Source organism: Danio aesculapii, chromosome 5 (genome assembly GCF_903798145.1).
Source record: "Danio aesculapii chromosome 5, fDanAes4.1, whole genome shotgun sequence".
Lineage (NCBI taxonomy): Eukaryota > Metazoa > Chordata > Actinopteri > Cypriniformes > Danionidae > Danio > Danio aesculapii.
Genome location: NC_079439.1, coordinates 40826233 through 41370921, shown reverse-complemented (window position 1 = coordinate 41370921; position 544689 = coordinate 40826233). Strand labels below are relative to the sequence as shown.

At 36.2% G+C, this 544689-nt stretch overlaps 11 protein-coding genes across 20 annotated transcripts; 6 read left to right on the top strand and 5 right to left on the bottom strand.

Annotated features, from left to right (window-relative positions):
- Positions 1–2334: 2334 nt before the first annotated feature.
- Positions 2335–3158, bottom strand: cxcl11.1 (chemokine (C-X-C motif) ligand 11, duplicate 1). The gene is made up of 4 exons (XM_056456980.1): positions 3064–3158; positions 2815–2938; positions 2636–2728; positions 2335–2529 (listed from the first exon to the last, which is right to left on the bottom strand). Exons 1-4 carry the CDS (start codon positions 3119–3121, stop codon positions 2517–2519), a joined length of 288 nt encoding a protein of 95 aa, XP_056312955.1. The 5' UTR covers positions 3122–3158; the 3' UTR covers positions 2335–2516.
- Positions 3159–8772: 5614 nt separating this feature from the next.
- On the bottom strand, positions 8773–11209 carry cxcl20 (chemokine (C-X-C motif) ligand 20). Its single transcript, XM_056456979.1, has 4 exons — positions 11062–11209; positions 9522–9648; positions 9278–9391; positions 8773–9170 (listed from the first exon to the last, which is right to left on the bottom strand). The coding sequence occupies exons 1-4, from the start codon at positions 11207–11209 to the stop codon at positions 9098–9100; spliced, it is 462 nt and encodes a 153-aa protein (XP_056312954.1). The 3' UTR covers positions 8773–9097.
- A 3762-nt stretch (positions 11210–14971) lies between these two features.
- On the top strand, positions 14972–47855 carry rufy3 (RUN and FYVE domain containing 3). Of its 4 annotated transcripts, none has more exons than XM_056458203.1 (18): positions 14974–15431; positions 27296–27469; positions 29338–29455; positions 29544–29645; positions 31112–31235; positions 31391–31455; positions 31557–31622; positions 31708–31777; positions 34545–34637; positions 34785–34868; positions 34973–35140; positions 36402–36499; positions 38772–38891; positions 42372–42498; positions 42585–42661; positions 42752–42776; positions 42869–42946; positions 47184–47855. In XM_056458203.1, exons 1-18 carry the CDS (start codon positions 15158–15160, stop codon positions 47325–47327), a joined length of 2007 nt encoding a protein of 668 aa, XP_056314178.1. In that variant the 5' UTR covers positions 14974–15157; the 3' UTR covers positions 47328–47855. The 4 variants fall into 4 exon arrangements, with proteins under 4 accessions (XP_056314180.1, XP_056314178.1, XP_056314181.1 ...); XM_056458204.1 differs by lacking the exon at positions 14974–15431 and adding an exon at positions 20162–20743; XM_056458205.1 differs by lacking the exons at positions 38772–38891; positions 42372–42498; positions 42585–42661; ... (1 more) ...; positions 42869–42946; positions 47184–47855 and adding an exon at positions 37622–38593 and having other exon boundaries at positions 14972–15431.
- A 2244-nt stretch (positions 47856–50099) lies between these two features.
- grsf1 (G-rich RNA sequence binding factor 1) lies at positions 50100–57793 on the bottom strand. The gene is made up of 9 exons (XM_056458202.1): positions 57453–57793; positions 57179–57323; positions 54209–54364; positions 53529–53663; positions 53300–53438; positions 51588–51703; positions 51440–51504; positions 50362–50497; positions 50100–50259 (listed from the first exon to the last, which is right to left on the bottom strand). The coding sequence occupies exons 1-9, from the start codon at positions 57666–57668 to the stop codon at positions 50204–50206; spliced, it is 1164 nt and encodes a 387-aa protein (XP_056314177.1). The 5' UTR covers positions 57669–57793; the 3' UTR covers positions 50100–50203.
- An 871-nt stretch (positions 57794–58664) lies between these two features.
- Positions 58665–69910, top strand: mob1ba (MOB kinase activator 1Ba). The gene is made up of 6 exons (XM_056458201.1): positions 58665–58856; positions 62929–63095; positions 64191–64284; positions 64523–64656; positions 65298–65461; positions 68448–69910. Exons 1-6 carry the CDS (start codon positions 58843–58845, stop codon positions 68523–68525), a joined length of 651 nt encoding a protein of 216 aa, XP_056314176.1. The 5' UTR covers positions 58665–58842; the 3' UTR covers positions 68526–69910.
- Positions 69911–112405: 42495 nt separating this feature from the next.
- On the top strand, positions 112406–117584 carry aqp3a (aquaporin 3a). The gene is made up of 6 exons (XM_056458199.1): positions 112406–112594; positions 114938–115064; positions 115196–115333; positions 115458–115582; positions 116052–116269; positions 116365–117584. The coding sequence occupies exons 1-6, from the start codon at positions 112487–112489 to the stop codon at positions 116537–116539; spliced, it is 891 nt and encodes a 296-aa protein (XP_056314174.1). The 5' UTR covers positions 112406–112486; the 3' UTR covers positions 116540–117584.
- A 24814-nt stretch (positions 117585–142398) lies between these two features.
- Positions 142399–148986, bottom strand: si:dkey-245n4.2 (uncharacterized). Its single transcript, XM_056456978.1, has 5 exons — positions 148728–148986; positions 146567–147070; positions 144537–144665; positions 143890–143980; positions 142399–143699 (listed from the first exon to the last, which is right to left on the bottom strand). Exons 1-5 carry the CDS (start codon positions 148783–148785, stop codon positions 143492–143494), a joined length of 990 nt encoding a protein of 329 aa, XP_056312953.1. The 5' UTR covers positions 148786–148986; the 3' UTR covers positions 142399–143491.
- A 2445-nt stretch (positions 148987–151431) lies between these two features.
- Positions 151432–159487, top strand: wdr54 (WD repeat domain 54). Of its 2 annotated transcripts, none has more exons than XM_056456976.1 (10): positions 151432–151689; positions 152131–152401; positions 152512–152574; positions 154673–154739; positions 154861–154917; positions 155029–155156; positions 155244–155365; positions 157314–157476; positions 158791–158865; positions 159259–159487. In XM_056456976.1, the coding sequence occupies exons 2-10, from the start codon at positions 152168–152170 to the stop codon at positions 159388–159390; spliced, it is 1041 nt and encodes a 346-aa protein (XP_056312951.1). In that variant the 5' UTR covers positions 151432–151689; positions 152131–152167; the 3' UTR covers positions 159391–159487. The 2 variants fall into 2 exon arrangements, with proteins under 2 accessions (XP_056312951.1, XP_056312952.1); XM_056456977.1 differs by having other exon boundaries at positions 151435–151689; positions 155265–155365.
- A 33601-nt stretch (positions 159488–193088) lies between these two features.
- Positions 193089–270272, top strand: rhobtb4 (Rho related BTB domain containing 4). 2 transcript variants are annotated; one of them, XM_056458198.1, is made up of 11 exons: positions 193089–193845; positions 233667–233868; positions 236161–236264; positions 243259–243444; positions 244390–245191; positions 245281–245500; positions 247906–248024; positions 257828–257978; positions 260039–260127; positions 260351–260456; positions 263568–270272. In XM_056458198.1, exons 2-11 carry the CDS (start codon positions 233677–233679, stop codon positions 263747–263749), a joined length of 2151 nt encoding a protein of 716 aa, XP_056314173.1. In that variant the 5' UTR covers positions 193089–193845; positions 233667–233676; the 3' UTR covers positions 263750–270272. The 2 variants fall into 2 exon arrangements, with proteins under 2 accessions (XP_056314173.1, XP_056314172.1); XM_056458197.1 differs by lacking the exon at positions 193089–193845 and adding an exon at positions 219551–220058.
- A 19465-nt stretch (positions 270273–289737) lies between these two features.
- si:dkey-40c11.2 (drebrin-like protein A) lies at positions 289738–374724 on the top strand. 2 transcript variants are annotated; one of them, XM_056458196.1, is made up of 16 exons: positions 289738–290030; positions 328288–328343; positions 331729–331841; positions 336786–336860; positions 349244–349381; positions 349554–349631; positions 353122–353273; positions 353364–353418; positions 353504–353578; positions 356589–356694; positions 357362–357856; positions 359814–360236; positions 360315–360395; positions 362502–362608; positions 362701–362752; positions 366328–374724. In XM_056458196.1, the coding sequence occupies exons 1-16, from the start codon at positions 289945–289947 to the stop codon at positions 366462–366464; spliced, it is 2229 nt and encodes a 742-aa protein (XP_056314171.1). In that variant the 5' UTR covers positions 289738–289944; the 3' UTR covers positions 366465–374724. The 2 variants fall into 2 exon arrangements, with proteins under 2 accessions (XP_056314171.1, XP_056314170.1); XM_056458195.1 differs by having other exon boundaries at positions 362499–362608.
- A 408-nt stretch (positions 374725–375132) lies between these two features.
- rtkna (rhotekin a) lies at positions 375133–540081 on the bottom strand. 4 transcript variants are annotated; one of them, XM_056458194.1, is made up of 13 exons: positions 539735–540081; positions 399190–399389; positions 397306–397367; positions 393874–393927; positions 393098–393215; positions 390846–391070; positions 389708–389802; positions 386939–387045; positions 386731–386859; positions 383347–383512; positions 382796–382900; positions 380248–380338; positions 377114–377207 (listed from the first exon to the last, which is right to left on the bottom strand). In XM_056458194.1, exons 1-13 carry the CDS (start codon positions 539843–539845, stop codon positions 377201–377203), a joined length of 1470 nt encoding a protein of 489 aa, XP_056314169.1. In that variant the 5' UTR covers positions 539846–540081; the 3' UTR covers positions 377114–377200. The 4 variants fall into 4 exon arrangements, with proteins under 4 accessions (XP_056314166.1, XP_056314167.1, XP_056314168.1 ...); XM_056458191.1 differs by lacking the exon at positions 380248–380338 and having other exon boundaries at positions 375133–377207; positions 539735–540080; XM_056458192.1 differs by lacking the exons at positions 380248–380338; positions 539735–540081 and adding an exon at positions 505232–505910 and having other exon boundaries at positions 375133–377207.
- Between the last annotated feature and the right edge of the window lie 4608 nt (positions 540082–544689).

The following is a 544689-nucleotide window of genomic DNA, read 5'->3' as shown; positions in this document are numbered from 1 at the left end:
GACACACAAGCACCTGTTAATCTTTTTTTGCCCTGGAAGAAAGATAAAGAATAATAATCTGCAGAACAGCATCATAAAAACTAATATTTATCAGAGATACAGGTGTTAAATAAATTGCTATTAAATTGTATTAAAGGTCCTAATAGGCAACACTCACCATATACTTGTGTAGCAAGCAGACAGACCAGAAACACTAAAAGTGCAGCAGTCTTCATTGTGTTGAAGGTTTTGATGACCGTTTGAAGCTGTAAACACTGAAGATGTTTCGCTCCCAGTTACACTTTCACAGCAGTTTCAATTTCCCATTTCTTTGAAATGCTTTCACTCAAAGTTTTGGATGTTTGTCAGTCTTGTGTCATTTATTTCATGACTGTTTTGGCTGATGAGAAACAATTATCATTTATTGTACTGTACTTAATATTTTTTTAGGATACAAATTGCATGTCACTCTTGACTGCTGTATAGGAAAAGCAAATGATGTGGAAGTCAATGGTTACAGATTTCCAACTTTCTTCAAAATATACTCTTTTGTGTTCAACAGAAAAAAACAAACAAATAAAAAACTAGTTTGGAACAATTAAAGGGGACAGAATGATAACAGAATGTTCGTTTTTAGGTGAACTATTCTTTTAAATGTTTAAACAAAATGCAACAAGCATTCAACACTCACAGGTGCATTAAAATCCATGTGTATCAATGATCAAAATATTTAAACGGCTATAGTAAAAGCAAATCTTTTGTATCACAAAATGTACAATACTCTGATGATGAAAATCAGTGACATCACATCAAAACAGAAGCAGTTTTCACTTCCCTGATTAGATTTGTCTTAAGAAGGTTACGCTTATGTGGGGAAAAAACATTTTGCAAACTCATGCTGAATCTTAACACAAATGCTCACCATCAAATGTGTTTCCCAATGGTTTTGCCCATATATGTTTATGTAGCAAAAACTCTAAAATATTGTGGGCTATTTCAACCAAGATTTGGGTAAAATATGGACATTTTTTAATTTTTAACCCTAATTTAACCCAACAGTTTGCCCATATTTTACAAAACCTATTATATTATAACCTTCTGTTATCTGCAGTGAATTTGCTCTTCAGTCAAGCAAGATTCAGCATGACTTTTTATATTCACATTTATCATTTTACTTAATTATACATTTTTATATTGCTAAATTGTGTTCATTTATAGTCTTCAAAAACATCGGACTAACTTTAACTAATTCAAGCATCTTTTGCAAATGGCCAGAATTTTTAAAAATTCATTTCGTTTGTATTTTCAGCACAATAACATGTCCTGTGTAAAAGGTCTTTTTTGCTGGCAGATCAGTTTTCTCATGAATGTTGAAAGGACTCTCATAGTCTCAAATGAAACTCATTTACAGTGCTGTCACTGTCCCTTTCTCAATATGCCATTTGTTTACTATTCCTTACATAATTTAGTATTTCTGTGCTTTATTTTCTCTTATATAACAAGCCTTTTCAGTTGAATTAGTTTTTTTTAATCTTTTTTATTTGTTGTGTTTTGTTGGGTATACTTTAAAAAAATGCTAGTATATTGTAATCCAATGTTGGTTTATTATCATTCATTCTTTTTCTTTTCGGCTTAGTCCCTTTATTAATCCGGGGTCACCACAGAGGAATGAACCGCCAACTTATCCAGCACATGTTTTACGCAGCGGATGCCCCTCCACCTGCAATCTATCCCTGGGAAACACCCACACACTCCTGCATTCACACACATACACTACGGACAATTTAGTCTACCCAGTTTACCTGTACCGCATGTCTTTGGACTGTTTTCTAATTAATTTTAAATTACTTTTTTTGACACAAAGGTTTGGTTTGTCCGGATTTACCCCAACATTGGTTTACAACAAGTCTGTATTGTTTTGAGTGCAATTTTGGATCATTTTATGAATCAAATTAATCGTGTTTATTGTGCTTTTATTCTGTCAACAACTTTAAAAAAAAAACACATTTTAAACTAAAGTCTATACTCTAAAAAATCCTAGGTTGTTGTAAACCAATATTGAATCAAATGTGGACAAACCCAACCTTTGGGTATTTTTTTTTCAACTAAATAAAAATTTTTAATTTCAACCCAACTGTTAGGTTTTTCTATATTTTACCCAACATAATACAAACTTTACTACCACCCAGTATTTTTAGAGTGTATCTCAACCATAGAGTAAGTAATTTCTAAACATATAAATAGTAATGACTAATAATTCATATTTAAAAACAGTACTAAATATAAAACTAATATCTGACCAGGAACCAATAATAATAAAAATAATTCACTCAGGCAGAAATTGTGAAAGCTCCACAAGTTTTATTTGAAGTTTTTGATCAGACAATAAATAAACAGAGACAATCCGAATAAATAAATGAAGCTAACGGGAAAACACATTTAATAAATTATATTGTAACACATTAAAAAATCTCATATTTTAATAAACTCCAGACTGGCCACAATCTTGACACTTCAGCTGAACCACTTCATCCATTTTACCGAGCGTTCCTACAAAGACAACATAAACATTATTCCAATATTCTGTTTTAATATGTAAAAGATACATTCAGGTCAGGTCTTCAGTAACAAATATAATGGCACTGGTAAGACTCACCGGTTATTTTTTGCAATCTTCTCAATGATCTTTTTAGTAAACTTGGACTCTGGATTTAAGCATCGTTTTCCAGCTCCATTCTTCAGCGTGGCACTGTTCATATACACAATTGAGTTATTAAAAGAGAATACAGATGGATAGATTTCTTCATTCTAAGTATGAATTATCATTGTTCTTACATGACTTCCATACGTCCACAGGATGGACTTGAAGGAAGAATTTCAATCTTCTCAATCCGCGCTGGCTTCACCATGTTGAGTCCAGCACCAAGACACACACATCTCTGGCTTTTTATATGCTGCCCTGGAGGACGGTAGAAATAATAATAAAAAATGATTAATTTTAAACAACAAAGCAAAAAAAGCGTTGTTAAAGCATAAACAAATTAAATAAAATAACAAATATTAAAGCAAGCAAAATGATCCTACCTTCAATAGCAACAACAGCCAAACTGACAAGAAGAAGCAGAGCAGTAACAGTCTTCATTGTTCGGTTTCCTGATGGTCTTCTTTCACGTTCCACCCTAAACTGCTCTCGAATGATCAAATGTGACAACAAGAGCTCATTTTTATATGCTGTAAAGGGATTTTCCTATATGATGCTTTAGTCCAGGGCAGAGTTTGGTCTGGTTCCATGTATGCTTCCTTTTTATATACCGTTTCTGGGAAATGAAGAGTAAGAGCAGTCCAGATTAAATCTGAATGCTTTTGTTATTTTGTTTGGGTTATAAGTGTTATAGGGTTTAAACAAACAGTGCTGGCCAAAAGCAATGCAGATGTGACCTTGTTATTTGCTTTTTAAATACAGTACTCAACAAGTTAAATTAAGTAACTGAATATGCAACCCTACACTGTAAAAAATAAATCCGTAAAATTTACGGTAAAAAACGACAGCTGTGGTTGCCAGTACCTTACCGTTTAAAATACGGTAGAAACCCATTTTTACGGTAAACTACCGTATTTCATTAATTTATAGAGGTAATATTTCTGTATTATGAATTACCAATATCTACACATCTTTTGTTACACAGTTAGACACTTTAGCACAGCCATACTGTAGGTGGTGATGAGTAAGTTACATAATGAACTAATGCTCATCACAAACAACTTTTCCCACAAGCAGAAAAGTGTATCAAGGTATAAAAGGTGCTCAGTGTCATTCACACAGCTACTAAACACCAGTATGGTAACACGCATAAAATTAAAGTCATGAAATAAACATTGTTTATCAACATTAGATGTCAAATAAATCTCTAATGTACATAACTGATGGGGAAACAATTAAAAAGATCATAGTAATGTTAACAAAGAGCGTAAAAAGTTATGTGCCATGCAGGAAATTCGAGGAAAGTCAATTTACAGTGTGGAATTATGTAACACTGGTATATTTGTGGAAATAAACAAAAATAAATTGTATGGGTCAAAGTTGGAATTTTATTTTATGCCAGAAATCCTTAAAATATATAGTAAACATCATGTTATATGAATATATTTGGTCAATTTCTTTTGGTAAATAACAAAGCTTTTGATTTTTGTTTATTTTTTAATTAGTTACATGGATTGCACTTTATTTAGACAACTTTAAAGGCCATTTTCTTAGTATTTACATTTCTTTGCTCTAGATGGAAAGAATTGACATTTATGAATAGTGTTGTAGTCCACGGTCACATATTTTCTAAGCTACATGTTACATATGAAAGATGAAATCACAATTTTTTTTAAAGGTGCAATTCACCAATAAAATAAATATATTTTTAAAACTGTTTGTGTTTCTTAGTCCAAAAAAAAAGTTATTTTGAAGAATGTTGCAAACTGGTAGCCATTGATTTCCAAAGTATTTCCCCCCTTCTATGTAAGGGGTGACCAGTTTCCAGTTCAACATTTTTCAAAATAACTTCTTTTGGCTTCAACAGAAAATAGAAACTCTGTGGAACTTGAGAATGAGTAAATGATGACTTTCATCTTTGGTTGAACTATTTCTCTAATTTAATTCACTGGCTTATTTCTTTTTTACATTGTTTTAGGCAAAAAAAAACCCTATATATTTTATTAAAAGAAGGAAAATGAGCTTAGATTTTAATATATCAAAATAAATACTGTCAATAAATGGAGTATGTACTGTCGTTGCAAATAGTATTTCATTGTTTCTCTTTAGTGTTTGATTAGCAGTCATTCTCAACAGTGTTGACTTATTAAAGTTAAAGAATGTCATTTAAAACAGTAACTCTTATATACAATTCTAATACATTACACACATATTTTAATAGTATTTGAACTAATATTAACTAGCAATAAACATTAATCTTTATATTACAGTATATTACAGTACAGTAAGTTTGTCCCTTTCCACCAGTATAAAATTGCACACTCAGTAACATGACTGTGGTGGCCTTCTGCGCATTCACTTCCTTGAAACAAGGGTCTTTTCTCATGAACTGCAAACACTGTGTTGTGTGTGTATGATAAGATTGTTAGGTCTTCTCTTTTTTTTGTGGAGGCAGATTTTCTGTACAGTTGATTGTACTATTCAGCAAAGGGTTCAGGGCACGTTTTATATTCTCATTTTTCATATTGAAAGTGATATTGTTTTATAGAATGTGACCATGATAAGATCTGTATTGCAGGCTGTTCATTCATTCATTTTATTTTCGGCTTAATCCCTTTATTAATCAGGGGTCACCACTGCGCAATGAGCTGCCAACTTTTCCAGCATATGGTTTAAGCAGCAGATGTCCTTTCAGCCTCAATCCAACACAGGGAAACGCCCATACACTCTTGCTTCACACACATACACTACGGACAATTTAGTTTATTCAGTTCACCTATAGCGCATGTCTTTGGACTTAGGGGGAAACCATATCACCTGGAGTAAACCCACACCAACATGGGGAGAACATGCAAACTTCACACAGAAATACCAACTGACCAAACTGGGGCTTGAACCAGCAACCTTCTTGCTGTAAGGCGATCGTGCTACCCACTGTGCCATGGTGATGCCCTTGTAGACTGTTGTTGTAGCAAATTAGACTAAAATGACAACTTAAATGGAACTTTTTATCTCACCATTCACTCACCTTCGAATTGTTCCAAAGTTTAAAAAGTTTCTTTCTTTCTTTCTGATGACATGGCTGTGACTGGACTCATGGTCAAAGGAAAGGAGGAGCTAAAGAGGGTCTACTTTGAGCACATAGAACATCTGGTGACAAGATGCGAGGATCACTAAATGCTTTGAAAACTAAGGAACTAATTATCAGGGGCGGATTTTGTGATTTTGGGGCCCTAAGCAATTCCAGCCAAAGGGCCCAAGTCCTGAAATGCACCCTTTCTACTTTTATTTAATATTTATTTATATTGGTGTTTTTTTCTTTATTACTTTTATTTTCGACTGTTTAAATTAATGCAATCTCTACATTTTAAATTATTAGTTTTCTTAAAATGAATTTACAAAAAAATACAAATATCGTTTAATAAATTTGAATGCTGGACTGCTCCATGATGGATATTTTATTTTATAATATTATTATTAGTTAACATTACATTATTATAATAATATTATATTTTAATGTAAATTAAATAATATTTAATTACGTTAAAATTGTATTTGTTTAACTCTCACCACACAAAAAATGGTAGAAAACGATGTCTTATATATAGTTTATAGGTATCATTTATACCTCTAGATATTTATTGGGGCCACTAGATATCCTGGGGCCCTAAGCGGCCTCTTACCCTGCTTATCGGTTAAATCCACCCCTGCTAATTATTAGTTGGGAAGGGCAGCCTATATGTCATCCAGTTACTATTGAGGGTCAACATGTTGGGATTTTAAACAGTTTTAGGTACTTATAGGGATTATTTTAGATAGTAGTTTAAATTTTGGTGAACACGCAGACTATATCTTTAAAAAGGCAACACAGAGACTCTTTTTTAAGGAAATTAAATAATTTTAATGTTAGTAAGGGTATTCTTTTTTTTAAAAGAGGTTTTCACCTTTAATTGATAGGACAGTAGAGAGTATTGACAGGAAAGTGTGAGGCACAGAGAGAGGGGACGGATCGGCGTAGGACCACGAGACAGGAATCGAACTCGGGTCGTCGTGAACACCTGAGTGCATGTGTCGACGCACTAACTTTCAATTCAATTCACCTTTATTTGTATAGCGCTTATACAATGTAGATTGTGTCAAAGCAGCTTCACATAAAAGGTCACAGTAAATTGGAACAGTGTAGTTCAGTTTGTAGTGTTTCAGTTCAGTTCAGTTGAGCTCAGTTCAGTGTGGTTTAATAATCATTACTGAGAGTCCAAATATTGAAGGGCAAATCCAACGATGCGCAGCTCTACAGATCCCGAACCATGCAAGCCAGTGGCGACAGCGGAGAGGGAAAAAAAACTTCACTAATGGCGGAAGTGAAGAAAAAAAACCTTGAGAGAAACCAGGCTCAGTTGGGCACGACCATTTTAATTTCTCCGCTGGCCAAACGTCTTGTGCAGAGCTGCAGTCTCAGTGGCGAAGGCTGGAAGCTGGCCTCAGCGAAGACTCGGCTGTCTCTGGAGCGTCACAGGAATCAGTCTTATGTTCTCCACTCCTCCATGACCATCAAGTAGCTGCTCAGGATTCGGCCTGGTCCAGGATATGGAAACCTTGGGATCATCTCTTCGTTGGTCTTGGATCGAATCAGTGACTCTGCATAGTCTGAGGGCCTCGGGAAGAGTATACCCAGGTGGAAATGGAGAATAAAGAAAATAATTAGCATAGCTGCTGTTCATAGTGTATATAAACAAGATGCATAACCTGTGTGGTAGCCCCCTAAGTGGTGCACTAAGTGTATGCCACTACACTACTGGCACCAACTTAGTAAGGGTTATTGAGGAAGGTTTATACCAGTCTGGTTGAAAGTATTATCTCCTATAATATTTCTTGCTGGTACGGAAATCTTGGAGCTACAAGCAAGTATAAACTTGCAAAGATAGTTAACACGGCTAGTAAGATCACCATGGACCCCCTGTAGCAGCTTGTGGAACTGTGCATAAACCAGACCAGATGGAAAGCCTCACAGATAGTTCAGGACTCCACCCATCCTCTTTGTTATGAATTTAAAAAGCTTCCTTCTTGTAGACGATACAGAGTACCCACAGCAAAAACAAATATTTTTAAGAAATCTTTCATACCGTCTGCTATTACTTCACAATAAAGATTTCTAATTCTAATTCTTTCTTCAATAAAAAAGCTTTTCAGCTTAATCCATTAATTAATGTTATTTTCAAGTCATACTTGCATGCTAATTCCGATCGAATATTCAAAGTAACATGGTAAACAATATAGAGACTTCTAAATGAACCAATGTGCGAATATAAAACCAACTTTACCTCTATGGAACAGTGTATTAGCGAGCACCAACATGTTCTGGTAAGTGAAAGAAGAAAAGGACAGAACTGGCTCTTCCTGCAGATAAAAGTGAGGATGAGATGGATTTTAGTGACCATGAGAATGATGCAGACTGGACATTTGATAGAGAAAGTTCAGGTAAGTCAGCTAAGAGGCAGATATGACAGGTGTATAGTATATAGTGTAATATATAAATATTGTTAGCTAGTAGCTACAGTATTCTGATGCATCTCGATATACTAGACTTGTTATTTATTTGTTATAATATTTACTGGAGAAAATTATTTATATTTACTGTATGTTGTATACATGATAATACAATATTAGGTTTGTTTTTAATAATATTCAGCAAAAAAGAATGGAATAAATGAAAGCTGTTGTAATATTAGTTGTTGGAAAGCATGTATAAGATGTCATTTATAAGTTCTGTGTTAAAGCTTATAATAAAGCTTATATTCTGTGTTAAAGCAACTCCAATTAAATCATTTCAAACAACAAAATTATTAATTATAAAGAAAGTTTTAAATATGAATTTTCTAAGTTGGATCCACTGTTGGACGTTGTTGTCATACGGCAACATATCATAAACTACCTTTAAAAAAAGAAATTTTTCCATTTTTTACAGCACTTTAAGTTAAGTCATTTTAAGAAAAGAAAAACAGATTAATATTTTTTTTATAGATTTATCATAATGCGTGTGGTAAACGATTAATACTAAAACTCAGAAGTAAACAAAACACTAAATCAGCAGAATTTTTAAAAACATATTTATTGTTTTAATGGGCACAGCATACACACATTTCAAGCATTAGAATAATAGTTTCTATAAAAACTAACTGATGAAAAACGGTAAAAAAATTTATAATTGTGGACACTGCTTTAGTTCTTAATTAAGATTACTGACATAAAACATTCGTTGGTAATAGGTCAGACAAATTATATATACATAAACCATATCACAACAGTTGAATCAGACAAATGTTTAAAGATCACAAAACACAAAAAGAAAGGGAAACACATCTAGGTGTTAATGTCTTTGAGATCATATGTTGTGACATCACATGGAGGAGAGAAAAATCACATGACATCTCTTTTATCAAACTTATTCTTCTCCTTTTTTCCTCTGTTTCTTTGGTTTTGGTTTTTGCTCCTATGGATGAAAGCACAATGACAAAACATTAGTCATATTGTAAAACGCAATACATAGACAGGTTATATTTATACAGGCAGAAAATTCAGCAATAAGGCATATCTCACCATCTGCCCTTCAGTAGCCTCTGTCCTTGTTTCCCATTAGGATCCAAGCACACCTTTGACCTCTTTCCGTTTCCCTTTCCTCTTCCTTTTCCTCTTCCTTTGACGACCATCAATCTATAAGTTCAGCAAGGGGGAAAAGGCAGAAGCAAACTCATTTGGATGTGCAATCGTTCACTAAATTACAAAATCAATCTCTAGACAGAATAATGATTCAATATTAGCATGTAACAGAAAGCAGGCTTACATAATCTCTGTGTTTGAGCAGGATGGACTTGGTGGGAACAGATCAACTGCCTGAATGGATCTAGAGTTGACTGATTCATAAGGTTTTCCTATGCACAGACAGCGCTGAGAAACCCCCCCTCCATGCCCTGTTTCACAAGAGGTAATTGCAGCAATTAGTGGAAAACAAGAAAAACTACACTGTAAAACCCAAAAAGTTAAGGTAACTCAAACCGTTTGAGGAAACAGATTTCAACAAATTATTTAAGTTCAAAAACTAATCCTAATGAGTACCGTAAACTTAATCTATTTGAGTAAAAGAAGCAATTTGAGCACGGTAAATCCCAATAAATGAAGAGAACTCAAACCAACTGAGTACTGTAAAACTTAATAAGTTAAGGCAACTCACTGTTTGAGGAAACTGATTGCTACAAACCTTTTGAGTTAAAAAAACAAATCTTTATGAGTACTGTGAACTTACTCCATTTAAGTTGAAGTAATGAGGTATTTAATTAACTCATTAGCTTCAACACTGAGTTCAAAACTCTTTTCAAATGAGTAGAATTAACTTTCAGTCAGTTTTGAGTTAACTACACTCATTTCATTTGAAAAAGATGACTGTTGGTTTTTACAGTGTATACTTCTAAGCTGTCGACTGGACTGACAGACAACAGGCCTCGTGCCAAAACACGTTTTTAAAAAGAGTTCAACAATTTATAGAAAGGGATTGTTAGTGTTTAAAGAATAATTTAAATAAATGTTTTAGAGTAAAGATTATATAAAACAAAGTTAGTATTTGAAATATAATTTTTTTAAGGTTAAATAGAGAATACAATGTAAAGTGATAATAGATGACCACAGTATTATTTAAATAAAAAATAGAATTGAAAGTGTTAGTATTAGAGAGCATTTTGTTAAAATAGAACATAAATAGACATGAATGTGTTCGTTTTAGAGGACCAGACCATTTTAATAGAGTGTGAGCAATACAAAAAACAATAGTAAACATGTAAAAGTGTACTTAAAAGCAAAGGTACAACAAAAGTGATAACTTTTGTAATGTTTTTATTTTTAGAATAATTAGCTTTTATCACAAACATTGGCATAGTGCAAACATGATTATGATTCATTCCATGACTCTGGAAAAGTCTACTCAGAGAGAACAATTACTGCATGCTGTGGACAATTACACACACACAAAAATTTGTGTTCAACACAAATTATAGGTGAAAATGGACAAAACATACTATTGGGTTAATTTTTTTCTAAATAATTCACAGCACAAATTTAACCCAATTTTATTTGGGGCGGGGGTGGGGATTGGTTGTTGAAATAACTCTGCATTCTTGTTTTGTTTAAAAAATACATGCATTGTTAAACTTTAAAATATGTATATTTTACATTAACTGTTAAAGTTTTGACCAGACACATTCGAGGACAAAGTTTTAAAATCTTAAAGAATTACTATCACACATATAAAAATTTTGTGTTAAAGAGATAACTAAAAAGGATTTACTTTGCTAACGTGTGTGTTATGTGTGATAAAACTATAATCAGCTTACCAACTGACTGTGCAAGGCTCATTCCAAACAGCAGCACACAAAGCAGTATGAGAACAACCTGATTCATGATTCCACTCACAGGCAGCTCCGGAGAAATGTTTCCCTTTTTTAACAGCCTTTGGTTTATAAGGCACAGACTTACTTTCATTTTCCAGTCTTCCAATGAAATCTCTCAAAGGAAGACACTATCTAACCAGAGTTTTTTCACTTTCCATATACACTAAAAAAACTGAAACTTTTTTAATAATGAAAATATACTGGATAATAAAGGAATTCATTAAATGAAGAGGATGTAGGATAACAGGATTTTATTTATAATATTATACATCTTTTTTTGTCAAATGATATATGGTGTTTTTTCTAATCATTATGAAAAGCTGATACCTTTCTAACTGAAAGGAGATGATGAAATAGACAAGAAATTTTTAAATGTACCAACTAAATTTCCTAAAAAAGCAACAACAAAAACAAAAAAGCCTTTCTTTTTATCTGATTATTGAAAGGATTTCACTTATATGTATTTTGATAATTCAGTTCTATTTTAAAACCAACTTACAGTAACTCAGAAGATTTCTAAATACCAGAGGGAAATAAGTTCAGGTCAAGGATAAGTGGGAGTTGAACTGAAATGGCACTGGTGATTAAATGAGCGGAATTGTTCTCATATTTCAATAAATAGGAAGTACACACACACACACACACACACACACACACACACACACACACACACACACACACACACACTTTTATTTTGCGCAATAACATGTAATGTGCATGGGGCAAATGAATGAGTGAAATTAATGAAAGTAATGTTAAGATTCAGGCACAAAATGCTGTTTAACAAAAACAAACAGGTTAATCTGATAGGTGTGTGTTACCCAACACAGACAGACAGTGTTATGGAGTAACTAGGCAAACATGCCAAAAAATGTAACCCAAGAATCAAAGTCAGAGCAATAAATATAATACACGGACACAGAAAGAAAAAGTACAAAATGAAATTTAGCACAAGATGATGAATATAAGACTGCAGTGCATATTACTGTGTTAAATGACATCACTTATGTACACTGAAAAAGTGAAAAAGAAAAAAAAAAAACATCTGGCAACCAGAAAATCTGAGAATGTATATTTTCTACTCTTTTTTTTCCCAGCAGTGCACCTTTGACAACATAATTTCATTGCATAATTTAATTTAAAACAAAGCAATATTTTACTGGTGCAAGAGTTTCATTCCTGTTATAGAGATACTAACATTTTAAATTTACTAATGTTCTGATATATTTAATTATATTACTGACAAATAGAGGAACGCACACCTGACATGTCAAGGTCAAAACATTTCTCCTGGCGCCCTCTAGTGGTCTTATTTATACATTTCTATGTATGTATTATTTAAAACGATGTCTTAATTTCATTCATTCATTCATTCTCCTTTGGCTTTGTTCCTTTATTCATGGGGTATGCCCTTCCAGCTGCAACCCAGTACTGGGAAACATCCATACACGTCTAAATTTGTAGATTATGACTTTGTACAAACTATAATTATGATGTTCCACGAATCACGATGTACATACACACAATATCACAGTATTGATCAACCATGTTTGTTATCAGATTTTGGCTTAAGGTATATTCATTTTGGAAAAAAAATCTTTTAAATGTCGCATCACATAATCTAAGATGCAGCGTAAATAACACTGTATCTAGAGATATTAAATGTTTTTAATGAATGAAAAAATAACAATGACTGAATTCTTTTGATGTGGATCATTTCTAGACACAGAGACTGTGATTTTGGATAACTATTTGCCCTAAGAATATATAGTATATATTCTATTCTATATATTCAATATATCTATAAAGCTGATATGATCAATAAATCACTGGTAATATATGTTTTTTTATGTTGGGATTGTGGGTAAGATTTTAACAAGCAGTAGCTGACACGACTTATTTCTCCATAGGAATGTTCAAGCTACAGCAATCATATTCATGCTGCATGTGCTTAAGCCCACTTTTTCCAACACTTCCAGGTACACTTCTATAAAATACTGTTTATAAAAGAGCTTTCTGTCACAATGTTTGTGTAAACTTTGTAAAGTCGTGTATTTTCAATCAATATGCATTAAAGCTATAGCAAGTGTTATCATCTCATTGTAGAGTTATCCATAACATAATAAAACATCATTGTAACCTAATCTTGTTAGCTAATAAAGGACCCCTATTAAGTGAAATATGTTCGTTTTTTTGTCTTCTAAAATCCGACTAGGCTACAATGCACTGTAGCAAGCACTTGATCTGTTCTGTTTTCATATGCAATAGAAACCTCCAGCATCTGCATATATTCTGACATTAGTTGAAAACATTCAGTTCAGTAAACTTTCATCTGATTTGGATTTCACCTCCCAACACACACATGCACACATATACCTAACCTGACAATCCAGATGTATACTTAAAAATATTCATCATTCATTCATTTTCTTTTCGGCTTAGTCCCTTTATTAATCAGGGGTCACCAAAGCGGAGTGAACTACCAACTCTTCCAGCACATGTTTTACGCAGCGGAACCCATCACTGGGGGACAACCATACACTCATTCACAACGAACAATTTTGGTTTACCCAATTCACCTATAGCTCATGGACTGTGGGGGAAACCGAAGCACCTGAAGGAAACCCACGCGAACATAGGGAGAACATGCAAACTCTACACAGAAATGCCAACTGACGCAGCTGGGGCTTGAACCAGCGACCTTCTTGCTGTGAGGCGACAGTGCTACCCACTGCGCCACCTTGACACCATTTAAAAATATGTATGAATTAAATAATGTATTTCAATTGTACAGTAGTATTTCAATTTATGTATTTTAAATGCATTGTTGTAGTGATCCAACTCAGGAATGTCATTTGATTTGTAAAAATCTATTTTTCCCTCTTACCAGTGTTTGTCTTTTCAAGCACAAAGTCAGTTTCAACATTTGACTAGGTGTATTAAGGAGTATTGCTGCACAGTTTATTATCAGGTGTTCTGCACATACAGTCTATTATCACATTTCCTTTAGTTTTTTAGTTTTCTTGGGGGAAAAGCCCCCAAATCTAATGCCCACCACGTACATGTTAGCAGTTAGGGCAGAAAATTTAGGCCATTCCCCAAAGAAAACTGAAAAACCAAAGGAAATGTGCAGAGTCCATTCTGTCCTACTTTAAAGATCCACTTGATTCATTTTCTTTTCGGCTTAGTCCTTTTATTAATCTGGGGTCACCACAGCAGAATGAACCGCCAACTTATCCAGCACATGTTTTACCCAGCAGATGCCCTTCCAGCTGCAACCCAACACTAGGAAACATCCATACACACTTATACATTCCAGACAATTTAGCTTACCCAATTCACCTATAGCGCATGTCTTTGGACTGTGAAACCGGAGCACCCGGAAGAAACCCACACGATCACAGAGAGTACATGCAAACTCCACAGAGAATGTTAACTCACCCAGCCGAGGCTCGAACCAGCAACCTTCTTGCTGTGAGGTGATCGTGCTACCCACTGCGCCACCATGACATCCTAAAGATCAAATTACGTCAACATATTTTTATTTAGGTTTATGAGTCATAAAAGATTCAGCTTGATTTGTAGGTGTCAGTTGTTTACTATAATGTAAGCTGAAATGGCTAGCAGCAGGATACAGTTATTTCGTCTCAAAGTTTTTCTTAATTTTTTTTGCTATACTTTAAAATAAAATAAACTGTTTTATTTTATGCGGAAATATTATATATCAACAATATATAAATCAAGTAACCTGTCATGTGATTTAAAATCTTGTATTGAGGTCATACAGTGGAATGTTGCCGCTGTTTCTTTAAATGCTCTCACCCAGCTGATCAGCTACGTCACACCACATGACCCATATTACAATCACATTTTACCCTTTTATTATTTTGACCATTGATTTATGAACAGCACATGATGTGTCAAGTCGTACTGTCCGAAAAGCGTCTCGAAAAGGACTGTATAACGATTTTGTGAGCGGAGTAAAGCGCGAGCGGACGGCGGTGTTGACGCAGAGCGGTCACATGAATTTGAACTGAAGATGGCGGACCAGAGCTCAGGAGCATCGGGACAGCACAGCACTGAAGTTTCTGAAACTTTAGTGTCATCTAACGAATTCCTCAAACCCCACATGAAGGACAGCGACGGACATAAAGTCAACAGTCCCGAGGAGTCGCTTTCTCCGGCCTCGGTGATTTACTTTAAAGAGGCGCTAACTTATAACTCTAGTATACAGTTTACCAAGACGAGCTCCTCTCTTCCTGCACCAGTGCGCTATGAATTCCAGATTGAGAAGATTAACAAGAAAACAAGAAGTGAGTATATGCTATGATCATCTGTTTATGGGTTCATTTGACAGGATTGTGGTGGTTTCTGTTTCACTTGAACGCGCAGTAATGTTTGACATGGGCACTGTGGTTCAATGTCAACAACATTGCACAATGACAGCCACTGCGGCGTTTTAGCGTGTTTACATTTTGCTGTTCAGTCTTTTAAAGAGTCCTCGGTCTCTTCTTTGATAAATCACTTCTAATTAAGTTAATGAGCAAATAGATGACCCACCACTGGCACAAACTGTCATTAGCTTGCAGCGCTCATGTCCATTCGTTGGGTAGTTGAAATTTTTATGATGCCCAGATTTGCAGTCTTTTTTAGGTTGTCACTTGATTTACTGTGTGTTTGTGTTTTAACATTCATGTGTTTCATTTTTAGCTTGCTTTATTAAGAATTTCTATCTTTTGTCTTGTTATAACATTACTTCGATATGTAAAAATACAAATAGTCTACATTATGCAGTGTTTATGAAGTCAGTATTATTGAATGACTTATTGGAGTGGGTGAGATTCTGTGTAGTTTGCATTTCCATAAATCCACATAAGCTGGGGTGTTTTTAATGGTTAAATAGATATGGAAGCAGAATTTGGTATCATTTTTGGTTAGAAAATGTTCTGTTTTTAAAACTCAGAAAATATGTTTTTGTTGTTGTTGTCACTTTCATGGCTTACTGTGAAATACTAGCTACCCCTGGAAAAACTACTGTTTTTATTCCGTTACAAAGTGCTTTTGTGGAGCGTGCTTTTAAATGAAAACATTTGAAGAAAAAACATATTTGGGTGATCTCACAAAAACTGTTTTTTAAAATTTTAAAACAGAAAAAATTAATTTAATTAAAAAAAAGTTCCAGATATTAAAAACAAAGTCTGGAGCATTTGTCAACATGAATGACATTTTTTTTTGTTGAACATTTAGCACAATTTTGAACATCAAATTAAGTCGAAAAAATCTTCTTACTACAACAGTCTGCTTTTTAAAGAAAAGCTAAGAACAAAATAAACATTTAAAGAGACCTTATGCCACCCTAGGTTCACGCTGAATAATTTTAGGATCTGTATGTCCCGTATTTTGAGTTCGGACATGCTGTGAAGAAACGACTGGCAAAGAAGAACTGCCATTTATTAAGGCCCATCACCAGGGCCAGACAGAATCTGTGGGCATTTTTTTGCTATTTTTGCGCAGAATTTTGTAAAGAATTTTTGGATTTGTGCAGAATGATTTAAGGAGTATCATAACTTAAAACTTAATTTATGAATTTAAAAAATAATACATTTGTAACTTTTATTTAATGTTTATAATGCAAATCTAATTAGATCCACTTATTTGGTATGCAAAGCACGTCTCTCATATAATATATCTAAAAGACAGAAAATATTACTTTACAAACTGCATTGTAAATAAATCATATGAACATTTTTATATTAGTCAATAATATTACTGAAATTAATTTAAAAACTGAATAAATATAAATTTATACACATTTAAACAAGTAAATAAACAGACTCAATAATGGGCTAAAAATCTGAGAAAATCTGCGTATTTCAGTGCGCACAGATTCTGTGCGGGCCTACCATCTGGATGCAAAGCATGTCTTTTAAACTTGAACATTATTTTCTGTGAGTGTTTAAAACGCCATCATTCGACATTCTTCTGTGTCAATTAGCAAAGTAAAGAAACAATGTAAAGACATGGCACAAAGCGGTGGGCTTTAGCAAAGTCTTTATTCTGTAGTCTTTGGCTTGGAAAAATACTGGAAAAATGTTAAGAAATGTTATTGTTTATTGTGGGGAATGAGAACATTGCTCATGGACTCATAGTTTTCCTGCTTTTGTTCATTATTTATAGTCATGAGTATTCAGGAAATTATTTGTCCTTTCATGTAAAAAAAATCTATTAAACAATTTATTTGTTTTTATTCAAATTTTTTTTTGTTAATTTGTGTAAATATGTTACAACAAAACACTTATTCAGACATAGACATTGCAGTAATAAGAATTTCAGGAGAAATATCAGCACTATTTTATTATGATTTTCGCAGTGCAGTTTTATTACTGTGCCATCTTTTCAGTGATGCATCTGTAATTATAGAGATCACGTTAATCTGGTATTTTAGAAATACACTACCTTGCAAAAATTTGGGGTCTCAGCTCATTTTAATATGCTGATTTGCTGCCCAAGAAACATTTTTATTGCTTTGTGTAAATGGGTCTGGTGAGCTTTGTTTTGTGATGTGCTTTTTTTTAATAGTAGTCTTTGGACTTTTAATTAAGATTTTTAAATTTAAAAATCCAAACTTTTGAACAGTAGTTAGTTAATGAATTGAATATTGTAATATTCACAATACGCATGGCAGGATCTGCAATGTTGAGTTGAGCCATTGTAATTAACCATGAACCACAGTTCAGAACTCTTTTGTGATTTGTCATTGCAAATTTTAACCAGTGAAAGAGTTTCATTTGGATGTGTTTTTAAGGCCTGTGACCGTAAACATCAAGCTAATTTAAACCATTTGGACACAATAAATTATCAAATTTGCAGCTTTGACAAGGATTATTTAATTCGTTTTTTCACATTTTGATTACTGAATTGCTGTACCATATTACTGTTCGAATCCACAAAGCACTGCCTATTTCATTTATATCTTTGTTGTATTGTATTCATTAATGCTTGTATTTCATTTATTACGTTTTATGCAGGCTACAAAATCATCCCATTCAATGTAAAATTCTTTCCAAATAATTATTTAAATCAACTTTGAAACTAGATTCATATTGCAATGTATGTAGACAAAATATATCGCAATATCATTGTTTTCCAATATTGTGCAATCCTAGTACATACGCAATTTAGGTTCATAAATGGGCTGTTACTTGATTGTTTTCAGTGCTTTTCTTCTGTAAATAATTAATGAGGTTTGCATTATAGATTACTTCTAATATGATATAACCCCATTTGACATCAATGTTTGCATGTGGGGTTCTTTTTTTCAGCGGCTTGAAAAAAAGTCTTTGTGTAAGATAAACGATAGGGAGTTGAAGATTTTAATGAAGAAGTTTATTCAGCTTAGCAGTCTCAAAGTGTACTGCGGTAGCTTGGGTTCAGGGGAGTTGGAAGGAATTCGGAGAATCCTCAGTTTAAACATTTTAAATAGTTTTGGTTTAATCCCCCAAAGTCTCCAAGAAATTAAAACTAACCATAAAATTTTGTTAGTTCACGTTGCTAGTTTTGTGGTGACTAATTAATCTGTGTAAGTCATTAAGGAAAAAAAATAGTTTGCCCTTTTAATCTTCAATTGAAATCTGAAAATGCACTTCCTGTTAGTTTCAGCTAATTTATCAGATGATGTGATTTTGAGATAATGGGCGTGGCTAATGTAATCCCGCCGGTCCTACGCCACCCAACCCTCTCCGAGTTGGTATCGAACTGGCGACCTTCCGCATGGGAGTTGCTTGCTCTACCAAGGAGGATAAAGACCATGGCCTCTAGCATCTGTCACTAGAGCACCTTTAGAGGTCAGAGGAGTGAGGTTTACCTGCACAACACTTACTAGCTGGCCTCCGTTACACTAACGCTGCTGCAACTGTCAGTTTTGACAACTGTCAAGGATGAGTTTTGACAACTGAGGAGGATGAGTTTGTTAGGTTGTAATAACTCTTCTAAAACCCATTTCCTGATCTTTCTGGGTGCACTGCCTAATGTCAATTCAGCCCACAGTAAAAAAATAAGCCACGCCCACTGTTTGCTCATTTAAAACTCTGTTTCTCTAGGGACTTACAAAAAGAATAACAATCGCAGCTTGCGGTTCACAGGAACTTTAATGTAAATTAAGTTCTTCCTTTTATCACAATTGTATCTCAGCTCTGCATGCAAAAAAATAGTTTTGCTGCTTGTTAAAACTACCTGAAACTAATGAGCAGAATCAACACAATTCTTGATTTTTGTTTTTTAAGGGGACAACTTCTTAAATTTGTAAAAACAATTAAGTGAACTGATTGATTTGTGTTGAGACAACATGAGACAGTTGTGTGGAACCCAACATTTTTTACAGTGTGTGTATGTTAATGAAGTTTCAGCACTCCATTGTCTGAGATGCTTCTTTGTGTCCGACATCCATCTCTATTTTAAAGTAGCTCACCATTTCAAGATGTGATCCTCTCAAACAGTGCAGAAACACCAAAACTGTTGGTTCCAATCTTCTCTATAATAATTTTAGCGCATTTGGAAAATGAGCACACACATTCAGCGTGGAGTAGAATCTGGGTCGGGGCAGATTACAGTTTCTTACACTTCTCATTGCTCGACAACACCACCCAAAATTGAGAATGGTTCATATTTGTGACATTAAGTTTTTTTTTTTTTTTTAAACCAACCAGCACAAACTTTCATGTCTATTTCATCCACATTTAAGCACTCATTTAAACATGTTCTCCAGTAAAACCAGCTTCATCAGCACAGCTCAGATTTCTCAATCAATATTTCCTCCATCCTTCACTTTTGCGGCTTGTGGATCGTTGATAACAGCCCCCATCCACCGCCAACATCCCTCGGGCCTCTCGGGACCCGTGTGTGTCCCCCTCCACCATCTGCTCACGTGATTCCCACAATCCTCCTCAGCATCACGGCAGCCATCTTGGTCAACACCCTCCCATCTGCAGCGCTCTCAGCCAATCATGGAAAGCAAGCGGCTGCACTGTGAGGGAGGGAGGGACTGAGAGAAAGAGAGAGAGAGAGACGTCTATGATTGTAGCTCCGCTGAGGCTCACACAGCATCTCAATCCCCTGGCTGTGCTGAGCCAGAAAACACTCAAAGCCATTATTCACAGGCGAGGATTGTAGCTGTCGTTGCTCATTTACAAGACGAGGCTGGTGTTGAGCCCTGGAAGAATAACACCCATTTTTGGCAAGCTTGTCGTGAACTGCTGTTGGATTTTTTTTTTCTCTCCTTCCTTTCGTTTCTCTTGTCTCTCCTTTTTCATTCTTCCTTTGTTTTGGAGTAGACTCTTGCTGTGGATCGGAGAAGACAAAAAAAAAAATCACTCCTCTTCCTTGCACCTGACTCTTCCGGCCATCGTGAGTGTTGTTTTCGTCGCAGCTCCAGCTATCAGCTGAGTCACCATGTCTGATCTGACGCCCCAGAGCGAAGCCCCCACCCCCACCACTGACAAGATCACACAGGCTGCCAGGGAGACCATCTACCTATGCAACTTCCGCGTGTCGGTGGATGGCGAGTGGCTGTGCCTGCGAGAGCTCAACGACATCTCGCTCACGCCAGATCCAGAGCCGGCTCATGAAGGTAGGAGCTCACAGCATCACTAGGCCTCCATGGCTGTTTTGGTGCTGGGCGGTGCTGGCCCAGCCTTCCACCATCACGCTCTCAGCTGTCCCTTCAGGCCTGCCTGGAAATGTAGTTTTTATTGCTCAACTGTTTGTACGTGTGAAGGTTTTTTACCATGCACTGAAGGATATGAGAGAAGCGTTTCAAATGAGGTCTTGCAGCTTTATTTAAATTTCATCACTGTCACATGGAATAAATTAAGCAGATGCTTCAGAATGAAAGTCATCCCTGTGTGAAAGTAAAAACAAAAATGGCAAACTGTAACTCTTGACTGTGACTTTTAGTTTCATTGGTTGTAATGCACTTAGTTTCGTAAAGGTGAATTTAAAATCAATAAATGTAGATGTTAGTTTTAAGGATATTTATAAGTTAAATTTATAAGAGTGCTCCAAAACAGTGACAAATTAGCATTTAGAAAAATATAAAAGTGATAGAAACATCCAAAGCTTGCCGTTTGGCGCTTTTGCCTATATTCTTATCAAATCCTGACGAATGAAATGCTCTCTAGTATCTGACATACCCTGACACATGTGAAATATGCAAATAAATGCACATTTTAAAACACTTCACTGGACCTTTAAGTAAAAAAGGCCTGTCCTCACCAAAAAGCTGTATCTGTAGATATGTCAAACATATTTTGTTCCTATATTAAGTACAGTTTGCACATAATAATTAATAATTAATAAATAATTTATAATTCTCATTTGTTTTGTTCTTATTGTCTGTCAGTGTTTTGGGGTTTCTTTAGATGGAACAATTTTCTGAAAGGGATTCCCATGATTTCATTCCTCTGTTTTTGAGGCGTTCGATGAGCATGATTCATAGAATTATAATGGTCATTAAAACTTTATAGGATTTTGTAGTGAATAGTTTTGTTTGAATAGTAAAACGCTGCAAGAAAGGTGTGGGCATCCTAAAGAAACTCAAATGAGTCGAGGGGAAGGTAAAATTATGTAACAAATAAGAAAAAACATTGTCTGCACATTGAGAATTATTTATGTTTTGTTTTTAAAGTACACTAGTGCAACGTTTCACCTTGAAATAATGCGAGTTTCTTTTGGATATGCATCTTTTTGCTGTTTGCACTAAGGACAATAATAGTAACAATAACTAAATATACAATTTTATTAGTCATTCTGATCCACATTACACCTACAATAATTTGTGTGAATTGTCCTTGACATAATTAAAATGTTTGCTGTTTTTAATAAAAAGAAAATATATTTAGGAGGTTTTATTATATTTTCTATATCCATCTATCCATCCATCCATCCATCCATCAGGCATGGGACGATAACCCTTTTCAAGGTATACTGTGGTTTGGAAAAGTCAAGGTTTTAAAACAGACAAAATTTTCTGCTTTACTGTTCCTGCGGTATATGTAAGATATTTAAGTTTTGTCTTAAGTTTTTTAGGACAACAGTATCTCCAGCAGAAAAAATATCCAAAAATACCATTTATATTGTAAAGAACACTGTAACCAATGAAGACAGCAGAAGTCAATGATTTATTTGAATTATTTAGCCTGACATATTTACTGCTCCAATATATTTTAATATATTGTGTTAAAAGGAATTTATTATTATAATTTTTTTTACCCAGACATTTAAAAAGAATATCTTTTAAAGCAGTATTCACAATACTGTAAAACTGAAACCGTGATATTTTTATCCAAGGTTATCAAACAGTCACAATCTTATACCCATCCATCCATCCATCCATCCATCCATCCATCCATCCATCCATCCATCCATCCATCCATCCATCCATCCATCCATCCATCCATCCATCCATCCATCCATCCATCCATCCATCCATCCATCCATCCATCCATCCATCCATCCATCCATCCATCCATCCATCCATCCATCCATCCATCCATCCATCCATCCATCCATCCATCCATCCATCCATCCATCCATCCATCCATCCATCCATCCATCCATCCATCCATCCATCCATCCATCCATCCATCCATCCCTTTTTAATAATCCACAGATTTGTTTTTTCAAGCATAGAGTTAAGCCTAGTGCTCATGTTTTTGTGCAAACCATGTTCAATACAGAAGAATCACAGATTTTTGTGTAAAACTTTCAAAGAGGATGTCAGAGGATGTCAGAAAATGCAGTCATGCGAATGCAATGCGATTGCAAGGGAGATAGGCCTGAGATTCCTTATCAATCAAATGTCTTGAGGGGGTGCGATCGATAAGTAAAGAAAGAAAGCGATAGATGTAGCCAGAATCCACATGTTAAGACTAAGAACAACAGTTATTTAAGTCTAATGTATTTTCTCTTCTTCAGTCAAACAGGAAACAGGCTTGTAGCAAGACCAGGAATAGAAGATGTTATCTGATATAGTCTGTTTGCAGAGTTCTCCTTTAAGATAATTATAAACTTCAGAAGTAGTAGTTTGTTAGTCATAGACATTTATTTACATGGATTGCATCACATTTGAACTGTTTGACCTATTTGTCTTTTCACATTCACATTGCAGTAAAAATCTACTTTTAAAGAGTAACTTTGTCCACCAGGTTTCATAGAAGTTATGCCCGTCTCTTTTCTTAGCGATCTCTCCGGTATTTCCTTTAGAGGTGGTTTACATAAATAGGATATATCTGTTAATATTGGTTAGTTGCCATTTTACCTTGTTCTGTTTCACTGCATGCAGACGTTCTATCTTTGTAATGTGTTTGTTGTTTTCTGCCTCATTAAGTATCATGTTTTATTTGATTTCCTCCTTTCCCCCAACAGCCAAGCAATTTAGAAAATCTCAGTGAAACGGTTCACCCAAAACAGAAAATTGTCACTATTTAGTCTCCTTGTGTGTTGTTCCAGACCTCTATGACTTTCTTTGGGATAACACAAACAAATGTTGACTTGACTTCTACGGGGAGAAAAACTGAGAAATTCCTCAGTCAATTTTGTTTTTCAGAAGAAAATAAAAGTCACACAGGTTTGGAACAACTCCTGTATTTCTTTCCTTCTCTATATCTGTGTTTTCTTTCTTTCTCTATTTCTTTCTACATTTCCTCCTGTATGTGTCTGTTTGTCTGCCTTTTGTCTTTCTTCTGTTTCTCTTTCTTTCTGTATTTTTTTACTCCACTATTATTTCTCATTCTTTAGGTAAAGAAGAAAAACTGTATTCTTTCGTTAGGCCTTGTGTCTAATAAATTGGTGTAAAAATATTGGGAGTAGTCAGCATTTTCCGAGGTCCTTCATCTACTTTAAGCCCTGGTCAGATCACACGATTTTGTCACAATTTCCTTGACATAGGGTGTTGTGGGGAGTCGTAAACGACAAATGGGCGTTGTGACACTAGATTCAATCGTGTAATGTTGCTTTGTTCATGACAACCAATACCATGTCTGCATCGCCTCACGACACTATCGCAGAAAGTTTAGCATGTTTAATTTTTTCCCCGATCTTCACAACGAGTTCCGTCACGTGGGTGACACTGGACAATAGGAGCACAGAATTTCTCAGTTATATCTGCGGGTACTGCCGTTAATCCGTGGGTCAGGTAATCAAAAAATTGGCTGCATATTTACTTATGGGTGAGTCTCGGGTGGATAAGATCAATCATTGGTTATGCAAACTACTTTCTCTAAAATATTAAAGTATTTTAAGCTATTTTGTTTGACAGACTGGCTCAAATATGCAGACATCTCTGTTCTCACAATGAGTTTGAGTTCTCTCAACCTTCCAACCAAGTTCGTTTTTCCGAGGTAATCTGGAAACACGTTCAGTGCTACTAATACATTGTAAAAGCATTACCTGCTTATTCAAATTACATGATTAAACTAATTAAATTGAAACTCACCGGCAATTGATGATTTTGTCATTAACAGTGAAAACAGTTTAATATAAGTTTCTCTGAAACTGAATATTTCACTTTAATTTTATTTAGGCTAGATTTAATTTTATTTAACAAACCAGTTTGTGTTTTGGCACTGAAGCTTATATCTTGTTTTGAAGCACTTCACCTCAGATGTTATTCTTGTTTATTTAGTAGATAACGTTACCAATACCAAACTAAATTCGTTTCAAAAAAGAAAAATTTTCCAAGAAAAATATGCAAATAATTTTTTTGTTTGTGCCCGTCCACTACTCAACTGTGTGGGTGGATGATTTGGTTTGTTTACTGGAAAATAAGGATTGAATTAATGTTTCACTGTAATTGTTGTATTACAAACTTCTGTCATATATTTGAAACATTTTTTATATGTCATTATTTTGTCTTGAGCATCTGATTTTTCCTTGGTGCTGATGTGCTTTCATTTTCTCCGTCTCACTCGAGGCAAGTTCAGGCAAGGGTGTTTAATAACCAACCCATGGCTGGATAATGTACCTTTTAGATTTAAAAGAAAATATCTTAATATTAAAAGAAATATACTTATGCTCCTATTAATGTCATAACGAAAGCCCTTAAATAATGTTGCCTAGTTGTCAGCAAGCATCAGTGTTTATTGAGATTGACATATTTTAAAAAACATTGAAATTAATAAGATAAGAAATATTGTTATAGCAACATATGTGACTGCTTTGGGAAATAAAGCTCATTGTAGACGTCACGGGATGATTGATGGTGAAGGAACATATAGCCTGGCACGTTTTTTACCCTCGAAAAGTCAAGATTTTATCAAGACAAAATCGCTAAATCTGACATAGTGACTTTCGTAACCGACAATAAAAACCATGTGATCTGACCGGGGCTAAAGTCAAAAAACGTCATAGTAGCTGTCTTCCAACACATAATTATAATTAGCTTTTAAGGACTATTGACACTCAGGCTGCTATTTTTAGATTCTCTTCTAGTGCTTCTGAAGACGTTCACTAGGAGAAATATATGTGCTAATATTAAACCGTGTGCGAGAACGAGCTTGGCTTTGTAGAATCACGTTCCTACAACATAATGCGTGTTCCCTCTTGTTGTTGCTTTGGTTTACTCCCATGATGTGCATGACCCAATCCTTTTCTGCTTTTTTTTTCTGTTTTTCATTGCCTTTTGCAAAGACTCATGGGAGGATTTCACAGATTTGGTGGAGCAAATGCAAATGCTTGATGAGTTTAAAGGTGCGTATGGTGGCATCATTCACCCCAGTCCACCTCATCCCTTCCTCGGGCACCATCCTAAAACCACAGCAGGTGTAGCTGCTTGGCCTTGTCTTTACCGAATCAGCCTCCCTGAATGGCACGTTCACAGCACAGCTTCCAGAGCTTTTCCTCCTGTTTTCATGTTGATTTCTTTATGCTGTCTTTGTCCATCATTATAATGACCCTACCTTTTTTTTTTAATTTTTCTTTTTGCTAGCTCTCTTTATTGCTAGCAAAATATCTGGCGACTCATTTGGGTGCATTGTTCTTGTCTGGCTTGTTTTTTTTGGCTGTCTCACTGCCCCACCTCATTCTCTGGCTTGTTTATTGCATGATTTTACCAGTGTTTCATGCCCATGGTTAAAATTATTTGGATTTAGGCCTGTCATTTAGAGAATTTTCTATAATACAGAGAAAACATCTGTGTCCTTATAGAGTCTGACTTTGTTTTGTGTAGTTTGATTATCCTTTGCATAGGCTTGACTCAGTCTTTGCCATGTAAAGCTTCACCTTTAGGTTTTTAATAGCTGGTGAAACCTACAGCGTCTGTTGGACTTCCTGTACTTTTGAAAGTCTTGGAACATCATAGTTTTTGTTGTTGCAGTGATTTAAGATGATTGTATGAGGAATAGTTATTTAAAATAAGAGCTAAAATAACAATACTTAATCTGACATCTTTTATAAAAAAAAATGAAGTCAATATGCTGTGAAAAATGACCCTCCTGGAAAATTTGTCAAAAAATTGTTTTATACATTTATAATTTTTTATTTTCCAGAATTTATATAAACCATTTGTACAAAGTCAGATGAAGGGATTTTAAAGTAAAAAGGTTTATAGCCTTTTCCTTTAGTGTTCTCCTTTATATTCTCTTTTAAATTATTTTCCCTCAGTGCTCTCCTAAAAAGCGTCATCGCTATTGGCTAACAGACATGGATTGAAAGACTTGATAAAATGATTAGATTACTGTGGGAGTGTTTTGAATCAGGGTGAGGCCTGAGAACTACAGCTTAAAATTCAATTCAGTAAAAATTTATTTACTGTACTTCATGCAATTTGTCTTGCATTCATTGTTAGGTTGCATTGTATTTTCCTTAAAACAATCATCTCTTTTGTCACTTTTATCCGAAACATGGTTTAGATGTTGGGAAGAAATCTGTTCACATCTTCTGTTTGATCAATTCAAAACTGAATTTCTTGAGTATTTATTTGGTGGAGTATTTGGCAATGTAGCCAGGGTCAGTGGGATTGCTCCTTAAGTCTTTTTTCTTTTCTTTTTTAAAAAGAACTTCAGTCAAACCCCTCATATTCTGCTTACATTGTTATCATTTATGTTCAGGACATGTAACATTGAGAGAATTTTATCATGTATAACATGATGTTTTACTTCATGTTTGAATTTCTGCTTCACTCTAGATCCCAAGGACCCCATTGCCATTGAGAGGCTTAACCTGATGAACATGGCTAAACTTAGCATCAAAGGCTTGATCGAGTCTGCACTGAACCTGGGCCGCACACTGGACTCAGACTATGCCCCGTTGCAGCAGTTTTTTGTTGTCATGGAGCACTGCCTGAAACACGGACTAAAAAGTAAGCATAGCGAATCATGTTTTAAACTCCAGCATGTTCATTACATAAAAATAGTGTGTTCATTTGGTCATTAATTTTGATTATTACAGATTACACAGTACTTTGGTATGTTGCATGTACCATTTGTAATCATGTATGTATAGTGTGCCAGAGTTTTTATTTATTTTTTGCATTGCATTGGAAAATTAATTTACAGTGCTACCACTATTTAAAGGAACACTCCACTTTTTTTTTGTTTTGAAAATGTGCTAATTCTACAACCATGTGTCAAGTTAAAGAACGAACCGAAATAACATAATTTCTTACAAAATCCTTTTGCGTTTATTTTGGCAGTTTAAAACATCTCACAAAAGTAAACTTGTGGTGAAGTTCATTTTGACTCCTAAAAACATTTGAGCTACCATTGCTCTGTGACTATTTCCCAATCGGTGGTTGTGTTCTGGAACTCCACCTTTGACCTGAACATTTTTTTGATTCCATGAGGATCAGATTGGAGAACAGCATCCAAAGAAACAACACCACCAATAAACTGGAGGGTTGAGATGCAGAGCTGGTACGGATGTATCCGCACCTGTATGATTGCAAGGCTCTTGATGGATCTCACAGACGTGGAAGAGAAGCTAACCTTATCACACTACATCTTTTACTATTTTTTTGTCTGTCCTCAGCAAATAGAGAATGATCTGATGCTGTTGGTAGAGAAGGCTGTTTGCCAAATATTTTTAAAACTGTTCTTCTGTCACAGTCCACATTGACCTTCTTGACATGTTTACAACCCTGCCTACTGCAGCACAAGGCTGTCGGAAGGTTTGAAAACACTGTCTAAAAACCATCACTCTGCATTTTCATACTCCTCTTTGCCCTCAAACGAAGAACAAAAAAGAACTTTGTTTGAAGTATACTGGGGCCTTTAAACATCCATTCAGATAAAGGAAGCCAAAAAACATCTATCCAGATGAGATCTGGGTCTGTTGGGAGCACTTTTTACATTAGCATAGATCATTGGATTGGGTTAGACCATTAGCATCTTGCTCAAAAATGACCAAAGAGTTTCAACAGTTTTAATGCTTTTTATAATCTATTTGATGCTTCTGTAGTTACATCATGCTCTAAGACTAACAGTAAATGAACAGTTGGGGTTTTCTAACCTAATATATCTAGGACAATACTCTAATTCAACAGTCAAGTAATAATCAAGCAAATTTATTGCAGTACCATGGCTGCAGCAGGTGCAGTGATTTTACGCAAGCAGGTGGTCACATTGGAAGTTACCTAGTTGGTGACTGTTTTCAGGCTCTACGTAACAAATTCATTGCACCTACTGCAGCTATGGTAAGGCAGAAATATTCCTTGATTATGAGAGCATAATTCCTAGAATGAGAGTGTAGTTCCTAGTCATGTTGTCCTACAAAATAGCAACCTTTTATTTTCCATCAGTGCAATTAGAGAATAGGCAAGTTTTAAATAGGAACATTATTGAAACCATTTGGTGATTATTGAGCGACATGCCAATGGTCTAATCTGATTCAGTGATTTATGCTGAAAGTGCTCATGCTAGACCTGGAAATTGGCAGAATGGATTCAAAAATGGTTAAACTGGGAAACACTCATACACTCTCATTCACACATACACTACGGCCAATTTAGCTTATTAAATTCACATATATCGCATGTCTTTGGACTGTGGGTGAAACCGGAGCACCCGGGGGAAACCCATGCAAATACAGGGAGAACATGCAGACTCCACACAGAAATGCCAACTGACCCAGCTGGAGCTCGAACCAGTGACCTTCTCGCCTCGATTGTGCTACCCACTGTGCCACCATGACGCCCTCTACAATTTTAATTTTTCAATTTTTACATTTTAGGTAAGAAAACGTTCCTTGGCCAAAATAAGTCATTTTGGGGTCCTTTGGAGCTTGTAGAAAAGTTGACTCCAGAAGCTGGTGAGATCACAGCCAGTGTCAAAGACCTTCCTGGGCTTAAGTAAGAAAATGTTTTTAATCTGAACGTAGCAATTATTTCATGCTTGCTGTTTATCAGACTAAAAACTGGTGGTTATTTTCTTTCTCAGAACCCCATTAGGAAGAGGCAGAGCATGGCTTCGTCTGGCTTTGATGCAGAAGAAGCTCTCGGATTACATGAAGACCATCATTAACCGAAAAGATCTGCTCAGGTACAGTTCCTGATTTTTAATGATATTTTATCATGTTTTTTAAACATTATTTTACCTCTCGCATATTGTGTAATATCCAGAAAATGCTAGCACAACATCCCTGTCCTCAGGTCTTTACACTGGCTCCCAGTTACTTTCAGAATAGATTTTAAAGTATTATTACTTGTCTTTAAATCAATAATAAACCTCAATACATTACAGATATGCTCACTGAATACAAACCTAATAGATCACTCAGATCATTAGGATCAAGTTAATGAGAAGTTCCAAGGGTTCAGTCAAAGCAGGGTGAATCAGCCTTCGACTATTACACCCCCTGCTGCTGGAATCAGCTTCCAGAAATGATCAGATATGCTCCAACAATAGGCACATTCAAATCAGGACTGAAAACACATCTGTTTAGCTGTGCCTTTCCTGAATGATCATTGTGTTATGTACGACAGATCACACTATATTATGTCTTTGTTTTCTTTTTCATTAATTTAAAACCTGTTTTAATACATTTGAATCTGTTTTTAATGTTACGACCCTGTCTTCCTATTTCTTAGCTTTTGGTGACCTTGCAGTGTGACATCACAGTTAATTAATTTATGGGTGGAGGATGTACAGTTGAAGTCAGAATTATTAGCCCCCCTTTAAATTTCTTTTTCTTTTTTTTTTTAAGTATCTCCCAAATAATGTTTAACAGAGCAAGGAAATTTTCACAGTATGTCTGATAATATTTTTTCTTGTGGAGAAAGTCTTATTTGTTTTATTTTGGCTAGAATAAAAGCTTTTTAAAAGTAAAAGTAAAGTTTTTTTATGAAAAGTTTTAAGGTCAAAATTATTAGCCCCTTCAAGCTATTTTTTTTCCCACTGTCTACAGAACAAACCATCATTATTCAATAACTTAAAAGAGTTCAGTTATAAGTTACTATTATGTTTAGAAATGTGTTGAAAAAATCTTGTTTTGTTTGTTTTGTTTTGCCGTCTTATGTTTGTGTGTTATAGAGCGTTGTATATTGTTAAGAGAATTTCAGTTGATTTCTTATTTATTTTAAATCCTAGACAGTTTGTTATATTTGTTATTCCCTTCAATAAATGTTTATTTCATTATGTGCCTTTTTATGAATCTGATCTTTTTTTATGGTACGGTCGGTAGCGAGCTGGCCGTATCATAAATTGGGTGGCTCATTTTAAACTCTTCTAATTGTTTTTATTTTCTTGTTTCGTTTATTCTTGTTTATGCAAAGCACTTTGGCTTATCATTGTGTATGAAATGTGCTATATAAATAAACTTGCCTTGCATTATCTTGCCTAATATAGCTGTTTGTATATGTAAAATGTCCCTGGTGTTCATGCAAACCAGTTATGAACATTGCTTAGAACATTTTGTAATGGCACTTTAATATAAACTCTGTAATTATGGTTGTGTGTACCAGATTTGCCAACGTTTTATGTTTACTATTGTTGTTGTTTTTCCTCAGTGAATTCTACGAGCCCAATGCCCTCATGATGGAGGAGGAAGGAGCTGTGATTGCTGGGCTGTTGGTGGGCCTGAATGTCATTGATGCTAACTTGTGTATGAAGGGAGAAGATTTAGACTCGCAGGTATTTGATACTTTCTTTTTACTCTACTGGAGCAATGGAGGACAACAGATGATTGTGTAGAGCATTATCTTTATTGCATTGTCCTTCTCCCAAAATGCCAAAAAGTAATTTTATTAGTTTTTTACAGTGTACTAAGATCTCCTCTCACTTATTAGGTTGGGGTCATCGATTTTTCTATGTACCTGAAAGACGGCGCACACAGCAGCAAAAGCACAGAGGGGTGAGTTCATTTTTTCACTTCCTCAATTATACTAGTTGTTTTAATCTGACAGGTTTCGTGAAAATCTCAATACTTCCTCTAAAGTAAGTCTTTGCTTGCAGGGATGGACAGATCACAGCTATTCTTGACCAGAAGAATTATGTGGAGGAACTGAACAGACATTTAAGGTGCGGTGGGTTTACCCTTGTGGGTGTATTCACTGCTCATTTGGAAAGCATTGTCACATTGTCTTTCTAAATTCCTCTTTCACAGTGCATCAGTGAATAATCTTCAAGCCAAAGTGGATGCGCTGGAAAAGTCTAACACAAAACTCACAGAGGAGGTGGGTAAGAATAGTTGGTTGATGGACTGATTAAGTTGTGGGAAATAAGTGTGTGGGAAACGATATGTTTTAATAAATGATCTCCAAAGTTGCAGAATTCACATCACATATTCAAGAACAGAAGTTTGCTCTTGATTACTCTTTGGTGTTTGTAAGAATTTCGAATCAAAGGGACAGTCTCACTCACTATTTACTCACCCTTGTGTGCTTTCAAACCTTTATGAGTTTCTTTCCTACATTGTACACATAATAATGCATTTTAGGAAAGCTGAAGACCAGTAAAAATTGACGTCCATAGTAGGAAAACCAAATACTACAGTATGAAAATCAATGGTTACAGGTTTACAGCTTTCTTCAAAATAAAGTCATACAAGAAAGAAAGTCAAACAGGTTTGGAATAAGTGAAGGGTGAGTAAATGATGACAGAATATTGAGTTTTGGGTGAACTACTCCTTTAAGAGTTCTCATACCCAAGAGGTCTCAAGAAGCCTATTCTACTATCTATTCCAGCGTTTCCCAACCATGTTACTGAAGGATCACCAACACTGCATGTTTTGGATGTCTCCTTTGTCTGTCACGGCCATTACAGGTCTTTTAGTCTCTGCTGATGATCTGAATCAGGTGTGTTTAGGAGGGTTAAGGAGACATGGAAAATGTGCAGAGCTGGTGGTCCTCCTGGAACGTGGTTAAGAAACATTGATCTATTAAATGTTGTCTATTAAATGTAGTTAAAAAAACCCAGTTGACTATGGTTTAGTGATGCAATTCTAAACCGCAATGTCTAATGTAGCTAGTGTAAAAGGTCTGCAAAGTTGGTCACACTTTATTTGATGGTTCGTTTGTTGAATTAAGTTACATTGCATCTAGATGCCAACTAATTCTCATTAGATTATAAGTAGACTGTTAGGTTAGGGTTAGTGTAAGTTGACATGTACTCGCAACGGTTCATATAGTCAGTTAAATGTCTGTTGAAGGAGCAGTATCAGCAGACATTAAGCAGACAGTCTACTAATACTCGATTGATCCATCAAAATAAAGTGGTACCTCAAAGTTTTATCCAAAACAAGTAGATAGCAGTTCCAATTGAACCAGAAATTCACATTTGCATATGCCACTGTCTTTGAACTTGTCTTATACATTTTAGTTGGTGTTTTCATGTGGAGGAGAAGTATTCAAGCATTTAAGCACTCAGGCTATGACATGAATATAGATATCTCTGCCTCACATTTCATGTGTACGCATGATTGTGTTTATAAATGAGAGAAATTCAGTCATTTAAGAGATAGTTAAAAAATACAAAATTCTGCTATGATTTTCGCAACCTTTACAGGTTTCAAACCTTTGAGTTTCATTCTTCTGTTAAACACAGAATAAGATGTTAACCTATAACCAAAGACTCCAGTAGTATTTGTTTTCAAAAGATACAGGTTTTCAGCTGTCTTCAAATATCTTGTAACAGAAGAAAGAAACAAGTGGTTTGGAACCACTTGAGAATGAGTAAACTCAAAGTCAGCTTTATTGTCAATTCAACACAGGACATATAGAGAATTGAAATTACGTTACTCTCAGACCCTAGGTGCCTAACATATAATATTAATACAAAAAGTTTAGTTTTAAGAAAGAATTTACAATAAACACAATTCTACATAAAATGTCATCTAAAAAATATACATAAAATGTAGTCTGAAGAATAAAAAATAAGAATAAAAATTTGTAAACAATACAATACACTGACGTTAACTGTTAGTGAATTAAGTGTTACTTAAGTGTAGACACTCAAACTCAAATTTTCACGAATCCTCAAGTGAGTCATTTGAAAAACTTGGTGGTATGAAGTGTGTTGTGTTAGGAGCATGACCACACAGGACACGGTTTGTGTCACTAGTTAAAATTGCTCATTTCTCAGTATTTGAACATTATTTGAGACATTTGGGATAATGTAAGCACATACTTCAGCAAAATATATAACATTGTTCTAGAGGTTGTTAGATATTTTTATGAAAACAATCATACATATTATACAATTTTATACACATATTATATTATACAATTATTATTCTAAATAATCTTAAATGTAACTGGAAAACAATGTTAATACACAACTGGAGTGATATGATATGATCATTTAGAAAATCTTTTGCATGAATATTAATTTCATTTAAATTAAATTCTATAAACAATTCAATAGAATACAAAAAAGATGTTTTATATAATTATTTGTTGTCTTAGACTTGACACAGGGCAGAGACTTTATAAAGTTTATTAAGTCTCATCACCCTGACTCGTCATCCCTCAGTTATTGTTTAAACTTTAGTTTTGTCGACTTGCAAAACAAAAAAAAGGCTGTTACGCTGGTTTTACAACGCATTACAATGCAGTTTTTTTGGCGTGCATGTTAACTACCGGGACTTGCACCGGGAGAAGAGCAGCGTGTGCGAGAGGCGCACGGGTTCTCTGTGCGTCAGTTTGCTCTTTGATTAAACTACATTGCTTTCACCAGCGTTGGTTCGGTTGCACATCGAGAATAACGTCTTTATTCCATAATTACCTTTCTTAATAAATACACTTGCATATGAAGTAAATCATATCTCAATGCATTTACTGGAGCACTGGCAATTATTATTATTTTTTTTATTATTTTTTTTCATGGGTCACGTGCCCCAGTAAATTGGGTCTAGCAACACCTCTGTAGGTAGGTAATAGCTGTCAGTAGGTAATAGTTCATTTCTCATCTCAACTACATGTGCACATTCTGTTTGTTCTACAGCTTGCTGTTGCAAACAACAGGATCATCACTCTGCAAGAGGAACTGGAAAGAGTAAAGGAGGAGGGCTCTTACTTTGTGGAGTCCAGTCGCAAGGTGAGCAAACACAGTGTTTAACTCCGTTATATAATTAATATCACAGAAGACTAACAATCAGTCAAACAACATGACTTGAGTCAAGCTACTCATAAGTGCAGTCATAACTCTCTGTGGCCTGATTTATGATCCGTGTTTCTCCTGAAGGCATCAAGAGCAGATGGGACTGCAAATGGCCAAGTGCTTGGAGAAACTCGCAAACAGCTCAAAGAGGAAACTCAGCTCAGACTTGTGAGTAAAACATTAATGTAAAGCAAAATAGAGGAAGACTCTGATGCAAAGTTCTCAAAGGATTTACTCTGTGTTAGAAGTGTCAGTGACCTGTGTGTGTGCAGGATGTGGAGAAGGAGCTGGAGCTGCAGATCGGGATGAAGCAGGAGATGGAGTTGTCCATGAAGATGCTAGAGAAGGACATCTGCGAGAAACACGATGCTTTGGTGGAGCTCAGACAGCAGTTAGATGACGTGCGCACACTCAACCATGAGCTCTCCGTTAAGTCACAGGTACAGTAGGAGAAATACAGCTTTGGGTAGAAATACAGGTTTCCCACATGCACGTAAGAACACAGGAGCTGCTTTTCAAGCTTCAATGCTTTTTTTATACATGCAATATAATACAGTTGAGCAGGAGCCACAGTTGAAAACACATAATTTATGGAGTCTTGACCATACATTTACTAAAAAGTTGATCATTTGCATATTTTTGTGTGTGCATTTCAGGTCAGTTTAAAGCATTCAGACACAAGAAAAATAAAATATTGCCATGCCAGTTATTTTTTTATTTATCGGCTTATACAAAACTATTATGTTTACAACACAGATTTATTTTTTGTAATTACTGATTTAGTTTGACACTGGCAGTGTAGTGTAGACTTGTGGTATGGTACAAATAGTTCATTTAACTTTGCAGAAAGTGTAATGCACTGTAAACCTAGAAATTCTTTTGCGATATAGACTTAAAGAAGCCTAAAAACGGGGTAGGGTTGCACCACCTGACCATATGTTGCTAAATATGGAGTGTAAAGTCCACAGTAGAGGCTTAGTAACTACTACTACTAGCTTGTAACTAAATGTGTTACTTTTGTTGCACCACATGTTCTTAACACAGTTAGTAAGTCGTAAGCTGTCCATAAGGTAATGAATGATGTTATACCCAATCAGAAGCCATCATGTTTTCCTTGGGAAATAGGAAAATAGCCTGAAATGTGCGTGAACTGAACACGAAGAAGTTATTAATATCAAAACCTTAAATTTGAAGTTCATTTAATAGCCTGCATATGGAAACAAAAATGAACAGGAAGAAAATTAAAATAGTTTCTCAGTAATTGGAAAGAATGTAAGATTTGGCAGGATATTAAACACAGAAAAAAGCTAAAGTATGTAAGCAGAGTGAGATGAAGGATGAGAACTTGTGGTTCTTCATTATCAATCACGAGCTCATTAGTGTAATCTAATCTCACTGTCCTTTTTTTTTCTACCGTTATTCATGAGTAGAATGAATGTAGAGTTATATTTAAACTAAGCTCAGTGGTGCAGCAAAACTATTTAGTAGTGTGTAAACTGTAACTTGGTATCGCTTTACATCGCAACTAAGTTACATTTTAACTTGCACACTGTTGGTGCAACTGGCCTGTGTTGTTTAAAGTTTAGGACTTTTTGTTCATACATCTGAATCCTGGATTTAAAAACCATTTTAGTGCCACTTTTGTTTGAAGTCGCAAAACTTTAATGTTCAGCCTGATATTGGTGTGTGTTTGGCTTGTAGAGCTCAGACAGCAGCGCAAAACAGAAGAGTGACATCATCGGCCGCTTGGAGGAGAAAACAAACCAGATGGGGAGCATCATCAAACAGCTGGAGAGCAGGTGAGAGACTCTGACTACATCAGCACAGCGTTTACACATGACACTATACTATAATGAAGTATTTGGGATATTAGTTTCTTTATCATTTTAAAACAAAATTTAAACTATATATATAATATTTAAGCTATATATATTATTATTGTTAAACATTTTTAAAATGTATATTTAACATCAATTTGGACTTTATGTTTTGCACTGTATAAAAATATTTCAATGGAATGTCGGGAAGTTTACCTCTGCTCTGTATGATCATAATACATATATAAATTGTTGTTATGGTCTTGTAAAGCAGAGGAAATTCCTCCCTCAATATTAAACCTTTTAATTAGTGTTACGTATTCACTTCTTTTTAATAATTGGCTAGAATAGTAGAATACATAGACAAATAATAATTTGTATGAAATTCCTTCTGATATTTCATCTATTTTTAATATATAATAAAAGATTTGGTCAAGTGATCTTTATCAGATGTCTAATTGGTCATACAAGACTAGCACATGCATTTCTACAAAAAGATGAAGGTACTCTGTGCATGTTTTGTAAAATAACTTATCTCTCTGGTAAACATTATGTTGGACTGTTCTTGTTTGTAGAATGTTTTTCTATGAAATAAACAAATTTAAATAGTCGTTAATTAAAATGTTTTAGATTTTTTTTTTTTTTGCTATATTAATGTAAAAAAAGTCCAATGTATACAGCTTGTGTTTGTTTTGATTGATTTTATTTGTATTATTTTATATAGTTTTTGCCAATGAAGCTGCCATGGTATTAATTAAAAGATAAGATATGATACAATACACTGCAGACATAATCTGACAACTTTACTTGAAAAAAATGTTTATGCAGTGTGATACAAAAGTTTGATGTGGTAGTATATATAAAATAATCTATGACATATACAATCACACATGTAGAGCACAAATCAGAACACTGATAAGTCAAGTCTACTTATTTCCTGTTTTTCCAACAAACAGTGCTGCCTCCCAACTGTCTGTTCCTTCAATAACTTCTCTCCATCTCTGTGGTCTTCTTCTCTGTCAATCTCTTCTTTTACCTTTACCTGTTTGTTTGGTATTCTCCCATTCTCATTCTCTTGTGTTTCTCCTAATTTTTCCTGAGCAGTGAGAAAGACATGGCTAAACAGGCGCGAAGCTTGAACACAGCTGCTGGAAAACTCCTTCAGAGGCAGCAATAAAAACATCGTTACATAATTTCCAAAAAAAGCCTACATTAAAAACAAACAAACAAACAAAAAAAAACAGATCTTCAGTTTGACTCTGCATAACATAGACGACTAGGTATTTATTTTATTACTGGGTTTCAGATCCATTTATTGCAGTTGTTTTGTCTCGAAATCGGACTGAAAACTACAGCTCTTGCTTCTGTCACCCCTCAGTTTTCAACATTGTACACCCAAACCAGTGGTTCCGTCTTTAGTCTCCCTCTGTATGTTTTAGCCGAAATAAAATGCAGCTCTTTTGGTAAATCTTTGAATAAAGATGGCCGACATGTACATTTTAAGTAATGGAAATGCATCTCTCTTACTTCTCAATACTGAAAAATAAGGCTAACAGGAAACCTTTTTTTTTTATCTTGCTACAATAAGAAAACCATAAACCAGTTCAGCACGGCGAAAGTTTCCTAACAAAAAAACGTACAATCTATTTATACTCTGTGTAAAATATACAACTCCATAAAACATATCATTGGATTATTTTGGTTGATCTCTTCAAATTATTGGAGCTGAATATTTGACTTGCGTTTCATGATGTTGAATCTTTGATGGAAAACCCAAGCTAAGCAAAACAACCGAGTTTCCTTCTTTCTGGCATATTCAGGAGTTTATTTGTTGATGTTGAGTGCAGAGTTGCGTGCTTGGATTATTTTACAGCTGGCAAATGTCATTGAAATCTGAATTTGATGCCGTGGTAGATGATGCCAAAACTCAAAAGCTTTGGAAAGATGTTTGTGTCCCCGAGCTTCTGCGGAAAGGATGCTAAAATCCTGTAAATTGTGAACGGACTGACATTGTATGTAGACCATAATATAGATGTGAACTGTAGCAAAACATAGCTTAATAAAAAAACAATCAGACACTTGTCAGACTGCTTTGCCTTCTTGAGCACCTCCAGTTTCCTCCTGTCTTCTCCAGCTTGTCTTTTAAGTTCATCCTTCATGTCTTCTTGGTGCTTTTTCTCGTTTAATTCATTTCATTTTTCCATGGCTTTTAGTTTTCATTTCACCTCATTAAGTTAATGTGGCCCAAATTCAGATGTAAGAAGGCGGAGCGAGAGCGGGATCTGGCGGACGAGGCCAATCGACTCTTCAAGCAGGAGTTTGGGGACAAGATTGAGAGTCTGCAGACGGAGGTGGAGCAGCTGCGGAGACAGAGGTGCTGAGATTTACTCACTGACTTTTTTGTTACGACTACTGGTCAGTGGACATGTCGCTCATTTAGTTCAAAGTATCTAGAAAGCAAATGTTAGGAAGTTATTTCAGTGTAAAGGCTAAGTTTTACAAAACAAACAAGTATAGAAGCATCAGAAAATTAATTACGCATCTAATTAACATGACATGTAGAAAAATTATAATGTTTTAAAGCACTTGTTAATCCAGGATAATTTCTTGTAGACGGACTATACAAGACTTAAATAGGATGTTTTAAAGAGCTCCTGTTATGCACATTAAGGTCACATTTTGGTTTTGGGGGTCTCATATTTTTGGTTTTGGGGACACTTTCATTGTCTTATAATATGCATTTTAGGGTTGGGTTGATAGACAATGCCCATTGCCGATGGCTGATAGACATCACAATGCCGGCTTAGCCCCGCCCCCATCACAGCAGCAACCCGCTTGCGAAAAATACACACGATCCCATTAACACTAATATGTCTTAGTTTTAAAATGGCATTTTAGAACGAAAACGATTCACGTCCACACTGGCGTTTCACCTAGCATTTATGAAAAGCCCTCCTTCCACACTACACCGCTGAAAACGCATATCATGTGACTAGACACACACACTCTGGCATGTACTGCAGCATATGTGCACGTCTGAGCTCCAGGCAGTCAGTGGGTGCTTTGAGCACAAAACCCCAGTGAGCAGTTGACATCGGACAGTTTATCAAGGATGTACTGCTGGGTCGCATCTCACTATAGTTGTTAAACGTGATATTTAATTAATCTTGTCTCTATCTAATGACTGGTCATTTGAATCTATCAGGTAACGTGTCACAGCATCAGTACACTTCTTCAATCTTCTGCTTTCACACTTGTACTTAGTAATTTTAACGAAAAACTCAGATATTGTTGGTTGGTTCCTGTTGGTTGTGCACCTTTTTTACCAACCAAGTTTGTCGACGCCATTATAACGACACCAATCACTCTGCCTATTCATGCCAGAAAAGTGATTGACAGGTGGTAATTTGTGTGTAATTTATCCTTATTTATTTATGATTTGTTTATGGGTAAAACAAAGACCATGCGGGTCAGGTAGTTGAAACGGTAGGCTACAAATGATTAATTCGTTATTAATTAATTAATTATTCATACATAATTAATTCACCACCGCCTACGACGACTATGCCATCGTTCATTGTGATGTTTCACATTAGACATCAAGGCCAAATTGGCCAACATCGCCAAACCTAAGGCATTTATTTTTACCTAATTATCCCAACGACTTCCTCAGGCTAATCTGCGGTTATAGGTCCGATGACCCAGTCTGTTGTGATTAGTTGACTGCGTTCAGCACGAGACTGAGAGAAACGCCTACCACCTTCAAGAAGTAGTCAGAGTGTTTGTGAGAGCCTAATGCAGAAATGCATTAAAGCAATGCTGTTAAACACCAGCATATTACTCTGCTCTTAACCCTAACCCCAAGTAATAAATACAACACACATTCAGTATTAATCCACACAGTGGCAAAAGTTGATTTAATTTGAAAATTGACCTCCTCACACGTGTGAGGAACAGCTGATGGTGGCCATAGCAACAAACAGCAGGAGATCGCGAGCACAGAACGCATTTAAATCAGTAAAGGGAGAAGCACGTGTTACATTTTCAACATGGTGTTGGATGCAATATGTGAATAGCCCATACAGATTTAACCTGAGAGAGACATTACAAGCACTGATCTATAATAGATATGGATTACAAGCGGCGCTGAATGATTACGAGTTACAACACACAATTAAATACGTATTTTGCAGGCTTTAGAAAACAAGGCAACCATTTTAATCACACTTCACAATGTTTAGAAAGGAGAAACACCTACAGGATCTGGAGGAAGAAGAAAACCGGTCCATATAAACTGTGTAAAAGTTACTGACAAAGTTCCATACATTAGTAGTCTTTACTGATCCTTCCTTTTATAACAAAAGTCCAGCGAATCCAGAGCTGCAGGGTGGGTTATTGTATCACTCATCAGAAAAATGACAGGAACAAACACAGCACTAGTTTGGCTATACTGTGGTGTTGTGAAAACAAATTTTGACCCTTTATTCCCCACAGCCGCATGTCTGGCCGTCCCTCAATGATTTTAATCTTCGCTTCATGATCAATCCCATGATCCTTCACACTCCGCTAGTGTCTGAATAGAAAGGCGCGTATACGTTTTACTGGATCCGGCACTTAATATTTGGCGTTGTCCCACATCAACGTCCATGCATTCAGGCAAAAGATTTGAACAAAGGAGGAATCATTCATTTGGCTCTGAATTGACTCAACAGAATCAATATTTTTAAACAGTGCACTTTCAGATTCAAACCTCAGCTAGATGTTTCCATTCACTTAGAGCTGTTATACATCGCATGGGTGGTAATTTTCAAAAGCCCATAATAGTTGCTCTTTTAAAAATACTTGAAGTGCTATACAGGTATTCATTTAATTAGTAGAAAGGGAACATTTATAAATTAATAATTAATTAAATTAATACATTTGAAATTGAAAAAAGTAAAAACTGAAGTAAATAAATAAAACTGAAGAAATATTGAAATTTTATCATTATGTATTCATCATTTATAAAAGCATGTAGAATAATAATAAATTATTCTTAAACACCAAGTCAGCATTAATAGCACTAATTGTATGTATTTTGTAATTAATTATATAAATGTTTTACAGTATTTGTTACTGCACTTCTGATAAAATAAATGAAAAATGTGATTGCTAAATAAAGAAAATCAAATGTACCTTTTATTATTTACCATATTATTATTATTATTATTATTATTATTATTATTAGTCTTAAAGGGATATTCACCACAAAATGAAAGTTCTTGTATCATTTACCCTTCATTTGTTTAAAACTTATGTGATTTTTCAGCTGTTGAATACAGAAGAAGATAATTTAAAGAAATCTCTAAACCTGTAACTATTGATATCCATAGAATTTGTTTTCTACTATGGAAATCAGCTTTCTTCAAAATATCTTTCTTTGTGTTCAACAGAATAAAGAAAGTCATAAAGGTTCAAATAGAGTGAAAAGCGAGTAATTTTTCACTTTTTTTGTTGTTCATGATATATTTATGTTAGGATCCGTTCACACTTGGTGCTGCTCTACACATATACATTCCAATAAGAGTGAACCAAATCAGATAAATTGTGACTATGTGAACCAATTATGAACTGAACATATTATATTTTTTTAGTTGTATTATTGCAAATGGCATGAACGTAAATTGAAACACAAACAAACAAACAAGCAAAGCAAAAAGCAATGTAAAATGTGTAGCTGGTTTTGATGCAAATTTCCTGAACCCTATACTTAATGCACACAAGTGCTCATTATCGGGTATTTCTCGGACATTGCTAATGTGTAAAATGCAGACACGTGCTTGTGAAAGTGAAAGAGTCTTTCTCTGTGTGTTAGGTGGATTTTGGAACAAGAGCTGAAGAAAGGCAGAGATCATCCTGGAGTCCAAACACCTGAAACTCTGCTGGGAAAAACACCTCCACAGCAGAGAGACGGCAAACAACACATCGAGGACATCAGAAAGGTGAAGCTCTTTTCCACTTCACTGCCATTCAGATGCTTTCTCTGCGTAAGTGATGTTTCCTGAAATGTAGATCTTTTTTTATTTAGGAGTTAGAATCTGTCAGAAAGGAAAACGATACACTGCGCACTGCACTGGAGGAAAAGACGAGTCTGAGTTCCAGTTTGTAAGTTTATCTTAAACACTGAAACTTCTGCATAAAACTGTATTAACGTACTGCAGCGTTATTGAAATGATCTTAAAACTTTTTCTTTAGGACACTGTCACATGAAGATGAACAGGTACTCTACATTTTTATTAATCTGTGAGGTTCACTGCGGTATTCTTTTATTTTTCTGTTCATGAATTCATGAAGTTTCCTTTTGTTTGTTAGAACCAGTCTCTTTATAAAGAGGTTGACCCATCAATCTGCCCAATGTGTGAAAACCAAGACTCTCTGACTTCACCCAAGGTACCAAAGCATTCCAACACTTTAACTTTTTGTTTTAGAGAGAGAAAAATATGAAATTCAAATTCACTTAAGGGGCACCTATTTTACTCCTTTTCCAAGATTTAAGTCTTTTTTGTATCTCCAGAATGTGTCTGTAAAATGTCAGCTCAAAATTCCCATCAGATTATTTATTATACTTTTCTAAATCTGGGAAATTTGAGCTGTTAAGACATTGCAGGTGTTTTTGTTGCCTGTGCCTTTAATGCAAATGAGCGGGTTCTCCCCACCCACCGTTCCAACGTGTGTGTCAGAGTCAGAGATCGCTCTGATGCATGTAGCCTTCACCTGCTGCATCTCGCGTAGGCAAACAGTAGTGACAGACAAGAATGAAGCAGATCTCCTTTACTACAGTAAGAATTTTCCCAATGGTTATTTAATGTATTTGTTGTGGAGTTAATTCAAGCTTTTCTGCGATGATGAGCCACACACAATGTTGTTTAGCATGAATGCACGCAGGCATGCACACACACACACGTTTAGCTTTACACTGATTTGCAGAGCAAATGTGACCGTATACACATTAATATCCATTGCTGTATGGATATCCGTTATGTTAATATATAAAATAAACCTGATTTAACGTCCACAAACCGGGATTGAAGCGTCTTCTTTTATAATTGTACTGACATGCAGCGGTAAAGTAAAGACAGTAAAATCGCTGTAATTCATTACAATCATGCACTGTTTTAAAACCGTTTTAAACTTGTAAAACTCATTCTTGATCACATTTAATGATGATTGATGATCACAGAGAGCTCAACAGATCTTTTAACCCCAGTTGCTCTGCACACATCCTGTCTTGTTGATATGATTATATGCGTTACTACGGAGACATGTTAATACAATCTCAATCAATTCGCTGGGAGAGGAAACCACACTCCCACGTCACGTTGTGGTGGGCCTCAAAATGGGAGGGATTTGGATCCTATTTTAATGTCAGGAAATTTAAACAAAGAGTCTTAATGTCTTTATATCACCCCAATATGAATGTGGACACAATATACCTACACACAGTTCTGTCCAAACAGCTTACAAAAGATGATTTTCATCATAGGTGCCCTTTAATAGAAATCAAGTCCAAATACTCTCACTATTTTCTTTCATACAAATTTGTAAACATTCAGTTGTAATCTGTAGATAATAAGAACATAAATATATAGAGATGCTTACCTAAACGGATCTCTAATATACCTGGACATGTACATGCCTACGTACATAAAAATACACCTAGTAACAATCATATGTATATGTTTCAACAAACAATCCAACACTTAAACAGAAGTTTGTATTAAATGCATTAGCTGAAGATTAAACGTTATTATTTACCCATTTAATCCAACCAGTCACAATTAAGGCCATGTCTCGCTCCTTTTTTTTTTTTTTTTTTTAGAAGCTCTAAAAGTTAGTAATTGGCCAAGAACTGTAATTTTTAAATGACAAAAAAAAACATTGTTTGTGTTATAATGTATCAGTGTCACAGATCAGTTTAAATACTCCCTGCTTACACATCTAGAAGATGTAAGAGGTGGTGGAAATGTGTCACAATTGCAATTCAAAACAAGGTCATTATTGTAAACTAGGAATGTCCAGATCAGGTTTTTTTTTTTTTGCCCTCGAGTCCGAGTCCGAATTCATTTGATTTTGAGTATCTACCGATACCGAAACCCGATCTGATACTTCTATAATACATAAAGGCATAGTAGAGACGTGGGAGCTATGGATGAACTCCATATGTCTGTGGTGAATAAGACATGTGGTAGATCTTATAACAGGACAAGTAGTTTTTCAGAAATCTTCTTAGAATGGGCTGGCAGAGCTTTCCCTGTGAAATAGTGGCGAGACGGCATTTCAAATAGAGCTACTACGTTGATTTTTGATGTGTCATATCAGGTTTGTTGTGATAAATGTAGCCTTTCCACCTCTCGCAATGCCAAGTTTACATATCTCAGAATGTTGGCAATGGCAACGTTGTCGTCATCAACTTTATAATACCTGCAGACCGCAGGCATACTCGGACACCTATATATTCGAATAATGATCTGTAGGTAACGCCCGATTCCTATCGAGTCTGAAACCGCATGATCAAGCCTGATTTCCGATCATATGATTGGATCTGAACATCTCTGTTGTAAACCTAATTGAACAAAAAAAAAAATAGGTGAAGTGAAGTTTGTGTGCTGGGGAGGTCTAAGGAGTAAATGTTTTGAGAAACGAATATGTATTAAATGAGTTACTCCACAATTACTGTGCAAAGGTTTTGTGTGTTTGAAATATTTTCAAATAAATGCTACTCATGATTTTGAATCACATATTTTTCTAATGTTTCTTAAGCATCAAGTGACTGAAAACTGTAATGGTGTAATATTGTTAGAATTCACTTTTATATTACAGGAATCATTTTCCTGTATAATCAAAATAATCTATAACCAGAATATGGCCAAATATAAAACACATTTCACAATATATTTCATGTCAAGAAATCTTCATAAAAATATTTACAGTGCTCAGCAAATATAAGTACACCCCACACAAATCTGTCATTTAAATTCATATTTTCAATAGAAAGGTATACAATATTATATTTGTGCATATACATTAGATTAGTCAGTACTGAAGCCAAATCTGCATCAAATGTACCAAAACAACTTGCAATAACAGTCCAAAACCTAGTACACCCACATTTAGATGTTATAAAAAAATATTAAATACACATTTTAAAAATAGGAAGCAAAAACATTTAGTTGAAATTTTGTAAGTTGTAATTTATTTTGCGATATTTATCTTGAATTTAATTGTATTATCTTTCAGTTTCTAAACATGTTTGGTGACTAAATTATTATTTTAATAAATTTTTACAATGGCTATGACAGTTTTTTCAATACATTTAACAAGTTTCCTAAACTCTTAACACGGTTAACAGCTCCGTGTTACACAGCTGACTCCCAGCTAGAAAACACCTCATGTTGAGGTTTTTCCAATCACATGATCATACTGTATGTTCTAAAAGAAGACTTGTGAGGTTTTTGAAAGGAACAGTGAGTGCATCAAAGAACTCCGTCAACAATACGTCCAGGTAAGGTAATGCAATACAGTCATTACTGTACTATACACAGTGTGTATTGCAGTAAACTACTCTATAAACCTGGAGTTCATTAGTACATACAGTAGATATACAGTACAGTACAGCATTTACAAACACTGTGTCTAATTACTCTCAGAGAGTCATGGAGTTGGAGTTCAATCAAGTCCCACTATGATCTATGTTAAAGAGGCTGGCTTCAACTTGGCAAAAAGGCTTCACCATGGGTGAAACATAATAGGCCAAAGGGCCACAGTTACCATGCCGGGCCAGAGAAGAAGCCGGGAAAATGCAGAAGATCGGGCAGAAAAGAAGATTACTTTTTTTTTTTTTTTTTAATATAATTGCGGTGCTTTTTCTGTTTGTATATTGTGCAGTGATGTCCTTTTGCAAATAAAGTCTGTACTGCAGCAATTCTGTGTCTGTATTTTTTTTACATAAACTGTATCTTACAAAGCAATTTTTTTTCCTTAATTTTTTGTATTGAATTTCTGCATCATCTGTAGAGAGGCTTTAAATATAAGGGCAGACCTAAAATAATGCAGTTTCTGTCATTGTAGCTAATGAGAGTGTTTTGTCAATGTGTTATGATTGACTAAACAGTCCTGTTGGAAGAAAACAGTGTTTTGAATAATTCTTTGATTTTGAATCATGTTTGCAGTGTTTTGTTAGACATGGTGTGTTGTGCGTGTTTATTACTCTATTTTGAAAATTAGTTTAAAGGTTTAGTTTACAATGTGTGATTTTGAGCATGAAATTAACCGTTTTGCCAATTGTGTGTTTTAGGTGTGTTAAGAGTTTAGGAAACGTGTTAAATGTTTTGAAAAAACTGCCATAGCCATTGTAAAAAAGCTAACAAATCTGTTTTGTTTAAATGCACCTATATTCACTGAGAAATGGATGAAAAATATTCATTTTCAAAATGAGGTGTACTAAATTATTCAGAGCTCTGTATAGAAAATTTTCCTTCATTGTACTGTATACAGCTCAACATAATAAATAAATATATAAACACTGTTGCTATTGCATTTACAGCTGTGAGTAGAACAGTTGACAGCATGAAAACTGTGGAGAAGAATAGTTTTAGTGTGTTACAGCTTGTCTTGTTCACCCTTTCAGAGTCAGTGCAAGAACTGCAGCGGTGTGTTCTGCGAGAACTGCATGGCGAATGAACTGCCTCTGCCCTCCTCCATCAACCCCGAGCACGTGTGCGACGTCTGCTACTCTCAGCTCCTGGAGCAGTACTCGTCCTCCCCATCCTGAGACGCACAGCGCATGTAAATAGTGCAATACAAAAAACTACACCTCACACTCTGGATCATCTCAGCTGTAAAGCATATCATAAAAGATTTGCCAAAAGGGATTTTTTATTACAAGCTCCTTGTTGGAAATGCTTTAGAGATTATTTTATTATGACTTATTATTCTTGAGGATTAGTGAAACTGTCCACCGAGTGGATTTATTTGGCTTTTTTGTACTTGAATCGCCTCCGTATCATACAGTAATGCAAGTAGGATGATTTTATTGGCATCTTAATCATTATTATGAGATGACTGATTGTAGACAGTTCCATGTTTTCAGCTTTTTGGAAAAGATGGCACTGAACAAATCACACATACAGTAACACTTTGTTAAATCCAACATTCGTTTACAAAAAAATAATAAAACAAAGCAAAAACTGCACATTTTGAAACTTGTCACAGGGCAGAGTAAATGATCCTGTATTATAATGTTGAAATAAATGTATAAAGAAATAAAGACGTGAAAGGTGGTTGAAAGCCTTTATTTTAACTGCTCATTCCAAGCCAATTTTATTCACGCAAACTGTAAATGCATGAACATAAAGAGCAGCAATGTTGGATCCTGCAGATGTTCACATCGGGAACCATCTGAACCCAATCTCCTTACCTGATTATATGGTATTTCAAACTGGCAGTGGAGTCTTCTACTATACTAAACCAGCCACAATTATTAAATAACTGTCTAATAGTGGTTATAGTATTACCATGGTTGTTTCAGGTTACAGTGATCACTGCAATTCATTTAACAGCTGTAAGGGTAGACTTAAAGCAGAAAACAGAGGCACCATTACAAACACGTGTATTTCACTTTCAAAATTCTCAATAACGAGAGACTGTTCAGATTGCATTTGTGGAGCGACTTCCTACAAACAACTAGTTTAAAACTTCAAACACCAGCTTGGTTTTGAGAAAGTAGCAACGAATAGCTAACGTCAGCTGCAAATCTTTCTAAAATGCCTTTTCTGTGTGTGTTACTTATAAGTCATTTTGGGTGTTTGGGCCAATACAGTAAATTACTTGAATATTTCAAGGTGCAAACATATGGAGGATCAGGAGTGCCTTTTGGAAATAAAACAAATCAAATTATCAGTTTAAATGTCTATTTGTTTGTCCATTTAAATTGTGATATATATTTAGATTGTTATATATATATATATATATATATATATATATATATATATATATATATATATATATTATACAGTATATAACATGATCATATATATTTATGATCATTTGATTCTTCATTTTATTTTTAAACCTCCATAAAGAAATCTAATATGTAAATTTATGCAAATCATGTATTCATATTTGGATTTTAGAGATCTCAAACTTATTTCAAAATATAGCAAAAAATGGAAGTTTACGTATTCATTTCCAATCATTAGATTTATTGTTTCCCACATTTTTGTTTGTGTAAGTTATTAACTATCCTTTTATGTGCAGTATATGATCATATTTGGCCATATATTAGATTTCTGGTTGTTCCCTAAAACAGAAAATAAATTGCATAATCGCAGTTATTTCTTAGATAATTAATCATCAGCCATATTTCATAGTCGTGACAGCCCTATCTGACGCTCAGATTTGCTTTACACATCTGTATTGATAATTTTCTGTAAGGTTGGCAGATGAAGCCATGGAGGCGCAGCAAACAGAAGTGATACAGAAATGGTCAGGTTTTATTGACTCATTTCTGAACTTTCCCTATTTTATCTCAGGGTTTCTGCAGGTTTTTAAGACTTTAAGACATTTAAGCCATTATGAGTGAAATTTTAGACCCATAAAGGGTTAAGGCTAAGGGATTTTTCAAATGGCTCAGATGGAAAGATTTTTTTTTTGCCCAATCAAAAAATTTTTTATCATAATTTAATACATTTAATAATACATTAATAATAAAAAATACAAATATTTTAGATTTATATCTTAGCTAAATATTTTGTAAGAATAAGAAAGCTCTACTTGTATCCATACAATCCATATATAATTTCCCAATGTAAACTTTATTTTAAATAAAAAAAAAAAATGAACACGTTTTAAAAACTATAATAAACTAAATCTATGCAATCTGTCCAGCTCGGTGTCATCAGCAGTAAATACACGGAGAACGTTTAAACAAATGTTAATGTAAGGAAAATAATTAAACCACTATGATAAAGAGAGTTAAAAATGACCTTTTTAAATAAAAAGTTAAAAGTTTTGAGATGATTGTTAGTGATTGTATGGGTTTTGGCCAGATTTGTTAGCAATACATGAACAAAGGACAATTAAGACCTGTTTAAAAAAAGATTTAAGACCTACAACACAATATTTCAGTAAATTTAAGACTTTTTAAGGCCTAAAATTTGGATTTTGAGATTTAAGACATTTTAAGACCCCACAGAAACCCTGTATCTGGACTTTGGACCTAATGGACAATGTCTGAGCTGCACAAATCTAACAAGTGCTATTATATTAAGGAGACATTTTTTTAATGAAAAAAAGTTACTGCTTTACATACTCTTGGCACATTAAAAACGGGTTTTAACTAAGAAACTGTCAAGACCCTTCATTGGTTTGACATGCCTCTGCAACAGAGACAAAAATATTATGGAAATCTGAATAGCATGAAGGCTTCCACAAACAAGTTACAATGGAAAAGTTACTTTGAAAAAAACCCCCACCTCTACTCCCCCCTACTTTTTTTAACAGTGCTGGACAGACAGAATGTAAAATAAAAAAAAATCAGGCAACATTTGTAGAGTTCTCTTTTAATGTTGGTTCTTGTAATGTACATGATACACTGGATTCATTTCTAGCAGATTGGATGCAATGCATTAAATATGGTGTCCCTTCATCCTATCGTTCTTCGCTGGATGGGCATGAATTAAGATACAACTCAATATATCGCTCCACTGGACAGAAACAAAAACAAAGAAACAAAACACATCAAGTTAATCATCACTTCATGTTTGATGCGTAAAAACATTTGGGTCATTGGAGGAGTCGTTGCTTACTTATGAACTCTCTGTCTTTGGACATGGCTAAAACAGCGTCTTCATGTGTTTTGAAATAAGCTTCTGCTTCACCGGTGGGTTTTCCTTCAGGACCAAACTCTACAACGATCTTCAAAAGTCGGACAGGAGCGAAAAACTGCAACAGAAATGACACCCCCAGTCATTCAGGGTAGTTTATATAATGGATAAGATCAGTTGAGGTGTCAGGCTGTAGTATACAGGGTTTATGCACATTTTTACTTCTAAAATTCTATGACTTTTCAAAGACTTTCAAGTAAATTTTCATGACCTAATGTTTCGTGCAATGTCTACATGCGTGATAAAAGAAAAACAATGCATGTTCAAATTTATTTCAGCATATCTATGTCAAATTTATTTAGATAATGCTTACACTGCACTAATAATGTGAGTATGTGATTGGCCATGGACAGAAAAGAAGTCAAGACAACTAACCTATATTCAAGTAAACAGATATCCATTTTCCATGACTTTTCCAAAACTTTGTGGGTTTTTCTATTTTTCCAAAACTTTTCCAGGCCTGGAAAATGCCATGTCAAAATTCCATGACTTTTCCAGGTTTTCCATGGCCATATGAACCCTGAGTATACTGGTTTGATGTCACTTCAAATATAATTATGACAAAATTCAGTTTGTAAAGCTCTAGTGTTAGTACTATGCTTTGGTTAACACAGAATTTCCATATTAAGTAGGTGTGCTCAGCGTTTTCTTTTCATCATTGAAATCTTCTACTCCTTGGCAGGTAAAAGCATGAACATGCTGGAGAGCTGCTTTAAAGCAATGAAGTTTCAATTCTAATTAAAAATCAGATACTGGGACTGTCTTCTCATGCATAATGCTGTTTGTTTTAAAACAATCTACTATATTAACTTCTACATATATGAATGTAACTCGACTGGTATGCTAAATTACAGAGCCACGTCAAACACTATGATAAGATGTTTTCTTTACCATTTCCTCATTAGATAACTTTACAACAGGCTCTTAGCATGATTAAATGCATCTCGACCAAATGCAAATAAAGAGCAAACAAACAAAAGTACCTTCAAAAATTAATTACCTTTACAATGTCCTCTGCTTTCGCATCAAACGGTAGACCTCTCATGTGAATGAAGTTCTTTGTAACTGCACAGAAAAAGATACTCAGATTTGCAAACACTACACACCATGTGTATTGAATGTTTGCAAATGGACACTGTAATAAACACCTGCTGTACTTCTGAGTTGAACGTCCTCAGCTCTTGGTGTGAAAACTCTGTCATTTTGCCATCTTCCATTTTGGGGTGGAACGGCACTTTTCATGGCTGGGAATATCTCAATATACCTACATATGAGGGGAGGAAGAATATTTTTAACACGGATCCAACATGTTTAAATACATATCAAATCTTTAATATTTTAGTTGTGAATGGTATTTAATAACAAATCTTTGATTTAAAACCAAATGTTCCCTCTGAGGATAACACAGCACAAATAACACAGGGGTTTTTAACCAAACATTAGAATGAAAAACAATTGTTACACAGAAAATAAAATAAATGTTTACTGAAATAAAATAAAATGATTATATGAAGAAGCCCCTTTTATTTTAGGTTATTATCGGGGAAATATCTCTCATTTTCATTTATTTTTATGTAATGCACTAAAATAACTATTAAGAAAACTATTTAGATTTATATAAAAAACAACAAAAAACCTACTAAAATCTAAACTGAAAACACATACCATTAATAAAAACACAATAGTGTCTCAATGATAGGGGTGTAGCGGATCACGCTTGATCTGTGATTCGTATGGATCATAACCCACGGTTACGAACGCACGTGAACGGTGGATGAATACGTTTTATTTTTTATTTGTAGATTAATCCTAAATTTGTTAGGATCGCAGAGAGATCACTTCTCGCATCATTCAAATCACATGTATGAAAGCATTTAGGCTTTCCTGTAATATATAATGATGACGGAAGAAGTTATGGTGGGTTATAATGCATGTGGTGGGTTTCTTAGGTGTTTCTTGTCACTACTGTTTAGCCTCTATCAATGCATTCAATGCAAGCTTTCGATTAATCATTGAAAGATCGGGCTCTCAACACCCACGCAACATCAATTATAAATGATAGTGATTAGCAAATGTTTATTAATCCTTCCAATCACTGCATTCAAATCTGAAAACGCAAAAATAAGACTTTTGAGTTTGTTATGAAGTTACAAAAAGTCAAACAACACAGCAGTACTGGGAGAACAGTTTATAGTTAAGATAAAACCACTGATGTTTATGGTAAAGATTAAAATCACCGTCATATGCATTTAACGACACTCAAAAATCAAATTTGTAGGCGGCAATTACATTATTTAACCAATAGGTGGCGACAACCAGTCATCAAAAATACGCCACTGAATCATTTTTCAAAAATGATCCATCTAGCAATGAAACGTGAAGTTTTATGAGTGAATCACTGAATTATTCATTGAAAATGAGACTAAATATAAATATGGGTTGTACAAATTATAATGATAGATGTATAGATTCAGCGTTATCAGCAACTGTAGTAGTAACAGTGAATTTTTCACAGTGCTGAATATTTCTTCATTGTATTTTTTTGTAAAATTACAGCTTCTAGTTCTGTTTGTTAAAACCAAGTGTCCTGCAGTACTGTTTTTGTAATGAATTGTATACAAATGACATTTGTCTCCTCCCTTTTTTAACTGATCTGAAAAATAGTCCGATCCGTGACTAAAAAACCATTATGTGATCCGAACAGTGAGATTTGTGATGCGTTACACCACTAATCAATGATATTAAAAAACACTGTGAAGTAATACAAATATCCTTGAGTAGATCGTAAAGGACTCAAACACAACTGCACATATTTATAAGGTCCTTATACATTTCTAGTATTACAAGATGATACACCAACCTATTTCCCAAGACTTCTCTGTCTTTCTTCAGGGCCTTTTCAGCCATTGTCTTTGTAGCGAACTCCACGAACGCTTCACCTGAGCTTCTCCCTCTGCGGGTGAGGATTATAGTAACACCGTCCTCCACAACATCCAACCCTATTTTGACAATATCAGAACACACACATGAAGTATGAGTATTTTTTTCAGCATAAAGATGATCAAATGTCACGTTTTACAAGAACTCGCCTGAGAAAAATCTAATGATGTCTCCCTCCGTGCAGCTGTAGGGAAGCCCTCGTAGTCGCACCACTGCATCCGTCTCTACACGCTCCTTTGAAGCTTTTAATATGGCTTCAGCGTCTTTGTTTGTTACTTCACGGACTGAAACAAGACACAGTTGTTGATGAGATCTATTAGATTTGGCATGCTACAAATGTAAAAATGCCTTCTTGTACAGCGTAGGGTATTCTTTTAAAGGTCCTGTGAAGTGCTTTTAAATCTGAAATTTTTTATTCGATGTTTGACGTAATTTCAACCGAAACAAGGAGAGGCTGGGACATAGGGTACTGTAGCAATATCATTTGGCTTTCATCACTGCTCTGCCAGTGAGAGTGGTTGAGTTCAAGCGCTTCCAATGAAAAGCAAATGACAAGCATCTTGAAGGGGGCAGACACGTTAGATACTAGACACTAGCATTTGATTGGTCAAGACTTTATAAGAAACTGAAGTATGAGGTGATGTGAACAAAAAAAACCTTGATCGATTTGGGAAACTTTAGATGTTTATACCAATTTAATATTTTCTAAACACAAATTTTGTCAGTGTTTTGGAGCACACTAGCTAATATATATCCTTAAAACTAACAGACTGAAATTAACATATGAAATGTTAATTTTGATTACATGGGACCTTTAGTGTCTGCTGACCTTCAATAAAGCGATCTCTCAGGTAATGGCGGTGTTGATCCAGTGCTTTGCCAACATCCTCCTCGTGCTCCAGCTCGATAAACGCCTGTCCTGATGGCTTGCCATACTTGTTGTAAAGAATATGGACTCCGTTAACTCCTCCTCGGATCCTACATTCTGCAGAGAGGAAATAAAGAGCATATCCGTACTAGAACTCAGTATGAGTATTCAAATCCCCCTCCCCTCAAGACAAACAATCTTTCTTTGGATTTAAGGAAAAACTAATAAAGACTATGATTGAATCTGCATATGTTTGGCAACAATTGTTTGAACCCTGTCTGATGCAGGGTGAAGCTTTTTATTTCTTAACCATATAATAAGGTCCATAGTAGGGCTGGGCAATATGTAATGTAATGTGTGTATTTATACAGCGCATTAACGTGTATGGCCATACCATACTCTCCACACCACCACCAGTGTGCAGCATCCACTTGGATGATATGACAGCAGCCACAGCGCTCACCACACACCAGCTATTAGTGGAGGGGAGAGACAGTGATAGAGCCAATTCAGTGGATTGGAAAGATTGAGAGGCCATTATCGTAAGGGCGATGGAGGGAATTTGGCCAGGACACCAAGGTGACAACATGACAATATGTATCTTACATACAAAATAAAAAGTCTATATTTTCATATCGTGCTCTATTGTTTATTTTGTGGTGTGATGAAATATTTCCAATAGTATTTTTTAAATAATTTATAAGCACATACTGTGCAATAATAAAGGGATGCATTCAGAAACATCAAAAAAAGCATTTTAAGAAAGTTGCAATATGACAGTACATTTTGTGTTTGTTTACATTTTAATTAGCGCAATTTTTAAAAATCACAAAATTTTGTTTGAGATTTTATTAATATTTATTGCATATTTCTACACATTTAATAAGGTATTTGCCTTGAAGTTCTAAATAAAGAAATATGATCACATATAAACAAGTAAATTTCAAAGTATATTCTTTAAAATAGAAAAAATAAATAGTCCTTTACGTGTGGTCCAAACTTATATAAACTATTAATTGACCAAATTCAAAGAAATGGTACTATACTGTGATGTATATTGTTATTAGGATGAGATATTTTTGTCATATTGCCCAGTCCTAGTATATACCATGGTCATATTTAATAGTTCTAACAATTAAAAAAATTATAATAAAAAATAAATGAAAAAAAGATTCATCAGGCTCAAATAAAATAAAGAAAACCATCATCACACTTGACATGACCAGCAGTCAACTGAATTAGACTAATTTGTCCATCTTTAGCTTTGACCATAGTATGTGCTCGTCAAGACTTTGACAAACTTTGTGCTTATAAAACGTTGCATTCATTGTTGATCTTGTATTGCTAACAGGGGCAGAATAGTATCCGTCTGTCCACTACAGCTGGGTTGAGGTCAGCTGATGGTCAAATAACGTGTGAAATGACAACTTCTATCACAGTTTGATTCTGATGGATCTCGGCAGTGTCTTCCTGCCATTTGACCATGAGAGACAGTACATCTTCCAACATTGTTGTTTATGAAGAAAAAAGCTACACGCTGCATCTGTAGGGGCTAAAAGAACTGTTGACAAACATGTATAAATCACTAAAAAGTACCTGCATCTTGAATGACCTCAGGGTGAGTAAATTAACAATTTTTCAATGAGCTGTTCCTTTAAAACTACTACATTTTGATAGCCCGACTGAAAAAACAATAGCCCAGGGACTTCGGGCTACCAGATTTTGCGAGCCTTGAAACTACAAGGCTTTTATCATTTAAAGCATTTAAACAAATCATTTTACTTTATTTTTGAGAGAGTAACAACTTATACTAATAAAGATGTTATAAATATGTTATATAAATACGTAATCTATCAGAAATCCATCTTACTTTACAACTATTTTAATATCTCCTAAACCCACTTTGCTTTTCTTTGCTCACTTTGGGCCCCTAAGTAAAAAAAAACAAGCTCTGTATTTATGTATGTTATATATTTATATTATTCTGTATTTATTTTATTCTGGAGAAAGTCCTATTTGTTTTATTTTGGCAAAAATAAAAGCAGTTTTTAATTTTTTAAATACTATTTTAAGGTCAATATTATTAGCTATTTTTTAAGCTATATTTTTTTGATAGTTTACAGAACAAACCATCGTTATACAGTAACTTGCCTAATTACCCTAACCTGCCCAGTTAACCTAATTAACCTAGTTAAGCCTTTAAATGTCACTTTAAGCTGTATAGAAGTGTCTTGAAAATATCTAGTAAATTATTATGTGCTGTCATTATGGCAAAGATAAATCAGTTATTAGAGATGAGTTATTAAAACTATTATGTTTAGAAATGTGTTGAAGAAGTCTTCTCTCCGTTAAACAGAAATTAGGGAAAAAATAAACAGGGGGCTAATAATTCTGACTTCAACTGTATGTATGTATATATGTGTGTGTGTTTTCAAATTCTCACTAAACAATCATTAATTTATTAAGCAATTGTACAAGCTTAAATACATATGTATAACTTTATAATTATAAGTTTATAGTTCTATAGTAGACTACATTTCATTTCAAGTGTCAGCATTTACATGACCCGGTTAAAGCGACAGTTCTGTCATCATCTACTCACCTTTTACTTGTTCTAAATCGTTATTTTCTTTCCTCTGTTAAACAAACAAAATGATATTTTAAAACCTGTAACCATTGACTTACATTGTATTAGTTTTTCCTGCAATGGAAGTCAATGGTTACAGGTTTTCAGCTCTTTTCAAAATATCTTCTTTTGTGTCCAACAGAAGACGAAAACTTATAAAGGTTTAGAACCACTGGAGGGTGAGTAAATAGTGTGTAAACGTTCATTTTTTTGCGTGAACTATACCTTTAATATGACTAGAGCAAACGTGGGAACAACAGCATGTCTTCAAAACGACTTCTGAACTCAAATAACAAAACAAGTACCAGAAAAGAAGCTCATTATGTCTTCAGCTGTACATGACCAGGGCAGACCCTTGGCCTGGACGATGTACGACTCCTTTGCTTGGTTCTCTTTAGAAACAGGGGTGTATTCTGGTAGAGGTGGGTACTCATCATCTTTAGATGGTGCCTAAAACAGTAGAAGAGCAGTGTCAGGAGACGCGAGACTGTATAACAGTTATTACATTTACATCTGCTCGCATTTATACAAAGCGACTTACAAGTGAGGGTGTAATATGAACGGGTCAGGTAACGTTACCTCAGAGCACAGACTTCGTTGAAGTAACATCCATTGATGCTTGGCTTCACAGTCTGCTAAATACCTTGTTGTCAATGAATGAACACTCAGACCTCGTGCTGAAGTAAACTGCGCAGTTTTACTATGATTCAGAGTCTCTAGGCATGAAACCCGCGGCGGTCTCCTTACACGGCGAACAAGAGAGAACAAGAGCGCGCTCCGAGTCACTCCAGACATCTTAAATTGTGCAAAAAATTACTTAAAACCTACGTGGAACCCTAAACGTACACACGGCATAAACACGGCATGGTTCGGCTTATTTGGAGCGCAAATCCCGTTGACCTACGGCATCAGAGGACAACATGACGTCAACAAAAGGCGCCTCGGAGTTTGACAGTTCTTGCAAAATAGTAGTTCAGCAAATTGTTCTGTCATTATTATCAGTACGTTTTTGTTTTAGTGACTTTGTTAAGGAATGAATAAGATTAAATGTTCTAGAATATGGACACATGCTGCAATTTAAGACAGTAATGCGCTCAATATGTGAACATTAATCTAGTTTTCTTTATATTGTTTCTGAAAGCAAACAAACTACCAAGATACAAATCTTAATAGTAATAAAATGTATAGATAGCAGCAAAACAAAAATATACACACAATTTGAAAACACAAACACATAACGTGTTATTCAAAGGGCTAATAATCAGGATTTGTTTTTACATTTGTTGTTACAAAAATTGTTTTTATTAAGCAGAATTTTGAAAGATTTGAAGGAAAAGTCTGTAAAACTAGCAATGGAAAATATGTTTTTGTATGGTAATTGTTGTGTTATCATCGGCCTGTTATTAAACTGTTAGATGTGATTCAGAAGAGAAGCATTCTAATTTAATATTGAAAAAATATATATCTTTTTCTCAACAAACAAACCATTTATATTAAACTATTTTTATTAGGATTTCAGTATTGAATTAAAATATTGAATAAAACAATGCAATGGAAATATCAATACCTATAAACAGTGATGTAAACGACATAGTTTCCTTTAAATGTTTCCAGTTATGCAGTGGTATTTGGGATTATGTTTACAGTAACATATATAGAGACTGTCTGGAAAATAATACATAATTTATATATGTGTCTGTCTGTATTTGTACTGTGGTGTAATTGTTATGCTATCGAGACTCTTATTATAGAAGAAAGGAGGTGCAGCGGGTCTGCAGATTTGACCTCGCGAGGTTTGAGGCTTTGGCTGGAGAGACTTTGGATGGGAAGAAGTTTTCCACGGGCAGGATCTGTGTTGATGGAGTGTTAAGGACGTTAAAGCTCAAATACCTTGTGTTCCCACGTTTCGCAGCCAGGATAAGGCATTTGTGTCGATTTCTCATCTACAGCACGTTTTCCTCCGGGAGAGATGAGCTTTTTGTTGTAAGTATGGGTTTCTATAAAAAGGAACACTGATGGCTAGTTAGCAAGCGCAGAAATACTGCTTTTGTCCCGAAGCCTCCTGTACACCATCAGTCCTGTCTCACAGCCGTTATTTATTAGTCAACAGTAATGCTACTCAAATAAAAGCTAACAGGAGAGCCTATCGCAGCAGGGTAGTACTAACGATAGCAGTCATAACAAAACAGTAATCTGGCTAATGAAGACTAGTTAGCTAGAATATGATGGCAGCAGCTGCACGAAATTACATTTGGTTACTCACTCTTTATTCCTATATTTAGATTTACACAACAGTTACGGGCTGTAAATTGAGCCGTATTTATCACCATCATGTCATTTAAGTAAAGACGATATAGCCGTGTTTTGTGGATGGATACCTGTAACTAGCTTTAGCCGTCCTAACCCAAGTTATCTCATAATTTATTCTTTATTATGACAGAATCATATTATCATTAATAATTGTTACCTAAAAAGCGTATTGTCGCTTTCATGCACCGCCGTGACATCAGTGTAAACAGAAAACAAGACATGTTGTAGATAATCCCACTGTAATCCCAGTACACTGTACTTACCCCAGAGTAGTAAGTCCCAATACAGCACGTTTTACTGTAGATTTTATTGTGTTGTGACTGCTAAATTGTATAAACAATTGTATTTTTCTAACTCTAAAAGGAAAAAATGCAATGTCAACGATATTAACTGTTGTGCATTTCTCTCTTCTTCTGCTTTCCATTGAAAATGGGATCTATGTAATTTCCCTCAAGCATACACTGGCACAAGTGGTTTCGTAATACTGGTTGATTTGATGGCTTTTTCCCCAGTCTACTGTGAAAACTAAACAAAAATACAAAACAAATGAGCTTAATACAAACCAAAACATGCGTAAACAAACAAACGAGCCTTAGAAACTTCAAACACAAAATACAAATATAAAGCTAAATACCTCTTTGGCTGCTTGTTGAAGCTGTTGAGCTGTTCATTGAGCATTCAAACTCAAGTAATTTATGGCTGTGTAGGCAAATAAGTGGAAAAAAGAAGGCAGATAAGAAATACGTGAAGCTTCTTAAAGGTTTAATTCACCCAAAATGACAAATTTGTCCAAATTTACTCTCCTTTTACTGGTTTCACACTTTTATGTTTGAAAAACAGCATCATTATACCTTCAACCAGTTTGTACTGCACGTTGTACGGCATCACCTTTGCACAGATGCACACCCTTTGAAAATAATGCAACTACATGTCACCACGATGTGAACCACAAGATGTGTGTTTGGTCTGCTTTGTAGCGATGACCAGTGCATGTGGGGCTGAGGGTTGTGGGAGCAAAGTGATATCAGTGTTAAACAAGCGTAGAGTCCTGCAGAAGAACTTTACATTGATACTTTTGTTTTGTGTTAACTTCATTATTAAAGTTGTTCAATTGAACTGGTTGATCACTCAACTAGAACTGTAAATCAGGCTGTTCATCCACTACATCGACCTTAGTCAAGGAAATGTCATTAGGGGTAAAAGATAAAGTCATTTTGGGATCGGCACATATCTGTTCTTGTCTTCTTAATTGTTGCTGAGCCCTTTAGTTCACCTGTTTTTACTGGTCACTTCCAGTTAGTATCTTTTACTGTTTGCTGTGCAAACTCTGTCCGATTTGTGTCTAAACAAGTGGATGTAGTGAATAAAGCAGTTGTTGACCTGAAGACAGGTTCACTTTGATATATTGAGAGAGCAGGGAAACTGCATGCAACTGAGAGAATGCACTTAGGAAAAATAGTTTTAAAACGTTACCATATATGGTTTATTCTGCTTATAAAAATAATAAGAATATTTATTTGGTTAAAAATGCTATTTTGAACATTATTTCTATATTTATTAATATATTTAAAAAGTTTTTTTTTGTCTGGTCTAACACCTTTTAGGCTCTGATAAAGGATTAGTTGAAAAAAAAGAAAATTCTATCATCGTTTACTCCCCCTTGACTTGTTTAGAATTAAAAATGCATTTTGATAGTAGGAAAAAACAAATACTGGAAGTCTGTGGCTTCAGGTTACCAGCTTTCTCGAAAATATCTTCTCTTGTATTCAACAGAAAAAAAAAGTAACAAAAAACTCAAACTGTTTCAAAACATGTCAAGGGTCACAAAATCATGACAGAGTTTTTATTATTGGGTGAATTATCTCTTAATGAAAACAAATGCAGTAGAAATTACAGTGCTTGTGCAGTTATGAAAAATTGACTCTAAAAGCAGACAGAAAATGAATTCAATGAATAAATAGTGTCAGTAAAATGTTTTCACAAATTACATTTGAAAGTTAAATATATATATGCAGTTTAAGAAAGAATTCATTTACCTGTTGAGAGAGTGTTGACCGTCTGTGTGTAGTTGATGTCTGAGCTCTGGGAAACCAGCGATGAGCTGCTTTTTGTTGTCGGTTACAAAATTTGAAAAACATAAAGGTCGAAAATAAAGAATCATAAACTCACAAAAAGAACCATTTTAGCATAAACTCTTTAGGATGATATGAAACTGTTACTGTGTGCAATAAACCATCTTCATGATTGACCTTCATGATGGAGCTGCTTGGGGAGAGTTTTAACTGTATATATGTACATGAAGTTTTCCAGAGGAGTTGAATATCTCTGTGTAGTTTTTTGAAATGCAAAGGCTCCTCTTTGTAGTGTTGTTATTGCTTTTAATGTGATGTATTCTAGCAAGAAAAAAATACTATATTGAAAGAATTTTAATGTTTCAATCCAATATGTACTGTTTTTGGAAGATTTTTTCTTAGTCAAATGCAAAACCCGTTCATGACGTTGGCTTTAAAACGTAATCATTAAATTATTTTAATTACAAATATTTTTATAAAATCAGTCCAGAGAAGACAAAACTGTATATGTGCTTCTGTAAACAATCTGCAAAGAGGTCACATGTATTTTAAGTTTAAACAATATATTTTTATTATATTAAGTAAATTACTTTTTCTTAGCAGTTTCAAGTAGTTTTCTTGGCAGTATGTAAGCATTACTTTGCCCAGGATAAAAAGGTGGGAAAAAATCCTCTCATCCTCACTCAGTTTACTGAGAACTATTCCTTGACCACATTTTTAGACAGTCTAACCTACAGAATCCCACCTCCAAATAACCCCCCTGATGTTCGATAAAATGAGTTTGACTGTCTGTGCTGTTTCGATTACTTGAAAACTGAAAAAGTGGTTAGTTATAATAAAGAACCACAGTGGGGATTGGAAGCTGGTGAATAAGAATTAAAAAAGCAACATAAAAACATTCCACTGACATCAGAGAACATGCAAATGTGTTGCAATGCAGACACCAGGTATCCAGGCAGGCTTAAGAATTCATGTTTTCTCTTGTCATAAAAATCCTTTTAAGAAAGATGTTTAGTCAGAGACCAAGATGACACATAGTGCATTATGTTTGTTTAAATTATTTCAAAGTATATCCTAATAAAATAAATGCAGATCATCGACTACAGTTTTGAATAATGTTTTACTATTATTTGTAAGGTGAAAGAGAGTATTATATGTTCTTTTACATGCAGACTGCAGACCTTTTTGCCTGCTTTTATCTGAAATCAACTTAATTTTTTTCAGAAATGATGAATTATTTTATATGGTACTGTAGTACACAAATTTAAGCACCAAGCTGATAGTAAAAATATATTGGACAAACTAGGTAGGAGTGTGTCTTTTTGATGGGTTAATTATCAATCTTTAACGTGTTTGTTGAATCAGCACTGACATGATTACACAGCCATTATGTTCTAGGTTTGAAAAAAATTAGGGTGAATAATTAATTTAATCATGTAATCATACAATTCATAAAATCTGTAATAACCTTAAAAACTGTCGAACGATTTTAAAATGTCATATTATCCAATTAGTTTTTCCCCATTTAAAGTCTGATTACTTAATTAAGATTACATGTAATCAGGTACCCAGCATCGTTGCGCAGAGAAGTAATTTTGTTTCAGTGTTTGTTAATAGCATTCATCGAAGCCTGAACGCCCTGCACTCTTACAGTACTCTCCTGTCTTTCACAGTGGAAGCCGCTCGTCAAAGACGTTCAAGCCGAAGAAGAACATTCCAGAGGGCTCACACCAGTACGAGCTGCTGAAGCATGCAGAGGCCACGCTGGGCAGCGGAAACCTGCGCATGGCTGTTATGCTGCCTGATGGAGAGGACCTCAATGAATGGGTGGCAGTCAATAGTAAGCATGTGTCCTTAATCTGAGGAAAATAAACCTGTCTTCATCCTCGCTGTGTGTATATTGTCATATACAGTTGAAGTCAGAATTATTAGCCCCCCTTTGATTTTTTTTTTCTTTTTTAAGTATCTCCCAAATTATGTTTAACAAAGCAAGGACATTTTTACAGTATGTCTGATAATATTTTTTTCTCTGGAGAAAGTCTTGTTTGTTTTATTTTGGCTAGAATAAAAGCAGTTTTTAACTTTTTTTTAAAAACATTTTAAGGTCAAAATGATTTCCCTAACCTGCCTAGTTAACCTCATTAACCTAGTTAAGCCTTTAAATGTCACTTTAAGCTGTATAGAAGTGTCTTGAAAAATATCTAGTCAAATATTATTTACTGTCATCATGACAAAGATGAAATAAATCAGTTATTAGAAATGAGTTATTAAAACTATTATGTTTAAAAATGTGTTGAAAAAAAATCTTCTCTCTGTTAAACAGAAATTGGGGGAAAAATAAACAGGGGGGCTAATAATTCAGGGGGGCTAATAATTCTGACTTCAACTGTAACTGAAAAATTCCAGTGATTATATTGTTTTTTTTTATATTTGTCCTCTGTAGCTAATTGTCAGTATGTCTACAGTATTAAAATTTTAAATTTATCAACGGGAAACAGAAATCATTATATAATGCAGTGTAATTACTAAGCTTAAAAAATGTGATGTATGAATATATGCATTTCAACATTTCCAAGGCATTTGCTTAGATTGATTATTGTCCTCTGGCATTCCTCTATATTTATCAGTAGAGACAGTGGGTCTTTCTTATATAATTGGCCTCAGGGACAGAGGGCTGAAAACACTCTGGCAGCTCTGATGTTGCTATGGTTTAGGGTTTCATCTAATTGCTGCAGCTCATGAAATATTGGGTGTACCCAACTTCTGCTATATAATTACAACACAGTTTTCCAAATCCCTTGAGGTTTTGATGGAACTGCATGGGGCAGATATTTTTCTTATTGTTTGCGAGCAGTAAAATTTATTTCACTTAGTCTTTAAATGATTGAAGATGTTTGGATCGGGTTGTGTCATAATAATGTTTCATTGCTTGTAGCTGTGGACTTCTTTAACCAGATCAACATGCTGTATGGGACCATCACAGATTTCTGCACTGAGGAAAGCTGCCCACTAATGTCTGCTGGACCTAAGTGAGTATTAGCGAGGATCATTTTAAGCAGAACACCACTTTTCAAAGTTTAAAGGTAGGTAAGAACATTTTTGAGGTAATTTGTTTTGGGGCAAGTTGTTTTTGAGTATAGTCTCAAGTTTTGTTCAGTCGCAATAGCTCAAAAACACTCAAAAAACAGACCAACTGAATGCATTCTTACTGATAAAATATAAAACATCCATCTGCTATTCTCACTTGTTTCTCATTTTTTTATGCAGATATGAATATCACTGGGCTGATGGAACCAACATAAAAAAGCCAATAAAATGTTCAGCTCCAAAGTACATTGATTACCTGATGACTTGGGTCCAGGATCAACTTGATGACGAGACACTTTTCCCATCAAAAATAGGTGTGCTGCTCCTTAAATTTGTTGTTCAACATTGAGATATTTGCTATTCATTTTCTTCAAACAGCTCATCTTGATAAGGGAGGGAATTGTCCACATGGTGGCGCCGTTAAAGCATCAACAAAGCAAATTCAGTCTTAAGGAGAAAAAAAATAGCTGCCACATCTACAGTATCAGTTCTCTTGTGGTCACTGTTTACACAATTTTCTTCTGCTTGGATTCTAAAACAGATTTTACTGTTGTATTTTTGGCGACGCAGTGGCGCAGTAGGTAGTGCTGTCGCCTCACAGCAAGAAGGTCGCTGGTTCGAGCCTCGGCTGGGTCAGTTGGCGTTTCTGTGTGGAGTTTGCATGTTCTCCCTGCGTTCATGTGGGTTTCCTCCGGGTGCTCCGATTTCCCCCACAGTCCAAAGACATGCGGTACAGTGAATTGGTTAGGCTAAATTGTCCATAGTGTATGAGTGTGAATGAGTGTGTATGGATGTTTCCCAGAAATGGGTTGCAGCTGGAAGGGCATCCGCTGTGTAAAACATGTGCTGGATAAGTTGGCGGTTCATTCTGCTGTGGCAACCCCGGATTAATAAAGGGACTAAGCTGACAAGAAAATGAATGAATAAATGTTGTATTTTGTGTGTTTATTTATAGGTGTCCCTTTCCCAAAGAACTTCATGTCGGTGGCCAAGACCATTTTGAAGAGACTGTTCCGCGTTTATGCTCACATCTACCACCAGCACTTTGAATCGGTTATCCAGCTGCAGGAAGAGGCGCACCTCAACACCTCATTCAAGCACTTTATCTTCTTCGTTCAGGTGTGTGTGCTTTGTCACTGAAACGTGAGTCTGTGTTTGGCTGGGCGGTTTAGCTTATTACAAGATGAATGTGCTTCTTTAACGACTGTGACACACCACACGGACAGTTTTGTTTAGTCTAACAATAGGTGTGCTTACCTTGAACCCATCACATTGCCACAACACAGCTGACTGCAAACTAGCCTGTGCACACTATATTTGTCAATCGAAAAGAGAAACCAAAACTTTGACTTTAAATGTACAAAACGTAAACAAACCAGCACTTGCTTTTTGAATTTGAATTATTTATCACTTTCTTTATTTTATATGCCTTAGGGCTGCATGATGTTGGAGAAATCTGACATTGCAGTGCTTCCCACAGGTTTGAAATATACTTGAGGTGGTAGCCGAATAAATGGTCAACAACACGCAACAAACAAAACAACTATATTTTTAGTATATGACACTTTTATACACCTTTTCATTTCAATGGGTTAAAGTTATTAAAAGGCTGTTGAAATAAAAGAAATCCACAATTTCTCTTACTTTTATGCTATTTAGGAGCCATGTGCACCCACTGACAGGTAAAGTGTCTCTCTCTCTCTCTCTCTCTCTCTCTCTCTCTCTCTCTCTCTCTCTCTCTCTCTCTCTCTCTCATTCATATATATATATATAGAAAGTTGCTTTATCGGCATGACAGTACAGTACTGCCAAAGCATTTTAGATATGTATAAAGTATGCAATATATTAACATCATTAAATTAATAAAATATACAGCAAATGAGAAATAAATAACAGAAGAAATAGACATTATTGCTAAATATAATCATAATTACTAGAATAAAAAGTGTAGATTATTTAAACAAGGCTAATTAGTTGATTTAGCCATTTCTAATGGTGTACAGATATTTTGCAGCAACTATATTTAGTTCTTTCTGAGTATGTAGTAAAGTTCATCTGAGTCATTTATTAAATGTCTAATCATTTAATGCTTCTCCCGCGGCTGTGCGCACACTATCAGTTGTGACAAGGTTATGTAAAAATGCATACAAATAACGGCAACTTTAGAAAGCGAAAGTAAAACAAGAATCCCAGAAATTTTACGAGACAGAAACTATGGTCAGATGCATTTTGGCGTGAATGGTGGGTCCCTGGGTTTGCAGAGCACTGTGTGAGTGTTGGCGGTTTTCACACACACAGATTTTCCACTGGTTAAACGATTGCGAATGCTTTGCTTTTTTGGGCGGATACAAACAAGTGTAAAAGGATGATAATCATAGTATTATTTACACGTCGCTACCAAATATACTTGGGCTGTTAATATACCTGGACGGCCCGCCCAAGTAAAGTCTATGTGTGGGAAGCACTGCATATATATATACAGTATACACATTTTCTGCGATTTGTATTGCGATTGGAATATAATTTTACCAGATGAATTGAATAGCTCAATTTTAAAGATTTTATTCATTTTGATAAATTGGAACGATCAAGTATTTTTTTATACAGTGAGTTTGTATAAATTATAATAAATTACAAGCATATGTAAATAAAACTTCCAATAGTATTCAGGTACAGAAATTAAAGAAAACAACATTATATAACAAGGTTGTCATTGTGTAAATTATTTAAAAATAATAATGTCTTTATCTTTAAATATTAAATAAATAATCTAATCCTGCAATGTGACTCTTGCGGATACACACATTGCGATATGGATGTTCAAACGATATATTGTGCAGCTCTAATATGGCTCATGTGATGAATGTGTAATTGCACATTCTGATTGGCGCATTCAGATTTACCTTTTTATATATATTTTTTATGAAACCAAGAAAAAAATATACAGTTAGTAAATGATAAGGTGCTTCTTTGCTTTATCACAAGCTGTGATTTTTAAAATGTGAAGTTAAAACATAATGATACAACTACAACAGGTTAGGAATGAAATGATTCTACTTGTACAAAACCAAAACAGTAGACAAATGCAGATTCACTCTTTTCCAGCAGGTGGCGCTTGGTTATTGCTGTAAGTAAAGCAGCTTTGTTGATGTTTTAAATGTATTATACAGAGATCTTTTGAAAAGAAAATACTATTTAAACTTTTCTAAAGACAGTTGGTTCCCCTTATAGAATCTTTCTGTGTAAAGCAATATTAAAACTTGTGATTTTGTCACATAACAGAAAAGGTTTTGACCACCCAGACGAATTTGATTGCTTAAAAAGGTGAAGTAGTGTCTAAAATAAGTTGTCAAAGTCTTTGAAAAATGAACAGGACTCTCCAGTTTCAAACACTGCGGGCATGTCTGCTGGCAGCACTGAAACCACGCTTACTTCTGGGAAATCAGCCATCACTCAATTGTCAGATAGCTAGAAAAATGTAAACTGAAATAATGAATGTTTACTGTAACTTTAGATTTTCACTGATGAAATGAACATCCTGTTATTTTTTCAGACTTTTAGAAGTTATTAAACTCCAAATGATTGCTTAAACAAGGTATAATGGAAACTGCCCCAAAACAAAAGTTTTATCCACACAGTAGTTTCATGTAATGTTAAAAAAAGCATCACAGAATTCCAGTAGTTGTTTAGTTTGTTGCAGAGCTGGTTCACCATGAAACTTTACTCACTATTTACTCAACCTCAAGTGGTTACAAAACTGTTTGACTTTCTTTTTTTTAAAACACAAAAGAGAATATTTTAAAGAAAGCCGAATACCTTTAACCATTCACTTCCATAATAAGAAGAAATAGAAAAACAAATGACCTGTAAGCCAATGGTTACAGGTTTCCAGCATTCTTCAAAATATCTTTCAAAATAAAAGAAACTCAACAGGTTCGGAACAAGTGAAGGGTCAGTAAATGATGACAGAATTGTTGGCTGAACTATCCTTTTCATGCACTATATCTCATATTTCCACCTAATTACAAAAACAAAACAAATCAATTTCTGCTTGGTCGATCGGTGCATGTCTTTAAGCCTGTCTCTTTTTCTGTGTTTTTCCCAGGAGTTTAATTTGATTGATCGGAAAGAGCTTGCACCCCTTCAGGAGCTGATTGAGAAGCTCACGTCCAAGGACAGATAAACTGCTCCTCCAGTCAGCATCTTCTCTCAATTCTCTGTACAGGCAGCCTGGCTTTGTTCTCTCTGTGTTTGACAGGTGTGTGGGAATTTTTTCCTTCAAGAGTTAGAAAAGGCTGACTCCAAAAACAACCCTTGATAAGCCACAGCTCCACTGTAGGTCAAGGTCATAGTGGAATTAAACTGCAGTCCTTCTGACGTCTTCTCAAACACGATCTAAGTGCCTGATATGTCCACTTTCCAAATTGCTATCCTTTTTATATAAAGCACTACCACTGCTTTAGAAACTTCTTTATGATTATGCTATTGACTTTTTTTCTAGGGGTATGTTGATAATTAGTGGTATGTTAGCTATTTTTCCTCTTAATGGATTTATTTAGACGGTCATAGATTTAAAAATACTGAATGGAGCAACCACTGATTTTTCACAGAGACGAAGATAAAGAAAGTCTTGGCTTCTTCTAAGCACTCGTTTTAGCTGCTCCCAGTGTCTTATGACATGTTAGGATTTCCGTTATCCTTTTCTGTAGTTGAAATGCTTTATTTACTTCAGATTATATTCAACCTCTCACTCATTACTGAAGAACATTATGTTCACAAGAATGCCTTGCCAAGGCTTTACACTACAGTACATTTACTTTTGAAGGAGTGCTTTTGTTGGTGAGCCAGTTTTCACAGATTCATTCCCAGAGTTGAAGGATTTGTCTGTTGGAAGCTGGGATGAAATAAGCTGACTATGCAAGATCTGTATGTCCTATTTGATCATCCTTTCATACACTATAAAATACAACAAGCTTTTACATTTTGCCGATTCTGTTCACGGATGTGTAATTCATCCACTTTTAATCGCATAAACAACATTCAACGCAATAAGAATTATATATTTTTTCCCTTTAGATCTTAACTTAGCCCCTCCAAAACTGTATTGGTGTTTCAAAGATCCAGGAAAAAGGTAAAGATAGATTGAATGCATGTTGAGTAACATCTGTGATAGATTTAATAATAGCTTCCCCATATTCAACACACAGCAGTTCTATTGCAGACAAAATAGTTGTTCATTTTCACTATATATGCATACATTTGGTCTTTATGAAGTTTCATCACATGAATGTTGTTGTTGTTATTATTATTGTTACTATTATTATTATTTGGAATGTTACAGAAATTGTGTTCTGAATTACACACAATTAAAACGTTTCTCAGAGATTTCTACATCTTTTCACATTCGAGATCGATTATGGACGGATGTAATAAACATTTTTGATGGCAAGTTGTAAATACTGTAAACAAAAAAGGTATGCAATTGGATAATGAGATGTGTAACTTGCTGAACGTTTGTGGTACAATGCTGAATACTGTTTATAGTATAATAAAGCAGTTTGAACAAAACCTGGTTTTGTGTATTGTACAAAGCAGCAGTTATTGTAGTTTCTAAAATTGTAAATCGAAAAAAGGGAAATTGTAAAGCATTATATAAAAAAAGCATTATATGCATTTCTCCAATCTTGAATGCAACATTTTAACAGAAAGATAAAAGGATGTTAGGTCCAGCTATTATATCATTACCTAATGAATTGCATTATAAAATAAATGTACAACTTGAAGTGAGGTTTTAAATCAAGGATTAATTTGCCTTCAAAATGTAAAAATTTTGTTTTTTCTTTATTTTCTTTTATTAATTTTTTTAGAAAATACACTTTACATGGACATACAGTGTTGTTTTAATAAAAATAGATATTCTGAAACATTAAAAGCATAAATTCTAATTGAAAGCGGACGTTTATAAACATGTTTATAAAAGACTTTGAAATTTTGGTAAGAAAACTGAAAAAAAAAAAACTTCCACTTAAAAGCTGTATAAAAAATGTATAAAATTAACTATAATACATTTTCTCTAAAGTTTTGAAATATTAAAATTTTTTTATTGGGAAGTGTACCAAAAGCAAATGCCATCCATTCGGTGCAATGGCCCTTTATTTATTTATTACTACATATGCATGTAATCGCACACACTGCACTTTTCATCCAGGGAGAGATACAGTTAATGGTGCACTAGGTGATCTGCCAGAATGCTAACATTAGCAAAATAGCTTACATCTCTACCCTGCTGTCCAAAGCCACGCCTCCATATATCATGAACGCACACTGAATAGATAACGATCTGATGACGATAGACAACCTTATATAACACTAGATCATGTCATTCACCAGTTAGAAAACTCTATGGAGACACACACTTTGTCCAGTATATTTGTTGACAGGTCAGCGGGTGCAGGAATTTCATTTCCCCAAAACTGGCATTGGGGTAAAGTTGCTTTTATTTTCGCAAATTCTGACTTTATCCTCAATAAGACAACGAGTGACTTTTAATTTTCATCTGTGCTTGCTGATCCATTGCTTGTTTTCATCTCCGTTTACACTTAAACAACTAAATGAATGCTTAGGTCTATTTAACCGACTATATTATCGATGCTGTAAAAGATAACCGATGAACTTGAAAGTAGTCGGACAATATCCTTTTGCCGGACAATATCCTTAGTGCATATAAACCCATTCATAAACAAGAACACAATCTACATAAGCTTTATGTGACTAAAATAATTTTAAAACATTCCTGTCTAAATGTAATACTTCAGCCATGGTGTCATCCTTCAGATCGGGGTTTTGAACTGCATCACGTCATTTCCCTCCACAGCATTTTTGGCTGAAGCCCTTTCAAAAGCCATCTTTCTTTTCATGGATACAAGGCCATGTTGGGCTTTCAGAAAGAAGTCTTTCAGGTTGGTGCTGAGTTTACCTGATGTCACTCTTTGTCAACTGTAGATTCAGTTCAATTCACCTTTATTTGTATAGCGCTTTTACAATGTAGATTGTGTCAAAGCAGCTTCACATAGAAGATCATAGTAAATTGAGTCTGTGTCAGTTCAGGTTTTAGAGTTTAAGTTCAGTTCAGTTTAGCTCAGTTAAGTGTGGTTTAATAATCACCACTGAGAGTCCAAACACTGAAGAGCAAATCCATCGATGCGTAGCTCTACTGATCCCGAACCATGCAAGCCAGTGGCAACAGCGGCGAGGAAAAAACTTCACCAATTGGCTAAAGTGGAGATTTAAAAAACCTCGAGAGAAACCAGGCTCAGTTGGGCACGACCATTTCTCCTATGGCCAAACGTCTTGTGTAGACGCTGGAGATGCTGGACGTCAGCGAGACTCGTCTGTCCTCGGAGCGTCACAGGAATCGGTCTCATGCTCTCCACTCTTCCATGACCACCACAGCAGCTGCTCATATGGCCTGTCCTGGGTTATGGAAACCCTGGGATCATCTCGACGCTGGTCTTGGATCGAATAAGTGGTGCTGTATAGTCTGAGGGCCTCGGGATGAGTATCCCCAGGTGGAAATAGAGAATAAAGAGAATAATTAGCGTTGCTGCTGTTCATAATATGTATAAGCGAGATGAAATAACCTGTGTGGAGGACATTCATGTATCATACCGCTTAGTGATGCACTGAGTGTATGCTTTACTAAAAAGATCTTTTTAATCTTTTTTAATCTAGTTTTGAACTGCGAAAGTGTGTCTGAACCTCGGACATTACCAGGAAGGCTATTCTAGAGTTTAGAAGCCATAAATGAGAAGGCTTGACCCCCTTTACTTGACTTTGTTCTAGGTACTACCAGAAGCCCTGAGTTTTGAGATCTTAAAGATTGTAGTGTGTTGTGGTTGGATTGTAGCGAGACAGAAGGTTTGTTAGATGAACAGGAGCTAGATTATTTAAAGCGTTATAGGTAAACAGCAATATTTTAAAATCAATACGAAACTTAGCAGGCAGCCAGTGTAAGGAGGATAAAATTGGGGTCATATGATCATATTTTCTAGACCTGGTAAGAACTCTGGCAGCTGCATTTTGTACTAGCTGAAGTTTGTTAATAGAGGATGCTGGGCAGCCAGCAAACAGAGCATTACAGTAATCCAGCCTAGAAGTCATAAAAGCATGGACTAGCTTTTCTGCATCTGAGATGGATAGCATACTCCGTAACTTAGCGATATTTCTCAGATGAAACAAGGCAGTTTTTGTGACATGGGATATATGATTTTTAAAAGTTAAATTGCTGTCTAATATGACACCCAGATCTTTTATAGTAGAGCTAACGCTAACTTTGTATCCCTCTAATTGCAGGTTGAGTTGTGAGACAGGATTTAAGTCCAATAAGTAATTCTTTTTTATCTGACTTTGAGAGAAGAAAATTGTTGGTCATCCAGTCTTTAACATCTTTAATACACTCAGTTAGCTTAGACAGTTTAGACATCTCGTCAGGTTTAGTTGAAATATATTATTGAGTATCATCTGCATAGCAATGAAAAGCTGATCCCATGTCTTATAATAATGTCTCCCAGAAGTGGCATGTATATTGTAAACAGCAAAGGGTCTAAAATGGTAATGGTCGGCTAAGTATGACTTAAACCATTGTAGAGCCTCTCCCTGGACACCTGTAGAATTTAATTTAATTTATGAGGATACCGTGGTCAATGTTGTCAAATGCAGCTAAGATCAAGTAAAAATAATAGCGAGATGCACCCTTGTTCAGCAGCTAAGAGTAAATTGTTGGTTATTTTCATTAGTGCAGTTTCTGTACTGTGATGAGCTCTGAAACCTGACTGAAACACTTCAAAAACATTGTTTGTCTGCAGAAAGGAGCATAATTGGGCAAAAACTACTTTTTTTAGCATTTTATGTAGAAATGAAAGATTTGAAGTAGGCCTATAATTAGCCAAGTTGCTGGGGTCCAGTTGTGGTTTCTTAATAATAGGTTTAATAACAGCTAACTTGTAAGGATTTGGAACATGGCCTAAAGATAAAGAAGAGTTGATAACGTTAAGAAGAGGTTCTCCTTTAACAGGTAGCAATTCTTTCAGTAACTTTGTTGGAATTGGGTCCAACATACACGTAGCTGGTTTAGAACTATTTATAATTGTATCTAGCTCTTCCTGTTCTATGATTTTAAAGCACTGTAGGTTATTTTGATTCAGTAAAATGTTTACTGGATCTGAAGTATAAGGCGGTGCAGAAAGTTTATTATCTCCTATTTTCTGTCTAAAGCCTTCTGTTTTATCACTGAAAAAAATCATGAAGTCATCACTACTAATTTGCGGTGGGACATTTTGTTCCAGAGATGACCGATTATTTGTTAATTTAGCGATGGTGCTAAATAAGAATCTAGGATTGTTATGATTATTTTCTATCGGATTGTGGAGGTGCTCAGCCCTGGCAGATTTTAGAGCTCTCCTATATCTGGACATACTGTCTTTGTACGCTATTCTAAAAACTTCTAAATTAGTTTTTTCCATTTACGTTCCAGGGCACGGGTTGCTGTTTTGAGAGCGTGGGTATGACTATTATACCATGGTGTAGTTTTATTCTCTCTAGCCTTTTTTAGTTTGATGGGTGCCACAGCATTTAGAGTGCTAGTAAAGATGGCATCCATACTGCTGGTTACTACATCAAGGTCATTTGCGTTTGCGGGTGCATTTAGAAATAAAGAAAGATCAGGCAAGTTATTTATAAATTCATCTTTGGTGGATGGAACAAAAGTTCTACTAGAGCGATATATTGGTGGGAACTTGCTCATTTCAGGTAAACGCAGCTTGTATAGTAAGAGGTAGTGGTCTGTAATATCATCACTTTGTGGTATAATGTCTACATCAATGACCTCAATTTCTATAAGACAGAATTAGATCTAGTGTATGCTTTAAGTGATGGGATGGACCAACAACATTTTGCTTTATCCCTAGTGAATGTAGTAAGTCCATAAACGCGAGCCCTAATGTGTCGTTAGCGTCATCTATGTGGATGTTAAAGTCTCCTACAATTAGATTTCGTCAGTTTTGACTAGTAAGTCAGAGGTAAAATCAGAAAACTCTTTTAGAAAATTGACATAGGGTCCTGGTGGTCTATATATGGTGATTAGAGCGAGAGATAACATGAGTTTTTGCATAAAATCTGGAAGGATAACATTAAGTGCTAATCTTTCAAAGGAGCTAAACATAAGTCCGTTTCTCTGATTAACATTAGGAATATCACTAAAGATTGATGCAACTGCACCACCACGACCAGTTTGACGAGCCTCATGTTTATATAGGAATCCTGAAGAAGTTGCTTCATTTAAACTAATATAGTCAATTTGTTTCAGCCAGGTTTCAGTGAGACAGAGTGCATTAAGATTGTTATCTGTTATTATTTCATTTATGATAAGTGCTTTAGGTGCTAGTGACCTGATGTTTAGGAGACCAAGCTTTACGAAATTTGTATCTTCACTTTTTAGCGTTTTTTTTTTTCTGGTTTGATTCTTAATAGATTTTTTCTAGATCAATGCTTCACGTGTACATGCAAATATTGGATCTGTCTGTGTGGACAGGCTGTACAGATGTACAAGTTTAAATTTGTTGACAGACAGTTTGAGTTACCTGTCATAATTGAGGTATTTGTCGTCCTGACGGTTTTTCATTGGATGAACATTTTTTAGTTTTATGCCTTACCCAGAATATAAAAATACATATAAATACATTGAGATCATTTACTCAAATCAGTAATATCAGAATGTGAAGACACTTTAAACCAGCACAACAAAAAGTGCTTCTGAAGACAATTACCTACTGCACCTTTAAGTAGGCCTTCTTTAAATAAAACATCCTTTTATTTTAATCGTCATCTGGCCTTTCCCTCCTTTAATCAAAGATTTGTTTTACAAACTAAGGAATACAAAGTCATGGTAGTCACGTTTGGGTGTGACATAATGTGCCATGTGGAGACAACAAATTAAACTTGTCGGTCAACTTCAGTCATGTGTGGTCAAAATTTGGTTTGTCTCTCAGTTCTGCTGTGTTACTCATTTTCTTGTCCTGGCTCATGTCCTGGGAGGTGAGACATTATAAACACCACAGTGTGTGTCATCATCACAAATCATTCAGCAAGTCACACAAAATCATCCAAAAAATCATATAGAGCCCCGCTTTTCCATATTACTTACAATCTCCATAACCACAGCAACGCTAGCCGAGCTTCCTGAAGTGCTTCTATATGCAGATATAAAAGCTCACAGAAGAGGGAGACAAAACATCTGTTAATAAAAACAGCACGAGTCCTCACTGCTGGCCTTTTACTCTGGCGCCAAATTCACACAACAAGGTCTATAAAAGGACACAAATAGCGGCGACTACAAAATGACCATGTAAAATCTTTCCCTGATTTCATGTTTTTTTATTTTTATAAAGGGCATAGATTTCAATAGGGCTTATTGTTGAAGGCCAGAGAATAGGTATGAAAAATCTCTTTCTGAAAGATTTGCTTGGAAAGGGCTAGTCTCTGTACTCAGCTAATATGGCCTCTTGTCATGGATTAATGGGATCATGCGTTTTCTTGACATGTGAGTTTTGTTAGGTGGAACCATCAATAACCCAGAGCTTGTCTTGCCCATCTGAATATCAAAGAGACTAAAGACAGTTGTGTGTTTTAATCTTTCTGTCTGTTCCCAGGTAATATCTACCTACAAAGCAAACTTTTTCTGCCTTGACCGGTTGTGTAAGCTTGTGAATTCTGTAGTATTACTGGAAATGTAAGTGTTTTTAGACATGTCGCATGCTGTTTGTTGATGGATTTGACTACTTAACTTAATCTTGGCAGCGTTTTTATATTCAGTCTTTTCCTTTTTTTATGTTTTTATTTTGTTTATTCCTCGAAGGTCTGGTTTCATGCCAGCTCACTGTCTGCAAAGAGCGTCTCACCTTTTTCTTGCATTTGGTTTTGATCTTTATAATTTTTAAAAAGGATTTTGAGGGGAATTATGAAATTGTAAACTGTAAAATTGTTTGTAATCCATCTGATGTGTAGTCTCGGCATTATGTATTCTGCAGGAGTCAGAAGATTAAAAGTGTTCAGTTTATTAACAAAGTATATGCTCAGCATAATTGAACACACCCCATTTTGAAAATGAATATTTTTATCCATTTCTCAGTGAATGTAGTCATGTATGTTGGTGCATTTAAAGAAAACAGATTTATTAAACAGATATATTTATTAAAATTGTATTTTAGTCACTAAACATATTTAGAAATGGAAAGAGAATACAATTAAATTCAAGCAAAACATTGCAAAAAAATATTACAACCTACAAAATTAGTATTTTCCTCTTTTTTTAATGTTTGATTTTAATATTTTTCTATAGCAAATAAATTTGGGTGTACAATTTTTTGGCCAGTTATCGTATGTTATTTTGGTACATAAGCTCCAGATTTGGCTTTAGTAATGACTTATCTAATGTATATGCACAAATATAATATTGTGTTGACCTTATTCTTCAATGCGGAAGTGCGCGCGTTTTTGCGATTGTTTTAGAACTTCCGATTCAGTTGCCTATGGGAAAATGACTAGGAATAATAAACGGCAAAAAACGGTAAAACTACTTACTCTACAAACAAGTGTTTGCTTTAGAATACAGACAAAATAGAATAATATAATAAGAAAACATCAGTTTGCAACACCAAGCAGCAAAACGAGCTGTTTTTAACGTTTAAAAATGAATGAAAGTGAATGAGACCGGAAGTTTCGAGCCAAAATGATTCAAATGGCCGCGCCCACTCGTATGCGGAGAATAAGGTGAATAGCTTCCTATTAAAAATATGAATTTAAAAGATAGATTTGTGAGGGGTGTCTTTATATATGCTGAGCATTGTATAATTGCTTCTTTATTCAACATCATAATTCCTCCAACAACACATTATCAAGAACAATTAATAAAACCACAGATGTTCATGTAAGGAAATTTGGGATTGAAGAAAAAAACGATACACATTGCTCCAAAACTGCACTTGTAACAAGCATGTGTCACTTAAGTAGATATAAACTGTAATAATATTTCACAATTTACCGTTTACTTAAGTGTCACACAATTCTTCAGAAGTAATTAAAAATGCTGATTTGGTACTTAAAAAGCATTTTGTAATGATTAAACAATTATTTTGCTTAACGTGTCTGGAAACCATGATTCATTGTTTTCTGGATTATTTGATGAAAAGAAAGTTAGGAAATAACGGCATTAATTTGAAACAGAAATATCTGGTAATATAAGTGTCATTTTTTTTTTTTACTCAAATCTGAATTTTGTTCCAAGTTTCAGAATAATATAGTACTGTATATAGATAAATATAGAAAAATAAAGATACATGTAGATACTTTTGCCCTGCTTTTGTGGCTTCCGTAAATGAGACCAAATATAACTAAATACAAATGTCAGAAATTCTTTTATGGATTTTTTCACAATTTCAACAGATTTACTGCAAAAACTACATACCAGTGGTCTCAAACTCAGTTCCTGGAGGGCCACAGCTCTGCATAGTTTATATAGATAGATAGATAGATAGATAGATAGATAGATAGATAGATAGATAGATAGATAGATAGATAGATAGATAGATAGATGTGTGTTTGTCTATAATAAATAATCTCTAGTAGTCTTGAACACCTTGATTTGTTGGATCAGCTGTGTTTGATTAGAGTTGGAGCAAAACTTAGCAGAGCTGCGGCCCTCCATTAATCCAGTTTGAGATCTATGCTATATATCAGGGATGCCCAAACTCAGTCCTGGAGGGCCGGTGTCCTGCAAAGTTTAATTTTAACCCCAATCAGACTCACCAGGGCTAGCTAATCAAGCTATTACTAGGCTTTCTAGAAACATCCATGCAGGTGTGTTGAGGCAAGTTGGAGCTGAAATCTGCAGGACACTGGCCCTCCAGGACTGAGTTTGGGCACCCCTGCTGTATACCAACTAAATGAAATAATATATAATACAAATGGTTGATATTTACTTGAAGATTCTTCTGAAGATTGCAAACTTGGAGAAATAACATTTTAACTTTAATTTTACTGTTTAAATAGACTAACATTATTAGAACCCACTGTCCATTATGAAAGAGTTCACTTCATCGTAGGCTCTGGCATGAGTCAACGTTAAATGCCATCTCTCTCTATATCTTGCACAATTCTTATTACGACTTGTGGTCTGACATCATATCTCACTAGCACTGATGACATCCACAATGTTCTTGGACATCCTCTTTTTGTGGTACCCTTCCATGGAATGCGATTTGATCAGTTCTGCTTTTAATCACACAAACTAGATGACCACTTTGTAAGCCACTGGTGCTGTCTTGTCATTTTTGCATGATCGTTACTGTCTGTTTAAGAACCTTTCTCATATTCTCATTTATGCCGGCAGCTAGCTCTCTGCAACTCTCACATGGTCACCCTCTGAAGCTAAGCAGGGCTGCGCCTGGTCAGTACCTGAATGGGAGACCACATGGGAAAGCTAGGTTGCTGCCGGAAGTGGTGTAAGTGAGACCACCAGGTGGCGCTCATCCTGTGGTCTGTGTGATTCCTAATGTCCTAGTATAGTGACGGGGACTCTATACTGCTCAGTGAGCGCCGTCTTTCGGATGAAATGTTAAACCGAGGTACCGACTTTCTGTGGTCGTTAAAAATCCCAGGATGTCCTTTGAAAAAGAGCCGGGGTTCAACCCTGGCATCCTTGCCAAAGCTGCCCACTGGCCTCTGTCTATCATGGCCTCTTAACCATCCCCATATCATTATTGGCTGCATCACTCTGTCTCCTCTCCACCTATCAGCTGTGTGCAGTCTGGCGCAATATGGCTGCCGTCGCGTCATCCAGGTGGATGCTGCACACTGGTGGATGAGGAGATTCCACCCAAAAATGTGTAAAGCGCTTTGAGTGTCTGGAAAAGCGCTATATAAATGTAAGGAATTATTATTATTATTATTATTTCCAACACAATCTCACAGCAATTCGTAACACTTTGATTTAGTTGCTAATTTGTATGAATTCGTACAATCTAATTCGTACAATTTAGTACGATTTGCTCATCTCACATTGACGGTTGGGTTTAGGGGTGGGGTTGGGTGCCACGCCTCCTTTTTAAAATCGTACAATTTTGTATGACTGAACTCGTACGAATTTGTACGAATTAGCCACTAAACTGACAAAACGTAAAATACTTTAGTTTTCTCATGAGATCAGGCTGTCATTTCGCATCGTATCCATGCTACCAATTCAAATACAAGAAGTTCCTAAATGTCAGGCAAAAACTGGGCATAAGAGGGAACTAGACAGTCTCATTTTTGATGTTTTTGCGGATGTTGTTATAATGTGAACTACAGCTTACCGCCTCTTTTAATTAGCTTGGATCAGTTTAGTCATATTATATGGGAATATAGATGCAGGATCCTTCTTTTTTTCCATCCTTCCGCCATCATACAAACAGTCAGTTGTAGTTTATTAGTTACTTTAAAGGCTATATAATGTTTGTTGGCATCTTCTTGTCAATGAGTAATGATGCAACTCTTGACACATGTTTGATTTTGACATTAAATCTTCCACCCACTGTAAGCACATGAGCCACGTTAGCAGACTTTCACACAGACGCACTGGAGTTTTCTGCTGTTTTCTCAGTTAAGCTTCACTGAAATGGGCACCACTTCAGGTGCAAATCATGAGGCTCATAAGCAAAGACAAACAAACATGCCCTTCTTATCAGCATATCTCTGCTGTGCCCATTTGGTTTATCTCTGTGAGAATGAAAGAATGGCAGTGTTTATTGTAGGATGGAAGCATGCTGATCAACTATGCAATCTGAGATATTTCTGTACACATGTATGCACATTGTACAGTATTGAGCCCTGCTTTCCTAAATGTTTTAATCCATATTTTAAGACCTTTCATCACAGAAAGAATACTACAACACTGTATATGAGGATTAGGGGACATCCAAAACACAATATACACTGGTGTGACAACAGATCAACTATGGATTTGAATGACTAGACAGATTTAAATGACTAGACGATGAGACCCATGTCACATTAAGCTTCTGTAAACTGTTAAAGTGGACACATACATCAGTTTAACAATAGATAGGGGAGCTGATTATTGTTCATGTGTGTGGCAATGTTTCTGAATGTATGCAGTCATTGAGTTGGGATGTCTGCTCTAGTGGGTGTAGACGTTGTGAATAAACAGGCCAACATACATTTCATTTTTAAGAATTAACCAGGAGGATCAGATCTGCTGTTGCAACAGGCATAAAAAATGTCTATGTGTGCATTGTGTCAGTGAGTGACATTAAACATGTAAATCCACCTCCAGTTCTCTGGAAAAATGATCACACACTGGTTCATGTTTGATTTCCTTTCGTTCAACACGTCATAGCACTGGTCATCCTGGTTAATGATAAGCTGTCAGGAAATCACAACAATTGTAATCACCTCTTCAAATACTGATGTCATAAGGCTGCTCTTTTCTCTTTTTATCTTCTGGATATTTTTTGAGTTGAAAGGACAGGGACTATTAAAGCTAGTTTGTGTGTGTTTTTCTGTAATTGTTTATTTTAAGCCCTGCTCACGGTGTGGGATTTCAGCCACTATTTGGTCATCTGAGACAAATTTGGGAAATCCTAAAAGATTCCTGTAATCCTAGGCTAAAATCTGTGATCTTTTTTCATTGGTTTGACGTTCATAGACAGATGCTTTATGGCCATTGCGATCAGATTATCCCTCAGTTGAAATTCTGGCAGTGAAGATGGCTGATTTTTACAGAAATCAGACTTTAAACGTGACAATTTTGTAAAGGAAAGACAGTTCACCGGAAGACCTTGGGCTGCCTGGCTGAAAATTAAAAGTCCATGTGCATGTAGCCCATGGACAGCACAAATATCTTGATACCTCAGGCTGTGGATGTTCCCATCCACTCTGCAGACTCTCACACTCCCATATACTTAATTTAACTCCAAAACAAGATTTTTCTTTCACCAAACTTGACTCATTTCCAGTGCATAATTTGTAAATAAATAATTTCCGGAACAAAACCGGGAGATAAAAGTTACCGTGACTGACATCCACCAGACGATTTCAGTTTTCCTAGAACATGACATCAATAAATGGTGATAGCGAAAAAACCCCAGGAAATTCCGGAACGGCCTTTTATTATTTTGTGCCTAATAATGTTATGGGTCAATCATTGCTAAAAACAAGCATATAGTCACAAACAAATCTTATGAAACATGACTATTCAGTTTACTAACACCACTGACATTCAGTTTACTTTCAAGTCAAACAAAGATAATGTAATGACTCTCTCTGTCTAATCTTCAAGAAGAGCCCACTTGATGAGTTATGTTTTCTGTCTGACTTAAGATCACTTTGCTTCTGTCTCCTGCAACCCTGATCCAGGGAGGCAGTTTCATCCTTCGAGATCTCTTTTGGTCAGGCTTATTATCAGATTTACTCATGGTTTAAAAAAATGAGAACATGCTCAACTGTCTCTTTGCCATTTTGAAAATACAAATATTATTTAGGTAGGACACTATGCTATCATTTATTTTCACTGCTCACTGCATGCGAAACAATCACCAAGAGTGATTGTAAATGTAAGAAAGATGATTGGTGGAAAATATTGTTGAGGGACAATAGTTATGCGTGCCTTCTGCTTTAACTTGAACATGGTGATACCGTTGTGTGCATGCACACACAATCTACACACACAGCCTTCGCTTACGCTCATTCACATTCTCTCTAAGATACACACACACACACACACACATGCAGGTATTCACCATGCACAAGTTAATGACAGATCACTTAAAATAAATACAGGAATGCAATTTGAATATCTGACATTTCCCAGAACAGGATGCGGCAAGATCCAGCTCAAATCAAGCACTGCTGATTTCTTTGAGAGTTTTCGGTCCATGCGGGTTCCAACAGGCCTTTTGCAGTATTTGTGATGCAGTTCAACAGATGATTCATTGGAAAAATGCCACTTTTCCAAATGATCAACTAGAAGTCATTATTATTTTTTGTTCTTACAACTTGGGTCAATGTCAAGACTTTTGTCAGGTAGTGTACACAGGCACTTTGTTTATCTTCAGAATACAAATGAGCATATTTTAGGTAAAATCTGAGAGCTTTCTCATCTGCCACATACAGCAATAGTCCAGACTCGTTCAAAGTCCAGAATGGTACCAAAAAACATTATTCAGTGGTTCAATTTGAATATTACGAAGCTATGAGAATACTCTGTGTGTGCATTAAACAAAAACAATGACTTTATTCAGTATGTCCTTCTCCTCGGTGTCAGTTTAGGGCAAGCATTTACAAGCTTTATACACTGATGTGAAATGTACATGCATGCAAACGAGAGCGAGAGACTAAGAGTGTGACCTTAATTTCTGTATTGGTTTATTGTGTTTTTGTACATTTGTAAGTAAATGCATATACATTTGCATATACTCAGAATTCTCTGTTCAAATTGTGTGAGCTCAAAGAAAGTGGAAAAAGTGTTGACTCATCATCACATGAGGTTGTAAAAAACCATCAATGCAACTACACTGAGGTTACACACATCGCCTAACAGTTAGACCCACAAACAACTTCACTTTAAAAAGGAAACAGATAGAGCGGATGGGCTAATTACTTGTTGGTTTTTTACTCTCTTATGCTTTTTACGTTACATTTTTAGATCATGTTGTACTGGTTATGCCTAAGGAATGCCATAAACACATACAGATGTTCTGCAAAGAATATGCCTTTATTCTCCTCCTGTGGAAGGTGGACTCATAGCAACCATCCCTGCACAGTAGAAAAGCAGATGGGCAACATGCTCTAACTTTTTTTTTGACAAAAAGCCCTAATCAAACATAACATGGTCACAGACAAATGAAAGCTCAGCCCTCCCCTCGAACCCTCCCAGACACATCCACAAGGAGCCAGATAGCCAGGAGAGCAGCAAATGTCATTAAAATGGCAACCAGAGTACAACACAAGCTGCAAACATTGCTCATATTTAACTATAAATTCATCTCTGACCTAAAATCTGAACGACATCCATTCAACTGTCAATCTGGGGACAAACGATTATAAATCTGACAGTAAAGCAGTCAGTGAAAACCATAGTAAAATGTCCATCACTGGTCTCATAAATTTCATCATAAAATGTAATCAACAAACTGTCAATCACAGGGTAACACCAAGTGCTCTTAAATTATAGACATAAATAAACCAATAAAACATAATTATGAGACACCACATAGGATAACATCGCTCCCTAGGATGACCACATTTGAAATCGAGTATAGTGAGATTGCAGACAGACATTTCTTCTTATAATTACAGATTGTAATAAGCAGGGTTAATCTGCCTATCCATTTGAATTTAGTGTTAATAACTAGCAAGCTTGACTCAAAGTCACTTAGTCCATAGATATATACATATCCCATACAAGCCCTGAGCATACGTCAATACCGCCACCATATTTGTACAGTGCTCCCAGGACAAAAGTCATTTAACCGCAGAAGTCAAGACTAAAGCCAATGTGAAGATGCTGGAATTTAGCACTGTGTAGTAACAAGCGAACAAACAAAACAAAGCATAAAGGCAGAACATTTCATAAAGTAAGATTTTGTTTTTACGGTTTTGTTCGTTACGAACTGTTATTGAGGATAATACAGTGACTTACTGCACCAACTTGCACTAAATTCTAGGCTTATGGTAGTTTGGTTGAATAAAATCAGCAAAAATGTAAATATAAATGGAAATATGACACTGCAGTGCCAGACACTTGTATTATTGTCAGCTAAGTGAACATTAGTTTTAACTTACTAGTAGGGCCAGATGGACATTTTTTGCTATTTCTGCGCAGAATTTTGGTAAAAATCTGCGCATTTATGCGGAATTATTTTGGGAGTATTCTAACTAAAACCTTAATATAGGAAATAAAAATAATACCTTTTTAACTTGTATTTAATGTTTACAATGCAAATCCAATTAGATCCACTTTATTTGGTAAACAAAGCAAGACTCTCATCAAATATATCTACTAAAAGACAGAAAATATTACTTTACAAACTGTATTGTGAATGAATCATATAAATATTTTAAAATTAGTCAATAATATTACTGAAATTAATTAAAAAACGGAATAAATATGAATTTACCCACATTTACACAATTAAATAAACAGAATCAATGATGGGCTAAAAATCTGCAGAATTCTGCTCGCACATATTCCGCGTGGGTCTACTTGTTAGTAACTTATAAGGGTGTCCGATAACATAACAGTGCCTGCGTCTCAATGCTTACTTTCCACCCCAAATTATTGAATATTACAAATGTTAAAGACCATTTAGATTTGAAAGGGTTGAGATGCAGGGATATCGATAGGGATAGTTGACACAAATCATTCATAACAGATGTTCATTCTCAAATAAATCACTCGCTCCATTAGAATTAGAAATAAAAGGGGTGTGTGTTTCTGGACATGGATTAGATCAAATTTTTAACAGGGAGGGAGGATAGTTCATTTCCACACACACAAACATATGCTCTTTGTCAGCAATCATCGATGTCGAAAAGGGATGGAGATGTAAAATTTGACCACCAAAATTCTGACCACCATGAAAACTCCTGATCAAACTGTATATGGCCTTCAGACCTGCATTTTGACCTGACCCAATCACAATTCTTTATATATGCACATATTATATATGTTATCTTTGTATATATTCTTTGTTAACACTTTATTCTGATGGTTCATTTGAGTATTAGTAGACTGTCTGCTTAATATCTGTTGATACTGCTCCTTCAACCGACATTTAACTGATTATAAGAAACTTTGCAAGTACATGTCAACTTACACTAACCCTAACCTCAACCTAACAGTCTACTTATAATCTAATGAGAATTAGTTGGCATGTAGATGCAATGTAACTCATTTTCAAATAGACCATCAAAATAAAGTGTGACCTATTCTTTTATATGTATTATATAATATGTCACATATCATATTCCTCTTATTCGCCAGTATATGGATAGAGTTAGGATTAGGATTTATGGTAGGATTACGAATTAAGGGAGGGTGTGCATTCTTTGGCAGGGGTGCATCTTTTGGCACAATGCTGGCCCCGGTTTGTTATATCTTCAATCTATATTGTTATATCGTCAATCACAACTGTCAATTATAATGACACACACCTTTCTTTATGACATCAAATTACTAGTTAAAACGGCATCACAAAAATGAAAATGTATCATATATTAATGTGAATCTGATTTAAAAGTCCATAATTTAGAGAAACTACTTGCATTTCTTCATTTTTTGTCACTTTGTAATGTGATGTTTTCACAATCCATATATTTTAAATATCACTCTTACTTTCGTTTAGGCTATATTAATGTGATTTCAGGTACTGGGTGGTTTATACTCTAGAAACAAAGGTAAATCTATACTTTTTAAAACTTTTCTGTCAAAAAAGTTGCACCAGGCAAAGAGCTCATATCATTCCTTCTCTGTTATTGTTTGACTTCTGAATCTCCATGGAAATTCAACCAAGATGTTTTTGACCCCCCCCCCGCCCCTCAATAGGAAAGCCAATAGGTGAAGACTTTTATGTCTCCTTTGTGTTTGAAATCCCCCACAAATCATTCCAGTACCACAAAACAGCAATGAACAGATTTCTCTGAGCCTGCCAGAGGATAAAAGTATAAGCGAGATCAAAGAATTTATAGCAAGGATTGATCTTCGTGTGTATACTGCATGGAGATTTACTTTTTGTTATTGACTTTTTATTTGTTTTATTCATCCCGGTAGCACAATTTAAACTCTTTTGAAAGAACCTGCACTTTTAACGTATTTAACAATTTAGTTCAAAGCTTCAATCAGTCCTAAATGTGGCAACATTACCGTGATGTCAGTTACCAGTTAGTGACATGCTGTACATGTTCTTCACTGCAGTAATGAGCAGGAAAAGCCATGGGCGGATGTGAGGTTCAGTGATAATGACCTCAGGCGATTTGCAGCACCCAGCGTGAGCTAAACTGCTGTTTTTTAAAGAGGGTCAGAGACTCCTAAATAACCTTAGTTCTGCCTTTTTTCCTATATATTTAAAAAAAAAAAGAGCCATGTAAAATGCTTTCATAATAATGCCAGCTTTCTACACCTGACAAGATAATTATGTAGGGCAAGATATGAATGTATCAAATGTACAGTTTTTTTCAAGTACAGGCTTATAGGTGCCTCTGAGCCTGCTATACTGTGGATGAACCTGAGATACCTATTTCTTAAAAAAAAAATAACTACATGGAAATGAACAAGAGCTCACAAGAAAACATTCCTTGCTTTATCTAAGAATGTTTTATAAACATACTGTCTGACAGTTTATCCTAATAACGGACACCTGATGGTCTGTGTTCTTTAGCAAATCAAGGATGTAAAATCATTTCTCAAGAATACGAGAGAGGCGCTAAGCTGAAGAAATACTCCTGAACCCCAAGAGCAACAGTCTTTGTGATGACAGGAACTCAAAATGAGAAGCACGCTCTCTGAATAACATCTGCACATCATTATTATAATCTGCTAGTGAAAGCTTGCCCACCTGTGAGTGCAGTTCTGTGCTCCTTTATCAAAATTAACCATGTTTTGTTTTTCCTCAGTTTTGGCATTCACTTATTCATTTTCCTTCAGCTTAGTCCCTTTATTAATTAGAGGCCACCACAGTGGAATGAACCGCCAACTTATCCAGCATATGTTTTACACAGGGGATGCCCTTCCAGCTGTAACTCAGTACTGGGAAACACTCGTACACACACACACACACACACACACACACTACGGCCAATTTCATTTATTTAATTCACCTATAGCGCATGTCTTTGGACTGGGGGGGAAACCGGCGCACCCGCGAACATGGGGAGAACATGCAAACTCCACACAGAAATGCCAACTGACCCAGCCTGTACTCAAACCAGTGACCTTCTTGCTGTGAGGTGACAGTGCTAACCATTGAGTCGTTGTGTCACCCTCATTTATGGCGTTTTTGCTAATTTGTGGTCACCCTGTTTTTATTTTTGTTGTTGTTGTTGTTGTTGTTGTTGTTGTTGTTGTTGTAAAAATTCCATTTTCAAAAGGGCTCTGATATTATTACTCTGATAAAATAAACATGGCATCTTAACTTAAGGAAGAAACAATGAACAATGATTTCTGAAAGGGACACTATAGCTATGTATCTACCTCATGTTTATCAGATCATTTATTTTAGTTAGCTTCTAAATTCAGACCAGAATAGCCAGCATGTCAGAATGGCAAATCATTCCATATTTCTGTCTGAGATATCTCTGTAATTTGTTGTATAATATGATGTAATGAGAGATGTATTGATGAATTTTATTTTTAAGTAAAATTTGTGCCAGCTCATCCCCCTGTGGTGACCACTGATAGAGCAGGGAATACTGAAGTGACTGAGAGTGTAAAATTTGTGGTAAAAATGTCAGCTGTGGTTGACAGAACTTTACTGTGAAATACAGTAACAACATTTTAGGCTTTATGAATTGAACTCATATTTACAATAAAAAATACAGAATGTCAAGTACTGCCAATTTGTAAGAATCCAATCCTATCTTGTTTATTGAATGTCTTGAAGTTCAGTGGTCTTGATTCAACTAAAAAAAGAGACAGCAACCAATTTTTTTTCATTTTAATTAAAATTTTTAACTTTGTTTATAAGTGATAGAAAGTTATGTTTTATATAGCATGGATATGAGTATAATTGGAATTTCAACATACAGTACCACACCCATCATTCTTTTCAGCTTAGTCCCTTTATTAATCAGGGGGTTGCCACAGCAGAATGAACCGCCAACTTATCCAGCATATGTTTTCGCAGCAAATGCCCTTCCAGCTGCAGTCCAACAATGGGAAACGTCCATACATTCTTGCATTCACACTCGTACACTACGGACAATTTAGCTTATTCACTTCACCTGTACCACATGTCTTTGGACTATAGGGGAAACCGGAGCACCCGGAGGAAACCTACGCAAACACGGGGAGAACATGCAAACTCCACACAAAAATGCCAACTGACCAAGCGGAGGCTCGAACCAGTGACATTCTTGCTGTGAGGCAATCGTGCTACCCACTGCTCCACCATGACACCACACCTGTCATTATTTCTATTATTTTTTGAACACTTCGTATTTGGATGTAGGCCTATTACTTGTTTCACTTAATGCTTTTCACACACAATATAGTAGTAACATATGTGATTTTGAATGCAGAATATTAAAAATCTGATTGAGAAATATCCCCCCCCAAAAAATGTGATAAAAACCATCTCCATGGTTTGAAACGATTTGAAAAATTCTGATATTTTCTTGCAGTTCAGCTTTTCAAAGCCCCATCTGGATAAAATCTGGATGTGATTGTCTTAAATTCCTGGCAGTCTAAAAATAATAGTGGTTGCAACGTAGTATACATAGCCCTGTGCTTTGTTGTTACATGTCTGTGTTGTGTCTGTGCCTGACTTGTGCTCAGCATAGCCAGAAAATACATAGTCTATAAATCAAACACAAACCCTCACCATGGCAACACACAACAAACAATAATAAAATAAACATTAAAAATAATAATGAAGGGCGGCGCAGTGAGTAGCGCTGTCGCCTCACAGCAAAAAGGTTGCTGGTTTGAGCCCCGGCTGGGCCAGTTGGCATTTCTGTGTGGAGTTTGCATGTTCTCTCAGTGTTGGCGTAGGTTTCCTTCAGGTGCTCCAGTTTGCCCCACAGTCCAAGGACATGCGCTATAGGTGAATTGGGTAAGCTAAATTGGCCATAGTGTATGTGTGCGAATGAGTGTGAATAAGTGTGTGTGGGTGTTTCCCAGTGCTGGGTTGTGACTGGAAGGGCATCCACTGCATGAAACACATGCTGAATAAGTTGGCGATTCATTCCGCTGTGGCGACCCCTGATAAATAAAGGGATTAAACCTAAAAGAAAATGAATTAATGAATAATAATGTAAAATGAGCCACTCTCTCTAAAAAGAAGACAATCATACTTTTACAAATATTCATAAAAACAAATAAATGATTAATTGCCTTTTGTTTAATTTGATTATGTGAAGTGCAACAGTGAATATCATAATTTATGTGCTGAACATTTGAATCTCTGCTGGATTGGTAATTTCCCATCACAGGAAAAACAGCCCTATTACACTGTGCAAGTTGATATGAACAAATACTGTTTTTCATGACTAAACATTCCCGAACAGAAGAGGTTACAGCAAAAGAAGTGTTACTGTAAGTACTAGGCTACAGGTGAAGATTCACTTCTTCAACTTCCTTTTTTCCAAGCAACTTTCAGTGAAGACTGAATATATGGTTTTGTTTTTCTTTGAGTGCAAGAGTTTCTGTTCATACCAGTCTGTGTTCAGACATGCTTGAGTAGAGCATAAGTCAGCACACCTGCAGTTTTGGTCTTCATATCTAATCAGTTGATATTGCCCCAGGTGTAAATTTTCCTGAAGAGGGAGAGGGCAGTTTCTAGGAAATATGAACATCCTTTCGGTTTCACTTCAAAACATACTTTTGTGGACAGAAAATATATTCACAAACATTTGTATATACAGTGCATCCGGAAAGCATTCATAGCGCTTCTTTTTTTCCACATTTTTTGTTACAGCCTTATTCCAAAATGGATTAAATTAATTTAATTCCTTAAAATTCTACACACAAAACCCTATAATGACAGTGTGAAAATTTATTTAAAATAAAAACCCAGAAAAATCACATGTACATAAGTATTCACAGCCTTTGCCGTGAAGCTCCAAATTGAGCTCAGGTACATTCTGTTTCCACTGATCATTCTTGAGATGTTTCAGCAGCTTAATTGGAGTTCACCTGTGGTAAATTCAGTTGATTGGACATTATTTGAAAAGGCATACACCTGTCTATATAGGTTCCCAGGGTTGACAGTGCATGTTAAAGCACAAACAAAGCATGAAGACAAAGGAATTGTCTGTAGACCTCCAAGATAGGATTGTCATTGTTTGCTATCTAAGCTAAATGATCGGGGGAGAAGGGCCTTAGTCAAGGAGGTGATCAATAACCAGATGGTCACTCTGTCTGAGCTCCAGCATTCTTCTGTGGAGAGATGAGAACCTTACAGAAGGACAACCATCTGGTGCAGCAATCCACCAATCAGGCCTGAATGGTAGAGTGGCCAGACGGAAGCCACTCCCCTCCTGGAACTCTCAGACCATAAGAAACAAAATTCTCTGATCTGATGAGACTAAAATTGAACTCTTTGGAGTGAAAGCCGGGCGTTACAGACTAGGAACTGGAAGACTAGTCAGGATAGAGGGAAAGATGAATGCACAATGTACAGAGGCAACCTGCTTCAGAGTGCTCTTGACCTCAGTCTGGGGCAACGGTTCATCTTCCAGCAGGACAATGACCCAAAGCACACCGTCAAAATATCAATGAAGTGACTTCACAACAACTCTGTGAATGTCCTAGCCAGAGCCCAGACCTAAATCCTATTGAACATCTCTGGAGTGATCTGAAAATGGCTGTAGACCGTCACTTCCCATCCAACCTGATAGAGCTTGAGAGGTACTGCAAAGAGGAATAGGCAAAAATTCCCAAAGACAGGTGTGCCGAGCTTGTGGCATCATATTCAAAAAGACTTGAGGCTGAAATTGCTGCCAAAGGTGCATCAACAAAGTATTGAGCAAAAGCTATGTATACTTATGTACATGCTTTTTCGTTTTTTTTATTTTTAATAAATTTGCAACAATTTCAAAAAATCGTTTTTCACATTGTCATTATGTGGTTTTGTGTGTAGAAGTTTGAGGAAATAAATGAATCTAATTCATTTTGGAACAGGCTGTAACATAAAAACATGTGGAAAAAGTGAAGCGCTATGAGTGTTCACTGGTTTGCATTGCTTCTTTCTTTCTTTCTTTCTTTCTTTCTTCTTTCTTTCTTTCTTTCTTTCTTTCTTTCTTTCTTTCTTTCTTTCTTTTTTTCTTTCTTTCTTTCTTTTTGAGCCATGTCACTGACAAACAGTACTGAAAGCATTTATTCTTTTGTTCTCTTTTTACACATTGATTTAATTTTGAGTTTTTCCTTCAGGATTTTTGATGCTTTCCAGTGATGTGTTTTTTGCTTTGAGTTGGAAAGAGCAGTAATGCTGGCTTTTAGTTTCAGGTATGGTATCTTTGAATCACAAGTTTTCCAGGAACGCTTCATTCCATTGCATGTCTGTCGGGACAGATGTTTGGAAGACTCTTTAGAACTTGCATGAGGTTTAGGTGATAACATAGTTTTTAAAATCCTAATTCTACAGAAAGGTAATCCTAACTGTTCTTTTCATATTAAAATCTCTCTAAACTCAAAAATACTTTACTTCATATTGTTGGATTCAGATTAAAAAGGAGGAAGGATGAATCCGCTAATGCTGCAGATCCATGGAGAGTTAGTTCGCACTTCCCCATCACTTCATGGCTTGTCCATTGCTTCTTTTGGAGAAGAAGCGTGGGAACACACTGGTATTGGGCAAACATTTTCCATTTTCTAAATGGAAAGGAATTGTAAGCGTTCAGCCAATCACATTTGAGGATCAAAACTGAATGTGTTAAATCATTTTGTACAGTGAAAACCTTTCCAGAGACTGGCTCTATAACAAACAATCGCCATAGAAAATAATAAGCACTAAAGTAACTCTTACATATTGAAGGACAAGCCATGAAAACTGGAGGTTGGGAGTAGTATTTACTGCACGAAATGCGAAAACAGTGAGAATTCTCTGACACAGGGATGATGTGTGCTGACACAAAATAACCTTGTTAATTTTAAATATACAGCAATCTTCATTGTTTATTTTGGATAGTCCAATACAGTGTCTTTGTGGTGAACATAGTGGGAGAAAATGAGAGCAGCGGTGATTGGGAAGCTACTTTAAAACTATAGTCTGGCCTGCCAAGATTGCAGGCTACAAGTTATTGTCTGTTTGTGCTTCATCTGCAAGTGATGTCACTTGCAATCACCACCTGAATTCTCCACTGCAGGACGTCATTGTAAACAACATGCAGTATATAGCTAAATAAAATGTAACAAATTTTGGTGCTTTTTACATGACAATATTTTTAGCCAAAAATGGAAAACTTTTTATGCGTTTGCCTTCTCATTTTTGTTACTGAAAATGCATGAATTGAAAATGTGTTACAGAGTGTACGTTTTTGAAACCAATGCCATTGTCATGTTCATGTAAACACCCAAAAACCAAATTCTTTAAAAACTATGATGTCATGCATGTGTGTAAATAGAGAATAAAATTTCAGCTTTCAAAACTGATTTCGGAAAGACAAATAAAGCAGCATAATAGTTTAATGATGCAACAAAACAAAAATTGTGATTAGTTTTCTTTTTTTTGGTCTATTTATTTAATTCTTAATTGCAATATGCGAAAAACACTTTAATGCTTTAGTTTAAGTTTAATTTTAAACTAATTTCGAGAGGAGCATGTGCTCATGATTGACCCATGCAGCTGGCCCACATTAGCTAATCATGATCCTCCAATCAAAGGATCCAAAGTCACTATATATCCTCATTTCCTTTCTACAACTAACTTCATCTGGAAGAAACCTCCTCCCTCCCTTTCTTCCATCCTCATTCAGAATGGGCGGCACGGTGTCCCAGTGACTCGGACTGTTGCCTTGCAGCAAGAATAGCAATGGCGTTGGGTCCTCGCTGGGCCATCTGGTATTTCTGTGCAGAATTATTTCTGTTGCAAACAATTTTTATGTATTAAATTTCCTTCATTTATTCATTTTCTTTTCGGCTTAGTCCCTTTATTAATCTGGGGTCGCCACAGCGGAATGAACCGCCAACTTATCCAGCATATGTTTTGTATGCAGCGGATGCCCTTCCAGCCACAACCCATCACTGGGAAACCCATACACACTCATTCACACACATACTGTACATACACTATGGACAATTTAGCCTACCCAATTCACCTGTACCACATGTCTTTGGACTGCGGGAGGGAAACTGGAGCATCCGGAGAAAACCCACGCAAAAGCATGGAGAACATGCAAACTCCACACAGAAACATCAACTGACCCAGCCGAGGCTCGAACCAGTGACCTTTTTGCTGTGAGGTGACAGCACTACCTACTGCGCCACTGTTTAAATTTGTTTGTTTAAATTCAGCCCAATTAAATCGTTTACAACCACTTAACTTAAAAATTAGTAAATCCAAGGAATCATCTTTGAATAATTTTTTTTTCAATAATTTTGAATAATTTTAATAATTTTTGTGAACTCTTGAAAAAACTGTTAAACCGACTTTGTTTGCCTAGTTCTTCCTCACGGTAAGAGAGTTTACAACAGACAATTTGATGCTTGTGTGTCATACAGCTCACTCTAATGACAATACATCGTTCTACCCAGTGTGCAAGCAGTTAAACTATGTGCCATTTGTTTTTAAGCATTTATTACATTCTAAAAACGGATGGATTCAACCCAAATTTGGGTCAAATATGAACAAACCCAACTGTTGGTTTAAAAAAAAAAAGTATTAATTATAAGTTCGAACTAACACGGGGTGGTCAATCAGCTATTTTTGAGCCTTGATTGTTTTTACGGTGCACTTCAACATGTTCTTTCTTCAGTAAAAGAAAACTTTTTTTTCGTGTACTTAATTTAATTTACATATATTACTATTATTTTATTTACAATCTACACTGCTGTTTTTGTTCACATACAAATTATCACGTCTTGGTTCTATGAAGTCTAAAGCTGCGGTCACACTGGGCTTTGTGTCTGCGAAAAAAAAAGCCAGCGATTGTTCCATGTTTTAAATTTCTGTCCAGAGAGGTCCTGTTTTGATCCTCGATTGGTCTCACACTGTCAAGTGATGCGATTTCGCAGGTCAGAGTTCACCAAGCTTGAACTTTGCACTGCAGCAACATGCGAAACTTGACGCATGACTTTGCGTTTCCGGTCTGACGCATTCGTGTGCGTATGAATGGAAGTCTATGGGAGGAAAAGTCCAGTGTGACCGCAGCTTTACCCAGAAATTCACAATAGCTCTGATTGGTCACCTTGTCCAGTGCTTTCTGTTTTGCTGATCTAGTGAACATGAAAGAAAGTCAGTCCCTGATGTGATGTGGGGTTTATGTTAATTTTAGCATTAGTAATGCCAGAAATCCACAAGGAAGCTCAAGTCCCTATTGGCTGTTTGTTGTAGGCCTTAAAAAGTATTTTTTTGTGAATGAAGCCGCCCCCTAACAACATACACACTAGTCAAATCAAAACCTCTTCAAATAAAATGTCAAAATCTTTTTATTGCTTTTCAGTGGTATGTTAGGATTAACTAATGTTAAATATAATATAATCTTTAATAAATAATAAATATAATCTTTAAATATTGTGAAGTCTTACCAGTTATCCTGTTAAATCATTCTAATCTCACTCCCGCCTGTAAACCTAACTCTATTAATCTATTTTTTTTTTTTTTATCAAAATGCATAAAGTTTAAAGAAAGCAGACAGTACACTCACGGATTAGGTGCAAAAGCTGTCACTTTTTGTTGTATCTTTTCAAAAGCTACATTTTATTATGTATTAATATGTACTAATATTTACCATTTAGGTACAAACGTATACCATTTAAAAAGATATTTTCCCAATGACAATATTGTTACCCTTATTAGCAACAAAATATAACAGGAAAAAGATACAAAATAAGATAAACGAATGAATAAATAAATAATTTCACTGCAGTAAAAAAAGATTAAACAAATAAAATGATTAATAAAAGAAATGATCTTAGTGCAGTATCAAACAGAAAATTCAGTTCCTAGTGATCAGTTCATAGCAACAGTGGACCAGTGAGAAAACACAGACTGACAAGACGTCATGTGAATAATGGCATGAACAGGATCTAACTGACAAAATGATTTAGATTTCGTAATTAATGCCTTCACAAAGATGAGCTCAGGTGGGAGTACACCGGCTTTTCACAGAAGACAAAAGCTTGAACTTCAGGTTTTGCTGTTTGTTTCTCAAGATGTAGTTTTAGTGAGTAAACATAACCGTAAATGATTTGTTATGCCTCTTTGTAGTGTGTAGTGTTCACTGACATTTTGTCTAGTCATTTTTTAAACAATTGGTTACACACCTTAAGTTGAGAATACCTGTTTTCAACAGAAACACCTCTTAGCTCAGTATTAACTAACAATTAGGCCAATCATTAAACTATAAGTTCTGTTTTAGAGAGAACATTTAAAAAATGAAGGGGGAAATTAGAAAGAAACAAATTGTGTAAAGAACGGAAAATGTGTTTTTTGGGGGGATCTGGATTCAGGCATGTGTTTTGGTCAGTGTGAAGCACAGCATGTGCCCTAAAAGAAATCTATTGTTGTTCGCTGAGTTGTCAGGGACAACTGCACTTCTGGACAACAGCCTGGGCTGGCAGCAGAGCGAAACCTGCATGAAGTGATTCTAGAAAAACCTAGGACACTTGAAGCTCACAACTTCAGTTTTACACAAAGCACTTTGCTCACATCAGACAGCTGTTGCAACAACTGGTTTGCAAACTAAAGACTTTCTGCACAAACTGTCAGAAACTGTTTTAGGGAAGCTCATTTGCATGTTGTTATCCACATGGGGGTCTCGACCTGACTGCCGTTTGACATTGTAACCATCTTGAGTAAGCAATGCTCACATTCAATGGTGTCCTGCACTTTGGTGAAATGTTCTCTGCACAGATGATTCCTGGTTTTCACTGTACAGGGCAGATGGCAGACAGTGTGTATGGTATCGTATGGGTAAGCATTTTATCAATGTCAACATTGTAATTGGAGTGACCCATGGTGGTGGTGGGGTTAGGTATGGGCAGGTGTATGTCATGGATGAGGAACATAACTGCATGTTATTGATGGCATTTTGAATTCACAGAGATACAGCAACATGATCTCGATGACCATTGTTGTGTTATTTATCAACAAACATAACCTCATATTTCTGCATGACATTGCACAGCTCTGTATGGGCGTAGATAACACTGTGTTCCAGTTCCTGCCAATATCCAGCAACTGGGCACAGCCATTGAAGAGGAGTGGACCAACATTCCACAGGGCACAATAAACAAATGGTGACCAATGATCCCCTCAGAAACCCTCAGACCTTAATGTATCATCAGTAGCCACAGGGATTGATTTGGTCTTGATTGATTGATTTGGTTAATTTCTAATCTCAAAACCAGTGACCATTGACTTGCATCAAGGACTATGGATTCAGAGCAAAATATTCTTTAATGTTCAGCTTATTATAAAAAGTGACCTACATTTTCAGTGGCTTGAAGATTAGTAAATTAACTGTAGGTTTTCATTTATTGCTGATTTATCTCTTTATTTTATGTAATATACATTTATTCCTGAATATTAATTTAGTTTAATATTAATCCATACGGATGATATGTGCTGTATATTCCACAAACAGTTCATTTAGATTTGTATGCGAGTTAAAGTTTTCCAGTTAATCAATAATCTCGTTTTCTCATTCTTGTTTAAATTGTGAATGAGGATGTGCTCATTGCTTACTTCATAAAATGAGTCATTGATGAAAGCCTATTTTTGGAACAAAGCAATGTTTGGACAGCAGTTGAATTGCACAAGATTTCACATCATGATTGAAACACAATAAGATATGATCTGAGAGTCAGAGAAACTGTTTTGCTAACTAGTAAACATTAATCGGTTTCAGCATTGCATTGCGTTTCAACATAGATATGCACCTCAGTAAGGTTTTGGATGATGTTTACTCAACTACAGGAAACATGTTTCTTTAGATGGATGGAAACATAAAAAAAATGTTCTTTGGTAAACAGATAAGTGTACCGTACTCACCTGATTAACAAGTTTCTTATCTTGCATAAAGCTAGTAGGTGCAAATAAATTTTCACACACAGACACATTTTTTATTCTTAACAAGTGGTCTCATTTTCATTTTACAAATATACTTTATTGTGGGATTTATATGCTGTTTTATTTATGATAACCAACAAAGTAAAAAATAAAATAAAAATAAAAATTCACACAAGATCAGAAACATCTGGTATTACTATATTACAATAACCCTCATAGAAAACATCCGGCAATTTTTTAATTTCAAAAATCTCTCGAGTTACATATGTAACCATAGTCTCCCAATAGAAAATGAGACACTTTGTCCAGACAAAACATGAGGGAACACATTTTTTTTTTTTATACATGTCTTGTCTTGAAGCACATGTGAAACCAATCCAATGGAATTTTCAGTTGGATCCTTGGTTCCGTCTGCTTTAAGTATAAACCATGAATCCCCAACATCTTTCATTATTTTCTCTGCTATGATTGTACTCATCAGCTAAATAAAATCATTTTGAACATCATGCGATGTGTATGTCACATTTTTTGGAATTGAACTGAACGCCTGGGCTAGCTCTTCGGTTGTTTTCAGTGTGTAAAAAGTGTGTTCAGTGCGTTTTTAAATAAAGGCAGGAGGAGACCACTGTACGCTTGGTCTCTGTTATCAACTGCACCCCTTCAGTGGCAGTTTATTTGAGACCAGGAATTCAATAATATCTATGATTTCCGACATATAAAGGTGATTTTTAAAGAGCTGATCTGAATTAACTAGGGTTGCAAATCTCTTGTCCTGAAGACCATCATAATTGCTGCTCTTTTCAAATAGACATGCCTGCCACATTCTCTTTATTGTTAACATGTCTGTAAAATCCTTTCAATTTATTTATCTCATGTTTCCAGTTGCTAAAACCAGTACCAGAAACATCAAATTTCCAACATGGGAAATAAAATGCAGCATCTGCTTACTCTTACTCTAATGTTCTAGCCATTCCCTCTCATTGTGCCAATTAAGAGACAATGACCACTGATAATCATTGTGATGTTTTTTGCTGTTTCAATCCTGAAATCTTTACCAATGTCTTCTGGTACACTTGACAGTGATGGTGGGTCCTTGCTTCTGGAGGGTCTTAGTGTTTCTCAGTGGTGTAAATTGACCTATGCTGGTTTGAAGCTCGGAGCCTGAGGTAATAGTAGCTGCTGCAGGTTCTTTCTTTTTAATCAATTTTCTGAAGTCCATGGTGAACTTAGTTAAGGTAATAATAATAATATGCAGCCTTGAAATTATGGAAAGTTCTCAGCAATAGCATTCGTGATTGCTTTCGCTATTGCTAGAAAGGTTGGGGTGGGATGCTTAACCAAACAACCAATCAAATTTTGACAGTGTCATTAACCAGCATATTATTATTTTATCTTATTATTCACTCTAGGAAGATTATACACTTGGCAAATCTAATTTATAAATAGCACATTTCATCCCAAAAATACCTTTCACTTTGATGGCGATCTGAGGAGGTTGGATTGTGCCCTCACATCCCCCTGCAGCACCAGCCCTGCCTACAGCTTATCCAGCAGTAAGTCATAGTTCACAGAGTCAAAAGCTTTTGCCACACCAATGAATGCAGTTACACTGTAGTTCTTATGATCAATGGCACATACACTGTAATGTCTTTAAGTGTTACTGTAATACAACTATGGCCAAATCTAAAAGCAGACTGAACTTGATTAGGAACATTGTAAGTTTCCAAATAGATAAACCATGTTTACATTCTTATATCCATTTCTTTGTACACATTTGTGTCTTCATAAACTATCTAGGTTACGTATGTACCCTTGATACATTGTACACACAACCCCAGAACCAGTTACCAGTTTGGAGCTATGTATAGCCAAAAATAGACCCCAGAGCTGTGGGTGAGGAAGCAGCATGTCACTCATCGTTTGACATTCAGAGGCTCAGGAAACGGCTCTTTTATTGGAATATGTAATTATAGCCCCACCCCTCCACAATGGAAAAGGCAGTCTCCCTAGACTCTGGATGACCATACTCAAAAGGCCAGCTGAAGGGCCAGTAATAGGACATCCTCTGAGCAGTCTTCCTAGACTGATGGTGGATTAACATAGTCTCCCACTGCTTTTAAACGGTCAAGAACTGGGAAATGTCACTAGATGGAAGATATATAATAAAAAGTAACTAGTAACTATTTACTTGAGTAATTTTTTCATCAGATACTTTTTTACTTTTACTCGAGTAACTTTTAAGATTGTTACTTTTACTTTTACCTGAGTAAAAATTCCCGCAAGTACTTGTACTTTTACTTGAGTATAGATTTTGGATACTCTACCCACCTCTGTTGAACACCATCTATGACAGAACAAGATAACTTTGTATATACAGAACATAAAATGCAAGACATGGAGGGTAATATTGATCCAGAAAAGAATCTTCTTATTAATAATAAAAATAACTGTAAATATTATACAGATCAACATTTTTAACACAACTTTCCAATCAAAGAATAATATTTTAATTATCCACTTTAATAGCAGAAGCTTATATGCCAACTTCTATAGTATAAAAGAATATGTAAAACAATTCAAGAATTATTTTATTACTATAGCGATGTCGGAAACATGGATTCATGGTAAAAAAGGTATGGAGTTTGAGATAGAAGGGTGTGAACTAAATTGTAAAAATAGGGAGAACAGAAGTGGAGGAGGTGTGATATATGTGGATAAGAGTCTGAATTATAAGATGTTGGAGAGTATGACTGTTGCTATTGATGATCTATTGGAATGCATTACTGTGGAAATATGTATGGAAAGGACAAAGAATATTGTAATGAGTTGTGTTTACAGAACTCCTGGATCAGATGTTGGAATGTTTAGTGAATAGATGGAAAAATTGTTTGCAAAATCCTCACAAAATACATGTTTATATGTGGAGATTACAATATTGATTTGCTTAATCCAAAAAGGCACAAAAAACAGAAGACTTTGTTAATACAATGTATAGTATGGTAATATATCCTACTATTTCGAGACCTAGTAGAATCACATCTCACAGTGCAACAGTGATAGATAATATTTTTACAAACATCATGGAGTGTGGTTTAGAGAGTGGATTACTTTATAATGATATAACTGATCATTTACCAGTTTTTATTGTTTATCAATGTCAGTATAGTATAGTGTAGGAGGATACTTGTTATTCCACATACAAAATGTTACGGACAACTACTAATATAAATGCATTCAAAAGTGAATTATTGAAACAAAATTGGAGAACAGTATATGAAGAGTTTGATAGCGATAAAGCATATACATTTTTAAATATTTTTGTTTCATTATACGATAAACATTGCTCAATAGTACATTTTAATTATAAACAAAAGCAAATAATAAATCCATGGATTACAAAAAGTATAGTAAATGCATGCATGCAAAAAAAAAAAAACCTTTACAGACAATTTATTTAGTATCGTACCCCAGAGGCTGAAAATAGATAGAAAAAGTATAAGAATAAATGAGTTACTATTATTAGAAAAAAGTAAAAAGGAATACTGCAATAAAATATTACATAATAATAGAAACAATTTGAAAGCTTATGGAATATATTAAATACAACTATAAGAAATGGAACTGATAGAAAAAATATCAATTATCCTCAATATTTTATTGAAAGTGACCATAAAATAAATAATAAAGAAGAAATAGTAAATTGTTTCAATACATTTTTTTATAAACGTGGGACCAGAATTGGTTAAAAATATCAATGATTTAGTAAAAACAGAAGGGGTGGATATTGATTTGATTGAGAGAAATCCCAATTCTGTTTATGTTAAAGTATTAGATAAAAAGGAAATAATAAGTATTGTAAAGAAATATAAAAATAAATTGTCCATGGATTGGAATAATATTGATATGAATATAATTAAGAAAGTGATTGAAGATATTATAGAACCATTAACCTATATTTGTAATAGATTTTTCCAATCTGGTAAATTTCCAAATAAAATGAAAATTGCAAAGATAATTCCACTTTATTAATCTTGAGATAAACAATACTTCACAAATTATAGGCCAGTTTCTATACTATCTCAGTTTTCAAAACATTTTGAAAAACTCTTTGTTGAAAGGCGTAATAATTTCATAGAAACACATAACCTTTTAGCTGATGAACAATATGGTTTCAGGAAAAATAGATCAACATCTCTGGCATAAACAGAAATTATTGAGGAAATTACTAATAAGATATATAAAAAGGAGAAGGTAGTTGGATTTTTTATAGACTTAAAGAAGGCATTTGATACAATAAATCATAATATATTGGTAAATAAATTAGAAAGGTATGGTATTAGAGGAGTAGCTTTGGACTGAATAAGCAGTTATTTAATTATTTAATAATTTATTTAATTTTATTATTCGTGGAAATTAGCAATCATAAATCTTCATACCAAAATGTAAATTGTGGCATAACACAAGGATCAGTTTTAGGTCCAATACTGTTTATAATTTACATTAATAATATGTGTAAGATATCAGAGTTGTTTAAGTTTATTTTATTTGCAAATGATACAAGTATTTTTTGTTCTGGGGATAATTTACCAAACCTCATGGAGTTGATTAAAACAGAAATTAATAAATTAAAATTGTGGTTTGACGTGAACAAATTGTCATTAAATATAAGTAAAACAAAAGTTATGTTATTTGGGAAATTAAAAAGCAATTATAATATAGATTTACAAATTGATAATGAAGTTATAGAAAGAGTATATGCAATTAAGTTTCTTGGAGTTGTATTGGATCATAAAATTAGTTGGAAACCGCAAATAAATAATGTGATATCAAAATTAGTCAAAACTAGCAATGGTGTATAAAGCAAGATTTATCCTAGACAATAAATCAAAGTTTATATTATATAACACACTTATGTTGCCATACATGAGTTATTGTGTTGAAATTTGGGGGAATACATATAAATCTAATTTACGATCCGTATGTACAACTCAGGAAAAGTAATTAGACTGGTATTTGGAGCATACAAACCCTTTATTTTTTAAATTAAAGATACTTAAGTTCAATGAATTGGTTAAATTTAAAACAGCACAATGTATGTTTAAAGCTAGGAATAAACTACTTCCGAAATGCATACAAAAGTTTTTTGAAGAAAGACAAGGGGGATATAATCTGAAAGAAGTAAATTTTAGGAGGTTGAAAACAAGAACAACTTTAAAAAGTTTGTGTATGTCTGTATGTGGTGTGAAATTTTGGAACAGTCTAGAACAGATTCTCAAACAATGTCAGGATATTAATCAGTTTAAAAAGTTGCACAAATATATATTATTAAAGAAATATAATGATGAAGGTGATTGAAAAAGGATGAAATGAGAAAGGTATGATGAAATTTCAATTAATGGCTATTTGCAGTACTATGTTTTTTTTTTTTTTTTGGGGGGGGGGGGGGCGTCTATGTTATAAAATGTAAATGTACATACGGAATCAAACATATAATATGTCAAAGATGCCAAAATAGATAGAATATGTATGTCATGTAAAAAGAAGAGATAAGTAAAAGAAGAAATAAGTTTAAGTAATAGACGAAGGATGTTTGTGGTAATGGGGTGGGAAAATAATAAGCTTGTGCTTCATCCCGCTCCATTTTCGACCATGTTGATTTTTTGTTAAAGATATTTTATGTTTGATATTTCTGTTCGAAAATTAATAAATCAAATCAAAAGAAATAAATCATCTCAGAATTATCACTTTACCCCTTGAACTAGAAAAAGAAACCGCATGCATAAGAACAAAAAAATAAGAAGGAAAAGATCCGAATTTTATGCCTTAAAATCAATGTATACATCAAGAAACTGTAAAGATAAGTGTCCTTAAACTATATCTATAAATCGCAATGTCTCAACCAGACTGACTTGTCCAGGCCTGGCTTTTTCATACAGGAGCAGGAGTCTCTTTGATCTTAGGAAAGATGGTTTATCTTGTAAAAGCACAGTTATGAAAATGAACAACACTGAGCTCTGGCACACTGACAACGGCGATGAGGATTTCCTTTTGTCACCAAAACATGGTGAACGTACATTAGACCTACATTACAAACACTAATGAATACATGCTGGGATATTTTGATTCAACTGAGTTAAATATTTAAATATGTAGGGGTGGCGTAGCGCTGTCGCCTCACAGCAAGAAGGTCGCTGGTTTGTGCTCCGGCTGAGTCAGTTGGCATTTCTGTGTGGAATTTGCATGTTCTCCCCGTGTTCACATGGGTTTCCTCCGGGTGCTTCGGTTTCCCCCACAAGTCCAAAGACATGTGGTGCAGGTGAATTGGGTTAGCTAAATTGTCCGTAGTGCATGTGTGTATTTCTCAGTGATGGGTTGCAGCTGGAAGGGCATCTGCTGCGAAAAACATATGCAGGATAAGTTGGCGGTTCATTCCGCTGTGGCGACCCCCTGATTAATAAAGGGACTAAGCCAAAAAAAATTAATGAATGACTGAGTTTAAATCTGTTATATTACATAGTCATAAACATAGAATTTACTTCCTTGCATTCAAGTTATATTGGATTAATATGACTTGATATTTGAATGCACATGAACATCACCCAAGTAGGAAACTCAAATTTTTCTAAAAAGTTAGGTATAAAGCCATCTCATGCTGACGAACATGATATGAAAACATCTGACATCCCAGGAGGACTTGAATAGGCATAAAACAAGGCACACTGTGGTTAAGTGAGAGGTCCATGGGGATTCAACATATGATCAAAATTCATCTTTCAATCCTTCTCATATCTGGCACCTAAACTCTGGAACAGCCAGTACAGTTCAGGAGGCAGACACGCTGTCCATTTAAAACTAGCCTAAAGACCAAGCTCCCCCTCGGGAAGCCAATACGAATGTAATTAAAACTGCAACTCATCGACTCGCCTTTGGGGTAAATTGGCCAATTTACAGCTGATAAAAACATGTTTATAGCCTGGTACAAAAGATGGTTTTGATGTATATAGCTAATATTACCCTTCATGACAACTGTGAGGGGTGAATTTTTTTATAACTCATCCGTTTCATTTTTATAAAGTTTTATTAAGTCTGCATAGTTAAGGGCGTGGCCACTTAACAGTGAAGTCTCGCTGCAGGCTGACTCATCACCTCAGCAGATTCCAGCTGATTAGCCGCTGAACTCGGCATATACATCGTATATTTGTTTTGTTTTATATGGCTTTGCACAGTCAATTGCCTTTTGGAATTATTTCCTACAATTATCAAATGATATGGCATGCTGTGTGCACCATTGAAGTGTTTTCCATTTCCCACTTGAGTGAAATTCTTATACTTATATCCCATATCTATAAATGTTTTTATATATGTGTTTTACTTAAGATAATTTATCATATATCATTTTCTTTAGACCTGTAATGCTTTCCAGAATCTGACAGATTGATTAGCTGTAGGCTATAGAACAGTCATCTAAAACGTTTCATACAGTGTTATGCCTGGATTTCATCAACAGCCTTGTATTTACTAACACACACTATATCTGAAGTGTTTGGAAGTAATTTGCATTTTCCTCCTGTAGAAAAAAACATGAGAACAATGTTTAGTGGCTCACTGTATTACAGCAGTGTTTTTAAAACTCTAAACACTTTATTGAAATATTATGCAGCCAAGCACAAGTGGTCAGAACACAAATGAGTCGCAGGTAATGAAGTATTAATCGTTTCTTCCAAAGAAAAACCTGTCTAAGCAAAATGCTAGCAGGCGTCTTTAGCTCCGCTCACACTCCGCCTCTTTGCCCTTATTTGGTCACCCCCCAATGGGTGCAATGACGCGCGAACAAAATGGTGGCAGTTGGCCTCACCTTCTTAATTTGCACTCTTCAGAAACCTATGGGTGACGTCACAGATACTATGTCCATATCTTTTTACAGTCTATGCATTAGCATCACATTTCTTTGCATTAGCATACAAAAAAACACAAACGCACAACTTTTGAAATCCAAATCCTCTTTAAGGTCCAAAGGATTATTTGGCTGCATTATTTAGGGTAATTGGAGCAGGGAACACCTCCCAAAAAGAAAGTGAAAACTTATGTTAGTCTGCATCTATAACTATTACATCTCTATGTTAGTCTGTTTCTCCTTATCCTGATGTCTCCATAAAGAGTTGTGTATAGGGTTGGCAGTATATAAACTTTGTTAACATGTACTTCTACAGTATGTAGTGTCCTTCCAAAAGAAATAATAATTACATGTAACAATAATACATGTTCAATAAAGTGTATTTGTGTATTAAGTGTTTGTTGTCGTTCCTAGTTGGGTTGTGGCCGGAAAGGCATCCGCTGCGTAAAACATATGCTGGATTAGTTGGTGGTTCATTCTGATGTGGTGACCCCTGATTAATAAAGAGACTAAGCCGAAAAGAAAATTAATGAATGAGTGTTTGTTGTCCTCAAAGTTCTCAGATGGTTGGCATCATCTCTTCAAGTCCTCGTGGGGTTGGCATCATCTTTTCAAGTCCTCGTGGGGTTGGCATCATCTCTTCTTCATCTCTTCTTTTTATCTGATCAAGTGGCGTTGTATGATCTAGAGGCCTCTGTAACAACTCTTACTGTTATCACCAGACCACAGGACTCTCACTTAGAGAGTATGCAGGTAGTAACAGAAGGGGCTCATCTCTGACAGTATTAGCCATGATCTAAGCAGCACTGCCATAGACTTGTTCTCATTTATCTCAAAGAGTCATTGATGAAAGCCTATTTTTGATACATAGTTTTTGTACAGAAGTGGCATTTGCACAAGATTTCACATCATGACTGAAACCCACAGAGATATGATCTGTGAGTCAGTGAACATTTCGTCACCTTAGAATTATAAGGTTCTATCTGACATTTTTGTCAAAATTGAGTTATTCACATATTCTTATTAAATGACATCTTATTTACATTATGTGATGTTTTTTTATAAGTTGTTTACATTTTAAGACTTTTTATTTAAAAAACAAAAATGGTTTATCTACAAAATCGAACTCTAGCTTGGCTCTATAAGGTTCTTTCTGTGAGCCAATCAGTATTTTTAATGCATGCACGAGGACCAATCAGGATCATCTTTCTTTGTCATTTCGCTGGACTGCTCCATTGACAGCGGGAAACACCAGAAAGACAAAATCACACAAAATCAGAATCGGCTAAATAATGCCGCACCACACAAAATTGAGAAGTGTGCAAATGTGATGATTTAGAAGGATTTCTTTTACATTGAGATTCATTCATTCATTCATTTTCTTTTCAACTTACTCCCTTTATTAATCTGGGGTCACCACAGCAAAATGAACCACCAACTTATCCAGCATATGTTTTACGCAGCCCTTCCAGCCGCAACCCATCACTGGAAAACACCCATACACACTCAATCACACACATTCACTATGCCCATTTCACCTGTACCGCACCTGTACGTCTTTGGACTTGTGGGGGAAACCGGAGCACCCGGAGGAAACCTACACCAACACGGAGAGAACATACAAAAACTCCACACAGAAATGCCAACTGACCCAGCTGAGGCTCGACCCAGTGACCTTCTTGCTGTGAGGCGATTGTGCTACCTACACCGCATCACCAACATTGACATGAAATGTTAAATTTTACATTGTTGAAAAAGAGATGAATATAAAAAAATGTATATATTAAATGTGAAAAATATTTATTTGTTTACATATATTGAGTGAAACACTTTTCAGTGTTTATTAAACTCATTTGGTCATCGTCTGTTTCTTTTAAAGTCTTTAAATTTAATATTAAGCCTTGAAGGGCAAATAATTTAATTCATGTGGCATATAATTCAATAAATATAATTCAATAATTTTAACATTAATATATTATTAACATATTAATTAGATAAAATTGACATCTGCACTGGAAAAAAAATATTTAGCACAGCCTTGTAGGCTTAATTTAAACAAGAAAATATATTCATCCTAAAACATTAAATAAATGTTATAGAAAGCAAAAATTCAACTTTCTCAAGCATCAACATATTGTTACACCAACTTATATATATATTTTTAATTGTATTTCTTGAAAAGTAATGCATCAGTGAATGATCTGCCAGATAGAACCTTATAATTCCAAGTGGAAAATGACTTTTCAGAATGAGAAGGTTCTATCTGCATTCACCATGTTTATAACTCCAAATATATAAAAAACTTTTTACTTGCAAATATAAGAGAACTTTGATAATTTACATTTAGAGAACCCTTAGGGTCTCTGTCATGCTAATGTATGAAAGAGAACAGTTACACACATGTTGTTTGCTATATGAAATGCAAAAACTTTGAAGCTTTGAAGCGCAAAATCATTCAGAACGCAGATACAACCTCATAATTCTAAGGTGACGATTTGTCAGTTTCAGTATTGCAATTGCATTTCAGCTGATACACATACTCAGTAAAAGCTCTATCATGGTTAGCTGGTTTTGGTTAATATTTACTGAACCAAAACATTTTTATCCTTAGATGGACGAAAACCTGATCTAAAAAAAGTTTGTTGGTAAACCTTTGCTCAGATTAACATACTGTATTTACCCGATTAGCAACTTTCTTATCTTGCACAAAGCTACTGAAAAGTGCAAATATATGTAGCCTCACATAGACAAGGCAATTTTTCTACTTACAAAAAGTATACTATATTCCATTTCCCCAAAATACTTTATTTTGTGATTTATTCATAAGCTGTTTTTCTGAAGCCCAGGACACACCAAACCAACATTGAAGAACTAGTGCTGATGAAAACTGATCTTGGGTAAGTTGTAACTGGTTCCATCTGGACAAAAAGCTGCGTGTGAACATACTAAACACATGACAGCCAACTGAAATCAGAATGTATGTTCTGCGCCTGTGTAAGAGGATGAATCATTCCACATCCGCAGGTGACAGTAGTCTGTATTGTCATTCCACAAAGGGAAACCAGCGTTTCTGAACAACTCTCAGTCTACATTTGACCGCTGAAAACGCACATCATGTGTGGATGGATGCGGATCGTTTTCATTCTAAAACGCCATTTTAAAACGAAAACGCAATGGTGTAAACGAGGCCTAACTTGGGTTGGATAAACAGAGGACAAAAATATTGGCTACCGTACTTCACTGTCACTTCACTTCATATAACACAGACCTGTCAAGATTTGAAGAGGTGTTAAATAAGCCCTTCTTTCTGAGGTGTTAATAGTTGCAACAATTATACTGTAACCTTTTAGCTTTGATCCTGTTTTCAGTGGTTTCCTTCCCCTCTGCTGAGCAGAAAAATCTTTCCTATGAAAACAGCACAAACAGCCACACCTGCCGTGTCTGAATATGTGATGGTTTGAAAATGCGAGAGCTTGTTGCTGCCTGTCCCTGTCACAACCCTTACTTTAGACAGACATCAAACTGTATTCGCTCAACAATGCAGACATTGCACCCAGTGCTCTTCAATGCATAATGTCTAAGAAGCACTTTGCCAATGGGCAAGAAAGAAATCTGGCTGACTTTTCCACCACAGCTTCACTATGAGCTCTTGTGCTGAAATATATTATTGTGCTGTTCTCTTATCTTGATCACATGCAAACGATATGAAGACCGAAACATCAGCATGATTTATGACATTACTCTATTAAGCAGCTCTACATGTTCCACTATTGTTTCTCACACTCAAAGGCTGTACTAATAGTGGCAGGTTATGCAATGGCTTTGACATAGGATTTACCAACTTCCCTGGTGGAGTCATTGTGTCAGGGGAAAACTTTAGTCATAGTGTTTTCAAGCAGTCTTAGTTTTACAGTTATTATTTGGAAGTTTCTCCGGTTAGACAGGATTCTGCGTAGCTGTGCTTGCATGGACTTGCAATATGTACCTGTATAAGGGTGCAGATCTGTTATCAGTTTCTGCACATATATTCTGTCATTCACTGATCATTATTCACAAATTTTACACTCAAAGTTAACTTAAAAGTACAAATTTCTTGAATCGAATATGCAAGCTCATATATATATATATATATATATATATATATATATATGTATATATATGTATAAAAGAGTAGTTTCTGTATTAAGTAAAAAATAAATAAAAATTATATGTATATCTCTCTCTCTCTCTCTCTCTCTCTCTCTCTCTCTCTCTCTCTCTCTCTCTCTCTCTCTCTCTCTCTATATATATATATATATATATATATATATATATATATATATATATATATATTTATTTATTTATTTTAAACTTAATACAGAAAGTACTCTTTATTTATTTGAAGTTAGGGTGGTGTTCTGTCGATTTGTCCTGCCATGTCAGATTGCCCTACTGTAGGACAAAATAATATCTATCGACCCGCAGGGACGGGAGGCCTTTCTGTTCGGGATTTGAATGTTCTCCCTAATTCAGCGAGGGTTTACTCAGTGTGCTCTGGTGTCCTCCCATAGCCCAAAGACATGTAAGGTGAATTGAATATTCTAAACAGTACCTCCCCCAACCTGTAAGAATGACTTTTACATGGATTAACTGGTTCTCACCATGAGTATAGCCACAGATGCTGGAATGGTGTTAAGAAGAATGTAAATAAATAAATAAATAAGTACAAGAAGTTATCTCAGACTTATCGCTATATTCTACTTAAACTGGAAAACAGGCGATGAAATATGAAGGAAAAGATCAGAATACTGTGCTTCCTGGACAGTGCATACATCCTGAAGCTGTAAAGATAATTTCTTTAATCCATATCTATAATCTCAATGCCTTAATCAGACTGACTTGTTTAGGCCTGGCTTTTTCATTTAGGAGCAGGAATTTCGTTGATTTATCTTTGCTGTCCATCTTGTAAAAGATTATGGGAATTGAACCACACTGAGCACACTGACATCATCAGCTATGATGGTTTCCTCAGTCACCAAAACTTGGTCCACACAGCAACTTTAGACATCTAAATTACAATCAATAAATAATGTATATATGCTGGGTTATTTTGATTTATCTGACTGAGTTATATATTTAAATGTTATCGCATGTCCAGTCAAAAACATAGAAATTACTGTATAACATGCAATGTCATTGAATCTGGCAATGTCGGCTGAAAAAAGAATTAGCACTGTACATCTAATCAATGATGTGTATAGTGAATATATAAACCACAATAAAAGAGTTCTGTTTTTCAGTTATTTTCTGTGTCAGTGTGAATGAATGCAGTGGTTTCATTTACTACACACACATTCACACATGGTAATCAGTGTTTTCAGCATCTGTCATCTCACAACATGTCAACCTGTCAAAATAACAAGTTATGTTGACAACACAACAGAAAAACAAAAGTTTACATTTTTAAAAAATATACAGTTTAACTTGAAGCATTTTGCCAAAGAAACACAGACCTATTACTACTGGTTATTATATCTTATAACTTTTTAAATAAAAAGTCTTAAAATGTGAACAACTTATAAAAAAACATCCCATAATGTAAATAAGTTGTCATTTACTCAATTTTGACAGATAAATGTCAGATAGTCCAGAATGTCAGTTAGTTGATCAGACAAACAAGCAAATAAAATTCTGAGGCGAAAAAATGATCGGGCCTTGTATTTGGGAAGACAAATGCCACACATGTGAAAATGTGCTAACTGACAGAACCAAAACAGACAGATACACATACAGATAAAGTTAGTCAAGGCAAAGCAAGTTTATTTATATAGCACATTTCATACACAGTGGCAATTCAAAGTGCTTTACATAAACAAGAATAAAAGAGACAAGTACATATAAAAAATAAAAACAAATAATATTAAAGCAGATTAAATGTGTTAAAACTGGTAATAAATGTGTTAAAACAGATGATTATATGTAAGAGTGCACAGATAAGAGTTTTTTATATGTGAATTTATGTGTGTTTTTATTTATTTATTTGTTTATTTATTTATTGCTTGCTTGCTTGTCAAAACCTTTATTGAATTGCAAAATTATTCATTTATCCATTAATTTTCCTTTAGCTTAGTCCCTTTATTCATCAGGGGTCAGCACAGTGGAATGACCGCCAACTTATCCAGCATATATTTTACTCAGCAGATGCCCTTCCAGCTGCAACCCAGAACTGGGAAACACCCATACATGCTCATTCACACACTTACACTACGGCCAATTTAATATATTTAATTCACCTATAGCGCATGTCTTTGGACAGTGGGGAAAACCGGAGCACCCAGAAGAAACCCACGCCAACACGGGGAGAACAAACACTCCACACAGAAATGCCAACTGACCAGGACTCGAACCAGTGGCATTCTTGCTGTGAGGTGACTGCTAACCACAGTGTCGTTCAAATTAAAATAGTTCTTAGCAGAAAACATCATGAATTTGTTTTTAGATAAACTACATTTTGTTCATTTATTTCATTTTATTTTTTGTTTTAAAAAGAAAATCCAGTTCCTTGAGAACGAATCTTCTGTACACATAAACATTTCCCCTCCCATTTGCTTCTTCTAATTAGATGGTAATTCTATTAATTAAGGATATTTATGGCTTTTAACTAAAATTAAATGAAAAAATGTTTCACAATAATGATATATTCACATTCTACTGCCTAATCAGCATCATTATTAAAAAGATAATTTATGAATCACACACAACTAAGCGAGCGGCCCTGCCCATTTCTGCAGGCAGAGCCTTAGTCATGCTTCATGTCAACTCGAAGTGAAACTCCTCTACCACCACTGGTCTCTCGAGATTAGCCAATATTACACTTCTAAAATTTCGCACACTTTTACACTACAAGGCTTAATAATGGGTGATGAGGTTTCAAAATACAAAGATGTGAGAGAAAAGGAAGAACCTGTTAACTGAGAGGAAAAGCAGATGAATGCACTGTAAAGGGGTGTGAATGCTAATGTGAATAATATAGGGAGGGATCGAGGGAGTTGATGTGGTGTATAGGTGAATGTGTGAGTGTTTGTGTGTTTCTCTCTCTCTCTCTGTGTGTGTGTGTGTCAGAAATGTAGTGTAAAGGGGCAGGCTGGAAGTTGAAGGGTTGGTCCTGGTTCATCATGTATAAGAGCAGAGCACTGGACTTGTGAGCACACGTCTCTGAGGAACATACAGCTTGTTTCATCCAGACAGAGGAAAACATCTGGACAAGGCTGAAAGATGGGTTGGCAGAAGAGCGTTCTGGATAAGCTTGCGCAGACTTTCCAGATCCGCAACAAGTTACTGCGCCAGGGATTGGCTGAGTGCTTAGGAACTCTCATCCTGGTGGTGGGTATTTCTCCTTAATGGTGAATTACTGACAGTCAAAGCTGAGCTCAGAAGAATTTGTGTGTTTTTGTCATTCGGTCTAAACCTCTATGTTCTTTTGACTCAAATAATCTTTAAAAAAAAACACTAGAAGTAAGTTTCACTGTATCTTGTTGTATGAGTGCATGAGTGTTACAGTATAGTATTAGTTGTGGAGTAGTTGCTTATCTTCTGAATGTCTGAAAGTTGGGCTGAAATGTTTACTTTGATATGGGCGATTTGTCATGACTGAATAATACAAACTGTAATTTAAATTTGTACTACTGTGTAAACACTAGAGTAACAACATAGATCTAAAATTAGTGTAAGCTTTAATTTACTGCAAAATAATAATAATAATACAAATTTTGATTTGAATTTTATTATAGAAAAACTGTAAAATTCCAAACATGTATGATTTTCTTTTGGAAAGACAGATCTTTATTAATATATCAGTCTTATTGTTCCATGCTATGAAAGTGCATGGGGTTGCATGGACAAAGACATTTAAAAACAATTCAAATTAAATGAACAACTGAAAGGGTACTGAAGTCAAATATGAATGTAAAATATGGACTGAGGAACTATGCGTTAAGGAAGTATTTTGCAAATAAAGAAGGGTAGTGCTGTTTGTGAGAGGGAGAGAGAAAAAGCATGACAAACATAAAATCTACATGAACATCCTCTTTAGCTTGGTGGCAGTTTTTTTTGTTGCAAAGATGATTGCAGATAAGCATGTCATTATGCAGCAGAAAAGAAGCACATGTCAAAGCTTTTGCTGAGTAGCACTTGATTCATCATAACTATTATAATGTAGCAATTAAAACGTGAGCATTAAGCCAGTAATGAGCGTTATTGAATCATCAAGTCATCAAGCCACACCACAGTGAACTTTAGCTTTTTAGATCTGCCAACTAGGCACGTTTTACTAGCATATGCTACCCAGCTGGTACTTTGATGTCATAAATGCAAATCGATTTAATGTCAAAATCTTGACGTCCATTTGACATCCAGTTAAGAACATAGGAAAAAAAACTGTAATGAGAAAAGTTTTATTAAAGGACAAAAGACAAATTTAGACTGGAATTTGTATCACTACAATGCATGTAAACGATCTTGATGTCAAAACAACATCAAATTGACATCTATCAATCTATCTATCAATGTTTTTGACGCCAATATTAGATGTCAGTTTAATGTCATTTTAACATGCATTGTAGGAATACAATATCCAGTGCATTCCAGCAGACCCATACCTCACCGTCAGTTTTAACCATTGTGATATCACAATATGAAAATGTTTTCAATAATGTCTAATAAGCGCATATCTAATAGGTCAGGGTGTGTGCATGACAGCCACAGGCGGGCTGTGAAATATGACTCTCATAAAATACTTATTGACATCAACCTGTGGTAACAAAAAGCTCACAGGGTTATTATGCCATTTTACAAGCACTTTAGAAAAAACAACTCATTTTTATGATACACACTCATTGTTTGCTTTTGAGGTGTGTGGTCGGGGTCAAATAAAAGATAATACTTGAATGAGAGGTCATACGATTCTGCATCGCTCAACACATGTGATGTTTGCTGAGTGGCAAAAGGTATTCGATATACAAGTTAGTCTGAACGCAGTCTTTGTCTGTGAAGGTCAGAGTCTTGATATTATTAGCGGACATTCTTCCCAGAGCAGAAACAGGAACAATCGCTCTCAATGGTGTTGAAAAAAGCAAACAGGGACATGGAAATGTATTAGCATTCAGATGTCCTTACTGAACACGAAAGGAAATACTTTTGATGCCATGCTAAAGTGATAAATTGGTTCGGTGAGATGCTGTTTTTAGGCTTGTGTTGACATTGTTGCTGAGATTTATTAATTTGACAGCTCTGACAATTATATTACTTTGGTAAAGCTGTATCGCAAGCCTTGTAATTTGCCAAAATGCCGCAGGTATTTCAGTTCACACTGACGTGATCTCCAAAATAGAAACTTCAGCCACAAGTCTGAACAGTGACTTGTAATTGCTCTTTGTTAGAAGAGACTTGTAATGACCTGTCTGAGATGTTCAATGCGGAAAGCATGCAGGCCAAATTCGCTGCAGATTTGTAGCATTTGGAAAAAAAGAGGGAAATTTTGTTTATTTTTAGAGTTTGAATCTGCAACCTGCTATTTTCATCACCAGCTTAAAGTATACGTTGCGGCTCGCAGCTGAATTGCTGCGAAAGTTCTGCTCTTAGTCTGTAAAATGACCATTCATAGTTGTGAATTTCTGTATCAATGTGTGCATTCTCATACAGCGATTAATGCTTGTTCTTATTTTGCAGATGTTTGGCTGTGGTGCATTGGCCCAAGTGGTACTAAGCGGAGGATCTCATGGTCTCTTTCTCACTGTAAACCTTGCTTTTGGGTTTGCTGCTACCCTTGGAATCTTGGTTTGCGGCCAGGTGTCAGGTAGGCAAACTCCTCTAAAATTGCATCTTAAGCTGTTGTTGTGCATGGCCATAAAAACAGGGCTGAGTTTTATAAAAGATTCTTTGTGGATGAACCCATGGGATGAAGGAACTTGTTTTTCTCATCTTTAGGCGGACATTTAAATCCTGCTGTTACATTTGCTCTTTGCCTCTTGGGAAGAGAAAAATGGAGAAAGTTTCCTGTGTACTTTCTGTTCCAAATACTCGGATCCTTCTTGGGTGCCGCTATTATCTTTGCCGAATATCATGGTAAATGTTATGTGGTCTCTTATTGCTCCTACTTGTCATTGTCAGTAGATTTATTGTAGTAATTACAGTTATTGCAGTTTATTATAAAGCTTCTACTTTATGATTTATTTCTTTTGTATTTTAGATGCAATTTATGATTTTGCTGGAGAAACAAATGAGTTGGTTGTAATTGGTGAAAAAGCCACTGCTGGGATTTTTGCTACATACCCAAACTCACATCTCACCACCCTAAATGGGTTTTTTGACCAGGTCAGTAAATCCAAGCACAGTTAATGAATGTATCTGGTTAAAAGCAAACACATTCTGTACAAATGAGAACTGACATATGATGGTCTGATTTTTTGGGGAATTTGCAAAGCCATAAATAACATTATTTTCACTGGTAAACATATAATGTAAACAGTTTTTATTTATTTATTATGCAAAACTAGAACATAATTTTTTTTGGATCTGAGGGGACATGGGGATGGTATTTAAATCAAAATGAAATTGGGGAACAGTTATACCTCATTCACTCAAAACCTATGCTTTCAACACACAAACTTTCTTCATGGACTTCATAGACTGGAATTATCACTCAGGTGCATAAAATTGCTTTGAGTTTTTCATTGTATCATATAATATCATTTTCAAGAGGGCTCCATATTTTAAAATATATGTGTTTTTCATTTAATATCATGTTTATGCTAATACAATAAGCATAAAACCATCTTGACAGGTGATAGGCACAGCGGCCCTGATTGTGTGCATTCTGGCCATTGTGGACCCCTACAACAACCCGATCCCTCAAGGTCTTGAGGCCTTCACAGTGGGATTCAGCGTCCTTATCATTGGCCTCTCCATGGGCTTCAATTCTGGCTATGCAGTAAACCCAGCTCGAGATTTTGGACCTCGTCTCTTCACTGCCATGGCTGGTTGGGGTGGAGAAGTCTTCTCGTAAGTGGATACCTTTAATCAACCGACTAGCAGCCTAATTAAACAGATTTCTAGAAAAAACAACTAATAAATGCTTTTCTTCTGGTTTCCAACAGAGCCATGAATTATTGGTTTTTGGTGCCCATCTTCGCCCCGTTTATTGGATCCATTATTGGTGTGATTGTGTACCAGCTGATGGTGGGATGGCATGTGGAAGGAGAGGTACGAGATAAGAAAGTTAAAGCTAGAGAGGAGGCAATGAAACTCAATGACGTCTCCAGCAAGGAATGATCTGCATGATCTCCATCAGCCCTCAACACCACAAATCCACTTAAGCTTCAGCTTATGGATCTCTAGGTTCAATTAAAACCACTCGCACCACACAAGACTCCCTCATCTGTTTCAGAGGTGATTCTCACAGTCTTGTGGATCATCCTATGGACTCTTAATAAAAAAACGTTATTCATTTCTATACTCTAAACATGCTGGGTTGTTTTAACCAAATTTGAGTACAATTTTGACTAACCCAGTGGTTGGCTTAAAAATTTTATTTAAAATTAAACCAACTGCTGGGTTAATGTTAGCCAACCCAACATTTTTTAGATTTCCAACTTTTCGTCAGACATTTGATTGTTTTTCAAGCATGACTCTTATTTCTTTCTTCGCACAGACTACATTCTTCCATTAAGGGAACAAGGTGTTACTTCAACAGGACGAATTATATTAATTCACTCTTTTGAAAAGTTAGTAAAAGTTTAGACCTTTGAAATGAAACTGTTGTTGTTACACCTATCAACATTTACAGTATTTCCAGCCTGGTCTCACGAGAAATCATAAGTATTTTACATTTTGTCAGTTTAGTGGCTAATTCAGAGTTCAGTCGTACGAAATTGTATGATTTTAAAAAGGAGGCGTGGCACCTAACCTAACCTAACTCGTACGAAATTGTACGAATTAGATCATACGAATTCATACGAATTAGCCACTAAATCAAAAAGTTACGAATTGCCGTGAGATTGTGTTGGTATTTCATGCTTTTGTGCTACTATTATCTAAATATGTTGCCATTCACGCTGAGAAAGTTGAGTAGTTACCCAAAAAAGCTACAGTACTTTTTTTTTTAATTGTAAATATTTTGTATTGTCATTTTCATTTAAAGCTGATTTTTGTCTATTACGTGTAGGGATTATGATTTAACTTGTACACATATGGAGTGATCCTGACATTTGTTTGACATTACAGTTTTTAGACTGTTCATTTCATAACCATGTTAATTTTGAAAGTGAATGTTTCAAATCAACTGATTGTTATCCTAATAAATTTTTTTTTTAAAGAAGTCTCACATGTCATGCCTTGTAATTTTCTGTCGAAATCACACTTTGCTGCATCTTTATCTTCATTAAGGACATCGTGTACTTCTCTGGGTGGCTGGTGTTAATCCATTTGTAGTGGTTTTGTAATTCGGCATATGCCAGAGCTACTCCTTACCAACAACAGCACAAGATGTATGAAACAAGTCTAATTAGAGGCTTATGAAACAAAAAGGTGTGGACTACTGGAGGCTTAAATAAAAGTATGAGAGAGTGAGAAATTTTATAGGCTCTCTCAGCTTCACGATTAATCATTTAAAAGCTTTTGGGAAAACATCTGGGTGTGTGCATGTTAAAATATAATGCATTCCATCTTCAAGAAAAGGGATTAATATAATTACTTCACCCAAGCTGCATCATGTTAGCTTGTTCTCAGAACCCAATTATTATATTATCCCAGATTTATTGCCTGGAATCCCACAAAAACAAATTGTTGCTAACAACAAAGAGTTTCTGACAAAGCAGTAACTCATTTTTGTTACATTTCTAAAGCCGATTACAAAAACAAAGGAAGACCAGCCTCCTTTCAACATAAATCAGTGCATTTAATTCTATCTATCTATCTATCTATCTATCTATCTATCTATCTATCTATCTATCTATCTATCTATCTATCTATCTATCTATCTATCTATCTATCTATCTATCTATCTATCTATCTATCTATCTATCTATCTATCTATCTATCTATCTAAATTAGCCTTACAATTTAAAACATTTTTATTTTTCATTTTCAGCATCATTACTTCCAAGATCAGTAAAATCATTCTCCAACATGTTGATTTGATGGCATTAAACATTTCTTATTATCAGTGAGGAAACTGTTGTGAATATTCTCAGGTAGCTTATATTACCTTTAGCCTTCTCTAGTGGGAAAACATGATTCCCTTGGCCACTGCATCCTGTTTCTCCTTGCGGTACATTAGCAGAAGCCTCTTCCCTTTGCCCGACGCACTTTCACTACCCTAGTTTTTTAGCAAAAACGACCACTTTCACATGAAAGCGTGTCCTGATTTCCAGTCGTTGTGGGAAACAAGTTGAACAGGTACTATGAATAAACCTGTTTAGGCTCCACGCTGCTTACCTTAGTGAAATGATATCCAGCTCTGGCTTAGGGTCTACACAGCTGCATGGAGGTCTCCCACCACGTGTTTCATTTTAGCTCTGGCGCCGTCAGATGTACGTTTAGGTAATGCATGCCAACTTAAATGAGGTGTGAAATCTGTAGTTATTTAAGAGATCTTGCACTGTTTGGATAGTTTTCTGGACATTTTGATGATAACACATGGTATTGTCATTGGGTGTGGAGTTCTTACGTAAACAGGAATCTATCTGAGTAATTATATGTCCTCGTGCATGTTTCCTGTGTGCAATTAGAGCAACATGCATTTCCAAAAAATGCAATAAAAATGCAAATAGATGCAACATGTTATTTAAAATCATTTGCGCTCAAGAAAGGTTTTTGGATGTTCCATACAGTTTTGTGGAAGCCTTGTTACGATCTTCTTTGGGGTTCTGTTTTGCAACAAAAGTGACTTACTAAAAAGAAGTGTGTAATCAGTGTTTTGAATTACTTCTCTGAAATGTACTTTAGGTGCTTCTCAGAAATATATTTAAAACTGCACTTAAGTATTCTTGACTGTACAGAAAAAGACAGAAATGCTAAACTTGTTGATTGACGTGTACTTAAAAGTATAATTATGTACTATAAACATGGCTGTAGCAGTTTTTATTCTTGTTTGAGTGGCCTAATAATTTTTAGGGTCAAACTTTATTTTAAGGCACAATTATTAGCATTAATAAACTATTAACTAAGATTTTTGCCTCAATAAACTACTAGTTTGGTGCTTATTTATTAAGGTAATAGTTGGGTTAGATAAGAGTGGGTATATGGCCAGGGCTGGATTAAGAACACATTGGGCCCTGGGGCGGTAGCAAATCCAAGAGCCACTTTTTTTTGCCTCACAAAAGTATATTTATATATTGTAGTTGTTATTATGATTACTATTATTATTATTATTATTATTATTATTATTATTATTATTATTATTAGTATTATTATTATTATTATTATTATTATTATTATTATTATTATCATTAATAATAATTTACTAATTAATATTATTATCCAATTTTCCACCATTTGATTTATATTTGATTATTATATTTTTTTCTATTTTATTAAAATAGGCCTGCAAGTTATACAAAATTAAGTAATGACATAATATTAACTTTAAAGTTCAAACACGCTGCAAAAATCAGCAAAACAAACAAACAAACATTTGCAATACTTACTAAATTAGTGCTTTATAATAAATGATTTACAGTAAGTAGGATTTTATCTTTAAAAAGTTTCTTTCGAACTTTAGCTGACCATGAATCCCTAATGATAGGATATCTTTAAAATCCATGCTTCTAATATCCAAAATATTGTGGTCTTCTGAATTACAGATGGCTAGCAGGTCACACTTTATTTTGATGGTCCAGTTGTTGAACTTAAGTTACGTTGCATCAACATGCTAACTAATTCTCGTTAGACTGTTAGGTTGGGGTTAGGGTTAGTGTAAGTTGACATGTATTTGCAAAGTTTCTTATAGTCAGTTAAATTTCTGTTGAAGAAGCAGTATCAACATATATTAAGCAGACAGTCTACTAATACTCAAATGGACCATCAAAATAATGTTACCTGCGAGCATCCTTATTTTGTATTTAATTTATTTGTATCAGATATATTGTCTGATGAAAGCCAGCATCAATATTTCATTGCTCCATATTATTTTGGTCATTTTCATAAAAGTTTTCCGGGAACCGGGCCAATACGGGAGATGGGTCTGAAATACGGGAGACTCCCGGGAAAAACGGGAGTGTTGGCAGGTATGCCCCTCACTGACTCAAGGTCCAGAATTTGTCTCATTCATTTCTCCTATTTCTCCTGTCTCACTCATTTGTCCTATTTTGACTGCTATGCTATAATAAATTGTGAAAATAATCCATTGAAGAAGGCTTTAACACCAAGCAGAATCCTCTCTCGGCTGTTGCGTCAGCGTAACTGAGGAAAGTTGAATGTGTGGGCCAGTTTGCTATTTAAATGAATGATATTTAAATGACAATAGGCTACAGTTTTTAATTTAAAACTTTAACAAATTCCTATTTTTTCAAATAATATATGATGTAATTGATGTATATATGATGTATATGATGTAAATGATAATTGATGTTAATCTTTAGGAAATGTTTATGGTGCATCACAAAATGTGGTTATGATGACCACATTAAGCTGATCCAGCAAAAAATAGTGCTTAAAATCTCACTATAATGCAACCTTTCTAAACCTCATAATTAAATAAAAAATGAGGCAAATAAGTACAAAATGGTCCAGTTTTTAAGAAAAAGGAACCACCTCTTTCACCAGGCTGGCTACTGGCCTGCATATACTTAGTATTCCTGCAACCAGACAAATTGTCAGTATAAGCCTACTTTAAATGTATCAAATGTGATAAACATTTCAGGCATTATTTTGTGTTAACAACTGTCTGAATGTACTTTACCTCTTACATAAGTTATAGTAACTCATAACTTTCAGTGTATTTGGAGCAGTGGTTTTCAATCCTGGTCCTTGCAGCCTCTGCACTATTTATTTTGCATGTCTCTTTTGTTTATTCATTTATCATTCATCCATTTTCATCTGCTTTTCTGGGGGCCGGATCGCGGGGGCAGCAGTCTCATGAGAGATCCCCAGACTTTCCTCTCCCCTGACACTTCCTCCAGCTCCTCTGGGGGGATCCCGAGGTGTTCACAGGCCACCCGAGAGACATAGTCCCTCCAGCGTGTCCTGGGTCTTCCCCGAGGCCTCCTCTCTTTGGCACATGCCTGGAACATCTCCCAAGGTAGCCCATGAGGCATCTGAAACAGACGCCCGAGCCACCTCAGCTGACTTCTCTCGATGTGGAGGAGCAGCGGCTCGGAGTTCCTCCCGGGTGTCAGAGCTCCTCTCCCTATCTATAAAGGTACGCCCTGCCACCCTGTGAAGGAAACTAATTTCGGCTGCTTGTATCTGAGATCTTGTCTTTTCGGTCATGACCCAAAGCTCATGACCATAGGTGAGAGTGGGAACAAAAATTGATTGGTAAATCGAGAGCTTTGCCTTTCGGCTCAGCTCCTTCTTTACCACAACGAACCAGTACATTGACCACAATTCTGCTGTCACTGCACCAATCCACTTGTCAATCTCACGTACCATCCTTCCCTCTCTCGTGAACAAAACCCCAAGATACTTAAACTCCTCCACCTGGGATAAGGACTTTCCTCCAACCTTGAGATGGCAAGCCTCCTTTTTTCCAGTGGAGCACCATGACCTCGGACTTGGAGGTGCTGATTCCCATCCCAGCCGTGTCACGCAGGACTTTGGTTTAACACATCTGATTTAGAGCTCATTAGAAGAGAGCTAAAAGAAGGAACTGTGTTGACATATTCCCTACATAGTTGAAGTCACGTCTTGAGCACATTACCCTTTGAAATGAACTTGCTTTTACACTAGAATTATGACAGAATATTCTTTGATGTCCACTCTGCATGCAGGGCACTTAAAGTCAAATTAAACAAACCTCTTAAGCAGTAAGAAAAAACATACGAAATAAGTACAAGACCACGAGGGCAAGGACTGAGAATTGCTACTGTTATTTAGTGCACTTTTATGTGCTAAATTGGAACAAATGAATGTACAGTATAATTAGTATGCTTTAAGTACACTGTAAAAAATATATGATCATTAAGTGATGACAATATATGTTTTTAGTTAATTTTAAGCTAATCATGTTCCAACTTAATTATATGAGATATGCGGTCAGTTTAATATAAGTTCAAATGACTCATAAGGTTAATTTGATTCACCTTAAACATTTTAGGCAACAATTTTTTTTTAATGTAGCCATATACCTGTGAAAAATCATGACATGCTTGATTAGGGATATCAAAGTGTGTTTGTGTTACAAAGACATTAGGCTACAAGTAAATTATTAAGTGTATATATCATAAATAGAGTTTATATGCATAAAATAATTTATAGTAATAACTTATTATTCCAAATATTCCAATATACTGATTATTCCAAATTGCCTAGTGCAATTTGTACACTTTGTCTTCAATAACAATCAATGGTGAAAATAATTTTGCTAAGTACATTTGAAGTATAACACTTGGATTGGATAAATACAGAGGCCAAAATCTGAGTATGGGACACATATCATATTTCTGCCTTCCTAAATATTTACTACAAGTAATTCAAAAGTACTCCAAATTCAAAAAGTAAAACTACTACTAGTATATTCATAAGTTCATATGCTTAATCATGGACTACTTGTTTACAACTCTTATAGTACATTTAAAAGTATCATTTTATATTCTAAAAAGTGGACAAATTTAGGTCATATTTAGGCCTCAATATTGAAGCAGTACAGTAAAAAGCTATAATACTAAGAATTTACTACATAAGGTATACTTCAATATTAACGTAAAGAGATGAAAATGTAAATGTAAAAATGAAAACGACACAGAAAACGATATTTTGAAGAAAGGTGAAAACATGTAACAATTGACTTTGATAGTGGGAAAAACAAATACCATTTCCAGTTTTCTTCAAAATATCGCCTTTTGTGTTTAACAGAAGAAAGAAACTCATAAAGGTTTAAAACAAGTAAAGAGAGAGTAAATGATGACAGAATTTTCATTTTTGGGTGAACTATAGCTTTATATGAACTACTTGTATACCTCTTACTCGTAAGGGTTGGTTTATTTGTTTTCTTTGTTCCTGTTTGACTTAGTTCCCTAGTTAGTCTCCTTGGTCATTTGCTGATTTTCCACCATTGTTTCTGTTCTCCTCATTATCATCTGGTTATTAAAGCCTTTAGTTCTCCTTAGCTGCTTATCTGGTCTTGTTTGTGCTTTTGTGTAGTTTCTGTTTTGCTACTCTGGTGTACTCTCAGAGTTTATCAACAGGCTTTTGGGTGGTAAATTGTGAATTCATGCACCGTTTAATTTCTTATCTAATGAATTTTGTGCTGAACAAATGTGTAAAGAATGTGAAGTCATGAGTTGGATACTGACAACAGCCATCACTTCCACTGATACAAAAACGATACTGATGCCGACTTGTGATTTGAAATGAAACATTCACTTTCTCCATAGTATTGATTGCAATAAAGAAATATTGTTTAGTATGTTCATTTGAGAGCGGCACGGTGGCAGAGTGGGTAGCACAATCACCTCACACCAAGAAGGTCGCTGGTACGAGCCTTGAGTTGGCGTTTCTGTGTGGAGTTTGCATGTTCTCCTTGTGTTGGCGTGGGTTTCCTCCACATGCTCCGGTTTTCCACACAGTCCAAAGACATGTGGTATAGGTGAATTGGGTAAGCTAAATTGTCCGTAGTGTATGAGTGTGAATGAGTGCGTATGAATGTTTCCAGTGCTGGGTCCAAACATATGCTGGATAAGTTGGTGGTGCATTCCGCTGTGGTGACCCCAGATTAATAAGTCGAAAAGAAAATGAATGAATGAACAAATTCTGTTCGCTTTGAATCTGGATAGCTTAAAATCACTGTCAGGCTTTAGATGTTGACAGCTGTTTATTTATGATTGGAATAGTGGAAACATAATTATTTTAATTGACCAACTCGCAACACCTGCTGTTAGAAAAAATACATTTATTTTTTATTACTTTTGGCTCTCTTTTTTCTTTCTATTAAATAAATGTATTTGTGTCATATATCCACCAAACGTCTTTTCTTGTGTGATAAGCTTTACCAGAAAACTAGTGCTTTGCAGAAGTGGGTGCGTGTGTGCAGAGACCTAGGTGTCTGAAATTAACTTTATTTAACTTCTTGAGTAAGTCTTCCTGTGAAACAGAGAAACAACTATATACTGAATGTTCACAAAGCATACCATATATTAAGTTTTTCATGAGTTAGTCAGCCTCAAGGCAGTTCACTCCATATATGAATATATTAATATTTATTAAAGTTAATGTATGTTTACAGGTCAAGAGGGCCAAAGTATAGGGTGCAAAGGCCAGATAATACAGAACATTTGATAAGTGATGGACCACACCTGGCCGATTCCTTGTGTGTATGAAAGTAGGTCTGTATTTCGAATTATTCAATTGTATTCACCAAATTACTAATACTTTTGCATTAAAGAAAAACCTCTCCTTACTCTCATTGTACACACCAGGAATCATCTGAAAGGACAGTATTCCCACACTGCAAAGTAATATTAAAGTGTTCACAAATATATATATATATATATATATTTTTTTTTTATTAAATACTACTTATTAATATTAATTACTTATTAATTACTCATCCGCAATGTAAGAAGACATTGGTGAAAAGTTTGTTTGTTTTTTCTTTACAGTTTTACAAAGAGCTTCTTTGAGCTTTGTATGATTATAGTTGCACCATGTGAGTAGACTGGGATAAATATCTCTTGGGGCATGTTTATCAATATGACATACTTATTTGGTGGAATTTTCTGCATTTGTGATGCATTTTTTCTCCAAATTCCACAATTAAACATGGTTAAAAAATAAGTTGAATTAATGAAAACATATACTATGTTCAGTGTTTTTGGCTTTCTGTTTTGGTAAGCTCTTTTAAAGACAAAATTACTTTCTTTGTGTAGCACTTAAGCTCTTTATAGTAACCTGAGAAGACAGACCGCATAGAATTCAGCTAGGAATGCGAGTGGTTTCAATAAAATGCCCTATGGGCTGACGCCTCTTGTTTTTTTGTTGCTTTTTTATGCAGAGAAACATGTCTAATGTGCCTTAAAATGCTCTTGAAAGGGTTCACAGGCATAGCTCTAAACTTTGGCATGCAATGTTCAAAAGAACACAATGTCTTTCCTTCTTTGCGCTAACCAGTATGTGCGTAGTTTATAGATTTATGTGTGAATTTTTTTCCCACATTAGCTGTGTTTTTAGAGCATATGTCTACAGTATTCTTAAACCAAGAACATGATCTGTTTTTGCAAAATGTGCAAGTCATGATTTGGTCACTCTTTTTCCGGTCAGGCACTTGTAAAGCACATTCCCTACTTTACTACAGTATGTTGTTTCCTGTTTTGATGCACCAAAACTGCCTGAATTCAGTCTTTTTAAAAGGGTCATTTTTTTGCTGGGAGCTAAAAGATCACAGCCCACAGACGCCTTTAAGATACTGCCAACCCATATGCTGTCCACATGTGGACAAACAAGCTAGAGGAATCCATACTGATGACACCTGAGATGTTTTCCAGATCCTAAAATATGTACTTGATTTTAAACGTCTGGTGGTTTTTTTTTTTAGCAGGACTGCTCTGGAATTTTTCCATGGCTGATTAAACATAAATACCTGAAAAGATTAATAAACAATAGTGTAGCAAATCATGATGGTATGATATATACATCAAATCACATTCCATATAAAGTGAATTGAAAACAAGACTATATGTCTGGGAACATGTCTGTTGCACAGCTGAGATCGTGGCTAGTCCTTGCAAAAGGGCGAACCACAGCTGTTTCCCCCTACAAGTCGGTTGGCACATCTGAAGGTTACAGTGGGGGCTCATCTGCCGCGGATCCCCGCTTCTCATCAGCATGCTCCATCCAAGCTTCGAGCGAGAGAGGCGGTTCATCCTCCCGGCTCAATGACACCGAAGACCAGTACATTGTGTTCATTGCGGCATTGGAGGGTGGGCTGTCACTCCTCTGGGGTGGTGAGTGAGGTCCCGGACTTGGAATATAACAAGGTGGCCATGCTGGTGGTCCAGAAATGCCACCTCTGGATAAATCTGGCACATATGTGTGACGTTGACAAACTTTGCTTTCTTAGCTCACTCATATCACAGCCTGGCTTGTTTGGTGACACTGTCTGGGAGTTTACACAGGTGTTCTCAGTGGTGAAGGTTGAGGACAGAAAAGGAACACTCGCCCTTGTGCAGAGAATCTCTCAATTTGATTGCTATGACAGCGCACCTCACCAGAGAGTGCGGCAGGCTGGTGCTGACCTGTCTGAAGGAGTTTGACATGAAAACTGTGGTCCCACTAAATTTTTTTAGAGGCTCCTTGGGGCATATGACATCTGCTGTCAGTTTCTGCTTCCAGTTTCCTTTATTTTTGTAATTCAAAACATCACAGTAAATTGTAATGCAGAATGAAATTATGTTGCATCAGATCCAACAAGAACATAAAAACATCAAACACAATAAAAACCTAACATAATTAATAAGCTTTTATAATTTCATAAATATATAAAAAATATAGTTATATAACATAACCCAATTTTTAAAAATCAGAGAAGGCAATAAATGAATACTTAAACAACTATTGCAGAGTTAGCTATAATAGTTATAATATTAACATTTTGTGCTAATTTAAACTATTTATTGATTGATTATTACATACTAGCTGTTTAATAGTATTTAAGATACAGCATTATTTATTGATAGTCACACTGCTCGGATTGTTTCATATAAGACCACTTCAGCACTGGCTTCACGATTGGGTCACCAAATGGGCATGGCACGCATAGGGTGACTATCACTCCGCTGTGCTGCCACACTCTCAGTCCTTGGACGGAGTTTGCTTTTCTGTGTACCGGACCCCGGCTGCATTGGCATATTAATTGCATGGAACTGTTGGCATTGTTTCTCGCTCTTCAGTATCGACTGGTGTTAAAGCGGCCACACATGCTGTTCAGGACAGCATGGCTGCGGTGGCATACATCAACCATGGGTGGTATGCACTCTCACAGCATGTCCCAGCTTGCTTGCCACCTACTTCTCTGGAGTCATGGAGTCATTGCGTTTGAAATCACTGCATGCCATTCATATCCACAGCAAGCCAACCGTGCGGCCTATGCACTCTGACGAAGCTAATATGCCTGTGAGAATGGAGGCTCCAACCTGATATGGTCCAGCTGATGTAGGCTCACTTCTAAGAAGCTCAGATTGACCTGTTTTCCACAAAACCACCCATTGCCAACTATTTTATTTCCTGACCGAGGCCCCCCTCAACATGGATGCGCTGGCTCACGCATTATGCCCAGTGAACCTACTTGCACAGACCCTGTGCAGGTCAGGGAGAATGAGGAGCAGGTATTATTAGTTGCACCTCTGTGGCCCAACCGAATCTAAATTTCAGAACTCTCTCCCCTCACAACGGTCCCTCACTGGTGGATCCCATTGGGGAAGGACCAGCAAATCATGACTGAAATTTGGGCCAGCCTACTCTGACGTTATGCTGAGGCCTGCCTATGTGCCCAAGGTTCCTACCACACATTTAGAGACCAGGTACTGAACCTAAAAGCACTGAAAACCTTCTCAATGCTGTGCCCCATCCTCACTCAGAGTTTAAGATCTTCTGAGCAGCCCTTTGTCTGTTATGGTGGTCAGCAGAAGGGAAGTGCTGTATCTGAACAGAGTTTAGCCCATTGTATAGTAGATCCTATTGCCCTTGCTTATCAGTGCCAGGGCGAGCTGTGTCCCCCGGGAGCGAGAGCACACTCAACAAGGAGTGTCCTCTTGGGCGTTATCACACAACACCTCTCTAGCAGGCATCTGTGGAGATACAGGCTGGGCAACACCTAAAACATTCAGCTGATTTTATAATCTTAGAGTGAAGGTTTCCTTGTGTGTGCTGGATAATCCCAGTCTATATTGAGGAAACTCAGCTCCGTGCTGAAATGTGCTTACTGCACCTTTCTCTCTAACATGGAGATGTGTGCACTCTTTCCACTCTGCTTAGTGAGTTCCCCATCTGATGAAACCTACAGAGTTCCTCTGAGGCCCTCAGCACCCACCTCAGTGGAGGAGCCGGGTGCCTGCCCCATTACATTGTTGTTTTGCCTGTTCAATCAGCCTGTGTTAATGATTATGTTGAAGCCTTTATTTGTCAAATACACTTTTACATGTAGCAAATTTGAACCCCCCAGCCCGACCATACACAAACATTACACATTTCAGGGGAAGACAGGTCAGATGAGAGGTAGCTTTTAGAACGAGGAAAAATGATACATTTGGGAAAAGGGAGGCGAAAAAAATCTCCTCTGTCCTTGACAGTCCTTGAATTAGGGCAGTGTGAAATAAGGGGGAAAAAAGCCCCTGCAACCAGTACATAAACACATAGACATATACATAACATCACAACAGAGGATGTGAACAGGAGATGTGGATATAGTCCGATGAAGGCACCAGCCATCTGGTCCTGCAGCCAGGGTGCGATGGCCGGGCACTGTCCCACCTACCCACACCAGTGGGTGAAAGCACATGAAGACGTGGGAAGCAGGGGTAGGTAGTGATTGTGATCTGTAGCTGTGTATGTGTGTGTGTAAGCCTGTAGAGTCTCAACCGGTGTCCTGGGAACACAGAGCAGGAATTCAGAACATCTCGTTATCTTGTTCTCCAAGGGAAGTTGCTTGTCTTCAGCCAAGGCCAAATAGCAGGAGAGTCACAGGGAAGCCAAAAGAGATGAAAATGTTTTCAAATTTGGTTCAATATCTGCCAATATTGCAGATATCTAATGTCTGTGACTGGTCTCCAGGTTTGTCCAAATCTTGTTGCAAAGCCATTCATTTCACCATGATGTTTTCCAATTTGCGGTCTATAACCACAGTCTGATTTATAAAGCATGACATGAACTACTGGTCCAGGAGGTTTCTCTTAATGGTGCAGTGGAAAGTGGGTGGTGGGAGTCTATGGTGATGGTGGAGTAGGGATTGAGAATGTTGAATTACTGAGATGGTGTGAAGCGTTGATGTCGGTGTTGGTAAGTTTTTGACAGAGTTCCGAAACTGTGGTTTTAATGAAGGAGCAGAGGAAATGGTGAAATCGTAGGAAATTCTATGGGCCATGAGTTTTATAGTTATACTAAACAGAACTGAAAGTGATGCAGAGAGAACCTATGAAGTAGCCGAGGTCTTGAGGGGAATTTATTATTTATAACAAGCGGAAAAAATCAGGCAAAAACTAATCGTTGTGATAATGGCTATATGATCAGTCATTGATTTTCGGCCAATGGAAAATTTCAGTGTAGGTTAATGTGACTATTATCAATTTCATATACATATATGCCCGGTCTGATATATATATATATATATATATATATATATATATATATATATATATATATATATATATATATATATATATATATATATATATATATATATATATTGTATACTTATAATGTATAAAGCAGGCAGTGAAGATTACTGATTTTATAAAGAATTCAGATCTAAACGTAGTGATTTGTAATGGAAAATAGTTCACCAGAAGCGAATTTTGAAAAATTGGTGTGTATGTACCTCATTGGACAAGGTATTCATTTGAGGTTCTGAGTGATTGCTGAACTGGTGGACTTCTGCTGATCTTCTTTCTTTCTTTCTTTCTTTCTTTCTTTCTTTCTTTCTTTCTTTCATTCCAGAAAGTTTATTAAACGTTTTTCCTTGAGAAACCATGTTTATGTCTGTGTAATTGTAAATTATGGCTTTAATTTGTCAGTATATACCCGCTTTGACACTATTGTAAAGGTCTGGCTGCTATGGGAATAAACTATATGCATCATAGTGATCGGCATTCAATTGTTTTTGTCTGCTTTGTAACACTATGGAAGAGAATGACTAAAGCGAGAATGGTGCGTGTGTGATTAATATGTAAATACAGGGCCTGTACCTGTAATAGTGGCAGTGTGAGAGAATAACAGGCTGGTTAGGCACATACTGAGCTTGGGTTAGTGCTGTATTGAAAGCACCATGGAAACGCTCGTGTGGAACAGCGCATTCGATTGCTCCGGGCCAGCGACTGCTGAATCCAGGTGCTGCATGAAGGGTTTGCCAGGGTCCCGATGGAGACTTGTTCTCTGCGTTTTGGGGGAGCGGTGGTGTTTAGGAAAGGCCGGTAGCCTTGCGTTAGGGCCGCAGTTTCTATTGATGTTCTCTGCCAAGTTTTGGTGCGCTGGATGTCGGCTTGGATATGCAAGAGGAGCTGTGTGGTTAAAGTTGCTATTCTCTGGGATTTGTGCTTGGACATAGTTACAGCGATTTAGATATGCTGGTTTTTTTATAGTGAGTTAGGAATCATCTGATTGGTGGATCATCAGATCGTTAGCTAATGAGGGACCAGCCATGGTCAATCATAAGCACGTGATCCTCTCAAAATTAGATTTTTAATAGAACTTGACTTATTGCCGTCTTCCATAGACATCAGCATGCATTTTACAGAGGATTTAATGTTTTACTATTAATTTTATGTATTAAAACGTCTGCAACCTAAGTAAACATTTAATCATTGAAAGCACAGACTTTTTGCTGCTTTACAAGTGATTATCAAAAGTGGTCATCTTTCTTAAACTTCCCACCTCCAGATGTTTGATTCTTCCAAATAGGAAAGCTTGTAATTCGACTTACATATATTAAAAAACTAAAGACTTTTCAGAGGAAAGATGAATGCAGTACTACTCTATAAGCCTTTAAGATTATAATGAGATTAGGCAAAGTGAGCATGTTACATGTTCTTTAATATGACAGTAATAATGGTTGCTAAGAGTCATGTATGATAGCTATAGACAAATTTACATATATATATATATATATATATATATATATATATATATATATATATATATATATATATATATATATATATATATATACCTTTTGTCTTTTGGATAATTTGTTGTAACTTCGAGGCACAGGCAGCTTAGTCTTTTTTTTTGTTGATGAATTTATCAAAACTCACCTCCATAATACCTCCAAAAAAGTCATGTAAATGCTCGAATGACAGCAAAAATTTAACCTTCTACACCCACCTTAGGCCAAACACAATTGAAAAGGGAAGGAGAGCTTCTCTACTGCAGCTCTTCCTCTCTGTGAAGCGCCGATTACTGTGCATCGGACTCTAGTGATAAAGGCAACATGCTGCGGTCTTTAACCTCCTTGTTAGAGCACCCACTTCCCATACCAGAATCTCTGAGTCGAGCCCTGCTCAGAGCGGGTATGACTGTGTTGATTGCCTTCAGGGAGTAACGCATCAGAACTTGACAAAGTCACTCTCAACATTTCCTGACTTGATGTGGTTTTGATTGTTTGACTAGGAAAGCTGTAGAAATGTACAAACATGCACACTTAAAGAAAAAAAAAAAACAGAATACAAGTGCCGAAGACAAGCCCTCTTTGTTGTCTATGTCTGCACGAGCCTGCACAAGATCACAATTGTACAAAAGGTGTGCCATCTACAACTGGGCTATTGTAAAGTAAAAAAAGCAGTTTAGCAGTAGTTTTATAAAGATCTCCATTGACAGGGTTTATTTGTGCATTATCACTTGGCGCCACATTTGAACACATTTTTGCAGATTACTTTACATGTCATTGTTCTGTTTCTGAGCGCGGAAACAGAGCAGCACACGTTCTATTTTGCACTATTAAAAACATTAATAAATAAATTAAATACAATCATTAAATACAAATACAGTCTACCCCTTTTTAAGATTTAATATTAATGTTATGGTTCTTCTGAGTGTGCCAGTTTAGGTTCAGTTCAAAACACAAGATTTTTTTATTATAATGTGTTAAAAAGTGTCATTTTGGGGGCGTGTACACAGGTCACTGTTTTAGGGTTGTGTTGCTTCACATGAAAATTAGTTTCGACTTCCTGCCCAACTTAACAAGGGGGAGAAGCCAGGAGCTCCTCTGCTTTGTGTATGGCAACAGACAGGCAGACAGAGACAAGCAACATGAGTGAGAGGACAAGCATTCAGCCGACTCAGAGACTACAAAATCATTTGTGTCTTTGTATAGTTTTACAGGCAACTGTGTGCTAGTTTAAAGTTCCGAGCTTGTACACCAAGACTAATAACTACGCACACTGAATTAACTTTGACTGAGGCTATAACTAAAGGACGTCACACACCGGATGCGCCGCTCAGAGCTGCGACACGGCATACCAGACGCGCACATTCGCATGTTATTTAAAATAAAACTAATCAGATGGCGCTCTGTGGTGTGGCAGAAATATGAGCAGTGTTCTGAGTCGTGGCTGGGCGCCGCGGACAGCCGCCGACTTGCGGCACCGGTGTGTGTACCCTGATAGAAACCAATGTTTAGAATTCTAAAATGCATGGTGCTGCATGGTGCAACGCTTCTGGTGTGCGACCTGCTTAAGGCAAGTTCATTATTTCCAGTGGAGGGACGGGCACGTGAGGCAACGCGCTCGCACTTTTCAGCTGCACCTAGTTAAGATGACAGGGAGCTTCTGTGAATGAGGGAAATGCAAACGGCTGAAGTTTAAGGAAGACGCAATGAAAAGTACACTTGTTTGCAAACCCACCCAAAGTTACAAACAATGGCGCCGATGAGAAAGATCAATTGGTGAATGTTGATCTGGTGTTCAGCCCAGTGAGCCTTACATATAAAAAGTGAGCAAGGGTGTTTATTTGGTGACATCGCTTTGACGTGAAACAACAAACTGAGGATATGGCAATGCGCGCCTCTCAATCAATGTTGGTGGGCGGGGGGACCGCACTCCTACGTCAAGTTGCAGTCGATCTCAAAACCGATTCAATTGGTCCATGTTATGTTATTAAATTGGGAAAAAAATGACTGGTTGTGTTTATATCACCTCAATATGACGATCTACACACTATATCCACACATATGTCTGTCCAAACAGCTTGAAAAGTAGATTTTACTCCATAGGTGCCCTTTAAATCATGAAGTAATTGTGTGGAACTCAGCATTTTTACATGATTTCAGTTTGATTTCTGGAAAGGGGGATGCACATAACGCAATAACCATTTTATCTTGTTTGTTTTTTTATAATTATTGTGGAGGCCATAATCAAAACTAAATTCTGAATAATTGCACAGCCATGGAAACTATTATGGTGGACTCGTTGCTAAGTTGACTTCAAGTGACTTGCACTTTTAAAAAGTAGCTCCTTATGTCCACATCTCACCTCTTGCTCTTGTCAATGAGTCTTGCTTAGTAAGCTTGATTGCAAAGTTTCCTTGCAAATTTGGTACTGTGAACATCCAGTTGCATTATAGCAACATCGTAGCATTCTTTTATTTTGGAGGTGATTCACTTGTTGGTGGGGACAAATGTAATCAGTGGATATTGGTGGGGACACATCCCTTCTGTCCATGCTAATTCTATGCTCTTGATATGGTCTGTTTTAATAGCCAGGTAGGTTTTAGGGTTTAATCTGTGGTCCTAAGGAGTTCAAAGATTTCCAAGACAACAGTGATGGATTCATGTACTTATGCTGTTAACATCGAATTTTGACCCTGACATAAATGTTGCAACATATTTTTTGTTGTACGCACAGACATCCATTGTAGCCTACATAATTAATTTTGATTAATTAATTTTTTAGATTCTGACCCTATTTCTTAATTCAGTTCTAATTTCCAGAAAACGAATAAAGGACAATGATAATCAAACAACTAAGTTATATCCAAATACACATGCTGGGCCCCATATTGACAAATCTAAGCTTGTTTTTAATAAAAACTAATATAAATATGCATATAATAAATAATACTGCTACAAATAATAATAACATTATACCAAAGCAAATTGTCATGAATAAACTAAAAAAAGGTTTTTATATTTATGTAGAAAGTAATATTTAAAAAAGTATTTTAACCCTTTAATTTTTCATTTGTAAAGATATTTGCGTATTGCAATGTGTAAGCGAGGCGCACAACTAATATGATCTTTGCTGGACTTTAGACCTGCTCTCAGCTGGTTTATTGCACAGTCTATTTTAGTTCTTCAAAATAGCAACACACCAACAATGCGCCTTCACACACCTCTTTTCTAGACTGAAACACCCATGAGGCCACAAAGCGGCGCAAATGGATTTGCTATTTAAACAATGTGGCGGAGAAAAATTGTGTTGCGTTGGTCTGAAAATAGCAACACATCGCGGGATCACATCTTGTGCCTTATTGCGCCGGGTATATGATAGGGCCCTAAGTAACTGAATGTGAAACGGTCGGTGCCATGCAGGATGGTCTAAGTATTTTAAAAAGTCACTGATCTACAGGAAAAGTTAACAACTCTGAAATGAGGAAGCTTGGATCTATTCAATGTTTGGATCTGTTTTCATCTAAAAGTTTATTAGTAACATACAAACATGTTTTAATAATGTCAATGATCTGCAAGACATCTGTTGCCTGCAGTGCTGAACTGTTGATCTTGACACTGGCTTTTCAGATTTTGTGGTTTCATTGCTGTGCGTCTGTTGTTTCTGACTGTGAACTGCACAATGTCCCTTTTTCATCTATGACTTTTTGCATTCATCTTTAAATATTCATCTACTGTTATGTTTGAGAGAGAGAGAGAGAGAGAGAGAGAGAGAGAGAGAGAGAGAGAGAGACAGAGAGAGAGAGAGAGAGAGAGAGAGAGAGAGAGAGAGAGAGAGAGAGAGAGAGATCATCTTAAATCAGGAAACCTTTAAACAAAACCTTCCTTTAGGGACAACACAGACTTGCATTCCTTACAAAACTAACAGAGCATCATTTAGATTTTTAGACCATTTGAGTTTCGTTCTGGGACTTTAGCCTCATTTAGCATCTCATTTATCTGATCATCCCTCATTTTTTTCAGCTTCCTGATGCAGTTTTATAAAGCAAGATTTGCTGCGCATTACAATTATGGCTAATTTCCATAACTGCGTGCCTGCAGGAGAACAATGCAAGATACAAATACAGAGCCAATGGAAAGAAGACGACAGGAACGGATAAGAACCCAATCATGATCTTTTGGGTGGGGACATCCTCTGTAATTCTGATAGATATCCTATGGGAGAGCCTTTTCTTGTATACAAAGATACAATTACAAGCATTTTATATGGTTCTGTCTCCTATGTGTAATGTAAATGTTAACTATGCATGTGCAAGAGCAGAGAGAGATTTTTGATTGCACAGTCTCCAGTTTCTGAGAAATATTTTCCGATATATATTGTTACAGTTCAATCAAAAATTGAAAGAATATAGAGATTATTCTGCACACTTTCAAAAACAATGATTGTAATATATCTTACATCAATAGTCTTAACTTAAAAAAAAGAGTAATTCACACCAAAAGACAGAAATCTGATTTACCCAGCATGCTTTGATGTGTATTGAATTGTATACACTCTTTAAAAAAATAACAATGGTTATTTTAATTAAACCACCACAAGTCTACTATAGTTTTGCTACACTAGTTTAATCAAGGTATCAAATGGTAACCAATCTGTCATAAAAAAACTACACTTTGACAAAACTAAATTGTAGCACTTTACAATAATAGTACAGTACATGAATAATATGTAAACTAAGCATTACTTTATTATGAACTAATGATGAGTTAATGCATAATCAGGAACTAACTTTAACTACAACATGAGTCACTTGAGTTTATGTGTGAATACTGGCTACCTTACATGTTAGTACATGATTGTTTGTTAGTGAATGTATTAATTACTCCATTAGTTTATGCTTAATTTAACCATCATGAACTCATGATATGTTAATGTATAGTCATGACTTTACTTGGAGAGGCACATCATCATTAACTCATTCACTCATGAACTTCTTATGCACGTCAAACTAGTGCATTTACACTGAATAACAATAGAAAAGTGTTCTGTCAACATCAACATGAACAGTTTAAACACAGGAGTTCACGAGTAGCTAAGGATGAATTAATGATGACGTGCCCCTCCAAGTAGTCACGACATAATTATACATTAACAGCTCATGAGTTCATGTTAGTTACATTTAGCTTAAACTTAAATGTTAATTAATACATTAAAAACAACATGTATGTACTAACAAGTAATTAAGGTAGTCATTATTCACACATGAACTTTTGTAAATCATGTTGTAGTTAAAGTTAGTTCATGATACTGTAAGTGCATGCCACATCATTATTTCAAAATAAAGTAATGTTTAGTTTACATATTAATACATCATTATTCATGTACTGTTATGGTAAAGTGTTACCAAAAAATAAATAAAAAAGGTTACATTTCAAAAGGATTAAGAGTAAGAGTTTTGCACAAAAAAATAAGTTTCGAATATACCTGATAGTGTTTAATGTTCTAGTATGCTGGAAATGATAATGTTTCTGTTACGCTTGTGTGGTGTGGTTGAGTCGAGGACGGGCTACAGGGACATTAAGATTGTCTGCATGCTGCATTATATTACAAACATTACATGTGTGCATGCCATTGCAGGTCTTTTAATAAATAGTTTTTCTTTAATTACACATGCAGTTAGTTTATATGTACTTTTGATTGTAAGCCTCTATATGTTAGTTAATGTTATCCACGAATATAGTTTTTTATAGTTACTGTAACTTACCCAATTATTTGAGGAACTATAGTGGTTCTACTCAGTTTCATTTGACATTGTAATGTAGTAGATTTAGATTAACTATATGTTTATAGTTTTGTGTTAAAATATTTCACCAAGTTTGAATACAGTTTAACTACATTTTTATAAGGCTTGTGACAGATTGTAGCTGTTTCCTACTGGCTAATTTCCATAGCACACTAAATATATAACAAGAATAACAAAAAGTAGTGATAACAGAACAATGCAAATGAAGAAAACATATGATGGGATAAATTCTGATATTTTAAAGGGCACCTATGATGAAAATCATCTTTTGTAAGCTGTTTGGACAGACCTGTGTGTAGGTATAGTGTGTCCACAGTCATATTGGGCTGATAGAAAGACAATAAGCCTCTTTTTTAATTTCCTGATGTTAAAATAGTATCCAAATCCCTCCCCTCTTGAGGCCCACATGACGTAGAAGTGCCGTTTCCCCACCCACCGAATTGATTGACAGCCAAGTATTAAAATGTTTCCGTAGTAACGCATATAATCGCATCAACAAGGGAGGACGTGTGCAAAGCAACTGGGGTTAAAAGATCTGTTGAGCTCTCTGTGAGCATCAATCATCATCAAATGTGATCAAGAATGAGTTTTACAAGTTTAAAATGGTTTTTAAAACAGCGATTACAGCGATTTTACCATCTTTACTGTATCACCACAGCTGCATGTCAGGACAGTTATAAAAGAAGACGCTTTAATCCTGGACATTAAATCAGGTTTATTTACTTACATTAACTTAACAGATATCCATACAGCAGTGGATATTAACGTGTAACCTGATACATTAAAGTTAAACGCGGTCACTGTGTGTGTGTCCACTGTGTGTGTGCGTGAACTTTGTAATGACATCGTCTGTGACTCATTGTTGCAGAAAGACTTGAATTAACTCCACAACAAATACATCAAATAATCATTGGGAAAGTTCTTACTGTAGTATTTTTCACAACCGTTACATAAGATCTGCTTCCTTCATGTCTGTCACTGTGCTTTTTATCTGACACAGCCGAGGTGGAGATTGAGGCTGACAGACTCTGACAGACAGGCATATGGGAACGGTGGGCGGGGAGAACTAGCATTAAACACAGAGGTAACAAAAACAGCTACATTGTGTTCAGAGCAGAAAATTTCAATAGTCTAAATGGTGTAATGAATAATCTGATGTGTGTTTTGAGCTGAAACTTTACAGGCACATTCTGGAGACATAGAAGACTTATCTTAAATCTTGAAAAAAGGGCAAAATAGGTGCCCTATTTTAAGTCTTAAAACTGCATCTCTCAGTATGCTACAGTAACTTCAAAGGCATCTAAAGATATCCATTCAGTATTTGTTGCAACATATAATGCTAATGATATTTAACAAACCAAACACAGCTAAACTAATTGATGCAGCATGTTTGTCTGCTCAATACACACCTTAAATCCACATCGGCTTTCAAAAAGCTGTGAAACACATGATCACATGTGGAGACATGTCTTGGATATCTTGTGGTTGTATCTTGTAGAGTTATGACTAATAAATAAATACAACATAACAAAAATTTGTTCTCTGACTGCAAATGTTGCCAAGTTGCTTATCTGCAAACGAAACACACAGGATGAGCATTACGGTAAAAGCTGATTTTAAAACTGATCTGAATTAGCCTTGATAAAGGGTTCCCACCCAAAGCCAAATTCTCAGACATTCATGAACTAAATAGCTGCATTAACATGACCTATGATGAACAGAAAAACAGGCAGCTGGTGTGTTTAGCACTGAGCTGACAAAACCACTGACAGCGTTTTAAATCCATCCATTTGCAAGGTTTGCTTGTTCACAAATGTTCTTAGTACACATTTTGACAAAACTGGCACATCTTTTTAGGACACATGCTAAAGCCCCAAACAAGGCTGGATTGGAAGTTAGATTGAATTTGATTTCAAGGGCCTTGTCAATCTTTTCAATTAGCCAATAAAATTAATACAGCATTGATTAAAGTATTACAATTAATCAGCAGAAACAAATACTTTTCAGTAATTGGCTAATTTGTAATTCTGTTGGCGACCAGTAATACCTAACACATAATTATAACCACTGAGCCAACATTATACTACATAATCTTCGACCAGTATGACCAGTGGGACCCAGCTTCTGCCTCCACAAGATTTTAGCTTTTCTGTCATCTACTTGTGACACACAGTGTTTGAAGTGGTTATGTTGCAGGCCAATCTCTTACATTTGACATTTTCCTGGCACACTTGTCTTAGTAACAAGTATAGACTGATAACTGCAATTGATTTAAATGATTGCTGCTTGACGTTGAAGCATGAAAGGAAATAAAATGGCACTGAAAAAAATAATAAAACCTGGAATAGAAAAGATTCAGTATAGAAAAATTACATTAGGAAAGTAAAATTTTAAATGACATCTTGGACAAATCTGGAATAGACCTTTTTATACATATAATACACAAAACTCCATGACATTTCAGAATTAGTCAGTGGGGACCCTTTTTAATATCAGCTGTCAATGACGTCATGTCATTTAAATGCAATCATTAGCAAAAACATGATAATAATTAGGGCGTCACAGTGGCACAGTGGGTAGTGCTGTCACCTCACAGAAAGAAGATCACTGGGTTTGAGCCCCAGCTGGGTCAGCTGCCATTTCTGTGTGGAGTTTGCATGTTCTCCCCGTGTTGGCGTGTTTCCTCCAGGTGCTCTGGTTCCTCCATAGTCCAAAGACATGTGGTATAGGTGTACTGAATAAACTAAATTGGCTGTAGTGAATGTATGGGTTTTTCCCTCAGGGCATCTGCTGAGTAAAACACATGCTGGACAAGTTGGAGGTTTATTACCTTTATGAAAGGAATTAAGCCGAAGGAAAATTAGTAAATGATAATAATTTAAAAAATAAGTGGTAATATGAGATATATTTTGAACAACTGACAGCCTGGAAAATATTGATTTATTTCATGTTCATAAACATGCAGATGGTTGCTTTGAGGACAACAAACAACAGATAAACTGTATCATACTGTTTTTAATAAACTTTCATATTTGGTATGTCCACCTTGTAGCAATTATCACATTTCTCTGGCATAGCATCAGTATTTTTACAAAGAACTTTAAGAACACTAATTTTATTCCATGTTCTGGAGTTCTGTGAAGGACTGAATGATTGGGTTTGACAGTGAAATAGGCCAACCTTGTTTTTTGTAAGGAAAACGACCTGCAGAAAATCTCCTTCTGATGGCTCTGATCTATTGTTTCTAGAGCATAATGGCCACCCCTGTGGATATATACTGTATATACTTATTTCTGTTTCTAATCTAGTAGACTAAGAACCTTAACATGTTACTCTTATTTAGTCTAAATATGTAATAAAAAAATTATATAAAGAAAATTATTCAAATGCCAGAATACAATATGATATGATTGTGTATCTGGCTTTGCATGTCAACCTTCCATTTCTCTCTCTCATTTCTAACATATATCTGCTTTACACCCTAACAACTCACCTGCACAGACATGTTTTTCATTTCTCGGCTGTTGTCATCAGCTGAAGAGCTTTACAAAGCAGTGTGTCAAAAAAACAGGCCAAGCTTTCTTGACGAAAAAAAAAATCTGGCAAAAGGGTTTAGGTGGTGCCCCTCCACTCCTTCAATGCAGGTTACAACAAAGTGTTTATGTTAGTAGCGCTTTATTGAACATTTAAAAAATACAAGTGATATTTAATATACATATGTTTCATACAAAGTTTTTTTCAAGTTTTCCAATAATTCACAATGTCACTAATAATGTCTTGGTTATGCAAGTTAGACTTATGCAGTTCTATAATAACATACATTAAACACAACACTTGTTATAAAGATCTTTAGTACAAAAAAGTGTTTTAGAGGCATGTTTTGAATGTATATCTGTTTTTTGAGAAAAAAAATACATATATTTTTCGTTTTGCTATTACATTAAAATCATTCATTGTTAAGTATACAGTAGTTTCTGTTAGGTTTCATATGTTTTTAACCTGAAGTTACCTTAAATCTTTTTTTGGCAAGGTACAGAATATTGTCTTTGATCAGAACCCAACTTCACTTTTCCAAAACTCAGGCGAAGGATGGCATTCTGTTTGCAAGAGCACAGTAAGCCCAACAGATGTCTGTGATTTTTTAAAGATGTTGGATATAAAAGGGATAAAATACAGTCAGACAGACATAATAGCAAAATAAGTCGAAAATATGCAATATTGATTTGATGTGAAATTATTTTAAAAGAAAAGACAAAGTCTGTACAGCATTCAGGAGGTATTTGAAATGAAACTCTAGTCAGTGTGTTGTTATTAGAAGGGTTAGTTCACCCCAAAATCAGAATTGTGGTGTTCAATACTCACCCTCATGTCATTTCCCTGAGACCTTAATACTCTGTACACAAATTAAAATATTTTAGATAAAATTCAAGAGGAACTAAAAACATTGTCAAAATCTGACTTCAGTGGTTCAACTGTAATGATAAAAAGCTCCAAGAACACTTTGTTCCTCAACATTTTCTTTTCTTCGCCAGGTCAGCGTACACATTTACTATGGCCAATATGACGTATTGTCATTTGAGTCAGCAGTGCAATTCACAAGCATCATATTGCCTGTAGTAAAGCACACCCTGGCCTGATGCAGAAGACATTGGCAAACAAATCTGATTTGACAGTTTTATTTGTGCACAGAAATGTACTTGGAGCTTCATATGATTTTATTTAAATTACTGAAATCACATTAAACATTTTGACAATGCTTTTGGTCCCTTTTCTGAAATTTTCATGACCGTTGCTGTATATAGAGGACAAGAGAGCTCTCAGATTTCATTTAAAATATCTAAATTTGTGTCCAGAAGAATTGGAACGACATGAGGGTGAGTCATTAATTACAAAAATTAAATTTAGGGGTGAACCAACCCTTTTGGTAGTTATGGTACGGTAGTTGCGGTTGCGGTAATGACTGACTTTAATTTCATTTCATTTTTCATTTTCAGGGCAGGACATATAGTAGCCCCTCCTCATTAAAAAAACAGCCAATAGCAACTCAGGCTCATTACGAATATATACCCAGGTTTACATTACTGGGGACAGCAAAATACGTAACTGGAGGTACATCTGCTCACAGTTTTTGATTTTTCAAATCCACCAGAGGCCACTGTGAATGCTTTTTGATGATCTCAAATTTCTCTCGCGCATCCTCTTCTCACATAAATCCACCAGAGGGCGCAATATACACTTTAGCCAACCAGGTCAGCTTTCTATCGACTGACTGACCGACTGACCCACCCACCCCTGTCCCTAAATCCAACCGATAGTGTTTTCAAAAGCAATATAGAAAAAAAAAATCTGTTGCAGACATGTGATTTTACCACGTTTTCAGCCTGTTGTTTATTTATTTATTTTTTCCTTAGTTTTACCTGGTTTCTGGAACTGTTCTTCACCAGATTTGAACTTTGTCATCACAGTCAACTCAGCTCCACGTCCAAACTGGTTACACAGAAACAGCCGTCCATACAGAGGTAAGTGATCAGCTGGTATCACTACAGGAACAAAAGCTGCAGGCGGCGTCATACTGCCCCGTAGCATTCACTTTAAAGATGAAATGCAGCCATACGTACCTCTGGCTACATAATTCGCACTCTCCAGAAAAGTAGACAGGGTACGTATACAAAATGAGCATGTGTTGGCCAATAGCATTGAGATCAAGTGCATCAAGTCCATCTTGAAAGGGGCAGAACATGTCAGATACTAAAGAGCATTTGATTGGTCAGAAGATTTAAAGCAAACTTGAAGTATGAGGTAATGTCAACATCTTGATCCATTTAGGCGGAAGTGACAAACCATAAGCTTTGAATGTTTATATCTTTTAAATGGAAATTTTGTTTTGGAGCACATTGGCATATCCTTATAGGACTAACATGGTGATTTTAATTATACAGGACTTTTAAGGCTCGTTCACACCAAGGCTGAAAAGTGAAAACTATACCAACAATAATATAAAAACAGTTCCATATTTAAAATAATAGCAACCAAAACAATAACAACACAAAGCAGTAATATGCTTTCAAAAATAAAGGAACAAAAGCTATCACTGGAATGGTACATTTCAAATGCCTCATTTTTGTACCTGTAGGGTCCATATTGGTACCATAAATGTGCATATTAAAAGTACAGTGTACCATGTTAAATTTTTAGATATGAATATTTGCTTTTATGGTACCAATATGGACCCTTTATGTAATTAAATGTACCTTAAAAAAAAAAGATACCAGTTTTTGTTCCTTTCTTTCTAAAAGTGTTTATTGTTGAAATCTATTTTAAAAAGTTTTTCATTGAAGGCCTATCAGAATCTACGATTCGCTAAAGAGTTGAGCAGCAAATCATGAAGATGCCAGAACAGTTATTGGTAAACGTATAACTTGGTATGAACAGGCCTTTAGTCTCGACCACAGTTTAATCGGTTAAATATGTTTCAAACAGAGGGGTGACCGTTCCATCTTTCCACTCTACAAGGATCTCACCCCGCTGAATGGAGGGGGACTGAGCGGGTTTCATAGGGTGTCTGGTTAGAGGGGCTCTCTCACTGGGCACTGGAGACCCTGGCAGACTGGCATCTCCTGTCGGTGTGTAGGATTTCAACACCACCACTGTCTTCTTCCTCCTGAGCATGAAAAAGAAAACCACTTATGAAGGGAAAATCTGAGGATTCACTTGTTATGAAACAGATCACAATGGGCATGTTCAGATAGATCAGTTACATCACCAAGAAAAACAAACAGACTTTTACTTGAAATTAAATGCTGCCATTGGGAGTTTGAGACTTATTTACTAAAACATGAGAAGAATGTTACCTGTTCTGGTAGATGTTAAGGGTGAGGATCACAAGTCCGAGTAACAGGGCCAAGATGCTAAGAAGCAACATTGTCATTTTCCAGCCCGTACCTGTTTTTAAACATGTTTTATTTTTAATATCACAAATTATTATGATAATTTTACTCATTTTCTGCACCTCTCTTTAAAATTATGTCTTTCTTTGGCTCATCATTAAAGCCATTTTAATATTTAATCTATAAACTTTACTTGTATCTGTTTTTTTTTTAATATATACTCCATTAAGATCCAGTACTTATTGATTAGCTACTAGGCTAGCGACTCATTCTTTTGAGCAATTTTTTAAGTGTTTATTGTTTCAAGAAAATATATTAACTCTTATTTATAATATGCTAGTCTAGTAATAGACAAGTCATAATATATTAAATACTAATATGAAATAAGTACTAATACCTAGTAAATAGGTACTTGTATCTAAGTAATCTAACAATACATAACGATTATTAAAAAGTACTTCCATGAAAATAGATTTAGGCTACGTGTTAAATGACACCTAACAGCAACATCTATTTCCTCTCCGCTGTCGCCCCCATGTGGACATAGTGGAAATTAACGTTTGCAGGGTGAGAACAATATTTCATTGTTTATTCCCTACTTCCACACTCACCATAGTCTGTTGTAAAGACATTAACAGAAGGATCTCTTGGCTCTGCGCTGCTTTGAGTTCCAGCCGTTGAATCTGAAGTCTGTGTCGCTTCAGTGGACTTTATTTTGGAGGTCTGGACATTACTCCCAGCTAAATACAAAATGAAAAATTACAATTATCCAATATAGCACGATAGCTATTAGATAGCATGAGAGCATGAATAGTTATTAGAAGCAAAACAGCCACTCTGCACAAGGTTTCCACTGTTTTAGACAAGTCATTTATGATTTCAGATTTTTACATTATTTTACAGAGATTTCTGGAAATTGTTTTCACTTTTTGAAAGCTAGATACAAATCATTGAAATTAAAATACAGAAATAACTTTTTATCTTATATGTATCAGACTAAGATCTGAATGCAGTTCAAATACAAATTAATTTAGATTTAAAATTAATTAAAATTAACTAAACAAGCAATTGACTTAATATTTTTGTGTTTTCCATTCAGTTTTTTTTTCTTGGTTATCCCAAGAATTCACTCTTAACCCTTTGACTGCCCCTCAACTAAACGATTGACCATGTTTTTACTGTTTTAAATAATGACTGTTAAAGTAATTTAAAGAATGAAAAAAAAAAAAAACAAGAAAGCATGTCAAATGAAAATCTGAAATATTTTATGGCATTCTTAAAAAAAGATGATTTAGTATTCAAAAATGTTTTAATTTTGAATATTTTTTAAATAAATTGATCTTACACTTACACAGATTTTTCATAGTATATGTATTAACTTTTACCATAAACCGACATAACAACCATTTATTAGAGGCTGATATTTTAGAAATTATGTGTGTGTTAACTAATGACATTAGAAGTTAAGAATTGCAATCCAAACATTTTTTTCTTGGTGGGGTAAAGGGTTAAAAACCACAGCCATATCTCCCTGCAGCCCAGGACTGGTTACTCACGGAAGCTAAGCAGGGCTGAGCCTGGTCAGTACCTGGATGGGAGACCACATGGCAAAACTAGGTTGCTGTTGGAAGGGGTGCTAGTAAGGCCAGCAAGGGGGCACTCAACCTGTGGTCTGTATGAGCCCAAGTAAAGTGAAGGGGATACTACAATGTCAGAGGGCTCCGTCTTTCAGATGAGACATTAAACCGAGGTCCTGACTCTCTGTGGTCATTACATTTACATTTAGTCATTTAGCAGATGCTTTTATCCAAAGCGACTTACAAATGAGGACAAGGAAGCAATTTACACAACTATAAGAGCAGCAGTGAACAAGTGCTATAGACAAGTTTCAGGTGTTTTAAGTTTAATTAAAAATCCCATGGCACTTCTCGTAAAGAGTAGGGGTGTAACCCCGGTGTCCTGACCAAATTTCCTTCATCAGCCCTTCCCGGCCTCCCAATTATCACCATCCACTGAATTGGCTCTATCACTGTCTCTCCACCCCCTCTGTAGCTGGTGTGTGGTGAGCGCACTGGTGCCGTTGTCCTGTGGCTGCCTTTGCATCCAAGTGGATGCTGCACACTGGTGGTGGTGTGGAGAGATCCCCTCTCATGATCGTGAAGCGCTTTGGGTGTATGGCCAAACACAATAAATGCGCCATATAAATACACATTACTTACTTAGCTACTTAAAAATACAAATTCTAAAACGGTTCCCTATAACAAACTTTTTAGAAAACAACTCCTAGACACGCTCTTTTCTCTTAGTATTAAAAAGGATTAAATAATCTAGATACTATTTTCTTAGTATTAAATCTATAGATTTTTTCCAATGTAAAGAACCTTTTGTCAAATGAAAAAAATCTATGCATGTTAAATATTCTTCATGGAACTATTAATACCAATGATATAATGTAGTTAGTAGGATGACCAAATGCCAAATAGTTAAAGAAAGATACATTGCAGAACATCTAAAATGAGTTATGTAAATAGGAACACTCGACTGAAGAAGTGGATGGGATGTCACTATTCAGAATGATGGGATGACTGAATGCACCATGGAAGGCCATTATTGCGTAAGAACTCTAATCTAACTCTCTTACAATGCCAATAGCGAATTTGAGTGAGGATTCGGGGTCCAGTCGAAAGGGTCTGTTGAGACTCTTGCAACACATTCTGGTTTTGATGTGTGCTCTCTGTCTCCTCGCATACCGTAAGATTAGCCAGCGTCCTCCACTTGCTGCCTTTCCCACGATCTTTGGAAAGGAAGACTTTGGTGGAATCATGACGCGCGCTCAGGTGCAGACCCTTGCCATGTAATGTGAGGAGACCCTTTTTAGAGCAGCCCCAGGACTGGCCCTCACGATCCTCCTCTTCAGATCTGCACTCCTGCAACCACAGGCTCTCATGCTCTTGGATCTGGGTTGCAGTTAAACACCCTCCTGTTTTTGGGTTGCTCAGGGAGCGAGTCTCTGGGTTCCAGAGCCACTCTTGCAGAGCTGAATCTGCTCTGCACTCCTGTAGAGTTAGCCTGCTGCTGACCTGATCTTCATTTACCCTTACACACTTTTTCAGCTCTTCGTTCCTTATCATGAGTCCTGTCACTTCTGCAAGGAAAGCAGAAGATTATTGATAGCTATATGTTTGCATAGGTATATACACTTACCGGTCACTTTATTAGGTACACCTGTCCAACTGCTCATTAATGCAAATTTCTAATCAGCACATGGCAGCAACTCAATGCCTTTAGACACGTAGACATGGTCAAGACAGTCTGCTGCAGTTCAAACCAAGCATCAGAATGAGGAAGAAAGGTAATTTGCGTGATTTTGAATGTGGCATGGTTCTTGGTGCCAGACGGGCTGGTCTGAGTATTTCAGAAACTGCGGATATACTGGGACTTTCACGCACAAATATCCAATTTCTGGTCTGATGAGTTTCGATTTCTGCTGCAACATTCAGATGCTAGGGTCAGAATTTGGCGTCAGCAATCTGAAAGCATGGATCCATTCTGCCCTGTATTAACAGTTCAGGCTGGTGGTCGTGGTGTAATGGTGTAAGAGATATTTTCTTGGCACACTTTGGGCCCATTAGTACCAATTGAGCATCGTGTCAATGCCACAGCCTACCCGAGTATTATTGCTGACCATGTCTATCCCTTTATGACCAGTGTACCCATCCTCTACTTCCAGCAGGGTAATGCACCATGTCATAAAGATGTCAATCTCAGACTGATTTCTTGAACATGACAATGAGTTCACTGTACTCAAATGGCCTCCACAGACATCCCTTTGGGATGTGGGGAGATTGCATGATGCTATCATGTCAATATGGACCAAAATCTCTGAGGATTATTTCCAGTACCTTGTTGAATCTATGCCACGAAGGATCAAGGTAGTTCTGAAGGCAAAAGGGGGTCCAACCTGATACTAGTAAGGTGTACCTAATAAAGTGTCTGGTGAGTGTAAATTATAGGTAGATTTTTTACATAGCAAATTCTAACAGTGTGTGTACTGCTTACACAACATCTTTAATCATGCATCAATAACCATACATCATGCATCAATATAACACTATAAAACAGTTGCATCGAGATGTGTAAAACTTGTTTGATATCAATCTTCACCAAGTTTAAAGACTCTTCCCTTTAAACACTGTAAACATTATATGACAAAATATCACAACAGATGGTTTTTTTGTTACTTTAACTAATAAGTTTATCAGATTTCACAATTTTTTTTAAGTTACACAAAGTTTAACTTACTATTTTTACTCAGTTTGACTTACAGTATAAGTTGAGTTGAAAAGTTCATCTGATTCAAAATATTTAAGGCAGCAGTAATACTTTTTAATGCACAGCGCCCATAGAACATCATCATATTCCCTGCAAATCTATAACTTTCCTCACATAACACAAAGCTGTAGCAAGGCACAGGTTAGAAGGCAATAAAACATCTCTGAAAATGTTTTTTGGAATGTGATTTGATTTCATGTATGACGAATTAAGTAATCATTTCAAAGGGGTGTGTGTGATGATTTTCTAGGAACTAGACACAATATTATGAATTCATATGAACAGTTTTTTCATATCTGCTTTGTAAACATTTGCAAATTCACTTGGGAATCGATTTAAATTGCTGTAGCCTACTGTAGCCTAAATGTTTTGATAAAAACATTGCTTATCAACAAGTCCACAATTCATTCTAAGTTTTTAAACAATTCCTAAACATTCCTTTTGTTATATAGATTAGCGACTAAAATTACCTTCAAAAACAAGTGTTGTGAAAAGAAAAGTGCAGAATCCTCTCCAAAAGATATCCATCACTGCGGGTTTGTGTCACAATAACAACATCAAATAAAAAGAAACCATTAAACGTTCAGTAGCCTATAGTAATCAGCCTTTCTGATGATTGCGAATAACTCCTGCTACCCTGATATCCAGCGACGCCAAAGCAGAAGTGAAGAGCGCCGGAGTGGATCCACCCGACAGCGGACACTGTGCTGAACAACAAACTTTCACTTGAGAGAAGACTGGAAATTTATGGCGCATGAGGCGCAAAAGTGTTGAAAGAGTGAGTGCAGAATACTAATTAACAAGAGAGGGTAAAAGGCAGTTAAAGACAATAAATCCGAAGAACGCACGACAATCATTTTGCTCACATAGGCTATAGGCTACATTAGTTTGTATGTTAATGTAAAAGGGGTGTATTTAACATCACCAAACAATAATGCGAGATCTTAACCCTAATCTTCAAAAGATGTGCCATGATCATTGAAATGATCATGATCATTTTATGCGGCTGAACAGTTTGAATGGCATTCCATTTAGGCTGAGATGACAGAGCTTCTGTTCCCGTTGCTGTGTTGTTGTTAAGTTGCTGTCGACAAGAGTCAGGCCGTATTTAAAGAGAATTGGAACCCCGTGCGAAAACATGCTGTCGCCTATTTGTGCTTCTGTGGGAATTAAAGTGTAAAAAATACTATAAAGCGTCAATGTTTTGTTTTAATCTAACAACGTTAAACATCTGCTATAAGCCTACCACAATTGGTATACAGTCTAAAAGCGTGTAGCCTATTGAAACATTAAAACAAGTTTTTGTTTCGTCTCATCCATTAGGTGTTCTGTTTTTATCTTCTTCTAAGGATTCAATTGGTGGCCTACATCCACTACAGCCACAATTACAGAAGACATCCACTGGAAATGTCATTCAGTGTAACAACATGTTCTGTAGCCTATAATATAATAATAAAATAAAAGAATCTGACCAGGTCTTTCAGAGGAACTGTGTACCTCCCACAGAGTGCGAACAATAAGTTCTTTCACAAAAATTCCAAACGACGTTGATATCTGATGTACAGTAGGAGGGTTTCAGGCAGCTTCTTGTATGTCAATGGGCTTACAGACCTATAAAATTTTATGATTTTGGAATCTTTCATAATGTTTTTGATTCACTTGCAAAAAAGTATGAATAATAATAATAATAGTTTGTTTATTTGATTCGCACCTGATTGCACTTGATTTCAGCTTTCTTGTCATCAGGAGTTTGATGGTATTATAGGTTTAATATTCCAATTCCCAAGCTTGAAATTGAAGAGTAAGTTTATTGAACTAAATGAGAGGCAAAAGTGGCAAAAGTTTGCAAAAATGTTTTTTTTTTTTTTTTTTTTTTTGCAAAAGTGTATTTTTTTTTTTTTTTTTTTTTTTGCTTTATAGGATTAAGAACATAATAATTTTAAGTAATTTGAAACAAACACCGGTGACCACCACGTGTGTATGTGATGTTACCAGAAAAGACAGTAGGCTAACAACAAATTAGCCTAAATCCAGACTTTTGTTAAAAGGAGACTGACTGCAATATTGAAGATTTCAAGAACAGAGACATTTTGGAAATATTGACAAGGTATCTAAGTGATAAGTCACTTTTCACATGTACCAGGTTCACCTGACAAAAAAAAAAAAAAAAGTTCAGTTTGAGGAGTTTCTGTTCAGAGCATGTAAAGGTTTACTATGTGTGCTGCTGTAGAGAGGTGCGTGTGTGAGTGTGAGTATGTGTGTGTGTGTGAGAGAGAGAGAGAGAGAGAGAGAGAGAGAGAGAGAGAGAGAGAGAGAGAGAGAGAGAGAGAGAGAGGAGAGAGAGAGAGAGAGAGAGAGAGAGAGAGAGAGAGAGAGAGAGAGAGAGAGAGAGAGAAAGGTACACCAATCTATACCAAACAACTAATGTAGAGCTGAATTAGGCCAATATCATTTACTGATCAGCATCCAAACTCTCCCTGTAAAGTTTTATAAGCATGCAGTGATGCAAGCTCAGACAACAGATGCAGGAGCGCACTGTCACAACTGCTGAAACCCAACCAGTACAACACAATCAGGCCCAAATATACGTCATACAGGCTAAAAAACACAACTACTTCACATATCGGAAACATATACAATTTCTGTAAACTCAGTCAATTAATATAGTACATATTTTGCTGTAGCAAAATATGTATTAGCCTGTTATAAACACTAGTCAGAATCATTATTATCTTTATTGTATCATATCACATTATTATTATTATTATTATTATTAAGATAATATTACTCCATCTAGGCCTATATTATATATCAAATTTGTAACTGTGTTTCTGTGTGCCTACGTATCTGTAAATGTATTATATAACCCCTTTTATTGTTTATCTAATGTGAAGTGCTATGACAATACTGGACAAGTCATGTCAATAAACAAAAATTTAATTGAAATGAATTGAAAGCTATGGCTTCTCGATCGCCCTCTGGTGGAGATAGAAATAATTATGGGGCTGAGTTTATTCTTTGTAAAACACAACAAGTCCACAACAAAGAAACGATTTAAATGCAGCAAAGAACTAGAACAAAATTTTGATGCATGGGCAAATGCATTAGCTAAGTACTAAGTGAAAAGCAAAAGCTTAATACAGCACCTTGCTGTGAGCTGTGCGTCACTCCGTTCACCACAGAAAGCTGTGACGTCCTACACACGTATGTTCCGTCACTATGGCTGCAAGAGACGCGACATGGTGAAAGCTGCTTGAACACAGTTATTAGGGAAGAATCTTATCCGTTTCACGTTTTATCTGATATTCATTGTTTAGTCTAATAGCAGAGAACGAGTCTGTTATTTCCGTATTCGGGGCCGTTTAACGCTAGTTCACTATTTGCTCAGCGAAGAGGATTAGCAGGAGTACACAACAGCTGCCTTCATTCAGGGTTTGTAAGCTGTTGCTTAGAGTTCTGCATGTATCCTAACAATGATGAGTATCATCTGTCGTTAGCTTCATGCCAGTGATGTTGTTATTAGAAAAATATATGTAATATGCTATGCTTTGCATTCCTTAGCTAAAACCTGACTTAAATGGTAGTTCACCAACCAATAAACATTCTGTCTTTATTCACTCATCCCATACATGTTTCAAACATGTTTGTCTTCTGTTAAACTCACAAAAAAGATATTTTGAGGAATATGGAAAACCTGCAGCCATTGACCTCTGTTCAATAGAATAAAGTAACTCCTAAATGTTTGGAAACATATGAGGGAGAGTGAATAATAAGTACATTTAATGCAATACAACTGTTAGTTTGAACATCACCACCTGTAATTCTGTATATCAGGATACACTGAACTGAACTGATTTACATGACCTGCCTCAGTTTTCAGAAACAACATCTCTAGCTGTTTTCTACCAAAATGTCAAAAATGTACCACAAAGAGAAAAGCATTCAGATAAAGAGCAGTGCATCCGCACTGTACAACAACCTGAGCGTCCTGCGCATCGCGCCACGCTGCCTCACCTACTTCACAGTGGTTCACGCCAATGTGGTGAACATGGTCAGTGCCTCCTGGGATGGCCTGAACTATTCTCACAGACAACTGCAGTCTAAAGAGGGCAACGTGGCCACGAGCTCCTCACTTATTATGCAGGTAAAAGTCAATTATTATCTCATTGTTTTACAAGTCTGACAGTCTTTAGATTTTTTTGGTTTTAACATTTTAATGTAAGATCATATTTAACCCTGGTTTCTGTGTGACAGGCAGCCTGGTGTGTCCTGCCTTCAAGGGATCTTCTTGTTCTCACTTCTCAGAAAGGAATTCAGGTGAGTTGAGTGTTATTGCCATCCACTTAAAACACTCTTTGCTGGAAAATTTGTTACGGAAACAACTGATTTGTTGCTGTGTATTCATAAAATTATACTCAGCAGCTACTGACACAGAGAGTCAAAAATATAGGTAAAAACAAAAGTGGAACCTGTTGTTAAAGTATTGTGATACTGTAATTCATAACCCAAATCTATGAAATAAAGAACATTTTCAGAAATACTATATTTTATATGTTATAATAGGTCTACTTGAATTCATAATTCCCTAATTATTGAAAAAAGTATTTGCACATCATTTCACCTAAAATGCATTAGTTCTTTTTGTTTATTTTGTAGATAACTGACCAATAAAAATACATTAAATTATACCAAATGAAAGTTGTTAAAAAATCAAAAAGAGCATTATTCCAACAAAATTTGGATATGAATAAAGTGGTCAAAAATTGTTTCAATATTTCCTCTTTTGGGCTTTTCATCTATTGTTTTTTTTTGTCTTATAAGGTAACAATCCAAAATATTTCAAAATTTCACTTCATGAAATTTTGTAAAGTCATTCTTTTATGGAGATTGTTGCAGTTGTTTTAGCTACTAAAGCATACTGACAGGAACGTAAATGAACTGATTTGCATTCAGATATGCATCCGAACTGAAGTATCAGAAAATGTGCAATAAGCTACCATAAAAGGGATGAATTCTACACAACTTTTTGCAACCTTAAAGGGGTTCACAGACTATTCAAATAAAATGCTCTGTTGTTTCACAAACATGTGAACATTTTAGTGACTTTTTCACATGCAACATTTTCTATTGTAGATAGACGGTTAATGACGATACTACCGTTTACAAACTACAGTGGCACCACCAGTATTTTGGAGCCATAGTATCGTGATACTACCTTAGTACCGGTAAACCGTGCAACCCTACCACCAACTATTCCAGCATATGTTTTATACAGCAGATGCTCTTCCCGGCAGCACAGGGGCTCAGTGGTTAGCTCTGTCACCTTACAGCAAGAAGATTGCTGGTTCACGTGGGTTTCCTCCGGGTGCTCCTGTTTCCCCCACAGTCCAAAGACACGTGCTATAGGTGAATTGGATGAACTAAATTGGTTGTAGATTATGAGTGTGTCTGTGTGAATGAGTGTGTATGGGTGTTTCCCAGCACTGGGTTGCAGCTGGAATGGCATCTGCTGCGTAAAACATATGCTGGATAAGTTGGTGGTTGGTTCCTTTAAAATAGAGACTAAGCCGAATGAAAATGAATGATGCCCTTTCAGCTGAAACCCAGTACTGGGAAACACACATACACACTCATTCACACACACTCATACACTATGGCCAATTTAGTTCATCCAATTCACCTATAGCGCATGTCTTTAGACTGTGGGGAAAACCAGAGCACCCAGAGGAAATCCATACAAACACAGGGAGATCATGCAAACTCCACACAGAAATGACATCTGTTACAGATGGGAAGCCAACAACTTTCTTGCTGGGAGGCAACAGTGCTAACCACTGAGCAACCGTGCTGCCCCCAGAAACTGAACTTTATTATCTTTAATCCACAGATTTGGAAAAGTATGCTTCCTGCTTGTGATGTATGCACAAACAAAATCTCACAAATAAGCTGATGTTTTTAGTTTACAGTGGAAAAGCAGGATATGTTTGTTTTAATGTTCATCAGAACAGTTCTTGTGCTTATCCTGAATGCAGCAACCCATAACAAAATAGATTAAAAAAAAACAACCAGTGTGATCTCATGTTTGAGGTTTGCACTTATGAACACGCTTTGGACTACTAGCCAAGGCTTTTGATTAAAGGTATTCATGTTCAGTTTCTTGCTTAGACATTTCACTTCATAACAACTCAGTGAGACACTGTTTTTAATTAGCTTTGCCTGTATCTGTTTTCTTTGACTCGGAAAAGTGCTGGTAGCCATTGACTTCACCAAAGTCTAATTTTAAAAAACTTTCTGTAATATTCTACTGAAAGAAGTTACCTACAGCATGAGGCATGAGATTTCATGAGGGTAGATAAAAAGCAAATTTGACATTTTTGGGGGTGAACTAATCCTTTAACTTGTTTTCATTCACCAGATGTATGAATCGGATGGATCTATTATGGTCTATTGGCATGCACTGGAAACACCAGAGACACCTACTGGTCAGTGCACATCACTGCATCTCTTTAAATCATAAACCTGTTCGTTCCTTCAATCTTTAGTTGAAATTTGGTTATTACTACTGTACACCTGCTTAAACCGACGTTATCTGTAATTTCCCAGCTAAAGCAGTGTTTGCACGAGGGATTGCAGCAGTGCGGGAAAAATTCATTTGTGTAGGTAAGCGTCTTTATTGATCAGCAGTGGCCAAACAGTAAATATTGTTCTATTATGAAGAACATATTTGATCAGTAATTGTGTCCCTTAAAATTGCTTTTTGGCTTATTTTAGGAGTCTCGTCTGGCTCAGTGCTGGTGTTTGACATTCCCAGTAAAGGCAGTAACATCACCCTGTCTGAGGTTTTGGAGGAACACAAAGAGGCCATCACAGACATGGCCTCTGAGTGCTCAGGCAACATGGTATAACCTTACAGCGTTCATATCAGTGTGGTTTGCAAAAATACACGATATTTATAGTTTTTTGTTGTTGTTGTCTTGTTTGTTTAGTGTTTTGATGTTGTTTTTCAGGAGTGCATTGGTGATTTAGTTAGTGCTGATGACTCTGGACTCCTTTGTGTGTGGAAATCAGGAGAAGATTTTCAACTGCTCAACAAGATCCCTGGTTTTGAGTAAGTTTCGTTCATGAAAATATGATCATATATGATGTTTCATTAATAATTTGGGAGGATCACATTCACATAATTCATCCAAACATAAGGGAGATTGCATTTAACAATAACCTAATTCAGAGGTTGTCAAGTTTGGTCCTGGAAAGTCACAGTGCTGTAAGTTTTTGATCCATCCTTAAGAAAAGAAAAACTCAACCTGTCTGTAGCTTTCCTGGGTGCTTCTCAATATCATTTCTCATTTCCTCGCTACTCCCGTCATATGACCTAGGAAACTGATCAAGCTCAGTCACCTTGTAAGACATCTCAATTCTATAATTGCACTGTGAGGAGGCGAGGAGAGAGGAGGCTTCCTGAGGAGTCATGAGCGAAGAAATGCTGGTGTGTTATTGACAAAACGTGATCCACACTGTAAATTCTCCTCCCCTTTATTGGCACTTATGCACCAATAATTGTTATCTAAAGCAGAAAATTCAAACATGCATTAATGTAAACATTAAGAATAAATTTATTGTAAATGTGAGTTTTCATAGTTCCTTCAATTTTGATGCTATGTACTTTTCAGCACAAATAAAAAGCTGTTTAGGAATTACGAGGAGTAATTCATTGTTAATAATAACATGTAAAATAAATAAAAAATATAGACGAATGTGACGTTTTGTGGAGGTTGAAACTATTACAATATAAATAATTGTTTCTAACATTGAACGATCTTTCTGTGTAAGCATAATTAGTGGTGCTTTGAAGTGATGCTAAAGAAAACGGGAATACTGTATATCATTTCACTTGATTTCATTTCTGTCTTTACATTTCTTTGCATCCTGAAGCTAAGACGTGAGGAAAGGAAGCGAGGACAAGAAACAAGGATGCCCAAATAAGCATCCTTGTAAACAGTACATACTGTATGTACACAACTGACTTAAGGCTCATTCATACAGAATGCATTTTTGCATTCCATTGCACTACTTTTACATTGTTGTCAATGTAAATAGTCATTTGACAGTGTGCATGACTGTTACGCTTGCGTCTCGCTTCTTTTAAAGTTTTTTAGACACCGTGCCAAGTTAAAGGAACTTTTACATTCAGACAAATTTCTGTTTATTTCTGTTGTTCAGCACATTTTTAAACATAATAGTTTTAATAGCTCATTCCTAATAACTGATTTATTTTATCTTTGCCATGATGACAGTAAATAATATTTGACTAGATATTTTTCAAGACACTTCTATACAGCTTTAAGTGACATTTAAAGGCTTAACTAGGTTAAGTAGGTTAACTAGGCAGGTTAGGGTAATTAGGCAAGTTATTGTATAACGATGGTTTGTTCTGTAGACTAGCGAGAAAAAAATTTGCCTAAAGGGGATGATAATTTTGACTTTAAAATGGATTTTGAAAAATTAAAAACGTCTTTTATTCTAGCCGAAATAAAACAAATAAGACTTTCTCCAGAAGAAAAAATATTATCAGACATACTGTGAAAATTTCCTTGCTCTGTTAAAAATCATTTGGGAAATATTTAAAAAAGAAAAAAAAAAAATCAAAGGGGGGCTAATAATTCTTTAAAAAAACATTGTAAGGACAAAATTATTAGCCCCTTTAAGCGAATTTTTTAAAAGTCTACCTGCCTAGTTAACCTAATTAACCAAGTTAAGCCTTTAAATGTCACTTAAAGCTGTATACAAGTGTCTTGAAAAATATCTAGTCAAATATTATTTACTGTCATCATAGGAAAGATAAAATAAATTATTATTAGTTATTAGTAAATCATTATTTACTAATAACTAATAAATATTAATAAATCATTAGTTATTAGAAATGAGTTATTAAAACTATTATGTTTAGAAATGTGTTGAAAAAAATCTGCTCTCCGTTAAACAGAAATTGGGGGAAAAAATTAACAAGGGGGCTAATAATTTGATAGATAATTTAATTGTGCCTCTTGTTTTCTCAGCACTAGCTGTTCTTCAGTTAAACTGTGGAAGGGCACAGTCATTGCAGGCTATGGGACAGGACAGATTCGTCTGTACGAGGCAGTCACAGGTATACTGCATGCAGAGGTTAATGCCCATGCACGCTGGATCTACTCACTGGACATTGCCCCGTTCACTGGGCTGGTAAGAACTGAACCATGTAAACAGTCTGTAGGTCAAACAATTCATGAAACTCCCTGTTTCAGCAGTGCTTAGTTTTCATCTAAGTAAAAACTTTCCACAAATGTTTTCAACAATTCAACATTATAAACAACAAAAGTACATACGTTCTGCGTTGTTTTGTAAGCTTACTTTACATTACTCAAACACATACAGTATAACCAGTGACTATTTGTATTTTTCATTGAAAATAGATATGTGTGTGTGCTTTTGCCAACCCCATATAGGAATTTGATGCATAGAAATATATGCAAATGACATACAATTTCTTATTTGGATTTCAGATACATAAAAATGTCATAAGCGGCTTATAGAAAATGACATACAGTTGAAGTCAGAATTATTCGCCCCCTTTAAATGTATTTTTCTTTGTTAAATATTTCCCAAATGATGTTTAACAGAGAAAGGAAATTTTCACAGTATGTCTGATAATATTTTTTCTTCTGGAGAAAGTCTTATTTATTTCGTTTCGTTTTTATAAAAAAAAAAAAACATTTTAAGGTCAAAATTATTAGCCCCTTTAAGCAATATATATTTTTATTCGATAGTCTACAGAACAAACCATCGTTATACAATAACTTGCCTAATTACCCTCACCTGCCTAGTTAACCTAATTAACCTAGTTAAGCCTTTAAATGTCACATTAAGCTGTATAGAAGTGTCTTGAAAATATCTAGTCAAATATTATTTACTGTCATCACGGCAAAGATAAAAAAAATCAGTTATTAAAGATGAGTTATTAAAACTATTATGTTTAGAAATGTGTTGAAAAAAATCTTTACTCCGTTAAACAGAAATTGGGGAAAAAACAGGGGGCTATTAATTCAGGGGGCTAATAATTCTGACTTCTACAGTATATATTTCAACCATTGAAATTGTAGTTGAATCTCATAGAATATATAAATGCAGCCTCATGAATAATTGTGACGCAAATCTTAACGCAGATGTTAGATTTTCATTTGACACATCAAAACGTATGACTTTGAAATGATGTAGATTTTAGACCTGGAAGACAAAAATAGCACATGCAAAATGTTTATTTTCTTACACGTAAAAAGAATGCTTACATTGTCTTTATTACGTGCAATGCTTCTGTAAAAATTCAAGAAAAAGGTGATTTAGTGTTTCATGACCCTTTAATGAATCAATCTATAGTTATGATCACCTTTAGTCTAGCAATTATATGTTTTGAACACTTGTTTTGCAATCTGAAGAATTCTCATATAACATAAATACTCATATAACAACATTTCTTTTTTCTTTTGTTGAATGAAAAAGCTCCTTTCTGCCGCAGAAGACTCTTGGGTTCGAGTGTGGCATCTCAGCTTGACCCCTGAGAATAACAGTGTAGAGGTAAACTTCAAACACACATACAAAAGATCGGGCTCAGTAGGATTAAAAAAAAAAGACATCAGAAGTGCATTTGTGTAAATACATGTTCATTTTGTTGTTATTTCTACCTTCAATAAATGCTTTCTTTTGAAATGTCATGCTTGCTGCTAAAATATTAAGCAGCACAACGATTTTTATCATTGATAATAATAGGAAATGTTTGTTGAGCACCAAATCATGATATCATATAATCAGTTCCTATTATTAATGATTCTGAAGGATCTTGTTAGAATTAATATTGGAATAATAATGCTTACATTTCAAATTTGCACATGCTGTTGCTGTTTTTACAGTATATTTGATCAAATAAGAGCAATTTTGCTAAGCATAAGTCAATTTCTCTGCCCTTTCCAGATGGAGCACATGTATAACGAGTGTGTGACTGATATGCAAATTTGCGGAGCCAAGTTCTGTGATGGTGACGGCTATGCTTTTGCAGTGACCGGCTATGACTTGAGTGAGATTATCCGTTACACACAAGCCTAATCAGGAATACAGCATGTACTTCTAAGACATTCCCAAGGGTTATTTGAGGATCACTTCTAAGATGTCATGTCTTGACAACAGGTTGGTGAGCTGTCTTGATAGGCAGGCCGAAATGAATGTTATCATAACTAAAGTCACTGCGTAAACTGGATAAAAAGCCTCGCTTGAACACCAGCACACTGTGTTTACTATGTGTACATGACTGGCAGCAGTACTAAGCAAACTTGTTTTCTGATAATGAGGTGAAATGTGTTACATTGGTATCAAAAGAGCATAAAGATCACCTCCTGATCTGGAAGCATCACCATGAATAATGTAAAAAGGGTTTGTGTGTGATTGCTTTGTTTGTGCTATTTTAATAAATGTATTTATTAAAGTGTTACTGAACAATTACATTAGTTCAGTGAAATAATATGTGATTCAGAAAGCTTAAAGTATTTATTTATTATAATTATAATGAATGTTAGGTCATGCAGAAGCTATTTTTCCAAAGGGAACTAGAATGTTATTTATAATTGTCTCATAGCCTTAAATATAAAACAGATTGTAATTAGATGTTTGTTTCAGGTAAAGTAGATGGTAATGTTGATATTTTATAAATGGTGTCATGTTTTAGTTTTTATTATTTTGTGTTTCTTTGTCATCAGTTTGTCTGTGACATTCAGCAAACTATTAAAAAATGCAAAAATAGGCATTGATTGTTTACTGTGGCTTTTATTGCAATTAGAAACGAGTACCAGTAGATGGCGATACATCTTATCTATCCAGCTCTTATCTGGGCCAGTTCATTAAAAGCATCCCAAATGATGGGCCAGAGAGATATGACTTGCAATATGAGCGATGATACAACAGCATATGAGTTGTATTTTTGCTCCTTAAGACACTCACGTTGTATTTTTCTGCGTTAAAATGTTAATATATTGTATTTTCAAACTACATAATATCAGTGCATTGTACTATATGGCTTTTTTTATTTTTACAAACATTCAAATGTTGTATTTCAAAGCACAACAAAAGCAGTGCATTGCTTAAATAGGCTTCTTCTACGTTCAGACACATTCATATGTTATGTTTTAAACTGCATAACAATTAGGGATGCAAAGATATATTTTGGTTATGATTATATTGTCTGAAGAATAATCATGGTTTTACGGTTATCACGTCTAATGTAAATTTAAGCTTTATATTAGGTAAGTATTTAGATGAACTGTTGTTATCATCTGCGTTCATACATACATAATCATTTTAATATTTTGTAATAATTCGTCTAACATATCTTTTGTTTACATTGCACTGAAAGCCACGCACAACTCTCAGCACTACGGCGTGAGACGTTTTCTACTCGGTGTGTCTGGAAGGTACGAGTGCATTGCTATTGCATATTGGCATATATTCTTACATTGGAAATAACAAACTTGAGTGCAGAAAAGACGCGATATGTGAATGGCCCACTGCTATAGTTAATCCAGTGTACCTTAATATTAGCCTTGGTGTATAAGCTCGGAACTTTAAACTAGCGCACAGGTGGCGTAACTTTGTTTAGTTGCAGCAGTTTCGTTCCATGCAACAGAAACATGCTGTTGAGACGCCTTTACGATTAAGTATCCAAATGTTTTCGGCTGCTCGCGCCACTAACTTAATGTCACTTTACTCACTCTCTGCGCAGCCGTCAATTGCAGCTTGTGCTGTTTGATGAACAGACGCACATCACTTCATAACTATAGAGGCCGGTTTTCAGCTAAACTAAATTTATTTTTGATGGTCACACTATTTGGAGGGCCGGAACAAATTACCTCGCGGGACAAGTTTGGCCTGCGGGCCGCCAATTGAATAGCCGTCTTAGATATCAAATGTAAAAAAACAACATGTTTTTCTAAATATTTTGGGACATTTGAGTTTAGAATTAAAACATTTAATTCCAGCCAGGGGCGTAGCGGACATTTTAAAAGTGGGGGGACGGCTGTATGAGATCATACGTTCATATAATTATTAATCACCTGTTTCTAAATGGTCTGTCTCTAAATGTGAGGGGGACGTATCCCCTCGTCCTCCCCGCTTGCTTCCCCCCTGATTCCAGCTGACTTATTCATATCAACAAATCAATGGTAAACACCCACAATATTTATTATCATTCCAATTCAATATGAAAATTAGTGTAAATGTTTTGAATGTTCCTCTCTGTCATCTGTGTAAAAATATTTTGTTCTGTTTTTATTTTTTGTTCTTATACTGTTTATTCTTATTTTTTAAATCAAAAGATTGTAATTAACCAGATCTTTATCCATGATAATGTTAAAGGGAATAGTTCACCAGTAAATGAAGACTTTTCCCTACTTACTCACAAAACATATTGAAGTCAATGGTTACAGGTTTCCAACATTGAATTAAATATTCTTATGTGTTGAGGTTTGAAGCAAGTAAAGGGTGACTAAATGATGACATGTGAACAATCCTTTATTACGTTCATCAGTACTAACTTCAATCTCTTTGTGCCTCTTGGTTTGACTTTAAAACAAGAAAGAGGAAGGCTGTGATCATCAGATGTGTCCTTCAGACTCCTGAAATAAGGCCCGGTTGAGTCCTCGTCCTTGTTTCACACCCTGTTATCACACTGTAATGTTTTGTTATCATTACGTCATTCATCTGTGCAGGTTCCTTATTTTAGGTCACAGCAGAACACCGGCGGGATGAACATTATCGCGTCAAGCTGTTGAAATATCTGTGATGCTCATTTGACTGTATTTCCCCCATAATATTTATGCGCATAAATCTGTTGTTCCCTCATGGCATTATCCACACATGACCTCCCTTGCCAGCTTGATGTTGATAAAACAACATTCTTTCTTATATAAGGCTTTTAGTTATGGGTGACACAACGCGTGCCCTGTATCTGTTATGAAGGGAGAGTGAATATCAATGACAGATCTAATGGGCAGAGAATAGACCACTGACCATCAGATTTGATATTGGTCTGAAAGGAAGGGAGTCCAGAGAGCGTCAATGAGAGCTCCATTGGCTGTGGTTTAATGGAATTATGTAACCCTGCTGTGCAGCGGTGGGCCACAGCGAGATGTGTGTAAGGTCATTGTGTTTAGTGGGATCTGTGGTAATAAACACTATGGCTGGTTTACAGGCTGCGTAAAATTCAATAGTGCTCTCCAGACACATTAGATGTGTGGCCCCTAAGGGGTAGCAGAGTTTCCGGATGGGCACTGTCAGTCAGTGTGGTACAATGCATTTCTAGTGGACACATCTTGCTCATTAATTAGTCTTAAGACGACATGGATAAACTATTATGCTCAGTTTTTTAGACATGTGTAAGGTGCTAGTCAATGGTGCAAAGACAGGATCCAACAGTGTAGGTGAAGGTTAAATGAAAGCCTTTGGACAGTGTGGAAAATGCAAATAAAAAAAGAATGTAGAGATTTCCGAATGTACTTTGACTTGTATTTAACTGCCGACAATAATATAGCTTATATTTCCAGTTTGCATCATTCTGACTCCTGGTCATCAACATGTGCGACTGACTGTGCTTGTGTACTCTGCCTCTAATTGGCAAACGATGGAAATGTACTATATCTAAGCCAATCATCACGTTCTTAGTTACACCATGTTCACAAACAACCCATCATCATCGCTAGTTGGTTATGTGTCCTGCCCCAGCCCCGAACCCCCCCCCCCCCCCCCCCCCCCCCCCCCACCCACCCCCCCCCCCAATTGCTAAGTCGAGAGATGCTGCTTACATCTAAAACCACTTCAGTGTCCTCAATTATAGTAACGTGCATTTTATTTTCAGTAAGGCAATAGTGTTGTAATGGGGAAAACAGTGGATTTCATTGATTTCTCGTTACTGAATAAAGTATCGTCTTTAGTAACACCGTTTATTTATGGCGCAGTTATTCCCATCACTGTTGAGGTCCAGCATAATGTTCCCCACTAGCAAAAGTTTGTCCGATTTTTAAACTCTTTCTGCTGATGAGGTGTGTTCACTGCAGAGTGTCTAGAATCCACTCATTAACCGTCATATTCACAGAATCTAAGATCTCCTACACCATCTGATAAAGCTATAAAGCAGTAAACAATGATTTTTGCTCTGCTTATCATTTACATTTTGAGGATAGTTATAGATCTACAGTGACCGAGTTTAGGATTCCCTAACAATGTTTCTCCATCTCATCAACCTCAGATGGATAGACCACATGTCTGGATCTCACCCCACATAATTTCTTTCTGTTCTAGACCCTTTTCACATTTCCTGTTTTTTTTTTCAGCAGATGATGTCATCATAGTTGGTAAACCTAGAGCACAGGAAACCAGAGAGTACCACAAATATACTTTTGTATTCTAATTTGCTTAAATAACAAAATAAATACTTCACAATACTGTTATCAAGACTTTCAGAAAATGAAAAAAAATTGAGTGAGTGATAACGGCAGCCAGAAGAGAGAACAATGTCAAATTTGCTGTCCTGCTCATAGAGAAATATAAGCATTAATTTATTTTGAATATTTTGATGCAAAGATGATACAAATATACAAGTACAGTGGTCCCTCAATAATCACGGGAGTTACTTTTTTTTTTTTTAGAGGTTTTCACCTTTTAATGACAGGACAGTGGAGATTTACAGACAGGAGAGTATGGGGAGCAGATAGAGGGGAAGGATTGGCAAAGGACCTCGAGTCGGGTATCGAACTCGGGTCACCACGAGCACCTGGGTGCTATACGTCGACGCACTAACCACTAAGCTATTGGCACCGACGTGAGTTAAGTTTTTTAAAAATAGCCCACAATAGGTGAAATCAGTGAAGTGGTCTGCTTTATTTTTTACAACTATTATAGATGTTTTAAGGCTGTAAAACCCCTCACTACACTATTTTCTCAAATAGACATTAATATTTTAACACATTTCTCTTAAACATTCACGTAACTTCTACCATCCAGAAGTTGATGGTTAGCATCTTCCTCTGGCTTTTGGGTGTTACCATCGGTGCCTTTGACGGTGCAGAACGTTTTGTCTGCATTATTGGGTTTGTTGGGGTAGAAAACTTACATACAACCAAAAATACAGTGCAGCACTTCAGAGTCACACTGCTAGCCATCAAAGATTTTATCAATTTGGCAAGCTGGACGCATTCTGTAGTGTACAGGAGGAGATTGATTGCATGGAGGAGATTGATTGACAGCCAATCAGAACACAGAACACAATGTAAAAAAGCATGTAAAATTGCATTAAAAATTTCGTGAAACTGTGAGACGATGAAAGATGAACCATGTTATGGCGAGGGATCATTGTATCACTATATAAATGTACATAATTGTTTGGTTTTTTTATTATTAAATAATAAAAACCTTTGAGGATTTAAGATGCTGATGACCATTAAACATGTCTTCAGTCTTGTGAAACGACTCCACTGTTTTCATACACTGTTTTGATATAGACTTTAAATGATTTATATTTACTAAACATCCACAAGGTCAGAAGTGGCCATTTGTCATTAGGAAACATTCATAAATGAGGGACCATCATGCTCTTTTTGACTTGACGGCTTCATGCAGGCACATAAATGAATCTTTAATTAGCCCTTGGTATTTAAATAAGCATGCATTAGTGGTTTGCTTTGTTCTGACATCCATGTTTGGTATTATAAAAGCCAACAGAAACCATAACAGGCTCATTAGTCTGAATAGAATATATTTTGATGCAAGACGTTACATGTTTATTCATGTAAATGAAATGGAGAGAGGCTTTTGAGGACCGTACAGACGCAAGTGACCACCATCACGATATTCTGCATTTGCACAGGCCTTTTTATTCATAAAGACTGAACTGGCTTTGTGTTTTGCGGAATAATCTGTCCACATAAAACATCACAGTTTATTCACTTTCACTCCTGTCTGTTTGACAGCGTATTTTTAGCAATAGCCTACCCAAACGCAGCGACCCAGCTTTGATGTTCAGCAAACAAAAGCTGCTGGACGCATCCCATTAATGTGAATGATTAATTTGGAGATGTCTGGATGGAACATGCAGCGCTCGCTCTCACTTCCAAGACTTTCCAACATCTTTCGGCCTCAGCACTGAGCCTGCTGGGAAAACTTCGCCACACAGGGATTGACAAAGTAATTCCTCGCCAGTCTGGAGCAGGGGAGAAAAACAGACGCAAGGAGAAAGTAAGGAAAAAAAAAAGTGTCCTCAGAAAATAGTTCATGTAAATAGGCTCCAATCAGCAGGAGGAGGAAGCGAGATCAGACAAACAGACAGACAGTGGATAAGAGAGATTGGTTGGGGACAGAGAGAAAGTGAGGAAGAGCAGGACATCATGCTGATCATTCATCTGGTCATCGAGAGTGAGACGTGCAAACTCCACCCGCTCTAACAGCTGCTTCTCCCAAATACAGAGAATGAGCTATTTTGAAGAGATACCCATGGGGCACCTCAACAAAACAAAAACCATCAGAGATCCAAAAATTCAGAATCAGAATCAGTTTTATTGCCAAGTGTGCTTCACACACACAAGGAATTTGTTTTGGCTACAGAAGCTTCCAGTGTACATAAAGTGACAAGTGACAACACAAAATAAATCTGAAAAAATAAAATAATAATAATAAAAAATGATGAACATAAAACAGATGCGGTTAGTGAAGAAACCTGGATGTTGAGTTGTATGTACAGATTGTTATAAATATACAGGTTATAAGGTGCTGTGTACAAGTGCGAATGTAGAAAGTATTGCATTGTATATTGATATAAGGTGCTGTGTACAAGTGCGTATGAGAAAGTATTGCACATATTCATTGCACAGTAGGGGAATATTTAACTGTTCATAAGGTAGACAGCCTGAGGAAAGAAACTTTTCCTGTGTCTGGCTTTTTTTGTGCTTGGTGCTCTGAAGCGCCGACCAGACGGTAACAGTTCTAACAGGTAGTGTGCTGGGTGTGAGGCGTCCAGAGTGATTTTGCGAGCCCTTTTACTCACTCTGGAAGCTGGGAAAACTTCGCATGTAAACCTTACCTTTACATGAACTATTTTCTGAGGACACTTTTTTCCCTTACTTCCTCCTTGCGTCTGTTTTTCTCCCCTGCTCCAGACTGGCGAGGAATTACTTTGTCAATCCCTGTGTGGCGAAGTTTTCCCAATCATGCTTGAAATAAAATATATATTATTAAATCAGGCGCTCAAAAGACCTATTAGGTTTTAGAGTACTTAAATAAGTCTTACATTTAAAAGTGCAGTAGGTGATTGTCTTCAGAAACATTTTTAGTTGTGCTGATTGAAAGTCTCTTCACATTTCAATAGTACTGATTAAAGTAAATGATCTAAATGTATTTATTTGTATTTTTTTTATTCTGAGTAAGGCAACAGACTAAAAAATGTTCGCCCAATTAAAAATTGTCAGGCCGACAATTCCCATAATTCTGATAAGTAACCCAAACTGTCAGCAAATGTAGACCTGTACAACTGCGCATCTCTGTTCATGCAGATCTGCGAGTTCGTGTCATACGAAATTGTACAATTTTAAAAAGGTGGCAAAACACCTAACCCCATCCCTAAACCCAACCGTCGTACGAGCAAATCGTACTAAATTGTACGAATTAGAATGTACGACTTCATACGAATTAGCCACTAAATCAAAAAGTTACGAATTGCCCAGAGATTGTGTTGGCACTGCGCATTCATGTGCACACAAGACAATCACAGTGGTAAAATCAAATGCTGAATCAAATTTTTTGAAAATTGTAAATCAATATTGGACTTACTTTTGCACCCTGGAGAAAAGATGACACCATGGCTGAAGTATTTCTTTTAGACAGGTATTGTTATGTTTTAAAAGTATTTTAGCCACGCAGGGCTTATGTAGATTGGGTTGTCTTACGAATTGGTTATGCACAGAAGGGTTGTTCAGCCACTGAAATATTCTGCCGAACGATAATGTGACTATTTTCAGTTTCATAAGGGACCTTTTACAGCATCGATAATGTAGATTTTATTTAGTTTAACAACAAAACATAAGTAAATATATAATAATATAGCGCTATTCCGCCTAGCCTGCTTTAGTGAGGTAAAGCTGGTTTTATATTTACATCACATTGGTTCATTTTTTAACATTGACAACCTGTGACGCACTTCCTATATTGTTTACAATGCTACATTGAATATTCAGTCTGAAATAGTATGCAAGTATTGTTTAGTAATAAGTGTAATTCCTGCACGCCAGCGGCTAACCACTAAGCATACAGTAGTCACTTTAGGACAAAGAGAGTGAGAGCAGAGATCCTTGCATGCATAAAAATATTGCACATTATGACAAGTTTTACTTGCTAACCACACAACTGAAAACATGCTATATATAATACAGTTTTTCGTTGGGAATTGTAGTATTATAAAGTGCTATAAAGTTTTCGAACTAGAGAATGACATGAACTAGTGGGATGTCTGCTGCCATCTGTAAGGTGCATGGCTTTGGACGACAGAGGAGGAACTATGTTTCTAAGAAATTATGCTAACCGGTTAGCATTTTGGCAGATCACCTACTGCACCGTTAATTATACAAACAAAATAACTTATCTAAAGATCTAGAAACAATATAATGTATACATCAATGTATACACAATTATTAACAACAACCAGCAAGTTGGTTTGGTGTGTTCCACACGTCGCCTCTCATTGGGTTAACGTCAGAGCTTGTTGGTCACAGCATATGATGAAGCAAGTACACAATCCAAGTCAAGATAGAATACAAAGTCTGGCAGTAATTTTGCATCAGAAGATACTGCCCTCTGCAGCTCCTGGAAGACACATCCTCTCATGCAGCACACGAACGTGGAACATGTACTCAGTGGGCTTTCTTTCGATTGGTGTGTTCATGGGTAGCTTTTGGTCTAGAAGGAATCAGACACGAGCTGACATGAGGTGACAACACAGTTGAGCTTCATCTGCACTAGTTGTTTGGCATTACGTTGGTGTGTACTTGTCCTTATATCAATCAATCAATCAAATCAACCAACCAACTTGAAAAAGTCATGTTGGATAATAGAGGGCCTATGAATCAATATGTCTGAGGTCATCTGACTAAAAGGTTTCATAAAATCAGTGGACATTCCTAGAACAAAAACATATAATGAAACTGGCTGTAGAACAACATATGAACTCAAACTCGATTCCTGGAGGGCCACAGCTCTGCACAGTTTAGCTCAAACTACCTCCAACTCACACCTGCTTAATAGTCTCTAGTAGTCTTGATTAGTTGGATCAGCTGTGCTTGATTAGGGTTGGAGCTAAACTGTGCAGAGCTGCGGCCCTCCAGGAATCGAGACCTATGCAGTAGAATAATGCTTTAATGCTGCTTTTTTATTGTATTTGAATTAAATACAGACACATAGTAATATTTCACCTGTAAAATCAGGGCAGATAATAAACATTTACACACCTCACTAGTCTACCTTTTCTCCTGTTGCAAAAAAATGAATTGTTGTCTGACTCAAGAAGCATCCAGGATTAAGTGTCTTGTTGTCTACTGCATGTTGTTTAAATATTAACTATTCAGATGAAATACTGAGTTATTCCTTCCATGATAAATAATCTCCGCTTTTTAGACATACTGTATACTATATATTTATATTTTAACTGAGATGTCGCACAAATAAACCTGCCACTATGCATAGCCACTCATGCACATGCTGCTTGAGTGTCCTGTCTCCGTTTTTTTCTTTTAGACACCCTGAAATACGGCAAGATGGGCATGGAGTAATTCCTGCTGGTTTATCTTAAAGCTTCATTAAAGAGGTAATTGTGTATAAGGATCAAGAGCGTTTATTGTCATCAGGCTGCATTTGCACCTCAATTATCAGAAACGGTCGTCCTGAGCCAGGTGTAATCAAATAGCACAGCAGGATAGGGCACAAGGGCGTGAGTTTGGCACAGAGAAGTGAAGCGACAGCCCAAAGGCTTGGCAGTAGCAGACTGGCATCAGAGATCAACACGTTAGCAGAGCGGAGCACTTGTGACACTGCATTGCTGTGTGTTGAAGTGCTGGGGGTGTGTAGAGGGAAGAGGAGCAGAGTCTTTAGCATGACCTCACACACTGGCCCCGGAAACTGAGATAGGGCAGCACGTGTAAGAGTGGCTATGCATAGTGGCAGGTTTATGTGTGTGACATATCAGTTAAAATGAGACAAAAACAACAACAAAAAAACAGTGTGTGGGAAGAATAAAAAAAAAAACACCCCACAGTCATTGGCAATACGTGCTGCAGGCTACGTTTTTGCCAAATGAAAATGCATTGCTTAAGGTATGTTTCATTGCACATTTCAGATGACAAATTCACTAGAAGATGCTGTCTACATATTTTGCGAATCTGAAATTTGTTATAGGGTATGTTTTTGTCAAATATTTAAGAGAATGTTGATCTTGTTGAACAGATCAGCTCAACTAATAGTGTTTTTAAAAGCAAACAAATGAAAATTGCATGCCGGCCATGCAGTTTTATCAGCAAAATGCTACCGATGTAATTTTCCATGAATCTGATATTTTACCTAATTAAAATATTACTTACCTAATTAACGTTAGCTTGTTTACAATAGCTTGTTGCATAGTGCACTGTAACTAACATGCCAAATCCTTTTTCCATGCATTGTTTTATTTGTGACGATTGGCATTATGTTAACTTATCATTAATTAGCATATTGTTTAGCTGTTTTATCATACCACCACCATATTTTTTGTGCAATAAATTTCTATTCTGTTTTTAAGTGTCGTAATTATTTTGGAATAAAATGTTAAACCTTTTTTAAATTTCTTGTTTTTATTGCTGTGATTATTTTTATGATAGTTTTACTTTCTTTATGTAAAGCATTTGAATTAGCATTGTGTATGAAACGTGCTACAGTATCAATAAACTTGCCGTGCAGTGTCATAGACTAGATAAATTGACAGAGAAAAGGAAAATTGATAAGTTAATTTTCAGTGCAGTTAAAGCCAAGTAAGTACAAAAAGTTCATATATTAAGGCAATTTGGCTTTAAGAATGGGTGCTCATGAAAATACTAATATCACAATATCAGTCAAAGGAGAGAGAAATTATTCAAGGGACAGGTAGCACTGCAACACAATCTCAGGCAATTCATATCTTTTTGATTTGGTGGCTAATATGAATGAATTTGTACAATCTCATTCATACAATATAGTACGATTTGCTCATCCCCCAATGATGGTTGGGTTTAGGGGTGGGGTTGGTGCCACACCTTCTTTTAAAATCATCAATTTTTGTACGACTGAACTCGTATGAATTCGTATGGATTAGCCACTTAACTGACAAAAGGTAAAATACTTACATTTCTTTGTGAGATCAGGCTGGTCAATCAGATGTACAGTGTCAGGTAAGTGTGTTGTGCTTTTATTGAAGGGATTTTTTTTTTAGTTGAACAATTTGTTTAGTGTTTTCGGAGTTGTGGCTGTTGAGCAGATGAACATCACAGGCTAACCAATTTACAATATGATCTGGCGATTTAACAAGTGTAATGTTAACAAGTTAGCTATTATGAGTATGGAAAACCTCTTTTTCTGCATATAGGAACCTGAGTCATTGAACCTGAGAAAAACTTTGAAAATAACCATAATGATGCCATGCTACAATAATAATGAAAGAAGCAAAGTTTTCCGCTGTGGGGACATATCTTTGCAAGTACAAATTTACTGTATTATTTGTGTCCCCTTCAAAAAATTTCTCTTGAGAAATGTTGCATTCATTGTCTTCTCACTGTTAAATAAAAATTTACGCCATACAAATTCAGTTACCAAGCAAATTGACCACACCAGAAAAGTTATATATATAATAAGGTATTTTTATATATATATATATATATATATATATATATATATATATATATATATATATATATATATATATATATATATATATGATTTGTATTTGATTACAAATCATAGACAGTGTTCATGTTTTTTTTGTGTGTTTGGTATTATTTGGTGTTGTGCAAAGAACTGCATGAAATAGTAATGTATTCATGTATATTTGTCCCCTGTAAATATCATTAGTGAAACAAAATTTGTTGGCGTCATACGGCTCTGTAGCATTACTTATTGTAGAAACTGCAGTCAAACATATATTTTTTACAAGTACTTTTTTTGCGGTTCCACAAAAATCTAAGATCAAGCATGTATTTCTATAAAGCCCCTAAAGGGACGTGCAAAAAATATATAATATTAATATATATTATAATATAATATTTTTTAAAAAAATTATTGAAATTATTACTAATTTTATTTATTTTTTTTGCATGCCTCTTTATGGGCTCCGTATATTTCCACTGAGCCTGTTGGAAAAAAAAAACTACACAATAATTGTGATGAATAAGAAGTAATATATAATAAATAATCAAAAATATAGAAAAAAAGATAAATAAAAAAATAAAAAAAATATATATATACTAATTCATGAATCGTAAATGTAATTGCAGTGCAATTGATTGATCACATCATTCAGTCTACCTGAGATCTAGTTTCTAGAAAGCAGCAGGTTATGCCACTCTGTGAGGATTATCTCATGATCATGTTATGTGCTGGTTGACCTCATTTGAATGAAGACTACCTGCATCTAGTAAATATGTATGATCTGCTATGGTTTAATACAAAACAAAATTAAGTCCAAAAACTGCATGTCTACACTGCTTAAAGGGCTTAGTTTGTTCTCCGCGTGCAACAATGATTCTTGTGTTGTGCTTCTTGAGACATTTTCTGATTTTTATTTATTCATAGAGTGTGCTACTGCATATTTTCAAACCACCATTTGGTCGGAATAAACATTCAATCAAATTCACATGGAATTGTGATGATTTTGGAGGAAACTGTGAAAACTGCAGCAGCAGCAGCATAGCAGGTCTATGGCTCCAAGACCAAACACATTAATATTGCCATGTTCATTACCATACCAAATCTCTCCAAGAGTTTAAATGAAAATGACTCTGTAAACCATCTTTGGGAAGAATCATATTTATTCTTAATTTAAATCCTCATTATGTGGCAATGTAAATGCATTTTACTCCCAAATAGTCTTGAAACTATTCTCTCTCTCTCTCTCTCTCTCTCTCTCTCTCTCTCTCTCTCTCTCTCTCTCTCTCTCTCTCTCTCTCTCTCTCTCTCTCTCTCTCTTCATGCCATTGTTAAGGAAATGTAATCATTGAGGAACTGGAAGAATAATAATATCTTTTTGATTCTCTAACCTATTCACAATTTCAGTTTAAACAACAAATACAAAGTACGTTCTTAAGCTTGAATGATTCAGCACTCCACCCTTTGAACTTAATGTTTTAGTTAGATATTATTTAGATAGCCGCTTCATGATTATGTCAACAAATAGTGTTTGCAGAGCAGCAAGGTCTTACCAGGGAGTTCTGGGTAAGTTTTTCACAGTGTTCAGACCTGGTTTCATATGTCAAGTCAATATCTGTATCACATGGGAAAGCGGTGACTTCATTGCCTACTAAAGATTTAGATCTAGAGCAGTTACATGTATTCATCCATAACAGACTTCAATGGCATTCGAAATTAGTCTATTTTGACATTTCAGAACTTAAACAAAAAACAGCTCTCTTATTTGTTGAATCAGGAACAGGACTTTGACATGATGGCGTAAGCAATATTTTCCTGTCTCGATAGTCTGTGCAAAGATATTTGTTATTTTTTCTTATCACTGTGCTTGTGCAAACATTCACTCGCTGGCTAAAAATAACAGAACGTTGTGCTGAGTTTGCTGCAAAGGATGTAGAATTGTTTTAACATATTAATAATAATAAAAAAACAATGTTAGCCACACTGAACTGGCTGCAGGCCACAATACAGATGTATCAACTGTATAATATATTATCATGTGCAAATATATTACAGCTGTGGGTTATTTTCTTATGTGAGAGTTTCTTATTTCTCTCTCTCTCTCACACTCCCTCCCTGTGTGTGTTTGTGTGTGGTCCTGGCATTAATCATGTCATGACGATCAGTAGCAATACCAGTAAATTTTGAACTTTGTGGGGAAATTAGTTTAGTCTCCCTGAGAGAAAAAAGTAATATATTACAAATAATTAAGTAATTAAAAATGTAACTCTACATATTTTCTGTGAGGGTTAGGTATAGGGGTAGGGTCCAGATAAGAGGACGGGATAGGCTTTCTATACAGTATACAAACCTATGGGAAGTCCCCATAAAGATAGCTTCATGTGTGTGTGTGCCAGCTGTGCTGTCACTCAGGGAAACTCATCACATTCGTAACACACACTGGCCTTTGCCCTCTGACAGGATCTAAATTTGCTGTGCTGAGGAGAAATGTAACCTAATTACAAGCTCACTAAAACACAAACTTGAGCACAGTCCTCTCACCACCCATAACCCCCCAAGACTCAGATCTACTGTCTGTCCTTCTAGTTTGCAACACAAAACACAAGCAAACACTATCCTTGGTAAATATAAACTAAACTGTAAATAAAGTCTTTATTGTTTAAAACTGTTGATCTTTTGCTTAGTTTATTAAAGGGATAGTTCAATCGCTTTCCTTCAGCTAAGTCCCTGACAATCAGGGGGAATAAGCTAGCAAATTACTCTGGCATATGTATTTTTATTTTCTGTGTATTTTCTATTTGATTCAAGTCAGATGATTGGCTGGGCCAATCTACAGCTTGATTTTCTTTCTCTGAACCAGTTGAAAGTTTCCTTGGCTGTGTTTCGGATCATTGTATTGCTGAAATGTCCACCCTTTTTCATCTTCATCATCCTGCTAATGTAGATTTTGGACTGAAGCAGCTAATATTAATTTACAATGACAGTGCAGAGTGCAGAGTGTTGCTGAAAAACTAAGAGATTTCAGTTGCTGTTTGGGCTTTCACTGCCTTTCTACACTTCCCTTTCTTCATGTGTTCAATACTTTTTTCCCTGTGTCATTTTATTTTATTACAGTCAATTATAAACTTATTAGTTTTGTTTTCTTTGCATATATGAATTTATTTGGTTGTTACCAGCTTCCAGTGAAAATTTCAAGTCAAGTCAAAAGCACCTTTAGAAATATGTTTTCTGAAAAAATGGTGACCTGTTCAATACTTATTTCCCCCATTTTATATTTATAGTTGAAGTCAGAATTATTAGCCCCCCTTTGATTTTTTTTTTTTTCAAAAGTGAATTGTGCCTCTTTTTACAAGATGTAAAATAAGTCTATAATGTGTCAAGATTGTGTATTTGAATACCTCACAAATAATGTTTTATAACTCTTTGAAACTGCCCCATTTTAGGCTTTGATACTAATTCTGCCACTTTGGTGACTGTTGCTTTAAATTCAAATGAGATTGTGCTCCCATCTAAAAGAGTGCGGAGCTACAAATGCCCATGTGTGAGCATAGTGGCAGATTCAAAAACGAGACTAACCTCTTATGCTAATGAGGTAGAGATCGTCACTAATGGGCGGGGCTTTCCCCCTCTGATAACATGTACAAATGGGGAATGTCAATCAAAGTGTTTCTGCAGACCTTCACACTTCTTCACACTTTGTATAAAGTGTGATTTTAAAAAATGTATACATTTTTACCATTAGATGCTGGTTATATTCACACACTGTTGCCATACAACTGTGTATTGTACATTGTAAATAAATACATTTTACATTAAAGCCTCCATTGTAATTGAATAATGTCAGTACTGATACACCGTCAGTTTTTAACTTGGGTGCAGTGTTTTCTATTCCAGACACCACAGTCACAAGATCCTGAGGCCGTGACATCGGCATGCCCTGCAAATAGAGCACCTACACAGGGAATTCTCCTCCTGACCGGGTTTATATAGGAGACTGGCTTGATGGACTGTGTGGCCTCCAGATGGGCACTCAGGCCTGGACATCATGAACAAAGACAGAGGCGGACAAATGCGGAAATCTAAATGGAGCAGAAAGACAAATATGGCAGTCTGTTCTCCCGGATAGCTTATGAAGATGAACATTTAATGAAACTGGTCAAATGAAGTGCAACGACCACAATTTAGACTGTGACAATAAGAAGTGTAGGAGGTGGGTATTAATGGTAGACTAATCTTGTCATGTATATCAAATATTCTCAGGGGGTGTTGTTGGCAATACTAGCATAGATTCTATCAGTAGATATATATATATATATATACATCAGAAAGATTTTCATATTTTAAAACACAATGGTTCTTTGTGCTATTTATGTTTGTACTGTCTATATATACATACAGTACATAACAACTTTATTTAAGCACTCTTGTATAAAGACCTAGTTAGCTCAAATTAACATTGCATTGAGGCTGAAATATTTGTTTGAAAATAGTTAGTCTCTGTCTACTTGCATAACCAGAATATAATAGTAAATATTAGGGCTGTCACTAATGAGACTTGTTTTGATCAATTAATTCATGGATTATTTCACTAATCTAAATGATTGATGTTATACTAAAAATCAATAATTTTACTTAATATCATTTTATTTAACTTGCAACTTTGACATTCATTAGTGTATATTGAAAAGTACAAATGTAAACGAGCGCTTAATAAAACGTAAAACTAAAACAGCAGAAATGTAAACAAACTTTAAAAAAAAAAAGACTAAGAATATCTTAAAATGAATGGCAAAACTGTATATCTACACTCATATGGGAATGTCCCAGGTCAAACAGGACATCTGTTACCTACAGGAAATTTGCTAATGATTTTCTTCATTGTACAACTTTTATTATTTTTTTACAGTGATTATAATTACTAAATTATTTATTTGTTTGTTCCTTTTATACTAATAGTTCTAATAACTACTTAATTTTTGTTTTAAAATAAATGTCTATTAATGTTTTTTTAAGTTTTAATTATAAGTAATATATATTTAATTTCTTAGATAGTTTATTAATTACTTTTATTTTTAGATTTTTGTACTTTTTCTCCAAACATTTGTGTGTTCTCCAGTGCAAAATGTTGTCTTAAAGAGCCCCTGTAGTGGATTTTTGAAAATGACATTTTCCATGTAGTGTGTAGCACAGCTCTAAGTGAAGTGAAATATCCAGTTAAGGCTTAAATCTGAAAGTGAACAGTTTTTAAAACTATTGATTCATCTAAAAAAGAGTCGACTCATAGTGGTTAGAATGAATCGTCTTCAAAACGAGTCTTTAGCCGCTTCGGCCTGATGTGGCTATGAAACATAAGCCCCGCCCAATTGTTGCGCACGCAAACCCCAGAAAATTTAAACCTGTGACCACGCCCACTAACAGCAGCAAAGAAAAACAAATCCTGAAGTCATCATGAGTCATGAAGACACTGTGCTTACCTGGATATTATTGGAAGTGTGAGGGAAAAAAGCAATTCATTCATTTGTTAAAGGAAGGATCAGAAAAGACTACTGAAGTATGAGACTTGTGAGACCAATGGACTGAAAATCGCGTGCAAAATACGGCCAGTTTATTAGGCACAAAGGCAGCCAGCTGCAGCTGAGGAGGAGCTCTGGTGAGCGCTACAACCCCCTGGCTGGGGATATGATTGTTGGGCAAAGCAGAGTACAGGTAAGCCCTGAGAACATAGAACAATTCATGCAAGAGGTGCCACAGCAATGATTGCAAATAGAAATGATCTAAGTTACAGCTGAGAAGGCAGAAACGCTCCAAAATAAAAGAAAATAAATGAAATCAGACCTGGCCCACGACACATTTCATAAGTGTAAGTAAATGGCTCCCTCCTTGTATTCTCTAGCTTGCAAATGATGTATTTGATTGTGTTTTGTTTCTTGTAACCGCTTGTACTGTATCTGGTTAACTCTTTATATTCTCATATCCCGTCTAATGCCACGTTGAAAACGCGACGCCTGCTGCTTTGTTTACGGATTTAAATGCGTTTGTGAGTTCGTGTTCCACTGCTGTTTGTACACACTTGCAGTGGTCAAGGTTCAGAATAGTTCAGCTTTTGCTGCTGTCTGGATTAATACTGAATGTGTGTCATGGTTAAAAATAGAGCAATATGCTGGTGTTTACCTACACTGCTTTTGGGGGTAAGGTGTCTGAATAACACTGTTGAGTAAGTTTTACTATGAAGCGTGTTTTGGGCGTCCGCTGCGATCGGATCCTATACTAATGTTGGCGAACCGGAGACTTGACAAACAGTGCTTTGGGCATTTTATTGGGTCGCGCTGAACCCTGTCGAAAAATCACAACAGGCCGTCATCGGTCCAATCAGCGCAGATTAGTTTTGCGCTAAGAAGGGGTTTGGGAACAAATGAATTGCTGAATGATTCATTTGGGAGTTGCTGGGATAATTAGGTAAATATAAATTCATATTATTAGACCATGAAAGTGTTTTTTGACCTTGCATGCATGTCAGTATGTTGTTGGAGACCCATAAAACTGAAATATGACCCTTTTTAATGTATAATATGGGCTCTTTAAGACTAGCTGATCACTGTGCCGTTCACACTACGCATTACTACACAAATCATCCAAGAAGGGAGTCACACAATACATGATCTGACAACTCTTCCACCCAAAGGCTCTGTCAAGCCCTGAAACTCCAGACAATAAAATGTTGAGGACCACTATCAGAAAGAGGTTTCAGAAAGAGTGCAACACTATTAGCTGCTTGTGTAATGATGACATCACTGACACACAAGCATTCAAGAGAGAGTTTGAAAGAAATCAATCAGCTGATGTGTCAGCACATCGACCGCTCATATATCTGCAAGTTTCAGCTGATAGATGTGGCTTTAACATGCTCTTGTGTTCGTGTAAACACAGGATGATGACCATTCTGGCCAATCACAGACATTTCTGTTGAGTTCCTGAACACAACATTCAGCCCATGACTTGCTCTCTCTTTTGCTGCAGCTCGTCACTATATCTGACATGGGGTTGAGTCGACAGATTGGTCTGCAATATTTAGCATGCTAGATATTGGATTTTTGTCTGCGAGGTGTCTGCGAGGTGTCGGCGATGAGTCAGCGCGCCTCTTTGATGCGTTGTTCGATAGTTCACACATAAAGACTGCTGTGCACCGAGCACCCTCAGATTTTCCCCTGCTCTGTGGGTCATGTCATTTATTTGCTAAAATAAAATCCTGTAATGTGAACAAGGCATTACAGTTTTTATATTTAAAGGATGTAAGATTGACACCCAGTGGTTGAACGAGGTATTGCCGTTTCAAATTCAAAACACTTTTTCACCAAGCCCCACCTCTGATGACTCGAAATGCAGGTTGTCAGGTTGAGGACACCAACGGGAGCAAGCGTGTCTCTCTATTGAGCCTACACGTTCTTAACTACACCTAATAAAGCATAGGTCTCAAACTCATTTCCTGGAGGGCCGCAGCTCTGCAGTTTTACTCCAATCTTACTCAAACACAGCCTGAGACCTATTGAGACCTATGCGATAAAGGATTATTTTCTATATTAAAATGAGTTTTTATCCGAGGCATTACCTGAAATGTCTACTTTTGAAACGTTTTTTTATTTCTTGTGGCTGAACAACAGAATAAACTTCTACGACAGCGATGATCTCAGGTATGAATTTTGTGCTTTATTCAATGTTAAATGCTACTGTTGAGAGTTGAAATACTGTTTTACTTGACATTTATGAAATAAAATGTGCTGAAATGAAATATGCTGTTTTCTACCAAGGTGACCCAGGGTGCTGAAATATAATTGCATAAACTGGCAGTGGGCAGATTATAGAGACCAAAACAAAAACAGACATTCCGACATGGAGTGCACATTTTCAAAAGAACTTCTGCTTACTTCTTAAATATCTGCGAACATATTATAGTATTTTGGGCTGATACGGTGGCTCAGTGGTTAGCACTGTCACCTCACAGCAAAAAGGTCGCTGGTTCGAGTCCCTGCTGGGTCAGTTGAAACAACATTTCTGTGTGTTTGCATGTTCTCCCTGTGTTTGCATGGGTTATTCTATGTGCTCTGGTTCCCACCTTGGTTGCCCACAGACCCACCCCCACTGACAAAGTTTAGAATTTGACCACTATATGAGCTCATTTATCCCACTTTTGACTGCTGTGCCATAAATTGTGAAAATCATAGATAGAAGGCTTTAGGACAAAGTTAATTTTTAATTATTCAAGTGGCCAAATTGTCACTGAGGAAAGTTGAATGAGCAGTTTTTATTTTAAAACAGCTTTTACCAGATTCCTATTTGTTTTTTAAATGATGGATGATAGTAAATTTGTATTATTTTCATATTTCTTTATCCATTTGTTTTAAATTCAAATCTCACAAGAGTACTTATAAAACTGGATGAACTTTCAGTTAAATCCAAATTTGTAAATAAATACTTTGTAGTAAAATAATATGGTGACCACTTTGACCAAATTGTAGGAAATATTTTTGGTGCATCAAAAAAGTGTGGTTATGATCACCATCCGACCAGCTGATCCAGCAAAGATTAGTTTTTTAAATGTCACTAAAATGCACAATTGAATAGAAAATAAGGTGAATAACTGCAAAAAAGATCCACTTTTTTTTTTTTTTTAGAAAAAAGAACTACCTGTTTCAATAGGCTGGCCATGGCCTGGGTTGCAGCTGGAAGGGCGTCTGCTGTTGGCGGTTCATTCCGCTGTGCATGGCGACCCCTGCGGAATAAAGAGACTAAGCTGAAAGAAAATAAATGAATAAATTAACATTATGGTATTTTTATGTTTTAGAAGAGTCAAAAATTACACACAGGACCTTTAACAGTCTCATATCAAGGAAGATAAAGTATGAAAGTGCAATAAAGGACAGTATGTATTCGTAAATTGTGCAAATTTGAGAAAACTTTCACAGAGGACAGAACTTTTTGAGCCAATGAGCTGGCACAAACTCTGACCCTCACACTGAAAAGGAAGCCTCTCGTTAATCACAGAGGTCAGGAAATACACATGCAGTGTTGATAATCTTGAGTGGGCATGATATGAAGATGTACCCGTCCCTGTTTCCATGGCGACCCCAAAGTGGCGCTCGGAGGTGTGACGTTGCCAGCAGTGTGACATGTGCCAAAGTCGACTGCTTATCTGTCGTTCGCTAAGTTTCTATTCATAGCTCTCGACGGTGAGCCACGCTGAGGATGGGCATGTGGCGGGTACAGTTGGGCAACATGGCCCAGCCCAGATCGAGCGTCTCATGCTGGGTTTAGAGAGGCTGGCAGAGCGCAGGTGTGTTGATGATCTGCCTGTAAAACCTCAATCCTCAGTTCAGCTCAGACTGAGTAACACCTGATATCCAACACCTGAGATGTACGATGGGCTTTAGTGACACAGTTTTCTCCAGATAACAACAGTTAGCTTCAGGAATAGAATATGCTTTTTACCTATTTAGTTTTTCAATTTTGGCTGTAATTTTTAATAAATAGTAATTATTAATTTAGAAATTAAAAATATGAAAAAATGTTGTTTACGTGTTGTTGACATCTTAAATGCATTCATTTAAATTATTTGTTTATATGCTCTAATGAAATAAACTAACTCACATAAATACTTGTGTAATTATAGCTTGCAGATTCTTAGCTTTAGGTCATTCATCCATTTTCTTTTCGGCTTAGTCCTTTTATTAATCTGGGGTCGCCACAGTGGAGTGAACCGCCAACTTATCCAACATATGTTTTACGCAGCGGATGCCCTTCCAGCTGCAACCCAGCACTGCAAAACACCTATACACATTCTTTCACACACACACTATGGCCAATTTAGCCTATTCAATTCACCTATAAGGGAATTGCCAACCAACGTCAAAAAAGACCGGTTGCAATAGCAAACATGTCTTGTTGTGCAGATGCCAAAATAGAAAATCCAAAAATACAAAACTTAACTTTTACCATACACCACACTGCTTTTAAAGCCAACCGCAGACGTCATTGGGTAACAGGGAGCTGAATGGAGTGTGGACCTAATTAAAAATGCTCGACCCTGCAGTACTCATTTCATATCAGTTCACGCTATGCTGAATCATACACATCACTCGTTTTTTTTTACAGCAATGATTTTAGCAAAAACGGTTAAATATGGTCAATTAAATGCAGACACTGAATTCTAAGAATGAAATGTAAAAGTGTAGGTTCGCATACCCTGCCATACAGGTGCAGTTCACTGTCAGAATGCAGTATTTTTGCTTGTTGATTATTACTCATGCCTTGTATAATTCCGTCTTCTTTCCTTGTCTTTGGCTAGGCAGAACCTCGGTTTTTAGCACTACAAAGTTTTGAATCTGGTAATCATGGAACATTATTTCTTGCACGTGACCACACAGAACAACATTGTTGGCATCCAAAGAGTTGTAGGCCTTTAACTTTCAATGAGATAGTTATATATTTTGGGCTGGATGCTTGGCCATTTCGTCTTATCCATTAGGAGGGTGCTATCGCAAATGAACCTGTCAGACGAACGCCGCTCACTTTAACGTTAATTTTGTAGAATCACTGTGCTTATCACTGGGTGACAAGCTGTTATAATACGCTGAAAGCATTATGTAAATAATATATATAGTATGTAATCAATATAACTTATCTCTAATACAACAACAAATTCTGTACTGCATTGGATGCCCTTCCCTTGCTGTAAACGCTAGCGATCCAGTTTTTTCTGCAATCACGCTGCTCTCGCATCCTGAATGTTTACAAACCGGTAATTCACCTAGAGCGCATGTCTTTGGACTGTGGGGGAAACCGGAGCGCCCGGAGGAAACCCACACCAACACGGGAAGAACATGCAAACTCCACACAGAAATGCCAACTGGCCCAGCCAGGGCTTGAAACAGTGACATTCTTGCTTTGAGGGGATTGTGCTACCCACTGCGCCACCGTGATGCCCTTAGCTTTCATGTAATAGCTTATTTTATTTTTGTAGTATTTTTATTTATAATAAAGTATGTAATTTATTTTATGAATTATATTTGTAATAAAATAACTCTCATATAAAACGCTTCTTATTTATTGCATTGTGTTTTTTTTCAATGATTATTTTGAATATTTCTTTAACATGCTAATTATTTATTAGCTCACATATTCATTCCTGCAAAAACATCCATGCATTTGTAGCTCAATGTTGTGGACTGTGGGTCTGTGACTGGACCCAGAAGTGATGCCCCGCAGCGAGGAGAGCTGAATAACCCACAACTGGACAGTTTTTTTTTTTTCAGCGGAGGGGTTGGGCCTGGGGACAGAATCTGTGTAAATAACAGCTTTTGTGGGTGATTGTTCGTACTCAATTGGCACCTCTGTAATGGGCTTTTGTAAAGTGGATCAGTCAGGAGAATGGCACGGCTCTATGCCACAGAAAACAAGCCATTGTGGGCTCTGTCTGTTCAGTGCCAGGGACACAGAGAGTTGCTGAGAGAAATTGATCTGGCCGGGCTTAACCCCTAGTCTTTCATGTGTCTGTGGCATTGGCCAGGATTGGCTTTGTTAGAATCAGCCTACGCAAGGTCTTTCCGACCCAATGATCAGCACTTTCCCCCCCGGGAGATGGGAGAAAGGCAGTGGACTGCACTGGAGCCACCTTTATTCTCCATTGTGCCCATGGGTACATCAATAGTGTCGGGTAGAAGAAAAAAAAACTGCTGGGAAAGACACTTTGGAATAAAAACCCAGGGGAATCAGCAACCGCTTGTTGTTGTTGTTGTTGTGTTGTAGGCTGCCCCAAAAAAGTTCAAATCGTGCTTGTGTTTGGATTAATTGTTTAGTTTCATCATTGCTATCACTTACAAAAAACAACTGCATCCCCTTTATTAATGAATTAGTATAGGCCAAAATGACAATTAGCTGGTTCCCACGTTATATTAAGTGGCCTTAATTAGCATATAAATTAATAATTTGCTACAATGCACTTATTATGACATTGTACTTTAATTATTTTGTAACTATATTTATTATTACACTATTGACCATCTCTTACACCCTTACGTACTCTCATTCAAAAAAAAAAAAACATTTTGAACCAACTTTTAAAAAATTTGTTTCAGCTATTTTTTTCTCAAAGTAAAATTTAATCTTTCGTCAAACGATAAAACAAAATAACAAAACTGTTTAATCTAGAGACACTAAATAAAAATTTTACTTCAGCACAAAGCAGAAAACTCTCTGTTTTAACCTGAGATCAAAGTATAATCTTGCTTTGGACCAACCTGAAATTTGTTACAGCTAAATATATAAAGTACCCTCAAGTGATAGTTTTGACTTGGTTGAAAATTAATGCATTTTAATCTTGAACAAAATATTTTTTCTGCCCTAGGAAAAAAACAAAACCAAAGGTAAACTATTGTTTTTATAGACCATAGATGAATTCATTTACTAACATTGGTTCGACTTAAAACTAAAATCCAATTGTACTTTGGACTAAACTAAAATAAATGAATATATTGTTAGTCTTGCTAGTTGTTTTATTTTCATAAATGAGGTAAATTATCTGCTGATGCTTTCAGTATGGCTATAATACTGACATTAGAAATACATAAAAACTAAAAGTACACAAACAGTACCTATTTTCATGTGGTCACATGACATGAAAGCTGCTAGTTTAAAGTAAAAATATTACTTAAGTTAACCTAGGATTTAAAAAAAAAGTTTAATAAAACAAAAACCAATAGTTGCCAGCATGTTGAGAACCAATAATAATAATGATAATAATAATAATAATAATAATAATAATAATAATAATAATAATAATAATAATAATAATACCTACAGTATGCGCCAAGATGAAATGTGGAGGATACAAGTATTTCTGTAAATTGATTTAAGTGAACTTAAAGAGATAGCTCCCCAAATTTTTTATTCTGTCATCATTTACTCAATAGTTTTAAACCTTTATAAGTTTATTTTGTTGTTATTATTATTCTTATTAACACAAAAAAGAAAGCTGAAAACCACAAACGTCCATAGTATTTGTTTTTCCTGCTAGAATTGAATAGCTACAGGTTTTCGGCTTTCTTTAATATATCTCCTTTTGTGTTTAACAGAAGAAAGAAATTGATCAATGTAACAGGCTATAAGTCCCGCCTTGTAGGGGAGAATTGTTGCATGTGTCCTGGAAGATCTAGAGGTGAAAGGATCTCAGTCCTCACCCCCAGCGCTAGTCTCAATGTGCACTATATTTGTGTATTTATTTGACCCACACGTGGTTGTGTTGAAAACTACAGGAATTAGAAAAGTGGGCTTCAGGTGAGTAAGTGTCAGTATGGTGGCTAACCCGAAGTATGTTAAGCGAGGTAATTTGCACTCTCCTAAACCTAACAGCGTAGGTGAGACGCCCTTATTCTAAGGTAAGTTGAACAAATGAATGATGACCATAAAATCTATTAACTATTAATTTATTCTTTTTCTTTTTAGGACCTTTCTAAATGGATAATCTACTTAATTAAAGAATACAATACATACAAAAAAAAAAAAAGAAAGATGTACACAGATGAACAAGAAAACAGGGTGCTCATATAAAAAAATACCCCGTCACATAAAGGTAGTGAGTAAATTTTCACTTTTGGGTGAGCTATCCCTTTAACATAACCTATATATTTTACTATATATGCTACTTTTGTCTTTAATCAAATCTATTCCGCCCCAATGCCAACTTGCTAGTTTTGTAATCTAGTACCTTTACATGGTGGTATGTAAAACTTGGAAACTGGATAAAAAGTAAAAACAGGCAGAATAGTAATGTAGTAAGAATACTTCTTTATATTCTTCAGTACAGTACATCTCGCTCAAAAGTTCAAGTACATGTATAGGGCAAGTAAAAACGTTTCTCTCAATATAAAAGTAAAGTATATACATTCATTATATTTCTGCGAAGAACATATGAATTAGATTGAAAGAACATTGTCTTATTTTCAGTTTGAAAGAAGTATATGAACTAAACACTTGAATAAACTTCTTTAGGGTATGACATGTAGATTTATGAAACACTGAAAGCATCATCTGACTGTGAAGAACCCATGAGTTGGAGAAAAAACGTAATTATTTCTAGATAATATGATTTTTCAAGTGCTCCAGGGACTCTTCATGAGAGGGACGAGTCTGGACACATCCTACTGGCCTACTTCAGATAGCACTTTGTGGAACAGAGTGGCAAGCATGAGGGAGCTTTTTTCTTGGAACAGATCCCAGGATGTCTGAAAACCCTGGTGAAATCGCCAATTGCCACAAGGTTAAATAAACTGGGTCACTGAGTTTGGACAGCGACTGGTATTTTAAATAGCCCCACCCGAAAATACTTCCTGGTCTATATACAGTAGGTTTGTCCTAACTCCAATCACACCAAGCTCACACCAGTGGGTGAAAATAACATCAACTTTTTGAACAGTTCAGATGCAAAATCTCTGGAATTTTGCTCTTAAATTAGCGCTTACGCCTCACAGCAAGAAGGTCACTGGTTCAAGTCTCGACTGCGCAAATTATCATTTCTGTGTGGACTTTGCATATTCTTCCTGTGTTGGTGTGGGTTTTCTCCAGGTGCTCCCGTTTCCCCCACAGTCCAAAGACATGCGGTATACAGATGAATTGGGTCAACAAAATTGGCCGTAATATATGAGTGTGTGTGTGTGTGTGTGTGTGTGTGTGTGTGTGTGTGTGTGTGAATGGGTGTTTCCCAGTACTAGGTTGTTGCTGGAAGGGCATCCGCTGCATAAAAACATATGCTGGAACAGTTGGCTGTTTCTTTTTGTGGTGGTGACCCCTGAAATAGAGACTAAGCAAAAGGAAAATGAATGAATTAACGGATTAGCATTTATTTGTTCTGTGTGTAGGTCCCGTAATTTCAGCTTTATGGCCTTTAAAGAGAAATGACTGAACAGAAATATAGGATGCTCACTTTAGAGCAAAATTCAGATGTCACTTCAGATGGTTTTTGCATCTGAACTCTTAGTTTTTGTTTTTCCAGATAAAACTGAAGTAAAGTCGATTAAAATCTAAGCGAATACAATTACAGCCACTATATAAAGTCTTGTATGATATTAATTTAAAAAATGCAGGGTGTTCAGAACTAAATTGGTAGATTACAGAGATTGTTGGCCAAAACTATTAACATTCTGTCGTTTCTGTCATTCACCCATCTTTTAATTGTTTCAAACCTGTATATTGAATATGAATATACTGAATATTTCAAAGAATGATTGACATGGGTGTCATTTCCCAAGCGTTTTCTTTCTACAGTGGATGGTTGCTGGTCTCCAGCATTCTTCAAAATATCTTATTTTGTGTTCAATTTAAGCAAAAAGAAACCACTTTGATGTGAATTTGCATTTTTGTGAGGCGTTCTCTATAAGAAAGGTTCAAGACAAAACTTTCCTAAAAACGAACTTGTTAAAAAGGCAGAATTAGCATAGATCTGTATGGTTTTATTTGTCCTGTGGATCATAAAAGAAAAAATACTGACAAAAAGCAAACAAATAGAAGTCAATAATAATAATTTTTTTAGTATTTACCTATTAAATATATTAGTTTTTTGTTATTTTTTAGAAAATTGTGTGGAATAATATAAAGAATTGACATTTTTGGCTGAACTGTCTCTTTAAGAAAAGTTTAGCTATCCACTGCTACATCTGTGAGTTGCAAATAACTGCCCTAACTAATAATACATGGTCCTTAGACTGGAATAGCCTGATATGTTCCTGCCACACTGGTAACCCGTCATTCCAGCTCAGCAAAGCCTGTGTGCAAAATAATTATAAAAAAAAAACTCAAAAAATTCTTAAAGGTTACTTAAGAAGAAGAGGGGATATCGGGTGACTTCTTAGAAAGGTCTAAGATCACTGAACAGTAAACAGCATCCATCACCTAATGAAACTCATTCATTATGGAACAGTCTAGTGTTTTGTAAACAGAAGGGAAAATCCTGCTTTGTCAGTGACTTGACATAGAATCTGTTAATGATTTTTATTATAATTTTTTTTTTAAGTTTTGAAACATCCTGTAACTTTCTGAGGTGCTTTTTTTAGCATAATTGTTTATTCTTAAGGGGGTCATTCGTCCAAAGAATGATCATTTCTCATTTTATCATTTACTAACTCTCAGGCCATCCTAAGATGTGCAGTGTTTTTTTAGTACAGCATCAAGGATGATTTGAGCAGAAACTGTGGCTCTTGTTTATTTATAAAAGTCAACAGCACTTTGAGAGTCAACATATGCAGTCAGTTTCTTGATCAGACTGGTTGTTTCACTTCATCAAGAGCCACAGGCATTACATTTGTTTTGCTTGTATGTGTGTTTTTTATTCTCAAGTGGTAGTGGTTGACTTGCATTTTATGCACGAAGAACTACAGTTTCAGCTACAAATATTGCATGAACTGAGGGTATTTTTACACCAGATTTTCCTTTTTGGGTACATTATCCCTTAAAACTTAATAAAGTATCTTTTTGTCAGTATCAAATCCAAATGTAAAGAAAGAGATTCCCTAATTTTAATTTTAGTTTCACATTTATTCATACATACACCAAAGCTAACATTTTAATATCAATTTCCCTAAGAGTGTTTATTTAAGTTTCAGTTTTGCTTCAGAATGGATCGGTCCCAGTCTCATGCGGGAGCCTCTTCTCTGAAATTTGCAGAATGTTCTAGAATAACAAACCCTGCTGAATGTGCCCCAGGTGTGTTTGAAATGAGATGGAGCTGCGTGCGTATCTCTGATGTAGGCCATATGTGAAACACTCTGACAGGTCCAGCAGAGCTGTCCACACAGAAGTGAACCAACAGTACAAATGAACACGCTTAAAAAAAATTGAATAAATGTTGCCTATAAGTGATTACAAGCTTCTGTTCCCTCTTTACTAGACTCTTGGCTCTTTTTTTCATATGAAAAAGTTTGCACATTGCCATTTCTTCCAGTCCCAATAAATATTTTTTTTTAAATGAGATTTAAACCTGGAGACTGAACGGGCCACTCATAAACATTCCAGAATGATCCCTGAACCGACCAGTAAGCATCACAGTGTTCACCATTATGGCCTGATACTTTAAAGAATCCATGATGTCCTGCATTTAGTTAAAAGGGATAGTTCGAGATCAGATAGTTCACCCATTTATCCGATATTTACTCCCAAACCCACATTAGTCACAAAAGAAGATATTTTGAAAAAAGATAAAAACCTGTAGTTGTTGACATTCATAGTAGGAAAAACAAAAACTATGGAAGTCAATTGTCCAAAATTCTTCTTTATATTTTCTTTTGTGGTCAACAGAAGAAACAAATGGTGAGTAAATGATGACAGAATTGTCAGTTTTGGTTGAAATATACATTTTATTTTCACTCCCTGCAGCAGCAAAGCATACCTACAGTTGAAGTCAGAATTATTAGCTCCCCTGTTTATTATTTCCCCCAATTTCTGTATAAAGGAGAGAAGATTTTTTTCAACACATTTCTAAACATAATAGTTTTAATAATTCATTTCTAATAACTGATTTATTTTATCTTGGCCATCATGACAGTAAATAATAATTGACAAGATATTTTTCAAGACACTTCTATACCGCTTAAAGTGACATTTAAAGGTTTAACTAGGTTAATTAGGTTAACTAGGCAGGTTAGGGTAATTAGACAAGTTATTGTATAATGATGGTTTGTTCTGTAGACTATCGAAAAAAAATATAGCTTAAAGGGGCTAATAATATTGACCTTAAAATGATTTATTTAAATATTGAAAACTACTTTTATTCTAGCCAAAATAAAACAAATAAAACTTTCTCCAGAAGAAAAAATATTATCAGACATACTGTGAAAATATCCTTGCTCTGTTTACCATAATTTGGGAAATATTTAACAAAGAAAAAGTATTCAAAGGAGGTTTAATAATTCTGATTTCAACTGTAGAACAGGTTTTGGAGATGTTTTCTGTTCTGTTCCTTTCCTTTTTATGTATTTATTTTGTTACACCTAAAGGCACACCGCTCATCTACAGATCCAAATAGCTCCAGTCTGGTCTCATACAGTAAATCCATAAATTATTCTTCCAGAACATGAAAGGTATCTCCAAAAAAATGTCTCTTTGTGGTCCAGAGTGCTGTAGGTCTCCCAGCATCAAGGCCTTGCTGGTCTGGTGTTGTTCTGCACCTTTTCTCCTTTCATCAAATCATCTTGTCATCAAGTCTTCATTCAGTCATTCATTTTCTTTTCGTCTTAGTCCCTTTATTAATCAGGGGTCACCACAGTGCAATGAACCACTTATCCAGCATGTGTTTTACGCAGCTGATGCCCTTCCAGCTGCATCCAATTACTGGAAAACACCAATACACTCTTGCATTCACATACATACACTACGGCCAATTTAGCTTATTCAATTAACCTATAGCGCATGTCTTTGGACTTGTGGGGGAAACCAGAGCACCCGGAAAAAACCCATGCGAACATGGGGAGAACATGCAAACTCCACACAGAAATGCCAACTGACCCAGCCGAGGCTCAAACCAGCAACCTTCTTACTATGAGGCGACAGTGCTACCTTGAAGGCAAACATGTGTCAATCATTTTATTCTCCCTAATGATATATTTTTCTGATAAGACACATACAGCCATCAGCCGTGTCTGTAGAAATTGTTATTGTCCTCTTAAGGCTTCTAAAAGTCTACCATAACTGTGTTTTAACAAAAGTTTGTCTAATTTGAATTAGAATTTTGAACAATTGACTTCTATATTATGGAAAACAAACAAATACTTTAAAAACAAACACTATGAAAGTCAATATTTATAGTGCAGGATTTCAGATTTCTATAGAATTTCTTGTCTTTAACATAAAAGAAGAAATTCTAAAGAAATATGGAAACCTGTAGCTGTAACTATTGACTAATTGAAAGTCAAAGTTAAATAAATGATGACAGAATTTTCAGTTTTGGAAAAGCTAAATCTTTCAGCAAAAAGAGCAGTGCTGGGTAGGGTTTGACTAATGAACTTTATAGATTTACTATATAGCTTTATTTTTTATATATAAAGATAAAAATATTATCCGACATACTGTGAAAATTTCCTTGCTCTGTAAAAAAATTCAAAGGGGGCTAATAATTCTGACTTCAACTGTATTTCATTTCCTATTTATTAATGTTTCAGATGCAAATAAAATCCCTGGATCTTTAGAAAAGGTATTTGTAAATAATTTTACTCTCAGTAGTAGTCAAACCAATAAATTGTTCATATTTGCAAAGTTTTGTTCAGCCTAATTTTTATTTAGCAAATAACAATTATATTTCTAATTTCAATATTTACATTCCCTCTGTTTATTTTGCTTTTGCACTCTTTCTATTTATATTCAGGCATTATTTTACAGGCAGTGATTATATAGAAATAAACTCAGTAATATTTACATGTATTATTAACAGTGTTGGGAGCAGGCTAACTTGTTCGATAAATAATGCATTACAGTAAATAGTTACTTTTCCCCCCTGCCACTAGTGATAACAAACAATGGCGATGTTTAATGACACCGTGACTAAGTACGGAGTCATAAGAGTTGTATTCCTCACATCCGACAGGACTTGTCATGTTCAGGAAAGAAATCATATCCATCTTGTATGAGCTAATGCTTCTCAACTGGTAGGTCACTCAAATGTTTTAAGGGGGTCATGGAATGCTCTTGTGATGCATGACTGTTTTTCAGACGTCGCTTTTCAGCATGGCTGTTGTCACTTCAGATGGAAATCATGTGCATGAGAAAAACGTTCTCCTAACGCCCTGTTTAGGATGCGGCAGTTGTATCCATGTCTATAGTCAGAGCTAGTTCATTTTCAATGGGAAAAATGTGGAAAGCAGAAAAATGTGAGAGCGGTTGCCTCACAGCTAAAAACTTGTAGTTTCAAGTCCAGGAGGCCTTCCTGTGTAGAGTTTGCATGTTTTCCCCATATGCTCCAAAACATGATGACTTGATGTAGGTGAATTTAATAAATATTGGCTGCAGTGTGTGAATGGGAGAGTGTCTGGGTGTTTTCCAGCACTGGGGTTGCATTCTAAGTGTTGGGTTGTGGCAGGAAGGGTATTTGCTTGTAATAATTGGTGGTTCATTCTGCTGTGGTGACCTCTTACAGAAGCAGGGAATAAGCCGAAGTGAGAGAAATACACAAGTTTCAGTGGTGGGTGGAGGCGGCGACGGCGTCAGTGTGAAACTTCTGCTCGTGCACAAGCACCTGCTTTCACAAGCAAGCGTGGGTAAGAAAATAAAGATAAAAATACAAATACATATTGTGTGTGTGTGAAGTCAATGGTATCTGGATGCAGCCTTCATGATGCAAGCTGAGATTGCATATCTCAGAGATGCAATGTCAGACACAATGCATTCAATGGTGCTAGTGACGTCACTGTGAGGGGTAGGGTTATGGGTGGGGTTAGCTGATCCCATTAAAAAGCATTGCATCTGCACCAAGTCTGAATCCAGACCCCTCTCTGTAAAATACTGTATCTGACATGAGTATTGTTCTATATGAAATAGTAAATATAAGTACAACATTTTGTTATGGTTACGAAATCTCTAACGAAAGGAAAATGAATGTTCCAGAGCAGTCAGCAGCTGTGCTCACCACAACAGCATGGGCAAATGTGCATGGCGGCAAACACTGTACATGACCCTGCCTTCAAAAGTCTTATGTTGCATGTTTACAAAAATATAGTAAAATCCAGTGTATTAGGTCATAATTATGGATTACTATTTTATGCCAAAAATCATTAGAATGTTAATATCTTGTATGAAGACACTGGGAAAATGTACTTCCATAAATATATAAAAACTGATTTTTTAGTAATATATGTACATGCACATGATTTTCTCAGTTTTTAGATTTTTAAATAATTTTTAAATGATTTCAATAATTTTATCCATTTCTCAGTGAATATAGGAATATGGTGCATTTAAACAAAACAGATTTATTAAACAGATATCTTTATTAAAATAACATTTTAGTCACCAAACATATTTAAAAGTTATAAAATAATACAATTAAATTCAAGCAAAATATAAAAATTTAATTACAACCTACAAAATGTCAACTAATGGTTTTTCTGTTTGTTTTTGTTTTTTCCTCTGTTTTAAATTTGTATTTAATATTTTTCTCTAACACTATAAATTTGGGTGTATTAGTTTTTGGACTGTTATCGTAAGTTATTTTGTTAGATAAGCTTCAGATTTGGCTTCAGTACTGTCTAATCTAATGCATATGCACAAATATAATATTGTATAGCTTCCTATTAAAAATATGAATTTAAAAGAGAGATTTGGGAGGGGTGTACTTATATATGCTCAGCACTGTAATATAAAATATATAATCCTATTCTTGCGTTTTTTTTTTCTTTGTAAATATTTATTTTAAAATCTAATATTATATTAAGTTCTGCTTCTGTAGTTATTTTTTGTCAAAGTAACTCAAAACAGAGCATCATATACCGTATTGCAATATCAGGTAAGAGATTAGCTACTTTTAAATAACTGTAGCCTGCCAAGTAATCTATAATGTATTCAAGTTATGTAACTTGCACAACACTAACATAATTTCAGTCTTGTGAACTAACTATATCTATCTATGTTTAGAACACACTAATGGCAGTGTTAGCAAACATAACCGTCTGCCCACACCACGTCCCATTTCTTGCACAAATTCAGCCTTCGAGCGGTGAGCAAACACGCGCGCCGTGGACTGTAGGCAGAATCTGCCGCGCGCGCGCTCCACTTTATGAATGGATGGGAGTGGCGCCGTAGTGTCAGTGTCGTCACGCTGGTAATAGGCGCTGGCGTTCGGCAGTGGACTTGACAGGACAGCAAGTGGACAGCATATGACAGCAGACAGAGAGGGACACAGTCGGGCTTCAGCTGCAGAGGGAGGCAACACGGTGAGCACGCAAACGTGACAGACGGGGCCAGTTTACATGTTACAAGATGGGAGGATGGGATTTTGGGAAGACAAAGGAATCGCAGGCATGTAGTTTTTTTCACCGCCCGTAGACAACTTTGACACGTTTTAGGGACTGAATAATAATAAAAAGTTGCATTCCTCGATGTCCTCACGTTGACTTTTTGATTCACGCGATTTATTTCACCCCAAAACAGAGCAGCTGGTCATATTTTTTTGTGTTTGTGCTAAACGTTGCTCTGTTTGGACACCCCGAAGTGCATTCCTACAGAGTTGCGGCAAAGTAGAGAGATAATTGTGCCAATCTGATTTCATAGGCGTGACAGAATCAAAAGGGCGAGACAGAAACTCGCATCAGCACCACGCGAGCTCACACTTCGTCTGGTCAGTTTAGGAAGAGACTCACACACACGAAGCCCGTCCTTGCAAGATCCCAGAACTGACGGTCTGCAACTGCTGTCCATCCCAAGAGTTTTGGCCAGTCCCAGCTCGATGACTAACTCATTTTTCTTTCATCTATATGGAAGAAGGACTCAAAACGGTGTTGTTTTTGTAAGTAGAAGACAGCGAGCACTTTGTTGAAGCGCGCGCGGCGGAACCCGAAAGATTCACGAGGCGAAATCACACTAAAGGTAAGAAGGACTTTTATTGACAGTCAAAACTTTGTTTGAAGTTTGAAGTATGATTAAGTATTTTGGTCGCGTTCATTTTTCTTTTTATTTGTATTCTGTGTGTGGTTTTGTGTTTTTAAACGTGCATTGAAGAGCAGAGATTTGCGTTAATACAGTGCAGCCTTCTTAAGTGTTTTACTAAAGTTTAAGATTAATTGATTTCAATGAAATCAAAGTGTTTCAAAGTGAAAATAACAACAACAACAACAAAAAAGAAATTAAGATAAATTATTATTAAAGTTAATGACATGCAAGCAAACATTACAATAACATTGTCTTTTTACAGTAACTTCTTGTCAAAAATATTGCTGGCATGCATGAAATCACCGAATGCTCTCTATATATGAGCAGCTCAGCAAGTTTTGAGATACAGCCATTGTTTGTTTTGTCAACCAGCACACAAGTCTGTGTGTCACTTGTGTAATCTATATGGGCTGAGGATTACACTACACCAACTAGGGGTGTCTTAAGGTACTTAATGGGGTCAGTGGGTCATGAGTTAATATTTTTTAATTTTAAGATATTAAAAAAGTAAAACATTTTACTTTATTAGTACTTTATTTCCAGGGGTACTTTAAGAGTCTAGCTTTAAGTGCCTGTAAATGTAAAAGTCCTGCACTACAAGAACACATTTACAGTTAGTAAAGAAATCTCAGTCCTTCCTATCCAGATTGATGTGCGGGGCACTTTGTAATGAATTAATACTGCTTCCACATTTCTTCACATAAATTTTGAGGCATTCAACCAGCTGAGTAAACACTGACTGTCCGGTTACAATCCACACCGCACCCTATAGGCTGTTTTAATAATGAATCAGAGTATTCAAAGAAAAGGACAGACACATGAAAAATTAGTAATAACAATAGCTATTGTGGGGAAACACCCATTAACTGTGTACATTCCACAAGGAATAAGACTAGTAATAGATTTGTCATTTCACTTTGATTTGCAGATTAATCAACAACTTATGCTGTGATGGCTGTCTGTGATTGAGTTAATAACAAACTCTGATTAATATCTTTTGAGGCTGTAACCTTATCGTTTGGAAAATACAATCCTGACAAACAATGGGAGCAGTAAATGCATGATTGCCGGCAGTTAAAGACAGTTAAGAAACACAATTGTATGTTTTTCCAGCCATTTGTTATCTATCATGGAACTTAAACCACTGTTTTTTTGGGTGAGGCAGGCTGTGGAACGTTACCGCCCTGTCTTTCTTTCTCTCTCTCTCTCCCTCTCTCATTCTTTCTCTCTCTGGACTCCATCTCTAAGAGATTGTTGTTGGTGACTTGAGCTTTCCAGACTGCTTGCACTCCAAACATTCCAGGCCTCTTGAGCACCAAGGAGAAGGCCAGCTCCACGCAGCTGGGAGCTATATAAGACCCACGTGTTGAGCAACATCTTTAACTTGGTCTTGCACTCTCTATGGCCTGATACAAGCAGAGGGAGGGGGGGGGGGGGGGGGGGGGGGGCGTTCCGCATTCCACTTTCTCTACCGGGGCAAAGCGCCATCCAGATCCCAGCAGGAATACAGAGAGAGGTAGAAATTCCAGCGTGTGGACAGAGGAACGCCACAGGTCATGACAGGATGAGGGAAGCATTCATACGGCACACATGAGGTGTATTCTCTGAATGCACACGTGACGTTGGACACAAACAAGTGCTGTTCATTCTTGGCGACTGTCAGCATCTGACCTCTGCACACACATATACAAACATGGAGGAAAAACAAACACGCATCTTCCTCCCAAAGCACATGATGTGTGTCTGTGCTGGAGCAATGCAGTTTGGAGAGACGGTCATTGTACAGTGCTCGGTCTCCCTCTGTGTTTTTGGCTGCTTTCGCAGTTGTTTTTGAAAGGGGAGAGTTCGTGTGCAAAGAAAGTTAAGGCCAGGACAGCAGGCCGATATAGTGAGAGAAAAGAGTGGGAGAGAGGGAACGGGAGGAGAAAGTGGAGAGTAGTTCCTCTGGAAGACGTGCAAAGGGCTGTGGGAGAAGGATCTTGGATGAATAAGACGCAGCTGCATGCAAAAAGATAAAAAGAGGGTTTGAAATGACAGACAGCTACATTAAAACACCACTTTCTTTGTCTGAAAATCAGGAATCACAAGACACTTTTGTAGATAGGAGAGGAGGAGTATTAGAAAAGCAATGTGTAATGCAGTGCAGCGTAAGCATAGAAAAACTTCTGACTTGTAGGTAAAAGTCTGGTCATTATTGCAGTTTATTCTGACCAACAAGTTCCCACTTGGACCAGAAGAGACCATCTGACCGATACGTACAGTGACTAGTAACAGGTTATTTTGCTTTAAGTTATTTATGCATTCGACAGTCACTTTTATCCAAAGCAAATTACAACTTAAACACCACATTAGTCCATTCATTCCATGGGAACTTTCACAAGTTGTACTGTAAAAATAGCAAAAGATATGTGAAAACTTAGTGATCAAAGTCCATTCATTTATTCATTTTCTTTTTGGTTTAGTCCCTTTATTAACCAGGGGTTGCCACAGCAGAATCAACTGCCAACTTATCCAGCACATGTTTTATGCAGCGGATGCCCTTCCATCAGCAACCCAACACCGGGAAACACCCATACACTCATTACACACATACACTATGGCCAATTTAGCTTATTCAATTCACCTATACCACATGTCTTTGGACTGTGGGGGAAACCGGAGCACCCAGAGGAAACCCACGCGAACACAGGGAGAACATGCAAACTCCTCAAAGAAACACCAACTGGCCCAGCTAGGGCTGGAACCAGCAACCTTCTTACTGCGAGGCGATCTTGCTACCCACTGCGCTACCGTGACGCCAACGTGATCAAAGTTGTTCAGTTATTTCCACATGCAAAATGTTAATGTGATTATTTTATAAACAAATGTAACATCTCGTTTTGCTTGTGTAAAGAGCTAAAACCCTTAGGATGGACAACAAAAATATCAAAAGATTTAAATGCAGTTTAGTGTCAGAAAGTTTTATAAAAACGTCACAGAACAGTTGCTGTCATGTGCGAAGGGACTGGTATATTCTTTATATCTATATTAAATATGGTTTTGGTGATATCTTGATCCAGGTCAGGACTGTTTGATCGTAACACTATGAGACATTTGAAGATTTTACAGCTTGTGAGCAAAACAATTTATAGTTTATCCAAAAATATCACTTACTTTGATTCCATATCCATATGACTCACAAAAGGAGATGTTAGGAAGAATGATAAATCAATTAATAAGTTAATTTTATTTATGGTAAAGTTATTTTAAAGTTATTTAAATGGTAAATTACAAAATCTCTCTGCCTCGGTCCACTTTTGTGTGTGCAATTGTAATTTGTGCAACAGCAAATTTATAAAAAGTTGATTTGTTTAACAAATTAAAACAAGTGATACCTTTTATTTGTTTGTTTTTTTACTTTCTTTATTGTCCACAAGTGGAAATTTATCTTCGGCTTCACCACAGAATCACATCAGCTTTCACATTACACACATCAAAGAAAAAACAGGCAACACAAATACATTCAATGTCATCACATTTATCACATTAAAGACTCTATTTAAAACCCTATACATACTTAGAAATTCTAATGGCAGTCCGCACACAGGACATTTGATACACATTTTTCTTTACTTGAGGTTGCCTAAAATGTCTTTTTGATGGCAGGAGCTTTTTATATTTAAGCGATGGGAACAATCTTCAATAATGACGTGTGCTTTCTGTTTAATTCTCATTGAATAAATTTCATTTGGTTGTCTTTGTGCTTTACCTACAATTGCACTGGCAATTTTACTACTCGACACAGTTTTTGATTTTCCTTAGTTGGCAACAGTCCATGCAAATATGTTAAAACTCACCACACTTTCAATAAAGTTCTTGTATATCATCTCCAGAACATCTGGACTCACACTAAATTGTTGTAACCTCCTAATGAGATATAATCTCTGCATTGCTTTTTAAAAGATGCACTCTGCATTTGCAGAAAAGGTCAATCCACTATCAACAAATGTTCCTGATTTTCATGTCCCTTAAGGACCAAAGGTTTCAACCCTTGACTAAGAACTAGTTTATTTCTGCTAATTATCATCTCCTTGGTTTTATTAAAATTGATCTCCAGTGAACTCCTTTTACACCAGTTTTGAAGCTATTTGATATAACTATGGTACAAGGTATCTCCATCTGATCCTGTTTAAGTAAACTGGCCAACAAGTGCCATATCATCTGCATACTTAACTTAAAACCTTAATCCTGGATCTTAAGTGTTCATTTGTGTAAAGAGAAAAAGGTAAGAGTGATAAAATGCTTCCTTGTGGAACTCCTGTATTTATAATCATTGTTTTAGACACCATATCGTTGACAACTACTCTTTGAGGACGATTTAAAAGGAAATCATTAATCCACCAAATAAGATCACCATTCACTCCTGGTTAGCTAGAATCTGTATAACGCAATGTTTTAACTTACTGCACAACCAGAGAAATAGATCAAAGCCTACTAATATACCAGTTTAATCATCAAAATAATGATTTTAATTATTATTATTATAAACAATTTCATTATAATCATTCGCTGTAGCCCAGCTCATTAACTTATTACTAAGTGTCACAGGTAAAGCATGAATGAAAAAATATCACACCCTCCCACTTGATGATAGAGCCAACTAGGGTTACAGGTTATGTTAGGCAAAGCATGACATTTTTGAGGACATACATGAGAACACAACACCCATTTCGGTCACACTTTATTTTGATGGTCCATTTGTTGAATTTAAGTTACATTGCATCTTCATGCCAACTAATTCTTATTAGATTAAGTAGACTGTTAGATTGGGGTTAGGGTTAGTGTAAGTTGACATGTACTTGCAAAGTATCTCATAGTCAGTAAATGTCTGATAAAGGAGCAGTACCAACAGATATTAAGCATGCAGTCTACCAATACGCAAATGGACCATCAAAATAAAGTGTTACTCTTATTTCTTTTTGTTTCACTCTTCATCACTATTGTCATCTTCTCACTGTATGATGAAATGGATTGAAACAGAAGCCTTTTAGCACTAAGCAGTTAATTATTTCATTATTATCTAAAAAAAGAACTTATGAACTAAATGAGTGCAAATATAAATAGTTATATGTTTATTTACTTCTAGTTTGGGACCATTTAAAAGATGTTTGGTTGAAAAAACCTCAGAGGTATTCGCTTGCTTTATGCTCACAGACACATGCGGTTGATGAGTGGCAGTGTTGGGAGACGTGACGACAGGCAGGTGTTATGCTGGAATTGTTCAGTGATAAGGTCCACTGCCCTTCAACCCTCATCTCCTCCCCGTCCCAGTGCAGATTCCCTCTCTCTCCTGCTGTATGTCAGTTTGTTCATGTGTGTATCCTCTCTCATCAATGGAGACTGCAGATACTATTACACATTGAACAACTTTTGACACACTTTTGGGGGAGCATGAACTCAGTCAACCAAGACTTCTAGTCGCTACAGGAGTCATTGCCTATTGAAGTTAGATTCATATGACACTGCTGTTTGACATACTACAGAGTTTGTATTTTTCTGTCACAGGTATTGTAAGCTGTTGAATGAAGTTCTTCCAGAATTAGGTTATTCTGTCATATCCTTTCTGTTTTTTTTAATACTGGATTCCAATGTCTATTGTTTGTGAGGTATGCATTTTGTGTGTGTGTGTGTGTGTGTGTGTGTGTGTGTTTGTTTTCAAAAGTCAAGAGGTACATTTAAATCTTAAATATTTTCTCACATGCTGCAGTTACTTCAGGTTTTGCTGCTTTTGACAGCTGTTGATTAAATATGTCAGGTTTTGGTTTTATTTTTTCTCTAAAGCCCCAGGCATTACTGATAAATGGGTCAGGTTTTGGTTTAATTCTTCTTTAATTAAAGCTTCAGATGTCACTATAAATATCTAAAGCAATGCTAGTTTTATGATTCAAAAATCTAATATCTTATACATAAGCAACAACATACTTAGTATCCATGAAATTATATTGTGTTTAATATTTATTGCCTTGGAGAAACACATAAAGCATTGTTTTGTTCCTGAATCAATCAGTGTTTTAGAAAAATACATTGAGTGAGACATGAATGACTCAAACACAATATATATATATATATATATATATATATATATATATATATATATATATATATATATATATATATATATATATATATATATATATATATATATGTATATGTATGTTTAGCTCATAATACTTTTAAATGAAGGCACAACTCAGCCATGAAGTTGTAGGCCACATAACGTCTCAAAGCGAGTTCAACACATGCTGAGGCACACTGCGTAGAAGTCACAAACTTTCTGCAGAGTCTAGTGCTACAGACCTCCAAGCTTCATTTGACCTTCAGATCAGATCAAGCTTCATGGAATGAGAGTTTTGATGTGCAAGCAGCTGCTCTCAGCCTTACATCACCAATTGCAGTGAATTGCATGTAGTTTTGTAAAGTAGACCTCCAGTGAACTGTAGTATAGTGGAGACATGTTCTCTGTAGTGATGAATCACATTTGTTAACAATTTGGGTATGGCCCCTTCCTGTTCCAACAGCAGGTCAGTGCACTAAACAATATCTGTAAAGACATAAACATGTGAGTTTAGTGTGGAGGAACTGGACTGGCCTGCACAGAGTCCTGACCTCAACCAAGTGTCTCAGCTGAACACCTTTGGGATAAATTAGAGTGGAGACTACATGCCAGACCTTGTCATGAAACATCATTGCCTGAACTAACAAATGCATTTCAAGGAGAACGGTCAGAAATTCTCATAAACACCCCTAAACCTTGTGAAAAATCTTCCCAGAAGATTTGAAGCGGTTATAGCTGCAAAGGGGGGACCAACTCCATACAGATTAAGATCGGATGTCACAAAGTTCATATGGATAGATGTCCCAAAAAATGTAGTAATGTAGTGCATTTTCCTATTTAAGAAATAAGAACTAGAGCCAAAGTCAACACTAGAGTGACCCAGTCAGTGCAGCATATTTATCAAGTCATATAGCAGTTGCTTTTGGATCGAGACACTGTGGCTTCAATAAATGTCCTTGTTTCCTTGACTGTTTGAGTTTACATAACTCACATAACTTCCCAAGCCCAAAAGTTCAGCAAGCAAAATGTTCTGACTCACTTAAAATAACTTTTCATAAAGCTCTTTTGGGTGGGTGTGGGATTCATTAAATGAGAATTTAGCATGCCTATGCTCTGTGTGTATACGTTATGTACTGTATCGGTGTGTGAGAGTTCATTTAAAAACTGAAAACCAAGTTTTCAAAACAGCTCCATCTTGTTTGAAAGTGGAATAACCTCGTTTGTGACGAGGTCACTTTATAGTTTCAGATTTACAGAAGAAAAGAATGCACAGACAGTTACAGGAAAACTTCAAACTTCGTTTTTTTTTTTTTTTCTCTGTGCTGTAGATACAAAAAAGCAACCCGACACGTTGACCCGGCAGTGCCTGAAAACCACTTTCAAAAATAGCTCGCCCAACATGATCTGTGATCCCATAAAAAAGCATACAGTAGTAGTCAGCCAACACACAAAGTGAGTCATGAGGAAAACCCTGTATGGCAGGGAGTGGTTGGTGTGGCATTTTGTATTGAACACCCACAACTCAAAACGCACTGGCTGCAGCTGTAATTCCTCCCAGAAACACAAAGACAAGAAGACTCTATTGTATTATGGCACACAATGCAGCTCTCTGTATATGACTGTCATCCAATACAAAAGATAAAAGATTGCTTTATTTATTTCACGTTAAGAATAAATTTTTTTTGCCATTGGGTCATATAATCAAACTTACTGTGATATACTGCAATGCATTTATCAGGGTGGACAGTATTTTGATTGATTGCACTATACTGCAATTGTAATTAGGGAGTGTTTAGAAAATCAGTTTACAGTCAAACAATCATTATTTTTGCAATATACTAAACCCCATTTTAAGGTTACAAACTTCTATAAGGATTTACTAAATATACCCTGCGAAACATTAGATGTGAACATAGCATTTTTTGTGGATGACCTCATTGCATATGCATTGAAAGGTGTTTGCCTTTTAGAGACAATATTTATGTGTGAGGAGTATCTTAATCATGCAACATGATTGACAAATATTTGTGGTAGTCATCTTGGTAAATATTTAACACCCCAAAAACAAGTCATTATTTGCCTGGATACTTAGTAGATTATATGCAACTTATAATCATCGGCTCTACTTGTTTGCAACATCATTTGAGATGGTTAGTGTGGTGCATTACTCATGTTCTTGAGCATGTTCTTGTTCTTTAATTTGCACATTGTCAGTAAATCACAAAACTTCATTCACTCTTGCATGTTTAATAAATCTGGCCCTTGTTGGGATGATTTTGTAAGGGAGTGCATAAAATATATAATAAACAAATTACAAGCAGAGATAAATAGAGTAAAGAAAACATACACTACCTGACAAAAGTCTTGTTGTCGATCCCGGTTGTAAGAGAAACAAATAATAACTTGACTTCTAGTTGATCATTTGGAAAAGTGGCAGAAGGTGGACTTTTCAGATGAATCATCTGTTGAACTGCATCCCAATCATCACAAATACGGCAGAAGACCTATTGGAACCTGCATGGATCCAAGATTCTCATAGAAATCAGTCAGGTTTGGTAATGGAAAAATCATGATCAGGATCAGGGCTGCGAGATATCTGCAGAGTGGATAGCAATTGAGGTATCAAGACATTTGTGCTGCCCATTACATTACAAACCACAGGGATGGGAAAATTCTTCAGCAGGATAGCGCACCTTCTCATACTTCAGCCTTCACATCAAAGTTCCTGAAAGCAAAGAAGGTCAAGCTGCTCCAGGATTGGCCAACCCAGTCACCAGACATTATGAACATTATTAAGCATGTCTGGGGTAAGATGAAGGAGGAGGCATTGAAGATGAATCTTTAATGATCTTGATGAACTCTGGGAGTCCTGCAAGAACGCTTTCTTTGTCATTCCATATGACTTTATTAATAGGTTATTTAAGTCATTAAAGAGATGTATGGATGCCGTCGTCCAAGTTCATTTCTTTTCACTAAGCAAAGTCAATCCTTACTGTTCTTATTAAATAATTACAAATCAAGGCATGATATTTTATTTTGGTAAAATAAGCATAATCTAGAGGCCTTTGTCTTTCATATAAGGCACTTCTGACACCAAATGACCAATTAAAAGTCAAGTTATTATTTGTTGTTACTAAAACTCGAAGAGACGACAAGACTTTTGTCCACTAGTGTAGAGATGAAGGAGTCTAACAGTATACAGTTACAGAAATAAAATAATCAAATGTACAATAAAGCTGTATATTCTTTATTGCGCAAATAATTAAATACCATTAATCTTTGTTAAAGCTACCAACGTAATAATTTTTATGCCCAAACGCTTTAAACTCTCTTAAAATGTTTACACAGGCCTTAAAAACACTGATTAGCAATTGATAAACTTTCACTTTATTATGGTTAAACTGAAATGACTCCATTTATGTGTTCTGAAATGGTGCACCTGGTCAACTATAATCTTGAATCCACATTGCACGTCTTGCGATGTGACTATTAACACATTTCTATATCAATGCTAAAACGATATATTGTTCAGCCCTAATTTTTGTAGGATATTTAGAAATGTAGGTGTTTTGCAGGATTTAATTTTATATATAAATATATATATACATTTTAAAATCCACATCATTTAAGCTAGAGCTGCTTGAAACTTACTGCAAGACTTCTTTATTCTTTGATTCCATATTTAAATTTCTAAAACCAGACCACTATATTTGTTTTTATATACAGTTAATATACAGCGTATATATATATATATATATATATATATATATATATATATATATATATATATATATATATATATATATATATATATATATATATGTATGCATGTATGTATGTTTGTATGTAAATATACTGCATATGATGATGCAATCAAATGTAGATGCCTTTTAGGTTATGTTTAACAGAATTTATTAAGTTAAAAATGATCATTTGATATGATTACTGCATTACTCTGATTTATTTGAATAGGTGTAAATTCAGAAATTTGGTGCACCCCGAACAAGTGGACTAAAAATCATTTTCAAATGATGTTTTATTCAGTCTGACTGAAAAATGAATGCAAGATAGACCAGAGATGTTTAAATGAAACAAAACAGTGCAGTACAGTACAGTACAGGATGTCAATATATGTAACCAAAGGACAGAATGCTAAGATACCCATCAAAGTCATGATGTTGTCTATTACAATTCAATACATTACAACTATACATATATTTAATTCAATACAATATTTACATAATGTTCAGCCTTAAAAATGTCAACTTAAATACCAAGCAAACAAACAAACACTAATATACCAACATCAAAGCTATTTCTCTCAAAGCTTTGGCATGCACACTTTTGTTATCCCAATTATTCTTGACAAAAGCTCAGGTTTTATTGTTGAGTCAGCTACAGTTCACATTACAGGGTGTGTGCTGGTATCTTGCAGTACTACTGTACCACAGTCCCTCCCAATCATTATCTGATCAGTACATTTGCACATGTCAATGACAGGTTTATTGCTTGTTCAAGAACAAACAACTGTTGTTTTATTTTCACACTAATACATCTTGCTATAAATAACAAAAAATGTTTGGCATGAAAACAGAATGTGCTTTTGCTTAGCTGTGATGGTAATGATGTAATTGGTAACTGTTAGCCAATAAGAGCCTAAAGTGATAGGCACAGACATAACAACAATATAGATTTTTCCACTGGTTTTTGGAGATGCTGTTTTAAGTGTTCAGCAGGGCGCCAGGCAGTAAATTTGCTGTGTGTGCTTGTGTTTCTGTTCATAATACAGTATACGAGCCTATGTTTTGATTGTGTTCTGTGTACATACTGTAGCAGTTCCTCTTTTTGCTAGCAATGTTTCTATTTCTGGACCTAATTTTATTTATTTACTCTTCTTATCCAAGTTTTTAAACAGTCTATGCGAATGCATTCCTGGGCGGTTAAATTTGCCAGTTATCTCAACAAAAATTCTTCCTGTCTCTGAAAATTCTTTGCCCAAAACAGACAGAGAAACAGTCAGCAGCAGAATTGGCCTTCAAGACACAGTGGTTTGAGTTCATTATGTTCAGCTTTGGGCAGAATAACAGTGTAGTTCCTCATTTCTCTGCCGGTAGACAGCTGGGTTCTAGTTTGACCTGCAGTCCTTTAGAGATGTATGTTCTTGGCATGTTAACATATTTAATTAGCCTGTTGATCAAATCTGCATGCACTTTTGCACCCTGAAACATATTTCATGCCCTGTTGTACTGGTTCTTTATTTGTTTGGAAAACAATTATGATGCTTTCCACTAGGTGTGCCCTACAATTAATTTTGTACATTATTCAAATTTGATTTACTTTGACAGGCATATGTAAATGCCTAAGGCTGTTTTCATTTCTTAACTGCACCCCACTGACAAAAAGTGCACCAATCTATAAACTGGTTATTCGTTTGGTTAACACTTTTTGATGTTCCCCTTTAGACATTTAATTGACTACAAGGGCTCTATTGTAACAATCTAGGCACAAAGTCTAAAGCACATGGCGCAAAAAACATTAAGGGCGGGTTTGAATCCACTTTTAGGGACAGAAAAATAAGCTCTGCATCACGGCGCATAGTCTAACAGAGTTGTGCTTATCCTCTTAATGAGTTATGGGTGTGTTTTGAGCATAACCTGCATTAAACCAATCAGAGTCTTATGTTCCATTCGCTTTAAGAGTCAGTTGCGTCATGTCATGGCACATTTGCTATTTACATGGTGGACTTTGTAAGTGGAAAAACTGAACGCTTCACTAGCGAGAAAAAAGACCATCTGCAGCGAGGATAAAGAATGAGCCTCCTCCATTTGGCCTCTTTACTTTCTCTGTACTTTACTTTACTCCTTTACTTTTGTGGATAAAGAAACGGTGTTGTACGCACTCCAATGAAGACATCCATTAGCCTACATATTTAATTTAGTTAAAAAAAGTGCAAAGATTTGTTTCAAAACTATTTCTAAATTCAGTTCTACTTTCCAGCGAACAAATAAATGAACAATAATAATTAAGTGTGGTCAAAAAACTGAGTTATATCCAAACACACGTTCTATTTTTATGCCCCATATAGTGACGAATACGTCTCCAAAACCAGACAGGTGGACAAATCTAAACATGTTTTCATTAAAACAAATATAAATATGCATATAATAAATAATCAGCTTCTAATAATAATAACATTATACAAATGCAAATTGTCATGAATAAATTGAAATGTATGATAGGGTGTATGATAGGACCCCAAGTGCCTTTTCAGCTTCTTGCAGTCAAAACATTATTTGTAGACATGCTGCTTAATATCTGTTAGCACTTATTTTTGATGCTCCAACAACACACATTCTAATAACTGTAAGTAACCTTGCTAGTACATGTCAATTGATTTTACTAAGTCTAAGCTAACTACTTTGCAAAGGGCCACACACTACAATTCACATTATAAGACTTTATTTAGGATAAATTTAGCCATTTTAATGCTAAATCTGGCTTCTACTTGTTCTATTTAAAAATTAAAACTAAAAATGAAAGTGATAATAAAAAAGTGTAGAGGAAAGGATCTGCCAGCTTTCATAATTAATATGGGATGTTTTTGCAAGATTGCAAACTGAGATCGTTGACATGACAGCTCTATTCATTGTTATGGAAACGCTTTTTGCTTTACAATTTGAATCATGCTGCTATAGAGGACCATCTGCCATTTACACAATGCAAAGTGTTAGGAGAATCAACTGCATGAAATCATATCTGGACTACTTTTGGGCATAAATTGTGATAAAAAATAACATTAACCTTTGTGGGCCACAAAATTGATCCAAATAGTAGATAGTAGATGTGTAATTGCAGTGTTATTTATAGTGAACAGAATGTCTTAATGGAACCGTCAAGGTAGAATATTACCACAGTCTTAACTATCCTGATGATGGTTAATCTGGTTGCCCGAGATAGGCTTGCTAATTTAGCTAGTAAATCTAGATTGTACATGCTACATTTTGTACTAATTGGTAAGTTGTGGTTGGTCTGCTGCTTACAAATTGTACCAAATCTATTAACATATCTAAAATTCAGTTCCGGAGGTTTTCTTAATCCTATGTGATTGTAAATACTTAATGACGGTAACCATGGAAATGATTTTTACAATACCAATTTGAGCCTAAATTCAATGATAAAACATTACAACATAGGCTCATTCTGGAAAACGTAGCCCTATATGCATTTCTGGAGATTGCAAATTATGTAGCCAGAGCTACGTATGGCTGCATTTCATCTTTAAAAAGAATGCTATGAGGCGGTATGACGCCGTTCCTTTTCTCGCTTACCAGCTGACCGCTTACCTCCGTATGAATGGCTTTTCCACTGTTACCAATTGTCCAGTAGCTTGTAACACGTACGTTTGCAGATTTGAGAAGTAGGGCGGCGTTGACCGCGCCAACAGGGTTTGAGTCCGGTGAAGAATGGTTCCAGAAAGCAGGTAAGACATAAACTAAAGCTTAAAAGTAAATTAAACAAGTAAATGACAGGGTGAGAATGTGGTAAAATCTGAAAGCATGGTAAAAATCAAAGGCTTTTCTTTTTCTGGAAATCTTTTTAAAACACTCGGTTGGGTTTAGGGAAGGGGGTGGGTGGGTCAAGTGGTGCTTTTTAAAACACTATCAGTTGGGTTTATGCAAGGGGAGGGTGAGGGATAGGTCGGTTGGTCAGTCAGTCAGTCGACAGCGGCCTCTGGTGGATATACGCAAGAACTGCAAGAAAGCAGAGCTCAGGGGACGTATTTTGCTCTCTCCAGAAATGTATATAGGGGTACGTAATCAGAATAAGCCTGGGTTTAAACATCAGAAGAACTAGTTGATCCACCCTAACCACCATAACTTTCAACTTGTTTTAGGAATAATAACCAATCACACATGTTTCTGTTGAGCTAATAAACACAACAGTCAGGGCAGGTCAAAGCAGACATTGTTCATGGGAAGCCAGTGCAGATAGTCTGGCATTATGTAAAAAGGTTTTTGATAGGCGTAGATCAGATATGAAAGTAAAGTTACCTATGGAGTAAACAACTAATTAATTAGCTTTACAAAGCTCTTTATGACTGCACATTTTAGAAAGCAAAAGTACTTTAACTTTGTCTTCAAAAGAATGTCATTTTAGATAAGCTGTAATTTGACTATGGGATAATCACATAGTTCTTTGAGTTGAGTACTTGTGTGTATAATCAACTGCTAATGATGTCATTGACATGTTATGGTGCTTTAGAAAAAACTAAGGATCTACGTCTCCTGAAAACTGGACTTCATGTGTCCTACATTATCTTTTGTACAAAAGAGCGAGTGACGTTTTTCAAAAGCATCCCTTCTGAATCATACTGTAATGGCCATTATAGTGCCAAATTTCAAGTTATATGTGCACAATTAAATTACGCATTTAATTTGAGCTGCCGTTAGGTTATCCTGAAAGAGTCTGTGGTGTTCTGCACTCAGCACTGATGTAGCCTTGTGATTAAACAGCTGAGTAAAGGCTTAATGAGATTAGCCTCTTCATTTGTGCAGGTTCTGCTTGAAGATGTTCACATTTAGCATGTGTCACTTTCTGCTAAGAGGGGCAGCAGCTCTGTCTCTTATTCTATTGTAAGATTAGACAGCTAATAGTAAAAATGTTAGTCATGTGATATATGTAATTTGTTGTGGAAAAGGCAGATAAGGCATATAGTTGATCAGAGCTCAATGGTGCATTTTCTGGAGTGTTTGGATCCATCAAATGAGTGCTGGCCTCCACTTGAGCCTCTGGGATTTTATTTGTCGTAAGTCTGGATATTGATACAGATTTCTCAGTTTGATTTGATGTGCAAACTGTTGTGCATTTGGTCTGTTGGTGCATTTCATTTCAGAAGGTGGGTTGTGGTCTGCTTTCAAAAGTCTGCTCCAGGTTTATGGAAACATGACTGTTACATGCATTTTTATACAAAGCAAAAACAAAGCATCAAAGGTTGCAACAGCGGAATGAACTACCAATTACTCTGGCTTATGTTTTACCAGAGTACAACCCCCAGTGTTGCAAAACACCCACACACTCTCCCATTTACACACTATGGTCAATTTAGTACATCTAAATAAACTATATCATATGTCCTGGGATTGGGGACACTGAAGCACCCGGAGGAAACCCATTTGAACACAGGGAGAACATGCAAACTCAAGTAAAAGTACCATTACTTGCTCAAAAATGTAGTGCAAGTAGAGTAAAAGTACCTGTTGTAAATATTACTCAAAGTAGGAGTAAAAAGTAGCCCTTTTAAAAGTACTCAAGAGTAGTGAGTATAGTGAGGCCTACACTGGGAAAGGTTAATGCGTTTACATGTAATTTGTAAGTGTGTGTGTGTGTGTAAACGTAACAATCTGTAGTGCATTTAGTTATTGTTTAAGGCCATTTCAGTCATCATACAGTCGACATCTGCCATCTTCTCATCAGTGACATGCAAACAGTCTCTGGGTCATTGCGTGTAAATGCTTTTAATGCTTCCACACAGCTTGCAGCATGTCTGTAGGTAGTTCAGTACGATTAAATTTACTTTCTATGTGCAATTTGATTGGACTCGCAGGACTGATTTTTCTAATCCCATAGACAGGAAATAATTATGTAGTGACTGCAGGTTGAAGGAAAGTAGTGGAGTAAAAGAAACTAAAAATGTACTCAAGTAAAAAGTAAAAGCACACATTTTTAAAACTACTTCAATTACAGTCATTTGAGAATTTGTAATTTGTTACTTTACACCACTGGTCGTAACATACAACAGAAAAGCTTTTGACATATTTCCCACAAACATTCCCACACACAACTCTGGAAAATCTTAGAATCTCATGTAAATGCTGTTTTCTGGGTATAGCCGGTTTACTGATTAGCATGTAAACACATAAAACCTGATTCAGAAGTAATCTGACTTTTAATAGTTCTCTGAAGGGCTGCACAATTTATCATTTCAGCATCGATATCGCAATGTGATCATTCACAATAGTTACATCACAGGATATGCAATGTGTAATGTGCATTATAGTTTATCATTTGAATGTGATTTTGAGACCTGTGACCGTATTATGATTTTAAAAGCATTTAGTCTTAAGAAATTGAACCATATGTAACTATAACGATTCATATTTTATTGATTTACTTTTATGTTTAATATTCAGTTACTGTACCTGAATACAGTTAGACTCAGAAAAAAGATAAAACACTCACTTTATTTCAGTTGTATTTATATATTTTTATTGTGTTTATATATGCTTGTAGATTGTTTATTTGATTATATGCAGATGTACTCCTCTACAAAATCGTCATAATCAATCTAAAATGATTAATTCTTTCCAAGTAGAGATCTGTAAGGTAAAATTGTATTTATATTGCAATTATATGGCAGAATAACAAAATATCGCAATTTTCTAATTTTCCAATATCGTGCAGCTCTAGTTCTCTGCTTATTTTGAATGTTAACTCATTGTCTTGCCTTGTCCTTGTCTTCCCTGTGTATTCTGCCCTCATTCCCACATCACCTAGACCTGTGCAAGTGTGAACTTCATATATCACTCCCTACCTGCTATCTTTGCCTATCTGCCCGTCTGTCCCTCTCAAGCCTGTCAGTCCCTGTTAACCTGGAAAAGAGAATGGAGATTTCATTTCTTTAATTATTTAGTATTTTTTTATTACAAAGATAAGTGAATCCATCTACTCACCTAAGCTGTCAACTTTACTTAACTTTATCTGCCGCTGGCCTGTTTTATGCTTCATTCCTACAAAGTATACAGAATCCTCTCAGCTAAGTTATGATGAAGCCTGATTTTGTTTAACCTCCTTTGTTGAATAAATTGACATTTTTTTACCTGTTGTTTCTGACAACTGTGTGTAATGAAAATATTCTCAGTGGGAAGACTGTATATGATGGCAATGTCAATGTATTTGAGAAGATTGTATGTATATTAGACGATAGATGTAACTGAGTCACTCAAATATTGGTATAAGAGCACACAAAAGCCTTCTAATAAAGCCTTTGTATGTTCACGTCATGTTCATAATTTAAATAGCAAATATTTCATCACCCATTGTTCATGTGAATGAAATGTTTACCACAGTAACAGAATGCACTTTTTACATGCTTTGGATGGAAGCTGACACCTAGTATGCTGTACATCCGAACAGTAAGTAGGTCACACTTTGCACATTGACAGCTGGCCTGAACTCACTGCGTCAAAATACTTGGAGAGTTTGAAATTGTGTGTTGATAAGGCAGTGTGGCCTGTCCCAGTGTTGTAGAGATAAAATCTGTCGCCCCTCTTTGCCCCCCTACATCAACTCCCATGCACTGCTTGTCTTTTGTCTAGGCTGCTTTAAAAGTTGCAGGATTTCAAGACTCTCCTTTGACATGAAAACCAAGAGTGGACACTGCCAACGAATTAATAAACTGTCCAACTATGTGTAGACTGATAAAACGATGTTAAATAACAACATAAAACCCAAAAATATTTTGAAGAATGTTGTTAACAAAAACTGTTTTAGAGCCACAATGAATAGCCTGTAAATATATCTAAAAAACAATTAGGTGCAATTTCTGAAAAAGGAAAAAAAACGTAACACATATATGGCTCTATTTTAACAATCTAGGAGCAAAGTCTAAAGCGTACAGTACAAAAGCATTAAGGGCATGTCCGAATCCACTTTTGCTACTTTAAGGATGGAAATATTCAGTTTGCGCCGCGGCGCACGGTCTAACAGGGTTGTGCTTATTCTTATAATGAGTTATGGGTGTGTTTTGAACACATCGTGCATTGAACCAATCAGAGTCTCATCTCCATTCCCTTTAAGAGTCAGTTGCATTGAGCAATGGTGCATTTGCCATTTACATGGCGGACTTTGTAAGTGGAAAAACTGAACGCTTCATTAGTGAGAAAATAGTTAAACAGACCATCTGCAGCGAGGATAAAGAACGAGACTCCTACATTCGCCCTCTTTACTTTCTCTTTACTTTACTTTTATTCTTTACTCCTTTACTTTCGTAGAAGAAGGCGCACTCCACTGAAGACATCCATTAGCCTACAGATTATATTTTATTTGTTAAGCACAAAGATTTGTTTCAAAACTATTTCTAAATTTAGTTCTGATTTCTAGCAAACAAATAAATGAACAATAATAATGAAGTGTGGTCAGAAAACTGAGTTATATCCTTATACACGTCCTATTCTTATGCCCTATATGGTGATGCATACTGTACGCCTCCAAAACCCGACAGGTGGACAAATCTAAACTTGTTTTTATTAAACAAATATAAATATGCGTATAACAAATAAGACTGCTAATAATAATAACATTATACAAATGCAAATTGTCATGAATAAACCAAAAAAAGCTTCCCGACATGAAGAGGGCATGGAGGCAGTGGTTTTTTTTTATATCTACTGTATGTAGTAAATAATAATTTCTGTAACATTTGAAGCAATAATTTTTTTTCATATGTAAAGATATTTGTGTGTTGCTGTACATCATGTGTGTATTAAGCAATGTGTAAGTGTTTGGACCCACATGGGTGCAAAAGTAACGTGCTCTGTGCTGTACTTTAGACCAACTTTTAGTTGGTCAATGACGCAGTCTATTTCAGATTCTCAAATTAACAACAATCCTTTTTAGACCAGCACACCCATGAGTCCGCAAATAGCAAATGGGTTTGCTATTTAAACAACATGGCACAAATCGTGAAAATAAGAGTTGCGCTGGTCTAAAAATAGCAACAAATCAAGCCATGCACATCTTGCGCCTTATTGCACCGGGTGTATGATATGGCCCTTACACTTCATGAATCAGCAATGAAAGTTTTAATTAATGAAATTTGACTGGAACTATGTCTGATTGAATGACGTAAATCATATGTGTAGCTAATAACAATATAACTGTAAGATAATATAATATAATTTTGATATAAATACGATATCCTCCTTATGTGATTTCAATAAAGGTTACCATGTTTGTAATATATTTTAGCTCTCAGCATTTTATGATTAATGGTCATTAAGATCAATAAAGTAGTTCTTTTTTCATTTCATCACATGCTGCTTGTCCCTTTCTCTCCTTTTATCTGCGTTGTTTCTCCAAACCTTATCTTTGTTTGGATGTTCTGCAAACGAACTCACAAGCCTCTCACATGGGCAGCACCATGCCACTGTTTGTGGACTGATACCAGGAAACCTCCCCTCTGTTCTCAGAATGTCAATCTCATCTTTTTCTCCATTATTCACTTAAGGACTTGTTTGGAGACTTTGTGTCCATGGTGCAAAATCGTATCCCTTCTTTAGCACAAGCTATTAGTACCCATGACAGGAGCATGCAGCACAAAGTTCTCTGTTCCCACTCATGATGACAGTTTGTCCACTGGCATCGCTGCTGTGATTTAGTGCCGTCCTATGACTTCCTGTTTATGCAATTTTTTGCAGATCAACTTCATTACATTCATGCTTCTTAAAAAAATGTCCTCATTGTATAATTGGTCTGACCTACTTTGCCTACTCTGAATATGTTTGCAGTAGAAAGAGTTATGCATCCTGTTATGATAGATAGTTGATCAGGGAGCAGGAGCAGTAAAACATAGTTTATAATGTTTTTTTTTCTGACCACCATTGACCATTCTGATTTTCCTTCTGTTTTGGGATGAAGCAAGCACACCTCAAAAAAGAGTCCTCATAACTTTTTTTGTATCCTGTTATGTATATCTAAAACAAATTGTCATACTTCCAGCACAGAGTTCATAATCTTCATGTACTATTTGATTCCTAAAATGAAGTTTAAGTGAATATCCACCCATCAAGTGAGCTTTTTCATTTTTGCCATATTGCCCAGCCCTAGTTCAGTGAATGAGACATCTGAATTAATCAAATGTAATCACAAACGTTTTGGCTAACATGAATGTACTTTGTCCAAATTTAATTCATATTACGCACATTCACATGGTCATAGATATAGACAAATTATTAACCTTCTTATGAAATTGTAATTCTTTTTCATATTTTGTTTTTCAAAAGTGACATGGCACGGTGGCTCAGTGGTTAGCACTGTCACCTCACAACAAGAAGATCACTGATTCGAGTCCCGGCTGGGTCAGTTGGCATTTCTGTGTGGAGTTTGCATGTTCTCCCTGTGTTCACGTGGGTTTCCTCCGGGGGTGCACCGGTTCCCACAGTCATTAGGACATGCCCTATAGATTAACTGAACAAACTAAATTGGCCATAGTGTACTGTATGAGTGTGAATGTGAGAGTGTATGGGTGTTTCCCAATACTGGGTTGCAGCTTGAAGGGCATCCACTGTGTAAATATATGCTGGACAAGTTGGTGGTTCATTCCGCTGTGGTGACCCCTTATGATTAAGGTGACTAAGCTGAAAAAAGAAAATGAATGAATGAATATTTGTCAAGTGATGTTTAACAGAGCAAAGCAATTTTTACAGTATTTCCTATTATATTTTTCTTCTGGAGAAAGTCTTTTAGTTTGCCTGGAATGGTCTTTTTTATTTTAATTTTAAAAACTACTAATATTATGAAATATTGTGAAATATAACTGTCATATAATTTATTTCAACTGGCTACAGAGCAAACCACTGTTGTCCAATGACTTGTCTAATTAAACTAATTTGCCAGTTGACCTAATTAGCCTAGTTAAGCCATAAAAATAGCATTTTAAGCTGATTACCAAAATCTTGCAAAATAACTAGTAAAATATTATGTTCTGTCATCATGTCAAAGACAATATAACTTAAAAAAAATAATTCATTAATAATAAAATAAAATCTTTTACAATGTGTTGAGATAAATATGTCATTAAACATCACTTCAAAATCATCAATGAAATAAGCTGTCACAAGAGGGCTAATAATGTTTATCTTCAACTGTACATATATAAACTTTTCAACTTGACAGTAGGCACAGGCCGGTATAAGATTTTGATGGTATGATAACCTTATAGTATGGTATCAACCTGATGGTATGATAACCTGATAAAAATATCACGATATCACGGTATTGTGATTACTGCTCTAAAATAAGTTCTTTTTCAAAGTCTTAGTAAAAACAAAAACTTTTTTCCCCTTTGAACACAATATATTTTAATTATCAACCATTTATAATATTTTGGAACAGTAAACTAGTCAGGCTAAATAATTTGAATCAAACATTGACTTATGTTGTCTTCATTAGTTTCAAAAACACTGATTTCTTTACAACACATAAAAAACACTTTAAAAAACTTTACATAGAGTATACCTTAGGAACGACAAAGAATATTTTTGCGGTTTTAATACCTTAAGTTTTTCTAAACCGCTGTAAACCTTGAAACTGGTTATCATCCTATGGGTAAAAGTAAAAAAAAAAAAGTAGAAATTCAGCAAAAAGATATTTTAATGTGTTTGAATACTGTAAACATTTGTAGCTTTTAATTTTATTAGATTAAATATTGCTTTTAAGACTTGTGAAAGATTATTAAACATTTTCACCACCACTTTTTTTCCAGTCTATGTCTAAATATGTGTGTGTTCATGACCTGTGGCTTACAATCATAAGTCACGATAACAAACATAGCTCACCTCTCCAGGAGATGCTTCACAGTGTTTCCCAGGCTCACCCTTCATCCACCCAGTCTAATTTATGTTTCTCCGTTCGCTTTGCTGTGCGCTGTCATAATGTCAGTATGAGAAGCCTGACTGTAAATTACAGGCTTGGACACTTTCACTAACCTCACCTCATAATACATCATTCCACTTAAACCCTTTCATAGACAAATCCCACAATGGCCACATGTTCATAGCTTTGATTTGCACGTGTCTCTCAGACTTCTCTGGTCTGCTTTCGGGTGCTCCAGAGGGGCCACAGGGGCATCACTTTCTCAGGGCCTGCTGGTGCACTGGCACTGGCAGAGCTGCTAGAGTCCAGCTGGGTCTGAGATGGATGGCAGAAAGGGCTGCATTGACTGAAGTGTGGGAACAGGGGCTGTATGTGCTTCTCTAAAATCTGTGACTGACATCACAGCCCGGCTTTGTGTGATGACATCATTCGCAGTCTGGACATATGAGAAAAGAGAGCTTTATTTTTTTGAAGTGCTCATTGTTTTGTTGAATGTAGTCCCCATTCTGAATGCTATCAAAAAGGGGAACACCATGGCGTTGTTGAGTGATCTTTTCTGTCGCTCTCTACACTTTCTAAAGCTCCGGATTGTGATTTAAACCAGCAGACACCACTAGAGGTCAGTATTCAATACTTGCTGTGTCTGTTGTAACAGTTCAGTGGAATAAATATATCAATGAATTCCCAAGACCAGACACCATAAAAAATGTTGTATATCTTCATACTTTACAAAATGACATACATAATCTGAAGAATAATCAATCTAAAATATGTGCTAATACATTTTTTAAAACCTTTAGGCCATTTATTGAAGGTGTCACAGAAATGCTTTGCTGAATGCACTCATTAGACATTTTAAAGCATTTTGATCCTTTTATTCCTTTTTATTTCATCAAAGAAGAGCTAGAAATTCACATAGTGAAGTTGAAACTGTTCCAGAGGACATGTTTCTTATGCCTTCTGAACATTCATTCATTCATTTTCTTTTCGGCTTAGTCCCTTTATTGATCTAGGATCGCCACAGCGGAATGAACCGCCAACTTATCCAGAATATGTTTTACACAGCTGATGCCCATCCAGCTGCAACCCATTACTGGAAAACATCTGTACACACTCACCTATACCACACGTCTTTGAACTTGTGGGGGAAACCGGAGCACCCAGAGGAAACCCACGTGAACACAGGGAGAACATGCAAACTCCACACAGAAATGCCAACTGACCCAGCCGGGGTCAAACCAGCGACCGTCCTGCTGTGAGGCAATTGTGCTACCCACTGCGCCACCATGCTGCCCTGCCTTCTGAACAGAAATGGGCACAAAAAACAACAGATTTTTTAATTTTTTGATAAGTCACAATATAATGTTCTTTTACTTTGCTTATTAAAATAAATTAAACATATTTTTAAATTATAAAAACTTCAACTTAAAGATTTAGTTCTCCCAAAACTGAAAATTACCTCATCATTCACTCCATCATGTGGTTTTAATTAGTTGCTTGTGCCTTTAAATTTCTTTCTTCTATTTAACACAAAAGAAGATATTTTGAAGAGTGCTGCTTGCTGTAACCCATTAACTTCCATAGTAGGAACAAAATACAATGGAAGTGAATGGTTCCCACTCTGTAAAACCCAAAAAGTTAAGGAAACTCAAACCATTTGAGGAAACCGATTGCAACAAACTATTTAAGTTTAAAAACTAATCCTAATGAGTACTGTGAACTTAATCCATTTGAGTAAAAGAAGCAATTTGAGCACGGTAAATCCCAATAAATGAAGAGAACTCAAACCAACTGAGTGCTGTAAAACTTAATAAGTAAAGGCAACTCAAACTGTTTGAGGAAACCGATTGCAACAAACCATTTGAGTTAAAAAAACTAATCTATATGAGTACTGTGAACTTACTCCATTTAAGTTGAATTAATTAAGTATTTAATTAACTCATTACCTTTAACACTGAGTTCAAATTAGTAGAATTAACTTTCAGTCAATTTTGAGTTAACTACACTCATTTCATTTGATGAAGTTGACTGTTGGGTTTTACAGTGCAGAAACCAGCATTTTCAAAACATCAAAAAAAAAAAAAAATTCTAAATCTTCTTTCATGTTCAACAGAAGAAACTCAAATAGGTTTTTGACCTAGAGAAGGGTGAGTCCATGATTGATGGTAACGCTAATGTTTTAAGTCAGTTTAGGCTAATGCTAATGTTTTAAGTCAGCTTAATCTAATATAATTTAAATTTGATCTTAACTTGCTTTTGCCATTCTTGTTTCTTATGTCCTCATCTTGTGTTTTTGTGATATCATGTCTTGTTTTTTATTTGTTTATGTCTTTGGTCCATATTGCGTACAGTCAAACCACATCAGCGATAGCTTGTAAGCAGAATGAATTCCACCATTTCAGAGGTCTTGGACATATGGTTCAGATGATAGTATGAACTAAATGTTAAAGTTTAAGATTTTCCTTAAAGGCTTTATGTTGCACTTATATAGTCTAGCTTTTCAATTATATATTAGGCTAGAATGTTTATATTTTATATTAAAATATTTTATTGTGGGCAGCACAGTGGCGCGGTGGGTACCACAATCGCCTCACAGCAGAAATAGCATTTCTGTGTGGAGTTTGCATGTTCTCCCCATGTTTGCGTGGTTTCCCCCGGGTGCTCTGGTTTCCCCCACAGTCCAATGCGCTTTAGGTGAATCCGCTTGTTAAGTCGTGACGTATCAGTGACATATGGAATACTGTTTCCGGGTCCAAGCTGCTTCTCATTTGAATTGAGAAAATATTCGTTTATGGCCATTAAAGTGAATTTTATATAAAATCATGGTGTACACATCAGTATCTGGACTTGCTGCATCACAAATACCAAAATTGTAACAATTTATAAAAAAGTTATCACTCTCTGGCCATCAGATATTAGACATGGATATATATATTGCGATATTGATTTTAGAAAGTAGTACATCGTTTTGTAAACGTTTATTATTACCATTTGAAGAGTCTCCCCATACAGTTTGATAGAGCGCTTGGACCCGGAAGCCCCTTCGCGACACGTTACACTTAACAAGCGGCTTGAATACTGTAAGTGAATGACTGTGTATGGATGTTTCCGGGTATTTGGTTGCAGCCGGAAGGGGATCCGCTGTTTAAAACATATGCTGGATAAGTTGGCGGTTCATTCCACTGTGGCAACTCCTGATGAATAAGGAAAATGAATGAATGAATGAATGGCCGTAGTGTATGTGTGGGTGTGAATGCAAAAGTGTATGGGTGTTTCCCAGTACTGGGCTGTGGCTGTGTAAAACATATGCTGGATAAGTTGGCGGTTTCATTCTGCTGTGGTGACCCCTAATAAATAAAGGGACGAAGGAAAATGAATGAATGAATGAATGAATGAATTAGTTCCTGAATGGCCAGGTTAGCTCAGTGTCCATTCTTGATCACTGTTGAAGGCCTGTTTGATGACAGCAATTCCTGCACATTATTTTTCAATGAGCTGCATTTTATTGAGCAGTTCTTGGCCTTGTACATCTGAATAGACACTAGGCTACGGCTTGGTTTTATCACGCAAACATTCAATCAGTCATTCAAGAAAAGGGAACATGTATAATGAAATGATGCCTGAAATGTTTACCTGTCAATGGATAATAGTGACGCCCGAATGAAGGCTACAGTAGCCTCTGTGTATAAAGCCTAAACTTACGCTTGTTATCGCAGTAAAATAACGTCAGTATCTATTGAATATGTGCTTCCTTTATAGTCTGAGTCAATGTGTGTGTCACTAGTCTTTCAGTCACAACTACAGTGTGTTCTGCCGTAGAAAACGTTTTGTAACCGCTCCGCCTGTCAGCGCGCATTGGCTCAGGCTGACTGGTAGATTGTGGGTTAACGGGCCGAGTGCTCCAGACGGGGCGTGGCCTTCGGCTGCGAGAGATTTGATTGGCTGCCAGTCACAGTTACATGTACTCGGGGTTAGTTCAGTTTACGTGACGCACTAGTAGAGGCGTGTCATTGGCGAAATCAGCTGTAGAAACAAAAACACACCAACGAACGCCCCAAAATGAGAGCTTACCTATAAATGTCAGTAATTTCAGGAGAAAGAGGCACCGTTGAGAGAGTGAGGGACAGATGTAGCACACTTCACGGCTGAGCTTCTTTCACTGCATCCTGCAAACTTGTTTCAGGGGATTTCTTTCAGCTCAGCAGAGAAAGCGAGTGTGAAGATGCTGCCTTTGTGTCCGCCGTGAGTGACACGCCAGCGAGTTGAACACAATAGAGTCGAGAGTTTTATAGAGACGTCTCAGTCATTTAAAGGTTTAATCTGATCTCCTGCACCCGGTTTAACGGGAGCCGGGAGGGAACCACGCGCAGACTGGCATGTGGGTCAATTCTGGAAGCGTCGGAAGGTAAGGCGGAGAAATTTCAGTTTGTTTTTACCTCTCGACAACAATGCAGCATTAACATGCAGACTCTCGTTCACTGTGGCATTCTTACGCTGAGCACATCAAAACTGACTACTAAAAACACAGACAGCAACCACCGCCCATCCTCAACGCTTGATGTTGGAATCGTATGGCAAGCCGTTTTGTCACGTGTGCATTCATTAATTCATTCAAGCAATTCATGCTAGTTCCCATTCATTGATACTCTGATAGACCTTGATAGACTATGCATGTTAGTACCGTCTATGCATTCACGCAGTACAGAGTACTCACAGATCACAACTTGCACCATTTCTTCAAGTTTCTTAGCTAATAGTAACAAATTCCAGAGTCATAAGTAAGAGTACATACTCTGTGGCTCACAAGTCAGCTATATTGAGGTAAAACTGATTTTGTATTTGCACATTCGTTCATTTTAATGGTCCCCATATTGTTTACCTTGCTATATTAAATATTCGCTCTGAAATCGCATTTATGTATGACTTCAAAACAACATTAGCTCTGTTTAATTGACTGTGAACAATGTTGTACTTTGATAGTCATTGGTTATTAATATGATTTCCCTATTTAGAATTCACACTGAATACTTCTCTGATATTATAGGATTAAGAAGAATGTCTGAATGTGCAAATATAAAACCAACTTTACCTCAATGTCAGCTGTTCGCTGTTACTGTTTAGTAGTATTCAACCTGTTTGTATTTTAGCAGTTGGTCTTAATTTATAGTAACAAAACTGCTACTTTATACCCACATAGCAAAATATCTCTGGCCCAGCTCTGGCCCACTTAGTCAGCTTTTGCTTGGCCCACATGCCTCAGTGAATTATGGTACATGACTGGACCAAGTCTGGCTTCCAGACAAGGGCCAAACATGGACCATATCTGGGCCAAGTCTCAGCCAAGTTAATAACCACAACCCATAACTGAGCCTGAACTGGGCCAGATATGTTGGTGTCACGACTGCAGCGAAAATGATAAACCCATGAATCATTGCGATTTAGGTGTGCTATGGGCGTGCTTTTTCTCGAAGCGACCTGATTAGTAGAATTTTTTTTTCTTTATTTGAAAATAATTAAATTAAATTTTAAATGTGGGTCAAGACAGGCCAAACTTACATGGCCCACATATCAGTTAACATCTGGACCAAATACTACATTTGATATCTGGTCCAAGTTTTGTGTGCCACCTTAAAGACAGTGCCACCTCTGCCAAACCTGGGTAGTTATATTAAAACTTAGCACTAATGTTTAAAATGTTACTAGCAATTAATAATTATTCCATAGACCTACTCAGATATTTATTTATCATGATGCAGCGGAAGCTGTCAACACTGGATGTGACAAACCAAACAACTTTCCACCACTTCTATAATTTGTTTCAGAATTCATGCCTCAATAGTATTTGGGACTCTAGTGTTAATTTGCCAGTCTTAATAATGCAGCCCCCTAAATTAGATCATGTGATCAAACGACTACTCAACATGAGTGTTTGTCTGCAATGTTTTAATGTCGACTAATCATTTCAGCCCTACAATGTATATTGTCTGGATAATATATATTTTATAAGTAGTAATATATTTGAAAAAGAGTGGCATAGTGGGTAGCGTCACGGTGGCGCAGTGGGTAGCACGATCGCTGGTTCGAGCCTCAACTGGGTCAGTTTGAATTTCTGTGTGCAGTTTGCATGTTATCCCCGTGTTTGTGTGGGTTTGCTCTAGGTGCTCCGGTTTCCCCCACAAGTCCAGAGACATGTGGTATAGGTGAATTGGGTAAGCTAAATTGTTCCTAGTGTATGTGTGTGAATGAGTGTGTATGGATGTTTCCCATTGTTGGGCTGCAGCTGGAAGGGCATCCGCTGTGTAAAACAAATGCTGGAAGTTGACAGTTCATTCCACTGTGGTGACCCCTGATTAATAAAGGGACTAAGCTGAAAAGGAAATGAATGAATGAATAATTGAAAAAGACTGCCACTAATCACCAGGAAATTAAATTAAATGAATCAACGGTCTGTTTTAACATATGAGCTGGTCTTGAGGAATAAATGATAAATGGGCTTGCCATAGGAAGCGTGTGTGTTTGTATCATGTCTCCGCTGCTGAAACTCACAGCCTCTTTGATGTTTGTCAGTTCATTGCTATGCATGCTCTCCGTCTTAACAGTACTGCATTTTATTTGTGCATCTATACATTTGCCTCTGCACACTCTGATTTGCTGGCGATCACAGACTCGGCTCTTGTTTTCCTGGATCTTGCTTTGTTTCTTTGTGTACAAACTCAAATTTCATTCACTGGCAGTCCGTTTCATCCTAAGGCGAGAAATCCTATTACTGCAAGAATTCACTACTGGTTTATGTTTCTCAATGAAGCACATTCTCAATGGGTGCTGAAATAAGAGTACTTAAAAGTATGAATGGGGGGTTTGTCAGTGGCCGCCCCTACACGTTTTACACAATTCCGTTACACCTGACTAGCCACAGAAAATATCTTGAGCATTCCAATACTCTGAGATTCCACCAAGATGCACTTTTTTAGCTTGTTTGTCACATTGTAGGCCAAAGCCAAGTTCTCCCACTAATGCTATTGTGCGATCTCACTGACTCAATGTCCATTATAATCTAGATGCAAAGTAAAGTGTTTCACTCTCCTGCTGATTCAGCATGCATTGTTTTATGATGTGACTGATAGATCACTTGTCGGCAATCAGCTGCTGCTACACCCTCTTTTACAAACTATAGTGAACATCCTGCTTTATCATGCCGTTTAGAACTTAATAACAACAATTGTGGTGTGCTTTTCTCAGTTGCAGTGACTCCGAGTTTACATTACTACTTCTAACCTAACTACCTAACTACCTCACATGTTATCTGAAAATATTTGACCACAGTGAGATGGTGATAATTATAAAACAAATACACTAAAGCAAACACTGCACGATCGTTCACACTAAAAGCACACTCAGATAAGCCGCAAAAATAAAAACGCACTAATTTTTGCGTTTGTCCATTGAGAGCTGAAGTCTGGGGATTCTGCCTTTCCTTTTTTTTTTTTTCTCGGCTGGCTTTAATGAGTATCTCATTGCTGAGTTGGTTCTCAAGGGTAAAGGTGTGGTTGTATTTATAGTGCACATGACAGCAGACTCATGACGCTGCTCTAGTCCATCTAGGTCACTGTGCTAAATAGTTAAAGTCTTGCTGAACACTTAATTTAGTGGTCGCTCTTTTATGAATAAGCTTGTCTTGTGCACGTCTCGCTGTGCAATTACTTTAAATTGTTGTTCGTTCTTGCTGACATGAACTTGTTTATTGCCTGCTTGGAAAAATTGATGTGTTGATGCGTTATGGATGTGACTGAAAAAATTTAGCGAGTTTACAGTACACAACATACTTTGTAGAAAATGTGTGAATTAAACTGCACGACCCAAAAGAATCAGAATCAGAAAGAGCTTTATTGCCAGATATGTTCGCACATACGAGGAATTTATTTTCGTGACAGAGCTTCTACAGTGCAACAGAATTACAGAGACAGGACAAAAAACAGATAATAAATAAATAAATAAATAAATAAATAAATATATATATATATATATATATATATATATATATATATATAAATAAATAAATAGAATTAGTGAATGCAAATATACAAATTGACAAGTGTATGTAGAGCTATGTTACTATATTATAACAAAGCTAATCAAAATGATAAGAGTTGGCAGTCTATAGAACAAAAATCATTGATTTTATTTTAAGATTTTGCATTCATGTGGAAACTTTTGTTATGGATGTGACGTCTCTCCGTTATGGATGTGACGGATGTGAAATTGCCACTTGTGTGACTTTGGTAAATTATATATAATAGTTTAAAAATACTGACGGAGACATTTGTGAGTATTTTAAAGTGCTGTAAAATAGAAACCAACACACCAAAAATGTAGAAACGGTTTCTCTATTTTGGTGAAAACAACTTGATTTTTTTTCATGGGAAGGTTGACATTTGCATGGAATTGCTCATGTAATGCCCACAGATATTTGGAGATCAAAATCACACTTGTATTACATGACAAATATATATTTTAGTTACTTTTATTCTTTTATAGCTGTTCATTAGCAGAGACCCAGCAGAAAAAACCACAGGTGTAGTTCATCACATGAACATGCTGAACCTTACAAATGGAGTAGAAATATTGTGATTACGACTTCACGGCACAAAAATGACTGAGATAATCTGAAAGGGGTGAATCAATTTGACATTTTGTGGAAAGACCTATCTGTAGTATATTGTTATATAATATACAGTGCTGGGCATGATTGAGTACACCTCATTTTGAAGATTTTTGCCTCCATTTCCATGTGAATATAAGGCAATGTATTTTGGTGCATTTCAACAAAACAGATTTATTAAACAGATGTATTTATTAAAGTAATATTTTAGTCACCAAACATATTTAGAAATTGAAAGATAATACAATTAAATTAAAAAAACATTTTTGAAAAAAAAAAATTCCAACCTACAAAGTTTCAACTAAATTTTCCTCTTTTTTTAAAAAATTTGTATTTAATATTTTTCTATAACATATAAATTTGGGTGTATAAGTTTTTGGACCGTTATCAGAAGTTATTTTGTTAGAGCTCCAGATTTGGCTTCAATACTTTCTAATCTAATGTATATGCACAAGTATAATATTGTATAGCTTCCTATTTAAAATATGAATTTCAAAGATAGGTTTGTGAGCGGTGTACTTGTATATGCTGAGCACTGTAACTTTAACTATGATCAATATATAGAGGTCAGTGAATAAAACCAGTCTCAAAGTGATTATGCAAGTTCTTTTCATTTTGCATGCTATATTTCAGTCAGTTTAAGTGTTTGGTCATGGTCAGAACAGGCAATCATTCAGTGTTATCATTATGCATGATGTTGCATTTTTGATCAAATGTATAAATAAGTGAAAGAAACAGATCATTTTTTTTATTTTGAGTTCAAATGTAGACAGATCATTTTACTGTGGTGACCTCTGGTAAAAAAGCAGAGACTAATCTGAAGGAAAGTGAGTGAATTCAAATGTTGTTATTTGGATTATTTTGTTCATATTAGAAATATTTTTTTCCTACTTATTATAATTCTGTCTTGATCTATTAACACTTGACAGAAAGAGTTTAAAAATATTTTATCCTAATTTACATTACTAACTTCTTGCTTTACATTTGATCATCACTTGGTTGGATATATTGTTACATGCAAAAACATTAATGTATTAAATGTTACTTAAGCAGGCACTTTCTGTAGCCAGCCACAGCCAATGGCCATATTATCTCATTGAAACAGCTAGTACACACTGACACAGTCAATCTCCACCTGTTTAAGTGGTTAATTCCATCACTTTTGCCCACTGACCGATGGCATAAAAGCAAAAGATGTTGCTCAATCTGGAGGACTCAGCACTCTGAACGACTTTGCGGCTCGGCTATAAAATGTCATCGATCCACTAAGAAACATTGACTCCTTGCAGTTCAAATGCATGTGGTGTAAAACACTCAGAGGTGCTGTGCTGCGGTAGTGCATTAGTTACCTCTGTATTTACTAGACGACTACCTGACATGTTTTTCCGGAGAGTCTGGATATTTGGAAACTCGGTCAAATTTGGTGTGCTGCAAAACGATGCTCCACTTTAACCTGTTTACTAGCAGGCGGGAGACCACCATGTTACATAAGTTGTCTGGGCTCATAGCACAGCCTGTCTTTACACATCCTCTACATAATCGCTTAAAAATATGCTGTTTTAAACACCCATCCAAACGCTTTCAAGGTGAAACACTTGCCATGATGATGCATTGATGGATGCTAAAGAAATTAGGTAACTCTGACAGGCTGGGGTTAACATCCAGCATGTTCATTTAGTTGATTAAGTTTGTACCGGCATTTTTTTAAAGGGAAGATCAGTTTTTTTTAAGGAGTTTTAGGAGGGAGGTTTGCAGGTTCTGTCTAAGAGCGCAGGTTAGTTGTGGATTCTGGTTATGTGACGGCAGAGAGAGCAGCCTTTGCCACTGGAGCTGTTACGTAACACTCAGACACACTCACACACACAGTGCAGGAGGGGTGAGCTAGTTCCCGACTATCTTTAAAGACAGATGCACAGCAAAGGAAAACATGGTCAACTGACTGAAGAATAATCTTGATTGAGATTTATCTCATGAGGAAATCATAAATAAAATCAGTGTAATTCAGTTTTGCCACTTTTAACTAGCTTGAGAGAGCAATACCGAGATATTACAGCCTATCAAAACAGTTTATTGTTCATTAACTGGCATATTTGCTTGTGGGTTGTAGTTGGTCCACATGCTGTGATATTCTTCTCTCTACCTACCTACATATTCACACACACATATATACACACTGGTTGGCAGAACGGGATGCAAGTAGACGAAGTGTTGTGTGGGCTGAACTGTGTTTGTGAATGGAGTGGGCGTCTGCCACGCGTCTCATCTCTCTTTCTTTCCCTCTCTCTCTCTCTCTCTCTCGCTCATTCTCAGACCTCCCACTGTTTCTATCACTGCCTGTCACTAAAACAAGCGCTAGTGTGGCACACTGCTCGTCTCATTCGCCATGACAAAACACTGACTCACTCAACTGACTCCGCTAAAAGCTTCATGAGACATCCATGTCTCTGGTATCGTTGCTGTTATTCTACACATTTGTTTGTTGTGTTTGTGTGTGTCACAAAAGAAAACAGTAGACATCTCGACCAAGTGTTGTTAAAAGGACTGATCTAAAACTTTCAAGTGTTGAATCAAGTTTCTTTCTTTGGTGCATCACAAAAGGACATTTATTTTTGTATGATCTGTGCAACCCATCTATATAATGGGAATGAATTAAGTGATCAAGCTCTAAAAGGACAAGAAAGTACAATAAAAGTATAATTAGTCAGTTTAGGATGTGCAAAATATTCCAGATATTTCAAAAATGCCATAATGCATTGATACAATGGTAAATTGTTCTCTAATATCTAAATAGAATTTGGAGACCTTAGCTAAGTGCAGAAGCAGTTCTATTCTCCAGAAGCAGTTTTACATGTCATTTTTCAGCTAGACATGCACCATATATCGGTAGCTATATCAATATCGGCCGATAAATGCTATTTTTAATGTTATTGTTATCAGTGCTGATATCTTTAAGCGATAGATTATTTTCCTGTTTACACCAAGTTTTGCTATGGTTACACCTTCCGTCCACACTACCCCAAAGTTTTCAAGCCCTGAAAACGTTGAAGAGGCCGTTTTGGTTTTAAAACGCTGCTGCTCGGTGTCAATGTGGAAAAACGGAGACGTCTGAAAACAGAGTGGTGGACATTCGCTACCTGATTGGGGCTTTTTCTCAATATTAAGTGCACAAAGTTCAGTCTTGCATCCTTTCCTTGTAAGTTCAGACTTCGCAAGTTTGGTATGGAAAACAAACTCCCGAGGACACGTTGGGTAAAAACGGTGTACTTTATAACATTCGCATCACACTGGCTACGCTGTTTCACTATCTAAACAATAAAATGAAAACATGATATAAGGATCTGCCTATTTTCATTTTGATATTAACTTAACAGACACCAAAAATGTTGAGGCATCGTGTAGCTACATATTTATTTGACCGTCATATTCGCTGTATGTATATTTATAAAAAACGGAGCCTATAACATTACTGCCTCTTTTCATTTTCTTTACGAAATATGAAACGCACCCGCTTTTTTGCTGAATATCAGTTTTTATAATCAGTGATGGCCATTTAAAAGTATAACATACAATAAGTTTATACAATATATAAGACAAGCAATCAGTCAAATGTGCAGAATTAGTGTACGTGATTACATAAATTAACCAACACAATCTCACAGCAATTCGTAACTTTTTGATTTAGTGGCTAATTTGTACGAATTCATACGATCTAATTCGTACAATTTAGTACGATTTGCTCATCCGCCAATGACGGTTGGGTTTAGGGGTGGGGTTAGGTGCCACGCCTCCTTTTTAAAATCGTACAATTTCGTACGACTGAACTCGTACGAATTCGTACGAATTAGCCACTAAACTGTCAAAACGTAAAATACTTACGTTTTCTCGTGAGATCAGGCCGAAATTAACATATTAACTTATCTTTGCGCTCAGCCAAAACGCGTTAGCTGAGAACAAGAAATAGATTCAAAAGACCATTAGATAGAGACAAGATTAATTAAATATTATCTTTAACAACTATAGTGAGATGCAATCCAGCAGATCGTTTTCATTCTGAAACTCCGTTTTAAACCTAAAACATATTAGTGTAAACGGGGCCTACATAATTGTACAGAACTGCCTGCCTTGTGCATGCGTGAGTCGAACTTGTTCGGATTTTCCAGTGCACTATAACAAAGCTTTCCTCACATTGTTTATTCTTTTAAAGTCCGTGTGTTCTTTGTGTGGTATTGCTGTGCGTTAATAACTCAGTAAGTCAACTGGGTTGAGCTGGTTTCAGTTCTTAGTACTTTCATTTTCATTTTGTTTTAAATAAGTTTATTTAACTTGTTTGATAATTAAATCCCATTTTGTTATTTAACCTCTTATTTCTATGCAACAATCAATTTGCATGTTAATTTGCTATGCGCAGAAAAAGAAATAATTTATTTTGGGCATGCTGATTTATGTGAAATCGTGACTCTAGGTCTATATGATCACCTAGCAATTTTGAAATTATTGCTTTTTTGCTTTGAGTTAGATATTCAGTTTATATAATCACTTTAAATGATGTTTTAAAAATAAAAAATATAAAAATATAACATTTTGAATTATTTATATTTATTGGCCTATATATGATTATCTGCCTCCATATCTTAAGAGTTATCGGTTATCGCTATCAGCCAAAAATCCATATTGGTGCTTCCCAGTTTTCAACCCTAGGAATTGGCCCTAATTTTAATTGGTTACTTATGACCATATTTGAAAAGGTCATGAATAATAATGAGCTCTGCTGTGATGCTCCAACAGCTCATGTCAATGCTTGATGCTCACACACACACACACACACACACACACACACACACACACACACACACACACACACACACACACACACACACACACACACACACAGCATGTTGTAGTCTGAAATTCTAAGTAGTCATACTTTAGTTGTCAAAATATTGAAACAATTTGAGTTGATTCCTTGTTAAATGACAATTTGACAAAATAACAAAACTGAGGTGGTGTATAGGTTTATTTTTGCCAGAAGGTGCGAGTGAGATATTTTTGTGCCACAAGAGTAACCTAGTTTGCTCCTGGGTTGTGATATGGATGAAATACACAATAAATTAGAATTATCCTCCACAAAAGTGGCCAAGAGAGATCTATTTAGAGTTGGATTTGATGATTTTAAGGTATAGGAAAACACAGAAATTAATATCAACCTCTGCATAAACAGAGATTTTGAAGTTTGCCAGCATTTCACTTTATAAAAATCAAAGTAAGAGCTGGGTGATGTGAAATGATTCATAAACATGCATTAAAAACTTGTATTGCGATGTGACAGAACTACTTACTCTTCCTTAAAGCCTATCCTATTTTCAAAATAAGTGTCCCACATACATACACTGAAATAAATAATTTCTACAAAATCGTTGCAAACAATTTGTATGGGTTAAATTTAAGCTAATTAAATTTAGTAATGTTCAACTTAATTTGTTTGCTTAAATTCAGCCCAAATAAACCGTTTACAACCACCTAACTTACATTTTTTTTTTGTAAGTCCAAGGAATCTTCTTTGAATTATTTTTTCAGTGTAGTAAGTATTATCCAAGCGTAGATAAACTTAAAAATAAGAATAAAATTATCATTGTTGTGGCCAATAAAACACTGCCTGGGACATGGATATTAATAATCCCATGTGGATAATTACACTTATGGGATTTACATGAGAGCAAGGAAATAAAAAAAGTAAAGTCATTACTATGTACTAAAATTCTATCATTCAGCTATGCCCAGGTATATCCATTTTCATTCTGTGGCACCTTTAAAGCTGTTCAAGTGCACTAGAAACCATAGAAAGTTAAGGTATTATTAACTTAATAATGTTCTTCTGGAGCGTTTATTTGAGAAAGAGATAATTTCCATTGAACAATGACCTTAATGAAGTAAATCATGATGGAGTTATTACTGTTATTAATAATTGATCAGTTTATAATTGTTACTGCTTTTAAAGTAAGGGGAACAAAACATTGTGGTTGCTTTTTCAAAGTGTACTCATAACCTCAATACCCACTTACCTCTTTTGTCTCACAAATAATAATTATTTTTTGACTAAGCAATCATAGTAATCTTCATCTTTATAGCATTCTCTATAAATGTTGGTGACTCCCATAAAGACTGCAGTTAGATAACACAAATATGTAGCAACATTTCCAGCTCAGCTTCATCAGCCCGTTGTGCCACCGTTGTTATGTAACCTGTTAAAGAAGCTTCCTCCAGAGCAGCGATCCAACATTTCACACACTCTCTGAACGCTTTTTCTCTGATCCAAAATCTCAAAGCCTGCTGTAACGTTCCTCTGAAAATGAATTAGCGCTGCACTTCTGCTCTAGATAAATGGCTCTTGACCTATTAATGAGCAATTTGGACACATTACTAATCTCGGTCAGAACTGCCACCTCACAATGAGTTGAACGAACAAGAATCCCTTTTAGACCCCAGTATGTCATTCGAGGCCCGAACTGTGACGTCTTTGTCAGTGGAACAATAAACAGTGGCCGTATTAATCTTTCATGAGCTCTTTTTATGGAACGTTTGTAATGTAGATGGCTGGATCACTTTAGCTGGATCAAAAGAATGCGCTGCACCTAGAGTGTTGCCTGTTTGTTTTTTTCAATGAAATTTAATTTATAAAAAAGCTAATTGATTTGTGCTGCTCAGGACTCTTCCAAGTGGGTGCACATTTCCCCAAATCATGTGTAATTGCGTTATTCGGCTCCTTTTATTATAGTGGTGTATTAATATTTAACGAGCTAAGTGTGCATGCTCAAATTTGTGCTACTTGCTGAAGCAAAGTAGTTCTGCCTATTGAACAAATGTCTGCAAAATAAAAATAGTTTAAAGAGAGAATGAAGCAATTAGTGTGAGTCTAAAAGAGAACTTGCCAGTTGTCATGGATATTAAATCACCGTCATATGTGTTGGCATGGAGGTCTCCTAATGGTTTATTTCAGCTGCATCCCTCAGAAGAATAGTTGTTTTCTCTTTCTTCTCTGCGTAGAGCTGTAGATAAGTCAATGTTTATGTGAATGTTTGTGTCAACGCTGTTTGTTTTTGTATCCTGGGCAAAGTGCGGCATTAATGCTGATTGGTGTTGCTGTTCTCTTATACAAATCAACATATCGTCACCTTCAAATTATAAGGTTCTGACATTCATTCATTCATTATCTTTTCGGCTTAGTCCCTTTATTAATCAGGAGTCGCCACAGTGGAGTGAACCGCCAACTTATCCAGCATATGTTTTACTCGGCGGATGCAACCAACACTGGGAAACACCCATACACTCTTGCATTTACACACATACACTATGCCCAATTATTCAATTCACCTATACCACATGTCTCTGGACTGTGGGGGTAACCGGAGCACCTGGAGGAAACCCACGTGATCACTGGGAGAAAATGCAAACTCCACGCAACCTTCTTGCTGTGAGGTGAACGTGCTACCCACTGCACCCACGTGATGCCCTTCCATCTGGCATTTTTGTCAAAATTGAGTTATTGACATATTCTTATTAGATGACAACTTATTTACATTATGTGATGTTTTTTTTTTTAAGTTGTTTTAATTTTAAGACTTTTTATTTAAAAAGCAAAAAAGGTTTTGTCTACAAGTTGATTTCTAGCTTGGTTCTATGGGGTTCTTTTTGTGAGCCAGACAGCATTTCAAATGCACACACGAGGACTAATCAGGATCAGATTTCTTTGTCATTTCGATTAAATAATGCCAAACCACAAAAATTTGAGCAGAAAACCTGAAACTGGAAAGATGTGTAATTTGTGATGATTTAGAAGCTTCTTTTTTTTTTAAATAAATTTTTTTTTAGGGATTTTCACTTTTATTGACAGGACAGTTGAGATTTACAGACAGGAAAGTATGGGGAGCAGAGATAGGGGAGGGATCGGCAAAGGACCTCGAACCGGGAATCGAACTCTGGTCGCCGCGAGCACCTGGGTGCTATGTGTTGACGCACTAACCACTAGGCTATTGGCGTTGACTTTAGAAATAATATATAATAATATATATAATATAATAATGATATAATATAATAAAAATAATATATTAAATGTAAAAAATATTTGTGTATATATATAGTCAGTGAAACATTTTTCACTGTTTATTAAACTTTGTTAAACAACTGATTTGCTCGTTGTCTGTTTTCAAAGTCTTTAAATTTTGATATTAAGCCTTGAAGGGCAAATACCTAATTTAATTCAGGAGGCATATATTTCAATAAAAATAATTAATTTATATAAAGTATATAATTCAATAAATATGACCATATTAATTACATAAAATTAACATCTGCACTGGACAAAATATTCAGCACAGCCTTGTATTCTTAATTTAAACAAGAAATAATATTCATCCCAAACCTTTATTCATTCATTCATTCGTTCATTTTCTTTTCAGCTTAGTCCATTTATTAATCAGGGGTCGCCACAGCAAAATGACTTGCCAGCTTATCCAGCACATGTTTTACGCAGCAAATGCCCTTCCAGCTGCAACTCATCACTGGGAAACATCCATACACACTCACTCACACACATACACTATAGCCAATTTAGCTTACCCAATCAACATATTGTTATAACACCGTTTTTTTTTATTTTTAAATTAAATTAATAAGCAGACTTATTGTCTTTCTTTAAGTAATGATTCAATTACTGATCTGCTTGATTGATCCTTATAATTCCAAGCATGACTTTTTTAGATTTAGAAGGTTCTGTCTGGATTTGCCCTGTTTTTTTTTTTTTTTTTTTACCCCAATTTACAAATGTAAGAGAATTTTGATAATTTACATTTAGAGAACATGTAGGGTCTCTGTCATGTTAATGTATGAAAGAGAACTGTTACACACATACTGTTTGGAATGCAAAAACTTTGAAGCTCAATATCTCAAAATCATTTAGAACCCAGATAGAACCTCATAATTCCAAGACGACGATTTGCCCGTAGCTTTGACCTCGGATCATTTAATGTTTATTCACCAAAATAGAAAAAGAGTTTAAAATGCACTTGTTCGCATAGACTTTGAAATGCTCTACAGCCAAGTGCAGAATTGTGTTGACTATCTTTGTAGTTCCTTCCTCAGACAGGAATAGCTCCTGACCTAGATTTTTGTTTAAACTTTGAACATTTGGCGAATGACTAGTCGGTATTGATGACACCATTCACTAATGTGGATGTTGTTTTGAGTCACCGATGTGAATGGATCAAATTATTATCTTTTTCCGACTGTTTATACGTGTTTTTTTTTCTTTTCTTTTTTTTTTAGAAAAGTATGTTAATTTTCTTCTTCCATCTCTTTTAGGGCCCTCTCCATGGATATAGACACAGATTATGAGCGACCTAATGTGGAGACCATAAAGTGTGTGGTGGTGGGTGATAACGCGGTGGGCAAGACCCGACTGATTTGTGCCCGTGCCTGCAATGCCACCCTTACTCAGTACCAGCTGCTTGCCACCCACGTGCCAACTGTCTGGGCCATCGACCAATACCGCGTGTGCCAGGAGGTGGGCAGACCTTTGGCATATTGTGTACATGTTGAAGAGCATTAAGTGTTGATGTAAATTCTGTCAGTTGTCAGAAGGCAAATCAGTAGAGTGAGAAAGATAAAGTACATATAAACACAGCAATGGATTACAGCCTGTTTTACCAGTGTATTTATAAACTTGAGTAAAAATGGAACAGTTGTAAATAGGACTCAATGATTCATTTGAAATTAAGTTGCAAATGTGATTAAGCAAAGCTCCTATTGTTATACACATCTAATCAGAGAAGCACGGCTCTATGATCAGTAGTAAATATCCCTTGAAATCCAGTGGGCGCTCTCATGTGGTAACCATACCTGCCAACACTCCTGTTTTTTTCCCAGGAATCTCCCGTATTTCAGACCCATCTCCCACCACCGTCCCGTTTTGTTATTTTTTGGGGAAAACCCCCGGGTTGCCAACTTGGTATAATATCCGATCGCAGTGGCCACCTGAAAGCCGGTGCATGGTACAACTACTTACCCGGTTCTCAGCTGTGTTATTCAGACACCAAGTAACCACCACTCCCCTCCATAGCACTACAGATTAAACAGAGGATTTAACTACGTTTATTGATTCAATCAGACTAATAATCGCAAAAAGTGGAGTCATTTCACTGAAGAATTTCACTAAAGATACACTTGACTGAAGTTATGAAGTGAGTTTGCTTTGAAAAATGTCATTAAGTGTTTTTTTTTTCACGCGCTTTCAGATGTAGCAGCAACACAGAGCTTTAGTTCACTGTTAATTGACGCAATCAGCTGTCGTTTTCACAAATTTATTTTCTCGATTTCACTATGGTCTGATTAAAACATTTTGGATGCAAACTTGTTAATATCAGTGAACTACAACTCTGTAGTAAATGCAAATACAAGAGCAAATGCTAGAGATTTACTACAACTGGTTTTATTGATAGAATACAAATGAATTATGAAAAAGAAAATGTGTATATGAGCAATTCCAGCGTTATGGATGTGACATTTGCAGTAAAAACTCAAATAAGAAATTCACAGAGAAAGTATATGTTAACATTTTATTAAAACATCTGTATATTTTCCAAAACAACTAACCACAGAGTTATGGGAACAGAAAAATATCAATCTGTAAACATTTTTTATTCTTTAAATTAAGAAAATAAACGTGCGTTATTGATGTGACTAAAAAAGTTAGCGTGTTTACAGTATACAAAATACTTTGTAGAAATTCTGTGAATTAAACTGCACAACCCAAAAGAAACAATGCTAATCAAAAGGATAAGAGTTGGCTCACTATAGAACAAAAATCATTGATTTTTTTTTTATTTTTTATTTCATTTTTGCATTTATGAGGAAAAAAGCATCATTATGGATGTGACAACTCTCCGTTATGGATGTGAAATTGCCACTTGTGTGACTTTGGTAAATCAAATATAATTGTTTAAATTATTAACAGAGATATCTTGAGTATTTTACAGTCCTTTAAAATACAAGCCTACACAAAAAAACTTAGAAAGGGTTTCTATATTTTGGTAAAAACTTAATTTTTTTTCATGGCAAGCTTGACATTTGCACAGAATTGCTCAAATACAACATACAATACAATTCTAACGTTTTTTGATTCAGAAAAGTACTCCGATGTTCATTTACAACAAGTAAAAACAATTACTGGGAGAGACAAAAAGAGATAAAATTACAATATTTTTATCTGACATTTTAAAGTACAATTATAAGCCCTTTAAAACAAATCAACTTTTTGCTCGGACTAATATTTATTGTTACTATGCATGTATTGGTATGTATGTATGCATGTACTTATAATGTTGTAATGCAACTAATATGTCTACTAGCTAAAATTATATTTATGTTAATGAAGCTAGCATTATTCTTTTTCAATGAATGCTTATTTGTTTATGGTTAACACTGATTTTACAGTTTTACTTTTAATTAACTATAATAACCCTAGGCTGTCTTTGCAGAAATGTGTGTAACTCTTTATTTTGGTAGTACCTTCACCACTGATCTATTATTGATCATTGACCCCAACACACATTCTACTGACTTGTAAATGCACAACATGCAGACTTCTTCTTCTAGCACTAATCTAAAAGTCCTCTAATAGTCTAATGAGACCTAACCTGCCATATAGTTGCAAAACTACAGTCAATAACTAAACTAAATGTCCAATGAGAAATTAAAACAACTGACTTTTCAGGTTAATAAAATCTGATTATAATGTTTTTGCATTGGTGTACTGGTACAATGAAACCTCACTAAGTGGTTTAAGTGTTTTGTCTAGGTGCTGGAGAGGTCACGAGATGTGGTGGACGAGGTCAGTGTCTCCCTCAGGCTGTGGGACACATTTGGAGATCATCACAAAGACAGGCGCTTTGCATATGGCAGGTCAGTCACACCATATGAAGCTCGACTTGATCTTACAATGCGATGGGATGTGCGTTTACCACTCGGGTACAGGACTGAACCCTTGATACACACATGGCCTCAATTTAAGTCCCAATAGTGACAAATGTCCTCATGAGCCTGTGTGTGTTCAATTTAAACTCCCCACTGAGATATAAAAACCCGTATATATACACACGCACACACACACACACACGCACACATATACACACACACTACTTGTTCCGCAATATCAATCTTCCATTTTTTTTGCTCTGATATCTCTCCACTCTTGGCTGTGGCATGTGTTGCCCTGCCAAGCATTGGTTATTGCCCTAATCCTCCCAGCTGGGAAGGTAATATGCTCTAAGCCTAGCCAAAGAGCGCTGCATGGAGGCTCTTATTCCGAGAGCAGCGCAGGGCAGCGGAGGATCAGTGGATCAGCAGTGGTGCTTTGGCTCAGGGCAGTGCAATGCAGCAGATCACAGAAGCCACTGAGCCAAGCAGAGAACCAGGGAGATTGACACTGTTCCTAAATGCTTACAGGGCTTCCAAGAAGTGTTTGGACATCTAAGACTCACTTAGAAATATAGGAATTTTGTTATGTTAAATAGAACATTGCCCCAAAATAGGCCATCTGTGCTAGGTCTTGGCTAATTATCAAAATTGAATTTTAATTGGCCAAATATGTGGAAGGTTTTTATGAACTTGCACAATAATATAAGCTTTTAACTAGAAAACTTTTGGTGTAATGCCACTTAGTGTTAGACCATATTTTCAATTCACTTTAGCAGCATCAATAGTGCAGTACTTAGTTTTCAGTGTAATCAGTAATCAATTAATGTGAGACACTCCAGGTCAATAGAGTGAAACAAATAGCTAATAGTTATCAGTGTACTTCCCCAGCTTGTACATGTCATTAAGGATTGCAAAATTTTTTATTTTATTTTTTTTTTATTACACTTTTTATTGAGTTTATAGTTTCATTAAATATGTATTCATTGAATTTGCATATTTGCTATTTATATATTTCCATTTTTAGACGAAAAATCTGAACATCAGTTAAATTTTTTGTTGCCATGTTAGAGCAATATAATGAGCCTGAAATAGAATTCTGTGAATGGCTAAAAAACAAACAATCAAAAAGCAAATCACAATTTTACAGTTTTTGGCTGAATAAAATGTTGTATAAAGTCAGTTAAATTATGTGTAATTGTAAGTTCTGTTGAAGTGGAGATGTAGTGTTGAAGTGGAGGTCTGTTGAAGTGCAGTATGCTCATGGATAAGGGCAGGAGAAAAAATCATTTTCAGAATCATTTTCAGAATCTGTCTTTAAAACTATGTAATGAAATTTACAGACACAAATTGAAGTGTGATAAAAGAAACAAAAGTGTATTGTCAATGTTTCCTTTGCATTTGACTGCAATTTTTATTTTATTTTATGAAAAACCAAAAGTCGCAAATCATAAATTTGACTGATGCATGAAAAAATTGTCCTCAGTTCCCATCCTAATCCTTTATTGGGCATTTGAAATACTCAATGGAAAAAATGGAGTGGTAAATGCCAATGAAGTGACCATGCATGGTTCTTCATCTGTTAAAGGTAGAGCTGATACTATAATCGATCTAATTTTTCCAGGTTAATTTTTTCAATTACTTTTCTTACCGCGTATGGAGTTGCGTGACCTCGCTCTGTTTAGGCTGATCTATACTTTTGTGTAGAATGCACGAGTGTGGTCCCACGCAACCTTTGCGCAGTCGCATACCCGCACACCTCTCAAAAAATGTAACTAACTACACGTCGCACGTTTGGATTACATTGAAGATGATTGGAAGCTGCACCAGGCAATGGCATATTTTCCATTACAATGAAATTATTATTTACATAAAAATATTTGTTTACAGAAGATGCAAGAAATGCACCGTTAAAATATTTACTTGAAATAGAAGAGTTAATTTATTCAGAAGAGATACTGCTTATTTTCTACTTTTAAGATGAAAAACATTGAAAATAATTAGTTTTGTTTCCAAAATGTTTAAAAGTTTTAAAATTCTATTTTAGTTTTACTTTTTTTTATAAGAAAAAAGTGACTGTTGGTTTTAGGCAATGTGTGTTTTCATTTCAGTTGTTTAGCGTTGATGTTCAATAAATAATCATAGATAGTAGATAGTGAGTGTTTCCTTCAATTATTTTAAAATCAATAATGCATCCTTCATTCAAAAATCTCTGACTTGTAATATATGAACATAATTACTGTACAAAACTTGTCAGTGAACTATGAGGGCAAAAAATAAAATAAATAAATAAATAAAATAATCGTTCATTAATCGTAATCGAGTTAAAATGTTCAGTTAATCGAGATTTTATACCAAATCACCCAGCCCTAGTTCAATATATAGCCAAATAGCAAATTACATAGAAAATGTTTACATCTTAGGATTTATGAGGAAAATACAGTCAATGTTTGCTTTGTTTATGAAGTGAAACTGAAACTCAGAAACTGAGAAACAAAAGCAACAAATTGCGACTACGAAACAGGATGTAGTTTAATGTTTGTGGTTAGACTGCTGTAGATGTAATGGACATCAACAGGATGTTAGTGTATCAAGTCATGTCAGGTGTGTGTGATTTAGAGTTTGAATAGAACAAGTAGTATATATTCTTAATATAAATCTTGACAGTTCACCAGAAACGCCAGAGCTGGCTTATCAAATATCAGGAAATAACAGTGCATGTATTAAATACTTTTTAATGAATCAGCTTCTGCCGTATGCATTTTTCAGGCATTTGTTTTTCATTACTTGACAAACTGCGTCTGATCCTGAAACTTTTCAGCAGGCATTCGGCAGTATTCAATGTCACTCTCAGTCATTCTAATTGGGTGCTCAAGAAACTCTTCTTATTATCAATATTTTGTGAAATGTTAAGGCATTTTGTACCTTTATTAATGTCTTGCTGGGACATTTGATTAGTGTACTACATTTTTCATTCCTTTAGTTCTGACCTCAAACATCAGTGTATACAGTATACTAAGAGAGCATGATAAGTGAGTTTTAAGTGTAAATCAACTAGCAATTTAATAATGCAATAGTGTTGTGAAGGTGGCTCGATTTTAGGAGAGAGAGCACAAAACAAGAAATATGTGTGAATGACGTGTGTGTGTGTGTGTGTGTGGTACTAGGGCAGATGTAGTCAGCTGATAAAGCACTATTAATGGTGGCGCCCTGTTATGGAAACACAGAATCTTTTGACCTTCACCCCCAGTGTCTTTTACTTAAGCTAAATACACACCCACACAGACACATTGAACGTTTGTTGAAAATGATTATCAAAGCCTCACTCACTGAATTAATTATTTGTGGACAGAAATCGGCAAAACACATTGTGAAAGAACTGCGAGGCACATTGTGAAAGAATATAACTTATTTAGATGTTTGAAGGAAAACCTCGGGAAGAACCATGACTCAGCAGGGAAACCCTTGCTGAGTCATGTTTATACATAAATATATAGATCACATTCATTAATATATGAACTAAAATATAGTATATATACTTTATCAGATTTGTACATTAGTGCACGGAACTGTATGGTAACAAATCATAGTATTGACGGTTGAGACCAGGTTTTTTTTTTTACTATGGTACTACCACATTATTGTACTTTTACAAATAATATAGTTCACATTATCACTGTTCTCACAATGTTAGATGTGTGTGTCTGTGTGTTTACGGTGTAGTCAAGCAGACATGCAGTCAGGAGTTTGAACTTAGACATGCTCCACATAGCTTTACTGAACACCACACACACTGATTACATAACACAGTCCTTTATGACCCACAACACTATGCGCTCAGAGATGGTGAATGATTGTGGATGCGTGTTGCTCTGTTCGTTGTTTTTTATTTGGCTTATCTTTGGCAAATTTCCACACTTGCAAGCATTCTCAGGAGATTCAGGATGTTGACTTTGACCTTGAGGTTGTAAAATTCTTTGCACCTTTGTTCAGTGTTTCTCAATCAAAGTTCTGGAGCCCGCTAGGGGAAAATGTCTAAGGTAGCATCATTTTATTTATATATATATATATCATATATATATATATATATATATATATATATATATATATATATATATATATATATATATATATATCATATATATCATATATATATATATATATATATATATAACTCATTTTACTTTTTAGTCACTCTGATATATTTTAATAAACAGTTGAATTAGGGCAGAATTATTAGCCCTCCTGTTTATTTTTTTCCCCATTGTCTGTTTAACGGAGAGAAGATTTTTTTCAACACATTTCTAAACATAATAGTTTTAATAACTCATTTCTAATAACTGATTTATTTTATCTTTGCCATGATGACAGTAAATAATATTTGACTAGATTTTTTCAAGACACTTCTATACAGCGTGAAATGACAGTTAAAGGCTTAACTAGGTTAATTGGGTTAACTACGCAAGGTAGAGTAATTAGACAAGTTACTGTATAACGATGGTTTGTTCTGTAGACTATCGAAACAAAAAAAAAGCTTAAAGGGGCTAATAATTTTGACCCTTAAAATGGTTTTTAAAAAAAATTAAAACTACTTTTATTCTAGCCGAAATAAAACAATAAGACTTTCCCCAGAAGAAAAAATATTTTCAGACATACTGTGAAAATGTCCTTTCTCTGTTCTTGCTCCTAAACATCATTTTAAGAAGTATTTGAAAAAGAAAAAAAATTAAATAAGGGCTAATAATTCTGACTTCAACTGTATTTTTAAATCTAATGTAAATTACAATGTAAATGCACTCTAAAAATCAAGATACTCTGAAATCTATAATTTATAGAACATAATGGTACCAGCGGTTTTGGTAGAAATGTTTTATGCCTCCATGGAGAAACTTTCCATTCCATAAAATGACTTTTATATATAAAAAAAGGATCTTTAGATTATTAAACTGATCTATGCACTAACAAAAAGTGGTTGTTTTAAAAACTGTTCACTGACAGGCTCTTTGGTGAGCCCAGAATGGTTCTTCTAATCTTTGGCATCAGTGCATAAACCCAATTTTTGGAACTTTTATTTTAAAGGGTATAATGTGGATATGAAGGGCAAGCTTTAAATATTAAGTTATATAGTGGTATAGTGGTCCTTTCAAAGTTTAAAAGGTTGAGAACCACTGGGTTTGTGTGGCTTAAAATGCTGTTTGAGCTTAGCCAATCTAGCTTATGCTGTGCATGGGCTCCCAGTATAAAATCACCATTCCCAGCAAACAATTTTGTGTTTAATAGACGTCTAATAGACATCTAAATATAGACAGCTTGGCTAAAACAAGGCTAAACTTGGGCTGTGAGTAAAATCTAATAGACTAAGAATAGCCCAAAACTAGACTACTCGCTAATAGACAGATTAGACAGACTGTGTAGACATTAATTTCTGTTTATTTGTTGACTAGTTTTGGCTCATTCTTAGATATCTATTAGATTTTCATTGACAGCCCAAATGTAGCCTTGTTTTAGCCAAGACAACCATGTTTAGACGTCTATTAGACATCTATTAGACATCTTTTAAAAATATAAAATGCTTGCTGGGTTAACATTTGTGGAACAAAATCAAGGAAGTAAACCTACCTCTTGTCACTTCAGTAATTTTTATGTTTTTAGGGAATTTTATAACTCATGACTAGGGCCAGACAGAATCTGCGGACATTTTTTGCTGTTTCTGCTGGGAATTTTGTAAAAAATCTGCAGATTTATGTGGAATTATCATAACTAAAAACTTAATATATGAAATAAAAATAATACAATTTGAACTTTTATTTAATGTTTACAATGTGAATCCAATTAAATGCACTTATTTGGTAAACAAAGCGAGTCTCTCATATAATATATCTACTAAAAGACAGAAAATATTACTTTACAAACTGTATTGTAAATAAATGAAATGAACACTTTCATATTAGTCAATATTATTACTGAAATAATTTAAAAACTGAATAAATATGTGTACACACATTTACACAAGTAAAAAAATAGACTCAATGATGGACTAAAAATCTGTGGAAATCTGCACATTTCAGCGTGCGCAGATTCCGTGTGGGCCTACGAGATGTTTCCCAGTAATAAAAACAAAGTCGTTTTTTGAGGAAGCCATATTGTTTCAAAGCAGTAATCATGTTGTATTTTCCAAAAGATTATATCAAAGAAAAATAAAATACCTCAGAAATGTCATGTAAGAAACACGGACTGTCATATCTATAAACACGCGCACGATCACTTTCCAGTACAAATGCGTACTTGTGATGAAATCCACTAGATTAAGGCTGTTTACATTACAACAGCAATGTGGTGCTCCATTAGTCAGTCTTGTGTATGCTGGTCTCACATGATGAGCTTGTTGTGAGCGCAGCTGTGAAATATGACATGGTCAGACCATCCGCTATTATTAGACCAGAGCTGGTTATTGAGTCAGACGAGATACTTAATGACTTGCACAACATCTTTCATGCTCACACATTTACTGGAGAAGCAGACATGCATTAATACACACAATCATTACTTTATTCGGCTGCTACCTCACTTGCAGTTTATTTATAAAGGTCGTTTGGGCCTAGAGGAAAATGCTTGTACTGTTTGTCATTTCGCAAAACATTCTGATTGCACCTTTGCTAAATATTAAAGGCACAGTTAAAATAACTAAAATGCTAATGGTAAATCTTTGATCAATAAATATTATAGTAAATAAATATTAAATCATTTTCATTAATAATACAATTTTAAAAGCAACGGAAAGTCTTTGTATCTCGCTCACAGTATGGTGTTGTTTGGTGCATTTCACAGTTTTTGTTCCAAAACTGTGATTCACAGTCCATTTTAAAGACTCTGTGTAGGACGGTTAGTTTCCAGGGTTTGCCAGTTTTTCTGCCTATTACATGCTTTCTTCGGATGTGTCCTCTTAAAATAGACTGAATTCTATCTCTCTGTATGTCTTTAGATCTGATGTGGTAGTCCTGTGCTTCTCTTTGGCCAATCCAAACTCCCTGCGCCATGTCCGCACCATGTGGTTCCCTGAGATTAAGCACTTCTGCCCCCGCACCCCAATCATCCTGGTGGGCTGCCAGCTGGACCTGCGCTACGCTGATCTGGATGCTGTTAACCGGGCACGGCGGCCTCTGGCTAAGTACGGACGACATCCCACACCTACTCAGAGCATATTCTGTCCTTTTTAACTTGCATCTTGAAAAGTTTTAAAGAGCTTTTGTTTTGACAGGGGACAGGTGCACATTTTGGGGGGTTTTATGCTCCGTTGGCATTTGATAGCTTGTCCCAGTTTTAAACAGAATTAATTAAATAAAACTCTTAACTGATCTGACATATTTATAAATGAGGGATTTGTTGGAAAATCCATAGTTTATTAATATTTTTGTGTTATAAGCAATTTTTATTTTAAAAGCTAAACTTAGGCCCCGATATTCATATTCATAAAGGCATTATTTATTACTTTCTGTATTATTTATTTAAGTTTTAAACCTCAATTATTTGTTCTTAAAATGAGAGTATAGGGTTGTCTGAAATTAAGGCTATTTGTTATAATGATATATATGTTCCTTGCATGTTGTTTAAGTAAATATAGAGGTCCATGTTGTTGTCTCTCATCATAGGCATACATAAGCATTGTATTATAATTTGTTCATAATATTAAACTGTCAGAATGCTTACATTTACATGGAAATATAAATACCTATTTTGTGTATTACACAAAAAATCAACAACTGTTTTTATTTTGATATGGCCAAAATTGACAATAAATATTTTTATAATGTTATAAATTATCTATCTAAAATAAATGAATTTTCTGTATATCGAAAAATCTCTGAAAAATATTTGTTTTCAACCATTAAATTAAGAAGAAATGTTTCTTGAACAGCGGGATAGGATATAAGAATGATTCCTAAAGGCTAGAAGAGATTGAAGATTGTAATGACTGTTGAAAATTAATCTTTACCCTCATAGAAATAAAATACATTCTAAAACATATTAAAATATAAAAAGTATTTTTAATGCAGCCTTGCTGAATGCTCAATTTCTTTTCTAATTATTATTTTTTTTTAATCTGCCCTCAAAGACCCATCAAACCTACAGACATCTTGCCCCCAGAGCGAGGCCACGAGGTCGCTAAAGAACTTGGCATTCCATACTATGAAACAAGCATTGTTGCTCAGTTCGGTGTGAAGGATGTGTTTGACAATGCTATCCGTGCTGCACTCATCTCTCGGCGCCACCTTCAATTCTGGAAGTCCCATTTAAAGAAAGTGCAGCGCCCCCTCCTCCAGGCCCCCTTCCTTCCCCCAAGACCGCCACGGCCTGTGGTGGGCATCCCTGATCCACCTCCTGCAGATGGAGAAGCTCCTGATTCTCTTTTCTGCCAGCCGCTGTGTGCAGATGTCCTGTTTCTCCTCCAGGCCGGAGCCACTCGCGTCTTTGCCCACAAGGTGTACCTGGCCACTTCCTGCTCAAAGTTCTACGACCTGTTCACTATGGACCTTGTGGCAGCGGGGATGGAGAATGAGCATGAGGAGAGCTCTGAGGGGAGCGAGGAAGAGGAGCAGAGCCGAAGAGGAGCCAAAGAACAGGCTGGGCGAACCAAGAGTCTAGACATTGATAAGGAGGGGGAAGGGGGTACCAGGGGTGCGAATAGGTTGCTTATGTTACAGCAGGGCTCACTGAGGACTTCACAGAGTGATAATGCTCTGCCTGCCAGGGGCCAGCACTCTGCGGGAACCCTGGGAGCAGGCCGCGCCCTTTTAGGATGGGGCCGTGGTTTCTTGGGGGTGTACCTAGAGATGGTGGACGACCCTGTGACAGGTCGGCCGAGACTCATGACAGTAGTGTCTATGGATGATCTCATTCAGAAAGGGCCTTTTCAGGTAAGAACAAACTTGTTTTGACCTGTGATGTTATTGCATGTTTTTTAAGAATCTCCTTAAATCGATTGTCCCCTCTTTCGGCTCTTAAGGCAGTGCTGCAGTACCTTTACACTGGTCATCTGGATGAGAGACGTGGGGACCTGATGCAGGTGGCCACTATTGCTGAGCTTCTGGAGGTCTTCGACCTGCGTATGATGGTGGCTAATGTGCTGAACCGCGAGAGCTTCATGAACCAGGAGATCACCAAAGCCTTCCATGTGCGTCGTGCCAACCGCATCAAAGAGTGCCTGAGCAAGGGCACATTTGCTGGTAGGCAATCCAATATCAGTGACAAAGTTGTATTAGATATCTATCTTATTGCCAACAGAGTCAGACAAAGTATACTTAACTGAAAATTAATAAACATCCAGGACAAAGTAGCCTCAGTGTTCTGACAAACTGTAACAAATCCTGACAAATGATTCGTCTGTTGCAGTCTCCGTCCCTTTTACACTGAGAAACTGAATCAAGTCTTTTCTCCAGCTGTCAACTTCTAACTCTAGTAACTGCTGGTGCTAATGGAATTAATAAACCATTCACATTGATTTTTTTTTACTAATTAAAGGAACACTCTTTTGGAACACTTCTTTGAAAATGGAACTATACTCTTATTCCAACATAGTAAGGACCTCTGCTGGTGTACCTTAGTTGCAGCAGGCACAATGATATTAAGCAGGCAATTGGCTAACCTCTAGTAAGTAATGTGTATTTATATAGTGCATGTATCATGTATGACGCCAAAGCGCTTCACAATCATAAGGGGGGTCTCACCACACCACCACCAGTGTGTAGCATCCACTTGGATGATGTGACGACAGCCACAGGACAACTGCGCCAGTGTGCTCACCACACACCAGTTATAGGTGGAGTGGAGAGACCATAATGGAGCCATTTCGGTGGATGGGGATGATTGGGAGGCCATCATGGGTAAAGGCAGATTGAGAGAATTTGGCCAGGATACCGGGGTTACACCCCTATTCTTTACGAGAAGTGCCATGGGATTTTTAAGGACCACAGAGAGTCAGGACCTCGGTCTCACCTGAAAGACGGTGCCCACTGACAGTATAATGCCCCCTTCACTTTACTGGGGTATTAGGACTCACACAGACCACAGGTTGAGCAGCCCATGCTGGCCTCACAAATACCAATTCTAACAGTTCCTATGTGGTCTCCCATCCAGGACTGACCAGGCTCAGCCCTGCTTAGCTTCATTGAGTAACTGGTCTTGGCCTGCAGGGTGAAGTGGCTGTGGCCTCTGTCAGCATAACAAACGTAACCATCTGCTTGCACAGGGAGCATGTTTTGCAACTATGGAGACATCTGTGAGAAACCATTCAGAACATATTACTGCATATCCTGGTGTATTTCCTAAACAGTATCTATTTGAACTGAAATGCACAGAAGTTAGCCCATTTTTATTTGATTCGTAATATGATTGTGTCTGCTGCAGCCATGGTACAGCAGCAAAGTTCATTGATTAATTTGCCGGAATGAGAGTATAGTTCTTAGGCAAATAGGCTTAGAAATTAGCAACTTTTTCGTTTTTATCGGTCTTAGTAAACAATGCAATTAGGTGTCAATCTTTACATAGAAATATTATCGAAAATAGTTGGTCATTTTTGAGCGAGATGCTAATGGTCTAGTCCAATTAATTGACTCCTGCTAGACACAAAGATCGGTTGAATAGATTAAAAAATGGTACAACTCAACTACGGGAGTTTTAAAATAAGCCTATTTTCAAAAAAGTGGAGTGTTCCTTTAACTGTTTTAATATGAATAGTGCTAATTTTGTATAAGGTTCTGGTGTTATTTTCTAGTTAGTAAGTTCCATTACTTGTCAGCATATACCATTCCAAAGGTAGTGAGTTTCATAAGTTCTATTTTTCAATTCCTGAATCCAGCGGAATTGGAATAGAACAGTTCATGTCCTGAACAGTCAAAACAAAGTGCTTTGAAATATCCCTTCATTGCTTTCAGTGAATATTTGCATATTGTGAATGTGTTTGCACTTTCTGCGTGGTGGTGTTCTCTCTCGGTTGGTTTCATGTCTTGTGTGTTGTGTGCATGCATGTCATAATTAACCTTTTCCAACACTCCTGTACTGTCAACTTACACCTGTTTGTTTTACTGCATTTGTCGTCATCTCATTACCCAACCATGAAGACGCTTCTCATGTTTTGAAAACCAGAACGATTTTCATCTCCATTGTGGCCTGAGAATTTCTTGCACATTCCCTTTGGGTATGTGGAAGTTTATAAACTGAATCATTTGCTTCCCCTGTCAGACTACAAATCTGCATTGATAGTAATTAGGTGCATTTTCCCATCATTCCCTACTGATTACTCTCAGCATACTCCTGAACAACCTGTCCCACATCATCTGCTGTTTATTGTTACTGGTGAGCCACAGTGAGCACATTGAGTCATCCGTCTCAGTCTCAAAAGACTTCGCTTCTAAAATAATTCGGCACCCTATATGGTCCCAGTCTGGCCCTCCCTTCACATTTTCTGTCTTCTTATCCTTACCCTTGTCAATCTGTCTATTTATTATTGGTCTGTGTGTCTATCTGTCTCTCCGTCTGTCTCTTTGTGTTTGTCCGTCCACCTGTCTCCCCCTCTGTAGCCTCGACTCTGTGACACACGCCGAGATGTCTGCTCTTTTCCCCCCGGTTTTAGATGTGGTGTTTCAATTGGACGACGGATATCTGCCAGCCCACAAGCCTCTGCTCATCTCAAGTTGTGACTGGATGGCAGCCATGTTTCGCGGATCCTTCATGGAGAGCTACATTGAGGAGGTGAGCTTGCATTGATTCATATTTTATGGTGCTATCTTTGCCAAGGTCATAAACTTCGTCAGCTGTCCCTAATTCAGCACGATAAGATGGATTTGATTTAATCACAACAGAAACTGGGGACAACAAGTTTTGCCTAAAATTATTTATGGGTTCTACAACGTAATGATCATACCCAGTCACCTTGATCCTTCCTACCCTGGAGCTCTGACAGATCCCAGTAAAAAAAGTGGCACAGGTAGTTAAAACTAGGCCACCTCTATGACAGCCTGACCCACATTTTTGCAGCTGCGACAAGAGACCATCTCATCCATATGGATGAATTATCAGCCCCGCAGGTCTAAACGAGCCTCTGAGGGGAGCGCTCCAGGCAGGCTGATGCTGAAATGGCAGAGGAGGTCCTGTGCCAGCGGGAACACACGCTGAGATATATCTGCTTTGTGTCTGTGCTCCAGTATCCCAGAGAGTCAAGCTACTAGGGGTCTTGACAGATTTATTTGCAGTGAATAAGGTTGTAGACTAACTGAAGGAGTTGAGTTGGTCTACTTTCGATGTTTTATTTGAGCCAGACAGAAATATGGCACAGAATCACTTTTCAGACCACACACTACACTGTTTTTTTTTTTTTCATTATGCGAGTAATTTAAGCTTTTATGACAATATATAGAGTATATCAAGATATTGACCCAAGCTGCAACAAAGGTTACTTTAACAGGTACTGTAACAAAAAATACTTTGTTTATTGCTTAATTGTATATACAGTTGAAGTCAGAATTATTAGCCCCCTTTTTTCAAATATTTCCATATTTTTTCTTCTGAAGAAAGTCTTATTAGTTTTATTTCAGCTAGAATAAAAGAAGTTTAAAATCTTTAAAGCATATTTTAAGGTCAAAATTATTAGCCCCTTTAAGCTATATATTTTTTCCGATAGTCTATAGAACAAACCATCACCTAGTTAACTTAATTATCCTAGTTAAGCGTTTAAATGTCACATTAAGCTGTATAGAAGTGTCTTGAAAAATATCTAGTCAAATATTATTTACTGTCATCATGGCAAAGATAAAATAAATCAGTTATTAGAAATGAGTTATTAAAACTATTATGTTTAGAAATGTATTGAAAAAAATCTTCTCTCCGTTAAACAGAAATTGGGAAAAAAATAAACAGGGGGGGCTAATAATTTAGGGGGGCTAATAATTCTGACTTCAACTGTACAAGTTGAGAGGAAAGAAATATTTAAACCAAATTAAATGTCAAAGGGATTATAAAATACAATAAGTAACACTTTATAATAAACTCTCATTAGTAAACATTAGATAATGGATTAAAATCAAAGCCAGACTTATGACAAATAGTAACTTATAATTTTTTTGTTATAGTTATTTACAATAAAACAACTACGATTACCTAAGATTAATCAATACTTTTGTAGTTTTCATTGTGAACCATTGAGCTAGCAATTAAGTTTTCAAGCATGTGCCACTGTTATGAACATCATTGAAAAATACAATATTAATATTCTTAAAAATATTATTCTACATCATTCTACATTATTAAAAATAATATTCTACAAATTTGATAATAAGTAGGGTGGTACGGTGGTGCAGTAGGTAATGCTGTCGCCTCACGGCAAGGTCGCTGATTCGAGCCTCGGCTGGGTCAGTTGACATTTCTGTGTGGAGTTTGCATGTTCGCCCTGTGTTCCTGTGGGTTTCCCCCACAGTCCAAAGACATGCGGTATAGGTGAATTGGGTAAGCTAAGTTGTTCATAGTGCATGTGTGTGAATGATAGTGTATGGGTGTTTCCCAGTGATGAGTTGCAGCTGGAAGGGCATCCGCTGCGTAAAACATATGCTGCATAAGTTGGCGGTTCATTCCACTGTGAGGACCCCTGATGAATAAAGAGCCTAAGCAGAAAAGGAAATGAACGAATGAAGTATTCACTTTATTTTGAAGTGCCCACTATATTAATATTGTGCATGTTCATTATAATGATTTATTGAAATCGGCATATGCATACTGACAACAGTAAGTAAAACCAGTTTTATTTAAAAAAATAAACAAAATATAAATGAATAAATAAGTTAAAATAAAGTAGTGGTACAAAACATGGTTTTGTGTACAAGGTAGAATGTATTGTTTCTTGCTTTTTTTATTGCCATGTGATATGAGGTGCACCAGCCGATATATGAGCCATCAGCTACTGTGTCTTTACATTATGCACACACTGTGTGTGAGTTTCAGGGCACTGGTTAGTTTGCAATGACAGGAAATAATAAATAAAAACTTTATACTTCCTGGAATACAGACTGAGTCACTTCCTCAGAAACACCAAGCTAATGTGTAAAGGGAGTTTTAGTCAGTGTTTTGACATTCCAGAGATAATTATATTCTTAGGGGTATTTTCCAACAATATTTAAAGACATTTTATATTAAATTAGCAGTTTTTGACTATGTCACACTTGTTTTCTGTGGCACTTCATTTCTAACATCACAGTTTCTGCTTGGCATACATTGACTGTTGCTCATACATTTTTCATCCAAAACTATTAAGTCAGGTGTCAAAGATAAGGTTTCGCTGTATTCCTTACTGAGGCCGATCTCACCTGAACATAACTCTATCCAGGTCTATCCCGTGCACGCTCTCTGATTTCTGTGGGCTACCTGCTGACAGCTCAAGTTCTAGAAAGACAAGCTCCCTGAGGGCAGGAACTCGGGACCAATCTGAGCAACAGCAGAGGTAGAGAGACAACTGGCTGGGTTATAGGTGTACAGGCCTGCCGGTGAACAGGATCGCCCTGTATAACATTGCATGCATTACGGGGAGCTAAGCTTACAGCACAAGTACAAACTGATGCTGGAAATAGGATGCTGGCTGCTTTTCTATTCTGACAGCATTGGTGGAGAGTATGTCAAATAGAGAGCAAAACAAGGTGGCCAGAGACAAGTAAACTTGGTGCTGCTTTGACAAGCTTGACATGCTCTGTGGTCAGGAATTGAATTTTAAGGAGTCTGATTTATTTAGTAGATACTCCACCCCAAAATAGAAATTATTTGTACTCGAGTATGTCATCCCAGATTTAAGTGACTTTCTGTCTTGCAATAAACAGATTTTTAGAAAAAAAAAAATCTATCTCTGTCTAGACAATGCAAATAGACTGCTGTCTTAAAGATGACACCTCAAAAACAATGCCAAACAAACATGACCGTAATCCATAAAGCCCCATTAAATCAATGGCATTAGAAATGAATGTTGTGAAAACAGGACTCCCAAAGTGCCAGAGTTTACTTGAAATGAATGCACTTATGACAGTAAGCAGTGATTCATTGTTTAAATAGATTTAATAAGCATTAACAGTATTTTCACACAAATATGGATCATTTCGCTCAGGGGCGTCGGCCACGCCTGTGTAAACTCTGACCACCCTAATAGGATTTTGCTGTTGATATTATTAATTTAAATGTACTTGTGTAAATTCACAATATTTCAATAAATAAATAAAATGCAGCCACTAAATTACTGTGGATTGATTGTTGCCACCGAAGTAGCTAATTCACTGCCCCTCCCCCTTCCAGATAGTTGTTGACAGCACGCACACTCCTTCAACTGACAGCAACGGGTATATATCTCATACTTTCTATGTTCTCTGGTAATCTTTCTAGTTAAATACTAAATGTCTTAATGTACTTGACAGGGCTCGGAATTAGGTCATTTTGGGTTGCATTGTTTAATGTTTTCGCTTTTCTACAGAACATTCGCTTTTGATTACTACATATTTACAAAAAAAATTAAAGGTGAAGTTCTTATAACATAAGTTGTTTAGTATTATTCGACAACGAGAGACAAACACGCAACTTTGGGTTCACAAGATTGTACCCTTTCTATTAAGAAATTATTCTTTTTGAAATTAAAAATTGTGTTTTATAAGATCCAAATAAATAAATCAATGCATTTTAAAATCAGCTTTTCAGAATTTAACTTATTCAGCACTCCTTTTTTTGCTTGTTGACTTACAATGCCCAGAAATTTTGTACAGAAAGGTACATCAATCATCAATAGAAAAAAGCTGTATTAATAATATTAAAAGGGAATATGGATAAATGATATTATTAGAGTCGGTATAGTGAGTGTGTTTGTATGTAGTAATGCCTCTTGTTCAGTTTGTTGATTCATCTGTTTTATTAATTAATTCATTAATTTAGACATGGCATATATATATATATATATATATATATATATATATATATATATATATATATATATATATATATATATATATATATATATATATATATATATATATATATATATATATATATATATACACACACTGTATGCTCTACAATAAAAGTATGTGAAAAATAACTGAATTATTTCAAAGAATAAATTGCAATATTTTAAGAGTAATTAAATTAATTAAAACCACATTATTTCATTTACCAGTAACAAAAATATAACATTAAACTGAATTTATTATTTTTTTGTGTGCCACCCCAAGATTTGGTGTGGCCTCATTTGGCCACCCCTAAGAAAACTTTCTGGCGGCGCCACTGGTATCGCTTCAGAAGAGTTTAGGGCTTTATAGCTGGGGACATGTGTTTTTCCATTTCGCATGGCTTTCGAAGTGTCAACTTTCAGAGATCTGTCCACTTGCATTATATGAATTATTTTTCTATAAATATCTGCTTAAATGATATACAAATCATGAGGGTGGGCAAATAATAAGGGAATTTTCACTTCTCGGATGGCATCTCTTTGATGTCTGTTTTGGTTGCCAGTGAAAAAACATCTATATGTGCATTAGTTTGTACAGTGACTAACATTGAGGCTCTAATTTAGTCTCTTATTTGTGTTTTGGTGTGTTTTCGTTAGAAGGCTCATTAGTAAGAGATTTACACAAGGAATGAGAGATGGGTTGTTTGGTCATCAATTCATAGCAACCAAGCACGAAAAAAAAAACTCTTTTCTGTGATGCCATGCCACTTGAAAGTGTTTCTGTGTTGTGTTTTCTTGGCTCTGAGCAGGAGTTGCTTCATAGGGCTTTGTAAATGCTCAATGTTGTTAAAAAGGAAGACTGTACCATACATTGAAAGAATGACCAAGTGATGTGGCCCTTGTCTTGCTGGCACACTATGCAGTCTAGTGACTAACTGTAGTGAACACAGCGCTATTTTTAGAATGAAGTTTTGTATAGCATGAGCCCTTGTTGTTGTCTGTACAGCAATCGGTACATAAGGTGTTGTATAACCAGATAAAAAGCCCTTGCAAGACCTCAGGGTGGCAAATATTTAGAAAGTGTCATTCATCTGAATAAAGCGGATCGCCCATAAGTGGATTTTTTTCTAGGCTGTGCTCAAATGTTTCTTGTGTATAGCAGTGCATTATTGTTTCACCTCAGTTCGTGACGCACAGAGTCAAGAGTTGTCCTTGATTGATCTGCCACATGTAAGCTTTTACTATTCTAGTAATGTGCGGAAATATCTCTCAAGGCTTTTGAGGTTAGACTTATTACTGAAGGTAGCTTTAGAAATCCAAACGACGTCTACACTTCATCTGCACCAGAATTTTATATTTATAGATCTTTTTATATCGTATGTTTACATCACATTGAGCTGTTCAGAAAGTCCCGCTGGTCATTCTGTGTTGTTTTGAACATTTAAACAGGAAGTCTGTGAACATACGGGGAGAAGCCCGGGTGTCAATGTGTTTTCAGCAGCATCGTACTTCATCGTACTTCCGTGTGATTATCGAAAGACCAAACGGAAGCTTAAATGTGTCTGCTGTCACTTTTCCCCTGTGAGACAAAAATGAAGTGAAAATGTAGACTGACAAAGCAGAGACTGTGGTTTCAGTGTGCAGAGCTGTTGTTAGATGATAGTGTCTGGGTGCTTTGACCGCTTCCTCTGTAACACACATTGCCCTGGGTCTTGACCTCTTTTTCTTCTCAAGGTGTTTTCATTGTTTTCTTCCTCTACCATGGAATGAGTGGTGAAATATATATCTAAACGTGTCCCTGGACCACAAAACAATGTCATAAGTAAGCCCACATGGAATCTGTAGATTTCCGCAGATTTTTTTGTCCATCATTGGGTCTGTTTATTTACTTGTGTAAATTTATATTTATTCAGTTTTTAATTTAATTTCAGTAATAATATTTACTAATATTCATTTAATTTATTTACAATACAGTTTGTAAAGTAATAGTTTCTGTCTTTTAGTAGACATTAGACATTTAGTAGACTTGCTTTGTTTACCAAATAAGTGGATCTAGATGGATTTGTGTTATAAACCTTTCATGAAATTTAAAAAGCCTTCTTTTTTTTCATATATTAAGTTTTTAGTTATGATACTCCCAAAATAATTTTGCATAAATGCACTGATATTTTACAAAATTCTCCACAGAAATGGCAAAAAATGTCCACATATTCTGTCTGGCCCTTGTCATAAGTTTCTAACTTCTGAAATTGAGATTGATGCATAATGATGGCGGCGCGCATTGACGCAACGGCTCAGAGCTCTCCTTCTCAGTGCTTTGTTTGTTTGTTTTTATATGTCTGTTTTAATTTTTTTTAACCACAGTCGGTCAGGATTGTTGTTTTAGACAAAAAGGGCTGCATTGAAGGGAAGGGCAAAGGTAAATTCCGTTGTATTTTGTACAATGACAATAAAGATTCTGATTCTGAAAGGTTTCCATTGGTATATGTTTTGTTAAGACAGGACAATATTAGACATCAACAGTGAAAAAAGGTAAATTGCCATTTAAAGTTGTGAAAATGAAGTTCATAGTATTAAATTAATAATCCAAATATTACTTCAAATTCATTCATTCATTAATACATTCTCCTTCGGCTTAGTCCCTTATTTATCAGGGGTCGCCACAGTGGAATGAACCACCAACTATTCCAGCATATGTTTTATGCAGTGGATGCTCTACCAAGCGCAACCCAGTACTGGGAAAGATCCATACACTCTTGCATTCACACAGACACTATTACACTCCGACAAATTTAGTTTATTCAATTTACCTATAGCACCTGTCTTTGGACTGTGGGGAACACCGGAGCACCCGGAGGAAACCTCACGAACATGGGGAGAGCATACAAACTCCACACAAAAGTGCCAACTGGCCCGGCTGGGGGCTCGAACCAGTGACCTTCTTGCTGTGAGGCGACAGTGCTAACTACTAAGCCATCTTGCCGCCCCATTACTTAATATCCTAATGATTTTTGGCATAAAAGATAAATCAAAATTTTTGACAGATCATATGGTCTTTTGGTTGTTGCAATAAATATACCGGTGCAACATGAGACTGTTGTATTTGTTGTCTTGGGTTACACATATAATATAATATAATATAATATAATATAATATAATATAATATAATATAATACAATACAATACAATACAATACAATACAATACAATACAATACAATACAATACAATACAATACAATACAATACAATACAATACAATACAATACAATACAATACAATATGAAAGGAAAAAGGAAAGGAAAGTGACTCTTCACAGAAATTCAGTTTAGCCTATTTCAAGCTCATCAAGACCTAATGCAGCTTATTCAATTATACTTTTTATTTTTCAGTTTAGATCATAAGAACAGCATCTAATAATCCTTTTTAAGTTATTGATATAGTGTACCCCACATTTGTCTTTTAGACATTCCCATTCACTCTCAGCACCATTGCAGTCCTTGGGTTTGTTTTACAGGAAGTTGCGTAACGTGTGCCCTCTGTGTCTTTAATGTCTGCCCTTTCGCCATAATGAGCGGTCATATTCACACTGACATTCTGTTAATTGGCTTTGAGACAGACAGGTGAAAGGCACCCCATAGTCTTCAGAAGTACCGCTGAGTGTCATCTTGCCACCCCTCCAGTGCACCTTCTCTGACCTATAGAATCTATGTCAGCTTGTGGCTGCCATTCCCACAAACTCCTACTCGCATGGCAGCAGCAGTACACACGTTGTTGTGACATTTGGTAGTTGTTGTTAAAGTTTTTTTTTCCTACTCTGCACTTGTTTAATTCTCAGCTCAATTGGTAAGGCATATCTAGTCATTCCTGTGCTGGATGTGCATGATCAGTGTTATTTGAAGCATTATAAAGAAGAAGTTACTCCTGTTGAGCACTGTTTTTATTGCAGATGATTGTCAGTGTAAAAAACAAACCTCTTCACAATATAAAGATACTAGTGCTAGTGGTTTCCAGGTTGCTACAAGCATCTGTGACCTAGAAGTGTTCACTCCTCAAACAAGGTAATGCCAGCGGCAATTAAATCCACTGCGTCCTGTCCTGATTCACAGAGGAACGACTGTTCAGTCTGCGCATTGTGGCTGTTGAAGGAGAAGGTTGCCATGGATTGATTTTCAGGCCCGGCTCTTTCCTCTTTGTGTCCTTGCTGAAAGCCTAATTCCTTGGCCGTTCCTTGGAGCTAGAAGAATAAGAATGTCTTTGTTTGCACTTTATCCACCTTCAGCCAAAGCAGAGTCAAAACAAAGCTCTCCTACCTTTTAGCGTTGGATTAAGAGATTTAGGTTAGGAATGGTGTTGAACGTGGGCACATTATGTCATGTGGCCTTCAAGGATTTCAGCGGTGTCATGAATGCTCCTAAACGGATAAGATAAGTGGTCCCACAATTGACATTTTATTAGGGGTATTAAAGGAAGCCTCTTAAATGCTCACTAAGTTTACATTTGTTTGATTTAAAAATATAGTAAAACATCAATATTGTAAAATATTATTGTTAAGATTTTTTTTTTTACATTTTAATATATTTAAATAATAGTTTTAGTTAGTTTATTGGTTATTTTAAAAGTTATTAGTTTAATATAATTTATTAGTTTAGTAGTCTTTCAGAAATCATTGTAATGTACTGATTTCTATCTCAAGAAACACTTATTTAACATTCTAAATTTATTGAATCATTGGATATTATTATTAAATAAAATAGTTTTCCATCATTATAAACATCTTTTAATGTTATGTTTGATAAATTAATGATTCATGACTGAGCAATTACTTTTTTTAAAAACTTTTGTGTATGCTGTGTAACATGACATTTACAATTAATGAAAAGCAGGAGAATACCGTATTTATGATAGAAACTGTTGCACCATATGGTTGATTCGAACTATTAAAGTTGTCATATTGTTATATGGAAACTGAGACTAAGAATGTTGTGTATTTATTTTGTAAAGCATATTCTGTGTTCACAGTTATATGATGACAGTCTCTCCTGTAGGCTGGTTTGTTGGCTCTTGTTTATGCAGAGGCCAGGTTTCCCGTAGCGACAAGCCCACAGTTATTTTTCCACAGCTTTAAGCTGAGACTGTCAACGGTTTCACACAGTGCTTTAATCTCCTAAAGGATGAAAGACCCCTTGCGGAGGCCACTGCCCTCTCCCTTCTATCGCTCGCCCAGACCCAGTACTCCACAAGCCTTCCTGGACACATACGCCCCTTTCTAACTGCGTCTTTGGCCATGCCGGGTCTTGCCATGTCCACGCGTACTGTAGGCCTCCTCTAATGGTCAGCGGCCAGGACCATGCAGATCTCAATGGGGTAGAGGTGCTGAGCAGATTGTTTCATCCCTGGATCAATCTGCTTCTCGAGTTTCCATGTCCTGGAGATGAGCTATGAATAAACATTCCTCAGCATGGGTTATGAAATCTCTTCGCACAAACTTCTCTCAACGTGGGCTTTTGTTAATAACTGTGAGTGTGAAATATTTAATAGTCTGCCATTCACTGACCACAATGTCTTTTTCTCTTTCTGTTTGTCTTTTCAGGTGTCTATCCCCAACACCAGTTGTGCCTGCATGAGAGCCGTTCTGGAGTTTCTCTACTGTGGTGTATTGACGCCATCTCCTGAGCTGGAGCCAATGGACCTTATAATTCTAGCCAACCGCCTCTGTCTTCCCCGCTTAGTAGCTCTAACAGGTAGGTCTGGTAATGGCTGTAGTTTTACCCTAAGGCACACCGTGCACATATGAAATAACACCGTTTGGTTAATTCTTGGGTTAATGGGCCTGCTGAGGAAATCATTTTAAAAAAATGCAGAAAACCAACAGAAAAATGCTGGTTAATATTTGATGTGATACCATTTCAGATTTTTAAGGGCTACGAGTAATTGACACATCTAAGCAACAATTGGAAAGAAAGTAATAGAAGGAAAGAAAGAGAGAGAAAGAAAGAAAGAAAGAAAGAAAGAAAGAAAGAAAGAAAGAAAGAAAGAAAGAAAGAAAGAAAGAAAGAAAGAAAGAAAGAAAGATTAACATTATTGCAACTAGACAACTGTGTGCTGTAGATGATAAAGTTAGAGTTGGTTACTGATATGTACTGATGATAAAGTTACAGTATGTACTGTACTTGGACCGAAGCAGAAGATTTCGGCAGATTTTGAGCTGTCTATTGAGGTATTCTGTATTTAGCAAAGAATTTACAAAGCTATGTTTTAAATTAGTAACCAGTAACACCATGTCCAAACAATATGAGACACAATAAGGTTCCAGCAACAAGCAATTTGTCTGTCCACACCAGACATGACAGAAACATTTAAATAGCAAAGCCAATCAGAATCACAAAATAGTGCACTGCACTCCCAACCAAATGGTAAAGTTTATAATCTAATTAATACATGTCAAACCCCTTTATGTTATTGAAAGTAATTGATAATTGCTAATTTGCTATTTGTTGGTTCGTAAGTGACAGGGACAATGTTCATTTTCAAACTACATGTTTGCTATTTTTTTCTTTGTTTTTTTCGTCAAGATTTTAGGTGAACAATCTCCTGCTGTTTTCAGTATGGAAATAAATAAAATGATCATTTAAAATGGTATTCAAATTCACAGTGGTAACATTAAACACTGAATAAAGTGCCTGCGATGATCTGTGGTTCAGTTGTGACGTCGCAGAAACAGAAACTGTTTCTACAATATCAGTTCAGGCGTGATTTACCTGTTCTGTTTTAAAAGTATTCTGTTGGCAACAGTCATCCACACACAATGCTCAACTCAAGCTTAGTTTACCCCGGAAATAAAAGTCTTTGTTTAATCACCACAATCAATTTTATTTAATCTTTTTTTCAACCCTCTATTAAAAATCCTGAAACTTAAAACTTAAAAAGTGGCATTATCCATATGATTTAAAATGATTTAGCTTGGAACCTGTTTAATCCAAGGCTTCTGAAGAGATGTGATCGCTTTAGTTGCTAAACAAATTTCATTTTGGCTTTTACTTGCATTACTACAAACTTGTGGGGGATTTATTATATAGATTTGAAGTCAGAATTATTAGCCCCCCTGTTTATTCTTTCCCCCATTTTCTGTTTAACTGAGAGAAGATTTTTTTCAACACATTTTCAAACATAATAGTTTTAATATCTCATTTATAATAACTGATTTATTTTATCTTTGCCACGATGACAACAAATAATATTTGACTAGATATTTTTCAAGACACTTCTATACAGCGTAAAGTGACATTAAAGGCTTAACTAGGTTAATTAGGTTAGCGAAAAAATAGACTGTCGTAGACTATCGAGAAAAATATTGCTTAAAGAGGCTAATAATTTTGACCTTAAAATCTTTTATTAAAAAATTAACAATGCTTTTATTCCAGCTGAAATAAAACAAATAAAACTTTCTCCAGAAGAAAAAAATATTATGAGACACACTGTGAAAATTTCCTTGCTCTGTTAAACATCATTTGGGAAATATTTAAAAAAGAAAAATAAATTCAAACGAGGGCGAATAATTCTGACTTCAACTGTATCTTAATTCATGTTGATAAACAAATGTTTTACTGCTTTATAACAAATTAAAGGTAAGAAAAATGTGGGAAAATAAATGTTGCAGTTAACGAAGCATTGAAAAATACAGTTGTGAAGGTGAGACATTTTTCAATGTTGACTGTTTTGGAGTTGTTTGCACATTGTTAACCATTAAGCCTATGGCTGATATATTAACACTTGTTGTGTGGCGTTTTGTCATGGTCTACAGAGCAACACGCCGTTGAGGATCTGTTGCAGTTGTCCGTTAAAGGGTTGGACATTGATGGACATGTGCTGGCCTATCTGGAGATGGCTCAGGTAACATTTATAAAGATGAAGCAAACAAAGAACACTAATAGAATGCAAAGCACACTAGCAACGAGTAATCAAGTGGCAATAGAAGCAGTGGAGCACATTAGAGAATTACCATTCATTTGTAGCCTACTTTATTCTAGTTCAAAGGATGAACACACTTTGCTTTTCAAATGAGCCTCATTGAGAGAAATCATGCTGTGCTGACTCCGCTTTCTGTCTGCTGTAGTTCCACAATGCCAAACAGCTCTCTGCCTGGTGCCTGCATCACATCTGCACCAACTACAACAGTGTCTGTCGCAAATTCCCTAAAGATATGAAGACTATGTCTCCTGGTAAGGGACAATAAATGTTTTTTTGATTGATTGTTTGATTGATTGATTTGATTTGGTTTGTGTCATGTCTAATATAGAGTTCAGCAAGATAATATTGAATTAATCAGAAATGATAGTAAAATAATTTCAAATAGATTCTGTTCTTTTGAAGTATCATGGAAAAATGCACAATGGTTACCACAAAGGCCCCGTTTAAACTGTCAGCGCTTGATGCCCAATTCCAATTTGTTTCCTATATCTGATTTTTTTGCCTGTCCGTTTACACGTTCTTTTAATTGTGACCCATATCCGATTCATGAGTTTACATCTGTCAAACATTTTACAACGTCGCGCATGCGTAAAGGCTGATTTTAGCATCTGCACCACACTAGCCACGATGGAAGAAATTGTCTTGCCTTTAGCTCTGCGAAATATGCGAAGTTCGCCCAACGTTGAAATGACTTTGAGTCGGAGAAGGAGGGAAAGGGCCGTCATTGCAGCTTGCGCCTATAGTTTATATATGGTGTCCTCCACCATTCAGAGGAATTTGTGGGTACGAGAGAGATCTCAGGTCTGGTGGGAGCAAATTGTGGTGACTGACCACTTTCCTCCTCCAGGTTTCCTCTGTTGTTGTTGTTTACCACACACGCTTTTCCTTCCATGTCATTAAACCGCAGAGAAGTTCCACAATGTCGCAAGTTTAATGACGTACAAAATGAAATGCCTCAATAAATGCGATCTGCCTGTTTACATGATAGTCGCATTGTCACATATCCAGTTTATAATTGATTTATTACTACATGTATGAAGGAGGCCTGAAATCGATCTCTGAATATGTGAATGCATGCGTTTTTTTTGTTTACGCGGTCATAGAACAGATATGATCTCTGTCACATATGAGCATTTGGAATTGGGTCACTTTTAATTGCAGTGTAAACTGGGCCAATGTTAACAATAAGAAATGTTTCCTAAGCATTAAATGGGCATATTAAAATGATTTCTGAAAGATGACGTAATAAAGTAATGATGCTGAAATTGAATTTTTATTCATCATATAACTAAATGACATCTTAGTATATATTAGAATAAACTGTTAGTTTGAACTGTAATAAAATTTAACAAAATTAATGTTTTACTGTATTTGATCAAATGCATGTAGCCATGCTGAGCATAAAATCCAAATTAATAAACAGCAATTTGCTAGTGGGATGAGAAAAGTAAACACAATTCTAGTAATTTAATCCATTTCTGTAACCATAAACCTCTCTAAATTGTATATTAATAAATGCAATACATAATCTAGCATAATATCTTCTCAAGTAAGCACATATTAAGAATGATTAAAATTACACTAGAATTATTGAAAATACTTTAGAATTATTAGATATTTCTCAATTCATATTTCAAATTTGTAAAATCTTATGAAATCAAGACAATTTTAATAAGAGTTGTTCAATCCCTTTCAATTACAATGTTTACTTGTTTGGAAATTTGCCATACTAATTGTTAATGATTTACAAGCAAACATTTGCCCTATCTGACATAATGCCAGACTTCAGATCAGTGACAACATATCCTGCTTCTTTTCATCTCTCAATAAGAGACAGATCTGGACTGCAGGAAGTCCACTGAAGCGCATTCACTCTGTGTCTACCAAACCATACTGTTCTAGCACATTCAGATTGATACTTGATATCATAAACTTACCATGAAAGACGTCATCTTGATGGCAGTGTCAGTCTCTGTGCTATTCTGATATTTGCCTCAATGTCAATGGTACTGGTGCACTTACTGTATGCCAGTCGCTGTGCCAATTGCTCTGCTGCTCTTCATACCTTGACCGACATTTGGTTTGCTGTCTGAATTGTCCCTTTGGACATCGAGTTCTCAATCTGAACTCATCTGATCCCAGAACAACATTTGCACAGGGTGTCTGCTGTGTGTTAAAAAGTATTAAAAGATAATAAATCAATAATGAGAAAATTAAGGCCCTTAAAAGTTATTAAAAAGTCTTTATTGCGTTTTTACGAGGTCTTAAATTTTGTGAAAGCATTGTCCAAAGTGTCTGACTCCAAAAAAGCATAAATACATTTACTTTCCTCTAATATTAACGACGGCATACTTTATCCACACGTTTGGTTCGGGCCGGGGCACATCTGGCCAAGCACCTCCATCCGGGTGATGTCACATATTTTGAGACAAACGTGGGAAGGTGATGTGACGCTCTTCACATGTAGTGAAACCATAGAGCGAAACAGATGGCAAATGGGAAAATGTAAGTTTCCTGGTTGGAGAAAGACGAGTTTAAACAGTGGCTGAAGCCTGTTGCTAGAAACAACCGCGTAATTTATTCTTTCAAGCTTTGTTTCTTTCGAGCTTATCTGAGTTCTGTTGCATAGTTGTGCTCCATTCATTTATTTAACTACAACTGTTTATTAACAACTGTTTATCAAGTTAAAGGTTTGATACTGATTAGAACTTGAAGTGGCGATGAGGTCTTAAAATATTGGTATTGAAAATACCTTTAGGATTCCTGCATATACCCTGTTGCATTGACTTGGTTATATGAGATGAGCTCTGGCCCAGAGAACCAGCAGCATCCGATTGAACCAGATATAAAACTGATGTGTAGATTTCTCATTGCGTAACAAAGATTCTCCATGCATTTCTTGATGCAGCAGCAGACTGTGTTTAGTGGCAGTGGTTTTCTGAATTGATGCTAAGCAGACTTTATTTAAGGCATGATTCGGCTTTACTTACAAAGACTGTGATGCTCATTTTATACCCACACATGAAGCACTCCTGTATTACCAGCTCACCTGCTTACTGTGGACTGTTTCAAAAGTGTTTAATATGGATTTTCTATAACCTTTTCCTTTTATTTTGCATCTGCCCCAAGTTTCTTTGTATTGTGTTACAGGCATTACAATAAAATTGGGTTTATATTTGCAAAACGCATTTTCAGTATGTCACTGAAGTCACTGGAAACATATATATATATTTTTTTTTTGTCAACTAAGTAAAGGTTAAAAGAGTTATATCGTATATCCTTAATGTTTAGCATACTTTTTAAAATAAATACCAAGCTGGAAAAAATTATTTACCCTTCACTTCTGTTATTTGATATTTCAGAAAACCAGAAACACTTTGAGAAGTATCGCTGGCCTCCTGTGTGGTTCCTGAAGGAGGAAGACCGCTACCTCCGTTCCCAAAAAGAGCGAGAACGTGAGGAAGAGATCTTGCGCAAGCAGCACACCAAACGAGGCTGGTGCTTCTGGAGACACCCATCCTCCTCAGCACCCCACATCTCCTGAAGGCCTGCTTCCATCCATCCGTACAAACCCCTCAAACTCCTAACACTTATCTCAGTCCAGAGGCATGTAGCCAAGCCTGGGGAGCCCTGTTTCCGTTTCAGTGCATTCGTCCCAAATGCTGGGGCATCTTTACCTGTGTCAATTCACGAGAGAATGCTCTGAGAAAGTCTTGAATCTTTCTCACTTTTAATGGTTGGTGTTCTGCTGCGCGAATGCAACAGGTCTCGCCGCAACACCACACAGGGAATGCCAGCATTGCAGTGACCTGCTTTCGCCTCTTAAGACTGTTATTATTATACAAGACCACACACTCACACCAGCACCATGTCTGAGCGCTGGCGCACAGGCACACATTGCTGCACGGTGCTGCTGTGTTGAGCTTTTTTGTCTCTCTGAGACCTCCTAATTCTGGGAAAACCGTCATGTTCATTGTCTATAAGCTGAAACATAGATTAGCTTTGAATACAGCTAGCAACTAAAATGGCGGCAGGGATATATAACTTTTTTTTTGTCAAAATCAAGGGATGGTAATTTCCCCTGCCTACATTCTCACTAATATAAATCTCCATTTTGGATCTTCCATTGCCCCACATTGGCTCTGAAAACCAATAGTTTTGCCTACTGAAGAACTTTTTTACTTCATTTGTCCTGTTACTAACTTTTCTTCTTGTGGTAGAACAGAAAGAGCATGTAGTCAGGTCTGTCACTCACTAAAAACTCTAGGACAGAACCAAAGACAGACAACTCATTCAAACACAAACGCCTTACCAAAATCTGTTGAAACAAAAACTTGACAGCAAGTAAACAATGAAATTAGGGCTATTTGTACCACTGCCAGGACAGTATTAACAGTCACAACTGTTAAATGACGTTCTGTTCGATTGAGTTTTTTGATTTGACCACTAAAGCAAGCTCCTCGACTTGCTTGCCTTTCACCTCCACCACTGGGGGGCGCCCATGCCTTCTGAGTATATCCTGCTTTAGAAATGATTAGCTTCCTATTTGTTTGTCAATCCCGATTCAGATCTTCGCATCCATGTGAAATGCACTTGTTTTTGTAGCACTATTGCAATCTTGGCTATCAGTGAACCAAAAAGTAGGTTGTGATGTTCCTTATTCCTTTGCCCCACTCCCCTCTGTTATTCCTGCTCCTCTACCTCTGCAGTTAGCCAAACTGAGGGAGAAGCTAGCGATTCACTTTCTGTAGTGTTTGATAAGACTCACTTTACACTTCACACATGCGGATAAAATCGGTGCTCAGGATCCTTAATCTCATTGCGTCCAGCCACTCACGCATTATCTCCTTAAGGGGCGGCCACACTAAACTTTGAGCATGCAATATTTCTTTGGATGCTGCACTATCCATGATATGTCCGTCTTCCGTCCGTCTTCTTTTTTAAATGGAGACTTCCAATATTTAAAGTCTACTTGAAATCAAAATTTACAATGTTTATTTTGCTAGCACACTTTGCTATTCTGTAGGTGAACAATTAATCTATGCGAGTTAATCCACTGATTTAAAAAAATAGTTTTGGTAATCTTCAGGTTACTGTCCGTTTGCTTCTGCATTTGGAGTGGCGTTCTCTGTGCAAGCCTGTAGCCAGGGGGTGGGGGTGGGGGGGGTTCAGGTGGTTTAGAAGATCCACCCCTTACTAGTTATGTTTCCATCCGAAAAAATGATTTAACTTTATGCGCAAAACTGGATTATCGCATAAAAGATGTCTGAATAAAGCAGCGTTTCCATCCAAAAAGTCAAAGTGGCCAAAATCGTCACTTCCTGATTAACTGGCGACAAATATCAACAGTAAAAACTGAATTTTCTGCAGTAGGAGAAGCTGCGTGAATCTTTTCTTCATTTAATAAATGGCTTGTGCCTCAGAGTGGTGTGGTGGCGTTTGAAGTCGGAGCACAGACGCTCTTGATTCTAGAGGTCATTAATAATATAATAACACTAATACTGAAATGGTTACGGCATTTTAGAATGACCAAATCAACATTTCAGATGCTTTACAGTGTGCTCAGCCTGCTGGTTTATCTATTCGCACATATTTTTATCACCACAAGATATAACAAAATCACATGACCTTTTGATGCACGTACTGGAATTTGTTCAGTAAAATTGTTTCCATCGCAGTTTTTGCACATCTTTTCTTGTTTGATAAAATGTTTATCCTACTCAGTTATGCGCATATGTTTTTTAATGCGGATTTTCAAAATTTATGTGAATTTTGGCATTTCCAGCAACTCTATCCAAAATGCGCATAAAAATAGGTGGATTGAAACGTAGCCACTGACAAAGGTCCAGAATTTGTCCCATACATAGCTCATTTGTCCTATTTTGACTGCTATGGCTTTAAGACAAAGCAGAATCCTCTGTCGGCTGTCGCTTCAGTGTAACTTCTGCGAATTAGTTTTGGCCAATGCAAACTATTATTTTTCATAAGTCCAACATCCAGCTGTGCAAGAAAATATACAATCTGACATAAGAGAAGTCTTATTTCACTAATGTATTGTTTTTAAATAGAGAAAGCATTTAACCAGAAACTTTTATTCTTAATCTTGGACCTTTTTTTTTTTAAACAAAAATGACCTATAAAAAAGAAGTGAAGCATCAAAAGAGGTCCATCTTAAATTAATTGGAATACTATTTTGGCTAAAATAGTCAAAAAGTGTAGTTATGATGACCATCCAACAAGAAAAATTAGAATAGTACTTGAAATGTCACTAAAATGCAGCATTTAAATTTCATAATTCCATTGAAAAAGAGGCGTAAAATCGCAAAAAGGTCCACTTTTTGAGAAAAAAGTACCCTTTCATCAGGTTGGCTGCAGGTCTGCTGTGGATGTTAGTTTGACACTTTACCGGCATTATTTATAACCACACTCCTCTTACCGTTATTTTGCTACAAGCGAATGATGCACAAAAAGAAAGTCCCGCTCCCTACTCAATATTCAGTTTCAATTGAAAATAGATCAACATACTGAAATAAAAGTCTCAGCAACTGACGGTTCAAGCAAACTTTAAGAAATAATAATAATCCAATATAGGAAATATCAGATGTACTTCACTTTTCTACAACGCTGCAGGTGTTCTTACAATATTGTATAAAAACCTAAACGCATGAGCTTATGCCTCTCCAGCATTTCCATGCATATGAATGGAAGTAAATGGACAGAAAAGTGCAGTGTGGTCGCCCCTTTACACAGGTTTACCTGTTTTGACAATCCAACAAAATATCCTGAAATAAGCTGTAAATTATCTTACTTTTGTGATCGACAGGCTTTCAGTTTCAAGTTTTAAACTTTGTAGAAACAGGTTTTGCGGTTAAACTGACAGTGATGTTCCTCTAGATTTGTTTCTTTTTTTCAGAAGTGCATGTGCTGTGAAGCGTCGATAGCATCCGTTTGCTAAAGTCAGTCTCGACTGCCTTCCATCTAAAAAAAACAAACATAAAAAACATGAGTGCCTATGACCATGTTACACTTTCCCTTCAACATTCAAGTATTTCTCGGTGAAGCATGTTTGTTTTGCCTGTTTCGTGCCTTTTAACAAAAGTGTTATTAATAGCTGTTTTGGAGGTGAATGAGAAATCAGAGGCATGTTAAGTTTTCCTTGTCACCCTGTTTCTATTTCGAGCTTTCTGGTTTTGCTTCCTCAAGGCTGCACCCTGCTTTTCACACCAGACGAGCAGAAATCATCAACAGCTACAAAAATAGACATGCAGAGCCCATGTGTTGAGACAGGCCGATCTGCGCACACACACACACACACACACACACGTTAAAATAAAGAAAATGGCAAGGAAGAGGGTAAACAGTGTAGGCTTTTATAGGTTCATCTCATTAGAGTGCTTTAGTAACATCACTTGTGCAGTATTTTTAGGGGCGGACAATTACAGTAAATGAATGTTTATAGATGCCACACTATGCCTAAAGGCTCAATAATTAGTAAAATAATGAATGTATGACCTTACTGTGCATACGCAGACTGGCTCTGTGACAAATTATGTACTTAATACCAGCTCTCCTGTCTGCCGCGTAAGGTAAAGATCACACTATATGAACGATTCGAGACACTACAAACACCAGCAAGCTTGCTGAGATGGAAAACATTGTTGCCGTTGTGATTTTTGGGCTTGTTCGCACTTTCCGTTCTATGACTTTTTGCTTTTGCACTTTTGTTTTTAAAATTTTTCTGCCTTTTGATGTGCATGGCATTGACTGTTTTTAAATGATGGCTTTTTGAGACATTTTGTAGCATGGAATGGTTTCTTCCATTAATCTGGTGCTTCTCATGGCCCCTCATGTTTTCTGCATAAAATGTGTATACTTACGTACTTACTATTAGATTTTTTTCATTTGCTCAAGTTCTTTAAACCTTGTGCTTTAATCAAGATGCCTTCAACTTTGACTTTAATGGTTTTTCTGTCGCAGAAATGAGGCGGTTTTGTTGATCTTATATAAACAGTATTAGAAAGATCCATTTGGTCTAAAAGTAATTGAGCACCCCTAATTTAGATACTGACATTTAATAAATAATGGCAGAAGAATAAAGTTTGGGTGAACGGTCTCTTTAAAGTGAGAGACTGTCTTAGGCAATCTGAGGTGGCTAATCACACAAAAGATCCCTGCTAACAGTAAAAACCATAGATGTATATGCATAGATGCCTCATAAGCAGTTGTCTATATTGTTGTGAACACTCAGAAGCAAGAGAATATTTACGTCTGCAACATATTTCAGCAGATGATTTTGCTAAACTAATATAATACAAGCCAAACGTGTTATCTAACAGAGCATTAGTTTGAATGCTTGTACTGTTGGCATAATAACTTGTGGCATCTATGTATATACAGCTATGATGTAACTGCTTTCTAAATATGCACTTTAGCTTAAAATTTGCTAAACAATGTAAAAATTTTCTTTCAATTGAACAATACAGTCTTGAGCAACAGAAGTATTTATCGGTGCACGTTTACAGGTAAGATGGGTGCATGGGAATGGTCTAAGCATTAACTTCTTTGTATTTATTAAAAAGACAGTAGCTTTCATTACTTAAGAATTATCATGCACTTTTGTCTTGTAAGTGAAAAAAACAATCCAAGCCCTCATTACAAAATCAACCGTCATGTAGTTTAGACTAAATGTTTATCATGTTCATTATTGTTAATGACAGTCTATTTAATAAGCATAGAAACCACTCATATGTACTAGAAACGTGAGAGCACTTGATAATTGTGGTTTAGTTTGTGTTACCGTGCCTTTTAAAAAAAGAGTCATCTTTCATCAGAGAGGTCACTGCCTTTAGTTTTTAGTTGAGGTAATTGTAGTACTCTTTCTCTCTCACATACATTAGCTGACATCCAGCAGACCACTGTATTGCTCCTTCTGCATGTCTGTGGCCAGCATGTAGCAATAGCATCTGTACTTTGTGTTGTGTGTTTTCATCCCTCTCTGATTGTGAGCCGTGCTTGTACTGGTTTGAATGAGAGTGAATGTAAACACGAGCAGATTAACTGAGTCTCTTGCGCCCTCTAGAGTCAGCTGAACTTCACGGTTTAATTTATTTAGCATTATTATTATTATTATTATTATTACTACTACTACTTCTATTATTGTTATTATTATTTGAAAGGATACGAGTTGGTGTTGGGTGGGAAGGATTATGTTACACAACGTGCATTTTGAAAATTTGACTTTGGTGTATTTTTGTAAAATACTAATACAGAGAGCAGTTATTGTGGTGATTTGCCTTTTTTTTTTCTCAACTAAATACTCTCTCAACGTTTGTATTAAACTGGAAAGGTTAACCACCTCTTACTGCTTTTTAAACTGTACAATCTGACCTCAGGTCATAGGCAGAGACCACTTCAAGACCTTGTTAGTTTCTGTTTCTAACAGAGACTCTCCAACCAGCTTCCTTTCTGTGCTTTGAAGTCCACCTTCATCTCCATGAAAGATAAGCGCCGTGTTACTGCATCCGGCAGTAGTGGAGCACTTGTGTTTCCCTCTGTCCACTCGTGGTGAGGTGAACTGTCCAAGTGGTCCTTGTCACGGTTTTGTCTTCTTGAGGTAAGGAAAGCGTCTCTGACTCTTTCCTTCACCTCTCTTCCTTTTTCAAATCTGTGACTATTTAAAGCTGATTTGCACTTTGTGGTTTTCTTTTTAACTTGGTTTGATTAATTTTTATTCTCGTCTTTAACCGAAATGTTTCTGATTCTTGTTCTGTAATTCTTGTTTTTGTTCTAAACCATAAAAAAGCACACACAGAGACACACACACACACCACTATTAAGGGCTTTAAAAATACAAAATCAGAATGTTTTTGCTGCTGTTGCAAAAAAAAAAAAAATACTAAAGTTAAACCGGAAAAAAAAAAAAAAAAACATTTTATTGAATCGTTTGTAATATTTTTGAACAACTGTGATTTGTACAAAATGGAGCAAAAAAGGGTTGAAAAAAGTTATCTGTTTCAGTATTTTAATGTTTGCTTGGCTTTTAATAAAACTAAACCGAACTCTTTGAATGTTGTGTCTCTGATCGATTTCATTTAAATGAACCATTGACTTAACTACTCTAACTAAACTAAAACCTCAATCAAAACAAAATGTTTCAATGACCACACGTATCACATATTTTCAGTAATTTTCATTTTATTTTCTTAAGCATGTGGAATTGTTAGACAAATCCAACTTTCTTTAGTTGAAAAAATATTTATTCTACACAACATGTTTGCATGACAAAAGATTAAGCAATTTTTCTGTTTCTCTTAATTGATTTAACTGTTGAATATAGAATGTTGAGCTACATTATTTAATGCAAGTATAAGTAACTAATTAAATTATTTAAAAATAAAAAGTAATCATTTACGTTACTTTTTCCTATTAATTAATTAGGCCTACTCAACAAAGAAAAAAGCGTATTGAAACTTTGGAAAGTCGCTGCTGAAAATTGTCCTGCAGAGGGCGGCATACACAGTTTTATACATCTGTTTTGAATTCCCCCTCGTTTTAAATCAAATATATTTTGGCTTAATGCATTTTAGAATAAAAACAATTTATTGTAAAAAGTACACAATCGAAATCGTGTAAGTAATTATTTAGGTATACGGTTATAAATAACTTTAAAAGGGGCATATAGAAATACATATTTAAACAATCTGAAGAGATTTCTCATACTGGATCACGGGACGATCCATCGGGAACGATGAACAGCTATTGAAATAAATGAAGAAAGCACTTGAAACGTTGAAGTATCACTGGATGTACTGGAGTACTGGGTATGTTATTGAGTAAAAAAAAAAATTATTTGCTTTATTATAAAGGTCTGATAACATTTCTTCCAAATGTCAAATAAACACATTGTCGTTTAATGTCAATGACCATGACAATACAAAAAGATAAATGTTTTTATTTGTCGTTATTAAAAATGATGGTTATTCTATGAAATACTGCTTTCTCACGTTTTTAAGGTATAAATGTCATTCAAAATGAATAGGCTAGGGCCTATAAACGTGGAAACAAGTTGTTATTTTAACCAATTCTCATTTTTTTACTTAAAATTTGATTTGATTTTCAGTTGGGAAGAAATGTCATCAGTATTTGACACAAGTAGCATGTGTTTTAAAAGTATGCTTTGCTCAAACACATGACGATACATTTTACTCAAGACTATTCCTAGTCATCACAAAAATACTGTTTTCCTTCCCCAACTTGTCCCTCAAACGCCATGAAAGAACTGGATCAAAATGTCGGCCGCCAAAAGTGATTTATAAGGTTTCTGGTTGTCAAGCAAACCCAGACTCGTTAATGATTTCCATGGGACACTGGCATTGTTTTGTGCAAAACAGAAAACACATCACAGGAAATAAGTCATCTCCATACACACGTGCAACATTTCCAGTAACACTTTGAAGGGGCAAAGCCAAAACACATGCTGTAATTGATGCTGCAGACCAGAAAGTCTCCTCGGTGTGTGATTTTCAGAGAGTGATTACAGTTCCAGTGCTCATGCCATCAGATCTGTGACTGATGTGTTGTTCAGTGGTTTGATCCACGGAGGCCAGAAACACCAAATGAGAGAGCTATGTGGTAACATTCTTATGGCTGAAATTGTGCAACTCCAAAAAATGCTCAATGACATTTTGGACATCTTGAAAAGCTTGTATTATATAACAGAATGTGCAATATTGAACTATGAAAGAAAGAAAGAAAGAAAGAAAGAAAGAAAGAAAGAAAGAAAGAAAGAAAGAAAGAAAGAAACATTTACTCACCTTCCAACTTAATCCAAGTTTCTTTCTTGTGTTGAATACAAAAGATAATTTGAAGAATGTATTTTATAATAATAATAGATTTTCCTAAACTGGGAGCTAATGGCTGCAGTTTCCAGCATTCTTGAATAGAAGAACAAATCAAGTAGTACAAACATAATTCAAAGCTCATGTGTGAGTTTAAAAAAAAATCAGGTTATGTATGTAAAATATGCACAAAATTGACATCATGTGCACTACACATGCAAAAACTATAGAGCGTGGGAGTGTGCCTACTTTTTTATTTGATTTTTTTTGTCCACATGCCATCAAAAAATACACAATAACTCATTGAATGAACTCAAATTAATCGAGGGCAGGATTTTCATCCAATAAATCTGCTTAGCACCAACTAAAAAAAATTGGGTAACACTTTACAATGAAAGAACATGAATAATGATGTACTAATATGTAAATTAAACGTTACTTTATTATGAATTAACGATGAGTTAAGGCATGCGCTAATCATGAACTAGCTTTAACTACAACATGAGTCACATGAGTTCATGTGTGAATAATGGATACCTTAATTACTTGTTACTAGAACATGTTGTTAATTAGTGTATTAATTAACATTTAAGTTGAAGCTAAATCTAACTAGCATGAATTCATGAGCTGTTAATGTATAGTTATGTCATGACTTTACTTGGAGGGGCACATCACCATGAACTCATCCTTAAATTTTCCTGAACTCGTGTTTAAACTGTTCATGCTGATGTTGACACTTTTCTATTGCTTTCAGTATAAACGCACTAGATGGATCTGCATATGGAGTTCATGAGTAGTTAAGAATGGGTTAATAATGATGTGCCCCTTCAAGTAAAGTCATGATATAATTATACATTAAAATATAATGAGTTCATGATGGTTGAATGAAGCATAAACTAATGTGGTTATTAATACATTAATTACCCAAACAATCATGTACTAACAAGTAATTAAGTTATTCACACATGAAGTCATGTGACTCATGTTGTAGTTAAAGTAAGTTTATGATTAGCGCATGCCTTAATTAATCATTAATTCATAATAAAGTAATGCATATTAAAACATCGTTATTCATGTTGTTATTGTAAAGTGTTACCAAAAAATGTTTACACAATTAAATGCAATTGAGTTGGTCCAACATGATTTGATCTACTTAAAGTTTAAATACATTTGTATTTTTATTTAACTTAAACTCAAAGGTCTGATGATATCATGTATGTCTCTTATTTTCCTATTAAACTAAGTAATCCTAAATGAACTAAAAGAGCCATTTTAAGCATATTCATGCGTTACATGTACAGCTGATTGAGACTGATCTCAGAACTCATTTTAGGAGAGTTATTGCTCTCTGAACAAATCAACAAACTGCAATTTTGCAAATTAAGTTGCCAACACCATTTCCCAATTTTGGGTTGCAGCTGGAAGGGTCTCTGCTGCGTAAAACATATGCTGGATAAGTTGGTGGTTCATTCCACTGTGGCCATCCCTAATTAATAAAGGGACTAAGAAAATGAATGAATGAATGAATGAATGAATGAAGCTGCCAACACCCAAAGCATGGGGGCTTCTGCAAGGTGGTAATCTCAAACTCAACGTATTACGTGAAAATCTTCTAAATCTTCAAACTGAATTGAAGATTAAACTCTAACAAGTCTTACTATTAACTTTTAACACCTAAGATTACTTTTATTGTCAACATCTCTCTCTCTCTTAATTCAATCCCACGCTAAGCATGCTGGGAACTCAAAACCCCTCTAACCAGATAGTTGGACCAACACAATTTCTTCTTGCTGCTCCACCACAAAACGCTTACTTATGGGTTTATAAATTTAAGTGGACTGTATGTAAAACAAATAAATTGGCTAAAGAAATTACAAGAATTGTGTTGGTTCAGCTCATTTTAAACAGGTATTTTAAACAAGCAGCAGTAATACTTTTTTTGAGTGTACAATTTCCCACAAAATATGCCTATGAAATGCTTGTGTTGGACTGTCTTGAGTTCAATTGTAGTTGAATGTCTACTTCAAACCTCATTCTAGTCAATCACGCTACAACAAAATGTTACAATTCAACATTTTGAAATCTGCCAAATATGGCAAAATTATCTATGAAAGAAACATACATGAGGTCAACAAACCAGTCGGCATTGTAAGCAAAAAAAGGTAAAAGTTACACATAACCCATATGTACAGTGGACGAGAGAGCTTAACGCGCTGCAATTTAGGAAGGAAAAGCCATTACAAAAAACACCAGCAGTTTCAGAAACGATCTTCATCAATTTGACAGCACACGTGTTGCAAATTGATCACAGCACAAACAACTGAAGAAACGCGCAGCAAATTGGTCACAACACTTGCAAATATCTACGTAACACAACGAAAATGTTTCAAGGGGACCCAAAAACATGGATGTGTTATTATGCCGTGACTGTTGCTCAGTGAAGTGATTGGTCTTTGAAAGGTGAGTTGTTTTTCATTTATTTTAATATGCTGATCACATGACATAATAACACATTCATATCTCAGCAGGGTCCGTCATGTTTTGGGTCCCCTTGAAACATTTCCGTTGTTTTACGTGGATATTTGCAAGTGTTGTGACCAATTTGCAGCGTGTTTCTTCAGTTGTTTGTGTTGTGAGAATTCGCAACATGTGTGCTGTCCAATTGATGAAGATCGTTTCTTTATTTGCTGGTGTTTTTTGTAATTGCATGTGCTGTCTTAAACTGCACCACGTTAATCTCTCTCGCCCACCGTATATAAACTCTCATTTATGAAATGACAGTAAATGATGAAAAAAAGGATGATAAAAGTAGGATGTCGTACCACGACTCAGGACTTCTATTCGACGATGAATGCAGCATTAAAACATGTCAATCATTTGCAGCTGCTGCAAACTCACAGAGTGATGACTGCTACTACAACTCAGTCAGTTTTCTACTTTTATTTCTTCAAAATCTAAATCTGTGTAATGTGACATCTCTGAGCTAATGAGACCCGATTGAAAGGGTTAACTGAGAAGAACAACTCACAGTTATTAGGATTTTATTGTCCAGAAAGGAATTCCTCAAATTATTCTTCAATAAATGTGTTGCCCCAAGTCCAAAACCATTGCTGAAATCAGCAAAGCAAAGTCACAGACATTCCCGACGGGAAACACATGCCTAGACTCACTCACCCCCTCGTCTTATAACAAATTCCTTTGCATTAGTGATGACCTTATGTCTAAATACAGGCTGAGGGGCAATTGTTCTGAAAGCAAAAGACTCAAATTGCTTATATAATAGTTGGGTATGTTTAGTTTTTATTATTTAGCTCTTCGACTCTGTTACTGATAAACGAGCTGTCACTGGACTACACGGCATAAATCAAACCAGTGAGGCTGTCAGAAGCAATAAAGTTCAAGCACAGAGCAAATACATGCACTCGAATCTGTGGATTTGCTGTTAAACCTGACTTATATAAAGCTACTTACAGTATATTGAGCCCTCGGACAGTAATATTATCAAAATATGAACTAAACCGAGAGCTTCTGTAATGTGAGGGACCGTGCAAATCTATTTATGAGTTTGCCTTCTTCTGTGTTGTTAATGTCTTATGTAATCTGGCTTATGTTGGACCGTAGTTATTATTAGGTAATGTTACAAGAGATCATCTTGGCTTTGTGGAGGCACCAGCCACTGATGAAAAACATCTTTTCTCTGCCGTGCGTATCTTTGCACACTGACTGGCTGAGCCTTATGCTCTCCCTTCAGGTATTTTAGTTTTTTCCTATTTTACTTGTGTTAGTTAAATATGATCACAACCCTTTTTTCTATTTTCCCCATTCCATCTCTTAAAGTCTGCGAAAACAGGAAGATGTTGCAGACTTTTATTTCAGTATGATGAAGTATTTCCTGCTAAAACAGAATATTGAGTAGGGAGTGGGGGTTTATTTTTGTGCTCCTTTCATCATTCACTTGCAGCTAACCAAACTGATGGAGCAGTGTGGCTATGTGTATTTTGCTGACAAACTGATGTTATCAGAGAAAGATCACCATTCCAGAGCGGAAATAAATAGTTTTTAGATTAATAAGATTATCTAAACAAACTGTTTTGTTGTTGTTGTTGTTTTGTTATTGTGCTGCAGTGGATTAACTTGTGTTGGCTAAAGTTTCCTTTAAAAGTAATATATTACAATCTTAAAAAAGAAATTTTTTGAGAAAAGTAATGTTAAAATACAGTATATGTTGTTTTTTCTTTTTTAAGATTAAGGAAGCATTAAGATCGTTCATTCATTCATTTTCTTTTTAGTCTCTTTATTAATCTGGTGTCACCACAGCGGAATGAACCAGCAACTCATTCAGTGCATGTTTTACGCAGCGGATGCCCTTCCAGCTGCAACCCATCGCTGGGAAACATCCACACACAACGGACAATTAAGCCTACCCAATTCACCTATACCACATGTCTTTGGACTTGTGGGGGAAACCGGAGCATGCGGAGAAAACCCACACGAACACGGGGAGAACATGTAAGCTCTACACAGAAACGGCAACTGACCCAGCCGAGGTTCAAACCAGCAACCTTCTTGCTGTGAGGTGAACATGCTACCCACTGTGCCACCGCGTTGCTGGATTAAGATCATAATATATTTATTTTAAAAGTAACTTTACCCAACACTAATCAATTTGACTAATTGTTCACCTTAACCCTCCTGTTGTGTTCCCTCCCGCCTCTTACTTTAGTGTTCCTGCTCTTAAATTAGAACAAATACAGTTTTCAAAACTTTTATTCAACATTCTTTAGGTGTGAACAATGTCTCAAAGAAGTGTTTAACATGAATAGAATAAATATACTTAGACATAAAATAACTTAAGTGAAAATACAAATAGTGAGTGACTGAGTTGGTGCGGTATACAGTGCATCCGGAAAGTATTCATAGCGCTTCACTTTTTCCACATGTTTTTATGTTAAAGTCTTATTACGAAATGGATTAAATTCATTTATTTCCTCAAAATTCCACACACAATACCCCATAATGACAATGTGAAAAAATTTTTTTTTATAAAAAACCTGAAAAAGCACATGTACATAAGTATTCACAGCCTTTGATCAATACTTTGTTGATGCACCTTTGGCAGCAATTACAGCCTCAAGTCTTTTTGAATATGATGCCACAAGCTTGGCACACCTGTCTTTGAAATTTTTTGTCCATTCCTATTTGCAGTACCTCTCAAGCTCTATCAGGTTGGATGGGAAGCGACGGTGTATAGCCATTTTCAGATCTCTCCAGAGATGTTCAATAGGATTTAGGTTTGGGCTCTGCCTGGGCCACTCAAGGACATTCACTGAGTTGTTGTAAAGCCACTCGATTGATATTTTGGCGGTGTGCTTTGGGTCATTGTCCTGCTGGAAGATGAACCGTTGGCCTAGTGTGAGGTCAAGAGCACCCAGAAGCAGGTTTTCATTTAGGATGTCTCTCTACATTGCTGCATTCATCTTTCCCTCTATCCCGACTAATCTTCCAGATCCTGCTGCTGAAAAACATTCCCACAGCATGGTGGTGGCAGCATCATGCTGTGGAGATGATTTTTAGCAGCAGGTTGGTATTAGCCTGGTGACGAGCAGTGCCTGGTTTTCTCTAGAAGTAATGCTTGACATTCATAAAGAGTTTTGTTTCTTATGATCTGAGAGTCCTTCAGATGACTTTTGCCAAATTCCAGGCGGGCAGTGGCTTTCGTCTGCCCTCTCTACCGTACAAGCCTGATTGGTGGATTGCTCCTTCTGTAAGGTTCTCCTCTCTCCACAGAAGAATTCAATTGCTGGAGCTCTGGCCCTTCTCCCCCAATAACTCATCTTAGATGGTCGGCCAACTCTAGGAAAAGTCCCGGAGGTTCCAAACATCTTCCACTTATGGATGATGGAGGCCACTGTGCTCATTGGAACTTTCAGAGCAGCCAAAATTATTCTGTAACCTTTCTCAGCCTTATATAGACAGGTGTATGCCTTTTCAAATCATGTCCAATCAACTGAATTTACCACAAGTGAACTCCAATTAAGCTTCTGAAACATCTCAAGAATGATCAGTGGAAACAGAATGTACCTGAGCTCAATTTATATATTCTAGCTTAACCAGCAAAGGCTGTGACAGCTTATGTTCATTTGATTTTTCAGTTTTTTTTTTTAATTTTCCTAATAAATTTGTAACAAATTCAAAAAATCTTTTTTCACATTGTCATTATGGGGTATTGTGTGTAGAATTTTGAGGAAATACATGAATTTAATCCATTTAGGAATAAGGCTGTAAAAAAAAATTTGTGGAAAAAAGTGAAGCGCTTTGAATACTTGCCGGATGCACTGTACATACTGTACACCACCCCAACTCACTCACTCACTATTTGTATTTTCACTGTAGTTATTTTGGTAATGTTTTCTATGGAGATGTTTTCTGTCTGATGGATGAATACAGATGTAAAACACAATATTTAAGAGGGTTTTAAATTGTAAATTGGTCAGATTTGACCCGAACACCACAGGTAGATTAAGGCTAACAATGTGAAAATTATGATTTGATGTGGACTTTAAATCACTTCAGCCTGACTCAGAAACTGTGGCCAAAGCTAGCTACATAGTTTTGCATCACTTTAAAGCAAATGAATGGAATGTAGCATTGCGGTTACTTAATCATTAGAAGCCAAAATCAGTCATGAAAGTAAACGTCTATCGATTGCACCGCCCTAGCAATTAAATCATCCAACATAGGCTCATTTTGAAAACATAGCCCTATATACATTTCTGGAGATCACAAATTATGTAGCCAGAAGTACGTATGGCTGCATTTTATCTTTAAACGAATGCTACAGGGCATTATGACGCCATTTCTTTTCACGCTTACCAGCTGACCACTTACCTCTGCTAATAGTTTGTCCAGTAGCTTGCCATGTGTGTCGGCAGACTTGAGATGCAGACAGGAGTTGACCACGATGACAGGCTTCGACGAAGAGTGGTTACAGAAAGCAGGTAAGATGAAAACAAAAGCCAAAATATAAAATAAACAAGTAAATAACGGGGTGAGAATGTGTTGAAATCTGAAAACATGGTAAAAAAATAGACGAGGGCTTTTCTTTTTCTGGATTGCTTTATAAAACTGTCGGTCAAGTTTAGGGAAGCGGGTGGGCGGGTCAATCTGTGCTTTTGAAAACACTATTGGTTGGGTTTAGGCAAGGAGGAGGGTGGGTAAGTCAATCCTTCAGTCATTCAGTGAGTCGACAGCGGCTTGGTGGATTTATGAGAGAGTGTGAATGGCACTCGTGAGAGAAATTTGAGATCTCAAAAGGCATATACAGCGGCCTCTGGTGTATTCGTAAAAACTGCAAAAAAAAAAAAAAACGTAGCTACTGGGATGTATTTGGGGCTCTCCATGAATGTATGTAACGATATGTTTTCAGAATGATTCTGGGATGAAATCATCTTTAAGAGCAAGGAGCCATGTTGTCATAATCGTGTGACCTGCAAGCACTAGTCATTTACAGCTTCTCTCCAGCATCCAGTGGATCTGGCATTGTTGACTTAATTTGTTTAATCTACTTTATGATAGGGAAGTTTACATAGATCCAGCCATTATCTTCTTTTTACTGCCAGATTTGTCTTTCAGGGCAACTGCATGGCAGAGCAATTAATTTACTAAGCAGGTTCTTTATTGTTTGGAGCACTAAATTTGAACATGTTTGTTCTTATTTGTAAAGTTACAGTCAAAGTTATAATGATGCCTATTAGAAACAGAGGTGGAAAGTAAGGAATTACATTTACTCACGTTACTGTACTTAAGTAGTTTTTTGAGAATTTGTATTTTTAGAGTAGTATTTAAAATCTGTACTTTTACTTTTACTTAAGTATGATTTGCCTAAAATACTGTACTTCGCTACTTTTTAAATCATATCCATTTCTGAGTAAAAAAATAAATATATAATATATATTTCTGGTTAATGATGTCAGAATTTATCAAATTTTGGAATGGATGTGTGAATGATCTTTTCCAGATAAATTCCGGAACGTTCTTGCCTGTGTGAAAAGCAATTTTTTTTAATTTACCGGTAGTCGTTCCGGTAATTTTTCATATATTTACCGGTATCACAGTGTGAAAGGGGCTATTAACTTGAAACAAAATTGTCTATGCACAATTTAGCTAACATAGCAGATGTTGCATTAAAATTTGTGAATTTGTTTACATTATTACAATTTTTAAAGTTGTTTATTTAAATACAAACAACTAATTGGAGTTTTATATCCCCTTGTCCCTTTTGAGAAATAGTTACTCTTTACTTTTTACTCATGAGTACATTTTTAATGACTTAAATTTTACTTTTATTTGAGTAGATTTATAGACATGTAACTTTAATTTTAATTAAGTCAATTTTTTTGGAAGTAACAGTACTTTTACTTAGGTAGAAGATTTAATTACTCTTTCCACCTCTGATTAGAAATTTAACTACACTGTCCTTTAAGAGTACAGCAATGCATGACACTTTTGTTTTTTGTACTCAATGTATTGAATTGGAATGCTTTGCAGGTGCATGTGTGCTGTCAAACAGATGAAGATCTTTTCTCAATTCACCTGTGTTTTTTGTAATTGCATGCGTTTTCTTATATAGCAGCACGCTAAGCTCTCTCAGCCTAGGTATCCACTTAAATTTGTAAAAATATTAAAAGTTAGCTTAACATGGGACAACATGAAAGGATTGTATGGAACCCGGTATTTTTTACAGTTTATAGTCAAACACAGATCAGACAGACTTCGCATGTGCAGTCATTGATGTATATTTGATGAAATAGGCGATTTTTTCGCTATTGTTAGACATCTATTAAATTTAGCCTAAGACGTCTATGTCTGGATGTCTATTAGACAGTCTAATTGGTGTGATGTACATTAATGGAAAATGTAATTACCTCACATAAGCAAGCAAGCAGCATGTGGGAGTTCAGACTGTGACAAGTAAAGCATGAGATCTTCATTCTCTGCTGTAATGAGCGCAGCACTAAATAATGGCTGTGTAAACAGACTGGATCCCAGTGGAGGAGGTTTCCTGAAGCCTCCTCTCAAGAATGTGATAATATTGTAAAAAGTAGCAAGCATTGTTTGACCTCTTAACATCCTTATGTCACGAGAAAGCAAACACTTATTGCTTATATCACTGAAATCCAAACCTTTCCATGTTTTCCTCCCCAATTACTAGTCTGTCACCATACATTACTTTAAAGTGACTTAAGTCAAAGAATGTTATTTTTATTTTGTTGAAATCTCACAATGCATGACAGGGGAAATTTGGAATTTTTTTCCTAAAGGTATTTCAAAATGGTAAGAAATTCCCATAATGTCTAATCTGATAATACTTGCATTTATTTTAAGATAAAGCAGTCACAAACAACAACAAAACAGTTTCAAAAGTCCAAGAAAAGCTGACGAAATGCTGGATTCTTGAAAGAAACTGAGAGAAGCACGGCTAACAGAAAACATATGATGAAAAAGAGTAATGTCTATGAGAGGTCAGAGGTCATGCTATAATCCTGGACTCAAGGCATATATCTTTGGTGTGTTGATCTTTGAACTTTTTCAGGTCTAAACACATTGAAGCATGACTGTGTGCATGTGTTCACCATGCAAAGGTGGAGAAATATGGCAGTTTTACAGCAGTTTTTTTGATGTCAACTATTTTACTCTATATAACCAATTACGTGCCAGATAATAAGACAATATTTTATACAAATTAAAAAAGTGCAATATTTTTTTTTAAATATGTGAAGCCCCTGAACTCTATAGCTGGTTTTCCCCATTCTGTCCCTCAAGGCACTTCAGCATTTGAAGAATTGCCTCAAGGGGTGCTATAGCAAGACATGAAAACTGGACTCTCTGAATACTTCTTTTTCAAAAGTACTTTGTTCCAGGCTATTGAATAGAATGTTCTCTTTTTTTATCAATATGGGTAGTGTCAATGTAATCATGAAGTAATCTGTTATGTTGTCATTACAATGTCACCAGCATCAGCTGCATTAATTCTCGGGTTCAATCTAGTGGTGGTCAGTAATTAAATATTTTTAAGTCATTACTGTACTTAAGTACATATTTTACATATCTGTACTGTACTTTAGGTTTCTTTTTTTACTTTTACTTTTTTACTTCTATTGCTCTACATTTCAAACAAAAATTGTTTACGTGTTATTCCACTTGAACAGAATAACACGTAAAAACTTTCACCTGCTTAGAGAAAGGATATAGGCTATATGCACACTGACTTTTAATTTTCTGCCTATCAGCCCAAGGGTTTTTCCATCACAAAATTGTCACGTTTAAGATCTGATATCTTTAAAAGTCCACGATCTTCACTGCCTGTTAGATATGCGATATGAAGTCTCAGATCAGACAAGAAGCACTGCATTAAATTTCATTTCCGCCCACCATGTCTTTTAAATATGACAGTTTATTTTACCCCAGTATTTTCAATAGAATTTCTGCGCTAGCCTGATGCGACTGACGACGCTAGTGGTTACAACAGTCTTTCATCTCGTTTTACGCTTTATTACCTAAATGAATGCTTAAGTCTATTTATCTGAATGTATTGTAATTACATTACAACACCGATGCTGTAAAATCAACCTTGTGAAATTGAAAATAGTCACATTAAGCTTTCACCGGAAGTTTATCATTGGTTTTAAAAATCTAACTGTGCATAGAGCCCATTGGTGTTTAATTCATGAACAAGCTAAATTTTGTTAAAGTCTACAATTCACTGTTTCAAGTCATCTGTTCATAGTGAAGATGTTGTAAATGATTTACTGATTTTAATTGACAGATCTAAATGGGGTTCAGTGTATGAATAGGATTTAACATGTTTTCATCTGAATTATCATGAGTTATCAGTGTGGTTATTAGCGCATGACAACTTTTGGTAATGTAGCTTTCTTCCAAAATAAACACTTATCAGTAAGAACTTTTACTTTCATTGCTTAAGTGGTTCTAAAATGAATTTCATTATTTTGTTGAACACAAAAGTTGCAACAAGATATTCTGGATGTTGAAAAAATGAAAAATACTAAGAAAATTAAGGATTTTCCCCAGCATTCTTCAGTATGTTTTCCTTTGTGATCAACAGAAGTAACTCAAACAAATTTAGTAAAAGTGGAGGAAGAATAAAATGATGGCATAGTTTCATTTTTTGATCAACTATCCCTTTAACTGCAAGTTAACTGATTGTGAATTGTGATTAGATGGTTTATTTTTTTGCTTCAGAATAAAGCTAGTATCACATTATTGTCTATAACACTACATTTTTTGATAATATTCTATATTATCTAGATTTACAGCTTACTTTACACCTTTTAATGTGGGTGTTTCTATGTGAAGTTTGCATGTTCTCCCCGGGTTTCCATTTCCCCCAGATGCTCTGGTTTTCAACGCAGTCCAAAAACATGCACTGTAGGTGAATTGGATCAACTAAATTGGCCGTAGTGTGTGAGTGTGTGTGAATGCGAGAGTGTATGCGTGTTTCCCAGCACTGGGTTGTGGCTGGAAGGGCCTCAGCTGCGTAAAACATATGCCAGAATAGTTGGCAGTTCAATCTGCTGAGGCGACCCCATAAGGGACTAAACCAAAGGAAAATGAATGTATGAATGACCTTTAAATGTTGAAATGTTAACTCCCAAAAATACTTTTGACATTTTTAGTAGTTAAAAAAATTATGTTGTATAATATATGCAGTCAAGACCGAAATTATTCAAACCCCTGACAAATTCTGACTTAAGTTTATTTAGCCTCTACATTGTTTAATTGTCTTTTGGGAGAAGCCTGTCATTTCCGGTCAAAAAATCTTGAATAAAAGTTTGAATAAAAGCAACTTTAAGTCAGATCATATATATATTTAACATAAAAGTATTGACAGAAATGCATTTTACTCAGAGTTACAGTAATTTACAGTATTGTTACATGACCAATTCACAATATATCATCAAACTACTGTACTAAAACCACTCTGTTAAACTTTCCAACATCAAAAGTTGTTAAAGATCAAGGTCCCATAATGCAATTTGGAAACTAATTAAATTTTGCAGTGCATTTGAAGGTGACTGAAAGAACAGTGCTAGGATATATTCCTCTCAAACAAACAACCAGCACGTCATTATCTTGAACCATCTCTCATGTGCCTCAAAGGAAATACCAAACCCGCTGTCACTTTAGACACAACAGCATAACAGTTCAAAGCTGTCAACAAGGAAGGCAACATGAGGCAGGAAGCTGCTGAGCTCACGAAGGAATTCGGACATTTTGGCAATCGTTCCGTTAAGACCATGTGCTGTAAACCCTCACACAGGCTTCCAAAGAGGATGTTTTAGGAGGCTCCAGTGGTTTAAGCTGATCTGCGCTCTAGTCTAGAGCAAACCCCCCATAAAAAACAGAGAACTAGACAGCCCATTTGGGCCCTTGGCTAGCAGAGTTCTACAACATGAACTAATTAAAGCATAAAGATAGATGACGTAATGTTTAAAGAGTCAGACAGAGGAAGACGTGAGTTCAGATTATGTTCACGGCTCTCCCTCTCTTTCTTTCTCTGTGTGTAATCCTGATTCCTAAGACTAATGTTGAAATGATGTCAGTGAGGAGGAACTCGGTGTGAAGTCTAAACTGCTTGTCATGTGGTCAGTGATGCTGTTTTAATCTATACTTTTAAGCCTCTCTTATCATTTTGTGAAATCTTCTGATTCTGTGTAGTCTTAAAGTGGTTACCAAGAAAGAGATATGAAACACTAACTACAGAATAGGCCTGTATACTGTCAGATAACATAAATAGCATAAAACATCCCTTTTGTCTGTGTTTTAAAAGTGTGTGTGTGTGTGTGTGTGTGTGCGGCAGAGTTATTATACACTCTTAAAATTTAAAGAGTGTTTTTTTTTGTAGTGATGCCATAGAAGAACGATTTTGCGTTCCAATATGTTTTTTAAAATTGGTTTGGTTAGCTCTTATCGCACCACAGATCATCAAAAGTGCACTTTTTTTCCCAAACATTTCAGCATATTTTTAGTTGTGTTAGTACAATACACATAAACACAAAAATATCTATTTCACTACACAAAATAAGTTTAATTTAAATAAATGTTTCATTCACAGTAAAACCTTTCATAAAACTAGCACTATGAAACTTGTGATTTGCATCTCTTGTCATTCACTTTAATACATGTGTCTGTCATTTAATTCAACTGATTATAATTTTTAATCAATTAATCATTTATTATATCCATAGATGTATATGATGTTACAAGTGTGATCAGTTAAAAATTTTGTACTAAGAAATTTGAAATTGTACACTTATGAAAATAGTCCCAAACTGTAAAAGCCTTTCAGTGAAATGTTCTTGAAAAACCTTGATGTGAAGAAGATGTTAATAATTCCATGAAGTTTCAAGGTTTTTCATGGAACCAACTGTGCCAATACAGACACTTTATTTTTAAGATTTTTGGTAATTAAAATTGAAAACTATTAAAAATAAAATAAATGTGTTTACCAAAAAAGCTTATTTTATTTCAGCTAGTTGCCAGTACAGCTTTTCTTGTTAATATTTAGTGTATTTTGACTGATAAAAACATTCATTCATATTCTTTTCAGCTTAGTTCCTTGATTAATCTGGAATCGCCACAGCGGAATGAACTGCAAACTTATCCAGCATATGTTTTATGCAGCGGATGCCCTTTAAGCTTCAACCCATCTCTGGGAAACATCCATACACACTCATACACTACAGACAATTTAGCCTACCCAATTTCTCTATACCACATGTCTTTGGACTTGTGGGGGAAACCAGAGCACCCAGAGGAAACCCACGCCAACATGGGAAGAACATGCAAACTCTACACAGAAACACCAACTGACCCAGCTGAGACTCAAACCAGTGACCTTCTTGCTGCTAGGTGAATGTGCTACCCACTGCGCCACTGTGCAGCTTTGATAAAACAACCAAAATTAAACTAATAAACACAAAAAAAAACTATAATAGTAAGCCAGTGACACTAAAACAACAATGTAGTACAACTAGATACAGAGTGTTGTATAGCATTAAACTGAGCAATGCATTTTCAGCAACAGCAAAGCAAGATTAAATGGAGACTACACCAAGTTCAGTTCCCATGAAATCAGCCCTGCTGGGCTAAGAGTCCCTCCAGAGATCAATGCACTGTAAACGGCTTCTCAGCTGGCTGCCAAACACTCCAAAGACTGCTCACAGGAAGCCTGCACAATGAAAGACTGGCAGCTCAAAAGAGTCTCAATGCAGGACCTGCGGACTTCAAACCAAATTCACAGTCATTCATGGCTATGTGTATACATTATTCACAAACTAGTTGGAAATATCTACAAATTCTGAATTACTTTGTTCGTGCAGATGAGGAGAAAAATGAGAACTGAAGCATTTGATAACAGGGGGATTCAAGAATACTTATCCCAACACTTGCATAGGGGCGCTCCTGGAAAAAACAAACAAACAACCAAAAGAAATGCCTATATATATATATATATATATATATATATATATATATATATATATATATATATATATATATATATATATATATATATATATATATATATATATATATACAACATTTCTGTCTGGTTCTCGAATCTGATTGGCTGACAGCTGTGGATATTCTGCAATATCAGGACTCGTACAGGCTTTTCACCCTTGTGTATTACTCTAGCCACACAGTGACAGCAGATCAATAAACTCACTACAGTTTGACAAATATTGCAGCTGTTGGACAACATAAAATACTTTTGAGACTTTTTAGGTGAGAATGTAGTTGTTTAGATTGCAACTATGCAGTTTATTCATAAGGATAGCGCCTATTTTAAATATTTATAATTCTGAGATGTAAGTGTGTCTGCATCCATCAGCCTGTCATTTAGCAGAGCAAAGGCGGTTGACGTTTCACCAAAAGATGACGACAGAGACCGCATAATAAGCCCTTAGAGGAGAAAAACTCAGCGTAATTTTAAACCACAGCTGATCAAATCATTATAAAACAGGTAAGTAGCATTCTAAGTCGATCTCTCTCTCTTGTATGTTGTAGTGCTGTATTTATAACATAGTCTGGTAGTGTTTGCATTGCTTAGGCTTTTCAGGGTTAATTATTGTGACAAAGGCTGGGAAATCTCTCTAGACTGGTGGCATTTCATGCTGTTAAGCCTTATAATCTTAAAATGTGAGCAAAATCACCTGTTTTGTCATCACTTTAGACATTATGCAAGAGAATCATTCAAATACTAGTTCTAAAGTGACGTGTGTGAAGTAGCAATGGTTTCTGCTTTTCTGACATCAGCTGCAGATGTGAATGAATGGCAGAAGAAAGTAGTTCCTCTTACAAAAGGGTTTTGAGACTCTCAGTGTTTGATTTTAATTTTTATATACACGATTATGTCGTCGAACTGTTGTATAAACGCAATATCACACTCAGCAGTGTGATGTGGCTATATATCATCACTGGTGGGATACTAAGGCAAGTACTGTTGCATTCTGCCTTTTAAAAATCTATTGTCATTTAGTTATATTTGTTGACATCGACAGTAAGAAACTAAAACAAATCTGTGTATAAGGATGTATTCAGCTTGCCTTCTTGATTTAGATAAAATGACTTCTAGCACAATTACTTTGTAAATTATTTGAATAAGAGTGAACACTATACCATTCAACTATTGATGTCACCAAACAGACTCTGTTGTGGGTTGAATAAAATAGACTCACAAGCCAGACTAAAGACTACTAAACACAATAAAGCAGGACATGATTTCCTGCATAAATCTGCATGAAACCTGCATAAAAATGAGTCGCTGAGCTGCTATAAGTAGGCCACTTTATATATTTTAGGGTGGAAACAAATTGCAACTGTTAAGACCAATTCATACATTTAGTTGTACTTAATTAGTTGTATGCATGTATTTACATGTATGTCATTTTATAGCCCTACCTTTTGCCCAAAAAGGATGAAACATATTTCTATAAATAATTTTCTCAGTATATATATATATATATATATATATATATATATATATATATATATATATATATATATATATATATATATATATATATATATATATATATATATATATATATTATTTTTTTTTTTTCATGACAAAATAATAAAAACATATATTATAAAAAGAACCTGATGAGTAATTTTGAATTGTGTTAAAAGACATCTTTACATAAGAGCAAAAATCTTCCCATAGTGGGATACATACAGGGACCCCTGCTTTGTCCTTATTATGTAATTTGTTCATATGAAGCTGTTTTAGTCATTATATTGACCCATTCTTCCATCTCTGGAATTTTGGGAATTTTCCAGTGTTTTAAGATGATATATTTATAATGCTTATGGAGATTTAAATATGTAATTCTTATAGATCTTATGAGTTCTTCTTCAGTTTCATTAGAATGCTGAAACACAATCACTTTTTCCTCATCAGTTGTGATATTCTTGCCCATTACAGTGAAGACATTGAAAACACATGTTCTTTAAGATTTGTCGATAGCGTGGTGTAATGGAGGAATTACTACTGGGTGATTCCATATCTGGTGATACATTTTGAATTGAAAAAAAAAAAGTAGTAGTTGGCGGTGCATTCCGCTGTGACGACCTCTGTTAAATAAGGGACTACACTGAAGGATAGTGAGTGAGTGAGTATATCAGTGATTCGCAAGAAGTCTCTTCCATATTTTTGCTTTTAATGAATTTTTTAACAGTATTATTTGTCAATTATGTTGTGTTACTAATGCAAGAGTTTAACAGTAACAGAAGTGTTTATCCAAACATCCCACTTCCTAGCATAAATGTGAAAATCAAGCAATCTGTCATGAACTTTTTTCTTTTCCTTTTTCTCATTGTTTTTTACTTTCTTATATTATTAACATCTTGTGATCCATGGTGTATGACTGTCAAATATTAAAATAATTACAAGTATAATCATAAGAAAAAGACTGAAAGAAATAATGACTTTGGACACCAAATACCAGCAATTATAGAATCACTCTTAGATTAGGTAACACATTTTAAGCTCTTCATGAGTTATTAACTAATAATAGATGTGCACACATTTATTGTTTTGGAACTTTTTAAACTTTTCTTTCTTTCTTTCTTTTTTGGTCCAGACTAAAATAACCAAGAGAACTCAACAAGTGTGAACACGCCAAGATTTACACCAAGTCACTGCCAAATAAAAATTAAGTCAATCATTTTCAGATTGAAAGTCATTATTTTGGTTCAGTGTTGGATTTAAATGCCAATTATTTCATTGTGCAAACTATGTTATTAACATCATTAACACTAGTTAGCAGTATAAATGAATCCCTACACTTATAAGGGTGAGAAAAACGAAGGATCTGCATCAAAATCCCCAAGCAAGTATAAAACTTGCAAAGTCATCTGGCTATCTAATGACCTAACCTTACAAGAATGCCCATAAACCCATTTCAAATGCGTCCTTGTATTTACACAGTCTAGAATATAAAACTGGATTAAACTGTTATTTCAGAATTGCTATAATATAAACGTACATGCCACGCTATAATTCCCGTTAGCAACAACCAAGATAAAGTGAAATTGTGCAACAGCTCGGTGTTTTTCGCCATGAGAGCAGCGGGAGGAGGAGCTCTTGGAGGTTCCTCTTCATGAAGTTTTTCCAGCAGCAGCAAGACTGACTGATGCACATCGGCGGTGTTCTCCTCCACCTACAACAGCTCTGCACATACACCAGCTCCCCATCGCCTGATAAACTCACCCTGAATGCAACTTTGGAAAAGGGACCTGCTTATTTAATAGGGCCACAGAGCGTGTTTTGAAGTGCACTGGTCTTGTGGAGTACAAGAAACACTCCAGCATCAGGATGAGAGCGATTAACTTGGACACGTACAGCCTGTCTCTGCTGACCGCTAAAGAAGACATCCTCAACCCGCGAGCATCCACCAACTGGTACAGTAAACATCACCTATTTTTTAGTTCGCTCGCAAATCTTATCGGGCTGCAGCACTGCTTTTTCAGCGTTAAAGGTGCATGCAGCATTTTTAGTGTCCACTTAGTGTACTAATCTGATCTGTCTAGGTAGGCGTTTATGTAGGCTACTTTTGAGACACAACCAAAAGTCAAGACATGTTCTGTGATGCTTTGAACTGATATTGCGCAGTTGTTTTTAAAGGTTGTCAGAATTCGTTATGTTTACGCTTTGAATGATGTGCGTTTTTCACTTTGTAAAGAAAGTTGAAACGTCTTCAGAACTGGAAAAATAGGTCAGTACTCTAGAAGCACAATAAAGTACCTTTTTTGAAAAACACAATACACAAATAACCCGAAAATAACCCGAATCACGGTATGAGTTTTTATTATTATTATTATTATTATTATTATTATTATTATTATTACTTTACACAAATCTAAACGGTAGGTTAGAGACATGGACACTGATTTTGTTTCTCTGGAAGTGCTTGATTTGATATTTCTCATAGCAATTTCTGGTGTTTACCTGCATGAAAATGAGTCGCTTAGCTGCAATAAATAGGCTACTGTATATTTTTAGGGTGGAAACACAATAAATCGCAACTGTTAAGACCAATTCATGCACAATAACTTAATTAGTTGTATGCATGTATTTACATGTTTGTCATTTTATAGCGCCACCTTTTGCCCAAAAAGGATGAAACATCTAAAGCCCCTTGAATTACTTAAAGGGAAAGTTCTCTCAGAGATTATTTTTTTTTTTAATTGTTTTCTTCTGGTTTATGACAAAATAATACAAACATATATTATAAATGATCACTGATAGGCCGACTAAATTTAAAGCCAGGATGTATACAGTGATTACTATGGACAAAAGTACAATATTATAAAAAGAACCTGGTGAGTAATTAAAATTGTGTTACAAGACATCTTCACATGAGACCAAAAGTCTTCCCACACTGGGATACATACAGGCACCCCTGCTTTGTCCTTATTATGTAATTTGTTCATACGAAGCTGTTTTAGTCATTATATTGACCCATTCTTCTAACTCTGGAATTTTGGGAGTTTTCCAGTGCTTTAAAATGAAATGTACATAATTCTTATGAAGATTTAAATATATAATTCTTACCGATCTTAAAAATTCTTCTTCAGTCATTTCAGTTTATCATTTTATAGTGTGAATAAACTAAATATGGTGAACATTAGCTTGCCAGATATTCATTAGAATATAGAGATTTTTTGGTAGTACTTCACAATAGGCGGCACATATCGTTAATATTAGTTCATTTATTTACTAACATGAACAAACAATGAAAAATGAGCAAACCACATTTATTTATTGTAATTCAACATTTACTAATGCATTACTTAATACAAAGTTAACATCAGCTAATAATGAACAATTGTGTTTTCATTAACTAATGTTAACAGAGATAAATAAATAATGCAATAAATGTGCGGGCAGCTCAGTGGTTAACACTGTCACCTCACAGCAAGAAGGCCACTGGTTCGAGTCCCGACTTGGCCATTTGGCATTTCTGTGTGGAGTTTGCATGTTCTCCCTGTGTTGGTTGGGGTTTCCTCCGGGTGCTCCGGTATCCCCCACAAGTCCAAAGACATGTGGTATAGGTGAATTAAATAAACGAAATTGGTCGTAGTGTAAGTGTGTGAATGAGTGTGTATGGGTGTTTCCCAGTACTTGTTTGCAGCTGGAAGGGCATCCGCTGCTTAAAACATATGCTGAATAAGTTGGTGGTTCATTCTGCTGTGGCGACCCCTGATGAACAAAGGGACTAAGCCGAAGGCAAATGAAATTAAATAAATGTATTGTTCATTGTTTGTTCGCATTGACTGTTATTAACTACATGTTCTTAATTGTAAAGTGTTACAAATTCCTTTCTTTTTGCTGTATGGCTCCACCAATAGTGCTCTAAATTGCAGTCTTCTTAAAATTATTGGGTTATTCTTTATATTCAGTTTTATAAGGGTTTCCAGCAGTTCATTTTTAGAGCCCTAATAAAAATATCCGCTGGATTAGTGTTCTAGAAAATAGAACCATTTATTGGCCTATAAAACGATTCAAAGCTTTTTCTTGGTTCCTCATTCGATGTGCATGCATGTTCATGTGCTCATTTAGAATTGAATGATGTAAGAAGACCAACCAGCGCCTTTCATTTGTAACTTTCTACCATGACGTCATGACGTTTAATTCTGCCTCAGCTTCAGGCCTCAGCGGAGGGTAGTAGTTAGCAGGGTGGTTTGCACTTAAGTGGACACCCACATGATTAGAGACACCTTTTTCTGAAACTGAATACATCTGCACTCATTCATTTTGAGAAGTAGTTAATAGCCTGTTCCCACTTGCCACTCACACGACTGCATGATGTCATCTTAGTTGGCTACTAATGTACTGAGAACATTGCAGAGATGACAGTCAATTGTTTTGTTATAATCTGCATGTGTCGGCTTGGATATACATCTGTATTACGCCCGATCTGACAGTCCAAAAGTGACGCAGTGTCTTTCCTCTGTGATCCAGATCCAGTGTCAGGTCTTGGCAGCTCACGTTTGTTATATCAGCAGCGTCATTGTCTCTTGTATTTCAGCAGGCTCAGGCTAATTCCAGCAAACGCCCTGTCAGAGTCTGTCTGACTGATCCAGGCAGCACCCATTCTGTTTTTCCACATGCTTAATCACTGTGGAAACGTGCTCAGAAACAGTCACTGACGCTTCAGGCTTTACAAGCAAATCAGGCCCATTCATGCAGTGCCTGCTGCTGACAGCTTGAACAGCGATGGTGACACTTTGGCAACTTTGTATTTTACGTGTCTTTTACACTGTCATTTCAGCTTTACATGTCAAGTCACTTGCTGCAAGTAAAATGGCTCATAAGCTGAAACAAGACCTGTGAATTTTTATCAAAAGGGGAAACCCACACTTCTCCATGACAGCTATCTCTTATCTTTGAGCATTTGTGGTCTTAGCAGTTGATGTCATTGATTAGTTGAACTGATCAGATGCACTTTATACACCCAAGAATTAGAAAAAAACATCCGCAATCAAGAGTTTCTACAGTTCATTATTCATAAAATGTGCATTATTTAAATAAAAACAAATACTAAATAATTTCTATGTGAGTTTTTGATCAGCCAGAGTTTTTTTTTTGATCAGCCATCAACAGATGTTCAACATCAACAGTACTGCTTAAGAAATAATTGATGGAAATGCTAATTAAAAAAAAATCTTAATTTACAAAAAGTTTTATGCTTACTTCAAAAAAAGGGTTCATGTGAATAATGTGAGATAGAAACAGATTTGCTGAATGAACTATATTGATTTCATTACACTTGCCTTGTTTACTGTTGGTTACTAGGTTACCAATACTACAGTCAGCCACTCTAACAGATTGATGATAAATAGTTCATTTAACACTTTGACGTGCACTATCTCACTGTTGTGATTAGAAAGCTCAGTGCATCACGCGATCAGCTGCTTAATTCAAATCTGCTTTCCCACAATTGCAGCTCTTGTCATAGATCACTGTTTATCAGTGTATCAGTCACATAACATTATTTTAGCTTTCAAACAAATACTACCAGAACAAAACATTTATGGTTTGTAAAATACACGTTGATTTCTATGTTATCTTACACATAATGTGAAAATTTGCCAGATCTTCACACAGATACTCACTGTTTAGGTTACTTGAACATTTTCTCTGTTCTGTCTCCCAGTTAAACAGACACTTCCCATCATGTAATTCGAGAGAAACTGATCAATTTATATGTTGTAAATCCAGAAGCTCTAAACCCTCCATTGCAGTTCAAACATACATGGCGTCAACCATCAAATCACAGCAACACAATATATGCTCTTCAGTGCTTTCCACAGGTTTGAAATATACTTGCGGTGGTAGCTGGATTGAAGCACACCATTTACACACTTCACATAAATAGTTAACTATATGCGACAATCAAAACATAATTTAATCTTTAACACCAACTTTATTTATTATGACACTGTTATACAATGTTTCTTTTTAATGGGTTAAAGTAAAAAAAAAGATTGTCCACTATTTCTCTTACTTTTATGCTATTTAGGAGCCGTGTGCACCCACTGACAGGTAAAGCCTGCTTCTCACTCTCTTTCAAGTTCAAAGCAAACTTTAAAGCATTTTAGATATAGCCTATGTAATATATTAACATCATCAAATCAATAAGATAATCAGCAAATGAAAAATAAATGGGAGAAAAGAAGTAAAAATAGACAATATCTCTAAAAATGAACATTATTACAAGAATAAAACCTGTAGATTATTTAAATAAGGCAAATATGTTGATTAACCATTACTAATGGTGTACTTATATTTTGCAGCCAGTTTAGACCCGTCATTTCGTCCTCTTTGAGTATATAGTAATATATTTTTCCTGAGTTGTTTAGATAAAAAAAAAATATTGTGTGGAGTCAGCCGTGAGGCAAGTGAAAGTAGGCTTAAGTAAAAAGGTAATCCAAAAATGCATACGAGATTTAGAAAGCGAAAGCAAAAGCCAAATCCTGGACATTTTAGGAGATTTGGGCAAAAGCCACGTTTCTGTGGGTCTGCAGAGCACGTGGAACTGTCTGTGTGAGTGTTGACAGTTCATGCACACACACAATGAAACGGGTAAACGAGAGAAGATTTTCCACTACCTAATCGATCACGGATGTTTGATTACATTTGATGGACAAAAAACTGTAAAACGATGTTAATAATAGTAAAAATAAAGTGTCACCAAATATACTTGGGTGACTGTTAATATGGGCAGCCCACCCAAGTAAAGTCTATGTGTGGGAAGCACTGTTATTACACATAAACACATATAAAAGTTTTTCCAATTTTGATGTAAACAATTTTGCATTGATGCATAAAACATAATAATTTAAAATAAAATTAAAGAAGCTTATTTGATTTATGATAGGGTTGTTCAATTACATTAAAAAAAAAACATGCTTTCTTTCTGAATGAGATATGGTAAAATATTTAATACTGTATTATGCAGAGAATTTATTGGTTTATTTGAAAAGAACATGAGGAAATCAAGTACTTAATGTTTAAAATATTTTTCAAGAACAACAAACCACTGAAAAGATGTGTAGCCTGATGCATGGACACTTAAATATCTCTCTCTCACAGACAACAAGCATTCCTGAATTCAGTTCATAAAAAACCAGAGTACATCCTGATTTATGATTGTAATTTGAAATAGTTTTTTTCACAATAGAGAAAATGAGATTTGTTATTTTATTAACCACTGATTTTCATTGTATCGTAACAACATTATCATTTTTCACAATACAGATTTTTTTCTGGGATTAACAATAGAAAAACATACAGGTTTAGAACAATGGGATGATTAAAAAAAATATATATATAAATAAATAAATTATATATATATATATATATATATATATATATATATATATATATATATATATATATATATATATATATATATATATATATATATATATATATATATATATATATAAAACAGCACTCTGCATAAAGCAGCTTTGGTGAAACAGTTCTACCGACTGACACTTTTCCATTCATAAATACATCCATTTGACTTGAAAGATTCAAAGAAGAATCATCTCTTAGCATTCAGGACCAACACAATCTCACGGCAATTCGTAACTTTTTTTTGTGGCTAATTCGTACGAATTCGTACAATCTACTTCGTACAATTTAGTATGATTTGCTCATCCTCCAATGACGGTTGGGTTTAGGGGCGGGGTTAGGTGCCATGCCTCCTTTTTAAAATCGGACCATTTCGTACGACTGAACTCGTACGAATTCGTACGAATTAGCCACTAAACTGTCAAAACGTAAAATACTTACGTTTTCTCGTGAGATCAGGCTGTCAGGACAGGTATTACTTCTTTATCAAACCATGACTGATTCTTCATGCTTGATGCAACTGTCAGTCATTCACATGTTCTTCAGAAGTTAATGTTGGTCAACGGTCCTTTATTTCCTCATAGCATTGAGCAGCTGCAGTGTTTGCTGTTCATGGGTGTGTAAAGATCCCAAGATCACACACATGAGTCAAGTTCAGCCAGTGTAGTCAAAACTAACACAGTATCAATTGCTGCTTGATTTTGCGAAACATCCTTATCGTTATTGTCATAATTTATTTAGTGCTTGTATAGTGAGATAAAAAAATGTGATTATCTGGCTTTGTACAAACTAAGTATACATTTCAGAATGTATTGTTTTGGTTGTAGGCCATAACATATTGTTCTTTCATCGGCAGGGATTTATTGCATTGTGTTTGAATTTGTCATGCTAAGTCTTAGGCAGGCAAGGACAACTCCTGAGGGATGTGACTGGACTGGATATGATAGGAAACTGTGAAGGCGTGGCAGAATTCTTTCCAATGAACTTTGTAGGAGGCTCGGATGAAAAGCCACATTTGTGACATTTGAAGATCGAAGGTGGCTTCACCCCCTTTTAGACAAAGAGGGATTCAGAGGCTGCCCTTTACCATTTTCTCAGAGTAATGATGGTTTACAGCCACTCACGCACACACACACATACACACACACACACACACACGCACGCACACTAATCTTTCCACGGTGATAGTTAAACCATACACTCATCTGCATGTAATGAAGGAACAGAGCTCAGGTTCAGTGTATCTCAGGTGTTTACATCTCCATGCTGTTGGATCACAGGTTTATGCATAATTTAAGGGCCTCAAGGTGCAATGTTCTCAAGTTACCACTAATAAAACATCTGCTAAGCCTGAGTTATCACCACAGGAGCACTGTTCATCGTTAATGCATAATTGTGTCCTTAAATGACCTCTGGTGCAAGTTCAAAACAGATAAAACAGACAAAATAGTTGAAAAGGCATCTGTAACAGCCTCTATTAAAGCTTTGACAAATATGATCACAGCAAACATTGACTCAGTCTGTGTTTGTAGCCAGAGATCGCCATTGTCATATATGTTTGTATGCATATACACTGTAAATCCCAACAGTCATCTTTATCAAATGAAATGAGTGTCGTTAACTCAAAATTGACTAAATGTTAATTCTACTCATTTGAAAAGAGTTTTGAACTCAGTGTTGAAGGTAATGAGGTAATTAAATACCTCATTACTTCAACTTAAATAGAGTAAGTTCACAGTACTCATATAGATTCGTTTTTTTATTCAATTGGTTTGATGCAATCGGTTAGCTCAAATGGTTTGAGTTGCCTTAACTTATTGGGTGTTACAGTTCTCAGTTGTTTTGAGTTCTCTTCATTTATTAGGTTTTACTGAGCTCAAATTGCTTTGTTAACTCGAATGGATTAAGTTCACAGTACTCAATAGGATTAGTTTTTGAACCTAATTGGTTTGTTGCAATCAGTTTGCTCAAATGGTTTGAGTTACCTTAACTTTTTGGGTTTTACAGTGTCAGAACAAATAGTCTATTTTCTTCTTTGTTACAAGTACTGCAATAAAGCATTGCAGTATGAATTGAAATATTTATGTTTATAGTTAAAGAAAGACTGCCAGTAGGTGGCGTCGAGTGATTGAAATGTATTTGTCACTTAACTATTTGTTCAAATGATTTGTTCAAGAAAACTGATTCATCCAGTAATGAAGCAAGTGAAGTTTCTAAGTGAGTCATGGAGTCATTTATTGGTTAGAATGTCTGTAAAATGTGGTAAATGAAACAAGTAAACTTTTTTGAGGAGGTATTGAATCGTTCATTCAAAAGTTAGCAATTTTTTGTCATAAACTCACTTAAATGACATTATTGTAACATTTTATTGTCTGTTCAAAATTTGGGGAGAATTGTGATCTCTATGTAAACAAGAACATGATTTTGATCCTTTTCTGTGGTCAATTAAACATTTTTGAATGTCACATCAAATGAATACACTACCGGTCAAATTTTTAACATTTTTAAAATAATTTTTAAAATGTTTTAAAATAAGCTTTCCCTGCTTATTTCTTAGGCTGCATTTATTCCTTCAACAATACAGTAGAAATTGTAAAATTGTGAAATGTTACTGCACTATAAAATAACTGTTCAAAAGTAGTTTATAATTTAATTTAATCATTTATTCCAGTGATTTTAATGATGAATTCTTTATTATTTCAGTCTTCAGAGTCACATGATTCTTCAGAAACTACTCTAATATTTATTATTATTATTATTATTATTATTATTATTATTAATGGTAATCATAATAAATTCAATGACTGGAGTAATAATTTAATTTAAAACTACATACAATAAGTAATAAATAAATATTCAATAAATAAATGTTTAACAATTTAACTTTTTTTACATTTAATAAATGCCGCCTTGATGAACAGAATCATTTTCTTTAAAAAAAATCATAAAAAAAAAGAAACTGACCCCAAACATTTGACAGGTATTGTATTTTGCACTATAGTTCTTATTTAAAATCGGTTTTACAACTATGTTTACATTTTTTCCTTTTTTTTCTGGTGAACATCTTATAGAATAGTTCACCTCAAAAACGATATTTTCTCGCCACATTTACTCTCCCTTAAGTGGTTATAAAATGTCATGAGTCTCTTTTCTGTTGAATACAAAATAAGATATTTTAAAGTAAGCTGGAAATCGGTAGCCATTATCTATAGCTGTAAAATAAAAGTACCGGTTTCCAACATTCTTCAAACTATCTTATTCTGTGTTCATCAGAAAATAGACTCAAAAAGGTTTGTAACAAGCATAGGGTGATTATATGATGACAGAGTTTAAAATTTTTTGGTCAACTGTCCCTTTAATGACCAGTGCATGACCAGTGTTATTACTTTCCTTGTACTTTCCGGTTCTCTGAGCACTCAAAATGTTTATAGTACGGTGAAAGAAAGAGATTAAGCATTGATGCTGAAGTGGTTGGGAGAGTGTGCCAAAGTTGTTCAGCAGAAATGCATTACAAGTATGAAATAAATTGAGGAATTGTTTGACAGTTACAAAGAAATAAAAGTACAAAACAGGTGTCTCTAGACCATTACCCTTTCAAAAGGTACTATTTAGATGTTAATTTGTACCTTCAGGGGTAATTTGCACTAATATGCACCCTTAAAGCATAAATAAGGTCCAAACATGTACTTTTGAAGAGTACCTCCCTTGTCACAGCTTTGTACCTGTTTAAGAAAGCAGAAAATATTTCTTCAAATTAAAATGAATTTACAGACCGATAATTTTTTTCAGTCAGGTGATAAAGCATGTGATCTTAACCATCATCGAATACAAAATGAAGATCAATGTGGCTTGTTTGTCTAAGTACTTTTATAGCATCACTTTAGTGGGGTTATTTAGTTTTATGGTGGTTGTGTGTACCACAGGAATGTTTTATAGTCGCAGATTAGTAATTAAACCATTGAACGGTAAATGAAGAGACATTTTAGTGTTGACTTAAAAAGTAAGAGCTTCATTGATTTGCTTCAAAATACCCATGGGGTTTTCCCAAGAATGTTGATAATACAGAAAAGTAAGCTGATCTTGAAAGCCCCAGGTTGTTAGATGTGTTAATGTTCTTCATGTCAATTATCAGTATTTATCCAGTGGTGCTGATATGTTTTGTAAATGTTCCCTAATCCTTAAACTATCACCTTAAACGTACCAATTATTGTTTTCGCCACACTCCTGTAATGCAAAGATGCTGAATGAGCTTTTTTGGAATGGTCTGATTGAACATTTGCACACAAACATGTCTGAAACCTGTACATGTCCTATTATTTTTGCTTTCCTCACACTCCATATGTGTCTTGTTAATGCCTAAATACCTGCTATTCACCACCTTCAACTGTAACTCTTGATTTTTCATATATAGTCAGTGTCCTAAAACATTTTAAACCCTCACCTTGTACTTTTACATCTAATTTTATGTATCTGCATTTCACATTTAGAAATTTTCACACTGATCATGTAGAGCTGGGTGATATGACAAAGTATATCCTGATGATATATAACAGTTCAAAAGCTACATTTGCTGTTATTTAAATTAAGCTGAAACATCAAAATTCTTGTGCGTGAGGTTTTTGGGACAACTTAATTGTTTTATGTTCAGTTCATTAATAATTAATAAATAACTAATAAAAACTAATTAATAACTTAATTCCTTCTTGTTGTGCCAACACAAATAGATTGTGTGGGACCCAGCATTTTGTACAGTCAATGATACAGTACGATTTCTGTAAATTCAATTAATTAATATTCATTAACCATATGGTCAATATTTATATATTTTTAATTTAATTTTACATTTTAAAGTATATACTAGAAAATACTCATTCATATTAGGCATGCGATAACCATTTTCAAGGTATACCGTTGTTTGGAAAAGTCAAGGTTTTTAAACCGCCACAATTTCCTGTAATACCGTTTCTAAGGTATGCGTAAGATTGTTTCTTTAATTACATTTAAGTATTTTTAGGACAACAGTATCTCCCAATAGTATCTGGATGCAGCCTTTATAATGCAAGCTGCGATTGCATCACTCAGAGATGCAATGTCAGACACAACGCACTCAATGGAGTGAGTGACGTCACTGTGAGGGGTAGGGTTAGGGGTGGGGTAAGGTGAGCCATTAAAAAGCATTGGATGCAGCACAGATTGCACTGCACCAGGTCTGCATCCAGACCCCTCTCGTATCTCCAGCAGAAAAGATATCCAAAGATGCCATTTAAATGGTAAAGAAAGTTCTGTGTTTTTGAAACAAATGAAGACAGCAGAAGTCAGTGATTTATTTGAATTATTTAGCCTGACATGTTTACTGCTCCAAAATATTATAAATGTTTCTCAATATAAAATATATTGTGTTCAATGAGGGAAAAAGTTGTCATTTTTTACCCAGACATTTAAAAAGAATATAATTTAGAGCAGTAATCACAATACCGTGGTGAAACTGTGATATTTTTATACAAGGTTATACCGTCAGAATCTTATGCCGGCCCATGCCTAATTCATATGCGATCATATTTCGTACTTTATTTAAATCTTCAGGACAAATGTTTGATTAAAAGTATAGAAATTTAAATTGCATATTAATAAAATAAAAAACACTTTCAAAATCTAAAGATTATAGGCCAAATGTAAAATATTGCTAAATAAAATCCAAAATGTAAATATTCTTACAAGATTGAAACTCTCACAATATCGTTTTTCATGTTTCTGTCTGCATCTGTGTAATGATATTTGCAACAAAGGCTCGTTATGAAAACGTAGCGCTATATACATTTCTAAAAGTTGCAAATTATGTAGCCAAAAGTACGTATGGCTGCCTTTCATTTTTAAAACAAACGCTACAGGGCGGTATGAAGGCATTCTATTCGCGCTTACCACCTGACTGCTTGCCTCCGTATTGACGCCTTTCCCGCTGTTACCAGTTTGTCCAGTTAGCTCGCCATGTACATTGGCGGACTTGAGATGCAGAGAGGAGTTGGCCACGACAACAGGGTTCGAGTTATGAAGAACGGTTCCAGAAAGCAGGTAGGACAAAAACAGAAGCCGAAAAATAAAATAAACAATTAAATAACAGGGTGAGAATGTGGTAAAATCTGAAAACGTGGTAAAAATCAGACGAGGGCTTTTTTTTCTAAATTGCTTTTTAACACTGTCAGTTGGGTTTAGGGAAGTGGTGTGGGCGGCTCAATCAGTGCTTTTGAAAACACTATTGGTTGGGTTTAGGGAAGGAAGAGGGTTGGTCAGTCGATCGGTTAGTGAGTCAGTCAATCGACAGCAACCTCTGGTGGATTGAAATTTGAGATCTGAAAAAGCATACACAGCGACCTCTGATGGATTCGTGAAAACAAAATCTGCAAAAAAGCGTAGCTCCTGGGACGTATTTGGCACTCACCATAGAGGGACATTTTCAGAATGAGCCTGGGTTGGACGTGTAATATTGCGTTTAAATAAATAATGAAAAGTATTACTGTAAACAATGTGTTTTGTGACACTACAAAATAGACGACAGAGGAAACTACACTTTTACAATGTTCATAATATACATACCATCATATGTCACAGACTTAATACCATGGATCATTAACATGTGGTTTCCAGTGAAATGGCTTGTTCTCCTCCGGCTCCTCCACTGTTGAACTCTTTGGGGAAATGTTAATGGAGCTTCTCTAAGCTGAAGGCCGGGTCAAAAGCCTCAAACAATGCTGTTTGTTGTGTATTGGGTTGTAGTCCCACACAGATGGCCTGTGGTCGTTGGCGGAGCTGTGAGGCATTAACGTGTCCAGTAAAATTAACATTTGTTGCAGTTGGATATCTGGATACTCTTAGAAGTCTCCAGATATCTGCTACTCTTCCAATATGTTGAAATGGCTTCCAGTTGAGATTTTTTTGGTACTTTCCTAAATCTTTAAGATCAATAATAGATTCTTGTGTAAGCCTTTCCGTGCTCAGCTTTCAGGTTGCGTGCTTGCCAAAAGTTCTGGCAAATGAACAGGGCACATATGCCTCTTTTCATTTTGCTTTCATGTAGTTCTGGCTAATCTTGTCTAGTTGAAAGATTTTTCCATTTCATTTGCTGCATCATGTTAAATGCATTTTCTTTGAGTATAGAGACGACCCACTGAGTTTTTCTGAGGGCACTACATCATTTTAAACATTTATGATGCTCTCAGATTTCATCTCAGTCTCACCAGGAAGTTTTTTTGATAAACAGCAAACTTCAGTTTAAATTCAGGAAGAGCTCCAGAAGTCTGAAATATGACAAAAACAACAATACTAATTATCAGCATTATCTGAACAATATATCATTTCACCATCGATATCACAATGTGTGCATTCACAATAGTTACATCACAAGATATGCAATGTTGAGTTTGAGTTTCACTCTATTTAACCATAATCGAGTGGAAATGAATTATCTGCATGTGTTTTAAGGCCTGTGACTATGTGAGCATTTTAAGAGAGTTTAATTCATTTTAATAATGCATAAAGAAGTTTAATAAAGATCAATATTATTGAATTATTTATATGATGAAGACTTTGCTGTGTTGTTTTACATTTGATTATTCAATTTCTGAATCTGAAGACTGTTAGGACTTTCCCCAGAGTTTATTTCACTTTAATATTTGCTCCATTTTGTTCATAGATATAAACACTAGATATCGCATACGGACCCTGAGCATATCCATATTTGTACAGTGCTCCCAGGACAAATGTCATACAAAGAAAACGAAGCATGAAGGCAGAACATTTCATAGGTAAAATTAATTGTTTTACGTTTTTGTATGTTACGAACTTCTGTGCTAAACAAGTAACGTTATTAATGATAATACAGTCACTTATACTGCGCTGACCATGAGGCAAAGTAGCACCAACTTGCTCTAAATTCTAGGCTTATGCCAGTTTTGTTGAATGAAATCAGCGAACAATGTAAATGAAATATGACAACAGGACGTAGCAGTGCCAGAAACTTGTATTATTGTCGGCTAAGTGAACGAGTCGACCATAAAGCGAAAGCTGGAGAGGGGGTTTGTTTCAGGACACAGATTAGATCAAATTTAACACGGAGGATGGATAATACATTTCCATGCACACAAGCACATGCTCTTTGTCGGCAATGCCTGTGCAGTCACTGATCCATCGATGTTGGAAAGTGATTTAAAATGATAATTTTCGTAATTAAAAAAAATATTTGCACACTGACCACCGGGAAAACTCCCGATCATAGATATATGTAGATATGTGTGTATATATCTATGGCTCCAGATGGCCAGCCTGCCACTGCACCTTGGTCCCACATTCATTTAAAAGGAGTGCTACCCTGCACTAAATTGGCGGCTCTATTGACGCAATTCTTCCAATAGACTACAATAGTCGTAGTCGACATCTAATGTAAATATCTATGCGTTGTGTTTATGACTGCAGTTTGTTTATTATATGTATATAATAAAGTACACAAAGCAATATTTATGTTTCACTCCGGTTTCCTCCACAAGTCCAAAGACATGCGGTACAAGTGAATTGGGTAGGCTAAATTGTTCGTAGTGTATGTGTGTGAGTGAGTGTGTATGGGTGTTTCCCAGTGATGGGTTGCAGCTGGAAGGGCATCCGCTGTGTAAAACATATGCTGGATAAGTTGGCAGTTCACTCCACTGTGGCAACCCCAGATTAATAAATGGAGTAAGCCAAAAAGAAAATGAATGAATGAATAGACGTCTAAAAGATGTCTATTGTAAATGTAGACAGCTAGACTAAAACAAGGCTAAACTTGGGCTGTCAGTGAAAATCTAATGGACATCTAAGAATAGCCCAAAACTAGACTAGTCGTCAAATAGACAGATTAGACAGACTTTATATGTGTAGTCATTAATTTCTGTTTATTTGATGACTAGTCTAGTTTTGGTCTATTCTTAGATGTCCATTAGATTTTCTCTGACAGCCCAAATTTAGCCTTGTTTTAGCCAAGATGACTATGTTTAAAAACAAAAAATGCTTGCTGAGATGTGTTTAAAGTATAGTATTTTTTAATGGCAAAGATTAAAAAAATTAGTTTTCATTACAAATGCATTTCACCTTCTTTAATAATGCCGCTTTCAGTTTGGGTCCCAAACTAAGCACATATTTCTACAAGGCGAGGTGTAACAGGGTGCAGATTGAGGTGCGTTTACAAGAAGGTCTTTATCACACCCCTAATAACTCACAGTAGTCTTGCACCTATAAAGAGGTCTTGTTGTTTACAGCTCAAACTAGCATGTGTGCTTTTGCTCCATACTCAACCTATTGTAATTGGACCTCATGCGGCTCACAGGTTTTCTCTCCACCACTCTGAAGCTCTGACTTTGACTATTAGCACTACCCAAATGTAGAGCCTTGAGAGAGTTTGCAACAAAGAATTTCCCAATACAAGTTTTTACACATTTGAACCTTTTTATTTGACTTAAGTGTATCAAATTATAATGATTCATCTCATTTTAAATGTTATTTGCATTGGGTGTTGATAGTTCTTCATGTGCTGGTGGCGTAATATGAAGTGAAAATAGGAAAATAGGTTTGTGGTGATTTGGGTTTACAGTAAACACAACACAAGATTGGCTCTGCCTGAGGCCTTTAATCACCTCAGATTGGAAACTTGCACAGGGCAGAATAAATCAACAAACAGCCTGCATACCTAAAGACTCCCACAGAGTAATGAGAACGACTCTAACACAGTCATAGATCCAGAGCAAACTGATGTTATCTCATCCGTCACCTCACATAACCTGAAAAAGCAAGAGGTTTTGCCTGTCTAAATCTATTATCTGAGATTATACTAAGACAAAATACAATAGACAGGACTTAATCTGTTAGCAGTACGAGATTGTGAGTGGTAGTTTTGGAGCTCGGTCACAGGTGACTGGGTATTCTAGAACTGGCATCTCTCCATTGCAGGGATTAGACTGTGTGGTACAGTAGATGCAGTTCCAATAAAACTGGTGTTTTGATTCAGGCATTTGTTTTTGGCATGTGTCTAATAGCTCAAATCATGGGAAATTTTATTAAATGCTAATCTTAAACATTAGTAAAAAAAAACAATTCTGCTTACCCCGAGCATCTCGCTGACCTGTCTTCTCCCTCCCAAGTTTCGCCACTAGTGTGATACGGTTTGTTCATTTATGTGAGGAGGAGGACAAGTCGGTGAGATACTCAGGATACGCAGATTTTATTTTCAATTTAGGTACCATTTTTTTTCTTGTGAGTTCTCGCTCTCTCTGTGATGTTTCCCAGCAAGTTTTTTTATGGCGTCTCTCCTGCACAATCACTGCAAAGACTATAGACCGTTTTTGAGGGAAGTAAACAAAAACAATTAGTAATGGGCTGGTATAAGATTCTGACAACCTTGGATAAAAATATCACAGTTTCACGGTATTGATATCACTGCTCTAAAACAAATTCTTATTAAATGTCTGGGTAAAAAACAACAACTTTTTCCCCCCTTGAAAACATTATATTTTATTTTTTGAAAGATTTATAATATTTTGGAGCTGTAAACATGTCAGGCTTAATTATTCAAATGAATCATAGACTTCTGCTGTCTTCATTTGTTTCAAAAACACAGAAATCTTTACAATTTAAAACGGCATCTTTGAATATTTTTTCTGCTTAAAAACATATTGGGTAAAAATAATTTTGGGAAAAAAACTATTGTCTAAAAAAAGTCAATGAAAAAAATCTTACACATTCCTTAGGAACGGTATTACAGAAAATTTTGGCGGTTTTAAAACCTTGACTTTTCCAAGCCGTGGTATACCTTGAAAACGATTATCGTCCCATGCCAAGTCCCAATGTATTTCCTGTTTTTTTAATTTTTATAGCTTCAGAGAATCCCAAAAGAGTCATATATTGGTAAATAATGTTATGATAGCTGTTTTAACATTGAGTTATTATTGAATCGCTTCTTGTTACAGTTATGAAATAGTTTGATAACAAGCAGGAAATGTTCAAGGGCCAAAAACATGACCACATTGAAATGGTGCATAGGCTGCATTTACACTGCAGATGTTGATGGTCAATTCCGATTTTTTGACTGCATCCGATGTGTTTGATTACCCGCTTACATCATCTTTTAGAAGTGACTCATATCCAATTGTCTGCATTTACACCACACACAATGACAAGACGCAATGACCAGGAAAAAAAGAGTGGGCGCTGACTGACAGCTGATAATAAAAGAGCGCCCTTTTCTCCATTCCTGTATTTAATCTGTTCGCAGGGTTTAATTTTTTTTTTCAAGTATTTTACAATCATTTATGACAGAAAAGTTCTCATTTGGCCATTTTCTTTTAATCTAGGCTTTTTTTAAACAATTAAGCATCTTAATGTAATGTCCATGTCGTGATTTATATATGTAATGTATACAAAATTTTTATCTATTGTTTACGTACGAATGTTGCAATCTCTCTCTCGTTCTCTCTCTCGCTCACTAACATGCTTGAATACTTGTGCTAGATGACAATATAAATGCTTTTTTTTGTTTTAGTATATGAGATGTAAGGTTTGGAATTAAAAATGAAATGAAAGCGTCAGAGTTGACGTCATTCACTACAGTTTTTAATGACATGCAACTCACATTGGCAGGTGAAAATCCGATCTACCTGCTTACACTGCAGACATAAGGGGCCTATCGGATCAATATCGGATAAAATTTCAACATATGAACAAGGCCTGAATCTGATTTGAGTAAATCGGAATCCATGTGATTTTTTCCTGCTTACATGTACATAGGCCGAATCTGATCTGTGCCAAATCGGAATTGGGTCAATTACACCATGCAGTGTAAATGCAGCCAAAGATGTTAGTCATTTGCCAATTGACCTACATACTGGCCACCGTTCTCCCGATTCATTCTTTCTGCCTGGCAGGTGTTCAACCACACCTCCTTTATAAAAGTCTGAATTAAAACTTTTCCCATATCTGTTTGGGAAGAAGTGCATTGTGATGTGAAAGCTGTCATGATAGTCTCTTGCAGTTGTTTATTTCGAGATATGATTCAGCATTTGCAGCCTTTCTTTCATTAATTTTTATTGGGGTGTAGTTCTTTGTGATGTGAGTAAATAATGAATCATAAAAAAATTGGAAAAGTAATGGTGGGAAAGGTGTGAGACAACTTAGAGAAGTGAAAAAAAGATTAGCATGAATAATTACACAGATACTTCATCCCAAAGTGAACATTTAATCACGTTTACTAACCGTCAGGTGGTTCCAAGCTTTTGTGAGGGTTTTTTGTTTTTTTATTAAGCACAAAAGAAGCTATTTTGAAGAATGTTGGAAACTGGTAGCCATTGACATCTGCAGTAAGAAAAATTATGGTAACACTTTATTTTGATGGTCCATTTTAATATTAGTAAACTGTCTGCTTAATAGCTGTTGATACTGCTCCATCAACAGACATTTAACTGACTATAAGAAACTTTGCAAATACATGTCAATTTACACTAACCCTAACCCCAACCCCAATAAGTTGCCATGAAACTTAAATTCAGCAAACGGTCCATCAAAATAAAGTGTGACCAAAATTATATTCTGTAAAAAAATCGAAACAACTATGCTGTATTTTTGATGAAATAACTGCATTATTGACATCTAAAGGTACACTCTCAGAAATAAAGGTACAGGAGCTGTCATTGGGGTGGGACCTTTTCTAAAGATACATACATACCCAAAGGGATGCATACCCAAAGAATCCACAGTGGTACCTCAAAATTGCATATTAGTGCGCAAATCTACCTAAAAGGTACCTTGGATGTGCCATTATGGACCCTTCAGGTACAATGTGTACCTTTTGCTTCTGTACCTTTAATTCTGAGAGTGTAAGGTGCGCATTATTGGAATGTTAGTTATCAGATGTTCTGCATTAAATTAGCATTTTATCTCCAGGGTATTGCCTATTTGCTAATGATTACTTACCTCTTCATGCGTCAATAGGCTAAAGTAGGTCACCAAGCTAAAGGGTCACCAGATGAGAATCACAGTGCCACATCTTTAAATTTTTAAATCCTACAGCTCTCCAGGATGTTCAAAATCCTGACACTGACATCAGTCTTCCAATAAATACATTACACTTGACCCAAATAGTTGTTAATTTGCACATACATTTCCATTATGTGGTTCACATTCTGGAGTCTGATTCTGTTCTGTTTTGATTCTTGGCCGGGCAAACTGAAACTGTTGCTTTTGCATGTTTCCACAGACCTGGGAACTGCACAGTGATGTAATGCTGCTATGTGTTTATCCCACTGTAACCAGTCCAAAATCAATGTCCTGATGTTTCTGAGGGCAGTTCTGTCCTTCTTTTTTTGCTGTTCACAGTACCAAGATTGATCCTGAGTGAAGTACAAAGTGAACTGCTAGTGCGCTAAATTTTTGCTGATTTTGACACCTTGATCGCAAAATGGTCCAAGAACGAAAGAAAAAAACCTAGACGAAAATTTGGTTTTGTTCAATTTTTTAGCAGAATGGTTTAATAAAGTCTGTCAAAACTCATTCATACCACCATTTTTGAAGTGTTTCCTTAGATTTCACTGTTTGTCTGCATATCTGGCGTGTGATACCTTCAAATTGTCCTAGTCATCATGATGCAATCAGGGGGGGATAGCAGACAGTGTGTACATGAGCGAGGGTCTGTGTTCCAGTAGCTGTGTGGGACAGACGCCACAGGAAATGCCAGAGTTTCCCAGAGGGTTGTTTTGTTGTAGAAGCCAGTAGCTAAACTCACCCTGTCCGGTTAGTGACTTATCAGGAAAGTGTTGAAGAAAGCTACACAGTGTTGATAAATTCTGAGTTTACTTTGGCTTTACATTTTCATAACACTGAAAACTCCATCTTGCTGAACATGTTCACAAGTTTTCTCTCTTTAAATACTGGAGGAGGATCTGGATTACCATTCAAATACCCTTTAAATAAAGACTCTTATTCAGAGTCTCTTAACAGAGTAACAATGCCTAATAGAAGTAAAAAAATGACACGAATTACATTCGCTAAATGAGAATCGATTCTGATAAAAGTAATACTGATTTCCTCATTTAAGCAGCATAGAGAATGGAACTTACAGCACCATAGCAGGGCTCCAGTCTACAATGAAATGAACACATTTCGCAACCTTTTTTCCTGTCAGCATGATACGTTTTTTTTAGAATGTTTCTCTCGTGTCACACATTTTGCTGAACTGATAGACATTGTTGATTTGGAGGAATTCACCAGTTTAGATAGTTCTTCCTTTCCTGCTTCTGAGAAAGTCTAAATTTATCCATTAACGATTTACAGTCTAATTGGAACAACGCTGTAAGAGACAGATCGAAGGTGTATATTGACATCATCCATCTTGCATTTAAAGAAGTTAGTAAAGTCATTTCTTGTTGAGAAAAGCTTGCTGATGCTTTATTTAGATTGGCCACAGATTAGTTTAAAAGACAGCGGTTTCATAAGTCATAGTTATGCATTTGTATGTGTACTAATTGTGTGTTTTTTTCCATAAATGTCACAAACCACAATATAAGCTACTTTTCACTATGATAGTGAGGTTCTACAGATCTATATGGCAAATGCATAACATGAGGATATTTTTATAGATGGTTCTCTTTTTCTTAACTCACTTTCCTGCTATTCTGAACTCAAGCTACTGTCAAATATGCATTTCTAAGAGACAAAAATACATAGTATTATTCATTTTACATGTACAGCACTACCAAATCTAGTGTTGTTGCTACCAACAGTAGAGTTAAGGCTCTTATTAACTGCATAGTATGGGTATGTCTCACTTTTGTGTACTTTTACATTGCATTCTGTACCTACTCAGCACACACACAACATTAGAGACGTGAAAATTTGGTTAGATTTACCCTAACAAGGGCAATGTACATCCAAGTATAATGTTATTTTGACGTACAATAACAACGCTAATATTTGGTTGATTTTATGCTGTGTCAGAAAGTGACCAACATCTTAAACTAACATCATATTGATGTCAGATACTGACATTTATTCGTCAGGTATGGCAACCAAAATCCAAAGTCTGATAGACGTCGTAGTTGTAACGTCCACACAACGTCAAGTTGAAACATCATTAGACAGTGATGTTTTGTTGTTTTTAGGTTGTGTTGACAAGTAACCAAAATGCAACGTCTGTCCGACAATGGACATTGACGTCGGCCTGACGTTGGCTTCTGATGTTAACCTGATTTCAATTTCCAATCAAAATGCAACGTCCCACAACATTGGGGTGCAACGCCAATTTGACATCATCATGATGAAGTCCTGTGCCTGCTGGGTAGTATCTGGTACTTCTTTTAGAACTACCTTTTTTTCAACCCAGGCTCATTATAAAAACGTACCTCTACAGACGTTACTGGAGACCACGAAATACGTCCTGGCGGCACGTTTTTCTGCAGTTTTTGTTTTCGCGAATCCACGAGAGGCCGCTGTGTACGCATTTTGAGATCTCAAATTTCCCTCGCGAGTGCCATTTGCCCTGCTGTTCTCTCGTAAACCCACTAGAGGCCGCTGTTGACTTTTTGACAGACTTTTTGACTGACTGAGCGAACGATCGACTGACCCCAACTCCCCCTTCCCTATACCCAACCAATTTTATCGATTGACTCACTCACCCACTTCCCTAAACCCAACAAAAATGTTTCAAAAGCAATCTAAAAAAAGAAATGAGATTTTTTTAACCACGTTTTCAGATTTTACCACATTATCACCCTGCTATTTACTTGTTTATTTAGTTTTTAGATTTTGTTTGTATCTTACCTGCTTTCTGAAACCGTTCTTCACCAGACTTAAACCCCGTCATCACGGTCAACTTCTTTCTGCATCTCAAGTTCACCGATGTACATGGCGCGCTAACGGGACAAACTGGTTGCAGCCGGAATGCCGTCCATAAGCAGGTAAGCGGTCAGCTGGTAACCGTGAAAAAAACGGCGTCACACCGCCCTGTAGCGTTCGTTTAAAAAAAGAAAATGCAGCCATACGTACCTCTGGCTACGTAATTCGCGATATCCAGAAACGTCTATAGGGCTACGTTTTCAGAATGAGCCTGTGTTGTCTTTATTACTTTCAAGTGAGCCGTACCATTACCAATCACTGCTGAGCCATAATTGCTCTGAGAGAATCACCACTACCAGCGTCATTGGATGGTATGACCTGGAATGAAACCAATAATGTCATAGCAGTAAAAACAGCACAACTATGTGATAATCCTACCCACTTTAAGCAGTACTACATTGCAGTGAAAATGCCAACTGAACTGAGCAAAAATGAAATGAAGTGAGCCGAGCTGTGCAAAACTACCAATCCACACAGGTGAAAAATGGCTTTAATACGACCAGAGCCAGTGCTCTCAAATGTTATTCGGTAGTCCAGCATGGCCAAGTTTGAATCTCATGACCTTTTAAACTCTTTGTACTTTCAATACAATGTGTTTATTCATATTAAAGTGTCTGCAAAAATGTGAATGTGAATGTAGTAATGTCCATGATGTTTCGGAAAAGCTGGTGGCCCAAAGCCCAAAGTCAGAGGGTTCAGAATGGGAGGACATAAATCGTTCTGGTGTAATTTAAATAATGAAACATTTTATGTAATTATATAATTATAGTAGGCTCCCCAAGCTCAGATTCAGCAGTCATTACAAAAAATAATTACAGCCATCAAATTATGAAAATTGGTTTGTGCTCACAGCTGTTCTACAGTAAATAACAACTGCTTGTAAAGTTGTAGAGTTTGGAGGTCAGCAGTAAATGTCCTTAAAGGGTAATAGCAGCATTGTTGATGGAGAATGGGGAGTCAGTTCCTGTGATTCTGATAAGAGCCGTAGTAACCTTTTTGGCCGTGATGCCTTGCTGAAAAGATCTGTCATCTCAAATGGACTTCCTTCACTGATGAAGGTTGTGTTTGTAAAGAAATAATAGAAGCTTTTTAAGAGAAGAATAGCAGGCAATTGATGCTTTCTGTCTTAAACAACCTGGCTTTTTTCAGCGGATAGCTGTTTATATAGCAAAAAAAACCTATGAGGTTACTAATGAAAGACTACAGTTCCCATTTGTAGAGTGGGGTTACATAGGTGGGCTCATGTTACACAGTAGTTACTTTAGTAAATGAAGCTTTAATCAGTGCTGAAACACTAGACATATTGTTCCTGTTTTTTGCCCTGTTTTGTTTGTAAGTCACAATTTTGTTATTATGCTTAATTGCAAAATTATTACATTTTCCTTGGTTAAAAGCTTGACCGCAGCAACACTATTAGATTGTTGCACTTCATAGGTTCTTGAATTACTTGCTATGTAAAGCCCAACAGCAAGCATATTTACATCGACAGTTAAATTAAATTACTTGTGTCTCCTAATTTGTATGTAAATTCTGTTTAAGCATTTTTCTTTTACCAATAGAACAAGTTTGTATGCTAGTTTGGATGTCTTGAATGTTTATTCATTTAGGTTGAATTTTAGACAATAAAACAAGTGTTGAGCATATCATGCATTTTATATTTAGATTAATATTTGTTTTGTACTTTTGGGGCCTGTCATACACCCGGCGCAATAATGTGCAAGAAGTGTTTAGTGAGATTTGTTGCTATTTTCAGACCAACGCAACCCAACGCAAAATAGGAGGTGTGTTAAGGTGCATTGCTGGCACGTTGCTATTTTGAGGAACTGAAATAGACTTGAACTGACCAACTAAAAGGTGGTCTAAACTCCAGCGCAGAGTGTGTTACTTATGTGCTTATGCAGGTCCAAACGCTTACACATTGCTTAATACACACAGGATGTACAGCAATGCACAAATATCTTTACATTTAAAAAAAAATAAAGGATTAAAATGTTATAAAATTATTATTTTCTACATAAAAATAAAAACTGGGTTCATGCCCAGATTAATGAAGGGACTAAGCCAAAAAGAAAATGAATGAATGAATATATGAATGAATGAATGAATGAATGAATGAATGAATGAATGAATGAATGAATGAATGAATGAATATAAAAACCATTACCTCCACGCCTTCTTCACCACGGGGGCCTTTTTTCAGTTTATTCGTGACAATTTGCATTTGTATAATGTTATTATTATTAGCAGTATTTTTTATTATACGCATATTTATATTTATTTTAATAAAAACAAGCTTAGATTTGTCCACTTGTCGGGTTTTGGAGACGCATCACCATATAGGGCATAAGAATAGGATGTGTGTGGATATAACTATTATTGTTTATTTATTAGTTTGCTGGAAATTAGAACTGAATTTAGAAATAGTTTTGAAACAAATCTTTGCGCTTAATGAACGAAATTAAATATGTAGGTTAATGGATGTCTTCAGTGGATTGAGTTTCCACCGTTTCTTTAACCACGAAAGTAAAGGAGTAAAGAGGAAAAGTAAAGAGAACGTAAAGAGGCCGAATGGAGGAGGCTCGTTCTTTTGCCTCGCGCTGCAGATGGTTTGTTGAACTGTTTGCTTGCTAGCGTTCAGTTTTTCCACTCACAAAGCCCGCCATGTAAAATAGCAAATGCACCATGGCGTGACGCAACTGACCCTTTCAGCTAAAAAAACACACCCATAACTCATTAAAAGAATAGGCACAACCCTGTTAGACCATGCGCCAGGCTCAGAGCATATTTTTCCATCCTTAAAATAGCAAAAGTGGATTCGGACACGCCCTTAATGCTTTTGCGCCATGCTCTTTAGACTTTGTGCCTAGATCATTAAAAAAGAGCCATTAGTGTTTTCTCATGTCTAAATGTCGTCCCCCAAATTGATTTATTTTTGGATTCCATTTTTTTAAATGGTTAAATTACATTTTATCATAAAAAACTGCAATTACATTTATATTAAAGTATGTTTATGATATAAACTTAATATTATACATAGTATTTACGAAATACATTTCCTTTACGGTTTCTTCAAGTTAACCCAAACTTTTATTTTGATGTGTCATTGACGACATTCGCCCATTCACCTTCCATTATAACATCAAACTGATGTCTCTTTCTACACTATAACTTCCCATTCCACATCCATTCAAGATTCTCTATCGTTCACAGACTACTTCCACACCATTTCATTGTGTGCCCATATATCACATTTGCATGCCAACCTCTTCAGTCTGTTTTCTTTTCCCATCCCCCAATCCTCCTAAATTCAGTCCCCCATACTCCTTTTCATTTTCAGTCTCCCTCCTTCACTGTTTAGTCAACTCTTCCACTCTATCCGCTCCCTCTCTCTCTGTCTCTCAGGAAATCCTGGTGCGCTCATTTCTCTTCTACTCTTCAAATAGCTGCCATTAGCACAAAATTGGCACTCAAGGGACTGATCCTCCTCACAAGGCGAGCCAACATTATTTACACTCTCATTGTAGATGTCTTACGATGCCGAGACTTATTCATATAAACAGTAAAGTTAATTTAGTAGCCTCTATTATTATTATACATCTCTGTTACAGTCATGTCTAGAGTTGAAATCTGCATTTCTTTTACAGTAGCTGTTGAACTCATTGAGCTGTTTGCCTGTGTGTGTTCAGGCCAGCATACACCCAAATGAATAGCACTTGGCACACTGACTGTATTCAGTACGACAAAGTTACTGTGCCAGATGGCAATGTGCTTAACTTGTTTAGTACTTTCTGCAAAGGTTGTTAGAGAGCCCACCGTCCAGACTGGTATAGGTCTGCCAGGCCTCTGTCTGATTCTTCAATAACCATAATTGATCTTGAGCCATTTTCTTAGAAGTAGGGCTTTTCTTTTGCAGGTTTGTTCCTTTTTGGTATTGACTTTTCAAGACATATACGGTACAAAATATCCATTTTCATGAATTTTGGATATATTACACTGTAATCTGAGGTTCAGCTCACAAGCGAATGCACATATTGTTGTTTCACACTGAATGCCTCGGGCCAGCAGACTGCAAGCTTGGGCAAACACTTTTACTCTATATTGCTGTTATGAACGAGGCCGTTTTTGTCTTATTAGGCAAGAACTGAGTAAGGGCTTGGACTTTTCAGCTCATAATATACAGAAACGTACAATTTTAAATAACTGTTTTCTTATTGAATATAGATTTAAATTAAATTATGGTAACACTTTATTTTGATGGTCCATTTAAGTATTAGTTGACTGTCTGCTTAATATCTGCTGATACTGCTCCTTCAACAGACATTTAACTGACTATAAGAAACTTTGCAAGTACATGTCAACTTACACTAACCCTAACCCCAACCTAACAGTCTACTTATAATCTAATGAGAATTAGTTGGCATGTAGATGCAATGTAACTTAAATTAAAAAAACGTACCATCAAAATAAAGTGTGACTAATTTATTTTTGTGATTCAAAATTGAAATTTCTTCATAATTACTCCAGTTTTCTGTGATTCTTTACAACTTAGAAATTATAATATGATGATTTGCTGTTTTATTATGATCAGTTATTGCTGGAACAAGTTTTTACTGTCCTTTTTCATGATTCTTACAAATCTATCTATCTATCCATCTATCCATCCATCCATCCATCCATCCATCCATCCATCCATCTATCTAACTATCCATCCATCCATCCATCTACACAGATATATATGTGTATATATCTGCTATATCTAGATATAGCAGATATATCTACTACATATATATGTGTGTGTGTAAATAACACCAGCTGCCAGTGATTTCAGTGCAGTGACGTTTAGACCTGGTTTTATGTGTCTGCTTTGAATTTATGACCGTTTTATAACAGACCCAAGAATAATAGTGAGCCAAACAGTGCAGCCAAAAAGGCAAATTTGTAGACAGTAAAGCTGAACTGGCAAAGAACTATTAGTCATTTAGTACGTTCAGACTAAGGGGTCTAAGGGCTTTTCTGGAACAGTAAAATATGCCACAGACGACACTTGACACTTTTCATACCACTTTTAAGAGAAAACTGTTTCCTCCGTGCCAGTTTGGTTTCACAACCAGGTAGGTAAACTCCCGCGGCCCCTCTTCTCTCTTGAGCCACTGGTTTTGCTGAGCGCTTCTCTGCACAGCTGTTTTCCAACTTTACGCACTACAGATGGAATGTGGCCATCTTAGGCAAGGTGGACATCCAAGTCGATTTGGCCTGAGAGTTTGTTGTAAATTTCAGTTTCAGAGAACAGATGTAGTTAGGATGTTAGAGACAAAATTTTGCTTAGCATGGTAAGCTGCTGTATATGAGAAAGGTGCCATATTAGCCCAATTTGAAGTGAAATTAGGTTTTTGTCTTCTGTGAAAGTCTTGAATGATTTATTTTAATGTGGTTGTTCATGTTGAAGAGAACGTGTCACAGATCACTCACATAAATCATTCCTGCCTTCACAGGTACTTTATGAATACCAGTGTTCATGTCTGCGCACGCAGTCATTAGAATGAGTGATCAATAAAAAGTAATATTATCTTTAACTGCCATCAAGCTTTATGTGGGTCAGAAGTTCACAACATGAAAACGTTGAATTCTTGAAAACTAGCATGGAAATCTGAAGATCTTGAGAACATGAGATCAAAACATTTTGGGCCAAACAAATAGTTTAGTTTACTGTGTTTATTTGATCAAACATACATTAATACTTTACATCACTACATTGTTGTGATGTATTGCGTTAAAATATATGAAGCTGAACATTATAATATATTTTCTTTATAATGTATCTTAAAATTGCTTTTTTTCAATTTAGTTCTGTTATGGCCCGTTTACACTGAGTGGTACAGGTTGGTACGGTACAGGTTGGTATGGGTCACCTTTATCAGGCTTGCGTTTCCACTGCCAAAAGGGTAGCAATGGGCATGGTGTATGACAAAAAGTTTCAGTCGACATCATTCTCGCTCGAGGAAATGTCAAAGTAAAGCTGTAAGGGTCGTTCACATATCATATGAGAAGCACTTCTCACAAAACAGATACTTTATGCACATAAATACTTGCGTATAAATGTTTATTACTAACTTTTCTATCAACAGGATTTGATTATAACTGCAGATCAATGACAGTGCAAAATAGCCTACTGCAACGTCTGCAATTATATAAATAAATAAATGCAACATATATGAACACATACAACCCCTTACAGTCTCCGATATATTACCAATTACAGATAAACTACACACAGCAGACATTTAGTCTTCATTTAGGTCCAAAAACAACATGAAATATATCCCACAGTCAGTGCAAACCTCTCACCTGTATCTTTAATCTTCACCAGCACATGTAACCTCTTGTTAGAAAATATTTCCATCATTCCGAGTTTATAATAGTCCAAAAGGTGATGATAATAGTTAAACATGGCAGTTTGTTCATGTTTTAGGTTGCTGAAAGAACCATTAGCTCCTTTGTTTTTTTCCTGCGTCACTCTCGCATTTGTCCGTTTCTGAAAGCATCAGCTGTCAGAAGCACTTCAATAATCACTCACACATTATTATCAACCGCTCATGCTTTAGAAGGCTTTGTAAACAACTACAGGCACAGGGTAGATTCTGCTCTTCTTCTTGGCTTTGTGGCTGTTCATCAAGACAACGACAAGGTTTGTTTAAGCTCGGGTCGACTATGGCTCATTATTATATGTACTGTATATTATTATTACGGTGTAATGTCTCGCCTGTGTATTTAAAAATGGTGCTTCCTTTGTTTTCATTCTGCTAGCTTGTGCATGAGCGAGTAATGAATCTTAAACCAATAGCGTTTAGCTGTGCGTCTAGCTCCGCCTTTTGGTACCCTTTTGTAGTGCTAGGTACCCTTTCGAAAGGTTACCCAAAAAGTGGTACGTTCGTACCAAATTGTACTGTACTACTCAGTGGAAACAAGCCTTTAGGGTACGCTGATTTACTCCAAAATTCATTGGCACATGATTTGGAAAAAAGAACGAAGGAAACAACATATGTAAAGTTTTTTAGAAATGTTAAAAAAATCTATACTGCTACTTTTGATTCATTTAAGAAAACCTGAAAAATATGACCTAAACATTTTGTGATACAGTTATACAATCAATAATTGTTATAATTGCCTTAATAGATGTGTGATTGTGATGTACATTTTTCTTCATTTTGACACAAACACCCTCATGAATCACTCTGTCTTAAAATTTCCTTCCCATGTTTCCTCTTTCAGTCTTTCTCCTTTGTGCTGCCTGTCCAAAACTCGTCCACCCTCATTTGTTTATGGCCTGCATTTCTCTCTTTCTCCTCCATTCCTCATTCTCTGTTCTTGAGCTCATTGCTGGCTGTGCTGCAGAACAGGCTGCTTGTGTTTTTCTCATCAGGAAGTGTGTAAGTGTGAGGTGAAGACGGTCCAGACGACTTCCAGACAACACCTCTCTCCATTAACTACACACAGGAAATGTCTGTTGAAGCGTTAGATTTGATTTTAAGAAATGCATTAAGGGACAAGGAGAACTGTTTTTTGAACATGGTTTGAGTGGGTAATATACGGTCACATCACACACTATTTTTTACACATTACCCTTGCAGTAGATTCTTGCGTGTTATTCTCCCTGGACATCTCTGCTTTGTTTTTGAAGTTTTACTGACAAGCTCTTTTAAATAAAGTCTAGACCAACTCAATCTTGTCCTGCAGGTTATTTGGGCATGTGCAATTGTGACAGGAGAATATGTATGATATAAAACCACACTGTGTTGTGTAACATTCACATTTGACAAAATTGCATCAGTTACCAGGTGTGAGATGAATCAAGAAAAGGCATGCTTTTACAACCACATTTGGAAATATTGGAATACACTTTAAGCAAAGTGTCTTGCAATAAATTAAGATTTTATCAATTTGTGCATTTAATTAAAATTAAAATCATGACCTGCTATTAGTTGCCATAAAAACTCTCATGAGATCACAGCCTATATAGAAATCTAGTGATCTATGCAAATTACATATGTACAGTTAGGTCCATAAATATTGTGACATCAATTGAGACAAACTGCTAATTGTAATTGGGATAATAAAGGAATAACAAACACCTGGCCATGGAACAGCTGAGAAACCAACTGTCCCATCACTTTTGGTCCCTTAACAAGTGGGAGGCACATATGCAAACTTGTGATCGTTCACTTGATGTTTTGTATGTAAATACCTTTAAATTAATGCTGCAGTCACACTAGAGTTTGAGCACGCAAAATTCTGTTGTACGGCGCTGTGAAAAGGGGCGGGATTAAACAAGATGATTAGACATTTAAAAAAGTGAATGATTGGTCCATATTTTAAATTTATGTACATAGAGGTCATGTTTTGATCTCCGATTGGTCTTACGCAGCCAGGTGATGAGATTTCGCAGGTCAGAGTTCACCAAGCTTGAACTGCAAACTTGTCGCACGAGTTTGTGTTTCCGGTCTGACACATTCACGTGTGTATGAATGGAAGTCAATGGGAAGAAAAGTGCAGTGTGACTGTAGCTTAAAGCTGACAGTCTGCAGTTAAAGCACCTCTTGTTCGTTCATTTCAAATCCATTGTGTTGGTGTATAGAGCCAAAAATGTTAGAATTGTGTCAATGTCCCAATATTTATGGACTTCATATTAAGTTCATTCATTTTCTTGTCGGCTTAGTCCCTTTATTAATCCGGGGTTGCCACAGCGGAATAAACTGCCAATTTATCCAGCAAATGTTTTACGCAGCGGATGCCCTTCCAGCCACAACCCATCTCTGGGAAACATCTATACACGCTCATACACTACGGACAATTTAGCCTACCCAATTCACCTGTACCACATGTCTTTGAACTGTGGGGGAAACCGGAGCACCTGGAGGAAACCCATGCAAATGCAGGGAGAACATGCAAACTCTACACAGAAACGCCAACTGAGCCGAGGCTTGAACCAGTGACCTGCTTGCTGTGAGGCGACAGCACTACCTACTGCGTCACCCCCATTTGAAGTTCATATTTGTAATAAATTATCTTATATATGTCCAATTTAGGCTGAGTTTACATGTGCTCCCTGTGTTTGCGTGGGTTTTCTCCGGGTGCTCAGGTTTCCCTCACAGTCCAAAGACATGCGCTATAGGTGAATTGAATAAAACTGAGTTGGCCATAGTGTATGAGTTTATGTGACAGTGTATGGGTGTTTTCCAGTACTGGGTTGCAGCTGGAAGGGCATATGCTGTGTAAAACATATGCTGGATAAGTTGGCGGTTGATTCCGCTGTGGCGACTCCTGACGAATAAAGGGACTAAGCTGATGGAAAATGAAATGAAAATGAAATTTAATATGTACTAATACATATATTTCATAATATTATACATATATTTAAAACATATTTTTGCATGCAAACATTTCCATATATCAGATTTCTATGTAAGATCAATGGAAAATATCCAAATAATTTCCTATGGTCAAAATCAATTCCCGCCCTACACATATTCTTATTTTAAAAGCCAATTCACTTGTATACACGAGAAAATAAGAAAAGACGATCACAATCTCCATTTACAATATCCATTTCATGACAGCTTTTATAAGTGTGGATGGTAGGTGGGCTTTGCACTGAAAAACTGTGTACAAAAGTAACTGATTAGTCAATTCTCGCCATTGTCAAAAATGATTGCTGTTTCATGCAAGTATGTAGGATTTTTGAGACCAATTCATGTGGAAAGCGAAAGACTGAGAATAAATGCAGAAAATAAAAGGCATCCTTTCACTTCATGCAAAACAACTGTAGCTTCATGTGTACTTTAGCTCACTGGGGTGCGTCATAGACGCCATGGAGATGCAATTCATGCCTGAAAGACAATGAGTGAAGTGCTGGCTGTTTGTTCTCCTTTACTATATCAATAGGAATGTGTGTGGTCCTGACTGCATAGATAAATACAGTTTCATTGGAGCTGCATGGTTACAACATGCAGCATGATGTGGTTTGACCCTTTAGCCCCATTTACATCTGGTATTAAGGTGCATTTTGTTCAAACTGATCACAGGTGTACAATCCTAAACAGTGTAAATGGAGTCTAAAGTGTTTTGAGTTTGTCCACTCTTGACAAAATGTTTATCAATCATTAAAATGCATTTCTGACTACTTTTTTTGAGACTATGTTTAGTCTCAAAAAAAGTAGTCAGAAATGCATTTTAATAATGGTTAAATGCCTTCAAACAGCCACACAAATCACTTGATTATGACCTAAGTCTTAAACGTTATGGGCTCTATTTTAATGATCTAGGGACAAAGTCTAAAGCGCATGGTGCAAAAGCATCAAGGGTGTGTCTAAATCCACTTTTGCTATTTTAAGGACGAAAAAATACACTTTGCGCCCTGGCGCATGGTCTAACAGGGTTGTGTTTATTTTCTTTATGAGTTATGGTTGTGTCTTGAGAGAGTCTCATCTCCCATTCCCTTTAAAAGTTAGTTGCGTCATGCCGTGGCACTTCACTAGCGAGAAAACAGTTAAACAGAGCATCTGCAGCACAAGGATCCAGAATGAGCCTCCTTCATTCGGCCTCTTTACTCACTCTTTACTTTACTTTTACTCTTTTCTTTACTCCTTTCATGGATAAGGAAATGGTGTTGTAAGCACTCCACTGAAGACATCCATTAGCCTATTTAATTTCATTTGTTAAGCACAAAGATTTGTTTCAAAACTATTTCTACATTCAGTTCTAATTTCCAGCAAACTTATAAATGAACAATAATAAAGTTATTAAGTGAGTTATATCCAAACTCATGTATTATTCTTATGCCCTATGTGGTGATACATACATCTCCAAAACCCGACAGTTGAACAAATCTAAACTAACATTATACAAATGCAAATGGTCATGAATAAACTGAAAAATAAAACCCGACATGAAGAAGGCTTGGAGTCAGTGGTTTTTATATTCATGTAGAAAATAATAATTTTGTAACATTTGAATCCTTTTATTTTTTTTCATATGTAAAGATATTTGTGTGTGCTGTACATCCTGTGTGTATTAAGCAATGTGTAAGTGTTTGAACCCACATAGGCGCATAACTAAGGTGCTCTGCGCTAAACTGCAGCCCAGCTTTTAGTTGGTCAATGGTGCAGTCTTTTTCAGTTCTTCAAAATAGAAACATGCCAACAATCCGCCTTTACACACCTCTATGTTAGACCAGCACGTCCATAAGTCCACAAAGTGGCTCAAATGGATTTGCCATTTAATCAACGTGGTGCAAAACGTGAAAAGTAGGGTTGCGCTGGTCTGAAAATAGTAACAAATCGCATCAAACATGTCTTGCGCTTTATTGTGCCGGGTGTATTATAGGGCCCTATGTCACATGTTAATGAGGTGTTCTGGCCAGATGGGATTTAAACCAAAGACTATAGAATACAGCCTAAAATGGACTTTGTTTTAACTGCCATCTGAAGCCTTAAGTTTGGTTTAATGAAGAAAAAGTGCAAAAAGCATGATGTTCTTAGCAGTCTATTGTATAACAAACCTACAATGAGATCTGCTTTTCTGTGTTGTTCCATGGTGTCTCGTTTTGGGAGAAACAGTTATTTTACAATATTATTTTGCAATAAACACTTATTTTGCAATATTAGATCGGAAGATCAAAACAATACACGTGCCAATATACCCTATTTTGAAGAAATTTGCAAAAGTTCAAATCTTTGTGTAATGAAAATGAAAATTCTGCTATCAATTAATCTGCCTTTTTTTTTTTTTATTCTTTTAAACACGAAGAAGATATTTTGACAAATGCTGGATCCTGGCTCTCATGAACTTTCCTAGTAATTTTTTTTTATCTACTATAGAAGTCGATGGGTGCCAGCAACCAGCATTTTTCAAAATATCTTCTTTAGTAATCTCATAAAAGATTTAAATCAAAGTTGGGAACATTAAAGTCATTTTGATTTTTGGATGAACTATCCCTTTAAAACCACTTGTAAACATGGTCTTATTGTACTTGAACCAACTGACTGTGCTGTCTAATTAGCCACAGACTATTTACACGCTTTAAAAATGAGCAAATACACAATGTGATCCTAAATGAAATGCAGATTAGTTTATCATAATGTACTCAAGCATTATTTTCATAGTGTTTGACCCAAGTATCAGCTGTCGACACGACTTTAAAATTTTCTTACTTAACTAGAAGTGGTTCTAGTCATTTCAAAATGGGATTTATCAGCCTAAAAACCTTCTCTATTGCAAAACTCCTGATTTTTCTTAACTCTTTGGTGTCACAACACCTACAATGAATGAGCATGTCTTTCAACTCCAGGACATGATTGATGATTTAGAGGAAAAACTCTTTATAGATGTGTGTCGTGTTACCCTCACAGACGAATACGACAAGCACATCTCTGATCCCCCATTACTCGCACTCTCTTGGCCTTTTATTCTGTTGCTGGCGGAAAGAACCAGAACAATGGTGTCACAACATGCTAATTGCAGACTGATTGGTAGGTTGCTCTGGTTGAACACAGACTCTGATGGGGGGGAACAGGCTGTTATTGTTGCTCGTGTCTGAGCCCAAAGCCCAGAGGTCACAATCTGGGAGGATGCCAGAGATCAGAGGCTTTGAAGACAATGGGCACATGATGACACATTGCTGTAGATTATCCTCATTCGGTGTAGACTCCAGGGCTCACAGTGAGGGAGTTCACTGTAATAGCCCGATCAAATTCATTTAACCTGAAGTTCAGCACAGAATTTTTGTTATTAAGAACAATTGTGGTGGTTCCTGCAGCTCACTGAATACCTGATGAGATTAGCGTCAAACTTCTCTTGATATTCACTTGTTCCCCAGTAGTAATAAAATGCATTTAATACAAGCTTTTTGACACACAAACATTAATATTGTAGTGTTTTTTAATCTCTCTAATTTAGTGTTAATTATTTATTTAATAATCATGCAGTAAAGGCTACATCAACAATAGTTAGATGACAGAAATGTCTATTTTATTTTATTTTATTAGCAATATATATATACAGATATTTTATGTATTATTCATAATTATTAATACTTCATTATTATCATTAATTAAGATTTTATTCATTCATTCATTCATTCATTCATTTTCCTTCGGCATAGTCCCTTTATTCATCAGGGGTCACCACAGCGGAATCAACTGCCAACTTATCCAGCATATGTTTTACAAAGTGGATGCCCTTCCAGTTGCAACCCAGGATGGGGAATCACCCATACACTGGTGAAACACCAATACACTCTCATATGCACACACTCATACACTACAGGCAATTTTGTTTACCCAATTCATCTATAGCTAGACATGGGACGATAACCGTTTTCAAGGTATACAGCAGTTTGGAAAAGTCCAGGTTTTTAAACCGCCAAATTTATCTGCTATTCCATTCCTAAGGTATGTGTCAAATTTTTATTTATTGTTTTTTTTTTTTTGTTTGTTTTTTAGGACAACAGTATCTCCAGCAGAATAGATATCCAAAGATGCCGTTTTAAGTTGTAAAGAAATCTGTGTTTTTAAAACAAGGGCAGAAGTCAATGATTTATTTGAATTATTTAGCCTGACATGTTTATTGCTCCAAAATACTTTAAATGTTTTTCAAAATAAAATATATTGTGTTCAATGGGGGAAAAAAGCTTTTGTTTTTTACCTAGACATTTAAAAAGAACTTATTTTAGAGCAGTGATCCCAATACCGTCATACCGTGAAACCGTGATATTTTTATCCAAGGTTATCATACCGTCAGAGTCTTATACCGGCCCATGCGTACCTATAGAGCATGTCTTTGGACTGTGGAGGGATAACTATTGTGGTAACAGTGACGGTGAACTGATAAACTTCAGAAGCATTGTTACTTTCAAAAGGTGATTTACTCCATTTCGATTACCAAATTCTAGGCTGTTATGCTGGTATGTCTGTTCACAGAATGTCAACCAATATATTCATTCATTCATTGTCTTTTCGGCTTAGTCCCTTGATTAATATTTATTAATCCACAGCGGAATGAACCACCAACTTATCTAGCATATGTTTTATGCAACATATGTTTTCCCATCACCGGGAAACATCCATGTGCACTCATTCACACACATACACTACGGCCAATTTAGCTTACCCAATTCACCTATACCACATGTTTTGGGACTTGTCGGGGAAACTGGAGCACCTGGGGAGAACATGCAAACACAGGGAGAGAGAGAGAACACGGGGAGAACATGCAAACTCCACATAGAAATGCTAACTGACCCAGCCGGGCTCGAACCAGCTACCTTCTTGCTGTGAGGTGATTGTGCTACCCACCACGCCATCGTGCTGCCCACAACCAATATACATTATTATTATTTATATCCTCCACAAATGAGGCAAGGGAGCATATTTCAGAAATTAACTTCAGACACAAGATGTAGATGCATGAAAAATGTGAGGGAAATGTGTCCAGCTTTCTGGACAAGTTTGCTCCATTAGCCAGGATGCTATTATTATTATTATTATTATTATTATTATTATTATTATTATTATTATTATTATTATTATAGGATTAATTATAGGATTATAGAAATTATAGGATTTTCATTTAAGTAATTCTTAAAAAAGGCTCAACATTTTTTTAACCAGAAATGAATCTGTTAATGATGGCACTCATCTGTGCTGTACAGCTGCTGCCATAGCAGGTTTGACAGAAAATCTTCAAATACACACTACAAAACAAACACAGCCTTTAAACTGCCCTTACTGTGCAATACTAGTATCTTACTAAATAAGTAATAAAATATTATGTACTGTCATCAACAAACTGTACAGTACTGGACTGTACTGGCAAAGCAAAAGAAATTAGTTATTAGAAATTAGTTATTAAGACTGAAAATAAAAGCTCTCCATTGAAGAGCACTTGGGAAATCTTTGAAAGAAATATTTCACAAAATAAATATTTACAGGAGGACTAAGCATTTTATCCTCAACTGTATAGCATTTAATTGGATACCAATTTGCGAGTTACTTAATATTAAAAGGCACCTATTTTACCCCGTTTACAAGATGTAAGATAAGCCTTTGGTGTCTCCAGAATGTGTCTGTAAAGTTTCAGCTCAAAACACCCATCAGATTATTTATTATATAATGTAGGATCTGCCCATTTTGGTGTCTGAGTTCAGTGTAGCTTTTTTGTAGCCTGTGGCTTTAAATGCAAATGAGCTGCTTCTCCCTGCCCACCGTTCCTACGTGTGTGTCTGCTTCTCATGCATTGTCAGATAAACAGCAGTCAGTGATAGAGACAGACAAGGATGAAGCTGAAATAAGTCCAAGTAAGTTTATTTGATGTATTTGTGGTGGAGTCTATTCAAGCCTTTCTGAAATGATGAGTCTCACACAAATGCCCTTTGCAGTACACACACACATACGTATGTGCACGTTTACTGACATCATTTGGCCGTGGTGATTATAGTGGATAAGAATTAGATATCGATTTTACTCTCTTTATTACAAACATGCTCTGTTTTAAAAACTTTTAAACTTTTACAATTAATTATTGAGGTGCAGCTGATCACAGAGGGTTGTGCAAAAAATGTTCTGTGGACATGTGTATGGTATGGAGACATGGCACCTGTCAATCAATTTGGTTGACGGGTAAAACTGCACTCCAACGTCAGGTTGCGGTGGGCCTCAAAATCACTTGGATTTGGATCCTATTTTAACGTCAGGAAACTTTAAAAAAGAGACTTGTTGTGTTTCTATCACCCCAATATGACTGTGGACACACAGTTCTGTCCAAATAGCTTACAAAGGTTGATTTTCATCACAGGTGCCCTTTAAATCACAGCACAGATTTCAGAAAAAATTTAATTTCCATGTTCCTGTAAATAAATAGATGTGCATGCGGAAATATTTACTTCCACAACAATGGTCAGTGAATATTGTGATAAACGCTAATATTATTTAATGTGGAAACCAAAATATATGCAAAGAAAGAGATTCTGACTTCCCCAGAAGTTTTACTAACAGTAAGCCCTGAGCAGAGAAAGCATCCCAACAAAATGTAGTGTCACATGCGCTTCATTTGATGTGTCTTAATCTCTCAAACCAACTGCTCCACCTGCATTTCACTGTTTGCTTTGGTGTGGTCCTTATACAAAATCCATTATTTTCTCTCAGCCTCAGTTCCAAGTAATAGTCCCAAAGCAGCCAATGAATGATACATAACCACAGACAGCTGTGACCCGGGTTCAAATGCTGTTTTGCGATTTCATTCACTGCAATTATTAGAGCTAGTAGCCCTAAAGAACTTTGGGTTACAAGTCCTGACCTGCACTTGTCAGAATTAAAGCTTCACTGTAGGAGTGTGAAAAGCCAAATAGCAACATCAGTGGACATTAACTCTAAGGGATGTTTGCTCAAAAATCAATCAACTAAACAGAACATTTGGTATGTGCATTACTCCACAGGGCTTATTAGGTTTACTGGGGTCAATGCTTGGTGTGCACAATACATATTCAATACCGAAGCATTCTGGGATAACATATGGTACTCACGCCCAGGCCCATTTGCTGAATTTTTGGATGACGTAAGTGCGGATGGGATGTTGATTATGTTTGGTTGTGGAATGCGAGAAGGGCCCATGATTTGTTTCAGACTGTGAGAGGTCGGGGTTTCTATAGATATATTGACTTTTCACTTGCCTCATGTTGAATTGCTATCAGCATGACCTCTATATGGTCTGTTTCAGGGCCTCATGTTACAATCTGGTTTCAGCAAATCTTGTAACTTGACTCTATCAGCAGGTTTTTGAAACATGCATGTTCTTCCAGAGTAATGTGCTGATGTGTGTCTCTCTCTCTGTCTGTTTTTTCAGGGCCTTATTTACATATGAGGGAGTGAGCAACAATCTCAAACTCACAGATTCAGGAGGTAAGACTCTGCTTTACAATTTGTTTACTTAGCATTTAAGTTTTGAAAAGATTAAATTGCAAAAATTCCCATTAAAAGCACAGTATCTAAGATTTAAAAAAAAAAAATAAATAAATAAATAAATTTGCCAAAACCACTAGAACAGAGTTATACACTCACCGGCCACTTTATTAGGAGCACTTTACTAGTACCTGGTTGGACCCCCTTTTGCCTTTAGAACCGCCTTAATCCTTTGTGGCATAGATTCAACAAGGTACTGGAAATATTCCTCAGAGATTTTGGTCCATATTGACACGATAGCATCACACGGTTGCTGCAGATTTGTCAGCTGCACATCCATGATGCAAATCTTCCGTTCCACCACATCCCAAAGGTTCTCTATTAAGATCTGGTGACTGTGGAGGCCATTTGAGTACAGTGAACTCATTGTCATGTTCAAGAAACCAGTCTGAGATGATTCTGTGCGTTTCTGACATGGTGCGTTATCCTGCTGGAAGTAGCCATCAGAAGATGGGTACACTGTGGTCATAAAGGGATGGACATGGTCAGCAACAGGCTGTGGCGTTGACACAATGCACAAGTGATACTGATGGGCCCAAAGTGTGCCAAGAAAATATCCCTCACACCATTACACCACCAACACAAGCCTGAACTTTTGATACAAGGCAGGATGGATCCATGCTTTTATGTTGTTGATGCCAAATACTGACCGTACCATCTGAATGTCGCAGCAGAAATCAAGACTCATCAGACCAGGCAACATTTTAGTGAGCCTGTGTGAATTGTAGCCTCAGTTTCCTGTTCTTAGCTGACAGAAGTGGCACCCGGTGTGGTCTTCTGGTGCTGTAGCCTATCCGCCTCAAGGTTCGACGTGTTGTGTGTTCAGATGTGCTCTTCTTCATACCTCGGTTGTAACAAGTGGTTTTTTGAGTTACAGTTCCCTTTCCATCAGCTGGAACCAGTCTGGCCATTCTCCTCTGACCTCTGGCATCAACAAGGCGTTTGCACTTACAGAACTGCCGCTCACTGGATATTTTCTCTTTTTCGGACCATTCTCTGTAAACCCTAGAGATGGTTGTGTGTGAAAATACCAGTAGATCAGCAGTTTCTGAAATACTCAGACCAGCCCATCTGGCACCAACAACCATGCCACAATCAAAGTCACTTAAATCACCTTTCTTCCCCATCCTGATACTCGGTTTGAAATGCAGCAGATCGTCTTGACCATGTCTACATGTCTAAATGCATTGAGTTGCTTCCATGTGATTAGAAATTAGCATTAATGGGCATTTGGACAGGTGTACCTAATAAAGTGGCTAGTGAGTGTATATTTAGCTGACAAGCATACAGTATTCCAAATTTTTAAAGAATGTTACATTCCAGGGAAATAAGCTATTTTACCTAGTGACATGGACTGTGCCATTGTGTCACCATGCTAATAACATCATACACCCTTGATTTTCTAGTTTAGTTTTATAGAAAAGGAAAACAGCAATGATGCTTCAGTATGTTGTGTTTTATTAAGCAGGTCACACACCGGATGCGCCACTCTGCACCACGCCACGGCACGCACATGGCAGTTGAATATATTGCACAGCAGACGCGCACATTCGCATGCTATTTAAAATGAAAATATTCAGAAACTGTTCACTTGCGGCGCCGGTGTGTGTACCTTGATAGAAACCTATGTTTAGAATTCTGAAATGCATGTTGCAGAGCGGCGCTTCTGGTGTGTGACCCCCTGCACAGATCAGCATTATAACAAAACCCTAAATGTTATCGATTTGATAAAACTGCTTCTTCTCCACGTGATCACAACTGGAAGAATCAGAAGCAGTTGACTTTGGCATAATAAAAGCTTCCCTGCTTTGAACCATTCCACTCTCTCATTTCTCATCAATAAGTTTTATTGACAGCTCCAATGATTCCACACTCAGTCACGGTATTGTCAAAATACGCTTTTGTTTTCATTGTTTGTTTGATGAAAAAAATTACATAAGGTGCATCCCGAATCGCATACTTATGTACTATCCTACGACATTTTGTAGTATACATAGAGTAAGTAGTGCAATCACACTAATTTTTAAAAGAATAAGTGCACTTTAAGTACCCGGATGCTGCCCTTATTCAACCATTAAAATAAAGCGTGGACTGTTGAACACTTCAAGCACTCAACCGCTGCTGCTTTGCATAGCGGAAAGGGCGGAGCTTTCAGGCACTGACAAGAGTGATTATGCCGCCTCCTGATGGTGAATGCGATTATACTCCTGGCAGGTATTATTTAGTAGTTTGACCATTTATTTAGCTAATTTGTCAATCGTCAAACCGTCATCTGGAAAAGGTCATTTTCATTAGTAAAAAAAACGGTATCACTTTATTTTGATGGTCCCTTTTAATGCATTGTGTTGAATTTAAGTTACATTGCATCTACATGCCAACTCATTCTCATTAGATTATAAGTAGACTGTTAGGTTGGGGTTAGGGTTTGGGGTTAGTGTAAGTTAACATGTACTTGCAAGTTAATACTTATCAGTTAAATGTCTGGTAAAGTAGTGGCATCAGCAGATTTTAAGCAAACAGTCTACTAATACTCCAATGAGAAGTAATTCACGCAACTTTTAGTCAACAAAATGTGCAATAGGGACCATCAAAATTAAGTCTTACCACAAAAATGTTAGTGTTCTTTTTGGGATGACACTACATTCATGTACTATACTGTTGAGTGTGTAAGTGCATAAGTACATACTGTAGTGCATAAGTGCATAGTGTATAGTGTGCCATTTGGGACAGCTATACTGTGGCTTTAAGAAGTATACTATTCATACTCCTACACAGAATTTCTTGAATTTGAAAAAGATACTGCTTTCCTGGAAACTCAAAACAATGATCGTCTACTGACACCATCAGCTCCTACATAATGTACTGAGCGTGAGCAGGGCTCATGGCACCAGCACTGCATTTTTGAAAAGCTTAGTAAGACAATAAATGAAAATACTTCCAGAAGCAAGGTCACTGCAAACCTAGGCAGTAACTGTCGTGCTCTGTTTGAGCTGCTTTTAAAGCTCAGTCTGAGGGCAATCATGCAGCATTCGCATGTGAAACGCTCCTAAACCAGAGAGGATTACCAATTAAACCAGAAACTGCCAACACCGTTCCTCGTAATGTCAGATGAAGCAGAAAATTCTCACATGAGAGGAGAATAAAGCAGCACCGCTTATTACATCAGAACTGTCCGGTTCTCTGCAGATTATCATGATAATCTGGTGAAAGAATGCAAGCGTTTAGTGGCGTTTACTTTCATTTAGTCAATAATTCATAAGGACACTTTAATTTTTCTCTTTAATTTTTCCCTTCCCCCTCTGTTTGTCTCTTTCTCATCTGCCAGCTGGAGGTTTGACAGAATTGGTTGGGAAATTTCACAACAGCAGGCCCGTGTATGGCCTATGCAGGGTGGGACTGACAGAAACAGGACAACCGCAGATCGTCATGGTCTGCTGGGTAAGTTCACATGAACAATCTGTACATTTATATTCACTGAAATCTCTACCATTTAATTTTTCCATTCTTTTGGGGTGTTTCAAACATGTGTAGCTCTTATAACAAATACTTCTGGATGAGGTCATTTTGCCTGGCTTTGACTGGATGTTTGAACATCACACATAGCTCCTATTGGATGTTGCCATGGGGTGTGAGCCTGAAGTGGTTGCTGATTGGCTGGAGCTGCCACATCATTAAAGAGCCTGTGTTTAAGCACTGGATGTGAGGCTCCTGTTGATGAGACGTGTCAATGGCTTCACTTCACAAAAGAGCTTTGACCTTCAGACTTGTAACTGAAGGAGCTCAAATACAGATGGAGAGAAGCGTTCTGGGAACCTTTCTAATATCCATCTTGGAGCTGGTTGCTGAGGCGATAAGTGGGAATGTTGTGTTTGGGGTCAGAGGTGCCATCTGTAGCCAGTCAGGCATTGTAAAGAGGAGGGGGAGAGTGGACATTCTTGTGAAGCAGACTGGTACTGAGACACATGCATACAGTGCACACCTCTGGCCCCCCGAAAGAGAAGTTGGTAACAAGTTTAAATAGTTTCTATCCTTCTGTATTTCATTCATTCATTTTCTTTTTTGGCTTAGTCCCTTTATTAATCTGGGGTTGCCACAGCCGAATAAACCGCCAACTTATCTAACATATGTTTTACGCAGCGGATGCCCTTCCAGCTGCAACCCATCACTGGGAAACATCTATACACACTCAGTCACACACATACACTACGGACAATTTAGCATACACAATTCACCTATGGCGCATGTATTTAGACTTGTGGGGGAAACCAGAGCACCTAAAGGAAACCCACGTGAACACGGGGAAAACATGCAAACTCCACACAGAATTGCCAACTGACCCAGATGTCAGCTCCGTAGTCAAGAGTGAAGTAAATATATTTATAACATTATAAAGATTTGTTTTGATTTCAAGTATATGTGACCCTGTACCACAAGACCAGTCATTAGTGTCAAGTTTTGAAAATTGAGATTTGTATGTCACAATAAATCTGTAATAAACGAGTTCCCGTTGATGTATGGTTTGTTAGTATAGGACAATTTTTTGGCCAAGAAACAACAATTTGAACATCTAAATCCGAGAGTTCAAAAAATCTAAATATTGGGAAAAAAAAGTCTTTGAAGTTGTACAAATGAAATGTTTAGCAATGCACATTACTAATATTTTTTTAGTTTGATGCATTTATTATAGGACATTTACAAAACATTTTCATGGAACATGATCATCATCAATGATTTTTGGAATGAAATTAAAATAAATTTGACCCATAATAGACTACAATCCCAGTTGTAAGAGCAACAAATAACTTGACTTCTAGTTGATCATTTGGAAAAGTGACAGAAGGTAGATTTTTCTGTTGAATCATCTGTTGAACTGCATCCCAATCAGCACAAATACTACAGAAGACCTATCGGAACCTGCATGGACCCAAGATTCTCATAGAAATCAGTCAAGTTTGGTGAAGGAAAAATCATGGTTTGGAGTTACACACTGTATGGGGCATGCAAGGGATCTGCAGAGTGGATGGCAGTGTTCTCATACTTCTCCTTCTTATACTTCAACCTCCACATCATAGTTCCTGAAAGCAAAAAAGGTCAAGGTCCTCCAGGATTTGCCTGCCCAGTAACCAGATATGAACATTATTGAGCATGTCTGGGGTAAGATGAAGGAGGAGGTATTGAAGATGAAACCAAAGAATCTTGATGAACTCTGGAAGTCCTGCAAGAACACTTTCTTTGCCATTCCAGATGACTTTTTTTAATAAGTTATTTGAGTCATTGCAGAGATGTATGGATGCAGTCCTCCAAGCTCATGGGAGTCATACACAATATTCATTCCTTTTCCACTGCACCATGACTTTAAATTCTATACTGTAGGTTATTTCTGTTAAGTAATGAGACTTTGTCACCTTGGAATTATAAGGTTCTGTCTGCATTCTGAATGATTTTGAGATTTTAAGCCCCAAAGTTTTTGGATTCCATATAGCAAACAGTATGTGTGTAACATTTGTTTTTTTAAATAAAAAGTCTTAAACAAATTTAAAAACATCCAATAATGTAAATAAGTTGTAATTTAACAAGAATATGTCAATAACTCAATTTTGACAAAAATGTCAGATAGAACCTTATAATTCTAAGGTGACGACTTGTATCTAAGCAAAGTCAGACCTTACTGTCCTAAGTAAATATTAAAAAGCCATGATCATGTTTTATTTAGGTACCTGACAAAAGTCTTGTCGCCTATCCAAGTTTCAGGAACAACAAATAATAACTTGACTTCTAGTTGATCATTTGGTCTCAGAAGTGGCTTATATGAAAGGCGAAGGCCTCTAGAGCAGAGTTTCCCAACCCTGTTCCTGAAGGCACGCCAACAGTACACATTTTCATTCTCTCTCTAATCAAACACACCTGAAACAACTCATAAGAACATTAGAAGAGACTCCAAAATCTGAAGTTAATGGTCAGATGAGGGAGACATCCAAAGCATGAACTGTTGGTGTGCCTCCAGGAACAGGGTTGGGAAACACTGATCTAGAGGCCTTCACCTTTCATATAAGCCACTTCTGAGACCAAATGATCAACTAGAAGTCAAGTTATTATTTGTTGTTCCTGAAACTTGGATAGGCGACAAGACTTTTGTCAGGTAGTGTATGTATTTTTGACTATTGCTAAAAACATGCTTGTGCAACATAAGATTGGTTTTGTGGTCCAGGGTCACATATGTTGCTATTTTGACCTTGCAAATGATCAAGCAAATAAATATGTTAAGCAGCAAAACTTCAGTTTGCAGTTTTGATAGTAATAAGAAGTGATTGCACGGTGGATTATGTAACACTGAATAAAAAAGTGTAATGTCATGTACCACATAGTCAAGAACGACAACGCCAAGGATCAAACTTTGAAAGAAGGCTTAATTTTTTCGCACATGATCTGACCACCAGTTGACCTCAACCCTGCTGGAAGTCTTGAGATGTGCTGGAGTGAACAGACAGATAGTCCTGTGCTCCCATATCAATACAAGATAAAAAGATTGATACAACTCTTGATGGAAGTAGACTTTGTGACATTGCAAATTGTTGAATGTGCGCCATAATCAATGCCACCGATGATCCTAAAAATGGTTATTATCTGACCACGAGGAGAACCATGTGGATTGAAATGCTTTGAGATGTGCATTTTTGTTCAATGTGGAGTGTAATTTAAATGGAAACACTCAGGACAGAACAAAAATGAGCTCCTACACCTTTTAAAAATACAGCTAATAGTGTTTTGTTTTTATCACAGCTCTTCCAGTAAGAGTGCTTGACCTCAAGCGCATGTATAGCGATAGTGTCATATATAGCAAAACTCTCACATGGAAGCTAAGCAGGGCTGTGCCTGGTCAGTACCTGGATGGGAGACCACATGGGAAAGCTACGTTGCTAGCTGGAAGCGGTGTTAGTGAGAAAACACGCAGAGGGTGCTCGAGCTTTGGTCTGTGTGGGTCCTAATGCCCCAGTATATTGATGGGGACTCTATACTGCTCAGTGAGTGCTGTCTTTTGGATGAGATGTTAAACCGAGGCCCTGATTCTCTGTGGTCATTAAAAATCCCAGGATGTCCTTCAAAAAAGAGTAGGGGTTTAACCTTGGCATCCTGGCCAGCCCAATGGCCTCTGTCCATCATGGCCTCCTAAACATCCCCATATCATAATTGGCTGCATCAATCTGTCTCGTCTCCACCAATGAGTCGGTGTGTGGTGTGCAGTCTGGCACAATATGGCTGCCGTTGTATCATCCAGGTGGATGCTGCACACTTGTGGTGGATGAGGAGATTCCCCCAAAAATGTTTAAAACGATTTGAGTGTCCAGAAAAGTGCTATATAAATATAAGGAATTATTATTATTATTATTATTATTATTATTATTATTATTATTATTATTATTATTATTATTATTATTATTATTATTATTATTATTATTATTAAAATTGGGGAAGGGACATATCAGATACTAGAGAGCATTTGATTGGTCTGAAGATTTGATGAGAAATTATGAGGTAACTTCAAAAAATGATTCAGAAGTGACAAACTGAAAGCTTTGGATGTTTATGTCTTAAATGTGAATTTTGTCACTGTTTTGGAACATGCTAGCCTATAGATGTCCTTAAGACTAACATATTGTTACTAACATCTAACTTTTTTTTATTCCAACCATTACTTTTTGGTCAACTATAAAACATCTAATGCAAATCAGTGTTTACTTCTAGTCTTCTAGTCTTATCTCTCTCCCACGTGTCCCGCAAAATCACATTTGCTGTCTCTAACAGAAGGGTAACCAGATGGTCACCCTATCACAATATGTGGAGGTTTGATTCCATGTTTATTCAAATAAATTCAGCTTTGGTGAATGTAAAAGATTAGTTTTAAAAAACAATCTTACTAACCCTTTTATTATTGCTGGTGTCCACTGAGTTTCACATCTTGCATGTTTATATTTTGGTTATTTGAACTCTTAAAGGGATAGTTCACTCAAAAATGAAAATTTACTCACTGTTTATTCAGCATAAAGCAGTTTCAACCCTTTATGATTTTCTTTAATTCTGTTAAGCACTAAAGAAGATATTTTGAAGAAATCCGAAAACCTGTAACTATTGAATTCCATTGTATAAAAAACAAATACTATAGAAGTCAATAGTTACAGGTTTCCAGCTTTCTTCGTAAATATCTTCTTTTGTGTTCAACAGAAGAAAGAAACTCAAACAGATTTGGAACAAGTGAAGGGAGATTAAATGACAGAATTTTCATTTTTTGTGTGAACTATCCCTTTACATCTCTTAATTTTCCTCACGGGACTGTAGGTTGTAAGATTTTTGGTAAATTTCGGTCTCTTTGTCTTCATTGCGCAGGTTGGTGATGGTGTGGATGAGAATCGCAGAACTGAATGTGCCAGTCATGTGCCTGCCATCAAGAACTTCTTCAAGGTAAATCAAAAAACAGTCGCCCACGACTAGATGCTTTTGTTTTGTCTGCATTCACATAATCGAGGTCATATAATCACAACACTATAAATGAGCTTGAGGTTCAAGCTTAAATTGCGTTTCAGAAAAGAAGGTATTTTAATAGTGTGCCACCAGTAATCAGGTATTATATACAGTGGGAAGAATTCGGTTATGGAGTGAGAAAATGAATGTTTCTCATCCTCATGTGCACATATATTTGTCTCCTCTTCATGTACAGTACAGCACATCCTGTGTTTGTATGGTCTTGACTATTCTGGTTAGTTTCTATAAGAAAGTTTCTTAGCAGTAGTTTTGGAAATAAATGTGCACTACACACACTGTACACAGAAGACATAGTTTCTCATAATTTAGGTGCTTACAATTGATTTGAGAAATAAAAGCTGTATGCATGACAGTTTAGGAATCTTATAGAAAGCCATCGTGAGCAAACAGATTTTACAGCAGTTGAATATTTCTTATCTTGTAGCTGTTTGCATGTTGCGAAATAAATGACAGATTAAGATTGTTAGACATGTCTTGTCAGAGAATCCAATTCCTCGCAATTCTTCTGTTTCTGCTTCATATGGTTTATGTGATGTTATCTTCCTTTCCCTACACTGTGTTTTTTGTTTATTTACAATTGTGAATTGCATTATGGGATGTAAATCTTTACTCTGTCTACTTTTGATGTTGAAAATTGAACTCTACACTTTAACAAAGTGACTTTTTTATAGTATTTTTTTATTATTTTGACCTTAAAGCAACACAGAGCAAAAATAAAAGCAACAACAACTATAAAGACAGAAAGGAAATGGCAAACAAAACAAAAAAAAGATTTTAAAACCATTGCTACATCAGTTCCTCCAGTATTATACATGGGTTAGCAATGTTACACATACAGTTGAAGTCAGAATTATTCGCCCCCCTTTGACTTTTTTTTTCTTTTTTTAATATTCCCCAAATGATGTTTAACAGAGCAAGGAAATTTTCACAGTATGTCTGATAATATTTTTTCTTCTGGAGAAAGTATTATTTGTTTTATTTTGGCTAGAATAAAAGAAGTTTTTAATTTTTAAACACCATGTTAAGGTCAAAGTTATTAGCCCCTTTAAGCTATATTTTTCTGTAGTCTACAGAACAAACCATCTTTATACAATAACTTGCCTAATTACCCTAACCTGCCTAAGTAACTTGATTAGGTTGGTTAAGCCTTTAAATGTCACTTTAAGCTGTATAGAAGTGTCTTGAAAAATATCTAGTCAAATATTATTTACTGTCATCATGGCAAAGATAAAATAAATCAGTTATTAGAGATGAGTTATTAAAACTATTATGTTTAGAAATGTGTTGAAAAAAATCTTCTCTATGTTAAACAGAAAATGGGGAAAAAAATAAACAGAGGGGCTAATAATTCAGGGGGGCTAATAATTCTTGCCTTAACTGTATGTCTAGGCCCGTGGGCACAGGCAATATGGTGATCTTGCAAAAAATGACAGGGTCATACCTTTAAACTGTTATCCTTCACATTTGACAGATAATTAAAAAAGGGTTCCCAGGTGGCTTCGAAGCCAGCAGTGCTATCAGAAAGAGTGTGTCTAAGTCTCTCTAAATGTAAAGTGTTAGAGAATTCTGAAAACAGAATTTAAAATGTGGTTTTGATGCCTTTTTCCATAGACCCAAAATAATTTTATAACTATCACCATTCCATATTGGACAGCTTTATTAATTTGATGACTGAACCCACGAAGTGAGTCAGACCATCCAAAAATCAGCGATTGCTGGATCAGGGGCAAGGTCACAAGAATAAGCCTTAGAGTAGAATATGAAAATTTCACTCATTTCATTCATTTTCTTTTCCGTTTAGTCCCTTTATTATTCAGGGGTCGCCACAGTGAAATGAACCGCCAACTTATCCAGCATATGTTTCAGCAGCGGATGCCCTTCCAGCCACAACCCAACACTGGGAATCACTTATACACTCTTGCATTCACACACACATACACTACAGACAATTCAACTTATTCAATTCACCTATAGCGCATATCTTTGGACTTGTGGGGGAAACCGGAGCACCCGGAGGAAACCCACGTGAACACAGGGAGAACATGCAAACTCCACACAGAAATGCCAACTGACCCAGCCAGGACTCGAACGAGCAACCTTCTTGCTGTGAGGCGATTGTGCTACCCACTGCGCCAATGTGACACCCAAAATTCACTCCAAAACCCAAAATGTTTTGGACATGACCAAAAGAGATGTCCTAAGGAGCCCTCTACAGATTCACATTGTTACATTTAGAGGAGATGGAGGGCTAGAATTTGTTAAGCTTAACCCTAGAATAATGAAGCTGATGTACTACTTCATATTAACAAAGTGACTTTTATTGACATTTTACTAGTTTTAAGTAACATAAGAAAAAAATACAGAGAAATTAGTCTGTTAAATAACAGAAAATGTACTGGCAATTCATTGCAAGGTTTTTGTAGCGTAATATACACCAAGCCAGACAATAACATCACTTTAAACTATTAAAAATGATAAGGTTAAAAGTTGTTGAAAGACAGATCAAGGTCACATAATGCAATTCAGAAGCATAAATATTCAGAAAAAAAATAAAACACAGTTCACAAAATACAGAAAACTGCTAATTTACAGATATTTTTACATTGTACATTGCTGCTTTATTGAAAAATCTGATTTCTCATAACCTCTTTGCACACTCAAAAAAGGGAAATGATTTGCCTATTTCATATATACTGCATATTTCATATATACTGCATACACATATAAAACCTGCGATGTGAAGCAGCTAATCGGTGTGCTTTTATAATACAGTGTAAAACGGATACAAAACTGACAAGTAAATGTAAGCTTGTATTTACAAGTAAAGGGTTAAAATAAACGTGTGTTTTGTGTCTTGTTTTCTACCCATTCATTTGAATGAATAGGCAGGATATGTAAAACAGCCTCTGACACAGCCTCAAACTGAAAGCACAAACCCTCCTAACATGTGTACAGATGCACTCCTGTGTTTTATTCTGAGATTTCCCTCTTGTAAATGGTTTCCTTCCTTCTCTCGTATCTGTGAAGTTATGGCAAGCAGCATGGTGCCAGCTCTTATTGTATTAAACTCTTCCTCCGGTGTCATGCCCTATTGTTCTCCTGAAGAACGAGTCGTGCCGCTGACAGGCATCACGCAGCCTTACTGATAAGAGCAGAAATTAAGAATATCAAGGGAAAGGTTAAAAGTGTTTGTTTTATTTTTTTATTATTCTTTTAGCATTATGGCGTCACAGTAGCATTGTGGGTAGCACGATCGCCTCACAGCAAGAAAGTTGCTGGTTCGAGCCCCGGCTGGGTCAGTTTTCATTTATGTGTGGAGTTCACATGTTCTCCCTGTGTTCGCGTGGGTTTCCGCCGGGTGCTTCGGTTTCCCCCACAGTCGAAATACATGCGGTATAGTTGAATTGAACAAGCTAAATTGGCCATAGTGTATGTGTGTAACTGCAAGAGTGTATGGGTGTTTCTCAGTGTTGGGTTGCAGGTGGAAGGGCATCCGCTGCGTAAGACATATGCTAGATAAGTTGGCAGTTCATTCTGCTGTGGCGACCCCTGATTAAAAAAGGGACTAAACCAAAAAAAAAAGAATGATGTTTTAGCATTAGTAGCTTTTATCAAGTTGTATGTATCTTATCATATAAGGACGTGTATGTGGGTTTATTTACTTCACCACCCAGATGATGGTGCTTTAACATTCCCATATTTTATTCATTATTATTTTTTCCTTTTTTTGCTTGCATGAGATCGTCAAACATACTTTATATCTGGGATGGTTTTTAATGCCTTATAAAGACATTACCCGGTCAGCTCCCCAGGCATGCCAAGAATGCTGTTTATTCAATTCTCTGTGTTTCTCTCTCTCTCTTTTGAGATCGACAACCTTTATGACCTTGTATTGTGTCGTTCATCCGCAGTATGTGTGTGTGCATCTGAAAAATGTCAGAATGAATGGATTACAAGTGTCTTTTTTGATATTCCCATTTGGATTGAGATCTTGTTGGGTTATTTCTGTGTTGATTGATGGTTGTTGAAGTAGATGAACTTTCATAAGGTCAGGAATGAAGTTTTATAGCGTGGGAGAGGCTGAGCCCCCCCAAACCAACTAGAGCACATACTGTATGGGACTGGACCCCGTTTAGCCATAAAATCAGACGGCCGGAGACAAGCTGTCACAGGCATTTACAGTGTTCTGTCTCAACGGTCCTGCAGTAAATTAATGATAACACTTTCTAAATTGGGATTGAGGGATCTGCGAAATCTCCAGTGTGTGACAAATCCACAAGTCACAGATGAAAACCTTTCTGATTCACAGACAGTCCACAGATGCCTTTGCTTATGTTAAAATAGTTAAGAGTTCTGTCACTGTTTGCTCAGTTATTTTGTTTAAAAAAACATTATCTTCTTTGTGATCCATGGAAAAAGTAATAATTAACTTTAGGTTGAGTAAATGCTGACGTAATTCACATTTTTGGGCACACTATCACTGTTTTCAGCTTGTATTAAATGTGCAGTATGTAAGTTTAACGCCTAATGGTTGAACTAGGTATTGCGCTCCTGGTTAAAAACACATGCAAGAGCAGGTTGCCAGATTGACGACAGCAACTGGAGTGTGCCTGGCTATCGATCCTAAAGGCTGTTTTAAGTCATGTTCTAAATAAAAGCAACAGCACTTGATAGAAGGAATATTTTCATATTAAAAGGTTTGTCCCAACCAACACCTCGAATTGAAATATTAAAAACGGCTTTTATTTCTTGCAGCTGAACAACAGAAAACTGACAATGATCACCTCATGTGCTTTATTTAGTGTTCAATGCTAATAATGTGGGTCTGAATGTCATTTCACATGAATACTGAAAGCAGCAGCAGACAGTTCACCTGAGGTAAAATAAACTGTTTGAAATTGAACTTCAGAACTGTGCAAGCCAACACATATGAGTGAGTTAGCATGTACATTTACCAATGTTAAAGAGGTTTAATATGTACCAATTAGATTATAAACCTTCCCTTTTTGTAAGGTGAGTGCAATTTCTGAGCTTCTGAATGACTGTATTTAAATTTTTGTCATGCTGCGTCTGGTGCAAACAGCCAAATCACTCCATATCTCTTCACGTAGCGTGTTGATAGGGCACAGGTTTACAGTGAGTACGTTTACGTGGGCACCAATAATTTTAATGTGATTAAGACAATACTCTGATTAAGAGTTAACCATGTAAACAGCGATTTTTGATCAATTTAATCTGATTAAGGTCATAATCGAACTAAAGAGAAATTGAATTAAGACATGTGGAGTATGCCGATTTTAGTCGCATTATTAAAGTGCAGTGCAGACATGTAAACAACTTAGACGAACTATTACCGTCATTATAGGACTTTTCGTCGCGTTTTGCGTCAGGATAGTCCACACACACACGGCTGTTTGACACTCTCTGCACCAACCGAGTCAGTGCAGACCACAGACACCTGCATCGTGAAATGCGGAGGTTTTTTTTTCTTCCATTCAGCATGCGGTATGAACTTCCATTAAGACAACACTCTTCCAGCAGTTCATAGTTGCATCCAATATCTCGTTTGTCACGGGGGCATGCATGAAATGATCCTGAATGAAAGTGAAAGTGCCAAACTGCAGTTAAAGTTGACAAATTATAAATGAAACACCTGAAATTACATGAAACTCCAGAGGAAATGATAATAGCGTGATGACGTGATGATATTAATCGAATTATGTGCTATAACATGTAAAACGGGATCATGAAAGGAACATTCAAAAAGCAACTCATGCAAACGTCTTAATCTTATTATTGTCTTAATTAGATTAAGGCAAATCATTCGATTACTGATGTCCATGTAAACGTAGTCAGTGTAACCTGCTCACCTAATGTCTATGCTCGTAATATTATTTGCTAATAAATAACCTCATGTGGAACTGTGAATCTGAATCTCATTTTGGAAGCTGTTACTGTGATACAACTACTTTGAAAATCGTGCAATCTCAACTCTGCATTAAAGGGACCAAAACAAAGACAGACGTTCCAGCATGTAACAGGCATTTTCAAAGCAGAATATCTGACTTTAGCATTGTTTTTTGGATAAACAAGAATGTTCACTTGGCATGTTTCTTAAATATCTGCAAACATATTATGGTATTTTTATGCTTTAGAAGAGTTAAAAACATACATACAGCACCTTTAAGGTATAATTGTGCAATGGAAAAAAGGTAAATGATTCTAAATTCAGATGTATATGGGAACTGAAACATATTAAGCTTGTCCAATTTGACTACTTCAGATAGGGGATGGTATGGCAAAGGTCCAATTTCATGATAAAGTTATTTAAGTTGGCAGGTGTTGTCAAAAGTGGGCAAACAAGACATATTAAAACATCAAGAGTCTCCTTCATCTTCATGTGATCTGATTGACCAAAAATGCATCTTAACGTAAATAAGGATTCAGAGATCAACAACACACGTTTTTTTTCTGATATCTAGTCCAGGCCTGGTTTTCAAATACACTCAGGGATAGGGAACTAAATCAAATGTAAAATCCAATTCTTTTATCAGAGTGTACATCTTGGCTTCTGAGATGTGCCTTCAGCATATCAGTAACAAGATGAGCCACAGTGCAGTCTAAATCCCTCCAGTTACTCCTCCCTACTTTCTCCATTTATCACTCACACTTTTTATTGTCTCTTCATGGCGAGTCTGTGCTAGTAAAGACTGTCATGTGTACATAATGATTAGTCAGTGCTTTAGTGCTTCAAAACAAATGTAGGACTGTTTGCTTTTGTAGAAGGGTCATCAAGGAGGATGTTTGATTTGCAGCAGTCATCAGCGAAGAGCATTAATACCAAAAGATTCACACAAAAGGAAATGCAGCACCTTTTCATTTTGCATTAATAAAACCAATTTAATGTTTAATCTATTCAAGAGTCTAGGGTTTATTTTTATGTTTTTGAATTAAGCCTGCATTCTTCAAAAGAAATAAATAATTAATAATACAAAATAAAAATAAATCAAAAATAAAGATTGGCAACACATCACTATCTCCACTAAGAGTGAAGCCAATATATCGCAAAGATGGCTGCTGATATCTTGCACTGATGGCTTAATTTGGAGCCAGAGACTGTGCAGTAGTAATTAAGAAATTAATATCTTAAAAAGCTTGAGCTTTATTTACATGACAACATATCTTTTAGCAAGTTTACATGGCAGACTTTGTAAGTAAAAAACTGAACACTTCACTAGCGAGAAAACAGTTAAACAGAGCATCTGCAACGCAAGGATAAAGAACGAGCCTCCTCCATTCGGCCTCTTTACTTTTTCTTTACTTTACTTTTACTCTTTACTTTACTCCTTTACTTTCGTGGATAAGCAAACTGTGTTGTATGCACTTCACTAAAGAAGTCCATTAGCCTACATATTTAATTTTGTTTGTTAAGGGCAAAGATTTGTTTAAACTCAGTTCTAATTTCCAGCAAACAAATAAATAAATAACAATAATAATAATAATAAAGTGTGGTCAAAAAACTGAGTTATATCCGAACACACGTCCTATACCCCATATGGTGATGCAGACGTCTCCAAAACCCAACAGGTGGACAATCCTAAACTTGGTTTTATTAAAACAAAAATAAATATGCATATAAGACTGCTGATAATAATAACATTATACAAATACAAACTGTCACGAATAAACTGAAAATAGTCTCCCGAGATGAAGGCATGGAGGCAGCGGTTTTTATATTCATGTAGAAAATAATACATTTTGTAACATTTTAATCCTTTTTTTTTCATATGTAAAGATATTTGTGTGTTACTGTACATCCTGTGTGTATTAAGCATTGTGTGAGCATTTTGGACCTGCATAGGCGCATAAATAACACGCTCTGCGCTGTACTTTAGACCAGCTTTTAGTTGGTCAATTGTGTAGTCTATTTCATTTTCTCAAAATAGCAACGCGCCAACAATGTGCCTTAACACACCTTTTTTTAAGTCCAGCACACCCATGAGTTCACAAAGTGGCACAAATGGATTTGCTATTTAAACAACGTGGTGCAAAATGCGAATATTAGGGTTGCTCTGGTCTGAAAATAGCAACAAATCGCACCATGCACATCTTGCAGTTGGTGGCTTGGTGCTCATTAATTACTTAATAATTTCAAAGCAATGAGTTTACTTGTGTCAACTAGCTAACTCAAGTCAACTAATCATTGTTAATGCAACAGCTTTACTTATCTTTTTTAAGTACAACCCACTAATCGCTTTTTACTATGCATTAGGTTAATTAGTTCACAGAACACAACTGTTGCACTGTTATGGTAAATTAAAATTAAAGCTTCTATCTCCTAAACCCTGTAAATAAGTGTGCCTTGGCTACTTAGAGTAGTTGTCAATTATATCAGCATCATTTAACGAGTTAATATTATATCAGCAAGTCGGTGCCAATAGCCTAGTGGTTAAGTGCGCTGACCTGAGTTTGATTTCTGTCTTAAGGTCCTTTGCAGGTCCTTCCCCTCTCTCTGCTCCCAATCCTCTCTCACCTTCAACATCCTATCCCAATAAAAGGTGAAAAAAACCTAAAAATAATTCTTAATATATATATATATATATATATATATATATATATATATATATATATATATATATATATATATATATATATATATACAGTTGAAACCATAATTATTAGCCCCCCTGAATTAATAGCCCCCCTGTTTTTTCCCCTCCAATTTCTGTTTAACAGAGAGACCATTTTTTTCAATACATTTCTACACATAATAGTTTTAATAACTCATTTCTAATGACTGATTTATTTTATCTTTGTCATGATGACAGTAAATAATATTTGACTAGATGTTTTTCAAGACTTCTATACAGCTTAAAGTGACATTTAAAGGCTTAACTAGGTTAATTAGGATAACTATACAGGTTAGGGTAATTAGGCAAGTTATTGTATAAAGATGGTTTGCTCTGTAGACTATCGAAAAAAAATTGCTTAAAGGGGCTAATAATATTGACCTTAAATGTTTTTAAAAAAATTAAAAACTGATTTTATTCTTGCCGAAATTAAACAAAAAAGACTTTCTCCAGAAGAAAAAATTTTATCAGACATACTGTGAAAATTTCCTTGATCTGTCAAACATCACTTGGGAAATATTTAAAAAAAAGAATAAAAAATTCAAAAGGGGGCTAATAATTCTGACTTCAACTGTATATATATATATATATATATATATATATATATATATATATATATATATATATATAAATATGTTCATTCTTGAACACTATATTGTGAAGAAGTGATGTAGAACTAAATATTTCTGACCCTGGATACTTGATCAGTTTTCTAGGTCTCTGTTTTCTGCATGATTGATTGATGTAAGATGAGCTTTTATGGTCTGAAGCGCTGGTGTATTCTGACAGTGAGCTGCAGGCGTGAGGTGTGTATGGCATAGCATCTGTCCTCAGTCCTGTTAATACTGCTAGAGCCCCGAAGCTAACTGTATGTCAAGGGGCTCGTCTAAAGCAAGTAATAACAGAGAATTAAGTCATTTAACTCCTCCAGAGCGAAAAAAGGATAGATGAGATAAAAAGGAGGGAGGAGAAAATTAGCCCAAATTCAACATAATGTTCTATAGATGAAATCAGCAGCGTCACAGTAAAAGCAGTGAGTGAACGAATCGGTCCGGACACGTTGAAGTTGTTTGGTGAAATGTGGAAAGCGAGCTGAATGTAACAGTGTGGTAATCCATTGTAGAGCTGTGGGTTTTGTTGGGTCGGAGCCCAATCTGCACTCATGAGGCCCTGCGGCACAAAGTCTCTGTTTCTGTGCTCTTCTGCTCCCTTCTCTCCCACAAACCAGATCACTCACTGTGAGCGAATACTCCAGATTCACTCACAGCGATCTGATGTGTTTTGTTGAGCAGTGACTAACTATGATATCCTGTCATGTAAATTCTCCAAGGATCTTTATCTCAGTGACCTCAGAGCTGTTGATGAATGCTGGTGACAGAAAAATCCCTTATAAGGGAATATGTAGTATGTAGAGTTGTTAGTTTTAGGCCTATACATTCTTACATGCTGCTTCTGATATAATAATTCTGACACTTTTAACAGTCCACTTTTTTGGAAATAGGCTCATTTTACATGTCACCTAGTGTTAAACAGTTTTTCAATCCATTCAGCCAATATTATGGTCTGGCAGAATAGATGTAAAATAAATAATTGAACTGGATTAGACCGTTAGCTTATAGCTAAGAGTTTCACTATTTTCTCCTATTTAAACCTTGAATATTATGTAGTTATATCATGTACTTAGACGGAAAATGAAAAGTTGCTATTTTCTAGGTCAATATAGCTATGAACTACACTCTCATTCTGATGTAATAATCAAGGAAATTGTCTGCTGTACTATGGCTTATGCAGCACATGAAAATAGCGGCCAGCCATAGTACTCGATTATTTTAAAATAATCATATAAAATTATTTAAAATGTTATTTAATCGATTTTTTAAAGATGTTTTGCTTAGTAGTCAAAAACGTCCAGAGAAAACATTCTTGTCAAAAAAAAGGTAAAATTATTTACAAGGAAAGTGCAAGGAAAGTTAAAATACTAATTTAAATTTATGAAAGCTAAATGATATTTTCTCATTCTGGGGTGCATTTCCGAAAACGATCGTTAGCTAACTAAGGTTGCAAGCTTCATCGTTACAAACATAGACCGTTGATTTGACGTTTCCCAAATCCGTCGTTCCAACAAACATTCGCAAACTGCATCGCAAACTTACGTACGTTTACATAACTATACCTCTAGAGCTGTAGTTAGAAGCATAGCTCCTGGCTGTGTTCTATTCCCAGTTCATTTAGAACGTTCCAACATTTACAGATAAAGACAATAAAGTCATCACTCTTAGGTGTAATTTGCTTTCAAAGTTTTTTTACAGTTCAGTTTTAGCGATCTTCCTATTGACAATTGCGCACCCTTCATTGTGCACTTTGAAAATGTTGATCTCATTCTGAACACAGCTGTGGCTCATGATGAAAGCTACAGTTGACCTATTATTTTAAAGCGGATTTTACATCACGTCTCCAAAGCTTGTGAACGCAAAAAATATAACATATGTTAATGCTTTTAATCTATTGTTATTTATTTATTTAAAAAATTATCTGTACTGTATATGACATGGGCCTGTTGGTTAGAACATTTCTGCAGTAGTTTGAATGTGTCAAATTGTAAAAGTAGACTTAAAATAAATAAATAAATACATAAATAAATAAACAATATCCTACTTAATAATAATAATAATAATAATAATAATAATAATAATAATAATAATAATAATAATAATAATAATAATTATTATTATTATTATTATTATTATTATTATTAAATTTTATTATTAGGATTTAATTTTTTCATTTTCATTCACAAACATGTTGGCTAAGTGATTTTATATGGAATATTCTCAATAATATTTGTAAAGGAAACATTTATAGGTCCTAAAGGTGTCACTTACATATTCAATGTAAATATTTAATTAATATGGAAAACGAGTGCATGTTATTACCAAAACTAATATTGGATTTTTTAAAATCAATTTTTAAAACAATAATTTTCACAAAAATAAATGGGGTTTTTCTCTAAAGAAGTTGTTACTCCACCCCGTTTAAAGCGTCATTACGGGTGTTACGTACTATAACTAACGTAGTTCAAACGATGGATCTGTGACAGAGAAACTACACGTTTGGGAAACACTCGTCACTACATTGTTCTTTTCCCAAACGATGCATCGAACTATACGAACTAAGTGCTGCAAAGAATATTTGTATTTCAACATGTTTTTTTTTAAATAATAGTTTTAATAGCTAATTTCTACTACCTAATTTCTTTTGTCTTTGCCATGATGATAGTACATAATATTTTACTAGTTATTTTGCAACTAGTTATTTAGCTCAAAGTGCAATCTAAAGGCTTAACTAGGATAATTAGGCTAGTAGATTAAAAAGGCATGTGATTAGAAAACATTGGTTTGTTCTGTAGCCAAGCAAACAAATAATAATGTATTGAGGACTGATAATGTTGTATTTAAAATTCCAACCAAAACAAAAGAAATGAGACTTTTCATGTTATTGGAAATACAGTGAAAATGTTCTGGTAAACATCACTTATTTGAAAAAAGAATAAAACATTCACAGGAAGGCTAATCATTTTGACTTCAACTGCATATATATTTCCCAGCTTCAAAAATGTGTTTATAATTGAGTAATTCAACTGTGGTCAGTCTCTTGATGTTTGTGTCATTACAGGAGGCTCAAGTATTTATTACAGCCTCACAGCAAGATGAGGTGACGGAGGAGCAGATTTTGGCTGCGGTTGCAAAGATTCGACCACCAATGGAGAGACTGAGAAGACCCTCAAAGACAGTGGATAAGGAGGAGACTGTGGTAAGTTACCACAAAAAAACCCACGGCTTTGGCTTGTACGAGAGATTCATTCATTAACATTGAAGAAGTCTGTTTCTCTGTAAGATTAATGATACACATCATCTATATTGTCTCTCATTGATGTTTCGGGTTATTTTTGGTCTTTTGTTGCATTTTTGTGCCACACTTACAGGGGACAAACTACAGGAAGACTAATGCTGCAATGGAGATGAGACGAATTAACAGAGACTCCTTCTGGGCACGTGCAGAGGTACAGCTCAACAAGCTTTACTTCTGGAGTTTCACTTAACAGCCTATTCTTTCTCCAACTATAATTAAGAAGATTGTCTTTTTTATTGCCTTTCCCTACCATGACATATTTTCAGAATTACAATAAACTCAAAATTTGAGTCATCCTGTGAAAACATTTTGAAAACATTGTGCTGTCGTGAAAAAAAACCTTTTGGAAGGCTCCTCCACATTTGTGGTTGTGTCAGATTTCAAATGATAAAATTAGCTCTGCTATTTTAAAGGGCACCTATGGTGAAAATCATCTTTTGTAAGCTGTTTGGACAGACCTGTGTGTAGGTATAGTGTGTCCACAGTCATATTGAGGTGATATAAAGACATTACGTCTGTTTTTAAAAATGTCCTCACGTGAAAATAGGATCCAAATCACTCCCAATTTGAGGCCCACCACAACATAACATAAGAGGTGGTTTCCCCACCCACTGAAGTATTTGACAGCCACTTATTAACATGTCTCTGTAGTAACGCATATAATCATATCCACAAGACAGGACGTGTGCAAAGCAACTGGGGTTAAAAGATCTGTTCAGCTCTCTGTGATCATCAATCATCATCAAATGTGATCAACAATGAGTTTTACAAGTTTAAAACGGTTTAAAACAGTGAATGTTTGTAATAAATTACAGCGATTTTACCGTCTTTACTTTATCACCACAGCCACATGTCAGTACAGTTATAAAAGACGACGCTTCAATCTCGGTTTGTGGACGTTAAATCAGGTTTATTTTGTACATTAACATGATGGATATCCATACAGCAGTGGATATTAACATTTATCCTGTCACATTTGCATGTGTGTGTGTGTGTGAGTGAACTTTGTAACTACTTTGTGTATGACTCATTGCTGCAGAATTAACTCCACAACAAACACATCAAATAATCACTGGGGAAATTCTTACTGTAGTATTTCTCACAACCGTTACATGACATCTGCTTCCTTCATGTCTGTCACTGTGCTGTTTATCTGACGCCAGTGGTGTAGTCCTTGCTATATGCACGTATACTCAATATGCCTACATTTTTCCACGAGCTGTTTGGGTATTACGACTTCTGAGGATCATACTCTCGGTATACTCACTTGTTTTGGTGATTAGACGTCCATAATTTTTGTGTATTGAGTATTTGAGTTTTTCGAAGATCACAACAAATCAGCTGAATGAAGTCTCGCTGAAACGTTCAAGTAAAATTATAAAACAGCATGGGCGTTGCTTTAGCCCTCCATTCAGCCCCCCTAATACCTTTGCTATTACCTGTACACTACTAAATGATCGCCTTAGTCCCCTTTAAATTTGATATAAAACGGCGGTAGAACCCCACTCCTGAACTCGTTTTTTAGTTAGTCAGCAAACCACAGCTGTGCAGTGTATATATATATATATATATATATATATATATATATATATATATATATATATATATATATATATATATATATATATATAAATCAAATGAATCAAAGATACATTGACTTTCGTCGTTTCTTTGCCTACTTTTAAAATTTGGATTGGGTGGGTAATAGTACACCACCTATTTTTTTAGGACTACACCACTGTCTGACCCAGCCGAGGCAGAGATTGAGGCACACTCTGGCAGACAGGCACATGGGAACGGTGGGTGGGGAAAACCAACATTAAAGGCACAGGCAACAAAAACAGCTACACTGTGTTCAGAGCAGAAATTCCAATATTCTAAAAGGTAAAATAAATAATCTGATGAGTATTTTGAGCTGAAACTTTACAGACACATTCAGGAGACACAAAAGACTTGTCTTAAATCTTGAAAAAGCGGTAAAATAGCTGCCCTTTAAAATCAAATCTTTTTCTAATCTTGACAAATCACATATTGTCTAATAAGTCTGACAGTGTTCATTGCATAATTGGTTCTTCGGTTTTATGTGACAGAAATGTATTTGTGATTTGCAGATTAATAAAAAGTACAAATTGCTATTAGTAAAAATTGACATTTAGTATAGTACATTTTATTTACAGCAAACGTAAGCTTCTATAACTTGTTTATGCTTTATTTATTTACTTTTTTTACTTCAGTGATAATCTTCTTTAGTAGAACAAACGTCTGTATTCCAAACCATTGAATTGCAAGCATTTACTGCATATTGGGATAGTTTAGTTTTCACAGCTATAAAATAAGGAAGTAAGAGATAATAAACAGTCAACCAGGCATTATACAGAAAGATCTGGTGTAATTGATTGATCAGTTGGCCAGAAGTACCCTATAGAGGTTTTTAGTGCATTTAAAATGGGATATGTCGCCCTCTGAAGGGCACTTCACAGTGAAAACAATCATGGCTCCTGAAGTGTCATTCCAAATTAAAATGCTTAAAGCTGGCCACTTTGAAGGGCTCGTCGGAATGAAGGATTTCATAGGGTACAGCTGATGGACACTTCCAGCTCCCATGATTCTTTTTGAGGGTAAAATTGAGGGTAAACCCTTCTAAGGGATTAGGACCCTTCCGAATTAAATATCAGCACAGTCTGTGAATCCTCAGTTTGTCCTCACAGTAAGCTTAGCATATTGCTATATTTTTTCCCAGGTCTCTGAGAGGTTTGTTTATTTTGGTGATGTTGACCAATAGGTGCGCAGATGTTCTTTTGTAAATAACTTTCAAACACAGAGAAGGAAAAGAGAAACAAGATACAACACAAGCAAGCCATGTTTATGCTCTTGTTTACTGAAGTTAGTTGCTAGTTTCAATTTACTGAGGACGTCACACATGTACTTAAAGGGACAGTTCACCCCAAAATTACAATTCTGCCATCATTTACTCCCCCTCAGGTGATTTTTTTCCTCAAACTTGTATACATTTTTTTGGTTCTGCTGAACACAAAGCAAAATAATTAGAAGAATGTCTGCATCTAAACAGATCTTGCCTCTTATTTACTCCCTAATATTTCTTTTTCCAACTAGGAAGATCAGTTTGGGTATTGACATTCTTCCAAATATTTTCCTTTGTGTTCAGCAGAACAAAGAAATGTATACAGGTCTGGAACTCACCTGAGGGTGAGTAAATGATGACAGAATTTTAATGTTTTGGTGAGTTATCCCTTTAAAGACAGCAAGTGATGATTGGTTGGGATAGTTTGTTTCTTATTCTTGACACAACAATATACACAAGTCAAAATCCCTTTATCTGACACAGTGCCTTTTGTAACAGACAAAAATATGCTATAAAGTATTCCTTAAGTAAGGTAAGGTAAGGTAAGGTAAGGTAAGGTAAGGTAAGGTAAAACTTTATTGTCCCAGTTAGGGAAATTTGTCTTGGGCTCTTGCCCTCAGCTACAGTCATTACATACATGAACAATAACAATACAACATGCAAAAAACAAATAAGTATTTCAATAAAAGTGACATGCCTCTCTAAATAACTATCATGTATATCTTCAGTGCTTTTAAGAGTAATTTATCATAAAATTGTGTCAAATAATATGTTTTAGCGTGAGGAGGAGGAGAGAAAGGAAGAAGAGCGACGAAGGGCTCTAGAAGACAGGCGACGCTGGGAGAGAGAAAGAGTCTTGAAAGAAAAAAAAGAGGCTGAAGAAAGAGACCGAAAGATGAATGAAAAGCTGCAGATGATTGAAGAACAGAGGTTTGTATGGTACACCTCATAAAAGCCTGCTTCTGTCTGAAGGGTGAGTCCATCTTTCAGCTTCATCTGCCTGCTGTTTTTATTTCTCAGGAGGATCCAGGCTCAGCTTGAGGAAGAAGGTCGAAAAGAAGAGAAGTCGAAATGGGTAAGTTTGTCCGTGACTGCATTCACTCCCATTCTCTGAGGTTTAAAACCATGTATTACTGTTGTGTTGTTTGTTGTGTTGACAGGAGCAGCAGCAGAAAGAGCATGAGGAGGACATGAGGGCTCGGCTCAGACGCAGCGAGTCCATTGAGAAAGCAGCAGTGAGTTTTCCACTTTTTTTTTTTGTTCAGACCTCATAACCTGAAATAAATGTAGTGTAATCCAAGAACTAAACTACAGTGTGAAACAGCCACAACCATGGACAGTTTAGTTCCAACCCTGCTTCAGCACACTTATCTATTAGGTTTCAGTTTTATGATAGGAATCATATGAGTTGTAATCTTCATTTCATCCTACAGGACTCCTGGAGAAATCATGTTTACAGATGAGCTAAAGTATTCAAAACGTATTATCATGGTTGCATGGAGCAAAGTGAGGCTAAAATACATTAAAGTGAAATGAGAGTGCTAGAGTAATTGGTGATGATGAGAGATGAGAGCATGACAGGGCATGAAGAAGGGGATGCCACAGTTGACCGCTTCCGTTTTTTTTCTTCCGAGAAGAAGCAGCACAGTTTTATCATACTAAATACATTTTAGGGTTTTTATAATGCTGTTCTGTGCAGTCTAACAAGGCAACAACATATAAAAGCATATTGTGTTATAAGCATTAGTATTTATTTATTAGTTTTATTAGCTCTGATTAAGTAAATAAGAGGAATGATAATAATACAAAAACATAATATAGTCATTAGATTATGTTATGTGCAAGCGAAAAGAATTGAATTACCTAGCAACAAGACTAAACATAGTTTATGCATAATCATATTGAGCATGTTTAAATGTATAAAAGTACTGTATGTTCTTAAATCAAGCCAATTACACTTACAACGCCATATCAGAAAAAGTTGGCACAGTATGGAAAAAACAAATAAAAAAGAAAGTAGCGATTTCTAAATGAACTTTGACTTGTATTTCTTTACACACATTATGAACACAAAATATTTCATGTTTTGTCTTGTCAACTTCATTTCATTTGTAAATATACATCTTTTCCTGTCATTCAGACCTTCAACACATTGCAAAAAAGTTGGGAAAGGAAAAATTTTGGGCTAGTAATTAGTCAAATAATGATGTGGTTCAAAACAGGTGATAATTGTGATTTAGTATAAAAGCAGCATCCAAGAAAGGTCTAGTCCTTTAGATGGGCAGAGGATTGCCAACTTGCCAACAAATATGTGAGAAAATTATTGAAATGTTTTAAAACAATGTTCCTCAAAGAAACATATGAAGACATTTGAATATTTCACCTTCATCAGTGCATAACACAATTAAAAGTTTCAAGGTAACTGGAAGAATTTCAGGACAAGGACAAGAGCGGAAGCCTAAGCTCAACCACCGTGATCTCAGATCCCTTAGGCGGCACTGCATCAAGAATCCTCATTCATCTATAAGCGATATCATCACATGGGCTCTGAATTACTTTGGCAAACCTTTGTCAAGTACCACGATACATAGTTACATCCACAAATGTCAGTTTAAACTGTACTGTGCCAAAAGGAAGCCCCATGTTAACAGTTTCCAGAAGCACCATTAACTTCTCTTGGAGGCATCTGGGATGAACCATAACACAGTGGAAACGTGTATTGTGGTCAGATGAATCAGTATTTCAGGTGTTTTTTGGGAGAAATAGACGCCGTGTGATGTGGACCAAAGAAGAAAAAGATAATCCAGACTGTTACCATCAACCAGTCCAAAAGCCAGGGTCTGTTATGGTATGAGGTTGTGTAAATGTCCTTAGCAAAGATAACTTGCACATCTGTGATGGCACCATTAATGCTGAAAAGTATGGATTTTTGAGCACAATATGCTGCCTTCTTTTCCAGGGACGCTCATGCATATTTCAACAAGAAAATGCAAAACTACATTCTGCATACATTACAAAGTCCTCACTGCTGAGGAAGAGGATACGGGTACTTGACTGGCCTGCCTGCAGTCCCGACCTGTCTCCAATAGAGAATGTGTGTTGCATTTTAAAGCACAAAATGCGACAACAAAGACCTGTACTGTTGCTCAACTTAAGACTTGTTTGCAGTAAGAATGGGTCAAAATTACACCTAATATCTTCATCACTTGGTGTTTTCAGAACCTAAATGTCTTTTAATTGTTGTGAAAAGGAATGGCAACACTACAAAGTAGTAAATACTTTACTGTTCCAACATTTTTTAAATGTGTTGCAAGAACCAAAATTGGAATATGTGTTAATTCATTCATTCCTTTTCTTTTCGCCTTAGTCCCTTTAATAATCCGGGGTCGCCACAGTGGAATGAACCGCTAACTTATCCAGCACATTTTTTATGCAGCGGATGCCCTTCCAGCTGCAACCCATCTCTGGGAAACATCCATACACCCTTGCATTCTTACACATACACTACGGACAATTTAGCCCACCCAGTTTACCTGTACCGCATGTCTTTGGACTGTGGGGGAAACTGGAACACCTGGAGGAAACCCATGCGAACGCAGGGAGAACATGCAAACTCCACACAGAAATGCCAATTGACCCAGTCGAGGCTCGAACCAGTGTGAGGCGACAGCACTACCTACTGCGGCACTGCGTCAACCCAGAATATGTGTTTATTGAAAAAATCTAAATAAAACTCTTGAGGAACACATTAAATAATGCTTGTTGCGATGTCTGCTATGAAATACAAGTCATAGTAAATTTAGAAATCACTACTACCTTTTTTTTATTTCTGTTTTCCATACTGTCCCACTTTTTTCTGATTTGGGGTTGTATATTACAATTGTGCACTATAGTAAACCAAAGTAATTCAGGTAACGCTACTTAAATGCTGAAGAAAATTTAATCAAATTCTAGCTATGTTGATCATGTCATGCTTAATCTGTGTACAGTATGACTTTGTGTTTTGCATGATCACTCATTTATCAGGCATACAGTAATTGGTTTATAAATGTGCATGTAAATGCATTAAGTGATATGTTTCACTAATTGATTGATTGTAAGGAAATTTTGGTTTAGTTTTACATTCTAACAGCTCTTGATTGGGCCACCACTTTGTCCTGAAGCAAAACTAGCTAAGACCCTAATGCTTTATCAACTCAAACACATTTAGCTGGATTAAACAAAGCTTCTTCTTTTGGCCTGTAGGAGGCAGCAGCACTTGTTTCCCAGCGCTCCATGAATCCCAGAGAGTTTTTCAGACAGTTATCAGCATCTTCACAAAATTCTTCAAGTCCTGGATCACCACGCTCAGGTGAACATCGTTTTAAAAATGTTATCAGCCGTACAGTTCGCCCAAAAGTATTTTACTTACCCTTCACACTTCTTTAAAATCTATTTGACTTTCTTTTTTCTGTTGAACTGAAAATAAGCTATTTTTGTAGAAAGCTGAAAACCTGTAACCATTGACTACCATAGTATTTGTTTTTCTTACTATGGAAGTCAATGGATACAGGTTTTCAACTTTCTTCAAAATATCTTCTTTTGTGTTCAAAACAAACAAAAAAGAATCTTATAAAGGTTTGAAACCACATGAGGGCAAGTACGTTTTTAATTTTGGATGAACTATCCCTTTAAGGCCTGCTCACACAAACAATTATAACTCCAAGATAAAGATGTAAATATTTGTTTGGTTGATTATAAGCATGTACTTACCGCATTTTTATTGTCTGCCAATTTAAACACTTGCACTTTGACATTCTGAAATGTTGTCAATGATCTTATTTTTCTTAAGCCAAAAAAGTAAAATATTCATAGAGGTTTTGGTGTTGTTATCAGTAAAGTTGAGCTGAACTGAGTTGAACTCAGAATGATTTTTAACCCTGATATCTTTCATCATTATAGTTATCATCTTTATTGTATGAACTGGTCTCTAATTAATTTGCCTTTCATTTTACTCATATTAATTTCATTTTATTCAGGAAAATCTCCATTCCGTCGCTACCAGCGCAGTTTGACAGACACTGCATTCATCTTTGAGAGGACCAACTCTATCTCTGGTCCCACATCTCCACTCAGTCCCTCTGCGAGATCTCCATTCACACGCACCGCATCCACATCCTCATACACATCCTACAAATGTCCAGCATCTCCACTTAGTCCAACTTTCCGGAGGATCCCTTCCCCACAGCACTCTCCAACATCCCCCCCTACATCGCCTCCACCACGCTCCGTCCCACCGGCGTCTCCTCTTCCCAGTCTGCCAGCCTCCAGACCCCCTCCACCCCAGTCAACACCACCCAGCCGACCTCCTCCTCAAGCCCCAGTCCAGCATCCAGCTCCACCTGCATCTCCAGAGCCGCTGGACGTTCTCAATAAGTCAGAGACGTACATCTGTGAGGTTAACAGAGAGGAATTCACTGTCGCTACAGAGCGTCCCACAGCTTCATTCTCTGATAACCCTGTCAACACTACAGGTGAGTGAGTTTGTCACAATAAATATAATAATAGGCATCATTTAATTCAGTTCAGTTCATGTTTATTTCTATAGCGCTTTTATAATGTAGATTGTGTCAAAGCAGCTTAACATAGAAGTTCTAGTAAATTGAAACCGTGTCAGTCCAGTTTTCAGAGTTGAAGTTCAGTTCAGTTCAGTTTAGTGTGGTTTAATTTTCACTGCTGAAAGTCCAAACACTTAAGGGCAAATCTATCGATGCGCAGCTCCACAAGTCCCAATTCAAGCAAGCCAGTGATGACAATTAGAAAGGATAGTTCACCCAAAATTTCAATTTACCCACAATTCACTTAACCTTAAGTGGTATCAAACCTTTAAGAGTTTATTTGGTCCCACTTCGTCACCTTGGAATTATAAGGTTATCTGCGTTCTAAATGATTTTGAGATATTGAGCTTCAAAGTTTTTGCTTTTCAAATAGCAAACAGTATGTGTGTAACAGTTCTCTTTCATACATATTAACATGATAGAGAGCCTAAATGTACTCTAAATGTAAATGATCAACATTCTCTTAAATTTGCAAATTGGAGTAAAAAAAAACACTGTAAATACAGACAGAATTCTGAATGAATTCAGAATTCACGTCGAATGACTAAAGTAGTTTACTTAAGTTGCTAAAATATTGACAGGATAAAAAAAATAAACTTAATTCAGTTTTTTTTAAAATACAATTGTTGATAGTTGTCATGATGTTAATGTACACACAAATGTGCTAAATATGTGGCTGCACTTATTTTAAATGGTCCCCTTTAAACATTCTCTTAACTATAAGTTTAAATTTAGGTTAAACTTGTATACAGTAACTATATGCTTGCAACATGTAGCTAACTCTTACTAGAGTATTAGTGTTGTATTAGTAGACTGTCAAGTTAGGGTTGGTAAAGCAAGATCACATCCCAGCAAGTTTTTTTTGTTTTCAAAACACATCTAATAGATGTCCAAACATAGCCATCTTGGCTAAAACAAGGCTAAATTTGGTGAGTCGGTACAAATGTAAAAGATGTCTAACAATAGCCCAAAAATGGACTAGTCATCAAATAGACAGGAAAGAATGACTACTGTGCACGTTCATTCATTCATTCATTTTCCTTTGGCTTAGTGCCTTTATTCAACAGGGATCATATTAGCGGAGTGATCCACCAACTTATACAGCATATGTTTTACATGGCGGATGCCCTTCCAGCTGCAACCCAGTGCTGGCAAACATCCATGCACACTCATTCACACACATACACTATGGCCAACTTAGCTTTTTCAATTCACCTATACCGCATGTCTTTGGACTGTGGGGGGAAACCGGAGCACCCGGAGGAAACACACGCCAACACGGGGAGAACATGCAAACTCCACACAGAAATACCAACTGGCCCAGCCGGGACTCAAACCAGCATCCACCTGCTAACCACTGAGCCACCGTGTCTCTCACCCACCTCCCCCCACCCCCCGTACACATGTCGAATGATAATTTTTTTGACAATTATTCCCTGGTTCTGTCGATTTTCTTTGCCAAATTTAGCCTTGTTTCAACCAAGCTATCTACACTGTAAAGAATGCTGGGTTCCACATTTGCGTTAGGGCAAACTAAAGAAATTAAGTGAACTAGTTTTAGTTTTTACAAATTTATGAGGATTAACATAAAACAATTAAGTTGTCTTAAAAAAACTCAAGAATTGAGTTGTTGCAGCTCTTTTAAAATAAGTATATTGAACAAACAGCAAACATCATTTTTGAGTGTATGTATGGGCGTCTACTAGATGTCTTTTAAACACAAACTTGAGTTATAGCTTAGCCATTTAAAGGAACCATCAAAATTAAAAGCTTAACAGATATACATTAAACCGTTTACTCAAGTGTTCTTTGAGAGTTACACACAGTCAACCGCATATCTAAATCAAAGTGTAACCCAATATATTCTCCCCAGATTTTGATACTGCCTCTCCTGTGCTGTGTGAATCAAAATCAGAAGTGGACTTCACAGTTAAGGCTGTGCTGGTTGAAGAAGATGAGGAAGAAGAAGAAGATGATAAAGTAGAGGTAGAAGAACCAGAGGAACCTTCAACTTCAGATATCAAAGTCAGCACAAACTATGAAGAAACGGTAAAAACAGTAGCAGAGGAAGTGGAGAGTGAGGATGAGAAGAGTATAATCAGGCCTCTGGTGGAGGTTGAGGAGCAGGAGCAGGAAACCGTGTCTGAATCTGAGGACGAAGGAGACGCTGAGGAGGAGTCGCCTGCAGAATCACAGGACATCCAGAACACTAATGCGGAGGAGCATTTACAAGCTGAAGAAGACAGAAATGTGGTCTCAGATGATGAAGCTGAGGAAGATCTACCAGAGAACCAAGGTGATGGGAAGACACATGTGAATGCAGAATGCTTCTGTGGTTGGGATGTCTTTGATATTTATCTTGTTGTGTGTTCAGAGTTGTGTGTGAACGTATCTGAGTTTGAGCTGATGACTGGAGAAGATGAATTTGAATGTGGGACACCGCTCAACGGGACAGGTAATGAGCTAATTAGACACAGCAAGAATTCTCTTTGTTTCTGAAATTACTAGTTAAATTACTAGAAATTGGTTACCACTTGCACCACCGGCCTTTTTCCGCTCACACGGCTCTTAGCCCTGCACTGCTTGCTGCAATGATTTTTAAAACAGCATTTAATCACTTCAAATACCCTCTCCTTTATGAACAGTATTCTGTGAATAACCATTTGAGTTAATTAATGAAAATAGGAAATTAGTTCTGATGAGTGAAGATTCACAAACTAAAGCTGCGGTCACACTGCGCTTTTCTCCCCATAGACTTCTGTTCATATGCATGTGAATGCGTCAGACCAGAAACGCAAGCTTGTGCGACAGGTTTTCGTGGTGTGCTGCGTTGGAAAATTTAAGCTTGGTGAACTCTGACCTGCTAAATCGCATCACATGTTTGCGTGAGACTAATCGAAGATCAAAACATGGACCTCTCTGTACAGAAATTTAAAACATGGAACGACAGCTTGCTTTTTAATGTCTAATCATCTTGTTTAATCCCGCCCCTTTTCGCACCGCTGTACTCCAGAACTTCGCATGCTCAAACTCTAGTGTGACTGCAGCATCATTTCGAGAGGAGCATGTGATATGATTGATCGCAGCTGGTCTCTCAACTGTAATCATTAGTAAGCCAATCAGATTAATCCAAACTCACTGTAATTAGCCTGTCTAAAATTACTCCCTTATCTTCATTTTCCAAAGAAACCATCCCCATCCACCCCCTTTTTCCTCCTTTACCAGGGGGAGCTCTTGAAAACTACCTGATCTACCCCCTTACATGCTCATTGACCAGACGGGAACCCTGGGCTCAATTATCTCCGAGCTCAGGGTTCTCTCCCAGGACAGCATGCCAAACCTGCTATTATTATCAAGCAATATCTAAGTGTGAACTCTTGAAATATAGATTAAAACACCATCAGAAGCTTTTTGACATCTGCAAAATCATTTGACATAATCGGGTAAGTATTTTTGACAGGTCGAAAAACAAAACTGGCAAAATTAATTAAAATTGTTATAATTGAGATAAGTTGATTTTATGATTACAGGAATTCAAACTTATTATTTTTATTTTTTATTATAAATTATTTTTAACAATGATTGACTCTGTACTTTAGATGGAAGTAGGCATTTTTCCAAACTGTCCCTTAAAAAAATTTGTTCACCCAAAAATAAATATTCTATCATCATCAAAACAAAATAAGATATTTTGAAGAATGCTGGAAACCAGATACTGATTTCCATTGTATTTGTTTTTCACACCATGGATGTCAATGTTACCAGTTTCCACCTTTCTTCAAACTATCTTCTCTTGTGTTGAAGTTGACAGAATTTTCATTTTGGGGTGAACTACTCCTTTAATTGTTCTTGTAAAATGACAATTAATTTGATAATGTGCATGTTTTTAAACCAGCTGCGCTTATTAAGCCAACACTGCATGTGCTTGTGTGAACTTAAAGAATTGTTTAATAGTCATCCATCAGCGATTGACTCTATACTTTTAATGGAAGTAGACATTTTCCCAAACTGTCCCTTAAAGAAATTAGTTTACCCAAAAATGAAAATTCCAAAATCATCAAAACAAAATAAGATATTTTGAAGAATGCTGAAAACCAGTAACTTATTTTCACAGTAGTTGTTTTTCATACCATGGATGTCAATGTTACCAGTTTCCAACTTTCTTCAAACTATCTTCTTTTGTGTTGAAGAAGACAGAATTTTCATTTTTGGATGAACTATCCCTTTAAGTCATAGGTTTCAAACTTAATTCTTGGAGGGCAGCAGCTCTGCACAGTTTTTCTCCAACCCTTATCAAACAGCTGATCCAACTAATCAAATTGTTCAAGACTACGAGAGACTATTAAGCAGGTGTGAGTTAGATGTGGTTAGATGTGGTTGGGCTGCGGCCCTCCAAAAATTGAGTTTGAGACCATTGCTTTTAATGCAACACAGAATATAGAATTTAAAGTTGATGTGACTTGAGTTTTTAGGTATTGAACTGAAGCATCTGGGGTTTTAACTCCACTACTTGTGTTGTGTGATGCTTATATGAATGAAGAATGGTTTTGTTTTCAAGTAGAGGACGTGGATGTATCTGAGCACAGCACACCTGAGCGCTACTGTTACACCGTCAACCGTGAGGAGGAAGATGAAATCCAGACGGAGGTTTTAAAAGAGAATGGCGAAGTACATACTACAACTGACATGACAAATCATCATCGATCTTTATGCGATAAAATATTTTACATGCTAAAACATGTTTTTCCTTCACCCTCTAGTCATCACCAGAAAGACTTCTGCGCGTCAGAGCTTTATACGACTACCAAGCAGGTTAGTGTTACTTACTTCAAGTGGGGAATAAGTAAGGGATTACATCTACCAAAAAAGAACATTTGATGATTATGTCTGCCAGGCCCGTATTCAGGGGGCTTCAGGTGGTTAGGATCACCCACCCCTTACTGACAAAGGTCCAGAATTTGTCCTATACATACTCATTTGTACTATTTTGACTGCTATGCCATAATAAATAGTAAGAAATAACCCATCAAAAAAGTCATTAAGACCAGACATGATCCTCTGTCTGTTGTCGCTTCATTGTGACTTCTGTTAATCAGTTTTGGCCAGTGCTAACAAATATCCAACATCCAGCTGTGCAAGAAAACATACAATCTGGCATAAGAGAAGTCTTGTTTCACTACCGTATTGTATTTACATGGAGAAAAAACATTTTACAAGTAACTTATATTGTAAATCTTGGACCTTATCCTTGAAACAATACATGACCAATAAAAAAGACGTGAAGCACCAAAAGCGGCCCATAGTAAAATTAATTTGAATACTGTTTTGGCTGTTGTTGTTATCCATGAATTTTTGAATGTACTTTTTACATAAAAGGCTAGAAAAATCATGAAGATCTACATTATTATTATTATTATTATTGTTATTATTATTATTATTATTATTATTATTATTATTATTATTATTATTATTATTATTGTTATTATTATTATTTTTATTATTATTATTATTATTTTTTTTTTATTATTATTATTGTTATTATTATTATTTTTATTATTATTATTATTATTTTTTTTTTTTATTATTATTATTATTATTATTATTAATATTATTATTATTATTATTATTATTATTATTATTATTATTATTATTATTATTATTAATATTATTATTATTATTTTATTATTATTATGGTTAATAATATTATTTTTAATATTATTATTATTTTATTATTATTATTATTTTTATTATTATTATTATTATTAATATTATTATTATTATTATTATTATTATTATTATTATGTTTTAATTATTATAAATCTGACTGAGGAAAGTTGAATATGCTGGCCAGTTTGTTATTTGCCTAATAAATGACAATAGACTACATTTTTTACTTTAAAACTTTAACAGATTCCTTTTTTTTCTAATGATATATGATGTAATAAATTTGTATTTTAAAAATAAGCACTTAATTTATATAGCTTTTTTCTAAATCTTTAGGATAGTACATTAAAAAGTGTGGTTATGCTGACCATTCAACAAGCTAATCCAGCTAAAAAAAAACTGCTTAAAATGTCACTAAAATGCAACATTTAAATTTCATAATTAAATAACTGCAAAAAGTTCCACTTTTGGAGAAAAAAAGAGCCACCTCTTTCACCAGGCTGGCTCCTGGCCTATACGCAGTCCATTGCCACTCAAGAGATTTAAAGGGAGGATTTGCATCTGATGATAGTGGGCCATTTTAGACTGTCCAAAATCCATATTTAGGCAGCATAAAAGCTAGGGCTGAACAACATATTGAATTGAGTGATTTAATACAAAAGTACTGTATCTCTGTATGCTCGTCATTAGCACACTCTTGGAAAGACTGCTCAGCACATCAGGCAAGTTAGCTACATGTCAACACGCATCTCTGAAACTAAATAGAGTGAAACATGCTGGATTTCTTGTCCAAAGCTCTTTACTGAGGGCTGCTGAAATATGACCAGGCAATCAAAAAATCTTATGAAAGCATTAAGACAGCAAAGAGGTGACTCCATGCTGTGTTTATGGTGATCGGATTATTCTTATGCATTATTTAGCATGCTATTGCATATCATATTTTTCTCTAATGTTGTACAGCCCTACAACAAAGCAAATCGGTAACACTTTAATTAAAAGGGTTGTTGATAAACCTTTATAATCATGACAAGACACATCAGCTATATATGAATGAAATGTATGCATCCTTGTGACAACTGTTGAGTGTTGTTCACTCAGTTGTATCATTTAAAATGCAAAGATGGCATTGTTTCATAAGCAAATAGTTCATAACATGTCCATCCTGACAACATGACATTACCAAAATAACATAACTTGTCATAAACCTGTCATAAACATGATTGTTATGAGGCCATTGTAACTGTCATACATTTTATAATAACATCATTATCACTACGGTGGTAAAAATTAGCTAAATATAATTAAATGTTAATAATGTTGTTCTAAAATGATTTTACAGAGTAATAACACTGTACTGAGGAATTTATTTAGTTCCTTTGAAAAAATATTTATGACAATTAAATGTCTTTAGGTGACGCGGTGGCATAGTGGGTAGCACGTTCGCTGCACAGTAAGAAGCTTGCTGGTTTGAGCCTCAGCTGGGTCAGTTGGCATTTCTGTGTGGAGTTTGCATGTTCTCACCATGTTAGTGTGGATTTCCTCTGGGTGCTCTGGTTTCCCCCACAAAGAGTGTGTATGAATGAGTGTCTATGGGTGTTTCCAAGTGATGGGTTGCTGCTGGAAGGGCATCCGCTGCGTAAAACATATGCTGGATAAGTTGGCGGTTCATTCCGCTGTGGTGACCTCAGATTAATAAAAGGACTAAGCTGAAAAGAAAAGGAATGAATGAATAAATGTCCTTATGGCAATCATGTTTATGGCAGATTTATGCCAAGATATGTTCTCTGTTATCAATTCAAAAAAACTGTCAGTTTTGACAACAAACATTAATGGTGAGCAGGAGGAGTCTGTTAGTTTGTAATAACTCTCCCCAAACCCTTTTCCCCAATCTTTTTGAGTTAAATGCCTACTTTACTAAATCCAATCAGCTCACAGTAGAAAAACAAGCCACACCCACTGTTGTGTCATTTAATATTCTGTTTCTCTAGGAACTGTGTGACAATATGAAACAAATAACAATCGCAGCTTCCGGTTCATGGGGACTTTAAAATAACATAACTGATCGTACAGTATAGGTGCGTCCCAAATTGCATACTTACGCACTATTTTATGCCATTTTGTAGTATAAATAGTGTAAGTAGTGCAGTCACACTGAAAACTCTAAAAAGAATGAGTGAATGGTGAATGCGATTATACTCATGGCAGGTATTATTTGGTAGTTTGGTCATTTATTTCACTAACTTGGCAGCCACCACATGTCATCTGGGAAACGGTTTGAATTTCTGCTTCATAAAAAACATTAGTGCTCCATTAGCGACAACACTACATACATAAACTATGCTGTTGACTGTGCAAGTGCATAAGTACATAGTGTATAGTGTGCCATTTGAGACGCAGTTTATGACACTCAATGTCAGTTGTCATAAGCATGCTTACAATTTCCTTCATATTCATGACATGTCATATCATGATTATAAAGATGTAATGACAGTCTTGTGAGCACCCTATTCAAGTAAAGTGTTATCAAGCAATCCCCAGTTGATAAACTCAAGGTTTGAGGGAGATTTTCATACTCAAATAGCAACATAGTGATGTAAAAAGCATTATAGGACTCTGAAGTTAAAGTCATACACACCTTGAATAGCCATGGGAGAGTAAATAATCCAGAAATATATATATATCTTGGGGTGAACAATCCTTTGAAACCTCTCTCTTCCCTACAGAGGATGACACTGAGCTGTCTTTTGAACCTGGTGACATCATCAGCGATGTGGAAACAATCGACAAAGCGTGGTGGAGGGGCTGCAGCAAAGATGGACGCCAGGGACTTTTTCCTGCCAACTTTGTAGAGACCATCTAAAGACTTCTCAATTAAAGTTGGTTCCTCTTCCCCTTTTCTCTTCACCAGTTCTCAGGGACTAAAAACATAAAGCCCCGTCCATGAGGACATAGCATGTGCTCTGAGACTAAGAGTCACAGGAAAAGGGTCTGGAAGTGAAGCGTTCACAGGCAGAATCCGGCCAACAATCCTTTACAAGCAGCCAAAGTCCACAATGGAGCCTTTCATGATCGTCCACTGCAAGACTGAGGAGGATTCTCACACGACGCCAGCTCAGATACTGATTCAGTACACTTTCTGTTACACAAATTATCACACACTTTACATCATTTATTTTTTTACACACGGTTCTTACTGTTATCATTACCAAAGGTGGTGGAGCTGTCTACTGAAGAACAGATTTCAGTTTATTAATCCAGCTTACACAGTCACGAATCAGCTGACCCTGAATATAGAAACTTTTTTACTGTCTTACCAGTTTGATAATGTAGGTTATGTAGCCGTTACATGCCATGTGTTTTGTTTTTTTAAAGCAGAGATGTGTTTACAGCTGTTTGAAAGGCCGAGACCAAATGTAATCAAAGCTTACGGCTTCATGTAGAAAATATTGCTTAGAAACAGTGCTATATTTAAATTAGGACTATTTTTCAATGTAATACAGAGAGATGAATGTGCAAATGTATGCCTTTCTTCCAGATGTCAAATCTACGAATCCCTAATCAGAGAATCTTTCAGAGCTCTGCCCTATAAAACATCCATTGTTTTACTTTGTAAAAGAGCACAAGCCAATATCTAAATCTTTTACTTCTTAATGGAGAGCCGAAAGAATTGTTTAGGAAAAGAGTGAGACCTGATCAGATTTCAAAATTCCTCTCGTTTTGTAGCTTATACTCTATCCTCAAAATTGTATGTACACACTTTTTCAAAATAAGATCAGATCTTTAAAAAACTGGGTTTTATTGATATAAACTAGCCTAGCAGAGAGGATAAACCATAACTAGTGGGTCCCGACATTATCTAGGACACTATGCTATGATTACAATATTGTGCCTTAGCAAACAGTGCTTTTGTATGTATGTTTCTTTATTTAACCAGATTTCAAAAGTTCACACTTAGCTGATGATTGATTGCAAAGCTTGTTTGGCATGCTGTCCCGGGAGAGAGCCCTGAGCTCATAAGATCATCGAGCCCGGGGCTCCCTCCCGTTTGCAAGGCGAGAGGGGAGTTTAAGCTAAGGTAGATCTTGAGAACTTTCCTGCTGTAGTAGCTAATGAACAGAGTGATTGCTTTTAAGAGATAGCTACTTATTAGGAGCATGTCTATGGTGCCAATTTGGATTAGTCAAATAACATAAGTTAAGCATGTTTTTGGACAGTGAGAGGAAACCGGGGAACCCGGGGGAAACCCACGTGAGCACGGGGAGAACTTGTAAACTCCGCACAGAAACCTCGGCTGGTTTGGTAAGAACTAGATCCAGTGACGTTCTTGCAGTTAGGCAACAGTGCTAACCACTGGGCCACTGTGCTACCCATCTAGGAAAGGAGGAGGAGTAGGGGTGGAAGGGGGATTCTTCAAAATGAAGATGGCTGTTATATCGAACTTAGGGTATTTATAGTGGCTTAGGAATCGTCTGATTGGTGAATCATAAATTGGATAATGCGGGACCAGCTGCAAGCAATCATAAGCACGTAATCCTCTTGAAATTAGGAAAAAAAAAATCACTTACAAGGGTGACTTGGCCAAGAGATCTGCAACCCACGACCTATGAAAAATAATAATAAAAAGTAAAGATACAGATTAGTTATTCAGCTATACCACATTACAATATGTTAAAAACACATATGTTGAGAATTGGACTGTTGTTGTTTGTTATAAAGGATAGAGTGAAATGACTTGATTGGGATGAGCTCAGACATTTTTAGTTTAGACTGAAGAGTATTCCTGGATGAGGGGGGGAGCATGACTAAAGGCTCGCTTCCCCATTTCAGTTTGAACCCAGGGAACAGTCAAATGATAAGATTCACTTGAACGTAGGGCATAGTGATATTAGACACCAGTTGAATAGAACTTGGCAGCCATTACATGTTTTTAAATATTCTGAAACTTGTCAGATTTAAATTCTTGCGTATAAACTATGGTTCAAAAGGTTAGGGTCTGTAAGATTAATATTATCATTTAAGTAAATCGCTTCTGCTCACCAATTCTGTACACTCTCAGAAATAAAGGTACAGGCTCTGTCACTTGGACAGTACTTTTTCAAAAGAGACACATTTGAGGAGTTCAGATGCAGAAACCTCTAAGTGCCATCTGTAATTTTCTTCTACAATGAGCATTTTTCTAAGCCTCATGTTTATGTTCAGTTATTTCATGTTTAAAGCGATGACAGTAACTCATTATTTACTATAAAAGTGACATTTCTAAAACCAAGACATAGAAGCTTGAGAAAAATGGAAATATTAGAAGAAAATTCAGATGGCACTTAGAGGTTTTTGCAAACTCTTCATTTGCTCCAAAGACTCTAGAATACACCTTAAAGGTACTCTGTTTGTACCCAAAGAGTTCACAGTGGTACCTCAAAGGTGCATATTAGTACCCAAATGTACAGATGTTACCACTTCAATATGTTCCCTCTGCCGCCATTCTTGCTGTCGCCGCAGCAGTAGTAGGTACGCCTGCAACTTTTGACCGTTAGGTGGCGTTTTAATCATAGATTTTTCAGCTTTGCCTTTCACAATGCTAGATAGGACGGTACTGTATGTGTACCTTATGTGATGTGATGTGTTCAATTAAAATGCCATTTTGTTTGGTTGTTTTGGTTTTCTTAGTAATAAACATGCTTTTACACACTGTAAAACCCAAAAACGTTAGGGTAATTCAAACCGTCTGAGGAAACGTTCAAAAACTAATCCTAATGAGTACTGTGAACTTAATCCATTTCAGTAAAAGAAGCTATTTGAGCTCAGTAAAGCCCAATAAATGAAGAGAACTCAAACCAACTGAGTACTGTAAAACCCAATAAGTTAAGGCAACTCAAACCGCTCAAAACTGTTTGCAAAAAACCATTTGAGTTAAAAAAATGAATCTATATGAGTACGGTGAACTTACTACATTTAAGTTAAAGTAATGAGGTATTTAATCATTACCTTCAACACTGAGTTCAAAACTCTTTTCAAATAAGTAAAATTAACTTTTAAGTAATTTTAAGTTAACCACACTCATTTCTTTGATAAAAATGACTGTTTACTATACAATATGCTCTGCACTGTATGTTTTAGGAAGGACACAATACAAGGTGAGAAGCATAACCCTAGGCTGCAAAAATTAAGCAAATATAAGAATTAAGTTCTTTACCCTTCATAGTGCCCTATTAAATTGCACTGGGGTGAAAAGAATGTTCAATTTCTACATTTTTAAGTTGACATTTAATACCAAAAGAACTTCCTTTGACCATACTTTGACCATCATAACGATGTTATAACCTCAAATCTTAAATGTGCGCACACTACAAGATATGAAAACCGCAGCACAGCACACACTATAAGATATTATTAAGATTATCATGCCCAATGGAGCACATAAGCTGATTGCAGTATAGCTTGCTTTAACAATAATTATTATTTATTATAGGCTAGGTTACAAATATTTGACTAACTGCCACTACACTGTAAAACCCAACAGTCATCTTTATCAAATGAAATGAGTGTTATTCACTCAAAATTGACTGAAAGTTAATTCTACTCATTTGAAAAGAGATTTGAACTCAGTGTTGAAGGTAATGAGTTAATTAAATACTTCATTACTTCAACTTAAATTAAGTTCACAGTACTCACATAGATTTGTTTTTTAACTCAAAAGGTTTGTTGCAATCGGTTTCCTCAAACGGTTTGAGTTGCTTTAACTTATTAAGTTTTACAGTACTCAGTTGGTTTGAGTTCTCTTCATTTATTGGGTTTTACTGTGCTCACCTTGCTTCATTTACTCAAATGAATTAAGTTCACAGTACTCATTAGGATTCATTTTTACACAAATGGTTTGTTGCAGTCCTCAAATGGTTTAAGTTACCTTCACTTTTGGGTTTTATAGTGAACATGCACTCAAAATAGGTTCCCTTTTGCATAGCTATTAGAGGCGGTTATGAAATTAAATAAATGGGCATTATGGACCCTTCAGGTACAAATATGTACCGCTTTGAAAAGGTACTTCTCCAGTGACAGCTCCTGTACCTTTATTTCTGAGCGTGTATACGTAATATTGCGAAAATGATTACATTAAAAAAATAACTGCTTTCTATTTTGATTTATTTAGTGTCTTCAGTGTAACATGATGTGGATTTGGTGCTAAAAAAAAACAACAACATTTCTTTGGCCATTAATTATCATTGCCAAAACTTATTTTAACCCCCTTTTAACCCACATTGAATTAATTAAGTTTCCTATCAATTCAAATCAAGTTTGCTTAATAAACGTGTTTAAAATGCATAAAAAACCTTCTGTACTGACCAAAAACTTTTGAACGGTAGTGTATACGATAAGGCAATGTTCACTTTTGTGTAAATATGATTAAATACATATTGTTTTTCCATGTAATTTATTTATCTGAACATGAACAGATATATTTCCTCCTCCTAGCAAAGGGTTTATTCCAGGGTTTAATTTTTCAGCTAACAAAGTTTTTTTTTTTTAACATGGAAGAATCACACCAATACATTTACCCTCCTCTATTTTCCCAGTTAGCCAGTTCTTATTGTAATAACCAATTAGATGTGTTTTGTTTGTTTGTTCAATCTGCAATTTAATGCTTTGATGGGTTTGATTTGTTTCACAGCCAGTTCACTGCCTTCCTTCATTCTGTTTTGAGTCTCACAATCATTAAAAAAAGTTATTATTCACACGTGTATTAATGCATGAGATCAAATTAAAGGGATACTGGGTCAAATATCTAGTAAAATCATTTGACAAATGCACTGCAAGAAATAAAAGAGAATTACACACACACACACAAACAAAACTGCTGCATTCGCTTTTAATTAAGGTACATCTTTACAGTCATTTGTTAATGTACACGAATCTATTAGTGTCCAAAGACATGCAGACTGAAATGACACTTACCACCGGGTAAACATTCAATGTTATCTAGCAGGATGAGAGTCTCATAGAATATCGATATCTTTATAACAAAATTAATATGGTAAAGTACAACTTTAATAAAAGCACAAAATGAAAATTACAAAACTTTACAATAACAAATAATGTAGACTGAATATACAGTTTTTAAATACAAATCTGTGGCGTCTGACTGACCGAGAACTGTTCATTTTGTATCGCATCAAAAACCAGGGAAAAACCCTTCTCAATTCAAAGGGAAATGTTAGGCTGATATTTCTACACTCACAAAATGGCTTTTGCTGCTTGTTCAAACTAATGCAAAATGAGTTGAACAACACAATTCAAAAGTTGTTTAGGACAACTTAATTGTTTTATATTCAATACATTTAAATTTGTAAAATAATTCAGATGTTTGTTATAGACTAAACACAAGGAAGTCTTTTTTTTTTTAATCTAAAATGACAGATCAAACATAATACCTAAAATATTGTGCAGATGTGTTTTCTGCATCACAGTCATTTGAATCTGTTTAATATTTTTATGGCAAGATGAATAGTAACTTCACTCCTGAGGTTTTTATTGAGCTAATAACAGTACAGTAGCTTCAGTTATGGTAAATATTGCTAACACAAGTTTTCAGGAAAATTCGCAATTTATCAGAACTGGAAGAAATGCTGTGAATTTAAAAAATTGACTTGCAAGCCAACAGGGGAACAAAAATATTTTGAATAACCCATATAGAAATCTGATATATAGCATTATATGCAAATGACATAATATAACCTACAAGTTCATATTTGGAATATGTTTGTAATTCAAGTGATTGAAAAACGTATGTTCAAATATATTGGCTATAATTTCATATGTGTTCATATATTTGATATACGCTCACCGGCCACTTTATTAGGTACACCTTACTAGTACCAGGTTGGACCCACTTTTGCATTCAGAACTAGCTTAATCCTTAGGCACTAGTTTGTGGCGGCCAAGTGTTCATATCGACGTCGCTTTTTGATCTTTCAGTGTCGGCTCTTCCTATCATTGTGAAGCAGAATTCACCCACTAACAGGGAATGTGAGCTGGGATTGGACTGTCATAAGCCAGGTTAGTTTTACCTATTCCACCACATCCCAAAGGTGCTCTATTGGATTGAGATCTGGTGACTGTGGAGGCTATTTGAGTACATTGAACTCATTGTCATGTTCAACAAACCAGTCTGAGATGATTCACGCTTTATGACATGGCACGTTATCCTGCTGGAAGTAGCCATCAGAAGATGGGTACACTGTGGTCATAAAGGGATGGACATGGTCAGCAACAGTACTAAAGGTTGGATGTGTTGTGCATTCAGAGATGCTCTTCTGCATACCTCAGTTGTAACGAGTGGTTATTTGAGTTACCGTTGCCTTTCTATCAGCTCAAACCAGTCTGGCCATTCTCCTCTGACTTCTGGCATCAACAAGGCATTTGCGCTCACAGAACTGCCGCTCACTGGATAATTTCTCTTTTTCAGCCCATTCTCTGTAAACCCTAGAGATGGTTGTGCATGAAAATCCCAGTAGATCTGCAGTTTCTGAAATACTCAGACCAGCCCATGCCACTGTCAAAGTCACTTAAATCACCTTTCTTCCCCATTCTGATGCTCGGTTTGAACTGCAGCAGATCGCTTTGACCATGTCTACATGCCTAAATGCATTGAGTTGCTGCCATGTGATTAGCTGATTAAACATTTTGCGTTTACCAGCAGTTGGACAGGTGTACCTAATAAAGTGGCCGGCGAGTGTATATTGCATACATGACAATGTATATACGTGAAATCCAAATATGATCTTGCATGTCGTATATGTAATTTCAATGTATCAGATTTCTACATGGGAATGCTTGTACCGTAAATGGAAATCTAGAATACAGCATTAACTTTAAGCTGTTGTAGCTTTGCATAGACAGACCTTTACTGTGACGGCTCCACAGAAAAAGCATGATTCAATCAAAGCACACAAAACACCATATTTCATTGCTTGTGCTGATTCCTGCTTAATGTGCATTTAGATTTTGTAGTTTAAAGACAGATGTGGTTCACATTTACTGAGCGAGAGAAAGTATGTACAGTAATCCTGAGGTCGTCACAGTCGGGGTAGAAAACGTTTAATCACATTAAATCCCATCACAAACATGAATTCAAAACCTTGAGAATTCTGGACCTTTGCATACATACTGAAGCCAAGCAAAAGAGCATTTCGTGAACTACAACAGACAGAGCAGCAGATGTTATTCTTTTATTACCGTATGTTAAAGGTGCACTCAGTACTACTGTTCCTCAGGTGTCAAACAAATAAAGAATCTATTATTTTTGAACAACACTCTCGGTGAATCTAAGACTCTCTAAGAAATAAAGGTTCAAAACCTGTCACTGAGGCATTAGCTTTTCAAAAGGTACAATTTTGTACCTAACAGGTCCACATTTATAGCATGAATGTGCACATTCATTCATTTTACTTCGGCTCAGTCCCTTTTTTATCAGGGGTCACCACAGCGGAATGAACCACCAACTACTTCACTATATGTTTTACGCAGCACATACCCTTCGAGCTACAACCCAGTACTGGGGAACACCCATGCACGCTCATTCACGCACACACGCACGCACGCACACACACACGCACACACACACTCATACATTATTATGGTCAATTTGGTTTATTCAATTCACCTATACCACATGTGTTTGGACTGTGGGAAAATCGGAGCACCCGGAGGAAAGAAACCCACATGAACACGGGGAGAACATGCAAACTCCACAAAGAAATGCCAACTGGCCCAGTTGGGACTCGAACCAGCGACCTTCTTGCTGTGAGGCAACAGTGCTAACTACAAAGCCATTGTGTCATCTAAATGTGCATATTAATATTTAAAGTGTATTAATTTGTAGCTCCTAGTGCCTTGAATGTACTAAAGTGTACTCTAAAAGTACAATTGTTCCTTTAAGGTACCAAAACGCCCATGTAGGGTACCAAAAAGGTACCTTCTGAAGAGATACGGCCCCAGTAACAGGTTTTGTACCTTTGTTTCTGAGAGAGTATAATAAATGTCTTATTCTGTTAAGATATACACTCCTGTTATTAGTCACTTTCTCACACAAAACAAATGACTTACAATAAAGCATTTCTGCAACTCAACATTGTAGTTTTTTCAGTGTATATGCAAAATGACCATAAAGCACAACATCAACCAAACTGAGACTGAGCGCACCTTAAAATAAAGTCAGTTATTGAAAATGTTCATATTATGGAAATTCACAAAAGATGCAGAACTTTCTTACAATGATACAGAAACACTTTTGTTTTTGCAGGTTGGTGTGATTAAGATGCAGTGGCACTTATAAATAAAGTGGAAATCGTCAGTTGTGGCGATATTTCATTCATTCATACTGTAGTTCACAGTTTACTCTCCATGTTTGAAACTTGATTGACAGGAAAAAGGATGGATGGATGGATGGATGGATGGATGGATGGATGGATGGATGGATGGATGGATGGATGGATGGATGGATGGATGGATGGATGGATGGATGGATGGATGGATGGATGGATGGATGGATGGATGGATGGATGGATGGATGGATGGATGGATGGATGGATGGATGGATGGATGGATGGATGGATGGATGGATGGATGGATGGATAGATAGATAGATAGATAGATAGATAGATAGATAGATAGATAGATAGATAGATAGATAGATAGATAGATAGATAGATAGATAGATAGATAGATAGATAGATAGATAGATAGATAGATAGATAGATAGATGTAAATGTTGGTAACTACATTGTCTTAGTTTCATTGACCAATCATAATTGTATGGGAAAACAAACAAACAAGCAAAACTTCAAGGATATTTGGGCCATATTATGTTTTGGCAAATTACTGACTAACTTTTATGAATTGGTAAAATCTCTTTTTTTGTGTGTGACTGAAACTGAAATTGGCCTCAGATCCACCAAAATGTAGAATAGTTGCGTTTACATGTAAAATCAGGTTGGATTGCTATATTCTCTTTTAATTATATCATCTATCTATCCATATTATTATTTTTAGTTATGTTTTTGTGTCTATTCTCCTATCTATCTATAATATTATTTCTTTATTTATGGGTTTTTTTGTGAGATGGAGAGAAAGAAAAAAAGAAAGTCTTGCAGGTTTGCACAGACATGATGGAGAGTAAATGATGACTGAATTATGTCATTTTTACATGAGCTATCCCTTTAAATTTGATGGTAGTTAAATCACCACTGTTTTCGTGAAGCTCATTGGTCATGAAATACACTGCTTTTCAAAGCTTTGGAGTCCTTAAATTGTCTATTGTGTTTATATTGAGCTTTCTATTCAGCTAAAAATAAAGACAAGCATCATTTAAAAAACAAAATTCCACATTTTAGTATGCATAACCATGCTTCTTGAGCAGCAAATCAGCATTTCAGAATGATGTCTGAAGGATGGTGTGACTCTGAAAACTGATGTGATAATGCTGAATATTCAGCTATTCCATCACAGGAATAAGAGTTATGATGAATTCTTGACCCACACATAAGATTAAATTACTGCATCCCGAACAAAAAAAAACTTCTTAAATCTCACCTGCTCCAAACTGTTGAACATCCGTGTTTTTTCCAGTCTTAACATTAGCAATGTTGAACGCTCAGCAGGCATGAGCCTGACAGCACCTTCTAGAAACAGACACAAACACTGGCCAGAAGTTCAATCAGAAGATCTTACTAAACCAGGAAGATCTTCAATCCACCCAAAAACACCTGTACCACAAATCTGTCCCATAAAACAACACCACAATCCCCAAAGATCCAAACCACTGAGCATGAAGAAACTATGTGCACTGCTTCATATATTAACAACTCATTTTATTTTATACCCAATAAAGCACAATCCCCATTGCTGAAGCTCCATCAAAAGGCAGAAGAAAAAGTGAATTCCGCATGTTGCTCTCCAAAACTTTTCCAGTTTCCTCCAGGATGAAGTTGATGTTGGTTCAGATGCTACACCTGACTCTGCAGCCAGTTTCGGGGGTCCAGCTTGGCCCTCAGGTTCCTCAGACTGCGCCTAGCATTGGACGGCCTTGAGAAGCCCAGGTCTGACTCTTGACTGTTGCTACCCTCGCTGGAGCTGCTGCTGGAGGTGGAGCTGGAGCAGGACAGGCCTGTTTGAGCGGGACGGGGAGACACAGAGCCTGCGACTGGAGGTTGACAGGAGCACCGATAGCCTCCATAGCCCTGGCTGCGCAGGGTGGACAGCTTGGCGTCTAGAGAGAGGGTTCGTGGACGGAAGCGGCTTGACAAGGAAGAAGATGAATCGGGAGACCATGCTTGACGAAAACAGGGGCTGATGCTGGCGGGACTGTCACTGTCGGAGGTCAGGCTGGCGTTGGAGGACAGCAGGCGAGGGCTGCGGGGCGGTCGGCCGTGCAGGCGGGGGCTGGGCGAGCGGGGTGCCAGGCGCTGGTGGTTGAGGGGGGATCTGGGAGGATCTTCTTCAAATAAGGACATCCAGTGAGGGGGAGACCCGAGTTGAGTCCTCAGCTCAAACTCTTCCATACGACGAGTGAGGATGTCTGTGACCGTGCCGATGTCGTCAGAGGTGTCAATAACTGTGAAGGGAAACAGAAAAACTTCTAGTAGAAGAAACTGGACTGGCTCTTCTCTAAGAACTAACGGTGTTTTTCTGTTTAAAGATCATTCTGGATTAACATATATTATGGGTTTTATTTTTTGTTCTTAGCAGGTGAGCTTTTTTGACTTATTTTTGCTGTTCATAAGTATCTGTTTTTAGAAATACGATAAATAAGCTTTCCACTGATGTATGAGTTGTTAGGATAGGACAATATTTAGACGAGATAAAGCTATTTAAATATATGAAATCTGAGGGTTCAACAAAATTAATATTGAGAAAAATCAAGTGTTCATATTAAGTTCTTAGCAATGCATATTACCAAAGTCCCTTTAAGGCAAGTCATTTAACTCGACAGTACATACAGTGCACGGCAATCTGTCTGAATGGGGAAACATCAAATTGAGTGCCAAGTTTACAATTAAATTTCATATTCGGATCCACCATTAAAATTAAACAACAACCGAGCCTTTAGTTTCATTTCTAAATGTTCGAGTCACATAAACTCTACAGAAAGTCACGTCTGGTCCGAGCCGCTCCTCCAGAGAATCGTCAGTTTATAGCAGGGGTCTCAGATTGCCATTTTAAGGTACTCTACTATTTGGGTTACTTTCAGTTTCTCTCAGTGTGCGGTCGAGAGTAACGCACGTGCAGATTATTTTTGGGGCTCATTTAAATGCTAAAATATATGTCTGTAAGTGCTCTATTTTCACCAAAGCTCTATTTTGTAAATATTCAAGGGTCATTTGATTATAATCAGTTTTATACCACCTGTATTTTATTGTACGAACACCTCTTTATGGCTTACACATTATGCTGGTGGTGATAATTTTGCTAATATTCGATTTAAATGGTCTCATTAATAGATTTTCCACATTTGCATATTAAAAATTGTGTAAAAAATGTGCATTAGTAAAATTTGACTGCTGCCTAAACTGAACATGTAAAAGTAAAAGTGTATATGTACATACTGTTCCCCTCTGTGTTGTAGTTTTCCAAAAAATATATTGAAAAGAATAATTGCCTGTAAATGTCTTTAAAACTTTCTTGAAAGTTACTCAAACTGCATTCTGCTGTCTTATGCTATCTGTTCAACTTTTGGTTAAGTAACAATTGATTTGAACATAACAATTATTATTAATATCCCTTTTATTAAATTGTTGTATTTTAATAGGAATTTAAACTACCCCTTCAATATGTACAACAAGAAACAGAAAGAAGGAGCTTTGATACTCTGGGGAAGAATGTCTGAGTTCATCAATTACAGGTTTCCACTTTTTCGTTTGCTAGGATGTTAAAACGGCCCTCCTATGAATGGTAAGTCACTGATATGGGCCACCTGCCAATTTGAGTTTGAGATCCCTTGGTTCATTCGCCATATTGACCGTTACACTTTTCCCCATTCAAAACTATTCGAGTGACACGTCTTGTGTATTTCTACAGTCTTTGATATTACTAATCAAAAAACAAGTTTTAACTAAAAGTAACACAAAGTTATTGTTTCATTGTATGATTTTTGATCAAATAAAACAATTAAATTAAAAAAAGTAATAATTTTTGAAACTAAACTGATTTTATCTGGTTTAATTTTCACAAATTAAAATAAAATACTAAACTAAAATAGTATCGCTTAATACATTTTTATGTATTTTATTATTTATTAGCTTTTTTAGAATATAATTTGAAAGTAAAATTAAGCAAATAAAAAACAAACATCAAATAATTGTATTAAAAATTAAATACAGCAAATTCTCTAATAATAATAATATAAAATAAATAATAATAACAATAATAATACTAATATAAAATAATAAAATAATAATAATAATAATAATAAATGAATAATAATAATAATAATAATAATAATATAAAATGAATAATAATAATATAAAATGAATAATAATAATAATAATAATATAAAATAAATAATAATAACAATAATAATACTAACATAAAATAATAATATAATAATTATAATAATAATAATATAAAATGAATAATAATAATAATAATAATAATAATAATATAAAATAAATAATAATAACAATAATAATACTAATATAAAATAATAATAAAATAATAATAATAATAATAAATGAATAATAATAATAATAATAATAATAATAATAATAATAAATGAATAATAATAATAATAATAACAATAAAAAATGAATAATAATAATAATAATATAAAATGAATAATAATAATAATAATAATAATATAAAATAAATAATAATAACAATAATAATACTAACATAAATAATAATATAATAATTATAATAATAATATAAAATGAATAATAATAACAATAATAATTCATTTCATATTATTATTATTATTCATTTTATATTATTATTATTGTTATTAATTTATATTATTATTATTAATTTTATATTATTATTATTAATATTCATTTTAAATTATTATTATTATTATTATATTTTATATTAGTAAATATAATAATAATAATAATAATAATTTACAATTAATAGTAATAATAATAATATAAAATTAATAATAATAATATAAATGAATAACAATAATAATAATATAATGTAAATAATAATAATAATATGAAATGAATAATAATAATATAAAATGAATAATAATAACAATAATAATACTAATATAAAATAATATAATAATAATAATATAAAATGAATAATAATAATAATAATATAAAATGAATAATATTAATAATAACATAAAATGAATAATAATAATAATAATATAAAATGAATAATATTAATAATAACATAAAATGAATAATAATAATAATAATATGAAATGAACAGTAATAATAATAATAATAATAATAATAATAATAATAATAATAATAATAATAATAATAATAATAATATAAAATAATAATAATAATAATAATACAGGTCTGAGATCACTGCTATTAATTCATAAATTATTAGAACCATATTTAAATTCTACATTTAAAAACAAGGCCTGGGTTGATGTGGAACAGCAGCATCTTATGTGGTTCGAGCATGAGGTCAGACCACTTCACCTGTCATTGTAATAGGATGAGAGCAGAGCTCGGATCTCAGCAGAAACAGCATTATCCTGCAGCAGGAGCCCCTCGCCAGACGCAGGGGCCACTGAGGAGCCGCAGCAAATGCAGCATTCAGGAAATCAGTGTTTACACAGCAACCAAATAATGATGTGGTGGTGAGGAACGTATGGGATGGATGGTTGGATTAAAGCAGGAAACCAGACATGGATATGAACATATACAGGAGTATGAAAAATTTGAAAATAACAAAGAAAAAGCAGGGAGAAAAGCAGACAAAAAAGCCACAGAGAAAGAGAGAGAAAAGACAGTCAGTTTGTCATTCAGCAGTTAAAGAAGATAAATTGAGAAAGAGAAAGACTCAGATCTGACAGAGGACATGCAGTTTACTGTTAGATTCACAGTCATATCGGTGTTATTCCTGTGCTCATGCATTATTTCTGTCTTATACTAAGGGGCTGTTGAATGCTTGATTCTGATTGGATGATGAACGTTCTAAGCTGTGCAGTTATTTTCAGATAATCTAACAGATAGATTAAGTAGTTCTAGGCAGGTCTTGGCCACATTACAGTTTCATATCACTGAATGATTTCGGTTCTTTCAAATGACTTCACAGTGTACAATAGAAAATAGGCTTTGGCTGATGAATGTCTTAAAATACACTGTAAAAAATATCTGTTAACTAAACAATTCTGTATTTCATGATTCACCTTTTTTTTCTCATTTATTTACAGTTATAAATTGCATTATGGGACCTTGATCTCTGCTCTGTCAACTTTTGATGTTGAAAATTCAACTGTGCAGTTTAGCAAAGTGACTTTTATTGACATTTTAAGTTCGAAACAATATATTGTATAATAAATAATATATAGATAATTAAGTTTGTAAAATAACAGAAAAAGTACTGGCAGTACCGTTTTTGTACTGTAATGTACATCACCAAACCAAACAATACAGTTGAAGTCAGAATTGTAAGTCCCCCTTTGATTTTTTTTTCTTTTCTTATTCTCGTCTCCTGAGACACACAAACAGCACAGTTCTCATTACTATTAATCTTGTGCAGTTGATACATATGCTGGAAATGGTGATGGAAATGTAAGGTGGAAACTGACCATTCGTAAACCATATTGACATTCGTCAATATTTTTATTTTTTATTTGTTTAATAAACAAAACATATTGACCCCAAAATTGTATACATTAATTTATAGTTGAACATTAGGATAACATACATTTTATTGTAATAATCTCAGTGTAGTATATCACATTATGATAGACTGTTGTACCAGAGTAATACGTTGATACATAGCTATGTATTCATTGTGCATTTTGAGTAACTCTGTGGTTTCTTTCATCAAAATAAAGGTAAACTTCACAACTTCACATTATTTCTGTTCAGTTAAAGTCAGAATTATAAGCCCCCCCATTGAATTTTTATCTTTTTTAAATATTTCCCAAATGATGTTTAACAGAGCAAGGAAATTTTTACAGTATGTCTGATAATAATTTTTCTTCTGTAGAAAGTCTTATTTGTTTTATTTCGGCTAGAATAAAAACAGTTTTTAATTTTATAAAAAAACATTTTAAGGACAAAATTATTAGCCCCTTTAAGCTAAATATTTTTCTACAGAACAAATATAATATATATACAATAACTTGCCTAATTACCCTAACCTGTCTAGTTAACCTAATTAACCTAGTTAAGCCTTTAAATGTCACTTTAAGCTGTATAGAAGTGTCTTGAAAAATATCTAGTCAAACATTATTTACTGTCATCATGACAAAGATAAAATAAATCAGTTATTAGAAATGAGTTATTAAAATTATTATGATTAGAAATGTGTTGAAAAAAATCTCTCCGTTAAACAGAAATTGGGGAAAAATAATCAGGGGGGCTAATAATTCTGACTTCAACTGTATATCACTGTAAGAAATATTTTTCCATCTTGTCAACATTAAAACCTGTTGGAGGAAAGATCAATTTCCCATAATATAATTTAAAGGGATAAATAAATAATAAAAAAAAACACAAAATATAGAAACTGTTAATTTACATATATTATTACAGAATACAAATATCTTGAAATTTGAAACATTTCTTTAGGTGAGGTACCCTTAGTAAGTGGAATAATTGATGTCAGATCATTGAAGTAATAATAAAACAATGCACACCCGAGGTGGTAACGTGGCCACAACATGAAGCAGAGTCGCTTTTCACTATCGTGCCGAATGGTTCTAAGAACAGTTAAGTACGATTTTATTTGTATTTCCACGAGATGTGATTAAAGACTTTCTTGGACAGAATTCTGACCATGGTTGGACAACTGGTACTGGTAAAGAGGAAGAGTGCTATTTGTTTATTTTATTTAAAAAAATAATAATTTTATTGAACAAAGGATATATTCCTCCTGGACTGGCATGGAATGAAACGGTTAAGCAAAGTGAAGAAAGACATACAGTAATGTAGATATAAGCTCTGCAGTACTGCTGGTCTTTATATTGTGACAGTACAGAGCATTTGTGAATGTGTGTCTGAAGCAACTCACCCATCTCATGGTACAGAGAGCCCTGCTTTGGTGTGACTATGGCAGGTTTGCGTGGTGATGGAAGCTCGATCTTCATCAGGTCGTCACAGCACTGCCTCCATTGGCCTGTAGAGGGTGCAAGAGGATTAGACACATATGCCATAGAAGTTTTTTGTTGTCACAATGATGAACATACAGCAGCCTACTTTACATTTTGGTGGCAAATTACTTACACGACAGCTAGGTTTTGAAGCATGAATTAAATGATTTGGTTGAGTAACAGACCTGCATTAAAGTTCTGAGGTTCCAGCAAACAGTTGTGTCATTTGCACTCACAGTTTAAAGAATGTTATTAACACAGTTTGCTAATGCAACCAAAACATTTTAAGGAGAATGGATTATTAATAACAACAGTAGAATAAAGCTAAAATATGTGAAAAATAATCAGATTTTTTAAAGAGACATAAACACTTTACTGTACACCACATAAACACAATCAAGCCTTCTGGAATATCTGTTAAATATATATTACTGTGCAACCTGTTTAGTACACAAACAGTTGCTGCACTCACTCATATCATAGAACTGCTGCCAGAAAGCTTCCATCCAGCGCTGTGTGTCTTCTCTGCTGTCTGCCGATAGTGTGTGCGTCACCTCCTCTCCTCCATACTGGTTAGTGATACAGATGTTCTGTGCTTTGCTCTGAGGGTCCTTCTCTGCTGCTCTTATTCTCGTCTCCTGAGACACACAAACAGCACGGTTCTCATTACTAATAATCTTGTGCAGTTCATGCATATGCTGGAAACTGTGATGAAAATATATAGTGGAAACGGACATTTCATCAATATAGTCGGAAAGTCGCCAGTTCGATCCCAGCTTGGAGTGAGTTGGGTGGTGTAGGACCCCACACAAAAAGGTGAATTCATTCAATAACAAAACATTACTACACTGCACATAGACATACAACTGTTGTTTTTTGGAACGATTTCCATGGTGAAACAGAGCAAAAACAGACAATTTTCTGAGTCCACATTGTAAATGATCTAATAATAACTTATTGTTAATTGAACTGTGTATCAATTCAGTGTACTGACCCCATATCTTGAATTTAGATTAAATTTTTAGTGGCATGGGATTATTTTGGTGGTAGTTCTTGCCCCAAGCCCCAATTAATTCCACATCTAGTGGAATCAAAGGAGTGAAACAAGTCAGCTACAGTAGCAGAACTGTTGAAGGAGCTTTTACATGTACAGTAGATATTTCCCTTCAGAGCCTGCAGGTGTCAGAAGAGCTTCAGCAAAGTGTCTGCAGTATGTAGCGGTCACCTGAGAGCTGAGGAATGTGCAGACTCACAGTGCAGCTCTCAGATGTTCAAACAAAGTCTTTGTGCTGGCGACACGCAGAGCTCTCAGGGCACTCAAAGACCCAGATCCACTGCACCACTAACAAAAAGCCTTTTCACAGTTACAGACACAATGAAGAATGCTCTGATGGCTACATCTCCGCTAAAAACAGAAAATGCTTCTGAAAGAACACTTTCAAAACATTGACCATAAAAAATATCTCATGATATCTCCAAAAGCAGAATAATGACCCTGATATCATGAGCATGAGCATGTTTTCAAATTCCCACAGCAGCATCGTTAGTGTTGTCACGAAAATGTTCCGACTTTTATACAATAGTTACAAAAAAAGTATCATTATTTTAAACCATTTGCAATACCAGATTAATTCAAATGTCTTTATTTCTTCTTTTGCGTCTCTTAAAACATCATTCATAGCTCAATGTTAGGGTTAGTTCAATGTTAGGGTTAGAATTCTTCAAGGATTTTTATTACTGGCCCATTCAGGCCACTTGCCCTGATTTTCACTTGCCCTGTCAAAATGTTTCAATCGCCCACCTGAAAAATAATAACCAAAGTAGTAAAATAAAATAAAAATCAACATGTTTAAATTTCCTCCATCAGTCCTTACTCATCATGGCCTCCCAATCATCCCCATCCACAGAATTGACTCTATCACTGTCTCTCCACATCACCAATAGCTGGTGTGTTGTAAGTGCACTGGCGCCGTTGTCCTGTGGCTGCTGTCGCATCATCCAAGTTGATGCTGCACACTGGTGGTGGTGTGGAGAGACCTCGCCTCATGATTGTGAAGCGCTTTGGGTGTATGGCCATACTCAATAAATTCACTATATAAATATACACATTATGTTTGTTTTTGTCATTGCTTTAAACCATATTACACAATTTTTTTCATGTAGTACTCAAAAACAATTAACAATTATTAATTAAAATTTTAGTATAAGATAATAAAATACTAGACTAACTTATAGTCTAGTATAATATAGTCAATACTAACTTATAGTTAATTATATAAAACATTCTTGTCTACAGGTAGGTCTACTGTCATTTTCCAAGGCATTTTTTCCTCAACTGTTCCCTTTCAGTTTAGACTGTGTTTTCGGTTGGGTGTTGTGTTTTAATGACGGTATTTTGACGTTGTTTGTTAAATTTAGGCCCAATCTCAATTCTATTTTTGTATCACTACCCTTCCCCTTGGCCCTTGGAACAGAGTGTTAAGGGGAAGGGCTTCATATTTTACCCCTAAGTAATGGGACAACACTGCAACACCAGCACACGTCATTATATGTCATCGCAATCTCTTGCTTCATATGAGATCAGACGATCGCGACTGTTGTAGTTATTCCAGTTGCGTTATTTTTTGATATTTATCTTCAGGAAATCACTGAAGGTAACGATATCATGTTATCATACTGATATAATGTGGCAATTAGATCATAATTGTCACAGGAATCAGTCTCATGCTCTCCATTCCTCCATGTAATTGTACTCTGCATTTACACAGTGGCCATATTCTTCTATGTAAACACACCAAAACAACATTAAAATTATAGCAGACACTGTAAAAAGGTTATTCACAGCTACTAGACTTTTCTGACAGGGTATCCCAGTGTCATCGAGTGTCAGAATGTTGTAAGACTACTATACAGGAGTTATTATTAGGGATTATAGGATTTTATTTTAGCGTTTTATTTTAAAAGCATGACGGTAAAACATGAACGCAGTTATTAATGTATTAAAACAGGCTTGTTTGTTGTAAAAATTCGTAATAATTCATGTAAAAATTCGTGACAAAAAGTTTGTGTATTTCCTCACTTGTGCAGCCATTCTGCTGTTGTAGCTGGTGTATTCTGGGAAATATTATTACCCCTTGGTTTCAAGTGTGGGCCTGAAAAATCTCTGTTTCGAGGGGTATCTAGCCCTTCCCATTAGCCCTACGCCTTCAATCTAAAGAGAATTGGGACCCACCTACCCCTTCACGTGAATGCACAAAATGAGGGGTAGGGGTAAGGGCTAAGGGTTAGAATTGGGATTGGGCCTTAGTCTTTCAGTTGAAGTGTAAGAACATGTAGTAGACAATTCTGAGTGTGCTACAAACAGGTGAGAGGGCTTGACAAACCTGTAGAAGACTCTTTCCTCTCCTTATGCAGCAGACACTTTCCTATAAACATTCGGCTATAAAAACTCAATAATAATAATAATAAACCTGCTAAACTAACAAACTTGTCATGACATCTATATATTGCTACTCTCTTGTGATTCTAAGTGCTTAATTTATCCTCATTTGTAAGTCACTTTGGATAAAAAACACATTTGCTGAATGAATAAATACAGGGTGGTTCAAAAACATTACCACAACTTTGAGAATCTGTATTTAATCAAAGAAACATGATGGAACCTTGGGTAATTAATCAATGTGAAGAGGACTTAACAAACTTAAGTTCATAGAGGTTCAATAGATGTTCAATATGACCCCCTCCAGACACTCGTGTGACATCAACTCGAAAGTTGTGGTATTCTTTTTGAATCCCCCTGTATAAATTTAAATGTAAAATTCAGCATTTCACAACACTAGCACTGAATATGGTTTACTTTGTTGATGCCGATAGTTAAGACAGGCTCGACGTTGGCCTCCATGTCCTCTTTTTGATGATAGCAGAAGAGATTTGTCCCTTTCAAGACACCATAGACGTTCGTCCAGCCCTGTGGCTCACCACCAAGCTTGAAAATAAAAGAAAGAAACAGAACATTAGCCAAAACAAATCTGAAATCTGAATACTCAAAGTGTTTTCATACACACCTTTACCCGCAGACAGCCACTCATCATCTGCTGTGTCATACAGTGAGGTTGAGCAGCCAGACGACAACATACACTGCCATACAGAGGCAGCCAGTATGAACACTCCTCTATAGACAGACAGACGAAAAAAGAGACAGTAAAGATAGATAAACCAACAAAGTCAGAAGATGTATTGTTGAAACATAGTAAACAAGCTATTTAAGTGACGTCATGTTTTGCACCCTATATTTTAAGCACATATTTTATGGCAAACCAAACTATCATCTGGAAGAGCGAACAGCCCTGGTTCAGACTGCAGTAACTCCTTGAACATAAAGACGGCTATAAGCGCCTCTTATTGGCCATTCACACACCACGAGCGACCATCCAGAGAGGTTTATGAGCGTGACCCTAACACAATAAATCCGACAGATGTCCACAAAACAAACTCTCTCTCTCACTCACACACACACATACAGATGTGCCCTGCAGGCATGTCTGTAATTGATTACCTGCAATGTGAAGAAAACTAGCATGTCATAAAATAAATGTGCTTTAAATAAAAATCCAGAAGCACTTGTTGACAGTCTTATGAGACAATATATCATCTCACTTCAGATTACAATCTCACTTTCATAGGAGTTAAATGGCAAATTATAATCTCCAACTGTATTTAAATCATTTAATTTATTTAATGTTTATTATTATAATGATTAGTAAATTAGATATAATATACATTTTAAGCCCTCTTTGTGATTTTTTAAATTCTTTTTTTAAATATTTCCCAAACACCAAAGAAAATGTTATTAACACATTTTCAAATAAAATAGTCATGATAATTAATTTTTAGTAACTGATTCTTTTGTCTTTATCATTACGACAGTACATAATATTATATTAAAATTATGATATTATTTCCTTCAGCTTAGTAAGTGATTTATCAGGGGTCACCACAGCAGAATGAAAAGCCAAGTACTCTGGCATCTGTTTTAAGCAGAGGATGCCCTTCCAGCTGCAACCCAGTATTGGGAATTATAAAATGAATGTAATACATAATATTACAATATAATATATTATTATATTTATATAATATAAAATATTATAGTTAAAGTAAGTCCAAGGCACTCGAAAAACGTGGAAATTTTTAATAAAGGCTTTTTAATATTTTTTCCGCATTTTCGAGTCCCTTTTGCTGTTTATTCTGATGAATCCCTGACACAAAGAGCACCGACCCATTAATTAAGCTACCCCTGAGCACTTTTTGTTTGATTTTGAACAATATTAAAGTTATTTTGCAAGATTATAGTATTTAGCTTAAAAGTGTGGTCCACTACGATATCATAATTTAAACTTTAGTTGATGTGTAATGTAGCTGTGTGAACATAAACAACATCTCTGAATGTAGTAACGCTCAAAGCTTAATGCAAAGGGAGACATTGGCTTTTACAGAACTAGCTTTGCAAAGCCTACAGCGAACGAATTTTGGGGACTACAAAAACATACATTCAGGCTAGTGAGATCACAAACGCTTCAGGTTACGCGTATTCACCATGCGCATACACCCTGTGCAGCGAAGGGGCATGGCCAGAGGTGCTGTGAGGTACAGCATAGAAAGCTAAAATGCCGTCCAAAAGATGCTATTTCCACAGAGCTTCTTCTGTTTCTGTATTTCTGTAAGGACACGACACAAAGAGCGAAGTGCTTACAGTTTAATTTTAATTATGTTCCAGAGAATTATAAAAAATGTATAGCTAGCATTTGACAAAGGTCAGCTTCCGGAATCTCTCCCAGTTCAGTGCTGGATTCAGCTTAAAATTCCTCCAACCGACGAAGCTGTGGATTGTGGATTGTGCACTTACAATCTGTAAGTGTTTTTATTTGTTAAAATTGATCAATTACACGCACAGTTTCTAGCATTAACGGTATATTGTAGCAAGGACATAATCAAGGATCTAAACAACGGGAAATGCTGTTTGGCACTGTTAACAATTTAGCTACAAATTCATATGTATCAGTCAAACCACTGTAAACAGCTACAGCGCTACAGTGTTTCTCTATGCAGACGGTTTTTGTGCATTCTACATGTCAAATAACAAACTCGCAAAAGATATGAGAACGCTTCATATTACTTACACATGCTTATAACCTGAATACATGGTAAAGACACTTGTCAGATTTTATTTTAGAGAGCAGGCGTGATGTTCAGCTGTGTGCTCTTTTTCTGTCTGATTCACGCAGCTAACACTGCTAACAGCTGCTCTGACTGACTGTTTACACAGGGCAAAAGCACGTGACGTGGTGACGTGAAGCCAATCCTCAAATCTCAACACATTATGTTAGCTGACCAATCAGAGCCTCTTGAGGGAGGGCCTTTCGGAGGAACTATGAAATATGGCAGTTGTTTCCATGTTAGCTGAGTAGTAGTATATAATCAAAGAGAGATATATGAAGAAAAAACTTGATTTTTTACAAATGAAGCATGAGCAGACATTGCTTTGCATCCTATAAACACAGCCAAACCTTAAAACTAAACTCTGGACCACCTTTTTAAAGTCCAATTTAAAAGATTAACTAGATTAATTAGGTTAAGTAGGCAAGATAGATTAAGTATGTGAGCTATTGGACAACAGTGGTTTGTTCAGTAGCAAAACATTAAAATACTTGCGCAGTATTTTAAAAAGAAAAATGAAATAATGTAATGTTTTGTCATATAAAGTATTTTGAAGAAGGATTTTGTCATAAATAAAAGCAGTTTTATAAAGACAGTGGTAAAAAGAGATGGCAGCTCACCGTTTCCTGTGATGGTGAGGTCGTGTGTACGAAAGCTGTCCTGAACATGAGAGAGATTGAGGGTCGTATGAGCCAGAAGATGATATTTGGGCCCCCTGTAAATGACAGATGGGTAATATGCAAACATATTTAAATTAGGTACTGTTAATCAAATATAAACATAATTAAATTACTTATACAGGTTGATGAATAACTAACATTAGCGGTGAATACATCACACATTAATCAGCATTTGCTGAAAATAAAGAAACACTACTAATCAATTAAGTACTTTTGTGGAAAATTTGTAAAATTTTAAAGAAATTAAAATGTTTTAATTGACAATACATTACTGCTATTTATTTATTTATTAATAATAAAAATATTGTAATTTCATTTGAACTTGGTTTTGGTGAAATTTCAATAAATAAATTAGATGAAAGCTGTCAACTCAGCAGGTTTATATATAAGGTTTCCATCAAACAGCAAAAATATCATACAATATAAGTCAATACAAACATTTCAAACAATATCGATGTATAAAAGACCCTGTGACATTGAATACTGAAGTAATAATGCAGGTAAATTCAGTTTTGCCACCACAAGAACAAATTAGATTTTAAAATATATTAAACTACAAAACAGTTCCTTTATTACAATAAGAATATTTGACAAATTTATGTTTTTGCTGCATTTGTGATCAGATAAATGTTGTGATCAAAGCCTTGGAAAGAGTGAGATTTTTAAAATAATTTAAGCATAATAATATTATAATAATATATTAATTTTATCATTTGCAAGTGAATTTTTCTGTAAGGTAAAAGTTTGATCATTTTCTACTTGGATGAGAAATTTGATCTATAAGTTTATCTGTCGATTGGAGAATTCTCAGAATAGCATTTTAATGTTGTTGATAAACCCTATAGGCTTACTGAGGTGTGTTATCAGTCATCTTTGATGAAATATTGGCATAACTGTCTTTTTTTAATGTATATTGTGTGGTTTGTATTGTTTTGTTTGTCTTTTGTACTATTGGACCTAGTGTCTGGAATAAAGAGAATCATTTGCTTGTTTTACATCTATAAGCTTATTGTAGGTCTACAGTGCATCTAAATCTACCATCACCAGTGTGTGTGTGTGTGTTTCTCTACACACTCACGGCACAGAGGGCACAGGCAGCAGGATTGTGGCTCCTCCTCCATTGCTAGTGGGACTGCAGGCTCCAGGCTCTAAGGACGCCCTCATTTTCTTTCCTGCTGACCTGCCCAGAGACGAGCTCAGCTTGCTGGCCAGTTTGCGCGGTGTGCTGCCTGCTGAACAGTCGTCCTCTGAACAACAGCTATACATCTCCACCCGCAGCTCGAACCCAGGGGCCGCTTCATTACTGCACACAGCAGGAATGCATCACATACATGCCAAGTTATTACACTCATTAAATTTGCATATGTGCAAATGCACATTTTTATTCAGTAAACACTACTCACTACTCTTCAAACATGTATGGCCAGTAAGCTTTTTTTTCTGAATGAATCTAATGCTTGGAATCAGTGAGGATTCAATAAATTAAGAGCTCAGCAGGCACAGGACGTCAAGATGATGTCAGATGTTGAGACAAATGGTGTGTCTAGCAGGACCACAGTGCTGCATAAATAAACAATCATAAATATGAACACAACAATAGACGTAAGAGTTATTTTAACCCTTGTTTATCCCATTTAATAAAGTTACACTCATGTACTTAACCCTTTGACTGCCCCTCTACAAAACGGTTGACCATATTTTGACTGCTTTAACTAATGAGTGTTAAAGTCATATAAAGAATGGCTGTTTTAAATAGTAGTTTACAAAAAAAAAAAAACATAATCCTGTTGCACAACTACATTTGATTTTGGTTTCGTTGTAAAAAGAAAAACCAAGGAGGCATGTCAAATGAGAATCTGAAATATTTTATGGCATACTTAACAGTATTTTAGTATTCAAAAATGTTTTATTTTGAATATATTTTTTTTTAAATAAATTGTTCTTACACTTCATATTTTCAGATTTTTCATAGTATATATAATAATCCCGGTACTTTTACCATAAACTGACATTTCAACCATTTGGTAGAGGTTGATATTTTAGAAATGATGGGATGTGTTGAAAAAAAAAAATCCATTGATTGTGTTAACTAGAGACATTAGGAGATAAGAAATGCAATCCAAAATTTTTTTTCTTGGTGGGGTAGTTAAAGGGTTAATGGACAGAAATGTCTATGTCCAAAAACTGTCATAAAAATATCATATATTAATATACTTTTGTACTTTGACTGATGTCATTTTTTTCACCACCATCAGTTCTACCATCAAGTGGATCCTTCATGAGATTTATGAGTTTATCGTTTCTGTTGAACACAAAAGTTCTTTTGAAAAATGTCAGAAATGTCCTGTAACCACTGACTTCCCATTGCTGATGAGATCAACTGCTACTGGTTTCCAACATTTTTCTAAATAATCTCTTTTGTGTTCAACCGAAAAAAATTAACTCAAACAGGTTTGTGACTAGTGAAGAGTGAGTGAATGCTCAGTTTTGAGTGAACTATCCCTTTAAAATATTAAATGATCTTCTTAATTATATAAACATTTGTTTTATATTTATAGATTTTTTGCTTATACATTGCTGTTTAAGGACAGGAATCCTGTGTGTATTATAACCTACATCATTGTGGCAAGGGACTGTAGTCGGGGCTATACGCACGTATACTCAGTATGCTTACTTTTTTCCACGAGTTGTTTGGGTATTACCACTTCTGAGGATCAATAATTGCGTATACGCTCGGTATACTCACCTGGTTTTTTCTGATTAAACTTTCCTAATTGATATGTATTCACGTCCCCTTTAACTGTATACAGTATACTAAATGTTTTTTTTTACTCGCATCGTAATTTGTTGCAATTGGTGCATTTTTGTTTAACTTGCGCCATTCCCCGCCCCCTGACGACCGCAGCAGCAGTAAGAAAATGTTGTGAGTTCGAAGACCACAAGTCAACTGAATAGCGATGTCTTGCTGAAACGCTCAGGTAAATTTAGAAAATAGCATGGGCGTCGCTTTAGCCCTCCAATATTTCTAGCTAATGAATCAAAGAAACATTGACTTTCGTCGTTTCTTTGCCTACTTTGATTTAAAATTTGGGTCGGGTGTAATAGTACACCACCTTTTATTATAGGACTACACCACTGAAGGGAGTCTCAAAATAGCGACACCCCTCCCTTCTCCCCCACGTCATAGAAAAAAAGCGGGCTCCCCAAAAGGCATTGGTATAGTTCGAACACTGCATCCAAGTGTGTGAAAATTTGGAGACTGCACTCAAATTTACTGTGTGAACTATATACATGCTAAATGTGTGAAATAAATGTCCGGAAAGCACTCACAAGACGATTGTGTTGTCAAAGCAGATGTCCGTCAGCGTCCTGTCAACCATCACCATATCTGTGTCAAAGATCTCTCCCCCCAGCTGCAGCAAGCAGAACACAGCACAGCGGTGCAGCTCTGAAGGCAGACAGACAGACAATTACATGATTTCAACTCAAGCATCACACTGTAAATCCTTAACCAGTCTAGCTGCAGATCTGGCCCAGTGCCTGTAAAATCCCCAGAGCTCCTCTGGTCATTCAGGAAACATTTACTCCTGCACCTGCATGTCTGCTTCTTCCCCCAACACTAATACCTGTGTATTTTCTTCCCTGTACAAATTGTAGTACATGAATAATTGTGACACAACGGGCCCTAAACGTTCTTTCTCGAATCATTATGATGATTATTAAAATATATGTTCCTATTAGCAGGATAAAGCACACGTAAAAGCTTTCCCATGAGAGTGTAACACATGCAAGTGGGTTCCTGTGTCACATTTATCAACATAATATCAGCTCAGTCTCTGCTCTAAGCACCTTAGGCGAAACTACATTACTCACTGTGGTCTGGAAAACTACTTTCAATGCCAGTAATAATATTCTGTTTACCCAGAGGGCTCTGCTGGACCTGAACGCTTCATTATTAAATGTGTTTTTTGTTATCGGTATAGTGAATAATGAGCAGTATTGTCTTTTGTTTGTGTGTTTGTGCGGGTTATTCAGATCAAATACATTCTAGACCAACCACATTGTTGTTTTAACCTGAATATCAGAGTTAAAAAAACAGATGTTACCTCCTTTATTCTTAAAATACTCAGTGTCTTTCCACATTAGAGGTATCCGGAGATCTGTAAAAGGTCAGAGAGAAACACACAAGGTAAGAACACACACATACACACAGTGTCTCTCACAGCTTCGAGCAACAAACCTCGTCTGTCACTCCATGTCAGTCAGGAGAAAAATCCATCTGAAACACACATCTGGTCTTTTACGCCTTGCTGTCAGTCGGTATGAATCTACATTATCCTACCGGTCCACCCACAACATTATTACAGCCCACCTGGATGAGTCTATCTATCTAGATCTGCGTAATAACAGCAGAACTTTGTTAAAGTAATATGAAGAGGCTGTTAGGGAATAATTAGTAGGGTACTGACTGATAGACAGCAGACAACAAAATGAAGGCTGTATGTGGGAACATTAGATTGTATGTGTGTGGGATGAACTAAATAATAAACAGTCTGGATGCTTTTGAATGGTGGCACAATGGAGCATGTGCACAAATCCCACACAGAATCAGCAGCTGAAGAAAGCGAAGGAGATTCTGCAGAAGCGGAATGCTGACGTTAAATGTTACAAATGCCTTGTCTATTTTTTAATGTTTATGTAATATTAAGTACAATTTTGTCATGCGCTTAAAGCCACAATATGTAATTTTTACCACTAGAGGGCGTGTAATTTCACACCAAACAAAGGCGTAGTTTGATGATGCCATGACTGTGTGTAGAAGCACAGGAGTTGTGTAGTATTTATATTCAGTGTTGGGCAAGCTACTTGAAAAATGTAGTGAGCTAAGCTATTAGCTACTCTACTTAAAATGTAGCTTAACTACACTAAAAGCTCCCCTTTGGGAAATGTGCCAAGCTAAGCTAAAAGCAACTAGGTAAAAATAGCTTAGCTACATCTAAACTATTTTGGCAATTCTCATTTTTAAATCGAAGCAACTTAAATCCATATCTTAGTGATCAATAAAACTGCCAATGAATCATATGAAGCATGATTGTTTCGTTCAATTATTTACTGTAAATAATATGCTGTCCTAAACAGAAACAACTTAAAGTATATAACAGCCAAAACAAAAAAATACAATAAAACTAGGTGTTACACATTTAAAATACTATAGTAACTTATTGCTATCGCCAAGCTACTGCGGGATGTAGTTAAGCTGGTAGCGTCACTACTCATAGCGACGCTACTGCCCAACACTGTTAATATTAATAGTGATTATTCAGCTTGTTTTAAAGGTAAAATCACTTGATTTTGATGTATTTCTGAAAACAAAACTGTATTTTTTTACTTATCTAGAAAATACTTCTTGATACAGGAATTTTTAGATATTTGTATATACATTGTCAGTAAGTGGTGTAATGGATCACAGTTGATTCGTATGGATCACAACCCACGGTTCGGTTCGGAACACACGTGGCCCACGGATTAATAAATATTTTTACTGGTAGATTAGTCCTAAATTTGTAACAATCACGGAGAGATGGCCTCTCGCATCATGCTTTCATTCACATGTTTGATGTGTTTTCAGTCACTACTTCTTTAGCCTCCGTCAATGCATTCAGTGTAAACAGCACAATTAATCATTAAAAGATCGAGACCTCAACACAAACGCAACATAAATTATAAATGATGGTGATTTGCAAATGTTTATTAATCCTTTGAATTGCTGCATTCAAATCTGTATTTGAAAAAATGCAAAAACCCAAAAACAGATTCAGTTTTAAGTCTTTTGAGTTACAAAACAGTTAAATAACACACATACTGGGATAACAGTTTATAGTTTAGATAAAACCACTGATGTTTATGGTAAAGATTAAAATCACCGTCATATGCATTTCATGACCCTCAGAAATGAAATTTTTAGGCAGCAATTACATTATTTAAGCAATAGGTGGCAACAACCAGCCATCAAAAATATGCCACTGAATAATTCTTTAAAAATGACACATCTAGCAATGAAACGTGAAGTTTTATGAGTGAATCACTGAATCATTTATTGAAAATCAGACAATATAACAAAATTTTAATGTTAGATGTACAGATTTATCGTCATCAGCAAAAGTAGTAGTAAAAGTGAATTTTTCACAGTGCTGAATATTTTACTATGTACTTTTATTCAGCTGATTATTTCTTCATTTTATTTTTTAATAAAACTACAGCTTCTAAGTTCTGTTTGTTATAACCAAAAGTGTCCTGCAGTACTGTTTTTGTAATAAATGGACACAAATTACATTTGTCACATCCTCTTTTTGACTGATCCGAAAAATGGTCTGATCCATGACCAAAAAACCATCATGTGATCTGAACCATCCATTTCACCACTATTGTCAAGACATTCTACTATTACTATTTCTACTATAGCATTTTTTGCTGTGCACCATGGTAGTTACGCACTAAGTTATGTCGCTGTTTGGGAACGCAGCCTAGTTTGTTCATGTATTTACTTTTACATCTGTCCTCTATGGAGAATAAATTAACTGGATATGATTTTCATGTTAAAGAAGAAAGAGTCCCAGCATACTTATCAGTGTCCACAGATGATCATATTTCAAAATGTTTGCCAGTGGATACATATTTATCTCTATGTTTCAAACTCCAGATTTCATTAAAATGATACTGCATAAGTTCATTCACCAGTTGCACTAGAAGAACAACAAAGCCTTTACCTAGAGTTCATTCCAAATTAAGCTTAAAATGCAGTAAGTTTCTGCTGATTCCATCTGTGGCTACAAATGAAAGTGATTTACATTAGTGTGCGTGTGACGCTATAAGGTCCTCTATAACCCTCTTCATAATGATGTCATAATTACAGCACTTACAGGGTATCAACCCTACAGGCCTCTCACTGTGGGCCTCAAACACAGATCATCTATAGTCAGAAGTTTGAACTGGTGGTTAATGGTGTTGGGTGTTTAGAGGGAGGCTGGTCCCTTGCAAAGATACAGACAGTGAGGAGGGGAGGACGACTCGTAAAAGAAGCCCCACAGCAGACTCAGACACAAGTGCTGATATATAAAACAGCAGGGGTGTGATTTAGTGCACAGACACCCATATAAACAGACTGGTCTGCATGATTTACACACAAAACACACAATCAAATTCAGTGTCGTATATAATACTGTTCAACATGAATGGTGTTCATAAGATGGTTTTTCTTTATCTTTTTTTATGTTTTTGAAAAAAAAAAGACTGATCAGTACTGGAATTATTTGATAGAAAATATAAAAGATCTGAAATTAATCAGAAATTGACAAACAATTGTCATGAAAATGCTTGTTATTCTAATTTAATTTGTCTTAAGATTGTAATACATATCTGGGATGTCATCTTTGTTTTAATTTTTAAAAACATTTATCTTTACTTTTGAAAAGTAGTGCATGTTTTTTTCCCATTTGTAAAGTGATGAAAATGGCATAAATTAGTTTCCACAAACATACCTGAAATGGCTACTTTGCCTTTACATGGGGATCGGTCATCCATTGGTCCTGCATCAGAAGACCTGAGGAGAAACATGTATGCTCAAATAAATACAGAAATGTTTGGACTTCTCAGGTATCTCAGGTATCCCTGGGTACTTCTAAAACTGCTGATACATATTGAGCTTTAACTGTATGAAAACAAATAGACAGTACTCACAACATTGAACTCTATTTGTCCTTAATACTATTCGATGTCATGTGCTTTGTGGCTAGCCAATTTCCACTACTTTATTTTCTACTATTTAGAACAACATACAGTATATACCTGAGTGACAAGAATGTGAAAACGTATTTATCCGAAACAAATAGACAATAATGTTAACAAAAAAGTGCAAGGTAAAAAGTAACTGAGGATGTGATATCTGCTACCAGATCTATTTTCAGTTGTCAGACACACACATGAAAATATACTAAAGTAATTTATAGTAAATATTATAGTTTTAATAAAATACTATAACACTTTAGTATTATAGTATTTGTTTTTTAACTATACTGACACCTCCAATAGAGATAGAGAATGTTGTGCAATCAGCTAAAATGTTGCTGGAATTAGTTTTTATGTTTGGGTGATATATATTGCATGATCAAAATTACTGAGGTCTATGTCTATGTATTGTGCGATAAGGCGATATATTGAATATTATGACAGGCCTAAATACTGGTTCACAAAACAAAACAAAACAAAGTGAAACGAAACAAAGTGAAACGAAACAAAGTGAAACGAAACATAGTGAAACAAAACAAAACAAAACAAGAAACTAAATGAAACGAAACGAAACGAAACAAAAAACGAAACGAAACGAAACAAAACATGAAACGAAACGAAACGAAACGAAACAAAACAAAACAAAACAAAACAAAACAAAACAAAACAAAACAAAAAACAAAGTGAAACGAAACAAAGTGAAACGAAACAAAGTGAAACGAAACAAAGTGAAACGAAACATAGTGAAACAAAACAAAACAAAACAAGAAACTAAACAAAACGAAACGAAACAAAAAACGAAACGAAACGAAACACAACACAACACAACACAACACAACACAACACAACACAACACAACACAACACAACACAAAACAAAACAAACAAAACAAAACAAAACAAAACAAAACAAAACAAAACAAAACAAAACAAAACAAAACAAAACAAAACAAAACAAGAAACGAAACGAAACGAAACGAAACGAAACGAAACAAAACAAAACAAAACAAAACAAAACAAAACAAGAAACAAAACAAAACAAAACAAAACAAAACAAAACAGAACAAAACAAAACAAAACAAAACAAAACAAAATTCATATTGCTTTTTTTGATTCAACCAGAGTTGAGACCAGTGAAAAAGTGAGGCATGTTAGGTGGGCAGCAGGGTTTGAATTGACACTTATTCAATTGAATCGCTCAACCAAAGCAGTCACATTTTTTTTTTAATCAGAATAAAACCTGCCAAATGTGAACACAACCTTCAATTAAGATTTACCACTTTGACACTAGCTGTAAAGAGACAATCCTAATAAAATATTTAAGATCAACCAACTAAATGGACAGCACTCACAACGTTGAACTCTTTCTAACCTCTAACTATTTGATGTCATGTGCTTTGTGGCTAGCCAATTTCCACTACTTTAGTCAAAACGTTCTACTATTTAGAAGACAACATATGTACCTGAGTGACAATATAACAGAAATCCTTGATCCCAAGAAACTGGCCTGTTATCCGATTTCCCTTTAATAAAGCATCGCCAACATCAAAGACACCAACAAATTTCCCATCTAATTTGGTTTAGCCAAACTTTGTTAGGTGGACACAACCTGCATTGATTGAATTGAGTAAGACTGACCTGCGTGCGACCCGTTGCATGACCTGCGCCTCCTTCATGCGCTGCAGCTCTGACATGTAGGCCATGATGCGAGCATTGCAGGTCAGGAGACTCTTGGAGGCCTCCAGCGCTTGGTCCCTCTGAGAGCACGCAGCCAGCAGCTTACAAGCACCCTCGCGCATACGGATCTCATAGTCAATCTTCTTCTGGATGTCACTGTCCTGGAAAAACAGAACGAGCATAATGTCAGTTTTGCTGACCACTAATTGTGCAAATTATTCTGCGCACACATTAAAGAGTTTACTCAAAATTATGGTGATTCTTTTCATACAGCTAGACCAGGGGTGCCCAAATTTTTTCTTATGAACTAAACTTGATTGAGAGTGGTGGGACAGAGGTAAATATATGAAATTGTTGTCAATGTAATTTCCTAATTTATTATTATAATTCATTATAGAATTTAATTAATACTATAATTTATTACATTTAACATACTTTAATTGCATTAAGAATTAGATGCTTTGTTTCCAGTGAGGACTTGTTCATGCTTTTATCAGCACCAGGGTTGATTACTGTAACGGCCTCCTCACTGGCCTTCCCAAAAAGACAGTCAGACAGTTGCAGCTCATCCAGAACACTGCGGCCAGAATTCTGACCAGAACCAGAAAATCAGAGCACATCACACCTGCCCTCAAGTCTTTACACTGGCTCCTAATTACATTCAGAATAGATTTAAAAGGATTATTACTTGTCTATAAATCACTAAATGGCCTAGGACCTCAATACATTACAGATATGCTCACTGAATACAAACCTAACAGATCACTCAAATCTTTAGGATCAAATAAACTAGAAATTCCAAGAGTTCAGTCAAAGCAGGGTGAATCGGCTTCTAGCTATTACACCCCCTGCTGCTGCAATCAGCTTCCAGAAATGATCAGATGTGCTCCAACATTAGGCACATTCAAATCAAGACTTTTTTTCTTATACTTGTCTTTTTTTATTCTTGTTTATGTAAAGCACTTTGAATTGCTACTGTGTATGAAATGTGCTATATAAATAAACTTGCCTTGCCTTGCCTTAATAATAATAATACATTTTTGTACATTTTATAATAAACATCTTACAATAAAAAACATGAATAATCCTATTTATAAGACTAAAAATGATTCTCTTACTGTTGTCTTCTGAAATGTCCGCTATCATAAATCAAAGGTTGTCGCTATATAAATCAAAGGTTATCGTGGGCCAACTTTGACCCTAGTTTAAGCATCTCTGAGCTAGACCAACAAATGGTTCTTAGCTTTATTTCCTCATAATATTATGAGTCCAAGAACAATTCATGTTAACAAATGTATTTGATCAGTCTTGATATGCATAAAGCTAGTTCCTCAGGATGTTATCACATGAATATTTTACTGCCATGTCTCCAGGGCCAGCAATGATTCATTAGAAGTCGAGCTTTTTTTTGGACAAGGTTAACGGATAGTTTCTTTCACTTCTTCAGAATAGAAACTTCAGTATCAACCCAAACGCTACTAGAGCATAAAAGCTGACTTGGTTAAAGGAACAGTCTACTTTTAAAAACAAAATACTTATTTTTAAATGTTTCTAGTGACAAACTGATGGGTTTTATCATTTATTTATCCATTCAGCTGATCTGATGGAAGCCCCTTTAGCTTAGCTAAGCATATATGACTGAATCTAATTACATCCTTTACAATCTTTCTCAAAAATTTGATAAATTGAATAATTTTCCTATTTAAGGCTCAACTTGTCTGCAGTTACATCATGTACTAAGACCTACAGAAAATGAAAAGTTGCTATATTGGAGGTCGATATGGATAGTAACTGTACTCTCATTCTGACGTATTAATCAAGACATTTTGCTGCCGTGCTATTGTTGCAGCAGGGGCAATGATATTACTTGATGTTCTTTGATTATTCCACTAGAATAAGAATTCCTAGCCATATCGCCCTAAAAAACAGCAACTTTTCAATTGGGTTGAGTTGAGTTGACTTTATTGGTACCCATAGGTAGATTCTATTGTATTTGATACAAACAATTAAATTACACATGAACATACCCACATATACACATACAAAAGTACATTATGAAATAGTACAATTTATTCAGAGCGACAACAGATGATGGGACAAAGCTATTCATGTAACATTTTGTCCTACTAAAAAGCATCTGAAACCTTCGACTCAAAGGGAGTAAGTAGGTTAAACTTCTCAGACAGAGGACGAAAGCTATAGCTACTGATATTTCTAGGCAATCCATAAAACCTGTCTACTATACAGGGATTCAATACTCAGCTGTGATCCACCAATCAACCTGCTAGACCACCTCAGTCTATTCCTGTTTTTAAGGGACAGACTTCCAAACCATGCCACCAGAGTGAAGGATAGAATAGACACAATAAAAGCACGATAGAAAGGAGTAAGCATATTGGGGCCAATGTGAAAACTTGATGGTTTCCTGAGACAAAAAAAGCGCTGATGCCCCTTCTTGCACAAAGCTTGCCTCAAAGTTTAAAAAATGATCAATAATGGTACCCAAATATTTGTAGTTCTCCATGGATTCTACTTTTTGACCCCTGATATTAGTCACCTCAGCTGCTGTATGATTCCTTCTAAAATCAATAATCATGTCCTTAGTTTTTGCTGCATTAAGTTTTAGAGTTTACTCACACTACTGAACAAATCGATCCACTATGGGACCATGACTATTTCCATCTGTTCGAATGAGGCTTACAATCACAGTGTCGTCTGCATATTTCAAAATGAAAATATTTTCAAATGTGCTATATTTTTTTTTCCCTCTCCGCTGTCGCCACTGGCTTGCATGGTTCGGGATCTGTAGAGGTGCGCATCGTTGGATTTGCTCTTCAGTGTTTGGACTCTCAGTAGTGATTATTAAACCACACTGAACTGAGCTAAACTGAACTGAACTTAAACACTACAAACTGAACTACACTGTTCCTATTTACTGTGACCTTTTATGTGAAGCTGCTTTGACACAATCTACATTGTATAAGCACTATACAAATAAAGGTGAATTGAATTGAATTGAATTGAACTATTTCATGGTGGTCTTAGTAAACAATGTAACTACAGAACGGTCAAGCTTTAATTTATCAAAACTCTTTGGTCTTTTTAGAGTCAATTATTAATGCTAAGATAAGCTAAAAATGCAAAGATTGGAATCAGAATCAGAAAGAGCTTTATTGCCAGGTATGTTCACACATACGAGGAATTTGTTTTCGTGACAGAGCTTCTACAGTGCAACAGGATTACAGAGACAGGACAAAAAACTGATAATAAATATATTTTAAAAAATACAAGTAAGTAGTGAGTGCAAATATACAAATTGACAAGTGTATGTACAGCTATATTACTATATACAATGTTATATGAGCAGCTGTTATGTGCAAATTGGCATGTAAAGTGTGTTGTTAAATAAGTGTATAAAAGTGTATAGCAAGTAGTGATGTTGGTTCCACAATTCTTATCATCAAGTGTTCATGAGATGGATTGCTTGAGGGAAGAAACTGTTTCTGTGTCGGGCTATTCTGGTGCGCAGTGCTCTGTAGCGTCGACCAGAAGGTAAAAGTTCAAAGAGGCAGTTTGCTGGGTGTGAGGGGTCCAGAGTGATTTTGGCTGAATGAATTTAAAATGGACAGAACTCATATGTTAACTCTAGGGGAGCTGTAAAATTAGCCTATTGTCAAAAAAGTGGAGCTTTCCTTTAAGCCGAAATGTTCAAATCATGTCCATAACATGATGTAGGAGAAGCGACTTAATGTGTCACCCATCCATACACAGGTCACATAAACAGAGGTCACACCTCAGTCATGTGACCACTCTGCTCCAGCTTGCATTGTGTCTCGATGCAGTGAGGTATGAAATTGAATATGGGAGTCAACAAGCTGGAAGAGATGCTCTGGCCTCTTGACATCAGTTCATACCCCCAAACTACCAGACACCAGGACACTAAATCATTTACAGATACAGTTGAAGTCAAAATTAATAACCCTTTTTTTTTCTTTTTTAAATATTTCCCAAATGATATTTAACAGAGCAAGGAAATTTTCACAGTATGTCTGATAATATTTTTTTCTTGTGGAGAAAGTCTTATTTGTTTTATTTCGGCTAGAATAAAAGCAGTTTTTAATTTTTTATCAGCCATTTTAAGGTCAAATTTATTAGCCCCTTTAAGCTATTTATTTTTTGATAGTCTACAGAACAAACCATTATTATACAATAACTTGCCTAATTACCCTAACATGCTTAGTTAACCTAATTAACCTAGTTAAGCCTTTAAATGTCACTTTACGCTGTATAGAAGTGTCTTGAAAAAAATCTAGTCAAATATTATTTACTGTCATCATGGCAAAGATAAAATAAATCAGTTATTAGAAATGAGCTATTAAAACTATTATGTTTAGAAATGTGTTGAAACAATCTGCTCTCCGTTAAACAGAAACTGGGGGGAAAAATAAACAGGGGGGCTAATAATTATGACTTCAACTCTAAAGCCAAAGAGGAAACAGTCATGATGTGGTGGGACAGAGCATCTTTTAAAGACACAGTTCACCCAAAAAATGAAAATTCTGTCACAAATATAGTAAATCCAAGGAATCTTCTTTGAAATTTTTTTTTTTCAGTGTAGCTATCCATAATAGGATAAAAACACTATGGAAGTCAATGATTCTTTGGATTTACTAAATTTAAGTTAAGTAGTTGTAAATCATTTATTTGGGCTAAATTTAAACAAACAAATTAAGCTGTACAATACCAAATTTAATTTGTTTGTTTAAATTCAGCCCAAATAAATTGTTCGCAATTTTTTTCAGTGTACCAGATTCTAACATTCTTCAGAATATCTTCTTTAAAAAACTCATAAAGGTTTGAAACCACATGAGAGTACTTAAATGTCCATTTCCATTTTTGGGTGAACTGTCTTTAAGGGTCCCAGTTTCTCTGGGGAAGATGTGAGTGGACTGTGGCTGAATATTGAAGATAACAAAAGGAGGTGCTTAGAAAGAAAAAATGAGAGATAGATGTGACTGAGGATTTCTAAAGTTTGAATGTAACTTGACTTTGGAATGTGGTTTATCTTTAACACAATGAAATTAAATGCATGAGAAGAACAAAGCTTGACAAAGAGATTGGAGTAAAGGAATAAAATTTGAACTCCCATCCACCACATACATTAATGTGTATTAACTGACAAGTGAAAATAGGGCCAAATGTAACAGACATATCTTACATATTTTATTTAGTTTAATTTAGTAAAAACAAGGTAATAACTAAATAAAATAACTCTTGATCAGTTTAAATCTTTCATTTTCCACAGTTTCCTCAACTGACATTATCCAGACCCTTTTGCCATGCCCTTCTGCCTTCCACTGGGGCTCCTGTTGCCATGGCAACATCCCAAAAAACCCTCTTTTGTGTGCAAATTTCAGAAGCTTAATAAGGTCTAACAAGACCATCAATTAAAAGAGCACCTCCCTTCTGTTTTCATTTTAAAGGAAAAGAGGTTTTGCTGTACAGCTCACTGCATCACACTGTATGAGCACTGTCAAAAGGCCAGCTAAAGTAGATCACTCTAAAAGGCTGAACACAAAAACCCATCTGGACTATTTTAGATTTTTGGGACTCTGGACATCAATACACTCTCAGAGTGAGTGAGAGCAGAGCTGGACAAAATGGTGTGTTTGAGGGAAAGAGGGAAAGGGAGAAAAAGGAAGTCTACAGCACTATTAAAATCGATTCAAAAAGGTGAAAGAGTGGCATTGAGCCAGTTTTACATTCAGTGTGGAAACGTGTCAAAACATGGTTAATCATGGTAATAGACTTTCTGAAGATAATCCAGAGTTACCTTCTAATGATGTTACTCCAGTGGTGATAGTTAGTAATAATGTTGTCACAAATATGGTTAAGGGGACCGTTCACCTATGAAAATGTACCCCCCTTTGGTCATTCTAAACCTGTATGTGATTCTTTTTTGTTGTTGAACACAAACAGAGATATTCTGAAAATATTGGTAAACCAATATTGATGCTATTAATGTCAATGGGTAACTGCCAACTATCTGGTATCAGCATTTTTCAAAATATCTTTTTCTGCATTCGAAGTATTAAAGGTTTGTAGCATCCTGTGGGGGAGTAAACAGTGACAATTTTCATTTCTGGGTGAACGATTACTCGAAAAATATAGGGCAACATCATTTATATTTATCCAAACATTGTCACATGACTTCAAATGAATTATCTAATACTGTGTTCAAGTCCTGTCATAATTACCATAATAACAAGAATCCAACTTCTAAATAATAGGGTGCCACGGTAGCACAGTGGGCAGCACGATCGCCCTCACAGCAAGAAGGTCACTGGTTCAAGCCCCGGCTGGGTCAGTTGGCATTTCTATGTTCCATGTTCGCGTGGGTTTCCTGCCACAGTCCAAAGATAATTAATAATAATAATAATAATAATTCCTTACATTTATATAGCGCTTTTCTAGATACTCAAAGCGCTTTACACAATGGGGGAAATCTCCTCATCCACCATCAGTGTGCAGCATCCACCTTGATGACACGACGGCAGCCATATTGCTCCAGACCGCACACCACACACCAGCTGATTGGTGGAGAGGACACAGAGTGATGAAGCCAATTATGATATGAGAATAGTTAGGAGGCCATGATGGACAGAGGCCAGAGGGCAAATTTGGCCAGGATGCCAGGGTTAAACCCCTACTCTTTTTTGAAGGACATCTTGGGATTTTTAACGACCACAGAGAGTCGGTACCTCGGTTTAACAACTCATGCAAAAAACAGCACTCACTGAGCAGTATAGAGTCCCCTTCATTTTACTAAGGCATTAAGACCCACACAGACCACAGGTTGAGTGCCCCCTGCTGGTCTCACTAACACCACTTGCGGCAACAACCTAGCTTTCCCATGTGGTCTCCCATCCAGGTAGAGACCAGGCACAGTGCTGCTTAGCTTCAGTGCATGATCATTTGAGAGTTGCAGAGAGCTAGCTGCCGGACATGTAGTACAGCTGAATTGAATACACTAAATTGGCCATAGTGTATGAGTGTGAATGCAAGAGTGTTTGGGTGTTTCCCAGCAATGGGTTGCAGCTGGAAGGGCATCCGCTGCGTGAAACATATACTGGATAAGTTGGCAGTTCATTTTGCTGTGGTGACCACAGAATAATAAAGGGACTAATCTGAAAATAAAACGAATGAACTTCTAAATAAAGCATTCAAATCATAGCAGAACTTACACCACCTATAAAAGGACTTTCTCTCTCCCGTTGTCTCTCTCTCTCTCTCTCTCTCTCTCTCTCTCTCAAAAAACACTCCTACTCTAGCACTAAATTATCTGCAAGTTTCTCTGAATAACTATCACTTCTTGTGTGTATTGTCTCTTTTTGTTGAATCTCTGAATGGCTTCTCAATTGTTAGTTGTTTGGGGAAAAATCTGCTAAATGACTAAATGTAAATTAAAACTTCAAACTTCAAACTAAAGCTTAGACTCTTAGACCATTTGACTGCAGCAGATTCATTTAGGTGCTACAGTATGCTCACAATGTTGCTATAGAAAAGCATAACTCCATGTTCATGGACATGACCAGCTTCGAACAGAATGTCACGCATTGTCATCGAAATAACAGTAATTACGACAAGGCATGAGCGCAGCATTAGACCAGGAAATTACTAGTGTATTACTGAATGTCCAATGAAATTTGGGTTTGCGTCACATGGTGATTGGTTACTGCATGATGTGCACTGTTAAAACATTATGAAAAATATATTGGTAACACTTACAGTGCTCAGCGTAATTGAGTAGACCCCATTTTGAAAATGAATATTTTTATTCATTTCTCAGTGAATATAGGCAATGTATTTTGGTGCATTTAAACAAAACTGATTTATTAAGCAGATATATTTATTTAAATAATATTTTAGTCACCTAACATATTTAGAAATTGAAAGATAATACAATTAAATTCGAGCAAAATATTGCACAAATAAATTACAACCTACAAAACTTCCACCAAAATTTTCCTATTTTTTACATTTGTATTTAATATTTTTCTATAACATATACATTTGGGTGTACTAGTTTTTGGACCATTATCGTAAGTTATTTTATTAGATCAGCTCCAGATTTTCCACAAGTGCTGACTAATCTAATGTATTTGCACAAATATAATATTGTATAGCTTCCTATTAAAAATATGCATATTAAAGATAGATTTGTGAGGGGTGTACTCATATATGCTGGGCACTGTAATCTAGGTATCAATTCTCACTATTTTATAATAAATATAACAAATTGGCTGTTTATTTGTACTTATAAAGTAAATATTCTGCATGATCTGATTATACATCTCTAATCCTATCCAATACCTAAACCGAACAACCATTATAATAACTTTTAATACGCCAAATATTTGCAGTTTATTGAGGCAAATGTCATAGATGATGGTTTGTAAATAGCGAGAATTGTGTCCAATACATATTATATGCATTGTATGTCACCTTTACGTTGCTTTATAAAGCAAGGTAAAAACAAATATGTAACAATAAATGCAATTGGCTCACGTGGCTTCACTTAGTGAGAGTAGTCTGTCACTAAGTGAATAAAATGGTAATATCCATGATGATACTAATAAGTCATTTTTCTTGAGCAGCAAATCATCACATTAATATGATTTCTGAAGAACCATGAGACATTAAATACAAGACTATTAAAAATTACATTATAAAACATATTATTCACCACAATACTATCATAATTGATGATAGCATTTTATTTATAATTCTGGCAATTCCTATAATATCGTTGAATATTTAAAGGGGGCATCCGATGTGTGACGCCCTTAAGTGTGTATTTTTCGCAAGTGGGTTGCTAAAATCAGAGGATCGCGATGCCGGCTCAGCATCGTGATGTCTATTGGCCAATGGCAATGGACGATGGCATCGTCTATCGACCCAACCCTTCTTGAAAAGCAATGAAAAGAACTTTTTCGTCACTATAAAAGTAAAATTATTGAGCCTACATGTAGCAGTCTGAAAATTTTAAATGGCTCTTAGAGGCTTTAGCATCTAAGCGCATATATTTTTACAACATGTATTCAAATCATGTAAAGTCAAAGGTCAAATTCAGCAGAGTCGCTGAGAGTGCACATTGATGTTACTGCATTTTTTTTTCCTGCATTTTGACCAAAATTAATGTAGCTAATGTAAACGGTGGGCATAAGAGACCTCTTTACAAAACAATTTCTGAATGGTGTATGTACAGTACGTTAAATAAACACTTGAGTTGGCACTACAGAAATTAGTGTGTAGTAAATCTACACAAAGACTCTTCAAAGACACTTGTAGCATTGCCAAGCATCATCCTCCATGCGGCAGGTGCCAGGGCAGAGCAGTGTGCCAGCCGGTGTGTGTGTGTGTGTGTGTGAGGCTGGAAGCGGAGGGTGTGAAAGAGCGAGGGAGCGAGGGAGGAGCGACGCGAGGAGAAGGGAGGAGAGCACAGCGAGCGCTCTGTTCCCCGGTAATGAAGCGTGAGTGTTGAAAATGAACCCAGATGGGAATAATTGGGGGAGATGGAATCTTCCCCAAGTCAAGATAGAGAATGGGAACGAGCACGAAACAAATAACGAGTCTGTAATTACAGTGACAAACGCCTCGCATGTTAATTTCTGCCACACTTCAGAGACCCCGAGAACCCTGCAGCTAAGAGACCGCCAGGAAAATGATCAGTTTATTGCTTTGAGACACGCAAACTACTTGGACTTAGTAATTGCTAATAATTACACAATGAAGCTGGATTTGCTCTCAAAGCACTTGCGGATGTGAGAAGCGTTCAATGTGACGATGCGACTAGAGGAGGAATATCAGAAGCACATTTTTGTGTTGGCAGGGGACTTGAGTCATGGGAAATGACTATGGTCTTTTGAGGATAGACTACACATTTGAAGTCTTCCCCCTGGAAACACCTTAAATAATGAATGTGAACTAATGGCTTTGTAATGTCAAATGAAGGAATGTAAACAGAGGAACCAGCCACACGGAACCAGATAATGAGATGCTGATTTGATCTAAAGCGCATTAATACACCAGTGCTTGCAGCAAAAATGTTTATGAGGACATTTCACACTCCTCACATAAATTACCATGTGTTGACATCCTGCCAGGGTATTTTGATGCATGTTAGGATTTCATACACTATCTGTCATTATTTACTTCATGTCAGTCCAAACCTGCACAACATTTTCTTCACTGAAGATACTTTAAAGAATATTTAGCCTTAGTCCATGAAATGAAAATCAAACAGCACTGACACAACACTGAATCAGAATTCATGTAAACGCCTCGATCTGATCGATCCACCACATCAAGTTCAATCGTAAATAATAGGACATTTCACCTATAAATGAAATACAGTTATTATTACGCATCTTCCATTTGTTACAAGCCTGATTGAGTTTATTTTATCTGTTCAACACAAAAGCAACTGTTCAACACATAATGGCTTCTATGTATTTTTTGTACACTAGTCTATATACACTCTCCGGCCACTTTATTAGGTACACCTTACTGGTACCGGGTTGAACCCCCTTTTGCCTTCAGAACTGCCCTAATCCTTCATGGCATAGATTCAACAAGGTACTGGAAATATTCCTCAGAGATGTTGATCCATATTGACATGAAAGCATCACACAGTTGCTACAGATTTGTCGGCTGTACATACACAATGCTAATCTCCCTTTCCACCACATCACAAAGGTGCTCTATTGGATTGAGAACTGGCGACTGTGGAAGCCATTTGAGTACAGTGAACATTGTACAGAGTACAGAGTACATTGTCATGTTCAAGAAACCAGTCTGAGATGATTCACGCTTTATGACATGGTGTGTTATCCAGCTGGAAGTAGCCATCAGAAGATGAGTACACTGTGGTCAAAAAGTGATGGGCATGGTCAGCAACAATACTCAGGTAGGCTGTGGCGTTGACACGATGCTCAAGTGATACTAATGGGCCCAAAGAGAGCCAAGAAAATATCCCTCACACCATTACAGCACCATCACTAGCCTGAACCGTTGGTCCAAGACAGGATGGATCCATGCTTTTATGTTGTTGATGCCAAATTCTGACCCTATCATCCCAAATGTTGCAGCAAAAATAGACACTCATCAGACCAGGCATTGTTTTTTCCAATTTTCTATTGCCCAATTGGTGAGCCTATGTGAATTTTAGCCTCAGTTTCCTGTTCTTAGTTGACAGGAGTGGCACTCTGTGTGGTCTTCTGCTGTAGCACATCTGCCTCAAGGTTGAACGTGTTGTGCGTTCAGAGATACTCTTCTGCATACCTCAGTTGTAATGAGTCGTTGAGTTACTGTTGCCTTTCTATCAGCTCAAACCAGTCTGGCCATTCTCCTTTGTCCTCTGACATCAACAAGGCATTTGCACCCACAGAACTGCCACTCACTGCATATTTCTTCCATTCTCTGTAAACCCTAGAGATAGTTGTGCGTGAAAATCCCAGTAGATCAGCAGTTTCTGAAATACTCAGACCAGCCCGTCTGGCACCAACAACCATGCCACATTCAAAGTCACTTAAATTACCTTTCTTCATCATTCTGATGCTTGGTTTGAACTGCAGCAGATCGTCTTGGCCATGTCTACATGCAGAAATTTGTGTTAACAAGCCGTTAACACAAGGACAGATGTACCTAATAAAGTGGCCGGTGAGTGAACGGTATATATAAGATATGACAATGCATTTGATTAGCATCTTCTTTTGATGAACAAAATCTCTTCTGACTCATATCTCAACTTTCTCTTATGCATGTCATTAAAACATAAATGCCAATTCCAGTTTGTCTGTTGACATTATCGCAGTGGCTTTCTTCAGGCTTGAACTCAGTGACACTGTCTTAGCCAAGGGTTTCCATACTGTGCTCTCCTTCTATTACCATTACAAGTGTGAAGTGGTGAAGTGGTCATAATCTGCACATTAAGACAGTGTTAAGCACGGTGTCAAAAGCCCATTAGTGCTATGAAAAAGCTGACACACATAGAACATTACTAAATTGCCACTTTAAAAGCAATTTGCTTACATTCCGCTATTAGCTGTTGTCAACTAATAACCGGCCTGCTAAATAACAATGTGAAGTAACAGGCCCTCTGGGGTTTTCAATGCATGAAGTGATGTCCTGCAGGACATTTCACTGTGGGATAATACTGTTATCCGCTTGTTTGTTTTGCCTTATTTTTGCCTGCTCTGTTTCTCACGCTGAGGCTAAGGCCAAAACGTTGACCTCTCTCCCATATCGTAGGCTGTTACCCGCAATTATGTCAGAAAAATGGTCTCAGATCTAAGACAATTAGAGTTCTTTTTGGTGCAACATTATAGAAAATTCAACTTGTTGGTGTATGTTGAAAGTCACCGGCCATTTTATTAGGTACACTTTGTTAGTACCGAGTTGGATCCCCTTTTGCCTTCAGAACTGCCTAAATCCTTTGTGGTGTAGATTCAACAAGGTATTGGAAATTTTCCTCAGAGATTTTAGTCCATATTGACATGATACCATCCCGCAGTTGCTGCAGATTTATCAGCTTTATTTGTTTTGCCTTAATTTTGCCTGCTCTGTTTCTTACGCTGAGGCTAAGGCCAAAACGTTGACCTCTCTCCCATATCTTAGGCTGTTACCCGCAATAATGTCCGAAAAATGGCCTCAGATCTAAGATAATTAGAGTTCTTTTTGGTGCAACATTATAAAAAATTCAACTTGTTGGTGTATGTTAAAAGTCACCGGCCATTTTATTAGGTACACCTTATTAGTAGCAGGTTGGACACCCTTTTGCCTTCAGAACTGCCTAAATCCTTTGTGGTGTAGATTCAACGAGGTATTGGAAATTTTCCTCAGAGATTTTAGTCCATATTGACATGATGGCATCCCGCAGTTGCTGCAGATTTGAAAGCTTTATTTGATTTGCCCTATTTTTTGCCTGCTCTGTTTCTTACGCTGAGCCAAAGGCCAAAACGTTGACCTCTCTCCCATATCTTAGGCTGTTACCTGCAATGATGTCAGAAAATGGTCCTCAGGTCTAAGATAATTCGAGTTCTTTTTAGTGCAACATTATAGAAAATTCAACTTGTTGATGTATGTTGAAAGTTAACTGCATTTGTGTGTCATTTGTCAAGAAGAACTCTTCGCCATGCATTTATATTTCTGTGTGCTGTTTGTGTTCCTCTGCAATAACACTTCCAAAACGCTAGCTGGCAGTAGGTTTTTATGATTCCTCAGTGTCTAGTTTCTTCGCTGGTGTTTTGCTTTTCTGAATGCTACCCTAATGTACAAGTAGCTCACTCATTTTGTCAAAGAATTTGATGACTCGTCATCCTCTAAAATAAATTTTATGTGTCTATTTTTGAGGGTGTTTTCAATGGAAAATATTTCAGTAAAGCAATAGCTATGTTTCCATCCAAAGATGTTAATTAAATTTGTGCGCAAAACTGGAACATCTCATAAAAGACAAGTCAAAGAGAAGAAAGTCATCACTTCCTGCAACAACTTTAATTATAAGGTAAACACAAAACAAAACTTTTCACTTGAAGCTCCTTCACAGGACTCCACACTGTAAACATTCGCTCCAATCATAGACTGTAAAATATATGGACGTAGTATCTGTGACGTCACCCATAGGTTTCTGAAGAACACAAAAGAAGCTACAAGTAGGCGAGGCCAACAGTAGCCGTTTTGTTCTTGCGTCATCGCACCGACCGGGGGATACCAAACAAGGGCACAGAATGCGGAGAGTGAGCGGAGCTACAGACGCCTGCTAGCATTTTGCTTTGACAGGCCTTTCTTCGGGAGAAATGCTTAATATTTAATTACTTGCGACTCGTTTGTGTTCTGATCACATGTGATTGGCTGTACACTATATCAATAAAGTGTTTAGACTTTTAAAAACACTGTTGTAATACATTGAGCCACTAAACATTGTTCTTATGACGTTTTTCTACAGGAGGAAAACGCGAATTACTACCAAACACTTCAAATATAGTGTGTTAGTAAATGCAAGGCTGTTCATGAAATCCAGGCACTGAATGACAATGTGTCAGATGAGTTTTATAGTTTAAGATCAGTTTTATAGCTTACAGCTAATCAATCTGTCAGATTCTGGAGTGCATTACAGGTCTAAAGAAAAATTTTAATGATAAATGATCTTAAATAAAACAAATACATTTATAGAGATGGTATAAGTATATAATTTCACTCACCTGGGAAATGGAGGCAACATGAATGGTTTGTGAGCACATTTAAGTGCACACAGCATGTTATATCATCTGATAATTGTAAGAAATAATTCCAAAAAGCAACTGACTGTGTAAAGCCACGAAACAATACGATGTATGTGCCGAGCTCAGCGGCTAATCAGCCGGAATCAGCTGAGGTGAAGTGACGGCAACCAGCGAGACCTAGCTGTCACTCAAGTGGCCACACCCTTAATTATGCAGACTTAATATAAACGAAACGGATGAGTAAAAAAAAATTCACCCCCTCAAAGTTGTTATGAAGGGTAATATTAGCTATATGAACAAAAAACATTCTTTGTACCAGGCTGTAAACACCTTTTGTTCTGCTTTAAAGTTAGCCATTTTTACAGTGGGTTCAATAGAAATTTCTCTATTATGGAGCCTGGACTAGCAAAATTTCGATGAATTGCAGTTTTAGATACTTGTGTGTTTGCATCACGAGGGAGAGCAGGAGGTTGCCGCTTGGCTCCAACGGGTTTACGCAGCACTCGGTACCGCCCACACTTGTAAGTGCTACCAACACAGTCACAACCAATCACCGAGCTTGCTCTATGCATCGTTGCGATTTGAAGGCTGCGACAGAGCATCCATGTGCGCTTGACACTGAAGTATAAATCAACTTTCAATGTCCTAATGTGTCGTAAACCAAGCTCATCACTGCCCTTACCTAATGATTCACAACCTTGGGAGCTAGGAAGTTGATTGAGACGCACCCTATGGCTCTGCGTGCTGCATCTGAAAGCAGGTGCTGGAGATTTACAGCTGATTACAGAACCAGATTTACTGATAATATGCACATGAATATTGAATAATTATGCCTTTAAATAATTATGCAGCCCTAGTTTAGAGCAGAGTCATTAGAACATTAAAATGCAACATATGCTGGTGAACAACAACAGACATTGGTGTTTGCCTTAAAACTTTTTAAAAACGTTTTATATATACAACTGATTCAACGATGATTTGTTCTTCTTAGTGGATTGAAATGCTGTGAGGTCATATCCTGTTATGAAAAACGTGGCTGCCGTCATCTGCGTGAAGCTCTCCTGACTGAAAGCAGCAGCTGTGACTCCTGAACTGCAAAGGCTGAAATGAAGGGAGAATGAAATCTTCTGGGCAATGCTGACTAATTTAAAACACAGTATGACCTGGAATCCCTTTCACTTACAGCTGCTTAAAAGGGTGTGAAGCAGGAAAATGCTAAACACAAGCCTGAAAGACTTTCCACACAGGAAATTACAAGCACCTTTAACACTTAGGGAGATCACAGAGTAACTGGAATGGGTGGTGTTCTTCTCTACGCTACTTAAAACAATTTGCCTTTCACTAAAAGTCAAAAGTTCGCACCACAGTAATTAATATGCGCTTCTGTATTACTGAACTTTGCCTTTTTCTCACACTGTTGAGAAAAAAATGGTGACACCCAAAGGCAAAACACCAATTGAAAAAGCCAAACGACTGAGCACACCCACAGAAACACTGGATTTCACTGACCGAGGCCAGTCAACCTCCAATTAGTCAACCACAAATATGCACCCGCCTCCCCAGTCTGTTCCACCCAATCCCAGTGCTACTCTTTTCGTTCTTGTGGTTCAAGTCGGCGCTGAGGACAGTGTTGGACTTTCCCATCGATACGGGCGTAGATTTAAAGAAGCAAGCTTGGAAAGGAGCCATGAGGGGTTGGAAAGGACAAAAAGGAGTACTGATGACTGAGTGAAGTTTTGGTGATTCAGTTTTTCTGCAGGGCAAAACCAAAATCCTTCTGCGTAAGCTATGTTATCCTGTTACATAAAAGATAAGTCATGCTAGCAACAAATCAAGAGTTAACCATGCAGGAATGAATGACACACTATAGGCATGGCTGTCCATCTATCTAGCACTTCAAAAACCAGTATTGTCCATACAGTGCATGCAACAGTTCTGTTTTGTCAATATAAAGATATTTTATACAACATTTTAATGCTGTGTTATTCTTAGATATTAATTTATATACTAGCCCTTTGACTGCCCCTCTACCAAATGATTGACCACGCTTTTACGGTTTTAAATAATTACTGTTAAAGTCATTTAAAGAAGGACTGCTTTAAATAATGGCTTACACACACAGCATTGTTGGTTTCCAAAAAAACAACAAAAACAAACAAACAAGCATCCTGTAGCACTACTACACTTGGTTTTGGTTTTATTGTTAAAGGGAAAAAAAAAACAAGAAAGCATGTTAAATGACAATCTAAAATATTTTATGGCATACTTTGAAAAAAAAAAAAAAGGTGATTTGGTATTCAAAAATGTTTTATTTTGTTTATGTTTTTAAATAAATTGGTGTTACACTTCATATTTTCAGATTTTTCATAGTATGTATTAAGTCCGGTACTTTTACTATAAACCGATATATCAACCATTTGGTCGAAGCTGATATTTGAAAAATTATGGAATGTGTTGAAATAAATACATTGTGTGTGTTAACTACCAACATTAGGAGCTAAGAAATGCAATCCAAACATTTTTTTTTTTTTTGGTGGGGTAGTTAAAGGGCAAGTACTGTTACTACTATTGCTGCTACTAGTATTTCTTGTAATAATAATAATAATTACACAACTTTTAGCAATTTGTTGACTGTATTGAAAACCCCACCCCCCACATACTTTAATATTTTAATGATTTTATGTATTTGTGCAATTTTTAACATATATCAACACTACAATTCCGTAAACCTATAATTTTAACATTTTTAAGGAACCTTTACTGACCAAGGGTATATTAAATTGACCAGAAATCCCCACAAATACATTTATACTGTTACGGTTTATATTTCATATAAATACAGTTTATATAATAGGGTTTATATTTTAAATAAATGCTTTCACAATTTGATGTAATGTGTGTAAAAATGCATATATAGATCAAAACTGCCTAAAATCAACCCTCATATTCTTTATTAGCTATGTTTTCATCCACGCATTTTGGATATGCCCATAAAAAAACAGTTGATGGGAACGGCAAGATGCGTGTCAATTCAACTGTGTAGAATAAGCTTTTTATTTGATAAGAAAAGATGGAAAGACTGTTACCGAACAAATTCCAGTTTGTGCATTAAAAAAGGTCATGTGAACATTGTTATAAGAGATCACGTGATGATAAAAATGTGTGTAAATGGACAAACCAGCAGGATGAGCACATTGTAAAACATCTGAAACGTTGTTTTGGTCGTTCTAAAACACCTTAACCATTTTAGTATTAGTGTTATTATATTACTTATGACCTCCAGAACTATCAAGAGCATCTGTGCTCCGCATCTTACGCCTTCAAACACCACCACGTGTTCATTGCGTGTTGGCCTTTGTCTTCTGAGGCGCAAGTCATTTATTAAATAATAAAAATATACAAAGCAAATTCCATTGTTACTTTTGATATTTGGCGCCAGTTATTCAGGAAGTGACGATTTCGTTCTCTTTGACTCATTGGATAGAAAGCTGCTTTATTCGCAAAACTTTGAATGCGAAAAACCAGTTTTGCGCATAAATTTAATTTGCATATTTGGATGGAAACAGCTATTGACATTAGGGCTGTGCGTTTGTCCATTTAAAATGTTAAAATAAATCGAAATCGAATTGCAATCATGATTTGAAACGTTGCGTTAGCTAATCGCAAGAGCCTGCGATATAAAATATATATGTATTATTCAATATCCCCCACCCAGAGCAAATGTGTGACTGCTGTCTGTGTGTGATAGTCTTACAAGCCAACTGAGTGAGCACACTTTCATTCTGCCAAATCAGAAGTGCGCAACCAAACTATGCAGAACATCCATAATAAAAAAACAAACAAACAGTAAATCATGGACAAGTGGGATGATGGCGTCTGCCGCTTCAGAAGCATTAGTGGACTAATTAATATAAAAGAAAAATCAGTAATATTGGAATAATTGGGTTTTAAAGTCACAGATACTGAACAAAAACAGGTAATCTGTAGGAATTGTTGTCACGGCACGAGAAAATACAACAACCAGCACCTGAAAAAGCACCACAAGCGGCTATATGAGGAGTGTCTTGCTAAAAAGTCAACTGAAAGTATTGCCAGTGACACTCAGTCTAGTAGCAAGCAACAGCAAAGTTAAATTTCAGAGTTGTTACAGCCAAGTAGTTTGCTAAGTCTTCTGTATTTTTATAATTATTATTTTTGTTTGTTTTTCTAATAAGCTAAACTATCTCCCTAATTTGAGTTCAACTTGTTTACAGAAAGGTTAGGTCATTTTACTTGTGACTCTAACACTCACTTCAGTTTCGCAGTAAGAAGCTATGATACAGATTATTGAGCTGAAGCTTCACTACAAAATTAAATCACTTCACGAGTTCACACTTGCAATAGTTTCAGAATAAAGCGTATTTAGCGTGCTGTCCGGGAAGAGGGCTCTGAGCTCGGGGAAAGACACCCCAACTCGAGTTATTCCCCTTATTAGGAAACAGAGAGGAATTGGGATTCGAGCGAAGTATCTAGCCCGGCCCCAGAACGCTCCCCCCAGGATTGTAATGCTTAAGAGGTGAGGTGACGGGGTGGTGGAGGGATGCTAAAGTCGTAAGATGCTGCAGGTAAGACAGCTTTGGTATATATAGGGGTTTGGTCAAGAACTGATTGGATAATAGTATAATTGTCAATGACGTATTTGATACTGAAACTTCTGCGCGTGCTCCTCCCGAAATTTGTTTATAAAACATCACAAATCAAATCGAAATCACAATATCTGTCAAAAAAAATTGCAGTTACATATTTTTCCCAAATCGCACAGCCCTAATTGACATACTGACATATCATCACATTAATTGAAACACCCTTAGAAATAGACACTTTTTTTTTGAGGATGACGAGTCATTAAATTTCTCTGACAATTGGTACAGACATTAGCCTTGTTTGAGAGGGTAAAGTTCAGGGGTCTTATTGGCGTACGCACTAAATGTGGTGGAAAAAAATGTGTATGCTGCTTCCCAAGCAAAAGTTGCTAAAAATCTATAAAAAAAGGTTACTATAAGAAACGAATTTGACAGAAGATTGTGCACATCTAAGTAAACTCTAAGTAAACATATTTAACTTAAATATTGGGTTAATTTAAGCAGTACACTTTAAATCATCATACACTCAAAAAATAATTTTTTTACTCGTTCAAACTACTTATTTAAAATGAGCTGAAACAACACAATTATTGAGATTTCATTGGGAAAACTAAATTCTTTTTTAATGTTCAATCTACATAAATTTGTTAAAAGTGTTAAGTTAACTTAATTAATTTGTGTTGGGTCAACATGAATGAATTGTGTGGAACCTTGCATTTTTTACAGTGTATGAGACATAATAATTAATAAGCACATTAAGGCCCGTTCACCCCGGGACGCTTTTTGCTTGTGTTTTCCATCGACGTTTAACGCCTCATGACTAAATAAAGGGCGCCAATGTGATCGTGCACACTGATGCGCAAAACGCCAGGCGTAAAAGCGTCATTTTTAAAGAAACGCCTCATGCTTGTTTTTTTGTTTGGACGTACCATGTCAAAACCTTCTCCACCAATCAGAATGAAGAGCGCACATTGAAGAAGATGCCCGGAGGTGATATGAACGTGAAGCTGTAATCAATAATCATTTCTTCATCGCTAGAGCTGGAGCTGCTTCTTGAACCATCCATGCCTGTTCGAATTGCCAGTAACTTTAACAACAAGCGTGTCAACTTTCTGTCTTCTTCTTCTGTGTTACAAGCGGGTGTCAGAAGCTTAAAGTTGTGTAGCGCCATCTAACGTCAAGGAGTGATTTTGCATACTCTTCTGCTCGAAGCCAATGAAAATCGCTTGCGTTTGAATCCAGAAAAATGTCTCGAAAAAAAACCCGCTGGCGATAAACGCAAATGAAAAGCGCCTTTAAAGATTATTCTGCTGTACGCTCACTTTTAGGAAGGTTTCTATACAAAGGTTTAGAAATGATACCCCAGGTCTTTTAGCATTTAGTGGATTTCATGGTAAAGTTGCTGTGGAGAAGGGTTCAGCTGACCTGCATTAACCCTGCTAACCCATTCACAATGTCACCTAAATACTGAAAAATAACCCACGTGAAAGCTTCATCATGCAATGAATCTATGAAAAATGATGACTTTAGCTTGCAAGCTATACTGCAGGTTTTACCCTGTTAGCACTGCGCAGGCCAAAATGGAATCCTGTTTGTGCCCCACAGCAATACACAAGTCTCATTATTAGCACACACAATGGGCCGTTTGAGATCTTGTTGTGTATGTGTGTGTCAGGGCCGTACGGCTCTCCAGCCAGCTGTTCCCACACAACGGCGAGAAGCCTTCCAGCACAGCTGGTTTTGGACAACTAAAAAAGGGTGTGTGTGAATGCGTGCTTGGGAAAAAGAGGTGTCTGTGTGTGTTAGAGAGAGCTGCACATGCTGAGGCAGAAAACAACGACATCCATGTGCATGCATGAGCTGTGAACTTTGACAAGGCACAGCCCACATCTGCCATGAAAATGTATTTCTGAAATGGTGTAGGTGTTTGTGTGCTGTGCATACTGGGAAACAGTGCAAGAAATAATAACTGTGTGTGTATTTGAGCTGCTGCCATATCTCACTCCACAAGGAGAATAAACAATTGAGATTTCATTCCATGGAATCACAACTTCATTACAGTGGAGTGTTTGGAGGCTCTTTTTAATATATCAGATGGCTCAACGCACTAGATGAAATTGTTTTCACTAACTCGCATTACAAAGTATTGCATGCTTGACATTCGCTTCTACTGCACATTACAGTTTTCGTCTCCAAGTCATAGCATTAGTGCTGAAAATACAACTGTGTGTGGCATTCCAAACAAAATGTGAACATTGTAACCAGACCTAAATAATCTGAAAGGCCTAAATGATCTATTCAGCCAACTCTGTTTGCAGTAGTTTGAGATAACCTCAATGAACCTCCTAGTAAAGTCACAAATCAAAGTTTGATGTATATTCTGATGAGCAAAATGACTCATTGTGGTTGTGATTGCGCAAGTTAACTGCTTTGTGTTATCAAAGAAACATTAAAAGTAATTTGATTTGAATGGGCTTTGATTGTGAAAATTTAATCAAGTCATTGACGCAATTGCAAGCGATAGACTGGTCTCTATAATCTATAATAAGAATGTTTTTGGTCTGTGAATTCCCATGACTTTCCCCATAACCTTTTATTCATGATAACTTGATATTAACGTTACAAATCATTTTGTTTTAGGCTGATTTGCGAATAAATCATTTAAAGGCTTGTTTCCAAAGCTTGAAGAATGGCTGTAGATGTACACCAACTCTGTGTTGTTTACCTATGGGTATACTCACACTAGGCTATCTGAATTGTTCCCAGGCATGTTTGACCCCCATTTCCCGGTTTGTTTGACAAGTGTGAGTGCTCCGAATCAGACCCAGGCTGGTTCACTAGATCACCCTAACCTGCTTGGAAGAGGTGTGCCAGAGCACAGATTGGATGGGCTTTGGCAAGGTAAGCTTGTAGTGTGAGTGTAAAGTGCACCTGAGTGCAAAACTCCCAACATCACTTTTAAGGGACTGTTTCATGTGAATAATTTAATCATTCTTACTTTCCTTTTTTTATCTGTTTATTAAACTTTCGCAGATATAACAAAGTAATTTCACAGAGAAATTTAAACAAATATTATTCCCACCCCTACCCTCTAAACAAGTTAAAATTACATTTATCTAAAAGAGAAAAGAAGAAAAAAATAAATAAAATTAATTAAATAAATTACAAAACAAAAGATACAAATAAATTAATTTAAAAATGTTTTTAAAATAATTTATTATTATTATAAATTTTTTAATGAATTAAAAAAATTAAAACCTCTACAGAATACACATATACCTTGAAAACCCAATATTACAACATCAATCCTCAGGTATTTATGCAATGTACTTAATTACATTTGCTCTGCAATTGAAAGGCCCTAAGATTTAGATTGACAGTTTGTAGAGATACTGACATGTTCAGAAACTGAACATTCTAAACGAGTCCATGTTCAGAAAAAGCCCTACTTTTGTCGTTTATTGTAAACCTGATTTTTTCCAAATGGGATAAAGCTCACTGCATCCCGTAACCAGTTGTCAAAACTTGGGAGAAATCTTTGTTTCCATAATAAAAGAATACATCATCTTGCTTACAAGAGTCAAAAAATGCAATGGGGGTTTGCCGTATAGCTCGATAACCCTGCTATATTCGGAAAAAGTCCAAAAAGTGAGATAAAAGGACATGGTTCGATGTGCATCTTGTCACAGAAGAGAAAAAACTTTAAAATTGGTAGCCAAAAAGAAATGATTGATGGACCAAAATCAAATATATGTATTAAGTCTGCAGGTGCTTGATTACAGCGATCACATCTAGGGTCCAAGTCTTGAGTTATTTTTGGCCAACCTCAATTTTGTCCAGTTATATTCGAGAACAATTTTTAATTGGTGCAGCACTGTGGCGCAGTGGGTGGCACAATCGCCTCACAGCAAGAAGGTCGCTGGTTCGAGCCCCGCCTGGGTTAGTTGGCGTTTCTGTGTGGAGTCTGCATGTTCTCCCCATGTTCCTGCGGGTTTCCTCATTTCCTCAGAGTGCTCCAGTTTCCCCACAAGTCCAAAGACATGTGCTATAGGTGAATTGGGTAAGCTAAGTTGTATGTGTGGTGTGTATGGATGTTTCCCAGTGATGGGTTGCAGGTGGAAGGGCATCCGCTGGGTAAAACATATGCTGGATGAGTTGGCGGTTCATTCCGCTGTAACGACCCCAAATTAATAAAGGGACTGAGCCAAAAAAAAAAAATGAATGAATAAATGAATTTTAATTGGATAAGGCAATGTTGTGCACAGATAGATGAGGTATGAACGCGGGACAAAATCTGGTCCCACGTCTTGTCCTCGAATCATTCTTACTTTTCAATGAACGCAAACCAGTCATAGGTTTACGCACGACAGCTGTCACCTTCAGCAAATCTCCTAATACGTGCAGCACGATGACATTTCTGAACATTTATGAGCATCAAAAGTGGGGGATCTGTTCAGCAATATATTTGACTGTGTGTCACTGCATATCAAATGACTAAAAATAATACAAAACAATATAACTAAAGCAATCTCCATTGTACAAAGCAAGAGCGCTTCTTTTATGTTAAACAGTCACATCATCGATGATGTAAGCGTGCTCACTGCTCAGGCTCAGAAAGCAAATAAAGCAATCACAATCGCGCCTGGGCATAGTTCAGGACAACCATGCCTAGTGTGAGTACACCCTATAACTACACTGAAAAATATCCATAAATTCGATATTTTCTGTATATTGTGATTTATGGTTTTATTTTAACCCATTTATTTAACCTTAAGTTTTTATTATTAAAAAGTGACGTTTATTAACATTTTTAATAGTTTAAAGTGATGTATTGTCTGGGTTGGTGTTGTATATTGTGGTACAAATACCTTGTAATAAACTGCCAGTGCATGTTCTGTTATTTTACAGTCTAATTTCTCTCAATATTATTTTTTGATACATTATATTATTTTAAACAACTAAAATGTCAACAAAAGCCACTTTGTTGAACTGTAAAGTTAAATTTTCAACATCAAAAGCTGACAGAGCAGAGATTAACATCCCATTATGCAATTCACAAACATAAATATTTGAAAAAGCATTCATTGAATACAAAATACAGTCAGAAATGATTAATTAACACTTTATTTACAGCGTAGGCCAAAAAATAAACATTGCGTTGACATATATATCCGCATAACTTTTCAGGCTTGCTTCTTTGCTGTTTACAGTAGCAGGAGTAATTCTAGCACTAGCAACTTGCTTAAACTGACTGGACAGTACTCTCATCTGCATATTTTCCAAAATTAATTTTAACTGAAACCCTTCACACTCCAGTAACTTCACTAAAATTATGCTACACTCTACAAAACTTTACCAAAATCTTACCATCCAATTAGATATTACTAAGTATAACTAGAATATTCATTAAAAAAAGTATATTCTAACACTTTATTTTAAGGTGTACTCATTACATATACTTACTATGAGTAATTACAATTAATTATGTTATAATTTCTTACAACTAACCTCAGTCCTGTTCTAAGTATTTACTGTTAGTAATTACAATTAATTATGCATAATTGCACACAAACTAACCCTAACTAACTGCTTTCTCAAACACGTACGATGGACACAATGTGCAACCACTTAAATTAATTTCTCAGACTTTTTCAGGCCTGGATAATAAATTTAATAATTTCCTGATATTTATAGCACTACCGTGACGCTTAAACATGTGTAAACCAATAATGCATTCAATCATAAACATATGTCTTTAAAGTCCATACGAAGCAGAGTTGGTTGCAGACCTTTTATTTTCAGGATGATGATGAATACCCTACTGAAATGGAATTGACCTTTTCACAAGACTGTTTATGATGCATTAACGGTCATCATAATCTTAAATCCTTGAAAGTTTTTAATATTTATAATTTTAAAAACGTAGGAATATATGCATTTGTGAATGTATTTATATCATCTTTACGTCAATTACAAAAAAAGGAAATTACCACTTATGCGAGGCGTATTTAAGCAGTGTCTATGGGGCTGAGAGTAAATTTGGCTTATTCTCTCCCTCTGGCTGCTGTCATCAGTGTCACACTATTTTTTTCCCTTTTTCTGATAAGTCTTGATAACACCATGTGGAGTTTTTCTTTCAGTATTATTATTCAGCAAATGGATCTGTAAAAAACTATTTGTTGTACTCTCCGATTTACTGCGATCTAAGTTTACCCACCATGACGCCTTCTGCTACTGACAAACCCGGAAATGTAAAAAGGGTCTATACCGAGTAGGGGGCGGGGGCTTATTTTTGAACTCCTCCACTCATTTGGAGGGGCGTGGCTAAGCATACTTCACCCAAGCTGTGAAACTGACATCATCAGAGAAATACTACCATTCCAGAGTGGAAGCAAATGGTCAGATTTGGATTAAAGATTACTAAAACAGTTTAAGTCAGTGGATTAACTTGCATGGATTAATTGTTCGATTTAAAACTAACAATATGCTCGATCAAAAAAATATTGTAAATAATAATATTGTAAATATTCAGAATTAAACCACTAGGCATAGAACTAGCTCTATCAAAGATCAAAAGAGATTTGTCAGTAAACTTTCCCAAAACACCATCCACACGCACAGGCATTCTCTCCAGGTTTACCCTATTTGCTCCACACTGATCCTCTCTTCGCACCCAAACACAGCATGTTGGCCTGAGGCCTGACACTCGCTGTCCTCCTTCGGCCAGGTAATGTCCCGACTTGGAATTCCCTATTAAACCCCTTTCAGGTTTTTGTTTCTGGGCTAGTGGAGGTAAGATGGAGGGGGGTCCGCTTGCCTCAGTGACACACTCGGCTTGATCTGAATTCCCTTATGGCTGTTAATCTCAGACTTTGATGCTGTCGGAGGCCGAGTGTGGGACTGGTCTCTAATCAGCTCAAGCAAGCTAATTGGCAGTTAAGCACCTCTGGCAGCTCTAAGTATAGAGCTGTGATGAAAAGTGGAAGTGTGCAGTGACCTTGAAGACCAGTGTGCAATCAAGTTTACACCAGTAAAACATTAGATCTAGTGGGCTATGATGCACACATTGTATTATATTGTGTGCACTATACTATTTAAAAATTAAGTATTGTATAGATATTTTACTTAGAACACAAATTACCCATTATGATTTGCGTGTATGCGTGAGGATGCTTCGAACTTCCGGTAGGCAGCTTGATGCGTATAAACAGTCACATTGACAGCTTTGAAAGGATAGTTTTAATCTATTTACTTGCTTTTAACGTCTTTGAACTAATACTGCTGTCGATCGGCGCCACCTCCTGGACTGATCATTTAAAAAATGTGATCTAATAGGAATGAAAAACAACATTTGCAATCATTTACCCTCACTGTCAGACGGCATCTTCTGCTGTTTAAATGGAGCCTCGTCAAATATATAACCAGCCCAAACAAATGTAACTACCAAAATGTTTGACACACACACGTAGCCTGTACTGTCCCACTACACATTGATGGAAAGACTGGCACAAAGTGAAAATAAAGTGGCGTTTTGAAATGACTGAAAAACAAATACCGTAGTAAATACTACACAATACTAACTAGTTAATTGAAAAATAAACTGCTCCTGATTGGAATCAACATGTAAATCAGCCAGCAGAGTTTCAGTCATGTACTTTTATTTTTTGGAAATTGCATGGCTTAACATTACATACACTGTTAAGTTTCATTCCATAATATGGTTTGCTGTATAATGCAGTGATCTATTGCGTGTGTGTGCACTGAAGAGCCCCCTAAGTACAGTACAACAGCTGACAGGTCGGAAACACTGATGCTATTTCAGCATCTTATCTGACGGCAGACACTGAATTAGGAGAACGTTTTTCTTGTGTGCTTAACCCGCATCTAACAAAGTATATCGGCTTTAACACACGCCTTTTAAAATCAAAGTTGTGGATCACAAAAACACTCCGTAAGCCACTAAAAACGGTTTTCGGATCAAGATTTACCAGTTGTAAATGCTGTAAACAGAAGCTCTGAGCATCCTACCGAAAGACGCTGCTTGCTATGGTGCCCTCCATGCAGCAACGAAGAAAAAGGTCTATAATAGCTTGTTTCCACTGAGTGGCATGGTATGGTACAATATATATACATATATATATATATATATATATATATATATATATATATATATATATATATATATTACATACATACATACACTATATAATAGCTGCATATTATTAAACATTCTTATTAAATAAAAAAACAAAACCATTTTGTAATATTCAAATAATTTTATGCACCAAAACAGCCAATATTTTTGATCTAATGTTTGTTTTCCCACACTTTCTCTGACTCTGTACCTTTAAAGTTTTTGGACCATTATCGTAAGTTATTTTATTAGATCAGCTCCAGATTTTCCACAAGTGCTGACTAATCTAATGTATTTGCACAAATATAATATTGTATAGCTTCCTATTAAAAATATGCATATTAAAGATAGATTTGTGAGGGGTGTACTCATATATGCTGGGCACTGTAATCTAGGTATCAATTCTCACTATTTTATAATAAATATAACAAATTGGCTGTTTATTTGTACTTATAAAGTAAATATTCTGCATGATCTGATTATACATCTCTAATCCTATCCAATACCTAAACCGAACAACCATTATAATAACTTTTAATACGCCAAATATTTGCAGTTTATTGAGGCAAATGTCATAGATGATGGTTTGTTTGTATAGCGAGAATTGTGTCCAATACATTATATGCATTGTATGTCACCTTTACGTTGCTTTATAAAGCAAGGTAAAAACAAATATGTAACAATAAATGCAATTGGCTCACGTGGCTTCACTTAGTGAGAGTAGTCTGTCACTAAGTGAATAAAATGGTAATATCCATGATGATACTAATAAGTCATTTTTCTTGAGCAGCAAATCATCACATTAATATGATTTCTGAAGAACCATGAGACATTAAATACAAGACTATTAAAAATTACATTATAAAACATATTATTCACCACAATACTATCATAATTGATGATAGCATTTTATTTATAATTCTGGCAATTCCTATAATATCGTTGAATATTTAAAGGGGGCATCCGATGTGTGACGCCCTTAAGTGTGTATTTTTCGCAAGTGGGTTGCTAAAATCAGAGGATCGCGATGCCGGCTCAGCATCGTGATGTCTATTGGCCAATGGCAATGGACGATGGCATCGTCTATCGACCCAACCCTTCTTGAAAAGCAATGAAAAGAACTTTTTCGTCACTATAAAAGTAAAATTATTGAGCCTACATGTAGCAGTCTGAAAATTTTAAATGGCTCTTAGAGGCTTTAGCATCTAAGCGCATATATTTTTACAACATGTATTCAAATCATGTAAAGTCAAAGGTCAAATTCAGCAGAGTCGCTGAGAGTGCACATTTGATGTTACTGCATTTTTTTTTCCTGCATTTTGACCAAAATTAATGTAGCTAATGTAAACGGTGGGCATAAGAGACCTCTTTACAAAACAATTTCTGAATGGTGTATGTACAGTACGTTAAATAAACACTTGAGTTGGCACTACAGAAATTAGTGTGTAGTAAATCTACACAAAGACTCTTCAAAGACACTTGTAGCATTGCCAAGCATCATCCTCCATGCGGCAGGTGCCAGGGCAGAGCAGTGTGCCAGCCGGTGTGTGTGTGTGTGTGTGTGAGGCTGGAAGCGGAGGGTGTGAAAGAGCGAGGGAGCGAGGGAGGAGCGACGCGAGGAGAAGGGAGGAGAGCACAGCGAGCGCTCTGTTCCCCGGTAATGAAGCGTGAGTGTTGAAAATGAACCCAGATGGGAATAATTGGGGGAGATGGAATCTTCCCCAAGTCAAGATAGAGAATGGGAACGAGCACGAAACAAATAACGAGTCTGTAATTACAGTGAAAACGCCTCGCATGTTAATTTCTGCCACACTTCAGAGACCCCGAGAACCCTGCAGCTAAGAGACCGCCAGGAAAATGATCAGTTTATTGCTTTGAGACACGCAAACTACTTGGACTTAGTAATTGCTAATAATTACACAATGAAGCTGGATTTGCTCTCAAAGCACTTGCGGATGTGAGAAGCGTTCAATGTGACGATGCGACTAGAGGAGGAATATCAGAAGCACATTTTTGTGTTGGCAGGGGACTTGAGTCATGGGAAATGACTATGGTCTTTTGAGGATAGACTACACATTTGAAGTCTTCCCCCTGGAAACACCTTAAATAATGAATGTGAACTAATGGCTTTGTAATGTCAAATGAAGGAATGTAAACAGAGGAACCAGCCACACGGAACCAGATAATGAGATGCTGATTTGATCTAAAGCGCATTAATACACCAGTGCTTGCAGCAAAAATGTTTATGAGGACATTTCACACTCCTCACATAAATTACCATGTGTTGACATCCTGCCAGGGTATTTTGATGCATGTTAGGATTTCATACACTATCTGTCATTATTTACTTCATGTCAGTCCAAACCTGCACAACATTTTCTTCACTGAAGATACTTTAAAGAATATTTAGCCTTAGTCCATGAAATGAAAATCAAACAGCACTGACACAACACTGAATCAGAATTCATGTAAACGCCTCGATCTGATCGATCCACCACATCAAGTTCAATCGTAAATAATAGGACATTTCACCTATAAATGAAATACAGTTATTATTACGCATCTTCCATTTGTTACAAGCCTGATTGAGTTTATTTTATCTGTTCAACACAAAAGCAACTGTTCAACACATAATGGCTTCTATGTATTTTTTGTACACTAGTCTATATACACTCTCCGGCCACTTTATTAGGTACACCTTACTGGTACCGGGTTGAACCCCCTTTTGCCTTCAGAACTGCCCTAATCCTTCATGGCATAGATTCAACAAGGTACTGGAAATATTCCTCAGAGATGTTGATCCATATTGACATGAAAGCATCACACAGTTGCTACAGATTTGTCGGCTGTACATACACAATGCTAATCTCCCTTTCCACCACATCACAAAGGTGCTCTATTGGATTGAGAACTGGCGACTGTGGAAGCCATTTGAGTACAGTGAACATTGTACAGAGTACAGAGTACATTGTCATGTTCAAGAAACCAGTCTGAGATGATTCACGCTTTATGACATGGTGTTATCCAGCTGGAAGTAGCCATCAGAAGATGAGTACACTGTGGTCAAAAAGTGATGGGCATGGTCAGCAACAATACTCAGGTAGGCTGTGGCGTTGACACGATGCTCAAGTGATACTAATGGGCCCAAAGAGAGCCAAGAAAATATCCCTCACACCATTACAGCACCATCACTAGCCTGAACCGTTGGTCCAAGACAGGATGGATCCATGCTTTTATGTTGTTGATGCCAAATTCTGACCCTATCATCCCAAATGTTGCAGCAAAAATAGACACTCATCAGACCAGGCATTGTTTTTCCAATTTTCTATTGCCCAATTGGTGAGCCTATGTGAATTTTAGCCTCAGTTTCCTGTTCTTAGTTGACAGGAGTGGCACTCTGTGTGGTCTTCTGCTGTAGCACATCTGCCTCAAGGTTGAACGTGTTGTGCGTTCAGAGATACTCTTCTGCATACCTCAGTTGTAATGAGTCGTTGAGTTACTGTTGCCTTTCTATCAGCTCAAACCAGTCTGGCCATTCTCCTTTGTCCTCTGACATCAACAAGGCATTTGCACCCACAGAACTGCCACTCACTGCATATTTCTTCCATTCTCTGTAAACCCTAGAGATAGTTGTGCGTGAAAATCCCAGTAGATCAGCAGTTTCTGAAATACTCAGACCAGCCCGTCTGGCACCAACAACCATGCCACATTCAAAGTCACTTAAATTACCTTTCTTCATCATTCTGATGCTTGGTTTGAACTGCAGCAGATCGTCTTGGCCATGTCTACATGCAGAAATTTGTGTTAACAAGCCGTTAACACAAGGACAGATGTACCTAATAAAGTGGCCGGTGAGTGAACGGTATATATAAGATATGACAATGCATTTGATTAGCATCTTCTTTTGATGAACAAAATCTCTTCTGACTCATATCTCAACTTTCTCTTATGCATGTCATTAAAACATAAATGCCAATTCCAGTTTGTCTGTTGACATTATCGCAGTGGCTTTCTTCAGGCTTGAACTCAGTGACACTGTCTTAGCCAAGGGTTTCCATACTGTGCTCTCCTTCTATTACCATTACAAGTGTGAAGTGGTGAAGTGGTCATAATCTGCACATTAAGACAGTGTTAAGCACGGTGTCAAAAGCCCATTAGTGCTATGAAAAAGCTGACACACATAGAACATTACTAAATTGCCACTTTAAAAGCAATTTGCTTACATTCCGCTATTAGCTGTTGTCAACTAATAACCGGCCTGCTAAATAACAATGTGAAGTAACAGGCCCTCTGGGGTTTTCAATGCATGAAGTGATGTCCTGCAGGACATTTCACTGTGGGATAATACTGTTATCCGCTTGTTTGTTTTGCCTTATTTTTGCCTGCTCTGTTTCTCACGCTGAGGCTAAGGCCAAAACGTTGACCTCTCTCCCATATCGTAGGCTGTTACCCGCAATTATGTCAGAAAAATGGTCTCAGATCTAAGACAATTAGAGTTCTTTTTGGTGCAACATTATAGAAAATTCAACTTGTTGGTGTATGTTGAAAGTCACCGGCCATTTTATTAGGTACACTTTGTTAGTACCGAGTTGGATCCCCTTTTGCCTTCAGAACTGCCTAAATCCTTTGTGGTGTAGATTCAACAAGGTATTGGAAATTTTCCTCAGAGATTTTAGTCCATATTGACATGATACCATCCCGCAGTTGCTGCAGATTTATCAGCTTTATTTGTTTTGCCTTAATTTTGCCTGCTCTGTTTCTTACGCTGAGGCTAAGGCCAAAACGTTGACCTCTCTCCCATATCTTAGGCTGTTACCCGCAATAATGTCCGAAAAATGGCCTCAGATCTAAGATAATTAGAGTTCTTTTTGGTGCAACATTATAAAAAATTCAACTTGTTGGTGTATGTTAAAAGTCACCGGCCATTTTATTAGGTACACCTTATTAGTAGCAGGTTGGACACCCTTTTGCCTTCAGAACTGCCTAAATCCTTTGTGGTGTAGATTCAACGAGGTATTGGAAATTTTCCTCAGAGATTTTAGTCCATATTGACATGATGGCATCCCGCAGTTGCTGCAGATTTGAAAGCTTTATTTGATTTGCCCTATTTTTTGCCTGCTCTGTTTCTTACGCTGAGCCAAAGGCCAAAACGTTGACCTCTCTCCCATATCTTAGGCTGTTACCTGCAATGATGTCAGAAAATGGTCCTCAGGTCTAAGATAATTCGAGTTCTTTTTAGTGCAACATTATAGAAAATTCAACTTGTTGATGTATGTTGAAAGTTAACTGCATTTGTGTGTCATTTGTCAAGAAGAACTCTTCGCCATGCATTTATATTTCTGTGTGCTGTTTGTGTTCCTCTGCAATAACACTTCCAAAACGCTAGCTGGCAGTAGGTTTTTATGATTCCTCAGTGTCTAGTTTCTTCGCTGGTGTTTTGCTTTTCTGAATGCTACCCTAATGTACAAGTAGCTCACTCATTTTGTCAAAGAATTTGATGACTCGTCATCCTCTAAAATAAATTTTATGTGTCTATTTTTGAGGGTGTTTTCAATGGAAAATATTTCAGTAAAGCAATAGCTATGTTTCCATCCAAAGATGTTAATTAAATTTGTGCGCAAAACTGGAACATCTCATAAAAGACAAGTCAAAGAGAAGAAAGTCATCACTTCCTGCAACAACTTTAATTATAAGGTAAACACAAAACAAAACTTTTCACTTGAAGCTCCTTCACAGGACTCCACACTGTAAACATTCGCTCCAATCATAGACTGTAAAATATATGGACGTAGTATCTGTGACGTCACCCATAGGTTTCTGAAGAACACAAAAGAAGCTACAAGTAGGCGAGGCCAACAGTAGCCGTTTTGTTCTTGCGTCATCGCACCGACCGGGGGATACCAAACAAGGGCACAGAATGCGGAGAGTGAGCGGAGCTACAGACGCCTGCTAGCATTTTGCTTTGACAGGCCTTTCTTCGGGAGAAATGCTTAATATTTAATTACTTGCGACTCGTTTGTGTTCTGATCACATGTGATTGGCTGTACACTATATCAATAAAGTGTTTAGACTTTTAAAAACACTGTTGTAATACATTGAGCCACTAACATTGTTCTTATGACGTTTTTCTACAGGAGGAAAACGCGAATTACTACCAAACACTTCAAATATAGTGTGTTAGTAAATGCAAGGCTGTTCATGAAATCCAGGCACTGAATGACAATGTGTCAGATGAGTTTTATAGTTTAAGATCAGTTTTATAGCTTACAGCTAATCAATCTGTCAGATTCTGGAGTGCATTACAGGTCTAAAGAAAAATTTAATGATAAATGATCTTAAATAAACAAATACATTTATAGAGATGGTATAAGTATATAATTTCACTCACCTGGGAAATGGAGGCAACATGAATGGTTTGTGAGCACATTTAAGTGCACACAGCATGTTATATCATCTGATAATTGTAAGAAATAATTCCAAAAAGCAACTGACTGTGTAAAGCCACGAAACAATACGATGTATGTGCCGAGCTCAGCGGCTAATCAGCCGGAATCAGCTGAGGTGAAGTGACGGCAACCAGCGAGACCTAGCTGTCACTCAAGTGGCCACACCCTTAATTATGCAGACTTAATATAAACGAAACGGATGAGTAAAAAAAATTCACCCCCTCAAAGTTGTTATGAAGGGTAATATTAGCTATATGAACAAAAAACATTCTTTGTACCAGGCTGTAAACACCTTTTGTTCTGCTTTAAAGTTAGCCATTTTTACAGTGGGTTCAATAGAAATTCTCTATTATGGAGCCTGGACTAGCAAAATTTCGATGAATTGCAGTTTTAGATACTTGTGTGTTTGCATCACGAGGGAGAGCAGGAGGTTGCCGCTTGGCTCCAACGGGTTTACGCAGCACTCGGTACCGCCCACACTTGTAAGTGCTACCAACACAGTCACAACCAATCACCGAGCTTGCTCTATGCATCGTTGCGATTTGAAGGCTGCGACAGAGCATCCATGTGCGCTTGACACTGAAGTATAAATCAACTTTCAATGTCCTAATGTGTCGTAAACCAAGCTCATCACTGCCCTTACCTAATGATTCACAACCTTGGGAGCTAGGAAGTTGATTGAGACGCACCCTATGGCTCTGCGTGCTGCATCTGAAAGCAGGTGCTGGAGATTTACAGCTGATTACAGAACCAGATTTACTGATAATATGCACATGAATATTGAATAATTATGCTTTAAATAATTATGCAGCCCTAGTTTAGAGCAGAGTCATTAGAACATTAAAATGCAACATATGCTGGTGAACAAAACAGACATTGGTGTTTGCCTTAAAACTTTTAAAAACGTTTTATATATACAACTGATTCAACGATGATTTGTTCTTCTAGTGGATTGAAATGCTGTGAGGTCATATCCTGTTATGAAAAACGTGGCTGCCGTCATCTGCGTGAAGCTCTCCTGACTGAAAGCAGCAGCTGTGACTCCTGAACTGCAAAGGCTGAAATGAAGGGAGAATGAAATCTTCTGGGCAATGCTGACTAATTTAAAACACAGTATGACCTGGAATCCCTTTCACTTACAGCTGCTTAAAAGGGTGTGAAGCAGGAAAATGCTAAACACAAGCCTGAAAGACTTTCCACACAGGAAATTACAAGCACCTTTAACACTTAGGGAGATCACAGAGTAACTGGAATGGGTGGTGTTCTTCTCTACGCTACTTAAAACAATTTGCCTTTCACTAAAAGTCAAAAGTTCGCACCACAGTAATTAATATGCGCTTCTGTATTACTGAACTTTGCCTTTTTCTCACACTGTTGAGAAAAAAATGGTGACACCCAAAGGCAAAACACCAATTGAAAAAGCCAAACGACTGAGCACACCCACAGAAACACTGGATTTCACTGACCGAGGCCAGTCAACCTCCAATTAGTCAACCACAAATATGCACCCGCCTCCCCAGTCTGTTCCACCCAATCCCAGTGCTACTCTTTTCGTTCTTGTGGTTCAAGTCGGCGCTGAGGACAGTGTTGGACTTTCCCATCGATACGGGCGTAGATTTAAAGAAGCAAGCTTGGAAAGGAGCCATGAGGGGTTGGAAAGGACAAAAAGGAGTACTGATGACTGAGTGAAGTTTTGGTGATTCAGTTTTCTGCAGGGCAAAACCAAAATCCTTCTGCGTAAGCTATGTTATCCTGTTACATAAAAGATAAGTCATGCTAGCAACAAATCAAGAGTTAACCATGCAGGAATGAATGACACACTATAGGCATGGCTGTCCATCTATCTAGCACTTCAAAAACCAGTATTGTCCATACAGTGCATGCAACAGTTCTGTTTTGTCAATATAAAGATATTTTATACAACATTTTAATGCTGTGTTATTCTTAGATATTAATTTATATACTAGCCCTTTGACTGCCCCTCTACCAAATGATTGACCACGCTTTTACGGTTTTAAATAATTACTGTTAAAGTCATTTAAAGAAGGACTGCTTTAAATAATGGCTTACACACACAGCATTGTTGGTTTCCAAAAAAACAACAAAAACAAACAAACAAGCATCCTGTAGCACTACTACACTTGGTTTTGGTTTTATTGTTAAAGGGAAAAAAAAAACAAGAAAGCATGTTAAATGACAATCTAAAATATTTTATGGCATACTTTGAAAAAAAAAAAAAGGTGATTTGGTATTCAAAAATGTTTTATTTTGTTTATGTTTTTAAATAAATTGGTGTTACACTCATATTTTCAGATTTTTCATAGTATGTATTAAGTCCGGTACTTTTACTATAAACCGATATATCAACCATTTGGTCGAAGCTGATATTTGAAAAATTATGGAATGTGTTGAAATAAATACATTGTGTGTGTTAACTACCAACATTAGGAGCTAAGAAATGCAATCCAAACATTTTTTTTTTTTTTTGGTGGGGTAGTTAAAGGGCAAGTACTGTTACTACTATTGCTGCTACTAGTATTTCTTGTAATAATAATAATAATTACACAACTTTTAGCAATTTGTTGACTGTATTGAAAACCCCACCCCCCACATACTTTAATTTTAATGATTTTATGTATTTGTGCAATTTTTAACATATATCAACACTACAATTCCGTAAACCTATAATTTTAACATTTTTAAGGAACCTTTACTGACCAAGGGTATATTAAATTGACCAGAAATCCCCACAAATACATTTATACTGTTACGGTTTATATTTCATATAAATACAGTTATATAATAGGGTTATATTTTAAATAAATGCTTTCACAATTTGATGTAATGTGTGTAAAAATGCATATATAGATCAAAACTGCCTAAAATCAACCCTCATATTCTTATTAGCTATGTTTTCATCCACGCATTTTGGATATGCCCATAAAAAAACAGTTGATGGGAACGGCAAGATGCGTGTCAATTCAACTGTGTAGAATAAGCTTTTTATTTGATAAGAAAAGATGGAAAGACTGTTACCGAACAAATTCCAGTTTGTGCATTAAAAAAGGTCATGTGAACATTGTATAAGAGATCACGTGATGATAAAAATGTGTGTAAATGGACAAACCAGCAGGATGAGCACATTGTAAAACATCTGAAACGTGTTTTGGTCGTTCTAAAACACCTTAACCATTTTTAGTATAGTGTTATTATATTACTTATGACCTCCAGAACTATCAAGAGCATCTGTGCTCCGCATTCTTACGCCCTTCAAACACCACCACGTGTTCATTGCGTGTTGGCCTTTGTCTTTGAGGCGCAAGTCATTTATTAAATAATTAAAAATATACAACGCAATCCATTGTTACTTTTGATATTTGGCCGCCAGTTATTCAGGAAGTGACGATTTCGTTCTCTTTGACTCATGGATAGAAAGCTGCTTTATTCGCAAAACTTTGAATGCGAAAAACCAGTTTTGCGCATAAATTTAATTTGCATATTTGGATGGAAACAGCTAATTGACATTAGGGCTGTGCGTTTGTCCATTTAAAATGTTAAAATAAATCGAAATCGAATTGCAATCATGATTTTGAAACGTTGCGTTAGCTAATCGCAAGAGCCTGCGATAATAAATATATATGTATTATTCAATATCCCCACCCAGAGCAAATGTGTGACTGCTGTCTGTGTGTGATAGTCTTACAAGCCAACTGAGTGAGCACACTTTCATTCTGCCAATCAGAAGTGCGCAACCAAAACTATGCAGAACATCCATAATAAAAAACAAACAAACAGTAAATCATGGACAAGTGGGATGATGGCGTCTGCCGCTTCAGAAGCATTAGTGGACTAATTAATATAAAAGAAAAATCAGTAATATTGGAATAATTGGGTTTAAAGTCACAGATACTGAACAAAAACAGGTAATCTGTAGGAATGTTGTCACGGCACGAGAAAAATACAACAACCAGCACCTGAAAAAAGCACCACAAGCGGCTATATGAGGAGTGTCTGCTAAAAAGTCAACTGAAAGTATTGCCAGTGACACTCAGTCTAGTAGCAAGCAAACAGCAAAGTTAAATTTCAGAGTTGTTACAGCCAAGTAGTTGCTAAGTCTTCTGTATTTTTATAATTATTATTTTTGTTTGTTTTTCTAATAAGCTAAACTATCTCCCTAATTTGAGTTCAACTTGTTTACAGAAAGGTTAGGTCATTTTACTTGTGACTCTAACACTCACTTCAGTTTCGCAGTAAGAAGCTATGATACAGATTATTGAGCTGAAGCTTCACTACAAAATTAAATCACTTCACGAGTTCACACTTGCAATAGTTTCAGAATAAAGCGTATTTAGCGTGCTGTCCGGGAAGAGGGCTCTGAGCTCGGGGAAAGACACCCCAACTCGAGTTATTCCCCTATTAGGAAACAGAGAGGAATTGGGATTCGAGCGAAGTATCTAGCCCGGCCCCAGAACGCTCCCCCCAGGATTGTAATGCTTAAGAGTTGAGGTGACGGGGTGGTGGAGGGATGCTAAAGTCGTAAGATGCTGCAGGTAAGACAGCTTTGGTATATATAGGGGTTTGGTCAAGAACTGATTGGATAATAGTATAATTGTCAATGACGTATTTGATACTGAAACTTCTGCGCGTGCTCCTCCCGAAATTTGTTTATAAAACAATCCAAATCAAATCGAAATCACAATATCTGTCAAAAAAATTGCAGTTACTATTTTTCCCAAATCGCACAGCCCTAATTGACATACTGACATATCATCACATTAATTGAAACCACCCTTAGAAATAGACACTTTTTTTTTGAGGATGACGAGTCATTAATTTCTCTGACAATTGGTACAGACATTAGCCTTGTTTGAGAGGGTAAAGTTCAGGGGTCTTATTGGCGTACGCACTAATGTGGTGGAAAAAAAATGTGTATGCTGCTTCCCAAGCAAAAGTTGCTAAAAATCTATAAAAAAGGTTACTATAAGAAACGAATTTGACAGAAGATTGTGCACTCTAAGTAAACTCTAAGTAAACATATTTAACTTAAATATTGGGTTAATTTAAGCAGTACACTTTAAATCATCATACACTCAAAAAATAATTTTTTTACTCGTTTCAAACTACTTATTTAAAATGAGCTGAAACAACACAATTATTGAGATTCATTGGGAAAACTAAATTCTTTTTTAATGTTCAATCTACATAAATTTGTTAAAAGTGTTAAGTTAACTTAATTAATTTGTGTTGGGTCAACATGAATGAATTGTGTGGAACCTTGCATTTTTTACAGTGTATGAGACATAATAATTAATAAGCACATTAAGGCCCGTTCACCCCGGGACGCTTTTTGCTTGTGTTTTCCATCGACGTTTAACGCCTCATGACTAAATAAAGGGCGCCAATGTGATCGTGCACACTGATGCGCAAAACGCCAGGCGTAAAAGCGTCATTTTTAAAGAAACGCCTCATGCTTGTTTTTTTGTTTGGACGTACCATGTCAAAACCTTCTCCACCAATCAGAATGAAGAGCGCACATTGAAGAAGATGCCCGGAGGTGATATGAACGTGAAGCTGTAATCAATAATCATTTCTTCATCGCTAGAGCTGGAGCTGCTTCTTGAACCATCCATGCCTGTTCGAATTGCCAGTAACTTTAACAACAAGCGTGTCAACTTTCTGTCTTCTTCTTCTGTGTTACAAGCGGGGGTGTCAGAAGCTTAAAGTTGTGTAGCGCCATCTAACGTCAAGGAGTGATTTTGCATACTCTTCTGCTCGAAGCCAATGAAAATCGCTTGCGTTTGAATCCAGAAAAATGTCTCGAAAAAAAAACCCGCTGGCGATAAACGCAAATGAAAAGCGGCCCTTTAAAGATTATTCTGCTGTACGCTCACTTTAGGAGGTTTCTATACAAAGGTTTAGAATGATACCCCAGGTCTTTTAGCATTTAGTGGATTTCATGGAAAGTTGCTGTGGAGAAGGGTTCAGCTGACCTGCATTAACCCTGCTAACCCATTCACAATGTCACCTAATACTGAAAAAATAACCCACGTGAAAGCTTCATCATGCAATGAATCTATGAAAAATGATGACTTTAGCTTGCAAGCTATACTGCAGGTTTACCCTGTTAGCACTGCGCAGGCCAAATGGAATCCTGTTTGTGCCCCACAGCAATACACAAGTCTCATTATTAGCACACACAATGGGCCGTTTGAGATCTTGTTGTGTATGTGTGTGTCAGGGCCGTACGGCTCTCCAGCCAGCTGTTCCCACACAACGGCGAGAAGCTTCCAGCACAGCTGGTTTTGGACAACTAAAAAAGGGTGTGTGTGAATGCGGTGCTTGGGAAAAAAGAGGTGTCTGTGTGTGTTAGAGAGAGCTGCACATGCTGAGGCAGAAAACAACCGACATCCAGTGCATGCATGAGCTGTGAACTTTGACAAGGCACAGCCCACATCTGCCATGAAAATGTATTTCTGAAATGGTTGTAGGGGTTTGTGTGCTGTGCATACTGGGAAACAGTGCAAGAAATAATAACTGTGTGTGTATTTGAGCTGCTGCCATATCTCACTCCACAAGGAGAATAAACAATTGAGATTTCATCCATGGAATCACAACTTCATTACAGTGGAGTGTTTGGAGGCTCTTTTTAATATATCAGATGGCTCAACGCACTAGATGAAATTGTTTTCACTAACCTCGCATTACAAAAGTATTGCATGCTTGACATTCGCTTCTACTGCACATTACAGTTTCGTCTCCAAGTCATAGCATTAGTGCTGAAATACAACTGTGTGTGGCCATTCCAAACAAAATGTGAACATTGTAACCAGACCTAAATAATCTGAAAGGCCTAAATGAATCTATTCAGCCAACTCTGTTTGCAGTAGTTTGAGATAACCTCAATGAACCTCCTAGTAAAGTCACAATCAAAGTTTGATGTATATTCTGATGAGCAAATGACTCATTGTGGTTGTGATTGCGCAAGTTAACTGCTTTGTGTTATCAAAGAAACATTAAAAGTAATTTGATTTGAATGGGCTTTGATTGTGAAAATTTAATCAAGTCATTGACGCAATTGCAAGCGATAGACTGGTCTCTATAATCTATAATAAGAATGTTTTTGGTCTGTGAATTCCCATGACTTTCCCCATAACCTTTTATTCATGATAACTTGATATTAACGTTACAAATCATTTTGTTTTAGGCTGATTTGCGAATAAATCATTTAAAGGCTTGTTTCCAAAGCTTGAAGAATGGCTGTAGATGTACACCAACTCTGTGTTGTTTACCTATGGGTATACTCACACTAGGCTATCTGAATTGTTCCCAGGCATGTTTGACCCCCATTCCCGGTTGTTTGACAAGTGTGAGTGCTCCGAATCAGACCCAGGCTGGTTCACTAGATCACCCTAACTGCTTGGAAGAGGTGTGCCAGAGCACAGATTGGATGGGCTTTGGCAAGGTAAGCTTGTAGTGTGAGTGTAAAGTGCACCTGAGTGCAAAACTCCCAACATCACTTTTAAGGGACTGTTTCATGTGAATAATTTAATCATTCTTACTTTCCTTTTTTTATCTGTTTATTAAACTTTCGCAGATATAACAAAGTAATTTCACAGAGAAATTTAAACAAATATTATTCCCACCCCTACCCTCTAAACAAGTTAAAATTACATTTATCTAAAAGAGAAAAGAAGAAAAAAATAAATAAAAATTAATTAAATAAATTACAAAACAAAAGATACAAATAAATTAATTTAAAAATGTTTTTAAAATAATTTATTATTATTATAAATTTTTTAATGAATTAAAAAAATTAAAAACCTCTACAGAATACACATATACCTTGAAAACCCAATATTACAAACATCAATCCTCAGGTATTTATGCAATGTACTTAATTACATTTGCTCTGCAATTGAAAGGCCCTAAGATTTAGATTGACAGTTTGTAGAGATACTGACATGTTCAGAAACTGAACATTCTAAACGAGTCCCATGTTTCAGAAAAAGCCCTACTTTTGTCGTTTATTGTAAACCTGATTTTTTCCAAATGGGATAAAGCTCACTGCATCCCGTAACCAGTTGTCAAAACTTGGGAGAAATCTTTGTTTCCATAATAAAAGAATACATCATCTTGCTTACAGAGTCAAAAATGCAATGGGGGTTTGCAGTATAGCTCGATAACCCTGCTATATTCGGAAAAAGTCCAAAAAGTGAGATAAAAGGACATGGTTCGATGTGCATCTTTGTCACAGAAGAGAAAAACTTTAAAATTGGTAGCCAAAAAGAAATGATTGATGGACAAAATCAAAATATATGTATTAAGTCTGCAGGTGCTTGATTACAGCGATCACATCTAGGGTCCAAGTCTTGAGTTATTTTTGCCAACCTCAATTTTGTCCAGTATATTCGATGAACAATTTTTAATTGGTGCAGCACTGTGGCGCAGTGGGTGGCACAATCGCCTCACAGCAAGAAGGTCGCTGGTTCGAGCCCCGCCTGGGTTAGTTGGCGTTTCTGTGTGGAGTCTGCATGTTCTCCCCATGTTCCTGCGGGTTTCCTCATTTCCTCAGAGTGCTCCAGTTTCCCCCACAAGTCCAAAGACATGTGCTATAGGTGAATTGGGTAAGCTAAGTTGTATGTGTGTGTGTATGGATGTTTCCCAGTGATGGGTTGCAGGTGGAAGGGCATCCGCTGTGTAAAACATATGCTGGATGAGTTGGCGGTTCATTCCGCTGTAACGACCCCAAATTAATAAAGGGACTGAGCCAAAAAAAAAATGAATGAATAAATGAATTTTAATTGGATAAGGCAATGTTGTGCACAGATAGATGAGGTATGAACGCGGGACAAAATCTGGTCCCACGTCTTGTCCTCGAATCATTCTTACTTTTCAATGAACGCAACCAGTCATAGTTTACGCACGACAGCTGTCACCTTCAGCAAATCTCCTAATACGTGCAGCACGATGACATTTCTGAACATTTATGAGCATCAAAAGTGGGGGATCTGTTCAGCAATATATTTGACTGTGTGTCACTGCATATCAAATGACTAAAAATAATACAAAACAATATAACTAAAGCAATCTCCATTGTACAAAGCAAGAGCGCTTCTTTTATGTTAAACAGTCACATCATCGATGATGTAAGCGTGCTCACTGCTCAGGCTCAGAAAGCAAATAAAGCAATCACAATCGCGCCTGGGCATAGTTCAGGACAACCATGCCTAGTGTGAGTACACCCTATAACTACACTGAAAAATATCCATAAATTCGATATTTTCTGTATATTGTGATTTATGGTTTTATTTTACCCATTTATTTAACCTTAAGTTTTTATTATTAAAAAGTGACGTTTATTAACATTTTTAATAGTTTAAAGTGATGTATTGTCTGGGTTGGTGTTGTATATTGTGGTACAAATACCTTGTAATAAACTGCCAGTGCATGTTCTGTTATTTTACAGTCTAATTTCTCTCAATATTATTTTTTGATACATTATATTATTTTAAACAACTAAAATGTCAACAAAAGCCACTTTGTTGAACTGTAAAGTTAAATTTTCAACATCAAAAGCTGACAGAGCAGAGATTAACATCCCATTATGCAATTCACAAACATAAATATTTGAAAAGCATTTCATTGAATACAAAATACAGTCAGAAATGATTAATTAACACTTTATTTACAGCGTAGGCCAAAAAATAAACATTGCGTTTACATATATATCCGCATACACTTTTCAGGCTTGCTTCTTTGCTGTTTACAGTAGCAGGAGTAATTCTAGCACTAGCAACTTGCTTAAACTGACTGACAGTACTCTCATCTGCATATTTTCCAAAATTAATTTTAACTGAAACCCTTCACACTCCATTAACTTCACTAAAATTATGCTACACTCTACAAAACTTTACAAAATCTTACCATCAAATTAGATATTACTAAGTATAACTAGAATATTTCATTAAAAAAAGTATATTCTAACACTTTATTTTAAGGTGTACTCATTACATATACTTACTATAGTAATTACAATTAATTATGTATAATTTCTTACAACTAACCCTCAGTCCTGTTCTAAGTATTTACTGTAGTAATTACAATTAATTATGCATAATTGCACACAACTAACCCTAACCTAACTGCTTTCTCAAAACACTGTAAGATGGACACAATGTGCAACCACTTAAATTAATTTCTAAGACTTTTCCAGGCCTGATAATAAACATTTAATAATTTCCTGATATTTATAGCACTACCGTGACGCTTAAACATGTGTAAACCAATAATGCATTCAATCATAAACATATGTCTTTAAAGTCCATACGAAGCAGGAGTTGGTGCAGACTTTTATTTCAGGATGATGATGAATACCCTACTGAAATGGAATTGACCTTTTCACAAGACTGTTATGATGCATTTAACGGTCATCATAATCTTAAATCCTTGAAAGTTTTTAATATTTATAATTTTAAAAACGTAGGAATATATGCATTTGTGAATGTATTTATATCATCTTTACGTCAAATTACAAAAAAGGAATTACCACTTATGCGAGGCGTATTTAATGCAGTGTCTATGGGGCTGAGAGTAAATTTGGCATTATTCTCTCCTCTGGCTGCTGTCATCAGTGTCACACTATTTTTTTCCCTTTTTTCTGAAAGTCTTGATAACACCATTGTGGAGTTTTTCTTTCATTATTATTATTTCAGCAAATAGGATTGTAAAAAACTATTTGTTGTACTCTCCGATTTACTGCGATCTAAGTTTACCCAACCATGACGCCTTCTGCTACTGACAAACCCGGAAATGTAAAAAGGGTCTATACCGAGTAGGGGGCGGGGGCTTATTTTTGAACTCCTCCACTCATTTGGAGGGGCGTGGCTAAGCATACTTCACCCAAGCTGTGAAACTGACATCATCAGAGAAATACTACCATTCCAGAGTGGAAGCAAATGGTCAGATTTGGATTAAAGATTACTAAAACAGTTTAAGTCAGTGGATTAACTTGCATGGATTAATTGTTCGATTTAAAACTAACAATATGCTCGATCAAAATAAATATTGTAAATAATAATATTGTAAATATTCAGAATTAAACCACTAGGCATAGAACTAGCTCTATCAAAGAATCAAAAGAGATTTGTCAGTAAACTTTCCCAAAACACCATCCACATGCACAGGCATTCTCTCCAGGTTTACCCTATTTGCTCCACACTGATCCTCTCTTCGCACCCAAACACAGCATGTTGGCCTGAGGCCTTACACTCGCTGTCCTCCTTCGGCCAGGTAATGTCCCGACTTTGGAATTCCCTATTAAACCCCTTTCAGGGTTTTTGTTTCTGGGCTAGTGGAGGTAAGATGGACGCGGGGGGTCCGCTCGCCTCAGTGACACACTCGGCTTGATCTGAATTCCCTTATGGCTGTTAATCTCAGACTTTGATGCTGTCGGAGGCCGAGTGTGGGACTGGTCTCTAATCAGCTCAAGCAAGCTAATTGGCAGTTAAGCACCTCTGGCAGCTCTAAGTATAGAGCTGTGATGAAAAGTGGAAGTGTGCAGTGACCTTGAAGACCAGTGTGCAATCAAGTTTACACCAGTAAAACATTAGATCTAGTGGGCTATGATGCACACATTGTATTATATTGTGTGCACTATACTATTTAAAAATTAAGTATTGTATAGATATTTTACTTAGAACACAAATTACCCATTATGATTTGCGTGTATGCGTGAGGATGCTTCGAACTTCCGGTCGGCAGCTTGATGCGTATAAACAGTCACATTCAGACAGCTTTGAAAGGATAGTTTTAATCTATTTACTTGCTTTTAACGTCTTTGAACTAATACTGCTGTCGATCAGCGCCACCTCCAGGACTGATCATTTAAAAAATGTGATCTAATAGGAATGAAAAACAAAATTTGCAAATCATTTACCCTCACTGTCAGACGGCATCTTCTGCTGTTTAAATGGAGCCTCGTCAAATATATAACCAGCCCAAACAAATGTAACTCACCAAAATGTTTGACACACACACGTAGCCTGTACTGTCCCACTAACACATTGATGGAAAGACTGGCACAAAGTGAAAATAAAGTGGCGTTTTGAAATGACTGAAAAACAAATACCGTAGTAAATACTACACAACACAAACTAACTAAATGAAACATAAACGGCTCCCGATTAGAATCCACATGCAAATCAGCCAGTAGGGTATCAGTAACGTACTTTTATTTTTTGGAAATTGCATGGCTTAACGTTACATACCTGATAAGTTTCATTCCAGTAATATGGTTTGCTGTATAATGCAGTGATCTATTGCGTGTGTGTGCATTGAAGAGCTCCTGAGTACAGTATAACAGCTGACAGGTCGGAAACACTGACAATATTTCAGCATCTGATCTGACGGCAGACACTGAATTAGGAGAACGTTTTTCTTGTGTGCTTAACCCGCATCTAACAAAAGTATATCGGCTTTAACACACGCCTTTTAAAATCAAAGTTGTGGATCACAAAAACACTCCGTAAGCCACTAAAAACGGTTTTCGGATCAAGATTTACCAGTTGTAAATGCTGTAAACAGAAGCTCTGAGCATCCTACCGAAAGACGCTGCTTGCTATGGTGCCCTCCATGCAGCAACGAAGAAAAAGGTCTATAATAGCTTGTTTCCACTGAGTGGCATGGTATGGTACAATATATATATACATATATATATATATATATATATATATATATATATATATATATATATATATATATATATATATATACATACATACATACACTATATAATATAGCTGCATATTATTAAACATTCTTATTAAATAAAAAAACAAAACCATTTTGTAATATTCAAATAATTTTATGCACCAAAACAGCCAATATTTTTGATCTAATGTTTGTTTTCCCACACTTTCTCTGACTCTGTACCTTTAAGAGTTTTTTTAATGCCAATGACCTATGTTATGGGTGCTTACATAGCATAGTGGCTGAATATTTTATAGGTTTTGATAAAAAAAAAGAGCAGATCTGTCAGATGTGCTCATGGTTGCGAAATGTTCCATATATGCAGACAGTGTGGACTAGAAAGAGATCTTTGTGTTGTGAATGAATACATCAACACACATTGTACTCTTAGAAAAGAGCAAGGAAAGTCTTGTTTTCCATGACATGCTCCCTTTAAATGTCAGCCCATGAATCAACTGCATTAAAATGCGACTGAGCCTAGCTTTAGCTCTCCTTCACACTGTTTTGACTTTGATGAATGCCTGAGGCGAATGGTTGCAGATGTATGATTCTGTATGACCTTACTTTCTGCTACAATTGCTATGTATGTAGCAGATTTTGGTAGATAAAGGTAGATGATCCAATTTACTGACCCCGCCATGAGGTCACATTTTGGCTGGATAGCATGATTCTGTTTAGAGTCTGCAGGTATAGTTCTCTATTGACTGTAAAGACACTTCACTCTAATGTTCTCACACAAGCACTACATAATGAACAGACCAACATTGCATAGCTTAATATATAAACAAGTGGAAAGCTAATGAGTGAAATAAATGAATGGCATTTGTAAACTAGGTGGTCTTCGGATTCAAAAGGTCTGGCTCCACAAATATGCAGCGGCAGAAGAAAGTTTATTACTGTAATTATAGTCAGCATCTCTCTCTCTATCTCACTCTGTGCTCTGTTTTGTTGAAAACTCTCTCTCAACTGTGTGTAACTGAGCTGTTGTGCCTCATTAAGATGAAGGCTGGGAGCATGTGTGAGCGTAGAGAGCTTAAACAGAGGAAAGCCCCCCTGTGGAAGCGACATCAGTCTGCTTTGTACACTCACAGTTGCCGCTTATTGCAGCTAAATGAAAAGTTCAAGCTTCCAGACATTCGCTGAGATCATTTATAGTAACAGACGTTGTGTTTTGCAACTTTGTATTTGATGCTAAAAGTAAGTGCTGAAAGCAAGCGGTGAACCCCTTTGTTATGGTTTTCCCAATACACTACTGACTCGTTAATTAATGCACAAACGCAGCTGTGTGACTGGTGTACTAGAGACGGGAGCTCTTCATTAGCATGTCTATTAAAAAGCAGGTCCACAGGCGGGATTAACTTCCCTGCTGAGTGCACAAACTGCCATGAGCCCACCTGACCACAGAAAACTGGAAATCTCAGTAAGAGGTGGATACAGCTTTCGCCTTTATGATAATTCTGGACAAACTGAGAGACATATAATGTTTGTGTTGCATAATATTTGTAATATCTCATTAATCAATGAAGTATCTTGTGCTTACTATGGATGTATTTATTATATACACCTTTTTACATTTACATTTAGTCATTTAGCAGACGCTTTTATCCAAAGCGACTTACAAATGAGGACAAGGAAGCAGTTTACACAACTATAAGAGCAGCAGTGAACAAGTGCTATAGACAAGTTTCAGGTGTGTAAAGTCTAAGAAGCAAAGCATTAGTAATTTTTTTTTTTTTTTTGTGAGAGAGAGTACAGTTAGTGGTATAGCCAGAGAGGCAGTTACAGATTAGGAAGGAAAGCGGAGACTAAACAGTTGAGTTTTTAGTCGGTTCTTGAAGACAGCAAGTGACTCTGCCGTTCTGATGCAGTTAGGGAGTTCATTCCACCAACTGGGCAGATTGAATGTGAGAGTTCGGGAAAGTGATTTCTTCCCTCTTAGGGATGGAACAACGAGGCGACGTTCATTCACAGAACGCAAGTTTCTGGAGGGTACATATATCTGCAGAAGTGAGAGCAGATACGAAGGAGCAAAGCCAGAGGTCGCTTTGTAAGCAAACATCAGAGCTTTGAATTTGATGCGTGCAGCAACTGGCAGCCAGTGCAAACGGGTGAGTAGCGGAGTGCCATGAGCTCTTTTGGGTTCATCAAAGACCACTCGTGCTGCTGCGTTTTGAAGCAGCTGAAGAGGTTTGATAGAATTAGCTGGAAGCCCGGCTAGCAGAGAGTTGCAATAGTCCAGTTTGGAGAGGACAAGAGCTTGAACAATGAGTTGAGCTGTATGTTCAGATAGGAAGGGTCGGACCTTTCTGATGTTATAGAGTGCGAATCTGCAAGATCGAGCAGTTCTAGAAATGTGGTCAGAGAAGTTTAGTTGGTCATCAATCGTTACTCCAAGGCTTTTTACCATTTTGGATGCAGTAATGGTTGCCCCATCCATCTGGATTGAAAAGTTATGGTGAAGAGTCGGGATGTCAGAAACTTCAAGCATTTCTATTTTACAATTTTTTATTTATTACTGATTTCAGCTGCTGGACTGTCAGTATCATTTCAAGAGTTCACACTTAGATATTGTTTGACAACTGTTAGCAGGTTTGGCATGCTGTCCCGGGAGAGAACCCTGAGCTCGGAGATAGGTGAGCCCAGGGCTCCCGCCTGGTCCATAGAGCATATGCGGGGAGTACGAGATCAGGTGGTTCTCGAGAGCTCCCCGTGGTAAGAGGAAGAAAAGGAGGAGAAGGGGTGGATGGGGGGTTTCTTCGGAAAACGAAGATAAAAGAGTAGTTCTAGCTAGGCTACTTATAGTGAGTTGGGGTTAATCTGATTGGCTAACTAGTGAATGTAAATGAGTGGCCAGCTGCGGTCAATCATATCACGTGCTCCTCTCGAAATTAGTTTGAAAACTTCACTTCAAGAGTTCACACTTAGATATTGTTTGACAACTGTTAGCAGGTTTGGCATGCTGTCCCGGGAGAGAACCCTGAGCTCGGAGATAGGTGAGCCCAGGGCTCCCGCCTGGTCCATAGAGCATATGCGGGGAGTACGAGATCAGGTGGTTCTCGAGAGCTCCCCAAATGCAGGAGACTCGGGACAGCAGCCGTGTATTCGAAGAAACTCCCCAAAAGGCTTGGATGGCTATATCCGGCTGCTGGATATAGTGGTTTTTCAGAAGGAAAGGTAAAGGGGGCTCCTGTGGGAGCAAAGGGTGATACAGACTCCTGCGGGAGCCCGAGCAGGGTTGGCGTGGGCTATGAATACTCCTGCGGGATAGTGGGGGGTGAAGGGGGCTGGGGTGGGGCATGGACTCCAAAGGAGTGAATTGCTCAAGGAACACTCCTTGCGGAGATAGAGCTGGGAGGTGGCAGCGCTATATATAAATATATATGTATATATGAAAATATATAGATATATAAATATATAATGGGGTAATCTAGTGCCTTGGGGGGGGCGATTTTTTGGACTCCTGCGGGAGTCGAAGCTCCTGGACACTCCTGCGGGAGATAGAGCTGTATGTGCCATCTCCAGCTGGAATCGGGAAGAGGAAGGGCAGGTGAAGGCCCCAGCTGAAGGGTGAATGGCAGTTGGGCGATGACCCCTGCGGGGGTCGATGCTCGGGACCACTCCTGCGGGAGTTAGAGCTTGAGGGTGACGGCACTATATATAAATGTATATTTATATGCGTGGGTGCATATATATATGCATATATATAAATGAAATAAAATAAATGAAAGGTAAATGTGTAAAATAAAAGTATAAGAAAATAAAATAAGCTAAGGCCGGGGAGGGTCGGTGACGTGACTCGTGCTCGTGTCACAGCTCGGGGTTGGTTGAGCTATTTTTGGCCAGCTCCAGTAGGAGTCGGGAGAGATGAGGGGGAGGTGAAGACTCCTGCTGGAGGGTGACGGGCAGAATTGGTGCGCTGGGGGTGTTCCTGCGGGAACAGAGCGTGGTGGTGGCAGCGCTATATATAAATTAATATGTATATGCGTGGGTGCATATAAATATGAATTTATATAAATAAAATCAAACAGAGAGCAAAAATAAAGCTATATTATATGTCATTGTTAAAATGACCTATAATATGTAAAAGCTAGGGTTGGGGGAGGGGCTGTGAGATGATTCCTGCGGGAACCGAAGCTCGGGGTAACACTCCTGCGGGAGTCAGAGCCATGGGGGGGGCAGGGTCCTACAGAAGTCAGGGAAAGGTGGAGGGGTGGTGAAGACTTCTGTGGCAGCGGCCAGGGGGGCGGGGGTGACAGGGGGGGCCTGGGCGGGAAAAACTCCTGCTGGAGTTGGGTGAGTGAATAGGGAGAGAAAGCTGAGTGCGACTCAGAGCCAGAAGGAAGAAAGCAGGGTTAGGTGGCTGGGTCGTGCCCGCGCCCTTGGGTGGCTGAGTAGCTCCTCCGCCCTCTGGGAGCCGGGATGGCTGTGTCTTGTCTTATCCCTGGATTAGGCTCGTGCCTTTGGCCGCTAGGTTTAAGGTGTCTGCTGGTGAGGGTCCTTTGGGCTTCCTTTAGATGACTGTGGCTGAGTCGAATGTAAGATTTGAAGGTATCGGAAGACCACCTTCCTATTGTTTGTATGTGTTGTTGAGATGCCCTTTATGTGCAACTGTGGTGGCGGCTCCAAATCTGACTGGAGTATGAATCTGGTGGGAAGCCTGAATGGTGGAGGACTGCTTTAATGTGTTTTTGAAACCAAGGCGTGTCACTGGATGGTGTGTGAAAAAAGGGGGGCTGGGGGACTTAAGCTTAGCATTTCCTATAGTGTATGTATGCTAGGAGTGTTTGGAATGGCTTGTGGGGAAGGGGATATTGAATATGTAGATGCATTGTCCTTTTCTGGATTAATCTGTTTATCATGATTGATAGTTTCCTCGTCAATCAAAGTTAGATCTGTGATGGTGGGTTGGATGTTGGGATCAAATTAGATGTTACTGTAATTTCACAACATCTGAGAAACTCGAAAAAAAAAAACAAGAATAAACATTGCATCTAGAGTGTGGTCTGTATGCAAGGATAGGTATCCTTCTGAGTGTGGAAATGCGTTGGAGAGTATGTAGGGCGAGATGGGCAGTCTGATGTCTGGGAGGGTGGGAAGCCTTTAATAAGAAGGCCGGTTTGTGAATTAGCAATAGAATCATAGTTTGTGTGAATGCAAGTATGTGATGAATAGACTGATTGTTTGCGGGGGCAAACGGGAATGAAGTGTTATGTGGGGAATGAAATGTTTGGATGTGTTCTGTAGGGAGGAACTATTGAGATATTCTGGGGTTACTTCCTAAAATATATTTATAGGTGTTGATGCAAATCATGTATGTGGGAATGTCATCTTCAAAGGAGGGATGAGGTCAGGTGCGGCTCTGCTTCTGGTACCAGTTTCTAGAAACAAAAGCAAGAAAGGGAATCAGCAATTTCCTTATATAATTAGGAACATGTACAACAGTTATAAATTAATTAATTAATTAATTAATTAATTAATTTATTTATTTATTTTTTTTTTTTTTATGAAGAGTTGTATATGAGTTTAAGCATGATAATGAAAATGATAACGCCTTTTGTTAGTGCAGTGGACAGCGGCTTCATTGTAACGGTAAATGAGAATTTTGGAGGCGGACTATTAATTTCTCCGCGATATGGTCCGTTGGTAGCGCGTCGGCAGTCCTGATAACATCCCTCTAAGCCTACGGCGGGGGCGGCGTCTGTGTATTAAAGATATGTACTGAGGATGAAATTGGATCGTTTATAAATGAGTGGGCAGCAATTCCAGCGCTTAGGAAGGAAAGCATAAGCCGGTCGCACGCCTTAAGCGCTGTTCGGTGACGTGCTGCGTTGCGCCATGCATTTAGAATTCAAAACATATGTTCTATCAGGGTGCGCGTCGGGGGCTGTCCGCAGTGCTTAGTCACAATTCAGGACTCTATTTGTATTCTGCCGCGCCACGGAGCGCTATGTAAATAGTTTAGTTTAAATTACATATGAATTTGCGTGTCTGGTGTGCATTAGCCTTCCCCCTGTCATGTGCGCACCCCGTCGCCGCGCTGAGCGGTGCCTCCGGTGCGCGACGGCCTTCAGACCGAGTTGATATGGCCGAGATCGGATAGAGATATATTCTCATCTAATCCGGGGACTGATGCTGCGAGTTGGAGGTGCGTGACAAAAAGGCGTCCCTGCAGGATAATGCGCGTGTGAGTTTTGATGTCCTAAGATAGACAGTTTGTGCTTAGCGCGATCTTTTCTCTTCAAGAATATGTAAGGGAACTAAATTTCAGTCGATTTATTTAGGTATGCATGTATGCAATTCTGCGAATCCAAATTGATGCTTAGGAATTTTATAGAAGTGCTTGAGCCGGAGGTTCTTCCACGATGGAAATGCCAATATTAGAAAGACTTGTCACTAAGTTTTCTTATATCTTCAGATATATTATATCTTCAGAACTTATATCTCAGAGATACGTGTAAACGTCTAGTAGATGAACTACGTGCGAACGCCGTAGTTATTGGCGAGAATCCCGCAAATTGTTTCTGAAATGTGGTTACTTCTGCGTCCGAATGATAGACAGACTGCGAAGTAGAATTGTGATGCCTGATTAATGTCAGAAATCGGAGATACCAGAGATCAGGGTTTAATGGAATTACTTAAAAGGCGGGGGTGATGTCGACTGCGAAGCTTTGCAGCAGACTAGATTAATTAAATATCACGCCACAAACCAAGAAATCTCTTTAGGGCATCTTCGTTCGGCGTGATGAATAATGCTGAAAAAGGCGGAATTATGAGAAGATGAAAGATCCGTTATTAGACGTTTTTAGAAACGTTCTAATGCCCATTTCAGTAGGCTAATGTGAATGTGCTTGACGAAGCAGCAAGAATGAGGGGATCGAACATGAATTTATTGTCGATCTCTTTTTCTATAATAGCTCTGTGATTTCTGGTTCAGCGTTGGTGGAGGGCTGGGAAGGGAGCGCCAAGATACCGGGCTTGGATCCGTTATACAGACCTGGAATGAGAAATTCAGAAAAATTAGGTCAGGGTGCAAACGTAAATCAGTATAAAGATTAAAAATGTTAACAAGTAATTTGTTTTCTTTAGACTTGGCTGACGGCGTGCCTGTCGCCGCAGTAGTAGCAAGTGTGAGAGGAGGGAAGGCTGGGTTTAGAGTGGTAAGGATTGCTGGAAGAGGAGGGCTGGAGTTTGTACTGGATTGGGGAGCTGCAGGCTAGAAGAGTTGCGTTATTGTCCGGGAGATTCCGAGATTGCTTTAGGGCTTTCTCTGGTGGCCCGGGGTGGCGCAGTGTTTGTGGGCTGTAGTACGTAGTGTTTAGGGAGCGTAGCAGGAGCGTGTGGTTGTAATGTCCTAGGGGGGCGGAGTCAGCGAAGACGTGGATTCGTAAGGTCTTTTCAGGTTTATTGCAGCAGTATGGAATTTGTGGTTCCGGCGTCTAGGAGTTTGGAGGAGTTCTGTGACTGTCGTTTGTTGGATACGAGAGACGTATGATGACGCTGGAGAAGGTACGTGGCGGTTTGAAGTAGAGGATTGAATAAAACATTGTGTTCTGGCTGGAGTAGCTAGGCCTTTGGCCTCTTACTGGAGCCTCAGTCTCGGGCAGACTTCCAGGCTGAGCTGGGTGTTGTTGAGATGGGGCTGATGTTTCAGGGAGCGCGGAGCTTTCTTTCTTGCCCGTTGCTGCGCTGTTGTGATCTCCGCCGCCTCCGTTGTTGTTTTCGTTGTAGTTGACGACGATATGATGATGATCATGATGATGATGATGATGATGATTGAAAATAGTAGGAGGTTGTTTTGTCCGTGAGTAGCTTTCGGAAGAGCTGGAGCGGACTTCTTGTTAGTTTCTTCGGAAAACGAAGATAAAAGAGTAGTTCTAGCTAGGCTACTTATAGTGAGTTGGGGTTAATCTGATTGGCTAACTAGTGAATGTAAATGAGTGGCCAGCTGCGGTCAATCATATCACGTGCTCCTCTCGAAATTAGTTTGAAAACTTCACTAATCATTCTGTAGCTATGTTTCCATACAAAGATGCGAATTAAATTTATGCACAAAACTGTAATATCGCATAAAAGGCATGCAAAATAAAGCAGCGTTTCAATCCAATCAAACATAATCATCACTTCCTGATTAACTGACGGCAAATATCAACAGTAAAAACGGAATTCGCTGCGGTAGGAGAAGCTGCGTGAATCTTTTCCTTATTTAATAAATGACTTGCACCTCAGAAGACAAATGCAGACACACAATGAACGTGTGGTGGCAATTGAAGGCGTGAGACGCGGAGCACAGATACTCTTGACAGACTTTGTCACAATCTTGTGACTGAACAATAATAATATGTAGGTTAGTGTAGGCTGCATCCAGCAGTTTTTTTCAATTTGCAAGATTACATTTAATGAAACTAAACTAAACTTTTACATCTCTGATCAATGTTTTGTGTTTACTAGTGTAATTTTGTGACAAATACCCACTTTGCGTTTTGCATCGACATGCTGTTTAGGCTTTATTCTGCAAGAACAACCGCCTGGATGTACATTATCCCTCGATTAACCATTAACACCCAAACAAAGACCAGCTCCTTCATAAGAAGCATTATAAACAGTTTGAACATCAAACCCGAGCATGACTCATTTAAAATCCCTCTAACGTCATTCCTCTATCGCTCATTCATTAAAATCCTGAATGACGTGCTCTGAATCCTCTTTAGCACATAAAGCATTGTCTCGTCATTCACTAATGATTATGACAGACTAAACTGCTCAGGCCAAGAGATGAAATCTGCAAATTTTGTTGGTTCCTCCTCTAACCTCTAGCTTTTCCTTGAAAGATGATTGCAAAGAGGAGTGTATGCATAAGCAATTATCAGGGATAGAAAAAAAGAGAGGCCATCAGTCAACAAGCCACAGCTGAATATAAATTCAAGCGCAGCATCATTTTATCATTCTGAGGGCTAGTGCACAGGAATACAAAGCTTTTTTTTTGCCTCTTTCAGTATTGCTTGCCTCCCTCCCATCTGTTCCCGGTCTGTGTTCTTCCTGTAAGTGTTTTCACTGCTAGTAAATAACAATTCACACAATCAATAAAGATTCTGCTTGCAGGGACTTCCTTCTAGTTCTACTGCATTTCTGTTGCACGTTGCATGAGTAAACACACAATGTATAATCCACATATTTTAATTTTCCTTTTGTTTATTGGACCAGCTAAAATGCCAGATGTCACAGATTCAATGGTGCTGGTAAAGTATCCATATAGATACTTTGTTTTTTTTTTGTTTTTCAATATGAAAGCACTATTTTTTTTCCTCTCAGCCAAAAGGTAAAATACTTTTTGGGTTATTAAAGCCTGAAGCTTTCATTTGATCTCAATAACACAGCCCTGGAATTACTTGCGTTACATATAAAGCAGATAACTTCTCAAATTTTCTTCACAAATAAAACTTTTCTTTTTTTTAAGCTACTGTTATTACTGGAGTTTTACTGGTCCAAACCTTACCCCTAAAGATATCCATCATTGGGTTAAGTACAAATTGTACTAAAACGTATGAACGAGAGCATAAAAAGTAATACGAATTAGCCACCAAATAGAAAATGAATTGAAATTATGAATTGCCATGAGATCGTGTATAATTGGTATAATTCCATTTAGTTCTGCAGCATTTACTACACAGAGCTGTAATTCACTGACAACCTATGCAAAATCACATTCAAAATAGAAATCTATGTAATTGGATGATGATAAAATTCAGATTCTGTCATAATGTCAACAGTTTACGTAGTGAACTACAACTCTGTAGTAAATGATGCTGAAGTAAATGGAGTTATACCAGTGCAATCTCAAGGCATTTTGTAACTTTTTGATTTAATGGCTAAATCATATTAATGGCATGTCTTTGACTATTCAACAATGCTTTGGGAGATTTCCTGGGTTTCTTCCTCACGAGTTTTCCGCATGAGAACACCCTCTGGCTTTCAGATGAAGATGTATTGCTAATCACAAAGCTGTGCTTCCCTGAAAAGATGTGCATAAAAACTGCAGCTTTGCTTAATCAAGATTGTGATTTCATGTCGTCCAGCCTTAATTTATATATAACTGTTTGCAATGAGTGCACAATTAGCAACAGCAATATATATATATATATATATATATATATATATATATATATATATATATATATATATATATATATATATATATATATATATATATATATATATATATATATATATATTGCTGTTGCTAATTGTGTAAATACATATATACAACAAGTTTTGTTAACGCAATCTGCAAATTACATGAATGGAGGCGACAAATTCTTGCACATGCAAATAAATAAACAGACACATAATCATTTATCTACATTCTCACGCTCAGCGAGAGCAGCTCACAGCAGGACCATAAAACACTAAAGTAGAAAACAATGGAAAAAGAGAAAAGAAAAATCCAACCCAGGTTCATTCTGAAAATATACCTCTATATACATTTCTGGAGAGCGCCAAATATGCCACGGAGCTAGGAATCTACCAGAGGCCACTGTGTACACTTTTCGAGAGCTCAAATTTCTCTCACGAGTGCCAGTTGCACCAGCTGTTCTCCTGAAAAACCATCAGAGGCCGCTGTCACCTGACTGTTTAACTGACTAACTGTTTGACTGACTGACTGACTGATTGACTGACCCACACTCCTCCTTACCTAAACCCAACCAACAGTGTGTTCAAAAGCACCATGACCTGCCCACCTCCTTCCCTAAACCCAACCAACAGTTTTAAAAAGCAATCCAGAAAAAGAAAAGCCCTCGCCTGATTTTTACCATGTTTTTAGATTTCACCACAACCTCACCCTGTTTTTTACTTGTTTATTTTTATTTTTTTGGCTTCTGTTTTTGTCTTACCCACTTTCTGGAACTGTTCTTTGCCCCATCGTCATGGTCAACTCTTCTCTGCATCTCAAGTCCTCTGATGTACATAGCGAGCTACTGGACAAACTGGTAGCAACAGGAAAGCTGTCCATACGGAGGTAAGCGGTGAGCTGATATGCGCAAAAAGGAACGGCATCATACTGCCCTGTAGCGTTCAAAATGTGAAATGCAGCCATAAATCATAATCTGCAGAAATGTATATGGGGCTATGTTTTCAGAATGAGCCTATGTTGAAACAATTTGGAACAAAGCAGAGAAAACAGGGAAAATCTAAACGAACAACAAATATTGAAAAAGAAAATGATGGAAACAAAAAATGTAAGTCCCTTAAAGGGATTTTGAATTTGTCAAGTTGGAAAAAACTGGTTAAGTGTGACTAAAGGGCAAAAACGAAGGAGTAGAGATATTTTAAGACATACAGTAAAGGGCATCTGCACCAGTTCTGTCTTTTAAGATGTGCTCTAGTAACACACATATAGTTTTGGTAGGTCAAACATATCCAGGCAAACACAGGAAGCAGCATTATAAATAGAGCAGTGATGTTAGTCTCAGTGCGATCTATGCGATTTGCAGGATATCCAGAAAACCAAACTTATTCAGTGCGAAAAAAGGAAAAGAAACACAACTGGGAGAAATTCACGCAAGGATAATTGCACTTTAGTAAAAACAACTGTAATTTACAGGGTACATACTCATACATACAAGTTAATATACTTAAAGTAGTATAATACTTGAAGTAGTATACTTAAACATTTATAATAAAGGTTAGGGTTGCATTGTCTGCATTGTTTTAAAACCTGATTCCCTAAAGGAATTATGCAAATTAAACAGCAGCACAAAAAATGCCTTGTTTCTGCTAACTACAGTTTGCATGGGGCAAATCTTGGATCTACATTGTGCCAGCTAGTTTCTGAGTACTATAAATCAACCACTACTGTACAAGTCAGATAACAAAAATATTTTAATAAAATTCCATTTTAGAACAGCACTGACAAAAACAAGGCTCTTTTTTTGTGAATGAGATTGCTAAAGTGCGCTTTGAGTGCTGATATCAGATTGCAAGGGTTTTGTTAAGTGCTTCAAGTAAAAACAGATCAACCTCAAGTGTCTATGATATACTGGTCTTTAAATATGACTTCAATTCACCCTCAAGGGTATATTCAGTGTTTATAAGACTATTATTGGCCAGTTTTCCTATCTAGCACACAAAACCATTTAAAAAAACCACCCTATGTTCCTCTGATGAAATTTAAATAAAGCATTTCAGTCTTTGCTCTAGTTAATGGCCAATTTTAGGCAGTAACCAAAACAAACACTCCTTCGTTTCTGCAACATTTGTAACAACGTACTCACTGTACTCTACTTTATGTTGATTTTATGTTAGTAAGCACCACTGTTGCAACAATATAATGCAAACTGTGGCCAGCTTTAGAGCATTAAACTACATGTTCTTTTAGAAATGGAAGTGAATGAATTAATTTTAAACTGTAAAAAATCTAAATTTATTAAAAAATTAATGTTTGTCTGTACTCTAGTGGCATAATTCTACATTAAAATTTAAATTTCATGGCAAACTATTACTGTTTTTCTTTGCAAAAGTGGGCTATTGAACTACAATGCCAAACATATTTTGTAGAAGCTCATAAAACAGGCTGCTTGTGTGGGACTTGAGATTTTGTGAGTGTGGACACCCATATGCATCATGAAACCCCCTCTAGATAAAACACACAGAGGCACTGACACACACAAACAGCAGTGCACACATTAATAACCCACAGAGAGCGAGAGAGAGAGAGAGAGAGAGAGAGAGAGAGAGAGAGAGAGAGAGAGAGAGAGAGAGAGAGAGAGAGAGAGAGAGAGAGAGAGAGAGAGAGAGAGAGAGAGAGAGAGCCCACACACTGCCCTCTCTCCCACTCCTGCAGCCGAATCATGCCTTCTACCTTGAGTATAGAAAACACAGCTTTCACACATGAATATTTGATAACTTGTATATAAATACACCTCACACAAGCACTCTCCACAAACATAATAAATCTCTGGCCTTCCTGAGAATGTGCCTCCCTTTATACATTGCATATATACATATACACACATATAAATAGCAGATATATTTAAATACGGTTTACCTCTGTACTGCGCGCAACAACAAACAAGAATTCTTACTAAACAATACATTTGAACAGATTCTTAAAACTTATTTATGCCCAAATAGGGCTGGACAATAATTCGGTATCAATATATATCGCGATAGATTTTTTTTCAATAACGGTGGTATGATTTTTAAACCCAGTTCCAGTATTTTGATATAAATTTGCATATATATGTTTTATTATATATATATAAGATCTTATACATTGTATCATTTGTCACTGAATGACGGTCAGTGCTCAGCCGTCAGAAAAGGCGTGATGTCACTTGCGTGATGACGTACACCACAGACACGCAGCCAGAGCTCAGCAGTTGGTTAAGGTCTGTCGCAGAAAGCTTAAGCTACAAAATGAGTGCCCTGAAAAGAGATGTGAATGAGGATTAAGGAGTTCAGTGTGCAGGGGGGAGGAGCTGAACACGCAGCGTCAACAGGCGCCTGGACTCTGAGGTCTGTGGGATTGGGGCAGAGCAATCACAGAATCTGGTTGCACAACTAGCACAGTAGGTGGCGATATGCACAAAGAATGCAATTCGCCAAAAAACTAAGAAGAAGAAGAAGAGATGTGAATGAACAAGCTTTCACAAGTAAGAATGCAGACGAAATAGTTGATGAGAGTGGAAAGACTAATGCAGGGGTGTGGAAGTGGTTCGGCTTTTTAAGTTTCGATAAACTTATAGTTTCGGGTCTCTGCAAAATGTGCGGGAGAGTGGTGCCGACTAGCAGTGGGAACACATCAAATCTGTTCAGTCAAAAAGCAGCCGCTATAGTTATGAAGTGACGTGCGTCTGTTCAATACAGCATGAGGCGCAGAGCGTGAAGCAGGTCGCACACTAGAAGCGCCACTCGGCGAAGCACTGCGTAAGCGCCACTTATTTCAGAATTCTAAAAATTGGTTTCTATCAGGGTACACACACCAGCGCCGCAAGTTGGCAGCTGTCCATGACTCAGGACACTGTTCATATTTCTGCCACGCCACAGAGTGCTATCTGATTAGTTTCATTTTAAATATCATGTGAATGTGCGTGTCTGGTGTGCGATACTTTCAACTGTCATGTGCACGCCGTGTTGCGGCGCTGAGCGGTGCATACTGTGTGTGATGCCCTTGAGTCACCATAAGCAAGTGGTGCGGCAGCCGAAAACATTTGCATGTGTTTGTAGAAAAGGCCTTTTGTACTATGCATTGATATCGTCAATAGGGATACAACGATATTAGGCAATTTCACTATTAACTGCGCTTTAATTTGTCACAGTTAATTAATCGTAAAGGCTTCTAAGCCGCATTTCTTTTGCACGGAACAAAGCGAAACTGCTACAATTTAACAAAGTTATGCCAAGTTGCCATTGTGCGCTAGTTTAAAGTTCCAAGTATGTACACCAAGGCTAATACGAATGCAAACCGGATTAACTATAGCAGCGGCCGTTCCCATATCACATGTTTTCCACTTGCAAGTTTGTTTTTTCTAATGTAAGAATATAAGACAATATGCAAGCACAAGCGGAGCAACACGCTTGCATCTTTCCAGGCGCACACAGTAGAAAACATCTCACGTGAGAGTTGTGCGTGCCTTTAAGTGTAAACAAAAGATATTTTAGACAAATTATTATTAAAATGATTATGTATGAATGAACGCAGATGATAACAACAGTTAATCTGAATAGCTACTTACCTAATATAAAGCTTGAATTTACATTGGATGTGATAACCTTGAAACCATGATTATTCTTCAGACTATAATCATACAACCAAAATCTATAACTGTTGCATCCCTAATTGTTATGCAGTTCAAAAAATAACATATGAATGTGCCTGAAAAAGCCTACTTCAGCAATGCACTGCTTTTGTTGAGCTCTGAAATACAACATTTGAATGTTTGTAAAAAAAAAAAAAAGCCACATTGTACTGATATTATGTAGTTTTAAAATACAATTTATTAACATTTCAATGTAGAAAAAGAAAACGTGGATGTATTAAGGAAAAATACAGCATATGGGCTCTTATATGCAGTTGTGTTATCACTCATATAGTAAGTCATATCTCTCCGGCCCTTCGTTTGAGATGCTTTTCATGAACCGGCCCCCATGACAAACTAATTGAAGCCCTGCGATAGAACATAGTGAGAGTCAGAAGATCAGGCATCATAAAAGTTTAAGCCAACCTATCGCCTCACCATCACCACCATCCACCTCCCCGACACCAGCGGTGTCATAAGAGAAGACAATGAAACAAACACAGATGGCTATAAGGCGCCATGTAGGATTTAAATCAAACTTCACTTGTCAACACGTGCATATACACCTATAAATTACTCGCATATAAACCTATACTATGTTCAAAACATGTATAAAACTTTCATACATAACTCGCATATACATATACACACGCACATGCAAACATATAAACTCGATCCTTGCATATAGTCCCACATTAACACACGCACATACATATAAACTCGATCTCTGCATATAATTGATCCTCCCATAAACACCCAAATGAACACACACACAAACTCGCTGCATGCTGGGATAGCACTCGAGCAAACTTACAAAATAAAACTCACAAACATATTTATCAGGAATCTGGTTATTGCAAAGCTGATGAATTAGAAAGAATGTGATTAATGGAGGTATTAAATCTGTTGAATAACGAAAATGTGTTAAATAGACTATATAAAATATATAAGAACTATTTTATGTTAAACCTTTTAATTTAATTAAGTAATTACATACACAAATATAAATAGACAGATAGAACCCTTAATGGACGTTCAAGATGAAAACAACCAGAACTATGAAAATACTCATCTGTTTGTACAGGCTAAATACAAATAAAAAGTGAACATAATTTTTTTGTACTTTTTTTTATTTAAAAAAGTTATAAGAGCCTGGAGGTATTAAAGACTTTGCAAATTCAGTTTGCAGACATTTGTAGGTACAGACATCTGTTGTGTGCGTTCTTGGCAGTTTTTTCCTGTCTTTTTAATATTGTCCATATTGATATCGGAATTATATCATATCGACCGAAATTAAGAAATATATTGTGATATACATTTTTGCCATATCGTCCAGCCCTATGCCCAAAATCCTCACCTACTTATAAATATGTTTTTGTTTTGTTTTTGAGTAAGATGGAAAAAAATTATGACTTATAAGTAATTAAAGGTATAAGTAAACAGTTGCATATACATAAAATATTACTGACAATTTTTTTTGTTTGTTTTGGTAAAAAAATATTTTTTTTAATTACATTTTACCCTATTAGATTAACTACTAATGAAACATTTTTTAAAACTTTTCTTTTCCTAAAAAATTATGTGTTATCTTATTGAAAGCACTTACTTAAAACAGAGCATATATATATAAAATAAAATAAAAAAAAAATGTAAAAAATTTAAAATATATATATATATATTTTTTCATTTTATTTTATATATATATATGTATATATATATATATATATATATATATTTTTTTTTTTTTACATATATATATATATATATATATATATATATATATATATATATATATATATATATATATATATATATATATATATGTGTAAAAAAAAAAAAATATATATATATATATATATATATATATATATATATATATATATATATATATATATATATATATGTAAAAAAAAAAAAAAAAAATATATATATATATATATATATATATATATATATATATATATATATATATATATGGGGTCCGGGTGGTTTGAAGGTCTAGAATTTGTCCCAAACATTTGAGCCAATACCATGCAATAATAAATTGTGAAAATAACCAATTAAAGAAGGATTTAAGAACAAGTGAAATCCTCTGTTGGCTGTCGCATCAGAGTGACTTCGGCTAATCAGTTTTGGCCAATGCAAACATTTATTTTTTACCAATCCAATATCCAGCTGTGTAAGAAAACATAAAACATACATGTTTTAATGCTGTATTATGAAAATGGCCAAATTCTGGCTGAGGTAAGTGATTGAGGCGCTGGCCAGTTTGTTCTTTGCCTAATAAATGACAATAGGCTACAGTTTTTAATTTTAAACTTTAACAGATTCCTAAATTTTAAAAATACAGATATATTCTAATGATGTATGATGTAATACATTTGTACTTTATTTTTAATCTTTACGAAATGTTTTTGGTACATCAAAAAGTGTAATAATGATGACAATTAATTGAGCCAAAAATTGTGTTAAAAATGTCTCTATAAACGCAACATTTAAACCTCATAAATAAATATGAAATGAGGTGAATAACTGCAAAAAAAGTCCAGTTTATCTGAAAAAAGAAACACCCCTTGCCCCAGGCTGTCTATGGGCCTGATATATGTACACACACATAGTAGCAAAACACAGTGTCTAGCTTAGGAAAATATTTAAAACAGAAAACATTTAAATGAATTTTTACAGTTTATTCACACAACAATGGCATTCTAGGTACCAAAAAAAAGGAAAATGTTGATAAATTGTTTCAAAATTTATATTAAAAAAAAAAAACGATATCATTAACTAAACTATAAAAGCATGCAATTTTGTGAAAAGAGTGATATCATGCACATGCGTTTTACATTCTTAGCCTATAGGCATCTGTGAAACAACCAAAAACAACAATGGCAGACTTTGACCATGTGTATGTGTGTAGTCACATTGTTTCTTTAAAAAGTGACATCAGCAACTACTGGCTTGGGATGCAAAATGCATTGTTTTTAGTCACTTTAGCAGATTCATGTGAAAGGGGATGGTTTTGACAGCGTCATCATCTGTGCGTGAAAACATTCAAAAAACGCAAAGGAAAAAAGCATAATAAAAAGGCCATACACTATTGCAGTAAAACTCTGATTCCACCACACACACACACACACACACACACACACACACACACACACGCACACACACACACACACACACATACACACACACAAGCATGTACTCATGAATACACACTTCCATATGGACAATGTAGGTGTGAGTGAAACTGAGAATTCAGCAGTGTGAAGAACGCACTGCCATTTCAACCTCTCAACCAGACTGGCAGCCACATAAAACAGAGCGACAGGCCTGTTTCACTCACCCATACAGCCTCTAATGGTGAAATTTCTCTGCGTCTCTCCTCCAAACCACATCTTGCCTTTCTCTGGTTCATTCAAACTAAAAATATACACAGTCTTGCTTGCCAGTGAAGGCTTAGCTGCTGTGCAACTCTGCAAAGATTTCAGACAGAAGACAAATCTAGACAGAATAATGGTCTAAGAGGCAATTATTTCAAAATAAATGCTCAAACGATGACAATCATGGGTTTTGTGTAATCATTTAGCATGTGAAGATACATAATAAAGGGAAATCCACAAATACTGTCTGGATCTGTGATTCCTCAAGCTGTTCTCACCAAGCAATTTTATGTCTAATAGACATCTAATAGACAAATGTAGACATTTTGGCTAAAACAAGGCAAAAGATAGGCTGTCAGTGAAAATCTAATAAGAATAGCATAAAACTATACCAGTCATTAAATAGATTGGAATGGATGACTACATGTGTGAACCCAGTAAGCATTTTTGTTTTAAAAATATGTGTAATAGATGTCTAATAGACGTCTAAACATGGTCGTCTTGGCTAAAACAAGGATAAATTTGGAATTGGCCAAAACTAGACTAGTCATCAAATAAACAGAAAAAAAAGACTACACATATAAAGTCTGTCTAATCTGTCTATTTGATGACTAGTCTAGTTTTAGGCTATTCTTAGATGTCCATTAGATTTTCACTGACAGCCCAAGTTTAGCCTTGCTTTTAGCCAAGCTGTCTAAGTTTAGATGTCTATTAGACGTCTATTTAACACAGAAATGTTTGCTGGGAAGTGTGTCTATTCTGTCTATTTGATGACTAGTCTAGTTTTGGTCTGCTTTTAGATGTTTATTAGATTTTCACAGACAGTGCTTATTTAGACTTGTTTTAGCAAAGAAGTTTGTTTTTAACATATACAGGTATTAGATGTCTATTAAACATAAAACTGTTTGTAGATACCCACCCAGTGAGCATTATTTGTGTTTAACCTCCTAGGGCTTGAGTGTCCACATACGTGGACAGCCCATTTAGCTCTTAAGTGGCTATTTAAAATACTTTGAATGTTTTATATTTTGTTACAGACAAACAGTGTCATCCTGCAACTGTTTTGCAATGTACCAAACACTATTTTTAACTGTCCAAAATGGGAAAAAAATGTTTTTACTCTCTGATAGTCAAAGCATTTAAAAAAAATCTATGGTAAATATGCATTAAAAAATTCAGGAAAAGTGTTTTATGTAAATTCGGACCACGAGTCCACATATATGGACATCATTTTCCCCTAAAAGTACATCATATCTAGGTTCTAATAAGCCCAAATAGGAAAGAGAAATAAAAAATGCATGTAAAAAAACACCTTGGGCCTTTCGAGGTTAAAATGAGTCAAATAGATGTCTAATAGATGTATAAACATAGATGGCTTAGCTAAAATAAGTTTGGTTGGTCAGTGAAAATCTGATAGTCGTCTAAAAATAACCCAAAACTAAACTAGGTATCAAAAACGCAGAATTGACAGATTACACATTTGAAGTCTGACTGATCTGTGTATTCGGTGACTAGTCTAGTTTTAAGCTACAGTTAGATGTTCATTAGATTTTCACTAACAGACCAAATGTAGCCTTGTTTTAGCCATCTACATTTACACATCTATTATACAAACCATTGTTTTATTCATTCATTCCTGCCAATTTGATGACTAGTCTAATTTAGGACTACTGTTAGACATCTATTAGATTTTCACTGACACCCCAAATTTAGCCTTGTTTTAGCCCAAGCTGTCTATGTTTAGCCGTTTACATTAGACTTCCTTTAAACACATAAAGGCTTACAGGGCTCATCTGTTGTAGCCGCATCTCTAAAAGAAAATCGTGAAGGAAGGAACTGCATCTCTCCAGTAAATATTGATTCGCTAAATGCAGCAAGACTAGACAATAATAATTCAACAGCAGCAGCACACAGAGGGCCTGAACTGAATTCTGCACATCATGACAAGGTGACAAACATTCCTACATTGATCTTCATTGATTAAATTCCTGAGAGAAAACACCACAGCGAAAGTCACAACCAAAATGACTCGCAACAGTCCAGGAAATCTTCAAAGGGAAAAGAGCAAGCTGTCTCTTCGTCTAATCGTCTCTTCAAACCTGACCTTCTCTACCTCAGACCGCCAGTGGTTTAACGTGGACCTGACAGTGAACCCTCAAACACACTGACTCAATGAAAACAGAAGAAAGTGAAAACAGAAAGGGCAGACCATCTGTATGGATTGGTGAGGGAGTCATGTATGAGAAAGAACTTCTAATGCAGTGTTGCAGAGATCATCGGGTCACACGCAAGTTAAAAGCAGTTATCCTGTGAAGATTTTGATGAATTCAATAGAAGCAATATGATGAGGGGGAAACAACTGAATGTCAGCGATGGGAAGTCTGTACGTTTCAAAGAAAAGGTGATTCATTTGTTTCAGCGTGACACATCACGTGATCTTTTTCTTCTTCAATAAAGGCCATTTAGAACATTTTTTTCTTTCACATTAAGGTAAAAACATTCTGCTGTTCGACTATCTAACTTCCTTTCCTTTAATCAGTCACATGTCTGATGATTTAATAAAAAAGATTTGTGATTGAATTCTATCATGTTTAGAAATTGGACATCAATAATCTCCCAAGCTGTTTAGGTGAACAGGCCTCATAGATATGTGTACGTCAACACAAGACTCACAGAGGTTTAAGAGCTAATGCTCTCTCAGCCGTAAACTGTGTAAGAAGACTTAAAGGGTCTCAACCAGAACCTACATTTAACCTCTCTGATTCCATTACAAACTATCCAAGAAAAAAGAGAGATCATTTTGCTAAACTTTTTTTTTTCTGGGAAAAAAATCCTCCCATTACAGATTTGTTACTACAGTACAGCATAAGCATTGTTTCAGGAATAATGAATTCCTAGTCTATCCTGTGCAATCGTTGATACAGTTCAATATTATCTGTATGTGTGTGTTTTATTTTCATTATTCTCTTTTGGTAAATCACATTTACCAGATTGTCACTAACTTAAAACACTTTTTTTTTTTTTTTACAAAAAGTGTGTAAATATCTTCAAGTACTCCTTTTACTGATAGTTTTGCTTTGGAAGTATTCTGTATGATTAAATATGAAGGAATGAATAAAAGTGGATAATGTGCACTCATAAAAATACTAAAAACATTACTAGTTAGTTATTACAAGACTTTGAAATTCCCATGACTACTATATTCAATGTCAATGAAGATAGCACACTCAGAAATAAAGGTATGCGAGCTGTCACTGCGGTGGTACCTTTCCAGAAGGTACATGTTTGTTCTTAAAGGGTACATATTGGTACCTCAAATGCATTTATTAGTACCTAAAATTAAGAGGAACACTTTTGTACTACTAATATGTACCTTTGAGGAATTAATATAGACCTTTTAGGTACAAATGTGTACCTTTTGAAAAGGTACCACGCCAGTGACAGCTGGCGTACCTTTATTTCTGAGAGTGCATACGGCCCGATAAAATCACCGAATTTCTCAAAGACACCGTTTAAGAGCCACCAATAAAGATCATATAGGGCTGGTATAATGCAAACTGGTTGCAGGTTAACATGTATGGTGAAACAGGAATTGCTGAGTGATATAATCCGTACTTTCTTTTAGAAAACAAAGTAGTTTGTTGTCCACCTTGATTTTCAAATCGTTGCAACCTCTTTACATTCACAAACAGCTACACTACAAACCATGAAATGCTATAGTTTTAAAAGCATATATGAGTTCACCAGCCTTTTAAAAAGGAAAAGTTCTCAAAAACAATAACATGCCACAAGAAAGGAAAGCAATGCATCGCAATGAGACGAGCCTCCTTCAGCGCATCTCCTCCTGTACTGCAGGTATGGAGCGCGCGTGGCCATCGGATTGACCTTCCTGCTGCACGCGCACCTGCACACACGCGCAGCGCTATACCTGAGCTAATAACATCCATTATACAAATGCGATAACGGCAAACTACAGGCATGTTTTTGACAACAACCACATTTACAAGACACACGAGACACGGTGCAAGCAAAATATGTTACCATGATCGATCTGAGAGATCAAATCTCTAAGTACGCAGCGCAAAAAGCATCACTTACTCGCTGGTTCTTCGTGTTATTCATGTTTGAAGAGTCGCTCGAACTCCGAAATGACCGCGCGGTCTTACGCAATCCTGCCCATTCACTGCAACTCTGAAGTGATCAGATGTCCGTTCCCGCATTAAACAATACGTCACTCTTGCACAACGAATGCTTGCCCGGGACTGTCGGTGTTTGACACGGTCATCTGGTCGAGCTCATCTCTCAGCTGTCATCTCTCTCTCTCTCTTGCTCTCTCTCTCTTTCTCACCGGTCCAGAGGGTCACACGAGCTGCGTTGAGGGAGAGCCAACCGGCAGGGCTGAAGAGGGGCGGCGGGCGGTGCTGCTCACTTCTGTGGGTTTAGCTACTATGTCCGGTGCAGGTATAACGACAATCATCAGCGTATACTATATATGAAGTAAGTATATATATATACAAACGGCATAGCGCAAATTAAAACAAAGCTGTCAGTCCGTAGTCTCAATCTCCATGCTCGTCATAACCGTCTCCCGTCCTCGTCCGCTTCACGTCCACGGTGAGTTACATCACCTCTCCAGCAATAGCAGCGAGTGCTCGGAATAGCAGCCTCGGCGGAGCAGCTGGAGAATATGGTTTGGATCAGCACGTGGGTTAAACCAATTAAATCTTTATGGAGCGGCGACAGTCTGAAGAGACAAAGTTGCCAAAGAGCTTCATGATTAAAATATGCACGTGCAGAATCATACTTTGATTAGTCGACTCACTGCTAAGTTACTCAGGGGGGTTTGAACTTTTTAGGTGTCATCCTGATTATAAAACGTTTAGTTTCTTTCTGATTATTGTTAATTGTATCAGCAGGGGGGAAATCTGTTTGAATAATATGAAGGTCAACACTTTCATGTAGTTCTGAGTGGCGGATTTATAGAAATTATTGCCATAAAACACAAACTAAAGTAGCTCGCTAAATGTGATAATAGCAGCCATTATTGATTACTGTTACTTTGTATATTCATAAATACATTTACTTGATTACAACTTTATTAATTGTGTATTAGGGCAACACAATGGCTTAGTGGTTAGCACTGTTGCCTCACAGCAAGAAGGTCGCTGGTTTTAGTCCCAGTTGGGTCAGTTGGCATTTTTGTGTGGAGTTTGCAGGTTCTCCCCATGATGGCATACTCTGGTTTCCCTCACAGTCCAAAGACATGCGATATAGGTGAATTGTATAAACTAAATTGTCCGTAGTGTATGTGTGTGAATGTCAATGTGTTTGGTTGTTTACCAGTACTGGGTAGCAGCTGGAAGGGCATCTGCTGTGTAAAACATTTAATAAATAATTTGTCGATTCATTCTGCTGTGGCGACCCCTGATAAATAAAGGGACTAAGCCAAAGGAAAACGAACGAATTAATAATTGTGAATTAGTGATATAAACACTTCACCATTGTATTACCAGTAGGCTACTGCTTTATGAAGTAAAGTGAACTCACCATATCGTCAAGTATGGTTCGCAAAAACAATAACATGCCGCAATAACAAGACTCCTCAAGTACTGCAGGTATTGAGCACCCGTGGCTATCGGACTGACCTTTCCACTGCTTGCACACCTGCACACACACATGCAGCTGTCATCCCACTCATACCCATACTCGAAATTGGTCCTTTGATTTTAACCCAACCAAGTGCACACAAACATAAATCATACACATGGAGCAGTGAGGAGCTATTGCGTCCAGCACCCAGGAAGCTATTAGGGTTTAGGTACCTTACTCAAAGCCACCTTCACACACCCATCTTCAATTCCTGCCAGGACCAAGAATACGGAGAAGTCCAACTCCCTAACCATTGCATGTCCATCTACCTAACTTCCCCTAAAGTTTGAGTGTTGATCAATCATGAGCCCTAGAAAATAATGCTGCACCACAGTAAAATATTTCTGACATCCTCATATGTCAATGGACTCTACTGTATCTTGACCTGTGAATCTTTCTTTTTTTCTGATAATATTTAATCATTCAATTCCTGCGTAGCTGTTTGGAATGAGAAAATGCAAAAATCCTAAAGGAATCATTTTCATATCATTATTGGTACAAATTAGGTGAAAATTTACCAACAATTAATAGAAAAAAACAACTTTTAACTGTTGTTCATTGATGATAAAGCAGCACTTTATTGTGTGTGCAGCAAAGATGATTTTTGTCCATCTGTATTTAAGAAGAGTATCCAAATATGTACTAATGAAAGGTTTGAAACTCCACTTGGTTAAACAGCTTTATAAATTTAAAACCTAAGGCAAATTGAAAAAAGACATACCAAAAAAAAAAAAAGAATCCTGTGTCCATTATTACCAATTTCATATACACTCACTTCATTTACTGCTTATTAAGACACTGAAAAGTGAGCAGCAACTCTTTAATGGTGATTATAATAATCACAGCCTATGTATGTGAAACCTGGTAACTATAGCATTTTACTAAATATGTCGTATTGCACTTAGTGTGACTAGGGCTGGGCGATTAATCGAAAAGTAATTGAAATTGACATTCAGAACCTATAATCGATCTCATTTTTCCAGGTCAATTTTTTCAATTACTTTCCCAACTTTTCCCTACTTCCCGTGTGGAGTCACGTGACCCCACTGTGTTTAGGCTGATTTATACTTCTATGTCGAACACACCAAGATGTCCTTACTGCAGTCTGTAACCACGATGATGCACTTGACCATTTATATTAAAATACTGTTTACAGAAGATGCAAGAAATGCACTGTTTAAAATATTATTTACAGGATATACAAGAGTTGTTTTATTTAGAGGAGATACTGATTGTTTTCTATTTTTAATATGAAAAACATTGAAAATAATTAAATTTGTTTCCAAAAGTGCAAGATATTTATTTTCTCTTTTTTATAAAAAAGTGACTGTTGGTTTCAGGCAATGTGTGTTTTAATTTCAGTTGTTCAACACTGATGTTCAATAAATAATCATAGATACCAGATAGTGTGTGTTTTCATCAGTTATATTAAAATCAGTGATGCAAGCTTCATCCCAAATTCTCTCACTTGTAATATGTGAACATATTTACAGTGTAAAACTTGTCTGTGAACTATGAGCTAATAAAACTAACTAATAAATAAAGAACTAATAAAATAACCGTTCATTAATCATAATCGAGTTCAAACGTTCAATTAATCAAGATTTTTATTTTAGGCCAAATCGCCCAGCCCTAAATGTGACTTAATATCATCCCACGCAGGCCCAGTGTCTGCTCAGGATCGACTGAAGCCAGGACAATGACAGACATGCTCTTAGATTCATTAAGCCACTTCAGATGGCAGTTGTAGGGGGCACAGCAGGCTACATTCATCCACGTGGAAAATAGGTGAGGAGTGAGCCAGCAGAATGAAGATTAATGCCAAGAGTCCCTGTGTGCTTCTGCTGGGTCCTTTTGGAGGATACACTGTGTGTGTAATTGAATAACACAATCAAAAGCACATTGTAAGAGTTGTGTGATATTGAATTATGTAACAAAGTTATTGATATATTATTTCAATCCAGACTTAGCAGAAATATAAGATTCTGCCAATACATTTTTGAAAAAATATCAAATTTGAACAAATTCAAACTAAAATAAATGATTAAAAACATTTAAATCAAGTAACTAGCTCCCTACATGTTTTTCAAGTGCAGTAAAAATTCCCTCCATTAGCCCTTACAGATCATGGCCTCCCAATCATCCCCATCCACCCAAATTGGCTGCATCACTGTCTCTCCACGTCACCTATAGCTGGTGTGTGTTGAGTGCACTGGTACCGTTGTCCAGTGGCTGCCGTCGTATTATTTAAGTAGATGCTGCACACTGGTGGTGCTGTGGAGAGACCCCCCTCATGATTGTGAAGCACTTTGGGTGTATGTCCAAACACAATAAATCTGCTATATAAATACAAATTACATTACAGTACCTCACCTAGAACAGCACTACACTTGCAATGCAACACTGGCTATATTTTATATCAGCATTTACACTATAAGCTTGGCAAAACAATCTAAAGTACATGCACTGACTCTGAAAAGCTTAGATCATTAAAAAAACATACAGACAGTTTGAAGTGCTTTGCTTGCAGATGACAATTCAAGATTTTACTTTCAGCAAAACATTCAACTTCTGCATGACTCCATTGTCATCCGTTGCATTTTTAAGTGATGTCTGACATGCATTGAGAGGACAATTTCTAATAAGATGACAAACGCTTATGCATATTCAATAGACTCTTTTTACATTTCCGGGTTTCTCAGTAGCGTAAGAAATCTTGGTTGAGTAAACTAGATCGCAGTCAATCGGAGAGTACAACAAATAATTTTTTTGACCCTATTTACTGAAATAATAAAAGTAAAAGTCAACGATGGTGTTTTCAAGACTTTCAGAAAAAGGAAAACAATAGTGTGACACTGATGACATCAAATTTACTTTCATCCCCATAGACGTTGCATTAGAAACACCTTGTATAAGTGGTAAATCATTTTTGTAATTTGATGCAAAGATGATATAAATACATTCATAAATGCTTATAAAATGTTCATATATTATTAAAAATATAAATATTAGAAACTTTCAAGGATTTAAGATTATAATGAATGTTAAATGCATCGTAACAGTCTTGTGAAGAGTGCATTTGTTTCTATTTAGATTTATTTCCACATATGAATAGGGTTCTAAACTGATCTGTGAATATTGGGATCGATGTGATTTTACTTCTTCAACTTTCATATTTGTGGGTGAAATCTGACCATGTAACACATAAATGAGGGCTATTGATTAAGGGTTAGGATCGAGATAAGCGATAAATCATTAACGTTTTAGCACTAGTCAGTGGATATTTAATTTCCAAACTGCCTTGAGACTTGGGCTACACAATTAATCGAAAAAAGATCGCGGTCTAGATTCGACCCTACACACAATCTTATTTCAGCTTTTCTGTTATTCAGCCAATTATATTTACAAGGTCAGGAGAGAAGCATAAAGGCAGTCGCATAAGTCACATAAGGTATAATTTACCCCAAAATCTAATTTCTGTCTTAATGTAATGACGTTTTCGAAGCCGTGAAGTCACACATGAACTGACGCCATGTTTGTTTACTACCTAAAGGACACGTGCATGCACGCCAATAATGTCTACTTTAATGAACAGAACCTGAAAAGGCTGTTATAAAAGGTAATAAAGTTGTAAATAACGTTCAGTTTGTTGCAAACTGAACTCAAATTGACGGCAGCCATGACATGAGCCGCACTCGACACTGAAAAGTGCAACCGAAAGCGCACACATCATTTAAATGATCATATCGCATTTTAGACTTATGATTACAAGCATTTGATGTTTTTTCTTTCATAGCGAACACACAGTGTTGAGCATGAAAATAAATGTTTACTGGGTCAGTAGAACTACTCTAGCCTGTACAACACTGAATTTAAGAGGGAATCTGATAATGACAAATGTCTCATTTTATCAGTGAAAAAAAAGTCTAATAGTGTTGTCAATGATAAATGACAAGCATATGTCTCAAACATAATAAATCAACTTTATAATTATGGTGGCTTGAAAAGCCAGCATACTGTTATCTATCTTAAACTTCTTCTTCTTCTTCTTCTTCTTCTTCTTCTTCTGAGACTAATTTCTAAGTGTATCTCCTCCTAGGCCTTTCAAGCTACAAACTTCAAACTTTCGTCAAACCTTCAAACTGGTCTGACTCGGGTTGCTATATCTTTTCTAACTGATCCGACCTTGGGTTTTCCGAAAAACGACCCAGAAAAAACCCAAAAGTCCCATTGACTTAACATTGGGTCAAACTTTGTGAGCTCATAACTCTGCATCAGACTGTCCTACAGACTTCTAACTGGACTCATTTAACTCAGTCTAGCCAGCAGCCAATAACTGATGACTTTTTAACTTACTAGCCACTCCCTAGCAACCACTTACAGCACCCTAGCAACTGTCCCATAGACTTCCATTGTTAAAGACTCCCATTGACTTAACATTGGATCAACCTTTGTGAGCTCATAACTCTGCATCAGACTGTCCTACAGACTAGAGTCTGGCCTCATTCAACTCAGTCTAGCCAGCAGCCAATCACTGATTACCTTTAAACTTACTAGCCACTCCCTAGCAACCAATTTCAGCACCCTAGCAACTGTCCCAGAGACTGTGACTAGCTTTTCTAACACACGCTAACAGTTTTAACATCCTACTGACATGCTAATCTTGCTAGAAAGGTGCTAGCAACACGATAGTGACATGCTAGTCATGCTAGTAACATGCTAATTCATGCTAGAATCATGCTAGTAACATGCTAATTCATGCTAGAATCATGCTAATAACATGCTAATTCATGCTAGAATCATGCTAGTAACATGCTAATTCATGCTAGAATCATGCTAGTAACATGCTAATTCATGCTAGAAACATGCTAGTAACATGCTAATTCATGCTAGAAACATGCTAACAACATGCTAATTCATGCTAGAAACATGCTAGTAACATGCCAATCCATGCTAGAATCATGCTAGTAACATGCTAATTCATGCTAGAATCATGCTAGTAAAATGCTAATTCATGCTAGAATCATGCTAGTAACATGCTAATTCATGCTAGAATCATGCTAGTAACATGCTAATTCATGCTAGAAACATGCTAGTAACATGCTAATTCATGCTAGAATCATGCTAATTCATGCTAGAATCATGCTAATAACATGCTAATTCATGCTAGAATCATGCTAATAACATGCTAATTCATGCTAGAAACATGCTAGTAACATGCTAATTAATGCTAGAATCATGCTAGTAACATGCTAATTCATGCTAGAAACATGCTAGTAACATGCTAATTCATGCTAGAATCATGCTAGTAACATGCTAATTCATGCTAGAATCGTGCTAATAACATGCTAATTCATGCTAGAAACATGCTAGTAACATGCTAATTCATGCTAGAATCATGCTAGTAACATGCTAATTCATGCTAGAATCATGCTAGTAACATGCTAATTCATGCTAGAATCATGCTAGTAACATGCTAATTCATGCTAGAATCATGCTAATAACATGCTAATTCATGCTAGAATCATGCTAGTAACATGCTAATTCATGCTAGAATCATGCTAGTAACATGCTAATTCATGCTAGAAACATGCTAATTCATGCTAGAATCATGCTAGTAACATGCTAATTCATGCTAGAATCATGCTAATAACATGCTAATTCATGCTAGAAACATGCTAATTCATGCTAGAATCATGCTAATAACATGCTAAATCATGCTAGAAACATGCTAGTAACATGCCAATTCGTGCTAGAAACATGCTAGTAACATGCTAATTCATGCTAGAATCATGCTAGTAACATGCTAATTCATGCTAGAATCATGCTAGTAACATGCTAATTCATGCTAGAATCATGCTAATAACATGCTAATTTATGTTAGAAACATGCTAATTCATGCTAGAATCATGCTAATAATATGCTAGTAACATGCTAATTCATGCTAGAAACATGCTAGTAACATGCTAATTCATGCTAGAATCATGCTAGTAACATGCTAATTCATGCTAGAAACATGCTAGTAACATGCTAACTCATGCTAGAAACATGCTAGTAACATGCTAATTCATGCTAGAAACATGCTAGTAACATGCTAATTCATACTAGAATCATGCTAGTTACATGCTAATTTATGTTAGAATCATGCTAGTTACTTGCTAATTCATGCTAGTAACATGCTAATTCAGACTCGGCTTTTCAAGCCACCATAAAGTTTGTCCTCAAACTTTAATATCTAGTTATGAATACTGTAGTTGTATTCTGATGTCATCACTTTACTGTGAATTAACAACCAGGACATATTTAAAGTATGTTCAAGTCCACCGTTCCAAGTCAATACAAAATTTATCATTTTAACCAACAGTAGACCTGTTATAGGTCTAATATTTTTATTGTTGTTTTACCATATGTTTGAGAATAACAATAATAATAGCCTACTAATTAACCTTTATTTTACATCTACAGAATTGTGAGAAAATCCCAATCTTATTTTAAACACAAAAATTGTGATTCTCATTTTAGCCAGAATTGTCCAGTCCTACTTGAGACATAAAACATCCAACAAAACATATTTCCAGAGTGACATTACCACATTAACTCTTTAAATCACTTTAATACTCAGAGGTAAGACAAGGCAAGTTTATTTAGCACATTTCATACACAATGGTAATTCTATAAAAAAATATATCAATTCAATAAACAATAGATCACTTATAATATTATATTTGCAGAAATGTACTGTAGCCAGTCAGATATCTCTAATCAAAAAGAATAAGTTGGTTCATTTTGTGATGATTTGTGAGGAAATATTACTATAAGTCGAAGAGAGCAAGAAGAAAAAAGTCCTCTGAGCTGGAAATGGATAGAGTGAGCGGAAGAGCAAGTAAGCGAGAGGGAAACAGAGGAAGAAAGGGAAGTGAGGTACAGTAGGGAATTGTCTTCCGCAAATCGATGCACATAGTGAGAAACAAGCAGATATGAAAGAAAGCTGTATAGACGGAAGAGCATCTCTGACCCGACACCATTTCACACACATCCTCAGGATGTTCCGTATGTGCCCACAGACTGTTACATACAGTTGAATCATTAGCCCCCTGCATTATTAGCCCCCCCCTGTTTTTTTCCACAATTTCTTCTCTCTTATGGAGAGAAGACTTTTTCAACACATTTCTAAACATAATAGTTTTAATAACTCATCTTTAATAACTGATTTATTTTATCTTTGCAATGATGACAGTAAATAATATTTGACTAGATATTTTAAGACACTTCTATACAGCTTAAAGTGACATTTAAAGGCTTAATTAAGTTAATCAGGTTAACTAGGCAGGTTAGGGTAATTAGGCAAGTTATTGTAAAATGATGGTTTGTTCTGTAGACTATCGAATAAAAAATATAGCTTAAAGTGGCTAATATTTTTAACCTTAAAATGGTTAATAAAAAATTAAAAACCGCTTTTATTCTAGGCGAAATAAAACCAATAAGACTTTCTCCAGAAGAAAAAATATTATCAGACATACTGTGAAAATTTCCTTGCTCTGTTAAACATCATTTGGGAAATATTTAACAAAGAAGAAAAAATTCAAAGGGGGGCTAATAATTCTGACTTCAACTGTACACTCAGCACCCCTGTGAAAAAGCATATCTCACAGTCAGGGAACGCTTTCATAAGAATCATCTGTGCAGTAATAAGATCCTTTCAACAACAGCTGCGCTAACTGCCACACACAGTATTATTGGTCACAAGGAGCAAGAGAATGTATCAGGGCCAGAGACTGCCCATCATGGAGTAAAATTAGCCTTGTGTACAAGAAGTTAAAGAAAGACAAAAGGAGAAGGAGGGGGGCTGGGAGACAGACTTAAAGGAACACTACAATTTTTTTTGAAACAGTTCTCCTATAGAGTTTTGAATACAATGATCATGTGCAGTGCTGCTACCTAGCTGGGGACAGTTTTCTGGTATCATTGTCCCTGCTGCAGCCATGGTACAACAGCAAAGTTCCTTCATTATTACACAGAAATAAACAGTTTTGGGCAAAGTTACTTTTGAAAGTAGTGCATTACAATATTGAGTTACTCTCCAAAAAAGTAACTAACTGCGTTACTTAGTTACTTTCTATTGAAAGTAATGTGTTATATTACTTTTGCGTTATTTTTCCTTACCTCTTTCAGAACTTGCAGGTGTTTTTTCACCTTTTTTATAGAGAAGCTCTGCATTTAACAGCCACCTATATAACATACACCTTCATTTTGCTTTAAAATGTAGAATAAAATTATATTTTGAGAACTTTTCAACCCAGGCTCATTCTGAAAACGTAGTCCTATGGACGTTTCTGGAGACCGCGAAATACGTTCTGGAAGGTACTTATTTTTGCAGTTTTTGTTTTCTCGAATCCACGAGAGGCTGCTGTGTGTGCTTTTTCGCATCTCAAACATCTCTCGCCGAGTGCCATTCACGCCTGCACTGTTCTCGCATAAACCCACCAGAGGCTGCTGTCGAACGACCGTTTGTCTGTCTGACTGACTGAATGATTGACTGGGCGACCCACCCTCCTCCTTCCCTAAACCCAACCAGTTTTACTGATCATTGATCCGCCCGCCCGCTTACTTCCCTAAACCCAACCAACAATTTACAAAAGCCGTCCAGATAAAGAAAAGCCCTCGTCTGATTTCTTTACCAGGTTTTCGGATTTTGCCACATTCTCACCCTGTTATGAACTTGTTCACTTTATTTTTTATATTCTGTTTTTGTCTTACCTGATTTCTGGAACGGCTCTTCCGCAGACTTGAACCCGGTCGTACACGACGAGCTAACCGGACAAACTGGTTGCGGCGGGAAAGCCCTCCACACAGAGGTAAGCGGTCAGCTGGTAAGCGCGAAAAGCAACACCGTCATACTGCCCGTATCGTTCGCTTAAAAAATGAAATGCTGCTGGAGTTGTGGTGCGGGTGTAGTGTAAAACTTTGCATCCAGTTTTGTTTGAGTTTTTTTCGATGTCATGCTTCTTGCAGTTGTTAAGAGTTTTACTTACACATCATCTACACTTAACGACATTCCACTACTTTTCTTTGATGAATTCAAAATAACAAGAATCCATTGCAAAAAAGTCTCTGGCCTGCCATTGTTTCTGTTTCTGACTGTCTGTAGTGATGACAGGCGATTCGCTAATGAATCGTTTGTTTTAACCAGATCTTCTAAGTGAATCGGTCGAAACAGTTCATTAAATTGAGTTGTCGTGAAATGATTTGCATCTTCAGTACTAATATACATGAAACCCCCTCTGACTCAAAATAAACCAATATCCTGAGTTATTCAGTTATAAGAACAGTACATGACTGATCTGCTGTGAACAAAGAGACCTGATGATAATGATGAGTGTGAGTCGACTGTTACCTCGCAGCACGCTCTCTCATTGAATGTGTGATTCAACCTGATTAAGGTCATTTTTATTGCGCAATATATTTCTAAAAAGCCAATTGAGCAAGGTAAAAAGTAACATTTTTACAGCATTACAGTAACATAACATTTTTTAAAAAGTAACTCAAATAATATTACTTGTTTTTTAAAGTAATGCGTTATATTACTCCTTACTTTGGAAAAGTAATATTAATACATAACGAGCGTTAATTATAACTTGTTACCCCTAAACACTGGAAATGAGAATATAGTTTTCCAAGAAAATAGTAACTTTTCATTTTCCATCCGTCGTAGTATGGAACTAAAGAATTGTCAAGCTTTAAATAGGAAAATGATCAAAACTCTTTTTGACATTTTTGAGCGAGATGCTTATGGTCTAATCTTATTCAATGATCTATGCTAAGCTAAGCTAAAAGTGCTCCTGTAAGACTTAGGGGGACTTGTAAAATTTTTTGCCTATTATCAAAAAACGTGGAGTGTTCCTTCAAAGCCGTGGGACACATCAAGCCAACTTTTTTTGCAACCCCTCATTTGAATTTAAATGTGTTATCTATACTATTCCTATTCAAACTCTCATTTCAACTAATATAACTATTTGATAAAACTGTTTAGTTTAAACGCACCCAATATTATTCTCTATGTTCACTGAGAAATGGAGGTGTGCCCATTTATGCTGAGCACTGTATGTGTGCAGCACTAGTTCTGGTTTCCCTTTGTGAAATGATAATCCAGACTACTGTCACCTGCTGGTATGTAAACATACATCCTCTCACACATGGACACAATGTACATTCAAGTTTCAGTTGGCCTTTGTCCTTGTGGTGTGTTTATTTCTTTCTTTCATCGAGAACCAGAAACAGCAGACATGAGGCATCAGTTTTCATTCCCACTATAGTTTTTTGACGTCGGCTTGGTGAGTCTCAGCCTTAAGACAGGAAGCCATGTGTTGTGGAATGTGAGTGTATTATGTATTTGTGAGTGTAAAGTAAACATCCACAGGACAGTGAAACTAAAATGCCAGACGTCAATGCAAAAGGGCAAAAGGTTATTCAGTGGCCTACTGGGACACAGAGAAAACACAACAACTGATATTGAGGGCAACAGTGAGAAGTAGTAGAGCAGCTTAAATAAATATGATTAATGCTTTAATCCATTGGTTGAGGTTATTAAAAATTGACTTATAATTTGAAATGATCTCAGCTGCCAAAGAAATTGAGTCAGACAGAGTCCATCGGGTTTTGTGTGTAGCGTCTTTAACCATCCTAATCTATCCCTTATTAGCTTGTGATTTCCCATTTGTACAATATTTGTTTCTCATTGGAAGGGATGTTTTTTTTTCCCAAGCAAACAAAATCTTGATTCCTATCTGAGGCGTGTTGACCTCGTTTCTGAAGTTTGTTTCCTTCCTCGCCATATACAGCGCATCTAAAACTGTTTCTTTTACCATCTAGTTACGTTCTGACCGGTCCTGATGTAAGAGAGGTTTAGTATCGCATGTCACTTTGCAATATCTGTGTAATGCCAATGAATTCTGAGAGAAATGTACAGCTAGCATTTCTGCCCTCAGGAGGGGCTGTGCATTGAGGCAGGAAATGAGCAACGTGGTTTGGAAGTTGACCACATACCACAACAAGAGCACCATGAGATATTTCAAATCTTCCCTATTTTATCACAGATGAAAAGGAAACAGTTCCCCAGTGGCAATATATTATTGTAAACCGTGGCATATCCAAGTACACAAATCTCTATACTATATAGGACCCATTGTGTTTGATGGCCATACAGTATATCCCAATCTAAATAACATTCATTCATTCTGTTTATCTTTGTTGATGTTTGTTCAGTTTTACTCTCAGTACCCACAAATCTTTCAATTACAACAACAAACACTTTATGAATCACTGACATCTCTGTACAGAAACAGTTGAGCTAAAAGCACCAGATAATATAGTGTAGAGCTGAAAGCCCAAGCTGATAATGGTGATGTTCAATCAGTGGATTTACTAAAAGGCTTTTGGAAGTATTGATTTTTGCATTGTTGCAACAAGCCCAGCAACAACTCTGCAGCTACTATAGATGATTGATAGCCCAACAGTGATTAAAACCAGACAGTCAGCAGGCGGCATCCTGCAAGAAAGGCCCATTCAGAACTGAATTTAAAATGTAAAAAAGCAAAACATGGAACAGATTCACACCTTTCAATTTCTGAATTACAGACTTTGTTTAAATGTAAACAGAAGCTGAGAAATATTTTTCCCCACAATGATGCCTCTTGTACATTGTCTACTGTTGTTTGGGAGAAGCCTGTGTCATTTCTGTTAAAAGAATAAATAATAATAGTAAAATTTGCTGGTTTAATAAAAGTCACTTTAAAACATGAAATTTGAAGGTTTATTAGTCTTAAGCCCCAGTCAGATCACATGAATTTGTCACGATTTCGGCACAATTTCCTTGACATAGGGTGTCGTGGGGATTCGTAAACGACAAACGATCCCATGCCTGTGATGCCTCACGACACCATCGCAGAAAGTCTAGCATATTTAATGTTTTTCTCGTTCTTCACAACGAGTTCCGTCACGTGGGTGCCACTTAATGTACTGGTCAGGTAATCAAAAAGTAGGGTGCTTATTTACTTATGGGTGGGTCACGAGTGGATAAGATCAATCATTGGTCATGCAAACTTTAACTACTTTTTCTAAAATATTAAGGTGTTTTAAGTTATTTTATCTGACAGACATTTTATGTCAATTCTCACAAGTTTCTGAGTTCTCTTGTCCTTCAAACAGAGTTTTTCTGAGGTAATCTAGGAACATGTTTAGTGCTGTGAATACATTATAAAAGCATGTCCTGCTTATTCAAATTTGTCATTAATAGTGAAAACGGTTTAATATAGGCTTCTCGGAAACTGTGAATTTTTAACTTTAATTTTATTTAGGCTAGATTATTATTTTATTTAACAAACCAACATATGGGGTACCTATATATACTGGGCACATACGGAGTACTTCAGCTCTTCACCTCAATTGTTAATCTTTTTTTTTTTTTTGTAGATAACTGCTTAACAAAAGATACATTAAAATTAAGATAAAAATTATAGCAAATGAAGTGTGTTTAAAAAAGAAAAGACTTTTTTTTTCCAAGAAAAATATACAAATTATATTTTTGTTTATGTCCCTCTACTAAACTATATGGGTAGATGATTTGTTTCACTCTGTGGAAAATAAAGATTTAATGAATGCTTCACTGTGATTGTTGTATCACAAACCTCTTTCATATATTTGCTAATTTCTTAATATGCCATTATTTTAAAGATTATGTCTTGAACATCTGATTTTTCCTTGCTGCTGCAGGTGTGCTTTCATTTTCTCCGTATCACTCGTGGCAAGTTCAGGCGGGGGAGTGTTTAATAAGCCACCCATGGCAGGAAAATATACATTCTGGGAAATGGCGCTCCTCGTAGACATCACGGGATGACTGATCGTGAAGGAATGTGTAGTCTGGCACATTTGGTACCCACGACAAGTCAAGATTTTATCAAGAAAAATATCACATAATTTGACCTAGTGACTTTCGTAACCAACAATAAAAATCGTGTGATCTGACCGGGGCTTAAGTTTCAGAAATCAAGCACATCACTGACTGGATTTCTGATGCATATGCCACACAAAACTGGACTTTGCCATTTGATTGGATCAATTGTACAGAAATTGCCTCATATGGATGATGTTTGACAATTAATGCTTATGATCAACTAAACCTCGAGTTTTCACTTAAAAGGTATATTTATTTTGCAGCTGGATGAAAAGAAATCTTATTGGGTTGCTTGATAGTTTGACGGCCTCTTGTCATTGGTAAAAGAAAGCCGCAAAAGAGTGCCCATTTTATCTGCTTATTGATAGAGGCACATCATTCTAAGCAGCTGACCAGAGATCAGTTTCCAAGAAGACGTTAAGGTTGAGGATAAAAAGGTTAAAAGCCTATCCAAGATCATCCTGATGACTATATAAGTCTTGTCGCCCATTACGTTGTTTTAAATTTAAACTTCTCCCACAACTATTTAAATCTGCCATCATTTATTAATTTGCATGTCTTTCATTCATTTGCATGTCAATGATTTTTTCTTGGAGCACACAAGAAGATATTATAAAGAATGCTTACAATCAGTTCCAATTTATTTCCACGGCTTGCAATGCAAAAGAATTCAAAGGCAAACAACATTGTTCAGTTACAAATATTCCTTTTAAATGACACAAGGGTGAATAAAAGAGGACAGACTTTTCATTTTGGGGAAACTATCCCTTTAAATGAGCCACACTGCGCTCATTTAAAGCAGATTTATTATGAAAGTGATTTAACACCTTGCAGATTAAGTTTTATTTATAGTAGCTGATAATACCTTAATCTTTTAGAGCAGTGTGGTGGTGAACCAAGACCCATTACTGGGCTCATGTGTATAATAAAAATCTGACATTAAACACACACATAAAAAAATCTGCTAAAACCTAGTGGAGACAGTGGTTATTCTAGTACAGACCCTTTCCATAGTGTAACAACTAAACCCAAACTATCACGCTTTAATAAAAGAGTCCATACAAATCAGCTCTATATGCTGCATTTAATGCCGTCACTTTATAAAGGCTGTCTTGCCTGACCTTGAGCCTTTTCTAGTTTACCTATGAACTATAAAGTGTGAGTAGGACTGTGCAATATGACGATATATATTGTATGGACAAAATAAAAAGTCTATCATTTAATATTATGTTTTATTATTTATTTTGTGGTCACAATATATATTAAAGTAATATATTTTCATAATTTATGTGAGCGCAATATTACACGCTATTACAGGCATGCAGAAAGAAACATGAACAACAGAAAGTTGTCATCTTAAAAGTTCAATGTTTACATATTGCATTTTATTTACTTATTTAGCGATCTTTTTTATTTTTGTGTCAGACCTTTAATCATTAGCTTTTGAAAAGTGTTTTGTAATTTTAAATAATATACATATTTTTATATTTCTACATTTGATATCAAACATTTCGAAATAAAGTGAAAAATATGATCACATATGAATGAGTAAGTGTCTGAGCATATAGTTTAAAATGTAAAAAACTAAATCTTTTATATGTGGTCAATATATATTAACTATTGATTCATTGAATTTACAGAAATGGTACCATACTGTGATATACAGCTGGAGTCAAAATTATTAGCCCTCCTGTCAAATTGTTTTTATATTTAAAATAATTTCCCTTGTGATGTTTAACAGATGAAGGACATTTTCACAGTATTTCCTATAATATTTTTTCCTTTTAGGAAAGTCATTTTGTTTTTTAGTTTGGCTAAAATAAAAGTACTTTTAAATAAATTAAGGTCAATATTATAAGCCTTTTTTCCGATTGGCTACAGAACAAACCACTGTTATCCAATAACTAGCCTTTTTTCCTTAACTTGCCTTGTTAACCCAATTAACCTAGTTAGGTATTTAAATGTCATTTTAAGCTGAATACTAGTATATTGCAAATTAAGAAGAAAAATATTATTCAAAATGAATGCATACCTTGGCTCTAGGTGAATGGGTACCTTGGCTCTAGGGTCAAGCAACAAAAAAATAAGGTCAAGAATCTTGGAGTGATTCTGGAGTCAGATATGAGTTTCAGTAGTCATGTCAAGGCAGTAACTAAATCAGTGTGCTATCATCTCAAAAACATTGCAAGAATGAGATGTTTTGTTTCCTTAGGACTTAGGACTTAGAGAAACTTGTTCATGCTTTTATCATCAGCAGGGTGGATTACTGTAATGGATTCCTCACTGGCCTTCCCAAAAAGACAGTCGGCAGATGTAGCTCACCCAGAATGCTGCTGCCAGGATTCTGTCCAGAACCAGAAAATCAGAGCACATCACACCTGTCCTCAGGTCTTTACACTAGCTCCCAGTTACATTCAGAATAGATTTGAAAGTATTACTGCTTGTCTATAAATCACTAAATAAACTAGAAATTCTAAGAGTTCATTCAAAGCAGGATGAATCTGCCAGAAATGATCAGATGTGCTCCAACATTAGACACATTCAAATCACGACTGAAAACACATCTGTTTAGCTGTGCCGTTAATGAATGAGCACTGTGTTACGTCCAACAGATCACACTATATTATGTCTTTCTTTTATTTTTCATTCTTTTAAAACCTGTTTTAACACGTTTTTTAATCATTTTAAATCTGTTTTTATTCTCCTATACTCGTTTTTTTCTTGTTTATGTGAAGCACTTAGAATTACCATTGTGTATGAAATGTGCTATATAAATAAACTTGTCTTGCCACTGTCACCATGGCAAAAGAAATTAGTCATTAGAAATTTGTATTATGGTTAATAATGTGTTGCAAAAACTCTCCATTAAACAACACTTGGGAATTAGTTCTAAAAGAATTCAAATGTAACATGAGGGCTTATAAATTTGACCTCAACTGTATATTGTTATCAGGATATGAGATTAATTATATGGTGATTTAGGAATTCTGTCATATCGCCCAGCTCTAGTTTGGAGAATAACATGCGCAGACTGAAATTGCAACAGACAGCCTGTGCTTCCCCACGTGGACCTTAGCAACTGCTGCTACACAGATAGCAGGAGTCAGATCGATGGAGCTGGAGGCTGACGCCGCTTAACTGTTCGTACGAGGAAAATCCATTTCCACCAGCACAGCCATAAATCTAAAGGAAAGGTTCAGTGATGATGCAAGCAGGGAATTGTAGCTCATTTATTTCACAGGTACTGACAGATGCCTGAGCACTAGATCATGAAGTGGTGCCGCTTCACTGAGGGGAGCATAAAGGAGGAGAGATCTGAAATTAAGGGTTTGCGAAATTAGAGAACAGGTCAAAGTTTTGCAACAAGGGCATAAATCATGTTTTAATAAAAATACTGATATAAATGTTGTCACATACCTGGGCAGCAACATCATATAATGCAATTCTGTATTTCAATAAAGAGAACGCAATCATCTGTTGAAAAGTTCAACAATGTTTTTTTTTTCTTTTGTGTGTGTGTGAAGTTCACATGCGTGTCTCTACAGCTCACACTACAAGTCTGGAATTATAACATCTAAAGTTTGGGAAATAATTTAACCCAGTTATAGAGCTTGTACAATAAATAGTGTAAATATTAACAGATGGTCACATATAGTAAGAGCTGTTGGGTCGTAAGGTCTAAATCAGGACAGAATTAGGACTGAATGCTTTTCGTCTTTCGTTTCTAGTCCAAATATGTAAAAAGTCTTAAAACAAGAAACATTTTCTAGAAATTATTTTCATGTTTTAAGAAATAATATGACAAAATTAATTGAGCTTCTTCTTTAAACAAGTAAAATAACCTACCAATGGGTAAGCAAAGTAATCTTCTTTTCCTCAAATCAAACAAAAAGTGCTCAGGGGTAGCTTAAATAATGTGTCGGTGCTCTTTGGGTAAGAGATTCATCAGAAAAAACAGCAGGTACTCGGAAAATGTAGAAAAAAATATTAAAAAACCTTTATTGACATGGCTATTTCTTAAAACAGTGCCTCTTGCTTTTCGTTTTGACATAAGATTTTTTTGCTTACCTCATTGGCAGGTTGTTTTAATGAAAAACTCACTTAATTTTGTCATGTTTCTTAAAACAAACAAATTTTGCTTGTCTAGAAAATCCTTCAAGATTTATGTTTAGTTATTTGGACTAGAAACAAGACAAAAAATCTAAGTAAGAAAGAATATTTTGCAGTGAACATCAACTGACTTTTCTGTTTGATCTATACTAGTGGTGCCAAAAGTTTTTCTTATAAAGGGCCAAAAACCAAACCTGATTGAGGGCTGCGGGCCGAAGTTAAATATACCAAACCATATTACATTAAACTTTGCCATGGATAATTTCCTAATTTACTTGCTTTTTTTAAAATAACTAAAATATGTTGCTTTAAACATATTAATTAATGATGCAGTATCATGTTTAATATTTTACCATAATGGAGTTCAATGCTGAATACACTAGTCTAGCTGCTCCTGCTTTTGCCCTGATTTGCTCCCCAATGTCTTGTGCATTGTCCTCTATCAAGTGACAGTCTTTACATTTTAAAAGTTTGATTCATTTACAACATTTACAACAACTTTGGGCACCTTTGGTCAATATGTTTCATAAGCAAGATCCAGCTCTTAAACTTGAACAATATTTTACTGCCATTCACACAGCAAATGATGCAAGCTGTACAAAAAAGACAATTAAGCACGTTCAAACTATTTGGCCAGTTTGTGTCACATGTCATATGTGACCCTGGACCACAATACCAGTCGTAAATGTATTGTTTTATTTTTTAAAAGTGAAATTTGTACATCTAGATGAATTAAAAAAACTTTCCATTTGTTCAGTTTTCACACCTGTGCAGTGAATGTTTCTGCCATTACAGCCCAATGTGCTTGCTGTAGATCTGTGTAATGTCTTATTCACACTAGCAGTGACTTTGTAGGTACCTGTCGATCTGGGTGGCGATTGAAGCCGCTAGTGGGCGTTCCCACGTTGAGGTTGCTTAGGTAATGTTCATGATGATATTCACTGAGAGCGAATGAGTTTACGTGCCACTGAAAGTAAATACTGTTCAGAGAAATCACTAAATATAAATGGAATCAGGACATAAAATGTTTAATTACAAAGATGATCGAGAAAAAAGTGTGTTGTTTGTCATCGCAGCTATTTATCTCCTACAAACTTGGGTCTGTGTAGGTCTATAGCAGTGTCCAAACTCAGCCCTGGAGGGCCGGTGTCCTGCAGATTTTAGCTACAACTTGCCTTAACACACCTGCAAGGATGTTTCTAGAAAGCCTAAAAAGAGCTTGATTAGCTAGTCCAGGTGCATCTGATTGGGGTCGGAACTAAACTTTGCAGGACACTGGCCCTCCAGGACCAAGTTTGGACACCCCTGGTCTATAGCAGGGAGAATACAACTGCCCTCTGCTGGAGCTGAGAGATGATCATTTGAGCTCTACTGATGCTCCTATTGGCTGACACTCAAGAAAGTCGCTGTTTATTTGCATCAAGTTGAAGGATTCTTAACTTTGCCATGTCGTTTTGTCATGCCCACATCTGGTCGTCAATAATCGCTTTCGCTCACATAGACGGAGGTTGCTAGAAATCGCCTGCCTTCCATTGAAATGAATGGTCGCTTGTTGCTTTGCCGCTGTGAGTCACTCATAGTATGAATACATCTTAACAGCGACGATGTACAGATAGGATGTACAGTGCATCCGGAAAGTATTCATAGTGCTTCAGTTTTTCCACATTTCTTTATGTTACAGCCTTATTCCAAAATGGATTATATTCATATATTTCCTCAAAATTCTACACACAATACCACATAATGACGATGTGAAAAAGGTTTTCTGAAATTGTTGCAAATTTATTAAAAATAAAAAACCTGAATGAAAACCTGCTTCAGAGTGCTCATGACCTAACACTAGGATAACGGTTCATCTTCCATTAGGACAATGACCCAAAGCACACCGCAACTTGGTGAATGTCCTTGAGTGGCCAAGCCAGAGCCCAGACCTGATTCCTATTGAACATCTCTGGAGAGATCTGAAAATGGCTGTACATCATCACTTCCCATCCAACCTGATAGATCTTGAGAGGTACTGCAAAGAGGAATAGGCAAAAATTCCCAAAGACAGGTGTGCCAAGCTTGTGGCATCATATTCAAAAAGACTTGAGGCTGTAATTGCTGCCAAAGGTGCATCAACAAAGTATTGAGCAAATGCTGTGAATACTGATGTACATGTGCTTTTTCAGGTTTTTTATTTTTAATAAATTTGCAACAATTTCAAAAAACCTTTTTTCACATTGTCATTATGGGGATTTTGATTAAACGAAAGAATTTAATCCATTTGGAATAAGGCTGTAACAAAAAAAATGTGGAAAAAGTGAAGCGCTATGAATACCTTCCGGATGCACTGTACATTTGAACATTATTCATAGCAAAGATAATGTTTAGGTTAAATGTGAATGACCAAAGAGAACCATTGCCCCCAGCTGAAATCTCAAGGTTCACCAAGGATTTATTTGCTTTATATCAGCCACTGGACACCAAAATATCAGGTCTAAATAATCAGATTCCACTATTACAAGTTGACCACCGGTCCCAACCCCCCTTCCTCTGTTATTTTCTGCAGGGAAAGGCAAAAGCTAAAGTTAAAAAGCATGCCTAAAAAGGTGCTAATAAAAAGTCTCCTAAATCTCTTTTATCCCCAACATTAAAATCCACTGACAGTGCTGAAAAAGCGGTGCCGAGCAGAAAATGAGCAATAAATTGGAAAATGAACATCCAGACAGGCCACACATCATCTTCCTCAGAGTACCAGGAGGACGAGGCCTCCTCTTCAGCTGGATCTGATAAACTAAGCGTCCCACACTTCAACTATTATATTTCTGGAGGCCGGCCAGATGGTTCCCGTCAAACTGTGCTAAAGATGAACATCGTATAGTACGTTATCTCATCCGTGATGATTGAAGCCTTTGAAAGGCAGCAGCAGTAAATTATGAGCTATTCTCTAGAGGGTGGAGGTGTGCCAGTTTGTTATACTGATGCTAAAATAACCCTCCTGCGGTTCCGTTCACTCCTCCGTCCAAAACGACCAACGTGAGGCTCCATTCAATTACATGGACAAGTGGCTCCATTGGCTTTATCAGCAGGCAGTGAGAAGGTTAGGTCATCACATAAACACCTGCATTATACAGGCCAGCAAGCACTCGCCCAGCTGAAAAAAGGCACTCGTTCTATCACAACATAAAACTTTATGATTAGAAAGAAGAAAAGGGAAGTGAAATCACAACGAGTTGTTTGTCCTCAGTTTGAAAAGGTTTTGTTTTTCTTGGGTTTCCATCAAGATGGAAAGAGGACGACTAGGCATTGCCAGAACCGTGAAACTGCTCGCACTGCTTTCGCATCCAAATTCAGATCCTCCCCCTGACACCATGAAGAAATACTTATGAGCCCAGGGAGACAGCAGCCAGGTTCAGTTTAGGTTAAGCTAACTGCTTGTTAGTTCTGCTATCGTACAAAATTATATATGATAGCAAAACCAACAAAATCAAATTATGACCCTGAATCACAAAATATAGATGGTATGGGTCAAAATGATGATGATCATGGCAAAAATCATTAGACTATTAAGTACAGTTCATGTTGAATGAAGATATTTTGTACATTTCTTACCATAAATAAGAGAAAACTATTTTTAAATGTGTAATATGCATTGCTAAGAGCTTAATTTGGAATACTTTAAAGGTGGATTTTCTCAATATTTTGATATTTCTGAACTGTAAGATTGCAGATTTTCAAATAATTGTATCGTGGCCACATATTATCCTTAACTAGCAAACCATTCATTAACATGATGATTATTTATTCAGCTTTTAGATTATGTATAATGCCAAAAAAGACACTTATAACTGTTTTTGTGGTTCAGGGTCACAATTTTGAATAATGGTGAAATGTGATAAACACATAATAGTAATAACTTTATTACACTGTAATATTCTACTAGGACTGGGCTATATTGCAAAAACAATATCACACAGCAAAATCCTCAGAGTAAAATTTACTCAGTTTAGATAGTATTTGGTCCCTCTCTAAATTGAGTTAAATTTACTCAAGTTAATGAGACAATGAAAGGATTAATTAGGTGATTGAGAACTGACGATGAAGACCTGCTGTAAATAAGCAGAGGTCATTAAGCAACTCTACAAACAGCAGCATTATTTATAACCAACCTGTTTGCCCTTATTTAAAGAGGGACCAAATATTCTCTGAACTGAGTAAAATTTACTCAGAGGATTTTGCTGTGCACGATATGTTTCATATCATTCTATATCAATAATTATTGAATATTTTAAACAATACATTTAGGAATATTAGGATTTTTTTTTTTTAACCACTTTATTTTATTTACCAACATTAAGGCAAATAGTTTTAATAGTCAAAAACAAAAATATTTCAACAAAATATCTCATCTCTTTATCTCATCTCTTAATTAAGTGTTAAAGAGACTCTTAGACTTGATAAAACAAATTATGATAATCAAATCTGAGCTTTCAAGTAAAGAAACTAACCATCATTATTCAAATAAATACTGCAACATTATAAATTGTGAAGTTGAATGACTATATTACCCACTATACTAAAAATTCTTTCATATGGGGAGCTAGTGGCTGGGATGCACAAAAAAGAAACCAAAAAGCCACACTGGCGACATCATTTATTATTTACAATCTCCTCACTGCTGCTATAGGTCACTCATTTTCGCATGTATTTGCATCAAGCATTTTCTCAGAAGATGACAAATGGACATCCATTGCTGCAGCTCTGATACAAGTTTATGGAGAAAAGTAAAAAGCACTGCAGTGTTTGGGTGCGCTGTGTTTGTCTGAGGTAATCAGTCTACCATTATTACTAAAATGTGTATATTCCATACAATGTATGAAGCAGATTGGTTAGTTCTACTTGCATGAATCGCGGTGCAGTTACGGCATTCGGAAAAGTTCAAATGTTTTCAACTAGGAGCACCTGGAAAATGCGCGCTTGTCACTTTTGCGCCGCTTGCACAACATGTGCGTGTCGCCCTCATGTGCGTGTCCTGCAAGTTGAGTAATTGGTAATAACAAACTTACACCCTAAGCTTATCGGCACTGCTTCCAAGGCGCGCGTTCAGCAGCCACATTTTAATAAGACTATAGCGCTTTATAGCAAAACTACATACAAACCTTGTTGTTTTTTGATATTGACAATGATGCTCAGTCAATAAATATCAATACCGATTTTATTCTACCATAGGTGGCACTTAAAGAAATGCAAAAGTATCCGGATTAAGGCTCGTTCACAACAAGAGCAATTGCTTAGTCAAAACTTTTAGCTTATTATAATAGCAGGGATTCTGTGGCAAGTAATCTGACAAATCTTATTGGTTGGCCAGTTTTCTTTCCATTCTGTATGGAACAGTTTAAGTTCTGACATTGCAGACTCAACAGATTCAGCAGGTCTTATCTTAGAGAAATGAGGCTCATTTTGGAAATCATAACATCTAGAATGCCTGAGCAGGGCAGGGAAGACTGGACAGGTAATAAAATAAGGGGCCAGGGTGAGAGACGGCGGCCTCCTCTAACACTCTGAATACTGGGAGGTGTTTTCCAAAGGAAACTGGCTCGAGTCAAGACATTTTGGCTGGTTCCTGCGCACAGACTGTCCATTCAACCCTGTTCCTGACTGCACCAGAGCTCAGGCCAGGAACGATAGAAGCTGCACTGAGGCGTGGGTGAACAACTACAATACCCTCTTTCACTACCAGCCTATGCCCTCCTCCCAATACCCCACCCAGCTTGGAGGGCACGAAAAGTGCCAGAGTTTTGCAGATACAGGACCTAGTCATGAAAAAGCTACACTGGGTCTTCTTGAAAGCCAGAATATATCCGATCGTGTTGAGAAATGGGTTGTTTGCTAAGAAGTAAAGCATACGGTAGTGGGTAAATATGTAACTTGCTCCACTTCTTGACCTAAACCAACAAAAACAAACTGGCGCAAACATTTCCCCGTTGCTATGAACAGATAATTTCTGATCTGCTGTTTACTCACCACTGTTATTTTGGTTCTGTTTATTTTGCTCCTGATACAAAAGTATGAAGTTCATATTTACATGCTCACCTAAACGCTACCTTTATGGGTGTGCAATGACAAAATGTTTACTAACAGTACATCACTGTTCAGGTCAGTTGAACTAGGGCTGGACGATATGGCAAAAAAAATTATCACAATATTTTTTTCATATCAGTCAATATTGATAATTATCACGATAAATGTCAAATCTTTATATCTATTAAATTTATAGGATTTTTAGCATGCCAATCCCTTCGTGCAGCTGATTTAACACATTTTGTGAAATGTTTTAGCTGTCTGAAAATATAAATAACAATACTATAAATAATAAACAAAAGAACAATCTTAATTCAGCATTTACTGTTTAAGTTTTCAACAACCAAAGACATTACCCTACAAGTTATTGGATATTATTGTTCAATATCAAAAAAATAAATAAATAAAACAAAATAAAACAAGTTTGGAACAAGTAAAAGGTGAGTTAATGGTCACAGAATTTTCAGTTTTGGATGAACTGTCTTTTTAATGGTGAACATGATGAATTTAGGGTGAAATATCCTTTAATATGTAATTTATTTAGCGATGCTAACGATTACTTGATGATCGATTAATTGTCAATAACCCTTTAATCGATAGACCTTATCGATGACTGATTAAGCATGGACATTTAAAGGTCAAGTTATGCTTTGCGCTGTGAGACACGTCCATGCACTACATCATCAAGTGTGTGCAGTTTACCTTGCATGTGGATTCACTCTCTTGACATTTCATATTGCGGGACGCATAAAAACTTGTTATGCGCAGATCTCCGTTATAACCGTGGGTGTTTTAATTTGACCTCACAGACTGGCATGAATGGGCCTATGCAGACTCTCATTTTATAAATCGCGCATCACAGCGAGACATGCAGGGAGCCTCTCCATTCACTATACGGGTTTCTAAGCTCTCTCATCCTTCAGACTGCGTTTATTCTTCCGAGGTAACCTAAGAATACTATCAGTGCTGCGAATAGCTTGTAAAGACTGTCCAGCTTATGCTGCTCAAACCATGCTTCGTTAAGGAATTAAAATGAAACCTTGAAAACAGTTTAATGAATTGTTTTGGCGCTAAAGCAGATACTATAGCGGACTTGCTTTAAAGCACTTCAGATAAACCTCAGATGTTATCCATTCTTCTTATACATTAGAATTAACTTACACATTATACACAACAAAATTCGTTGCAAAAAGATACATTTTCAAAGAAAAATATATATAGGGTATATATTTTTTGTTGGTGCCCACCTTAAACAACTGCGGGTGGATGATGCTTCGCTCCGTGGAAAATAAGGATTTAACTAATGACCCTCTACTGTTTTAAGCATCTGTCATTTATTTGCTGCACTTTTATTATGTCATTATTTTAAAGATTATGTCTTGAGCATTTCTCCTATTAGATTATGTCCTTCATAAAGGCTGGTTCTTTTACGGTCGATGAGGGACAATAGTGCTATTAAAATTTTTAAAGAAAATATCTTATAAAAAAGGATACATAACCTTGACAACAAAATATCCTATCAATGTCGTAACATGCCCCTAAATAATGCAGCTTGTAGTTTACAGCAAGCGTCTGCGCATTTTGCAGTGAACATTGCTCTGTTTTGTGTCAGATTGCAAAAAACTAGCTCCAGACTACTTATGTTTAGTGACGTTTCTTGTCAACAATGTCTGTGACTGTGACATTTTTTACTTAATTTTGTTCACTGTATGGCTGTACACTTTGTACACTTGTACTGCATGCGGCATCCGGAAGGGTAGGCTGCAAAATGCCTGTGCAGTATTACACATAGTGCGGAAATATTATCGAACACTTATCTAACTGTCATTATCGTTTTATTGAAAAAATATAAATCGTGATAATTATCGATATCGAATTATCGCCCATCCCTGAACTTAAATTCGGTATCTGGTATTTTGAATCATTAAGCAAAGAATCAAAAAGAACTTTGTTGTGAGTATATAAAGGACTTTTAAAACTCCCAAAGACCCCTTGACAATGCTACTTAAATACCTCTCCAGCTGAACCAACAATACGACTAGGAGACTGTGCTTTTACTATGCTTGAATGGTCAAACAACACAATAAATGGTTCTGGCATGTGCATATTGATGACCTCTGACCTTACGAACCCTAAAGAGAGTCACGTTTGGTTGGTGCTCACCATTTAAGTTCACTCATCTCAGAAAAAGACTAAGGCTACCTCTACACTTGTGGTTTTTGTTTGGACTTGTTTCAAAATGTTCATAATAGATCTCCATCCTCACTCAAAGTTCAAAAGACCTGCAGGACATCATGGGTGGAGGCCAGAGTTATGAAGTCGTTCATAAAAAATTAGAAGAAACAATAGTAAATAGTCTCTTGTTGGCCTGTTTAGCAGAGCCCACCATTTTTCAAGCCTTGAAAAATTATAAAGGAACACATATTAGGCAGACACTTGGTATTTAATGATACAGGGTATTTGCACAGCTAGTGTTTCTTTCCAGGCGCACGCTGCACCTCCATTTGGAAACAACGAACTTGTGCGAAATCTAGAAAAGATGCGATATGCGAATGGTCCCTAAAAGGCCGCCATCATTTGCGATCTCCATCAGTTGATCTTCCACAGCCATGGTGCATTCACCTGATTGTTGACAAACTTGGTTGGGGATCTATTCCTTGGCAGTTTGTGGGTTGTTAACTGGGCCTTTTCCCCTTAGTAAAGAAACTTTCCAAAGACGGCTGTTTCTTACTCATTTTGCTGCTTGTGGGTTCAATTTGTAACTGAGAGAATGTGGTCATTTTTCAAAAATAATGATTGTTGACGTTCAGATAATTGTGCGGCCCGGTACCAATTGATCCACGGACTGGTAATGGTCCGCAGCCTGGTGGTTGAGGAGCACTGGTGTAATGTAATTAAAATATAATCAGTTAAATAGACTTCGGCATTCATTTAGTTGTTCAAACATAAACAGAGATTAAAAGTTGTTTACATGCACGATACTGTCAGGATCAACAGACTAGCGCTGAAACTCCATGGAAAATACTGGGGTAAAATAAATGTTAATATTTTAAAGACAAGGCAGGAAAATGTTTAATGCAGCGCTTCTTGTACATGCTGAGACCCACTTTTTATCGTACATCAATCAGGCAGTGAAAATCGTAGATTTTTAAAGAAAACAGACCTTAAACGTGCACGTTTTGTAATGACATACAGTTTACCGGAAGCGTTTGACCAAGGTTATTGAAAAATTAAAAGTCCTTCTGCATACTTCTGCGTATACCCTATTAGATGATAAGCTAAGAACATTTATGCAAGGTTATACTTTCAATTCAAAGTTGCAATCTTTTTGTCCCTAGCATGTGTCGTTTTGAATGATTTGTATTGGTTCAACTGTTTCGAAGCTTTGTAAAACTTTGTTTCTCTCATCACTACTTCCAGCATCTTAATGATCAAATACAATATGGAATCAGGAATTAATCAGGGAAGGATCCAGTAGACTTATTCAGGGAGCAAAAACGGAGAACCAAACTAAACTGAAATGCATTCAACATTTCTAAAAGCCTCTGTAGTAATGTGGAAAGCCAGGCATTATAGCATAAAAAAACGTATTAGTTAAAACATAGCCTACACTAAGCTCAGCCTTCCAAAGTCAAATCTGATATTTCTACTAGATGTCTGATGAAAGAAATGGGTGGTGCAGTGACATTTCATAAACCACATTATTAAATTACCAACATGTTGTGAGGTAGAAACAAACATGAAGATCCTTCTAGCACTAGGCCAAACATGACACCTGTACCTGCTGGACTGTGGAGATTATCTGAGGTGGATTGAGGTCACACTGTGGTTTCAGGTGAGGTGAGAGGTCTGCCCTTTCCCAAGCATTTTATCAAGCTTCTGGCTGGAGTTCAAAGACCTGCAGGACATCATGGGAGGAGGCCAGGGTTATGAGGTCCTTTTTTTCCTTGTTACTAGCACAATGCAGTCCTTCCAGGGTCAGTTATTTGCTTGACACACCATGAGAAACTAACACGAGCAGCAGGCATCAGTCCTGCTGGGCTAGATATACAAAAGCCACACTGATCCACCTAAGGGCAGAAACCCTGGTAAACACACGACTGAAAGAGTTCAGAGAGACCTCTGTATCCGATGCAGATTCATGTAAACAAGCTGTGCGAGTGGAAAGAGAAATCCCTCAATCTGTGTAACTTGTTCAGTTGATGCTATTGACTCTGAACAGCGAAACCGAAGAGACACAACTATCACATTGTTGCTCTATTATCATTATGTCCTTGAACACGTTCATCATCTGGAGTTTGAGCGCAATGAATTTCTTTGATAAAACAATCAAATTGTTATATTGTGAATTACTTAGTAAGTATTTTTTATTAAATATAAATATTTTTATTCAGATTTGTTTTAAACTATGTTATGCAAATGATTGCAAAATTTTCAATTCGGCAGTCATTTCACCGGTCACATGATCCTTCAGAAATCCTTTGAATATGCTGATTTTTCTTCTTATTAGCAATGTTGAAAACCGCTTAATGTTTTTGTGATAACTGTAAATACTTAAGAATAATGCCATTTATTAGACAGAAAGTATTTGTAACATTAAGCGATTTACTGTATCTTCTGGTCAATTTAACACACCCTGAAATTTGCAACAATTTATTTGAAGAAAAAAATAAGTTTTCTAATGCAGTTGGTAAGAGATTTTTCTCCTTTCTGACTGATGTAATTCATATTTCCAGGAAAAATTGTTACAGTTAAGTATTTTCCATGGTGATATTATTTTGATACACGGATGCTAATATCGCTATATAGACAATAGTTTATTATACTATTTGTTTGAATGATAAAAGTCCACTGCTGTAGAGGGTAAGTTAGTAAAATAAAGATGGTGGCATCACGGAAAGGTCAATACAAAAATTAATGACAGGTTGGAATGAAATCCCAGGTCGCACAGCAGCAATTCTAAAGACATATAAAGAAACTGAGAAATATTTCTGTTTAGTTAACACTGACAAGTTTTCTATTGAGGATGTAATTTCAAGTTGGATAAGGCAATACATTGCAATATAACAAAGAATATCACAATATAAAATCATCAGCCACTTTATTAGGTACACCTAACTAGTACCGGGTTGAACCCCATTTTGCCTTCAGAACTGCCTTAAGCGTGGGGGAGATATACGTTTCTGACATATAAGTGGACATATATGGGACATCTATGTGTTTTACATGTAAGGACATGTTTTCAGCATACATGGGAGATATATGTATTATACATGTATACCTTTCTGGCATATATGTGGAAATAGATGTTTGTCATATTTGGGACATATATGTCCCCTACATGTATAGCACTTATATGTTTCTGGCATTTTTGTGGACATGCAGTGCATCCGGAAAAAGTGTTCATAGCGCTTCACTTTTTCCACATTTTTTTGTTACAGCCTTATTCCAAAATGGATTTCATTTTTATATGTGTTCACATTCAGAGATGCTCTTCTTCATACCTTGGTTGTAACGGGTGGTTATTTGAGTTACTGTTGCCTTTCTGTCAGCTTGAACCAGTCTGGCCATTCTCCTCTGACTTCTGGCATCAACAAGGCATTTGCACCCACAGAACTGCCGCTCACTGGATATTTTCTCTTTTTCAGACCATTGTCTGTAAACCCTAGAGATGGTTGTGCTTGAAAGATCAGCAGCTTCTGAAATACTCAGACCAGCACATCTGGCACCAACAACCACGCCATGTTCAAAGTCACTTAATTTACCTTTCTTCCCCATTCTGATGCTCGGTTTAAACTGCAGCAGATCGTCTTGAGCATGTCTACATGCCTAATTGCATTGAGTTGCTGCCATGTGTTTAGCGGATTAGAAATTTGTGTTAACAAGCAGTTGGATGGGTGTACCTAATAAAGTGGCCGGTGAGTGTATTTAAAAAAAAAAAAAAAAAAAAAAAAAAAAAAAAAAAAATCACAAAAATATTGTATCATGATAATGCCATATCATGGGGATCCTAATATTTTCCCTATTGATAAGAAAATAAAATACCAGATTGAACAAAAAAATAATACTAGTTACAGTCTCCCAATATAAAACTTCACAATGCCAGAAATGTAGGGGAAAAAAAATCCATGATCCTACTGGTTGAGCCAGTGTTACCGTTTTCAGACTATAGCTCAAACCAATATTTTGGGCAAAAATCTACCTCCAACTACTTTATTTTTGTATTAATTTCTGCATCTTTGGTCCTCTGCATAAAGTTTGTTTAACTTAAGAATACACATCAGCGGCAGATGTAAGCAAGCTAAATATAAAGAAAGTGTCCAAATGACCAACCACTTCTCTTGGGACTGGAGATCAAGAGCAAACCACAACCTGAGGGAGCAATCACGCCTCACAAAAAAAGGCATTTCCCCATCTAGACACGCTATTGTGTGTCCGGTAAGGCACTGTGGGTCAAGCAGAGATGACATCACACCGTCCCATCACTCTCAATAAGCTCAGCTATTTCCTGTTCCCATCACCCGTCACTACAAACCGGCTATGAATCACAGCTCTGCAGCAACAAAAGGCTGTGACGACACCAAGAAAGTGTGCTGCTGGTTTTCAGGAGACACACAGACACATCGTAAAGGAAGGACACAGGGAGGAATGCTCACGTAGTGCCAAGAATGTGGCTGCCTTGATTCTGAAATGGACTTGTTAAAACTTGAAAAGGCTGGAAGTGAGTGCTAGCGCTAACACTAGTCCACAGTCGTTCAGAAAACCACAGGTTCCTGTCTCCACAGCAATGGAGAATATATCAGCCCCTTGTGCAAACTATGGTTAAGCATAGTCATTTAACATTTTATCCAGACAGCCCAGAGAGATTTTACTGTCAATTTAATCTTTAAATCAACAATGGGGTGCATAACCTCTTGCTGGCATCCGAAACGCTGTTTAGAGGTTTTGAAAATTATATGTGAAGTATCATTTTTAAAAATTAAATACTACTACTATGCTTTTTTATATAGACCTGCACAATATATTGTTTCAGCATCAATATTACAATGAACATTCACTATAGTCTCCATCTAGGCATGGGATGATAACCGGTTTCAAGGTTTACCGTGGTTTGGAAAAGTCAAGATTTTAATACCGCTAATACTGTTTTTTTAATGTATTTTTTATGTGTTGTAAAGAAATCTGTGTTTTTGAAACTAATGAAGACAACAGAAGTCAATGATTCATTTTGATTATTTAGCCTGACAACATGTGATAAATGTTTCTTAAAATAAAATATAAAAACAAAGTTTGTTTTTTTTACCCAGACATTTAAAAATAACTTAGAGCAGTAATCACAATACCGTGATATTTTCATCCAAGGTTATCATACCGTCAGAAACCTATACCGGTCTATGCCTAGTCACATCACTGGATAATGCAATGTGGAGTCTGAATTCTAGCTTATCAGTTGCATGTGTTTTCGAAGCCTGTGACGAGAATTTTAAAAGGATTCAGGCATCAGAAATTGTAACGTCTGTAAATTTATAAACAATTCAATAAAATCTATAGTTATTACAATGAAGGCTTGTGTTATTTTACATTTGATTATTCAATTACTGTATAACTGAATACTGCTAGACTCCTCAGAAAACAATAAAACTGTTTAGTGCATTGGTATATTTTTCTTTATTGTATTTATCTATTGTTTTAGATTGTTTATTATATTTTTATTCCCCTACAGAATCATCCCAATTATACTAAAAGTTTAAATTATATTCAAATAGAGATATTCAAGTCACCTGGTAAAATGTTATTCATATATATATATATATATATATATATATATATATATATATATATACTATGTTAGATTTTTCCAATATCGTGCAGGGGAGCATTTGCGAGAACCATTGTTGGCCAACTAAGCCCGCTAGTTCCATCGCTACATAGTTTGTTGATTTAGTGTTTCCCAAATCTGTCGTTCTAACGAACATTCGCAAACTGCATCGCAAACTTGTACGCTTGTAACTACACCTTTCTAAGCTGTGGTTAAGCTGAAGTTAAGCATAGTTCCTGGTTGTGTGTTGTAAAAGTAGACTTAAAAATAAATAAATAAACAATATCCTACTTAATAATAATAAAACAATGATAACGATGATGATAATAATGATAATTATTACTATTATTACTTTTCTTAATAAATGGCCTACTGTAAATTACAACCATAAGCAATTTATATAATTTATATAAGAGGTTTGAGTGTTAGCTAAGTAGTTTTACGTTTTAGCATAGAATATGGCATATTGTCAGAAATATTTGTAAAGGAAACATAGGCCCTATATGTGATGTTTACATATATTTTAGTTAATATAAAAAACAAGTGCATGTTTTTACTAAAACTAATATTGGAATTTTTTAAAGTATGTGTTTGTGTAAAACACTCTAATTTTATACAAAAAAAATGATGGTTATTTTCTCAAAAAAGAAGTTGTTACTCCGCCCCGTTTAGAGCATCACTATGGAGGTTTTACGTTATAACTTACGTGGTTCAAACGATGGAACTGCAACAGAGAAACTACAGTTTAGGGAAAACATTGGTCACTACATCGTTCATTTCCCAAACGATGCATCGTACAATGATAGTTTAGCCACTAGTTATGTCGTTGTTTGGGAAACGCACCCCTGATCACTTTTATTTTAAAATTAGATATGTGCCTTTTGACTCCTGTGGAATAACCAACACAATCTAACTGCAATTCATACCTATGGTCGTACCTATCGTACGATTTAGTAAGATTTGCATATCACCCAATGACGGTTGGGTTTAGGGGCGGGGTTGGGTGCCATGCCCCCTTTTTAAAATCGTACACTTTTATACGACTGAACTTGTACGTATTCATACGAATTAGCCACTAAACTGACAAAACGTAAAATAGTTACGTTTCCTCGCTGGAATAACAGAATATTTCTCAAGTCGAATATTTTGCACACTTTACATTTGCAAGTTTAGACTCAGTAAAAAAAATGTTGTTTTTGAAAGAAAGCTGCATTTGCTCCATTAAAAATACAATTAAAACAGTAATATTTCTAAATACTATAACATAATGAAAAAAAGATTTTCATCAATTTATTCATCTGATGTGATTATTCTCAATGCTACTTAATGCTATGGAGATTATGAAACTTTAAAACAATTTAACTATAAAACTATAAATGTGTTTGGGTTGCTTTTAATCAACTTCATAATAGTTTGTAATTATTAATTTTTGCTGAATAAATTAATAAAGTTAATTTCTTGTTTTTTAGCCGTTACTGTCATGGTCTCATTATACAACCAATTGAACTCAGTTTTACAACTTATGTCATGCCACCATAACTCATGACAAAATGATAAATGAAATATTTAAAATTAAATTTAAACAGACCTGCAATTATTGTGTTTTCAAGATCAATCTTTACTGTCACATCAAGTTCTACAAACCTAATTTACGAGGAATCCAGCCTGTCCACAGCATGCAAATTCTGCTAGGGTTGCAATGGGCAGATTTGTTTTTGCAAAATCATACAAAGAGTCCATTTTACACACAAAGATCACATGAGTGATTAAATCTGAACACCGAGACTCTTTCAAATCGACATGGGCTTGATGCTAATTGACTTCCGAGAACTGGAGATTGCCAGCCTTGAGACGAATGACCATGAAGTATTTAAATGCTGCAGGAATTTATGAAGAAGTCCTTCAGCTCAAAGAAGGCGCCACCATGTCCTTTTGTTATCTCAGGCTTCAATTTTAGGGTCACATTGCAGGAATAGTGAGCACGTAATCCGGCTGCTGGGTGAGGAGAGCTGGCACCCTGGAGGAGTGAGGTGTAATCTCAGCATGGGACTGGACAAGAGCACAGTTTGGTCAGCCACACCAGACCACAGTGGAGAAACGGGGGTCTGAAACGTGTCATTCACCGAGATACTGAGCGTTTCTAACACACAACAGCTGCAGGACACAAAGACGCCTACTTCATTTCACAACCAAAGGGGGTTTGTAAAAAAAGACAAAGTATGGCATATGATATGTACTTTGATACTTATCGTATCGTTTATCATGTGCCCCCTGCTTTCTAGTTGTAAATTACAGAAATGTATACTAGTGGCAAGGACAGACATCTTTAAAGGGATAGCTCACCCAAAAAATGTAATTACCACATGATTTACTGACCCTCAAGCTATCCAAGGTTTATATGACTTTTATTCCATTAGATTAATACGATCCAAGTCTATAAGCTTTATAAAAGGCAAAGAATGACATTTTTGAAAATTTCAAAGCCTCAAAAAGTGTGTATGAGTGATAAAAAAGCAATGCGTTTGTAAAAGAAAAAAAATACCTTGCTGGATCTTGCTAAATCTCAAATGAAGGAAACTCTTTGAACAAAACATGATATAAAAAAATGGCATTCAAATTGTGACAGGGCATATAAAGGGCATTATTAGTTTTTGGCTGAAAGACCTTGTTGTTAAAAGCTGATAATGTATGAATAAAGTGAAAAATAAAAAAGGCCTCAAAAATGCAGAATGCTAGAGCAATTGGTTCAAACAGAGAGCAAAATATCAACTGGGTGTACAGTGCATCCGGAAAGTATATCGCTTCACTTTTTCCACTTTTTTATGTTACAGCCTTATTCCAAAAATTGATTAAATTTGGTGAATGTACTGGAGTGGCCCAGCCAGAGGCCAGATCTAAATCCTGTTGAACATCTTTGGAGAGATCTGACAATGGCTGGACACTGTTGCTTCCCATCCAACCTGATAGAGATAGAAAGGTTCTGCAAAGAGGAATGAGCAAAAATTCGCAAAGACAGATGTGCCAAGCTTGTGGCATCATATTCAAAAAGACTTGAGGCTGTGATTGCTGCCAAAGGTGCATCAACAAAGTATTGAGCAAATGCTGTGAATACTTATGTACATGTGCTTTTTCAGGTTTTTTATTTTTAATAAATTTGCAACAATTTTAAAAAATCTTTTTTCACATTGTCATTATGGGGTATTGTGTGTAGAATTCTGATGAAATAAATTAATTTAATCAATTTTGGAATAAGGCTTTAACATAAAAAAAATGTTGAAAAAGTGAAGCGCTATGAATACTTTCTGGATGCACTGTATGTATTCATCTTTTGGGCAGCATTATGGGTTGTAACTTTACCAAACAGTAGTAAACCATATTAGATCACATATTTAAATCAGGAGTTCGCATTTCAAACAAGCAAATAGTACATATATGACATATACTAAAATAATAATCATAGACTGGAATTACAAGCTGCTTTGTTAAAGCCATAGGACATCAGGGATTCAATTAAGCTACAAAGATGATGTTTTTTTTCATAATCTGAAATTGCTAAAAAGCTCAACCAAATTTAAACAGAATCTCAAGTCTAGTGGGTGGGAAAAGCATGTAGGTAGACAATGAGTACAGATCAATTATATGAAAGAACATATTTTTACAAATCATGAAATAAAAATATAGAGATTCAACCTGTAACTTATAATAACGACATTATTCAATTTTGGCTAAAAGATGTAGTAGTCAAACGAGTGAAAAGCCCTGAAAAGGCATTGAGAATTGCAATTACAGCATGAAAGCCCTTGGATTTGACTAATCGCTCAGATTGACATCTCTTACAGTTACCATTCATGATTGTATAAAAGACTACAACTGGATGATCAACAATCATTAACCACCTCAATTCTTTACGTTACCTATACAATGACCTTTTTCTTTCTCACAAAGGAGTCTTTCCACATAATTTTAGATTTTTAAAATCTTTTTAGTGCCATACTGCTCTTATATAGCCATCAACCTCTGCCTGCTAGCAAATCAGCATGAAGGGTATCTGACTTTGCCATTTAGCACTGATGTCTCAAAGCTTGCAAGAAGAAAGGGGATTGTTTCCACACTCATAGCTTCACTTAAAACTAAGATATCATTATGTTCGCTCTGATAAGACCAGCAACTGTTTCCAAAGATAAGGCTCTGTGGAGGCATTCTGCAAAACCGCTTACGTTAATTTGTTGTTCTTTTCTTACTGGTACTTATGTATCCAGGCACGGAACCACACATTCAGTTCCAACAACACACACATTCACCCCAGGAGACTTTGTCTTTCAGCACTGCAGCTGCAGAGTAGGACCGCTGAAGAAAAAGGGCTGCAGTTTCTCTGTTTTAAGCATTACTGCCAAGACTAAACACACTAAACTGACATGAACAGTTCAAGACATTGTACATCAAGCTCACTGTACGAGCAGCTGAAACAGGGACATGTACTGTATACAGCACTCGCGGAGTTTAGACACACAGCTGAAAAGTGGCAGAACAAGGCAACATAAGAGATCTCTCACACCTCATTGTATAATATATTGAATTAGATCATTAAGACTATCTTGACTTTAGGAAGCTTTCAGTTTCATAGCAGAGAAATGCCACTTGATTTTTGTGGCTTTCCTTGAAAAGTGTTTCTATTAAACCTGATATGGAAATACTTGTTTTAAACCTTAAAAATATGATCTGTTTGTAGATTAAAATACTGCCAACCCCTTGCAATTGATTAACCAATGTCTTTTTGTAATAAAAGTGTAGTAACCTTTTTGTTTTTGGTGTACTGATAACCATTTGTATAACCAGTTTTGCTACAAATATGGTAATACTATGGTTAGTGTAGATTGTAGTATATTCAACCGCGGTTTATTTTAGAATGGAACAACGTGAAATCCAACTTTAGATGTTCAGAAGCGCTATAAAGTAAATCAAAAGAGACGAACAGATTAAGGCAGGCTATGAAAACAGCTTTACCTTTAAACTCAGGGCAATCTGACGAATGTATATCATATTGAGATCCTCCAAAATGCGAAGTTTCTCCTCCATGTCTGCGAGTCTGTCTATGGGCATCCTTCACCAGAGATATCAGTTGCTGATTTAAAGTTCAGTCTCCCACTGCTCCTCAGACTATTAATCTGTCTTGAGAGTTGAGAAACATTATCGGAAGAAGTTGACGAGTAAATGAATCACACGATCCAAGCGCATCCAAATCCAAGAAAATCACATCACAGACCAGTTCCATATGTCCGAAAACAACAGTCCACGAAGAACACGTTTATAACAACAAATCTAAATCAAAACAACGAAAAAGAAAGACAGATGGGTGTAAAAAAAAGCTCTGTCCGCAAACTCCTCCAGCTGCTGTACAAGAGCGCCGCGCGCGCGCACGTCTGATTTGCCTTCACAACAATAGCGAGTGACTCCAGTAAATGAACGCGCTCTGCTGCTCAGACAAACGGAGTTTTTTGACACCCTCAAATCGTGCTCTCGTTATCCTGTCAGTATAATGGGCCGTTTACACACATCGCTCTGCAGCGCTGATGTGAGTGTGTCTGTGTTCTCCGGCTGGACTTTACCCACAGAAGGGCATCAGAGCCCGCGTGGACTGTATTTTTCTGCCTCATTCACGATTCAGCTCACACGACACTATACAACCACTCAACTACAACCACTGCCGACAGAAACTACACGCCCTCCATAAACAAAACACATCAAGATGAGTTCTCGCTGTTCTAGAGGATGATGACTGCGGTATAATGCATAAATAAATAAAAATTATATATATATATATATATATATATATATATATATATATATATATATATATATATATATATATGTGTGTGTGTAAATATTAGCCTTCTTTCTTGTAAACACTTAGGTTTGGAAATCTCATGATTAAGTGGTTCATTACCTGCCAAAGATTAACATATCGGCTGTTTATTAGTACTTGTAAAGTACATATTCTGCATGATCGTATACAGTGCTCAGCATATATACACCTCTCACAAATCTCTCTTTTAAATTCATACTTTTAATAGGAAGCTATACAATATTATATTTGTGCTTATACATTAGATAAGTCAGTACTAAAGCCAAATCTGGAGCTGATATAACAAAATAACTTACAAAAACTGTCAAAAAACTAGTACACCCAAATTTATAGTGTTATAGAAAAATATTAAATACAAATTTAAAACAGAGGAAAAATCAAGTGAAGCTAAAAATTGAAAAAGTTTAGTTGATATTTTGCAGGTTGTAATTTATTTTTGCAACATTTTGCTTGAATTTAATTGTATTCTCTTTCAATTTCTAAATATGTTTGGTGAGTAAAATATTATTTTAATAAATATATTTGTTTAATAAATCTGTTTTGTTTAAACGCACCAAAATACATTGCCTATATTCACTGCGAAATGGATACAAATATTCATTTTCAAAATGGGGTGTACTCAATCATGCTGAGCACTGTATATATCCCTAACTCTTTCCAATACTCAAACCCCAAAACTATCCTAATAACTTGTATTAAGCATCAAATTAGGAGTTTGAGCTAAAGGTCAACTGTTTGACTTGTAGAGAGAATTGTACCCTAAAATAAAGTGCAACTCTTTTAAGTTATTATACATGTTTTATATCATTTGTTTTCTTTGTAATGGTATATGTCAAAATTTCCATGACTGTAAATGTCATGACTATACCCTTCTTTTTGCTAAATTCCCCAAACTAAGCCTTTTGACTGCTCAGGGAGAATTAGTCTGCATGCTGCCTCAGCTGGAATACACGAACATTAACTATAGGAAACAAAGGCTCCATCTGTCCTCTACAATGAGAACAGTGCTCTCAGTAACTGCAGTCTCCATAAAACTTACTCTCCACATAATGATGGCATCCAGCTTCATAAATCCAAGACAGTTAGTCATCTCGATTGTCATGCAGCGTAGTATCGACCATTTCACCTGTCGGGTAATAATTTATTCTAAGAGATATACATTTTATTTTCCATAGAGAGTCACTACTATTGAAATATATATTTCATAAAGCAGCTTCTGCGTGTTAGCAGGGTATCAATCTTTAATCTATGCTAAATTATTTAAAAAGCCACAGTTCAATTTGAGAGTGCCCAAAAGATTTCTCTCACTGAAGCGAGTAGTTCAAATCAATGAATCGGAGCAAACAGGATGTTTATTGTTGATATTGTGTTCAATTACTTGACTATTTGTTTACGAATTGAATAGGGCTAACATTGACAGATATAAACAAATCGGTTTCCTTTTCAATTTGAACAAGCGAATCATTTGGTTTCTTTTCACATAAGCCGTTCTCTTTCATGATTTAGGATCATATCAATTTTAGATTCGCCATTAGTTTCTTTCACACACACACACACAGAGCAAACCGCAGTGTTATTGATTTGTGGAAAGAAAATGCTCCTTAGTTGTAACATGGCATATTTTCAGAGACCACCTCAAAGTTAATATCAGTATTCTAGATTGAGCAAAATGTTTATTTGTATTTGCATTTTCAAAACTACAGATAATGTTCCTTCAAAATTTAAAAAAGTATTTAAACGTATTTATTTGCAGCAAAAAAAGTGACAGACCTTAAATTTTGTAGAAAAATATGCAAGTGCAAAACACACTTAAAAATATTTTTGCTGCTTGTTCAAACTACATATTTTAAATGAGCTGAAAGAGCACAGTTCTGGAGTTTTTTTAAGGACAACCTAATTTTTTTATTTTCAATCAACTTTAAATGGTAAAAACCATTAAGTTAACTTAATTGATTTGCTTTGAGACGAGATGAACAGATTGTGTGGAACCTAACATTGTTTTACAGTGTATTTATTTTTACTTTATTATTATTATTATTATTATCATTATCATCATCATCATCATTATTAGCTTTGAAAACATGGATTTAATTATATCGACTCTATTGTTTTTTTTTTTGGACATAAATACTCCAAATGCTAATATTCTTATCAGAAATTCCTAAGACAGTTCAGATAAGGGTTTAATGTGGTCTTTTCCTTTTTTCAGAGCTGTTTATGCTTTATAAGCTACATTTACATGACTATGATGAGTCCCTACTTTAAAATGTGAATAAAAGACTATTTAATTAACAATGAGTAATATTATATTAAACTTGGCTGATAAAAGAACACGCAACAGGAAACAAAGGCATGCGAGTCATTATTTTCCTAAAGTCTTGGGAGATGTAAAGAAAAATAGACTGCAAAATGTGGGCTCCAAGAGAGTGGTTTTGTGTTTGTGAAAACAGACAAGACACAGGGGTCTCGACCGTGAAACTCAATCTACCTTATGTTCATGGAGGTTTCTGCATTCCTGTTTTTAAAGACTGTGGAATCATGCTTGTATTATAGTAGGGAAACAACAGACAGCAGGGATTTTCACACCTGGGCAATTCAAATGATGATGAAATAATACTATTATAATTTACAGTGTGCTTTGCTAATCACAGTGTATTGTTATGTGTATTTATATAGCACATTTATCATGTTTGGTCATACTCTTTTCTACACCATGACCAGAGTGCAGAATCCACTTGGATGATGCGACAGCAGCCACAGGACAACAGCGCCAATGCGCTCACCACACACCAGCTATTGGTGGAGTGAAGAGACAGTGATCGAGCCAATTCGGTGGATGGAGATGATTGGGAGGTAAGAATGATAAAGGCAGATAAAGGCAAATTTGGCCAGGACACCAGGGTTACACTCCTACTTACAAGAAGTGCCATACGATGTTTATTGACTACAGAGAGTCAGGACCTCATCCAAAAGATGGTGCTTACTGACAGTATAGTGTCCCCTTTACTATACTGGGGCATTAGGACACAGACTGCAGGTTGAGTGCTCCCTGCTGGCCTCACTTACACCACTTCCAACAGCAACCTTTCCCATGTGGTCTCATGTCCAGGTACTGACCAGGTTCAGCCCTGCTTAGCTTCAGTGAGTAACCGGTCTTGGGCTGCAGGGTGATTTGGCTGTGGTTGTGACTGTGGGTTAACATCTATTTGCAGATTTTCACTGCCAATATCATTGATCGGAAAATTATTCATCCTCATTATATATTGCTAACTGGTCTAATCTAATTTAAACTGTCCTTTATAATTATACATGTAAACACTGACATAAAACAACTGTCATGTTTTATGTCAGTGTTGGATATTTTCCCATCCTCAGTGTTTCGGTTACTGTTGAAAGTATGTGATCATGAGGCACATGTTAAAAGTTAAAGTTTAGACAGGGTTAAAAACAAGGTTTAGACAAGTATATAAAGCATTAATGTGTTCTAACTAACAAGAGGTTCACTACTTCAACTACTGTAAGAAACAAAGATATTCAAAAAGGGGATTTTCATAGCAATATCATAAAAAATATCATTCACAGCGATATCATAGAAAATATAGAAAATTTTAAGTACACATTTATCAAAATAACTCTTTTCTTTCTTAGAGTGCCAAATATTTTGACACTGAATAACTTTTTCCCCATTATAAAGAAGCTTTTGTAAAGTAGAAGGGGTTTATGGAACCATAAATGCTGTTTTTTTTTTAATTGTTTAAAAGTAATTTGTGCAAAAGTTCCTTCATTGGCATCAAACATCTAATGAAACATTTTAATTCCACAAAGGTTCGTTCTTTATAGGAAAAGTAGTTCTAAAATATTTTTAAAAAAGTATTTTCAAGAACAGATAACTGAAAATATCCCAAATGGTTTGTGTATGGCACTGCTTTTATAAAAGAAGTTGAAATTTGTGTCATCTTGCTCCATATTCTTTGTCGTTTACTCCCGGTTATCAATTAATCTGAGATATATACATTAATCAGTGTTTCACACACTGTACATCATTAAATCCTGGGTTAAAATACTTCTTTGCATAAACATCAATGAGCATATTATAGTCATATTAAACTGCCAAATGCTTTCAACATTTCTTTCTGAATGGTCTATTTTGTCAGATACTATGAAAACAGATCAATTTTCCTGACGATTACAAAAAAATGTAATTCTATTCTAAGTAAAGCAAGATTTTAAGACAATATAACCTGAGCTTAGGTTAAAAGTGAAATGTTTCTGGGTGGGTGTGTGTGTGTGTCTGTGTGTGTGTGTGTGTGTGTGTGTGTGTGTGTGTGTGTGTGTGTGTCTGTGTTGTTTGTCTGCAGTTATAAACTCAACTAAAGACTATCAGACTTTAAAACTTGAATGTAAGAAACAAGCAAGCAAACCATTCCTGCCTTTAGGGGATGTGCATGCAGGATCTGTCCTGGTTGTTGAATGAATCAGCATGTATACAGCACTGTTGTATGAGCTTCCAGATGCAGAACAAAACACATCTAAACAGAGATCAACACAACAAAGCTTGGAAAACCCAACAAACCTAGATGTCGACCCTTGAGGGCATGGTGACAACTCAAAACAGCTAAAGTGTGTGAGAGACGGTCTCATCAGTCCAAGTTCTCACATACGTTGCTCACACTTCCATTATATCTGTACTGAATGAGAAAATTAGCTTATATAACTTCACAAGTGCACAACAAGGCAAAAGCCAAATGTGGCCATGAAAAGCAAACAAAAATGCATTTAAAAGGACAGTTCACCAAAAAAATGAAAATTATCCTCCCTCATGTTGTTTTAAACGTTTATGAGTTTCTTTTGTCTGTTAAACACAAAAGAAGATCTTTTGAAGAATGCTGGTTGCTGGAAGCCATCGATGTCCAGAGCAGAAAACAAAAATACTAAGAAAATTAGGGCTGCACAAAATTGGAAAAATTACACATTGGGAATTTGTTTCTGTGATATATATTGTGATATGAATACAATTTCACTAGATGAGTTGAATAAATGTTTGTAAAGAATATATAAATTTAGATTGATTGGGAAGATTCTATGGAAGTGAATTACATACTGTACAATAAACAATCTATAAGCATAAATTCTGTTTTATTGTTTATTGTTTTTCCGAACAGTTGAAATGTATTCCGGTATACAGTAATTGAATAATCAAATGTAAAATAATACTGCATAGTCTTTGTTTTATAAACGATTCAATAAAATGAATTGTTATTATTTTTAAGTTACAAACGGTAAATTTTCTAATGCCTGATTGCTTTTAAAACCTTCACACAGCTCAAAAAACTTGTAAAATGATAAATTATAGTCCAGACTCAACATTGCATATACTTGCGATGTGACTATTTTGAATGATCGCATTGTGATATCAATGCTGAAACAATATATTGTGCAGCCCTAAAGGAAATCAAGGTTGTTGCTAGATCGAATATGGTTGCGACCGGAAGTTAACGAGAATTATTTATATTACTTAAATTTCCCTTTTATTGCATTTTATTAGCGTTGACCCCCGCCCCAACTGTCACAGTAATGTAAAAACAGTAGTTGTACAGAGTATTATTTATGCTATCTATTAAAATTACCCAATAAATTGTGTTTCTTAACGTCTACCCACACCCCAACCATCACAGTACTGTAAAAATATTAATTATTGTTAAACAGTGTCAAAGAAAAATGCTGCTATATTGATGTGCATATCACACTTCCAGTTGGCGGCGTATCTGATCTGACTTTACCGGAAATCAATGGGTTCTAGTATTTAAAAATATTTTCATTTGTGTTTAACAAAAGAAAGAATCTCAAACAGGTTTTGAACAAGTGAAGGGTGAGTAAATGACAGAATTTTCATTTTTGACCATAAAGTGAATGAGAGCTCTGGACCTCAAAAAAATGCTTTGGATAATAGCAACCATCACTGTTTTTCTCCAGTTAAGCTGCTAATCCTCAGAAATTTTAGCATATTGACTGAGTTACATAACATGACATCAAAATGTTTTAGGTCGGGATGGATTGATGCAAATGCAACTGTATTAAATAGGGTGCGAAGTGAAAAGGAACCTCTGACAGGCCTTTTGTTCCTCAACGGATGTGCTGCAGCATATATAAAGATACTTCCCGTTTCCAATCACGAATAGGAGATTAGAAGTGGCTTCTTGTCTAGGCAGCCAGTGTGATAAAACTGGAGCTGCTTAGGTGGCAAGCAGGAGGAATTTTACTGGGTGGAGTGAGGAAATGCCATGCTGAAGTTACCACAACACTTCAGGTTTGCTGTACACTTAAATCTAGCCAAAGGAAGTACTGTGACAGGCGGAAAAGGCTTGTTTTTTAAAACAACATGTACCTAAATTGGTCTTGGTTTGTATAGACTCATTTTCTGCAGCATATTCTAAAATGTTGTGCTTTATTTGAGTGCTCTCATATGATTACATGCAGAACGCTTTTGGATTTGTTGTTTGTTTTACAGTATATATTCATATATGCATTATGAATAATTCTACACTGTAAAACCCAAGAAGTTAAGGTAGCTCAAATCATTTGAGGCAACTGGTTGCAACAAACTATTTAAGTTCAAAAACTAATCCTACTGTGAAATTAATCCATTTGACTAAAAGAAGCAATTTGAGCACAGTAAAACTCAAATGAAGAAAACTCAAACCAAGTGAGTACTGTAAAACCCAATAAGTTAAGGCAACTCAAATCATTTGAGGAAACTCATGCAACAAACCATTTGAGTTATGAGTACTAATCTATATGAGTACTGTGAACTTACTCCATTTAAGTTGAAGTAATGAGGTATTTAATTAACTCATTATCTTCAACACTGAGTTCAAAACTCTTTTCAAATGAGTAAAAATAACATTCAGTCAATTTTCATTTGATGAAGTTGACTGTTGGGTTTTACAGTGTACACTCCCAGAAATAAAGTTATCGGAGCACACAAAGGTACCTAGCAAATATGTACGTTTTAAAAGGATACTGCCCAAGTGACAGCTCCGGTATCTTAATTTTCTGAGAGTGTATGTGTGAATTCCAGACATATAAAAGGACTTTTACACCCTTCAAATGATAAGCGTAAAAATACCAGCTAATTCAAAGCATGACTTGTGTTTTAAATTCAAATGGGTTGAAGTTCAGTCAGGGCACATCTGTGAAACAAACAGAGGGAAGGGCAAATCCTCTGAAGGGCTGCTAACCACTACAAAGAGCCTCAGCTGCTGCCCAGCCCCATCTCAAACACTGACTACAACCCACAAGAAAAAGAAAGAAGAGGCCCACACACCGTAAACACACTCACACACAACCGTTTCAGAAGGCTAATTGTGCATTTGTCAGATATAAAACAACAAAAAGTTCAGAAATAGCAAAAGTTCTAAAATTAAGTTTTTTTTCTGTGTACTCACTTTCTCTTATCCACGCTTTCATAGACAAATTCATTCATTTACTCTACTGGAGGTTAAAAAAAATACACAGTTTGATAAGGCCCAACAAATAAAGGAATATAAAATGTGTTCCAATCCCTAAAAGTATAATCACTTTAGTCCCGAATTCTGGTTCGTCAATACAGTCATGCATACTATTATTCAGCTGGTCTATAAATTACAGAATTTCAAAGAAATAGGCCTTAAGCACCATATTTTATTTATAAAATTAGATATATATTTAAAATGGAATAAATTAAATCAAACTTTTGGATATGAAAGTAAAAGCACCAATATGTGGCCGAAAGTCATTGACTGCGTTTACATGGACATCAATAATCTAATTATTTGCCTTAATCTGAATAAGACAATAATATGATTAAGGTGTTTAGATGAGTTGGTTTTTAAATGTTCCTTTCATGATCCCGTTTTATATGTTATAGCACATAATTAGATTAACATCTGTAGCGGCTTTCCAATTGCCACTATTGTTGGTAGAGCAAGCAAGTTTTTTTAACACGTAAAGTCAGAGTCCGTAGCCAATTAGATGCAAATAAAAACGTCTTTATTTTCCAATCAACAGAAATTCTTCATCAATTTTCCTTACTCTATAATGTACACTTCTCTGTTACCTACGTTCAGTTACGGTCAAGAACTGTGTGCTGTCGGCGCCAGTGGTGTAGTGATAAGTGCGTCGACACATGCACTCCGGTGCTCACAGCAACCTGAGTTCGATTCCGCCTCGCGGTCCTATGCCGATCCCTCTGCTATCTCTGCTCCCCATGCTTTCATGTCAATGTTCTCTACTGTCCTGTCTAATAAAGGTGAAAACCCCGAAAAAATAATTATAAAAAAAAAACTGTGTGATTTCTATAACGCTCTCTCTTCCTCCATTTAGTGAAGCCACAGTTATATAGTCTGGTACTGACCCCTGGTGGCCAATTGCCAATTTGCAATGTATGGCTTCTACAACGTCATTGCGTTAAACGATATCCAGCGTTTGCTCTGGAGTTTCATGAAATTTCAGGTGTTTCATTTTTTATTAGTTGACTTTAACTGCAGTTTTGCACTGTTATTTTCATTCAGGAACATTTCATACAAGCCCCCATGACAAACTAAGATATTGGATGAGAGTATGAACTGCTGGGAGAGAGTTGTTTTAATGGAATTTGATACCGCATGCTGTACGGGAAAAAAAAACTCCGCATTTGGTATTGCAGGTGTCTGTGGTCCTTCACGGACTCGATAGGAACAGAAAATAGTATCAAACAAGCTGTGTGTGTATATAGACTATACTGTCGCAAAATGCGTCAAAATCCTCAACAACGGTAATAGTTTGTGGATTTATGTGAGAAGAGCAGATGAGAATGACTTTTGCGAGATATTTGAGATCTCAAAATGCGTACACGGCGCCCTCTGGTAGATTCGCGAAAACAAACCAAAACTGCAAAAAAAGTAGCTCCTTAAACGTATTAGGTGCTCTCCAGAAATGTATATAGGGGTACATAATTAGAATGAACATGAGTTGCAGAAAAGGCCATATCCTGAGTGTAAAATATAAGCACTTAATATTAAGTTCATGTTTATTAAACAGCTGCATTATACTGATGTTTGTGAAAACAACACTTTTTTGTTTGTATTGATTATCAATATTCCTATGTTTTAATATGGAGATGGTAAAAACATACAATATTGTGAGGGAAACCTTACCTTAACCCCTCATTTAACTGAATGATGATTAAAAAATAAGCCTCTAAAAAAAGAACAATGTACATTCAGACAAGAACTAGATATAAATCTATATTCTGTTATAAATACAACAAACAGGGGACATTTGACGCATCGCTCGTCTTTTTAATTCATTTAGCTGGTATTTTTGCCACAGGCCCTGGTAATTTCAGATCAAAAGCAAAACATACCACAACCACTCTGATCTTAGTACTTTAATTTAAACAAATCTACTCATCAGCCCCAAATCTCAACAACCAATTATTTCAAAGGGTTTGTGTGCATTAACTAAAAAACAACAAAAACCCACAACACAAATAAAAGAGTGCGATACAAAATCACATTTAAACATCTCAGAATCTAACAATAGAGAACGCATTCTTGGTTTTCACCCCAAAAGACAAATATAGATTCACTTTTGAACCCATCTTTCTTTTCTAAAGTTTGTGTCGTGCTGTCTCCAGCACATCCTGTCTGCACTGAGCAGTGTGTGACCATGCTAACATGCTCCACATGTCCACTGGCAGCGAGTTTCTCTAGGCTCATCAGCTCCCTGGAGATGCTTCATTTCTAAAGTCAGCTGCAGCCCGTGTGATCTGGCCCCCGTCCCAGGACCCCTCCACTGCCTACAAATCAAGCAGCTCTCTCTCTCATACACACACACAAAAATATAATATAAAATCAACACACACACACACTACACAGAAAGCTCATTAAACACATTTGAAAAATCATTTGACACTCCAATTCAATTTAAACTGTACTTTCATTGATGCTTATTTATTGAACAGGGAGATTTTCAATTAGACCACATATCAATAACACTAACTCTCTTCTCGTTATTGTTCATTAATGATATGGTAGAAATACAACATGTCAGAAAGAATAATCAATGTATTGATACTTCAAGCTGGTAAGCTATTGACTAATAATATCTTCAAAAAAAGAGCAATGTCTCCCCCTAATGGTCAACTGTCAAACGCTATTCACTACACTGGCTAAACGTTAAAACGTAAATACAGAAACAAAACTAATATATCTCTGCTTCCTAATGCATGAGCTAACCGAATAAGCAACAAACCACAACATTTTACAGTAATAAAAGGTCAAATAAAGCGTTAACGTCGAGCCAGAGCAGCAGCAAACAGGGCGCCAGCTAGTTTAGTGAGGTTTTCTTTCCAGTGAGGGAAAAAACAGCTGTCCAGAAAAGAGAAACTGAAACACCACACAGACACTTGTGACTGTCGCATGTGAAAACATTCGTCTGAAAATAAGTAAACTATATTTACTATATATACTATAAGTTCAGGCATTATTAGCGGCTGTATTATGCTAATTGCTATTTGCTACTTTTCTTACAGTTTTTCTCAGTGGCTTAGGTGCATTTCTCACAACACTACATTTGCAAAACCGTTAACGCATTTCTCAAAACAATTAGTCATTTGTGCACATTATAGTAGCAGTTTCTCATTCTTTCCAAGAAATTGCAAATGCTTTTGGACATACAACTGCTGTTTTTAACATCATCATTTGCTTATGTCATGTCACTCAAAATTAACTAAACTTGTGAATCCCAATTAGTCATTTCATATAAATCTAATAGTCCTCATTTCATTACTTCAGTCATTACATACAAAAATGTTGAACTAGTTGTCAAAATCTGTCAAGCAAATTATATATAAAAATAATAATAAAAAATTTAAAAAAGTAAATCTTTTTTTTCCTGAAAATGTCTTCTAAATTGAACAATTTCATGAATGATTTACAGACCCATGCATGTTGTGCGTTCAGTTCCAATTTGTACTGCACTATTGTTTACAGTTGTGCACAGCTCTACCCAAAGGAAGTTTATGTTTGTTGTAAATAAGGCTGTATTTATTCTTTTGCACAGTGCTGTGAATAAATTAGAATTGCAAAGAGCATATGCAGCAAAAATGTGAAACATATTTCTTGTACTCAGATACCTCACTAAATGCAGTGATGTTATGGTAGCTTTCAAATGGCTGTGCAAATAGTATATAGTGCTGTCTTGAGCATTTTCAGGAAGTGTCACCAAAATCTGACTCTTTTGCATTGGAAAAAATGTAAACTGTCATAATGAAAACATGACAAAGCATTGACTATCATGAGGATAAACAATGGTGTCAGGACTTTTCATCTTGATGACACTGACACTTTCATTGACATGAATACATGCTTTTGAGGAATGAGCTCTCCAATTGACACACTTTTGCAGGTTATAAACTAGATTTTGTAGTTTGTTCTAATTGTTTTGAGAAATGCATTAACTGTTGTGCAAATGTAAATAGTGTTGTGAGAAATGCACCAAAGCGACTGAGAAAAACTGTAAATAAATAAGTACATTAAATAAGCATATCTAAGCATCCTGGTGGTTGTTCTAGAGCAGCTTTAGCATTGGATCCACCTTATTTATTTGTGTTTGACGTTTATATCCTTTAGCAGCATACAACTATTTCCTTGGCACACTGTAATAGGTTATATAAATGTTATATAATAGGTGAGCTAAAATTAATACCTAAACAAAAGAGAAGTGACTATAAAAACATTGGGATAGCCTACCTAGAATTTAAGAAGTTGTGTTGTAACTGCATATGAAAATGTGATTATATAGCAGTCGTCAAGTATCATTACATAGTGAATGGGATAGTGAAACCTAAATGAAAACAACATGTCACATATGTGAATACACATGCACTTGACTGTTTGCTGAGGTTGCAGACAAAAATGTTCCAATAAAATAATGTTCAGTTTCTTGTTCAGACTAAATGTTTTGCATCAGAAAGCCATTATAAATATTGACTATTGTTTTCTCTGTATGTAGCCATATGTTTTGCATTTTCTGTATATAAATGTGGAGTAGCCTATTAGTAGCTGTTGACTTGCAATTTATGAGTTACCAAGGACTTGGTGTTTTTGGTAAAGGTAATTTTTTTTTAATCTTAAAAAAAGTTCAATTTTCTACTGAAGAAAAAAAAAAAAAGTCGCCTAACAGTGAGTAAATTAAAAGACATTTTCATTTTTGGTTAACTATCCTTTTAACAGATCTGAACAGCCAGAAAATCTGTTACTCAACAGTACAATAAAGGCCCAAGATGAGTCAACTGGATGAGAATAGTAAAGTCACAGTCAGTTCTCACACTTTGCACTCTACATTACATAATTCAGCTTCCTTAGAAAGACTCTCATACACGTGATGTGAACAATAAGGAAAATTCTTGTCTTTCCGATGGAAGCAAGATAAGAGTAATTGAACAATAAGTTAAGTTGGCCAAGCCGCAGTATTATGCAATCATTCTGCCAAAACCATCACCTTATCAGAGTAAATTTAGTGCTCATAAGAGAGCATTTAATAGCTCATGAGAAAGAGAGCTCTTAAAATAAACCAAGAAGTGTGTTAATGACATAGATAAAAATACTCTGAAGAGGACAACGGAATTGGGGTGAACCTTATTTATTTATCTTAAGTGACTTTTTACAGTTGCTAAAAGGAATGGGTTTAGTGTTTATTTTGGTTTATTTCATGGTCACTCTTGTTGAAATACTGGGATCTGAGCTCTAAACATCAAGAACAATTACTGATATAATGAAACAGACCAACATTATCAGGGATATAACTGACTCAAATGTTGCAAATGATGGATGGATAGATAGATATCACATCATTGTAAATTACCATGTTAATTCCAATACTTTGGATGGATGGATATAGACAGACAGACAGACAGTTCTGCCATCACATCATTGTAAACTACTATGTAAATTCCAATACTTTGGATGGATGGATGGGTTTTGAGGTAGGATGGATGGGTGTGTTTGTAGGATGGAGGAATGGATGGATGGGTTTTTGGGTAGGATGGATGGGTAGGATGGATAGACAGACTCCAATACTTCGCATTTTTAAATTGAAATAACATATATTAAAATCCAAAAATGGGGACAATTTTAAACTGTTAAAGCTTAAACGCTTTTATTTTCTTTCTCTTTTTTACATACAAAACTGAAAGTATTGATGCATTAGCCTATAAAACAACATACATTTCTGTGACACTAAACCTTACTAAACACCTAACCTTGTGACCCAAAAATACTTGTAGCAGAAAATGCTTTCATATTTATTCTGAAGACACTATATAAAGTAACTTCCAAATAAGGAAAAATAGACTATTTGAGAGTGACCTGTGGACACAGTGCTCATGCATACTCCTAGTTAATAAATGTTAACAAATACCAGACATTCTTAAAGTGTGTGAGCAAACAAACCAACCCCCTGCGGACTCTTTAAAGTGATTAGGCTGTGAATAAATTACGAGTTAACTCTCACTATCACACCACAGTCTAGAAATGACCCAGGTCAACTACAGCAGTGCACTGAAAACAACTGTTACAAAACAGAGACATTTAATCTCATCATCGTGGAATAAAAATACTCACATACTGGTTTAGGAGTACAGACAGCATTAAAGCAAAGCAGATCAGGGTGGGTAATATGGGGATTAATGCTGTTTTTAGCTTCTGAAGGCATTGTGTGTGAAGCGTCAGAAGTTCATTGGTGTCAGTTTGATGTCTGAAGTCACACTGCTAGACAACATGACCAACATGTTCATATGACATCGGTGTGCTACATACTTAAGTCTGACGTCACGCATCACAGTTTCAGTTTTCTTCAGACTAATAACTCAGTCATCCGGCTGCTCTGAATTTTCTTGACCATCACTGAATATGCTCACATTCATATTTATATGATTAGTCTTGTTACTTGTTAGTCTTTTTGACACTATCTTGTGATTGAATAACAGATTGGTTTGTGTAGGCACCTTTCAGCTGTTTTTCATTTCTGTCAGCTATGCATTTAATTAAATAATTAATAATTGACATTGAATCAGAACAATGTTTTGTGTCTAAGATTTATATTTTGTGGCAAGTAACTGTATAATAACCAAAATAAAGTACATCCAGGCAGTTGCTTTTTGCAGGAAAAAAAGTCCTTTAGAAACAGAAGACTGCTGAATAAGACTTGATTCTGCGAAAACACCCTGCTGTAAAAAATAAATTAATTAATTAAAAAAAAAAAAAAAAAAACACACAGCCTAAACTGGTTGGCTGGTTTTAGAGGGGGTTTGGCCATTCCCAGGCTGGTTTCCAGCCATTTCCAGCTTGGTCTAAGCTAGTCAGGCTGGAAAATGACCAGATAAAACCAACTTGACCAGCCTGGTTTAAGCTGGACATAACTGGTTTTGGCTGGGCTCCTAGCCTGGCCAAGCTGGTCATCTCCCAGCCTTAACAGCTAAGACCTGGCTGGAAATGGCTAGAAACCAGCCTGGAATAGCCAAAACCCCTCTAAAACCAAGCTGGTCGCCTAGCTAAAACCAGCCAACTGACATAGGCTGGTTTAAGCAGTGTTTTTCAGCTGGGTTGAATCCTGCATGTACTTTATCCAGCTTATTTCACAACTACATGCTACAAAAAATAAAAATTAGACAAAACATGTTCTGAGCCATACTAGTTTATTAATTCTTTAATTAAATGCTAAGCTAACAGAAACAAAAAAGGCTGGTGAAATATGTGCTAACTTTAATATGTTTAGTCACAGGATGGTGCCAAATGGTCAAAAACACAAAGCTCACATAAACAAAACCAGATGAACAGAGAATAGACTAACCTGTGTATTATTCATTCAAAAGATGCTGCCAAACAGTCAAAATAATGAGACGTTACAAACAAGCAGATACAGTATATATGAACGTACATGGACTTGAATTCACTGATGGTCAAGGTGATTCAAAGATCCTGGATGACCCTGTGTTACTTATGCCAAGTTCAAACTGCAGGGTTTTTAAAGTAGTTGTATCACAGATGTTTTCACACTGCATGACTATCTGGGCTAGCGTTCTGTCGCTGCTTTGTTTACACGGCAAGAAGAATCGACGACAGGGGGTTTCACACTGCATGACTTTACAATAGAAAGAATCGCCGACAACTTTGTCCAAACTTCATCTCACGAGCAAAAACACGTAGTGTGTCTTTTGTTATCAACTACATAATGAGAGAGAAGCCTTTACTGGGGTAGAAAATAGGGGTGACCCAGTGGTGATATTGCTCAGATGCTCCTGCCAAATTTACACTAGTTTTTCCTCCATTTCTTGGGTCCAAATAAACTGAAAATGAGCACTATTAACTTCTCCCCCAACGTCCTACTGGCCTGCAGATACCCACGCTAGTGGATGCTGCTCTCTCATTGGCCGTAGGTGATTTTTCAGTCAAAACTCATTTCACACAGCACGATTTGAATCGCAGACAGTTCCAGATATTTAGCATGCCAAAAATCTCACGGACTCATCAGCGATTCTCTCAGATCGCATCTTTGACTGATCACATTGTGCGATTGCTACTCGCGTGTGATTTCAGCCATTTGTCGGTGATTTCTCAAAACCTGTCGGTGAGTCAAAATCTGGGCTGAAGTCATGCAGTCTGAACTCTGCATTAACAGTTGTAATCTCAGAATAACATACCTTGGAATATCACGACTGACCAATCAGAATTGAGAATGAGACAGCTGTGTAATAATCTGCAATAACAACTTGCTTAAAATATGGCTGCATAGAAAACAGTGATTTTGCAGAAGATTCATTGTAACGTATGATGACAACACAGTGATCATAACAGCTGTTGATCCCCACTTACTGAGAAACTTCCATACGCCACAACCCCACAAGCGTGAGTCTCACAATAGTTGGTGTATAGGAGTTGTTTCAGAACAAACTGAGTGTGTCAGATCTGCACATACAGGTATGTAATGGCTTGGATCATGTCCAGTGGTGACGTAAAGGTTATGTCTGTGTGAGAGAGCTTTGGTCAGTCGTCATCGCTTTCAGAAAACAACCCTGTGTGAACAATGCTGTGCTGAAGCACATAGTGGGACAGAGTTTCATGGATGAATAGAAGAGCAGATTCCATCAAGTCCACTGGGTAAAACACAACAAGAACCTCACAGCGTTTACAACTCAACTGTTTACTTGAAACATTTCCTTGATTCACAGACCCATGAACACTTCAGTGCTGGGAAGAAACCAACTAAATGTGACAGCAATGTTTACTACTCTCCCAGTAAGCTGACAGTACTTCAACGGTTTTCAAAACAAGGCCATTTCACAAAAAAATACCTACTACTACTACTATTACTAGCAAAATGCAACACTGCTGTTTTTGTGTCAGACATTATTAGCTCTCTGAGCGATACATGCACAGGGATCCAGGTCAATTTACAAGAGTTTAATCAGTGTTGCCAGATTGGAAATGTCAAATTATCGTACCAGAACCTTAAAATTATTGTATTTGGAGGAAAATTTTCATATACGAGTAAAACGGAGAGTATACAGCTATTATCTAGCGTTTTGACATAACGTGCAAATTACCACAAAAAAACACACACACACACACACACACACACACACACACACACACACACGCACACACACACAACTAGGCATACCTTAGTGGGAACTGTAAAACTGTTACACTGTAAAAATGTTTCTTACTTTTGTCTCATTTCTAGTTTAATTATATACAAATTCTATATTTCTAGACAAAAATACTGTCTTGTCTTTTTACAATGTAGTGCCCTGAAACAAACATTTTGAAAAATGGGAGAAAAAAAAAAACAACAAAAAAAGCCCCAACACATTTGCATAGCTACAGTACGTGGATTGGCAAACACCACAAAACTGCATACTTATGTGGAAAGGCAAAATGCCACTTTTGGAAACAATGTCAGTACCACGTGACCAACAGATGACTGAAGAAACCCACATGTAACAGCCAGAAACAATAATTGATTTCAGAGCTGTGTTTGCACTGCAGGCTTTATGTAATATAGCCAAATGACATCAAATTAATAAAATATACAGCAAATGAGAAATAAAAATAACAGAAAAAAGGAATAAAAATAGACAAGGCAAATGCGTTGATACACCATTACTAATGGTGTACCAACACAATCTCACAGCAATTCCTAACTTTTTGATTTAGTGGCTAATTCGTACAAATCTAATTCATACAATTTAGTACGATTTGCTCATCCCCCAAAGACGGTTGGATTTAGGGGTGGGGTTAGGTGCCACGCCTCCTTTTTAAAAATTGTACAATTTCGTACGACTGAACTTGTACGATTTAGCCACTAAACTGACAAAACGTAAAATACTTACGTTTTCTCGTGAGATCTGGCTAGGTGTTCCTATATTTTGAAGCCATTTTAGACCAGTCATTTCATCCTCTCTGATTATATAGTAATGTTTTTCGAGTCGTTTAGATTTAATTAATTATTTTATGTTTCTCACTCACGACTGTGTGCACATTCAGCTGCAAAGTCAAGCAAAAATAAGCTTAAGTAAAAAGATTAATGCAAAAACGCATATGATTAGCGAAAGCTGAATCCTGTACATTTTAGGAGATTTAGACCCGACTGTGCCAAAAAGGCATGCGAGACTGTCTGTGGGAGTTGACAGATCTCGCACACACTGAACGAAACTCGGTAAATGAGGTAAGTAAGGTAAATGAGAGAAGATTTTCCACTACTTGATCGCGGATGTTTGGTTATATTAGGCGGATACAAAAGTGTAAAAAGATGTTAATAATAGTAAAAAAAATTAATGAATGCATCACTAAATATACTTGGGTGCCAATTAATATACCTGGGAGGCCTATTTGTGGGAAAGACTAATATTACATCATTTTTAATCTAGATTTCCCGTTTCCACCTCAATTTCCTGAAAATATTAATGCATGAATTAAAAACCATTTAAAAAAATAAGCAAAACAATTTTTTTTTTTTTAAATAAGTCTTAATGTCAGTCACACAATGAGGACAAGGAAGGTTTATTCAAACAAGCAGTGGATTAACAAACAGGAGAAGCAGGTAAGTGATAGTCTTGCAGATGAGCAGATGGAATATTGTTTACTACATAAACAATGAGCTTCAGTCAGACAGAGCATAAAGTCACTTCCCTTAATGATAGCTTGTTCATCCACAGGTTTGGGAGAAACGTCCACAGGAGAAACATTCACTGGAGAGGGGAAACATCCACGCAAGAAGACAAGTCAGGGAGTGAACTATATGGCATCTGACAACGATTCCAGTCACTGACTGACTGGAATCGCTGTGGTTATATGGGGATCCGGTGATTTCTGGTGCAGGTGTGTCCTGTTAGTTTTCAGGTGAATGTGCTCAGGTGTGAAGAGAGATGGCAGGAGATGGGGAGCAATGATTGGTGCTGAGGGAACGTGATGGTGAAAGAGAATGGTAAATGGAGCAGCAGGAACGAGCCAGGGATGTGACATTCAAGTTCATCATGGCTGCATTTACATATTTTAAAATGCAGTTTATTCACAGGATACAAAGCTGCTTTATTACACAATTCTTCAGTGTCACAATCCTTTAAATATCATTCTAATATGCTTATTTGATGCTCAGGAAACATTTATTATGATTATAATAATGGCAAATAAACACTGTTTGTAAACAAATACAGTAAGTACCAGACTAAAACCTTTGCAAACATTAACTTTGCAACAATAAAGGCATAGTTTACTCAAAAAAATAAAAATCATCCTTCATCTGATCCCAAACCATTTTACTGTCTTCTCAAAAGAAGACATTTTAAGATATTTTAAAAGCCTGTAACCATTGATTTCCATAGCATTTTTATACAATGGAAGTCAATGGTAACATGTTTTCAGATTTGTTCAAAATGTCTTATTTTGTGTTATAAAGTTAAAGGTTTATAAGCACTTGAGGAAGAGTAAATAATGAGTAAATTTGAAATGATGACTTTAACTTGAAGAAGGTGCAGTTTCCAAGAAATATCTGAAGATCCCACATAAACACAAGTAAGCACAGCTAGTATGATGACAGTGGTTGTTGTTACAGCAGTGATTTGTTCAGGACTGTGTATGGACATGCCACTGCCAAAATACACAGTGTGTGACTCACATCCTGCCTTCTTTCTACACAGACAGGTACACATGAATGAAATGAATCCCCTTCAGCTGAACTCAAGTGATTTAGTTAATGACGTTAACAAAAATCTGCGTCTCGACTTTTTCTCATCCTTCTATGTCTGAAAGACGTTCCTTCCAGCTACAAGACAACCACACTCACGCTCCCGAATAGAGCAAGGTTAACGATTGTGGAATGACAGCGTGGTTTAGCTAATGAGTCTGTGCCTTCGGGGAAGAAAAGATATCTTTTAATTTAACCTAAAAAAGCAGATATTCAAGTTCTCGGTCTGAATTAGGTTCTGGTTTTGTTTTGTTATTTTGACTGCAGCAACCAGTGAAGAGGTCAATGAAAAGTGAGGTATGCCAATGATCTCAGCATTAGTCAGCACACACTTTACTGAAATGCTGTCAGTACATGTTTGAAAGGATGAGGTAAATGAAATCTGTCAAGCAAAAAGGTGTCACATAAGTTTCATTATTAACAAACAGTGTTTTCAGTGGCTGTGAATGAAATGATAATGTAAATAATGTTTCCAATAATATAGCTCTATTGTTTTCAATTTGAAGGGTCAAATTGGGCCCCTCATGGGTTCAAGTCTCCCTCAGAATTTTTTCAAAAAGTGCTCCAAGAAGGGCATGGAGCGCTGTGAGCAGAGGGAGGAGTGAGCGTGACCAGCAGAACAGGGAAAAAAGAGGGGAGTGAACAACTGTTGTCAATTGGCTCACAAAATGAGACCCAAACCGTGAGGAGACCCATGATTTTATAGTTTACAGTTAAAATGCAAAGAAAGAAACAGTAAGTAATTTAATGTCCTGCTACATTTGTTATTTGTAATTTCATATATACATAACCACAATTTGTTATGTCATTTATAAAGATAATCATGTTTATATAAACACAATAAATAAGGAAGACTTCTCTCCTCCTCAATCCCCGGGTCTGAATGCAGTCACAGTGGATAGCAGTGCAGCAGGTCTCTTGCCCTGTCTGTTTCAACCATTAGCCCTGCTGGTAATCTGGAGGATTTAAAAATAGGTGACCACAACAGCATGGATATAGGCGATGTGTCTGAATGTTAACAATCTCAACTTATAAAAGACAAAGTCCGCCATTCTACAATTCTCGTACAGCTCTCTCAACAAAAATGCTTGCTGCAAACAAACAGCTTCGCTGTATCGGCCAGGACAGAATTGCGGAGAAAAACGTGCAACAAACCTCGTGGATCATTGAAACATACACATGTGACACTTTATGAACAGCTAAATACTGCGTGCTGTGTGTGAACGCGGCCTCACCCAGTCATTGGGTCTCACAGCTTGGCAGGTCTGCCTTGCCTTCAGAAAGCACTTGCTCTCATGAATAATTAAGAAGCAGGGTCTTCTCATAGGATAAGAAAACTCAGGTATGAATAATAATGAAAAAACCAATGCGTCATCACTCCACTAGCAGATTCATGCTACGTCACCGATTTTGATACCGCCCCAAAAATTATTTTAAACCCGGAAGATGAAATTAGCTGACAAAAGCTTAAAATTATCCAGTTTTCACCACAATTAAAGCTGACAGGTGCTAACGTTGTCTTAAATGATGCTCAACACACACAAATCTGTTACGATTTTAAAAAGTACTCCAGGGTGTCTTCAACCTTTAATAAGAGTATTAATATTTAATAAGTTATCTGTGTTAATTCTATTTTGCCTGTTTTGTTTTTGTTGGTTTGTTTGTGAGACTCAGAGACGGTATTCATTGTTTTCCGTTTTAAGAATCATCAAAGAAGCACTACAGATATTAAACTAAACTGATGACACACCACTGCAAGAGACTAAGAATGAAATTGGCTTGTAGTCATGATGCAAGCCGGGGGATACTAATAACCTGCCTTCATCATCCTAACAAGGAAAAACATCACATGACATGTCCAACTGTAAAAATAATGTGCCTGTCAGCTCTGCACAAATGAGATAAGATAAGAGTGGACTGGACATCTTGATGTCCTTGAGCACAAGATCCTGACTTGAGTCCTCAAACTCATTGACATCCTGCTATTGTGAACATCTGAGCCTTCATTTTTAGGACGAAAACACGCCAATACTGAAGGGTTTATCAGCAAAGTCAATGTTAGCTAAACACTCGGACTGTTTCCAATATCTAACGTGTGGTTAAAAAACCTTTTAACATGCACCTTAGGAATTGTATTTATTCTTGACCAATGTCTGTGTTCCTGACATAATTCTAAGCAACTTTTTAAAATAACTGCATATGTTATCCTGTCACCCGTTCATGCCTTTGTGTCATATTAAATCACTCAATTTCCTTTGGCTTAATCCCTGATTTATGAGGGGTCGCCACAGCGGAATGAACCACCAATTACATGCCTGAAAATAAAAATACGTAATGTTATGTAAAATGTAATGTGTGTATTTATATAGTGCATTTATTGTGTTTGGCCATACACCCAAAGCGCTTCACAATCATGAGAGGGATCTCTCCACACACCCACCAGTGTGCAGCATCCACTTGGATGATGCGATGGCAGCCACAGGACAACAGCTCCAGTGCGCTCACCACACACCAGCTATTGGTGAAATGGAGAGACAGTGATACAGCCAATTTGGTAGATGGGGATGGTTGGTAGGCCATGATGGGTAAGGGCCAATGAAGGGAGTTTGGCCAGGACACCGGGATTCCACCCCTACTCTTTACAAGAAGTGCCATGGGATTTTTAATGACCACAGAAAGTCAGGACCTCACTGACAGATAGTGTTCCCTTCACTCTACTAGGGCATCAGACTCACACAGGTTGAGCGCCCCCTGCTGGCCTCACTAACACCACTTCCAACAGCAACCGAGTTTTCCTATGTGGTCTCCCACCAATGTACTGATCAGACTCAGCACTGCCTAGCTTCAGCGAGTAACCGGTTTTAGGCTGCAGGGTGATATGGCTGTAGCCTAAATAAAAATATTCCTGTATTCAAGAGATACAAGGTAAGACGATGTATGTCAGAAATGCACAAAAACAAAATACACATTTTTTTATACATTTATATATTCACTGATATGTGCATTGTAGAAATGTGACTAACACAGAAAAATAACGCTACAAATCCTGTTTTATTATTATCAACCAAATTTTCACTGGAATGTCTTACAACACTCCCTCTTAAGGTCTTTACACAATCACAGGATGTCGTTCTCATTAATAGAGGTTTCTGCCAATATGTTTCTTGGTTTCTGGCTTTAAAAAAAAACTTCTCCGCAAAACAAACAAGGAAGACTTAAAAAAGAAAAATCAATGAAGCGGAAAAAAAGCGGTCGTCACTGAAACTCAAACATCCTCTCTCCTTTATATACAGATTTCAAACAAGGCTCAATACACCTCTTCCCAGCTCTCACAGTTCAAGAGTGCCTGGCATGCTAACTAAAAAGAGCGAGGCTCGTATGACATCAGAGCGTGGACGATTATCCTCCTCTCCGGTTCCTTTTAACAGGGCTTTCTGCCAGGGACCAAGAGAAGCCTTCGTTAAATCCGAAAGCATGTGCTCCTGTTTGGGCCCCAGCGTTGAAAGATCTCCCATTGTTCTCTAGAGCCTGGCGTTTCTGCTAACATGCTGAAGGGGAAGTTTTTGCATTTCTTCGTGATATCAACTCCTTTCTACCTTACGGCATGAGCTGCTTCATTCTGAACACAGTGAAAGGCAATGAGAGCAATGTGTGTCTTTATGAGTCTCAGGGGATTGAAATATATGTGTGGAATTACTTTAAACCTTGAGTTAAAGATACAAGTATAAGAATAATCTGTGAATCTGATAATAATCTGAGAAATTCTTTATCATAAAATAGCAGGTACACAACTGTGAGTTTGTTTTGAAAGGCATCTGATCCTTTTCTGACCAACACTGCATTGTTTTAATCAAAATAGTAAGAGTAATATTATGCTATAATATTATGATTCAAAATAAATGTAGTTATTTCTTGTCATGCCAAATTAAATGATCTGAATAATTGCCCCAGTCTCCAGTATATGATGGCTGAGAAAGCTTAACAAGCTGCAATTTAAGAAAACACATGCAATTACATAAACACCAGCAAATTGAGAAAAGATCTTCATCCATTCGACAGCACACATGCTGCAAATCCTCACAATGCAAAACATTTTTAAAAAAATGCGCTGCATTTTCTCACAACACTTCTAAGAAGAACAGAACACAAGGAAATGTTTGAAGGGGACCCAAAAACGTGAGAGAAGCTGCTGTGCCGTAACTATAGCTGTGTCCGAAATTGCTTCCATATTATATAGTACACTAAAAACAGTGTGCAAGCCGAGTAGTCCGAATCCATAGAATTCGAAAAACAGTGGCTGTTTCTCAATATGTGTTCTTCAGTGATCTTGCGTCCTCATGTTCTCGTGTAACGTCATCATCAACTGCCAAAGTTCAGTAGGGCTGCAACACAAATTGATTAAATCGATAAAAATCGATAACCAAAAGCGTTGGCAACGAATTTCATAATGGATTCATTGTGTCGCCCGACACGGAGATGTTTGATTATTTAAAAAATGCTTTAGTTCAGTGCGGAGCAGACTGAACACAGTCTCTCTCGTGCACTGATGCAGAGTTCGGCACCTCATAGACATGGTTGAGGAGGAAGGGAGTTTAACAGTAGAGTAAATCACTACAGAATCCTACCTTTGTTTCGTTTTGAAGTGAGGACCATAAAGTCCCTGGTGCTGGTGTTTAATTTGTTATACAGCTTGACAAGCATGGAAGTTAGCGTTAGCTCGTTTACCGAGCGACAACTGAAACATTCTAACTGAGCATTGGCGCGTTGTCTGCCACTGAGCCAGAGAAAGACTTGTCATTTTATCACAATTTTGCAGCGTTTTAACCGCCTAATGCTTGTTTTATGTTTTAGACATGTAAATACACACAAGTGCTAGTGAAACAATACATTTAGAGTTTGTAAAACACAAAAGGAAGTCTAGCAGTCAAACACAAATGATGACAAAATGGTGAGTTCCATTCATACTTTTACTATTTACAATGCACTTTTCTAATGGTCGCATAATACGTTTAAAATCACATGCAGTACCAGTACCTACTGAGTAGTAGGCCATTTCGGACACAGCCTATTGCTCAGTGAAGTTGTAGGTGAGTTTTTTGTTTGTTTCAAGAGTTCACACTTAGCTGATGATTGATTATAAGCAAGATTGGCATGCTGTCCTGGGAGAGGTCAAAAAGTCCTTGAGCCCCGGGCTCGTCCCCTGTTTGTAGGGCGAGAGGGGAGCTTTGAGCTCAGGTAGATTTGACAACTCCCCCTTTTTGATAAGAGCTGATGACTTAATTGATTGCTATGAAGAGATATGCTGCTTCATGAGAGTTTGACTGTAGTGCTAAATTTAGATTGATCAATACACTTGTAGTGCATGTTTTTGGAATGTGGGAGGAAACCGGAGAACCCGGGGAAACCCACGCAAGCATGGGAAGAACATGCAAACTTCGCACAGAAACGACACCCGGCCTGTTAAAGGACTAGAACCGGCGATGTTCTTGCTGTGAGGCAACAGTGCTAACTACTGGGCCACCATGCTGCCCTATGAAGGGAAAGGTGGAGGAGTAGGGGTGGATTCTTCAAATCGCAGATGACTGTAGTGAGAAACCCTGGCTCTTTATAGTTGGTTAGGGATCGTCTGATTGGTGGATCATACATAGTTAATGCAGAACCAGCCGTGTTCAATCATAATCATGTGATCCTCTCGAAAAATTGTTTATAAATAAACTTCATTTATTTTAACATCCTTGCATCCTTAACATCCTTCTTTGATTTCCTTGTCTTTTCTATTTTATTAGCCTAAATAACCATAACCTAAATAGCCGGGTCCGTCATGTTTTAGGGTCTCCTTGAAACATTTCCGTTGTGTTCTGTGCTATCTGAAATTGTTCGTAATTTTCGTAAATTGTTTGTGTTGTGTGAAAATATAGCACTTTTTTTTTTTAAATGCAGCACGTGTTCTGCCAAACTGATGAAGATCTTTTCTCAATTTGCTGGAGTTTTTTGTAATTGCATGTGTTTTCTTAAATTGCAGCACGTTAAGCTCTCCTGGCCACCGTACCAGTAGCTATGTTTCCATCCAGTACTTTTGAATAGCACATAAAATTGCTTAATGTAAAGACAAGATGTGCATGGATTTTGAAAACAAGCATATGCATGCAACTGAGAAGGATAAATGTTTTATCCAATAAAAAATAGAATGGAAACACATTTATCAAATATTGATTTTGTTTTAATAGATTATGTGATCATTTGTCAAATGTTTTATGCAAAATTCCAGATTTTCCCACAAATGTAGTTCTCATCTTTTGATGGAAACATAACTAGTGTTACATAATTCTTCATAAATCAAAATATGCTCATTTGCTGCCTTGAAAATTTGTCAATGTTGAAAACAGTTGTGCCACTTAATGTTTTTTAACTGTAATGCTTTCCCCCCGAATGATTATTTGACCAACATAATGTTTAAAAAAACATCAATTATTTTAAATAGACATATTGTGTTGACATTATAATATCTACTTTCACTTATCAATTTAATGGGTCCTTGCTGAATAAAAACATTAAAAATTTTACTGACCCCAAACCTTCAAACTGTAGTGCATGTCTACAATGCATATCTTCCCTTCCCTGAGGGACTGGTAGTGTGCATATGGCCAAATACTCAAAACATACACAAGAGAGCCTGTCAATGGAGAAAACATCACCAAAAAACATCAGTCTGGAAAACTAGCAACTGTAAAAACAAGCACATTGGCTGCTGGAGTAACTGTACATAAGCAGATGTGCACAGCAACAAAGTACATATTATTGCATGTAAATACTTTTTTCAGATATTTTAACTTTTACAGGTGAGAATATTTTTGTTGACTTAAATTTTTTAGCGTTTGTCTAGATCAGTGTTCTTCAACCACGTTCCTGGAGGACCACCAGCACTCCAAGAATGTGGTTTGGAAACACTGGTCTAGATGCTTTCCTTACTGTCTGCAAGTGTAAAGAAAGAAAAACACAAAAAATTAACCAAAAAAACAATTGAATGAATCTTTCCCTTTGAACTTATAAACATGAAAATAGAAAATAGATTTAAATTATTCTACAAAACTATTAACTGAACTTAACAGAAATCTTGAGAAGCTCACCCGAACAACACGGTATTATTTATTTAATTACACATCATAAACACTGTTAAGTTCTATTTTTAATGATGTTGTGCAAAGAATTGGATGAATGTAATCCTATACTAATTAATATGGCTCTTTAAAATATCATTATTGTGAAAAGGAACAAATGTTGGCATCACACTGACAGGTAGCTTTCATTTTACCTAGAAACTGCAGTGAAAAATGCTATTTCACAAAAATGTATGAAGCATGTTGCATGTAAGAACCCCATTTTCAAAGCATTTGCCTCAGATGTGTGTACATTTACATGATTTATGAAGATTCTTCCTATTGTAAAGGCATGCACTAGCGTGAAACCCCCGTCACCAATCCATCCTACAGTGTAAGCGGAGCAGCAACAGAATGCTAGCCGAGATGTGTGAAAACATTCGTAATACAACTACTTTGAAAATCGTGCAGTCTGAACTCGGCGGGTTCATTACATCAGTTGTTCTAATGACAAAATTCATGTCACACACACACTAAACGCAAACCCGTATGTATGTTTAAAAACTGAACTATACTTTGGGCTTATGGGAACCATATTTGTTTGTTTATTAATTGCCACATCTGCAACTGTGATTGCAGATTTCATGGCATGATTAATACAGATAAAAACATATTACATAATAATAATAACAAATTCATAATTCAATAAGAGAAGATGGATGGATGGATGGATGGATGAACGGATAGACGGATGGATAAATATAACATTAAATACACTAGATATGATTTTTAGTTCGATATGTCATAACTTAAAATGTTTCCTGGAGAGATACAGTACATGTCTAAAAACATCTATCAAAGGGCTTTAAGTATAGAAATCTTGTCTATTATATTCATTCATTCATTTTCTTTTCAGCTTAGTCCCTTTATTAATCGGGGGTCACCGCAGCGGAATGAACCGCCTACTTATCCAGCATATGTTTTACGCAGTGGATGCCCTTCCAGCTGCAACCCATCTCTGGGAAACATCCATACACACTCACTCACACACTACAGACAATTTAGCCCTCCCAATTCACCTGTCCTGCATGTCTTTGGACTGTGGGGGAAACCAGAGCACCCAGAGGAAACCCACACGAACTCAGGAAGAACATGCAAACTCCACACAGAAACGACAACTGACCCAGCCGAGGCTCGAACCAGCGACCTTCTTGCTGTGAGGCGACAGCACTACCTACTGCGCCACTGCATCGGCTTGTCTATTATTATTCATCATTTCATGATGAAAGAGGCTTGACCGTAGTTACAGTACGTGTTGGTGGTGCTTCAACGTTCAATAAATACAAATGATTTAACACAGAATGACTAAAGTGGCATCTGGTGTAAACACTTTTGTCATGCATGGTCTCAAAAATTAAATTAGTTTTATGGAAACTAAATGTAGGTAAAACATTTTTTTACACCAGAATCAATAATGAGCAAAGGTCTTGAAGAATCCAGAATGAATGAAGCAGAATTCCGCTAGAAGAAGCAGTTGATGTGGGTGGATGGGTGTGTCTGCTGGTGTTTAACCTACATCACTTATAACTTCCTTCAAGGAAATCTATATGTGGCTGAATCCCTCAGCGGGCAAACACTGTGGTTTTAATGGACCATGTTGTAAGCACACCAAAAAGGAAAAGGCTAACTAGACAAATCTAAAAATGACAGTGTGATTTAGATGACATCCCAAGAAAAAAAAAAATATTATACAGCAATAACTTCAGTTTGCAATTAAAGTAAAAGTGCACTGTAAAGGTTTAACTCTAGTTGCAGACTTGGCATTAAACAAAGGCATTACACAAGATCTGTGAGCCAATTTTTCCATTACTGCTTTAAAGACTTAACTGATCCCACAATCTTCCTTCCCTTGATCGCTCAATTTAATTGCTTCACCTGAACCTTCACACACACACACACACACACTGCAACAGTACAACACTGCAAACTGGGCCACTATATTATTGTAAAGTCCAGTCAGCTCACCTGTCTCTGCATGCATGCAAAGGTAAAGAGATCTCATTAAAAAGACTTTCATTAGGCCATATTGATTTCCAATCAGGAGCTACGGTGAAGACATCAAACAGCAGAATACTTCTCCCCCAGTCTAAGGGGTGATATAATGTCAGTGGGGAACTGCACGTCTTAAAGGCTTTTCACCAAGCACACAAAGACCTGAGCGAAATCCCATGCATCTTGAATGAGGGACTGAATTAGAAACATGCTTAAATGATACTGATAGCGGCTAGCAGACAAATCTTATTGATGATGGAGAAATGCAAACTCTCATTACAGCAGTGCAAGAATTAAACAGATGTGTGTCTAATATAAAAGTATATATATTTATTCTATTTTTATTTTTTCCCTTTTAATTAGCGATCATTTGATGCGCTTTGCTCCACTCTCTCTCTGCCTGTCTGCCTGTTTGGCTTTCAACCATAGTAGTAACGGACTGAACACGGAGACTGGACAGCCTAATTTAACCCAATGTATGAAGTTGTCGACGTGCATCACAGGAGATTTTTATGGACACTTTTCACTTTTCTGGGTATCTCAGCGTCGAAAGTCACCATAAAACTGAAACATTTTTTAATTGTTTAGTTACATCAAATTAAATTCGCTTCATGTATAGGCATCAGGAATATATCTTCTTGCCATAGATCTTATTGGTGTGGTTTTACTTTTTTTTAAAGCTCTTCATGGACTCTCTAATGATTAAAATACCCTCGTATTAATTGCTGAAAGAACCGCCAACTTATCCAGCATATGTTTTACACAGCGGATGCCCTTCCAGCTGCAACCCATCACTGGGAAACATCCATACACACTCATTCACACACATACACTATGGACAATTTAGCTTACTTTATTACAATTTAGCTTACATACCTGAGCTTTAAAGGTATAATTTATACTTCTAGATATTTATTGGGGCCCCCAGATTTCCTGGGGCCCTAAGCTGCCGCTTACCTCGCTTATTGGTTAAATCCGCCCCTGGTGGTAATTTTTTGTGTGTGTTGCAAAGATAATATATAAAAACTATAACATAGATATTAAAATCTTTCAAGAAATTAAGATACTGATAACCATCTGAACCACTCAATGCCAACTCCATGCCCACTCCGTTCTCCACAACATCCTATCCGTAGGTTTGTTTTCAAAACATATTGTAGTTTGTGACCACACTTGGCATATTTTTATGATATATATTTTGCAACAGTACTTCCAGCACATTAGACGCAATGCTTGGTTAAATGTGCTTGTTGTGCATATGCATACACTCACAGAAATACACTCTCAGGTACACAAGCTGTCACTGGGGTGGTACATTTTCAAAAGGTACACATTTGTACTTAAAGGGTCCATATTGGTACATTAAAAGTATATATTAGTACCTAATTTTAAGAGAAACACTTTTGTACTTTTTAGGTACTAATATTTACCCTTAAGGTACTAATTTGTACCTTTTGAAAAGGTACCACCGCAGTGACAGCTCTATTTCTGAGAGCATACAATGGTATTTAATCATTTAAGAGTCCATGAAAAGCTTATAAAATCAAAAACCACACCAATAAGGCAAGACGATATATTTCTGATGCCTATACAACCGTGACAATATTGTGTTTCCATCACCCAGTGCATTGTAAAGTATGAAAAATGAGTGAAGAACATTTTTTTAATCCTTTAATTTGCAAAAAACACTTTTACACTCACTTGAGGTCATTTTGGATTGTGCGAAAAAGGGTTCATGCGAATTAACAACTTCTTTACAGTTGTTTATTACCAATACTAGTCAGCTGCTCTAATGACTTAATGGAATACTTAATGGATACTTTCTCATTTTTAAACCATAAGATTCACGTTAGGATGGAAACCTAGCTTATGATGGAAAAAGGGAGCATGTCTGATCATTTTGTAATTTGCATATTTGCATCTAAAGACATCCCATCCTGCTTTTTGTTCATTTAGATGTCTTTGGTCCGTGATGTAGTCAGAATTCTTATTCTTTAATAAGAATTATTCTTTCAGCCTAGACATCAAAACTGTGGTTTGGTGTGAGAGGATGCTGGTGCAACCTGGCTGCCGCTTCTCTGCCAGATTATGCAGATTAATAAGAATAATAATTCTTATTATTATTAGAATTCACTAAAACTTAAAAAGTTCATTTGGAAATTGACCGATTACATTTTCAAACTATCTATCCTTTGGTACACACCAAAATTAAGATGGCAGCAGTCATGTTTATTCAAATGAAAAGCAGTAAAAGAGCAATAGCAAGTCTTTTTTTAAGTAACCAAACATTCTAAGTGCAAACACAGTCTTAATCAAATGAACCACTAGCTGTGACACAGTCTTCTGTTGTTGAATCAGAACAAAATCAGTCTATAATTTAAGATGCTGCTCTGAAAGGCAACTCTACTTCCTTCTCAACATGGAAATAAATCCTTGAGCTCAACTAAAGTGTAAACATATAGTCTCCACATCAGACTGAAGACCGTGATTCCAAGCCAAACAAGGAATCCAGGCTCCGCCACTGGGATTCTCCGCATCCAACAGCCACACTCTGAACCAACCGTGCTTCTTTCCATCTCACCGCAGCAGGCTACGTATAAAAATAATTAGGGGTTAGGCAGAGTTCTCTTTTAACTCAACCTACTCTGGGATAATCATATACAGATGCCATAGAGTGCTTTTCCCCTAAAAGAATGCAAATGATCTACTGCAGTGTCTGATAAGATCATGTACACTGGGGGTCAATAACAAACACGCATGTGTGTACAGAGGGTCAATGACAAAAAAATGCAAGTGAGAAATCATATAAAGTAGAGATATGTAGTATCAAACACCCAAGTCTTTGAAGCAGGCGTCACAGTGGTGCAGTGGGTAGCACAATCGCCTCACAGCAAGAAGGTTGTTAGTTCGAGGCTAGGTCAGTTGGCATTTCTATGTGAAGTTCTCCCCATGTTGGCATGGGTTTCCTCCGGGTGCTCCAGTTTCCCCCACAGTCCAAAAACATGTGGTATAGGTGAATTGAATAAGCTAAATTGGCTGTAGTGTATGTGTATGAATGCAAGAGTGTATGGGTGTTTCCCAGTGTTGGGTTGTGGCTGGAAGGTCATTCGCTGTGTAAAAAAAACATATGCTGGATAAGTTGGTGGTTCATTCTGCTGTGGCGACCCCAGGGACAAATTAATAAATTAAATGAATGAATAAATTATGAGGCAGAGTAACCATTAAGTGAGATGTAAGCCAACATAATCTCACGGCAATGCGTCGTTTTGATTTAGTGGCTAATTGGTATGAATTTGTACGATCTCATTTGTACAAATTAGTACGCTTTGCTCATCCCCCAATGATGGTTGGGTTAAGGGGCGGGGTTGGGTGCCACGCCTCCTTTTTAAAATCTTACATTTTCGTACGACTGAACTTTCGTACCACTGAACGCGCTGGGCAATAAACATTCACATTCAGAACCTATAATTGATCATTTCTAGGTCATTTTTTTCAATTACTTTCTCTACTGTGTGTGGAGTCACATGACCCCGCGTTATTAAGGTGGATTTATACTTCTGCGTCGAGCGCACATATGGACCACAGCCTTTTCGTAGTCGCATACCTGCTCACCTCTCAAAAAATATAACTACACGTTGATGAAAAACATTGAAAAGAAATAATTTTGTTTACAAAAGTGCAAGTTATTTATTTTTACTTTTATAGGTAAAAAGTGACTGTTGGTTTTAGGCAATGTGTGTTTTAATATCAGTTGTTCAGCGTAGCTGTTCAATAAATAATGACATTTATTATCATTTCCTTTTTAAAATCAAGTAATGCACCCTTCATTCAGAAATCTCTTACTTGTAATATGTCAGCATATTTACTCTACAAAACTTGTCAATAAACTGTGAGGCCAAAAGAAATGTAAAAAAATAAATAAAATAATCATTTATTAATTGTAATTGAGTTAAATTATTCATTTAATCAAGATTTAGATTTTAGGCCAAATTGCCCAGCCATATTTGCCACTAAACTGACAAATCATAAAGAAGTTGCGTTTCCTTTTGAGATCAGGCTGCGTAACCATATAATTATCACACAACTTTAATACAAGTGACTATGTGTCATATTTTTTTCATAAGTTTTCATAAAGATCATTAATGTAAAACAGGATCTATGATATATACATAATTTACGTACATACAATACATGTATGAGACAGTCAAAGACTCTTTCAAGCATCAAAAAAGATGAATAAAGGCTTTATTTATTTATTTTTTATATTTTCTGAGCAAATTGTGCCATGATTAAAAAAAAAAACATTAAAATGACATTCAGAGTAAGAATATAAAACAGTGTCAAGCTTATTTAGAAGTCATTTGATGAAACATTAAAACACTATTAAGGATCTAGACCCATGACATCGCCATGCTTTACCACAATCCTTTAAACAGACAGGCTTTACAAATTTTCAGCAGTGTTTTACATTATTCCACCCACGTTCAGACACTTTAATTCCACAAAATCTTTTGAAACATTAGAGCAGGCATTTTTCTTGCTTTTAAATATCTTTATAAAATTACTTTTGTAAGCTTCATCTCTTTGACCAAAAATATATTAGATTTATATGTAATTATTGGATCTTTAATTATTCATACAAGTATATATGTATTTTAAACAATAAATAGTTAAAACTTTTAAGAAATGCATTTACAAAGATTTGCCAAACTACTAGTTTCAAGTGATTTTCAGCCGCTTAAAGCCTACAATAAACCTTGTAAACACAAAGCATCACGTCATTCAAGCATTACAGCATTTATTCTGTTTGAAAGAAACACGTCCCGTTACCTTGTATAAACTACTCCTATGTCAACGCCCACAACTATATATATATATATATATATATATATATATATATATATATATATATATATATATATATATATATATATATATATATATGTGTGTGTGTGTGTGTGTGTGTGTGTGTGTGTGTGTTCTTTTTCAGATTAATTAATGCATCCTCATCGACTACTGCCCTTGGTAAATTGCACTATTGCTTATAGTTTATTGTAGGCCAAAAAAAATTACTTTAAAATAGACATATAAGACGAACCCTTCCACTGTTAAGTTACAGCGTAAACTTACAATGTAAACATAGGATACGACCGACTTTCACCCAAACACATGTACGAAGTCCAGCAGAGCCTCTGGACAGTGCTCAGATCAGAAGGGGGTTTCATTTACCTGCGGGGTCTCCATGAAAACACTCTGTCTGAACTTCCCCCGGCGGATCTCCATCTCCAGCGCGGAGCCTCGAGCTACGGTCGCCCTCGATGTCTGATTTCGGCAAAACATCCGTGACTTTTGCGTTGACCCTTCACTCCAAAACAGCGTTGATCCTCCTCGCAGACCAGAGACCGATGCGCAGTTCGGTTTGGAGACGCTCCACGTTGCAGCGGATCACAGCCACAGTCACGTTCATATAAGTCAAATGATGTCCACCCGGTTACTGTCGCTTAAAAACTACAACGGATGGTCGCAAACAGCACACTTTATGTGCTGCTCTCACTACTGTAATCTCTCATCAACAAAAGCGTGTGATTGAATCCCCAGAGCAGATGAGAGTCTGGGGTACTTTCTGAGATTGTGTGTCAGGTAAAAGAGCGTCCTCTGGCGGCAGAGAAGTGGTATAATAACAAAACAAAAACTCGGGTTTGTGTACGGTTCGGCAGTCAGTCAAAGTGCCTTCTGGGAGATTTGAAGGGAGATAAAGCTGGGAATAATTCATATCTCACATGTGTACAGTGTTAGGGAGTAGCGGTAGCTATATAAATAGCTCAGCTAGCTTAGCTACATTTTTTCAGTAATTTGACAGCAGCACAGCTACTTATGATACAATGTAACTTTTCCAGTAGCTACATTTAAGAGGATTAACTTGACAACAGTTACATTCCATTCAGCGATCCTGCAACAGCACAAGAGTAGGCCTACATACAGTATTAATACAACCGTCTATTGGAAAATCACACTTCTCATTGTTTTACATTTATTTGTTTGTTTGTTTGTTTGTTACTAATGTTTCATTTATTCATTCATTTTCCTTCGTCCCTATACTTTCCTTCGTCCTTTAGTCCCTATCAGGGGCGTCGCTAGACCCAATTCACTGGGGCACGTGCCCCAGTGAAAATCTCCAGTGCCCCAGTAAATGCATTGAGATATGATTTACTTCATATGCAAGTGTATTTATTAAGAGTGGTAATTCCGAAATAAAGACGTTATTCTCTAAGTGCAACCGAACCAACGCTGGTGAAAGCAATGTGTTTAACCAAAAAGCAAACTGACGCATCTCCGCGTGTGCGCAAAGAACAGGCGCGCCTCTTGCAGGCGCTGCTCTGAGAGTCCCCTATATTCATCAGGGGTCGCCACAACGGAATAAACTGCCAATTTACCCAGCATATGTTTTACACAGCGGATGCCCTTCCAGCTGCAACCCAGTACTGGGAAACACCCATACACTCTCACATTCACACTCATACACTACAACATGTCTTTGGACTGTGTGGGAAACCGGAACACCCGGAGGAAATCCACAACACAGGGAGAACATGCAAACTCCACACAGAATGCCAACTGACCCAGCCGAGGCTCGAACCAGCGACCTTCTTGCTGTGAGGCAACAGTGCTAGCCACTGAGCTACCGTGTCTGCCTAATGTTTTGTAAATGATATTTTTCAAGTAACAACGGATGAAATTCAATCCATAAAGTCACGATAGGTTTAGTTAATGCTAATGTAGTTATTTGCCAACATGAACTAACAATAAACAATACTTGTACAGCATTCATTAACATTTACTAATGCTTTATTAAAATCCAAATCCATGCTTGTTAGTTGTTAATGCACCGTGAGTTAGCATGAACTACGAACAACCTTATTTCCGTTAACTAATGTAAACAAAGATGAATAAATACTTCAATAAACTTATTGTAAATTTTTTTAATGTTGGTAAATACATTGACTGATACAGTGTTGTTAAAGTGTTACCAAGTATTGAGGTCTTTAATCAAATCACAAAGCTACCTTTGTTGCAGTTTTGTTCTTTGACTACTTAAAACTGACATTTATATTTTTGTAATATGCCTTTAGCTTCAATGTAACTACATTTTTAGTAATGTAGTAAAGCTAGCTAATTTTTTAGAAGTGTAGTTTGTCAATAATTTAGCTACTTTTCCTGATGAGTAGCTTGTAGCTTAGCTTATGAAGCTACAGTTTATCGCTTGCTAATACAGGGCCTGGATTAACAGTTAACACCAGTCAAGCTAATCGGGATGGTTTGGTATCCCAGCCAATAGTCATAGCTGATTTTGAAGGGGGTGTGACCACTTTTTTTAACTGTTCATGCTGGTGAGAGACCAGGTAAAAAAATCTGAACACCAGCTTGACTAATTTAGACAATCTGACTCTGAGAGATCAGTTGAAACCAGCTGAACTAGTTTAACCAGGCTGTGAGACCAGCTAAACCAGTCTGATCAGCTACTTCTTTAAACTTTTTTTATTCATTTATTAAGTTTATTTTTTTAATGAATACGAGAAAAATAACATCACTGCATTGTACAGAAAATACAATAACAAAAAATTAGGAAAGAAGAGAAAAAAAACTTTCCAAAGCCTCAATCATTAAGAAAAAAAATAATCATAAGCTTTAAGAAACTTACTTGTCTTATTATTAATAAGCTTAAGAGATTGAATATTGAACAAAATTTCAGCAAGAAAAGTATTAAATGTAGGTATTGTTTTTAGGAACTTATTTTTGTGTGTAAAACAATTTACAGTGTAAGACAAAAAATTAACAATAAGATTGAGAGCATGATCATTACCAGAGAAATACAGAAATATATCTTTTATAGACACATTTAAATCATATTTAAATAAGGACGATAAATAAAAAATAATGTTCCAAAGAAGTTTTACCTGAATGCAACTACAGAATTAGTGAAATAAAGTTTCTTTGTGTATACTGCAGAAGGTACACAAATTAGATATATCAAAATAATTAGCAATTTGGAAATTTGTAGGAGATACATTATGCAAAATCTTAAAATGTATCTCTTTATTTTGTTGGATATGCTGAACTTTTCAGGTAATAACCATGTTCTCTTTCATTTGCTGTCAGTAAAATTGGTCCAGAAAAATGAACATCTTGAGGAGGTATACAGAGTAATGTAACAATCATCTGACATGTCTGTTGTCACATTTTTTTATCAAAAAAGATCCCAAAAAAGTTTAGGCATAATTGTTTTCCTCTCATTAAAGTAAAGAAACATTTGAAATAAATGCACATAACTTGGTGACAAACTCTTTATAACACAATTGAAGGTTTGGCTGGCAGAGGGAAATTACACAATGTCATCAATTCCTCATATTCCAGAATATTGCCATCATTTTTAAATAAGTCCAAAACAAAAACAATTCCTCTGCTATAACCAACTTAAAATTCTTGAAGGAATGATGTCAGAAATTAAAGCACAATATCTTAAATTGTAATTAAGATGTACCATTTCTCCATAAATCAGGAGAAACTAAATCAGACAGTTTGCTGTTTACTCAAAAAGAAAATACATATAAATGTGCCAAGTCATTTATTTATTATGTATTTTCTGATTTGAGACAATAGCTTGCTCAGAAATCTGGGATAGTTTTAGTGTTTACAAAACAAACTTATCTGCAGAAACACTACATTGTTTTAGCAAACTGCAATGGCAAAACTACAGTCCTTTTGTTGTATTCATCAGTTAGGTTACAAAATGTAGGCAGTTGTTTCTTAACTCAATATAGCAAAAGTCAAAACATGTTATGTCAAGCAGCAGAAATAACTAAAATTAAAACAGCTCATGCAGATCCTAAAACACTTCATAAACATTTTTAAAAAGTTAAATTTTATTTTCAGTAATTTATAATAGTAAAAACACAAACAAAAGCAGTTCACCAGATTTCAGGAACTGTTTTAAATATTGATTTACAACAGAACTTATTAGGGGCGACGCAGTGGCGCAGTTGGTAGCGCTGTCGCCTCATAGCAAGAAGGTCGCTGGTTCGAGCCTCGGCTGGGTCAGTTGGCGTTTCTGTGTGGAGTTCGCATGTTCTCCCCATGTTTACGTGGGTTTCCTCCGGGTGCTCTGGTCTCCCCCACAGTCCAAAGACATGCAGTATAGGTGACTTGGGTAGGCTAAATTGTGTGTTGTTTATGTGTGTGTGAATAAGTGTGTATGTGTTTCCCAGTGATGGGTTGCAGCTGGAAGGGCATCCGCTGCATAAAACAAATGCTGGATAAGTTGGCAGTTCATTCCGCTGTGGCAAATCCAGACTAATAAAGGGACTAAGCCGAATAGAAAATGAATGAACAAACTTTATTTCTGCAATTAAGCCCATTAAAACAGAAGTAATTAAATGTAATGTCAGCAATAAAAATTTCTCAACCCTTTTTTTTTAGGTGAATAATGTATTTTTGACTGTCCCGTTAAACATGCCATACAAATTGGAAAGCATGTAAAGTGAGATGACAAAGACAGCTTTATATAGAAAATATTCTTAATAGATTTGTCTAAATTCTGTAACCGATTTTTTGACAGCTTCAACACTTCTGGAAGGATTTTCACAAGGTTCAGGAATTAATCTAATTAAATTTTGCATTTGTGGGGTCGGACACTGATGTTTCTACTCTAAATTATCCCAGAGTTGTTCAGTCGGGTTGAATTCAGGACTCTGTGCGGGCCAATTCCTAAATAGTTGGGGGCATGAAATTGTCCAAAGAGCTTGGTTGACGCATTAGGAATTTCTTTCACTGGAAGCTAAGGATCCAAGACCAAAAAATCCCACCCCAAATTCCCCATTTCCCTTTACAATCCCATATATAATCCCTATACATTTAGCTCAATACAGTCAGGCAGGTAGGCAACCATTTTCCTGACAACTGCCAAACCAAAACTTAGGAATATTTAGTAGTGAGAAAATTACATGAATGGATTTATTACACGGGTGGTACTGGCAACCTATCATGGTAGCACGTTTGAGTTCACTGAGCTCCTGAAAGTGTCCCATTAGTTCAGAAATGTTTGTAGATCCAGTCTGCATGCCTATAGGTAGACATGGGTAGCTCGACACCGAGCATCGACACACATTTCAGGTTTTTGACACACTTAT

What these genes read in the sequence shown, in the direction of transcription:
- rtkna (XM_056458191.1), bottom strand. Translation starts at nt 539,845, where the DNA reads ATGTTTTGCCGAAATCAGACATCGAGGGCGACCGTAGCTCGAGGCTCC. An exon ending in TTTGACAACACAATCGTCTT is followed by an intron (nt 391,071 to 393,097) that starts GTGAGTGCTTTC and finishes TGCTGTGTGCAG; the next exon opens with TAATGAAGCGGCCCCTGGGT. An exon ending in CTCTCTGTACCATGAGATGG is followed by an intron (nt 377,208 to 382,795) that starts GTGAGTTGCTTC and finishes TTCCCTTCACAG; the next exon opens with TTATTGACACCTCTGACGAC.
- wdr54 (XM_056456976.1), top strand. Translation starts at nt 152,168, where the DNA reads ATGTCAAAAATGTACCACAAAGAGAAAAGCATTCAGATAAAGAGCAGT. An exon ending in CTGAGTGCTCAGGCAACATG is followed by an intron (nt 155,157 to 155,243) that starts GTATAACCTTAC and finishes TTGTTTGTTTAG; the next exon opens with TGTTTTGATGTTGTTTTTCA. An exon ending in TTGCCCCGTTCACTGGGCTG is followed by an intron (nt 157,477 to 158,790) that starts GTAAGAACTGAA and finishes TGAATGAAAAAG; the next exon opens with CTCCTTTCTGCCGCAGAAGA.
- aqp3a (XM_056458199.1), top strand. Translation starts at nt 112,487, where the DNA reads ATGGGTTGGCAGAAGAGCGTTCTGGATAAGCTTGCGCAGACTTTCCAG. An exon ending in TAAATGGGTTTTTTGACCAG is followed by an intron (nt 115,583 to 116,051) that starts GTCAGTAAATCC and finishes CCATCTTGACAG; the next exon opens with GTGATAGGCACAGCGGCCCT. An exon ending in TGGGGTGGAGAAGTCTTCTC is followed by an intron (nt 116,270 to 116,364) that starts GTAAGTGGATAC and finishes GGTTTCCAACAG; the next exon opens with AGCCATGAATTATTGGTTTT.
- rufy3 (XM_056458203.1), top strand. Translation starts at nt 15,158, where the DNA reads ATGGCGGACCAGAGCTCAGGAGCATCGGGACAGCACAGCACTGAAGTT. An exon ending in GATTAACAAGAAAACAAGAA is followed by an intron (nt 15,432 to 27,295) that starts GTGAGTATATGC and finishes GCTTCACTCTAG; the next exon opens with ATCCCAAGGACCCCATTGCC. An exon ending in AAAGACCTTCCTGGGCTTAA is followed by an intron (nt 29,456 to 29,543) that starts GTAAGAAAATGT and finishes TTTCTTTCTCAG; the next exon opens with AACCCCATTAGGAAGAGGCA.
- grsf1 (XM_056458202.1), bottom strand. Translation starts at nt 57,668, where the DNA reads ATGTCTGGAGTGACTCGGAGCGCGCTCTTGTTCTCTCTTGTTCGCCGT. An exon ending in CATCATTAGATTTTTCTCAG is followed by an intron (nt 53,439 to 53,528) that starts GCGAGTTCTTGT and finishes TTGTCAAAATAG; the next exon opens with GGTTGGATGTTGTGGAGGAC. An exon ending in CAAAGACAGAGAGTTCATAA is followed by an intron (nt 50,260 to 50,361) that starts GTAAGCAACGAC and finishes GTTTCTGTCCAG; the next exon opens with TGGAGCGATATATTGAGTTG.
- cxcl11.1 (XM_056456980.1), bottom strand. Translation starts at nt 3,121, where the DNA reads ATGAAGACTGTTACTGCTCTGCTTCTTCTTGTCAGTTTGGCTGTTGTT. An exon ending in GGCTGTTGTTGCTATTGAAG is followed by an intron (nt 2,939 to 3,063) that starts GTAGGATCATTT and finishes ACCGTCCTCCAG; the next exon opens with GGCAGCATATAAAAAGCCAG. An exon ending in TGTGGACGTATGGAAGTCAT is followed by an intron (nt 2,729 to 2,814) that starts GTAAGAACAATG and finishes GTATATGAACAG; the next exon opens with TGCCACGCTGAAGAATGGAG.
- mob1ba (XM_056458201.1), top strand. An exon ending in TGAATGGGTGGCAGTCAATA is followed by an intron (nt 63,096 to 64,190) that starts GTAAGCATGTGT and finishes CATTGCTTGTAG; the next exon opens with CTGTGGACTTCTTTAACCAG. An exon ending in ACTTTTCCCATCAAAAATAG is followed by an intron (nt 64,657 to 65,297) that starts GTGTGCTGCTCC and finishes GTTTATTTATAG; the next exon opens with GTGTCCCTTTCCCAAAGAAC.
- cxcl20 (XM_056456979.1), bottom strand. Translation starts at nt 11,209, where the DNA reads ATGAAAGTAAGTCTGTGCCTTATAAACCAAAGGCTGTTAAAAAAGGGA. An exon ending in GAGCCTTGCACAGTCAGTTG is followed by an intron (nt 9,649 to 11,061) that starts GTAAGCTGATTA and finishes CTTGTGAAACAG; the next exon opens with GGCATGGAGGGGGGGTTTCT. An exon ending in TGCTCAAACACAGAGATTAT is followed by an intron (nt 9,392 to 9,521) that starts GTAAGCCTGCTT and finishes CTGAACTTATAG; the next exon opens with ATTGATGGTCGTCAAAGGAA.
- si:dkey-245n4.2 (XM_056456978.1), bottom strand. Translation starts at nt 148,785, where the DNA reads ATGGATATCTTTTGGAGAGGATTCTGCACTTTTCTTTTCACAACACTT. An exon ending in CACAACACTTGTTTTTGAAG is followed by an intron (nt 147,071 to 148,727) that starts GTAATTTTAGTC and finishes CTTTCCTTGCAG; the next exon opens with AAGTGACAGGACTCATGATA. An exon ending in CTTAACATCTACCAGAACAG is followed by an intron (nt 143,700 to 143,889) that starts GTAACATTCTTC and finishes TTTCATGCTCAG; the next exon opens with GAGGAAGAAGACAGTGGTGG.
- si:dkey-40c11.2 (XM_056458195.1), top strand. Translation starts at nt 289,945, where the DNA reads ATGAGAGCGATTAACTTGGACACGTACAGCCTGTCTCTGCTGACCGCT. An exon ending in TGGATAAGGAGGAGACTGTG is followed by an intron (nt 349,382 to 349,553) that starts GTAAGTTACCAC and finishes CCACACTTACAG; the next exon opens with GGGACAAACTACAGGAAGAC. An exon ending in GACACCGCTCAACGGGACAG is followed by an intron (nt 360,396 to 362,498) that starts GTAATGAGCTAA and finishes TTTGTTTTCAAG; the next exon opens with TAGAGGACGTGGATGTATCT.
- rhobtb4 (XM_056458197.1), top strand. Translation starts at nt 220,030, where the DNA reads ATGTGGGTCAATTCTGGAAGCGTCGGAAG. An exon ending in AGGCGCTTTGCATATGGCAG is followed by an intron (nt 236,265 to 243,258) that starts GTCAGTCACACC and finishes GTATGTCTTTAG; the next exon opens with ATCTGATGTGGTAGTCCTGT. An exon ending in CCTATCTGGAGATGGCTCAG is followed by an intron (nt 260,128 to 260,350) that starts GTAACATTTATA and finishes TGTCTGCTGTAG; the next exon opens with TTCCACAATGCCAAACAGCT.